Below are 576,716 nucleotides of genomic sequence, written 5' to 3' on the forward strand. Positions count from 1 at the left end.
GCCCATAGGCCAAATCTGGCTCACTGCCTATTCCCCCTCACCTTTTATTTTATTTTTAAAATTTTTGTTGTGGCAACATATATACAACATAAAATTTCCCATAAGTGAAATCATATAATATATGTCCTTTTGTATCTGGCTTATTTCACTAATGAGGTCTTCAAGGCTCATCCCTTTTGTAGCATATATCAGAACATGGGATATTCCACTGTATGTATATACCACATTTTGGTTTATCCACTCATCTGTTAATGCACATTTGGGTTGCTTCCACCTTTTGGCTTCTGTGAATAGTGCTACTATGAACGTTGGTGTACAAATACCTGTTCAAGTCCCTGTTTTCAATTCATTTGACTATATATCTAGAAGTGAAATTGGTGGGTCATACGATAATTCTATACTTAACTTTCTAAGGAACCATCAAACTGTTCCACAGCTGCTGCACCATTTTACATTCCAACCAAAAATGTACTAAAGGTTTCTATTTCCCTGCATCCTCATCAACACTTGTTATTTTGTATGTTTTAAATGACAGCCATCTCATTGTGGTTTTGGTTTGCATTTCTAATGCTAATGATATTGAGCATCTTTGTATGTGCTTATTGACCATTTGTAAATCTTCTTTAGAGAAATATCTCTTCAAGTTCTTTGCCCTTTTTTAATTTGATTGTTTATATTTTTAAGTTGTAGGATTTCTTTATATATTATGGATATTAAACCCTTGTCAGATATATGGTTTGCAACTATTTTCTCCTCTTCTGTAGGTTGTCTTTTCACTTTCTAAGTAATGTCCTTTGATGCCTAAAATATTTAAATTTTTATGAAGTCCACTTTATTTTTTTATTTTATTGCTGGTGCTTTTGATGTCATAACTAAGAATCAACTGTCTAATACAAAGTCCTGAAGATTTTCCATGTTTGATTCTGAGAATTTTATAGTTTTAGCTCTTATATTCAGGATATTGGTCCATTTGGAGTTAATTTTTGTATATGGTGTAAAGTAGGGGCACAGTTTCATTCTTTTGCATGTGGATATCCAGTTTTCCCAGCACCGTTTGTTTCTTTCCCCCTTGAGTGGACTCGGCACCCATGTTGAAAATCAGCCGGCCGCAGATGTGTGGGTTTATTTCTGCACTGTCAATAATACTAATCCATTGGTCTATTTGTCTTTTGTTATGCCACTTCTACGCTGTTTTTGTTAGTGTACCTGTGTAATAAGTTTTGAAAGGGAAAAGTGTAAGTCCTCCAACTTTGTTTTTCTTTTTCAAGATGGTTTTGGCCATTTGGGGCCACTCATGATTCTATATGAACTTGATGATTGTCTCCCCATTTCTGCAAAAAAGGCTGCTAAGATTTGTGTGTGTTTGTGTGTGTGTGTGTGTGTTTCCAAGGGAAATGTTTGTATGAACATTAGCAGAGAAGCATCTGCTATTGAAAGGAGAGAGATTGGCCATGTTATTTCTTACATAGGCCAGTGGTTCATCCCCAAACCATCTCCCAAACATCTTGGACACACATTCTATTTAAATTATTAGAAATGGGCAATCATTCATTTCCTTAACATTCCCTGAAAATCCAACTGTGTTCTGAAAGACACATGAAAATGTTTTGCAATCCTATATTACTTTTAAATGCTTGTGTATATACAACCCAAAATGAATAAAGATGAGAGAGAAGATTTATAATTCAGTTAAAATTGTTTATAAATATAGCAATGGACGAAGAATACCTACAATTTAAAAGACAATCAGTCTTTTTACATATCCATCAGAAGATAAGTTCAGAATTGGAAGAGACTTTTCTTATGAATTAAAGGTTAAAATATATCTTTTTTTTTTATTTCTGTGGTTGTATTGAGAAGTCTTATGATATGACTTCTGTTGTTCAAAGAGTTTTTTTTCTTTCATGCATGTCTTTATTTTATTACCCATCTACCTATACACTGGATAAAGGGGGTGTCAGTCACAAGGTTTTTACAATCACACAGTCACACATTAAAAGCTATATAGTTACACAATCATTATCAACGATAAAGGCTACTGTATTACAGTTCAACAATTTCAGATATTTCCTTCTGACTATTCTAATACACTAGAAACTAAAAAGAAATATCTATATAATGAGTCAGTATTCATAATCATTTGTTAAATCCTAACTTCTCAGTTACAACTCTCGTGTGATCATTCTCTCAATCTTCAGGGATATTTGGGTAATGACCATTCTAACTTCAGCATGATGAAAAGAGGTGCCAACATTATGGGGTAGAGGAATGTAACTGGTTGATGTTCTTAGAGAGACTGGTACCTCTGGGTTTCAGGACTTATCTGGTGTGGGAGCCATCTGGAGGCCTTAAGTTTCTGAAAAAAATAAACTTACTAAGTAAAACTTTAATAGAGTCTTAGATAGAGCCCAGGGTATTATTTAGGGTTTTCAGAAATACTGTGGGTTGGGGCTTGGCATACTCACAATTTGCAATATCTGTCTGAAGCTTGCATAAGGGTAACCTCCAGAATGACCTCTTGACTATATTTGAAATCTCTTAGCCACTGAAACTTTATTTTATTTCTCTTTCCCCTTTTGGTAAAGAAGGCATTCTCAATCCCACGATGCCAGGACCAGGGTTGTTCCTGGGAGTCATGTCCCATGTTGCCAGGGCAACTTACATCTCTGGGAGTCATGTCCCACATAGCAGGGAGGAGGGTAGGGAGTTTGTTTGCAGAGTTGGCTTAGAGAGAGAGGCCACATCTGAACAACAGAAGAGGTTCTCTGGGAGTGACTCTTAGGCCTAATTTTAAGTACGCTTAGCTTCGCCATTGCAGAAACAAGTTTCATAAGGGCAAGCATCGAGACTGAGAGCTTGGCTTATTAAACTGAGAGCACCTAATGCTTGAGAGAATATCAGGAATTCCACAGGTGGGGAAGTTTTAATAGTTCCACATTTTTTTCTCCCATCCCTCAAAGGACTTTGTAAATACTTTTTTATTTTCTGCATGCTGCGAGGATTTTGATTAGAATTGCATTGAAGTTGCAAATTCCTTTGGGCAGTATTAATGACTTAATAATATTTAGTCTTCTAAACCAGGAATGTGGAATGTCTTTCCATTTATTTAGGTCTTCCTGAGTTTCTTTCAGCAATGTTTGTAGTTTTTCAATGTACAAGTCTTTTACATCCCTGGCTAAATTTATCACTAGATTTTTTTTTTTTTTTTAAATCTTCATTTTATTGAGATATATTCACATACCATGCAGTCATACAAAACAAATTGTACTTTCGATTGTTTACAGTACCATTACATAGTGGTACATTCATCACCCAAATCAATCCCTGACACCTTCATTAGCACACACACAAAAATAACAAGAATAATAATTAGAGTGAAAAAGAGCAATTGAAGTAAAAAAGAACACTGGGTACCTTTGTCTGTTTGTTTCCTTCCCCTATTTTTCTACTCATCCATCCATAAACTAGACAAAGTGGAGTGTGGTCCTTATGGCTTTCCCAATCCCATTGTCACCCCTCATAAGCTACATTTTTATACAACTGTCTTCGAGATTCATGGGTTCTGGGTTGTAATTTGATAGTTTCAGGTATCCACCACCAGCTGCCCCAATTCTTTAGAACCTAAAAAGGGTTGTCTAAAGTGTGCATAAGAGTGCCCACCAGAGTGACCTCTCGGCTCCTTTTGGAATCTCTCTGCCACCGAAGCTTATTTCATTTCCTTTCACATCCCCCTTTTGGTCAAGAAGATGTTCTCCGTCCCACGATGCCAGGTCTACATTCCTCCCCGGGAGTCATATTCCACGTTGCCAGGGAGATTCACTCCCCTGGGTGTCTGATCCCATGTAGGGGGAAGGGCAGTGATTTCACCTTTCAAGTTGGCTTAGCTAGAGAGAGAGGGCCACATCTGAGCAACAAAGAGGCATTTGGGAGGAGGCTCTTAGGCACAACCATAGGGAGGCCTAGCCTCTCCTTTGCAGCAACCGTCTTCCCAAGGGTAAAACCTGTGGTAGAGGGCTCAACCCATCAAACCACCAGTCCCCTATGTCTGTATCACTAGATGTTTTATTCTTTTAGATGCCATTGCAAATGGAATTGTTTTCTTGATTTTGTTTTTGAATTGTTCATTGCTGGTGTATAAAAACACAACTGAATACTTACCTGGCAGCATGATACCATGATCATGAAGGTGTTTTTCCCAGGGCGAGGCTTATCCATTGCACTCTGGATATGCTGACCCCTGTGATCCCCAAATGTGGGAAACTTGACTGCATAATTTGTGGAGAATTGGGAAACTGCGTTTGCACTCTTCCCTGAGGAAAAAACACACAACTGATTTTTGCATGTTGATCTTGTACCCCGCGATTGTGCAGAGTTTGTCTGTTAGCACTGGTAGCTTTCTTGTGGATACTTTGGGATTTTCCATATGCAGGGTCATGTAATATACAAACAGAGATCATTTTACTTCTTGCTTTCCAAATTGGATGCCTTTTATTTATTTATCTTGCCTAATTGCACTGGCTAGAACTTCCAGTACAATGTTGGATAGCAGTGGTGAAAGCAGGAATCCTTGTCTTGAACCTGATCTTAGGGGGAAAGCTTTTAGTCTCACCACTGAGTGTGATGTTAGGTGTAGTTTTGTCATAAATGCCCTTTATCATGTTGAGGAAGTTCCCTTCTATTCCTAGTTTTCTGGGTGTTTTTATGAAGAAATGGTGTTGAATTTTATCAAATGCTTTTCCTGCATCAATTGAGGTGATCATGTGTGTGTGTTTTTTCCCTTCATTCTGTCAATTTAGTGTAATTGCATTGTTGTGCCACTCTTATGTTCCTGGGATAAATCTCACTTGGTCATGGTGTATAGTCCTTTTAATGTGCTGTTAGATTCAACCATTGCCTGTTTTTGTGAAAAAAAAAAAAAAAAAAGAAAAAAAAGTGTTATTGGAATACAGCCATGGTCATTCGTTTATGGCATTGTCTATGGCTGCTTTTGTGCTACAAGAGCAGAGTTAAGTGTGGGACAAAGACAATCATATCTGCATTGTTAGTTCTCTGATGCCTTCAGACAGATTTGGATGGAGAGGAGTGATCTAGCTTTTCTGATTTTTTTCAGCAGAAAGGTTGGTCTGAACTTCATAGTGCACCATTACTGGTTAAATGCATAACTTTTAGGTCAGTAAAGGAAAGCTTTATCCATTGGAATTGGGCAAGGAGGGAAAATGAAGATGGCACATATGAACCAAAAGAAATTGTTATTTAATTTAATATCTGTCATAATGGGATGCAAGAGAAAATGTAACCATAATAGACAAAGATGGATGTTATGTATTAGTTTTTTAAAAATATCAGTAGATCAAGATGATATAGGCATCATATATTATATAGCCCCAAAGTATATAATGCAACAATAGACAGAACTTCACAGTAGAGATAAATCATAATTGTAGTTGGATGTGTTAACTTATCCTTCTCAAAAATGATAGTCAGGGAAACAAATTGTAAGCACAAATAGACTTGAATAATATAACAACTTTAAGCTATTAGATATGCGAAGAAATCCAACCCAGTAAACACAGGATACATATTATTGTCAAATACACAGTCTATTTACCAGAGAAAGGTTCAATATGTAAATATGTGTCAGGTGACATGGAAGTTATGCATAAGTTTTAAAAAACTGATATCTAGACAATGAAATAAGATTGAAAATTAATCCCCAAAAAAGCTTTAAAAATCCTTTATGTCTAAAAACTGAATAATGCTAAAAAAACTCATGTTAAAAACAAAAACCATAAAGAAGTTTTGAAATATGCTTTGAATCAAATGACAATGAAGATATTACATGTAAATATGTGTGAGAGACAGTGCTCAGACAAAATTTATAGCTTTGAGTAAAAACAAACAAAAACAGGGAACAAGAAATGACTGAAAATAAAGATAAAAATTCAACTCAAGATATTGTAAAAACAGAATCAGAGTATACCCAAAGGAACCAGGAGGAAAAAATACAAGTTAAATGTAGATATCAAGAAGAGTGAAGTGCTTATTTCATTCTTGGAATGATACAGAGATTAGCACGGCTCCTGCACAAAGATGACACACAAATTTGTGAAGTGTTCCCTAGTTTTATGACTGTGGTTAATTGTACAAATTTAAGAATGTTCTTACATGAACTAGAACAAATGTACATCACTATAACAAGGTGTTAATAGAGTGGTCTATGGAAAAAAAGATTAATGCAAACTATGTACTATAGTTAATGGTAATATTGTAATATTCTTTCATCAACTGTAGCAAAGATACTATACCAACACTAAATGTCAATAATAGGGAGATATAAGAGGTATGGAATTTTTATTTTTGGAGCAGTGAGAATGTTCTCAAATTGACTGTGATGATGGATGCATGACTCTGTGATAATAACAAGAGACAGTGATTGTACACTTTGGGTGGATTGTATGGCATGTGAATAAAACTGTTTAAAAGAAAAAAAGGATAGTAGTGAGAATTGTAAAAACAAGATTAACAAAACTGAAAGCCTGTTCTTTGAAAAGATTTAGAAAACTAACAGATCCCAGGCAAAAGTAATCAACTAAAAATAGAAGATGCAAATAAATAGTATACATAATAAAAAAGAATTACCAAACAACAGTATATTGACTATAATCATAATAGTCAAATTATGATTAAATGTATTCACTATGTGAATTAAATGTATTCAAGTACATTTGAAAGTCATATAAGATGCCTAAATTCATGCATGAATAAATAGATAACTTGAACAGTTAAATTTAAAAAGGTTAAAATAGACCTCCTCCTCCCAAAAATATTCACAGCCAAATACTTTATACATAAGTTCTATCAAACTTTCAAGGAAAACAGTTAATTTCTATTTTAACATTTTTTTCGGTAGACAGAAAAAGATAGTGAAAATTGTTGAGCTGACTTAATGAGTACAATATTGATTCCAAAACCAAATAGGAACAATACAAGAAAAGAAATAGAGACCTATTTCATTTAACAACATAGATGCAAAAATCTTATGTAAAATATTGGCTAACCAATGCCAATGGTATATTTGTAAAATAATACATCATGCTCAAATAATCAAATAAGGTTTATCTTGGAATGAAAGATCTTCAACATTGGAAAATCTATCATTGTAATTTACCATATTAATAAACTAAAGGGTTAAGAATTGTATATTCATCTCTGTTGCAGGAAAAGTGTTTCAGATCAGTATTTATTTATGACTTTAAAAACTCTTAGCAAACTAGGAATAGATGGAGACTTCTTAACTTGGTTATTATATTCTAGAGAAATATTTTATTAATTCCCTTTAAGATCAGGAACAAAACAAGGCACTTAATTACTGCTACATTACTGTTTGAGTTAACTGGAAGTCCTGGACAAAGCTATAAGAGAAAGAAATTATAGCTGTAGGAATTTTTAAGGAAGAGATAATACTGTTTGTCATTTGTTCACAGATAATATCTGCAGACACAACCAGCAGACTTACCAGTTTGCCATATGCAAAAACCTCTTATAAAAATCAATAACATGTTCACAAATTGTGGTGATGAATGCACACCTATGTGATAATACTGTGAGCCACTGATTGTATGTTTTGATTGGATTGTATGGTGTGTGAATATATCTCAATAAAATTGCATTTAAAAATATCAATAGTATTTCTCTACATGAGCAATAATCAACTAGAAATTATAGGCAAAAGAAGTTAAAATTTATAACAACAGTATAGATGTGGCAAAAATATATACAGTCCTCTATGAAGAAATATTGTAATTTTATTAAAGGATATAAAAGACGTAAATAAATGGACAGACTATGCTCTTGATTGGATTGCCTTGATATTATAAAATTGTTGATTTTCTCCAGAAATAAATTCAAAGCAATCCTTTATAGATTGGACTAAGCTAGCTGTTCTAACAACCACAACTGTCAAGGCCTTCACACAGTGAAATTGTAATACTTGTTCACATCATTATCTAACACAGCCCATGGAAGGGAGGGTCTTTCTATTTTGTGATCACCATTTTCATCATGTAGCCTCCAAAGTCACCATGGACAGGTACAAGAAAGCATGGAGGATCATGCAGAGGGTTTTATGAGCAAGTCATTTCTACCTACATGTCACTGGCTAACACACAGTCACATGGCCCCAATAGAATAGCAAGTGATCCTGAAGTATGTAATCTTTCTGTTGCTTCAGCACTACAAAATGAAAGATTTGAGAAACATATAATATTGTGTCTACCACAAATCCTAATCAATTTTTGGCTGAAGTTTTTGATGAACTCAAGAAACATATTCTAAAATATAGATGGAAGCATAAAGGCTCATTTCCTGTAATACGCACAAAGCAGGCCTTGCTCTCAAGACATTTGAAACTGGTAATGAACTGAAATGAACTAAATCTGCAACCCAACCCTGATTCAGCTTAATCCCTGCTTAAAGTTCTTGGCCCTTCACCCTATCCCATGAGAAACGATATAACATACCCTCTCTTGGAAAAAAAAAAGTAATATTTACTCCAGTCTCTAGAGTTCTTTTAAACAATATTCAGAGTACAATAAAAAATGAAGAGGCACAGGAAGAAAGAAGAAAATGTGACTCTCTAATTAGGAGGAAAAATAATGAATAGGACACCAAAGATGGCCCAGATGTTGGAATTAGCAGAAAAGGACTTTGAAACAACTGTTACAGCAGTGTTAACAAAATTAGAGGGAAAGAAAGATAAACACAATGGATGAAAAGATGGAGAATATCAAAATTTAATACCCAAAGAATTAAATATGCATTCTAGATCTGAAAAATACAATATCTGTAATTAAGAGTTCATGGGATGGGCCCAACAGCAGACTGGAGGTAACAGAAGTGATCAATGTCCTCAAAAGCCAGTCATCAGAAATTATACAAATTGAAGCATAGGAGTAATAAAGAATAAGAGAGAGAGAGAGAGATGTAGTCTCATATCAAATGGCTTAATATGTATGTGCTATTGGAGTTCTAGAAGAAGAGGAGAAATATTGGAGTAAAACAGATATTTGAAGAGAATGGTCAAGAACTTTCTCAAATTAATGAGCTAGCAAATCCCAAGCAGGCCCACTTCTAGGTATACACCCAAATTCAGAAGAATTGAAATTAGGGACTTGAGTGAATATTTACACACTAATATACATAGTGGCATTTTTCTCAATTGCCAAAAGATTGAAGCAACCCAAGTGTTCATTAACAGATGAATGGATAAACAAAATGCATTATATATACATACAGTGGAATATTATTCAGTGTAAAAAGGAATGAAGTTTGATATGTGCAGCAACGTGAATAAATCTTGAATACATCACATTGAGTGAAATAAGCCAGATACAAAAGGACAAATACTGTGCGGACACACTGATAATGGATAATTAGAATAGGCAAATTCATAAACTAGAATAAATTTTACCAGGTTCTGAGGTGCGGGTACAGAATGGGGAGATAATGCTTAATTGGTACGGAGTTTCTCTTTGGTGACATGGAAAAGTTCTGGTAATGGATGGTGGTGATGGTAGCACAATATTGTGAATGCAATTAAAAAAAAAAATTCCCAAGCAGGACCAATATGAAGAAAACCACACCAAATAACATCATAGTTAAATTGTTGAAAACCAAAGAAAAAGAGACATTTTGAAAATCTGCCAAAGAAAATAGACACACATAACTTGAGAAGTACAACAATAAGAATGACAGCAGATTTCTCAATAGAAATGATGGGAGACAATGGAATAACATTTTTAAAGTGCTGAAAGAGTAAAACTGATAACCTAGAATTCTATACCCAGACAAAATACGCTTCAGAAATGAAGGCAAAATGAAGAGATTTCTGGCAAACAAAAGTAGGTAATTCATTATCTGTAGATGAGCACTACTAGAAATAATAATGTTCTTCAGGCTGACAGAAAATGATCTTAGATGGAAGCATTGATCTTTAGGGAGAAATTAAAAGTTCTGGAAAGGGTAAATATAGAGGTAAATATAAAATACTATTAAAATTTTAATACTTGATTGATACAAAAATAATGCATGTGGAATTAATATATTAAGTAGAAGTAAAATGTACGACAACATTGCATCAAAGGATAGAAGGAAGATAATGAAAATATACTGTCATAAATTTGTACCTGAATCATGAACTGGTATATTATTAGTTCCAAGAATATTGTCATAAGTAATATACCACTTTGCAAACAATCTACAAACCTTACAATTCAAGGTACATTGCAATAATTCAAGGAATAATGTAAAAAAATTAAGGAAGCATATTGTAATCTCTAGAATAAACAATAAAAATATTAAAAGATATAGTTAAAAAGCTAATAGAGGAGATAAAATCAGAAAAAATATGTGATTAATGAAAAGGAGGTATAAAGGAGGATAAAGTACAGAAATTAACAGCTTAACTTCTGGGATAAATATAAAACAAATACAAGATGTGTTGTGTACCACTGAACCACATAGGACTCACCCCAAAAGAAGAAATAGGGGGAGGCTGAGCAGAGACTGCCCCAAACTGCCCCACAATGGGGCCCATTGAGATTACAAAGAAAGAAGCACTGAACACCAGGGTGATCAGTCCATTCACATTTATTAGGGGAAGTTATGTACAGAGAGCTGCAGCTACCTCAGCTCCTGGCAGGCAGTGAGATGGCAAGTTCACTTGAGTATGTCTGTACCTATGGCAACCACTCTGGGTTATATGTGGCTGGGGAAAAAAAGTGGCTGAATGCTGGTGGCTTGCATGCAAATTTTGGGGAAACATCCGAGTATGTGCTCTTTTGTCAAAATGTGATGCGCTCAGGGCAGGCAGCATCCAAGGTTATAGCAGCCAAAATTCAGCGTGGTTTCAGGGAGTTACAAGGAGGGGTGCCTGAGCAGGGGCGCAGGGGTGAGGTCAATCCTCAGTCAGTAGGAGATGCTATATGTATCATACAATCCACCCTCTTGATGGACCCTACAATCTCACATGTCCTCTCTTCTACATGACCCCTGGGCCATGGGCAGGGTATGGGAATAGGTCTTAGGACTGTTTTTCCCTGTTTTTAAGGAGTATTGTTTTTAAGGAGTACAAAACCTGCACCAACAATTATATGCAAGTGCATAGAATAAGTCCAATTGCCACAAAACCTAGAAGGCTCACCAGCACTGTTTTCTGTGACCACCAGGAGCCATCACCCATTTGATCTATGAGTTGCAGTTCTTTCTGCAAGTGAACTAAGGACTTATATACTTTGGCTTTTTTGTCTGGTATTTAGACATGTTCCCCTTATGCTGCAGTAGGAATATCAGGGACCATGTGGATTTGTAGCACCACTTTGCACATAGCTGCAGTTTCTTGATTTGGTGTGGAGAGGCTGTGTTTAGTTATCATTGAGGGCTGTGGTTACAAGCTTTCACAAGTTTCTGTCTTGAGCATGATGTCAGTATCACCTTCTTGGGGAATGAAAACAGAGATCAAATAATCTCTGTGATGGTTGGGTTCATGTGTCAACTTGGCCAGGTGATGGTGCCTGGTTGTCTGGTCAGGCAAGCACTGGCCTAACTTACTGTGAGGACATTTCATGGACTTAAATCATCAGTAAGCTGATTGCATCTGTGGCTGACTATAATCAACTAAGGGGAGTGTCTTCTGCAATGAAAGACATTTAATCCAATCAGTTGAAGGCTTTAAAAGGAGAGGTGATGAATTCAGTGGTCAGAAGAGAGAATTTCCATCTCTACTTTAGCCAGCCAGCTTCTCCTGGGGAATTTGTCAAAAACCTTCATCAGAGTTGACAGCTTGCAGCCTGCCCTATGGAATTTGGACTTGTGCATCCCCACAGTTGCATGAGATACTTTTATAAAATCTCATATTTACAGTTATCTCCTGTTGGTTCTGTTTCCCTAGAGAACTCTAATACACAGCCTCACTAAGAGATTACAGAACTGCTCCACCCTCTTCTCCAAATAGGCTTATTTAAGGGCACTGGGATTGTGTCTGACAAACTAGAGTGCATCCTGGGGAAGCGAAGAGTACATCTCCTTATCCATTCATGAGGTAGTCACAGCCACTTGTTTGTGCTACGTAACCACTACGTGCTGCTAGGGGAAATCCAATGGATACTAGGGTGTCAGCTCCAGTTGGTAGCAAACCAGTCACTGCTATTTAGGACAATGGTTTGGGAGCATTTTTCAAGAGAGGAGACACATAGCCCAGATATCTGGTATTAATCGGTTGTGGTCTTTGTGTGGTTTCTTTGTTCCCAACACAAGGAAGCAGGTTGTGATAGTATCCCCATGGTAGGAGTTAGCCAAGGAAACCCATCCCATAATTGCCCATAGCTGCAGTTTCTTGATTTGGTGTGGAGAGGCTGTGTTTAGTATCATTGGGGGCACAGGACCCCACTAGTGGAAGGTTGTATTGTTTGGGGCATTCTGTGCGTTTCTGATTCTGATAGCTTCTCTTTCCAAGGTTTTGCTGGGAAAGGTTAGGTTGTGCCCCGGGGTGTTTAGCTCCACCCCCCACCCCCCACCCCAACCCCTGAGTTGACAGTATCGTTTGTGATGTCTGTGGTGTTCAGGGTTAACATTTCCTCCTGTTGTTCTCAGATCCAGCATTGAATGGCCTCCCAATCACAAACACAAAGTACATTTGCCCACCAGGGTGTGCCTTCATAGCTGGTCAAGGGCACGAGGCTGCAAACCCAAAAGTTGAATTGGAGAATGTTCACCGTATGATGGGCCCAGGCATTGAATATTTCAGTGGTGCTTTAAGTATTAACATAAGCAGTTCGCCATACAAGACAGCATATGCTCACAGTGAAAAAATGAGAGCTTGTTAGGAACACAGATGGGGTTGTCTCACCGTTCTACTAATACAAGACTAGTGTTGGTTCCTCTAGTGATGCCACAGCAGAGACTCGCTCTGGATGACTATACTGTGCTTTTCATGCCACCATAGGAGGGGCCACCTCCTCTATGTTAATAGTGTTAATAGGAATCCAGCACACTGTTGCCTCAGCCGTGCCCTTTGGGTTTGGATGCTTGCCTGCCCATTGCCACTGTGTTGCCCCAGGTCCTTTCTCTTCCAGGAATGTCAGGGTTAGCTCTAGGGTGGAGGGGGCCTCCTGTCTTATGAGTAAGAGAACCCCGATCCATCTCTAGGGTGCTGTCCATCCAAGACCCCATGGTGTTATCTTGGCACCTGGGATGATAGGGAGAGGAGTTTGTAGTGGTATCCACCTTGGTGGCATTCAGCTTAGGACTCCACGCTTCCTCTGTCCCTTTTCATATTCGCAAGGCTTATGCGAGGACTGGCTCTGCAAGGATGCTATCAACGTCTGCTTGCCTCCTTTGGTGGGCACTTCATTAAGGCTCCTGGGGGCCTCTGCTAGGATGACTGCCTTTCCTTTTAAAGATATCCACCCAGTGAAGAGTTTGATCTGCTCCTTTAGTAGGCCATTTTTTCTTTCTATCAAGCTGGCCTCAAGGAGGTTATAAGGCAAATGAAACTGCCATGTTATCCCCTCCTTTTGTGCCCAGTTTTTTTTAGGGTGCTGGCAAAATGGGACCCTACGTCACTAGAAATAACACTGAGTGTACTATTTATCTTTTGTAGATTCTGAAATCCATTAATAGTGGTTATTTTGTTGGCATGTCTGCAGAGGAATGCTTGTGTGAGACCACTAAGAGTGTTACATAGGTAAGTGCTAGATACCTGTGGCACCTCAGAAGAGGTCCTATGTAATGCACCTGCCAGGCATCTAAGATTTTAGTGCCTCTTGTTATATGGCCAGATTCCCAGGGCAGAGATTTGGTCGCACTTGGCTGCAAGTGGGGCAATCCTGGCAGACCCTTTCAATTTTCTCTCTGAGCATTTGTGCTAATCTCCAGGTTGTGTGAATAACCATTGCCTTCCCTTTCTGGTATGTCCGATGGACTATGTCTGTCTTGTCATTTTCGCCACCCAGATATTTTCTTCTTTGATTCTTAGGAGGGAATTTGGCTGATGGGCAGTCACATGGAAGACCATAACCTCTGCCAATAGAGGGTCCCAGATACCTTGCATAGTTCACCCACCACAGGGGACACCCATTTTTAAGCCATTTTAGTGGCTCCCCACTGGGCAATCCATATTTTTAACACTGCCGTAACTGCCCATGAATCGGTGTAAATGGTTACCAGGTGTGGCTTGTTCATAGAACGAACCAGACAGCTCTTAGCTTGGCCCATTGACTACTGTATACCATTCCCATCTCAACCACAAGGTGTTTGTTGCCAGTTGTAGGGCCACTGCTGTCCAAGATGGAGGTTGGCCTGAGCAGGAGCCATCTGTGTATCAAGCATTCTGTGGGAGTGTCCCTCTTCTTCCCTTATCCACTAGTGCCTTTCTAGGATCAATTCTGGGACCTCTTCTGATTCTGTGGTGTATATTATGTGCCCTAGAAGGCCTTGTAACTCCAGTGAGATGGGACAAGATGTTAAGTGTCCCCTATGCTGTAGATATGTGTGCCACTGCAGCAATATGCCATTCTGGGATACTGCAGAAGTAGGCCTTTCAAACAGCCCCTCTACCCATCCCTTAATGGGATATAAAGTTTTTATTTCCACTGCCCTATCCCCTGTGATGGTCTCTGTATGTAGTAAAGCATGGTATACAGCTAGGAATTGCTTTTCTAGGATAGTGGAACGTTGCTTGAATCCTTTGGAGAGTTGAGGCCAAAACCCTATGGGGATCCTTGTCTGCCCATCCCTTTGCTATAGGGCCCATCCCCTTCTGTCCTCTACAATGGAGACATCTAACTCAAATGATCACCCTGGAGTCACAGTTTGTAGGGTCTGTGCTTGGGCTACTAAAACCTTGCTTTGACAAAGGCCTTCTCTTCTTATGCCTCAATCCCATATTGCGCCCCTTTTTTATTAGCCTTTTTAAAATTTATTACAGGGAATGCAGACAGTGTGCCAAATGAGGAACGAACGTCCTCCAATAGCCCAGTAACCCCACAAATCTGCACCTTTTTAACTATTTGTGGGCAGGGGTAAGCTTGGATCTTATTTATTACAGTAGATGGTAAAGCATGAGTCTTACCCAACCATACCACCCCCCAGGAACTTGAAGTTTATCCTGATCACTGTAGTTTCTGAGGGCTGATCATCCATCCTCTTTTCTGGAGGTGCTGACAGACCCTTCTCCATGGCTTTCTGTAAAAGACTTGAGTCTACAGAGTTTGGCAACATATCATCTACATAGTATTCTACATGTACTCTTGAGGTAGACCAAGGTGGCCAGGTCCCTGGCTACTAATCCATGACAGATAGTAGGGCCATGTTTATATCCCTGGAGAAGGATCTGAAAAGTCCACTGCCATCCCTCTCACATGAAGGCAAACATGTCCTGTGACTGTTTGTCTCTTGGTATACTGAAGAAAGCATTGGCCAAATCCATAACAGCATTTTGGACCCCTAAACAGGTTGTTTATCTCTCTAATATTCGGGCTACATTGGGTATGGCAGCATGGAAGGCAAGAGTATCTTTCTACAGTCATTCTACAGATTCCATCTGGCTTCCACACAGGCCAAACTGGACTATTTAAAGGACCTTGTGCCGATCAGGTAAATTTCACCTTTTCTGATAGTTGCAGGTATTTCTTTGTGTCCCCTCAGGCAGGTGATGTTGTTTAATAGCCACCATTCTCCTTGGTCTCAGTAGGATGATGGGTTCCCATCTGGCATGATCACACAGCACTGCCTTCAAGACTCTCACCCTTAGTGAAATTATCCTATACTAGTACCTAAGATGGCCCCTAGGAGAGTGTCTACTCCTATTATATTTTTAGGTATAAGGGATATGCATATCCACCTGTGGGATGAACGGGCTTGCCCTATCTGAGAGAGACAAGCCTTTTTCACCAAGAAGGATGCACCCACACACCCATCCATGTATGTCAGTGGTCCAGGGACTCGACGGGGATTCCCATGTATGAGGGTATATTTCACTCCCATGTCTACTAGGGCTAACCCCTTTTGTTTATTTTTTATGGAACAATGTCTAGTTACTTGCACATGGGCCCTCCACTCCTCCAAGAAGGCCCTACATCTTGGACAACCTTGGCCCTCCCCTCAAGGGACAGGACATGGAGGTTGCCATTCTCTCGGTCTCTGTCTCCCCAGGGGATGGGGAGTGTAGGTTGGGGAGAGTGGGAAGTTGTTCCTAACCCTGTCCATGGGGCTATCTAGTGTATTGCTATTCTGGCTTCAACTCCTTCCAGCATTTCAGCAGAACAGCACTGAATTGTTGTCGCCAACTGTGCTCTTGGCAGGTCCTGTCACATCTGGCTACAGGAAACCCTCTTTGCATTGGATTTTGGGGGAGGTGGTTTTCCTTTTCCCCATATTTCATCTCCCATTTGGTACTCCAGACTCTGGGTGTCTCAGTATCCATCTCTATATCTCCTGTCTCAGCAAGAGCTTGTCTTACATCATATACAGGTTTACCGGCAAGAGGGTCTAGAATAGGTACCAGTTTTAGTAGTTTCTTCCCTATGCCTGCCCTAAGAGTAGCGATGGTCAGAGCCCTGAAAGAGCAGGGCATAAATGGCAGCACACATTCCTAGCTTTCAGCAGCACTTGAACTCCTTTAGTAGTTTTCCAAGGGGCAGCATCTCCTGGCAATTCTCCCTCTGTGGACAACGCATCTCAGCAGGTATTAATGATCCAATCAATTAAGGTGTGATTGCCCTGCCTTAGTCCCAAGTAAGCGTTATCTGATGAATGGGTGGGTGGTGACATTACTTATCTTTTCAGCCTCATTGCTTGACAAGACCATCTCATCAGCTCCACTATCTCACAGTTCTACTAGCCAAGCTGTCCCTGTCTCCTTAGGATTCTCATGGAAACCACTTGCATTATCAGTCAACTCAGATAGAATATGTCTGATTCACTGGCAGTGGGGGTCCTTGAGCTCCTGCTGGTCTGGTTTGTTCTGCCTTATTCTGTATGAGGGTATGAGTGTGCAGAGAAACTTCCCCTCCCTCATCCTCCCAGTTGATTACTTCAATCAAGTCAACAGACTCACTTTCACTTTCTAAAGGATTCCATGTCTTTGCATACCAGTTGGGAGCCATCACTATAGCCTGTACCTTCAGTTTATGGAGTCTTTTCCCACATCTTTTTGCATATCTGCAGGCTGAGGAATTTAGCCTGGACTTCCCTTCTTCCACCCCTTTTCTTCCTCCAACTGCACCTCTTCCTAAAGTTTACATACAATGGCTTCAGCTGCTAACTGTGCTTCAGTAGCCACTCTCACCTCCCACAGCCATCCTACGCCAGCCACCAGCAGCTTTACCTCCTTGCCAGCTGAGTGTCATTTTACCTCTTCCAGCAGGGAGGCAAGACCTGCTTTTGGAGCATCACCATGCTCCCAGGGCGGTCCACAGAAGTCTAAGAGATGTGCAGTAGGGCCCCACATACACTCCTGTGGCCAGCCCAGGATTTTCCTGGTCAATTCCTTTCTCCCCCATCCCATTTTTCTGGAATCCTGCTGAACTAGCAGCAGGACTCACCCTAAAAAAAAAAATAGGGGGAGATCCAGCTGGGACTGCTCCAAACCGCCCCACAAAGGGATTATGAAGAGTCACTGAATGCCAGGGTGATCAGTCCATAAACATTTATTAGGGAAACATGTGCAGAGAGCTGCAGCTACCTCAGCTTGTGACAGGCAGTGAGATAGCAAGTTCACTCAAGTATATCTGTACCTATGGCAATCACTCTTGGTTATATGTGGCTGAATGCTGGTGGCTTGCTTGTAAGTTTTGGGGAAACACCTGAGTATGTGCTCTTTTGTCAAACATGATGCGCTCAAGGCAGGCAGCATTCAAAGTTATAGCAGCCAAAATTCAGCGTGTTCCCAGGGAGTTACAAGGAGGGGTGCCTGAGCAGCAGGGGTGAGGTCAATCCTAGGTCAGGTAGGAGATATTGTATGTATCATACAAGATGGTAGACAAACTCAAATTTATCAGTAATTATATTAAAAAATGAATGAAACACTATAAAGGCAAAAAGTGTCAGATTGGATTTTTTTTTTTTAAAGAGCCAACTGTATGTAGTTATTAGAGATATACTTTAATGGTACAGAAAGGTTGAAAAGTAAGCTTAAGAAAGGTTATATGGCTCTATTAATATAAGATGGTAGATTCCAAGACCAGGCATAAAACCAGAGATAAAAAAGTCAGTCATCAGAAGACATGACAATTCTAATTGTGTATGCTCCTAAAAAAAATTTTCAAAATACATGAAGCAAAAATTAACAAAAATAAAAGGTGAAATAGACACCCACAATATTTGGAATTTTAAACCCATGTCTCTCCATAATTGAAAAACAATGACCCACAAATAATTAAGTCAACTTGTAAAAGAAAAGCAAAGAAGGGAATTACTCTAACAGATATTTATATGTACATCAAAGTGATGAGAACAAATGAAACAATGGAATTGAAAAGCTCACAGACTCCTAGATATATGAGAACTTAATAAGTTACAAAGGCAACAATACAAAATCAGGAGGAGAAGATAAACCAAATTTATATGGCAAAAACCTGAAGAAAAATGTATATGGTTCTGAGAGTGCTAGACAAGGATGGGGAAACATAGTTTTGGATTGAGGAGAACTGACTGATGGGTGCAGCTGCTACAGATTCTGGACTCACTGTGCTTAAGCAGCAGGGAGTGATTGTTGGTTCAGTTGGGTGACTGAAATGTGGACTTAATGTCTCACATTAAATGAAATTGAGAATGCAAACATTACTTGGAATAATAACACAAAATTCAAAGATTTACAAAGATAGGAATATTGGAGTGGATTGGGTCATGTGCAATCTGATCACCCTAACTCCAATGATCCCCTAAGTCTCTTGAGAGAACCTATCAGGCCTTGAGAAGTACATTGCTGAGGGGAAAAGTGTTTTAAGGCTCTTGTCTGTAAGAAATGCTATGATGAAATGCTTAAGAAAGGTTATATGGCTCTATTAATATAAGATGGTAGATTCCAAGACCAGGCATAAAACCAGAGAAATGCTATGATGAAATGCTATGATGAAATGCTATGATGAAAATGGACTCCCTATTTCAATGGGGATAATAGGATCCTGGGGTTGGTAGAGGCCTAATAGCAGCACTTTGCAGTACTTAACCACTGGAGGCATAGGAAGCAGGTCCAGTGTGGTCATCAGAATAGTCTGACCCACAGGAATCTTTGGTGGTGGCCAGATAATCACAGGGTCCCAAGGCCAGAAATGATATTCAAAAATTTAACAAACTGGAAAGCACAGGTATTGATCAAGAAAAATGGGTGTTGGTGTAAACAACTGACAGCCACACCAGTGGATACCAGCTGAGTATTGTTGCTGCCGAGAACAAAACAGGTGGGCAGCCCACATAGGTCCTGTAGCAGAAAGGCCTGACTGGAGCCATCAATAGAGTGTCAAGGCCCTCACCAAATTCTCACACTCAGATATGAACTAAAGGAAGATAAAGATCCTTAAGGGGAAGAACTTTGCAGCAATATCCAAACCTTTCCTTTGAGCTCTCCAGTTTACCAGGGTAACAACGCAGTGCTGAAAGGGAACCCCTAAACCTTTAGGGATAATCTGGCAGCAATTCTCAATGAAAACAAATTTCTGGGGTCTATGGGAAGTGAATGATATAGGAATGAGTAATAAATGGGATTTTAACTCAAGTCTGTCTCATGGTAGATCCAGTGGAATTCTGAATCCATCCTTCAGTTATTTTCCCAGTTTCTGAGTAAAGAGTTGGAATTGATTTTCTTACCAACTATGACAATAGTTTATTTATAGTTTAGGGTCCATAAACTATATTGGACTGTAAACTATAAATAAAGGGTTTTTCTGGTTATGAGAAACCAAGTGGTAGTCCCTAGAACTAGAATAGTAAGTCAAAAGCATTACAGTATCCTTGGATGACTTGCAAAGATAAGTTCCACCATCAAAAGCTTTAAAAGAAGCAGGAGTACTGATTCTTATCACATTTCTAATATGATCTTTGGCATGTGCAGGAGGTAGTTGGGTCTTCAGTAATGACAGTGGTATTCATAAACTAAATCAGACAGTGATTCAAACTGCAGTTGCTGTCAGACAGGTTCACTTTCCTGGAGCAATCAGTAGGTAGGAATTAATTTGGCCAATGATTTTCTTTCTTAGCCCCCCCTCCGTTTTTTTTTTGTTTTTTTTTTTTTCCTTCCCCAGAGAGTACCTGAAATGACTTGCTCTGTCTCAATAAGCAGCAATGCACCAATTGTCTTTTTTCAATGTTAGCTAAATTCTCTGGCTCTTTATCAGAATAAAATCCTCGGTATAAGACTTTGATCATCTTTCCATCGCATCATGCTAATACACTGCATTGATGATAACGTGGCTAGGATCTGCAGCACAGGAATCATTAGGTTCCCTGGATACCTGGGAAGATAACCAGATGTCAAAAGGGGGAAGACAAATCCCACTAAAGCACAAAAGCTTGCTAATTTAGTCAAGTTTTGAGAAGGTCAGTGTCCAGTGCATGTTGGGATGGCGTCTCACAGAGAAGAACAAATAGTTTACTCTGTTCCTTCTTCCACTATGGAGGAACCACTTTATTTGATGGGATGTCATGTAAGTAGTCATTTATGGAAACTCAAGTTACCAGGCAACATATTTCTGATTTAATTTAGGGATGTTTTAGCAGACTCTGTGTTATGTCTCCTGACTCATCTGTCCCATTTCTTAATCCATTAAGCATGTATGCTAGTCCTTAGCCCAATACACAACAGACCAATAAGGAAGGAAAACTGAAGAACATACTTGAGGAAATGTTGATTTAATTCAGTAAGCTTTAAAAATACAGCACTTTTATTAATAAGCACACTTCCCAATTAATCATTTAAAAAATATAATATATCGGGGTGGGGCCAGATGGCGGCATAGAGAGGAGTGGAAGCTAAGTAGTCCCCCCGGAACAACTACAAAAAACCAGAAACTACTAGTAAATAATCCAGAATAACTGCGGGGGGACAAACGAGACCATCCACTCATCATACACCAACCTGAATTGGGAGGAATGCCCAAGAACACAGCATAAAATCTGTAAGTAAAACCTGTGGATCCAAGTCGTAAGACCCCCTCCCCCATAGCCCGAGCTGCAAAGCCTCGTGGTGCCAGAGAGAAGCTCTCTCCCAGCAAGCGAATATAGCTCAGCTGAGCTCCAACTGGAGTTTTAATTAGCGAGTGTGAACTGCTCACTACAGGTACGCATCCCCAAAAAACAGACAGAGGCTTTGGGTGACTACTGACCTTGGAGAGCCGGAGGGTCGCCTTGGACTGGGTCTGAAGGGGACTATCTGTTTCTTTTTCGGCTCAGTGGAGAAAGCCCCAGTCATTTTCAGTTTCCAGGGCTGTGACTCAGGGAAGGGTGGAGACAGCACAAGCAGAGAGCGAGACCATTGAAATGCTAATGACCTCCACCTGGGGGGTCTGTCTTCTCTAGGAAGAAAGGGGTGGGCCCCTTTCCATTCAGAACCAGACCCCAGAAACTGGGGGAACATGGCCATACCTCCTCACACCAGTCAAGAATTATAGGCTAACAGGCATCACCTGCTGGGCAGAAAAGCACAGTGACCTGAGGCATCAAAGGGTGGAGCAATTTTCTAAGACACACCTGCAGGGAAACTAGATACTGAATATTTCTTCCCTCTGGGACCTGAGCCTGTTCTGGTCTGGGAAAACCTGATTTGGATAACCAAGGAAACCATGCCTAGACAACAGAAAATTACAACCTACACTAAGAAAAACAAAGTTATGGCACAGTCAAAGGAACAAACGTACACTTCAACTGAGATACAGGAATTTAAACAACTAATGCTAAATCAATTCAAAAAGTTTAGAGAAGATATTGCAAAAGAGATAGAGGCTGTAAAGGAAGCACTGGACATGTATACGGCAGAAATCAAAAGTTCAAAAAACCTACTAGTAGAATCTATGGAAATGAAAGGCACAACACAAGAGGTGAAAAACACAATGGAAACATACAACAGCAGATCTCAAGAGGCAGAAGAAAACACTCAGGAACTGGAGAACAAAACACCTGAAAGCCTACACGCAAAGGAGCAGATGGAGAAAAGAATGAAAAAATATGAGCAACATCTCTGGGAACTCAAGGATGAAACAAAGTACAATAATGTACGTATCATTGGTGTCCCAGAAGGAGAAGAGAAGGGAAAGGGGGCAGAAGCAATAATAGAGGAAATAATTAATGAAAATTTCCCATCTCTTATGAAAGACATAAAATTACAGATCCAAGAAGCGCAGCGTACTCCAAACAGAAGAGATATGAATAGGCCTACGCCAAGACACTTAATAATCAGGTTATCAAATGTCAAAGACAAAGAGAGAATCCTGAAAGCAGCAAGAGAAAAGCGATCCATTACATACAAAGGAAGCTTAATAAGACTATGTGCGGATCTCTCAGCAGAAACCATGGAGGCAAGAAGGAAGTGGGGTGATATATTTAAGATACGGAAAGAGAAAAACCACCGACCAAGAATCCTATATCCAGCAAAGCTGTCCTTCAAATATGAGGGAGAGCTCAAAATATTTTCTGACAAACAGACAATGAGAGACTTTGTGAACAAGACACCTGTCCTACAGGAAATACTAAAGGGAGCACTACAGGGTGATAGAAGACAGGAGTGCGTGGTTTGGAACACAATTTTGGGAGATGGTAGCACAACAATGTAAGTACACTGAACAAAGGTAACTATGAATACGGTTGAGAGAGGAAGGTGGGGAGCATTTGAGACACCACAAGAAAGGAGGAAAGATAAAGACTGGGACTGTGTAATTTGGTGAAATCTAGAGTATTCAACAATTGTGATAAAATGTACAAATATGTTCTTTTACGGGGGAGAACAAGCAAATGTCAACCTTGCAAGGTGTTAAAAATGGGGAGGCATTGGGGGAGGGATGCAATCAGCATAAAAGAGACTGTAACTAATAGAATCATTGTATTATGCTTCCTTTAATGTAACAAAGGTGATATACCAAGGTAAATGCGGATAAGAGGAGGGGATAGGAGAGGCATGTTAGACACTTGACATTGGTGGTATTGTCTGATTCTTTATTCTACTTTGATTGAAGGTTATTTTTCCTTTTGCTGCTTCCTAGCTGTCTTTGTTTTTTTTTTTTTTCCTCTTTCTTTTGCCTCTTTACCTTCTTTGACTCTCCCTCCTGCCTTGTGGAAGAAATGTAGATGCCCTTATATAGATAGTGGTGAAGGTGGTGAACACATAAATGTATGACCATGCAGAGAACCATCGATTATTTACTTGGAATGGAATGTATGGTGAGTGAACAAAACCATATTAAAAAAAAAATGGATTGATGACAAAACCTTGAGGGCAATATACTGAGTGAATAAGCCAGACACATAAGGACAATTATTGCAGGGTCTCACTGATAGGAACTAATTATAATATGTAAACTCATAGACATGAAATATAAGGTACCAAGATATAGGATGAGGCTTAGGAATGGGGAGTGGTTCCTTAGTATGAGCAGAATGTTCAATTAGGATGAACTTAAATGTTTGGAAATGAACAGGGGTGTTGGTAGCAAGATGTGAGAATAACTAACAGTGCCGAATGGTGTGTGAATGAGGTGGAAAGGGGAAGCTCAGAGTCATATATATCACCAGAAGGAAAGTTGGAGGTCAAAAGATGGGAATGTATAAAACTGAATCCTATGGTGGGCAATGTCCATGATCAACTGTACAAATACTAGAAATCGCTTCCATGAACCAGAACAAATGTATGACAATACAATTAGAAGTTAATAATAGAGGGGCATATAGGGAAGAACTATATGCCTATTACAAACTATATACTACAGTTAGTAGTATTTCAACATTTTTTCATAAATAGTAACAAATGTACTATATCAATACTATGAGTCAACAATTGAGGGGGGTTGGTTAGGGATAGGGGAGGATTAGAGTTTCCTTTTCTTTTTTTTCTTTTTTCATCTTTCACTTTATTTCTTGTCTGGAGTAATGAAAAGTTTCTAAAAATTGAACAAAAATTAAGTGTGATGGATGCACAGCTGTATGAGGGTACCCAGGGGCAAGTGATTGTACACTTTGGATCTTTGGATAATTGTATGTTATCTGAACAATCTCAATAAAAATGAAAAAATATATAATATATACTGTATCAGGATTCTTAAATTACAAGCAATAGAGACTGACTCTGATGTTCAAGAAAAAGGAAAGATGTTGAAGAGATCCAAGGAGGCTCTGAACAACCAAGGATTCAGTAGGCCAGATATAAAGGTGGCTCTAGGAATTTAGCAGCATGAACTGACAAACAACTTCTCCAGCAGTTCCAGACAGCAACTGTTCCAATCACCTTCTCCTACCAAACTCAAGGAATGGGTAGTTCCCCAAAGTATAAGAGTGTGTATGTGTGTGTGTGTGTGTGTGGGGGGGGGGGGCTGTTTTGCTACTATTAGAATGGAAGTGAGGCCAGGCAAACAAAACCAGGAGTCTACTACGCATACAAAGCTGAGTTTTGAATTAATATACTTGTATATATATTTTTTAAATCTACATTTTTCCCATAATTAATGTTTATTATTAGTGTTTGATAGGAAAAAAGTATTGTCACCTGCTCATATTGGGCATGTAAAAAGTATGTTCAGAAAAATTATCATCAGTGGTTGCCCCAGAAGCAGCAAATAGAATTAACAGAATTAGTTCCTTTTGTTTACTGAGTTATATAATCTTTCATTATATATTTTAGCTCTTTACTATAGCTACTTTTGCTACTTTATCGGTTAAAAACTACCTCTACAAGATAGGTGGATGGCATGTTATTACTGTTTTATTTCAAAGAAAAAAGTTAATAGAGCTACTTCTGTTTAAGATGTGAATTCTAATTACACACATTGATAGTCTTGGGGAAATTAAGTGGGAAAATGACTTCTAAAATGTTGTTTTTAGTCATGGTGAACATTGAGAAATGAGTCTTTGACAATGAAAGTTGTATTTCTTCCCTCTGTCTGTTGGTAAAGTGTGGTGCCCCAGCTTGAATCCAAGCCGCTTGAGTCCAGGCTAGGATTAAAGCACAAATGGGCTAACTGGATGAACTAAATTCATTCTGAGCTAAGCAGCAGCAGGCAGGACAAACTGGACCCAGTTCCAAGGCCTCATGGTCAGAAGAGGGAAGTGAGAGCTTGATTAGTGCAGTGTCTACTGGTCACTTCTGGCCTCTCCCTTGCCTAAGGATACAAGTCTGCTTCCTAGAGACAGAATAAAACCAGAATGTACTGTTCCATGAAAAATTCTGTAAGCTTCTGATGCAGATGCAACACTGTTCTGGTGTGCTTCTAACAGAATGTAGCACAAAATGGGGAGTGAGGCATTCCTTTCCATGTTATTAAATCCTAGCACACAGCTTTGACCTCCTGAAGAGTCCAGGACATTAGCGAGGTGCCTGGGACCCAGCAGGAGAATGAAATGCTCCCTGGGAAAGGGCAGAGGTAGCTAAGGAGACCATGGAAACCAAGGAAAGTTGCAGAGATGCTGCCAGAAATTCTTGGGTGTAAATGGATACTTTGTAATCAAAAAGGTTTGGCAAGCTATACTTAAATAGGGCTTATTATCATTAAAATAAACTCATCTGAGTTCTCTCATTTTGAAAAAGGTTGGTGAACCCTGGAGAGCTTGGCATTTTCAGAAGAGATGGCAGACTTATCACCAAAATGTACATTTTGATTTTTTTTTCCCCCAATAAGGTGCTAGTGCAGAGCCTTCCACTCTACTCCCCTCTCAACACTCTTTTGCCCAAAGCAGTAATGTATACGGGCACATTGGCAAAGTCTGGATGAAAAGAAACCATATATTTTTATTTGGATAAAGACTAACCTAAGAATATTGGTACTATTATCCTCAGTATCACTATCCAACCAATGTAACCAGCTGCAAAGAATACATAGTTTTCTGTCATCTTCATTATTCGAGACTTCATTACTATGATGTCTCTGCCATTACAGTTACTAGAGTCTAGCTTTGCTAAAAGAAAAAAATTCAAAAACAGGAGTTTAATTTTGCAAAGAGAGGTCTTATCTTTGTTCCTGGTTCCTGGGAGATGACCTCCAGGCTCTTGCAATGTCCTGATAGGACTGTCTTGGGTTGCCTTAGAGCTTTGGTGCCCGGACAGTCTAGATATATCTAACAATGTGACTTAAGATGGGGGCTGTTCTAGTTTGCTAATGCTGCCAGAATGCAAAACACCAAAAATGGATTGGCTTTTATAAAAGAGGGTTTATTTGGTTACACAGTTACAGTCTTAAGGCCATAAAGTGTCCAAGGTAACACATCAATAATTGGTTACCTTCACTGGAGGATGGCCAATGGCGTCCAGAAAACCTCTGTTAGCTGGGAAGGCACGTGGCTGGCATCTGCTTCAGAGTTCTGATTTCAAAATGGCTTTCTTCCAGGATGTTCCTTTCTAGGTTTCAGCTCCTCAAAAATGTCACTCTTAGTTGCTCTTGGGGTGTTTGTCCTCTCTTAGCTTCTCCGGAGCAAAGGTCTGCTTTCAAAGGCCATCTCCAAAATGTCTCTGTAAGCTGAAGCTCCTCTCTCAGCCCTGGTGCATTCTTCAAAGTTTCCTTGGCTGTAGCAAGCTCGCTCCTTTTGTCTGAGCTTATATAGTGCTCTAGTAAACTAATCAAGGCCCATTCTGAATGGGCAGGGCCATGCCTCCATGGAAATTATCCAATCAGAGTTATCACCTACAGTCGGGTGGGTTGCATCTCCATGGAAACACTCAAAAGAATTACAATCTAATCAACAACAATGTCTGCCCACACAAGACTGCATCAAAGATAATGGTGTTTTGGGGGACATAATACATTCAAACTGGCATGGGGCATAGGGCCATGTGGTGTCAGTTGTGGAAAGGAATGGAGACTAAAGGTCAGCCATGTGGGCAATATGTGCTCCAACCCCAATAAAAATTCTGGACCCCAAGGGCTCAAGTGAGTTTTCCTCTCGGAATACTCCATTCATACAATCACCCATCAGTGCTGAGAAAGCAATGCTGAGAAAGTAAGCCATGATTCCGTGGGGAGAGGACAATAGATGCTCAGTGTTTGGTATCTTTCCTGGCCTCTGCCCTACAGGCTTCTTTTCTTCCTTTGTCTGATTTTAATGTGTATCCTTTCCCTGTAATAAATTGTAACCGTAAGTATAACAGCTTTCAGTGAGTTCTGTGAGTTTTCTAGTGAATTACTGAACCTTGGGATGGTTTTGGGAACCCTCCCCCCTTGCTGTTTGGCAAGTTTGTTATAACTGGTGTCAGAAAGAAAGGCAACATTGTTTGGACTTTGTACCCTCTGAGTTCTCAGTTTGCCTAAAGTGTCACAAATTTAAAGAAAGAAATAGAGTAAATATGTACTCTCGTTTCTCATTTTGAACCTGATTTAAAATTCATCTCCAATGTGAAAGAAAATTTATGTCACCTGTGTGCTAATGTCATGAAAGGGAGAAATGTTATTCTTATTTATGAATTCATAACTGCATTTTATTTTTGACATTAACTGTGGGCTTTAATCAAATATGCATCACTGGTTAAATGGACTGTTTTTATTAATTTACAATGAAACAGTTTTCAAACAATTTACCACAAGAACCTAGAGGTAACATCACAACTGCACTGTTACTCTGTTTCATTATCAGGTGAAAATTCTGGAGCTAGGTTTCTCACAGAGGTTGCTAATCTGCCATATGCCCTTTCATTTTGCTTTTAACAGAAATACTTACTTAGGCCTCTTAATAGCTTCCTATGACTCCGAAGTTTTGCTTTCAATACCAAATAATATCTGAAAAACATGCTCACTTTTATGCTTTTTGAGAAATTCTAAGAACTGACCCAGATTCATGTGATAGTCATTCCTTAATCCATAGTCACCATGGGCTTCAAGGGGTAATTCTTCAAAAGAATGGAAAAGGCGTAAATCTTCTCCATTTCCTTCAGTTTCAATACTTTCAGCATGCTTACAGGAAATGTGTTTCCAATTGGGATACCTAATTGTGTGCCAGAATTCCTCACAATGCTCTTTGAAGCCCTCCACACAGATTATACCAGGCTTTCCTGTCATGCAAAATCCAGTCACATCTAACCTTTTTCCAACTTCCAAAATCTTTTTCCTTAAGTCCTGCTGATATATATGGTGACTGTAGATCCACATTCGAAGAAATGTGTTCTTGACTGGCTTTGCTTGTGTAGATGGTTCATAAATGAGCTTTCGGTTCAGGAAATAGGATGCACTGTTGTCCTGTAACCACTGGATTGCTGCACATACACAGAGCTCACCTGGATCAAAAGTCTCTATATAAGAAGTGAGACTTTTGTTGAGAAGTAGCTGCTGTTGTCTGTCAAGCTCAGAGGACCTTCCAAACAGCTGCAATGCTGCATAGGGATAGCTGTGAGGCATGGTTACTTGCAAATCAATTTTCACCTTAAAATGAAAATCAAACAGATTTAAGTACCACCATAAAATCACATATGCTAATTTATCAATGGCAACTTCATGCTTTTGATAAATGTAATACTTATTGGTACTGTCAGCTATGTGCCAGACAGCATAGTAAGTATTCTATATACATTATTTCTTCCATTTTATGCATTCATCCTGTCAGATACTTACTGAATACCTACCATGTGCTAGGTACCCTGTGCTGGGATAAAGAAATGAAGAAGCCAGACACTATTTCTGCCTTTCCTTAAGTCTGTAATCTAATTAAGAACAGACATTAAACAAAATTATACACATCAAGTATTTAATTTCAATTGTGAAACGTTTTACCAAGGAAAAGGACAAGGGTCCATAGGAGTTGTAACCAGAGGGAAGAAGGCTCCTCTGAGAGAATGACAACTGAAGGATGAGTAGGAAATAAACCAGTGGTTCTCAAATGCCTGGTCCACATGGCAACTATGCTATGCTAATGTTGATGGAAATAAACGCATCATAAGCTGGAGGCTGATTCACTTTTAGTATGCACACTTCATATCTGTGTTTGTTCTCTGTTAATGGTGCCATCAAAAAAACGTTCATTCATTCACTCCTTAAAAGGCAGTTTTGCAAAAGGCAAAACTTGAGATTTGTGAAAAACACCATAAATATACGTACAAGCTGGTTCATAGAGTTACCAATCCATCCGCTGGATGAATGAAAAGAATACTGGTAGCATAAGATGGCAAGATGTTTTCAGTAAAAACACTAGGCACATCTGATAAAAATGTGTGCAGTTATATATAATTAGGATATTTACAGAAGGCAACTTACAGGGCATTTCATATTTTACATTATTGTCTTGCTGCTTTTGTCATTTTTTTAAAAATATGTTTTGCTTCCAAACAAGTAAAATTAATATTACATATCTGGAATATTCTGTTTGCTTCGTGGACAGAAAGCTCACGTTCCACGCCTTTTGGTAAAAAACTGGACACCTGGCAACACTTAAAACAATTCAGGGCACCTACCTTGGGCTCCTCAATCTGGAGCATAATCACAAATTCGATTTTTGGTGGCAGCGCCTCCCTTGTGCCTTCCAAATATCTCTTTATATTTGTCAGGGCATTTACATCTTCAAGCTTTACTTCTCCTTGGTTAGGAAACATAGAAAACAGCATTTCCATCTCCAGCAGCTGAAGCTGAAGACATTCTTTCACCGAAACAGACATGTTACCTCGAAATCAACCTGCTCAGAAACTTGGAAGATCCAGGACACTGGGTTTGCCAATATCAGCGGTGTCCAGCGAAACTTCCCGAAGTTCCTTTACATGGAAGTTCTGCAGGAACGTTTTGCAACAGGAACTACGGACACAAACCGGGAAACTTACACTTCCCAACTCATATCTCCGGACCCCAAAACACGTATACAAAAGCATCTCCTGAGGTACTTTGTTAAAATACAGATCCCCAATTTCCTGCCACGGCCCCCTTCTCCCCGATCTAGATTCAGGAATTTGCACTCTTCAACAAGTGTCCCAAATTATCCCGTCGTTGCGGTCGGCAAACGGTTTCAGTCGCTCTGCAAGCCCGGGCTCTGGGAAAGGCAGGGGCCTGGTTCCGAGTCATCCCGCTCGGGCGGAGGTGGACTTCGCGGCAGGGCGGCCCGCAATGCCGGGGGGCGGGGTCCGGGTGCTCGGGTGCCCAGCAGCGCAGACCAGGGCGGCCTTCCGGTCTCTACCTGGAGCCACACCCTCCCGGGGCGGTCTCCACCGGAGCCGGGGACTACTTGGATCCAATCGTTCTATTCCCCGAGAGGCCCAGGCAATGGGGGTGTGTGTCTTACAGGTAAATAATTGACTTTTAGTACGAACTCGGGGGGTGAGGGGGAGCGGCGGCCCTGGAAAGCTTCCCGAAGTCACAAGTTTGGGATATGAACTTCGAGAATCGAGAGGGGAATGCGAAAGCTGGGTGGCGCCCACTATGGCCGAGGCCACCTTGTCAGGACCCCTAAGCGGGGACCCCTAATCGAGGCTGGTAGCCGTCCCACTCCATGACCACCGGCAACCCCGCTTCCCAGTAACCAGGCGAGGCCTGCCTTCTCCCCCGCAACTAAGGTATGGAGGCGGAAGCTGCACATCCGCCCGCCGCAGTGGTCTCAGAGACCGCGACCCTCGGCCCCAACCCACAGGCCACCGCGGAACCGTTTGCCGGAGGAATCTCAGGCCTCACCCTTCTGGTCATTCCAGGGAACCGCCCCAAAGCCCCCTAAGAACCCGGATCCACAGTTCCGCAGGTGCGTGGAGCGCGTGCGACGCGTGACGGGTAGAAGACAGGGGCGGGGCCAGTGGGCCACCCCCCGTCCTGATTGGCCGAAGGGCGTGGCGAGAGGCCGGAAACCACGCAGGGCCACGTCTACGAGTTTCGAGCGGCCGGGTGCAGTGGTAAGTGCTGCGGAGAAGCGGAGTTCTGGCAGAGCGGCTTCCCGAGGCATAGAGGCAAGAATGGGGGGAGGTTTCCCTCCACAGGGGTGGTGGAAACCGAGCTGGCCAGGTGGGCCCAACCGACGGGCGAGCGGGAGAGGTAGCAGACTGAGCCGACGGGCCTCGCGCTGGTCTCACCCACCCACCCAGCCACCACTGCGCTCTCGGGAGCGGGCTGGTGGGTCCGGCCCGAGGGTTTCAGTCAGAGCGGGGGCTTCACAGTTGAGTGCCTGGAATTGGCGTGATTTGGGGGCTCGGCATTGAAAGCGAGAAGGAGAGTAGAGAGGAACAAACGACGTTTAGAAGTTGAATGGAGGAGAATACTTTTTCAGAGAGGACAGTGTATCTGGAAAATAAGCTTTTAGTCGAAGCATTCGTTCTTCATGAAACGTTGCTTTTAAGACCTAAAATACATTTAAGGTTGGAAGCATTTTAAATCTTGACGTGTTTGTCTTTCCACTTTCTGAATTTAACTAAGTGGTCAGTTAAAAAAATGTTTTCGTGTTGTGAGAGAGATTTGAGCCTTTGGGATCGGACTAAATTAGCTTGCTGAATGCCAGCTTTTCATAACTGGAGAAAAGGAAACAATTTTCATCTTTTCCTTTCCTTTAACTTTTGTTCATTGGAGCCATGAAGGACAATTCAGAAAAGAGAACAGTGAAGGCTGTGGGATTTCCCTCCTCCTATCTGGGTCACACAGGAATGGGATTTCCACAGGAATTGAATAGTATACTGGCCGCTGAGGGGACAATGTTGACTGGGTTTAGAAATCCTAAATTCCATTTCATTAGAGTATCCAGAGAAGGAAGTATTAGTGGGTAAGGGAAGTTTTATTTTTAAATTATAGGTAAAAGTTGCGTTACTTAAGAAGATATTGCTAGTTTTCAGAGCTCAGTTTACAAGAGAGTACTGATCTTACCTTATGTGAAAATTGAAAAATACCCTGCAAAGTGTATTAGGAGATCTGGGCAGAGTCTTGGAGAGGAAACTCTTCCTTTTATTTTTCCTTTGGGACTGTGTCTTTTTAGGCTGGGCAGAATAGTGACAGAACCATACAGATATCCCAGACATCTTGGGGTGTATAGTCTCAGTCCTCTTGAGAGTCTAAAAAATCTGACCTTAGGCTTCAGTCTATCACCAGCTACATACGTTAACTTAGGTTATTTAACTGAGGCTCAGGTTTCTCATTCATAAGATAGGATGATCTTTGATCTTTTAGGAGTCTCTGAATCTAGGTATGGAGTCCTTATTTTAGTTGAGAGTGGATCATTTAAAGTCATTCTGCGTCCAGGAATAATCCTGGAGACAAAATGGAAGGTGCAATGGGGATATTCTGACTTCTGTCATAAATCTACTCTGGAGTGGACAATTCAAGTTGGGCAGGATCTTCTAGGTAATTCTAATCTCCAGGACTTACTCTTCCATTCTTCTCTCTCCTTTTGGGAAGCTCAGAATGAAGCAGACCTGTTAGGGTGGGCAGGTTTTGAAGTAAATGGTCCTTGAAAAATTTCTTACAACGCCTGAAAAATATTTCTTAATTTTGTAGACATGGATTTAGATGCCATTACAAAACATTCAGCATTGCATGCAAAGCCCAATGGACTCATTCTTCAATATGGGACTGCCGGATTTCGATCGAAGGCAGAACATCTTGATCATGTCATGTTTCGCATGGGATTATTAGCTGTCTTGAGGTCAAAACAGACAAAATCTACAATAGGAGTCATGGTGACAGCATCACACAATCCTGAGGTAATGTTTAGTGCTCTGGAGAAGTACACTTTTATAAGACCAAAGAGTAGTGTTTGAGCACTTTGACCCAGAGTACAAATTCTCATTCTAGGGAAGTGTTTTCTCATTTGTATGTCCCTTTTCTTAAAAGAGTGGTCATTTAGCTCATGACTGTTTAGAGGGTGTGGAGAGAATGAAATGAGACATTCATTTTTTGGAGAGTATCCATATTAGAGAAATAACAGAATGTTCTTCCAAGTTAGTTTCATTGAGACAGTATCAGTAATAAAGAATGTTGTCTCTATGAACTTAGAAGTGATTAAAGAAATTGGGGGCAGGGCAAACGTTTGAAAATACCTAGCACATTTTGAAAGTTTTCAGACAGGTTTTCGATAGCTGAGTAATGAATAGTTTCTGTTCTGAATCAGCAGCCAAATAAGTGGCTCCAAGGATCCAAAAGTGAGCTTTGGGTAGAATATTAATGAGGCCTGATGGTTCTACTCTTCCAGAAAATTAAGTTTTTAACTGAAATATTCCTTTTGACACAATTTTACTTTATTATATACTGCCTATAGTTCACTATGTATGGTTTCAGTAATATGCTTCTATTTGGTTGCCAGGGCATGAGAATTTTGCCTTCATAGCCTAGTCAACAAGTTATAGCTATGTAGGTCAGTGAAGGATTGTACACTCCCCATCCCTCAAGGAAGAGGACACAGCTTGACCAACGTCTAAATGTATGATTACCATAAATGTGTAAATATTTTCTGAATGTCTCAATTGCCATAATTGTTGATGACTTGTAGGGAACACCCCAAAGTTACTTCCAGACGCACTCTCAAAAACAATTTTGAGCTCTTTCATTCAAATTGATATTCACTTGGAATTGCACTTTCTTTCCAGGAATTTGTGCAGAACGGAGTTGAGAGTCAGTTTTCAGCTTCAGTGGCTAGCCAGTATGTTCTTGGGGGAGTCCAAAGTCAGAGTGAGAAGGATCTCTAGGTGCCCTCATTCTGCTCTAGTAGTGTCCTATTCAGTTAATCAATAGTGAATGGCAGTGTAACATAGTGGTTGTTAGGTTTAAGAGGCAGACAGACTTAACATCAGCACTGACATCTATTAGCTGTGTGAAGTTAAGCAAGTTGTCTTACCCCTCTGAATTTTGGTTTTCTCATAGTGAGGGTAGAATAATAATGGAATTATTAATTACATTGGTACCTATGTCAGAAGGATTTGGTGAGGTCATGTATATAAAACACCTGACCTAGTGCCTGGCATGCAATTGGTGGTAACTGTTGGAGCTGCTTAGCCATCACTGTCCTTTGTTGGGGGCAGTGTTGAGTTCTGTTTCCTCAACTCATTCCTCATGAATATGCAGAGATTACTTATTGTTTTTCTTTTAAAGGAAGACAATGGTGTAAAATTGGTTGATCCTTTGGGTGAAATGTTAGCACCATCCTGGGAGGAACATGCTACCTGTTTGGTAAATGCTGAGGAACAAGATATGCAGAGAGTGCTGATTGACATCAGTGAGAAAGAAGCTGTGAATCTGCAACAAGATGCCTTCATAGTTATTGGTAGAGATACCAGGTGAGCATAAGAGCTACCTGGTGAAAGCAGCTTTGGGAACGTGATATAAATGATTTAATGATTGCATCAATATTAGTACCCAAGACAAAGTCAAAGAATTAAGTAGGGTGGAGCTGACCCTGAAGGCTTTTCCAGCTACTTGACTTTTCTAGTGAGATATAGGAGCTCAGTCACTATTGCAGTTTGGGTTTTGGAGTCACTCTGATTTGAATTCCTACTTTAAAACTTATGATATGATTTGAGCAGAGCATCCATTTCCTCATCTGTAAAATGTTGATCATCAGGCCCGTTTCACAGGATTTTTTTGAGGATTAAGTGAAATGTATCCAAAATACCTAATGCATGAGGGAGGCACTTAATTTCTTCCACCCACCTGCTCTGCCCTTCACTTCTGTAACTTTAGTTTTTCCCTGCAGAGCTAGTACACATGATTTAAACTCTAGGGACTTACTTTATAATCTGTATTATTATTGGTTCAGATATTTATATCATTTTTCCCATGCTGGAGTTCACTGGAAGACTTTAACAATCTATATAATTTTTTACGTATTTGTTCTGTTTGTCAGCTTTTGCATTTTTTTACAAAAGAAAATCTTTTTTGTAAAATGGTAGATTAAAACTGCACTGTGAAACAGTAACTTTCTCTTTTGTATAAGTTGTATTTTTCTCCAGAAATTCTTTCAAAAAGAATTTTCTACTCAATCTCCTAATGGCTTGGAATGGGTTTTTACCCTTTATGTTGCTAGTATACCACTGATGGTAGATTTGTAGGTAGCAGAAATAGCCAAGTGATTTAAACTCTGTGAAGTAAATTATTATCCCAGTGTAAAGCCATCCCACATGTTTTTGGCTCTTATATATTAACTAATTTATACAATACAGAACATCTTTTTCTACAAGGCAGTTATATTAATGATCTGTTTTATTTTTAGGTAGATCATTTGTTCTGACTTTTTAAAATGAAAAACACATTCTGTATCCTTGGTGGTTTATTACCCAGTACTGCACTTCATATACACACTGTGTGCATTCAGTATTTATCATAACTGTTCTTAGGCAACATATATATGTTGCTAGCATCAAACTTGGAGCAAAAAGGTGTTTTGGTATAGTGTGGTTAGTGTATCCTTTATATCTTTTTCTAAAATTCTTTAAAAGCCATAATCTTTCCAAGAAATAAATTGTGAAAGGCTACTAGAAAATGCTTAAAGTATACCTGTATCTTTCCAGAGTTTATAGATTTCAGTTTAAATACAATGAATTTATTTTGTTGTGAAATTTGCAGCACATGATTTCTGCAGTTGTTTTCAGAATAAGCAATTCTGTTGCTTTCAGGAGGAATACATTATTTTCTTCCTTTTCTTTACTAGGCCCAGCAGCGAGAAACTTGCACAATCTGTAGTCGATGGTGTGACTGCTTTGGGAGGTCAATTCAATGGTACGTAGTTATCCTAAGTTGTAAATTAAATTCGTCTTTGAATAACTTTAAAAATTATAAAAGTAATATGGATTTTTTAAAGAACAGTTTGAAAATTCAGTTTAAAAAAAAAAAAAAAATAACACAAAACTCCCAGATGTAAAATCCCAACTTTTATGTATTAAAAAAAAAAAACTTTTTTAAAATAACCTCTAAGACTTTTTTTTCTGGGCATCATATTTTGCATTTCACCTATGGGAGTATTATAGGAGATCATAGGTAGGAGACTCTGATTTTATATATCTTCCTTTACTTTAGTAAGACTGGATTCTTGATAGAAAAACCCTTGAAGTTTCCTGAAGATTTCCATTTAGGGGGACTTTTGTTAACAGTAGGTATTGCCTAGTCTGTGGAATCAGCTGTTGCCTGTCAAATGGTGATGGACAATATCTTTGGCTTACATGTAATCAGGTTTTAGTTTGACAGGTGTTCTTAGCAGGAATTAAATGCAAGAAAATGGGAGCAGGATTTTCTTACATCATTTGTGCCCCCTGTGAAGGCAGTGATACCACTGTGCTTTGTTGTGAATATTTTCCTGGTGTCAGATTTCTTATTAAAAATAAAAATCCTCTCTTGACCTTTTAAATCTCTTTTTTAGTTTCTGCTGTTCCCTTCATTTGTAGTTAATCTGGCCTTTTAAAAGAGCTCACTCTGCTTGTCTTGTTTTCTCATTTTTAGGTGTTCTTTAGCCTACTGAGGGGTCTCTCTCCTTCCTTCCCCCCAGTGAAATGGCTCCCCCTGCATTCTAAATATCTGAATTCTAAATGCTAAATTTTGTATTATAAAATGGAGATTCTTAACATGGAGCTCACAGACCCTTGTGGAGTATTTGGCTAAGCTGCAAGGACTCTTTGGGCCTCTTAAACTTGTGGGTAGAGTGTTGCCTGCACAGGCACTCTTCTAGGCAGAGGATACATAACATCAGTCAGATAATCAAAGGGGTCTATGACCTAAAAATAGCTTTTTAAGAATTCATGTTGTAAAGTTTTTATTTCAGTTGACCTCTTTGTAGCTTTGTGCACTATCAAAACCCCCTCTTTCTTAAACTTCTACTTCCTTGGCCATTATTTCTTATTGGTCTTCTCTGCTGATTCTTCTGATGCTTTTAATTTACGCCTTCTTCAGTTCTCTTCTCATTCTACAATTTCTCAAGGACCATCTCCACTGCCATAGCTTCAACTACCACTATCTTTTTATTCTTTAATTTATTAATGCATAGGACACTTTTGTCTACTTCCTGTGTGCTATGTACAGCCCACCCAGTAATCTGTATATCACTGTAATCATTGTATATCCCAATCCATTGTAAGAAACACATTTTAGAGCATGACATGTATGTGTGCTTGTGGATACCTGAAACAAAAGTTTCAATAAATAATACCCATACTACATGTGTTGCATTCATTCTGTTTTGTTAGAAAATGCTGGTTGTATCCCACTAAGTAGAATCTGTGACCCACTGATGGCCATTGGCCTGCAATTTGTAAAGCACTGGTCTGAGTGATGTCTCCACCTAGATGGCCTGTCCCTACCACAGATTAAACCTGCTCAAAACTATTCTACCATCCCCAGAGTGGTTGACCTTTCAGAACTCTCTTTCTGTATTTAGAACCATCACTGTTCTTCTGGATTCCCTGTTTTCTCTCCTTACACGCTTCATTTAAGCTAGTCTAAGCTCTTATCTACTTTTTTTTGAGCTCCCTCACCTACCATAGATAATCCTTACACCAGAGCTTAGGTTGTCTTCATAAATACTGTTTCCATTATATCACTGTAGGGCTCAAGAACTTAAAATACTTTTTTTTTTGCTTCTAATCCATACTCTGGCATTTGATTTTCAAGACCATTGACAATTTAGTTACTCAGTATTTATTTATTAGATACTGATCCACCGGTTTTCTGTTTCTCCTAGCTCTTGCTCATGTTGCCTTTTTTTGTGTTTAGCTATTTTTGTCTCAGCTGTTTCTGTTGGGAAATTATTTGTGGGACTTTTTTTTCATGCTGAGGATGTATTTCTCTGGTAAAGATTAGTGTTTTTTCTGCTGGTTCCCTGGGATGCCGGGTCCACTTTAATTCATGGTGTCAGGTTCTTTGGGGTAACCAAGGTCATGTGACTTTTGGCTGGAAGTCCATGCAAGAGTCTGTGCTTGTGATTACAGCTCTTCGGGGATGGCTTTTATCTGCTCTGCTCAGTGCCGAGACAACTTTTCTGGGAGTAGGGACTTGGAGCTGATTCACTTCTGACTCTTACACTAAAGGTGTAGTTCTTTGGGGTTTCAGCTTCATGAGGGCCTAGTATTCCTGTGTTCCCCATCTTGGACCAGCCTGAGCCTTTTGGCATTGAAAAACTGTAGCTCAATTTCCAGTATAGAACAAAACTGTCTCCACTTAGCTTATATCTTAGGGTTCCTGCCTTCATCTACAGTTTGGCCTCATACTTCCCTCTTTACCTTGTCAGCTTTGCAATTCTTTCTAAAAAGAGATTTTTCTCTTTTAATTAGCATTTTTGGTGGTTTTTAAGGAGGGGAGGGTTCATCTGAATTACATAGTTTGCAATGTTACTGGGAACAGAACTCAGTTATTACTTTCCTATATTGTTTATATTTAATACCTGTTTATACCAAATGATTGTTTTATTGCTAGCTACAGTGGTTCATATTTCCTTCAGAATTGAGTACGTGAGATGCAGTTGTAATGATTTCAGTGGATATTTGGCATCTGAAGAATATGAAAATTAGTTTTTTTTTTTTTAATTAAGAGATATGGTGAATTGCTTTTTGTATTTCTGTGACAGATTATGGCTTGTTAACAACACCGCAGCTGCACTACATGGTGTACTGTCGAAATACCAGTGGCCAATATGGAAAGGCAACCATAGAAGGTTACTACCAGAAACTCTCTAAGGCTTTTGTGGAACTTTCCAAACAGGTGAAAATCACTTGAACATGGTTAGAGCTTAAATAAACGAATAAATGAACTCAGATCATTTGAACAATTTCTCTTGGACAATTTGTTACTCCTTTTTACTTTTACAAAAGTGTGGCACCACAAAGTTCCGGTCCATATAGCCTGCTAACCATGGGTTGGCATTTACTTGGGGAGGCACATATTACATTCCAAGATCTCTGGGGGAGAAAACATGATAGTTGTCTTGTTTATGGTTTTAAGTATTCATTCAGATGAATTTGGTCTTAAAGTAAATGTTGATGCCATTGGCTTAATATTTGAGGCATCTGCCATTTGTAAAGCACTGGTCTAGGTATATTGGCTTGTTAAATCTGGATGAGATCTGAGGGATTATAATTCACTTGCTCAACAGATATTGAACGAATATTATAATCAGGCACAGTCAACTAAAACAAAGCCCCTGCTGTCATAGAACTTATATTCTAGGGTGAGGATAAGTGGGAGAGGAGACAGACATTAGGAAAAACCCAAACATGTCAGGTGGTGTTATATGCTATAAAAAAGAATAAAGCAGGGTAGATGGTTAGAGAATGACTGATGTTATTACTACTCATTCACCTACCTTCTTATTCACACATTTGAATGGTTATCTTATATTAGAGACATATGGTTTTCCAGAGATCCCTTTAATTGAGGCCAAACTCTAATAAAACTCCATTTCTATAAATTCTTCAGTCAGTGAAATTGTTCCAGTGTCCAATGTGTTTTTAAATTTTTATTTCAGTATTACTGTGCCATGAAAGAGCTGCTTTAAAAACATCTAAATATGTGTACCTGTTTCCTTGATTAAAATAGATGAGTTAGCTGAAATAATGGAAGATGCTTACATATATACATACATGTATACTTATACTTCACTTTTACTTTTTTTCTTCCATGTATCTTTTTCCTTTTGAAGGCTTCCGGCAATGGAAATGAATACAGATCACTTAAGGTCGACTGTGCAAATGGTATAGGGGCCCTGAAGCTAAGAGAAATGGAACACTACTTCTCACAGGGGCTGTCAGTTCAGCTATTTAATGATGGGACCGAAGGGAAACTCAATCATTTATGTGGGGCTGACTTTGTGAAAAGTCATCAGACACCTCCTCAGGGTATGTAGTACTAGTACTGTAAAACTTTGTTTTAGAGCTCTTTGAAGCCCAATTACAAATGGAGGTGGCCAATTGAGTTAAGAGGCATGCAGCTAGTCCTGGCTCTGTGGCTTTTAAACATCTAGGAATCTTCCCATTTGCCAGTGCTATTTAAAACATGGTCTACCTGGCTGTAAGTCATACACTTTTCATAGTATGTAAGAAATGTGGATGGGGAAGGAAAAATCAGAAAATGGTAATCCAGAGCAGTGGTTCTCAAACTTTAGCATGACCAGAATCACCTGGAGGGCTTGTTAAAACACAGATCGGTGGGGCCCACTCTGGAGTTGCTGATTTTGTAGGTTTGGGGTGGGGTCTGATAATTTGCATTTCTAACAAGTTCCCAGGCTTTGTTGTTGGTGCTGGTATGAGGACCACACTTTGAGAACCACTGACCTAAAGGATAGCAATAGTAAGGAGCATTGCCTTTCATCTTATCTGAATTATAGGTACACTGTGGACAGGGAATGCAATCTATTTAGTTATCATTGTCTGCAATATCATTGTTTTCCACAGTGAGCATATTAGGAGGAAGACTATTTTTCTGGTTGTAGTTGTAGTGAACAGTACTCTAGTTTTCTTTCCATTATAGATCTTAAATGGGCAAGCCTGTAGGCCAAACCTGGCTTGCGGATGTGTTTTGTGTGGTCTGTTGTGTGTGTGTTTAATTGCATTAGTTGCCACCATTTAAAAATTCCATGATTTAACCTAAGCATCAGAATCTCTGACTTCTCTTTACTGAAATCAGAAAATGTCCATTCTCACATGGCAATAATCTCCTGCAGATGAGTTGCTGCCATCCCCTTTAGACAGACACGCATTCTCCAGAACTCTAAAGACTTCATCCAGTTGCCTCATTCATTTATGTTATTCTGTCTCGCTTGTAATTGAGCATTAAATTTTTACTTTTTGGTCAGACTAGTTTTAATCAACTAATTTGAGCCCTTTTTCATTGAATTGCGTGTTTTTATATTTATTTTATTGACAGTTCAGTTTTGTGTCACTCAATTATCTATTCACTAAATATTTGCACTTAGTCCATACTACTGCTCTGGGCACTGGGGATACAGCGAGAAGCTTGCATTCCGTGTCCTGTAGTCAACCTTTTTTCATATTTTAGAGAAGAGTGCCTCACTTTTTAGTTGTCTCATGTTGATTTGTCACTCTGCTCCTACCATAGTTAAGGAATAGCCACATTTTCCAGTAAATTTGATGTAACAATTGCTTGAGGCTTCAATAACTATGAAAATTAACTCTCACAGGTTATAATTCTTTGCTCTTAATTATTTGTTCACAGCCTAAATAACAAGAAACTGATAAAAATCACTTACACTGTCAATTAAATCAAAGGATGTACCTTGCCTATTGCTGTTTTTTCTTAATATGTCAAGGGATGTCACAGTACTAGGTAAATTGCATTAAGAAATACCTTGTAGCTTTCAAAACTATACAGGAAACCTGTCTAGCTAAACCAACTGGCTTATGAAATGGAATTTTTATTTTGGTATTATAGTAAGTTTTAGCATAGATTTGGAATGCTCCTTTTTCGGTTTGCTGTGAAAGAATTTACCTGTTTAAAAAACCACCAATAAACTTACACATTTAAGATTAAGATATACGTTTTTATGTGAAAGGATCATTTTAAACATCTCTTGGAAAAATTACAGTTTACGTACTACTTGCAACACACAAGGCCGGTTATGATCATACTTCAGTGAAAAGTTTTTCTGATTAGTGTAAGAGAACTTTTATATTGAATTTTATTCCATTTCTCAGACTGAATTGAGATTTAAAATTATTCTTTGTGCCAGGAATGGAAATGAAGTCCAATGAAAGATGCTGTTCCTTTGATGGAGATGCAGACAGAATTGTTTACTACTACCTTGATGATGCTGATGGTCACTTTCATCTTATAGATGGAGACAAAATAGCAACATTAATAAGCAGTTTCCTTAAAGAGCTTCTTTTGGAGGTATGGTGCGGTGATTGGCTGCCCTTTTAAACAAGATTTACTAGTGAAATAGTTCCATACCAGACAGTTATTTGAATGTCTGTAAGACACAAGTTATGGAAAATTTCTTCATTTGTGGCCAGAAAATACAAACAAGTAGTAGTTCCAGTGACTTCAACATTGGAGCACTGGTTTTGGAGCCTGAAGGTACTTTTTTCTTTCTAGTTATACTGGCAAAGTTTTATGATTTGAAGCTGTATGGAGTTTTGGTTTCTTCATAATGGACACTTAAATGAGAGTTCCACCATCACTCCCCACAGCCTTTAATCTAAACAAAAAACCTCATTATCTGAGAGATTTATTTACTATAATTATGATAAACTAGTAATGTGAGAGATACTTGTTTTTGTTTTGCTCTTTTTTCACTTTCATGCTGGCTTTATTATAGAATATTACTGAAAATAACTTTAATCTGGTAAAGGCATATTTCACTAAGAATTCTATAAATACTTTTATTAAAAAGCTGAAAAGATAAACAAGAGATGGTTGTTCATATCACAGACTTCTTTATAAAGGATTCCTTGTAGAATAGCTTTAACTAGTGCTTAACATATTTTAGTCTTTTTCTAGTTTTAATTAAATTTTTAGTAGTTATTGCATAAACCAAGGTACAGCTCAGTTGGCTAATTTTATGTCATCCTTTAGAGCACTCACTATACCTTTGGCTTTGGTAAACTCTTCTGATGGCAAGTTAGGTTTCATTGTTTTTGTCTAGATTGGAGAAAGTTTGAATGTTGGTGTTGTACAAACTGCTTACGCAAATGGAAGTTCAACACGGTATCTTGAAGAAATTATGAAGGTACTGAACCATTTTTATTTTCTAGTAGTTTAATAATTACATACTTTTGAAAGCTGTTTCTGTGAGGAAAATAATGTCCTTATAAAAGGAAATAGGCTGTAGTGTATTGAGCTGAGCCCTTGTCCGTGTAAAGATAAATACAACTGCAAAAAGGGAAAGAGAACTCCCTCCTGCCTTTCCTTTAGAAAATTTGTAATTGTCAGTTCTTTTCTTGCCCTTTTGAAATGAATGGAAATCTTTTTAAAGGCAAAATAAGCAGCTTGCTGGTTTATAAGCCAGGACTGTCTTTCTGAAGGGTCTGGAGCCACCTGTTTGAAATGTAAATACCAAGGTAGATAACTCCTCTATCTCCCAGTCTCCATGAGTTCAACTTGTGTGTCTGGCTCCAAGTTGTAACAGCCTACCTGTCATAGAGATATGACAAATTTTATTCCTTTGGATAAAGGCAAGTTAGCTAATATAGATGCCACCCAAATTGCCAGATAAATTTAGGGTGCATTTTGTGAGACATTTGGTACTGTCAAGTTCTCTTACCTTGAGAAAGTGTTATTATTTATCTTGAGAACATGTGCAAAGGTTTTATCTGCCTGGCTGTATAAAAGGGTGAGATATCTTTCTACCTTTAATAGATTGCCTGTGAGGTATATCACAGTCTGGTTTAATGCAAATTTGATAATAAAACTTTCTTTTCTGCTCTTGTGGAGAAGTTTTTGGGTGAAAGGAAATTTTGTTTCTAATTATTTCCTCAACATCCACCACCTGTTCCAACGGTTAGGCAGGAGTTCATAGACAAAATTGGAAGTCTCTTTACCTTTACACTTTTTTAATACTTGTTCTTCACAGAAATTGGGTTAAAATACAAATATGTAGGGAAGAGAAACAGATAAGAGAAGGAATGTAAAACTTGTTGTAGAATATCAGAGAAGACTTAGACCTGCTTAGAATATTACTAAAAAAGGGTAGCACACAGTACACTAGCACAACAGAGCCGGTATTCTTAGAGCACAACTCAAGAGTTCTGTGTCTTTGGAGCATGAGCAGTTTTGTCCTTTCTCACCAGCTAGTATAATATTTTCCTGACTTTTGTGCCTTCCTTTTAAAATTCCTGCATTTTATCTTTTTTTTTTTTAAATCTTTCCATGCTTTTTAAGCAGGGGTTGTAAAGTTAGATTCTTGTAGAATCTGAATTGGTAAAGTGGACCGATGAGGAATGTGAAGTGTTCCAAAGCCAGTAAGGCTAGCTGCTGTCAGCTTTCATCAGTAGTACCAGATTCTTCAAGAGAAGCTGGAAATCTGAATTTTTGTGTGAATTCTCTACTTTTAAAATCTTGCCAACTGACTCAAAATTTAAGAAAATAGTGGGTGGGCAAAACACATCTGGAGGCTGCTAGTTTGTGACCTGATTTAAATACATGGTTACAGTAAACTCAGTTGAGGGACTTCATCTGCCTTCCTTCCATAGGGATTCTCATTACCTGTGGGCTATTGTTTTAGTTATTTTTATTTTCTGCCTTAAAAATATCCTAGAAACTTGAGTACATAAGAAACTGTTACTTCTCAACCCACTCTCTTCTGGATTCAGTATTTTGGGCCCTTGCCATTCCCAAGGTCTCCTAAATCCAGTCAAATGCTGATAATTTTGTCTCCCTTTTGCAGTTTTGCTTCTTATTCGTCTTTCCCTAACTATTCTTAAATATTGGTCATATCCATTCATTGGCTTTCTTTATCCACTGGTGTTAGCCATCATAATTTCTCACTTGGATTTACTAATCCAGTACTTGGATTGGTGCCACCTCTTAACCTTCCTCTTGGCAAACTATAACCTGTGAGCCAAATCCAGGTTTCCATCTGTTTTGTAAATTAAGTTTAATTGGTATATAGCCATGCTCCTTAGTTTATGTATTGTTTGTAGCTTCTTTGGTGCTGCAACAGCGGAGTTGAGTAGTTGTGATAGAGACCTTATAACTTGAGAAGCCGAAAATATTAGATACGGACCTTGCCAACCCCTGCTCTCCACCATACTCCATACTGTAGCTAAACTCAGCTATCTAAAACAACTAGAGGCATGTAATCTTGCATTGGCTTACAAGGCTCTTCCTAAGGGGAGACCCTCATCTGTCTCTCCTTGGCTGTGTGCTTCCACATGCTTTCACTCCCCCCTAGCAACACTTAACCACATTCCACCATTAAGTGTTTGTCTTCTCACTGGATTAGCTTCAGAAGGTTCTGTTCCATTTATCCCTGGGTTTGTAGGTCCACAATAAATATTTGTTGAATAACTGCTTCTGTGTTTCTTTAAATTTGTTTTATAGGTACCTGTTTATTGTGCTAAAACCGGTGTAAAACATTTGCACCACAAGGCTCAAGTGTTTGACATTGGAGTTTATTTTGAAGCTAATGGGCATGGCACAGTAAGTTCTCTTAAACAGTTACAACTGTGGCTTTAACTGGCATTTTTCTTTATGACAGGTATTCTGCATCAGGGTAGTGATAGGTATTTCACTTTGGTGAAATAATGTGGGTGGCCGTGGAATAAGATTATTTGATTAACTTGATCTCCTATTTTTGTATGTTGTGAAACTGTGGTTCTCTTTTAGATTGTAGTGATCCTTCTTTGAGTATGTAGAGATGTATTAATTTGTTCTTTTGAAACATGGTTTTTAAAATATGCAGTTCTTAATTTTCTTATAACTGTATTATCTATACATTTTTTAAAGTATTTTTCTTCAACTGGCCACAGGAGGGAAAAGGAAAACTTTAGCAGCTATGATAAAATGAAGTGTTGGGAAGTTTGAAAATTAAGTTATAAACAACTGAAATGTGTCTAAAGCAATAAATGTATATAATTTTTTATGGCTAAGCAGGTATAATGAGTTAAAAAAATTTTTTGTTGCTATAATTCGAATACCCTAAAATCCACCATTTAAAAGTGTGTAATTCAGTGGTTTTAGTATTTTCATAAGATTCAGAATTTTAAAAAATTGTTTTTATATCTCTTTGCAAAATTGAATTTGAGGTGGACAACAGACTTTGAATCTAGACCAAATCATTTTCCTCATTAATTCAGAATTAGCTTCTGGGGGCCATAAACAGAAGGGGAAAAATAAAAATTCCTAGAAAGTGCAATTAAATATAACTTCGGTGATCTAATGCAGGGGCTGATAAATGTTTTCCTTAATGGCCAGATAGTAAGTATTTTAGGCTTTGTGGGCTGTTCGGTCTCTGTTGCAACTATTCAGCTTTACTGTTGCAGGGTAAATGAATAGGTATGGCTATATTTGGTAGAACTTTACTTACAATAACAAGTGGCCAGTCTGTACCTGAGTTTATCAACCCTTTATGAAGCATATACCAGTATTAGTACTCTTGAAGGCAATAAAAACATGTGTGAAGTATTTTACATGATGTGTATTGTAATAAATAGCTATGGCACCATTTGCCCCATAACTAAATATAGTGAGCCCTTTTCCCACTTTTTGCCTAGTTTATAATCCCTAAAAAGTTTCAGGACAATGAAACTTTACTAGTTGCAATAAATTATGTTCTTCAAGAGAAAAGGGATGCAGCATAGGTAAGCTGGTTTCATACAACAGATTTAGCTGGCTGAGGGTGAAACGTGATTAACTTATTTTGTATATTCACCTTTTGCCAAGGTGGCATTTTCTTTATAATCAGCTGTTCAAATTTTGATAACCAGTTTTATAATCCATAAAGAAACTTCTTTATTTTGGCCTAGTATATCTTCTGGGTTCTGATTTGATCTTATATTTGATAATGACCTATGTTCTAAGGCTACTATTATGATTCATCAGGAGTTTCAAAAGTGGTTTAGCAAGAATGATGAGGGCTTGGAGAGTATTTTGTCATTGATTTTGTGTGCTTTCAATGCAGGTACTGTTTAGTAAAGCTGCTGAAATGAAGATAAAACAACTAGCAAATGATTTAGAAGATAAGAAAATGAAAGCTGCTAAGCTGCTTGAAAACATTATTGACTTGTTTAACCAGGTCAGAACTGATAGTGTGGTAGATTCTTGGTTACCTTAAAATTATTCAGAAGATGGACAGAACGTAGTGTACTCTATAAAAGATTAAAATGGATAAGCCCTAGTGGCTTTGTTGTAATAGTAATATATACAGTTGAGATTTACACTGAAGTGTGGCATAACGGAACTTTTTTTTCCCCTCCCCCCTTTTTTTACACTGAAAATTTTCAGGTACAATGAGTATATGTATATTACTATTTTTTTTTTTTTTTAAATCAACCTTATAGAGAAATTCAGGAAAATACAATTGATTGCCCTTTGACAAAGGATGTGCGTATAGGTCAGATTAGTTGGGACTGGAGTGTAAGGATGGCTGTGGAGAAGCATGAATAGGAGGGATAGGGGAGAAAGAGATGGAACTAATATTTGAGTGTCTTTTATATATTACCTTATGTATTCCTTGCAGCAACACAGCAAAAGGGGTTATTCTAGTCCACATTTTATAAATGAAGAAACAAAAGGCTAGTGGTAAAGTATGGATTCAACTTCAGGTGTATTTTATAACAAAGCTCCTACTTCTGCACTTTATTATGATGCGTTCATTATGATATAATATTTTAAAAGGGATTGCATCATAAAGATACATTTGAGTCAGAATTTTAAAGAGAAGGATGACTAAAGGCAAGTTTGATGCTGGTTTCAGTTTTCTTGTTATACCTTTCACCACTGTCTTCTATAGTTATCCTTTCCTTCAAAATCATTGATAATTATATTTATTCACAGCAAAGAACAACTCCAGTTAATAATGCTGCATGGGGGTGTACAGTTATTATGATTGGCTTGCTAAGATGGCATTTGTATCCAAGATTTGCTTGTGCTAGAGTAGTTTCTTCCATTTTTGCAGGCAGTTGGTGATGCTATTTCTAACATGCTGGTGATTGAAGCAATTTTGACTCTGAAGGGCTGGACTGTACAACAGTGGGATGCTCTCTATACAGATCTTCCAAACAGACAACTGAAAGTTAAGGTGTGAGATTTTAAAATAACTTCTGAACATTAAGTAAAACCTACTATCCCAAATCTCACTATATAAATCTCACTATATAAAACTATCCCAAATCTCACTATATAAAAATATTTCCCAAGTGTGTCATTTTATTCTATACATACATATTACATAGGAAATTACACTACATGATGTCTTAACTGTATTTTCTCACATCTTTAGAAATTACCCAAGTTATAATTTATTTAACCATTCTGTTCTTTGCGAAGTACTTAATTTCCAGTTTTATTATAATATTATGAGTGGCTGTGTGTCATTAAAAAACAAAGATCTTTATTATGGAAAATTTAAGACAGATACAAAAATAAAAAACAGAATGAGGTCCCAGCTTCAACAGGTTTCAGTTGTTCTCCTACACATTCTCCATATCCCCAGATTATTTTGAAGCAAATCCTAAGGTAGCCTATCACTTCAAGTGAAAATATTTCCTCTGCATTACCATTAGTTTACAGAGTACTTCCTGAGGCTAGGTGCAGAGAAATGGAGTCTGTGGCTCAAGTTTCTTAAAGTATTTGAGATAAACTGATTTCTATATAGATTCATACGTGTTAAAACATTACCAAGTAGAATTTGTGAAAGACAATTAGAGATACCAAAGCCAAAATTCTTAGGGATGGCTACTGATGATTCATATTAGTTTTGGGTACATTTCCCTTTTATAAATAGATTGCCATTTATCCCCCTTTTACAAATGTATATGATTATTTGATCAATGACGATACCAAGAGCCAAAGTATGACATGGAACTTGAAGTCATGCAGTATTGCTGGCCATTATTTTAGCAATAACATGGGGAGAAATGATTTTACAACTGTAGGAAAGTCTGTAAAACCCTTCTTTTTGCTAAAGGTAAATATTTATATACTGAAGAAACAAATTGTACAAAAGTTGAAATTAACCCTGACCTTGGCAGAAAAAAAACTTAAAAACGTTTATCTTTAACCTGGTACAATAAGCAGAACTGTAGGTCTGTTACTGTTAAACTGAAAGGTCACATTCTTTTGCTGGGGAGCTTTTTAGGTACATTGAACAGGTTAAATTTCTGAAAGGGAGTATAATATAGTAATGAACATGAAATGCTTGTGTTTAGGTTTCAGACAGGCAAGTTATTAGTACCACTGATGCTGAAAGACAAGCAGTAACACCCCCAGGATTACAGGAGGCAATTAATGACCTGGTTAAGAAGTACAGGCTTTCCCGAGCTTTTGTCCGGCCCTCTGGAACAGAAGATGTAGTCCGAGTATATGCAGAAGCAGACTCACAAGTAAGCTGGGATAATTCTGTTGAAAGAATATGCAAAGAGAGTCTAACAATATAGGGAGGATGGTGGGAACACCACCAGGTCACTATGATAATTAAAGGTTTAATGTCTTTGAGAATCATTTATGAGGACTTTTAAGTCTACAAAATTAATTTCATTAATTAGAGTTAAAGACTTAGCTTATTTTCCCAGATATTTTTTTTGAAAGTCATATTTCTAACTTTTGCATGAATAACTAATAAATATTTAGTTTAACACGTTAAGTTGATACAGCCTGAAGTGCATTTTCCTTCTTTTCTCCTTTAAAAATATAATCCAGTGACTTTCTTTATGAAACATCCACGCTGCTTAAAATTTGTCTTTGTCTCTGGACTCCTGAGTGTTGTTCAGACTCCCTTCAGATGATAGCCCTAATTTGTGTGTTTTGCCTTCCAGGGTCAAGACTGTGGTCTGGATTTTCATAATTTGCCTACTTTACACACTCCCGTCTTTTCTGTCACCTTAAACTCTTGACAAAGGGGTCTGCAAAGCTGGGGCAAAGTAATTTGTAAAATAGCTAGCTGGAAGCTTTTCTGAAAAAGCTGACCATTCCAAAATATGCTGAATGAATGAACTTCGTGACGAGGAGAGAAAACTGAGGCCATAGAGTTGCTTATTCTTAGGCTAAAGTGGCTTTCTTGCCTTTAAGAGATTAGGTTTTATTGAATTCAGCATTTTTAGGATGATAACTAGCTATACAATCAGAATTGATTAACTAAAAGCTTACCTTATTTAGAGGAATTTGACTGTTTTTCCATTTTTAAGGCATTGGAATTTGTTACTGAAAGATGAAGGAAAAAAAGTTTTCATTTGTGTGTTAGTGAAAAAAATTAGGAAACACCCTTCCCCCTTTTCTTAGAGGTGCAAGTAGCATATGTAGATGATGTGTCTTTCTCATCTAATCTACTTTAATGTAATTTCCAGGAAAATGCAGACAACCTTGCACATGAAGTGAGCTTGGCAGTGTATCGTCTGGCTGGAGGAATTGGAGAAAGACCCTAACCAGGTTCTTGAAGACAATTTTTATATTCCTGAGAAACTAGAGTTTTTAAAAAGTTTTTGTAGAAAATAATAGTACTGCCATTATTGTGACAGGAGTGAAAATATTTATAATCAGAATGTTTACAGTATACCTTACTTGATTGTTTCTAGATCTGTGATTCTTTAACACTACCAGAATAATTCCTTAGAAATAGGTAAACCTTATACCTGTTAAGTTCAGTTTTTAAAAAATGAGATAACTCTAATTTCAACCTTTGTGATACAAAATATTGAGGTTTAAATATAATTCAGCCATTGACTTTACATTATGTTCAGAGAAAAATTCTTGAGGGTTGCTGGAAAATTAAAGCTTACTACCAACTCCTTGTTATGTCTTTTCCTTTGGTGTTAACCTAAGTAAAATGTTCTTTTGTAGTACTCACCGTCTTTAATACAGATGGGGAGGATGGAGAAGACTTTGTACAACAAATTTCTCCATAGTAGAGTCTTCAGAATGACTATTTGAAGACTTACCATTCCATTAACATCATCAGGAACTCAGAGGTATAATGTGGAGGTCGTACATCTCTACTCCAAACTGAGAGGTCAGAGATGATCATGGTACACTTACAAGGATGCATGGGCCAGATTTCAGTTATTCTTTCTTTACTGATCTTATTGAAGCTATGTGGAAGAAAAACTAATTGAAAAGATATTACACAAAGCCTGTAATAGAGAAGTAATACTATTCTGGTAATAGAGCCTGATTAGTAATGGGAAGAAAATTCTCCAATCAATTTAAATTAAGCAACTCATGAAACCAATAGAAAAAATGTGCACTGTGTATTTTGCAGGTTTAAGACAACTCAAGACAGTAAAACAATGGACTGTGTATATGTAGGTCTCTCTCAGGCACCATAATCAGTATGAGCCAACACTATTTAAACTTGATTCAGGCCACAGTCAGACATTTGCTCCTATTTACAAATATTTAAATTAAATACAACCTGAAGTGTGTTTTGTTACATTAAAAAACAAAACAAAAAACTGTACAACTCAGAGAGGTGTTTGTTTTAAATAATTAGGTTTACATTTAAATTAAATGTAACTGTTTGTGATCAAGTTTTTATCACCCCTTCCAGAAAATCCTTCTCTACCATCTCCTCTATTTTTTGCCTGGCTTTGCTTGAAAATGGTTTGTGGTTCTCCAGTTTCATGTCCTTATTAGGAAAGGCGTTTGAATAGAGGACAGGGCTCCCTGAGTGTCCTATACATCGGCTTGTGACTTTGCTGTTGAAGACTTGGCTGAGTACATTGAAGAATGGCAGAAGCTGCTCAATACTTCGCACAGTACAGATGGTGAGCAGCAAGTGCCCCGGCTCCCAACCCATTGTTCTCCCTGAGTTGTCTTCCTCTGGGTTTTTCTGCAGAGACAAAAAGGGAGTTATTAACAGATGATAGTACACTGGAAAAATTTAAAGGACATAAATATCAACAGTCAGATTTAAGAGGTGAATATGGATGATGACATTGTTTCCATCCCAAACTTATTTAAAACACTTGGCTCTGAGGCCTTTCATTGTCAATTAATTTTATACAGAGGGCTGACACCCAACTAGAACATACAGGTAAACTTAGTTACCTGAAATGATTCTGGACAAAAATAGGAAGAGTCAAATGTGAAAGTGTGTTGTGCTTTGCATATACTCAAAAAACTCTTTAAGATTTCTGGACTCCCACTAATGTAACCAAAGAGTATGCCACAAAAAGGCTACGAAGGAGGCTATGAAGAGATAGTCCCTTCACCATTAGTAACCCAATTAATTTCCTTTTAACCAAATAGCCTAAACTTGCTACAAGATAGTAAAGCAGTTTCCAAAGTTAGCATGTCGGCACTGCAGCAGAGGGAAAGGAAACAAACATCCCTCCGCAGTCTCTGCGCTTCTTCTTGTGCTAAATTGGGGGGGGGGGAGGGTTGTGCAGAGAGCTGGACCTGGAGTAAAATAAGTGCCATTTCCTTACTTTCTGGTGTCCTTGGACAAGGCACAAAGGCTTTTCACATAAAAAAATGGGAAAATCTAATCCCTACTTTGCATTGGAGAAGTCAAATGAGGATGTGTGTGAGAACTCTGTCAACTAAAATGTAAACAAAATAATTTGTGCATTGAGATGCCAACTAAATTATACAAATAGCTGAAGACATCAGTCTATCCAGTGAAAGATTATGAAAGAATGGAGGATTTTTAAATTTAGGCAGAATCATAGGTGTGACACACTAAATAAAGATAAAAACTTAACTGGATAGAAAAAGGGGAATCCTTAAATGAGGACTGTAAGCAGAATTACAGTCTGTCCTACTTGCAAACAAGTGGGGGATTTTGCCTACTAAGATCAGATACTGATGGGAAACTGTTGTTTGCCTAATGTTTCAATATCACTCGTTTCCTAACGGAGGAAGCAGATGCAAGATCAGCTTATTTTCTATGTGCTCATAAGGCTTGTTTGCTTATTTTAAAGAAAAATCCTGAGAAAGGAAGTATTTAAAATGGAAGACTCCAGAAGCCAACAAAATCACCATGTTTTTTAACTGCAAAAACAACTCTTACAACACTGGCTTTGAGAATCCTGTGGCTGGGTTTTACATTATTGACTTCATTATTACTCAAGTTCTGATAATCCACTGACCGATCATCCCCTAAATCAAACTGCAATTAAATGGTAATTGAAGGGTACACAGGGACGAATTTATCCTAAATGCTTGAACCATCAACATAGCTAGTTTCAAATGTAAGAGAGTATGTAGTAACTTAAAAAAAAAAAAAATTCCTTTTCATTATGTGCCTTTAAAAGAGGGACTTGATCTAAAGGGAATGGGCTGTTTCAGCTGTTCTTTATCAGAAGTGCACCCAATTTCAGAAAATTTAAGATCAACCATATTCTCATACAAACGATCTCTCTTGATTTCTTAAGTAATCTACACTTGAAGAAAGACTTCCCTCCTCTTTATCTCTCTTGTACTTGTTGAAATCCAGACCTGGGTTTATGTCTCAATATCTGGTCCAGACATGGCAGTTTTGCTGCCATATCACAAGCATCAAAAAGCCATCCTCACCTGATGGTTGGCCATCTCCAATCCCTCCAAAATCACTGTCTTAAAGTGTTCCTCCTTGTCCTGTGGACGCAAAGAGGAGAACTCACAGCCTTTGCTGCAATAAAAAAATATGCTTGGCTATGAAGGCCTTGTTTAAAGTAATTTGGATGGGAAAATGCTTTACAACCCAAACAGTTTTCTTATTTCTGTGGGACACATTTTAGACAAAGGCTGTCATATTTATCAGTTAGATGAGAGACGTGTCTTACAAAAATTCATTATCAATTGAGCTGTAGGAGAGAAGGTATATGTGCCTGGGGTCATATTAAATCACACTGCCTCTAGATTTTGTTGTCATGATTATTTTTCCAGACACTATGATTGCCCTCAAAGAGGACATACCTAGCAGTCCTAAATTCTGGACCCAACTTTTCATCCTCATCTCTGTCCTTTAATTCAGCCCCTAGAAAAGCAACTGGCATTTTAAATAACGTTTTTCTTGTCCTTCAAGTACAACCTCCTTTTTAATCACTTTCCTCCAATCCATTTCCATAGTTAGTAGAATGTGGTTTAGAGCTGCTGCTTGATTGTGGGATTCCAGAAGACTAGAAAATTTCTGAGCACTCAAAGCACATACTGCAAACTAGGACTCACAAAACAGGCTAGATCAGTCCTAAATTGCACAAGTTGTTTTTGAAAATTTTTGAATACAAGAGAAAATATGACAAAAGATTTGTAAAACGGGTCTGTTAGCGAGCATGCCAATTTCACTACTGGTCCTTTCTTAAGGAGAGAAACTATAATCAGCAGGACACATACTGAAAGGCTTAAGACACGATAAAAATATATTTTACCAATTTTACCTTCACTTCCTTTATGGTATGTTTTAAGTGAATTCCCATTTTTTTCCCCTGAGAAGTTTCTCTAGATGCTTTATACTTAAGAGTCCCTTCACTATTCTAGTAGAGACAGTGTTTTAAAGTCTGCAGTTGTGGGGGAGTGGAGGGTCTTAAAATCTATTGAAGGACTTGTCATTAGCATGTAAAAACAAGAAAAAAGCTACACAAAAGAAGGTATAACATTAAGGGCAAGTGTGGTTTTGTGAGAAAATTTGGATTGAGTTATATAACTGTACTGGGTCAGGGTATGAAATGCATTTCTTATGTTAGGTCATATTCAAAATGAAAATCACTGATCCAGAAAATGAATTTTTAACATGTACATTTTGCTAAATGCTTGCTAATAATTATCGCCTTTATTCTGTTTAAAATATGATTGAAGGCAAATGTGGCCCCTACAATGTCATGAAGCTATTATAAAAAAATTTCAGTGTACCAGCTGGCTGAAAAGTATATTGTAATTTAGGTGTACTAAGCAGCTTTCAAAAATATATTCTTTTTTAGAGGGAAATAACTACAAAATTTATAGGTCGGGTTAGAAGAGATCACTGACAAGGCTGTTAAACAATAGGACATAACAGCTGGTGTTACTTAAATAAGTACAAAATTAGCAGAGGATAGATGTGAATTGCTCCCCTAGTAACAGATTTTTTTTTTGGTTTTTAAATTTATATGATTAATAACCTAATATTCCTTTAAAATATATGCAATTTTAAAAATATCTAGGAATATTAGGTTCATGGACATTTATTCTCAAAACTGGAGCTTTGTTTTCAAAATGGCTAAACTTGATAATGTTCTCAGTTACCTATGAAGTATTTAATAAGGGCTTCACCAATGCAACACGTAGTTACATAAAAATAAATAACAACAATAGAAAGAGTGCAATACCTTTGCCCTTTTCCGAAGAAGTTTTGCTAGTCGTACCACATAAGGCTTAAATTCTCGTTGATGTATGCCCTGCCTTCTGACTTCCAAACCTGAATCATCTGAGACTTCCGGAATGAAGGCCCATCGGTACCTTTGCATAGAAGAAGGACTTCATCAATAAGACCAACTTTGTGTCATCTAGGACAAGACCGCATAGTTGTAGTAGAATGATCATGGCCCTCTCCCACTTAACATGGATTCAGATGCCAGCTGTGCCACTTGTAGCCCTGTTACTTTTCTCTCTGAGCGTTTTCTACTTCATTAATAAATGATACTAACTACTTCATAGGGCTATAATGAATAAATGAATGTGAGAAGTGCTCATCACCATATAACAGATGCTCTGTAGTATCGCAGCTAGTTTTTTTCATGAGCACAAAACAAGTACTCAACAAAATTTCCTTTCTCATTAGTTAATAGGCAAAAAGTTCTTAAAAGGAAATTCCTTTTATTTAGCTCATTATTTCTTGGTAATATAAGAGCCTCTAAAATATACTTGGTCAAATGTTAACTACACAGTTGGAAAAAGCTGAAACAATTTAATAATAAAGTATAAACAAGGCTTCTTTCACATCTCCTTTGTATTTTTGTCTTTGTTTTTATTTTCTTCTTTAATAAGTAATAATATCTGAACATGGGAAGAAATTCAAGCAGTTTAAAAGTGTACACCACAGAAAGACAGTCTCCTCCCATCCCAGGGTCCATAAGAGTCACTCGTTTCTTATTTATCCATCCAGAGAGTTTATGCATACAAAAGCACATATTCACACATCCCCCTCCATAAAACAAAACTATAACCTGACTGCTGTTTCTTTTGATTTAATTCAACATCTCGGAGATCATTTCATCTCATATAAAGCTTCCATATTCTTTTTTAACAGCTTCATAGCACTCCAGTGTTGGAAGGTACTTTAAACAGTCTCCTAGATTGTCTAATCCCTGGTGCCACAATAGAGACCCTCATATCATGCTTATTTTTGTGCACAGCTGGAAGTATAGCTGAAGAATAAATCTTTGATTGTAGCAAAACTGCCAGCTTAAAGAGAATGTATTTTAAATTTTGGTAGAGAGAACCTCTCTGCTAGACAATTTGGCAGTATCAATGTACACTTCCAACAAGAATAAGAATGCTTGTGTTGTTTAGGGGTATAAGGAAATCAACTTTTAAATCTTTACCTTTCTGATGGTTATGGGTAGTTTCAATGGGACTTTGATGAATACAGCTGAGCATTTTCCCCTATGTTTACAAGTCATTCTTTTTCTGTTAACTGTTTTTTAACTTCTATTTTTCTACTGAGTCATTAGTTTTTATATATTAAGCATGTTAGATTTCTGTTTGTCATGTATATTGTATCTTTTCCCAATTTGTTGCTGCTTTTCAAATTTTTCAGCTATACAAACTTAATTTTTATGCAGATTCATATTTTGAATTTTGTAAATGCATATCATGCTTAGAAAGATTACTCCTTCACGAGTATTAAATTCTATTTTATGGATTTTTAAAAAAAGACAATTTTATATTGAAAATTAAAAATACAAAAGTAGAAGGAAGATCATAACAAAACTCTTAAGATATCCATCACCAAACAAGCAGTTATCAACATCTTGCATAGATTAAGTGTTAAAATACTCTATCTTGTGCCTGTCATTAATTTCATGTATACAATGTGCAGTAGATAGAGTCCTTCCTCTCTTACAATTTTAAATGCTTAAAATGCATCAAAATACATGATTAATGATGAAAGAATGAGATGTACAATCAAAATTCAAATTCTTTCTAGCTCAAGCAAAGTGAGTGAAAGTCTTTGTGAAGTTAGGGTAAAAAACTGTAGTCCAGACAACTATAATCTGAAATAAAACCGCTTCCTTGATTCTAGTTGTGCCCATCTCTACTCCTTCCTTCACGCTATATAGCCAAAGTAAATCTAAAATGCAACTCTAATAACATCACTTCCTTCCTTAAAAGGCTCCAATGGTTTCCCACTATCATTAGGATAGTCCAAATTCTGTAATATTTCTTGTAAGTTCTTACATGATTTTAGTCCCTTTGCAGCCTGTTCTGTCAGCACCCTGATTCAGCAATACTGATCTTTCAACGCTTCTGTCAATCCAGATCCTCTCCTGCCTCTTAAGTCTTCACACATGTGACTCCCCTAGACTTTACTCTTCACCAACTCAATTTCAGCTTTCCGTTAGGGCCAGCAGCTTTGATCCTCAAAGTTAGAAGAGACCCTCTGCCATGTGGCCTCACAGCACCCTGTACATCAGCTAGCATAATGGCCATAATGTGTTTAACTGTATGTCTCCTTTACTGGTCTTGAAGCATGTGAGCTGTGTATCTCACTGCCTCACATAGACAGGTACTCAATTTGTTGACTGAATAGTCTATTTTTATTTTTTTATTTATACATTTTTTTTTTTGAGAATGTTCAATAAAACCATACAACTATCTAAAGATCCAAAGTGTATAATCATTTGCCCATGGCCCCACCATACAGCTGTGCATCCATCAACACAATTATTTTTTTTTTTCAATTTTTAGAACATTTTCACTACTCCAGAAAAGAAAGAAAGAAAAAAAAAAGGAAATTCAGATCCTCCCATACCCCTAACCACAGCCCTCCTCCATTACTGATTCATAGTTTTGGTATAGTACATTTGTTACTGTTGATGAAAGAATGTTAAAATACTACTAACTGTAGTATATAGTTTGCAGTAGCTATATATTTTTTTCCCTATATGCCTCTCTATTATTAACTTCTAGTTATAGTGTCATACATTTTTTCTAGTTCGTGAGAGATTTCTAACATTTGTATAGTTAATCGCAGACATTGTCCACCACAAGATTCACTGTTTTATACATTCCCATCTTTTAACCTCCAACTTTCCTTCTCAGAGTCACGCATGAGCTTACCCTTTCCATCACCTTCACACACCTTTTAGCACTGTTAAGTTATTCTCATTACATGCTACCATCACCCCTGTCCATTTCCAAATATTTAAGTTCACCCTAGTTGAACATTCTGCTCATAATAAGCAACCGCTCCCCATTCTTTAGCCTCATTCTATATCCTGGTAACTTATATTTCATGTCTATGAGTTTACATATTATAATTAGTTCACATCACTGAGACCCTGCATATTTGCCTTTATGTGTCTGTCTTATTTCACTCAATATAGTGACCTCAAGGTTTCTTCATCAACTCATTTCTTATAAGATGGTTTTGTTCAAACACTATACATTCCGTCCTAAGTAAACGCTCGTTGGTTCCCCGTATAGTCACGTATTTATGTATTGAGCACCACAGCCACTCTCTATATATAAGGACATTTCTTCCACAAAGACGGAGGAAGAGTCAAAGAAGGCAGAGAGGCAAAAGAAAAAGGCAAGAGGAAGAGAGAAAAACAAAAAAACAAAAACTTGATAGTTAGAAGGTGACAAAAGGAAAGACAGCATTAACCTAAAGTAGAATAAAGAGTCAGACAACATCACCAATGCCTGGAGTCCCATACCCTTCCCCTATTCCCCATTCCCCCTCAAATGCATTTAGCTTTGGTATATTGCTTTTGTTACATTAAAGGAAGCATAATTCTGTTAATTCTAGCCTCTAGTTTGCATTGATTGTATTTTCCCCCCAACCCCACCCTATTTTTAATACCTTGCAATCTTGACATTCATTTGTTCTACCTCATGTAAAAACATATTTGTACCTTTTATTACAATTGTTGAGCACCCTAGATTTCCCCGAGTTACACAGTTGCAGTCTTTATCGCTCGTCTTTTGTTCTGGTGTCCCACATGATCCCAGCCTTCCTCTTTCAACCATATTCACAGTCATCTTTGTTCAGTGTACTTACATTGCTGTGCTACTATCTCCCAAAATTGTTTTCCAAACCTCTCACTCCTGTCTTTTCCTTTGTTTGCAGTGCTTCCTTTAGTGTTTCCTGTAGAGCAGGTATCTTGTTCACGAACTCTGTCATTGTCTGTCAGAGAATATTTTAAGCTCTCCCTCATATCTGAAGGATAGTTTTGCCAGATGTAGGATTCTTGGTTGGTGGTTTTTCTCTTTCAGTATCTTAAATATATTACCCCACTTCCTTCTTGCCTCCATGGTTTTTATTGAGAAATCCACACATAGTCTTATCAAGCTTCCTTCTCTTGCTGCTTTCAGGATTCTCTCTTTATCTTTGATATTTGATAGTCTGATTATTAAGTGTCTTGGCATAGGCCTAGTCAGATCTATTCTGTTTGGGGTACGCTGCGCTTCTGGGATCCGTGATTTTATGTCTTTCATAAGAGATCGGAAATTTTCATTGATTATTTCCTCTATTATTGCTTCTGCCCCTTTGCCTTCTCTTCTCCTTCTGGGACGCCAGTGACATGTAAATTCTTGCTTTTCGTTTTGTCTTTAAGTTCCTGGAGACATTGCTTGTATTTTTCCATTCTTTTCTCTATCTGTTCTTTTGTGTGTAGGCTTTTAGGTGCCTTGTTCTCCAGTTCCTGAGTGTTTTCTTCTGCCTCTTGAGATATGCTGTTGTATGTTTCCAGTATGTCTTTCATCTCTCGTGCTGTACCTTTCATTTCCATAGATTCTGCCAGTTGGTTTTTTGAACTTTCAATTTCTACCTTATGTACATCCTGTGTTTTCATTATATGGTTCAGCTCTTTCACCATATCTTCCCTAAACTTTTTGAATTGACTTATTATTAGTTGTTTCAATTCCTGCATCACAGTTGAAGTGCAAGTTTGTTCCCCTGACCGGGCCATAACCTCATTTTTCTTGGTGTAGGTTGTAGTTTTCTGTTTTCTAGGCATGGTTAACTTGGTTACCCCAATCAGGCCTCCCCAGACCAGAATGGGCTCAGGTCCCAGAAGGAAGAAATATTCAGTATCCAATTTCCCTGAGGGTGTGTCTTAGAAAATTGGTACACCCTGTGATGCCTCAGGTCACTGTGCTTTTCTGCCCAGCAGGTGGCACCTGTTAGCCTGTAATTCTAGACTGGTGTAAGGAGGTACGGCTCTTTATCCCCAAGTTCTGAATGAAAGACAGGTGGTAGAGTGGGCCTCACCCTTTTCCTCTTAGAGAAGATAGACCCCCTATGCGGAGGTCATTAGCATTTCAATGGTATCTCTCTGCCTTGCTATACCCTTGTCTGGGTCACAGAACTGGGAACTGAAAATGGCTGAGGCTTTGTCCACTGAGCCAAAAAAGGAACAGAGAGTCCCTTTCAGAGCTAGTCTGAGGCGACCCTCCGGCTCTTCAAGGTCAGTCGTCACCTAAAGCCTCTGTCTGCTTGTTGGGGATTCGTACCTCGTAGTGAGCAGTTCACACTCACTAATTAAAACCCCAGTTGGAGCTCAGCTGAGCTATATTCATTTGCTGGGAGAGAGCTTCTCTCTGGGACCATGAGGCTTTGTAGCTCGGGCTGTGGGAGAGGGGTCTCCCGATTTGGATCCGCAGTTTTTACTTACAGATTTTATGCTGTGATCTCGGACATTCCTCCCAATTCAGGTTGATGTACGATGAGTGGACGGTCACATTTGTCCCCATGCAGTTATTCTGGATTATTTACTAGTTGTTTCTGTTTTTTTTAAGTTGTTCCAGGGGACTACTTAGCTTCCACTCCTTTCTATGCCGCCATCTTAGATCCTCCCTCTGAATGAATAGTCTATTAATTTTAATATATCTACATCAACCATTTACTTCCAATAACTGTGCTACCCCTTCCCATCAAAAGGACTACATTCTAATAATGAAAACTATGAATATTCAACTTACACAAAGAACTTTTAAATGTCTTAGATGTCAGTGGCCAAAGCAAATTTTTTTTTTTTAAAAATTCATTTAATATCCTTGCTTTTACTTACATTTGAAACTGAGGAAGATTTTCGGAGGGCAATGCCAGAGCCAAATCCAAAAATTTGCAAGCAGAGAGATAGAGGTTTAACCACCGCTGACTGTTATATGAAGTAGAAAAGCCATTGCCTCCTGTATAGGTTGTCTCCAGACCAGCCACAGAAGGGCCTGAAGTCCTGCAAACAGGAGACAGTGTTATCAGTGGCCATGCCTGTTTACTCACAGGTAATTCCTGGAAAATCTCAAAGTGCTAGCTAATATCATTCATAATAATTCTGGTATAAGCATAGCAGTAATTTCTAAGGAAGGTTATGAACTAAATTAATTTTGCTATTCTTAAAAATTCACTTTCTCTAAATTTTAAGAATGTAGAAATGTAGTAACTAATAACATATCACAGTAAAGAAGTATAAAAACACAGACTGTAGATCCAAGAAATCCCAGTCTGCAAAGAAGGGGGAAAAGCTTTTAATAATAATAAACATATATATTAGTAGAGGAGACTCTACTTGTAAACCTAGCACTGAGGGAGAATAAAATATATTCAAGGTGCATGGTTTTTAAGGAACTTTTCAATTTGTAAATTTATTTGTACAGAAAACCCTTCTAATAAACTTATGGATTTCTGTATAAAATTAGTTTAAATAAAAATGAATTATATTTACTCATACATTCATAAACTACCTCTACCAAAAATAAAGTTATAGTACATTAAATTGGGATCATTCTGGAAGATCTGGACAAACAAACACCTTATTTACAGGCTATTTGCCATAATAGGTTTTGCTGTATGTTGCAATGTTTCAGGGACCAAAGCCGATAGGGCTAATGGGACTGAAATACTACTTACTGTATCACATTTAAACTAAATTTGCCTGGATGCCAAAGATAACAAATGTCAACTGTTTAGTCCAGTCTAAAATGCTTAAGAAATAAGTGAAACTGTATTGTATTAAAAATGATCAATTTGATTAGGGACTAAATGTATAAGGCATTCAGATGAAACAGTATCTAACCTCTCCCGGTTGAGTAACATTCTGGGTGATTTTAGGATATTAAAAACTGACAAGAATATATTGAAATGAATTATATATTACCGTGAAATATCTTCATCAGCAGTGAGTTCTTGCTCCATCAGTAAGAATACCTGTACCTAAAGACCATGGAATACATTTTAAATATTTATTAAAACCAGATATTTAATCCTTCTTTCAAGTTATCTTTATGCTGTATTTTCATTAATATAAAAACAAATTTTAAGATACATCTTCAGGATTATTTAAATTTTATTTAGTTTATGAAAGTAAAACTGCAAATTTAGCAGCATGGAGCCTTCCTAATAATTTGGCGGAAGTCCAGTGAGATGAAGTCAGGCTTTTGTTTTTGATGATTATGGAAATGAGTCAGTTATAAAAAACAGAAAAATATTAAAGCACATTTCTTTGTGAGGAAATTATAAATGCTAGGTTTGCAGAGATATAGATTCCTCATCCAACTGCCTTCTCCTCATCTGCAAATCATTCAGATGAGGGTGCCTGGGTATGGTTTGGGAAGGGGATAGAATGATGTAGGTGGGACTTGGGAAGGTTTTATTGTTTGGGAGTTTACAAAATCTTTGTGAAAATCTCGTTGAAGCAAGCTTAACTCAGGTAAGTGCTTCACCTCAAGAGTGAATATATGCCTTATGTCAAGCCATCTAAATGGAGCTAAACCATCTCTATCACTCTAGAGGAGCTATAGGTGGGAACCAGTCCTGGCAGCCATGATAAAGTTAAAAATTTGGCATAGAAGACAATGAAGTAAACCATCCCAGATGAAGCAATGATTCAAATGGAACCGACCATATAGGTTGCCTAATTGGAAGCTTATGGAGATGGAATCTGACTTGGTTTACTAACTTTTTTCAACTGTAAAAACTGTAATTGGCTTAACTAGAGTTGATTTCTCCTCCAAAATTAGTTCATTTCCAGTAAGCACATAAAAACTGATCACATTGCTTTATAATTTAGATTTCAAACCTGACTGAATTAAAATCAACTCACAAGTTCTGTAATCATGGTAGGCCAGAGCGAGGTAAGATGTTGTGGAGACATTCTTAAAAGTAACACTCTGAAAAACAGGAACACTTGAGAGTGAAGAGTTGGAACCTGGGGCAAACGGAGACTTTCAACCAATCTCTCTGAAAGAAATGCAGTAATATTTTCAATACTAAATACTTTGAGTCATTATCCCATAAAATTTTTCTCTATCATCTAGTCCAATACTTCTCAAGTTACTGTGGTGAAGGACCAATATATATATATATATTTTTAAATTTTCAATCTTTTGCAGATTGATACTTTCAGGAAAAAAAATAATAAAAATGAATTACTAGAAAAATGAAATTAAAAAAATAAAGACACAAAATACAAATGCCCTTTTCTCATTATTAGATTTAACAGATAATATCAAATTGCTATAAAAGTTTAAAATGCTTACTCTAAATTTCTGTACTTATCTTATCATGGATGGGAATACAGACTAGTACTGATCCATGGACCACACTTTGAGTAGCACTGATCTAGTCAACTTAAAAAAAAAAAAAATCACACATTGTGCATGTTGTATAGCTGACATTGCATGTTGTACAGCTGACATTAGGTATAAGGGGATAGGAAAGAAGAAATCACTTGTTGTCTGAGGGAAGAGAAATCACCTCATCAGAGAGATGGTAACTGCCATTCCTAGCCCAGTTCCCAGATAGCTAATGAGGCTGAGACTGACTTGGGCAATGTGGGGTGTATTGACCGAGAGCAAGTCTGCTTTTGGGTAAAGGTCCTTCCTATGGTGGAGCTGTTTGGTGGCATGGGGTCATGAGTACACTGGTATCCTGGATACAGGGGTTTACCAAACCCATTTGATGAAGATGACCAACAACCGTATATAACCCTTCCCCACCTCCCAAACTACAGACCTCTAAATGTTACTTCTAGTCAAAATTTTATGGCTCTGCCTATTTTGGCCCTCTCCATAAGGATATATGACACTCTTATACTCAATAAGAAAACACTAACATCTGCCCACAACAAAACAGAATTACACTTCATCCTCAAACATGAATTCCTAGGAAATTTGAACCAAAAGTAGAATAGAGACCATGATTAGGAAAGTCCTACAAATTCAGTGTTTAATTTCTTTTAGATACTGCTAATGATGATTTTTGTTGTTTCACTGGAGCAAATTTCTAATTCTACAACATTCCCCATTGACTACCCAATCTTGGTGTATTTCACTCCAATTTACAATTTAGGGAGAGTATTACTAAGGAACAAAAAAACCCTATAGTTTGGAAGACAGAAGGAATATATTTTCACTATTTACCTTGTATATCTGGAAGATATTTCTGGTACTGGTCAATTTCACTGCTAAAAATAGCAAATGCTAATCTTTTGAGAAGCATGGCTCTCTGTTCTAGTTCCACATCACGGTTCGCAAAGAGATTAAGTGAACTGCTTTGAGCCACAGCCACTCGAGCTGAAAAAAGAAAGCAAGTGAGAGAGACTGTAATACAGATAGTCATCTAGTAATCTGAAAAGAAATTATTCCAGTACTGCTTATTAAAAATGGATAAGGATGCCTATGACATCCAAGAGTGAAAGGAGCTTGGTGTAGAGAACTTTGGGCTCCTCTCTGGGACAGAAGGGCTAGCAAACAGATCCAGTATTTACAAGCCAGAAGACCAAAAGGTAGGACTTGTGATGTAGAAAGACAGGAAAATTTAAAACTGGGTTTCAGAAGGTAAAATCACTAACAATATCGTTTTACAAAGACCTAGCAACCCCTCCTTCCTAATGTCTTGTCACTCACCCTCTGGCTTAACTCTGCTCCTGGAACACTTTTTTTTTTTTTTGCTATTCCTTGAACTCACCAGACTTGTTCCCACGCCAAGACCTTTGTATTTTTGTTCCCTATGACTGGAATGCCCTGTCCCTATACTTTTTCATGTATGGTATCTTTAGTTTCAGCTGAAATATCTGCTCTTTAAAGAAGCCTTTCAAGACTCCCTTATTTAAAGTGGCACCCTTCCAGTTAAAATTATCACATTACCCTTTTTTATTTCTTTCACAACTTCTCACTCCCTGAAATAACCTTGTTTGTTTATGGTCTTTTAATAAATATTTGTTGAATAGATTAACTTGCACTTTGCAACAACCCTATGAAGTAGGCAGAAAAGATAATACGTTGCTCTTTTTCCAGATGAGGAAACTGCAGCTTGGCTTAAAGAACTTACACAATATCTTAGAGACTCATACAATTTCATTGCTATTTAAATTTATTTTGGTTTAGTAATTTTCAAATTTTTAAAAAATATCAAGATAACCTTTATTTCAGATGAAATACTATATCGAACACTAATGTATAAAACCACTCAAGATAGAGTAAAAGGAGGTTGAAGAGTGATTCCTATCTTCTTGGCCTCTCTCTTTCTTCCTTCAGAGGAGATAAGCAGAGTGCCAGAGAGTTAAAGTGATTTGTCTGATAAGCTGGACCCAATTGCCTTTCTTTCCCTGCCTCTTCACCTATTGCTCTTTCATTTATTCAGTAATTATTTACTGAGTGCCTATTATGTGCCAGGTACTATATGCTGTGTGTTGGAAAAACAATTTAGAGTCAAATTAGTCAAGGCCACTTCCTTCCATTGGTTGCTTTAAAAGGACTAAAAGTTTTACTTACTATTTTTCACTAAATTGTTCTCTGTAAGTTTCAACATTATATCTCTATAAGGTACTAAATATAACTTGACAAAGAGCTAATTCAGTAGTTCCAGATAAGAGCAAGATGAATAGTAAAAACAAATCATGTACAGGAAAGATGCTACTTTGGGTGTCATCTCTTAATACTCACTCATCAAATCTCTAAATGTTGTTTTATCATGTGTCATCAGATTGTCCATAATTGCTCTCCAACTGAAAAACACAAGGATTATGATGTGTAATTAAGATTTTGTGGTTGTTGTTATTGTTAAAGAAACAGCATTCTACTTTGTGGGATAGTCTGATTTCAACAGACTTTGTAAAATGTATGATCATAGTAAATAAAAGCAAGATAATGACTTACTGATTAACACAAGAAGCATCCATTTGAAAGAAACTGGGATCCATAAAGAGGTCAAAGGCTTCTTTTTTCCAAGCTCTTCGTGTGTACTGATATCCACTAAGACTGCTAAGCAGCTGGACACAGGCTCGATAACTAGGGGCATTATGTGCACTAGCAGGAAAAAAAAGCACCTTAGCTTACATGTTATAACTTAAATTATTATATTAAGTTATACACAAGTGTTTGTATTTATATAAGAGAATGTCATGAAGTCATGAAACAAAAAGCACTATAAGAGAAATAATATCCAAATAAATATTTTTTATTATTATAATATGAGGTAAAAATCATGAAATTTTTTGTTAACTCTAAAAGTGGTAATAAGGGAACATAACTTGTCTATAGAAGGCCATAAAATACTTAAGAACTATTTAAATAATAGTACCTATGATTTCGGAGGTAGGGCACAACATAATGCATAATATTTACAAGTAATGGAATAACTCGTTCCTTTTCGTCACTGTAGAAAACCATATCCAAAAGATGGGCCAAGACCTATGAAATGTAAGAAATAAAATGGAGTATAATCTATGAACTGAAATTAACATCATCCCAAGGCACTGATTTTTGGTCTGTAAGAAAACCTAGACTACCTTAAAATCAGAAAAATCTAGTTAGATTTCCCTAAGTCATGTTAATATTAACAATTTCTACCACCACTTGATTTTTTGTCCATTATAACAGTAGTATATAAACATGGAAAATTTTATTATTTCCAACTGAGAGATAGGGAAGTACATAAAGAGAGAGGTCAAGAACTTTTTAATATGATACAGTGAATAAACAATGAACTTAGGGCCGGAAACTCAAAAAATATTCTTTCCTGACTCTGTTAAAAGGTGACTTAGAAAAAAAAAACAACCAAACGAATTGGGCTGCTCAAGTCCAAACTTGGTCAATTATTAGCTACTTGGCTTTAGTCATGCTATTCTTTATGAGATGTAGTATCCACATCTTTAAAGGAGAAACACAAATGACCTGCAAGGCTGTATAACAGTGCATAAAAAAGATCATGTCAGATGATGTAAAGATGATTTGTAAATTGTAAAAAACGCTTTATAGTGGCAAACATCATTATACCACCTCTACCATCCCCGCTAGACTACAATACAAAAGCACTTTTCTTTTTAATGAATTATACTTTTAATAAATAGTGTGTAGGGAGAGGGAGGTAAATCTAAAGTTATACCTAATATTTAACAAACAAAACAATTTGAATACAGATGTCAAAACCTTGTATTGGTTAATTCTATATAGTTATTTCTAGAAGTACAAAATAGTTTTTCAAATTAGAATCTCTTCTATAAGAATTACTTCCTAATATTTATCTGTGAAACTATTTACTTGAAGGTTCATGTGAAAAAAAAACTTAGTAATATTTACCTCAGAAAGTAATGTCAATGCATGAACACTATATACAGAAGGAGTTATGTTTGAAGTTTCCATTGCAGGTGATAACATATCTAATAAGAGAAAAGACAGGTAAAATAAGGATACTGTTAAGTCTTTTCCCATTAGAGAAAAACCACATGTTGACATGAGAAAAGGGATGATTTTATGGTACTTATAGTGCTAGATGAAATAATTTCTGAGTGAATATACACTTGCAAATATAAACCTAAATGTTTGAGAGGAATACCTTCAACATCAGATTCTAAATTGGTCCCATCCACCATTATTTTGGGAGAAGGCTTAACTTCAAGATTTCGTCGCAGCCACGTTGTCTGTTCCAAAGAAGAACCAGCAATTGCACCAATTGCATCCACTATTTTATGAGTCACATCCTAAAGAAACAAGGAAGAACCATGAATAAACATACTATTACCATATAATAGTTATGAACTTTTGTTGTTCAGATTTCTGACAACAGATATTTTATGATAGATATTGCTGATTTTCATAGAATCATGGAATGTTAAGAATTGGAAGAAACTTCACAAATTATCTTATTTGACTCTCCCCTTTTAGAGATGAGGGCCCTGACAAACATAGAATTTTGGCAATGTTACAGCCCTCAATTCTAATGCCTTACCTGAAGGTCTCTTTGGTCTTTTTTATTTTCCAAACTAGGGTTTTTCATAATAAACTCATTCAGAACCCTAAAAAGGGACAAAGAGAAAAACAGAAACAGGCAACATTATTCTGAAGAAAATGATGCAATCTAATTTCTCACAGTGAGCAAGTGGCTTTGTGGCCTCAATTTCTATTTGTAACTATAATGAATATTTATACATACTGAAATACATATACATATGCATGAAAAAACGGCATTATTTTTAAAAGCAAAAAATTGGAAAGAATTCAAATGTCCAGCAACAGCAGAAAGAGATAAGTTGTTGTTTGTTCATACAATGGAATACTAAACTGTAACAAAAATTAATAAATTTATACCTACATGAAATTACATGGATGAATCTCAAAAACATATGTTGAAAGAAGCCAGACACAAAATAAAATATTTATATGTATGTACAGCTGAAAAACATGGCAAAATTTATCTATGGTGTTAGAAGTCAAAATAGTAGTTATTTTGGGGAGGACAGAAAGGATAGTAACTGCGAGGAGGCCTGCAGGAACAGGTAATGCTTTTCCTTGACTTGTGTTGTGATAAGGCAGGTGGTGTGTTCACTTTGAAATAACTGATAGACTTGTGTACTTATTATCTGTGTATTTTTCTTTATGTTTCATTATCAATAAACACATGCAAAAAATTCTCAATCTTCAATTGTAACACAAATGATTTATTACCATATCTATATATGTATATATAATGGATTTAAAATACTAAACAAAAGAAAAAATTATTTTCCACTTTCCCATTGCTTGCTAAAATTCTCAATATTTTGACTGATTTTACTAAGATAAATTACACACAATTATTTCCAAACTAACATGTAAAGCAATACTGAAGTGTAACCTTTGTATTGATTTCTATTTTGTAATTAGGAAATGTTAGAGGATCAGTGAATGGTTGGCAAAAAAAGTAAACCACTAGCAATTTTAAAAGAGAAATTAATTCAGCCTATAGTATAACTGAAAATGTTTAACCTTTGTTTTAACTTTTAATGATCAGAGAACACAAATGTTGAGGAGGTAGGACCCTTCGTTATCTAAGAAAAAAGAGGGGAAGGAAGTTAGAGGAGGAAACAGTAAAAAGGGTAGAAGGTATAAGTCAAAATGAATCGCCTTATTTTTTTAATGAAATTGAAGAACCTGTACATACATTCTCTCTATTGAGGTTTTTCTTTTTTTAATCTTCATTTTATTGAGATATATTCACATACCACGCAGTCACACAAAACAAATCGTACTTTCGATTGTTTACGGTACCACTACATAGCCGTACATTCATCACCCAAATCAATCCCTGACACCTTCATTAGCACACACACAAAAACAACAAGAATAATAACCAGAGTGAAAAAGAGCAACCGAAGCAAAAAAGAACACTGGGTACCTTTGTCTGTTTGTTTCCTTCCCCTATTTTTCTACTCATCCATCCACAAACTAGACAAAGTGGAGTGCGGTCCCTATGGCTTTCCCAATCCCATTGTCACCCCTCATAAGCTACATTTTTATACAACTGTCTTCGAGATTCATGGGTTCTGGGTTGTAGTTTGATAGTTTCTGGTATCCACCACCAGCTACCCCAATTCTTTGGAACCTAAAACGGGTTGTCTAAAGTGTGCGTTAAGAGTGCCCACCAGAGTGACCTCTCGGCTCCTTTTGGAATCTCTCTGCCACTGAAGCTTATTTCATTTCCTTTCACATCCCCCTTTTGGTCAAGAAGATGTTCTCCGTCCCACGATGCCAGGTCTACATTCCTCCCCGGGAGTCATATTCCACGTTGCCAGGGAGATTCACTCCCCTGGGTGTCTGATCCCATGTAGGGGGAAGGGCAGTGATTTCACCTTTCAAGTTGGCTTAGCCAGAGAGAGAGGGCCACATCTGAGCAACAAAGAGGCATTCGGGAGGAGGCTCTTAGGCACAACCATAGGGAGGCCTAGCCTCTCCTTTGCAGCAACCGTCTTCCCAAGGGTAAAACCTATGGTAGAGGGCTCAACCCATCAAACCACCAGTCCCCTATGTCTGTGGTCATGTTAGCAACCATTGAGGTGGGGTAGGCGAATACCCCTGCATTCTCCACAGGCTCCTCAAGGGGGCACTACATCTTTTTTTTTCCTTTTTTTTTTTTTTTTTTTTTTTTTTAATTTTCCCTTCTTTTTTAAATCAACTAGATGAAAAAAAAGTTAAAAAGAAAACAAACATACAATAAAAGAACATTTCAAAGAGACCATAACAAGGGAGTAAGAAAAAGACAACTAACCTAAGATAACTGCTTAACTTCCAACATGTTCCTACTTTACCCCAAGAAAGTTACATAATATAGCAACATTTCTGTGAACTTCTTCCTACTATATCCATCAGAAATTAACAGACCATAGTCATTCCTGGGCATCCCCAGAACGTTAAATAGCTTATCTGTTCTTCTTGGATTATTGTTCCCCCTTCCTTAATTGCTCTCTATTGCTAGTTCCCCTACATTCTACATTATAAACCATTTGTTTTACATTTTTCAAAGTTCACATTAGTGGTAGCATATAATATTTCTCTTTTTGTGCCTGGCTTATTTCGCTCAGCATTATGTCTTCAAGGTTCATCCATGTTGTCATATGTTTCACGAGATCGTTCCTTCTTACTGCCGTGTAGTATTCCATCGTGTGTATATACCACCTTTTATTTATCCACTCATCTGTTGAAGGACATTTGGGTTGTTTCCATCTCTTGGCAATTATGAATAATGCTGCTATGAACATTGGCGTGCAGATATCTGTTCGTGTCACTGCTTTCCGATCTTCCGGGTATATACCGAGAAGTGCAATCGCTGGATCGAATGGTAACTCTATATCTAGTTTTCTAAGGAACTGCCAGACTGACTTCCAGAGTGGCTGAACCATTATACAGTCCCACCAACAATGAATAAGAGTTCCAATTTCTCCACATCCCCTCCAGCATTTGTAGTTTCCTGTTTGTTTAATGGCAGCCATTCTAATCGGTGTTAGATGGTATCTCATTGTGGTCTTAATTTGCATCTCTCTAATAGCTAGTGAAGCTGAACATTTTTTCATGTGTTTCTTGGCCATTTGTATTTCCTCTTCAGAGAACTGTCTTTTCATATCTTTTGCCCATTTTATAATTGGGCTGTCTGTACTATTGTCATTGAGTTGTAGGATTTCTTTATATATGCAAGATATCAGTCTTTTGTCAGATACATGGTTTCCAAAAATTTTTTCCTATTGAGTTGGCTGTCTCTTTACCTTTTTGAGAAATTCCTTTGAGGTGCAGAAACTTCTAAGCTTGAGGAGTTCCCATTTATCTATTTTCTCTTTTGTTGCTTGTGCTTTGGGTGTAAAGTCTAGGAAGTGGCCGCCTAATACAAGGTCTTGAAGATGTTTTCCTACATTATCTTCTAGGAGTTTTATGGTACTTTCTTTTATATTGAGATCTTTGGTCCATTTTGAGTTAATTTTTATGTAGCGGGTGAGGTAGGGGTCCTCTTTCATTCTTTTGGATATGGATATCTAACTCTCCCAGCCCCATTTGTTGAAAAGACCATTATGACTCAGTTCAGTGACTTTGGGGGCCTTATCAAAGATCAGTCGGCCATAGATCTGAGGGTCTATCTCTGAATTCTCAATTCGATTCCATTGATCTATATGTCTATCTTTGTGTCAGTACCATGCTGTTTTGGCAACTGTGGCTTTATAATAAGCGTCAAAGTCAGGAAGTGTAAGTCCTCCCACTTCGTTTTTCTTTTTTAGAGTGTCTTTAGCAATTCGAGGCATCTTCCCTTTCCAAATAAATTTGATAACTAGCTTTTCCAAGTCTGCAAAGTAGGTTGTTGGAATTTTGATTGGGATTGCATTGAATCTGTAGATGAGTTTGGGTAGAATTGACATCTTAATGACATTTAGTCTTCCTATCCATGAACATGGAATATTTTTCCATCTTTTAAGGCCCCCTTCTGTTTCTTTTAGTAGAGTTATGTAGTTTTCTATGTATAGGTCTTTTACATCTTTGGTTAAGTTTATTCCTAGGCACTTGATTTTTTTAGTTGCTATTGAAAATGGTACCTTTTCTTGAGTGTCTCTTCAGTTTGTTCATTTCTAGCATATAGAAACATTACTGACTTATGTGCATTAATCTTGTATCCCGCTACTTTGCTAAATTTGTTGATTAGCTCTAGTAGCTGTATCGTCGATTTCTCAGGGTTTTCTAGATATAAGATCATATCATCTGCAAACAATGACAGTTTTACTTCTTCTTTTCCAATTTGGATGCCTTTTCTTTCTTTGTCTTGCCGGATTGCCCTGGCTAGCACTTCCAGCACAATGTTGAATGACAGTGGTGACAGCGGGCATCCTTGTCTTGTTCCTGATCTTCGAGGGAAGGCTTTCAGTCTCTCACCATTGAGTACTATGCTGGCTGTGGGTTTTTCATATATGCTCTTTATCATGTTGAGGAAGTTTCCTTCAATTCCTACCTTTTGAAGTGTTTTTATCAAAAAGGGATGTTGGATTTTGTCAAACGCTTTTTCAGCATCTATTGAGATGATCAATTGATTTTTCTCTTTTGACTTGTTAATGTGTTGTAATACATTGATTGATTTTCTTATGTTGAACCATCCTTGCATGCCTGGAATGAACCCCACTTGGTCATGGTGTATGATTTTTTTAATGTGTCTTTGGATTCGATTTGCAAGTATTTTGTTGAGGATTTTTGCATCTATATTCATTAGGGAGATTGGCCGGTAGTTTTCCTTTTTTGTAGCATCTTTGCCTAGTTTTGGTATTAGATTGATGTCAGCTTCATAAAATGAGTTAGGTAGTGTTCCATTTTCTTCAATGTTTTGAAAGAGTTTGAGTAAGATTGGTGTCAGTTCTTTCTGGAAAGTTTGGTAGAATTCCCCTGTGAAGCCATCTGGCCCTGGGCATTTATTTGTGGGAAGATTTTTGATGACTGATTGGATCTCTTTGCTTGTGATGGGTTGGTTGAGGTCTTCTATTTCTTCTCTGGTCAATCTAGGTTATTCATATGTTTCCAGGAAATTGTCCATTTCTTCTACATTATCCAGTTTGTTGCCATACAGTTGTTCATAATATCCTCTTATAATTTTTTTAATTTCTTCAGGATCTGCAGTTATGTCACCTTTTTCATTCATTATTTTGTTTATATGGGTCTTCTCTCTTTTTCATTTTGTCAGTCTAGCTAGGGGCTTGTCAATCTTGTTGATCTTCTCGAAGAACCAACTTTTGGTGATATTTATCCTCTCTATTGTTTATTTGTTCTCTATGTCATTTATTTCTGCTTTAATCCTTGTTATTTCTTTTCTTCTACTTGGTTTAGGATTGGTTTGCTGTTCATTTTCTAGCTTCTTCAGTTGATCCATTAGTTCTTTGATTTTGGCTCTTTCTTCCTTTTTAATATATGCATTTAGTGCTATAAATTTCCCCCTTGGCACTGCTTTTGCTGCATTCCATAGGTTTTGGTATGTTGTGTTCTCATTTTCATTCGTCTCTATATATTTAGCAATTTCTCTTGCTATTTGTTCTTCAACCCACTGATTGTTTAGGAGTGTGTTGTTTAACCTCCAGGTATTTGTGAATTTTCTAAGTCTCTGATGGTTATTGACTTCTAATTGTATTCCATTGTGGTCAGAGAATGTGCTTTGAATAATTTCAATCTTTTTAAATTTATTGAGGCTTGTATGTCCCAGCATATGATCTATTCTGGAGAAAGTTCCATGAGCACTAGAAAAGTATGTGTATCCTGGTGATTTGGGATGTAATGTCCTGTATATGTCTGTTAAATCTCATTCATTTATCAGATTGTTTAGGTTTTCAATTTCCTTATTGGTCTTCTGTCTGGTTGATCTATCTATAGGAGAGAGTGATGTGTTGAAGTTTCCCACAATTATTGTGGAAACATCAATTGCTTCCTTTAGTTTTGCCAGTGTTTCTCTCATGTATTTTGTGGCACCTTGATTGGGTGCATAGACATTTACGATTGTTATTTCTTCTTGCTGAACTGCCCCTTTATTAGTATGTAGTGGCCTTCTTTGTCTCTCAAAACATCCCTGCATTTGAAGTCTATTTTATCTGAGATTAATATTGCTACACCTGCTTTCTTTTGGCTGTAGCTTGCATGAAATATTTTTTTCCATCCTTTCACTTTCAGTTTCTTTGTGTCCCTGTGTCTAAGATGAGTCTCTTGTATGCAACATATAGATGGTTCATTTTTTTTGATCCATTCTGCGAATCTATATCTTTTAATTGGGGAGTTTAATCCATTTACATTCAACGTTATAACCGTGAATGCATTTCGTGAATCAGCCGTCTTATCCTTTGGTTTATGTTTGTCATATTTTTCCCCTCTGTCTATTAATATCCTTTATTGTACCCATACCGAATCTCTTTAGTACTGAACCTTTCTCCAAGTCTCTCTGTCCTTTCTTTGTTTCTCTGTCTGTAGGGCTCCCTTTAGTATCTCCAGTAGGGCAGGTCTCTTGTCAGCAAATTCTCTCAGCATTTGTTTGTCTGTGAAAAATTTAAGCTCTCCCTCAAATTTGAAGGAGAGTTTTGCTGGATAAAGTATTCTTGGCTGGAAATTTTTCTCACTCAGAATTTTAAATATATCGTGCCACTGCCTTCTCTGCTCCATGGTGGCTGCTGAGTAGTCATTACTTAGTCTTATGCTGTTTCCTTTGTATGTGGTGAATTGCTTTTCTCTTGCTGCTTTCAGAACTTGCTCCTTCTCTTCTGTGTTTGACAGTGTGATCAGTATATGTCTCGGAGTGGGTTTATTTGGATTTATTCTATTTGGAGTTCGCTGAGCATTTATGATTTGTGTATTTATGTTGTTTAGAAGATTTGGGAAGTTTTCCCCAACAATTTCTTTGAATACTCTTCCTAGACCTTTACCCTTTTCTTCCCCTTCTGGAACACCAATGAGTCTTATATTCAGATGTTTCATATTATCTATCATATCCCTGAGGTCCATTTTGATTTTTTCAATTTTTTTCCCCATTCTTTCTTTTATGCTTTCATTTTCCATTCTGTCATCTTCCAGGTCACTGATTCGTTGTTCAACTTCCTCTAGTCTTGTACTATGAGTGTCCAGAATCTTTTTACTTTGGTCAACAGTTTCTTTAATTTCCATAAGATCATCTATTTTTTTATTTAGTCTTGCAATGTCTTCTTTATGCTCTTCTAGGGTCTTCTTGATATCCTTTGTATCCCGTACTATGGTCTCATTGTTCATCTTTAGTTCTTTGAGTAGCTGCTCTACGTGCTGTGTCTCTTCTGATTTTTTGCTTTGGGTGCTTGGGCTTGGGTTATCCATATCGTCTGGTTTTTTCATATGCTTTATAATTTTCTGTTGTTTTTGGCCTCGTGGCATTTGCTGAACTTGATAGGGTTCTTTTAGGATTTGTAGACCAATTGAAGTCCTTATCTCTAATTTATCAGATCTACAGGTTCGTGGAGTACACTTTCTCTAACTAACCAGCAGGTGGAGTCCACGAGCCACCTGTTCTCCACAAGCCAGTTCTCCCCTGCTTAGCGTTTTTGGTAAGTGGGGGAGTGAGTCTTGTGGGGTCCAATTGGTGTACCAAGCTTGCGTGTGTAGTTGGTGTTGCCTGCCCTGTATATGGGGCGTATTTCTGGGCAGTCAGGGAGGGGGGGGTGGCCCTAACAATCAAATCTCCCTGGTGATCCTAGAGTTTTAAAGCTGCTGCAATAGTCTAATCCTTCAGTTCAGTCCTGCCACAGTTTGTCTCTGCCACTGACCCACAAGTCCTTGGTATTGGCGTATGGCTCCTGAGACTTGCAAGTGGGCTCCTCTTCCAGGCTGTGCACCCCGGTTACTCTGTTGAGGGATGACTGTGCTATGTCACAGGTGAGTGCTGTCCCCCTAGGGCAGTTCTGGGCTGCTGGGCTGTGTAGGGAGGCTCCCAGTCTGCTGAAATGATGGCTCAATGGGGCTTTGTTAATTCACACTGCTCCACCTTCCCAACTCTGGGACAATCAGCTGAGGTTGCAGGGAAGGCTAATGTCCACGCCCAGTTTTGTGGTGTGTGCCTGTTATTTGAAGCACTTCCGTCACACTGGGTTGTCTGGGGCAGATCTGGGCTATGGGGCTGGCGATGGGCAGGAGTGTTTCCTGTCCACCAGGATGATGGCTGTGAGCGGACACCCCCCTTTTCTTGGGAAGTTGTGGTGTTTAGTGAATTTTCTCAGCCACTGGATTATTGCCTTTTGTCTCAGAGCTCTCCGAGTTCTGCTCTTGACTTGACCTGCCCAAATTGCAAGTCTTTGAAGGTTTCTGTATTGGGCTTCTTAGAGTAATTGTTTTAGAAAAAGAAAAAAGGATTAAAAAAAAGGGCCCTCCTCAGAGATCTAACGGGTTATTAAAATGCTAAGAGACAAAGCAACCAGGGCCATTAAGGAGAGGTCCACAGGGCAGAGAGATCAGCTTTTCTTCGGGATTTGCATATGCGCCTCAGGGCCTGAGCTCTGCCCTTCCCCTTTCTATGTTCACCAGAACTCCAAAAATCCTCAGCTTTTATTTTGGAGTTTTTCGTGTTGTTTTTTTTCTATGCCTGTCTCCTCTCTGCTGGGCTGGCTGCTCTCAGATTCTCTGGTGTCTGGTCTCAGTCTATCTATGGTTGGAGTTTGGATCAGTAGAATGAGTTTCCGATAAGGGCCGCCACTGCAGTTCTCCCTTCTCCTTCCTGGAGCTGACAGCCCCTCCTCCCACGGGACTGAGCCTGGCAGGGAGGGGCGCGGGTCCCCTGGCCGCAAAAACTTACAGATTTCGCTGATCTCAGCAGTTCCACGTTTTCATGAGTGTTGTATGAAGTATGCCCGAAGTCAGATTGCTCTGTGGTGTCCAGTCCACGCAGTTCCTGGCTTTCTACCTACTTTCCTGGAGGAGTAACTATCTATTGAGTTTTAAAACAACTTAAAGGTAGACAGGGTAGATACTATTAGCCTTGCTTGACAGATGGGAAAATTGCCTTGGAGAGTTTTATTGACATCCCCAAGGTCACACAGATCAAAGTCACACAGATTTTCTAACTAGAGGTTAGAAGATAAATAAGAATCAGAAATCATAAGAACGTTGTTTGATTTCCAGTGTCTACATTCATCTCTCATAACTAAAAATTTTATACATGGGTTATCTTAATCTTTGATCCAGGAATTACAGACACTAAGTCCACTGCTATTTTCATTGTATCTTCACTGCCTAAATCTCCTTTAGTTTTTAAATTTAGATAATTTTCAAAATAGTTAGCTTGAGGGTCCAGAGGTCATCATGACCCCTGAAATTCTTAAGCATGAGTGTTAGTTCACTTTGGCTGGTCCCTCATTGTTACTTGGCTACTTATAGCCTGATCAGTTCTTCCCAAGCTCTATCACTGTACCATCTCTCTACTTCCAGGTAGAAGACTAAATTCCCTCTACTTTATTAGAAAACATGAGGCTATCTCATCTTCCCACCTCTCCACTTCAGAATTTTCTATATTAGTGGTTGCCAAACGAATTACTAGTTCTCTTAATAATAAGGGTAGAAGCTAACTAAGTCTACTTATATAGAACTATGCCTATACATAGAGAATCACTGAGCTACAGAAGCTGAGTAAAATGTGAACGTTCTTTGCATTTGGTTGGATTTATATCCATTCAGTGTGATAATGCTATTTTCCCTGGCTATTAATGACATTTTTGGACTGTATGAGGTAATGTAAAAAATTGGGAAAAAGTTTATTTTATATCTTCTTTCCTCCCTCTCCCCCCGACCCTGTCTTATGCTGTCCTTTTCAAACTTAAGTGTGCACATGAATTACTTGGAGATCTTGTTAAAATGCAGATTCTGATGTGGGAGGTCTGGGTTGAAGCCTGAGATTCTACATTTCTAACAAGTTCCCAGGTGATACCACTGCTGCTGGCTGAAGGATCAAAGGTTGAGTAGCAAAGTCTTAGACAAAATATGTGCTTCCTCCTCATTTTTATACCTGCCATTCCCTGTTCCCTATTCTCTCCCAACTGTTGCTCCAATCAATGAGCTACCTTCTTTCTAGGATCTTCTGTCTTTCACTCTCTACTTACATAGCACTTTTATTGGCCAGGTATTGTTATAAGAATTTAACAAATATTAACTCATTTAATCTTAATAACAACCTTATGAGATAAGTATTACAATCACCTCCATTTTACAGACAGAGAAGTTAAATAACTTACCCAAGGCCACATAGCTAATCAGTAGAGGAGGTAAGATTAAACCCATGCAGAGTACGACTTCAAAGTCTGTGTTGTTAACTACTCAACAATTTTAGGTATTCCTTACTACTAATGACAGCTTCTAAAACACATATATTTCCTCTTACTAACTTTCCTTTTATAATCAAACATCCAGAACCACCCTCTCGCTCTAATCCTTTGCTGTTAACATCTATGCCTACTACCTTGAAAAATAACTTTCTCCTAAATCACCAGTGCCTCACCAAATCATCAATAAAGACAGCCTCTTATTATTCCTCATCTTCCTTAACCCCTTTAATGTAACCATGTCCTCATAACTTTCCTTCACTGTGGTACAATGAATATATCTGGTTTTCTTCTATCTTCTTTGTTGGTCCCATTTTCTTCTTCTTTGTTTGAAATCTAAACATTAGCCCTTTCCTCTGCTCTGTCTACACACATGCTCCCTGAGTGACCTCTGGACATACCACCTCCATTCACTGAGCAAATATTTACTGGTGACCAATTATGGACCAAGAATAATGGTCCAAATGATGAAATCATTGTTTTCAAATAAACAACTGCATCTTAAGATCCTAATTTAATTCTGGTGTATATCAAGAATTATAAATCATTACCAAATTTCTTCAAAAGATGGATCAAATTTTCACAACAAAGAAGGGTGATGAATGACTTAATTTAAAGCAACCCATCAATTGAATATCTTTCCATTTCCCTCACACAAATGGAGTAGAGATAGGTATAGGTAATTCATTTTCATTTCGTTTCTGTAATGTTGCTAGAAACTTCCTGTCTGCATTACAATGGAGTGCTACTAAAAATAGGAAGTAAAGTTAGTGTAAATCAAATGCCTGAATCTAAGAATCTGCCACAAATCTGAAATTGTACTTTAGGTTTTTAGACATATGGTCCATTGTCTGTATGGACAAAAATCAGACACTATCTATGCCATTATGGTGCATGCAGTTAAGTAAGAGTAAGTAGCATTAATCAAATAATCATACATATTATTAACATAGATCAGGGAACTCCAAAGCATAGAAAGAAAATGGCTTTTCCATGCCTACTTACGTTCAGGGCCCAGTTCAAATGCCCCTTCCTCAGTGAAATTCCACTTTACCCATTCTACTTACTTCCTTCCCTTTTCAATCCCACACTCTCCTCAAAGTAACCATGGTTAACAGTTTCATGTTAGTGCATTTACATTGTTTTGTATGTATAAATACACATTGTTCCCTCCTCCCCTTTAAATAGTCCTCATATTATATATAATCTATATATTTCTGCACCTGGAGCACAGTATGAGAAGGTAGATATATCACATGCTCACCCAAAACATGTTATCCAGCAATAGGACAATGAACATATCCTTTTCTTTGAAATAATACTTTTAAGTGAAATTGCTTACCCAAGTATAAGAAACTGCCCTGGAGCTGGAAGACTCAGCTGTATAGAGTCTTTCAGAAGTACCAACAGTGATGCCCAACTATCCACTAAATTGGGCACTGGAATTCTGCAAGATAAATATAGTTTGTATATTTAGAAAGCCAAAGTAAACTTTAATTTTCTTTTTGTCTTCCCACAGTCTTTTAACATATTTTCCTACTACTTTCTCTGGAATGTTCCCTAAATTTTTATAGACTATGATAGAACAAAATTCCTTAAAGCTTTACATTTTATATTAACATTATATAAGAAGAAAACTAAACACATTTAAAATACCTAGTGCAATTTGTTAATCTAGAAATGTTGCATGGAAATCCCAATTTTTAATCACATGGACTTTCAAAAGTAAAATTCAATTGCTTAAGTCTCAGTTTAATTACTGATATCACAGTTACCCACTTCCTTCTTATATTAGCTCTTTTTCCTTCACCATCAGGTTTCCATCTCATTTTAGGGATGGCTATTAGTCTATTCTGAACCCCATTCTCTCACCTGTAAATAAAATAAGATGATCTTTGTTTCAGCCTGATTTAAAACTAACACCTCTCTGTATCTAAGTTCAGATTTTAGGCAGCCCTTTCCCTAAGTCACAACCAGTTTAAATACACTAAATAACCTAACTCTATAAATGTTAGTTATAGATCACAATTGGATCCCAAGTTGGTAATTAAAATGAAATTATCCTTTAGGGAGGATAAAGATTTAGGTTCTCAAGTAAGAAGAAGTTATCAAGACCCAATCAAGTAACTTCTGTTCAGGGTCAGCTAAATGCAAAGCTGGAATACCATAACAACAGAGAGATATCTGCATATCATCATTCCTGACATTAAAAAAAAAAAAAACCAGATTAGATTGCCGTATATATTCTCCTGTATCAAAATAATAACGAATTCAGGGATAACATGCATGTTTGAAGACTAGGCTTCAGTTTTTTCACTTATGTTTAAATGATTCTGCTTATAATTCAGTGTTTAATATCCAGCATATTTTCAATAAACTAAGACCTTTAGGTTGGTGGGATATGCATGGTTGGGTCATTAAGATGCCCATGGGTTGTAAACAATGTTTCTCTACTCCTAGCATTTATTCTTTTCATTTGAGGGAGAAAAAAATTTAGCAACTGTTGAAAGGAATTCAGGCATTCTTCCTCCTATATTTCTTAATTTCATTCATTACTAATGCAGTAAGGAGAGATCCATCAGTTATCTTACCTTTGAATATAAGCATAGAAAAACTGAAGCATGCAGACTTCCAAAGAAAGATGTTTCTATAAACAAAAGAAATCAATTTTATGGTGAAGAAAAATGCCACCTTTGCATTTTTCATTGTTGCAACTACTCTGTATCTTATTGCCAATTTTTAATTAAAAAATTAAAAGAAAACAAAATCAAATACTAGTTTATTGTTGTAAAAAGCACACAGCTCTCTTCTATTTATTAGGGGAACTCACAATATAAGAACTATTAAAAAAGTTGAATTCATATCAGAAAGCTTATAGCCAACTGTTCACTTTTAAATGACTCATTTGTTCTATAAGCATTTAAACAATTTTTATTTTAAGCATCTTATATTCGGTGCTATCAGAAGTAGGTTGAGATCTTTTTATTAAACATGAATTTAAATCTATTTTGCCATACATATCTACTAAATTATTGTCATCAGTTCAAATTTGGGACTAATTCCTAATAGCCTAAAATGGAATAAGTAAATTAAAGATAATGCTGGGTATAAAGTAATAAAAAGAAAACACCTGCTATTGGAAATTAGTAAAAGACAAGAAAATGATACTGATATCCACTCACATTTACCAATTTATTCCTTTTTGGTCCCAACTATTTTATTGGTTTTCCCTGTTACCACACAAAGAAAAACGAAGTGTCTAATGGATTCAAAACTTCGTAGATAGAGACCAGGGGACAATGGTTGGGGGGGCGAGGCAGGGGCAGTGGGAACTAGGTATTACTTTTTTTTGTCTCCTTCACGATTAGCTCAATGTCTGGCACAAGTGTATGCTCAAAATATAATTCTGAATTGACTTCACATATGAACTAAAAATCTCATGACAAATGCCCCAGAGATGATTTCAAAACTGTAAGGAAATTATTAAAATGTTCACATGGACTACACACATACACAAGCACACTTTTCCCCCAAAAATTCAAGAGGAAAAGATAAATAAAATAAATAATTCAACATTTTCAAATATATGTAATAATTCTTTTAAGAATGTAATTAGGCCTATTTTGGCTTGCCTTATGTTTGTAGTTAGTAAATATTTTCCAAGAAAATATGACCTCTTGGTATTGCTGGAACAGAGAGCAGAAAAACAACAGTAGAGAAGTCCAAAATTTTTACTAATTTGTGGACTTTTATATCTGCCTAATTAGAGACAAAGTAATCTGAGTACTGGTACTATGCCTTATTCATTTTCTGTACCCTTGCAGAGCAAGTCTTGTACAAGATCAAGAAATGCCACTGACTAGAACTGAGGTTATGGGAAAGCCTGGAGGATTTTACAGAATTGAGAGATTCATTCAGAAAAGAAAGCAAAAAAGAAGCTGTGAAAAATGGCTACAACAAGGTAAGCTGACCTTGGGCTCTGGCTTCTCTGTTCTTCTTTTAAATGACCAGAAACAGCTACCCTAAGAATTTGGCTGTGCAGTTCCTGACTGCCTTGAATGTACATGTAGAGAGGCAGGAGCAGTTAACAGATCTTCACTGGCTGTGGAATGGTCAGAGTAGTAAGTCATTGCAGATACTGATAACTGTTTTTTATTACAGGAATTAAGGGTCAGATATAATCATCTCTGGCACCTGCACTACAGTTAAAAGAACATTATTGTACAAAAAATGCCTTACCTGTCAGCGTCATTTCTGAAACAGAATTGTAAACAAAAGCAAAGAAAAGCTTTTTTCTTACCTTGTCCTTGGCTATGGCAGGGGGCTGCTTTAAAACTTCTTTCACAGTCTGGATAACAGTTTCTGCTCTCATGACACTGATTGAACGAACCAGTTCCACCAGTAAAAGCTGTTCTTCAGTGGCTGTAGGAATGACCTGGATAACAAATCACTGTATGTTTATATGTATGAGTGCTTATAATTTTTTAAGACCAGTAACATAATTAAGATAATATCTTAAGTCCTCTTTTTACATTTCTATTTTCTAGGACTTCAGTTGTTTTTTCCAACTGACTTTTAAAAACTGATTATAGCAAATGAAACACAGTTGTCTATGTGATAAAGTATACAAAAATAACATCTTGATTTCTGTGAAAATGCATTTCTCTGCAATTCCTGAATAGGTCCAAATTATGCTAACTCTGAGTATCGATGTTTATTCTAGGTTTTAGATCTAGTCGTTGAAAAAATGTCTTCTAAACCTTTGCCATCACCGTTTATATATCCAGCATCAACGCTGTGATGGAGTTGTTCCTGTTTAGGTTTTTATCTTGATTTCTCTCTTACACAGCCATTAACACTCATGTTTTTCTTTTTATTTTGTTGTTCTATGGAGGGTCTGATACAGATGTTACTTGATGTTATATTTAATAGCTACTGAGGCCAGACAATCCAAGGCCATCATTACGCTAAAATTAAAGTTACTTATGGAAGTTCATAGACACTTCCAGAATTGGTTTTACCTCCTACATGGGAACATATTCAAGAAACTCAGAACGGACTTACTGGGCTGACTCAACTCTTCCCATTCATTAATCCCTAATCACCAGTGGCGCGGAAAGGGGGTTCTTTAACAAAGCATTATACATAACACCTCTACCAAACTAAACATAAACTTATTTTGTAGTTAAATGCAGAAAGTTGATTTTTTCCACCCCTTTCCTCCTTTTACACGGCAAGTAAAGCTCACTGGCCTGGGAGTAGCCTCTATCTGCCAACCTTTGGCCAGTGAAGAGGATTCAGAGAAAATCATACAACAATCAATCATAAAAAGGAGGGGCAACAAAGGAAAATAATTAAGCCATAGTCTCAATTGCGCATTCCCGTGCAAAGTGCTCTGACTCGCCACAGCGGTAACAGTTAACTTCGCTTGTCTTGCTGTAGTTGATGGCTACAGGACCAGTTTCACCACACCTATAGCACTTCACTTTGGTGCAGTGTTTTTGAATGTTTCTAAATTCTTTACAAGAACAGCACTTTTGCTCATCCACGTGGTCACAGTCACGAGCCAGATGGCCTGGTTTGCCACGGTTGTAGCAGCACTGCTCTTACTCTCTCTTGGGCTCCTTGCAGTCCTTGGCAATGTGGCCACCTCTACTGCAGTTATAGCAGGCATCTTCTTGAAGATCACAATTCTTGACAAGATGAGCAGACCCACCACAGTGATAACATATCTCTATCCAAGATAAAACCACCTCTGCCATGGCTTCTTATTCCACAACCACGGCCTCCTCCAGGCGCATTCCCGGGCCCAGTGGCCAGATCTTCCACATTTGAAGCACTCATTGCTGCTCATGGCTGTGTTTAGATCTTCGGTGTCTGAGCGGACTCGCAGTGGTGGAGACTCGGACACAGCCAAGAGGAAGAAGCTGTCCCCTTTTTAATATACAGTCATTTTCTTTATAAGTTTCTTGACTATTTTAAGTAAATTTTTTTTATCAATATAATACATATATAGTTTCAAAAAAAAATGGCTATCCCTGCCCCTTCCCTTCCTACTCCCCAAAGCAACCATGCTCAATTCTTTTAGATCTTTTCTATTATTTTAAATAATATGCATAGCTATTATTTTTCCCTATTTCATGGTGTTAAATTTTAGACATTATCTATTGACTTTTTACTTTAGAAGACAAAGATTTAGTTTTCTTATACTTCTTTCTCTAACCACTCAACACAGTTATACCATAAATATATTTAAATCAATAACTAGTGGTCATATGGCTATTTATGGTTGTGCTATGCCTTGTATTATAATTATATTTCTTTTCTTGTACAACTTTTAGCTTTTCCTAAAATAAACTGTTTTTATTCTTGTTTGGTTTTCTCTGTATCTATCACAAATTCATCCCCAAGCATTCTAACAACTGCAAATCTCCTTTAATTACATATTTAAATGATGTAATTAATCTTCTACCTCTTCCTATTTTATTTTTTTTGACAGATCTCTGCTAGACGTCTTTTTGCTCTAGTCTGGACCGGTACTCTCTAGTTTCCTGTAAGCATCATATCTTGATGTCTCTCCCATCACCATCATCTCAGAGATTCTCTTTGCTTTTCTCCTATGTTGAAACCCCTGTTTCTTGGATCCCACACCTCCTTCCTTCATGGTTAATTCTTCCTTCTGGTGGAGATGCATCTTCTGGTAGCTGAGAAAGAATGAATTGATGGCTTTTTTTTGAGACAACACATGGCTGACAATGCCTTGAGTGACAGTTTGGTTGGATATAGAATGATAGCTTAATACTAATTTTCCCATCAAAAGTTCCAGTGTTGCTGATGACAAGTCTGATTAGCATTCCTTTGAATGGGACCAGTATTTTCTCTTTAGGAGATTTTAGAATCTCCTCTTTATCTTTTTATTGGGTTTCAAAGTCTGTGCTCTCAACCACTTGTTATTATTGCCTCTCATAAGCAAATTAAAAAATGACAGGAACTCCTGCATTTGTGGGCCAAACTAATGGATAGGTGGACCTCACTGTGGGTTGGCAATGGTATCTCTCTACACATATTTTATTTTTTTTTTGGTTAGGGAACTAAAAAGTGCCAGTAGCAATAGACCATTTTTTTTAAACAGGAAATTTTCCCAGAGAATTCTCAAAATGCCTACCTGCAGCATATATGTCTTTACTGCCAAGACATGGGGGTGAGTTTGGTTCCCATTATTCAGTATGTAAAACTTTCCTGAATGCCCAGGCTTTCAGCATGAAGTCTACCTTCTACATGTGTGCATCTCAAGCCCTGGGGTCCAGAGCTTCTCTTGACAAAGCCTTTCACAGAGTAAAAAAAAAACTTTTTTTTTTTTTTTTTTTCCAGAGTAAACTTTGATTCTAGTCTCCTGCTAGGGTAGGATAGGAGAAGTGAACAGTTCCTTGGGTTGGGTAAACGGGATACGGAAGGGGTCTAACTGCTCATTATATAAGCTTGCAAACACTCCTCCAGATTTCAGCCCCATCACAACCCTTTGCCTTCAGAAGTACTCAATACTTCTAATTGCTGGGACTGTATATTGTTCTGCAGTGGGAATCTATTCCCTCTTCCAGGAATTTAGATACCAGCTTTCTCTATTAAGTCAGTTACAACTCAGACATCCATTTTATGTCTTGCAAAATTTTGTTGACAGTTCTTATTTTCTGTGATCACTTCTCTCAATCTTTTTGTCATTGTGGGTTTACACCTTTTAAAATTCTTTTACTCTCATTTTCCACAGAGAACAGTGAAAAATGCTGGTGTTCAATATGCCATGTTAAGTAAAATAGTCCAGGATTTCAATTGTGTCCAATGTGATATCTCTTACTGAAACCACCCCTGCAAAATCATGCAACATGAGGAGGAATGTTTATTTATTTTTATTATTTTGGAAATGTCAGCATATATGTAATGTAAAGTTAGTACAAAAATAAGAGATCAGATAAAAACCTTTAGCTAGAACACAGGAGAAAATGATGGCATAGGGGGTGACAAGGCACATTTCTCCTAGAGAAAACAGCTAGCGGACAGGCAGAAACTATCTGAGTTCTAGGGATTTGGAGACTGGGGAGCACTGCACAGCATGCAGGAGAGAGCAAGACAAGGAGACTGAGAAGCTGCAGGAGAAACTGTGAGTGAACTGCTATGTGGCAATGACTGGTGCCCATCTTCTACCCTTGAGGCTTGCCTCAAGTGTGGCCCATGGCTGGCTCTGCAGACAGAGAGAGGAGTGAGGGCATTCCTTACCAGGAACAGGATAGGGACATAGTTGAGTCCCATGTGTGGCTTACGGTCGGCAAGTTTGGACTGATAGGTTTTAGCCCTGAATTGCAGTTCTAGCCTACCAGAAAAGGGACTCCAGTGCCTATTGTTTCAAAACTGCCTGGAGGAGATTGAAAAAGAAATACACTCCCTCTGCTGTGGGGAAAGGTTTGCACAAGAGCACCAACTGCTGGCCAAGCCAGGAAAGTGCACCTCTGGGGAAGTGAAGGAAGGAGGAAAAAAAAAAAAAAGAAGTTGTTGTGCATCTTTCCTGTCCCTCTTCCCAGGGCCCTTTGGAAATGGTATGCGCCTCATTCATAGGTCCCTGCCCCTGTCTGACCAGTTAAACATGGGCAATTCTAAGTATCTAGACTACATTCAACCAAGAGTCAAAGAAGATCTGTTACACAAAGTCAATCAACAGTAAAATGCTAGGCAAGAGAGAGATACTGAACATCAGAGTAAACTTATCAAGATAATCGGATGCCTAGACATCAGCAAAAATTTAGAAGCCATACTAAGAAACTAGACTATATGGTTCAGCTAAAGGAACAAATTAAAATGTTGGATGAGACAAAGGATTTGAAAGAACTAATGATGGTCAAACAAATCTAAAGCAATTCAAGGAGACAAAGGAAAAGATGGTTAAAGAGATAAAGGATATTAAGAAGACAATGTGCAAGCATAAAGAAGAATTTGAAAGTATGCAAAGAAAAATAACAACTTATGTAAATGAAAGACACAAAAGATGATATTAATACATGAGAGGCATAAAACAGCAGATTTGACCAGACAGAAGAAAGGATCAGCAAGTTAGAAGACAAGGCATCTGAAAAGGAACAGACAAAAGAATAGCTAGAGAAAAGAGTGGTAAAAACTGAACAGGGAACCGAATGACACCAGAAAGTGCAGAAACATACACATCATGGGTGTTCTAGAAGGAGAAGAGAAGGGAAAAGGGACAGAAAGAATATTTGAGGAAATAATGGCTGAAAATTTCCCAACTCCTATGAAAGACATAAATATCCATGTCCAAAAAGTACAACATACTCCAAACAGAATGAATCGTAACAGATCTATCTACTCCAAGACACATACTAACCAGAATGTCAACTGCCAAAGATACAGAGAGGATTCTGAAAGCAGCAAGAGAAAAGAGATGCCCAGTAAGACTAAGCAGCAATTTCTCGCCAGAAACCATGGAGGTGAAAAGGCAGTGGTATGATATATTTAAGATACTGAAAGAGTAAAACTGTCAGAATGAGGATAAGTTTAAAATATTCACAGATAAACAGAAACTGAGAGAGTTTATTAAAAAGAGACCTGCTCTATAAGAAATACTAAAGGAACTTCTGCAGGATAAAAGGAAAAGTCAATAGACAGCAGCTTGGAGGAAAGTGTAGAAGTGAAGATTATCAGTAAGGAAAACTTAAAAGGAAAAAGAGAGACAAAAGTAAGATATGACATCTGAAAGCCAAAGGTTAAAATGGTCGAAGTAAGCACTGCCTTTATAGTAATAATTCTGAATTTTAACGGATTAAACTACCCAATCAAGAGACATGGACTGGCAGAATGTATTTAAAAATATGAGCAATCTATATGCTATCTACAAGAGACTCACCTTAGACCCAAGGATACAAATACACTGAAAGCGAAAGGTTGGAAAAAGATATTCCATGCAAATAGCAACCAAAAAAGAGCTGGGGAAACTATACTAATACTGGACAAAACAGACTTCAAATGCAAAACTGTTTTATGAGACAATGAAGGACATTATTTATTAATAAAAGGGGTAATTCTCCAAGAAGAAATAACAGTAATAAATAATTTATGCACTTAATTGGTGTGCCCAAAACACATGAGGAAAACACTGGGAAAACTGAAGGGAGAAATACATGTCTCTAAAGTAACAGTTGCAGACTTCAATACACCACTCTTATCAACAGACAGAACATCCAGACAGAGGCTCAATAAGGAAAAGAGAACTTGAATAATATGATAAATGAACTAGACCTAACAGACATATACAGAACACTGCACAACAAAACAGTAGGATATACATTCTTCTCAAGCTCTCATGGATCATTCTCTAGGAGAAACCACATATTGGGTCACAAAACATATCTTAATAAATTTAAAAGTTGAAGTTTTACAAAGCTCTTTCTCCAAACATAATAGAATGAAGCTGGAAATCAATATCCAGCAGAGAACTGCAAAATTTACAAATACATGGAGGTTAAACAACATATCTTAATCAGTGGGTAAAAGAAGAAACTACAAAGTAATTCACTAAATATCTCAAGATGAATGAAAACGAGAACACAATATGTCAAAAATTATGGAATGCAGTGAAGGCATTCTGAGAGGGAAATTTATTCCTGTAAACATCTACATTAAAAAAGAAGAAAGAGCTAAAATCAAAGACTTAACTGAACATCTGGAAGAACTAGAAAAAGAACAGCAAAGTAATTCCAAAGTGAGAGAGATTGGGTTTGTTTGTACAGGTTGGTGTGAAGCCCCAATACATCCTAGAGTAATTTGGGCAGACATTAAAAAAGTATTTGAAAAGCCTCTTGAGGGACTGGGGAAAATGTAGAAATATTAAATTTACCCAACTGGGGAATTTCTTATATTCTCACAAACATTGCAGACTATAAATTTGATAGGCCGAGCCCTTGATCTCGGGCGTTGCCCTTATGAAGCCTAGTACTGCAAAGGAGAGGCTAAGTCTACTTATAATTGGGCCTAAGAGTCATGCCCAGAGAATCTCTTTTGTTGCTCAGATGTGGCCTCTCTCTGTAAGCCAACTTGGTAGGTGGACTTGCTGCTCCCCCTCCATGTGGGACATTGTAAATCTCCCTGGCAACATGGGACATGAATCTCAGAGGTGATCCTGGACCCGGCATCGTAGGATGGAGAATGACTTTTTGACCACAAAGGGGAAGAGAAATGAAACAAACGAGTTTCAGGGGCTGAGAGATTTCAAATGGTGGCAAGAGGTTATTCTGGAGGTTATTCTTATGCATTATATAGGTACCCCTTTTTAGTTTTTAGTGTATTAGAATAGCTAGAAGGAAATACCCGAAACTGCTGAACTGCAACCCAGTAGCCTTTATTCTTAAAGATGAGTGTATAACTATATACCTGATACGGTGTGACTGCGTGATCGTGAAAACGTTCTGGGTCACACTCCCTGTACCTAGAATATGGACAGATGAGTAGAAAAATAGGGACAAACAAGTAAAAGAAATAATATGGAGGAGGAGGGTATGGGATGTTTTGGGTGTTCTTTTTTACTTTTGTTTGTATTACCTTTTTTTTGAGTAATGAAAATGTTCATTATTTTTTTTTTGAGTGATGAAAATGTGGTGATGAATGCATAACTATATGGTGATAGTGTGAACAGTTGATTGTACACTTTGGATGATTCCATGCTATGTGACTTTATCTTAATAAAACTGCAAGGAAAAAACAAGTAACCCCAAAGCAAGCAGAAGGAAAGAAATAGACTAGCAAGATAAAAATGAAATATAGAACAACAACAACAACAAAAACACAATAGAGAGAATCAGCAAAACCAAAAGTTGGTTCTTTGAGTAGATCAATACAATTGAGGAACCCTCAGCTAGACTGAAAAAGTGAAAAAGAGAGAAGATGCAAATAAAAAACCTTTAGCTGGACATACCACACACATCTTATATGAATTGTATTCTTTGACACCCTCACCATTCTAATAAGTCACTACTTATTTCCAACGTAGAACAGTTTTCACACTCACAAAACAACAACACTTTCACATATATAATCCAGTCAAAGCCAATATAGGGGATAAACTTGGTCAGCAAGATGGCAGAATAGGCAGCTCCAGACTCCCATCTCCCCAAAGGAACACAGAAAAACTGTCAGTAGCAACTTTGTCAGAATTCTGGAAAAGTTAAAGGTTTATAGTAAGTAAGATTTGTGGTATTTTTACTTGCCATCACCTCCCCTTCCTAGCTCAGCAGCAGTTTTGAAGATGGCAGCCCACGTTCCCAGCATGGGATCCTGGTCTCTGGTTCTAGAGGGAGCAGAGCAGATCTCATTCACAAATTAGCAAGTATATCTGTGCTAACTATGTGGTGGCTACCTGAAGGAATGGCGCAAGGCACTCTTCTATGTTTTATCTATCCTGGAACTCACTTAAATGAAAAAAGCTCTAAGCATTGCTTGAAAATACTGCAAGGAGAATTATCAACCTACAGTCACCTTGGGGCAAAAGACTATTGTTGAAACATGCAATAGAATGCCTAAAGCCTGGGAGGAAAAGCTGGGAGAGTTTCTTTGGGAAATTAGTGATTCAAAAGCATCTATGTATACAGAGATTTAAAAATCAACACACATGGGAAGAAGATGGTGTCACAGACAGGAGTGGAAGCTAGTTAGTCCCCTTGGAACAACTAAGAAACAACCAAGAACAACTAGTAAATAATCTGGAATAACTGCTGAGGGACAAACGTGACTGTTCACACATCATACACCAACATGGATTGGGAGGAATGCCTGAGATCACAGCATAAAATCTGCAAGTAAAAACTGCAGACCCAAGCTGAGAGCCCCTCCCCCACAGCAACCCAAACTGCAAAGCCTTGCTGTGCTAGAGAGCAGCACTCTCTGAATGAGTGAATATACCTCAGCCCAGCTCCACCTGAGGTTTTAATTAACAAATGTTGACTGCTCAATACAAGCTATGAATCCCCAATAAGTGGACAGAGGCTTTTGGTGATGACTGACCTTGGAGAGCCAGAGGACCTCTCTAGGAGGGAGGGGGAGCCCAGAGGACCAGGTGCTATCTTTGGCCGACAGGTGAAACTGAGGATGGCTGCGGACTGGCCCTGAAGAGGGGCTTTTTGTCCCTTTTTTGGCTCAGTGGAGAAAGCCTCAGCCATTTTCAGTTTGCAGCTCTCTGGCCCAGACAAGGGTGGAGATAGCACAGGCAGAGAGACTATTCAAATACAAATGACATCTTCCCAGGGGGGGTGTATCTTCCCTAAGAGGAAAAAGGTGGTGCCAAGCTCTACTACCTGCCTTCCATTCAGAACCAGACCCCAGAGCCTGGGTAACAACAGCCACAGGCCACACTTCCTTACACCAGTCTGGAGTGACAGGCTGACAGGTGCCACCTGCTGGGCAGAAAAGCACAGTGGTGTGAGGCCTCACAGGGTGTACCAATCTTCTAAGACCCATCCTCAGGGAGATCTGATACTGAATATTGCCCCCTTCAGACATCAGAGCCCATTCTGGTCTGGGAAAACCTGATTGGGGTAACCAAAGAAACCAGATGCCTAGACAACAGAAAACTACAACCTACACTAAGAAAAACAAAGTTACGGCCCAGTCAAAGGAACAAATTTATACTTCGACTGAGATACAGGAAGTGAAACAACTAATGCTAAGTCAATTCAAAAAGTTTAGGGAAGATATAGCAAAAGAGATGAAGTGTATAATGAAAACACTGGGCATATATAAGGTAGAAACTGAAAGTTTGAAAAAACTGGCAGAATCTATGAAAATGAAAGGTACAATACAAGAGATGAAAGACACAATGGAGACAAACAACAGCAGATCTCAAGAGGCAAAAGAAAATACTCAGGAACTGGAGAACAAGACACCTGAAAGCCTACACACAAAAGAACAGATAGAGGAAAGAATGGAAAAATATGAGCAACATTTCTGGGAACTGAATGACAACATGAAATACGGGAACGTATGTGTCATTGGTATCCCAGAAGGAGAAGAGAAGGCAAACGGGCAGAAGCAATAACAGAGGAAATAATGAAAATGTCTCATCTCTTATGAAAGACATAAAATTACAAATCCAAGAAGCACAGCATACCCCAAACAGAATAGATTTGAATAGGCCTATGCCAAGACATTTAATAATCAGATTATCCCAAATGTCAAACATAAAGAGAGAATCCTGAAAGGAGCAAGAGAAAAGCAATCCATCACATACAAAGGAAACCTGATAAGACTATGTGTGGATTTCTCAATAGAAACCATGGAGGCAAGAAGGAAGTGGGGTGATATATTTAAGATACTGAAAGAGAAAAACCACCAACCAAGAATCCTATATCCAGCAAAACTGTCCTTCAAATATGAGGGAGAGCTTAAAATATTCTCTGACAAACAGACAATGCAGAGTTTGTGAACAAGGTATCTGCTCTACAGGAAACACTAAAGGAAGCACTGCAGACAGAAAGGAAAAGACAGGAATGAGAGGTCTGGGACACAATTTTTGGAGACAGTAGCACAGCAATGTAAGTACATGGAACAAAGATGACTGTGAGTATGGCTGAAAGAAGAAAGTTAGGAACATGTGGGACACCAGAAGGAAAGAGGAAAGATAAAGACTGGGACTGTATAACTTAGTGAAACCTAGGGTGCGTAATGATTGTGATAAAAGATACAAATATGTTTTTACATGAGATAGAATGAATGTCAACATTGCAAGGTGTTAAAAACAGGGTGAGATTGGGGGAAAAATACAATCAATGCACACTAGAGACTATAATTAACAGAAACACCGTATTATGCTTCCTTTAATGTAACAAAGGCAATATACCAAAACTAAATGCATATGGGGGGGAAATTGGGGAGGGGTATGCGACTCTTGGCATTGGTGATGTTGTCTGACTCTTTATTCCACTTTGGTTTAATGCTATCTTTCCTTTTGTCACTTCCTAGCTGTCATTTCTCTCTCTCTCTCTTTTTAATTTTTCTCTTCTCTGTCTACCTTCTTTGACTCTTCCTCCTTCTTTGTGGAAGAAATGGAGATGTCCTTATATAGCTAGTGGTGATGATGGTAAATACATAAACACATGAATATACAGGGAACCATCGATTGTTTACTTAGGACAGAATGTATGGTATGTGAACAAAACCATCTTAAAAATAGGCTGAAAAAATCTTGAGGGCACTATATTGACTGAAATCAGACAGACATATAAGGACAGATATTGCAGGGTCTCACTGATATCAACTAGTTATAATATGCAAACTGAAAGACATGAAATATAAGTTACCAGGATATAGAATGGGGCTAAAGAATGGAGAGTGGTTGCTTATTATGAGCAGAATGTTCAACTAGGTTGAACTTAAGTGTTTGGAAATGGACAGAGGTGATGATAGCACGTTATTGTGAGAATAACTAACAGTGTTGAATCATGTGTGAATATGGTGGAAAGGGTAAGCTCGGAGTCACATATGTCACCAAAAGGAAAGCTGGAGGTTAAAAGATGGGAATGTATAAAACAGTGAATCTTGCAGTAGACAATGTCTGTGATTAACTGTACAAATATTAGAAATCTCTCTCATGAACTAGAGCAAATGTATGACACTATAACTAGAAGTTAATAATAGAGGGGCATATAGGAAAAAATATATACCTATTGCAAACTATGTACTACAGTTAGTAGTATTTTAACATTCTTTCATCAACAGTAACAAATGTACTATACCAATACTATGAATCAATAATGGAAGGGGGGTGGTTAGGGGTATGGGAAAATTTGAGGTTCCTTTTTTTTTGTCTTTATTTCTCTTCTGGAGTAATGAAAATGTTCTAAAAGTTGAAAAAAATTAATTGTGGTGATGGATGCACAGCTGTATGATGGTACCATGGGCAACTGATTGTACACTTTGGATCTCTGGATAATTGTATGGTTTGTGAACAATCTCAAAAAAAAAAAAAAATTCCACACATGTATACATGGGGCAGAAGGCATGCTTAGAAGAGACCCGAGAGGACACTAAGATTTTACCTCAGGCTGATTTCTAGGCTTAATCTACATCTGTCTAAGTGCTGAAGAAATGCCCCCAGCACAGAGCTAATTTACAAAACTGGCAGAGGTGGGTTTTTTGTTTTGTTTTGTTTTAGCTCCAAGCATTCTTGGGAATCTCCATCAAAACACTAGATGAACACACTCTAAGGAACAGAGACATTGGTGACCACACACGACAAGGAATACAGTCTATACAAATAGGCTGGAAAAATCATTAAGCAAATGAACTACTATAGTTTTTATCAAGAATAATAAGAAAAAACCCCAGCAAACTCTGGGGAGGGGGAGAAGCTGAATTCCAGAGTCATCACATTATAATACTCAAATACTCAGATTTCAACTGAATTCACAAGACATACAAAGAAACGGGAAAGGGTAGTCCACTCAAAGGAACAAGATAAAGTGACAGAAACCATCACAGAGGAATCTCCAACACTGAACTTACTAGACAAATACTAAAACAACTACCTTAGATACGCTCAAAGAGCTGAAGGAAAACATGGACAATGAACAAAAATAAATCAGGAAAACAATATGTAAACAAAATGAGAATATCAATAAAGAGATAGAAATTGCATAAAAGCAAACAGAAATTCTGGAACTGAATAACTTAAATGAAAATTTTATTAGAGGTATGTAACAGCAGATTTGAGCAGACAAATGAAAGAGTCAGCGAACTTTAAAATAGGATAATTATATTAAGTTTTAGGAGAGAAAAGGATAAAGAAAGAAGAAAAGTGAATAGCTAAAGGGATCTATGGGATACATTAGGTGTACCATCATATGTACACCTGAAGGAGAAGAGAAAGAAAGGGGCAGAAAAAATATTTGAAGAAATAATGATAAAATCTCCCCAAATTTGACTAACAGCATGACTCTACATCCAAGATGTTAAACAAACTATGTGGGAGCCTGAAGCCTGGGCCTTTCTCTAGAACTATGTGAAACTTAAGCACACAGCAGCCTGTGTGACCCAGAGCAATTAATCAAAATGTAACCAGTTCCCACTTCAAAGGGAGGGAGGGCATGCACAGATGGCCACTTCTCCTTCCTGTATTAACTAAACCTTTCTAAGGTCCACCATTCCCAGAACTGAGATTGTTACTTCCTCCCTAGCATGTAGCTAATCTAAATGTTACAAGATCCGTTTATCTCATACCTACTGGAATGTCTTTCTTTCAGGTCTCTATTACTGGCTTTGCTGATTTCTGCCTAATTGTGGAGTACTTTCACACCGAGCTCTGAACCGGCCACTGTCAGAGCAGCTTGACTAACTTCCTGCTTCACTCCTGTAAATAAGTTCCTACAATAAAGTTTACGTCCTGTTCTGTTCCTGGAATTTTCTTTGATCTCTCCACTGGGCCAGACTCTGCAGGCTGGAACAAACTTCAAGTAGTATAGATTCAAAGAGATGCAAACCAGAACACATTATAATCAAACTGTCAAAAGACCAAGGCAAAGGGAATTTTGAAAGCAGCAAAAAAGAAGCTGCTCATCACATAAGAGATCAACCAAATTCTCATTAGAACTCATGGAAGCCAGAAGGAAATGACATTCTTAAAGTGTTGAAAGAAAAAAACCTGTCAACCAAGAATAAGCAAAGTGGCCATGGTGGTAGGGAAGGTGGTTATGCATGAGCTCAGCAACATGGACTTCTCACTAAGGCCAACCTGGCCAACAAGCACTGCTGAGTGCCCAATCTGCCAGCAGCAGAGACTAACATCAGCCCCTGATATGGCAACATTCCTCAAGGTGATCAGCCTGCTACCTGGTGGCAGGTTGATTACACTGGACCATTTCCATCATGGAAGGGGTGGCCATTTTGTTCCAACTGGACTGGACACATATTGTAGTTACAGGTTTGTCTTCTCTGCACACAACGTTTCTGACAAAATTATCATCCATGGACTTACAGAATGCCTCATCCACCTTCATGGTATTCCACATAGCATTGTTTCTGATCAAGGAAGCCACTTCACAGCAAATGAAGTGTGGGAATGGGCACATACTCATGGAATTCACTGGTTTTACCATGTTCCCCATCATCCTGAAGCAGCTGGGTTGATACAATGGTGGAATGGCCTTTTGAAGACTCAATTATGGTGTCAATTAGGTGGCAATACCTTGCAGAGCTGGGGCAATGTTCTCCAGGAGGCTGTGAATGCTCTAAGTCAGTGTCCACTTGTGCTGGTTTGGATATATTACGCCCCCCCCCCCCCCCAACAAAGCCATGATCTTTAAATCCAATCTTGTTGGGTGGAACATTTTGATTGAGTGTTTCCATGGAGATGCAACAAACCCAACTGTGGGTGATACTTTTGATTAAATTATTTCCATGGAGGTATTACCCTGCCTATTCAGGGGGGGTCTAAATTGGATCACTGGAGTCGTGTAAGAGAGTTCACACACAGAAGGAGTGCAGAGCACCTGAGAGAGACTTTTGTAGAGACACTTGCTGATGCTTTGAAATGCTGGTCCAGAGTTTGCTCCAGAGAAGCTAAGAGAGAACAAAATGTCCCAAGGGCAGCTGAGAGAGATTTTTGGGGAGATGCTTGGGAGCTGATGCTTAGAGATGCTTGGAGATGTGGACAGAAAGATGCATGGAGATGCAAAGCTAAGAGAAACCCAGAGGCATTTTGGAGAATGCCATTTTGAAATGCAACCCGGGAGCAAGGGAACAACAGATGTCAGCCCCATGTCTTCCAAGCTAACAGAGATTCTCTGGGCACCACCGGCCATTCTTCAGTGAAGGTATCCTCTTGTTGATTCCTTAATTTGGATATTTTCATGGCCTTTGGACTGTAAATTTGTAACCTAATAACACCCTTTATAAAAGCCAATCCATTTCTGGTATTTTGCATAACGGCAGCTCAAGCAAACCAGAGCACCATTCTATAGTGCTGTTTCTCCCATAGCCAGGATTCATAGGTCCAGGAATCAAGAGGTGGAAATGGAAGTGGTACCACTTACTAATATCCCTAGTGATCCACCAAAAACATTCTTGCTTCCTATCCCTGCAACCTTAAGCCACTAGGCAAAAATCCAGGGCAAGCCGATGTGCTTGCTGAGGGTAAAGGAAATATGCAATGGATAGTGAAAGAAGGTAGCTATAAATATGAGCTACAACCATGTGAACAGTTACAGAAATGAGGACTGTAATGGTTACGAATATTTCTTCCTTGTTTTCTTATGAGTATGTTTGTATATACACATGAAGCAAATATCTTTGTTTTCTTCCATATCTTATCTCCTTATCATATGACATAAGTTACATTAACTTCATGTTTAGTATTTAAGTTATAGGATATCAATTTTAAGAGTAAATATTACCCAAGGAATTGCACCCTATTCTGGAGAGAATTAGTATGTTTCTGGTTGTATGTAGGACCGTTGAGTATTATTAGGGAAAAATATAACTTACTGTTTTTTATTTAAGGATTAAGTATGTTTTAAGATGTGTATAGCTGCCAAACTGACAAGGGATTGGACTGCGATGGTTAAGTTCATGTGTCAACTTGGTCAGTTTTGGTGTACAGTTATTTGTTCAAGCAAGCACTGGCCTGATTGTTACTGTGAAGACATTTCATGGACTTAAATCATCAGTAAGCTGATTGCCTCTATGGCTGATTACATCTGTAATCAACTGAGGAGATTGCCTTCAACAATGAGAGAAGTCTCGTCTAATCAGTTGAAGGCTTTAAAAGGAGAAGGGATGATTTCAGTGGTAAGAAGAGAGAATTTCCATCTTTACTTCAGCCAGCCATTTCTCCTGGGGAATTCATCAAGGACCTTCATCAGAGTTCCCAGCCTGCAGCCTAACCTACAGCATTTGGACTTGTGGATCCCCACAGTCATATGAGACAATTCTTATAAAAATCTCTAATATTTACAGATAACTCCTGTCAGCACTGTTTCCCTAGAGAACTCTAATACACTGTCCTTCAAAAATGAGGGAGAAATTAAGAGTCTTGGATAAATAAAAGGTGAGAGAGTGTGTTACCACTAGACCTGCCCTACAAGAAATGCCAAAGGGAGTCCTTCAGGTTAAGAAGAAAAGACATTATTTAGAAACTCAAAGCTGTGAAGAAATAAAGATTTCTGCTATAGGCAACTACATGGGCAAATATAAAAGTCAGTATCATTGGATTTTTGTTTTGTAACCTCACTTTTTAATTCCCACATGATTTAAAATACAAATGCATAACAATGAATTATAAACCTATTTTATTTGGCACACAATGCATAAAGATATAATTTGTGAGAACATAAAGGTGGGAGGTGGAGTGGTATAGAAGAAGAGTTTGTGCATGATATTTAAGTTAAATTGGTATCAATTCAAACTAGATTGTTATAATTTTGCAATATTAAATGTAATCTCCATGGTAATCACAAAGAAAATATCTAAAAAGCACATACAAAAGGAAATGAGAAGGGAATCAAAATGGTTCACTACAAAAAAACCAGCTAAACTCAAAAAAGGGCTACAGCAGAAGAAATGGTGGTCATAAAAAGGTATAATACACATAAATAGCAAAACTATAGAAGTCCTTACCTTTCCATTAATTACTTTAAATATAAATGGATTAAATCTCCAAACAAAAGGCGGTAACTAGCAGAATGGATTAAAAACATGATCTGACTGTATGTTATCTACAAAACACAAACTTTCCATCCAAAGGGTTGAAAGTGCAAGTATGGAAAAATAAAATTCCATATAAATAGTAACCAAAAGAGAGCTGGGGTTACTATCCTAATACGAGGCAAAATTGGCTTTAAGTCAAAACTGTTTTAAGAGACAAAAAAAGACATTATATAATGATAAAAGTGTCAATTCATTAAGAAGATAAAATTATTGTAAACATTTACGTGCCTAAAAACAGAGTCCCAATATATACAAAGCAAATATTGATAGAATTAAAAGGAGGAATAAGCTGTTTTACAGTAATAGTTGAAGACTTCTATACAACAATAATGGATAGAACATTTAAACAAAAGATCAATAAGGAAATATGGGATTTGAACAACACTATAAACCAACTAGTTCTGACACACATATATAGAACAGCAGAATATATTTTTCTCAAGTGTATATGGATCATTCTCCAGGATAACCATATATTAGGCCACAAAACACATCTCAACAAATTTAAAAACATTTAAATTATATGATCTTCTCTGATCACAATGGAATGAAACTAGAAATAACAGAAGGAAAACTGGAAAATTCACACATATGTGCAAATTAAAAAACACTTTTAAATCAAGGATCAAAGAAGAAATCCCTGGGGAAATTAGAAACTAATTAAAGGTAAATGCAAAAAAAAAATACAGCATTCGAAAACTTATGAGATGCAGTGAAAGCAGTACTCATAGGGAAACTTATTGCTGTAAATGCCTATGTTAAAAAAGGAATGTCTTAAACCAACAACCCAACTTTATTCCTTGAAGAACTAGAAGAGAAAAATAAACCTCAATCTAGCAGAAGGAAGGCAAAAATAGAGTGGTGATAAATGAAATAGAGAACAGAAAAATAGAGACTCAACAGAACCAAAAAACAGAGACTCAACAAAATCAATTTTGTTGATCTTTGAAATGATCAACAAAATTGGCAATCCTTTAACTAGAAAATAAGAGAAAATGCAGGTAACTAAAATCAGAAATGAAAGGACATTACTACTGATTTTATAGAAATAAAAAGGATTATAAGAGATTATGAACTATTGTACACCAACAAATTAGACAGTCTAGATGAAATGCACAAATTCCTAGAAACCCACAAGTTACCTGAAATGACTCAAGAAGAAACCTCCCAACAAAGAAAAGTACAAGACCAAATGGCTTCACTGGTAAATTCTACCAAAACATTTAAAGGGGAAATAACAACAATCCTCTAACTCTTCTAAAAATTGAAAAGGCGGATGAGTTGGGGGAAGTGTTTCTTAACTCACTAGATGAGGCCAGCATTACTCTATTACCAAAGCCTAATAAAGGTACCATGAGAAAAGAAAATTACAGACCAGTATCCCTTATGTAAATAGAAGCAAAAATCCTCAATAAAATTGTAGCATACTCTATCAACCAGCATATTAAAAGGATTATACACCATGACTAAGTGAGATTTGCCCCAGAAATGCAAAGGTGGTCAATATAAGAAAATCAGTGTAATATACCACATTAACTTCTTCCATATCCTTATACCCTGAACAACTAGCATTTTAAAAATACACTGTATTATATTACCACTCCTATTTAAAATACAGCTACAATTTTAATTACGTATTTTCTTTTTTTCACAAAAAATAATGCCTCTTACACTTAATCTCAAAAATTTGAATCAATTTAAGGCAACAAGTCATTTACATCTATAGATAGACTATGCTTTTTTCTTAGTCCCTATTGCACCCCTTCCTCACCCAGCCTCACTGCAAGTAATGAAAATTGAACATTAGCATGTACTTACCAAACGAAAAACAAAAGTACCAAGTGGTTAAATATATACCTTTGTCCTAGTGGTAGCTTTGTTCTGTCTTCTTTCATTCCACACATATGCAATGGCAGCCATAAAGTGAACACCATGATTCATTGAGATGGGGCCTAATAATTCAAGGATCTGCTGTCTCAAGTTCTAAAACAGTTTAAGCAAATGACAAGGGACATTTTTTTTAGAAGTATGAAAACATTAATAACTAGACTGCACTTTTAGTTTTTCTTGAAATAATATAAAATACTTGTTTTACTGCCTACATAATGGTAAGTAGAGGAACTTTTAATCCTACTAACAGATGCCACCATAGCCATTTTAATTTAAAAAGGGGAAAAAGCCCTATAATGTGACAACTACTAATTAGTGAAATGTATGTCTACTCACTGTGGTGAGAGAATAGAAAAAACAACAGATGACTCTCAGATTTAGGAAGTCAGGTCTAGAAGTAAGACTAGGTAACTGAGAGATGCCAGTTTGATGACATGACAAACACTTTTAGACATTCCTATCATTCTCCTCTAAATACAAAGTAGAAAATTTGGAAAACACCAGAGTATAAGAAAGAAAATGAAAAAAAAAAAAATCAACTATAAATTCCTTCATCCCAAAATAATCACTATTAACACAGAGATGAACTAACTTTATTCTTTTTGCTAGAAAAAAAATTTTTTTTTTTTACAAAATTGAGAATGTGATGTTTAATTATAATCCCTCATTCACTACACTTTTGAGTACTTTCCCATCTACCAAAAATTCTTCAAAACCATGATTATTAATGGTTACATAATATATCACTGAAAGGATAAGTTATTTAACAATTTTTAAATTTCTTGTTTACTCTGTTGTTAAATAATGCTATGATGAACACTTTTTATACACAACTTTGCATAATTTTGATTACCTTAGAATTCACTGCTAAAGTATATTACTAGGTTAAAGACTATGAAACTTTTAAAGCTCTCTATACATACTGCTATATTCTTTCCAGGAAGGATTTGCATGTTAAAATGTCAAATTAAAGTGTCCTAAAAAAAAGGAACAAAATACCGATTTATGTTACATATATAAAATAAACTTCAAAAACATTATGCCATGTGAAAGAAGCTGTACATAAAAGACTACATATTGTATGATTCCATTTACGTGAAATGTTCAGAAAGAACAAATCTATATATAGAGAAATTAGATTATTTGCTCTACATATAGAGGCTAGGAATGAGAACAGGGAACGACTACAAATGGGCACAAGAGGTGCTTCTGAGGTGATGGACAAGTTCTAAAACTGGATTGTGGTGACCGATTCACAACTCTGTAAATGTACTAAAAACAGTGAATTGTATACTTAAAATGGGTGAATTTTGTGGTGTCAACCATATTTCAATAAAACTGTTAAATTTTTGATATTTAATTAATCTATGCAGAGTGCCATAAATACTGCTCAAATTATTCACAAAATGTGAATATAGTCTTTGGAAAAGCCCCGTATAGACTTTTGAGCTTTATAGATTAAATATGAATTTTCTAACCTTTGTAGCTCCAAGATTAATAGTGGTCACGGATGCAGCTGCAGCAACAGCCATCTTTTCTGAAGAATCAGCCTGATGCAGTATGCTCCAAAGCAGCGTCACAGAGGACATGATCATGTGAAGGATTGAGAGGATTCCACTACGTGCTTCAAACAAGTGTTTTTGGTCTACATTGACCAAAAGCTATCAATGTCAAGGGGAAAATGATATCACTTACTGAGGTTTACAAATGGGGACTTATTAAGATCTCATGGTCTTTATAAAGGAGTCAAATAACTGCACAGTCTTACTTGGTGATACTGTGTAGTTGGATCCAACAAACAGTAATGGATAATGGCCGTGATACCTTCCAAAAGGGTAAGGACCATATCTGGTGGGATAATTGATGCCATCCACAGAGGCCTGAAATAAAATGTGTTCATTTGAACAAAGTTCTGTGAAAACAAAGTTCATGTTTCTTCACTGATAAATATCCAGCATGTGCCAAGCACACAGTAGGCACTCAAAAAATATTAGACAAATAAAAAACTAAAAGAATAAAAGCCGGGGGCTTTTATTTCCTAATATATAAAATAAGGGAATTGGAATGTACTCAGGTTCTTCTTCGTTAAAGAATTCTACACAATCTGGACAAATATAGCCAGTAAATTTTTAGCAAATGGAACATGGTAGGCACATCTATATTAAATGATGCAGCAATTTTCTCATTTTTTACATGTAGTAGCTGAGGTTATACTGGGGAAGAACCAGGCACGAGTCTACTAAACATTTAGCTAATTTTCCAAAGACTAATTTTGAACATGGTCTGGGGATACAGATAGAATTTGCCAGCAAACCATGAAAATCCACAATAAGAAATAAAATAAGAAAATAATTCTTTGTAAATATGAATTAATTTCAGCCTGAAATTAATTTGTACTTAGATAACACATCAGAGATAAAACCATGGAAACCCTCTGTTGAACTTTATATTACTTTTACCAGCTCAGTTGAGAGGAGCATCAATTAATTTCAACCCTTGGGAGAAAAAAGGTCTGTTTAAATATTCCCTCCCTTTCCATTCTTGATTCTTATATTGATAATCTAACTCAGGTAGAATTTTCTTTTTTTTTTTTGTGAAAATGACATATTGCTTGTCACCTACTTGAAACCATGTTTCATCAAATTGTGAATAACTTTCCAGAAGTTTAATCAAATTGTGACTGACTTTCCAGAAGTTCAAGCAGTCATACCATTGAAAAATGTCAATGATAGTAAAGATAAAAATCATCCCTTACCTACTATCAGATAATCCTGTTTCGTATTTGTACTGCTGAATTAGATTATCCATATTTCTGCAAAGCTGTAATGTCACAGAAACAACCACTCTCTGTAGAACTTTTCCCATGTAAGGCAGAGTAGATGTAATTAAACCAATCCATTGGGGGTGCATTTTACAAGCACAGTGTTGATGTAAAGCTCGTATCACTGCACAGAGGAACATGCCTTGACACGTGATTGGTTGCGCATGCAAATACTGAAGAGAAGTCATGGGCTGATGGGGATTGATATGTTCCAGGTCAGATACAACAAAATCAAAACCTGCTTCATTGTCTTCTGGGATAGTCATTACCCGATGTTCTAGAACAATCAACCTCTGAAGCACTTTAAGAAGTTGTGACTGGAGAGTGCTGCCACTGTCAAATTCATCCTCTGAAAAATTGATAAGGCTGTCCTCTGAGAAACCTTCTTCCACAACAACCATGTTCTTACCTGCTATTTTTTCACTATGCCATTTCTGTGCACTAAAGATAGATGACAGCAAACAGTGAAGAATCACTTTCTGAACTTTGCACTTCGACAACATATCAGAGATAAAACTAGGGAAACCCTTTGCTGAGCTTTCTATTACTTTTGCCAACTCAGTAAAGAGGAGTGTCAAAATTTCTATGCTCATCATCTGCATGTTTCGATTGCCTATTAAATCTTGTGCAGTGACTTTAACATGAGTTGGGTAATGACTACGCACATAATATAAGCAAAGGGAAATAAGAATTTCTATGTACATAGAACTACGGAAGTTATGATTAGAGTCCACTGGAATATGACTATAAAAGTCTTTGCCCATAACAGAAATCCGGTGTCTGGCCAATAGATTCTGAAGCAGAGACAATTGAGGGGTATATGCATTGTTTACACTAGTGGTTGAAATGGCATTTACAAAAGCAATAGGATTAGTTTTCAAGATAGCTTTGATGGCAGAGAAAGCATACAGAGTCCTTGATGAATCATACAACTGAAGATACAAGAGCACATGTTGGTTGAGAGGATGGATGTTGAAACTGGGAGATTTCCGTGATCCTGGAGAACCCATGTCACTCTCAATTTCAGAAATTTCTCCCTCTCCACAGCTATACCAATTCTCTAAATCCAGACCATCACTAAAGAAAACACTGGTTTGTTTGAGTTTTTCATTTGAGGTTTTTTTCTTGTCATCATCCTTCTTTCTGGCAAGTTTTACTTTGGGTTTGGCTCCTGGTTGTTTTCCTGACTCCTTAACAATTGTCTCTTTCTCTGAGATTTTTTCTGATAATTTTTCCTTGAAGCTGAATTGAATACTACTGTGGCTCCTTTGTCTAGATTTGGTTTCTGTGGAAGCAACAGAAAGGTCATGGAGAGTCTGTGGGGTTCCTGAAATGCAAGGTGAAGAGCTATTTCTGGAGATTCCACTTGGCATGCATTCACTGCCTTCCTCTGCAGGCACAGACAGAAACAGAGAACTTTCATTACTCAGCAAACCACTCTGACTCTGCTGAGCACACTGATCTTCATCTCTAAGCACCTCCTCACTCAGATCTAAACCACTGCATGTTGAAGTCATAGGTTCAATTTCTATTTGAGATGTAACTGATGTAGATTCTGCTTTGAGGCCACTTACGACTTTACATATGAGGTCAAACACTACCTGCTGAACAACATCATCTGGGGAGCTTGCCTTTGGCATTTGAGAATCCTCTTGGACATTCATGTTTTCAGCATCCACTTCATAACTCAAGTTGTCCCCAGCAGAGGACTGTGAACATCCAGAGTCAGAACTCTGAAGTATTTCTATTTGTTGGTCAGGAAGATCAAAATCAGATACAACCATTGGAATTGTCTCACTGCTGGTACTTAGAAGGGAAAGTCTGTCACTTAATGGGTTAACAGTAAGACTGAAGTTCTCTACTTCATCCACAGTAAGCAGCTTTTCACCGTCCCCTTTTGATGTAATGAGTTGAACTTGACTTACTGGCATACGTGAAAAATCATAAAGCAGGAAAAATACAAAATAATAATTAAAATAATTGAAATACAGAAATGTAGAAACTCAAGATTATTAAACACTAGTTTTATCTACTTAGATTTTCCTATTAAAATTACTTATTAATTTGTCACTAGTTTAGACATTTGATGTCAGAAAATTAGGTAGATGTCTATTAACTGGAATTTAACAGTTTAATAGTCTATTTTAATAAAATTAGAATTTAAAGACAATTCAACAATAAAAGCCTGTTATTCAATGTAATTGAACAGAACAGCAGAGTCAACATTAAAAAAATGTACAACTTGCTTCTTTCCCCCAAAATAAGACATTCTTTTTATTACTACAGTTCAAAATTTTAGTTTTTTCCTCCCTTCTAGTTATGCATTTCTAAGAATTTAAATGAAGTTTAGTATATAGTCAATGCTTAAATACATAAACTCCTTGATTTTTAATAAAATTCAACAAATATTTGTGAAATACCTAGTATATGTAAGGTCATAAACCAGGAGATAATGAGAGGTGAGAGAAGGAAGAGGCATCACTGAACCTCTTTAAGTTTAAAATTTGTAGGGGACCCCAAATACATCTGTCCATTTCTATACTTTTTGGGGAGCAACTACTATGCTAATGCATTCTTTCAGAAAAGGAATAAGGCTTAGTGTCACATGTGTGGTACAAAATAAATGCTATGGAATTCACAGAAAGCATCGTGACACTATATATTGGATCTGAGATTGATCTCAGAGGGAGGTGAGAATTCAGCAGACAGATAGGGACTGCAGCAAGAGAAACTCCAATACAAAGAAGTTCCCTGGCAATTAAACAGGATAGAGCATGTTCTTAGAACATTCAGTGGAAGCAGTGGAAAGGAAGCTAGATAGAGCAGCACAGCTCTATAGAAAAACATTAAAGACAGAGTAGGAGTATGAAGATTTAGTTCTAGCTTCACCACTCACTGATACGTGGGACTTTGAGAAAGCCACAGCCTTCTGACTATCAACTCCCTCTTTGGTAAAATGACCTTTTAAAAACTGACCTCAGAGGGTTGTTTGCCAAGAGATATAAATGTGGTATGTGTGAGTCTTTTGTCCTTAAACTCTAATTAACTAACCCAATACAAGGGATCATTATTGCTATATTATAGAAGGCATCACTTGACAGTTTGTAAAGTACAAACTTAATAGTAATAATAGTGAATATTTATCAAACATGCTATGCCAGTCACTACACCGAGTATCACAAACATGATTGCATCTAATGTTCATAATAAAACCCTGAGAGGTAGATATTATTATTCCCTTTTAGACATGAGGGAAAATACCATGAAATGCAAAATGAAATCAGAGGCTTAATATAAATTCCCAGTAAAGTATCTACAGAGACTTGCAGGATCAGGATTGCTAAATAAGCTCTAACAGTATTTTCATTAAAACTGAAGAATGCCTTTGACCAGAGCTGATACATAACTGAGATTCCTCTTCTGATAGAATCAACTTATAAGAAGGACCCAAGTCCTCAAAGACAGTCTTTGATGAAGTACATTCTGACACGGACCATATTGGCATGGCTAGTTTGTGAAGAGGGGAAAAAAATAAGCCCACGGGGAAAATTTCATATTCAATTCTCCTGCTAGTCACTACTGTGTTCGTCTCTCACTCATTTTAATAACCTAATTACAAATAAAACTATTATATTTCCATGTGATATTCACCATTGCTGCAGGCAAAATTTTGCCCAAAATGCTTGCCACTCTCTTCTCCTGGATAACAGGGGGCTTTATTCCAGTAACGCTCTGCTTGTACACGTTGCACTGAAACCCTCTGAGTTTTTGGATGAAGCAGGAGCAATAGCAATGGTTCCAAAACTCTTGCAATATCATGTCTTTGGAGGACTTGGTTCAGCCAAGCTTGTCCCACAGAGCTGGTAGAACCATCTAGACTGCTAAGGCTGTCTAACATGATGAATAGTGACCTACAATAAACAACAATCACTGAGACAAAGAATACCTACATCAGTTGTAAGATTAATTTTCTAAAATTAACATTAAAATTAAGTTATGTTTCTTGTTTTGAATTAACTATTTTAAAGTAATCATAGTTCAGGATAATTTTTGACCACAGCATTTTTGTAATCTCAGTCCCTACAGTCTCAGTAAATATAACGAGAAAGGAGAAAACAGTCTTTTCACTTTTCCTACATACTTGTGTTTTTTGAAATTTCACAAGTACGCATTATTTTTATAATATAAAATTTGAAGACTAGGGAAAAATACATTTAATAAATCTTGTTTTAGCAACATATTCCTGTTTACATCACCAAATACTGAGCCCCCTGCAAGTTAACATTACATGCTGGTTCATGAACCTCTGCTTCCATTTTCTTCATGAAATAAAGCTATGTGCTTAAATTCAAGGAAAGACCTTCTGTGAAAGGTATGGGAGCGTGGTTTGGAAATAGAAAACTCAAGATTCAAATCCGGGCTGTTCCATTTTACTTCTTATGTGTCTTAAGCAAGTCACTTAACTTCTCTGGGCCTCCATTGCCTCACTTGTAAAATGAGGAAAGGTGATGGCAAGATGGTTGTCAAATTAGAGATGGTCTTTTTAAAGTACCTAGCCCAGGGCCTTGTACACTGTAGGGTTTCACTATATGGTTCAATAGCGCATCATTTAAAAATGGCATGCTGGTTGAAAAGCACCAGCTGAAATAATGTCCAGCAGAGCAGACAGCTGATCCTGCTATTTAAGCATAGTTAGGTTTGTGGCCACCTCTGTGAAAAGGGCTGGTGAGACTGCTATCTTACTCAATATGTCAATCTACCTATAGAGGGCAGGTCCTTGGAAATTACTGCAAATCTGTATTTGGGATATGGGTAGTCTACAAAAATGGCAAAACTACTCTAAGGCTACTATAGGCTATTTGAATCCATGGAAGGGGTTTGTCAGTGTTATGCTCAGCTGTAGCTATTAATAAATCCAGTTCAGGCAGAAGACTGAGAATAATTGCTAGAGAAAACTTTATACAATCCACTATTTATTTGCTATTGCACTGAATTTGAATACAGATTCAGGAAGGCCGTTATCTACTGCTGCATCCCTGGTACTTAGAATAGTGTACACAGTTGGGACTCAATGAATAGTTAGCTTTCCAGTGAAGTGAAGAGGCCCTGGGTGCTACAGGGCTGGAAAGGGAAAATCTGGTGGATAAAAGAAAACATCATACATTTTAATATAGCTTAGATCTTTAAAAATAATTAATAAATTTTCTATAAAATTTGTAAATTACTGTCTTCTAACCGCAAACTACCATAGGATTCAATAAAAGAAACAACATTAGATACCTAACTATAAAATCTGAGTATCAAACATGAAGTAAAAACAGTAACTAACCTGTCAAAGGAACGTGCAAAAGATGAAGACTTATTTATATGGAGGTCTCTTGTTAGATGCCAAAGAACTGCAAACTTTGCATGTGCTTCCATCCTTATTTTCTGAGGAGAAATACAGGAGATTAAATTATTCTCCCCTGAAAACATTAAGTGATTTTAGCTAAATCAAAATAACAATTTAAGAGAGGGCATTATGTTCACAGTACTCTAGTACACACTGCAATCAACTTTATATTTTTATGAAAGTAGAAACATAAAAAATATTTAAACAAATACAGTAATATTAAACCTGAAGAATCACTTCACTCTTTCAGATTAATTATTATTTAGTTTTGACTTTAGGTAATCAGTTTACTAGACTATTGTATAACAGGATATCAAAAGAGCAAATGTATATATCATGATAATTTAAGTCTAGGAAGTGCTTTCCTCCTCATTTTAATATTAACATTTAGTTGTCAAAATTGACTTCATTGGACTATATGATTTATTTTTGCTCCTAGAAATTACACATTAATTCCAAAGGAATTTGTCACCACTTATAAAGCTGGGTTAGATTCAAGATTTTAAATACTTAAAAATTCATTTACAAAAAAAATAATAAACCACTTTTGGGATTATTTAGAAAAACATTAAGCAGTAATAATGAGTAACACAACGTAAATATTTAGAAAGACAAGTATTTGGTATTAGACAAGGAGCACATATTAACATAATTCAAGTAAAAATTTTGACAGAATTTTTGTAGCCTTCCTTTAGCATTTGTGGAATCCTTCAAGTAAAAGCTCCAAGAAATCAGGAATTACAACTGTCTAAATTGCTCATGATAGGTCAGAAAAGTGCTTGCATTTTCCTTGGGTTTAATAAATGCTTTTCTTATGAAATGTGCTTGTACACCAACCAATATAAATATGTAGAAGGAAAAGTAAAGTAATAAAATGTATTTTAATACTTTCCATGGGTTCATAATATTTTTGTTCAAAATTCAGAAATATTTCTTTAACAATGAAATGTTACACAAGTAAAAACATGTACATAACATGCCCTAGATTTATACTTAATGCAAAACATATAAGTTGTTAAACTAAAATGCAGGGCTTTATTTAAATTTTATTTCTGAACAATTTTGGAAGAATGTGTTGAAGTAGGAATAGAATTTTAACATTTTTCTTAGGATAAATTTTTCACTCCTCTCATCATTTATCCCTCCACCCACCCCAAAATGCTTCATTTACTTAACACAATGCCTTTTTAAAGATGACTCATTCAAATTCACCAGTATTTAGATTTTAAAAATAAATCCACTTTCAAAAGCTATTCAGTAAAATCTTCTTTTTATATTATGGAGAGGGACAACAAGATCACAAACTTTATTAAATTACCCTGAAGAGATAAATCAGAATGATTGTCCAGGTTTTCTTAGATCCACTCATAACTCAGCCAACTTAATTGTAACTGACTTATGTATCACTACATACATTCAAAATCCTTATTTTAGATATTTATTATAATGCAAATAATACAATCTCTCATATTGGCATTCTATAGTTTACAAAAGTAATTTCATATGCATTATTTCATTTCACATTTATTAGTTAATGCATCTACTGGAGTCAGCTGAGGCTGCTGATTCCTCTTTAAATGATCCAAGAATTTGGACCAGTAACAGCTTTAATCACCACTACCCATAACTGGTGTCCTAAACTGGGAAATAAACCGAGCATTTGATTTTGGGACACTTAATTTTTCATATTATTGATGCAGTTGTAAGGAACTTTTCTTTGGAAAGAATAGAACTGGTTCATTTTAAAGAGATAAAGATCAGTTTACTCTGAACTGTATTTCTATATTTTCTCTCATTTACATGACTGCTGCAATAATTTTCCTACTAGAGTTTCCTTAATTTACCTTTTGGTATAATGGGGCACAAATTAAGAAAGGAAGACTTTACCTTATCTTTTTGGGTTAACTGCTGACTTATAACATCCTCACAGATGCTAGAAGAAGGAACCAAATTATGTAATTGATAAAACAGTTCCACACTCTTCTGGTGGTGCTGAGGTGTCCCATCTCCCAGCTGGTCCCACAATGTTAAAGCTACATGCTATAGAAAAAGATGTGCAGGTGACAGTGTTACAGTAAACATAAACAAAAATTTATTTAACAAACTTTTCATATTAGGTACAAACTCTCAGACTCCCAGACCTGGAAGGTCTCTAATACTACACCACTGGGATGAGAGTTAAAAGTAGTCTTCCATCTGCCTACTTTCTGCTTGCCTAGGCTTTTTATGGTAGTCATTTAATGGTATTTATTTTAAATATCATATTTTTAAGTGCTATCTGCATGGCCCAGATAAGACCCTATATCACTATTTTAGTCATATTTAGTAAAGGGATGCTTGAATACATTATCCTTAAGAGGATACAAATCTCACATTGAACACAATGTAATATTTAGAGTTACATATTTCAGAATGAAATATAATTCACAGTCCAAATATCAAAAATAATTAAGACTTCTATAAAATTGGTCCTACCCACTGAAGAACTACATCTGTTAATATAGCAATTGATGATTTATGACAGCATCAATAAAAAATGCAGTGATTTTCAAGTATTCCATGATGTTATAGAAATCAATTTAATCCAACAGGAAGAAATATCTGGATGGGTACTGTGACTTGAAACCAGATTAAATTTATTTTTTATTTTTTTTTACATCTAAATAATCTATCTGCTTAAGATGTAATACAATCCGAATATATTTAATGTTTTCTTTATGTAAGGATACCACCTGTATGACTGTGATACAAATCAAAGACTGTGTAGTATTTCTGAATGGTATCATACATACGAGATGATAACCAGACAACGTGGATAATCAGAAAAACTTTTCCTGGGAGTTTTGGTTAGCAGAGGTTTTACTCTATGACCAGCAAAAGTGTCACAACCACTTCATTGGAAATGAGTTCTATTGTACAAATGAGTTTTTCTCTTCGTTAGCTAAAATTATTTCCTCCATGGCTTCATTACCCTTATGCTTACCTTGCTTACCTAATTTTACCCTCATCTTTTTCTTTTGTCCCTCACAAAATTTTCCCCTCATGTTTATATAACACACGTGGCATGTTTTTCTGTCTGGTGTGATGTTAAGAGGTGTTTAATTAAGCCTGATTATCATCTTTAAAATCAATGTTATGTTAACTAGGTCAAGTATCATACACACAGTGACTATCTTAGAGATGTATATATTTCCAGGTATTTACCTTGAAAAATTCAGTCTTCTCAGCTATGTATCTCAGATTCCCTTGAGTGAGGGGAGGTCTAATAACCACGGCTACTCTTCCCTGGTTTGGACTCAAGGGTTGTGCAGGCTCTACACTGTTGATATTTTCCCCAGTGACCATGGCCACAGACTGAGTCAATCCCACCAGGTCCATGACTAGTGAAATAGCAACACTCTGAACACTGAAATCACTTGCTTGTCTGCAAGCATTCATCAGAGTCTGGAGCCACAGTGGAGGCTGCACCTGTTCATAGTCTGAAACAAAAGATGAAAATAAAGTACATTACACAAAACTGTTCACACGTACTTTAAGTTGATTTCAAAAAACAAAGCAACTGTACTTAACACCTTTAAGCCATCATTTATTAACAAAACTACAGTTTCTCGCCTAATCTAAAGCTTTAAGAAAGCAGCAACAAGAATTTCATTTTTTTTTGCAGTATGTAGTTTTCTTATTCCAAGCTATGCAGTTTATTTTCATGTCCTGCAAAACAGTATATTAATCAACAAACATTATGTGGTACTCACTCAACTGATGAGTAAGGCAGTAATTTGTTCAATCCACTCAACAGACATTTATTGAGCAATTACTACACACTAGTGCAGGATTGGGAGTGGGGGATGCAAAGTGAATAAAATATAATCCTATCACAAAGGACTCAACCTAATAGAGAAGCAATGTCATGTCGGCAAAAAGAAACAAAGAACTCTACAAAACAGAATATAATAAACTCCATAAGAGAGGCACAATGGTCTGCTACAATTCAAAAAAGGAGAAGTAACTTCAAGGGAGGAAAAGGTCAGAGAATAATTTAAGGAACAGATGTCCTTTGAAAAGCTAAGCATGAGTTAAGGTGTTCTAGTTTACTAATGCTGCGTTATGCAAAATACCAGAAATGAACTGGCTTTTATAAAGGGGGTTTATTTGTTTATAAATTTACAGTCTGAAGGCCATGAAAATATCCAAATTAAGGCATCAACGCAAGTATACCTTCACCAAAGGAAGGCTAATGGCGTCTGGAAAACCTCTGTTAGCTGGGAAGGCACGTGGCTGGTGTCTGCTGATGGCAGAGGAGGACGCTCTAGGAATCAGCCTATCCACCAAAACAACTATTGAACTGGCAGGAACTGTCTGCATCAACTATTTTGAAACTCTGCAGCCTAGTGGAACACTGTGCAGCATCCCAGGAAGAACTGAAGGAACAGGCTGGTAAACTGCAGTAAATACCAGTAAATTTCACCCTCCCTGAAGCGGTTACTATCCCTCTTCCCCCAGCTTCATGGCAGGCAGCAGTGGGATTGCACTCTGGGCTCCTGGTGCAGCTTGGGACATAAAGACCTAGTCCTCCAAACTAGGTCTGATTATGGATCACTGCTTTTGATCAGCTACTTTAGATCTCTGGGGGCCAGCTCTGAGAGCTGCTATTGTTCCAACCCTCCTCAGGCAAAAATGGCAGAGGAATCTTAAAGACAGTACTACTCCTCAAACTGCAGAAAATAGTCAAAGGGCTACAGTAACTGGGTGAGTGCCAGATCAAGAAAACACAGCTTCAAAAGCCATAGGAGAAACTCCTGGTGCCCTTGATAATCCTGTTCAAACTTCCAAAAAAAGCGAAGAGGAGGAAATACTCCCTACCTCATTCTATGAGGCCAATATCACCCTAACACCAAAGCCAGATAAAGATAGCGCACACAAAAAAACATAATTAAAGACCAACATCCCTTATGAATATAGATGCAAAAATCCTCAACAAAATACTGGCAAACCAAGTCCAACAGCAAATTAAAGAATTATACAGCATGATCAAGTGGGATTCATCCCAGGTATGCAATGCTGGAGAAGTCACAGTGGCCATCTCCCAGCCCTCACTAAGCCCCATCCTTTCCCCCTCTTGCTTGTATGCAGATGTTTTATTATGTTTCTATTCCGCAGTCCAGGGGAGATGTTAGGTTTAATGAAATAGCCTGACCGTGCCTTGAACACCAAACCAGGAACAAGTGGTTCCAGCTGCTTATCGCAGCGGGAACTCTGCACAAAGGTTGCTAGATGTTTGACTTTTACTCAGTGGCAAAATCCCCTACCCCTGGGTTGTATAAATACCCAGTCTTCTGGCAGCACAGGTGCCCCTCCTCTCTGATGCAAAGTGGGGCATTCAGAACTGCCATTCACTGACCCTCATCTGAGCAGCTGGCCTTCTCTGGGGAACCGGCCAAGATGGGATTTCTTCCCCTGCTCTTTTGGACCTTTTGTACTATGTAAGTATTACAGCAGTCATTTGCTGAAAGTCTTGGTTGTTCCTGATCCTGTATTACCAAAATACACCATCCAGCAACTTGCTCCACATGCAAGGGTGGTTGAACATAAGAAAATCAATTAATGTAATACACCATATTAACGGAATAAAGGGGGAAAAAAAACCCCATGATCATCTCAATTGATGCAGGAAAGGCAACTCACAAAATCCAGCACCACTTATTGATGAAAACACTCAGAAAACTCAGAACAGAAGAAGAAAACTTCCTCAACATGATAAAGGGTACATATGAAAACTCACTGTTAATATCATACTCAATTGTGAGAGACTGAAAGCTTTTCCTCTAAGATCAGGAACAAAGTAAGGATGCCCAGTGTCACCACTATTATTCAACACTGTACTGGAAGTTCTAGCCAGAGCAATTAGACTAGAAAAAGAAATAGAAAATCCTGAAAATTCTACAACAAAGCTACTAGAGCTAATAAATCATTCCAGCAAAGTGGCAGAATACAAGATCAACAGGCAAAAATCAGTAATCTTTCCATGCACTAGTAATGAACAATCTGAAGAAATCAAGGAAAATATTCCACTTACAATAGCATCTAAAAGAATCAAATATCCAGGAATAAATCTAACCAAGTATGTGAAGGACCTATATTCAAAAAACTACAAAACATTGCTAAAAGAAATCAAAGTAGACCTAAATAAATGGAAGAACATTCCGTGTTCAGGGCTTGGAAGGCTAAATATTGTTAAGATGTCCATTCTATCCAAACAGTTTACATATTCAATCAAATTCAATAAAAATTCTAACAACCTTCCTTGCAGAAATGGACAAGCCAATCATCCAATTTATATGGAAGGGTAAGGGACACTGAATAGAAAAAGCCGTCTTGAAAAAGAAGACCAAAGTTGGAGGACTCATATTTCATATTCTTAAAACTTATTACAAAGCATAGTAATCAAAACAGCATGGTACTGTTACAATGACAGACATACAGAACAATGGAACTGAATTGAGAGCTCAGAAATTAATCCTCACATCTATGGTTGACTTTTTTAAAAATTGGTGAATAGACTTATATTTATATTTGGAAATGGAATGATTAGCTAAGAACATAAGATAAAATTCTCCTTTCCAGGATCAGAGGTACAACCTGATAATTTTTTTATATAATTTAGAGCAGAATATTTCCAATATTTACTACAATAGAAAGGGAAAGATTATAATCGCAAATTGTAATAGGAACATGAGATGGGATGGAGAAATACACAGTAGAGAGGATGGAGCAGGTGTCATATTGGACCATAAACTGGAACAGGAAAAAACAATGGCAATAATTATTTCAAGCAGGTTATCCCTATTGTTTTCTTCTGTTAAATGATATCTATTTTTTTAAATATGCTTCAAAATTTTAAATCTTACCTCTATTTTTTTAAATGCAATTTTACTGAGATACATTCACATACCATAATTAATCATGGCTAACTTTTAACAAAGGTACCAAGTCCACCAAGTCCACTTGATTGGGAATAAAATAGTCTCTTCAACAAATGGTGCTGGGAAAACTGGTGTCCATTTTCAAGAGAATGAAGGTGGAACCTACCTCACTATATACAAAAATTAACTGAAAATGGAACAAAGACCTATATGTAAGAACCAGAACTATAGAACTCCAAAAAGAAAACAAAAGCTTCTTCAGGACCTTGTGTTAGACAATGGTTTCTTAGACTTTACACTCAAAGCATAAGCAACAAAGAATAGATAAATGGGAGCTTGTCAAAATTTAAAACTTTTGTGCATCAAAGGATTTTATCATGAAAGTAAAATGACAACTAACAGAAAGGGGGAAAATATTTAGACACCACATATTTGATAAGGATTTAATATCCAGAATATATAAAGATATTCTATAATTCAAAAAAAAAGACAAACTTAATTTTAAAATGGGCAAAAGACTTGAACATTTTTCCAAAGAAGATATATAAATGGCCAAAAAGGATATGAAAAGATGCTCAACATCATTAGCTATTAGGGAAATACAAATCAAAACCATGATGAGATGCCATTTCAAACCCACTAGAATGGCTACTATTAAAAAAATAAACAGAAAGTTGCAAGTGTTAAAGAGGATGTGGAGAAATGGGGACACTCATTTATTGTTGGTGGGAATGTAAAATGGTGCAGCCACTGTGCAAGACAGTTTGGTGGTTCCTCAGAAAGTTAAATATAGAACTACCATATGACTGGGAAATCCCACTTCTAGGTATATAGCCCAAAGAATTGAAAGCAGGGACTCGAACAGATACTTACAAACTGATGTTCATAGTGGCATTATTTGCAATTGCCAAAAGATGGAAGCAACAAGTGTCCCTCAACAGATGAATGGATAAACAAAATGTGGTATATACATGCAATGGAATATTATTCAGCTGTAAAAAGGACTGAAGTTTAAATACATAGAATATATAATTATATATTAGAATTATATATAATTCTAATATATTCTAATATATATTTCAGTGATGTTAGTCACATTCACAATATTGTGCCAATCACCACCATCCGTTACCAAAACTAATTGTAATATATGGGTTGTATATGTTACCAGAAAACTAAAAAAAAAAACACACACAAACGATAGGATTATACAAAACAAACAGTAACCCCTAATTTAAATTGTGGATTATAGCTAATAGTCCAATTACAATAATATTCTTTTATCAATTATAATGAATGTACTACACTAATGCAAGGTATTAATAATGGGGGATGTATATGGGAACCCTGTATTTTCTGCATGATTTTTCTGTAAACCTACAACTTCTCTAAGTAAAAGAAAATTAAAAAAAAAAAAAAAAAAAGAGGACCAATACTTAAATTTGCATTCTGGTATTTTCTTTACTGCTAAACTAATTTCACATGCACATATTGATCATGATTCAGTTTAAGGAATAATGACATAGGGTATTGTAAGGAAATGACAAAAAGGCCAACTTGGTATATGGGAAAGAGTGTAAAAAACTAAGGCTAGAAAAGACAGATTAGAATGAACTGGAAGAGCATCTTGAATGGCACACTAAGTTAATCTGGAGAGGAAATGATATTTTTAAGGAGGGTGTGATATGATCATGAATTTTATTTTAGACATATTTGAGGGGATGTGAGAAAATTCAGGGAGTGATGACCAAAAGACAAATGAGAATATTAGTTTGAACTTCCAGAGCACTGTCCACAACTTTTAGTGATGAAGGTGCTATTGAACACTTGAAATGTGGCAAGTATGACTGAGGTACTGAACTTTTAATTTCATTTTAATTATTTTAAATTTAAATAGCCAGATGTGGCTAGTGGCTTCCATACTGCACAGCACAGAGAGGTCAGGGCTTAACTGAAGAGGTTACTGTGGTAGCTTTGGTTGGATTTATACATAAAGCAGTAATGATATCTCACATTAAATTTTGGGCATCGTTTCTTCCCTGAAAAAAGAATTTTGCCTTATGTAAAAGAACTTTTATTGTTAACTATTATTCAATGAGGTTTTAAATATTTAACATAAGTGACTGTATGAATATTTATGTTTATTTTTATTTTATTAATGTTTATGATTGAATAAACTACATGAAATTTTACTTTAGGATAGCAATAACCTTAATTAATAAACAAAACCTCATTTACCACTTTTATACCACATTACAGTATAGGCACTATGAAAACATGCACAAAAGTCATCAATAAGAGACTGGAAAACAATTGCTAGAATACGTTTACCACAGCATAATAAATACAGCCATAGAAAAAGCTATTTTTTTTTTTAGAGAAACCCAAAATCCAAATGCAGAATTTGGAAGAAATGCCGTAGTTGACATGGAAATTGATACAATGGTATCCCTGTCATTCAACTGAAATCTTCTGCTATGCAATTTTAAAAAGAAAAATTAGAAAATAAAGGAACTTGAAAATGTCCAATGATCCATCCAATATATTAGTAGAAAGGGCTTCCGCCTGAACTTTAATTTGCATATTTAGAAATCACCTTTCTAATGTATACAACTGAATGTTTTATATAAGACCATTTGAAAGTTCCTTATTTTCTTTCCATACTTGTTTTTATCAAAACAATTCTGTTGCAGATTACTTAAATATATCCAACTATGTTCTTTTGCTTTAAAATACAGATTTTAGAAGTGTCCTACCTTCAGAATTTGCAAAATTTTCTCAAATACATATCCTTCCATATGAATACACGTGACAATCTATCAGGTGATAAAAGTTTTTCGTATTTTAGCTACAACATAAGGCAAACCGAGGAAAGTTTACTCCATATTAGCAATTGATATATCTTTGTTTTGAACATTTTGAAAAGGGGGGGATGTATTTATTTCATAGTTTAGTAAGTCTGGTAGAAGTTAGCAAACAGGGAAAGAAAAGGGTCCCTTACAGCCCAGGGAGGCAGGAAATGCAGTGAGAACAGTTGATCAGCTCTATCTTTTCTAATTTTTCTTTACATTACTCTCATCCAAACCACTGCTAATGGCTTAGCATACATTTTCCCCAGTTTTAAAAATCTTTGTATTTGTTAATATAATAACAGATATCATATATATTTCATTTTCCACTCAACATAACAAGCATTCTCCCTAATCCTACTGTATGTCTCATTTTTAATATTTCTTTGGACATACAAAAGATTTCTTGTGGTTAAATTTATTGAGACTTTTAGTTCTTTAACAGGAAATGTTTTCAAAGACTGTACCTCAAGCACATACTTTTAACAATGAAGCCTTTTTTCAGTTAGCTCTTCTCTCTGGCTTTGGGCTGTGTTGAAACTTCAAATGGCAGCTGTTTGAGGTCCTATATATTGCCTTGGTCTGTGGGACTTGTCAAATTACACATTTTTTTTTTTTTAGCCAATTTTCATGATCAATTTTTCTTGTCTCTCTTGGTAAGCTATTATCTTTAACTCATTCAATTTAAAATAATGTCAGTAAACTTAAAGGACCAAATCTACAAATTTTTATAATTGGTTATATATCACAATGTCTTAAAAATATTTCTAGGAGTCATGTGACAAAACTTAAGCATTATAGTTAAAAGTGTGACTTCAGATAATTCTAAGGATAATATAATTATGTTATTATATGAATATGGGCCAAAATCTCTTTTCTTTATTTGGTTGCTTAATTTTTTTTAACGCAGTCTTATTGAGATATACTCACACACCCAAACAAACCATCTGAAGTATACAATCACTGGCTCACAGTATCATCACATATAACCCCATGATTAATTTTAGACATTGTCACTATTCCAGAAAAGGAATAAAAATAAAAAAGAAAACTCAAAACCTTCCATATCCCTCATTCCCCCTATTGTTGACCCATAGTATTGGTGTTGTACATCTATTTCTGTTGAAAGAGCTTTAAAATACTTCTAACTATAGTCCATAGTTTGCAATAGGTACATATTTTCCCATATACACCTCTATAACTTTCCCTCTCCATTCACACCCCATTCAGCACTGTTAATCATTCTAATGTTAACGCTGCTACCATCACCTCCATCCATTTCCAAACATTTAAGTTCAATCTAGTTAAACGTTCTCCACATATTAAGCAACTGCATCCCATTCTGTAGCATCATTCTATATCCTGGTAATCTATATTCTATTTTTTATGTCTATGAGTTTACATATCATCAGTAGTGCATATCAGAGAGATCATATAATATTTGTCCTTTTGTGTCTGACTTATTTCATCTAACATAATGTCCTCAAGGTTCATCCGTGTTGTCGCATGCTTCAGGATTTCACTCCTTACTGCCAAATAACATTCCATCATATGTATACACCACATTTTGTTTATCCACTCATCTGTTGATAGACATCTGGGTTGTTTCCATCTTTTGGCAATTGTGAATAATGCTGCTATGAACACTGGTGTGCAAACGTCTGTTCCCGTCCCTGCTTTCAGATCTTCTGGGTATATCCCTAGTAATGGGACTGCTGGGTTGTACAGCGACTAACTCTATGCTTAGCTTCCTGAAGAACTGCCAAATCATCCTCCACAGCGGCTGTACCATTTTATATTTTGACAAGCAGTGAATAAGTGTTCCAGTTTCTCCATATCCTCTCCAATACCTGTAGTTTCCTGTTTGTATAACAGCAGCCATTCTAGCAGGTATCAGATGACAGCTCACTGTGGTTTCAATTTGTATTTCCCTAATAGCTGCTCAAGTTGAGCTTCAAGTGCTTTTTAGCCATTTGTATTTCCTCTTTGGAAAAATGTCTATTCATGTCTTTTGTGCATTTTTAAATTCGGCTGCCTGTGTTTTTATTGAGTTCTAGGATTTCTTTATATATTCTGAATATTAAACTCTTATCATGAGGGAGGCGGGGCAAGATGGTGGACTGGTGAGCTGTATGTTTTAGTTACTCCTCCAGGAAAGTAGGTAGAAAGCCAGGAACTGTGTGGACTGGATACCACAGAGCAATCTGACTTTGGGCATACTTCATACAACACTCATGAAAATGTGGAACTGCTGAGATCAGCGAAATCTGTAAGTTTTTGTGGCCAGGGCACCCGCACCCCTCCCTGCCAGGCTCAGTCCCGTGGGAGGAGGGGCTGTCAGCTCCCGGAAGGAGAAGGGAGAACTGCAGTGGCAGCCCTTATCGGAAACTCATTCTACTGATCCAAACTCCAACCATAGATAGACTGAGACCAGACACCAGAGAATCTGAGAGCAGCCAGCCCAGCAGAGAGGAGACAGGCATAGAAAAAAACAGCATGAAAAACTCCAAAATAAAAGCGGAGGATTTTTGGAGTTCTGGTGAACATAGAAAGTGGAAGGGCAGAGCTCAGGCCCTGAGGCTCATATGCTAATCCTGAAGAAAAGCTGATCTCTCTGCCCTGTGGACCTCTCCTTAATGGCCCTAACTGCTTTGTCTCTTAGCATTTCAATAACCCATTAGATCTCTGAAGAGGGCCCGTTTTTTTTTTTCTTTTTTTTCTTTTTCTAAAACAATTACTCTAAGAAGCCCAATACAGAAAGCCTCAAAGACTTGCAATTTGGGCAGGTCAAGACAAGAGCAGAACTAAGAGAGCTCTGAGACAAAAGGCAATAATCCAGTGGCTGAGAAAATTCATTAACACCACAACTTCCCAAGAAAAGGGGGGTGTCTGCTCACAGCCATCATCCTGGTGGACAGGAAACACTCCTGCCCATCGCCAACCCCATAGCCCAGAGCTACCCCAGACAACCCAGTGTGACGGAAGTGCTTCAAATAACAGGCACATACCACAAAACTGGGTGTGGATATTAGCCTTCCCTGCAACCTCAGCTGATTGCCCCAGAGTTGGGAAGGTGGAGCAGTGTGAATTAACAAAGCCCCATTCAGCCATCATTTCAGCAGACTGGGAGCCTCCCTACACAGCCCAGCAGCCCAGAACCGCCCTGGGGGGACGGCACTCACCTGTGACATAGCACAGTCATCCCTCAACAGAGGACCAGGGGTGCACGGCCTGGAAGAGGGACCCACTTGCAAGTCTCAGGAGCCATACGCCAATACCAAGGACTTGTGGGTCAGGGGCAGAGACAAACGGTGGCAGGACTGAACTGAAGGATTAGACTCTTGCAGCAGCTTTAAAACTCCAGGATCACCAGGGAGATTTGATTGTTAGAGCCACTCCCCCTCCCTGACCGCCCAGAAACATGCCCCATATACAGGGTGGGCAACATCAACTACACACGCAAGCTTGGTACACCAATTGGACCCTACAAGACTCACTCCCCCACTCACCACAAAGGCAAAGCAGGGGAGAACTGGCTTGTGGAGAACAGGTGGCTCGTGGATGCCACCTGCTGGTTAGTTAGAGAAAGTGTACTCCACGAACCTGTAGATCTGATAAATTAGAGATAAGGACTTCAATTGGTCTACAAATACTAAAAGAACCTTATCAAGTTAAGCAAATGCCAAGAGGCCAAAAACAACAGAAAATTATAAAGCATATGAAAAAACCAGATGATATGGATAACCCAAGCCCAAGCACCTAAATCAAAATATCAGAAGAGACACAGCACCTAGAGCACCTACCCAAAGAACTAAAGATGAACAATGAGACCATAGTACAGGATACAACGGATATCAAGAAGACCCTAGAAGAGCATAAAGAAGACATTGCAAGACTAAATAAAAAAATAGATGATCTTATGGAAATTAAAGAAACTGTTGACCAAATTAAAAAGATTCTGGACACTCATAGTACAAGACTAGAGGAAGCTGAACAACGAATCAGTGACCTGCAAGATGACAAAATGGAAAATGAAAGCATAAAAGAAAGAATGGGGGAAAAAATTGAAAAAATCGAAATGGACTTCAGGGATATGACAGATTATATAAAACGTCCGAATACAAGACTCATTGGTATTCCAGAAGGGGAAGAAAAGGGTAAAGGTCTAGGAAGAGTATTCAAAGAAATTGTTGGGGAAAACTTCCCAAATCTTCTAAACAACATAAATACACAAAACATAAATGCCCAGCGAACTCCAAACAGAATAAATCCAAATAAACCCACTCCGAGACATATTCTGATCACACTGTCAAACACGGAAGAGAAGGAGCAAGTTCTGAAAGCAGCAAGAGAAAAGCAATTCACCACATACAAAGGAAACACCGTAAGACTAAGTAGTGACTACTCAGCAGCCACCATGGAGCAGAGAATGCAGTGGCACGATATATTTAACATTCTGAGTGAGAAAAATTTCCAGCCAAGAATACTTTATCCAGCAAAGCTCTCCTTCAAATTTGAGGGAGAGCTTAAATTTTTCACAGAGAAACAAATGCTGAGAGAATTTGCTAACACGAGACCTGCTGTACTGGAGATACTAAAGGGAGCCCTACAGACAGAGAAACAAAGAAAGGACAGAGAGACTTGGAGACAGGTTCAGTACTAAAGAGATTCGGTATGGGTACAATAAAGGATACTAATAGAGAGAGGGGAAAAATATATATGACAAACATAAACCAAAGGATAAGATGGCTGATACAAGGAATGCTTTCACGGTTATAACGTTGAATGCAAATGGATTAAACTCCCCAATTAAAAGATATAGATTCGCAGAATGAATCAAAAAAAATGAACCATCTAGATGTTGCATACAAGAGACTCATCTTAGACACAGGGACACAAAGAAATTCAAAGTGAAAGGATGGAAAAAAATATTTCATGCAAGCTACAGCCAAAAGAAAGCAGGTGTAGCAATATTAATCTCAGATAAAATAGACTTCAAATGAAGGGATGTTTGAGAGACAAAGAAGGCCACTACACACTAATAAAAGGGGCAATTCAACAAGAAGAAATAACAATCATAAATGTCTATGCACCCAATCAAGGTGCCACAAAATACATGAGAGAAACACTGGCAAAACTAAAGGAAGCAATTGATGTTTCCACAATAATTGTGGGAAACTTCAACATATCACTCTCTCCTATAGATAGATCAACCAGATAGAAGACCAATAAGGAAACTGAAAACCTAAACAGTCTGATAAATGAATTAGATTTAACAGAGATATACAGAACATTACATCCCAAATCACCAGGATACACATACTTTTCTAGTGCTCATGGAACTTTCTCCAGAATAGATCATATGCTGGGACATAAACAAGCCTCAATAAATTTAAAAAGACTGAAATTATTCAAAGACCATTCTCCGACCACAATGGAATACAATTAGAAGTCAATAACCATCAGAGACTTAGAAAATTCACAAATACCTGGAGGTTAAACAACATGCTCCTAAACAATCAGTGGGTTAAAGAAGAAATAGCAAGAGAAAGTGCTAAATATATAGAGAAAAAAGAAAATGAGAACACAGCATACCAAAACCTATAGGATGCAGAAAAAGCAGTACTGAGAGGGAAATTTATAGCACTAAACGCATACATTAAAAAGGAAGAAAGAGCCAAAATCAAAGAACTAATGGATCAACTGAAGAAGCTGGAAAATGAACAGCAAACCAGTCCTAAACCAAGTAGAAGAAAAGAAATAACAAGGATTAAAGCAGAAATAAATGACATAGAGAATTAAAAAACAAGAGAGGATAAATATCACCAAAAGTTGGTTCTTTGAGAAGATCAACAAGATTGACAAGCCCCTAGCTAGACTGACAAAATCAAAAAGAGAGAAGACCCATATAAACAAAATAATGAATGAAAAAGGTGACATAACTGCAGATCCTGAAGAAATTAAAAAAATTATAAGAGGATACTATGAACAACTGTATGGCAACAAACTGGATAATGTAGAGGAAATGGACAATTTCCTGGAAACATATGAACAACTTAGACTGACCAGAGAAGAAATAGAAGACCTCAATCAACCCATCACAAGCAAAGAGATCCAATCAGGCATCAAAAATCTTCCCACAAATAAATGCCCAGGGTCAGATGGCTTCACAGGGGAATTCTAACAAACTTTCCCGAAAGAACTGACACCAATCTTACTCAAACTCTTTCAAAACATTGAAGAAAATGGAACACTACCTAACTCATTTTATGAAGCTAACATCAGTCTAATACCAAAACCAGGCAAAGATACTAAAGAAAGGAAAACTACCGGCCAACCTCCCTAATGAATATAGATGCAAAAATCCTCAACAAAATACTTGCAAATCGAATCCAAAGACACATTAAAAAAATCATACACCATGAACAAGTGGGGTTCATTCCAGGCATGCAAGGATGGTTCAACACAAGAAAATCAATCAATGTATTACAACACATTAAAAATTCAAACGGGAAAAATCAAATGATCATCTCAATAGGTGCTGAAAAAGCATTTGACCAAATCCAACATCCGTTTTTAATAAAAACACTTCAAAAGGCAGGAATTGAAGGAAACTTCCTCAATATGATAAAGAGCATATATGAAAAACCCACAGCCAGCAGAGTACTCAATGGTGAGAGACTGAAAGCCTTCCCTCTAAGATACGGAACAAGACAAGTATGCCCGCTGTCACCACTGTTATTCAACATTGTGCTGGAAGTGCTAGCCAGGGCAATCCGGCAAGACAAAGAAAGAAAAGGCATCCAAATTGGAAAAGAAGAAGTAAAACTGTCATTGTTTGCAGATGATATGATCTTATATATAGAAAACCCTGAGAAATCGACGATACAGCTACTAGAGGTAATCAACAAATTTAGCAAAGTAGCGGGATACAAGATTCATGCACATAAGTCAGTAATGTTTCTATATGCTAGAAATGAACAAACTGAAGAGACACTCAAGAAAAAGATACCATTTTCAATAGCAAATAAAAAAATCAAGTACCTAGGAATAAACTTAACCAAAGATGTAAAAGACCTATACAAAGAAAACTACGTAACTCTACTAAAAGAAATAGAAGGGGACCTTAAAAGATGGAAAAATATTCCATGTTCATGGATAGGAAGGCTAAATGTCATTAAGATGTCAATTCTACCCAAACTCATCTACAGATTCAATGCAATCCCAATCAAAATTCCAACAACCTACTTTGCAGACTTGGAAAAGCTAGTTATCAAATTTATTTGGAAAGGGAAAATGCCTCGAATTGCTAAAGACACTCTAAAAAAGAAAAACCAAGTGGGAAGACTTACATTCCCTGACTTTGAAGCTTATTATAAAGCCACAGTTGTCAAAACAGCATGGTACTGACACAAAGATAGACATATAGATCAATGGAATCAAATTGAGAATTCGGAGATAGACCCCCAGATCTATGGCTGACTGATCTTTGATAAGGCCCCCAAAGTCACTGAACTGAGTCATAATGGTCTTTTCAACAAGTGGGGCTGGGAGAGTTGGATATCCGTATCCAAAAGAATGAAAGAGGACCCCTATCTCACACCCTACACAAAAATTAACTCAAAATGGACCAAAGATCTCAATATAAAAGAAAGTACCATAAAACTCCTAGAAGATAATGTAGGAAAACATCTTCAAGACCTTGTATTAGGCGGCCACTTCCTAGACTTTACACCCAAAGCACAAGCAACAAAAGAAAAAATAGATAAATGGGAACTCCTCAACCTTAGAAGTTTCTGCACCTCAAAGGAATGTCTCAAAAAGGTAAAGAGGCAGCCAACTCAATGGGAAAAAATTTTTGGAAACCATGTATCTGACAAAAGACTGATATCTTGCATATATAAAGAAATCCTACAACTCAATGACAATAGTACAGACAGCCCAATTATAAAATGGGCAAAAGATATGAAAAGACAGTTCTCTGAAGAGGAAATACAAATGGCCAAGAAACACATGAAAAAATGTTCAGCTTCACTAGCTATTAGAGAGATGCAAATTAAGACCACAATGAGATAGCATCTAACACCTATTAGAGTGGCTGCCATTAAACAAACAGGAAACTACAAATGCTGGAGGGGATGTGGAGAAACTGGAACTCTTATTCATTGTTGGTGGGACTGTATAATGGTTCAGCCACTCTGGAAGTCAGTCTGGCAGTTCCTTAGAAAACTAGATATAGAGTTACCATTCGATCCAGCGATTGCACTTCTCGGTATATACCCGGAAGATCGGAAAGCAGTGACACGAACAGATATCTGCACGCCAATGTTCATAGCAGCATTATTCACAGTTGCCAAGAGATGGAAACAACCCAAATGAGTGGATAAATAAAATGTGGTATATACACATAATGGAATACTACACGGCAGTAAGAAGGACTGATCTCGTGAAACATATGACAACATGGATGAACCTTGAAGACATAATGCTGAGCGAAATAAGCCAGGCACAAAAAGAGAAATATTATATGCTACCACTAATGTGAACTTTGAAAAATGTAAAACAAATGGTTTATAATGTAGAATGTAGGGGAACTAGCAGTAGAGAGCAATTAAGGAAGGGGGAACAATAATCCAAGAAGAACAGATAAGCTATTTAACATTCTGGAGATGCCCAGGAATGACTATGGTCTGTTAATTTCTGATGGATATAGTAGGAACAAGTCCACAGAAATGTTGCTATATTAGGTAACTTTCTTGGGGTAAAGTAGGAACATGTTGGAAGTAAAGCAGTTATCTTAGGTTAGTTGTCTTTTTCTTACTCCCTTGTTATGGTCTCTTTGAAATGTTCTTTTATTGTATGTTTGTTTTCTTTTTAACTTTTTTTTCATCTAGTTGATTTAAAAAAGAAGGGAAAATGAAAAAAAAAAAAAAAGAAAAACAAGGAAAAAAAAAGATGCAGTGCCCCCTTGAGGAGCCTGTGGAGAATGCAGGGGTATTTGCCTACCCCACCTTGATGGTTGCTAACATGACCACAGACATAGGGGACTGGTGGTTTGATGGGTTGAGCCCTCTACCATAGGTTTTACCCTTGGGAAGACGGTTGCTGCAAAGGAGAGGCTAGGCCTCCCTATAATTGTGCCTAAGAGCCTCCTCCCGAATACCTCTTTGTTGCTCAGATGTGGCCCTCTTTCTCTAGCTAAGCCAACTTGAAAGGTGAAATCACTGCCCTCCCCGCTACGTGGGATGAGACACCCAGGGGAGTGAATCTCCCTGGCAACGTGGAGTATGACTCCCTGGGAGGAATGTAGACCCGGCATTGTGGGACGGAGAACATCTTCTTGACTAAAAGGGAGATGTGAAAGGAAATGAAATAAGCTTCAGTGGCAGAGAGATTCCAAAAGGAGCCGGGAGGTCACTCTGGTGGGCACTCTTACACACAATTTAGACAACCCTTTTTAGGTTCTAAGGAATTGGGGTAGCTGGTGGTGGATACCTGAAACTATCAAACTACAACCCAGAACCCATGAATCTTGAAGACAATTGTATAAAAATGTAGCTTATGAGGGGTGACAATGGGATTGGGAAAGCCATAAGGACCACACTCCCCTTTGTCTAGTTTATGGATGGATGAGTAGAAAAATAGGGGAAGGAAACAAACAAACAAACAGACAAAGGTACCCAGTGTTCTTTTTTACTTCAATTGCTCTTTTTCACTTTAATTATTATTCGTGTTATTTTTGTGCGTGTGCTAATGAAGGTGTCAGGGATTGATTTAGATGATGAATGTACAACTATGTAATGGTACTTTGAACAATCAAATGTACGATTTGTTTTGTATGACTGCATGGTATGTGAATATATCTCAATAAAATGAAGATTAAAAAAACAAAAAAAAAATGTATGGATACACAGATGAAGTTGAGAGGCCACTCTGGAGGACATTCTTATGTGTATAGATGTCCCTTTGTAGTTTTCAGTATATTGGAATAGGTAGAAGAAAATACCTGAAACTGTCGAACTGCAACCCAGTACCCTTGATTCTTGAAGATGACTATATAACTATGTAGCTTACATGGTGTGATCATGTGATCGTGAAAACCTTGTGGCTCACACCCCCTTTATCCAGTGTATGGACGGATGAGTAGAAAAATGGGGACAAAAATTAAATGAAAAATCGAGTGGGGTAGTGGGATGGGATGTTTTTGGTGTTCTTTTTCACTTTTATTATTATTTTTTATTTTTGGAGTAATGAAAATGTTCAAAAATTGATTTGTGGTGATGAATGTACAACTATATGATGGCACTGTGAACAACTGATTGTACACTGTGGATGATTGTATGGTATGTGAATACATCTCAATAAAACTGAATTAAAAAAAAAAATCTTATCATATATGTGGTTTCCAAATATCTTCTCCCACTGAGTACACTGCCCTTTCACCTTCTTGACAAAGTCCTTTGAAGCATAAAAGTCTTCAATTTTGAGGAGGTTCCACTTATCTATTTTTTGTTAAGTTGCTAGTACTTTGGTTATAAGGTTTAGAAACCACTTCTTACCATAAGATCTTGAACACATTTCCCTATATTTTCTTCTAGGAGTTTTATGTTACTTGCTCTTATATTTAGGTCTTTGATGTATTTTGAGTTAATTTTTGTATGAGCTGGGGGTCTTCTTTCATTCTTTTGCATATGGATATCCAGTTGTCCCAGGACCATTTGTTGAAGAGACTGTTCTATCCAGATGAGTGGACTTGGCAGCCTTGTCAAAAATCAATTCACCACAAATGTGTGTGTATTTGTGAACTCTTAATTCAATTCCATGGATGGATATGTCTATTGTTATACTAATACCATGCTATTTTGACCACTGCAGCTTTGTAATATGCTTTCAAGTCAGGAAGTGTATGTCTTCCAACTTCATTCTTCTTTTTCAAGAGTTTTTTTGGCTCCTTGGGGTCCCTTAACCTTCCAAATAAATTTGATAATTGGCTTTTCCATTTCTGCAAAGTAGGCTGTAGGAATTCTGATTGGGATTACGCTGAATCTGTAAATCAATTTGGGTAGAATTGACATCTTAATGATAATTAGCCTTCCAATTCATGAACATGGAATATCGTTCCATTTATTCAGATCTTCTTTTGTTTCTTTTAGCAATATTTTGTAGTTTTCTGAATAGGCCTTTTATATTCTTTGTTAAGTTTATTTCTAGATATTTGATTCTTTTACTTGCTATTGTAAATGGAATTTATTTATTGATTTCCTCCTCAGATAACTCATTACTAGTTGTGCTGGTTTGGATGTATTATGTCCCCGAAAACATCATGTTCTTTCATGCAATCTTGTGGGGGGCAGACGAACTAGTGTTGATTAGGTTGGAATCCTTTGATTGAGTGTTTCCATGGAGGTGTGACTCAATCAACTGTGAATGAAATGTTTGATTGGATAATTTCCGTGGAGATATGAACCCTGGCCATTCAGGACAGGTCTTGATTTAATCACTGGAATCCTATAAAAGAGCTCAAACAGAAAGAACTCGGTGTTGCAGCCACATTTTGAAGGTGGCCGTTGAAAGTAGATTTTTGCTACTCCAGAGTTTGCCTCGGAAAAACTAGGAGAATACCCCCAGACATCTAGAGTGAAACATCCTGAGAGAAAGCCATTTTGAAACACAACCTGAGAGCAAAGGAAGAAGATGCAAGCTATGTGCCTTCCCAGACAACAGAGGTGTTCCAGATGCCATTGGCTATTCTTCTGTGAAGGTACCCTATTGTTGATGCCTTAGCTTGGACACTTTTATGGCCTTAAGACTGTAACTTTGTAACCAAATAAACTCCCTTTATAAAAGCCAATCCATTTCTGGTATTTTGCATAATGGCAGCATTAGCAAACTGGAACACTAGTGTGTAGAAACACTACTGATTTTTGCATGTTGATTTCATATCCCACCACTTTGCTGAACTCATTTATTAAGTCTAGTAGCTTTGTTGTGGGATTTTGGGACTTTCTAAATAAAAGATCATGTCTTCTTCAAATAGTGAAAGTTTTACTTCTTCTTTTTGAATTTGCATGGCTTTTATTTTTCTTCCCTAATTATTCTTACTAGAACTTCTAGCACCGTGTCAAATAAAAGAGGTGATAGCAGGCATACTTGTCTTGTTCCTGATCTCAACGGGAAAGCTTTCAGTCTTTTATCATTCACTACAATGTTAGCTCTGAGTTTTTCATATATGCTCTTTACCATGTTGAGGAAGTTTCCTTCAATTCCTCTCTCTTGAAGTGTTATCAAGAAAGGATGCTGGATTTTTTTTCAAATGTCTTATTTGTGTTGATTGAGATGATCATGTGGTTTTTCCTCTTCAATTTGTAATGTGGTTTATTACATTAACTGATTTTCTTGTGTTGAACCACCCTAGCATACCGGGAATAAAATCCGCTTGATCATGGTGTATAATTCTTTTAATGTGCTATGGAATTTGATTTGCAAGTTATTTTGTTGAGGATTTTTGCATCTATACTCATTAGAGAAATTGGTCTGCAATTCTCTTTTCTTGTAGTATCTTTATCCAGCTTTGGTATTAGAGTGATGTTGGCTTCACAGAATGACTCAGGTAGTGTTCCCTTCTCTTTAGTTTTTTGGACGAGTTTGAGAAGGATTGTACTCCTTCTTGAATGATTGCTAGAATTCACCTGCGAAGCCATTTGGTCCTGGGCTTTTCTTTGTGATAGGTTTTTTTTTTTTGTTTTGTTTGTTTGTTTTTGAAGAGGAAAAGATGGTTTAATTCACCAGCAGAAAGCATGGGAAGTTTTCCCAAATCTGCTTCCCTGAAGTGCTTCTCCAATTCAGTTTTTTTTTTTTTTAAATAAATTCAAAGTTACAGGAGCAGTTGCAAAAACAATACTAACCCCATACAAAGAATTCCATCATACCCTGACCCCCCTCCCCCGATAGCTCAATCCACCAACTTTAACATGCGGTCACATCGCTATTTCTTTCCCTCCCTCCGTCCCTCCCTCTCTCCCTATCATCCATCATCTATTGCTCTGTCTTCTGAACATATGAGAGCTAGCTGCACGCATCCTTGAACATACACTATAATTCACGTATACACTCCCCATGAAGAAGAACATTCTTTTATGCAATCACATTAAGTGCAGTTAAGAAGTACAAAAGACTCAACAATGATACAAAGCTTACATTCTATATTTCCTTTACATTATGTCTCAACTGTGTCCCTTTGAGCCACCTGTCCTCTATCCTCCAATCCCATCCAAGTTCATCCTTGGCATTCAATTGTCATTTATTTAGACTGTCTTTTTTTTTTTTTTCAGTTGTGGAAACATATATACAGCTTAAATCTTCCCATTCCACCCCTTTCCTAGCCTTCCATTAGTGGGATTAATCACCTTTAGAATGTTGTAATGCTCTTTCCCACCATCCATTACTAGAAATTTCCCTTCACCTCAAACAGCAACTCCACCCTCATTTCTTAACTCCCCATTGCCCCTTCCCCCACTTCTCTTAATCCAAACTCTACATTTCATCTCTATGGTTATATTCTCTGATAATTTCTTTGTGTTTGCTGTGGGGGTTAAAATTAACCTCGTAAATCCATATCAATCTTGTTTTTCTTTGATACCACCTTCACTTCAATAGGACACATAAACTATGTTCCTATACTCCTCCATTCCCCCACCTCTATATAGTTGTCTAAAATTACATATTTTACACTGAGTTCAAAACCACTGATGTGTCATTAGAGTTTGTGTATTTTATATCATGTAGGAAGTAAATAGCAGAGTTACAGTTCAAAAAATATTGACTTCTATTTGTATTCCATTGTGGTTGGAGAATGTGCTTTGAGTATATTCAATTTTTGTTTTTTAATTTCTTGATGCTTGTTTTATGTCCTAGCTTATGGTCCCTTTTGGAGAAAGATCCGTGATCACTAGAGAAAAATGAGTGTCCTGGTGCTTTGGGATGTAAAGTACTATATATTTCTGTTAAAATTCTCTATATCTCTTTCTCCTTTCTTTGTTTCTCTGTTGGTAGGGCTCCCTTTAGTATCTGAAGTAGGGCAGGTCTTTTATTGGCAAAGTCTCTCAGCATTTGTTTGTCTGTGAAAAATTTAAGCTCTCCCTCAAATTTGAAGGAGAGTTTTGCTGGATAAAGTATTCTTGGTTGGAAATTTTTCTCTCTCAGAATTTTAAATATGTCATGCCACTGCCTTCTTGCCTCCGTGGTGGCCGCTGAGTAGTCACTACTTTGTCTTACGTTGTTTCCTTTGTATGCGGTGAATTGCTTTTCTCTTGCTGCTTTCAGAACTTGCTCCTTCTCTTCAGTATTTGACAGTCTGGTCAGAATATGTCTCAGAGTGGGTTTATTTGGATTTATTCTATTTGGAGTTTGCTGGGCATTTATGCTTTGTGTATTTATATTGTGTAGAAGGTTGGCGAAATTTTCCCCAACAATTTCTTTGAATACTCTTCGTAGACCTTTACCCTTCTCTTTACCCTTCTCTTCCCAATGAGTCTTAAGTTTGGACATTTTATTTTATCTATCGTATCCCTGAGATCCATTTCTATTTTTTTGATTTTTTTCTCCATTCTTTCTTTTGTTCTTTCATTTTCTGTTCTGTGGACTTCTAGGACACTAAGATGTTGTTCCGCTTCCTCTAGTCTTGTATTGTGAATATCCAGAGTCTTTTTAATTTGGCCAACAGTTTCTTTTATTTCCATAAGATCTTCTATTTTTTTAATTTACTCTTGCAATGTCTTATTTATGCTCTTCTAGGGTCTTCTTTATGTAGCTTATATCCTGGGCCATGGTCTTCTTGATGTCCTTTAAATCCTTTGCCATGTTTTCGTTCCTCGATTGTAGTTCTTTGATTAATTCTGCGAGGTACTTTGTCTCTGCTGATAACTTGATTTGTGTGTTTGGAGTTGGATTCTCCATATCGTCTGGTTTTATCATATGCATTGAGATTTTCTGTTGTTTTTGGCCTCTTGGCCTTTGCTTTGCTTGACAGGGTTCTTTCAAGTTGTAAAAAAAAAAAACCTATCTAATTTTTCAGAAACACCATTTGGTGATGTACACTTTCTCTAATTAACCAGCAGATGGCGTCCGTGAGTCACCTATACCTCTCAATTCAGTTCTCCACCTTGTCCCCGCGGTGTGTGGGGAAATGATTCTAGTGGGGTCCAGCCAGAGAACTCAGTCTGGGTGTGTTGCTGGAGCCATCCGCCCTGAATGCGGGAGCTTGTATGGGTGGCCAAGGAGGAAGGACAGCCTCAATATTCAAATCCCCCAGGTTCCTGGAGATTCAAAGGCCACTGCAAGAGTCCAAGCCTTCATTTCATTTCAGCCCCAGACCCTCTCTCTCGCTGTCCCACAAACCACCGGACTTGGCGTAGCGTCCCTGGGTTCTCTGAGCGGGTCCCCCTGCCCAGCCGCGATCCTCCAGGACCTCTGCCGAGGGAATGCCATGCTACATCACCAGTGTGCGCCGTCCCTCAAGGGAAGCCCTGGGCTGTCAGGCTGTGCCGGAGCGCTTTCAGTCTGATGCAAAAATGGCCGAACAGGGCGTCTCAACACCCCCGTCCTCACACAGTTCCTCCTTCCCAGCTCCGGGACAACTGGCGGAGCTCTGGGCTGTGGGCAAGGGCCCAGGCAGGAGTTTATCCAGCCCTCCAGGGGGCCAGCTGCTAGCCGTGGGGTTTCTTTCTGCTTCCGGCTCTCCCCATCCATTCCCCAGGCCCCAAGGGTATCTTCAGCGGGCTATCTTCCAGGCCAGACACCGAGAGGCCGGCCCAGCCCCTTCTTGCTGTGTTTTACTGCGTGGTTCCCACAATCGCAGCTGCAGCTGCTCCTGGGTTTTTCCATTTTTTTTTTTTTTTTTTTAAAAGCCCGTCAGTCTCCAAACGCCAAACCCTGGCTTCCCTGGGGCGACACATGGCTGCGGGACTTCCAGCCAGCTTACTCACTCATTTCAGAATGCAGGCTCCCGGTTTCACCAAGTATACAGCCCATGGGAACTAGCAGATCTCATCCAGCTGGCACATCGCTGTAACCGGTATTCTGGGTCACTCTCTGGTCCTTATCTAGTGTTTTTCACGGAGGTGTTCCTTTGCCCTGTCTCACCTAGCCACAATCTTAGTTTCTCTCTGTGATAGGTTTTTGATGACTGATTCCATACCTCTATTTGTGATTGGCTGGTTGAGTCTTCTATTTCTTCTAGAGTCAGTGTAGGTTGTTAATGTGTTTCTAGGAAATTGTCTTCTCTTATTATCTTTTTGTTTCTATGGGGTCAGTGGTAATGACCCCCCTACTCATTCCTGATTTCATTTATTTGCATCTTTTCTCATTTTTTCATTATCAGTTTAGCTAAGAGTTTGCCAATTCTATTGCTCATTTCAAAGAACCAACATTTGGTTTTATTGATTGTCTCTATTTTTTTTTTTTGTTCTCAATTTAATTTATTTCTGCTCTAATCTCTGTTATTTCTTTCTTTCTGCTACTTGTTTTCTGTTCATTCTCTAGATTCTCCAGGTGTTCAGTTAGGTCTTTGATTTTACCTTTTTATTCCTTTTCAGTGTAGGCATTTAGGGCTGTAAATTTTCCTCTTAGCTCTGCCTTCACTGCATCCCGTAAGTTTTGACATGTTGTGTTTTCGTTTTCATTCACCTCAAAATATTTACTGAATTCTCTTGCAATTTCTTCTTTGACCCACTGATTGTTGAAGATTGTGTTTTTTTAACCTGAATATATTTTTGAATTTTCCAGTTCTCTGCTGTTTATTAATTTCTGGCTTTGTTCTCTTATAGTCAGAGAAAGAGCTTTGTAAAATTTCAATCTTTCGTATTTATTGGGACCTGTTTTGTGACCCAGCATGTGTTCTATCCTGGAGAATGATGCATGAGTACTTGAGAAAAATGCATATCCTGCCATTTTTTTTAATTCTATATATGTTCCATTTTGTTATATATATGTCTTTAGGTTTAGTTCATTTATATTATTTAGGTTCTTTATTTCCTTATTGATCCTCCGTTTAGATGTTCTATCTATTGATGAGAGTGATGTATTGAAGTCTCCAAGTATTACTGTAGAGACATCCAGTACTCCCTTCAATTTTGCCAGTTTCTGCCTCATGTACTTTGGGGCACCCTGGCTAGGTGCATAGATATTTATGATTGGTATTTCTTCTTGACAAAGTGCCCCCTTTTTAAATATATAATGTCATTCTTTGTCTCTTATAACATTTTTGCATTTAAAGTCTATTTGTATGATATTAGTATAGCTACCCCAACTCCTTTTTGGTTATTTGGTTTGTGTGGAATATAGTTTTCTGCTCTTTACTTTCAGTCTATTTGAATCTTTGGGTCTAAGATGAGTTTCTTGTAAACAGCATATAGATGGATCATATCCTTTTATCTAGTCTGCCAATCTGTTTTTTTGATTGGGGAGTTTAATCCATTAACATTCCATGTTATTACTGTAAAGGCAGTACTTACTTCTACCATTTTATCTGTTGGCTTTTATTTGCCACATATTATATTTTTCTCTCTTTATATCTTTTAGTTATCCTTTCTGATCATCTTCATTTCTATACTCTCCTCCAAGCCTTTCTCTCCTATCTTTTCATTTTGGCCTGCAGAATTCCCCTTAGGGCAGGTCTCTTATTAATGAACACTCTCAGTTTCTGTTTATCTGTGAATATTTTAAACTCCCCCTCATTTTTGAAGGACTGTTTTGCCCGATAAATATTTCTTTGCTGGCAGTTTTTCTTTCAGTATCTTAAATATATCATACTGGTTTCTCACCTCCACAGTTTCTAATGAGAAATTGACAGTTTTATTGGGCATCCCTTGCATGTAGTGAATTGCTTTTCTCTTGCTGCTTTTAGAATACTCTTTTTTTAAAAATTCAATTTTACTGAGATATATTCACATACCATACAGTCATCCAAAGTGTACAATCGTTCACAGTACCATTACACAGTTGCACATTCATCACCACAATCAATTTTTGACTATTTTCATTACCACAAAAAAAAGAAAAAAAAATTAAAGTAAAAAAGAAGACAGAAAACATCCCATCCACCCCATCCCTCCCTATTACTCATTTACTTTTTGTCCCCATTTTTCTACCATTCTGTCCACACACTGGATAATGGGAGTGTGAGCCACAAGGTTTTCTCAATCATACAGTCACACAGTGTAAGTTATATAGCTATACGATTGTCTTCAAGAATAAAGGCTATTGAGTTGTTGTTTCATAGTTTCAGTATTTCTTTCTAGCTATTCCAAACCACTAAAAACTAAAAAGAGGTATCTATATAACACATAAGAATAACCTCCAGAATGTCCTCTTGACACCATTTGAAATCTCTCAGCCAAATGAAATTTTATTTTAGTAATCTTCCACCTTTTTGGTCAAGAAGGCTTTCTCAATCCCCCAAAAGCCAGGTCCAGGATCATCCCCGGGAGTCATGCCCCATGTTGCCAGGGAGATTTATACCCCTAAGAATCATGTCCCACATAGAGGGGAGAACAGTGAGTTTACCTGCAGAGCTGGCTTAAAGAGAGAGGCCACCTCTGAGCAACAAAAGAGGTTCTCTGGGGGTGACTCTTAGGCACAATTGTAAGTAGGCTTAGCCGCTCTTTTGCCATAACAAGCTTCATAAGGGCAAGCCCCAAGATCGAGGGCTTGGGTTATTAAATTGGTAGTCTCCAATGCTTGTGAGAATATCAGTAATTCCCCAGGTAGAGGTTTAATATTTCCACATTTTTCCCCAATCCCTCAAGCAGCCTTTGCAAATACATTTGTATTCTCTGCCCAAATTACTCTGGGATATATCGGGGCTTCACACTAACCTGTACAGACCAACCAGATCTCACTCCCCATTCAAAGTTCCATGTAATTATGTTGTTTGAATAAACTGACTACACAAGTTAAATAGTGTGCTACAGAAAACACAGATTTTGTGCCAAATAAACATCTCTTCCTTTGATCTTACACAGAAGTTGAAGTTTTAAAACACTATCAATATCATCCTTGACCCTTTAGTCTGATTTATGTTAGTCCTAGCTTCCTGGGGAACCACCACACTGCCCTCCAGATGGGCTGCACCATTCTATTTCCCCAGCAACAGTGATTAGGTACATCCCTCTCTCCACATTTTCTTCAGCACTTGTATCCCTCTGTTTATTTTTTAAACAGTTTTATTTACACACCATACATTCCCTCCTAAGAACACTATCAAAGGTTCCTGGTACAATCACATAGTTATGCATTCACCACCAAAAATTATACAAGGCCATTTCTATCTCTTCTTTAAAGAAAGAGGAAGAGGAGAAAAAAGAATAAAAGAAGAGAAGAAAAAGAAAAAAAAAGATGACTAAAGAAAATAAAAGACATTAAAAAGGTCAGACAACAACAACAATGCCAAAACTCCCATACACCTCCTTATATCTCCCTCTTGTAGACAGTCAGTTTTGGTATGTTGCCTTTGTCACAATTAATAGAAGTATATTACAATATTACTATTAACTATCAACTCTAGTTTGCATTGCTTGTCTTTTTTTCTCAATCCATCCCATTTTCAACACCTTGCAAAGTTGACATTCATTTGTCCTCCCTCATATAAAAACATTCTTATATTTGTACATTTAATCACAATAATTGACTGCTCTAGGTTTTACTAAGTTATACAGTCCCAGTTTTTATCTTCTATCTTTCTTTCTGGTGTCATACATACCCCTAACCTTCCTCTTTTAAATGTACTCAAAGTCATCTTTGTCAGGGAACTTAAAATATTGTGCTACCATCACACAGTATTGTGCTATCAATTTCTTGATCTATACAATTAATCCTCTTGAACATTCTATACTCCTTCAGCATCAAATGCCTGATCTCTACCTGCTTTCTATCCTGATATCTTCATTTCTACACTCTTCTCCAAACCTCTCTCTTCTGTCTTTTCCTATCTCCCTGGAGCACTCCCTTTAGTATTTTTTTGTAGAGGATGTCGCCTGTTCACGAACTCTCTTAGTGTCTGTTTATCTGTAAGTATTTTAAACTCTACCTCATTTTTAAAGGATAGTTTTGCTGGATATAGGATTCTTGGTTGGAAGTTTTTCTCTTTCAGCATGTTGAATATATCATACTACTTGACTTCTTATCTCCATGGTTTCTGCTGAAAGATCTGTACTTAATCTTTCTGAGCTTCTCTTGGATGTGATGGATTGTTTTTTTCTTGCTGCTTTCAGGATTCTGTCTTTGATATTTGATAATCTGATTAGTAAGTGTCTTGGAGTAGGCCTATTCAGATCAATTCTGTCTGGGGTACGCTGTGCTTCTTGGAACTGTAATCTTAGGTCTTTCATAAGAGTTGGGAAATTTTCATTGATTATTTCCTCTATTATTCTTTCTGCCCCTTTTCCCTTCTCTTCTCCTTCTGGCACACCTATAAAATGTATGTTCATGTGCTTCATGTTGTCATTCAGTTCCGAGACCCTGCTCATATATTTCCATTCTTTTCCCTATCTATTGTGTGTTGGATTTCAGATGTCCTGTCCTCTAGTTTACTAATCCTTCTTCTGCCTCTCCGAGTCTACTGTTGTACTTCTCCATTGTTTTTCATCTCTTCTGTTGTGCCTTTCATTTCCATAAGTAAGCCATTTGTTTTTTCAAGCTTATGAATTCTTCCTTATAGTCACCCAGTGTCTTCTTTATATTCTTCATCTTTTTTGTCACATTTTCTTTCAACTTGTTGATTTGATTTAGAAGATTTGCTTGAGCATTTATAATTAGTTGTTTCAGTTGAGGTTTTAGTTTGTTCCTTTGACCGGGCTGTATCTTCATGTTTCCTGTTGTGGCTTGTGATTTTTTGCTGTCTAGGCACCTGATTTTCTTGATTAGTTTATTCTGGAGGTTATTTTCTCTCTTTTCCCTAGGGTTTTCTTTGATCTCTATCTTTTTTTCGTCTGTCTCACTGGCCAGATGTCACATTGGCTCTGCCCCCCAATATTCCCTCAAAAATCAGCTGCCTGCCATGGCCTGCTGCAAGGATGGGAGGTAGGCACTGGGCACCGCAGCAAGTTCACTGTGTGTGGTAATAAAAATCTGCTGGCTTCCTGTGGTGCTGTGTTTTTTGCTGGCCAGCAAGACCTGGGTTTGTTTTTAGAGCAATGCTTAACAGTTGGGTCTTCTGTATTTCTCAGCCAAAACAGGGTTGGGTTTCTGTGCAGGGCATTTAGACCAGCTCCTGTGGTCCTAATATAGGTTGTCAAGCATCTTTTTAAAAGTGTTTCAATTCTCTTGCACCTTCCAGACTGTCCAGCAGATGGTGCTGTTCAGTAACCTAATTATCCTCAGAAACTGCTTTGCTTCTGAGCTCAGGCTGTGTCTACACAGGTGAGCTGAAAGTGCAGGATTCCTATGCCCTCACTTTCCCAGCCAAAATGTGGCACAATGCGGGGCTCCACCTGTGGCAAGTACTCCCTCAGTTACCTAGCATTCCGGCCATCATGAAGGCAAGGAAATGGCCGCTGGCTGCTGCTTCCCTCAAGGGTGGGAGGAGGGCTTTCAGATGCAGGGCTGGAAAAACAGTCTCTATATTTTCTCAGTGTCTTTGTTGCTAACTGACTTAAAATGTCCTCCTCTGTCCTCCGGGTCTTCAAATGGTGGAGTATGTCCCTGGTGGAAGGGTCCTGTCTGCTGATTCTGTGCATTTCTCACAGTGAGACTGAGTGAGGAGGACGGGAGAGGATTGGCTCTTCTGGGATGGAAGATTCCTAGCTGATATTTCTTCTCTTTCTTATTTGGCATTTGCAGGGTCATTCTCCAGTCTATATCCTTCTCCAGAGTTTCAAACAAGTCAGAATTGTCCTTTTTTTCACTGAATCTCTGGAGAGAAGTTTTCAGTAGCTGTTTATGTCGCCATGTTGATGACATCCCCTCCTTGAAAGCCTTCTGACCTCAGTCCTCTCTTTATCTTTGGCATATGACAGTCTGATTAGTATGTGTCTTGGAGTAGGTCTATTCAGGTTTTTTCTGTTTGGGGTATGTTGTGCTTCTTTGATAGGCATATTTATCTTTTATAAGAATTGGGAAATTTTTAGACATTATTTCCTCAAATATTCTTTCTGTCCCTTTTCCTCCCCTGTCCTTCTGGGACACTGATGACACATATCTTTGTACACTTCTTGCTGTCAATCCTGTCCCTGAGACTCTGCTCAAATTTTTATGACTCTTTTCTCTGTATTTTCTTTGGTCTGTTCAAATTTGGTTGTCTGTCTTCTACATCACTAATCCTATCTGCTGCCTCTTCAAATCTGTTGTTGAATGTCTTTAGTGCATTTTTAATTTAATCTATTGTGTTTTTCATTCCCATAAGGTCTGTTATTTTTCTTTGCATGCTTTCAAATTCTTCATGCTCACTTAGTGTCTTCTTAATCTCCTGTATCTCTTTAGTCATATTTTCCTTCATTTCTTAAATTGATTTAGGGGGTTTGTATGAACATGTTTGATTAGTTGTTCCCAACTCTGTATGTCCTCCAAGTTTTTAGTTTGTTCCTTTGACTGGGCCATATCTTTCTGTTTCTTAGTATGGCTCCCTAGTTTTTGACATCTGGGCATTTGATTATCTTGATGGGTTTATGCTGAAGGGGGTTTCTCTCTCTTGTATAGGATGTTATTGTTGATTGGGTTTATCTTAAGGTTCTTTTGAGAGTTGGTTTGTCAGTATTTTCCAGCAAAAGTAGGGCAAGTATCTGCACAGAGATGCAGACCAGATCCAAAGGGGCCTGGGGAGAGGCTGAGGAATTTCTCCAAAAAGCCTTTTTTTTTTCTTTCGACACCCCAAGGTTGCAGTTTCCTGCCCTGCCCAGCAGATGCTGCTTTTCACCAAAATTCCTTTTTCATGTTTCCCTGAAGTGCGCTTTCCTGACCTGCCAGCAGTTGCTGCTCTATAGCAATCTGTTCCACTCAGCCCTACCAATGGAAGTCTCTTTTTGGCCCTTTGCCAGTTCTTCCTTTGAGTTGGCTGAAACAATGGTGCAGTGGTACCTGACTGGGACATGCTAGAACAGCAGGATCCAGCAGTCTAAATTCACCAGCCAATAGCTGGATCAGTACTGGGCTGTGCCCCCTTCTGTACTTGGGGCGGAGGACTCCCGTGGCCATCCCAGGCTGCAGCAGCCCCCACCAAGCAGGGATTGGACTGTCCCACCTTACTTGCCTCAAAGATGGGAGATAGGCATGCCAGGAGCCACAGACAGAATTACTCAGAGTCTCTGACTGCAGTTTCTCAGTCTCTTTGTCCCACACTTCACTGGATGCTGCACAGAACTCCCCTGGTCTCTGGAGCCCCAGAACAGTTGATTCAGAGTTTCTGCCTGTTTATTTGCTGCTTTTGGGAGAGGAACGGGCCACCATTTTCCTGGAAGTACTCATTCTTTTTTTTTATTGTCTGCCTCTTCCTACTAGAAAATAAATTCTAGGGAGGTAGGGTCAACATCTGTATCATTCACTGCTGTATCCCTAGTGCCTATAACAGTGAAAGTAATTTTTCCTGATATAATCCTGTTTTCAGAAGAGGGATACTTTAGAAAATAAAAGCTTTGAGTCATATTGTATGTGAAATTTAAAAGTGTGAAATAAAAAAATGTTAAGCTCCATTTACTTTACTACAAATTTTAAAAAGTGCTTACTACATTATGTATTTTGTTGTAGAAATTAGCCTAACATAGTGGTTCTCAAACTTTAGTGGGCAATACAATCACCTGGAAGGCTGTGCTGGCCTCCATTCCCCCAGTTGCATAGTCACTAGCTTCGGGTTAGAGCCAGAGAGCCTAACAAGTTCCCAGGAATACTGTTGCTGGTAGCCCAGTGGCCACACTTTGGGAACCACTGGCTAAGCATAATGTATGTTTCCATGTACAAGTATTTTGAAATACAAGAGACGTTTAGGAAACCACCCCAACATAAAATTAAAACATCCTGTATTTGGCTTGACAGAGTTAAGGGAAAACACCAAGGACATGTGTGTTTATTTCTTCAGCTCCTTCTCAGTTCATGGATCACAAAGAGCTCTTCCTGAAAAAAATGCATGCCTGACATAGCATCCCCTTTCCTATTTCTTAGTTTCCTGTCCCATTCCAGACAGTGGTACAAGTGGTTCTGGGAATTCTAAATTGGCCTCATGTTATCATTTCATGTCTTTAATTATGTATGCTCTTGTATCGACTAAAATTTGGCATAAAATAATGGAAACAAGGAAAATGTCTTCTCTAGTCTTTTGTCCCACAACCATTTTTTTAAATTATACAGAATTGAATAGTCTTTTTCTGCATGTAAAACCTTGTAAAATTAAATGGACCTAGCTATCCTTGAAGAAATAACCAATGTTAGCAATATATCCTTGATGAGTATAAATTTCACTAAACAACCATGACTGTTTTGTGTTTTACTGTTAGAACTTTTATTAGCCACTTCAACCTTATTTTTTGATCATAAGAAATTACGTGTGTGTATGTAAAAAAATTAAATAAACATGACACTAGCCACAATAAAGGAAACCAGTGGATATAAATGTTACATTACTTTTTTCCAGAGAAAGAAGTTAGTTTCCTTGTTAGATTCTATTCACTTGCAAGCAAACTGCTGAAGACATCAAAATCATAAAATCTTCCAACATATCAATTTCTCCACAATTACAGCATTTCACTTTAAAAGTTTTTCCAAATTAAAATAATATACTTTTAAAATTTGTCTTGCTAAAAACATCCCAATTTTAATATCTGAATTCTTCAAACTCAATAGCATGCCACAGAAAATATTTAAATACATATAAAAGAGAAAAAAACTTACCAATCTCTGATTTTTCTAAACTTAACTCTGATGTATGGTTCCCCTCAGCAATGTAAACTGGGAAACTTGAGCACTCCAGGAAGAGCTGACAGGCAGCAAGGAAGGCTGAAAGGTATTCTTTTGAAGTATTGCGTTTACTTATGTTTCTCTCTTTCACATCTCCATGTGAATCCCTGTCCCATTTTGAATTCTCTCCTTGCTCTCTACTGAGATCCCCTTGATGCTCTGTAGCCAAAGGCTGAGACAAAGTCTTACTCTGAATGATATAGAGGTTGATAAGTCTGGTTAGAAACTGTTGGACATACTCTAAGCAACACTGCATTGCAGTCTTTTGGGCTGTTTTCCCACTTTGGTTTGCTGTCACCTGAGTGACTATGGAAGAGGGCTGGATAACGGTTTCTTCAGAACCCACAGTGGATGCTGTTTCTGTCTCAGAAGATGTGCTACCAATTGGGATGGCAGCTGCCCCCTGCCCCTCATTCAGTTCTCGGTCAATGTCATCAGTTCGGTCTGCTTGATATTGTATAAACTCAGTGAATCCACTCTCTGATGATCGACTACTTGGTGGATTTTCTCCATCTTCAAACACTTCAATAGGATTCTCAACAGAAACTGATGATACCTGGTAAAGATTTAGAAAAGCAAAAGGCTGAGTAACTAAATGTATTTAATTAAGAATTAGAAATTAGAAATGGTTCCCTTTAAATAGAAGTCAATTTAATCCATATATTCTGTTCAATCTCTAAAACAGTTTCTATACTGGTTTAGACATTTATGATAATAAATAGAAATACCGATATGATTGTAATGAATATATTACTATCAATTAATTCACCAAGTATTTATTATTTACTACATGCATAACATAAGGTTAGGTTCTTAAGGGCAAATTTACTTATATGTACAAATCTCTAGGATCTATTCCCTTGCTTTCAAACAGCTAACAATTTATTCAATCTGCTTCATGAAATAATTTTCCTAATGTCTAAATAATGTAAGGAATGAGACTTGTAAGGGTAAAATGAAAATGTAAAAGCTAGAAGTAAAATCCAATAGGTCATCTGTTCAGGACCACCTTTGTCTGAAAAGTGTAAAGTATTAACTAAATGTTATTAATCTCATATTCTTTCAATGAAGTTACTGAACTAATATTATATTCCAGACACTGAATTAGGTTGTAAGAATAAAAGGAATAGTTTATAATCTAGAAGGAAAGATATGAGATAATTAACCACAATATAATCAAACAAATGAACCAGCTACTGGAGTAGAGCTGGAATGGATTAACAGTTCCCTCCCCATAATGATAAAATTAGTATAATCATCAGGCATTTTTGTTTGTTTGTTTAGTTTAAATAAACAAAAGCTGTACATATCACAACATCCCTGGGTGACTGTGCCAGAGCATTATTTGAATGTTCCATTGAAAAGTGATTTTATCAATATATGTACTAACATGATTTGCAGCCCCAAAGTTGGGTCTCACCCAATATTCCTCCCTTCAGTGAATGACACCAACATTCATCAAGCCAGGAAGAAAAATCTAGGAGTCATTCTTGGTAACTTCCCTACTTCTCCTCCTCTTCCTCCCTTCCCCTACATCCACTGCAGTATAGACTGAGAGCCCTGAGTCAGCAGGCTCTGCTACTTATTATAGCTAAGTGATGCCTGGCAAGTTATTTAATCTCTCCATCTAAGTTTCTTCATCTGTACCATTAATAGGACGATACATCTTATAGTTGCTAAGGAGGATTAAGTAATATAGTAAATAAAAAGTGCCTAGCCTTTAGTAAACACTCAGTAAATGTTAGTGATCACTCATTACCCCTCTTACCAATCCATTACTAAGTCCTATTGATTTTTTCTCCTGAATATATCACTAATCCATCCATTTCTCTCTTCCTGCACTCCCCCATCTTGTTAGCACAAGTTACCACCACCTCTCACCTGCACTACTGCAGGTCTCCCCATATCCATTTTTGTTTCTCAGATCCATACTCCACACTGCAGCCAGAGTAATTTTTCTAATACATAAATCTGATTATGTCACTTGCCTTTTCCCTTCAGTGTCTTCCCATTGCTCCTAAGATAAAGAATAAAAGCCTTAGTACAGTGAACAAGGCTCTGTAAGCCCTAGCCCCTGCCTATCACATCAGCCACATCTCCTACTTACTAGCTGCACCATGCTCCTTCCTTTGCAAATACTCCTCCTCTGTCAAGTGCTCTTTTCTTCCTAACCCACCCCCACCCCAATTCCTCTAGGGCTGTCCTCAAACACTTCTTCTTCAAGAAAGCTTTCCATGACCCCCAATCTTGGTCGGGGCACCTGTTTTCCACACTTCTACCACTCTATGTTTTTCCTTCATACATTTATCCTAATTATAATTAAATTATTAATGTGTATCTCCCGAACTATAAGGAAAGGTTCAAGAAGGGCAGGGACTGCAACAGGTTCACCACTGGATACCCAGTGCCCTGGAGAGTGGGTGATAAATGAAGAGAGGTTGTTTTGTCTATTTTAAAGGTAATTGAGGTTCAGGGAAGTTACTTGCAGGAGGACTTGGATTATGTGATTCTAAACCTCATGTTCTTTTCACCACTGTATACTGCTATATCTGTAATAGCAAGAGAACTTATCACATTATAATGCCAAAGTTTAGAGGTGATTATCATCAGTATTGAATTTATGCATCATTTTTTTTCCTTTGAAAGGTTAATGAATATCTAAAATCTTGTGCAACTATTTTAAAAAGAAATCTTATTCAAATGGTAAAACTGTCATTAGCTTATTACCATAGTTATTTCTGTATTCTTTTACATATAAGAATCAATCATAAAACAATGGATTTAACCTATGAATTCAGTTGCATTGTATACATTTATAAAATTTAGTTGTATGGTCTATGTTACATAATTGTGTTTCAGAAATAATTTTCCTAATGTCTAAATAATGTAAGGAATGAGACTTGTAAGGGTAAAATGAAAATGTAAAAGCTAGAAGTAAAATCCAATAGGTCATCTGTTCAGGACCACCTTTGTCTGAAAAGTGTAAAGTATTAACTAAATGTTATTAATCTCATATTCTTTCAATGAAGTTACTAAACTAATATTATATTCCAGACACTGAATTAGGTTATAAGAATAAAAGGAATAGTTCATAATCTATTTAATTTTATAATTAAATGTCTTTGTGAAAATAGAAAGGAATTATATTTCTGGATATTTGGGTATAAAATCCCATCCACTTATTTTAGAAAAACACATTGAAATTAGTGACAAAATTAGATTTATAATTTTTTAAAGAATAATTCATTAACTTGCACTTTCAAAAATGGGGATATTAAAAATACCCTTAGGTTTTTAATATGATCAAATTTTCAGACATCGCAGTGAAGGTAATACCATTGTATTTCAGTAAAGAATAGAAAAGAAGATATATGCCCAGAGAGCATAAAATAAAACCAAAAAGAGAGAGAAAAATATACTCTAAGTTGAATGAACTCTAAGGTTAATGAACTATCATATTTAAAAAAAAAGAAAACACTATATAATTGTACTTCATTTAACATGAATTGGAAGCCCCCATTTCCCTTACCTGTAACCATCACAAAGGGCCTCCAGATATTTTCTGCATAGTAAATATTCACATATTTGAATACACTAATGAGAGAATGCTAAGGTCCTTCCCCTACTCTCACTAATCTCATTTAAATAAAAACCAAATCTTCTGTAGGAGCTAGCATACATTTTAGTTTTATTTCTAAGAAGAACATAGAAGCAAAAATTTAGAGAAAACATCATAACAAAAAGAATTTTCCAACAATAGTAGAAACAATAGGTAGTGCTTATAAATAAGAAGATGAATGGAAGGAAAATAATAGAGACTGATGCCAATGTATGTAAGATAATCCTGGGGTACGTTTAGGTTGATTGAAGATCAGTAATATTCATTTCATATATGAAGGGCAATACATTTAAGAGGATCAAGAAAAAAAGTTTTGAAATTAATATATCATAGATGTATGACATCATGTTAATATGCTTTGCCTGTCTGAAAAAGTAAAAGCAAAAACAAAAAACAAAAAACAAAAAAGGCCAACTATACATACCCGAAATTTAGGTAACTGAGTCTAATACTCCAGAAACTTTAAAATTTTTGTTTTAGCATAGTGCAACTGTGCCTAAATCAATGTAATTATATTATTCCACTGAATATTTTCACTTATATTTACTAAAATAATTAAAAATATAAACTTGAAAGTCTATAAATTCTTGACTTTTCCAGAGGTGTTTCATGGGTGTTTCCGCTACTAGTGTCAGATGCTAAAATTATTATAATACCTTAATTCTATTCACTATTATAAAGAAAGAATTAAGCACTTGGAAGATTGAGGAGGGTAAAAAGATTTTAGATTTCAGGAAGGGCATGTCAACCCTTTTTAGGTTCTAATGAATTGGAATAGCTAGCAGTAAATACCTGAAACTATCAAACTACAACCCAGAGCCCTTGAATCTTGAAGACAATTGTATAAAAATGTAGCTTATGAGGGGTGACAATGTGATTGGGAGAGCCATGTGGACCACACTCCCCTTTGTCCAGTGTATGGATGGATGAGTAGAAAAACGGGGGCAAAAAAAAAAAAGTCACCCAGTGTTCTTTTTTTACTTCAATTGTTCTTTTCCACTTCAATTTTTTTCTTCTTATTTTTGTGTGTGTGGTAATGAAAATGTTCAAAAATTAATTTTGGTGATGAACACACAACTATATAATCGTACTGTGAACAAGTGAATGCACACTTTGTACGACTGCATGGTATGTGAATATATCTCAATAAAATTGAATTAAAAGAAGTGAAAAAGAAGGGCATGTCAAAAATGTAGTATATGTAGTTTAATACAAGCCTACTATCCAATATGGGAGCCAATAGTCACATATGGCTATTGAGTATTTAAAATGTAGCTAGTGGTGACAAAGGAACTGAATTTTCAGTTTTATTTAATTTTAATGAATTAAAATTTTTATTTTTTTATTTAAGTTTTTATTAAACTTAAATAAAAAAATTGATACTCAATTTAGTTATAAGAAAGCTTTTAAGTATGTTCAGAACAACTTGGGTATGTGAATCTACTTTTACAACAACATAAATTTTTATGAATTCTAAATACAGATAGAGTACTTCTGACAAAAGTTTAGCACCTGAATGGAGATGTGCTGAAAGTGTAAAATACACATGGGATTTTGAAAACAGTATAAAAAAATCTAAAATATTTCACTTATCAGTTTTTACATTGATTATATATTGAAATAATATATTGGATATAATGGGTTAAATAAAACATAATATTAAAATTAATTTCATCTGTTTCTTTTGTTATTTTAATGTGACCAGAAAATTTTAAATTATATATGCTGCTTGCATTATATTTCTACTGGAAAGTCCTTATATAGATTATTATATTTTATTACAGCCAAAAGTCTACAACATGGTCTACTGACACAAAACTTGGATCTAAGATAGATTCACTAATATTTAAACACTTATATTTAAGAGATTTCACTCAAAAACAAATTTGATCTGAAGAATTATAGCTGGCCTGATACAAAAATAACAGCTAACATTACCTTTTTGCCTTCCCATTCTTTAACTGAGTTGTTCTGCCCATTAGGAAACTGCAATGTACCCACAGTGCTGGCAGATAACAGTGGAGGTTGAACCTTGCTAAGGATCTTTGAGCAGAGCCTGAGCGAATCTGTAAGTTCAGACAAGCGCAAGGTCTGCAGATGGCTTGTCAGAGCAGAAATCATCCTGAGCAGCAACTGGGGCAAGTGTTCTGTCTGGATTTCAATGTAAGTTTCCTGAAAATAAAAGTGAAATAAAAAAGGTTTAAATGATGTATAAGTGAATCCAAAAGTTGTATTATTCCACATATTTTTTAATCTACATAAATAATTTTAGTCATCTACAATATTTTATATATCTCATGCTCTTAGTTAACTTTGTAGTCATTTCATTATTGATGACTTATAAAATTTCTATTCCCAAATTCTTAATTTAAGTGCTTCATAGCATATATTATGAAATAACCCGTTTTATCTGATACATTTACTGAAATTATAATTTAACAAAAGTGAATAAAATCAGTTAAAAACAAAACAGGCTGAATGCCATACCTGACACAGCACCCTCATACTTCTAGTAGGCTTAAAATGAGAAAGCAAAGAATTGAAGAGAGAAAACATAAGGGGAAAAGATTTCCAACATTCTTCATTTAAAAAAACAAATCATTAATGAATACAAATGCAGCATTAGACCACTATACACTAAACATTTAAGATTTTATAACATGTAATTAAAAAGTATATTCCATGTATAATACTTGAATATGTATTATATATAATATGTATCAGTGGACAAAACATTTGCAAAATTTTACAGAAAAAAAAACTACACCAAAAGGGAAAAATATCAATTCTTGAACTTGTTATTAGCTCCCTCAATAATGTTTACCAAGGTGAGCTTACCAAAGAAACTATATCCAACAAAAAATCCACCAGTAAGCAGAAATTGGTCAGCTGTAACTCAGATGACTCACTACTATCTCCAGGCCCAACCTGAAGTCTGGCATGCAGTGACCTCCTATAATGACAAAATTCACTTCATTAAGGATACAATCAAGTGATATGAATACATGTGACTACATCATTGTCTTTCTAATGAAGGCCATGTCAGTATTGAGACACATACACAATAATGTTCTTGTGATGAAACACATTTCCTTTCCCCAGGACATTACTGTACCTCTGTACCTCTATGTGGAGAATTCCCAAAGCCAAATTCCTAGGCTTAATCTCTATCACTAACTCCCATTCTGTATTTCCACAGATCACCTCTGTAGACACCTTACAAGCCATCTTCAACCATATTCTGGATGCATCTCATTTTCTGGGATGTATTTCCCACCGCTCTTACTACAAATGCCACATCTAGTTAAAATGCATTATTTGCTACTTGATTTCCAACCTCAGGGCCTTTGCTCATACCAGTTTCTCCTTCTGGACTGCCATCCTCCCCAAACTCTTATATCCAGTGTACATCCATCCTTTAAGGTCTGGGATCAAATGTTACCTTTTCCAGGAAGGCTCTTCTGATCCAAGTAGTAGAGATCAATCCTCCAACAAACATTCACATTATATCATATTAATCCTATATGATCATACATTGCCCTACACTCTGAAGATACAAAATTGAGCAAGAATATGATATAGTCCCTGGCCAGCAAAGAAATATAAGCCCATAGATAAACAAAAGAGAGTGGGAGGAGTTGATTCTGATGGGAGATTTGAAAGAGTCATGGAAGGCTACTGAAAGGTGGGTGTCCTCTGTATAGGACCTTACCAGATGGGCAAGGGGGAAGAATATTTTAGAAAGAATAGCACAAGTGAAGGCTCAGCAGCATAAAAGTTAATATGTGTCCAGAACATAATGCAGGTTAGCTAAAGAAACGTGTACATGTGACTTTGTGAATGTAGAAATGATGGTTAAGTAGGCAAAGGCCAGATTGTGAAAGGGTACTCATAATGCCTTTGCGTACGTACCTACAACATTTTAATTAAAGCATCTGTTATTTTTAATTTAATACTAGGAACATACACATACATGTCTTACTTGTTCCCACTATAAGGGCTCTGAAGACAGGGACTGTCTATGTGCCCAGCATAGTGCTTTTCAACTGGGTGCCCAACATCTGCTGCATGAGTAAGCAACAATTTTCTAAGTCATTAAAGGAACTAATGTATATCATCAACATTTATTTTTAAAAGACTTCCAATCCTGAGATAGTACATGTTCAATGTAGTGATGTAATGGCTTACTTCCAAACTACATGATTTCAGGGCTTGAGAGGTTAATCTGGTTTTGACAAGATATGGTCTCAAACTCGGGCAGATATTCTACTCTGATTCACTAATATCCTAGAGGTTTCAGACCAATTTTTATTCTTTAGATAGTAAGGGATGGAATGCTTTTACTGACTCACCAGTGATACAGGATGGTTCTATGGCTTTAAAAACACAAGACTGACCAGAGTAATTTGTTATTCCAAGTAGGAATCCTTTAAAAGTGTGCTGAGGCAACAGCCACAAATTTGCTATCTTCTTCACAACAAAAATAAACTGGATCACTATAAATTGGAAAGGGACAATCTTTCATCTGTGCTGCTGACTAAATAACTCATCTCTAAATTCGTTCCCTTTTCTAGGATTATATGATAAATGATTCTGTATTCTAGAATGACAGACCCAATTAACAGTTGTCAGCAGTAGTAGTAGATTGTATAAAAGAACTTTCTCTTAATTACCCTCAAGAACTTAAAATTAAAAAGCAAAAGAAAGGTTAGCTTTGGATGTTATTAAATTAAAATGAATGAAACAGTTTAACATACCTACAACATTCTTCAAACCAACGTGCAACGTAATCCCACATATAATAAGGTTCAAAGGAATTAAAGAGAAGGTTGGCAGTTTTAATCAGCTCTGCTGTTTTCTTATTTTCCCTTAATTTACTAAAAAGAAAGGAAGAACAAACAAAAACTAACAAATATTAACATTTATTTTTTCAAATTTAAATATGAGTGCAATATTATTAGGGCTGTACATATTCCTAGTTAGTTGCTAGAAAATTTATTAGGTAATAAGATTGTCACAAATAATTATCTACTGCCACTGTCACACATAAAGTAATACGTGTAAACTCAAAATTCCAAATTTGAGTTTTCAAAACTCAAACGTATGATCAACATAAGAAAAAACAGTTGTGCTTCCTACAAAAGAACAGGAAGCATTTTTATTTGAGTGCCTGGCTGTTGATTTAGCATCAAATTCTTTTGTTCTCTGGGCAAATATAAACTGAGCAGTAATTTTGATGTTTTTCTGTGCTGTTCAGGATTTGCTCAAGAAACCTTGTTAATTTTGGCCAGTTTCAATCAACTTATTAAAATTAGCTTTAAAAATAACAATGGACCACTATTTTAAATAGCAATTATTACTGAAATTCATCAGGGAAAATTAATTTTGCTATTTCAAGTTGGAACCTCTTTAGCCTACCACTCCCTATCTACCTACCTTCCACTCCCATCCTTCTTAACCATTAAAGCAATTGATTTTATATAGTGAGGTTTTGTCAATGTAACTAGCATGCTGTATCAGAAAAGACTAATTTAAATCCTCTCTGGGACAATATAATCCCTCAAGCAGAGTGCAGAATGAATTAAGAGTACTAGGTTAATCAAAATTCTCAAATAAAAAACAAGGGATTATATTCACCAGAAGTAAAAAAACAGCCTTAAAATGTTTTAATATATAAAAGTATGTTTTAGAAAATGGAGGGTATCTCCAAAGTCTCACCAAGAAGCCACCAATGAAACAAGTTATATAAAAGTCTTGGAACCTTGTCATACTATAATGACAGATGAGACTGGAAGAATACAGAAGAAAATGTAAGGCTTTGCCAGCATGTTATCTATCAGAGAGGAGGTTATGCTAATACTATAGACTTGTCCCAGGCATTCAAAAAAGAAGTATCCTGGAAAGAAGATATAACCATAACTTGATTAAAAAAAAATTCTTTAAAGAAAATCTGGTGACCTTTGATTCACGTAAGTGTATGTTCAAGTCATTTTCTGATCTATGATTTTGTCCCCCGAGTGTGTCAAATCACCAAGAGGGAAATGCCCATACAAACAACCAGGCCTGGTTACCAGGCAAGGTACAATTCATACTATTAACTGACAGTCTCTTGTGAGTTTGGTAAGTGCAAATAAATTCCCTGGAGCCTGTATCTTCACATTCACTGTTAGAATTTAGTTGTCTAAATGGGTAAGGCTGAGAACGGATCCTGGAAAGTGATGGTTCTACTAAACAACAGTCACGTTGAAAGTTCCTGTTTGAAAGCCCAGTGCAATTATCACTCTTAATTATAAAAGATATTTCATATTACCAAAATATAGTAAAAGTTTTAAATCAAATTTGCTCATTCAGAACATAAACTTCATAGAGTAAGATTTCCAGTTATTATAATCACTTCAAATTATATAAGTGAATACATAAAGTAGTGTCTACTTTATGAATGTTTATTAAATGAGGACACCTTTATGTCATACTTAATTTTTCGGTAATACACCTGCTTAACTGAGCATGATCCTTGCTGAAGGGAGGTTCCATCTGAAGATCCAATTCTGCTTTGCATTGAGAATATAATGTTCTAAACACTTCAATCAAGACATCTTCCAGAATGACAGGTCCTAAAATTAATATAAAAATTAAAGGTAATTGATTAGTATTAGCAAACATGATTATCTGAAAATTGGCCCTATTAAACATATTTTTAAAATACACTTTTCCAGAATCTAAATTAAATTTCACATTTCGAAAACCTAACTGTAAAATAGTAAATTATAGCATAAATGTTTGCTTAAAATATAGGCTGACATAATAGAAATGAGGGAATCAGGGATATCGATTTTGCCACTTAATAGCTGTGTTACTCGGACAAGTCATTTAACTTCTTTGAGCTTGAGTTTCATCATTTGTATGAGTATAATACCAAACTTACAGGGTAGTTGTAAGGGTTAAGACATTTCAGACAGTTCCTAGAATAAATATAAAGAATATTCAATAAATGCTACATGTATTGCTACTATTGTTAATTTGAATACTACTAAAAAGTACAAGGTCAATCTCTATTGCTATAATAAATGCCAATTTCCTTACAAAACTTTCCTGAGCTTCACCTATTACCATTAATAGCTAAAATAAACTCAGCTTAAGTTATTTTTATATTTAAAATATTTTCATTTTAAGAGTTGGTGAGAGGCCTCATGCATATTTGCTTAAACATCTGCATATTTGATAAAATTACATACTTTATGATTTCATTTTACTGTTGCTAATATTTATGTTTTTTTCTTAATTTCTATCTCAGGTATCATATATTTCTTATATATTGGGTATTTATTATATACCCAATAGACTGAATATGTAAGAAAAATACAATGAAGAAAGGGAAAAGAAAAAAAATAAAGGGGATGGGGAAGGAAGTGAGGGATACAACCCAAATATTTTTTCGTTTTTTTTTGCTCAAGTCCTTGAACTCTCTGAACTATAAGATAGTCATAACAGCTCATAAATGTTTCAATTGCTGTAAATTAATCAAGATTAAGAAGAACCTAGATAACAGCTTTAAAGTACGCCTCCACTACATTCATAGTATATACTAGGTAGTATGTGTTTAGGATAGACATACAATGATGAACTGTTTGGGTGTACACCTTTATCTTCTTAACTATCTAGTGTGAACTGCAGGTAAGAAATTGTCACGAACCTGTATTTAAAGGCCACTTCAAAATAGAATAATTTCCCTAAGGAATGACCTGTCTTCTCATATTTATTATGAAACAATACAGAACAACCAAATGTGACTTTATGTTCTAGGTTAGTACATATTACCTAGCTCAGGTTTGTCCAATAAACTGATCAAGATACGAAAAGGTTTTAGGTCCTGCATTAGAGTACTCTCTTCTCCAAATCCATTCACTTGTAAGATTCCCACCATTGCCTTTAAAAAAGAAAAAAATAGACTTATCATTTAAGTAAACAGATCCAAAGATTTTTTTTTAAAGACTTTTAAAATGCAACCATATGTAATAGAGAATTCCATTTCCTATTGCTTTCCTGAAGCCCTTTCTCCAAAGTTGGCTTTCTCTCTCTGCTAGAAAAAAATTTACCATATCCTGAGAGAAGAAAAAAAAATGCTTATATTTTTTCCAGAGTAAAAGTGGAAGAGTAAAAGAAAATCTAGAAAAATTTAAACATGAAATATTTGTTTGCCCACATGATGAAAATATTTCTATTTAAAATAATCAGCATGTCTCAAACTATGCCATATCATGGCAATATCTTCTGTTATGAAATTATTTTCCCATTAGAGACTCAAAACTAATTATGCTCTTAAAACCTCATTCATTTAAAAATGCTTCAGATGCCATGTATTTTCTCTGTTTAATTTTGAGATGTTTTGAATAAATATAACTGAAGTAAAAATTAGATGAAATAAACCTATGATTCATCTTAACTTTTCCATTACAAAAGCAGTTCCACTATATTCAAATTCCTGCCACAGCCTAAATTTCCTTGGGGCTTCAGAGTAACTAACGTAGGTCCTGTCCCATTTCTTGGAAAAGCTCCCACTTTCAAAGGGCAGACAGGTGAGAACCCGAATTATGTTTAAATAAAGTCATGAAAATAACAAAATTACACATTTTTATGACCTTATGGAGAAGTGAATTTGGCTTATGAGTACTTACTTTATATAGGTTATTGTCGTTATACTTTTTATTTGAAATAATTTCAAACTTACAGGATAGTTGCAGAAATAATACAAACGCCATAGAGAACTCTAACTTACCCTCCAGTCATTAGGTTATTTTAATCATTCTTAGGAAATCTGTGAGCTTCATCCCCACCGCCTTCAAACTGTGAATTCAATTAAAGCAGGAGTTTTTGTCTTATACTTTTCCAGTAACCCTTGGTGGTCAGTGAGTAAGCAAAGAATAAAATGAAATTATTCATTACCTGGACTAATAATTCTTTTGAAAAGGTAGAGAAGTAGTAAGTGGCATGTTCTTCGGGATTACTGTGTCTTGTACTTCTGGGTCCTATTACAGCACCGTTGTTATCAAAACCTCCATGGAAACAAATTGCAAAATAAATTAAAACAGAGGTCTTAAAAGTGTTGTTCACTAAATACCAAAACAGCAAATATCACAAAAACAGCACTAAACACTTACCAATTTGTAGCCCATTCAATGTCAGCAAGAGAGATCATTTTAGATAGTTTAATAAAGGGAAACCAATTCAATACATAAGTGACTATCATAGTTTTCTTCTAGAATTACCCTGTCTTTTCAATCTTACAAAACAGTGAAATAATTAAAGACTCAGAAAATCCAAGATAAGTTATTTTGTGTCCTCTCTCTGGTTGGTAAGGAGGTTGTGGGAGACAGGCCAACTGTTCAAAAAAGAATGGAAGGTCTAAGTGTACACAATGCTTTACTGCCTAAGTGGGAGACTGGTACCATGTGTGAGATGGTAGTACCGCTTCTATTGTCTTTGGTACCAATTCCTTTGATGACTTGAAAGTTTTCAAAATTATGCCATTATTTCCATTATTAATTTATCCTTCTTTATCCACTTTCTTATAGTATAATAGCCTCAATTTGTAGAGGAAAAAATCTTTTCAAAGGAAATATGACTTATGGATTCAAATAGCCTCTTGACAGAGCTTTTGAATACCATACAGTTAGTACTGCTTATATTTTTATTGCCGATTAAAACAAACTTTCAATTTCTTCATTTAGGACAAACACACCAATTGATAAAATTATGTATGGTAAATTTCCCTCCTTTTCCCAACTCTGACCATATGCCTCACACACCTACCAAGAAGCCATGCATAAAGTCTTCGGTTCAGGGACATATCCCTCCTTAACACTACATGAAGAGCTGCTGACAAGATCCTGATCATATCTGGTCGAGTGGCCTGAAAAAGTTAGGAATATAGCTGTACTTAATGACATAGAAAAACATAAAAAACATTAATTTTTTTACTTTTTTTTTTACCTTGCTATTTATTCAGTACACTATGGTTTATAAAGCACCATCATATAAATTATCTCATTTGATCTTTCACACATTGGAATTATTACCTCCATTAGGACACAGGAAGAAAAGTTAGGTAATTTGGCTATTTAGTGGTACATCTGGAACTAAAATTGAATTATTTTAACTTCTAGTTTAGAATTCTTTATCGTATCCAATAGCAAAATCTGACACAAAACAGTGGAGCAAGGTGGGACTGATATAAAAATACTTCAAGTCTTTCACATAGTGTTGTCAACTTATGGCAAACATCTTAGAAGTTCACTATCTTCAATTCCAAGTCCTTTATTTCTTTTTCTTCTTTTAAAAGAAAATTTCTTTTGTAGTATTTCAAACATACAGAAAAGTACAAAAAATGTAAAAAGTCCTTGTGTACTCATCATCCAGTGTTAACCAATCTTAATATTTCCATTTTGCTCTAGATCTAAAAGAAGTAATTCATTTTTTCTTTGCCTCTTTCCCAATAGACTTAATTAGATTTTTAAAAATTGTTTACTAAAAGAGATCTGATTTCAGCTAAAAGAGATAAAATTTTGAAATCTGAAGTATGATGGTTGTCTCAAGGAAAAGCCACTGCGCTTTTGAGTTGTGAGTTGAGCTACCAGTTTTTTTTCACAGAATATCATTTTTACATGAAAGAATAACTGACAAACTATGATTATTCATACTTGGGGAACTTGGCAGACATTTTCTGAAAAATACACAAAGTGAGCCTATCAACTCAGGAAAAAAAAATCAACATTAATTGTGGCAAATGATAAAATTTGAGTTTTCTAGAGAAAATCAGAATTTTGGAAAACTTGTATTTGGTTTGAAATTGTGTTGTATTGAATTATACTGGCTTGAAAGCATCTCAAAACTTAAAAAACTTTACTGAGGAGATGTGGTGATAGTAATAAATGTGATTGTTCAATATTGTGTACTAAAATGTGTCAACATTTGGAAGATTTGCATAACTTGGTAAGCCGTTATTTTCCAAATAACCAATCATTAAGCTGCAAAATCATGCATGGGTAAAAGATCCATTCAAAGTAGAGGATGTACCAGTGGATTTTGATGAAACAGATTTCAGAAAGTTCACTGATAATAGTTTCAGATTCCATACTGCAATTAATTTTAAGAAACTATAGCCTGTCAAGTTTTGGTGTAGTATCAAGAAAAATATGCACTTTGAATTGAAAAGGCAATTGAAATTTCCTCTTACAACTGCATATCAGTGTGATGTTAGATTTTCTTCATATACTTACACATGCACAACAAATCACAACAGACTGTAGACACAGATATGAGAATTCTGCTGTTAACTATTAAAGGGAGTTGCAAAAATATAACAATGCTACTCTTCTCACAAAGTGTTTTTTGGAAAAATAAGTTATTTTTCATAAAATGTTATATTTCATAAAATGTAATGTTTGTTATTGTTATTTTAAAATGGATTAGTAAATATTTCAAAATCTGTCAGTTTTAATTTCTAATATGGTAAATACCTAACGTACAAAAACAAAAATATTCTAGAATCCTCAATAATTTTTAATGGTTCAAAGGGATCATGAAACCACAGTGTCTGAGAACTGCTGATTTATCTATTCAACATCAGATAGGCAAATTATATTGTCCACGAATCTTAAGAAGTACAAATGTCTCCCAATCTTATATTGGGAGAAAAACTACATGATTTCTATCCACATTGCAACCTATTTCTAGTATGGGAAAAATATTATTATAATCTCAATTAAAGGTTTAAATATTAGAGATCAGCTTGTCATAAAATAAGCAAAGGGAATCTAACAGCCTGTCTACCTTGAAGTTCCTAACAGCATTTACTCTTTTGGGATAAGGTAAAGAAGGCTCTGTTAAATTACAATTACAATCAACACTTGCTAAGGGTCTTATACGCAAGACACAAAAAGGAAAACTGGAGAACAAAGATGACTATATCATGATTCTTATTCTCAGGTAATCTAGTAACTTGGTGCAGTTATGGGAAGAAGAATATTAGAATTGGATTTGGGCAGGGAGTGTACTTAAAAAACACATTCAATGCAGCTATTTTTTCATAATATAAACTATGAAAGGAAAGGCTTGAGAAAATCTCGGCTGGAAGGAATACAGAGAAAGGGGAATAAGAAAGTGCTGAAGGAAGCACAGGTTAAAAAATGATTGAGAAACACTGGTTTTGTGAGATTACAAATAAAGTTCTTCCCAATTTGTCTACTTAATTCCTCAGATTTTGTTGAGGCACCTGGGCGCACTGAGGTTGAATGTTTGGAAGGAAAGAAAGCGATGGGAAAGTTCAAAAGCAGAGGTCATCAAACTTTTTTGGTAAAGGGCCAAAGAGTAAATATTTTAGCAATTGGGGGCTACATATGTTTCTTAGGCATTTTCTTTGTTTTCTTTTACAACCCTTCTTAGCTTGTGGGCTGCTTAACCACCTTTCTACTAGAGCAATAGCAAGTTTATACTACATTAAGATATTCCAGCAGGGTTTGCCATGAGAAGCCAAAGGGCAGAATAAAGGCCCCGGGTTTAATGGTGCAAAGTCTCAAAATGGAACTGGGGGTGGTTTATGTCCCATCTGGGGACAGAACAGGTAATGGGGTGTAAAATTTATCAATTATTAGTAATTCAATTTCAAATAGAAGAAAGTAATCAGAAAAATGTGAGCATGGTCTATCATAATGAAAATCCACCACAGTTATCTACTAACCACAGTTCTGACAAAAAATCCTTAATAATAGACTTTTCTACTAATGCCTTTTTTAGAAATAAAGTTACTCCTCCAAGGTAGAAATGCTCTGTATCTTATTAATTTAGGGACGCAGTTCCACTGTGCTTATGTACTGATGCTCCAAAGCACTCTTCATCAAGGTTTCAGAACTCAAAGGAATGTAGATTACTTTAGAAATGAGGAAACTGACTAAATTAAGTTCCAGCAATGAAACGATTTGTCATTTGCTGTTAGTTGTTCTCATCTCTGATAAGAGTACTAGAGAATATCACAGTGACTAAATATTTGGCTGTCAAATTACATCCAACTCTGCTAAGGGTCTGACATATATCTCATAATCACCAAAGTACTGTAAGATGCCATCAAGAAAGATGATGCCTGGGTAGGAAGGCCTGGGTCTCACAGTCTTGGCTTACTCAGAGCCAACACTGACAACCTCTTGGTTTTTGTAAGTAAATTTTAAACTTTATATTAAAGGCAGCAGACAATCTACTTCAATTATCATATTCTCATCCAAACCAATGAACTTTTTTTCTTCAAATTTTTAACAAATTCCACTCCCTAAAAAGTAACTCGTTTTCTATATACTGATTTAAAAAAAAAAACACAAGATAATCCAACATCCATACCTATTTTACAAAGAATCTACAAGTATATCTCGGAGATACTGTGGGTTCAATTCCAGACCACCACAATAAAGTGAATACCGCAACAGAGGGAGTTACACAATTTTTTTGGTTTCCCAGTGCATACAAACATTATATTTACACTATACTGTAGTCTATTAAGGGTGCAATAGAATTATGTCTCAAAAAAACAATGTACATACCTTGATTAAAAATACTTTATTGTTAAAAAATGCTAACCATCATCTGAGCCTTCAGCGAGCATAATCTTTTTGCTGGTGGAGGGTCTTGCTTGGATATCAAGATGGCTGCTAATTGTTCAGGGTGGTAGTTACTGAAGGCTGAGGTGGACACAGCAATTTCTTAGAATAAGACAACAATGACGTTTGCCATTGAAGGACTCTTCCTCTCACAAAAGGACTCTTCCTCATCTCTCTCAGCCTGTAGCACGCAATCCTACTTGACAGAATTTTATCCACAATAGAACTTCTTTCAAAATTGGAATCAACCCTTTCAAAGCTTTCCACTGCTTTATCAACTAAGTTGATATAATATTCTAAATCCTTTGCTGTCATTTCAGCAATGTTTCCAGTATCTTCATCAGGAGCAGATTCCATCTCAAGAAATCACTTTCTTTGCTCATCCATAAGAAGAAACTCCTCATCTGTGGAAGTTTTACTATGAAATTGTAGCAATTCAGTCACATCTTCAGGCTCCACTTCTAATTCCAGTTCTCTTGCTATTTCCACCACATCTGCAGTTACTTCCTCCACTGCAGTCTTGAATCCCTCAAAGTCATCCATGAGAGTTGGAATCAACTTTTTCCAAACCCCTGTTAATGCTGATATTTTGACCTCCTCCCGTGAGTCACTAATGTTCTTCATGGTGACTCCTTTCCAGAGGGTTTTCAATTTACTTTTCTCAGCAGAATCACTATCTAGGGCAGCTATGGCCTTACATAATATATTTCTTAAATAATGAGACTTAAAAGTCGAAATACCTCCTTGATCCATGGGCTGCAGAATGGATGGTATGCTAGCAGGCATGAAAACATTTATCTCATTGTACATCTCCGTCAGAGCTCTTGGGTGACCACATACATTGTCAATGAGCACTAATATTTTGAAAGGAAGCTTTTATTCTGAGCAGTTCTCAACAGTGGGCTTAAAATTCTCAGTAAACCCTGTTGTAAACAGATGTGCTGTCATTCAGGCTTTGTTGTTCCATTTATAGACCACAGGCAGAGTAGATTTAGCATAATTCTTAAGCACTCTAGGATTTTCAGAATAATAAATGAACACTGGCTTCAACTTAAGGTCACCAGCTGCATTAGCCCTAAACAAGAGAGTCAGCCTGTCCTCTGAAGCTACGCATTCATTTCTCCTCTCTAGCGATTCAAGACCTAGACGGCATCTTCTTCGAATAGAAGGCTCTTTTGTCTACATTGAAAATCTCTTGTTTAGTGTAGCCACCTTCATCAATTATCTTAGCTAGGACTTCTAGATAACTTACTGCAAGTTCTACATTAGCACTTGCTGCTTCGCCTCGCACTTTTATATTATGGAGATGGCTTCTTTCCTTAAACCTCATGAACTAACCTCTGCTAGCTTCAAACTTTTCTTCTGCAGCTTCCTCATCTCTCTCAGCCTTTACAGAATTGAAAAGAGTGAGGGACTTCCTCTGGATTAGGCTTTGGCTTAAGGGAATATTGTAGGTGGTTTGATCTTCTACCAAGACCACTAAAACTTTCTCCATAGCAGCAATAAGGCTATTTTGCTTTCTTATCATTTGTGTGTTTCATTGGAGTAGTACTTCTAATTTCCTTCAGAACTCATCCTTTGCATTTATAACTTGGCTAACTATTTGGTGCAAGAGATCTAGCTTTTGGCCTATCTTGGTTTTCAGTACGCCTTCTTCACTAAGCTTAATCATTTCTAGCTTTGGAGTAAAGTGAGAGACATCTGACTCTTCTTTTCACTTGAACACTTAGAGGCCATTGTAGGGTTATTAATTGACCTGATTTCAATTTTGTAGTGTCTCAAGGAACAGAAAGGCCCAAGGAGAGAGAAAGAGCTGGGGAATGCACAGTTTCAACACACACAATATTTATTAAGTTTGCCATTTTATATGGGAGCAGTTCATGGCGCCCCCAATTACAGTAATAACATCAAAGATTACTGATCACAGATAATTATAACAGATACAATAATAATAATGAAAAAGTTGGAAATCTTGCAAGAATTACCAAACTGTGACACAGAGACAGGAAGTGAGCATATGCTGTTGGAAAAATGGCACCAATAGGCTTGCTCGATGTGGGGTTGTCACATACTTTCAATTTGTAAAAAATGCAGTATCTGTGAAGCACAATAAATTGAAGCACAATAAAACAAGTATCCTGTATTTTCCAAAGAATGCCTCATATTAATATGAGCATTAATGTTTTACCTGACTCATGTGGAATGGAAAACAGAAGAGTATGAGGTCCAGGGTGCTTCTCTGTACAAGTACACTTGAGTCCTGCACCGAGGTACTTACTGCTTCTACCTGAAATAAGAGAACCTTTAACATCCATTGTCTAATACATTAGGAATTTTTTCCATGAAAATGTAATACCTTTTCATTTTTTCAATATATAAAAGTATGTGTCTTGGCATCTTACCAATAATCAAATGCACTCACATTATTTTAAATCAGTAAATATATTATGATGGGTCATATATTATGAAGTACAAGAGTATACAGAAAAAGGTGCTGAGAGCCTTCTTCCCAACCTCTTCCCTTTTGCAGTCAGCTAACATTATGGGTGAATATTTGTTTTGCAAATAAAAGTAAATAAAAATAGACATTCATATCCACAAACCCTGCCCTATTCATAAAAGGTAACTTATTAAAAATATGCTATTTTTTCTTTTACCACTTGTGCTTTTTGTTTTTTACCTAAGAAACCATTGCCTAATCCAAGTCATTAAGATTTACTCTTATATTTGCTTCTAATGTATTGTCTTAAGAAACTGTCAAACTTTGTCCAAAGTGCCTACCTATACCATTTCTATGCAGATTTTTAAAAATACTTTTATATTTCATTTTGTTGCACCTTTTTTTGTCATTTAACAATGTAGTTTAGAGAACTTTCCTTATCATTACATAAAGAGCTTCAATTTTTTATGGCTAAAGTAGTATTTAATTTTATAGATGAACCCTGATTTATTTAACTAGGCTCCTAATAATGGACATTTTCAATGTTTCCAAATAATTTTTATTTTAAATACTGCTCTATATACAAATATGCAGCAAAAATACTTACATAATGTACAAATACACCTGTATGATAAATTCTTAGAAGTAGAATTGTCAGGTCATGGAGTATATGCAGTTGCAATTTAGTGTTATATTTTCACCAACAACGTATAACAATTTTTATTTCCCCATATGCTCACCATTTTTTTTTTTTTGCCAATTGGATAGATGAAAACAACTATCTTGGTATAGTGTAGCTTTCTATTTCTCTTATGAATAATGTTGAGCATCTTTTCATGTTGGAATTATTTTTATTTCCTTTATAATAATTACCTATTCAAATCAAGTTTCACCTTGATAGCTAGTATTTATCTACTGATTATAATAGATCTTTGAATATTAGGGAAATTAATCCTTTGTGATGTGCTGCAAATATTTTTCCCACTATATCATTTTCCTTTTTTTTAAACAAAACAAAACAAAAATGAAAATAAAGTAAACCCTGGGATCTTTATTGCCAATGGATTTGCCCTCTCCCTCTCTATGTCCTTGGCTTTTCAGGATAGCACAGTGCTTAGGTTCTGCTGGGCAAGAGGAAAGGGATACAGCCTGCTTCCCAAGTCTGCCCCCCACCCCCAGCAGGTCCCTCCTCGGTCTTCACTCCACCTTATTGTACATGCATATAAACACGGTTACAGGCATAGCCCAGAACAGCAGTGAGGCAGATTGATGTGTAAATGGACCTGGGACCAGAGTCACCCAGCCCTACCTAATGCTTACTGTTAAGTCTGGAAAAGCAGGGGGGCTTGGTCCCAAAGTCTGGCTCAGATTACGCAACAATGCAAATGGCTAATTCCCTTCTGCCATCCAACCTCATAAATTCAGATTTTGTGGTCCACTCATCCTAGGGCACCCCTCGAGGCCTCAGCAGCATATGGCAGTGTCCAGTTTTTCCCTCCCACCCCCACCTGTAGGTCAGTGGTGCTGGGTCTTCCTAGATGCCTGGGGTAAACCAGAAATAAGCTGTGTCAGTCTGTTCAGCCTAAAGGCCAGGATTAGCTCTGACTGCACAGCTGTGGTGAAGCCCACGACGGCTGCATAATAGAGGAACACGATGTAGAAATTGCCCAGCCGACTGAAGCATCCAAAGTCACTGAGCAGGTCAAAGTGAGTAAACCCCAGGGTATGAGAAAAGACAGTTAGTGCTGAGCTTAGGACCAAAAGGCAGACATGGTTACCAATTATCTGTGGCATGGATGTATTGTGACACCTGGGTTGCAGGCCACAGAAGAGTGGAGAGCTGTAGAAACCCCTGACCAAAGACACACCATTAGGTAAAAATGAATACAACCTGAGATACAGCACCAAAGGAGCCCAGAGAGGCACCATGCATGCCCTGGGGCATGGTAGCCTCATTGATGCACAGCTCCAGGATATGGATAGCCACAGTGAGCACAGACAGACTCGTCAGTATGTACTTACAAACACAGTATGGCCAGGGGTAGCCCAGGTTCCACTGCCAGACTGAGGCCTTCTACCATTTTTCCAGCAAGACTGCCTGTCTGCAGAGCAAGGACCTGTCTGTGTAGTGGCCCCATGAACAAAGGCAGACAGTAGGAGATGGGGTGGCAAATCTTCTGGGTCATAAGTGCCTCCTCAAAGACTGAGCAGTATAGCTGCTCTTTCAGGTCTTCCAGCAGCCAGGGCTTAACCAGCACCTTCCCAGTGACTGAGAACATGTGTTCATATCTGGTGGAGTATATACCAGGAGCAGTAGCACCCACAGAAGGAGAGGCCGGAACAGAGGTAAAGGAGGTAGTACTCCCTGCTGGCCTTGTTGATGTCCACGATGGCTAACACCACCCATGCCAACATCACTGCTCTCTCATATACCCAGCCCAGGACACCCTTTCTGGAGTCAGTAAAGCCATCAGACTTGGTGAAGAAGTATACAAAGGGAATGAGGAAGATGAGGGGTAGGCTGTAGAAGAGAAAAACAAGGTACCAGAGGCCATGGACAAGGCAGCTGTTGAGCTACTGGATGTAGTAGTTCTAAGGCAATGAGAATAGCACATTACCGCCAAAGATGGAGAAAATAAGGCATAGGATAGCACCCAGGGCAATTGCCAGGGTAGAAGTTCACAGCTGGAGTGTAATCTTGTTGACTGTGGCATCTTCAACATCTACTACGGTACTTAGCAGGTTTCTTGAAGTGAGTCAGGACAATGTAGAGTATTGCAAACAGAGAAGTATTAAGAAAGTACACTTGAAGATCTGCTCATGGACTAACCGCTCTAGCAAGAATACCACCTTCTCAGGTGCTTCCATACTCTGCTCATCAAGACCACGGCAGGAGTGTCTCTGGGCTGGGTGAGGATGAATAGCGATAAAGCCACCACCACCAAGCACCCAGACTAAGGAAAGAAGCCTCTCCTCACAATCTGCAATGGTCATTTGCTTTTTAATTAAATAAAAAGTGATTTAAAACTTCCATTAATAGTCATTGAAAGGAACAGTAACAGTATATTTTTTTATTTGCCTAAAAATGGTATAGCTACTTTGTGAAATAGTTTGGCAGTTCATTACAAAGTTAAAAGTATTAGAAGAAAACACAAGAACAAATCTTCATGACTTGGGATCAGACAATGGTTTCTTAGATATAACACCAAAGCACAGGTGTCAAAAGGAAAGAAAAAACAGATTAACTGTATTTCATCAAAGTTAAAACTTGTGTGCTTCAAAGGACACCATCAAGAAAATTGGAAGAAAACCCAAAGAATGGGGGAAAATATTTTCAAACATTCATCTGATAAGGGATTGGTATCCAGAATATATGAACAACTCTTAAAACTCAACAATACAAAGACAAATAATCCAGTTAAAAAAATGGGCAAAACATTTGAATAGACATTTTTCCAAAGAAGACATACAAACGGCAAATGAAAAGATGCTCAATATCATTGGTCATTAGGAAAATGTAAATCAAAATCACAATGAGATACCACTTCATACCCACTAAGATGGCTATAATAATAATAAAAAAAGATAATAACAAGTGTTGACAAGGATATGAAGAAATTGGAACTCTCATACATTGTTGGTGGGAATATAAAATGGTGCAGCTACTCTGGAAAACAGTCTGGGAGTTCCTCAAAAGGTTAAACACAGAGTCACCCAACGACCCAGTAATTTCACTCCTAGGTATGTACCCAAGAGAAATGAAACCATTCCAACAAAACTTTTTTAGGTCTGCTCATAGTAAGTATTCAAACAGCCCAAAAATATAACAACCCAAATACTCATCAACTGATGAATGAATAAAATGTGGCATATCCATACAATGGAATATTATTGGCAATCAAAAGGAATGAATTACCAATACATGCTATGAAATGGATGAATATGAAAAGATTATGTTAAATGAAAGAAGTCTTTCCTAAAAGATCACACATATGATTCCACGTATATGAAATATCCAGACTAAGCAAATACATTGAAACAAAAAGTAGATTAGTGGTTGCCAGAGGCAGAGGAAAAGGGAGAATGGGGAGTTATTAATCAGTATGTGGTTTATTTGGGGGGGGGGGGTGGCTGATGAAAATGTTCTGGAATTATATAGTGGTGATATTTACACAACTCTGTGAATATACTAAACACCACTGAATTGTACAATTTAAAGGGTGAATTGTATAGTATGTGAATTGTAACTCAATAAAACTGTTATTAAAAAAGTTAAATGTATATTTACCATATGACTTAGCAATGCCTTCCCTATGTATTTCACCAAGAGAAATAAAAATACATATCTACACGCTTCATAATTGCCAAAAACTGAAACATCTCAAACGTCTATTAACTGGTGAATAAATAGACTGTGGTACATTCACACAACAGAATACAACACAACAATATAAAAGAACAAACTACTGATACAATGTAAAAAATATTAATGAATCTCAAATGCCTTATGCAAAGTAAAAGAAACCAGCTTTAAAGGCTCTGTATGATTCCATTTATATAACATTCTGGAAAAAAAACAAAATTATAGGAACAGAAATAAGACGAGTGTTTGCAAGCAGCTAGGAATATAAGGGGAGGGGAGTCATTCCAAAGGGGCAAAGGTGTACTTTGGAGTGATGGAAATGTTTAATATCTTGATTGCAGTGGTGGTTACATGACTACACACATTTGTCCTAATTTCTACAACTGAATTCTACTGTATAGAAATTATACTTTAATAAACCTGATATTAAAAATCTGCATTAAAAACCTCAGTCATTTCATAATGATATGGGGAAAAGTTAAAGAATGATTAATCAAAATGTTTAGAAAATTTTTTTCAAAATGACCCTGAGGGTTTGTTTTTTACTGCTTGCTCATCTTAAGGATGTAGCACTCCATTTAGAAAGAAAAGGTTTTCTTCTGTTCTTAATCTCGGAATTAAAAAGAAAAGTATAAATAAGCAATCAGTGTAGTTTTTTTGGATTATCTTTTGCTGTCTGCTTTAGCACTATATCCTCTCATATGGATCTCACACAGAATCCGGCTATTACTCTGTCTAAAATCTGTCTATTCTATAAATAAGGCTATGACTAAAGAGAAGGTCCACTTTGGAATACATTAGTGAATATGGCTATGTTAACAGCGGTCTTATCTTCAACAAGAGGGTAATAATATTTGCTTGAGTAACAGAAAATGCAGAAAACAGATATAAATAACAACCGCTTTTTTCATGAAAAACATTTTTAAAACTTTTAAAAATAGTACTTAATATTTTCACTTTTAATTTTCCTTGGCAAAAAATGTAAATAGAAATATAGGAACTTTATTCATTGCTCCATCTTCATTATCTGTCTGCAAGAACGCCTTGCTCTAAAGAAATATTTGTTAAATGACAACCATACTTTTAGACCTACCATTAGCTCAATATCACTGCCAATTATATAAAGTTGATCTTCCATGGAAAGCTTCCTGTTCAAATGGGAGAGCACATACGTGATTCCAGGTAAACGCACAGCAGGACTGGTGAGAAGACTACCCCAGAGGGCACTGTAGAATGCTGACTGGTCGACTGCAGCAGCAACCTTTTCCAACAGTGTATTTGTTCTGAGGTACAAAGTGGTTTGAGAAGTGAGACATTTAGTTTCATTCCAGAAATAAATCATTGCTGTCTTTCAGAGTGGATGAAAGTATCCACACTATGGCCATATGCTCTGCTTTGGAAATAAGTGTAATAGACTGGAAGAAACATATACTTTAGAATCAGAGGACTAGATTTAAGTCATTTACTAGCCATGTATCTTTGGGGAAGACATTTAAACATTTTACAGTTCAGTTTCCTCATCTGTAAAGTGAAGATAACAACAAAAACTCCACCACCAGTCCTTATCTACTTCAATGGACTATTGAATCACTCTGAGCAATAAAACACTATACACATTTTAGTTATTAGTAATGCTATAGTAGAACACTTCTTCTGTTGATTATCTACAAAAACCGTAAAGGACTTTTCCAAATGTTTCCCTCTCTTAGAAATCACACACTATTCACAACAACTTCAATGAGTTACACCTACAACAAAATCCAGGAAGCATATTGCTTTATTAAGGACTAAATTTAAAGATTAATTACTTATGATCTATTTTAAACATAAGATAAATGATGTAATACATAAAAATCTATTACACTGTAGTAGAGTCAGAACCATGAGAATTTGATGATGACTTCTGCTTACTTGCTATGTGATTTAATATTAACAATCATAACACCTTTTAGCCTCAATTTATTTACACATTAAAATAAGCACACATTTACAAACCCTTTCAATGAACTTCTGTGGGATAACTAGCAAAATAAGATACATCTTGTGGCTACCACAGTCTCATAAAGATCATTACAAACTTTAATTGTAACTGTAACTACTAGAATTAAGTGGTATTGATTCCAAGCTTCCCTTACGAGAATTAATGTAACAATATGAAACAAAACTGATTTGTAAGTTAAATGAAATAATCTTATTAAAAGTCTAAAATTATAAGCAAATAAGTTAAAAGGTTAAGTTAATAAAGGCAAATGATAAGCTTTGAAGATAAAATTATTTTTTCTTAAAATCATTTTTAATGGTAAACCAGTATTTTCAGGAATTAGCTTCTTATTGCATAAGGGAGCTGCTGAAATACAATAAAACAGAGTAACTGGTCAATGTACCAGAATAAATTATTTAAATTTAAATCAAGTCTATTATAAAACAAGATTGCATTTTTTTTGCTACCTCAATTCATAACTTCTTTTCAAGAATATCAATGATATAACAAGATATTAAAAATACTAAATGCTATCATGAACTGTCTACAACTACTGCACCCAAAGAAATAACAATGGGATCTAAAAAATATCAAATAATTTTCTTCAAAAAGTTAAAATATCTAGAGAATTATGTCAAAAGCTAGTAAAACAGCACTGTACTTGGTGATAGGCTATTTTCCACCACTAACAATTTAAAAACTTATGGCACAGGGCCCAATTTCCCATTGTTTTTATTAATCTAAATGTCCTATCTGTTGTATTATTTGAAATTATGAGTCGCAATTTCCTGAGTGACTTGTATATGCTAGATAGTGTAATTAAGTGACTTAATTACTACAATAACACAATCAAATTGATTTTAGAGATTTGGAAACTGAGTAAATTTCAGAAACATTTAAAAAAACTTGCCTAAGCTCACAGAATGACAGAGCCAGGATTTGAATCTGTTCCATCTAACCAACCAAGTTTGTGCTTTTACTATCTAGCTATATTTTCAGTATGGGTGGTAGTTTGAAGATGGTGGCATGGAGCTCTGAACCCCAGAAAAATATGCTCTTAATCAATTCCCATGTGTATGAACTGAATAAGGACTGCTTGATGAGGTTACCTTAGTTAAGATATGGCTCAACAGAAATCTAGGTGGGTCTTAATCCTATTACTGAAGTCCTTTAAAAGCAGAATGAAATTCAGATGCAGAGAGAGAGAGAAAAAGCAGTGGGAAGAAGTTGGAAGTCAGCAGAACAGAGAAGCCAGGAGAGGCTTCCCTGTGCATTGCCGTGTTATCAGAAAATCGAAGGACAAAGGATCACCAGCAGCCAGCCCCAGAACACCACAGTCTTCTGGAAGAAAGAATCACCTTATGATACCTTGATTTTGGACTTCTAACTTCAAAACTGTGAGCCAATAAATTCCTGTTGTTTAAGCCAACCCATTTTGTGTGGTTTACTTTAGCAGCTAGGAAACTAAAAAAGTATGATACACAGACTAGGTACACTACAATACATTTTTACTGTTATAGAAATCTTTAGGTGATATACAGAAGTACACAGAATTCCTTTTTGTGATCCTAAAACATAACTGATGTAAAGATGCTTGCTGACAAATTCATGACTTCAATTATTTAGCTGTACTAATAAGTAGCACCATCTTACCTCTCATAGTACTCTGATCCTTCCTCTAAGCCAGGAAGAATACCTGTTAGCAATCCTTGTAGACCAGGCTTCAGTGTTTTACCCAAAGGCAGGTAATACATCTCATACAAACTGAGCAATGTTGGTTTCACAGACATGGCTGCATTTGCAAGAAGAGGAAATAACCCAGAACTGTTTAAAAAAATAAAAATAAAAGGAAGGGAAAAAAGCAAAATAACAACAAAAATTAATTCATATGCATATACATGTGTATATAAATCTATTTATTTTTGATGAAATAATAAGCTGTACTGACTTAAAGTAATATCCTGTATACTGGTGACCTTTAAATCTATTAAATTTACCAGGTTCCTCATGTGAGCTTCACATTCATAAACCAAGTAGGTACCAAGCTGTTACACAAAGTCCCCAAATTTCACAATTCCAAAACAACTTCCTCCTTCTTTCTCTGCCAAACCTATTCAGTCCCCTGTAATTACCACTTCAAAAACTGGCATCGCCATTCATCTGGCTAACCAAAAGCGACAAGCATAGGTGTGATACTTGATCCTTTTTAAAATCTACTCTAACCTGCAATCAACCACCAAGTTTTCTCAATTCACTTCCCTAAATATTTTAAAAATATATTAAATTCTCTCCTTCTCCACCAGAAATTTCCTTAGAAGAGACCACCATCTTATCTTCACCATATTTTAACAGATATTGCTTCAATATTGCTCTGAAGCAACTACCCCCATTAACACCTTCCATTGGTTTCCCATTGACCTTAGGATAAAATCTAAAACCCTTGATGCGGCTTTTAAAATCTTTTATATTGCCTATCACTGTAGAGCCCCATGTACACTCACCAATTTTACTCCTGCACCCTCTGCTTCAGTCATACTGAACAATTCCTTTCAGTTCTTAGAATCTTCCATGCTCTCTTTAGTATCCAGACCTTCATACATGCTGCTCTAACAGATACAATTCCTGCTCCCTTACTTTCACTCTTTGGGTGATGCTTAAACATTCAGGTTTCAGGCTAAGCTGTTTCCTTGAGGAGATCTTCCCCTAATTAGGTTATGCCCTCTATTTGATGTTCCTGTAGTACCCAATACTAAACTATGAGAACATGCCTCATTCTTCATTTGAATTGTTTAGTCTGTCTTCTTTGACAGAATGCAAATATTGGAAGGCAAGGGATCATGACCATATTTTCATTTCTGTATCCTGAATACCTAACACCATGTCTGGCACTTATCAAGTACTTAACAAATGAATTAAGAATTTCTCTTGCTCCTAGTAAATAGAGCTTCCAATTTTAGGTAGTTTGACCTGAAGCTACCATTTAGTCTCTCAGCCTCTTCAAAGCTGTCTTCTCCCATGAGTTCCACAGCCCATAACCTGCTTTTTCTAGGATGCTGCTTCATCTATTCTTCTTTTTCTTTCCTGTAACTTCTACTTTTCTTCCTCCACTGATATCTTTGCTTTTCAACAGAAATATGTTCGAAACTTTCCCTATGATCATGGGAAGACAGCGAAGAAGGGAGCTCCAAGACTCACTCTTCTTGAAAACAGCTAGTGGACAGGCCAGAACTATCTGACACCACTGTTCTGGTGCTCTGGAGGCCAAGGGAGCACTGTACAGCATCTAAGGGAGAGAGGGATGAACAGACTGAAAAAAAATGAGGCAAAGCACTATAAGAAACTCGCTTGGCAGTGGCTGCTGGTGCCCATCCATCAGTCTCGAGGTGGCTGGCTGCTGCAGAGGGAGAAGGATGTGGAATGCGTGGTGATGGAGGGATGGCTGAGCACTGACACAGATTTTTTTTTTTGACACAGCTTTTGACTGGCGGATCCATATTGCTGTGTTCCTGCTCTGAACTGCTGCTTCAGTCTGCCCTAGACAGGGGCAGCCCAGGGCAACTGTTTCAACTCTGCCCCCAAAAGGGTGGAATTGTGAAGGTTTAAAGACACCTTACTCCTTAGGGAAGTGGGAAAAAGTTTACCGAAGGGCACCATATGCTGGGCAGGGCAAGAAAGTGCAGCTTTGGGGAGTCATCAAAAAGGCTTCTGGTGTCTTTCCTGACCCTCTCCCAGGTCTCTTTGGAGCTGCTCTGCAACCCCTTAGTGGGTCCCTGGCCATGTTTTGGCTGGGAAATACTGACTTGGGAAAGTCCTCTCTGGGGTGACCCTCCTCCCAGAATTTTCTGTCCATCAAAAGCAGCCAAAGGCAATGAGAGGAGTGTAAAACAAACTACAGAGGTAAAACAAAAACAAACAGAACAGATCAAGATTGCTGGACAAGGGACAGAGGAAAGAAAGCTTTTTCCTGGGGGTGAAACACTGTACAAATAGTGCAATCTTAAAAATTGTAGCATATATCCAGGACAATAATCAGATGAAGAAGAGCTTGAAACTGAGAGAATCTGTCAAGAGTCCTGCCCTACAAGATATACTAAAGGGAGTTTTGCAAGATGAAAAGAAAAGACAGGAGAAAGGCTAGGAGGAGAGTATAGAACTGAAGATTATCAGTAAGGGTAACTAAAAAGGCAAAAAGAGACCCAAAAATAAGATATGACATATAAAAGCCAAGGATAAATGGTTGAAGTAAGTACTGCCTTTACAGTAATAACACTAAACGTTAATGGATTAAACTCTCCAATCAAAAGACACAGATTGGCAGAATGGATAAAAAAAAGTATGATCCAACTATATGCTGTCTACAAGAGATTCACCTTAGATCCAAAAACACAAATAGGTTGAAAGTGAAAGGTTGGAAAAAGATATTCCATGAAAACAGTAATCAAAAATGAGCTAATATCGGACAGAATAAACTTTAAATGCAAAAATGTTACAAGAGACAAAGAAGGGCACTATATATTAACAAAAGGAGAAATTCAACAAGAAGAAATAAGAATCATAAATATTTATGTACCTAATCAAGGTGCTCCAAAGTATAGGAGGCAAACAGGGCAAAACTGAAGGGAGTAATGGATATCTCTACAATAATAGTGGGAGACTTCAAAACACCACTCTCTTCAGTAGAAAGAACATCTAAACAGAGGATCAATAAGGAAACATAGAACCTAAATAATATGATAAATGAATTAGACCTAACAGACATATATAGATAGTTGTATCTCAAAACACCAGGATATATATACTTCTCAAGTGCTTATGGATCATTCTCCAGGAGAGATCATACGCTGGGCCACAAAACAGGTCTTAATAAATTTTAAAAGATTAAAATTATACAAAGCACTTTCTCTGATCATAATGGAATGAAATTGGAAATCATACCCACCAGAGAACTGGAAATTTCACAAATATATGGAGGTTAAACAATCAGTGGGTCAAAGAAGAAACTGCAAGAGAAAATCAGTAAATATCTTGAGACGAATGAAAATGAGAAAACAACATCAAAAACTATGGGATGTAGCAAAGGCAGTGCTGAGAGGGTACTTTTTAGCCCTAAACACCTACATAAAAAAGGGAAAAAGAGCCAAAACCAAAGACCTATGCGAACAACTGAAGAAACTAGAGAAAGAGCAGCAAACTAATTCCAAAGTAAGCAGAAGGAAAGAAATAACAAAGATTAAAGCAGAAATAAATGAAATGGAGAACAAAAAAATGAGAGAATCAATAAAACTATAAGTTGGTTCTTTGAGATGATCAATAACATGACATTAGCTAGACTGTCAAAGAGAAAAAGAGAGACGATGCCAACAAATAATATCAGAAATGGGGGTGGGTGGGTGGGTGATTGCTAAAGCTGCTGGAATACAATATACTAGAAATGGGTTGGTTTTTACTACGGGAATCTATTAGTTTACAAATTTACAGTTCCAAGGCCAAGAAAATGTCAAAATTAAGGCATCAACAGTTGATACCTGGACTCTGAAGGAAGGCTGCTGGCATGTGGGACACCTCTGTCACATGAGAAGGCACATGGCCAGTGTCTGCTTGTCCTACATCCCCAGGTTTTGTTGCCTTCAGCTCCTTGCTTCAGTGGCTCTCTCAGCTCCTCTGGGGGCTTTTTTTCTATGAGCTTTTCCTGGTTTCATCTCTCCTATCCTTTCATAAAGGACTCCAGTAAAAGGATTAAGACTCACCTTGAATGGGCTGGGTCACATCTCAGTTGAAACCATCTAATCAAAAAGTCCCACCCATAATAGGTCTACACACACACAGAGGAATGGATTAAAAGAACATGGCCTTTTTTGGGGTATATAACAGCTCCAAACTAGCACAGGGGGGCATTACAACTGACATCACAGAAAGAAAAAGGATCATAAGCAGATAATACGAACAACTGTATGCCAACAAATTAGACTACTTAGATGAAATGGACAAATTCCTAGAAACATACAACCTACACTGATTCTAGAAGAAACAGAGGACCTCAATAGACCAACCACAGGTAAAGAGATTGAATTAGTCATCAAAAGCCTATCAACAAAGAGAACCCAGGACCAGGTGGCTTCACAGGTGAATTCTATCAACATTCCAAGAAAAATTAATACTAATCCTGCTCAAACTCTTCCAAAAATCTGAAGAGAACATTATCTAACTCATTTTATGAAGTCAACATCACCTTAATGTTAAACATACTACACCTTAAAGATACTACCAGGAAATAAAGTTACAGACCATTTCTCTAATGAAAACCTTCAACAAAATACTTGCAAATAGAATCCAACGGTGCATTAAAAGAATTACAGACTATGATCAACTGGGTTTTATTCCAGGTATGCAGGGTAGTTCAACACAAGAAAATCAATTAATGTAATACACTGCATTAACAAATCGAAAAGGAAAAACCAAATGATTGTCTAGATTGACACAGAAAAGGCATCTGAAAAAATAAAGTAGGCTTTCTTGATAAAATCAATTCAAAAAATTGGAATAGAAGAAAATTTCTTCAACATGATCAAGGACGTATATGAAAACCCACAGCTAACATTGTACTCAATGGTGAAAGACTAAAGCTTTCCCTCTAAGACTGGGAACCAAACAAGGATGTCACTGTTACAACTGTTACTCAATATTGTGCTAGAATTTCTAGCTAGAGCAGTCAGGCAAGTAAAAGAAATAAAAAGCAACTAAGCCAGAAAGGAAAAAGAAACATGTTCACTATTTATAGATAACATGATCTCATATACAGAAAGTCTCAAAAAGTCTACAACAAAGCTACAAGAGCTAATAAACGAGTTCAGCAAAGTGGTGAGATACAAGATCAACAAGCAAAAATCAGTAGTGTTTCCATACACTAGTAATGAGCAATGTGAGAAGAAAACCAAGAAAAAAATTCCATTTACAATAGCAACTAAAAGAATCAAATAACTAGGAATAAATTTAAATATGACTGTAAAGGACTTAAATGAAACATTACTAAAAGAAATCAAAGAAGACCTAAATAAATGGAAGGACATGCTGCATTCGTGGGTTGGAAGACTAAATATCGTTAAGATGTTAATTCTACCCAAATTGATTTACAGATTCAACACAGTCCCAATCAGAATTCCAACATCCTACTTTGCAAAATGGAAAAGCAAATTGTTAAATTTATTTGGCAGGGTAAGAGGTCCTGAATAGCCAAAAACATTTTGAGAGAGGAGAACGAAATTGGAGGGCACACACTTCCTAACTTTAAAGCATATCATAAAGCTACAGTGGTCAAACACCATGATACTCGAATAAGGATAGCTATATTGACCAATGGAATTGAATTCAGAGTTTAGACATGGACCCTCACATCTATGGACAACTGATAATTGACAAAGCTGCCAAGTCCACTCAACTGAAACAGAACAGTCTCTTCAACAGACAGTGCTGGGAGAACTGGATATCCATATGCAAAAGAATGAAAGAGGACCCTATCCCATACCTATACAAAAATTAACTCAAAATGGGTCAAAGACTTAAATATAAGAACCAGGACCATAAAACTCCTAGAAGAAAATGTAGGGAAACATCTTGAAGATCTCGTGGTAGACATTACAATGGTTTCTTAGACTTGACACTCAAAGCACAGGCAACAAAAGAAAAAAATAGATAAATGGACCTCCTCAAGATTAAAAACTTCTGTGCTTCAAAGGAGTCTGTCAAGAAAGTGAAAAGACAACCTACTCAGCAGGAGAAAATATTTACAAACCACATATGTGATAGGGTTTAATACATACAATATATAAAGAAACTCTATGACTCAATAATAAAAAACAATTAAAATGGGCAAAATACTTGAATAGATATTTTTCTAAAGAGGAAATACAAATGGCTAAAAAGAACATGAAAAGAGCATCAACCTCACTAGCTTTTAAGGAAATGCAAATCAAAACCACAATAAGACATCATTTCACACCTATTAGAAAGGCCACTATTTAAAAAAACAAATCTACAAGTGTTGGAAGGGGTGTGGAGAAACAGGAACACTCATTCACTGCTGTTGGGAACGTAAAATGGTGCAGCTGCTGCGAGAGACAAGTTTGGCAGTTCCTCAAGAAGCTAGGTATAGAACTGCCATGTCATCCAGCAATCCAACTTCTAGGTATATATCCAGAAGAACTAAAAGCAGGGATGCAAACAGACATTTGAACATCGGTGTTCATAATGGCATTATTCACAACTGCCAAAAGATGGAAGCAACCCAAGTGTCCAACAACCTATGAATGGATAAATAAAATGTGGTATACACATACAATGGAATGTTATACAGCTGTAAGAAGGAATGAAATCCTGGTGCATGCAACAACATGGATGAAACTTAAGGACATTTTGTTGAGTGAAATAAGCCAGACACAAAAGGATCAATATGATATGATCTCACTAATACAAACTCAATATAATGAGCAAACTTACGGAGTTATTATCTAGAATATAGCTTACCAGACGATAGAATAACGGTAGAGAATGGGGAACTGATGCTTAATTTGTACAGAATTTTTAAATAAGGTTGGTTGTAAATGTTTGGAAATTGATAGAGGTGAGGGTAGCACATTATCACACGTATAAACAACAGTGCTGAATCATGAGTGTGATTTTGATTGAAAGGGGAAGTTTAGGGCCATGTATATCACTAGAAGGAAAGCTCAAGAATGAAACAAGGGACTATATAACATAGTAAATCCTGTTATGGATGATGAAGGTGGTTAATAGTACAAATACAGGAATATTCTTCCATGAATAGGAACAAATGTATATCACAACTACAAGGTGTTAATAATAGAGTGGTGTATGGGGAAAATGCACCTAATGCAAACTGTGGAGTATAGTTAACAGTAATATTTCAATAATCTTTCATCAATTGTAACAAAGATACCACACTAATGCAAGTGTCAACAACAGGGGGATATATGGGAATGTTGTATTTTTTACATGAATTTTTTGTAAACCTACAGCTTCTCTAATTAAAAAAAAATAGTAATTAAAAATTACATTATGCTAAGCGAAAGAAACCAGACACAAAGTACTATGTATTGTATGGTTCCATTTATTTAAAATGTAAATATAAGTAAATCCATAGAGACCGAATTAGATTAGTGGTTATGTAGGGCTGGGGAAGGAAAGAGGATTGAGAGGTGACTACTAACAGGTATGGGGTTTTCTTTTTGGAGTAATGAAAATGTTCTAAAATTGATTGCGCTAATGTGATGTGATCACTTTGTGATTACACTAAAAGCCGTTAACTATACTCTTTGGATGGATTGTATGTGAACATATCTCAATGAAACTGCTACATAAAAGAAAAAAAAAAACAAGACTTTCCCCACGATCCTAAAAAGAGAACAAGAACAAAACCCCCCAAAATTTAACCTTAATTTCCTTCTGGCTTGAAGCCGCCATTGTACTGCAACTTCCGAAATATATATAAATGCAGTCCCTCCCATTTATCACCTCTCCTCTGATCTTCAATCATGACTCTTCTATCCCTCTATTGCAACTGTTCTCACAACAGTCAAAAAGACCTACTAATTTTCAGATTCAATGGTCTATTTCAGCCCGTATCCTCCTTTGACTGTAATATTTGATACTACTAAATATAACTTTTTCTTTCTTAAAACTCTCTTCTATTTGGCTTCCAGGATAGCTGTCTCCTAGGGCAATTTCTACTCTGACTCTTATTCCTTTTCACTGACTACTTTCTCCCATCTTCCCTTTAAATAATGTGACTTCTAAATACAAAGTGGTTTCATTCCTTTCCCCTCATTGTTATTCACAATGTACCACCTGGGGGATCTCAACTTTTCTCTAGCTTCTAAATGCTGACTGCTCTAAAAATCTCTCTCTCTACTCTGAGGTCCAGATTTGTACTGCGAAAAGCCGACTGTTGATATTCTATTCAATATTATAAAGTATTCAAGCTGAACTTCTTGCCTTCTTAATACCTTTGTGTACTGCATCATGTTAAAATAAATGAATCTTGAAGAGGCAAGCAATATGGTATTTCATCATATAACAGATTATAAAACTTTAAAAGTATTTGTATTTGTTATGTTAAACAATAAATCTTGAAATTAAATCATTACTTACTAAAATACAGAGTCCAACATTAATATACAGTTTATCTTTTAAATTAGCAGTACTTCTAAAAAGTACAGAATAAAATTTTATTCCATGACATGAATATATATAAGAATGTCTGCCATATTTCACAAATGGTATACTAGATTTAATTTATTATTCTTGCATAATATGCTACTGATGAAAAAAAAAATGTACTGCAATTTTGTAAAACAATGGTTTCCAAGGTAAAACTTCTATTACTTAAGAGTTAAAACGTAGCAGGCATCCCAGGGATGAATTTGGACCCGGCATCATGGGATTGAGAACATCTTCTTGACCAAAAGGGGGATGCGAATTGAAACAAAACAAAGCTTCAGTGGCTGAGAGATTTCAAATGAAGTCAAGAGGTCACTCTGGTGGACATTCTCATGCACTATATAGATAACACTTTTTAGGTTTTAATTTATTGGAATAGCTAGAAGTAAATGTCTGAAACTATCAAACTCCAACACAGTAGCCTTGACTGTTGAAGACAATTGTACGGCAATGTAGCTTGCAAGGGGTGAGAGTGTGATCATGAAAACCCTGTGGATCGCACTCCCTTTACCCAGTGTATGGATGGATAAGTAGAAAAATGGGGACAAAAACTAAATGAAAAATAGGGTAGGATGGGGGGGTGGATGATTTGGGTGTTCTGTTTTACTTTTATTTTTTAATCTTGTTCTGATTCTTTCCAGTATAAGGAAAATGTTCAAGAATAGATAGGGGTGATGAACGCATAACTATATGATGGTGCTGTGAACAGTTGATTGTACACCATAGATGACTGTGTGGTATGTGAATATATATCAATAAAACTGAATTTAATTTAAGAAACAAAACAAAACAAAACAAAACCCTGACAGCAAGAAAGTACCCAGACTGACTAATTGGGCTACAAAATAGGTATCACACTCATCAATAAATGAGGCATGGAGAAAAAAAAAAAAGCAGCAGGCATGAGTTATCAAAGACAGGTCCAAAAAGGAACATCTATCAGCTATGAGAGAATTACACAGAACACTGATTCAGCAATGCTTCTTAGCATTTTTTTATTGGTGCTGTTCTTGAACTGTACTATTTATTACTGTTAAAATCCTTTTCTGACTTCAGATACTATTTTTATTAAAATATCCATGCTAATTTTTCTTTAATAACCTTTTATAGTACCACAAACCTGAATTACAACAAATATAATTTCTTTAGATTATCAATTCAACAAATATTTATTAAGTGCCCAATATGTGTCAGGTACTTTTCAAGGCACCTAAAATAGAACAATCAATAAATCATAAATCATGAAGAAATCATTATTCTCATGAAGCTTATCTTCAGGGGAGTGGGATAGAGACATACGATATGTAAAAAACTAAAATTTTAAAAATACATACACATGGTATATAAATATATCATATGTATATATCAGATGGTCATAGAGGGGTAAATAAAAAGCACAGGAGAACAGGAAGACTGGATCAGAGGCAGGTAATGCCATTTTAAAAAGTGAGGTCGGAGAAGGCCTATCTGAACAAAAAATAAAGAAAAAACATACACAGTAAAGTGATCAGTCTTGACAAGACTGATCAAAGCAAAAAAAACAAAAACAAAACAAAACAAAAACAAAAAAAGAAAAGATGGCTTGCATTATCAATCTCAAGAGTGAATAAAGATTGAGACACAGTAACTAAAGAGGAGAATGTAGTATCACAGAAGCCAAGGGAAAAACCCATTTCAAGTTGAGAATGGTCAACAATGTTGAAAGAGGATGGGAGATCAAGGTATCTTAATTTTTTACAGGATGGTTCTCAAGCTTAAAAAGGTATAATGTACTGTAGTTTGAACAATTCTGAGTGAACTTCATATAAATGACATCTGACAATTTAAAAAACTCACATTGAATAATATTCTAAATTTTTCTGAATTACTTAACTACCAAAATACTTACAATAACTGAAAACTTTTATCTTTAAGGAATTTTCATTTTTTTAGTTTTTACTGAAGAAAGCATAAAATAGTTTAAAAATGATTTATATTATATGCAAATAGTAAAATTATTCTTACCTATATAAAAAAAGATCTTTGGCAAGTCGCTTAGATCCAATGATTTTGAAGATAATTTCATATGTTTCAAGAGCCTTCCGATGAACTCCACCCGGTAATGCTGGATGCAGACATTGAGCTAAGCGTTTGCCTATGGTCAGTTTTTTGGGTACTACCTGGTACTTGGCGTTATTTTGTAAAACCTTTTAAAAAAAAGCATTTTAATGCAGTTGAGAAAATAGAGATAATATATTTCATTTTATTTCTATTTACTAGCACATTATCAAAATTTAACATTATTATCAAAATTAATCTTCATTTAAAAAGAATATTTTAAAACTGGAAATAGGATATCTACAGGCATTGGACCAACTTCTAAGAGGCAGTGCAATCCTCAGGCTGCATCCAGGTTAGTAAATTTGCCCCACTGTCCAGAAATTTATACTCTTAAAAATTTTCTTTTACAGTTTTACACACTTAAAAATTTAAGAGGAACCCCCAAAACTTGTTCATTTGTGTGTTATATTTGTCAAGATATATCATATTAGAAATTAAAACTGAGGATTTAAAAATATTAATTTATTTAAAAAATAATAAACCCATTTCACATTAATAGAAATAACGTATTTTTAATTAAAAAAAACAATACTTTCCAAACAAAATTTTTTGGAGAGACAATGTTTTAGATTTTTGCAAATTTTGAACGTCTGACTTAATACAAGATAGCTGGGTTGTCATATAGATGTCAACTCTCAATTTATTTTTGATTTGCTGTTTGTGTGAAATATCTAAAGAAAATATGACCTCACTACAGATAGGCAGTTGAAAGTAGAACTACTGCTCTATCAAGTAATTTCAATGCTTCTAAGAACCATGAGCTTATTTCCCCAATACACATTAGTGCTAAAGGAAATTGTTTTTCACACTTTATCAAGAAAATGTTCACACACACACAAATTATAAAACTTACTAAATTTTCCCTTTTTCTTTTTAAAAATAACTAACTAAACAATTGGACCAAAATACATTTTGCTTTCTTTATTTAACCATAACATTTTTTTAGAGATAATATAAAGGCAAAATTTATATAAGAATATCCTATCTTGCAAATCACACAAGGAAGATTAGTTACTTTAAGTAATAAAAAGATCTTACAAATGTAGTCCTTCAATATAAACACAGAAGGTAATATTAAAGTGCTGACAGAATAACAAAAAATGGAGACTCAAAACGAATAAAGAATAATATGCTAGAACTGGAACTTAGAATAAATACATGAGAAGTCCTTTATTTCACAAAATAAACAACTGAGGCTGAGATATATAAAATGACCTGCCAAAGGCAGTACAGCACAACTAGCACAAGAACTCCCAGTTCATTAAATAGTGAAGGTTCTAATCAGCATCCACCCAGACATAATGTCGTCTATGTTATTCCCACTAAAAACCTTCAATTCAATTTTAAATTGGAAGTAATGAATGTAAATAAAATTAGATCTATAGGTAACCAAAAGTAGATTAAGGAAAACACAACAGTAAATATACAGCTGTGACAAGCATTTTATTCTTTCAAACCAGATGCCTTACATTTCTAGATTATTAATTTGAATTTTAGAGATAGGAGCAAAGAGTTAATATTTACATATACTTTTAAGAACAGTATAATTATTATCAGAAGTATCTCTGTATAAGGAAGTCTAATGATATATAACACAAAATGCTTCAATAAAGAAATTAAATTAATACCAATGAAAATGGAAACAAAAAAAAGCAAAGTGCACCACCATTTTGTAAGAGCATTTCTGAACTGGAAAACTGAGGTGAAAATTTAGTATACTTGCCTTGTTCCACAACGATTTTAGGCAAGTTTTTGCAATAACTTGTATATCCGGATTATTTTGTGCTATCTGGATTCAATGAAATCTGTTTTCATGAATACTGATTAATCTATTTAAAATAATTATGAATATAATAATGCAAATTAATATTCATAATTTAATGAATTGCTTTTTAAAATAGTAACTCTTAAAGAAGAGAAAGAACTCAACTATCTTTAAACAAACTACATTTGGATACAATTTCTAATTAACTACTTGAGCATGTTGTAAAAACCAAGAATTTTTTAAACCTCAAACAATAAATGTCAGAAGTTAACATGTGGAACATAAACTTACACATCTACTTTTTTTTTTTTTCCTAAATCAACTGTATGAAAAATAAAAAAGTTAAAAAAAAAAAAACATAGAATAAAAGAACATTTCAAAGAGACCATAATAAGGGAGTAAGAAAAAGACAACTAACCTAAGATAACTACTTTACTTCCAACATTTTCTTACTCTACCCCAAGAAAGTAACCTAATATAGCAACATTTCTGTGAACTTGGTCCTACTATACCCATCAGAAATTAACAGACCATAGTCATTCCTGGGCATTCCCAGAACATTAAATTTACCCATGATAGCTTATCTGTTCTTCTTGGATTATTGTTCCCCCTTCCTTAATTGCTCTCTATCGCTAGTTCCCCTACATTCTACATTATAAACCATTTGTTTTACATTTTTCAAAGTTCACATTAGTGGTAGCATATAATATTTCTCTTTTTGTGCCTGGCTCATTTCGCTCAGCATTATGTCTTCAAGGTTCATCCATGTTGTCATATGTTTCACGAGGTCGTTCCTTCTTACTGCCGTGTAGTATTCCATCGTGTGTATATACCACCTTTTATTTATCCACTCATCTGTTGAAGGACATTTGGGTTGTTTCCATCTCTTGGCAACTGTGAATAATGCTGCTATGCACATTGGCGTGCAGATACCTGTTCGTGTCACTGCTCTCCGATCTTCCGGGTATATACCGAGAAGTGAAATCGCTGGATCGAAGGGTATCTCTATATCTAGTTTTCTAAGGAACTGCCAGACTGACTTCCACAGTGGCTGAACCATTATACAGTCCCACCAACAATGAATAAGAGTTCCAATTTCTCCACATCCCCTCCAGCATTTGTAGTTTCCTGTTTGTTTAATGGCGGCCATTCTAATTGGTGTGAGATGGTATCTCATTGTGGTCTTAATTTGCATCTCTCTAATAGCTAGTAAAGCTGAACATTTTTTCATGTGTTTCTTGGCCATTTGTATCTCCTCTTCAGAGAACTGTCTTTTCATAGCTTTTGCCCATTTTATAATTAGCCTGTCTGTACTATCGTCATTGAGTTGTAGGATTTCTTTATATATGCAAGATATCAGTCTTTTGTCAGATACATGGTTTCCAAACTTTTTTTCCCATTGAGTTGGCTGCCCCTTTACCTTTTTGAGAAATTCCTTTGAGGTACAGAAATTTCTAAGCTTGAGGAGTTCCCATTTATCTATTTTTTCTTTTGTTGCTCGTGCTTTGGGTGTAAAGTCTAGGAAGTGGCCACCTAATACAAGGTCTTGAAGATGTTTTCCTACATTATCTTCTAGGAGTTTTATGGTGCTTTCTTTTATATTGAGATATTTGGTCCATTTTGAGTTAATTTTTGTGCAGGGTGTGAGGTAGGGGTCCTCTTTTATTCTTTTGGATATGGATATCCAACTCTCCCAGCCCCATTGGTTGAAAAGACCTTTATGACCCAGTTCAGTGACTTTGGGGGCCTTATCAAAGATCAGTCGGCCATAGATCTGGGGGTCTATCTCCGAATTCTCAATTCGATTCCATTGATCTATATGTCTATCTTTGTGCCAATACCATGCTGTTTTGACAACTGTGGCTTTATAATAAGCTTCAAAGTCAGGGAGTGTAAGTCCTCCCACTTCGTTTTTCTTTTTCAGAGTGTCTTTAGCAATTCGAGGCATCTTCCCTTTCCAAATAAATTTGATAACTAGCTTTTCCAAGTCTGCAAAGCAGGTTGATGGAATTTTGATTGGGATTGCACTGAATCTGTAGATGAGTTTGGGTAGAATTGACATCTTGATAACATTTAGCCTTCTTGTCCATGAACATGGAATATTTTTCCATCTTTTAAGGTCCCCTTCTATTCCTTTTAATAGAGTTATGTAGTTTTCTTTGTATAGGTCTTTTACATCTTTGGTTAAGTTTATTCCTAGGTACTTGATTTTTTTAGATGGTATTGAAAATGGTATCTTTTTCTTGAGTGTCTCTTCAGTTTGTTCATTTCTAGCATATAGAAACATTACTGACTTATGTGCATTAATCTTGTATCCCGCTACTTTGCTAAATTTGTTTATTAGCTCTAGTAGCCGTATCATCAATTTCTCAGGGTTTTCCAGATATAAGATCATATCATCTGCAAACAATGACAGTTTTACTTCTTCCTTTCCAATTTGGATGCCTTTTATTTCTTTGTCTTGCCGGATTGCCCTGGCTAGCACTTCCAGCACAATGTTGAATAACAGTGGTGATAGCAGGCATCCTTGTCTTGTTCCTGATCTTAGAGGGAAGGCTTTCAGTCTCTCAACTTCAGTACTATGCTGGCTGTGGGTTTTTCATATATGCTCTTTATCATATTGAAGTTTCCTTCAAATCCTACCTTTTGAAGTGTTTTTATCAAAAAGGGATGTTGGATTTTGTCGAATGCTTTTTCATCCCCTCTTTTCTTGGGAAGTTGTGGTGTTTAGTGAATTTTCTCAGCCACTGGATTATTGCCTTTTGTCTCAGAGCTCTCAGTTCTGCTCTTGTCTTGACCTGCCGAAATTGGAAGTCTTTGAGGCTTTCTGTATTGGGCTTCTTAGAGTAATTGTTTTAGAAAATGAAAAAAAGATATTAAAAAAAAAAGGAAAAAAAAGGGGGGCCGTCCTGGCAGATCTAGTGCGTTATTGAAATGCTAAGAGACAAAGCAATTAGGGCTATTAAGGAAAGATCCAGTGGGCAGAGAGATCAGTTTTTCTTTGGGTTTTGCAAATGAGCCTGTGGGCCTGAGCTCTGCCCTTCCCCTTTCTATGTTCACCAGCACTCCAAAAAGCATCTGCTTTTATTTTTGAGTTTGTCTTGCTGTTGTTTGCTATGCCTATCTCCTCTCTGCTGGGCTGGCTGCTCTCAGATTCTCTGGTGTCTGGTCTCAGTCTATCTATGGTTGGAGTTTGGATCAGTAGAATGAGTTTCCGATAAGAGCTGCCACTGCAGTTCTCCCTTCTCCTTCCCAGCGCTGATGGCCCCTCCTCCCACGGGACTGAGCCTGGCAGGGCGGGGCGCGGGTCCCCTGGCCACAAAAACTTACAGATTTCGCTGATCTCAGCAGTTCAACATATTCATGAGTGTTGTATGAAGTATGCCCAAAGTCAGATTGCTCTGCGGTGTCCAGTCCACGCAGTTCCTGGCTTTCTACGTACTTCCCTGGAGGAGTAACTAAAACATACAACTCACCAATTCACCATCTTGCCCTGCCTCTTTATACATATTATATGGTCCCACATCTACTTTTAAAATAAATCCTTGGCACATTGAACATGGAAGCTCTTCTTTTTATTAGCCATAGTGAGTGTCAGGTTGAAAACTAGTGTCCTTGTATGTATTTTAAGACTAATTTCTTAGCTTTCAATTGTATGCTAAGTTGTTTGAAATTAAAACAGTTATTGGGAGAGCTCTTCTTACCTTTCTGCTTCCCTAGCTGCCTTAATATTTAGAAGCATTCCTATTCAATAACAACTATGGGAAAACAAAAATAAAAACAAAAACAAAACTATGGGTTGAGGAGTCTGACTCCAGGCCACAACCCTACCTGTGACCTTTCAGGCCTCAAAGACTTTACTTGACAAGCCACAAGGGGAAAAGCTGCCTTCTGGACATTAGACTTGATGAACAATCAAGGTGTACTACAAGGGAGTTGCATTCAAGAAGTCAGTACTCTTTACCTCCCTTGGTAGGCCATGCTGTTATGCTTATCTGCATTCTTAACCCAAAGGCTCCATTCTGTGGCCTTATCTGAGTGGCCCTGGGCTGAGGCTTTTTCTCAGGCATCTCTGCCAAGACTATCTTTATCAGGCAAACTTAAAGACATGCTTCTCTACTGACTCAGTACTCAGTAGTTTCCACTTCTGAACCTTTCCCCTCTGCCTCCTGCAAGGCACGAAGTCCATAAAAGGCAGGAGCTTTTTGTTTGGAGCTCCATCAGCAGTAAGACAATCCTGACATCCGTGCTGATCCACCTGACGCTCACCTGGCACCATTTCATGGGGAGAAAATGGAACACTGGGAGAGCTGGCACTTTGTCCTGTTTAGCCTCTTGCTTATACTATTGCAATAAGTGATGAAAGGTTTGACTGTTTAACTTTTATTTTGGCTTGCTGTGTTAATCAACACCTGGCAGCTCAGCTCTCTCTCCAGCTCAGATCTTAATAGGTGTGAGGTAAGACAAATTTGATGTAAGTTAAAAAAAAAAAAAAAAGAACCAAAATTAAAAGCTAGGAGTTGGCCAGTGACACCACCATAATAATAGCGAACAAAAAGCAGACATGTCAAGAAAGATCATTCAAGGCCAAGCTCCAAAACCTAAGCGACTGCTTGTGTATCAAATTGCCTTCGAAAAAACTACTGCATATAACTAAGGCTTGCACGGACATAAGATGTTTCCTTGCTGCTATATACCATTTGGAAAGGATGCAGCAGCTACTGCATCCTATTTGCTGTTTTTGCTGCTAGGAACTCCAGAGCCATATATATCATGTTCGATTACAGAAACGTATTAACCCTCATGGATAGCATATTTGCTTCCTAGTCTTGTGTTTTTATAGGTAATAATAATGGTGGCAATTGTATTTTTCAGGCACTGTTTCTCTTTGAAATAGAACTTCTAAAGCCTTAACGTTATTCTTGACTACAAAGGCATAGAATTCATGAAGTAAAATAGCACTCTTCAAAGTAATTCTGAGGTTTGCTTATGCTTTTAATTTCTTTACTTCAAGATTTAGATCCAGTAAGTAGAAACACAGATTTCTAATTTTTATTCCTTTTTTATGAAATGGATAAGACATACGTACCTTGTTAAGTTTTCCAAGTGCTGATATCAAATCTGCCCATTCACTGGAATATTCAAAATTCTTTAGCGCTTTGTCGATTGCAGCTACATAGTTTCTGTATTTGGAATCACTCAATAACTCCAACTCTTCTGTGTTCATCCTCCCACAGAATCCCACTAGAGACAAGCTCAAGGGTCACGTAAAATCATCACCTACAAGAGTATGTAGGAACAACAAAGGTTACAAAGTAAAGTATTAAAATGAGTTCAGGTGATCTTGCTACAAAATTAATTGCTAACTTTAAAATGTTTTTTAAGTTAGAAGTAGTCAAACTCTGTTCAGTTAGCACGCAGGGTCATGGAAGTATTCAAAGACAATTTCAAAGATAGCTACTTGTGTTTTCCATCTTAACAACTGAAGAAATAGCTATAAGAACTTAGGGATAAAAAAGAAAAGGAAATTTTCTGGTACTTCTTTCAACTTAGAAATTGTAACTTCCATATCATAACATTTCTGATAGTCATACCCCTTCACTTTGTTTTGATCCTAAAATACAGTAAGACTGGTTAGACTGGAAACATCAAGGGCATGTCAAAGAGAGAGAAAGAGAGAGAGGGGAGGAGAGAGAGGATGAAGGAAAGGGAGGGGGGAGGAGGGAGGAAGGGAGAGAGGGAGATAGAGAGAGATAAGGAAGGCAGGGAAGGAGGGAGGGGGGGAACAAAGAAAAAGAAAAGAATGACTTAAAGATCATCCTAAGCAAAAGTGGGCAACTAGTGTTATGGACAACAGTTTGGCGGTTTCACAGAAAGTTAAGTATAGAATTTCCAAATGACCCAGCAATCCCATCTCTAGTTATATACCTAAAAAAATGGAAACAAGGACTCAAGCAGATATTAGCACACCAATGTTCATAGCATTATTATTCACAATTGCCAAAAGACGGAAGCAACCCAAGAATACATAAACAGATGAATGGATAAAATGTGGTATATTCATACAATGAAGTATTATTCAGTCTTAAAACAGACTGAAGTTTTAATCCATGCATCAACATGGACAAACCATGAAGACATCATTTTGGGTGAAATAAGCCAGACACAAAGGACAACTATTACATATCTCACTTATATGAAATAATCAGAATAAGCAAATTCATGGTGAAAACTAGAATGCAGGTTATCAGCGGCCAGGGTGAGGGTAGGGAATGGGAAGTTAACACATAACTGGTACAGAATTTCTGTTTGGGGTGGTAGAAAAGTTTTGATAACGGATGGTGGTGATGGTATCACAACACTGAATGTAACACTATTGAATTATGTATTGGAACATGGTTCTGACAGGTTCATGTGTCAACTTGGCCAGGTGATGGTGTCTAGGTGTCTGGTAAAGCAAGCACTGGCCTAACCATTACTGCAAGGACATTTGTGGCTGGTTAATAAACCAGAAGGCTGGCTTATTAAACCATCAGTCAATTGACTGCACCTGTGACTGATTACATCAATGAAGGGCATGTCTTATGCAAGGAGAGAATTCAATCAGCTGGATTTAATCCAATCAGTCGAAGACTTTTAAGGCAGAAAGAAAGAGAATCTTCACTTCTTTGGCTAGCCAGCATATCCTGAGAAGTTCATCAAACTCCTCAGTTTGCTGCCTGCCCTATGGAATTTGGACTCGTGCATCCCCACAGTTGCATGAGACATAAAATCTTATATTTACAGATATCTCTTGTTAGCTCTGTTTCCCTAGAGAACCCTAATACAATGGTTAAAATAGGCAATTTTAGGCAGTATATATTAGAATAAAAACAAATAAATAAATAAGAATAAAAACCCAACAACATAGGATTGTACAAAAAGAGTGAACCCTGAGATAAACTACGGAATACAGTTAATAGTGTAATTATAATAATATTGTTTCATCAATTGTAACAAAGGTACCAACACTAACACCAAATATTAATAATAAGGAAAATGTCAGGGGGAGTGGGTATATGGAAACTATACTTTCTGCATATTTTTTCTATAAACTTATAAATGCTCTAATTTAAAAGAAAGAAATAAAAGCAGGAATGTAGTATAGAGGACCATCAGCTGTTTGGAATTAGACTTTACTTTGAATAAAACTGCGTAAGAGGGTCTCCCTTCTTTGCCAAATGCGGTATGCATAGTTGCCATCTATCAACCCCAACCCAGAGCAGTTTGGGGCCACCCTGGGACACTGGCTCTGATGGAACTTCTTTCCCTACTCTTTTGGACTAAGAGTAAGTGCAATAAGATTAGCTGTCCTTTCTGGACTCTTTATTCTCTGCAACAGAGGAATCATTTGCTGCAAGTTTCTGTTGTGCCCTGGACCTCGCATGAGGCAGTTTAGCAACTCGCTCCACAGCCTCCAGGTGAGAGACTGGGCACAGATCCAAAGCCCAAATAGGATTATTCCTGAATGGATGATACCACCAACAATGGAAAATCCCAGAATGAGAAGCCTGGAAGTATTGGCAGAGGAGATTTCAGACCCAGGCAGGCATATGTAGTTTGGACTCTTGTACAGCTGTCTGCAAAGTTACTGAATCCCAGCTGGTGAATTCCATGATCTCAAGATTGGACTTCCAGGAAGATGGTGGAATAGTAGAGACAGAGCAAACTTCTCCTCCGTGAAAAAATGAAAGAATAGGTAGAAAACATCCAGGACAGTTCCAGAGTACAGGCAGCCAGAGAATGATATCTACAATATGTAGTGGAACCCTGGACAACAAAGTGGAGAAATTACATCTGAAAGGATGGGATGAGTTTATTTAATGTGGATCACCAGGGGCTGGGAATTGTAAGCCAGCTGCCAAGCAGAGGAGAGAGCAGCTCTCCACTCACCCACACCCATTTCAGCAATTAGCTGGGGAGATAATCCTTCTCAGCCCTGTAGCCAGGAGCTTCTGTGAGGGAACACAGGAAACAGGACCTGGTGCATTTATTCTTCCACAACAGAAGTCCATGGTGTTCATGGGCGAGAGGCAGGGAAAAGCAAGGGTACCATACGGAAGCACCAGGTACCTCACCCCCACCCCACAGACTCTAGACACATATAGATTGTTACATCCCAAATTACCAGAATATACATTCTTCTCTAGTGCTCATGGAATGTTCCCCAGGATAGATCATACAATGGGGCACAAGTCTCAATAAATATGAAAGACAAATTATTCAAAGCAAATTCTCTGACCATCAGTAAAACAAACAACCAGAACTTTCACAAATATATGAAGGTTACAAAACACACTCCTAACAAGTAAGTGGGTCAAAGAAATTGCAAGAGAAATCAGTAAATATCTAGAGATGAATGAAAATAAGAATGCAACATATCAAAACCTATGGGATGCAGCAAAGGTGGTGCTGAAAGGGAAATTTATAGCTCTAAATGCATACATTAAAAAGGAAGAGAAAGCTAAAACCAAAGAACTTGCTGAACAACTGAAGAAGCTAGAGAATGATCATCAAACTAACCCCAAAGCAAGTAGAAGAAATAGCAAAAATTAAAGCAGAAGTAAATGATATGGAGAACAACAACAAAACAATAGAATAAATAAAACCAAAAGTTAGTTCTTTGAGAATATAAACAAGATTAACAAACCCTTAACTAGAATGAGAAAGTGAAAAAGAGAGAAGACCCAAATAAACAAAATTAGAGATGAGAGGGGGGATCATTACTGTGGATACTGAAGAAATTTAAAAATCATAAGAGGATACTATGAACAACTGTATGCCAACAAACTAGACAACTTAGAGGAAATGGACAATTTCTGGAAAACACATGAATGACCCACATTGACCCAGGAAGAAAAAGAAGACCTAAACAAACCAAGCACAAGTAAGGAGATCTAATCAGTCATCAAGAAATCTTCCTACAAATAAAAGCCCAGGTCCAGATGGCTTCACAAGGGGGAATTTCACCAAACTTTCGAAAAAGAACTGACACCATTCCTGCTCAAACTGTTTAAAAAAATTGAAGAAAATGGAACACTACCTAACTCATTTTATGAAGCTAACATCACTCTTACAAAAACCAGATAAATATACTACAAGAAAGGAAAACTACAGGCCAATCTCCCTAATGAATAAAGACGCAAAAACTCTCAACAAAATACTTGCAAATCCAATACAAAGGCACACTAAAAGAATTATACATCACGATCAAGTGGGGTTCATTCTAGGCATGCAAGGGTGGTTCAACATAAGAAACTCAATCAATGTAATACAAAACATTAACAAATCAAAAGGGAAAAATCAAATGATCATCTCAAAAGATGTTGAAAAAGCATCCAACAAAATTCAGTATCCTTTTTTGATAAAAACACTTCATAAGGTAGGAATTGATGCAACTTTCCTCAATATGATAAAGGCTATATATGAAAAACCCACAGCCTGCATAGTACTCAATGGGAAGAGACTGCAAGCCTTCCCCGCAAGATAAGGAATGTGACAAGAATGCCCACTGTTACCACCATTATACAGTATTGTGCTAGAAATTCTAGCCAGAGCAATTCGGCAAGACATAGAAATAAAAAGCATCTAAGTTGGAAAGGAAGAGGCAAAACTCTCATTATTTGCAGATGATATGATTGTATATTTGGAAAATCCTGAGAAATCAACAAAAAAGCTTCTTGAGGTAATAAAGAATTTCAGAAGAGTGGTGGAATACAAGATTAATGCATGGAAGTCAGTAATGTTCCTATATACTAATAATGACCTAACTGAACAGGCAATCAAGAAAAAAATTCTATTCACAATAGCAACTAAAAAAAAATCAAGTACCTAGGAATAAACTTAATCAAGGATGTAAAAGACCTCTTTAGAGAAAATTACAAAACTTTACTAAAGGAAATCAAAGAGGGCCTAAATAGGTGGAAAGACATTCCGTGTTCATGGACAGGAAGGCTAAACATCATTAGGATGACAATTCTACCCAAACTATCTGCAGATTCAACACAATTTGAATCAAAATTCCTACAACCTACTTTGCAGACTTGGAAAGGCTAGTTATCAAATTTATTTGGAAGGGAAAGGAGCCTCGAATTGCCAAAAACATTCTAAAAAAGAAGAACGAGGTGGGAAGACTTATACTTCTTAACTTTAAAGTCTACTATAAAGCCACAGTGGTCAAAACATGGTACTTGCAAAAAGATAGACATACTGATTAACGGAATTTAATTGAGAGTTTGGAAATAGATCCCCAGATATATTGCAACGGATTTCTGATAAGGTCCCCAAATCCACTGAACTGGGACAGAACAGTCTCTTCAACAACTGGGCTGGGAAAACTCGATATCCATATCCAAAAGAATGAAAGAGGACCCTTACCTTACACCGTAGACAAAAGTTAACTCAAAGTGCATCAAACACCTAAATATAAGAGGTAGTACCATAAAACTCCTGGAAGATAACATAGGGAAACATCTTCAAAATCTAGTAATAGGAGGTAGCTTCTTAAACCTAACATCCAAAGCACAAGCAACAAAAGAAAAACAGATAAATGGGAACTCCTCAAAATCAAAAGCTTCTGTGCCTCAAAGGACTTTGTCAAAAAGGTGAAGAGACAGATAATTCAATGAGAAAAAATTATTTGGAAACCATATTATCTGATAAAGAGGATATTCAGTACATACAAAGAAATCCTACAACTCAACAATAGAACAAAAAACCCAATTATAAAATGGGCAAAAGATATGAAGAGACATTTTTTTTCTGAAGAGGAAATACAAATGGCTAACAAACACATGAAAAAATGTTCATCTTCACTAGCTATTAGGGAAATGCAAATCAAAATCAAAATGAGACATCATCTCACACCAATAAGAATGGCTGCCATTAAACAAACAGTAAACTACAAACGCTGGAGAAGATGTGGAGAAATTGAAACTCTTTATTCATTGCTGGTGGGAACAGTTTGGCGGTTCCTCAGAAAACTAGATATGAAGTTACCTGCGATCTGGCAACTTCACTTCTAGGTATTTATCCAGAAGATCTGAAAGCAGTGACATGAACAGACATTTGCACACTGATGTTCTTAGTGGCACCATTCACAATTGCAAAGAGTTGGAAACAGTCCAAATGTCCTTAAACAGATGACTGGATAAAAAAAATGTGGTATAACCATACGATGGAATACTATGCAGCAGTAAGAAGGAACGAGGTCCTGAAATATATGACGACATGGATGAACCTTGAAAACATAACGCTGAGTGAAATAAGCCAGACACCAAAAAGAGAGATAGCGTAAGTTACCACTAATGTGAACTCCTTGAACAAACTAAAATCAGTGTCTTCTAATGTAGAATATAGGAGACCCAGAGATAGAAAGAAGATAGTGAAGGGGGAATAATAATCGAATATGTACAAACATGACAATGAGGGTGAATTTAAAGGCATGGAAATGGACAGGGGTGATTATGGTTCGTTAATGAGATTATAAGTATCATTGCCACACTGAGGGCTAACATGATCGAAAGTGGTTACTTAAAGGCATGTAACCCACAGAGTAGCACTACAAATATAAATAACTGCTTGCATGATATAATTCTAAGGTATGACACTGGTACAAAGAGTTAACAACAGAGTGGCATATGGGGAAAACTACCCGTTGCATATAATAGACAATATTTAATGGGAATACCTTACCAATACTACACTAATACTAAGGATGAATAATTAGGGGCTGATAAGAGCTTTGGGGTGTTTTGTGTTATGATAATGGTTAAAAATTGAAAGTGGTGATTGTACAACCAAGTGAAGATAACGTGAGATACTAATTGTTTATCTTGGATAGAATATATGCTATGTAAAATTAGGAACTACCTCCTTAATAAATCAAGCCCTCAATCTTGAAGTTTGCTCTTGCGAAACTTAGGGCTGTAAATGAGAGGCTACCCCACCTATAATTATTCCTAAGAGGCACCTCCAGAGAACCTCTTTTGTTGCTCAGATTGACCTTTCTCTCTCTACACCCAAATTGGTAAATAAATTCATTAACCTCCCCACTATGTGGGACATGACTCCCAGGGGAGTGAATCTCCCTGGCGATGTGGGACATGACTCCTAAGAATGAGCCTGGCCCTGGTATCGAGGGACTGAAAATGTCTTTTTGACCAAAACGGGGAAAAGAAAAGTAACAAAATATGGTTACAGTGGCTAAGAGACTTCATATAGAGCTGAAAGGGTATCCTGGAGGTTTCTCTTATGCGAGGTCCAGCTAGATGTCCCAAATGGCCACACCAACAGTAGTCCTGAAATACCTAGGTCCTTATCTGAAATTCTATAGAAGTTTTACTCACTGCTTACCTCTCAGAAACTTAAATCCACCAGAGTGTTCCTATGCCAGACAAGTCCTAAAACCCAGAGGCGACAGCTTCTTTAAGAAAACAATCAGATGCAGTCCCATTCCCCACAATGTTGACAACCCTTTTCCATATGTTAGGATGGTCACTGCCTGGACACTGGACACTGGACACTGCCTAGACTGGACACTGCCTAGACTGCCTAGACTGCCTAGACTGCCTAGACTGAGAAAGTGATTAAATGAGAGGAAGGGGTAGCAACCCCCATAAGACTCTTTGGAATTTGCTCTATAGCCACTTGTAAAATCGTACTTTGAAAGTCATCACCTTTATGCATATGTTATATTTCACAATAAGGAAAAAACTGAAATCATGGAACTGTAACCCATTACATTCTTTGAAATTTGCCCTTTAATTACTTACTTTGAAAGTTATCACTTTTCTGTATATATGTTATATTTCACAATAAAAAATGTGAAAAAAATAAACTGCATTAGAATATGTGTGATTTAAAATATGTCCACAAATTCTTTCAAAGAGTGGTGCCTAGTCTTCCAGCCCCTTGCACTGAACTTTTGAAAATAATTCTAATGAAAAGAATAAAGCAGAAGTGAAAATGTATAACGCCAAGACTAGGTCATAAAAGGCACTGAAGCTTCCATTTTACTCTCTGATTTTGAAGATATATAGAATATTTGGTGCACGGGAAAGAATAACCTGAATATTAATCCAGCAATAATTTATATTAATGAAAATAAGGGTCATTTATCCATAAATCAAGGTAATAATCAGGGTGACAATATTGTGAAGCAATAATAACTCAACTGACATATCCTTCAGATGAACTTTTCTTATTTGATATTAAAAAAGCTAACCGATCAGCTAAGTTAGTGGCTTTTATTGCTCCTATATGTGTTTCCATCTGAAAAGTTGAGTCAAGTAAGAAAATTGAAATTTTCATGTTATTTATTTTTTTACCTTAAAAATTCTAAATATTTAAATGTTTTAAAAACAAATCAGCTCAACATGCCAATGTAAACAGCTACCAAAACCTCCTCTCCAGAGATTTAACAAACAAACAAAAAAAGGACAATTTTGAATTGTTTGAAACTCTGTAAGAGGATATAGACTGGAGAAGGACCTGGCAGATGCTGAATTGAAGAAATATCAGGTAGGAATCTTCCATCCCAGAACAGCTGGTCCTCTCCCCTCCCCCTCACTCAGTTTCTGTGGTGGGAAAGGAATGGAATCAGTAGATGGGACCCCTCGTGCCAGGAACACAAATTTTAAAATCTCTCACAACTGTGAGATATACCCCCACTGTTTGAAAACCTGGGGAACAGGTGAGGACATTTCATTTCAAAGTCCAGGTGAGTGAGGGACAAAGTGACTGAGAAAATGTGGACAGAGATGGTATTTCCAGCCCTGTGTCTGAAAACCCTTCTGCCACCCTTGAGGGAAGCAGCAGCCAGCAGCCATTTCCTTACCTGGGGAAAAGCTGGGTACTGGGTCAGATGAGGAAATACTCTGCCACAAGTGGAACCCTACATTGAACAGATTTTGGCCAAAGAAGTGAGGGCATGAGAATCCCAGAGTTTCAGTTCCCTTGTGTATACCCAGCCTGTGCTCAGGCAAAGCAGCCTCCAAGAACAATGAAGTTACTGAACAGCACCATCTGCTGGACAGTCTGGAAACTGCAAGGGAAAACAGAACACCACTGGAAGCCAGCAGATCTATATTAGCACACACAGCGAACCCGCTGGGGTGCCCAGTGCCTACCTCACACCCCTGTGGCAGGCCACAGTGGGGGCCTAATTTGGGGGAAAAACGGGAGCAGAGCCAATCTGACAACTGGCCAGCAGGACGAAGAAATGTAGAGATCAAAGAAAACCAACAAGAAAACCAAAGGTAAAAGAGAGAAAACAAACTCCAGAATAAACTAATCAAGAAAATCAGATGCCAAATCAGCAAAAAATCATGATCTGCACCAGGAAACAAAGATACAGCCCAGTTAATGGAACAAATTAATACCTAAAAAGAGATTCAGGAGTGGAAACCATTAATTACAGATGTTCAAATAAATCTTCTAAATAAAATCAATGAGTTGAAGAAAAGTGTGAGAAGAGATAAAGAATATAAAGACGACAATGGGTAACCATAAGGAAGAATTCATAAGCTTGAAAATACAAATGGCAGAACTTATGAGAATGAAGAGCATAATGGAAGAGATGAAAAACACAATGGAGACATACAACAGCAGACTTGGAGAGGCAGAAGACAGGATTACTGAACTAGAGGACAACACATCTGAAATCCTACACCCAAAAGAACAGATAGGGAAAACAATGGAAAAATATGAGCAGGGTCTCAGAAAAAGTGAATGACAACATGAAATGCAAGAAGATAAGTGTTAGAGGTGTCCCAGAAGGAGAAGAGAAGGGAAAAGGGGCAGAAATAATAATAGAGGAAATAATCAATGAACATTTCCCAGTTCTTATGGAAGATGTAAAATTACAGGTCCAAGAATACCAAACAAGAATACCAAATATACCTATTCCAAGACACTTATTAATGTCTTAATGTCTTAATGTCTTAATCAGATTGCCAAACATCAAAGACAGAGAATTCTGAAAGCAGCAAAAGAAAAGCAATCCTTCACATATAAGGGAAGCTAAGTAAGACTAGGTACAGATTTCTTAGTAGAAACCATGGAGGTGAGAATGCAGTGGTATGTTACCTCCAAGATACTGAAAGAGAAAAACTGCCATCCAAGAAGCCTATATCCAGCAAAACTGTCCTTCAAAAATGAGAGAGAATTTAAAATGTTTACAGATAAACAGACACTGAGAGAGTCTGTGAACAGACCTCCTCTAAAAGAAATACTAAAGGGAGTGCTACAGGCAGATAGAAAAATACACAGGAGAGATGTTTGGAGAAGAGTTTAGAAATGAAGATACTAGGAGATAGAAAGAGGGTAAAGATAGGCATTTTATGCTGAAAGAGTACAGAATGTTGAACAGGACTGATTGCATAGATCCAGAAATGGATATCACAATACTGGGTAATGGTAGCACAATATCATAAGTATACTGAACAAAGATGACTTTGAGTATGGTTGAAAAAGGATGGTTAGGGACATGCAGGACACCAGAAGAAAAGATATAAGATAAAGACTGGGATGGTATAACTTAGTAAAACCTAGAGTGGTCAATGATTGTGACTAAATGTACAAATATACGAACGTTTTTACATGAGGAAGAACAAATGAGTTGAGAGGTTATTCTTATGCATTATACAGATATCCCTTTTTAGTTTTTAGTGTACTGGAATAGCTAGAAGGAAATAGCTGAAACTGATGAACTGCAACCCGGTAGCCTTGATTCTTGAATGTCAACTTTGCAAGGTGTCAAAAATGGTATAGTATTGGGGAAAAAATATAATCAATGCAACTAGAGTCTTTAGTTAACAGCAACATTGTAATACACTTCCATTAATTGTAACAAAGGCAATATACCAAAGCTAAATGTCTATAAGAAGGGGATACAAGGGAGGGGTATGGGATTCTTGGCATTGTTGGGGTTGTCTGACTTTTTAATTGTATTTTATTTTAATTTCATTTTTTCTTTTGTTGCTTTTTAGCTGTCATTTTTTTCTTTTTCTTTTTTCACCACTTCCTCTTTCTTTTTGGAAGAAACAGAAATGTCCTCATACAGATAGTGGTGGTGAATGCATAACTAAGTAACTATACAGGGAATCACTGATTGTTTACTTAGGATGGAATGTATGCTGTGTGAATAAAACCATCTACAAAATAAACAGAGGGATACAAGCGCTGGAGAAAATGTGGAGAAAGGGATGTACCTAATCACTATTGGTGGGGAAGCAGAATGGTGCAGCCCATCCAGAGGGCAGTGCGGTGGTTCCACCAGAAGCTAAGCATGGGGTTGCCATATAGCCCTGCAACTCTGTTACTGGCTATATATTAGGAAGAACTGAAAACTGAGACACAAATGGACATTTGTACACTGGCGTTTATGGTGGCAGTATTCAGCATTTGCAGTGGATGGAGGTAGCCTAAGGGTACATCAACAGATGAATGGAATGATGAACTGTGGTGTATACATACAATGGAATATTGAGCTGCTATAAGAAGGAATGGAGTTGTGAGGTGAATGGACACTGAGGACAGTATGTTGAGTGAAATAAAAAGAAATGAAAAGTGAAATGAAAAGAAAAACATTATAATGCCTTACTAATATGGATAACTATAATGTGGAAACTCTGAGAATTGAATCTGAGAGCACACATTATGAGGGGAAGGCTTATTGTAAAGGTTCTTAGATTGTAAGCTCTTACAGCAGTTACATCTATTCCGGAGTTCTAATGGCTATTTCAAAATTCTGAGATGCTGAGCAATTTGTATATAACCTGGTTGATCCCTGGAACTTTGACTATCTGTGTGACACCTGAGACTCAGAGTCACAGTCTGGCAGCTATGAATGTCAAAATTATCCCATATAGCAAATGTTAAAGAGTTTGAAGAAAGAGATCAGACTTCAATTAGAGATATGGACGAAATGGACTTGGTTAGGACTAAGGTAAGTCGGACTACAGGGTAAAGGACAAACTGACAGTGTTTTAAAACGTCAACTTCTGGTTGAGACCAAAGGAAGAGATGTTTTTTAGGTGCAAAATCTGTATTTTTTTGTAACACATTATACAATTTAACTTGTATGGTCAGTTTATTCAAACACCATAATTACATGGAACTTTGAATAGGGAATGAAATCTGGTTGGTTTCTACAGGTTAGTGTGAAGCCCCGATATATCCCAGAGTACTTTGGGCAGAGAACAAAAATGTATTTGCAAAGCCCCCTTGAGGGACTAGGGGAAAATGTGGAAATATTAAACCTCCCCACCTGGGGAATTAATGATAGTCGCACAAGCACTGGGGTTTACCAATCTAGAAGGCTGAGCCCCCAATCTCGGGGCTTGCCCTTATGAAGTCTGTTACTGCAGAGGAGAGGCTAAGTCTACTTAAAATTATGCCTAACACCCCCAAAGAACCTCTTTTGTTGCTCAGAGGTGGCCTCTCTCTAAGCCAACTGTGCATGTCAACTCACTACCCTCCCCACTACGTGAGACATGACTCCCAGGGATGTAAATCTCCCTGGCAGTGTGGGACATGACTCGCGGGGATGAGCTTGGCCCTAGCATTATGGAATTGAGAAAGCCGTCTTGGACCAAAAAGGGGAAGAAAAATGGAACAAAGTAAAGTTTCAGTGGCTGAGAGATTTCAAATAGAGTCGAGAGGTCATTCTGGAGGTTATTCTTATGCATTATACTGAAATCCCTTTTTAGTTTTTCATGTATTGGAATAGCTAAAAGGAATAGCTGAAACTGTTGAACTGCAACCCAGTACCTTTGATTCTTTAAGACAAATGTATAATTAAATAGTTTACATTGTGTGACTGTGTGAATGTGAAAAACCTTGTGGCTCCCACTCCCTTTATCCAGTGTAAGGACAGATGAATAGGAAAATGAGGACAAGAAATAAATGAATAATAGGGAGGGATGAGGGATGGGATGTTTTGGGTGTTCTTTTTTACTTTTATTTTAATTCTTATTCTTTTTTGAGTGTGGTAATGAAAATGCTCAAAAATTGACTTTGGTGATGAATGTACAACTATACAATGGTACTGTGAACAACGACTGCACAATGTGGATTACTGTATGGTTTGTGAATATATCTCAATAAAATTGAATTTAAAAAAAGAACATATGCAATGGCATCTGCTGAGAGACACCATCTGGCTGTTCTTTTCTTTCTTTTTAAATTAAAAAAACAAATCATATAATTTAGGACACATATAAAAACTGAATATTAAAGGCAAAATCTTACAAAAACAGCAGAAGAGAGGACTTTCAGTAGAAGATTTCATCCCCAGAATGATAATTGTTTTTCTCATGTGCAAAGAAGGTCAAATCCAGGACTAATAATTTGGATATCCTTCCTCAATGATTTTAATGCAAATAAAGTTAATCATTACATATCAGAAGAGAAGTTCTAGTGATGCATCACTTTTGAACTTTTCATCCAATATACAATAAATATAAATTCTAGTCCTCAGTTCTTTTTTTTTTTCATATTTCATTTTAAAATGGCTTAGATCAGGGCTTCTCAAACTATCTATGATGAAGGACCAGGTTTGTTTTTCCTTTCCAATTCACTGATGACTAATACTTTTGTAAAATTTAAAATTATGCACTTAGTTGTTGCAGCAAGGTGAAATTCCTATAGAATTTTTAGACGCTCCTTTTTATCTCTGTACTTAATTTGTGATCTTTTATTAACAATGAGTTTGTGAATTGTTCATGAATTGCACTCTGAATACTATGCTATATTATTTTATGCTTACATATAACATATTCCCATACTGCATCAAGAGAACTTTAAACCCTACCTCTTCTCCAGAAATGTGGTGGCCCACAATAAAAAACACATACATTTAATAACAAAACAGTGATGGAAAACCCAGGCCATGAAAGGCAGTAGAGGGCAGGGCCTCCAAGTGGAGGGGCTGAAGTCAAACAGCCTGGAATCCTACTTTTAACACTTACAAAGCAGCTATAGGACCTTGGGCAAGATATTCAAATTTCTCAGACTTCCATTTCCTCATCTGTAAAGGAGATGATAATGCCTACCTGGATGGGCTGTCAAAATTAAGTAAGTGGGAGGCGGGGCAAGATGGCGGAGTGGTGAGGTGTAGGTTTTAGTTACTCCTCCAGGGCAGTAGGTAGAAAGCCAGGAACTGCATGGACTGGACACCGGAGAGCAATTTGACTTCAGGCATATTTCATACAACACTCACGAACGCATGGAACAGCTGAGATCAGTGAGATCTGTAAGTTCTCGCTGCCAGGGGACCTGTGCCCCTCCCTGCCAGGCTCAATCCCATGGGAGGAGGGGCAGTCAGTGCTGGGAATGAAGAGGGAGAACTGCAGTTGCGGCTCTTACTGAAAACTCAGACTGTGATCCAAAATCCAAACATAGATAGACTGAGACCAGACACCGGAGAATCCGGGAGCAGTCAGCCTGGAGGAGAGGAGACAGGGCTAGCAAAAACAGCAAAAAAACTCAAAAATAAAAACAAAGACCTTTTGGAGTTCTGGTGAACACAGAACAGAGAAGGGCAGGGCTCAAACAGAGTCACGCTCATATGCAAATCCAGAGGGCCAGTTTCCTTGTCTGAAGAGCCAGTTTCTCTGCTTTCTTGATGGTTCCTTAATGGCCCTAATCTCCTTGTCTCTCAGCATTTCAATAGCCCATTAGATCAGCAAGGAGGGCCCTTCTTTTTTTCTTTTTTTTTAAATCTTTTTCTCTTTTTCTAAAACAACCACTCTAAGAAGCCCATTACAGAAAGCCCCCAAAACTTGCAATTTGGGCCCAGACAAGAGCAGAGCTAAGAGAGCTCTGAGACACAAAGCAGTAAGTCCAGTGGCTGAGAAAATTCGCTAAACACAACTTTCCAAGAAAATCGGGGCTTCCCCTTACAGCCGTCTTCCTGGTGGGCTGGGAACGCTCCTGCCTGGCACCAGTGCCACAGCCCAGAGCTGCTCCAAACAACCCAGTGTGACGAGAAGTGTTTCCAACAACACACACACACACCACAATATCAGGCGCAGACAATAGCCTTTCCCGCAACCTCAGTTAATTGTCCCAGAGCCGGGAAGGCGAACCTGCGTGAAAATGGGGAAATTAACACACCCCACTTAGCCATCCTTTCAGCAGACTGGGAACTCCCCTACACAGCACTGCAGCCCAGAACCTCCCTTGGGGGACAGTGCTCACCGGTGACATAGCACAGTCATCCCTCAGCAGAGGACCTAGGAGTGCAGAGCTTGGAAGAGGGACCCACTCGCAAGACCCAGGGACCATACGCCAATACCAAGGACTTGAGGGTCAGCGGCAGAGACAAACTGTGGCAAGATTGAACTGAAGAATCAGACTATTGCAACAGCTTTAAACCTCCAGGAACAGCTTGGAGATTTGATTATTAAAGCCGCCCCCCACTCCCTAACAGCTCAGACATACGCCCCATATGCAGGGCGAGCAACACCAACTACACATGAAAGCTTCGTACAACAATTGGACCCCCCAAACTCAGACCCGCACTCACCACAAAGACAGAGTGGGGAGAACTGGACTGAGGGGAATAGGTGGCTCGCAGATGCCACCTATTGGTTAGAGAAAGTGTACTCTATGAAGCTGTAGATCTGACAAATTAGAGATAGGGGTTTGAATCAGTCTACATATCCTAAAAGAACCCTATCATGTTAAGCAAATGCCAAGAGGCCAAAAAACAACAGAAAATTTTAAAGCATATGAAAAAACCAGACGATATGGATAACCCAAGCCCAAGCACCCAAATCAAAAGATCAGAGGAGAAACAGTACTTTGAGCAATCAGTCAAAGAACTAACGACAAACAATGAGAGCATGGCACAGGATATAAAGGACATGAAGAAGAGCATGGCACAGGATATAAAGGACATCAAGAAGACCCTAGAAGAGCATAAAGAAGAAATTGCAAGAGTAAATAAAAAAATAGACGATCTTATGGAAATAAAAGAAACTGTTGACCTAATTAAAAAGATTCTGGCTACTTATAGTACAAGACTAGAGGAAGCTCAAAAGCAAATTAGTGACCTAGAGGACAACAGAATAGAAAATGAAAGAACAGAAGAAAGAAAGGGGAAAAAAATCAAAAAAATCAAAATGGACCTCAGGGATATGATAGATAAAATAAAACATCCAAATATAAGACTCATTGGTGTCCCAGAAGGGGAAGAGAAGGGAAAAGGTCTAGGAAGACTGTTCAAAGAAATTGTTGAGGAAAACTTCCCAAATCTTCTAAATACCATAAGTATACAAATCATAAATGCCCAGAGAACTCCAAATAGAATAAATTCAAATAAACCCACTCTGAGACATATTCTGATCACACTGTCAAATACGGAAGAGAAGAAGCAAGTTCTGAAAGCAGCAAGAGAAAAGCAATTCAGCACATACAAAGGAAATAGCATAAGACTAAGCAGTGACTCCTCAGCAGCCACCATGGAGGTGAGAAGGCAGTGGTATGACATATTCAAAATTCTGAGAGAGAAAAATTGCCAACCAAGAATTCTTTATCCAGCAAAGCTCTCTTCAAATTTGAGGGAGAACTTAAATTTTTCACACACAAACAAATGCTGAGAGAATTTGCTAACAAGAGACCGCCCCTACTTGAGATACTAAAGGGAGCCCTACCAACAGAGAAACAAAGAAAGGAGAAAGAGATATGGAGAAAGGTTCAGTACTAAAGAGATTCAGTATGGGTATGTTAAAGGACATTAAGAGAGAGAGGGAAAAAGTAAATCTGACAAACATAAACCAAAGGATAAGATGGCTGATTCAAGAACTGCCTTCACAGTAATAACATTGACTGTAAATGGATGAAACTCCCCAATCAAAGATACAGATTGGCAGAATGGATCAAAAAATGAACCATCAACATGTTGCATAAAGAGACTCATCTTAGACACAGGGACACAAAGAAATTGAAAGTAAAAGGATGGAAAAAAATATTTCATGCAAGCTACAGCCAAAAGAAAGCAGAAGTAGCAATATTAAACTCAGATAAAATAGACTTTAAATGCAAGGATGTTCTGAGAGACAAAGAAGGCCACTACATACTAATAAAAGGGGCAATTCAACAAGAAGAAATAACAATCATAAATGTTTATGCACCCAACCAAAGTGTCACAAAATACATGAGACAAACACTGGCAAAACTAAAGGAAGCAATTGATGTTTCCACAATAATTGTGGGAGACTTCAACACACCATCCTCTCCTATAGATAGATCAACCAGACAGAAGACCAATAAAGACACTGAAAACTAAACAATCTGATAAATGAATTAGATTTAACAGACATATATACAACATTACATGCCAAATCACCAGTATACACATTCTTCTCCAGTGCTCATGTAACTTTCTTCAGAATAGATCATATACTGGGACATAAAACAAGCCTCAATAAATTTAAAAAAATTAAAATTATTCAAAGCACATTCTCTGACCACAATGGAATACAATTAGAAGTCAATAACCATTAGAGACTTAGAAAATTCACAAATACCTGGAGGTTAAACAACACGCTCCTAAACAATCAGTGGGTTAAAGAAGAAATAGCAAGAGAAAGTGCTAAATATATAAAGACAAATGAAAATGAGAACACAACATACCAAAACCTATGGGATGCAGCAAAAGTGGTACTGAGGGGGAAATTTATAGCACTTAATGCATACATTAAAAAGGAAGAAAGAGCTAAAATCAAAGAACTAATAGGTCAACTGAAGAAGGTAGAAAATGAACAGCAAACCAATCCTAAACCAAGTAGAAGAAAAGAAATAACAAGGATTAAAGCCAAAATAAATGACATAAAGAACAAACAAACAATAGAAAGAATAAATAACACCAAAAGTTGGTTCTTTGAGAAGATCAACAAGATTGACAAGCCCTTAGCTAGACTGACAAAATCAAAAAGAAAGAAGACCCATATAAACAAAATAAAGAATGAGAAAGATGACATTACCGCGGATCCAGAAGAAATTATAAAAATTATAAGAGGATACTATGAACAACTGTATGCTGACAAACTGGATAATGTAGAGGAAATGGACAATTTCCTGGAAACATATGAACAACCTAGAGTGACCAGAGAAGAAATAGAGGACCTCAACCAACCAATCACAAGCAAAGAGATCTAATCAGTCATCACAAAGCTTTCCACAAATAAATGCCCAGGGCCAGATGGCTTCACAGAGGAATTCTACCAAACTTTCCAAAAAGAACTGACACCAATCTTACTTAAACTCTTTCAAAACATCAAAGAAAATGGAACACTACCTAACTCATTTTATGAAGCTAACATCAATCTAATACCAAAACCAGGCAAAGATGCTACAAAAAGGGAAAACTACAGGCCTATCTCCCTAATGAATACAGATGCAAAAATCCTCAACAAAATACTTGGAAATTTAATACAAAGACACATTAAAAAAATCATACACCATGGCCAAGTGGGGTTCATTCCAGGCATGCAAGGATGGTTCAACATAAGAAAATCAATCAATGCATTATAACACATTAACAAATCAAAAGGGAAAAATCAAATGATCATCTCAATAGATGCTGAAAAAGCATTTGACAAAATCCAACATCCTTTTTTGATAACACACTTCAAAAGGTAGGAATTGAGGGAAACTTCCTCAATATGATAAACAGAATATATGAAAAACCCACAGACAGCATAGTACTCAACCGTCAGAGACTGAAAGCCTTCCCTCTAAGATCAGGAAAAGACAAGGATGTCTGCTGTCACCATTGTTATTCAACATTGTGCTGGAAGTGCTAGCCAGGGAAATCCAGCAAGACAATAAAAGGCATCCATATTGGAACGGAAGAAGTAAAACTGTCATTGTTTGCAGATGATATGATATTATATCCGGAAAACCCTGAGAAATCGATGATACAGCTACTAGAGCTAATAAATAAATTTAGCAAAGTAGTGGGATACAAGACTAATGCACATAAGTCAGTAATGTTTCTATATGATACAAATGAACAAATTGAAGAGACACTCAAGAAACAGATACCATTTTCAATAGCAACTAAAAAAAGCAAGTACCTAGGAATAAACTTAACCAAAGATGTAAAAAACCTATACAATGAAAACTATATAACTCTACTAAAAGAAATAGAAGGGGACCTTAAAAGATGGAAAAATGTTCCATGTTCATGGATAGGAAGGCTAAATGTCATTAACATGTCAATTCTACCCAAGCTCATCTACAGATTCAATGCAATCCCAATCAAAATTCCAGCAACCTACTTTGCAGACTTAGAAAAGCTAGTTATCAAATTTATTTGGAAAGGGAAGATGCCTTGAATTGCTGAAAACACTGTACAAAAGAAAAACGAAGTGGGAGTACTTACACTACCTGACTTTGAGGCTTATAATAAAGCCACAGTTGTCAAAACAGCATGGTACTGGCACAAAGATAGAAATATTGATCAATGGAATCGAACTGAGAATTCAGAGATAGACCCCCAGATCTGCGTCCGACTGATCTTTGATAACGCCCCCAAAGCCACTGAACTGGGACATAACAGTATTACCAACAAATGGGGCTGGGAGAGTTGGATATTCATATCCAAAAGAATGAAAGAGGACCCATACCTTACATGCTACACAAAAATTAACTCAAAGTGGATCAAAGATCTCAATATAAAAGACAGCACCATAAAACTCCTAGAAGATAATGTAGGGAAACATCTTCAAGACCTTGTATTAGGCGGCCACTTCTTAGACTTCATACCCAAAGCACAAGCAACAAAAGAAAAAATAGATAAATGGGAACTCCTCAGGCTTAGAAGTTTCTGTACCTCAAAGGAATTTATCAAAAAGGTGAAGAGGCACCAACTCAATAGGAAAAAAATTTTGGAAACCATGTATCTGACAAAAGACTGATATCTTGCATATATAAAGAAATCCTACAACTTAATGGCAATAGTACAGGCAGCCCAATTATAAAATGGGCAAAAGATATGAAAAGACAGTTATCTGAAGAGGAAATACAAACGGCCAAGAAACACATGAAAAAATCTTCAACTTCACTAGCTATTAGAGAAATGCCAATTAAGACCACAATGAGATACCATCTCACACCAATTAGAATGGCTGCCATTAAACAAACAAGAAAGTTAAAATGCTGGAGAGGATGTGGAGAAATTGGAACTCTTATTCATTGTTGGTGGGACTGTGTAATGGTTCAGCCGCTCTGGAAGTCAATCTGGAACTTCCTTAGAAAACTAGATATAGAGTTACCCTTCGATCCAGTGATTGCACTTCTTGTTATATACCCAGAAGATCTGAAAGCAGTGACACGAACAGATATCTATGAACAATGTTCATAGCAGCATTACTCACAATTGCCAAGAGATGGAAAGAACCCAAATGTCTTTTAACAGATGAGTGGATAAATAAAATGTGGTATATACACACAATGGAATACTACATGACTGTAAGAAGGAAAGATGTTGTGAAATATATGACAACATGGATGAACCTTGAAGACATAATGCTTAGCGAAATAAGCCAGGCACAAAAAGAGAAATATTATATGCTACCACTAATGTGAACACTGAAAAATGTACAACAAATGGTTTATAATGTAGAATGTAGGGGAACTATTGATAGAGAGCAATTAAGGAAGGGGGAATGATAACCCAACAAGAACAGATAAGCTATCGTGGGTAAATTTAACATTCTGGGAATGCCCAGGAATGACTATGGTCTGTTAATTTCTGATGGGTATGGCAGGAAGAAGTTCACAGAAATGTTGCTATGTTAGGTTATTTTCTTGGAGTAGAGCAGGAACATGTTGGAAGTGAAGTAGTTATTTTAGGTTAGTTGTCTTTTTCCTACTCCCTTGTTATGTTATGATTTGTTTGAAATGTTTTTTTACTGTTGCTGCAAAGGAGAGGCTGGGCCTGCCTATAATTGTGCCCAAGAGCCTCCTCCTGAATGCCTCTTTGTTGCTCAGATGTGGCCCTCTATCTCTAGCTAAGCCAACTTGGCAGGTGAAATCACTGCCCTCTCCCCTACATGGGATCTGACACCCAGGGGAGTGAATCTCCCTGGCAACGTGGAATATGACTCCCGGGGAGGAATCTAGACCCGGCATCATGGGATGGAGAACATTTTCTTGACCAAAAGGGGGATGTGAAAGGAAATGAAATAAGCTTCAGTGGCAGAGAGATTCCAAAAGGAGCTGAGAGGTCACTCTGATGGGTACTTTTATGCGCAATATAGACAACCCTTTTTAGGTTCTAATGAATTGGAACAGCTAGCAGTAAATACCTGAAACTATCAAACTACAACCCAGAACCCATGAATCTTGAAGACAATTGTATAAAAATGTAGCTTATGAGGGGTGACAATGTGATTGGGAAAGTCATATGGACCGCACTCCACTTTGTCTAGTTTATGGATGGATGAGTAGAAAAAAGGGGGAAGAAAAAAAAAAAAAGGCACCCAGTGTTCTTTTTTACTTTACTTGTTCTATTTCACTTTTATTTTTATTCTTATTATTTTTGTGTGTGTGGTAATGAAAATGTCAAAAATTAATTTTGGTGATGAATGCACAACTATATAATGGTACTGTAAACAACTGAATGTACGCTTTGTTTTGTATGACTGCATGGTATGTGAATATATCTCAATAAAAATGAATTAAAAAAATTAAGTAACATACTGAAGTTATTAGAGTGACCAGCACATAGAAAATGCTCAAAAATCAGTTATTGCCACCATTACAGATAATAGTAAAAATATTATACAAGGAAGCCAGTATGCTCACTACGAGACCTAAAAAGTTTCTATGAATGAGCAACAAGTATGGCTGTAAACTTTTTGGTAGCAATATGGAAAATCGGAAACTGTCACATACCTATCCTTGTCTAAGGGATGCAATTTAAAATGCATGATTGTCAAATGGGCTTTTTTTTGCAACCTTATCAAGGTATAGTTTATGTACACTAAACCTTACATATTTAACAGACATATTTAATGAGTTTTGACTAATATATCCATCCATAAAACCATAACTGCAATCAAGACATCTCACCAGAATTAAGATGTAGAACATTTCTTTCCGTCACCCAGAAGAGGTCAAATATTCCATCATCTCCATCACATTAATTTTTTCATTTGAAATAAAAATTATTTCCCAGGAGGCACAAAAACCAACTACCAATTATAAACTACCTAAGAAACTTGAAAATGTAAAATTAAAAATTCTAATTTGTTTTTCCTTAAATTGGCGTTACATAAATCAAAATGGCATTTAGAATCTTTCTTTTAGGAGCTGTTAATAAGTTTATCTGATGTGATTTATAGTTTACATGACAATTTAGTTGCAATTCTTTCAAATTCATAACTCAGATAAATTGGACTGAAACTGTCATAAAACATGAATCAGTGTAATGTTTTGTCTCACTCAAATACAGAAATGACACAAAATAGCTGTTTATGGGAAAAAAACCCACAGTTCTCTAGGCAACTTAGGCCCTAGGAAAACCTTCAGGCAAATAAGTGAGTATAGCTTTATATTTTTAAATTTTATAGTGTAAAAGGCTAAGATTAAAATAAATGAAAGTGCATCAGACCCTCCCAATTTAAATAACTTTTGTCTAAATTGTTACAAAAAATGATCAGTCCTAATTTCAGAATAACTACATAAAAAGACACTTCGGTGTGCTTGTCTCTTGCTGATCTCTCCCCCATTCCTTCCTCCTTTGCCATGAAAGGTACAGGGAGGGCTGAAGAGAGAGAAAAAGAGAAATATTCAGTACTACCAGCATTGAGGATTGTTCAGATGTTTTACATACCAAGGTTATAAATGAGTCACTGCAAGCACCATGCAGTCTGAGGGGGGAGGGGGGGTGGCGCTACTTGTTGATTATGAAAGAATGTACCTAGAAAAAAAATGCTATATAGAGAGATCCTCATTCCAAGTATCTTTTTTGACTAAATGAAAAATTACCACTCAGTAATTGATATCATTTAACAAATGAATGTGACAATTATTAACAAATCTATTTCATTTTGGTCAAAACTTTTATGGTATCAACATTGACACTGTCAGTGAATAATCTTTAACAAATTATTTATTTAACCAACTTATAAAGGCAATTACTCCAGAAAACTGGAAATTTCCCTGAAAGGCTAAACATAAATGTAGAAGACAACAGCTACCAGGTATTTTCCAAACAGTTTAAGATTACCCACTATACCTCTCTAAGCCAACTCTGCAAACTCACTACCCTACCCACTACGTGGGATATGACTCCCAGGGGTGTAAGCCTCCCTGGCAATGTGGGACAGCACTCCCTCGGATGAGCCTGGCCTTGGCATCATGGGATTGAGCATACCTTCTGGGCCAAAACGGGGGAAAGAAATGGAATAAAATAAAGTTTCAGTGGATAAGAAATTTCAAATATAGCTGAGGGCTCATTCTGGAGGTTACTCTTATGCAAGCTTTAACCATATACTGCAAACTACCACAGTATGCCAAGCCCCAACCAACAGTATTCCTGAAAACCCTAGGGTGTGTCCTGGGCTCTAAGTCTCTATACAAGTTTTTCTTAGTAAGTTTATTTTTTCAGAAACTTAAGGCCTCCAGATCGACCCCATGCTAAATAAACCCTGAAACCCAGATGTACTTGTCTCTTCAAGAACATCAAGTTTCATTCTTCTACCCCATAAGGTTAACACCCCTTTCCAGTACGAAGAAGTTAAAATGGTCATTACCCAGATATCCCTAAGATTGAGAGAATGATAAATGAGAGGGAGGACATAGGTGTAACTGAGAATCAGGATTTAACAAATGACTGTGACTACTGATTCATTATATAGATATTGCTGTTTAATTTCTAGTGCTTTAGATTAGTCAGAAGGATGAAGTTGCTGAACTGTAATCCAGTAGCCCTGATATTTGATAATGATTGTATAACTATATAACAAAAAAAAAAAGAAAAAGAAGTCAGTTGCCCATGTTTGTATGGATCTACTTCTGGATGTTTTGTTCTGTTCCACTGATCTACATATTTATCTCTCACAATATTATACCATCTTAGTTAACCTATCTTTAATGTAAGTTGTAAAATTGGGTAGAGAGCAATACTAGAGGTCAGTAATAAGGGGGGATAAGGAGTGTGGGATGTTTGGGGTTTTCTTGTTTCTTTTTATTTCCTTTTCTGCAAATGTTTTGGTAATGATTATGGTGATTGTGCCAGTTTGGATATATTATGTTTCCCACAAAAAGCCTTGATCTTTAATCCAATCTTGTGGGATATTGGGATTAGGTTGTTTCCATGGAGATGTGACTCCCCCAACTGTAGGTGAAATTTTAGATTAGATTATTTCCATGAAGACATGACCCTGCCCATTCAGGGTGGGTCTTGATTAGTTTACTGGAGCCCTATGAGAGTTCAGATAGAAGGAGCTCAGTGCTGCAGCCAAGAGAAACATTTTGGAGATGGCCATTGTAAGCAGACTTTTGCTAGTCCAGAATTTGCCTGGGAGAAACTAAGAGAACATCCCCCAGATGCCTAGAGAGAAACATCCTGGGAGAAAGCCATTTTGAAATGGCCCAGAGTAGATGCCAGCCAGGTGCCTGTGCCTTCCCAGCTATAGAGGTTTTCCGGATGTCATCAGCGTTCTTCAGTGAAGGTATCCTCTTGTTGACGCCTTTGTTTGGATACTTTTATGGCCTTAGGACTATAGCTTTGTAACCAAATAAACTCCCTTTATAAAAGCCAATCCATTTCTGGTATTTTGCATAACGGCAGCATTAGCAAACCAGAACAGTGATGAATGCACAATTATGTGATGCTACTCTGAATCACTGATTGTATACTTTGAATGGATTGTATCATGTGTAAATATATCTCAATAAAATCACATTAAAAATTAAAAAAAAAAGATTACCCACTATAACCCTGATTCTTGAACTGCTGTGTTTCCCCAGTTCTGACCCAACCCATTACTGCTGTCCCAAACCTTCCCACTCTGTGAAAATACAGATACTTGATCAAAAGATCTTTAGCCTTTTTTCTGCATATCCCGGCACCTTCTTGTTTTAATTATCCTCTGAGGATACCACTGCCACTGATGCAGCAGCAGGAGTAGCAGCATCTTAGCTATCCTTATTTTGTTCTTTTGAAATACTAGGCACTAAGTGCTTTACTTTTTTTTTTAACTTTTTATTTTGAAATAATTTCAGACTTACAGAAAAGTTGCTAAAGAGATTTCCATATACCTTTCACATACTGATAAACTTCAAAAATTCATTTAAAAATGAATGCTTTTTGTTAAATAAGTTAAAAAAAAAGAATGCCTTATATTTTTAAATTAATTTAACCTTTTGATGACTCAATGAGATAGGTACTAGCATTATCCATATTTACAAATAAGAAAATTGAGGTACAGAGATATTAAATGATAGAGGTAGTAAATGGCAGAGCCAGGGATTCAAACTTGAGGAACCTGACTTAAGAATCCTAACTTTTAACCACTACTCTTCACTCATGGAGGATTTTTTCCTTCTCATACCTATCCTAAACTCAGGGACAGGTAGTGAAGAAAAGTGTCTTTCTTACTCCCTCTGTTATATTTATACCTGGCAATCCAGGATGAGCTTGATTATCTGCTTTCTCCATGCTTGATGTCCAAATAACTGAACATTGCTGGAGAAAAATCATACAACCAGGCTGACTGGCTGCACTTTAAATTCAGAATCACAAACCTCAAGTAGGTACTTGGCACTGTCCTTACTCACTGGTTCCTTTGTAAACTCACATTCCTGACAACTATTTCATCCCTTCTCTTCTCGCCTCAAAACTCTAATACTACCTTCCCTCCACTGCTTCTAAAGATCTAATTTTATATTTCATTTAAAAGACAGAAGCCAGAGAGACGTTATTACCTTCTTTCCAATGAATCTACAAACTTAGGTTGACCCGTATGCATTTTCTCTACTTTCCTCTCGTGCAATAAGAAACAAAGGACCCTCTTCTCATCAAAAAACCAGCACCTTTGCTGTGTTCTAGATCCCATTTCCTCTTGCCTTCTCAAGAATTTTGTCTGGGTAGTTTATTGGCTCACTCTCCTTCAGCACCGGTTTCCTCTCTCTACTGGATCATCAGCCTACAGACAAGTCGTAGAATATCCCATGGCAAAAAACTAAAACAGAAAGCCTTTCCATTACCCTGAACTACCAACCCATTTGTTCTCTGACTACCAACCCATTTCTCTTCTGTCTCACAGCAAAATTTCTTGAAAGAGTTGTCTACACTCACTATTTTCTTTTCTTGTCTCCTGTTCACTCTTCTGTCCACTCAAAATGCTTTACAACACTGTCCCTCCAAAGAAATCACCCATATAAAGGTTATCAGCAACTATTCATTAGCCAAGACAATTATCACTTCTCTAGCTCCTCATTTTGCACAACTTCTCAGCGGTGTTCAACATTTTCTTCTTAGCTTCCACAACTCTCCACTCTCAATGTGTGTTCATATCTCTATCTTCTCAGTTTCCTTTGTTGACTCTTCTTGTGTATTCAATTTGAAATGCCAAAGTGCTTCAAGGCTCTCTTTGCTTCTTTCCCCCTAGGTTATCTCTTCTAGTTCTATAGCTTTAAGTAGCATCTGTCAACTGATGTATTCTAAATTTATAACTGTACCACATCTGGTGTCCAAGGCACCACTTTCCACTTCTATTTTTCTAACCAATTAGAGCCAATCTTTATACCTGAAAGCTCTTAGGCCAACTCTTTGTGTCGCTAGCTGCTTCTGTCCCCTAGGTAATATCAAACTCTCAGGGAAATCTTTTCTGCTCAATCTATATCAAGGGGCCTGCCTCTAGGCCCACGTTCTTACCACCTACTCTATAATATCACATTAATACATTCCTAACACTTATTAAATCTAAAATTGTCTTATTTATTTGCTTGTTTACTGTCTATCTTCTCTTGCGGCAATGAATATGTCATGAGATTATGTGTCTCACCCAACTTGCTCATTCTTTTATCAGTAGTGTGCCCGATACACAGTAGATGCTCCAATATGCATTGAATAAATGAATTAATCTATCATTGTGAACACAGTTCACATATGATCTTGCTTTGTTTTGAGAAAAGCTTTGTAGGAAAAAAGCAGTGGGGCTACAGTTTATTTCTTACCAGTGTAGCCACATGTGACCTTACCCCCTCGAAAAAAAAGGAAAATAAGGCTATAAAGTGCTTTAAAAAAAAACTGAAAGATTTTCCTTAAGAACACCTATAAAAAATGTGCTATATCCAGTTACATTTAAAAAAGTATTTGGCTCCACTAACTCATCTTTATTCAGCATAATTACTTAAATGTAGAGGATGTCATCTAGCCCTCGTAAAAACAAATAAGGAATTCAGAAGTCAAATCTTTTAAAATTAGTTAATTTGATGAAAACCTCTATTTGGAGAAAATTTTGACACAGAGTTTCACTGTATTTTATGTATATATTTACCTATATTTTCACTTTTGGTCTCAGTAAAAGCAATAAAAATAACCTAGGATAAAAGAAGAAACATTACAAGCCTATAGTTCTGTCAAGGTGACAAATAAGAAAACTGATTTAATTTTACTACCTTCCTTTCTCTCTTTTTTAAGTAAATAGATGGTTGAGCTTCATTATTCATGGATTCCATGTTGAAGACTTTGCCTACTAGCTTTAATTTATAAGCCCCAAATCATTACACTTCCATAGTTCTACAAACATGCACAGAGTGGTGAAAAATTTGAGTCACTCAATGCACTTTCTCAGCTGAGGTTGAACAAAGTGACACTGTCTTCTTGCTTCAGCTTTCATACTGTAAACAAGTATATTTTTTGTGATATATTGTGTCTTTTTTTTTGCATTTTTGTTCTTTTTATTGGTGATTTCACTGTTCAAAATGCCCCTAATGTAATGCTGAAGTGCTGTCTAGTGTTCCAAAGCGCAAGAAGTCTGCAATGTACCTCATGAAGAAAATAGTTGTATTAGATAAGCTTCATCTCCAATGATTTCAATGCCAATGAACTAACTATATATGAAATAAGATGTCTTCAAGCAGAAACACACATAAAACAAGGTTATATATTAATCAGTTAACAAAAATGCTGTGACAGAGGTTTGTAGAAACCTAACCCTGCATTCCTCCTAGGAGCAATGGTTCAGTATCACTAATTCAAGTGTTTGTAGTGACTTTATAGAACATAACTCCTGCAAATAATGAGATTGAACCGTACATTCAAGATTGTACACTCTGCTAAAAATGGTCTCTGAAGTCTATAAAAATGATGATTTCAGATTCCTTCTAGCTTTAATCCTGTGATTTTTTGGTACACCTAAGCAATATGAAAAAAAGTAATTTAGAAAATAGAAAAGTATGAGCACATATTACAACCTAAAATGATCCATTAATAGGTAAGGAGATTCTACTGCAAGCATCAAATAATAAACGGCTATAATAACAAACACTAAACATATACCCTCAAATTAGAAATAATCATCCTGCCCCTACAGCACACCAGCCAAACAGACATTGCCCATATATTATTCAAAATGATGATGATGATAACAGCTGGTACTAACTTACTATTTACTCTGCAAAAGTCCTTTCATGTGGATTACCTCAAGTAACCTTCACAAAAGCTCCATGTGGCGGATATATTGATGGAATCACGTATATATGAGGAAACTGGTCTTCTAGGTTCCAGAGAGCTAAGAGGAAGGAGAAAGAACTCTGGCAGGCTGACTCCTGGGCTTGGTTCTTCATCACTATCTTCCTAAACTGATTTTTACCACAGCTTCCTTCTCTTATTCATTTTTTAAAAGCCTGTTCAGGCTATATAGCCTTTCTTGACTCCAAGTTCCCCTTTTTTAGATGTTGTATTTGTTTTTCCTATCATACTTATTAAAAAAAAAAAACACCAAAAAACCCCCACTACCATTTATGTTAGTACATCATCTTTTTGTCATTTCTTCTTTATCTTGACATAAGAGCAGGGATGAAACTCAACACTGAATACCTCAAACTAGTTCCTCGCTCAATATTGAAAGTGTTTATTTAAACTAAAGTACAAAGCAAAATGATTGTAAATTCTGATACAGAATTCTGATAAGACATTTTAAAAAACTGGGGTTTTTTTGGTAAGTTATTTATAAAATGGCAATTTAAATTCAGTAAATGGCCATGGTGGAAGAGGAAATATATACAATATATATGAAAAGACAATCTACTTCCCTGAGAAAACAATTCCTAAGAGGTAAAAATATGCTCTCAAGGGGGACAAAATCCTAGAGGTACTGCAGTTTGGGTTGAGCATCCAAAACCAGAACTTTTTTTGATGTCCCCAAATAAGAATGCCCAAAGCTGATGAAAGATTGCTGCCAGTCTGGGGTATGCTCTGGTTTACAAGTTCTATTATTAAGCACTCAAGGGATACTTTATAAGATCTAATAAAGACAGGTTTTGTTTTGTTTTTCTCTTGGCAAAAGGGAGATGTAATTCATGAAGGCAGTTTGTTATAAAGGCACAAAAATAGTTCAGAAAAAAAAAATTTCAAAAAAGTTTCCCACATTTTAATGAAAGCTGTGAAAATCACTGATAGTTCAGTTGCACATTCTGGTTCAGTCATATCATTTGCATTAACCATATCTATAGAAAGAAGTAGTTGTGTAGATAATCTAAAACTGAAAAATCCCAGTAACTAAATTTTGGCTTTAGGATCTGTCATACGTTATTCAAACATAACTTGATAATGTTTAGAATTTGCTAATATTAAAATATGTTTTTATTTCCTGTGTATATATTGACTGGGTGGGAAGAAATGAACCACTTTTTAGTGTTGAGGGGAAGTCAACCTAACAGCAAGTATCAGTATCATGCACTTCAAGAAAATCCAAATGATCTAGAACTAACCATGTTCTGTTTTTATTTTTAATTAGGAAGAAGGAAACTGCTTGTTTTAAATACACAGTAGAAGGTAAAACATGAGACTGATAATGACAAAAATGAATGCATGGCTATTCAGAGTGATTAAATAAAAGATGAAGGATGATTCTAACTTTCAATTACTCTGCCAGGTATTTTTCCAGTTTCTTTAAAACATTATTTTTCAGAAAGTATTTTTCTCAAAATAAATACGTTCATTTGTAGCTAAGAATTGTTCTTCATTTAACAACGACAGATAATGATCTGAACATTTGTTCAAAGAAGTAATCTTAACTAAAACATACTACTAGAAATAAAGTAGTTAAGTAGTCTTAACTAAAACACACTACTAAAAATAAAGTAAAAGAATCAAAAATAAACTTTGGAGTTCAACTAAATACATCATATTAAGTTAATCAAATTACTATTTTCAAGAAAATAAAATTTAACCAACATTTTAAACAAATTAGTAATTTAACAATAAACAATGTTTTTATAAATTCTTAAATAGTATACCATGAACTAGTTATAATATTCAATTTAAAAATATTGTGTTATACAGTACAAGAAGTACAACCTGTTGAGCACTGCTATTATTGTTCTTTGAATTTGTTTTTTATTTGCTTACTGTCAACAGCACCATCATCTTTCTGATTATTCAAGCTTGTGCTTTAACTTTATTTCTTATTCTCATATCCAGTCTATCAACATTTCTTTTCACTCCTACCACAATCTCTCTCAGAATGGTCCCTCCCAACTCAGTGCCTTTATATATAATATCCTTCTCTGGATAAACCCTTCTCCTTTCCATTATCTGAAATTCTTCTACCAAAATTAAACTCAAAATGATATGCCTCTGCATGAAATGTTCGCTGATTCAAACCCTTTGACTCGACTCACTCTTGAATCAGTACCTTTATCAATATTCAGAAACATGGCTTATATTACAATATTCTTCATGTTTCTAAACATTTGAAGTCATTTCTGAGACCCAGCCATTTATTTCCTTTGCTAAAACACAAAATCCCAACTTGACTTGGCTAGTACCAACTCATCCTTCAAGTCTTAGATTTTACCCGCTTTGGGAAGACTCACCTGGCCCTTCTACCAGTCCCCAAACTCACATATGCACCTCCTTCCTGAGGACTCCCACTACACACTGAACAATTAAGTGCAACTTAAAAGTGTAAGGCTATTTATCTGTATAACTCAAAGGACTAAGATTGCTGGACTTTTATAGATTTTCTTATTACAGTCAGTTGTCACTTCTATATACTGACTGTTTATTTGCATTGCTTTTGTACTACTGCTTTATTTTATAATAAAGACACAGGAAAGAAACCACTCGTTTGGACGAAGGCTTTCTTATGAAACAAAGATTATGCATCCTAGATGGCTCTCTACTTACTTCCAATTTGAGGGTGCATCCCAAAACTTCAGATTAACAGAAATCTATCCTTGGCTGAGTACCAAATTATTGCATGTGCTGATAAACCTATTATCACCACTTACGTAAACTTTCATTTTTTTGTAAAACAGTAAGATTAAATGGTTTGTTTACCTGATCTCTTTGTTTATGAACACAAAATAATTGCAATTTAAACATTCAACTTAAAATGTAGATATATGCCTATAAATAACCATAACAATTTGAAATATGAGATTTATTTTACAGAATGAGAATAGAAATTTATTTTCCTGCCTGTTCATACTAAACTCATTACACAGGAGAGGAGAATTTGTCATTACCTCAGAAAAAAAGGGTTGCAGATGTCTTCTACAGATAGAAATATGAAATATTTGAAAACATAGCTTTAAAAAACTTAAGAAGTAGAGAGGAAGTAAAGGGGAGATATCAAATGTTTTTAAGTTTATACTTAAAAGGAGCTTTGCCAAAAAACACTGTATTTTTATAGGAGCTTTGCCAAATAAACATTATTGTATCATTTCATTACTCCTGCATCAAGTTACCATTTTAATTGTCATTGGTTTTTAGATTTGAAATTTATTTCTTTAGATTCAAACATTTATCTTAAAGCTAATATATTCCCAGTAACAATAAGGAACCAGTATTTTATTTGTAAAAGTAACATTAGTAACACAGGACATTTTTGAAAACATAAAGTCACTTATCTAAGTCAATAATGATCTTATTAACTTTTTTTTTTTTTTCATTTTTATTGAGATTGTTCAGATAACATACAATTATCCAAAGATCCAAAGTGTACAATCACTTGCCCCTGGGTACCCTCATACAGCTGTACATCCATCACACTTAATTTTTGTTCAATTTTTAGAAACTTTTCATTACTCCAGACAAGAAATAAAGTGAAAGATGAAAAAAGAAAAAAAGAAAAGGAAACTCTAAACCTCCCCTATCCCTAACCAACCCCCCTCAATTGTTGACTCCTAGTATTGATATAGTACGTGTTACTGTTTATGAAAAAATGCTGAAATATTACTAACTGTAGTATATAGTTTGTAATAGGTATATAGTTCTTCCCTATATGCCCCTCTATTATTAACTTCTAATTGTATTGTCATACATTTGTTCTGGTTCATGAAGTGATTTCTAGTATTTGTACAGTTGATCATGGACATTGCCCACCATAGGATTCAGTTTTATACATTTCCATCTTTTGACCTCCAACTTTCCTTCTGGTGACATATATGACTCTGAGCTTCCCCTTTCCACCTCATTCACACACCATTCGGCGCTGTTATTCTCACATCTTGCTACCAACACCCCTGTTCATTTCCAAACATTTAAGTTCATCCTAATTGAACATTCTGCTCATACTAAGCAAGAGCATCTACATTTCTTCCACAAGGCAGGAGGGAGAGTCAAAGAAGGTAGAGAGGCAAAAGAAAGAGGAAACAAAAAAATGACAGCTAGGAAGCAGCAAAAGGAAAAATAACTTTAAATCAAAGTAGAATAAAGAATCAGACAATACCACCAATGTCAAGTGTCTAACATGCCTCCCCTATCCCCCCATCTTATCTGCATTCACCTTGGTATATCACCTTTGTTACATTAAAGGAAGCATAATACAATGATTCTATTAGTTACAGTCTCTAGTTTTTGCTGATTGTATCCCTCCCCCAATGCCTCCCCATTTTTAACACCTTGCAAGGTTGACATTTGCTTGCTCTCCCTCATAAAAGAACATATTTGTACATTTTATCACAATTGTTGAACACTCTAGATTTCACCAAGTTACACAGTCCCAGTCGTTATCTTTCCTCCTTTCTTGTGGTGTCTCACATGCTCCCCATCTTCCTCTCAAGTGTATTCATAGTTACCTTTGTTCAGTGTACTTACATTGTTGTGCTACCATCTCCCAAAATTGTGTTCCAAACCACACACTCCTGTCTTCTATCACCCTGTAGTGCTCCCTTTAGTATTTCCAGTAGGGCAGGTGTCTTGTTCACAAAGTCTCTCATTGTCTGTTTGTCAGAAAATATTTTGAGCTCTCCCTCATATTTGAAGGACAGCTTTGCTGGATACAGGATTCTTGGTTGGTGGTTTTTCTCTTCCAGTATCTTAAATATATCACACCACTTCCTTCTTGCCTCCATGGCTTCTGCTGAGAGATCCGCACATAGTCTGATGAAGCTTCCTTTGTATGTAATGGATCGCTTTTCTCTTGCTGCTTTCAGGATTCTCTCTTTGTCTTTGACATTTGATAATTTGATTATTAAGTGTCTTGGCGTAGGCCTATTCATATCTCTTCTGTTTGGAGTACGCTGCGCTTCTTGGATCTGTAATTTTATGTCTTTCATAAGAGATGGGAAATTTTCATTATTTCCTCTATTATTGCTTCTGCCCCCTTTCCCTTCTCTTCTCCTTCTGGGACACCAATGATATGTACATTATTGTACTTTGTTTCATCCTTGAGTTCCCGGAGACGTTGCTCATATTTTTTCATTCTATTCTCCATCTGCTCCTTTGCGTGTAGGCTTTCAGGTGTTTTGTTCTCCAGTTCCTGAGTGTTTTCTTCTGCCTCTTGAGATCTGCTGTTGTATGTTTCCATTGTGTTTTTCACCTCTTGTGTTGTGCCTTTCATTTCCATAGATTCTACTAGCAGGTTTTTTGAACTTTTGATTTCTGCCGTATACACGTCCAGTGCTTCCTTTACAGCCTCTATCTCTTTTGCAATATCTTCTCTAAACTTTTTGAATTGATTTAGCATTAGTTGTTTAAATTCCTGTATCTCAGTTGAAGTGTACGTTTGTTCCTTTGACTGGGCCATAACTTTGTTTTTCTTAGTGTAGGTTGTAATTTTCTGTTGTCTAGGCATGGTTTCCTTGGTTATCCAAATCAGGTTTTCCCAGACCAGAAGAGGCTCAGGTCCCAGAGGGAAGAAATATTCAGTATCTGGTTTCCCTGCAGGTGTGTCTTAGAAAATTGCTCCACCCTTTGATGCCTCGGGCCACTGTGCTTTTCTGTCCAGCAGGTGATGCCTGTTAGCCTATAATTCTTGACTGGTATGAGGAGGTATGGCCATGTTCCCCCAGGCTCTGGGGTCTGGTTCTGAATGGAAAGGGCCCCACCCCTTTCCTCCTAGAGAAGACAGATCCCTCAGGTGGAGGTCATTAGCAATTCAATGGTCTGGCTCTCTGCTTTTTGTGTCTCCACCCTTCCTGGAGTCACAGCCCTGGAAACTGAAAAGGACTGGGGCTTTCTCCACTGAGCCAAAAAAGAAACAGATAGTCCTCTTCAGACCCAGTCCAAGGCAACCCTCCGGCTCTCCCAGGTCAGTCGTCACCCAAAGCCTCTGTCTGTTTTTTGGGGCTGCGTACCTGTAGTGAGCAGTTGACACTCGCTATTTAAAACACCAGTTGGAGTTCAGCTGAGCTGTATTCGCTTGCTGGGAGAGAGCTTCTCTGTGGCACCACACGGCTCTGCAGCTCGGGCTATGGGGGAGGGGGTCTCCCGACCTGGTTCCGCAGGTTTTACTTACAGATTTTATGCTGTGTTCTCGGGCATTCCTCCCAATTCAGGTTGGTGTATGATGAATGGATGGTCTCGTTTGTCCCCCCGCAGTTATTCTGGATTATTTACTAGTTGTTTCTGGTTTTTTGTAGTTGTTCCAGGGGGACTACTTAGCTTCCCGTCCTCTCTATGCCGCCATCTTGCCTGAGTCCTCGTCGTATTAACTTTTAGTCTTAGTATAGTATTTTAAAAGTTAACTCTAGTACATCTTTTATTTATTCTAGAGACTTTACTTCATAATTCTAATACTGATAAAATTCCAAGGAATTTTCAAACCCTGATTAATCAAGTGTCCTGAAATTTGGGTAACAAAGCTGATGTGAGATGATTTTCGGGAGACCAACAACAGGACTAAGTAACCCTGGATCACAGGAGGAAGTTATTTCCTCTTCTTTCTCTTTCAATTTCTTTGCACCAAGAAGAAAGTCAAGTCTCAGTTTGCTGCCGAATGTTATCAAAACCTCTGTAATTCTTTATAATCTCTCTTTTTAAAAAAAGGAGTAACAAGCCTCAGGCCTAGAGCCTTTAGCAGGCAATAGCTTCCTGCTAGAATTGAACAATACCATTTGGTTTTCGTTATCTTTATGTCTATCTTCTATTTATGGAAAGTGATACCTGCTTTTAATTTATAGTAGTTATTTCAAGTTTCCCATAAAAATAATTTAAAGAAAATAGTTCCATTGATTTATAGACATATTTAGAAAATAAATATACAGGAAGCATGCAGATATGGCCAAAATTTTGAAGATGATCTAAGAATGACATAAGTTTGGCAAATACTGCACTAATCCATTTTGGTCAATAAATAAATACAACTGCCTACTGTGGGAATGCCAATGGTTTGGGCGCTGTGAAGAACGGAAAAGGATGTTCAAAAAATGTAAATAGGAAAGTCAGAGGAAGAGGAAATTACTTCAAAACGAGGTAATCTAAGGATTCACAGACGTGGTGGCATCTGAGCTAGCACCTGAAAGACAAGATATGATTCAGATGGGTAGAGACAGGGAGAGCATTCTAAGAAAGTGAAAGCATAACAACATAGGCCTTAGCAACGGACACGTTCCAAACCTTAATTGTGGTGATGGTTACACAGATGTTAAAATTCATTGAAAAGTAACTTAAAATGGGTGCACATTATAGCACACAAATTTTACCTAAAAAGTTGATACAATATATGACTAATGCAATGAAAGGATAGGTCAAAGATCATTGAGGTTTCAGGCCTGGATAGCTTGGGGGATTGCAACTACAAGAGGAGTGCAATAAAGAGAAAAAGGGAACCATAATTTAAAGACAGGGAATCTAAAGTATTTATTTTAATGTAATCAATTCTCATTACAAAGTGTTAACGATGACAGAAAAAGATTAGCTCTATACTTGTACTTAACAGTTTTATTTCAGAGAGAGAACCTACCTGAATTAAGGCATAGCTATTAAAATGAAATATTCTGTTTCTCCTTATCTTCCCCCAACTGCAGTAATAGCAGTTATACCTAACAAAGTACCAAGAGTCATTAATAGTACTCTCCCTTAACAAAGTAATAAAGAATAGACAGAAGCATCCATACTGGTTATATGCTAGTGACACTCACAGAATTTAGCAAAATAATTGTATGAATACTTAGATCATTTTCAACACCTAGATCCTGTTTGTAATCAATGAAGAAATAACTCAGAATTTATTTTAACCAAACGTTTTCATTATCTAAGCTCTTTAAATTATTTGGTTATTAAGTACATTTCAGGTGGTTTCTGTCATATTTCATAGTTGTAAGAATTCAGGACTAGAAAGGCAAATATTCATAGTAAAAACATTGCCATTATCAACAAGTCTTTAATTATTAGAACTTTAAAATATTATCTTGAAAAAAATCAGTAACTTGACCATAAAATCAAGTTCAAACATGAATTATGGTTAAAGAAAAGCACTGGGAGACCATATAAAAAAGAAGATACTCTTCTGCTGTAAATTAAAGCATGAAGATGTATGAACATCCTCAATATTAATATTTTCATAAGGAAAATATAAGCCCTTTGCTTATTCCAGTGAGAGTTGCCACTCCATCTTCATGCTCCAATAAGCTTAAACTGAAAACTACAATAAATGACTTTTAGTACTTAAAACAATGCACAGAAAAACAAAACAAAACAATAAAAGACAATTAATGGAATTTTAGAGCTGAAATGGGACTCAAGTATAGCAATGTTCAACTTGATGTTCTATGTAATTATCTTCTAGGTGATATTAACAGGTTTGCCAGGAGAAATAGGCTCTCTGGCCAGACAGGTTTAGGAAATGCTGTGATAACCTTCTCCCGGTAATTTACATGGCATATAAGCATAGTAAAGGTTTTGAGAAGTAGGGCAGTTACAAGGAAATCAAAGGCTAAACTTGGTTTAACCCAGTGTCCTTCCACATTATTTGCCATGGAACACTGTTTGGGGGAAGTAAAGCTATTAATAGCTTTAGGACAGTGTTCAAGGGAATATTAGGTTGGAAAACTTTGACCTTGTCTAATATCCTTAAAGAGATGACACACTGAGGCCTAGAGACCACACCTAGTTAGCCGCAGAATGAAGAACTTGACGTTAAGTCTCATTCCCCGTCCAGAGTTCTTTCCACTACCATAATTACAAATAGGACTCCTTTGACTGTAAATGACAACATTTAATTTCCATTTAACATATTGATTATGGTGTCACATGTTCTGGTTTGTGTATTAACATAGGTGTTTTAATTCTACCTTCAAGACTTGGGTCTCTAATAATCAATCAGGTGCATCTGGAGATTTGCTTACTGCTTAACAATTCTGGGGAATGATTTAGAGTGGTGGCTGAAAGTAATGACTTAAAGCATTTGGATAACGTGTGGTTTTAACTAACTAATGTTATAACTTTTGTCAGCTCAACTAAACACTGTGTGATCAGTTACTTAGCACAGAATGTTGATACAGACTGACCTTAAAAATTTTACATACACAATTAAAACACGAGATCTTACGTTTGCACAGAAGATACTCAACAATATCAAAATTGACAGATCTTTGTCTATACTTCAAGGCTTGTAAGGCAAACACTTAATTTTCTTTATTTTTTGTGTTAAAAAAATTTGAATGCTTTTAACTACAGTCTCCAAGTCAGATTTTTCCAACATTTTTATTTCTAAAACTCCACAGAACTCCAAGAGTAAGACTAATCAAAACACGATTTACTCAGCTTTTAACAAGTATAAGTGATGACACTTTTTCTTCTTAGGGTAGGAGTGAAGAATGTGAGAAACCGAACAAATAACTATTGTTGTGTTGCAACTTTTAAAAGGCTGGGAATCAAAGGTGAAACTTAACTTCCGTCTGACTCATCTGACTTCCTCTTAATAAACTTCGGTACTCCTTTCTAATCTCCACACGTGAACGCTAACCAGAACTGACATTCTTGTCTCTTCAATCCTAAGAAAACCCGCAAGACGAACGAGACGACACGATGCCCTGATTCCGCCAACAAAGAGGCTACTCAGCGCGCGTTTACCGTACAGGTGCGACCCACAACCCAGCCTCGCGTCCTGCTCCGCCCTAGCGCCTGAGATTTCGGACAAGCCACGGGATACCCCGCCCCGCCTCTCGCAAACCTTGCCCAGGCCGCCCGCGCGCCTCCACCCGATGCCACCACGCCGGTCCCCGCGAAACTCCCGTCTCCCCCGAATCCACAGGGCTGCCGGCCGGCTTCGCGGCTACAGGCGGGGCTGGGGCCGCGATACCCGCGCCGCGACAGAAGCACGACTCGCGGTGCGTCCCCTCAGCTCCGGAGCGAGCAGGGCCGAGGAGGCCGCCCGCGGCCGGGGACCAGCCTCGCGACCGCGTTGGGGGCGGAGACGCTGTTACCTGCTGTGGGCTCGGCCGTTCCCCGCCGGCGCCGCTCTCCTGGCAACCGCGACCGCGACACCGAGGCCGGGAGCCCAAGGGCCTGGTGACAGCTCCCAGCGTGCACTGCGCCCACGCCGGCGTCGACGTCGACGGCTCTAGATCCCCGCCCCCAATCTGCGCCTCGCCTCCGGGCTCTGGTTGTCACCACAGTGCCCTCTAGCGGACCCTGTCACCAACAGCGGGAGTGGACGGGTTCAGAGTTTTATAACGCAGGTGCTTTCTACTTGCCAGCGCCGGAGCTATCTTGATGGAAAGTTTGAAGGGCTGCTAAGAAATGAAGACTTTTCATACGAGGAAGTTGAGGTCCAGAGGGGTTAGAGGAGACTTGTGAAGTTAGGAGACAAATAGTTGGTATCAGATTTAGAACTATTTTGAGTCTGGAACTCTTTCAATCATATCAAGTTACTTCAAGGAGATTGCACCGTTTTGCCTAGACTTTAAGATAAAAAAAAATGATGAAAAAGTTTTTACGGATACGTGACTATGTATAAAACATAAAAGTGTTTTAAAATATTCGAACATCAATTATGAGGAACATCCTGTGCTACGAATGTTATATACTTCAATATAATGTGTTAATATTTAAGCACTTAATAGCCTTGGTGTTTAAAGGTGGATGACGTTAGGGGTTGCAATTATCAGTAAACTCAATTCTTTTATAATTGAGTGTTTATCTCAAGCCATGATTTTGAATTACTGTGATGGACACAGAAATCTGTGCAGCAGCAGGATAAACTTTAAAAACCCCAAATACTGATTTTAGAAAAATTTTCTTATTCTAATGTCTCTAGAGAAGTGGATTTATTTATTTATTTGTAAATGCTTCAAATCAATATTTTTGGTATGTGGTAAATATGACCTTAGAATGACAAAGTAGAACATGAACAAACATAGGATTTTCTATGTACTGGACATGGTTGCTTTTATTTTTAAAAAACTAACAGCTTCTTTTTTTAAAAAGAAGTCCTATTGTAATTCTACTGTGGTTCTTATATTTTCGTATTTCCCCATTACAAGTATTTAAATTATACTAGATATTTTACTATATCAAAATTTCCAAAATTATCTTCTAATAGTACTGTAGTATTTATGATTTCTTTGTGTCAGTTTTTACTTCTGTAAAAGTGGATAGTGGAAAAGTACATATGGAATCATCCCCATCTTCCTTTTTTTAAGGTTTATATGAATGGTTAATCCCGTGATTCAGGATACTGGAATTCTCTTCTGCACAGGTAATAGAAAACCTCCTTACCCTGCAAAAAGACAAAAAATAAAATCGCAACTGTTTCAGTGTTACAGAGATCATTTCTAAGTTGAGAAGAAATGTCAAGTCAGTCCTTGACATTTGTTGCCTCAGAAAGAGAGAAGCTACCAAAGGACCTTAATTCATAAACAAAAGATCAAAATAAAGCGAGTTTGGGGTAAGGAAATATGCTCTTGGCTCTGCCGGGGAGGCGCCCTCCTGTATCGCCCACTTTCATCATCTCCCTCTCTTGATGCCCATCCCTTACCCAAACTAGCCAAAGGAGTGTACCCCGGTCTAATTTTTGCGGTAATTTCCAGGGAGGCTGACGCTGCAAGGCCAGCCGGACGAGAAGCGATGCCAGAGAGATGCCTGGCCCCCGTCCACCTTTCTCAGCGCTCCAGGTCGAAGCCTAATTTTAAAAAAACGCACTCCCCTCTGATGCAGAGCCCTCGCGGCGGCGCGCTCTCCGTCCGGCAGGCGGTGCTGTGAGCTGGTAGGCTGCGCTAGCCGCGCACTCTGATTCAGGGCGGAGCGGGCAAGTGCGGCTGCTGCTCCTCCTCCTCCTGCTTATGCTCCAGCCGCATGTGCAGTCGCGCCTGGTTCCTGTAGTCCAAGTGTGTCAGAGCCTCCGGCTGGATTCCACCCGTAACTGGACCGCCGCCATGCAGGCGGCGGCGGCGACGCGCGCGTTCGTGGAGGTGCGGAGAAGACTGCAGAGCGCGCAGCTGATCGTAGGGTAAGTCCGGGGGCGCGAGCGTGGGCGCCCAGGCGCGGGGCCCAGGCTGCTTTTTTGCTGCCCGCGGGGGCCTTCTCCTTTCTCGGAGTTTGAGTTTCTTTCCACTCGTTTAGATAAGCCAGTACTCCTCAAAGTGCTGTCCCGGGACTGGTAGCCTTGGGGCATCACCTGGGAGCTTTTCAGAAGTGCAGAGTCTTAGCCACGCACTCCAGAGTCAAAATCTACATTTCAACAATATTCTAAGGATTCATATACAAATTATAGTTTGAGGAGCAGTTATGCAAAATATGCTTCTGGCAATGACCGGCGTTTCCAACAAAAGGCAAAAAAATGCCTTGTCTACCTCTGTCCTAGTTATGGGACCAATTTCTATGAGTGAGCTTGCTGTTTTGTAAACACCGTGTCATTTTTTTTTTTTTTTAATTTTTTTCCAGAACTCACACAGTCGTTCAATAAACGTGTGTTTAGTGAACGACTAACAAAAGTTGCAGATTTCTTATTGGAGCACATTCTTTTATTCATATTCTGAATCCAGTAAGAAGTTGTTATTTACTACATAAACAAGAAACTTTTAGGAAAAATATTCTTTACTTGTTTGGAAGCAATTTGAGTAGTATGTGGTCCCCTCACCTATTCCCTTGTGACTGCTCTTTCAAAAGAGTAAGTTAGGTGGAAAATCCTGGAAAATTCATTTATTACATAGTGCCACTCAGATGCTTAGCTTTTCCACTTATTCTTATTCTTTGGATTTGACAAGAGAATTGGGTTCAAATTCTAGCTTTCTCACAAAGGTAGAATCATTTACTCTTAATTTCTTCAATTGTAAAATGGGGATGATATTAATTTATTACTGTGTCAGAAATCATGAGTTCACACAAATATCTCCAATTCCAGTCCACCTTGTAGAGTTAATGGAAGACTCAAAAAGATGATGTATATTTTGTTAAATTTAAACTGTCATAGAAATGTAGATGGCTTTATATTTCAGATCGCTTTAAATCCTGAGTTTCAGTTCCAGGAAAGGAAATTCTTTGTAAATTTGCTGACTTCTACACCCCTCCCAACCAGTTACTCAAGGTGGTGTCTGTGCCCAGTATCTACAGATGAATTGAGGTGTGCCTTTAATACTTATTATAATGTAATACAATAATACTATCATTTATTATCCTGTCACAGCATCCCAGACTATTAAAGTACTGTCCACCTTCTGCTTTCCCATCTCCTTACCTCCTCTCTAGGGCTGGAGTCTGAGTTCACCTGCCCAAAACCATGCCATTCCTGAAGCCTAGGGATCTTCTGAAGCTGTATATTTTTCACATACATTACTCACTTTTTATTCTTAAGTGGTTCTGATTTTTGCAGATGGTGTTTTTTTTGTGGAGACATAATTTTTATACAATAAAACATAGAGTTTAAATACTCAGTTTGATAAGCACAATCCTAACAAGACAGAACTCTATCACTTCAGAAAGTTCTCTGGTGTCCTTTTTTCAGTGAGTGTAAAACTTAACCCTGCTAACCATCGTACTATGATAACTAATAAGCCCAACTGCAAGGTTAATTGTAAACTATGTTTCTACCAAGGTGAAACCTCAGCTGTCAGGTATCATAACAACCTCTTCTTTTGATTTGTTATTTAGCAATGAACTCCACATCATCCCTTTCTGTCCTCAACTCTTAAACAAAGATTACCGAGATCTAGCCCTCCCCCCTTCAAGAGAGCAGTGAATCCAGAGCTGATCCCAGTTTCTCATAGTCACGCTCAAATTAATCAGCCTGAGCCGAAACCTTACGAAAAGCTCTTCCTTCCTCTTATCATGGGCCCTTCACGGTTCCCCTGGAGTACTTTCCCTTGTTTAAACAAGTTAATAAACTTAACTTTGCTGGACTGCTGGTTTGTCTCTGGTGATCTTTGGCTGTTGATATTTATTACCAATTAACTCTCCCCACCCCAGGAGCAACCTCTGTTCTGAGTCTGTCAACATAAATTTTGCCTGTTCTTGTACATAAGTGGATTCATGTAGTATGTATTTTTTTTTTTGCATGTGTCTGGCATCTTTTCTTCAACATAATTTTTTTGAGATTCATGTTTCATCTGTTGTTGCATATATCAGTAGTTCATTCTTTTTTCTTACTCAGTAGTTTTCCTTTGTATGTATATATCACAATTAGTTTATCCATTCTCCTATTGCTTGATACTTTGGTTGTTTCCAGAGTTTGTTTAATAAATAAGGCTGCCATAAACATTCCCATGCAAGTCTTTTTGTGTACATACATTTTCATTTCTCGGGTGAATACTTAAGAGTAGTATTGCTGTGTCGTCAGATAGATGTGGATTTTACTTTATAAGAAATTGCCAAACTGTGCTCCAAAGTAGAATGCTGAAAAAATGAAAGTTCTTGTCAGAAAAAAGTGAGTTCCAATTATTTCACATTCTTGCCTACATTTTGTTTTGTCAGTCTTTTATTTTAGCCATTCTAGTAGGTATAAAATCATATCTTGTGGTTTTAATTTGCATTTCCCTGATGACACTAATAATGTTGAGCATCTTTTCATTTGTTTCATTTGTTTTTTGGCCATTTGTATATGTTCCCTTGCAAAGTATATGTTCACATTTTTTGACATTAAAATATCTTTTTATTGAATTGAAAGAGTTCTCTATATAGTCTGTAAACAAGATCTTTCTCAGATGTATACCTTGTATTTTCTCCCAATCAGTGGTTTGCCTTTTCATTTTCTTAATAGTGTCTTTGATGGGTAGAAAATTTTAGTTTTAATGAAATTCAGTTTATCCATTTTTTTCTTTTATGGTTAGTGTCTTTTTGTGTCCTAAAAAATCTTTGCCTGTCTGATTTTTTTCTGTTTTTTTTTTCTTTTTTTTCCTTTAGGAGTTATATAGTTTTAACTTTGACATTTAGGATTGTGATCCATGTCAAATTAATTTTTATGTTTGGAATGAGGTAGAAGTCATACAGCTTATTTGTTCAATAAGTATATCCAGTTGTTTCAACACCTTTAGTAAAAGAGATCTTTATTCCTGTCGTTGAAATAACTTAGTGTTTTCATCGGAAATCAGCTGACTATGTGAAGGCCTATTTCTGGATTTTTTAGTCTGTTCCACTGATCTTTTGTCTGTCCTTAAGCCAGTATAACATATCTTGATTAATGTAAGCTTTAAAGGAAGTCTTGAAATCAGGTAGTATAAGTATTCCAACTTTGTTCTTTTTAAAGATTATTTTGAATATTTTAAATCATTTACTTTTCCATATAAATTTAAGAATCATCTTGTCAGTGTCTATCAAAAAAATGCATGCTAGAATTTTGATTGGGATTGTATTGAATCTATAGATATGCTCGGGAATAATGGCCTTCTCAACAACATTGAGTCTTCTAATCCATGAACATGGTAAAATTTCTCTCTGCAGTGTTCTATGGTTTTCAATGTAGTGGAATTGTGCATTTCTCATTAGATTTATTTCTAGGTATCTGATGTTTTTTATGTCATTGTAAATGGCTTTTGTTCTTTTAATTGCATTTTCCTTTGCTGCTCTTTAGAAACACAAGTTAATTTTTGTATACTGACATGTATCCTGCAAACTTGCCAAATAATTATTAAGTATTAATTCTAGTAGTTTTTTTTTGTAGGTTTTTAAAAATGTACCCAATCATATTTTCTATAAATAATAACCATTTTACTTCTTTCCAATTCATATAACTGTTATTATTTATTTTCCTTTCCTTGTTTTACTGGCTTGGACTTAAGAGTTCAGTGGAAATTGTAAGATCATACATCCTAATCTTAGGAAAAGGCATTCAATGTTTCACCATTAAGTATGATATTAGCAATAGGAGTTTTTGCTTTTTGTTTTTGTTTTTAGATGTCTTTTATCTGATAGAGAAGATTCTTTATTCCTAATCATGAGTAGGTGTTGACTTTGGTCAAAAGTTTTTTCTGTGCCTGTTGAGATAATTACATGGTTTTCCTACTTTTTTCTCTTACTATGTTGTGCTGGTTTGAAGCTGTTATGTACCCCAGAAAAGGCCATGTTCTTTTAATCCATTCCTGTGGGTGTAGACCTATTGTGGGTGGGACCTTTTGATTAGGTTGTTTTAATTGAGATGTGACCCACCCAATTCAAGGTGTGTCTGAATCCTTTACTGGAGTACTTTATGAGAAGATAAAGGGCAGAAAAAAGCAAGAGAGCTCAGAGAGAGAAACACCCAGAGAGCTTAGAGAGAAAAGAAAAGCTCCAGGAGAAGCAAACAAGGACACGCAGAGACTGAAAGAACCAGAACGTGAAAGCAACAAAACTGGAGAAAAAGATCAGCAGACACCGGTCATGTGCCTTGCTATCTGACAGAGGCCCTGGTTGCCAGCAGCCTTTCTTCAGAAAAGGCATCATCTTGTTGATGCCTTAATTCGGACATTTTCATGGCCTTAGAAGTGTAAAGTTGTAAACTAATAAATCTCCATTGTAAAAGCCAACCCATTTCTGGCATATTGCATTTCAGCAGCTTTAGCAAACCAAAACATGGTGAATTATATTGTTTGATATTTGAATTTTAAATTAATTTTGCTTTCCTGTGATAAATATCACTTGATCATGATTTGTTATCCTGTATATTTATATATAGATTTTTTGTGTATCTATATTCATGAGGGATATTGGTCTGTAGTTTTAGTTCTTATAATGTCTTTGTTTGGTTTTAGTTTCAGGGTTATATTGTCCTCATGAAACAAATTGCAAAGTGTTTCCTTCTCTATTATTTTTCCTTACATGTTTGATAGAATTTACAAGAGAAAGCATCTGGGCCTGTGGCTTTCTTTGTAGGATAGCTTTTTTTTAAAAATTCAATTTTATTGAGATATATTCATGTACCATACAGTCATCCAAAGTGTACAATCAGTTGTTCACAGTACCATTATATAGTTGTGCATTCATCACCCCAATCTATTTTTTGAACATTTTCCTTGTACCAGAAAAAAGTAAAAATAATAATAAAAATAAAAGTAAAAAAGAATACCCAAATCACCCTCCCTTCCAACCTATTTTTCATTTAGTTTTTTGTCCCCCATTTTTCTACTCATCCATCCATACACTGGATAAAGGGAGTGTGACCCACAAGGCTTTCACAATCATACCGTCACCCCTTGTAAGCTACACTGCTATACAGTCGTCTTCAAGAGTCAAGGCACTGGGTTGCAGTTTGATAGTTTCAGGTATTTAGTTCTAGCTATTCAAATGCATTAAAACCTAAAAAGGGTTGTGATGGTTAGGTTCATGTGTCAACTTGGCCAGGTGATAGTACCCAGCTGTCTGGTCAAGCAATCACTGGCCTAACTGTTGTTGTGAGGACGTTTGTGGCTGGTTAATAATGAGAGAATGCAGTCAGCTGGATTTAATCCAGTCAGTTGAAGACTTTTAAGGGAGACAGATAGAGGACCTTCGCTTCTTCTTTGGCTGACCAGCGAAGTGTTTCTTGAGGAGTTTGTTGAAGTTGCTAATTCGTTTCCTGAGGAGTTCATCGAACATGTTAGTCAAAGTTGCCAGTTCGTTTCGTGAGGAGTTCATCGAACATCTTCATTGGAATTGCCAGTTTGCTGCCTGCCGTACAGAATTTGGACTCGTGCATACCCACAGTTGCATGAGACGCTTTTATAAATCTTATATTTATAGATATCTCTCATTGATTCTGTTTCCCTAGAGAACCCTAATGCAAGGGTTATCTATATAGGGAATAAGAATGCCCACCAGAGTGACCGCTCTACTCCATTTGGAATCTCTCATCCACTGAAACTTCACTTCTTTTCATTTTGCATCCCCCTTTTGGTCAAGAAGATGTTCTCAATCCCATGATGTTGAGTCCATATTCATCCCTGGGATTAAATCCCACATTGCCACGGAGATTTACACTCCTGGGAGTCAGATCCCACATACGAGGGACAGCAGTGAGTTGTAGAATGGCTTTTAACTGCAAATTCTACTTCATTGATATAAGACTAATTAAGGTTTTCTATTTCATCCTTTCTCAATTTTGATTACATGTGTTTAACAATATTTTTGTCTGTTCCATCTAAATTGTCAAATTTATTGGTACAAACTTGTTCATAATATCCCCTTATTTTACTCTTGATGTCTGTAGTATCTATAGTCATTTCCCCTCTTTCTTTATGTTGCTAATTTGTTTTCCCATTTCATTTTATCTTTGTCAGTTTTGCTAGGAGTTAAATTTCATAAATCTTTACAAAGAAGCAACTTTTGGCTTTGGTACTTTTTCTCTATTGCTTCTTTTTTTTCTATTTCAGTAATTTGCACTCTTTATTTTTATTATTTCCTTCTATTTTTCTGTGAGTTCAGTTGACTCTTTTTGTACTTTCTTCAGGTGAAAGCTGATACCTTTCTACTTTTCTAATATAGGCTCTTAAAAAGCTTCCCCTCTAGACACTGCTTTAGCATCATCATATACATTCTAATATGTTGTGTTTTCATTTCCATTCAATTAGAAATATTTTCTATTTTCCTCGTGTCTTTTTTTTCTTTGACCCATGCATTATTTGGAACTGTATTTCTTTATTTCCAAATATTTGAGGAAAGGGAATGTCTTATTATTTGTATCATTGTGGCCAGAGAGCATATAATTAGAACCTTTTAATTTTATTGAGATTTATGTTCTATATTGGTGAATGATTTATGTGCACTTAAAAAGAATATGTATTTTGCTGTTGTTGGATTAAATGTCAGTTAGATTAAATTGATTTATAGTGTTATTCAAATCTTCTGTATTCTTACTGGTTATTTGTCTTGTTCTATCAATGACTGTGCCAGTTTGAATGTATTATGTCCCCCCAAATGCCATTATCTTTGATGTAATCTTGTGTGGGCAGACATATCAGTGTTGATTAGATTGTAATTCTTTGAGTGTTTCTGTGGAACATCACTGTCGGTGATGACTCTGATTGTATAATTTCCATGGAGGTGTTACCCCACCCATTCAGGGTGGGTCTAAATTAAATCACTGGCGCCATATGAATGAGCTGACAAACAGAAGGAACTCAGTGCAGCTGAGAGTGACATTTTGAAGAGGAGCTACAGCCAAGAGGGACACTTGGAAGAATGCACAGAAGCTGAGAGAATAGCTGCTGATGAGAGACAGTTTGACGATGGCCATTGAAAGCAGACTCTTGCTCCAGAGAAGCTAAGAGAGGACAAACACCCTAAGAGCAACTAAGAGTGACATTTTTAAGGAACTGCAGCCTAGAGAGGAACATCTTGAGAGAAAGGCATTTTGAAACCAGAACTTTGGAGCAGACACCAGCCACGTGCCTTCCCAGCTAACAGACGTTTTCCAGACACCATTGGCCATCCTGCAGTGAAGGTACCCGATTGTTGCATTACCTTGGACACTTTATGGCCTTAAGACTGTAACTGTGTAACCAAATAAACCCCCTTTGTAAAAGCCAATCCATTTCTGGTGTTTTGCATCCTGGCAGCATTAGCAAACTAGAACAGTGACTTAGAGGGGAACATGAAAATCTTCAACTGTGGTCATGAATTTGTTTACTTCTCCCTTTAGTTCAAAAAATTTTGACTACATTTATTTGAAGTTGTTATTAGGAACATACTGATTTAGTTATTGTGTCTTCTAAATTATGAAATGCCTTTATCTCTGACAATATTCTGTCTTGAAGTCTACTTTGCCAGATATCAATACAGAAAAAGCGGCTTTCTTATGCTTGCTGTTGACATGGCACATCTTTTTCTACCCTTTTGCTTTAACCTATGTCTTTATAAAGTTTATAAATACATAAACACATATATATACATAATGTATATATATATCATATAGTGGGTGTTTTTTAAAAATCCATTCTGACAATTTCTGCATTTTATGTGACATGTTTGGGTTTTATTTTTATTCCTAGTTTTAAAGAAATGCATCTAGTGTTTCATCATTTGGTATGGTTTGACTAAGTTTTTGGCTAATTCTTTTTGGCAGATTGCATAGTTCCACTCTATTCATAGTCTACTAAGGGTTTGATCATTAATTGATTTTGTATTTCATCTAATGATTTTCTGCATATATTGAGATGTTCATATTTTTTTCTTTAATCTTTACATCTGTGAATTGACTAGAAAGTGAAACAAATACATGAAACAACAGTTTTCAAACATTAGGCAAAAAGCAGTGCAAGACAGAGAAGGGAAGCAAACAAGGTGATTCTCACAACTGCATCAGCTTTTTGTTTGAAGGCAGTTTCCCTGGTAGTTGGAGGTAAAACCCAGGAAACTATCTCAAACTTGAAAGTAAGTTGCAGTAAGGACATTTTCCTATATATCCACCATGCAATTCTTAAAATTGAAAAATGTTACTACCATCTAATGCTCAGACTCCACTCAAGTTCTGCCAGTTGTCCACACAATATTCTTAATTGCCATAGGATCCAGTTCAGAATCACACATTGCATTTACTTGTCATGTCTCCTTAGTCTCTTTCACTCTGGACAAGTTCCTCAGTTTTCCTTGACTTTCATGATCCTGACACTTTTGAAGATAACAGCCCCGTTATTTTGTAGAATCTCTCTTTTGTGTTCCTCTCTTGTTTCCTCAAGATTAGGTTCAGATTGTGTGTCTTTGGCAGGAAATCACAGAAGTGATGCTGTGTTCATCTCATTGCATTCTATCAGGTGCACATGATCCTGATTTGTTCCATTTCAGTCTTATTAACTTTGGTCATGTAAGTAAGCTGCCAGGCTTCTCCTCTGTGGTGACTCTTTTTCTCTTTGTAATTTAGTATTTTGTGGAGAGGTAATCTGAAACTATGTAAATACCCTGTTCCTCAGTAGACATTCATTTTATTCATTCATTTATTTGTATCAATATGAACCCATGGCACTGTTTAATTCGGTGGTTTACTTTTTGCTCATATTGTCCCATATTAGTCTGATGAGAGTGTCTTCAAGCTTGTTTCTATGTCTTTTTTGACATAGCCGTGTCTTTCTTTGAGTTCTTCCTTACTTTCTTTCCTAACAAGATGACCTAGGCTCATCTTATTGTTTTCCCGCTACAGCTCTGGATTAGTCATTTTCTTCAAGGAACCCCCCTGTTTTTTGTTGTTGTTTTTATAAAAGGTGGAAATGGCCTTTAAAAGATCTAGACATATGCTGTTGGGGTTTTGCTTCTCCCAGGCCCTGCCCTGTCAGTGGACAGAGCCAGGGTGAGTGTGTGTGTGTGTGTGAGAGAGAGAGAGAGAAAGAAATACCACACATACATGTTTTTACATCTGTTATTTATATTTTTATCTTATTTATTACAGATGCTTTGTACCTATTTATATACATTGAAAACCTGTTCATATGCATTGAAAACCGTAACTTCACACAGATATCAATTCCCATCCACCACCATAGGGTTTGTTCTAGTTTTCTCCCTTTCCCTGGCATTTATTTACTTGATCAACCCCCCTGTATGTTATGGGTCTCCTGCTGGCATCCTTTGCCACCTCCCACCCAACCTCATGTTGATACTTTCCTCACCTGCTTGGACTTTGAAATACTGGGCTACTTCCCCACCTCCTGCTCTGGTTTCCTCTTCATCCTTCTTGGGTTCTGACATCCCATGTTAAGCCACTGTGGTTCCGTGAGCCTTACATGGATGCCTAACTTGCTTGGCCCTGTGTAATTGCCTGAATTTTTCAGGATGGAGAAGGAAAAGAAGAGTGCTTTTACAACTTTTATTATTTTTTTAAAGGTTTGGAACCCTTATTTTAAGAGAAATTGTATGTGGAACTTAGTATATAAAACAAAAATGAAAGCCAGAGATTGTAGGAGTGGAAAGGGGGACTTATGAGCACAGTGGTTTCTCTTGGGGGAACTTCCAAGTACTAATTGCACAATTCAGTAGAAAAAAAAATCTCAGTTTGATAGTATTGAGAGCCCAGAAATAAATCCTCACATCTAATGGTCAATTGATTTTGACAGGAGTGTTGGAAAAACTGGATATCGACATACAAAAGAATGAAGTTGGACCCTTACTTTACTCCATATACAAAAATTAACTCAAAATGGAATAAAGACTTAATACTATAAATCTCTTAGATGAAAATAGGGGCAATCTCCATGACCTTGGATTTGGTAATGGTTTTTTAAGTATGACACTAAAAGTACAGGCAACAAAAGAAAAGATAGAAAAATTAGACTTTATTAAAATTAAAACTTTGTGCATCAAAGAAGACTATCAAGAGAATGAAAAGACAACTTACAGAATGGGAGAAAATATTTGCAAATCATGTATCTCATAAGGATTTAATATCCAGAATATTTAAAAGAACTGTTGCAGCACAACAACAAAAAGACATACAACACGATTTAAAAATGGGCAAAGGACTTGAATAAACATTTCTCCAAAGAAGTTGTACAAATGGCAACAAGCACATTAGGGAATGCTCAACATCATTAGTCATTAGTGAAATGCAAATTAAAACCAAAATGAAATACTATTTCACACCTACTAGAATGGTTATAATTAAAAAATAATAATAATAAATGTTGGCAAGGATGTGGAGAAATTGGAACCCTAGTACCTTGCTGGTAGGAATGTAAAATGCTACAGCCACAATTTGGCAGTTCATCAAAAAGTTACACACCTGAATGCATGGCCTGTCATCTGCAGTTAGATGACACTCAAGAGGATGGTGCTTTGTCTGCATTTAGGTGACAACTGAATAGATGGCCCACTTAGGTAACACCAAGCGAATGGTGTACTTTTTACCTCTGTTACGATGATAAGCATATTTCAGCTTCATTTAGGGTCATATCTATATATGACTTAATCCCCTTCTATACTTTTGACACCTGGTGGACAGGGACTATGTTTTTTTTTTTGTTTTTTTTTTGTTTGTTTGTTTGTTTTAACTTTTCGTTTTGGAATACTTTCAAACTTACAGGACAGTTACAAAAATAATACAAAGCCCATACAGAGAACTCCACCTATTCCTATCCCCCAGATACACAGATTCACCAATTTAAAAGAAAAAAATTTTTTTATTGAGATTGATCACATACCATACAACTGTCCAGAGATCCAAAGTGTACTCATGGTACCATCATATAGCTGTGCATCCATCACCACTATTAATTTTTTTTCAAGTTTTAGAACATTTTTATTACTCCAGAAAAGAGGTAAAGACAAAAAAAAAGAAAGAAAGAAACTCAAATTCTCCCTTACCTCTAGCTAGTCCCCCTCCATTATTGATTCATAGTTTTGGTATAGTACATTTGTTACTGTTGATGGAATGTTAAAATAGTACTAACTGTAGTATATAGTTTGCAATAGTATAGATTTTTCCCTATATGCCCCTCTATTATTCACTTCTAGTTCTAATGTCATGCATTTGTTCTAGCTCATGAGAGAGATTTGTAATATTTGTACAGTTAATCACAGACATTGTCCACCACAAAATTCATTTTTATACATTCCCATCTTTTAACCTCCAACTTTCCTTCTGAGCTTATCCTTTCTACTACCTTCACACACCATTCAGCACTGTTAGTTATTCTCACAGTGTACTACCATCACCTCTGTCCACTTCCAAATGTTTAAGTTCACCCTAGTTGAACGTTCTGCTCATAATAAGCAACTGCTCCCCATTCTTTAGCCTCATTCTATATCCTGGTAACTTATATTTCATGTCTATGAGTTTACATATTATTATTAGTTCATATCAGTGAGACCCTGCAATATTTGTCCTTATGTGTCTGTCTTATTTCACTCAATATAGTGCCCTCAAGGTTTCTTCATCAACCCATTTTTTTTTAAGACTGTTTTGTTCACCCACCATACATTTCGTCCTAAGTAAACAATCATTGGTTCCCTGTATAGTCACATATTTATTTATTCCGCAACATCGCCACTATCTATATAAGAACCTCTCCATTTCTTCCACAAAGAAGGAGGAAGGTAGAGAAACAAAAGAAAAAGAAAAAAGAAAGAGAGAGAAAAGGAAAAAAAAAAGCACATGACAGCTAGAAAGCAACAAAAGGAAAGATAGCATTAAGCTAAAGTAGAATTAAGTGTCAGACAACATCACCAATGCCAGGAGTCTCATCCCCTTCTGCTATGCCCCCCCCCATATGTATTTAACTTTGGTATATTGCCTTTGTTATATTAAAGGAAGCGTAATACAATTTTTCTGTTAATTATAGTCTCTAGTTTGCATTGATTGTATTTTCCCCCCAATCCCACCTTATTTTTAACCCCTTGCAATGTTGACATTCATTTGTTCCACCTCATGTAAAAACATATTTGTACCTTTTATTACAATCGTTGCGCACCCTAGGTTTCACTGAGTTGTACAGTCCCAGTCTTTATCTTTTGTCTTTTGTTCTGGTGTCCCACATGGTGCTAACCTTCCTCTTTCAACCATACTCACAGTCATCTTTGTTCAGTATACTTTCATTGCTGTGCTCTCCCAAAATTGTGTCCCAAACCTCTCACTCTTGTCTTTTTCTTTCTGTCTGTAGTGCTTCCTTTAGTGTTTCCTGTAAAGCAGGTATCTTGTTCACAAACTCTGTCATTGTTTGTTTTTCAGAGAATATTTTAACCTCTCCCTCGTATTTGAAGGACAGTTTTGCCGGATATAGGATTCTTGGTTGGTGTTTTTTCTCTTTCAGTATTTTTAATATATCATCCCACTTCCTTCTTCCCTCCATGTTTTCTATTAAGAAATCTGCACATAGTCTTATTAAGCTTCCTTTGTATGTGATGGATTGCTTTTCTCTTGCTACTTTCAGGATTCTCTCTTTATCTTTGATGTTTGATAATCTGATTATTAGGTGTCTTGGCATAGGCCTATTCAGATCTATTCTGTTTGGGGTATGCTGCTCTTCTTGGATCTATATTTTTGTGTCTTTCATAAGAGATGGGAAAATTTCATTGATTATTTCCTCTATTATTGCTTCTGCCCCTTTTCCCTTCTCTTCTTCTGGGACACCAATGACATGTACATTCCTACATTTTGTTTTGTCCTTAAGTTCCCGGAGACATTGCTCATATTTTTCCATTCTTTTCTCTATCTGTTCTTTTGTGTGTAGGCTTTCAGGTGCCTTGTTCTCCAGTTCCTGAGTGTTTTCTTCTGCCTCTTGAGATCTGCTATTGTATGTTTCCATTGTGTCTTCCATCTATTACGTCGTGCCTTTCATTTCCATAGCTTCTGCTAGTTGTTTTTTCAAACTTTTGATTTCTACCTTATGTATGCCCATTGTTTTCATTATACGCTTCATCTGTTTTGTCATATCTTCCCTAAACTTCTTGAATTGGTTTAGGATTAGTTGCTTAAATTCCTGTATCTCAGTTGGGTGTAAGTTTGTTCCTTTGACTGGGCCATAACTTCGTTTTTCTTAGTTTAGGTTGTAGTTTTCTGTTGTCTAGGCATCTGGTTTCCTTGGTTACCCTAATCAGGTTTTCCCAGACCAGAACCGGCTCAGGTCTTGGAAAGAGGCAATAGTATCATGTCTCCCTGAGGGTATGTCTTAGAAGATTGGTACATCCTTTGAAGCCTCAAGCTCTTGTGCTTTTGTGCTGAGCAGGTGGTACCTGTCCGCCTGTAGCTCCAGACTGGTGTAAGGAGATATGGCCCATGGCTGTTTTTGCCAAGGCTCTAGGGTCTGGTTCTGAATGGAAGGTGGGTAGTAGAGCTTGGCACCACCTTCTTCCTCTTAGAGAAGATATAGCCCCTAGGGAGAGGTCGTTTACATTTGAATAGTTTCTCTGCCTGTGCTATCTCCACCCTTGTCTGGGTCAGAGTGCTGGGAACTGAAAATGGCTGAGGGTTTCTGCACTGAACCAAAAAAGGGACAAGCCCCCCTACAGGGCCAGTCCGCGGCCACCCTCCAGCTCTCCAAGGTCAATTGTCACCAAAAGCCGTCTGCTTGTTGGGGATTCATATCTTTTATTGAGTGGTCCACATTTGTTAATTAAAACCCCAGTTGGAGCTCAGCTGAGCTATATTTGCTTGCTCAGAGAGTGCTGCTCTCTAGCACCAGGAGGCTTTGCAGTTCGGGCCATGGGAGAAGGGGGCTCCCAGCTTGGAATCACAGTTTTTACTTACAGATTTTATGCTGTGATCTCAGGTATTCCTCCCAGTCCGGGTTGGTATATGACGTGTGGACAGTCACATTTGTCCCCCAGCAGTTATTCCAGATTATTTACTAGTTGTTCCTGGTTGTTTATTAGTTGTTCCAGGGGCAGATCTACCAATTTTAACATTTTGCCACATTTGCTGTATCGTTCTAGCTATCCATCAATCTAGCAGTCCAACTGTCTTTCCTGTCTATATTTATCAGCCCATTTTTTGAACACCTGAATGTAGTTTGTCTACATGATCCTTGAACACTTAATACTGCCGTGTACATTTCTTAAGAACAAGAGTATTCAATTCTATATCTGCCTTAACTGAGATTATCATATTTAAGAAATTTAACATTGATATAAAGCTTACAGTCTATATTCCAATTTTTTTCATATGTCCCAATAATATCATTTTGAGCCTTCTCTCCTCTCTTGTTATTTTGGGCCACTGCTGCAATGGCACCCTCAAAAACAAAAGCAAAACAATAAAAGAATTGCAAGGCATAGTTTTAACATCTGTCATTCAAAGAATGTATTGGTGTATTAGTTAGGGTTCTCTGGGGAAACAGAATCAATGAGAGATATGTATAAATATAAGATTTATAAAAGTGTCTCATGCAACTGTGGATATGCATGAGTCCAAATTCCATAGGGCAGGCAGCAAACTGGCAACTCCAATGAAGATGTTCAATGAACTCCTCAGGCAGCAAACTAGCAACTCTGACGAACGTGTTCGATGAACTCCTCAGGAAATGAACTGGCAACTTCGACGAACTCAGGAAACGCATCACTGATCAGTCGAAGAAGAAGTGATGTTCCTCTATAAGTCCTCAACTGATCAGATTAAATCCAGCTGATTGCATTTCTCTCATTGTGGAAGACGTGCCCTTTGTTGATGTCATCAGTCACAGCTGCAGCCAATTGACTGATGATTTAATAAACCAGCCTTCTGGTTTATTAAGCAACCATAAATATCCTTGCAGTAATGGTTAGGCCAGTGCTTGCTTGACCAGACACCAGGGTACCATTACCTGGCCAAGTTGATACATGAACCTAACCATCACAGATCCCATCCAGAACCATGTATTGCTTTTAATTGTCATTGTCTCTAGTTTCTTGTGTTTTACTTTCTATCAGCTACACGGAGTAATTTATGTTTATAGTGATTTAGGTTAGTAAGTCCTTTTAAGCCTGATATATATATATATATCATGATTTTCTTCATTAATTTTGTTTTTTATTTTTAAAATTGCCAAGAAAGTTTTTTCTGTTATATCTTTTGTTTCACATAATGTTGGCCTCCTTGTCAGAATTCTGAATATCAAATGACAATGTTTAGCTCTAGTTTACTGTAAATAAAGCATCATTATCATGCCAGTCTCAGAAACAAGTGTAAAACACATGTTCCAGGACTTTCATGTTACAGGGACAGTGAAAGCTACTTTCTGACCTTATCTAAATCCAGAATAGACTGGTTTCCTTTATGATGTGTTTGCTGCTGGTTTTCTGGGCCATTGACTTTAGGGACCATATTTCAGAGGCACAGAGAGATCCTTGGTCATCTTTGTCTCTTTCATCATTATATTTTTCTTCAGTGAGAAATAATTTGTTTGGGTTTTATTTTTAATTACCAGAGATCCCAAAGAAGGAGGTCTGCCCATGGAGATTTCTATAATGCCATCCTCACTCCAGTTGAAAACCCCGGCAGGCTGCACAGAGATCTTGCTTCCAGCAGAGGTCGGGCTTGTGCCTTCCTCCTGTGGTGGGCTGCAGTACGTGGCTGGAGATGGATTACACCTGCGGCTGCAGGCTCGGGCAGAAGTAAGCACAAGTGAGTAATATTAGCACTTCCGTTTTTGCATTTACTTTTTCATTATAAAGTGAAGGTGACATTTCCTCTGAGAAGTTGAACTTTGCCCAGGTAAACATAACTGCTTATCAGTGGCATGGAAAGAACCGGAAATCTAGAAGGTGTAGATTCTTTACCAGCTTTTCCAGTTATTAGCTGAGTGCAGTTGAATGTGTTACTTTACCTTTCTGAAGCTTTGTTTCTTTAATTGTATAATTACCTGATTCACAGGGTTGATGTGAAAATTAAATAAGATGGCAATTATGCAAAGGTGGGTTGATTTTAAAGCCTTACTTAGAAATTCATTCATTCAGCACATTTTTAGCCCTTACTGTGTGCTAGGCATTGATTTAGGTGCTGGGGATACAGAAGTGAACAGTTCAGGCAAGTTCTCTGCTCTTGTGGAGCTTACTGAGAAGAATGGGGCCCTCCAAAGACATGGAATTGGGTCATTTCCCGTCCATATTCTGTAACAATGAATATACATATACCAAAGCTAGAATTATTTTTAAAAATCGAAATCAGTTAAAGAACTAAACATTATTTAGTTTTAATTGAGTACACAATAATTTGACTGGTTTACATATTGTTTACATTCATTGGTCTGTTTCTTTACATTTTTAAAACACATTTTACTCAAATATCTGGAAAGGAAAACTTCCAAGGGCCTGTTCCATAGTGCATGAAAAGGTATGCAAAATAGATTCCTCAAAACTTAATTGCTTTAGTGCTTGCTACATAATAGGTGGTGAGTAAATGTTTGCTGAATGAATGAATATCAGATAGATGCATACTGATGTAAGCTTGAATCAAAATGTATTGTAGGAGGTGAGTTTTGAGAATTTAGCATTCATTTGTATTTTCAGTATTTTTGAAAATTTGACTTTTCAATTATAAGAAAACTCTTTTAAGAACAACTACAGTAAACATCCTTTTGTTACACTAATTTAAATGTAACATAGGTCAATCCTGACCCCTTAAATGGAACTGACTGCAATAAAATCTGATGTAGCACATGCATTAGAGTCATTCCCCAGCAGCACTGCTCTCCCAGGATTCCACTATGACACAAAAGTTCTTACTTTTAACCTGAGCCTGTGCATCCTGCTGTTTAGCCAGCAGAGGGTAGTGTTTCCCTGAAAATTTGTTTATTGGTTCCGGAAAGACTATTTAAATGTCTTAACTAGGTCTCCTTTTTATCTTCTCAGAGTTAGAAAACACAGTTTATTTCACCTTAGTGTTGTAGCGATTTGTGAGCACCCCCAAGAAGTTAAACTGCAAAATCTTTCATTACCAAAGCTTAAACTTTCTCACATCGGTTTTTTTTAAATCCTTAAAATATGTATGAAGTGGCATATATCAAATTCAAATTGCTTAATTGTGATAGGTATGACCTCATTTCTTTAATTCGATTTGTTGTAGACCAATATTTTCATTTTCTTTGGAAATGAAAGTTCTCTTTCTTCCTGAATGAAATAAGGAAAATTAAGGGAATGTGCTGCCTATACTGCCATTTCACATAGTGTGGGAAGTGCAGTGTTCATCAGAAACTGAGTTTTGCTCTTGGAAGATCAGACTCTTAGGAGCCATTCTCTTCCCAGGGACATACCCAGTAAAAACCAGCACCATGGTCCATTTTGTTGTACATACTGATAACACATCAGAGTGGACGTAAATCTTGTTCAAATCAAATTAAGCTTAAATTTAAGAGCTCTGTTTACTAGTAGTCACAGTGATGAAAAACTAAACCTTAAAACATGACAGAGGTAGGCTGAGGGATGGTGAAGTTGTGTAATTAGCTTGATGTGAAGGAAATAGCTCATTGTTTCTTCATCCTTAATATTGATATTTATCAAATGAGAGAAATAACTCAATTGTATGTTAAATGGACAGTCTGGGGAAATACATAGCTCTGAAACACTTAGCAAAATCTGTTGTTTTTGAAAATACTTCACAATGTTTGTTTCTGGTTGAGTTATCAGATAGTATCATAAACAGTATTTATTGATGGCAACTTTTTGTGGCTATTAAACCCTTTAAGCACACGAATGTATTTATTCCAAACTGCTAAGATTTGCTATTTCATTGATTTCCTTTAGAACTGATTTCAATGTTTAATCAAAGCTCACAAGCCCAAGAATGTTGCACATTTTATTGCCAATCCTGTGGTGAAGTCATAATAAGGGACAGGTAAGAAATGTATTTAACACTGATTATTTTGTGTTTGTGGTAGTTTTTCTATCATAATTTTTGAAGTAATTGCTAAGAGAGCAGTGTATGGTCTTAAAAGGAGAGCCAGCTTAATGTCACTTTGAACAAAATCAACCACAAAACTCTCCAGCAATCACAGATCAGTGAGTTCTTCTCAAAGTGATAAAGGGGAAAATAGGATGCTGGTTTTGAGGAAGCAAGGCTTATCTTGGCAGAAGAGCCTGTGCTGATGATCACTGAAACACTTCTCTTCTGAAGAAAGGCATAGAATCTATCACATGATTTAACCATCACATTAGTGAATAAGGTTTGCCACATTAAGTGAATTTTGTGAGTAACAGAAGCTTTCCTCTGTATGCATCAAAACTTTTTATTTGCACTATTTCAATTGGTGTCTTTCTAAAATCTATTTTCTATTTCTCTGCTTATTAAAACAGAGCATAAAGAGCACAAATTAACCTTTTCTTAATATTAGGTTAATCTCATAAACAATTCTTGTAATATGCTGTGATTACTCTATTGAGATGGGTAGGGTGCTTTGCTTTTCATTCCAAAATCTGCTCTTTTAATGTTTTTTTTTTGTTTGCTTGTTTGTTTGTTTTGTCTATCTTCTCCTTTCCTGCTATCAGCCTCCTTGTTTCCTGGGTACAAACTCTTCTCCCTGAATTTTCAGCTTCAGATCAGTCATAGGCTGAAAGAGAGATCAAGACCTTACTGTTAGTAATATGTTAAGTAGGAGTTCGGAATTGTCCATTAGATGAGTTTCCTCTGAGTCAAGTGCTTGAGCTTTAAATGTGAATGGATCCTTTTCCATATCTGGGAGCTGCTCTTCTCCAGTATTCCTTGTCTGAGTGAATGCTAAATCTTCTGCCCACTTCCTCGAGAGAGAAACCTGTCATTGTCACCGTGTATTCCTTCCTGTCCCTCACTGGCCACGTAGAGTCAGTCATCAGATATTTTTGCTACTACTGTGTCAGCATTTCATACATAAGGCCACTTTTCTCTACCCCCAGTGCCACTACTTTCATTCAAGACACTGCCTTCTTGCCTGATTACGCTTGTTTCCAGCTCCTTATCTGCTTAGTCTCCTTCTAGTTTTCCTTCACTTAATCATTTTTCTACTACTAAGTGATCATTCTAAACTTCAGCTGAGTCTCCTATTCAAACCCTTCCATGGCTCCCAATTTCTTTCAGGATAAATTCCAAAAGCCCTTAGCATGCCAGGCTTGGCCCTTTATGATTTTGCCTCTGTTTACCTCTCCATCCTCGTATTTCAGGCCTCCTTTTCCAACCTCTTTCCTTCATCCCTCACAAAACACCTCCCTCTCTGTGCACATCTGTGCATGGTCTCTGTACTTTTCCTCACATTGGGCTGTTATGAGAGCTAATCCCTCTCCTGGAATGCACCCAACACCCCTCTCTCCCCATGGTTAGCTCCTACCCGAACTTTGGAACTCAACTGAGGTCACCTACTACTGGGAGCCTTCCTGAACTTGGAGTTAGTTTAGGAGTTCCTGTAAGGTTGTTTGCCTGTCTTGTCAGTTTAACTATAACCTCTGAGGGCGGGAATAGTCTTATCAACCCCTGTATCCCTTTACCCCCTCATATTAAGAGTGTGGTAGAGCATAGTGGTTAGTAGTACAGACTCAGAAGCCAGATTGTCTGTGTTTGAATCTACCACTTACTAGTTGTGTGACCTTGGAAAAGTTACTTAACCACTCTATGCTTTAATTTCCTCATTATGAAAATGTCAATAGAAATAGATCCTAACTCATAGGGTTGTTGTGAGAATTGAATGAGTTAAAATGCTTGTAAGTGTTCCTGGCACATGGTAAGCATTCAGTATGTGCAGGCTGCTGCTACAATTATTCTTCTTATCATTATCATCAACACCATCATCTCTAGCATCAGGCACAGTGCTGGGTGAATAGTGTGTTTTCAGTAGATTCTTGCTGGGTTGAATTGAATAAACTTTGGTGTGTTTATTTTGACGTTTCATCAGCCTTTCTTGCTTGCTGCCTAATTCCTTGCAGTGTCCCAGGTAGATGAGATTGCAGAAAGTTACGTGGTATTAAGTGGGGGTTATGAAAACGGTATTCTCAGCAAGACCATCTTAGGTAAGAAAGCTTATACTAAATCTACAGAGAAAAGGAGAGCATTTGTTGGTCAGGTTACATAAGGGTTGAAGTTGCTGCAGAGTACCCACTCTGTGACAAACCGCTTTAGCTTGAAAGGATGGGGGATGGTGGTCATTTAACCAAAAAATTTTCCTTCCCTCAATCTGTGTCATGTTTTGGATTAATTCTCAGGTGAAACTTCTACAGCATTCAGGCTTATACAACAACGAGGTGACCTAGAAGTTACAGTAGGAGCAAGTTAAATTCAGTCTAACAGTATTTCCTGGTGTTGCATACAGTAAAGGCTATATTCATTCATTATTGGCTGATATGTTTCCTTGAGAAAGGATGATGATAGGAAAAATCTCTACCTGTAGCCCCCATTTTTCCTATTCAGGAGTTGTATTTTCTGTTTTGTGTCAATCTGGATTATGGAATTGAGAACTGAAAGGGCTAGAGGCTAACGTTGATGGACAGTATTCGCCTTCCCCACCTCTGACCATCGGGGCCATGGAGTGTAGTAGAGGCAGGAGTCAGAGAACTGCGACCTGGGTTTGAATTCCAGCTATATCACTTAGTAGCTGGGGAACCTTGTCTAGGTTCCAGAAACTTAGTTTCTTCTTAAGTAGACACAATAAGGCCTATTTTTCAAACTTGTCTAGTTAAAGGATATTAACAATATAACAGTAAATGCTCAACAGGTTCTTTTTAATTAGTTTTATAGACACCTACCTCCTTTTCCAAATTGTTCTTATTAGCAAGCTAGCAAATTATTTAGTTTAGTGTTCCACATTTTCTTGATTCAGCACTCTGTTTTTTAGGCGTGCCACAGAAACTAATTACTTTTTCTTTCTGAGCAGATAAGCAGTAGACTTCTGTTAGCCCTTGCCTCACTTAAGCAAGGCTTACTTGGAAGCCTTTTCATATCAAACCTGTGTGTCCTGCATGTGTATGCCTTGTGGGCAATGCAAAGAAATCCTTAAGTCAGTGTAAGTGATTCAAGACTTTGTTTACATTTCACTCTTAGGCAGCATGTACCATGAGTCTTCAATTCGTGAAAAAACATGCTTCCTCCAGTATTTGTAAATGAATTCCATGTTGACTGTTTATATTAAACCCAGTCTTCTCCTTCTGTTATTTTTTTACGTGGGTGCTAAGGACAACTTCTGAGCTTGTTAAATAGAAAACAAAACAAAAGGTATTTAAAATGAGGCCTGTATGTACTGTAGTCAAAAATCAACTAATTGTGCATGTATTTTCTTAGGAAGGCACTTTGAAAGGTGGTCAGTTGTCCCTACTGGGAGCTACTCTAAAAGGAGCAGTGGAGCCAAGTTAAGATCTGTTTACTGGTTAGCATCATTATCTGGGAATAAGTTACTTTTCCTTGGGTCTTAGCATCCTCATTTGTAAAGTGAGGTTGGAGTAAATAAACCTGTAAGATTCCTTCTAGCATGAATATTCTCTGTTTAGTGAACATCATAAAGATGTATCTTGGGCTTCTGTGATTGATGATTATTTGGATAGTGCAAGACAAATGCTTGCTTCCTTTTTTGTTTGTTTCAATGAAGAAGGTTCTTGTAAAGCAAATTAATAGAAATAGGGTGCAGGGGACGGCTTAATTTATTAAGACTCATTAATGGGTTTTAATTACTTATTAGCACCAGAGCGCTCAAAATCCACTAACTACAGCAGAATTTTTTTTTCCTAATTAAAGATCATATGTTCTCAGCCATTTGTTTTGGTTATTTGAAAACAAATAATGCCTTGTTTCTTTACAATAAAATTCTCCAATTTGCATTTTTAACAGTTCAGGTTAGTTTTTCAATAAAATTTGTCTGAGTATACACAATTTTTATTATGTTATTGTTGAGACCATATGAAGGCCTATAGATTTTTTTTTTTTTAATAATAAATTTTATTTTGAAATAAGTTCAGTCTTACAGGAACAGTTGCAAAAACAGTACAAACCCCATACATAGAACTCCATCATACCCCGACCCCCCTCCCCCGATACCCCAATCCATCACCTTTAAGACCCTGTCACACCACCATCTCTTTCTTTCCCTCCCTCTCTCCCTTCCTCCCTAACATCCATCATCTATTGCTCTGTCCTCTGAACATATGAGAGCAAGCTGCACATATCTTTGAACAAACAATATAATTCACGTATTCCTTTCCCATGGACAAGAACATTATTTTATGCAATCTCATTAAGCACAGCTAAGAAGTTCAAGAAATTCAACATTGATACAAAGCTTACATTCTATATTTCCTTTTTTTCTTGTGTCCCATCTGTGTCCCTTTGAGCCTCCTCTCCTCCAACCTCAGATCCCATCCAGGATCATCCTTGGCATTTAATTGTCATCTATTTAGACTGTCTTTTTTTTTTTTTTTCAATTGTGGAAAGATATATATAGCCTAAATCTTCCTATTCCACCCCTCCCTAGCATTCCATTAGTGGGATTAATCACATTTAGAATGTGACAATGCTATCACCTTCCAACCATCCATTTCTAGAAGTTTCCCTTCACCCCAAACAAAAACCCTACTCTCATTTCTTAACTCCCCATCGCCCCTTCCCCCACTTCTCGGAACCCCTACTCTACTTTTCATCTCTTTGGTCATATTCTCTGATACTTTCTTTGTGTTTACCATGGGGCTTAAATTTAACATCTTAAATCTATAACAATCTTGTTTTTCTTTGATACCAACTTAACTTCAATAGGACACGTAAACTGTGTTCCTATACTCCTCCATTCCCCCACCTTTATGTAGTTCTCGTCAAAAATTACATATTTTACATTGAGTCCAAACCACCGATTTATCATTACAGTTTATGTATTTTAGATCCTGTAGGAAGTAAATAGTGGAGTTACAGATCAACAATACAGTAGTATTGGTATTTATATTTACCATGTGATCCTTACTGGAAATCCCCATTTCTCCACATGGTCTCAGTCAACCATTTAGTGCCCCTTCCTTTCAGCCTACTTAGAACTGATCTATAGGTGATGAAGTCCCTCAGCTTTTGATTAGCTGGGAATGTTTTCATCTGCCCCTCATTTTTATCCTTCAGGTGTTCGTGAATTCTCCAAGTCTCTGATGGTTATTGACTTCTATTTGTATTCCATTGTGGTCAGAGAATGTGCTTTGAACAAATCCATTTTTTTATTTTTTATTTTTTTGAGGCTTGTTTTTATGTCCCTGCATACAGTCCATTCTGGAGAAAGATCCGTGATCGCTAGCGAAGAATGTGTGTCCTGGTGACCTGGGATGTAATATTCCATATGTGTCTGTTAAAATTCTCTGTATCTCTCTCTCATCTCTTTGTTTCTCTGTCAGTAGGGCTCCCTTTAGTATCTGAAGTAGGGCAAGTCTTTTATTAGCAAACTCTCTCAGCATTTGTTTGTCTGTGAAAAATCCAAGCTTTCCCTCAAATTTGAAGGAGAGTTTTGCTGGATAAAGTATTCTTGGTTAGAAATTTTTCTCTCTCAGAATTTTAAATATGTCATGCCACTGCCTTCTCACCTCCATGGTGGCCTCTGATAAGTCACTACTTAGTCTTATGTTGTTTCCTTTGTATGTAGTGAATTGCTTTTCTCTTGCTGCTTTCAGAACTTGCTCCTTCTCTTCAGTATTTGACAGTCTGATCAGAATATGTCTTGGAGTGGGTTTATTTGGATTTCTTCTATTTGGAGTTTGCTGGGCATTTATGCTTTGTGTATTTATATTGTGTAGAAGGTTTGGGAAGTTTTCCCCCACAATTTCTTTGAATACTCTTTGTAGACCTTTACCCTTCTCTTCCCCTTCTGGGACACCAATGAGTCTTAAATTTGGACGTTTTATTTTATCTATCGTATCCCTGAGATCCATTTCGATTTTTTCAATTTTTTTCCCCATTCTTTCTTTTGTTCTTTCATTTTCTGTTCTGTGCTCCTCGAGGAGGCTGAGTTGTTATTCAACTTCCTCTAATCTTGTATTATGAGTATCCAGAGTCTTTTTAATTTGGCCTGCAGTTTCTTTAATTTCCATAAGATCTTCTATTTTTTAATTTACTCTTGCAATATCTTCTTTATGCTCTTCTGGGGTCTTCTTTATGTCTTTTATATTCTGTGCCATGCTCTTCTTCATGTCCTTTATATCCTGTGCCATGCTCTCATTGCCTGTCTATAGTTCTTTGATTAATTCCGCCAAGTACTGTTTGTCTTCTGATCTGTTGATTTGAGTGTTTGGGTTCGGGTTCTCCATGTCATCTGGTTTTATCATATGCTTTAAGATTTTCTGTTGTTTTTGGCCTGTTGGCATTTGCTTTACTTGATCTTTAATTTGTCAGAATTGCAGCTTGGTGACATACACTTTCTCTAACTAACCAGCAGATGGCGTCCATGAGTCACTTATTCCCCTCAAGTCAGTTCTTCCCAACTTTGTGGTGTGTGGGGATCTGATTCTTGTGGGGTCCAATTGGTGCACTTAATTTGGGTGTGTTGTCGGTGCTGTCCGCCCTGAATGAGGGTCGTGTGTCTGAGCAGTTAGGGAGAAAGGGCAGCTTTAATAATCAAACCTCCCAGGTGTTCCTGGAGATTTAAGGCTGTTCTCTGCCGCTGACCCAAAAGTCCTTGGTATTGGCGTAGGTTACCTGAGATTTCCGATGGTTCTCCCCTCCCTGCTGTGCTTTTCCAGGACCTCTGCTGAGGGGGGAGGGGCCATGCCACGTCACAAGTGAGTGCCGGCCTCCAGGGAAGCCCTGGGATGCCGGGCTGTGCCGGGGCTTTCCCAGCCTGCTTCAAAGATGGTTGAATGGGATGCCTAACTTCCCCCTTTCCACACAGCTCCGCCCACCCAGCTCCGGGACAATCAGCCGTGGGTGTATTCAGGGCCACTGTCCACGGCCGATATTGTGGCGTGTGAGCGGTGCTGCGGGAAAGACTCCCTATCAGCCTGGGTTTCTTGGCTTGGCTCTGTGCTGTGTGTTCGGTCCCGGGCAGGAGTAGCCCCGCCCACTGGGGAGACGGCTGCAAATCGTGCGTTTTTTTTTTTTTCTCCTTTTGGCTCCCCTTTGCTCCCCTGGACCCGAGACAATCAGCAGTGGGTGTGGGAAGGGGTATCCTCCACACCAGACACCAAGGCATTAGTCCAGACCGCTCCCATCGTATCTGCAGCTGCTCCCAGGCTTCTTTTTTTTTTTTTCCCTTTTTTCTTAAAGAACTAGTCTGTCTCCAAACGCCAACCCACTGTTTCCCCACACTGCAGCATTGCCGAGGGACTCAGCCGACTCACTCACTCGTTTCAGAATGCAGACTCCTGGTTTCACCAAACGCACGTTCCCTGTGGCTTTAGCAGACCTTGTCTGGCTGGTGCTACTCTGGAAGTGGTGTTCTGGGTCACTTTCTGGTTTTTATCTAGTGTTTTTCATGGAGGTGTTTTTTTGCTCTGTCTCACCTAGCCGCCATCTTAGGTTCTTCCTATAGATATTTTAATCTTACTTATAGAATACTAGTGTCCTTCTTGAAATGTAGTATTATGTAACTTTTTGAGGTCTGGTTATTCTGCAGATGCATTTGGTCTTTGGTTTAACAGAACTGTGTAAATTGGTATATTGCCAGTTGTAGCATGAGAACGTAATATCAAGCAACAATAATAACAAAATGTACTTCTTCATGAATGGTCTCAGAAACAGCAAAATGACCATTGTTTGGAATTTGTCATGTCTTCTAGAAATAAATTCATGACAGACTTGAATTAAATTAGTTGGCCAAACAGTCTTTCAAACATAAGCCTTTTGATTTTCTATTTGAGAATTAAATGCTCTCCTGAGGTCTCTGGCAGACCTGCCCAGCTGCTCATGAGGGTGTCAAAACACAGAAGGAAACAAGCAGAATGGACTTAGTGGAAGCTAAAAAGTTGTCAGAATAGCCAGCCTGTTGTTTGGTCCACTTGGCAGAACAACTATAATTTTATTCTGAAAATAACTGCCTCTATGAATACAGTTACTTGTCTGTGAAAGAGAACAAAGATGCTAAAATATTGCAGATGTAAATTGGAGTATTGGTTACATTGCATGTAACATTCTTTTACTTTTATGGGTCTAATCTAATCATACTGTGTACATGAGAGTATTAAAATGCAAAGCTAATTTTATGATTTGTGGCGTGTCAGTCAGATAACATCAGCTGGATTTATCTAAATTCCAGCAGCCATATTTTGAGCTTTAGATATTTTCTGTTATTATTAAGATTCTTACTGTTCACTTGCTTAAAATCCAATCTGTAAAAACTTGATTATTACCATTGCTATTATCACTAATGAATGGTTGACCTTGATGTTAAGGGGCATTTTGCTTTCTTGTCTATATGTTGTTTAAGTAGTAAATAAAACATCATCAATCAATAATATTTAATAAAATTTTGTATTTTAAGTTAATTTTTCTCAAAAATTTGTTATGCTCAAAATGCATTAAAAATAATGAAATTTTATTTTATTATAAATGTGTTGCTGTTCATCATAGAAAACTAAAAGGAAAGAAATTTCAAGAAAACAGTTACCTCATTTTCTGAGGTTTTTTTTTTTTTTTAATTTCAAGTCTGCCTTAAAAATGGTATCTATTTTTTTTTTCCTAAGTTCTCTTGGAAAGTAGATAATATCAAATTACACTTTTCAGGGTTTTAGATATACTTTCAGTAAAGCTGTGATTAAAATATATCTTCTATTACTAAAGGTTTTATGGTTTTTCAGTATATCAGAAAAGTTCCTTTTTGCTATAAGTTTCTTTGTGGTACCTTGTGAATTAAGCACTTTCTTTTCCCCAATATCTTACTGGATGTATTATAGATGATTAGGGGATATATTATAGCTCTTTTTCACTGTGATGTGGGGCCAAGTTAAATTTGAAATAACATATTTTGTGTTAATGCACATCAAGCTTCCCAGATCTATATAAATCTCGATGTGGTTTTAGTTCTTTGGTCATGTATAGAACTTTGATATTGCTGTGTTTTGCACTATATTGAGGGTCTGTTTATTGTTGCTACACATAGGACGTTAGGAGACAGAGAATCTTAGTACTGGAGAAGATCTGGAGGTCATTTAGGCCTAATTACAACCCTGACAGCACTTTTGTGTGTCCTCTTCCTTTTCTTTATAAAAATTCAAATCTCACCTGCCACTTCCCTGCTTAAAATTCTATAATGTTTCCCACCTATTTGTAGGACCAAGTTCTTAACCCTTAACGGGGTATGTAATATCCCACTCAATTGGTCACTGTCCCACCTTTCCAGTCTCCGTTACTGCCAGGGAAAAGAACATATTCCAGGGTAAAAAGTTTCATTTTGGATCCAGGAAGACTTGGGTTAAGATCCTGACACGACTCATCTCCTCTGGTTCTGTAAACTTGTGTAACCATTTAACGTTCCTTTCCTCTTCTGTAAAACATGAATGATAATTTTTATCTCACAAAGTTGTCATGAGCATTAAATGGTATTAGATGTATGCAGTGCTCAGCAGGTGGCATTCTTAAATTCATCTAAACATACTGACTCATGAGACTACCACAAGCCACATTTCTTGCTAGCTTGCCAGTGGAGCAGCATCAGGCGTTCCTCTCAGCCCATACTGTGGGGAACTCTTGTCTCCCCTCATGGCAAAGTTCCAGGTGCAAACCTCAAGTTCCACATCAGGCAGGTGCAGCAACTGCCTTGGCTTAGAAGTCTCATGCCCTACAGCAGCCAATATCTCTGGTAACCATCTCTGGTATGGTTTCTAGGGTTCCTCACAAGAAGCTCACTCAGGGAAGCCCAAAGCATGGCATCCTCCTCAGATATTTACAGCTCATTCAAGTTCCTCCCAGTCCAGATGCAATTTACCAGCTGGGTCATTCTTACCATGAGCAATGTTATCTAGCATTATAGTTGATATCTACCATCTTGCTGATTTCCAGGGTAACAGAGCTAAGTGGTTTAACCAAAGGTCAGTTTCTCAAACAGCAGGGGGAAAGATTTTGTTAACCCTTTCATCCCAGTATGCAACAGATTCACCCAGGGGCCTGACTTATTATAGTTATCAAAATGTGCTAGTTCATTCCTTCAACAAATATCTAAGAGCTTACATTATGAGTCAGGCACTGTGCCAGACACTGGGAAAAGAGTAGTAAGTTAAACACATGGTGCTCACCTTCAGACTGTTTTCCTCTGCCCATGATGTCCTTAATTCCTTTCATTGCCTGGAGAACTAGATATCCTTTATAAGCCAGCTCAGATGCTACCTCTACCCTGAAATCCATCTGCATCTATTCCCCTAGAACTTTGTATACATTGCCCTGAATTCATAGATTGGTTTCAGGGATCTATGAGAATCCCCTAAAATGACATGCAGATGTTGTGTGCATCTGGGAATGTATGCTTGAGAAGAGGGGCTAAAACTTTCATACAATTTTCTAAGGGGTCTGTGTTCCCCCTTCCCAAAGAGTTTACAACTACTACTCTGTTATAAGCATCACATTGTGGTTTTGTTATTACTTTATAGTTCTGTATTTCCTACTAGAAGGTGAATACCTTGAAAGAAGGGACCATGTATTAATCTTTTGTACCAGCAGAATGAAACTACTTATTCATAGTAAATTCTTAGGAAGTGTAGTTTGAAAGAATCGCTTTTCAATACCCTTAACAGGCTCACCAGCTTGAATGATGGCTGATAGTGCAGCATTCGTTAATTTGAAAGTGAACGTTCTGTCTTCTGTTAAACGAAAATCAGTCTTTCTTGTTCCCAGCTCTGTCCTCTGGAGTTATAAATTGTCTACCCGGTTCTGTATTATAATTGCCCTTTTATGAGACTCATAGTTGATTGGGGAATTTAAAAAATGGTTAACATGGGGAATCATTAAAAAATGATACATTCATATCTTAAATATTCTAACATAAAATAAATGTATGTTAATTCATTAGTATGTTATTATGGGGCCAACATCTTTTCACTGAGTTTGAATTTACCCTGTGTAGCTTTTTTTCCACATAGACCATCCTAAATTTGTTATCTACAATTTCCAATTTGGGTTTCTTTGAAGTGGAATGAGAAGTTAGATACTCTTCTCATTGCAGAATTTTCCAGATTTTTACTCCCCCCTCAGTGATCTACAGTTGCAGTGATATTTTGAACAACTTGCTGTAATCAAGAGTGAAATATTGTTTTCAGAGAAAAAGCAACTCATATTTCATTGCTTTACATAATATTTAATTAAATTATGTAACTAAAATAATATGTCCGACTGATATGAACAGGCCTGTGATCAAGCACTATTGACTCTTGGTAAGCAAACAGTCCGACTGTTAAGAGCAGAACTCACAAGCATTCAGGCTACTTAAATATTCACAATGATCATGGGCATTGGTGAGACCAGGAACATGTTTCTCTTCTCTCAGTTTTTCTCCAGGTTGAATGTAGCCAATTATTTAGAAATTTCCCCATGTGAGCAATTTCAAACACCTCATCATCCTACCCAGTTTTCTTCTCTCCTTAGGCTCCTAAGTTTGGAGTAAGAAAGAGGTAGGCCGTATTTGGCTTTCCTTGTGTTAAAGTCTCTGATGTCTATTGTTCAGAAAAAAATAAAAGCACTTAAAAAAAAAAGTGGTAGCAAATATTTAGGGGCTATTTAATTATAAGGATGTTCTAAGCATAAAAAAATAGTGGAAGAATGAAGTAAAATTTCTGTTCCTTTGCATATGGGCTAGGCTTAGTGACTTGCTTCCAAAGAGAGTATGGAAAAGGAGAAGTAGTCCCTTCACAGTGGAGAATCCTGGCAGATACTGCATCAGCCTGGTGATCAAGGTTAACTTCACCAGCAATGTCACGTGGACAAAATATACCCTCTGATAGGATGTGATAAGAAAAGCATCTCAATTTCTGTGGTATTTGTCCCCACAACCTATAACCCAAGTCAAGTCATGAGAAAATATCAACCTCAAATTGGGCTATAAAATACCTGACCCATTCTTCTCAAAACTGTAAAGATCATGAAAAATGAGGAAAGACCAAGAAACTGTCTCAGACCATAGGAGAATAGGGAGACATAATGACTAAATGCATGTAGTTTTCTGGAACAGTAAAAATGAACATTGTGGGAAAACTGGTGAAATACAGAGAAAGTCTGAAGTTTTGACAAAGGTACTATGGTTATGTAAGATGTTAGCAGTAAGGAAAGCTTGGTGAAGTGTATACAGGAACTTTCTGTACTGTCTTTGTAACTTTTCTGTAAATCTAAAATTATTCCAAATTAAAAGTTTAAAAAATAATAATGAAGAAATCACAGGAGAAAGGGTTAGGTGATTTGAAATTTAAAACACATAAACCAAATTAAAAGATAATGACACTGAAAAAATATTTGCAACAAATGATAGAGGACTAATATTCTTAAAATAGAAGATATTTTTAACAAAGTAATGAGAACACAATACTTGCTCATTGCAAAATAGTTATCAATCACAATCCGTAGAAGAAACAGTGGTCAATAAATATAATAACCAGTTCAATCTCACCAATGTTTGAAGAGTTGTCAATTAAAACAGTATTGAGACATTTTCACCCATTAAATGTTCAAAGATGGGAAAATGATAGTATTCAATTCTGAGGAAGATAATAAGTGGAAGAATTATTGATTGGTACAGCCTTTCTGAAAAATAGTTTACCAATACAACTATTGGGTTTAAATATATTCCTATCATGCGTCCTTACAATCACACTTATAAGACTATTTCCAAGAAAATGATCAGATACGTACACAAATTTACCAATAGGAATTTTCATCACAGAGGTATTAATAATGAAAACTCCAAAAATTCTAAATATCTAACTGTGAGGGAATGATTTAAAAAGTTATGGCATTATTTAGAAACTAGAATATTGTGGAGGCATTAAGAATCATGCTGTAACTTTAGGTGAAAAAAAAAAAAGCAGGATACAATTTTCACGTATCCTCTGGTCTCAGACTTTGTGTTCATGTGTACAAATGAATCTTTTAAAAGGGTGGCAAGTCAGAGAGTTAAGTATAGAATTACTATATGACCTGGCAAGCCCACTACAAGGTATATACCCAAAAGAATTGAAAATAGGGATTCGAACAGTTATTTGCACACTGATGTTCATAGAGGCATTATTCATAATTACCAAAAGATGGAAGGAACACAAGTCTCCATCAACCGATGAATGGATAAACAAAATATGGTACATACCCACAATGGAATATTGTTCAGTTGTAAAAAGGAATGAAATCCTGATGCATTAGACAACACGGATGAACCTTGAAGACATCATGTTGAGTGAAATAAGAGAGAAGAAGACCAATATTATATGATCTCACTAATATGAAATAATTAGAATAAGCAAAGTCATAGAGTCAGAAATTAGTATATAGGTTACTTGGGGCTGGGGTGGGGTTAGGGACTGGGGAGTTAATACTTAAATTTTACAAAGTTTCTATTTGTGCTTATGGAAAAGTTTTGGTAATTTTTAAAAAAAGAATGGCAGAGAAATATACCACCATGTAAAAAATAGTTACTTGTCTTTGGGTAGTGAGAAATGGGTGATATTTGTTTTCTTTGTTACACCTCTCTGCATTTTCAAAATTGTCTACAGTGAGTGTATATTGCTTTTGTGATTGGAAAAAAATTAACACTGCATGCCATGTGGTCAATGAGTTTCTTCCATTTTTCTTGCTGGTTTAATTAAGAAAGTGTTAAAGTTCCATTTTGTGGTCTGAAATATTTTTTCGTCTTTCCACCAGGAAGCTCCTGAGGGTGCTCCCGCTGCCAAGTGAGAACTGGGGCACTCTTGTTGGAGAATGGTGTTGCCATCCTGACCCTTTTGCTAATAAGCCACTGCATCCACGAGAGAATGATTGCTTTACTGGAGACTCTTACCTCTTGGTGAATTTAAGAAGAGATTCACAGCCAAGACCTGAACTAGCTCAAAAGGACATGCACTGTCTTTCTTCTGAGAACCATTTTGAATTGGTAATTTTTTTTTTTTCCAAAATAATTGATAATTTTGAGGATGGCTTAGCACTGGTTTTCTCCAATCTTTTATTAAGTCAGGGTTTGTTACAGAGACTGTTCTAACGGCATAAATCCACAGTTTTCAACTTCCTTTATTCTCTAGGCTGTGCTTTCTGGTTATGGGAAGAGCATATGGCCTTAAACTAAAACAGCCACAGGGAGAGGGGGCACTGGAGGAATGAGGGGAAGAGGACTTCTTCATGCACAGAATTGGGGATGCTACCATTTTCCAAACCAAAATGCCCCGCTTTTTCATTTTTTAGGGCAGTATTCCACAATTTATGTACATTTTATCTTCGTAGTCTGATTTAAATTAAAAGTGTTCTCTAGCTCCAGGTTATATGCTATATGATTAGGCCTAGGTGATTTACTGTGTCTCCCAAGTCTAGACTTCTGCTGATGTCATAAAAGCAGTTGCCATTGAAGAAAACGAGGAAATTAAGTCCAAGCATGCAAATAAAGCTGAGGCTGCAGGTTCCAAGTCAGTGCTTGACAATGTGAGGTCAGGTGGCTCTTGCTGTGTAAGTTGCTTTAGGGAAAAGGCAATTTTCTCTCACTGCAGAGAACAAGTGGTTTACTTTGTTTTAAAAGAAAATCAATGGCATTCACTTGGCACTTATGAGGAATCATTCACTTGATGGCAAGTCAATACAGATGTGATTTAAAAAGTAAAGAAAATCATTGCCAGAGAATCTTCATTTTAACATCTGATTCTTGATAGAAACAAAAACTTTGTTTTTAAATTTCATTTAGAACTTCACTTAATTTTTGTAATAAGAACTGACCTAGCAACAGGAAATAGGCAACTGTAAGGGCACTCTTAGGTTGTAACTTAGTTTATGGAATTAATTTTTATTTTGAAGGAGATTAAGGAAGTTCTTAAAATGGTGAGATTGTTATTAGTTGATGTTATTTAAGTGACTCATGTATCACTATAAACACAAAAGCCTTTACTGAAATGTGGCTCATTTTAAATTGTAGTACTTTAATATTGTATATTTTTAAAAGATTACCTTTAAGAAGTGAATCTAAATGTATGGTGTAATTACATTTAATATGGATTATATTAAATTTATATTTTAATCTAAATTTATATACTAATACTTTATTGTTTTATGTGTTTTAACTTTCACTTTTATGATTATGCTCTGAATTTTAAAAATATTTGGAAGGTATGAGCAGAAGAGAGTGGAGGAAGATTAAATAAGAAGATGTGAGTTTTCCTTTTTAAATAAACTCTGCACTCTATTCTGAAATATATTCTTAAAACTTATGGCTTTATAAGTTATATGATGCCATTGACAACAATTTCTCTTAAGTGTAAACAATCATGCTATTTGCTAAAGGAAGACCCTCATATTTACACAGTTTTCAGTATCAAGGAGACTGTGGGAAATTACTATCATGAGAAACTGCTGTTGACAGAATTGTTTTCAAGTTATCCTAGATGGAAGTTGCACTTTAATTGCATATTAAAGCAGTTGAAAGAGTATGCCTCTGACCAAAATAGTAACGTAAATTTGGAGGGATCTGCTTAAACAGTGTTCTCAAGGCTCCTGTGGGAACAAGGCTGCTCTGTGCTATTGAAAATCTATTTCTCACATCACCCAGTCTAGCCATCCAGCAGGGTTTTGATGGTATCTCCTGGGAAACATTTTTTTGGGGAGACAATTTCAAGGGTCCTTAGAAATTGAAACAACACAAAAGAAAATAAAAACGAGTACAGGAGGCTAATCCACCACTCCGAGCCAAAGTGCCATCTCTCAGATATATTGATTTAATTAGTCTACAACACTGTCTTCCTTTGATCTTTGTTCTGTAGAGTTCCCACACTGTTAGGCTGCTTCATTACACAACTTGCTTTATTATTTCTTTTAAGCATAGGTCAAGAAAAATGCATCACAAAGTAGAATTTCTCTTTAAGCAAAATTAAAAGCATTATAATATGTTAATAAAAAAGATCTGGTTTTTAAAAATGCCACAAAGGCTGACATGTTTCTTTTCCTCAACACCCCCTTAGAGTGTACAGTATTTGTGTGTGTGTGTGCCTCTGTTAATGTGATAGTATGGACCTTTTATTTTTACAATTTATCTGCAGGAGATTTCCTTTGTTCTTATATTCATTTGTTATCTCTTGTACGATTTTTGGTGCTTACCAACATAATAAAATTTTTGTATCTTATAAAAGGCTGATAAAGATGCCACCTCAACCTTTTATAAGATCCATAATTCATTCTAGATTTGGAAAGTCTAGCCACCATTGTTACTTCATTGTGTTTTTTTTTGTTTAATTAGAGAAGTTGTGAGTTTACAGAACAATCATGCGTAGAATACAGGATTCCCGTGTACTACCCCACCACCAACACCTTGTGTTGGTGTGGAACGTTTGTTACTATGGATGATAGCACTTTTTAAATAATTGTACTGTTTTTTTAAACAGCGGTTACCTTTGTTACAATTGATGAAAGATTATTAAAATAGTTATATCTATTGTCCATTACTTACATTAGGTCTATTTTTTTCCCATATAGCACGCCATTATTACCACCTTGTATTAGTATCGTACATTTGTTATAATTCATGAGAGAACATTCTTATACTTGTACTATTAACTAGAGTCCATTGTCTGTGGTAGGGTTCATTGTGTTGTACGGTCCCATGTTTTATCTTTTAATTTTTATTCTAGTTATATGTATAAATATATATATATATATATCCTAAAGTTTCCTCTTTTTTTAGTCAGTATCTTTTAGTATAATCACAGGGTTGCACATCATCATCACAATCAATTTTTGAACATTTTCATGACTCCAAAAAGAAAAACCCTATGCTCCTTAGCAGTCACCTCTCTCATACTATCCTTACCCAGTCCTACGCAACCGCTAATCTAATTCTGTCTCTATAGATTTATTTCTATTTAAAGAATACTAAAATATTACTGTTAACTATAGTCCATAGTTTAAATTAGGTGTATTTTTTCCATATACCACCCTATTATTAACACCCTGTGCTAGTGGCATATATTTGTTATAGTTCATGAAAGAACATTCTTGTATTTGTACTATTCACCACAGACATTGTTCTACACTACAGTCCCATGTTTTATCCTCTAGCTTTCCTTCTAGTAACAGACATGACCCAAAACTACCCCTTTTATCAATATTCACACACGTAATTCAGTGCTATTTGTTATATTCACAGTAATGTGCTACCATCACCTCTATACATTTCCAAACATTTCCAATCAACCTAAATAGAAATTCTATACAAATTAAGCAAAAGCTCCCCATTCTCTACTGCTCCTGCCCCCATTCTATCTCCTAGTTATCTATATTCTAGTTTCTAACTTTATGAGTTTTCTTAGTATGCTCAGTTCATGTTAGTGAGATCATACAATAGTTGTCCTTTTGTGTCTGGATTATTTCACTCAACATAATGTCCTCCAGGTTCATCTATGTTGTCACATGAACCAGAAATTCATTCTTTTTTACAGCTGATTGATAGTCAGTTGTATGTATACACCATGTTTTGTTTATTCATTCATCATTTGATGGACACTTGGGTTGCATCAGTCTTTTGGCGACTGTGAATAATGTCACTCTGAACATTGGTGTGCGAATGTCTATCCGCATCCCTGTTTCCACTTCTTCTGGATGCATACCTAGTAGTGGGATTGCCAGATTGTATTGCAATTCTATATTTAGCTTCCTGAGGAACTGCCAGATTGTCTTCCACAGTGGCTGCATCATTTTACATTCCCACCAGCAAAGAATGAGTGTTCCTTATTTTCCACATCGTCTCTGACACTTGTAGTTTTCTGGCTTTTTAATAGTAGCCATTCTAGCAGGTATGAATGACATATCATCATGCTTTTGATTTGCATTTCCCTAATAGCTAGTGATGTTGAGCATCTTTTCATGTATTTTTTAGTCATTTGTATTTTCTCTTTGGAGAAATGTCTATTCAAGTCTTTTGGCCATTTTTAAATTGGGTTGTTTGTCTTTTTATTGTTTAGTTGAAGGATTTCTTTATATATTCTGGATATTAAACCCTTATCAGATATTTTCTCCCATTGGGTAGTCTTTTCACTTTTATGTCAAAGTCCTTTGAAGCACAAAAGTTTTTAATTTGAAGAGGTTCCATTTATACAATTTTTCTTTTGTTGCTTGTGCTTTGGTTATAAAGTCTAAAAAAACCATTGCCTATCTACCACAAGATCTCGAAAAGGCTTCCCTGCATTTTCTTCTAGGAGTTTTATGGTCCTGGTTCTTATATTTAGGTCTTTGATCCATTTTGAGTTAGTTTTTGTATATATGATATGAGTTAGGGACCCTCTTTCATACTTTTGCATATGGATATCCAGTTCTTCCAGCACCATTTGTTGAAGAGACTATTCTTTCCCAGTTGAGTGGACTTGACAGCCTTGTCAAGTATCAATTGGCCATAGATGTGAGGGTCAATTTCTGAACTCTCAATTCAATTCCATTGGTCAATATATCTATCCTTATGGCAGTAACATGCTGTTTTGACCACTGTAGCTTTGTTAATATGCTTTAAAGTCAGGAAGTGTGAGTCCTCCAACTTCATTATTATTTTTCAAGATGTTTTTGGCTATTCAGGGCCCTTTACCCTACCATATAAATTTGATAATTGGTTTTTCCATTTCTGCAAAGTAGGCTGTTAGAATTTTGATTGGAATTGCATTGAATTTGTAAATCAGTTTGGGTAGAATTAACTTCTTAATGATATTTAGTCTTCCAACCCATGAATACAGCATGTCCTTCTGTTTATTTAGGTATTCTTTGATTTCTTTTAGCAATATTTTTTAGTTTTCTGCATATGAATCCTTTACATCCTTGTTAAATTTATTCCTAGATATTTGATTCTTTTAATTGCTATTGTAAATAGATATTTTTTCTTGATTTCCTCCTGAGATTGCTAATTACTAGTGTATAGAAACACTACTGATTCTTGTGTGTTGATCTTGTATCTCGCCACTTTGCTGAACTCATTTACTAGCTCTAGTAGCTTTGTTGCAGATTTTTCAGGACTCTATATATATATCATCATGTCATCTGCAAATAGTGAAAATTTTACTCCTTCTTTTCTAATTTGGATGCCATTTATCTCTTTTTCTTACCTAACTGCTCTAGCTAGAACTTCTAGCACAATGTTGAATAACAGTTGTGAGAGGGCATGCTTGTCTTGTTCCTGATCTTAGAGGGAAAGCTTTCAGTCTTTCACCATTGAGTATGATGTTAGCTGTGGGATTTTCGTATATGACCTTTATCATATTGAGGAAGTTTCCTTCTATTCCTGTTTTTGAAGTGATTTATCAAGAAAGAATGCTGGATTTTGTTAAATGCCTTTTCTGTGTCAATCTAGATGATCATTTGGTTTTCCCTTCAATTTTTAATGTGGTGTATTACGTTAATTGATTTTCTTGTGTTGAACCAGCCTTACATACCTGGGATAAAACCCAGTTGATCATAGTGTATAATTCTTTTAATGTGCTGTTGAATTCTATTTTGAAGTATTTTGTTGAGGATTTTTGCATCTATATTCAGTAGAGAAATTAGTCTGTAACTTTTTTTTCTGATAGTGTCTTTATCTAGCTTTGCTATTAGGGTGATGTTGGCCTTATAGAATGAGTTACGTAGTGTTCTATTTTTTAAGAGCAAGTGAAGTTGAGCTTTAATTATATTACTGCTAGTAAATATGGCTAACAGCTTTAACTTTCCATTGCTGGGGCTACTTAACAGTAATTTATTGATTTTGGTGATTTGTTTTGTTAAATCCATAGCATTTCTTTTGTTTTCACAGAAAAGTGTGTTGTGGAACTTTGTAAACATTCACAAAAGTTAAAAAAAAATTTATATGAACCTCAGTATACCCATCATCCTGATTATCAAGTATGTTTCATCTATCCTTTTTTCCTTTTTTCTTTGTGCTGAAGCACTTTAAAGCTATCCCAGGCATTATGCCATTTTCTTCTTATGTTTTAGTATATGTCTAAAAATATGTTTTTTTTTACATAACCATAATGACATCACACCTAACAAAATTGCCAATTATTCCTTGATGATAGAATAACTAGTCTATATACAGATTTTATCAGTTGTCTCAGAGATACTTTTACTGTTGGTTTGTCTGAATCTGAGCATTGGTTATTTGAGGTAATTTATCCTTTATTGATCAGATTTTAAAATCTTGATTATTCATGCTTGGTAAGGGTACAATCTTATTTAAACAAACAAACAAAAAGCACTTCCTCCGCTTCATTGAAAGGAAAAAATTAAATGGGATGTGAGAGCAATTATAAATGAAGTACATAACAGAACACCTGATTAAAAATTCTTTCTTCTAAAGCATAGGTGCCCTATAGTATTATAATATCTTATATTAGTTTTATATCAGTATATTAGTTTTATATCAGTATTATATTAATGTAACATCCTATATTAGTTTTTAGTAAAGCCCTTAGTTTTTAGTAAGAGCTAATGAGGGTGGTCAGATTTAACTTGTACAAAATAGGATCCTTGAACAAAAATGTCTTGAATACCAATTTGGAACCATACAGGTGGGTTTTATTATAAGAAAACATGCAACTGACAGAAAGTCAACCTTTGCAGCTGAGCATACCTCGTTACTGAGCTGTATGTATTCTCCCTGTAACCTTTCCTGGACTCTGAACAAATTGGCACCTGTCTTAGTTTCCATGTTTGTCTATTAACAATGATGGGGATGACCCCATCCAGTTACCTGCCTTGACCATGCTCCAGGACCTGCTGCCTGTGATATACCAGCTATGAGGACGTCAACATAAAGGCCAGAGATGACACCAGTCTGTGATGACCACTGTGTGAGAGGACCTGGATACCTTTTTGGGTCAGAGCTGATCTGAGTTATGGAGCTTGTGCTGTACTTTCATTTCTTCAGCAGAGACTCTTAGAGAGACTCAAGAATCTATACAAATTCTGCAGCCAGATAGGGGAAAAAATGGGATAAGTGTTGTATTACTGATGGTTTCTTCATTGTAGGACGAGATTCATCTCAGGATTCCTTCATATGGGGAAAAGCCCTAGGGCATTTATGGAGATTTATAAGGAGCATGGGTCTGAGGCTGGGCCAAAGAATGAATCATAGAGAGAGATCCCAATATAAGCTGTATAGTTGCTTTCAACTTTTTTGACCTCTAGCTAAAATATGAAATACATTTTTACATCAAGATCCAATAAAACACACACACACACACACACACACACACACACACACACGAAGAAGTTTCTAGTTTTAAAGCACTATGTTTTTTTTACTATATTCTATTTCTTAAGAAAAAAAATTCTGACTGTGACCTACTGAATCAGTTCCATGACCCACAGATGGATTGTGACCTGTAGTTTGGGGCACACTTAGCATAGTGCTTAAATGCATGAGCTTTAGTGTCCAAGGGGCCTGGATTCAAATATCAGCTCTGTCAATAACTAGCAGCACCTATGACTATGGGATAGTGAAAACTGGTGACTGACACTCCCTTAAACCAGTGTACGGGCAGATAAGTAATAAAATAATGACAAAAAAATATATAAATAATAGGGGGGTATAAGGGGTATGGGATGGTTTGGGTGTTCTTTTTAAATTTCTTTTTAAGTATTTTTAAATATTTTTTCCCCTTATTTTGGAGTAATGAAAATGTTCTAAATTGATTGTGGTGATGAATGCACAACTATATGATGATACTGTGAGCTATTGAGATTGTATACTGTGGATGGATTATATGGTGTGTGAGTATATCTCAATAAAATTGCATTTTTTAAAAAAAGAAATAACTAGCAACAGGTCCGCAGAACTCAAATGAAATGTGCTTCTTGTGTCATGTTCAGGAAATAGTTGTTATGTCAAGGGAAATATAATTGTACTCAAACTTCTACTAAGCAGTTAAGACTAACTTCTCAGATTAGTGCATATGTTGTCAAACATCAGAAAGTTACTAGCCTCCCTCACTTAGACCAAGACTCTACCCTGTGTTTTTCTAGGAATGGTAAGTTCAAGAGGCCAGAGTTGCAGAGCTTCCTTCTCCCTGCCCACCCTTACAGGACTCCTTCCATGTTGCAGTCTGTGTGAGACAAATGCTTTAATAAAGGTTATTACTAGGGATATGAAAAAGAGTATTTTTCATTTAATGATCAGGTGAACACTAGCTCTTTTAATCTGTTTCCCAAATAATGAAGTAATATTTTAAAATATTTTGAAGTTCAAGAATATTTCAAGAATCTATCCCAGACTACTTTCCAGTTATACTGCATATCTTAAATGGAAAAATAGAATTATATGAACAGGTTAAGTATTTTTAACTTCTAAATTGTGGATGGTTATGACTAATAGATTTACTTTTACACAAGTTACGTGGAACTAGGTCAAAATAATATGAGTTCAAGTTCTGACTCTTCTGTTGTCTAGACACATGGGTTGGGGCAAGTCACCTACCCTTTCTGCCTCTGTTGCCCTCTGTCTGCCTATTCTAAGTACCACGCTATTGCAAGGTGCTAATAATAGGGTGGTATATGGGTATCCAGAGTTTTATGCATGGTTGTTTTGTAATCCCACAATGTCACTAATAATTTTTTTATTTTCCAAAGGATATTTGAAAGTGCTTTTTGTAAATGTAAGGTGCTTATTGTTCAAATTAATTGGGAACATTTGAATTAAATGGCTAGGTTTAGAGAAGTCAGTCTGTGTATCATTCTATCTTTAGATTTTTTAACTTGAAAAAAATTATCTCTGTGCATGTGAATTATGCATACAAGCTAAATGTATTCCCAGTATTTAGTAGAGGGCAGAATAAAATGTAAAGTTCAATGTATACTCTTGGGAGGATGTTAAAATTATATATTCCTTTTAAGAAAAGCTGAATGACATTTAAATGACATTTTTCTGTTCTGCAGAAACCAAAGGCAAATACCAAAGTAATTTGTAAGCGTTGCAAGGTAATGTTGGGACAGACCATGTCATCAGGTAAGGGCTTCATAAAAAAAAGCCAAAATGATTGCCATCTTATTAAGAAAACCAGTAAAGCAAGATTTTTTAGTAAATATATAGGAAAGATAAATGATTATTATATGTTTTAGAATTGATGCTTTTCTAAATAAAAAACAGCTAATATCATCCAATATTCCAAGAAGCTTGTGTATTTTGGCCTTTATAAGTACATAGTATTGAGTTTTAAGCATTAATAAGTTGAGTCATTTTCAAGTATATCATGTACTCTTTGTAGATATAATGTGATAGTATAAAACTTATACTTGGATCTGTCTTAAAGAAGATTGGAGGCTTTTTCTTAACACAACTCCTCAAGCAGAAAAGTTGGTACCCAGAGACAGAGAAGTTGCTTTTTCTACCCAAGGGCTGTATTTTAGGGCTGGGGATGGGAGGGGACCTGTTGAAATGGAAGAAAATACATTCTGAGTTTTGTACTTTGTTTCTTGTATTTTTTTCCCAGTAGTGTTAATTATATTTTATGTAAACACTATGTTTTACTCCTTTAAAATATAATAATGAGATTCTTAGTAATAAAAATGCATTGCTATTTAAAGATATGGTTTAAAAATGTCTAGAGAGCTACAATATGGTGTGTTAGCTTTGTGGTTGATAAATAATTATTTTTACTTTGATTATTTAGAAGATGTGATATAAGTGAAGCTATTATATTTAATAGGAGGGCAGATGCTATTTTATGTTTGTTTTTTAAATCGTCAAACCCTTTTAAGTAGTTATTGCCAAAGTGAGCAGAAAAGGAAGAATTAATAGTAAAGGATGCCACCCTCAATGTTATTTTTGGAGAATGAAAGCAAACTCTATAGGCAACAACTTAGAAAATTTTAAGGCTGCCAGTTAAACAAGGTGAATTGTTGTTGTTTTTTTTTAATGCATATAATGTATTTTATGTTATTTATTTTTTATTTTATTTTGAAATAAATTCAAAGTTATAGGAACAGCTGCAAAAACAATACTAACCCCATACAAAGAATTCCATCATACCCTGACCCCCCTCCCCCGATAGCTCAATCCACCAACCTTAACATGCTGTCACATCGCTATTTCTTTTCCTCCCTCCCTCCCTCCCTATCTATCATCCATCATCTATTGCTCTGTCTTCTGAACATATGAGAGCTAGCTGCACACATCCTTGAACATACACTATAATTCATGTATACACTTCCCATGAACAAGAACATTGTTTTATGCAATCGCATTAAGCGTAGCTAAGTACAAAAGGTTCAACAATGATACAAAGCTTACATTGTATATTTCCTTTACCTTATGTCTCAATTGTGTCCCTTTGAGCCACCTGTCCTCTATCCTCTAATTCCATCCAAGTTCATCCTTGGCATTCAATCGTCTATTTAGACTGTCTTTTTTTTTTTTTTTTTAAGTTGTGGGAACATATATACAGCCTGAATCTTCCCATTCCACCCCCTCCCTAGCCTTCCATTAGTGGGATTAATCACCTTTAGAATGTTGTAATTTCTTTCCCACCATCCATTACTAGGAATTTCCCTTCACCTCAAACAGCAACTCCACCCTCATTTCTTAACTCCCCATTGCACCGTCCCCCATTTCTCTTAACCCGAACTCTACAATTCATCTCTATGGTTACATTCTCTTATAGTTTGTGTTTGCTGTGGGGGTTAAAATTAACCTCTTATATCCATAACAATCTTGTTTTTCTTTGATACCACCTCCACTTCAATAGGACACATAAACTGTGTTCCTGTACTCCTCCATTCCCCTACCTTTATATAGTTGTCTAAAATTACATATTTTACATTGAGTTCAAAGCCACTGATTTGTCATTAGGGTTTGTGTAATTTATATCATGTAGGAAGTAAATAGTGGAGTTACAGTTCAAAAATTATTGACTTCTATTTGTATTCCATTGTGGTTGGAGAATGTGCTTTGAGGATATTCAAATTTTTTTTTTTCTTTTTTAAATTTCTTGAGGCTTGTTTTATGTCCCAGCTTATGGTCTCTTTGAATTGATTTTTTAAATTCTTTTCTCTCTTCCCTGAAGCCCAATTTATTTGTTGGACCACATGTAGAAAGTAGTCTTGAGACAAGGTCTTTCATTTGGGAAGAATTAGCTGGAGGTGTTTAGGAAACTAAACAAATGAAAAAAGAAAGCAAATATGAACTGCTGGAAAAAGAAAAGCTTGGACAAGAAAGGAAACATCTCACTGTTATTATGATGGTCATAATAATGTAAACACTGACTATCGATTTAACCAAAAATTATAGTGTAATACATACATATATTAAGAGGGTGAATAATTTGTATGTAGGTAGGATGGTGGTGATGTAAGAGGGACTTCGGAAAGTAAGTCATTAGGACTATACTTCCAAAAATGGTGGCATAAAGAGATTGGATAACTCCACTCTGCAGAAAACAAGTACAAAACTGGAGAACTTAAAAAAGTTATTAAAACAACCAAGTTAGGGCACTGGAAAATAACCAAATAAATTTGAGAAGAGTATAGTTATGAAAAATTGCTACTGCATTGAGTAAGAATGGCAAGTTTGTGACCTTTTCACCTGGGGCCTTGCCATCTACCACCACTACCCCCAGCTCAGGCAGAGAAAAAAACCCACAACTTTACTGTCTATATAGGTGGTGGATTTGGTACAGGGTAGGTCACAGAGAACCTAGAAATTTAAGAGGGAAATTTTGGAAGCAAGGGAGGCATAGGAGGAATGAGATACCTTTTTCACACAACCCTGGTTGCCTGTTAAACTACATGAGTACATAGTAGATGCCATGTAGTCCAAAGAGAATTGAAAGCCTAGGGAGACCTGTGAATTTGCTGTGCTTTTGATTGCATTCATCAGTCACACACAATTTGGGCAGCAGAAAGTAGAAGTCTTACTATCTTGAGGTATTCGAGCAAAACCTCTGCCCAGATTATTTGCTGACAGCTGAATTAAGAAGGCGGAGTGGATACTTTCTAAGAAGTCAAGCTAAAAAAAAAAAAAATGTGCAAAGACATTAGTGGCTGCACACTGTGGGGGAGACATTTCACAATTTGAGTCCAGACCAGTTAATTACCTACTATAACAATAAACCAGCAATCTTCACAAGAACAAAACAAAATTTAGAGTTGCTTCAGTACATTGCATGCAATGCCCAGCTTTCATGCAAAAAAATTGCTAGAAATACAAAGAAACAGGGAAGAGTGATTCATACTCAAGAAAAAAAGGAATCAATAAGCTACCTCTGAGTGAGCACAAATGTGAAATTTGCTTATTGAAGCAGCTACTACAAGTATGGCCAAAGAAATGAAAGAAAAAAAAAAAAAACCTAATGAGTGAACAAATAGCAAATCTCAGCAATTAGAAACTTCTAAAAAAGAAACAATTGGTCACTGTATAACTGAAAATATAGTAACTGAAAAGAAAAATTACTAGATGAGCTAAACTGCAGATTTGAAATGGCAGAAGAATAATCATTGAACTTGAAGATGAACTTGAAGATAACTTAGTAGAAATTAATCCAAAGAAAGAGAGAAAAAAGATTGGAGCAAAATGAATAGAACTTCAGAGATTTGTGGGACAATATCAAGTCTTCTTACACACAGATAATTGGAGTCTTAAAAGGTAAAGAAAAAAAGAAAAGGGTGGAAAAAATATTGAAGAAACATCTCACTGAAATCTTGGCAAATATGGTGAAAAAACTAACTTGCAGATCCAAGAATTTCAGTGAACCCTAAGTAGGATAAACAGAATGAACACTTCACCTAAGCACATTGTAATCAAATTGCTGAAAACCCAAGAAGAAAAGAAAATATTGAAACTCATAAGAGAAAAACAACATATCACATATAGAGGGATTTCATGATACAATTAAGGTGGACCTCTCAGAGCATTAATGACAGCCGGAAGACACTGAAATGAGATTTGAAGTGATGGAATAAAAAACAAACACCTGTCAATTAAAAATTCTATAACTAGCAAAACTATCCTTCAAAAATGAAGGCAAAATAAGGATGTTTTCGGATAAATACATGGAAAGAATGTACTGGTGACAGACCTGCTTTACAAAAAATGCTAAAGTAAGTTCTTTTGGTTGAAGTGAAAGATACAAGAGGGTAGGAATCCACAGGAAGGCATGAAGGTAAATGGAAAATATGTGGGTGAATTACCACAAGAGGAAACTCAAAAGAGGTATGCAAGCACAAAATCAAAGCCAACTTTTCCCTACAATTAGCCAGCTCTCTGAAATTAGAACTTTTATTTTGATTGCCTTGAGAAGTGAAGACAGAAATGAAAACTACACTGGATGGAGAACTTAACAGGAAACTATCTCCACAAAAAAATCCTGAGACTGTAAATGACCGTCTGCTTGCAGTGAAGGTGAATCAGAAGTGAAACAGCACTGTGGTATTACAGAGAGTTACCAACCCTTTGGGACTTTAGGGAATTTCAAGTCTTGAACTTGGTTTCATGGGTCTTGGACTAGACAAAGCCCTGGGGGGCTAGCAAAAGCAAATCAACCTCTGACTCAGGAGAAATAGAGTATTCTCCTTGATAGCTAGTCCTGTTGTCTTTTCAAATTAGGCATGGCAACTCGAAGTATCTTAGCTACATGAAGAAATTATGGGTGAGGCAATTATGAGTGATCACTGGGGTGGAACCTGGCACAGCAAAATAGAAGTATATAGGTAGAAGATTGTATTCAAAGATTAGGTGACTGCATAGGCAATATAGAAAGATATTTTTAGGTGGCTTTAGTAAGGGATGCTTGGTAGATGTCATGCCACAAGTATAGAACTTGACACTTGAAGACAGAGGTCAGTGGTGCAGACCGTCGAGGCAGACTAGCTGGCATTAAGAAAATCTGAAAACAGGTGTAACTGTGCCCCAACTACAAATCTGTATATTTTTAAGGTATAGCTCAGCTGAATGAGGTTGGGCCTTAATCCTATTACTTGAGACTTTATGAAGAGAAAGCCTCATGGAGGAGAAGAAGCTGAAGTCAGTGTAAACTGGGAGGAAAAGGAAAGGACAACACTGTGTGCTGGGAAAGCCAAGGAATTCCAAAGAATGCTGACCAGCTCAAGCCAACCCCAGGAAGAAACAGGCCCTTCCAGCCTCTGAAACTGTGAGCCAATAAATTCCCAATTGTCCAGGCAAAAACAGACAAAAAACAAATCAACCTTTGGAGAAAAATACCTTATTGTGAAACTCATATTATTCCCACAAATAATTTTTCAAATACGGTGTTCAGCATCCAACCAAAGATAAACAGGCATACAAGTAAACTAGACTTTCATCAACAAGGACTCATAAAAACAGCAAACAATAGAAACAAACTTAATATAAAAGACAGGTTTGAAGATAGATGAATGAAAAAGGAAACTAACAGTAAGCATTTTTGGAAAAGATTCATAATAGAATTTTAAAAATACATGTCATTGAACTTAAAAAGAAAACTCAACAGGTGGTTTAATAGCAGGTTAGTCACAATTTGAAGGAATTAGTGAACAGAAAATGAGAAAAAAAAATCTGTAATCTATCACAGAGAGACAAAAGGGAGAAAATATAGAAGAAGGAGTAAGAAATATAGAGCATACACTGAGAAGATATAACATATGTTTAATCAAACTTCCACAGGAATAGAAAGAAAGAATGGGGCATAGGTAATATTTGAAGAGATTACTGCTGAGAAATTTCTAAAAGGGATGAAAAAACAATAACCTATAGATTCAAGAGGCCCAGTGAATTCCCAATGAAGTTCAAGTAAGATGAATTAAAGAAATCTATAGCTAGCCACATCAGACTAATACTGCAGAAAGTCAAAAACAATGAGAAAAATCTTAAAAGCAGCCAAAGGAAAAATGGCATCACCTTAAAAGAGCAGCAGTAATGTAAGTTTGAAGATAGTGGAATCATATTGTCAATTTTCGCATAACAGTTAACCTAAGATTTTATATCAAGTGAAAAGGCCCTTCAAGAATGAAGGCAAAGATGAAAATATTTTCTGACAAACAAAAACTGGGATAATTCATCACTAGTTGTTTTTTATTAAAAGAAATTCTATCTGTATGTCAGATAGAAGAACATAACCCCAGATAGGAGGCCTAAGCTCCAAGAAGGAATGGTGAAGAAAGTGGTAATGTGTGGATGATACCAAATGAATATTAACTGAATTGTGTGATACAGTAAAAACTTATCTTGTGAGGTTAAAAATTATATAGCTTAAAATAACTGACAGAACTTCTAGGAAAAATGGATATATCTATCATCATGGCTCTTAGATATATAATAATTTATTACACTGTCTAACAATTTTAAGTTTTGCGCTTTTCTTGTTATTTTGAGCAGTTGAAACCATTTTTAGAAAAATCTACCAGGAACAATTTTTCATCTTATTAAAAATTGTTTGACAATACCATTTTAATGGTACATGTAACTGTATTGCTTAAATGTATAGCTAGCTATTTACTCCATCCTCAATTTCTAGATATTTAGTTTGTTTTCATTATTTTTCTATTATTTTTCTTCAGCATCGTAATCATTAAGTACTTACATTTATCCATGAGTATTTCTTTAGGATAAATTCTTAGATGTTTATGGTGTCGACATATTTTTAAGGTCTTTGCCAAGCGGCTTTCCAGAAATCTGTCATTTTCAATTTTGGCAATAATCTATGAATAAGAATATCCATTTCTTTACCAGTGTTATGCCATGTCATTTAAAAATATTTTGTTGGTTTGATGCTAAAAAAGTAATATCTCACTTTAATTTGCATTCCCTTCATCACTAGTAAGATTGAACATTTTCAATGAATTTTTAAAATCAAAATGGTTGTGTTTACTTTCATTTCTATTAAATGTCTAGTTTATTGTTTCTGATTTTTGGTAACTAAGTAATCAGATAACCAGATTTGGTGAGAATTTTATGTTAATAGAGTCAGTGAGATTCTGGGTAAATACTAATGTGAGGTCCATGGCATCCACACATGGGTTTTGGATACTATGATTAAAAAGCCTTTCTCAGTGATTGCATGTTTATGGCTAGTTGAGAGAAATGAGGATGCCAGCTGACTAATATCTGGATAAGTGGGCTCTGAGACTATTGATGTAACTTTTATATAATCTATATGTGAGCAGAGTCTTCTTGCTGCAACAGATCCACTTAGGGCCTTTATTTCTAAGACAATGCTGTGCCATCTGAAGCCTCAAAACTGTCTCCTTGGGGTCATCAGTGTTTGTCGTCTGAAACTAATTAGTTTCTGGGAAAGTTTTGTTCAATGTTAATTTTACCAGTATGTTGAATATTTAATTTGGAATGTCATAATTTGGGACTGACATTCCCATAATAATATTAGTGTATTAGGAGATTCTTAATTTTCTTCATTTTGTTCCTAGAAACCACAAAGTTTTATATGACAGAGATAATTATTCAGCCATCTGAGAGAAATTTTCCCATCATACCAAGGTATAAATAGCAAATTAAGTTTATTTTGATTTTTTAAATGTAGGAAAAGATAGATATAATTGATTATTTTGGAATTTATTTTCATTTATCCCTCTCTTTATTTGGAAAGAAAAAGAGAGGCATTTAGAATTTGAACCAAACCAAGTATATAAAAGACTTGAGAATTTATTTATGTTTTGCTCACATAATGGTATAGACAAATATGCCCATACAAATCTAATTCAGAAAGCTTTGTGTGCTTCTTCCTATGTGTCAGTTATCTAGGATCTAAAAACCTAAATCATCAATAGATTTTAAAGTTAGTTCTGGTTTTAATTTGACCTCTGTAAAATTTGAAACATGGCCAGTTTTCAAATGACCCCTATGCTTTATTTATTATTTTTTTTAATCATCATTTTATTGAGATATATTCACATACCACGCAGTCATACAAAACAAATCGTACTTTCGATTGTTTACAGTACCATTACATAGTTGTACATTCATCACCTAAATCAATCCCTGACACCTTCATTAGCACACACACAAAAATAACAAGAATAATAATTAGAGTGAAAAAGAGCAATTGAAGTAAAAAAGAACACTGGGTACCTTTGTCTGTTTGTTTCCTTCCCCTACTTTTCTACACATCCATCCATAAACTAGACAAAGTGGAGTTTGGTCCTTATGGCTTTCCCAATCCCATTGTCACCCCTCATAAGCTACATTTTTATACAACTGTCTTCGAGATTCATGGGTTCTGGGTTGTAGTTTGATAGTTCCAGGTATCCACCACCAGCTACCCCAATTCTTTAGAACCTAAAAAGGGTTGTCTAAATTGTGCGTAAGAGTGCCCACCAGAGTGACCTCTCGGCTCCTTTTGGAATCTCTCTGCCACTGAAGCTTATTTCATTTCCTTTCACATCCCCCTTTTGGTCAAGAAGATGTTCTCCATCCCATGATGCCGGGTCTACATTCCTCCCCGGGAGTCATATTCCACGTTGCCAGGGAGATTCACTCCCCTGGGTGTCTGATCCCACGTAGGGGGGGAGGGCAGTGATTTCACCTTTCAAGTTGGCTTAGCCAGAGAGAGAGGGCCACATCTGAGCAACAAAGAGGCATTCAGGAGGAGACTCTTAGGCACAAATATAGGGAGGCCTAGCCTCTCCTTTGCAGCAACCGTCTTCCCAAGGGTAAAACTTATGGTAGAGGGCTCAACCCATCAAACCACCAGTCCCCTATGTCTGTGGTGATGTTAGCAACCATGGAGGTGGGGTAGGCGAATACCCCTGCATTCTCCACAGGCTCCTCAAGGGGGCACTACATCTTTTTTTTTTTTCCTTGTTTTTCTTTTTTTTTTTTTTTTATTTTTTTTTTAACTTTCCCTTCTTTTTTAAATCAACTGTATGAAAAAAAAAGTTAAAAAGAAAACAAACATACAATAAAAGAACATTTCAAAGAGACCATAACAAGGGGGTAAGAAAAAGACAACTAACCTAAGATAACTGCTTAACTTCCAACATGTTCCTACTTTACCCCAAGAAAGTTACATAATATAGCAACATTTCTGTGAACTTGTTCCTACTATATCCATCAGAAATTAACAGACCATAGTCATTTCTGGGCATCCCCAGAACGTTAAATAGCTTATCTATTCTTCTTGGATTATTGTTCCCCCTTCCTTAATTGCTCTCTACTGCTAGTTCCCCTACATTCTACATTATAAACCATTTGTTTTACATTTTTCAAAGTTCACATTAGTGGTAGCATATAATATTTCTCTTTTTGTGCCTGGCTTATTTCGCTCAGCATTATGTCTTCAAGGTTCATCCATGTTGTCATATGTTTCACGAGATCGTTCCTTCTTACTGCTGTGTAGTATTCCATCGTGTGTATATACCACATTTTATTTATCCACTCATCTGTTGAAGGACATTTGGGTTGTTTCCATCTCTTGGCAATTGTGAATAATGCTGCTATGAACATTGGCGTGCAGATATCTGTTCGTGTCACTGCTTTCCGATCTTCCGGGTATATACCGAGAAGTGCAATCGCTGGATCGAATGGTAGCTCTATACCTAGTTTTCTAAGGAACTGCCAGACTGACTTCCAGAGTGGCTGAACCATTATACAGTCCCACCAACAATGAATAAGAGTTCCAATTTCTCCACATCCCCTCCAGCATTTGTAGTTTCCTGTTTGTTTAATGGCAGCCATTCTAACTGGTGTTAGATGGTATCTCATTGTGGTCTTAATTTGCATCTCTCTAATAGCTAGTGAAGCTGAACATTTTTTCATGTGTTTCTTGGCCATTTGTATTTCCTCTTCAGAGAACTGTCTTTTCATATCTTTTGCCCATTTTATAATTGGGCTGTCTGTACTATTGTCATTGAGTTGTAGGATTTCTTTGTATATGCAAGATATCAGTCTTTTGTCAGATACATGGTTTCCAAAAATTTTTTCCCATTGAGTTGGCTGCCTCTTTACCTTTTTGAGAAATTCCTTTGAGGTGCAGAAACTTCTAAGCTTGAGGAGTTCCCATTTATCTATTTTCTCTTTTGTTGCTTGTGCTTTGGGTGTAAAGTCTAGGAAGTGGCCGCCTAATACAAGGTCTTGAAGATGTTTTCCTACATTATCTTCTAGGAGTTTTATGGTACTTGCTTTTATATTGAGATCTTTGGTCCATTTTGAGTAAATTTTTGTGTAGGGGGTGAGGTAGGGGTCCTCTTTCATTCTTTTGGATATGGATATCCAACTCTCCCAGCCCCATTTGTTGAAAAGACCATTATGGCTCAGTTCAGTGACTTTGGGGGCCTTATCAAAGATCAGTCGGCCATAGATCTGAGGGTCTATCTCTGAATTCTCAATTCGATTCCATTAATCTATATGTCTATCTTTGTGCCAGTACCATGCTGTTTTGGCAACTGTGGCTTTATAATAAGCTTCAAAGTCAGGGAGTGTAAGTCCTCCCACTTCGTTTTTCTTTTTTAGAGTGTCTTTAGCAATTCGAGGCATCTTCCCTTTCCAAATAAATTTGATAACTAGCTTTTCCAAGTCTGCAAAGTAGGTTGATGGAATTTTGATTGGGATTGCATTGAATCTGTAGATGAGTTTGGGTAGAATTGACATCTTAATGACATTTAGCCTTTCTATCCATGAACATGGAATATTTTTCCATCTTTTAAGGTCCCCTTCTATTTCTTTTAGTAGAGTTATGTAGTTTTCTTTGTATAGGTCTTTTACATCTTTGGTTAAGTTGATTCCTAGGTACTTGATTTTTTTAGTTGCTATTGAAAATGGTATCTTTTTCTTGAGTGTCTCTTCAGTTTGTTCATTTCTAGCATATAGAAACATTACTGACTTATGTGCATTAATCTTGTATCCCGCTACTTTGCTAAATTTGTTTATTAGCTCTAGTAGGTGTATCGTTGATTTCTCAGGGTTTTCTAGATATAAGATCATATCATCTGCAAACAATGACAGTTTTACTTCTTCTTTTCCAATTTGGATGCCTTTTATTTCTTTGTCTTGCCGGATTGCCCTGGCTAGCACTTCCAGCACAATGTTGAATAACAGTGGTGACAGCGGGCATCCTTGTCTTGTTCCTGATCTTAGAGGGAAGGCTTTCAGTCTCTCACCATTGAGTACTATGCTGGCTGTGGGTTTTTCATATATGCTCTTTATCATGTTGAGGAAGTTTCCTTCAATTCCTACCTTTTGAAGTGTTTTTATCAAAAAGGGATGTTGGATTTTGTCAAATGCTTTTTCAGCATCTATTGAGATGATCAATTGATTTTTCCCTTTCGAGTTTTTAATGTGTTGTAATACATTGATTGTTTTTCTTATGTTGAACCATCCTTGCATGCCTGGAATGAACCCCACTTGGTCATGGTGTATGATTTTTTTAATGTGTCTTTGGATTCGATTTGCAAGTATTTTGTTGAGGATTTTTGCATCTATATTCATTAGGGAGATTGGCCGGTAGTTTTCCTTTTTTGTAGCATCTTTGCCTGGTTTTGGTATTAGATTGATGTTAGCTTCATAAAATGAGTTAGGTAGTGTTCCATTTTCTTCAATGTTTTGAAAGAGTTTGAGTAAGATTGGTGTCAGTTCTTTCTGGAAAGTTTGGTAGAATTCCCCTGTGAAGCCATCTGGCCCTGGGCATTTATTTGTGGGAAGATTTTTGATGACTGATTGGATCTCTTTGCTTGTGATGGGTTGGTTGAGGTCTTCTATTTCTTCTCTGGTCAGTCTAGGTTGTTCATATGTTTCCAGGAAATTGTCCATTTCCTCTACATTCTCCAGTTTGTTGCCATACAGTTGTTCATAGTATCCTCTTATAATTTTTTTAATTTCTTCAGGATCTGCAGTTATGTCACCTTTTTCATTCATTATTTTGTTTATATGGGTCTTCTCTCTTTTTGATTTTGTCAGTCTAGCTAGGGGCTTGTCAATCTTGTTGATCTTCTCAAAGAACCAACTTTTGGTGATATTTATCCTCTCTATTGTTTTTTTGTTCTCTATGTCATTTATTTCTGCTTTAATCCTTGTTATTTCTTTTCTTCTACTTGGTTTAGGATTGGTTTGCTGTTCATTTTCTAGCTTCTTCAGTTGATCCATTAGTTCTTTGATTTTGGCTCTTTCTTCCTTTTTCATATATGCGTTTAGTGCTATAAATTTTCCCCTTAGCACTGCTTTTGCTGCATCCCATAGGTTTTGGTATGTTGTGTTCTCATTTTCATTCGTCTCTATATATTTAGCAATTTCTCTTGCTATTTCTTCTTTAACCCACTGATTGTTTAGGAATGTGTTGTTTAACCTCCAGGTATTTGTGAATTTTCTAAGTCTCTGATGGTTATTGACTTCTAATTGTATTCCATTGTGGTCAGAGAATGTGCTTTGAATAATTTCAATCTTTTTAAATTTATTGAGGCTTGTTTTATGTCCCAGCATATGATCTATTCTGGAGAAAGTTCCATGAGCACTAGAAAAGTATGTGTATCCTGGTGATTTGGGATGTAATGTCCTGTATATGTCTGTTAAATCTAATTCATTTATCAGATTGTTTAGGTTTTCAGTTTCCTTATTGGTCTTCTGTCTGGTTGATCTATCTATAGGAGAGAGTGATGTGTTGAAGTCTCCCACAATTATTGTGGAAACATCAATTGCTTCCTTTAGTTTTGCCAGTGTTTCTCTCATGTATTTTGTGGCACCTTGATTGGGTGCATAGACATTTACGATTGTTATTTCTTCTTGCTGAATTGCCCCTTTTATTAGTATGTAGTGGCCTTCTTTGTCTCTCAAAACATCCCTGCATTTGAAGTCTATTTTATCTGAGATTAATATTGCTACACCTGCTTTCTTTTGGCTGTAGCTTGCATGAAATATTTTTTTCCATCCTTTCACTTTCAGTTTCTTTGTGTCCCTGTGTCTAAGATGAGTCTCTTGTATGCAACATATTGATGGTTCATTTTTTTTGATCCATTCTGCGAATCTATATCTTTTAATTGGGGAGTTTAAGCCATTTACATTCAATGTTAAAACCGTGAAGGCATTTCTTGAATCGGCCATCTTATCCTTTGGTTTATGTTTGCCATATTTTTCCCCTCTCTCTATTAATATCCTTTATTGTACCCATACTGAATCTCTTTAGTACTGAACCTTTCTCCAAGTCTCTCTGTCCTGTCTTTGTTTCTCTGTCTGTAGGGCTTCCTTTAGTATCTCCAGTAGGGCAGGTCTCTTGTTAGCAAATTCTCTCAGCATTTGTTTCTCTGTGAAAAATTTAAGCTCTCCCTCAAATTTGAAGGAGAGCTTTGCTGGATAAAGTATTCTTGGCTGGAAATTTTTCTCACTCAGAATTTTAAATATATCGTGCCACTGCCTTCTCGCCTCCATGGTGGCTGCTGAGTAGTCACTACTTAGTCTTATGCTGTTTCCTTTGTATGTGGTGAATTGCTTTTCTCTTGCTGCTTTCAGAACTTGCTCCTTCTCTTCTGTGTTTGACAGTGTGATCAGTATATGTCTCGGAGTGGGTTTATTTGGATTTATTCTATTTGGAGTTCGCTGAGCATTTATGATTTGTGTATTTATGTTGTTTAGAAGATTTGGGAAGTTTTCCCCAACAATTTCTTTGAATACTCTTCCTAGACCTTTACCCTTTTCTTCCCCTTCTGGCACACCAATGAGTCTTATATTTGGACGTTTCATATTATCTATCATATCCCTGAGGTCCATTTTGATTTTTTCAATTTTTTTACCCATTCTTTCTTTTATGCTTTCATTTTCCATTCTGTCATCTTCCAGGTCACTGATTCGTTGTTCAACTTCCTCTAGTCTTGTACTATGAGTGTCCAGAATCTTTTTAATTTGGTCAACAGTTTCTTTAATTTCCATAAGATCATCCATTTTTTTATTTAGTCTTGCAATGTCTTCTTTATGCTCTTCTAGAGTCTTCTTGATTTCCTTCATATCCCGTACTATGGTCTCATTGTTCATCTTTATTTCTTTGAGTAGCTGCTCTAGGTGCTGTGTCTCTTCTGGTCTTTTGATTTGGGTGCTTGGGCTTGGGTTATCCATATCGTCTGGTTTTTTCATATGCTTTATAATTTTCTGTTGTTTTTGGCCTCGTGGCATTTGCTGAACTTGATAGGGTTCTTTTAGGGTTTGTAGACCTATTGAAGTCCTTATCTCTAATTTATCAGATCTGCAGCTTCGTGGAGTACACTTTCTCTAACTAACCAGCAGGTGGCGTCCACGAGCCACCTGTTCTCCACAAGCCAGTTCTCCCCTGCTTAGCCTTTTTGGTGAGTGGGGGAGTGAGTCTTGTGGGGCTCAATTGGTGTACCAAGCTTGCGTGTGTAGTTGGTGTTGCCTGCCCTGTATGTGGGGCGTGTTTCTGGGCAGTCGGGGAGGGTGGTGGCCCTAACAATCAAATCTCCCTGATGATCCTAGAGTTTTAAAGCTGCTGCAATAGTCTAATCCTTCAGTTCAGTCCTGCCACAGTTTGTCTCTGCCACTGACCCACAAGTCCTTGGTATTGGCGTATGGCTCCTGAGACTTGCAAGTGGGCCCCTCTTCCAGGCTGTGCACCCTGGGTCCTCTGTTGAGGGATGACTGTGCTATGTCACAGGTGAGTGCCGTCCCCCCAGGGCAGTTCTGGGCTGCTGGGCTGTGTAGGGAGGCTCCCAGTCTGATCAAATGATGGCTGAATGGGGCTTTGTTAATTCACACTGCTCCACCTTCCCAGCTCTGGGACAATCAGCTGAGGTTGCAGGGAAGGCTAGTGTCCACGCCCAGTTTTGTGGTGTGTGCCTATTATTTGAAGCACTTCCGTCACACTGGGTTGTCTGGGGCAGCTCTGGGCTATGGGGCTGGCGATGGGCAGGAGTGTTTCCTGTCCACCAGGATGGTGGCTGTGAGCAGACACCCCCTTTTTCTTGGGAAGTTGTGGTGTTTAGTGAATTTTCTCAGCCACTGGATTATTGCCTTTTGTCTCAGAGCTCTCTTAGTTCTGCTCTTGACTTGACGTGCCCAAATTGCAGTTATTTGAAGCTTTCTGTATTGGGCTTCTTAGAGTAATTGTTTTAGAAAAAGAAAAAAAGGATTAAAAAAAAAAAAAAAAAAAAAAAAAAAGTTCCTTCCTCAGAGATCTAATGGGTTATTGAAATGCTAATAGACAAAGCAACCAGGGCCATTAAGGAAAGGTCCACAGGGCAGAGAGATCAGCTTTTCTTCGGGATTTGCATATGCGCCTCAAGGCCTGAGTTCCGCCCTTCCCCTTTCTGTGTTCACCAGAACACCAAAAATCCTCTGCTTTTATTTTGGAGTTTTTTGCGTTATTTGTTTTTTTTCTATGCCTGTCTCCTCTCTGCTGGGCTGGCTGCTCTCAGATTCTCTGGTGTCTGGTCTCAGTCTATAGATTTCGCTGATCTTAGCAGTTCGACATTTTCATGAGTGTTGTATGAAGTATGCCCAAAGTCAGATTGCTCTGTGGTGTCCAGTCCACGCAGTTCCTGGCTTTTTACCTACTTTCCTGGAGGAGTAACTAAAACTTACAGCTCACCAGTCTGCCATCTTGCCTAGAAGCATCAGCAATGCACTCTTAAACAATGAATGGGGTCTTCACTGGAGGATGGCCAATGGCGTCCGGAAAACCTCTGTTAGCTGGGAAGGCACGTGGCTGGCGTCTGCTCCAAAGTTCTGGTTTCAAAATGGCTTTCTCCCAGGATGTTCCTCTCTAGCAAGCTTGCTCTTCTTCAAAATGTCACTCACAGCTGCACTCTCCCCTATGCTTTAAAAAATGGTACTTAACCATTAGATCTGATTAGATCATTAGATTAGATCATTAGATTAGATCATTAGATTAATTAGATTAATTAGATTAGATCATTAGATTAATGATTAGATCATTAGATTAGAGTTTGTTTTCTTTGAATCTTTATAGTTTGCAAACAAAAATGAGCTATGTCTTTATTTCAGGTTACTTATTGAAGTCCAAAAATTTCAGCAATTGGAACAAAACTTTATATTTTATGTTCCTGTAAATACTTTGATTCTGCACCTCAGAGTTGACACTTGAAGGAAATCCAAATGGAAAATATTGTATACAATACTGTCTAATGCTTGGGAGGAAAGTTCTCACTTTCCTTTGTAACTTAGTTATTCACTTTTCAATGTACTGTGGTACAAATGGAATATTGTCTTGTTCTAATATGATATTTTTTTATTCAGTATGGAAGCATAGTTAGTTATGGAGTGAAAAATGTATTAAGGATTGGAGAATAGATTATAAGAAGAATGAAACAAACACAAATACTAAAATGTATTAAAATTCACATTAGCACCAATTGTGAGGGAACAGCAGCATGTAGAAAAGTCTGGCATGCAGATTTCTCTTTCTTTTAGCTATCCTGTGGGTATTTTTGGCTAATCTTGCCAGTTAAAGTTATTAGGAGAGGCACATTGTGAAAACTGATTTTTGTTCAAACAGGTCGCAGTTTTTACAGAGCGTTATTGCCCAGTGTCTGGTGGAACTCTCCTCTGCTAGAAGCACTTTTAGATTCACTATTCAAGGTCATGATGGGAAAGCATACATCTTGGTAAGAAATTATTTCATCCAGTTTTTTCTAGCCTAGTAATCCAGTTTCTCAGAAATTCTTTAGTTTTTGTCATTCTTTTTCTTTTTTCTTAGGTCTAGAAAATAAATGATCAAAAATTGATTTTTAGTATCTGTTTAATTCCTAAATCAAACTTCTTTAATTGAATAACAAATGATCAAGTGCTTCTGTGTGCTAAGAACTAAAGACACAGAAGAATAGAGCCCAGTTCCTCCTCTTTAGAAGCTTACCCCAAACAATATGATTTTTCACTCTCAGTTTTTGATGGCTTATTATGGTCACTATAATACCAGTCTGTCTTGCTTTTTTTTTCTATTTGTATACTTATGTATAAAAGATGTATTATTGCCCCCTTTTAAAAAAAAATTCCCACTGGTTTTTAATATGTAATTATTGATTTTCTGTTTATATAAATAAGACATGCTCATATAATAGAGAGTAGAGAAAAGCAAAAGAAATTAAAAGTCATAGTTAATCTCACCAACCAGAAGTAATCACTTTGGTTTCTAGACTTCCAAATGTGTTCTAAATATTCCAGAACTGGAACTGCATTCTTTGTTAAGCTTTTTTCCACCGTGTTATTGCTAATTCTTTATAAACATTTTTTAACCTCTGGAAGATTCCATCGAACATAATTTATTTAACTATTTCCTTATTGAACACTTATATTGTAGTGAATTTTTCAGTATAATAAATAATGCTGCTTTGGACATCTTTCTATATCAAATTTGTGTATGCTTTCAAAAGACTATAGGGTATGTATTTAGAAGTTAGAGATTGCAGCTTTTAATTGTGGTATCCTAACACTTTGGGAAGCTAACATTAGTGGAAGAGAAAGGGATGAAATTGCAGGTGGCTGTCTGGAAATTGGACATAATCCAGTCATTTTCATTTGTATTATATCCTTAAAAAGAAAAAGAATCTAAGTTCATCCTTGGCAGTGTTTTATGAATGTGCCCCTGTGTGAGAATAACTCAGTGGATAGAAGACTGTCTCCCCTGCAGTGGCACGGGTATGGTGGTAGCAGCGTAGTCTTCCTCCTACAGCTTCCTTCCTCTTTAGGCTTTGGCGTAAGATTTTACTTAAAAGAGAGGTTCTCCTGCTTTAAAAATATTCATTATCACTGTGACACTTATATAATCACTGAACTTTGATGTTTGAGGAGTAGTGGCAAGTTTAGGAAGAGAGGCTCTGCAGTGAGCAGAATCATCCCCTTCATGTACCACAAACATCTATTATATTGCTATTAAAAATATAATTCTACAGAAAAGAATTTGGGACATTTATATGAAATCCAAGAATTATGACCCAAATCACTTCTCTGCCTCCAGGTCTCTTTTATTCAATCAGTGAACATATACAGAATATTTTCTGTTTGAAAGACACTGCTCTAGGTGCTCAAGGTAGAGCAAAATGCCTTCAAGGAACTCACAGGCTAATGGGGAAACATGGTAGAAAAAAGGAGGGAGAGGGTTGGGATTGTTGTTAGGGGTGTTTTTGTAGCCAGCCAGGCATATTGGGAACCCATACTACTCTAATTCCAGATAATTTCTATGAGAAGCTAAAATATTTCCTGACTGAAGTTGATACTAAGTTTGCCATATAGTCATAGTCTGAAATCAGGTTTAATTTTCTTTTATTGCAAGATTTTCACTTTGAAAATCAGGAGTAGGAACTTTTTATACCTGCTATTAATAGATATTTAAGTTAAAAAAATTATTTTTAAAAAGTAATACATTCTTGAAATGCATTCAGGCAACACAAAAAACGTAAAGAAGTTGTAGTTCCTTCATCTTGCCTCCTCCCCTGCCCTGCTACATCATACTGTCCAGATGTAATTGCTATTAAACTTTGGAATATGTAATTAAATTTTGTTTCTATCCACATACAATTATATATACTGTATGTACATAAACAGTTACTTGTTTGTAGAAAAACAAAATCGTGTGATTAGCATTTTTCTGCAAAATACTTGGTTCACATAACTGAATATCATGAACATTGTTTCTTGTAAGTGTAAATATATTTCTGACTCGTATATGACTTCTTTTGCATGTATATCTATTAAAGACAGTGCTGCACTGAAAATAATCTTTGCACACAGATTTTAGTACTTCTTTAGAAACTAATCTTTGGAATGGGATTGCCCAGTATTAGAGATGTGTATTTTAATTCTGTTAGATATCACCCTCCAAAACCGTGAGCTTATTTAGCTCTTATAGTTGGATATTCCTGGGTGAGTGCCCCCATCTTGGGCAAGTGCCCCCAAATCCCAGCTGCTGAAAGTATTGGCTGCTAATGGCTTAGAGCTCTTTTCTCCATTGAATTGCCCTTGGATGACAGATGCTGCCACACCAGGAGGTTACCAACCCCTTCCCTTACTCCCACTGTCTACCACCTCTGTTCTGTTCAGTCTGCTGCTAATAGATGACTGACTCGGAGGTCTAAAAAGCTGGTCCCTTCTGTCTCTAGGTGGGACCAACTGTGTAGATGTGATTCATGCTCCAGAGCTCTTTGTGGGAACAAACTGAAGCCAGACTCCAGTTGAGGCCACATCCTTGCCTAGCTCCTTCCCCTGCCTTATCCTTCTCCCCTTACTCCCTTTCTCCTGAGAGTATTCCTACAATGAAACACGTGCACCCAAATCCCAAAATTCTTCTGCCAGCAGTGTATGAGAATGCCCATTTCCAAACCCCACTTCCCAAACTGGATGTTATAAATTTATTTTTTACTTTTGCCAATCTGAGAAGTGAAAACAGCATAAAAATTTTGTATTTCTTTATTACTCATTATGTTAACATTTTATATGTTTATTAATCACTTATTTCTTCTATTAATCTGCCTATTCATATTCTTTGCCTCAGCCAATTTCTGTTCTGTTTTTTTTTCCCTTATTGATTTCAGGAGCTGTATTATGATATAGATAATTTTCTCCTAGTCTGTTTTTTATAAACTTTCTTATATCAGTTGCTCTACGAACTTTGAATACTTTGAGTTTATTAACTCATTGCATCCTCCCTACCAAATTTTATGCTTTGGAAGACCATCCTTACTTAAAAATTATATAGATAACTCTGCTATATATTTTTTGGTATTTTTATAATGTTTTTGAATGGTTGTATGAGATATGGATAGCATGGTAATATTACACTTGGATTTTTCTCTTCATGTCTTTAGTTATGGCTTTTAAACACAGACAGTTTAGTGATTGGATCTTTGGAAAATTCCAAAAGTATAAAAAAATTCCCCCTTTTGGAAGACACGTTGAAGACTGATTCCAGTGCTTCCTGGAATGCTGTCAAGGTCCTCTACCAGCCATGTATCAAAAGCAGGAATGAAAAGTAAGTTGTACTTCTGTTTTCTCATTCCATGTTATGTTCAGCTTCTGTCACCATGTATGATGTTTAAGAAATTAATGGGCTAAATGGTACTGTACAGTTTCTCTCCTTAAAGCTTCTGGGGGTCATACCACTAAATATTATGCTTCGACAGATTGAGATATCACAGATGAATCATGCTAATATGGAGAAAGCTTGCTTTTACTGAAAATATTTGATTTTTTCTTGTAATCTCAGCTGTTGGTGCATATGGCTGCAGTACTAAATCAAGCTTCAACAACTATGAATATTTACTGATAAGACCTTATAGGCATTCTGGACACAATAGTGAACAAAACAAAGGTCTTGCCTCCTAGGGTTGTCATTCAGATAAGGGAAAGACAGACCATGAACAAAACAAACAGGCAAAAAAAAAAAAAAAATCAAAGACTTATATGGTTCTTACTATGTTTCAGGCACTAATCTAAGGGCTTTCAACTCACTTAAGCCTAATAACCACAGTATGGGGTTGACACTATTATTATCCCCATTTCAAAGGTAGGGATGCAAAGATGCAGGTGTTAAATTGCTCTAGTGAAAAATAAAGCGAGAAAAGGTAATTGTGGAGTGCTAGGATAGGTGTAGAAGTTTATCATTCTATATTGAAAAGTCAGGGAAGGGCCCTGAGATAACATGACATTTAAGAGGAAAACTTGAAGGAAGTTAGGGAGCGAGCCATATCTGAGGGAAGAGCATTGCACACAGAGGAAACAAGTGCTTTCATTTGAACAAAGTGGAAGTTTCTACATGTCCTGTATTTTCATATGGGATTGTTCAAATTTGTTCTAAGAACAGGAAGATCCCAGTCTTTTTCTGGAAAGTAAATGAGACATTTTAAAAAGTATTGCTTTTCTTTTTTTTCCAAAATTATGCAAGTAGTACTAATCAAAAGATTAAAAAAAAGATATACATAAAGTAAAATATGAAAGTTCTCCATCATGTCCCTCTCCAGAAGTAAAAAGCTTAGTGTGTATTCTTTCTGTCCTTTTTCTATTAATTTTGCATCTTAACATAATTTGAATGATACCATATGTATTTTCACATGTTTAAAAACACTGTATCTTGGAATTTCTTTCCATGTCATTGCCTGGGATTTTATAAAATGGATATACTATAAATTTATATTTAACCATTTTTCAATTGACAAACATTTGGTTTAATACTTTTTGCTGTTACTATTAGTATTGCACTGTGTATACTTGCACATATTTATATGATTATCTACAGGCTTCTCTGTAAGAGAGAAAGAACTGCTGAATCAAAGGATATGGACATTTAAAATTGTGATAGATACCATTTTTTTACCAAAAGGTATTACCAATTTATACTCCCACCTGAAGTTTCTACCAACGTCCATTTCCCTACACCCTCATCCAAACTGTCATTTAGATTTTTGCTCATCTGATGCCAGTGTAAGTGAAACAAGTTCATTTGATTAACCTTGTGTTAAATTAAGGCATAATCAGAGAATATGGCTTCTGTGTTTTATGTTTTGAGGAATTTGTTGAGAGTTGTGTCCTTGTGTAGTCCTTGTGTATGTGTGTGCCTTTATATATTTAGAGACATATAGTCAAGATTATTAAAATCCTTTATATTTGTCTTTTTAATGATTTGAAATGTGGATTTTTGAGAAGGGTTTGTTGAGTCTCACACTGTCTAGAAAAGCCACTTTCTTCTGGTCTTGATGTCAGTTTTTGCATTATATATTTTGAAGCTGTAATATTAAGTCTTAAAGGTTTGGGACATGACAATTTAATTGTTTGCACATTTTATCAATTGGAGATATTGCTGTATTTACTTTTTTTTTAAATCACTGATTTGTTGTATCTTTTTCCATTTCTTTGATTTCAGCTGTCCTGTGTCATTTTATCTTAGGTGTTTGTCTCATAAACTACATGTAGCTGGATATTTTAAAACTTCATTGTGAAAGTTCTCTCTATTTTAAAGTGAATTTGATTAATGCACATTTATTGAGATTATTGATATAGTTGAACTTAAACCTGCCATCTTTTGGATTAGTTGCCTTCTTTTTGTGTCATTTCTTTCCTCTTATGATTTGGAAGTAAAAAAAAATCCATTTCAAATTTCTAATGGTGTACCTTAAATTTCTACACATATTTAAGTGTATTTTTTATCAATATCTAGATCTAATTAGTATTGATACTCTTTATTAAACAAGAAAAGACTCTTAAGGTTTCAATTTCTTTTCCTGCTCTCTCCCTCACCTACCCCCTTCCCCTATGTTGAGATCATCTGAGATTCTGTGGTTGTTGGTTTATTTCTTGTAAGAGAATGTTGACATTCCGAAAACCCACCCCATTTACTTACCTCTTACCTACTCATATGTATCATGACCATGAATGTTTTTATATTTTTATTATATAAGTTTGTTTCCACAAAAACATGTGGTATTGTTTGATAATGTTTTAAAATACTTACATAGTATTATGTTTTATGTATCTTTTAGAAATTTGTTTTTTCACTCAATATTCTTTGCTTCATTTTAAAAAACATTTAAAACAGATTTATTATAACATATATAACATAAATTTGTCATTCTAACCATTAAAAATTTTTTTTAACTTTTTAACCATTTTTAAATATACAATTCAGTGGCATTCATTACTTTTACAATGTTCTCACCACCTTCCATTATTAAAACTTTTTCATCACCCAGAACAGAAATTTGTTTCGTCTGTAACTTGATGGAGTATTGTTCTAGTTTGCTAATGCTGCCAGAATGCAAAACACCAGAAATGGATTGGCTTTTATAAAGGGGGTCTATTTGGTTACACAGTTACAGTCTTAAGGCCATAAAGTTTCCAAGGTAAGGCATCAACAATCAGGTACCTTCACTGAAGGATGGCCAGTGGCGTCCGGAAAACCTCTGTTAGCTGGGAAGGAACGTGGCTGGCATCTGCTCCAAGTTCTGGTTTCAAAATGGCTTTCTCCCAGGATGCTCCTTTCTAGGCTGCAGCTCTTCTTCAAAATGTCACTCTCAGTTGCTCTTGGGGCGTCCTCTCTTAACTTCTCTGGAGCAAGAGTCTGCTCTCAACAGCCATGTTCAAACTGTCTCTCATCTGCCGCTACTCTCTCAGCTTCCATGAATTCTTCAAAGTGCCCCTCTTGGCTGTAGCAAGCTCACTCCTTCTGTCTGAGCTTATATAGCGCTCCAGTAAATTAATCAAGGCCCATGCTGAATGGGCGGGGCCACACCTCCATGGAAATTATCCAATGAAGGATCTCGCCCACAATTGAGTGATCACATCTCCACGGAAACATCCAATCAAAAGTCTCCAACCCAATCAACACCAGTCGGTTTCCTGCCCACACAAGACTGCACCAGAGATAATGGCATTTTGAAGGACATTATACATCCAAACCAGCACAAGTATATTCTTTAATAGTTCTTTAAAAATGGTACTGGAGTCAATCCTTGTGTATCTGAAAATGCCTTATACCTATTCTGTCTCTCTGAAAACCTTTAGGATTTTTTCTTTATTTTTGTCTTCTTAAGATTTCACAAGGTTGTGTCTAGATGTGAGTGTTCACTGAAACTTTCCTCTTAGGTCGTTGGTTGTTCTTGTTTTATAGAAGCATTACTTGTTTTATAGATGCATTAATCCCTCAATCTCTGTGAGGAAAATAGTTATACTTAGTATTCTGTTTCCTCAATTAACTCTTTTTTCTTGGGTGTTAACTCCTCTTTTTAAAAAGAGAGGTTGAGTTTGGTATCTCTTTTTCATGGTGTTGGTTTTCCCAAATGTTTGCTGATTTCACTAAAATTCTTACAATACCACATAAGCATCATGCAAGCCAGGACCTTTTCTGTCTTGCCCATTCATTGTAAGTGCTCAAAACATGTTTGTTAAATGAATGGTTAATGGTTTTCTGCTTATCGTTGTATCTGACAATTACTGTTTATATATTGGTGACAGGGTTGTTACCATATCTTGCCTTTAGAGATTAGTAGAAGAGAACGCAAAGGACATACTTTTAGGCTGTGTGCCAGTTTGTCTTTTGGTGTTAAGAAAAGGAGGTGGTTATGGATTTGGTTATGGTGAAGAACCTTATATTTCATTATTATGTAAAATTCACACGGCCTTTCTTGAGAAATGTTGCAAAAAGATTCAGTGGGCCTCTCCCATTGTTTCACTCATTCTTAACAAATCCCCATGAAACTAGAAATATAATGACTATAGTCAGTTGTGTTCTGCTGTTTTTGATTAGTGGTCTCTTTTTTTTTAAATTCCAGATGTCCTGGGGTCAAGTTGATGTCTTGTAAATTGGCTTGATTACCTCAGTTTGCCTGTTGTGTAACTACTTTTGTTGTACTTTTCCTCCTGCTACTTATTCTGCGTCCCCCAAAGGTAGAAACTCACAAACTGAGTGAACATCCTGTGAGTTATTTACTTTTTCTTTTAAGAGCATCACCATCTTTCTTTTTGGGCATGGAGTGGTGCATTAACCATATTTTCGGCACATGGAATGGTACATTAACCACCAATTAGCTAGAATTTTTTCCTAGTGGAAGTTTGAATCACCAGACAGTAGTCTAAAAGACGAAAATAACAAATGTAGCTATGGTTTTAGTTCCATGAGCACACACAAAAAGGTGGCGTGTGATATTTTTAGAATATTCTTTCTTCCTAGCAATAGGCATAATTTTCTTAATACTTTGAAGTCTGTTGTCATCTTACCCCCCCCCCCAGTCCTACCCCTTCCACTCCAGTTTTTGCACTAGTGGTTTTGGGTGTGTGTTTGTTTCTGGTGAGCACTAGTGGTTTTTATATTGTTCCAAGTTTTACATGGTGAAATTTATTTTACATCATAACATTCTTTAGTCTGCATTTTAGAGTTTGGGTCCTAAATATTAACTTTTTTAGCTCTGGATTCTAATCAAAATTAACTTCTTAAATTTCATTTGGCAAATGTATCAATCTACCTGTGGCCTCATATTCTCTAGACCAGGGAAGATTTTGTCCCCCAGGGAGCATATGGCAATGTCTGGAGTCGGTTTTGGTTGTCATAACTTAGGGGCTACTGGCATTTAATGGTTTGGAGCCAGAAATGCTGTTAAATATGCTACAATGCCCAGGGCAGCCCCCCAAACAAAGAATCTGTCGTAAAATGTCAGTAGTGCCAAGGCTGAAAAACCCTGAAATCAAGTTGTTGACTCCTCCTTTTCCCCTCTGGATGTAATATAGCCCACTTTTTCTTGAAATTATATTTGAGCCAGCAAATAAGAGAGAATATTTGCTAAAGCATGAGCCAAAATCTCTCTAATAGCATTTGTTAAATTTGTTAGAATAAACAGAATAAGTGGTTAAATGTAATGCATGTGTTTATTGTTACATTCCCTTCCTTTTTTAAAAAAAAAAATGAAAATAGATTATTTTCATTAAACAGTGGTGAGGAATTTCATAGATATTAAGCCCCTTGTTCTCTTATTTGTAACATAAAAGATCTTAGGAGTATGTAATCATTAAGTGTAAATAAGTTTTTGTTTTTTTAAAGCTAAATGGAATTATCATTGCTGTGTAAGCTACATAAGTTCTAATATTAGGAGTGGTTCTTCCTAACTTTTTCAAAAGATGAAATGTCTGATTTAGGAATCTGGAGAATGTGGGGAATTTGAACTGAGAAAGAGTATTCTACAGTCCCACTTTTAATAGCAGCATTTTCTTGCACAATATATCAAGGGAGAAATGTTGATGAAATGTCATATTCACCCCTAGGTTTAGTAAAATTTGAGGATTAAACTTTATAAACTAACTAGGTTTGTCTTTGTTGGCTAAATATTGGTAAATATTGTTGGTAAAGTGTTGGTTTTGCCTCAAGAAATTTATCGTTGCTTTATCTAATGAAATAAAAACACATATAAACCATACCCATGTATATTTCATATATAAAACTGTTAGTTTTTTTAATTTGTGAAGCAGCTTTTCCCTTCTTTTTCCCTTTTATTTCAGCAATAAAATTGAACTTCTGCTTAATTTTGATGCTCTGCCCCTGATAATGGCAGAGACTATTATTGCCGGAAACACTTTGGAGATAAAATTGGATAAAATTAGGTGGTTCAGAGGAGCTTGCCCTTTTGATTGATAAAAATGTAAAACAAGCCAAATGTTAATTTACACTAATTTTGAATTCAGCAGAATATCTAAGATCTATTATCTATTAATTGTGTAAGCTACTAAGACACTTCATGTTAATAATTTTTTGGATAGTGTGTGAATGTGATGCTAGACTGAAGAATGAGTGAATGAATGAATGGATATGTGTCAGGACCCTGATGCCACCTCAAGTGAGTGTTTATTTTACCTTCCCAGGTGGGAGTCACACAGTGCAACTGTCAGTGCACCACAATTAGGTGGATTATCTTTGCAGAGTAGGATCAACTTAAAATAACTTACAAATGAATAGTATCACCATTTTAATTGTAGTCTATGGCCAGAGAATATTTAGAGTTGTTTGAACCTCAGAAATCACTGAGTCCAAGTGAGATTTTTTTCTTTTTCTAATGAGAAAACTGAGGATCAAAAAGAGAAATAACTGTAGTTAGTGTGTTAGTGATAGAGGCAGAAAGAGCTGGATTAGCTCTTTTTCATTGTATCATGTAGTCTCTCACTATAAAATTTTAGGAGCTCTGAAAATGCTACTATAAATGTATATCTTTCCTCAAGAAAAATTCCTTTGCTCATTTGGAATATGTCAGCATTTTTATTACTCCCCCAAATATATTGCTTACTATACTATATCAGTGAATATTTATGCATCGTAATATATAGCATCAGAAGCAGAAACTTCTGATTTATAGTATTCAGATCTGATGTTGTAGATCAAAATGTAAGGGTACAATGTGATTTTTTTTGGAAGTCCAATGCCATAGCTTCTTAGAACAGGAATTCATTGAATGGAAATTAATCTAAAAATATAGGAAAGTAGTCAGATACCTATGGGAAAATATGCTTTTTTGGAAATTACTCTTCACACCTTTGTCTGTTAGTACCATATTATCACTAAGACTTATCCACCTAACTTAATCTTGGATAATGTTCCTAGGGACTGTTCATTATAAAACAGGTTGAGCCCACAACTCCTCTAAGTAGACTATGTAAGTACAATGGCCTAAAATCAAACTTATTTTATTTAGTTTTCTTATACTATACAGGAATTCACTTGTAATTATTAAAGAAGATACAGGAAATAACACCATGGCGTATAATAAAAATGGATTTTTTTCCTAGAAAATCCAATAAAAGGAGGCTTCCTGTGAAAAACAATTCATTTGTTAGGAATTCTTCCTTGAGGGGAATCTTTTCTTCTCTAATGAAAGGAATGTGAGATAAGTATGGTTAGGACCTACCAGGGTAAAATGGGAGCGGGGACTGGGATTGCGTAGGGTAAGGAAGGAGAATGTGTATATTAAATTGTTTAGTTTTCTATATTTTCTAAACATATTTTAGGTATTTTTATAAAGCAGACTTGAAGTAGTTATCTTAACACTTCACATCAGAAAGGCTTGTGGGGTTTTTCTTTTCTTTTTTCTCCTACTGTACTCGGTGTTGTTAAGTGATTGCAAAAGTAGAACAAAGATTTTTGCCATAAAGGAGCTTACAGTAAAGTTAAAGCAACCTGGTAAATGTACGAAAAATATTATTGAAAAGATCAAAATCTACATAAATGCTGTAGTACAGATTTTCATGGAGAACAGTATTTATTAGGTGAGTCAAAGAAAATAGAAAAGGGTAGGAAGTACTCCTCTTCCCTCCCCTCTGCTCTCTTCCTCATCCCCCATCCTGCAAATTCATCCAATAAAAGCTGAAAAGGGCTGGGGGTTGGACAGGGAAAGTTTCCACATTTTCGTATAGTAGATTCCAGGGCGCCCAGTAGACTGCTGCTGAGGGAGCGGCATGTGGCTCTCAGATTGAGAGGAGAGCAGTCATTTACCCATGGAGCCTTTCATTTATCTGTTTAGCATATTGCACTCTCCTCAAAAGCTTTTGTTTTAAGAAAGTTCCACAGCTGAAAAAAAAATGTTTGAGAACCACTCATCTCTGTCACATGCATTTCATGAGCCTGTGTTTGAATTAATTGGTTAATGGCAAGGTTACTACTTACAAAAGCAAACATATTGAGGTAGTTTCAATGGTGAGAATTGCCTTCTTTTTATTGGACTGAAATCTGTCTCCCAGAAACTCATCCAGAGCTACCAAAATTTAATCTACTGAGTCCTGAACATGATGTCTCTTCAAATATTCAGATAATTTGACACTCTCTCCTAGGTTTTCTCTTCTCTATCCCAGACATCTTTCAGTGGCATGATTTCAAGCTTCACTTTCCTTATGCAGTCTCTTTTCCCTCTTGGCTGCCTTTCCTATTACATCTTGATTGCCCAGCAGGACATGTTGCCTCAGCATCTTGTTAGCTGTGTGTGGACAGGGTGAATTGGAGAGAAGTTATAGCTAGGGATACATCCTACAAGGCTATTTTGGGTAATTTAGAGATAAAGGTAAGAAGGCGTTTTCAGTGAAACCCAATAGGAAAGCTGGATTTCAAGAATCCATAGAACTTTTTTGAACAGGAAACTTTTCAACCTCAGGTACTGGAGATGGTCATTTGTTATTCATTCAACAAATATTTATTAAGTGTACACTAACTATTACATACAATATTGAGCTAAAAGAGACCTGATGCCTTCCTCATAGACCTTATTATAGTCTGATGGGAAAGATAAATACAAAATTGCAACCTGATCAGTGCTACAAAGAAGAGATACATGGTGCTACGAGAGCACATCATAGATTGGCCAGGCCAGGATAGGATTCCATGAAGAATTGGTGCTTGACTGATATCTGAGGGATAAGAAGTCGTTAACTCTGTGAGGAGCATCCAGGCAGGGGGAAAGCAATACAGGAGAGAGCACAGTGAGTACAAGGGATGGGAAGAAGACCAGGGTGGCTGTGATGGAGAGAGTGAGAAACAGGGCAGGGGTAATTAGGAGCCAAACCAACTCAGGGCCCTTGAAGGGCACTTTAAGACTTTTGTCTTTGTATTTATCCTAAGAACAATGGAAATCTATTGAATGTTTTATCCAGAGAGTAGAGTGAGATGGTTTAATTTATGCTTTGGTTAGATTTTTCTGGCAATCATATAGAAAACAGTTGGATATGGGTAGATGAGATAGGAAGCTATTGCAGTAGCCCTGGAGAAATGACAATAGTTTGGACCAGGGCAATGGTAGCTGAGATAGATCTGGGAGATAGTTAGTAAGTAAAAGTGCAGTGCTTGGTGACTGATAGGATTTTGGGAATTGTCACTATTCACTGGGATAGAGAACACTGGAAGAAAATCAAGTTCTGGGAGACAATCATGGAGTGAAGTTTTATGCATTTTAAGTTTGAGATGCCTTTGAATCATCCAAAAGGAAATATGAAGTAGAAAGTTGTATATATAGGCCTGGGATTCAGATGAAAGGTTTGGGCTGCATTTGTAAATTTGTGAGTCTAATTGAGGACAAGGGCATGGAAAGATTGCTTAGGAGAAAGGATGGAAGGACCGAGCCATGAAGAACTCCTGCATTTACAGGAATTCTTACCAGGTAGAAGAGGATGAACCTGGAAAGGAGGTGGAGAAGGAGTGACCAAGAGGTAGAAAGAAAGCAATAGAGTATTGTTTCACAGAAGCGTCAGGAAGAGAGTACCTTAAGGAGGAAGTGGTCAGATGTTGCTGACAGATCAGGTAAGAATTGGAATGTCAGATGTGCATTGGATTTAGATTGTACTGGCCCTTGGTGACTTTAGCAGGGACTGTTTTGTCTGGTGACTTGACTGGGAGCTAGGTTGGGATGGATGAGCAGTGAGAGAGAATTGATGTAACAGAGATAACAAGCTTGGAAACAGAAACTCTGTACATTTTAAGCCTTACCTTCCCATTCCCTTTCCCCACCCCATTCCCTGGTAACCTTTATTGTAGTTTCTGACTCTATTAATTTGCTTATTCTAATTATTTCAAATCAGTGCGATCATATAGTATTTGTCCTTTTGTGTCTGGCTTATTTTACTCAATATATATTGATATTAATCTTTCTGATGGTGTGACTTTTGCCAGCTTATCATCTACTTGAGTGCAGACACAGAGAAAACAGATAGTTGGGTTCATTAGGGTTAAAGTTTTGTCAGCTGGATGCAGAGTATTGTGTTATACTTATGTTATTAAAATCAGGGACCACAGAAACTACTTGGCCTATTTTAATGAAGATTGAGGATTTGGAAAGCAGCCTTAGCTGTGGTAAAGGAGAAATTTAGCTTTTAATTATATAACTGAAGCGTCTCAAAATATTATTTTTAAAAAGGCCAAATATTATTGATGGGAAATGCTCTCTTTATAATATAATTAGGAAAACTCCAGACTCTTAATGGTGTTTTAGTACTTATTAAAATATATGCCCTGAGTTAAATTTTCTTCAAGATTTTCCATGTGATTTTTGTATACTCTCATTTTGTAAGGAAGTTTACTGGACTACTGTGGGATAACAATTATAAAGGAAAAGGTACATAATTTTATGCAGCTCCCAGTTTTAGTTTGATATTTGTGATTTAAGCAATGATATTGTTCCAGATTGGTTCTGCTTTTATTCTAGACAGTGGGGGTGAGAAATGAACTTTTGAATTCCAAGATTAGCTGGAGTAGAAGGAAGGAGTCTGTTTCTTCCAGCATCACTTGGGGATTTTAAAAATTCAGATGGCTGCAGGAGCCCTCCAGGTGCTTGCACCTGTATTGAAAACCAAGATAAATGTAACATTACATTATTATCCTTCCCATTGTTGAGGTTAGCTGCTACTGTAACATCCAGTGGTGAAGGCAAGTGCCTGTCTCAAGGACCAAGGGACGGCTTCAGGCCAAGGGCCTCCAGCAGCAAGACTGGCCTCCATGGGGCACTCTCGGCATCACTGCTCCTTATGAACTGCCAGAACTCAAGCCATTTTCTCTCCTATGTCAGAGGAACATTGTCTCCGTACCTTTATAAAATTAATCCTTCCTAATTCCCCAGGTAAACAATGATGGCATTCTCCTTGTAAAATAATTTCAGCATCATAGGTGAAGCTCAAATCCCCTTGACCATCATTTTCAATTTCAGTCCCTTTCTCATAAGTAACTGCCATAACCAGGTTGCTATGTATCTCTCCAGAACTTTATCTGAACATATACATATGTTTTTATATGCCCTAGAATGATATACAGAAATATTTTGTGTTATCTTTTCCTTTTCTGTTATTTTTTTATAATTCAATTTTATTGAGATATATTCACAAACCATATGATCATCCACAGTGTACAATCAGTTGTTCACAGTATCATTATGTAGTTGTGCATTCATCACCACAATCAATTTTTGAACATTTTCATTATCACACACAAAAAAGAATAAGAATAAAAGTTAAAGTAAAAAAGGAAACCCAAAACATCCCTTTACCCCCCCCATCCCTCCCTATTGTTTATTAACTTTTTTCCTCTGTCCATATTAACTTTTTATCTGTCCATACACTGGATAAAGTGAGTGGGATCCACAAAGTTTTCATAATCACACAGTCCTACAATGTAAGCTATATAGTTATACAATTGTCTTCAAGAATCAAGGCTACTGGGTTGCAGTTCAACAGTTTCAGCTATTTCTTTTTAACTATTCCAATACACTAAAAACTAAAAAGGGATATCTAAATAATCCATAAGAGTAACCTCCAGAATGAACTCTTGACTCTATTTGATATCTCTCAGCCACTGAAACTTAATTTTGTTTCATTTCTCTTCCCCCATTTAGTCCAATAAGGCTTTATCAATCCCACAATGCCAGGGCCAAGCTCATCCCCACAAGTCATGTCTCACTTTGCCAATGAAATTTACACCCCAGGAGTCATGTCCCATGTGTGTGTGTGTGGGGGGGGGGTGGTTAATGTGTTTACCTGAAGAGTTGGCTTAGAGAGAGAGGCCACATTTGAGCAACAAAAGGGGTTCTCTGGGGGTGACCCATAGGCACACTTTTTAGTTGGTTTAGCCTCTCCTTTGCAGTAACAAACTTCATAAGCACAAGTCCCAAGATTGAGAGCTCGGCCTTCTAGATTGGTAGCCCCCAGTGCTTGTGAGAATATCATTAATCCCCAGGTGGGGAAATTTAATATTTCCACATTTTCTCCCAGTCCCTCAATGGGGCTTTGCAAATAGATTTTTATTCTTTGCCCAAATTACTCTGGGATGTTTTGAGGCTTCACAACTGACATGTACAACCAACTAGATTTCACTCCCTCTTCACCTTCCCATGTAATTAATTATGGTGTGTTCTGGTTTGCTAATGCTGCCATTATGCAAAATACCAGAAATGGATTGACTTTCATAAAGGGAGCTTATTTCGTTAGAAAGTTACAGTTCTGTAGCCATAAAAGCATACAAATTAAGGCATCAACACAAGTATACCTTCACTGGAGAAAGGCCATTGGCGTCTGGAAAACCTCTGTTAGCTCAGAAGTCACATAGCTGGTGTCTGCTTGCTCCCAGGTTGCATTTCAAAATAGCATCCTCCAAAATGTCTCTAGGCTTAGCTTCTCATGGCAAACTCTGGGCTGGTATCTCCAAAGTGTTAGCAAAATTCTGCTTTCAACAGCTGTCTCCAAAATGTCTCCCTGAGCTGCAGCTGCTCTGAGGTCCTTCTGTTTGTGAACTATTTTATAGGACTCCAGTGATTAAATCAAGACCCATCCTGAATGGGCAGAGCCCACATCTCCATGGAAATAATCCAATCAAACATTTCACTCACAGTTGATTGAGTCACATCTCCATGGAAACACTCAATCAAAGGATCCCAACCAAATCAACATTAATATGTCTGCTCCCAAAAGATTGCATTAAAGAACATGGTGTTTTGGGGGACATAATACATCCAAACTGGCACATACCACCCCCTGGATCCCAAAATGACATGATCATTCCATATACAAAATACTTTCATTTCATCACAATATCACAGAAACTTAAATCCTTTCAGTAACAATAGGTAAGTACAAGATCCCATCAAAATCAGTTACAAGCGTGGTCTGTCCTAATGCAAAATTCCCCTCTAGCTGTGGACCTGTGAAACTTAGAACAAGTTATTTGCTGCCAATATACAAAGGAGGGACAGTCATAAACATTCCAATTGCCGTAAGGAGAAACTAAAAGGAAAGCAGGGTTTAAGGGACCAAAACAGTTCCTAAAACCCACAGGGCAAACTCCATTAGATTTCAAAGTCTGAAAGTCATTTATAGAATGATGTTTTATCCTTGGGGCTTGAGAGAGCAGGAGTCAAACCCTTTCTAAGGGCCTTTGCAGCAGCCCTTTCCTCTCCAAATGCTGGGGTGAGTGCTCCAACATATTCACACACTGGAGACACCACCTTCTTCTTAGCCCCACCCTCCTCAAACATCGGGGCACCACCCAGACTCTGCCTTTCTGGGGCAAAGGCTCTCCCCTCTCCAAACAGTGGGGTGGCAGCCAGGCTCTCTCCAATCCCCGGGGAATGTGCTCCACCCTCTCTGAGGCCTGGGATAGCAGCACTCTTCCTGAGTATCAAGGTGGAAAGTTTGCCCTCTGTCTCTGGGGCAAACTCACCCTTTCCACGTGCATGGGCCACTCCATTCTCCCTGCCCAAGACCTCTTGACGCCGGACCTCAATCTCCATGATTCTGTCATTGAAGAAGTCTTTCCTTCAGTTTGTCCCTTCTCCATCCCCTCCAGTCCAGACTGGCACTGGTTCTGTCTATACAGATCTCACAAAAATTTTGTAGGCTTGGCATGCAGTTTACAGGGGTCAAACCATCAGACAATAGGACTTTCCACAAATCCTTTCTGGATAACTCCATCTTCAATACTGGTTTGTACTGAAATGGCAGTCGGGTTCCATGTTTGTTTAAATCCTCATGTGGGACTGTAGCTTCTGGAGTCTCACTTTTTGGAAGCCCAGAATTATCCAAACTATCTGTCCTAGTCTGCTAATGCTGCGGAATGCAAAACACCAGAGATGGACAGGCTTTCATAAAACGGGGGTTTATTTGGCTATACAGTTACAGTCTTAAGGCCACAAAACGTCCAAGGTAACACATCAGCAATCGGGTACCTTCACTGGAGGATGGCCAATGGCGTCCGGAAAACCTCTGTTAGCTGGGAAGGCACGTGGCTGGAGTCTGCTCCAAAGTTCTGCTTTCAAAATGGCTTCCTCCCAGGACATTCCTCTCTAGCAAGCTTGCTCTTCTTCAAAACGTCACTCACAGCTGCACTCTGTTCAGTCTCTTTGAGCCAGCATGTTTTATATGGCTCCACTGATCAAGGCCCACCCTGAATGGGTGGAGTCACACCTCCATGGGAGTATCCCACCAAAGTCACCACCCACAGCTGGGTGGGGCACATCTCCAAGCAAATCTAACCAGCACCAAAACGTCTGTCCCACAAGACCACAAAGATAATGGCATTTGGGGGACACAATACATTCAAACTGGCACATTCCACCCCCTGGACCCCAAAATGACATTATCTTTTCAAATACAAAATACATTCATTTCATCACAATATCACAAAAACTTAAACCATTTCAGTAACAAAAGTTAAGTACAAAATCCCATCAAAATCAAATATAGGCGTGGTCAGTCCTAAGGCATACTTTTCCTTTAGCTTTGGATCTGCGGACTTAGAAAAAGTTATGTGCTTCCAATATACAAAGGAGGGACATTCATAGGATAAACATTTCCATTGCCATAAGGAGAAACAGTAAGGAAAACAGGGTTAACAGGAGCAAAACAGTTCCTAAAACCCGCAGGACAAACTCCATTATATTTCAAAGTCTGAGAGTCATTAACAAAACAACGTTGCATCCTTGGGGCTTGAGAGAGCGGGAGTCTAACCCTTCCTAAGGGCCTTTTCGGCAGCCCTTTCCTCTCCAAACGCTTAGGTGAGTGCGCCAACATACCCACACATTGGGGAGACCACCTTCTCGGCCCCACCCTCCTCAAACATCGGGGCAGCTCCCGGATTCCCTTCCATCTCCGGGGCACACGCTCAACCCCTTCAGAACAGTGTGGTGGCAGCCAGGCTCTCCCCAATTCCCTGGGAATGTGCTTCAACCTCTTTGGGACCTGAGGTGGCAAAACTCTTCCAGAGCATCTAGGCGGAAAGCCCGCCCTCGACCTCCAGGGCAAACTCACCCTTTCCATGCATGTGGGCTGCTCCGCTCTCCCAGCCCTAAACCTCTTGACTCCAGACCTCAACCTCCATGGCTCTGTCTTTGAAGAGATTTTTCCTTTAATTTTTTCCTTGTCTGTCTCCTCCAGTCCAGACCGGCAATGGCTCCGTCTATAAAGATCTCGCAAAAATTCTGTTGGCTTTGCATGAAGCATGCAGTGGTCAAAGCCATCAGACAATAGGAGTTTCCACAAATCCTTTCTGCTTAACTCCTTATCCAATCTTGGCTTGTCCTCAGGTTGGGCTGTAGCTTCTGGGATTCTACCCACTGGAAGCCCGTAATTTTCCAAGCCATCAACTTCTGGTTTCTTTGAACCCAAGAGTTCAGTTCTAAGTTTATCTCTCTCTGCTCGCATTTTACTATAAGCTGCAAGGAGAAGCCAGGATATGTCCTCCACACATAGTCTGGAGATCTCCTCAGCTAAGTATTCCAGGTTGTTGCTTCCAGACTCTTCCTTCCATCTCACACCAGGACTCAATTTTGCCAAATTCTCTGCCACTTTAAAACAAGGATCGCCTTTCTTCCAGTTTACAACACATTCATCATTTCTGTTCAAGTCCTCATCAGAAGTATCTTTAGAGTCCATATTTCCACAAACAGTCTCTTTAAAGCAGTTTTGGCCTTTTTTATCAAGCTCCTCACAATTCTTCCAGAGTCTTCCCCATATCCATTTGAAAAGCCGTTCCAACATGTTTGGTATTTGCAAACACAGCAGCAAAAGCACCCCACTTCTCCGGTACCAAAATCTGTCCTAGTCTGCTAATGCTGCGGAATGCAAAACACCAGAGATGGACAGGCTTTCATAAAACGGGGGTTTATTTGGCTATACAGTTACAGTCTTAAGGCCACAAAACGTCCAAGGTAACACATCAGCAATCGGGTACCTTCACTGGAGGATGGCCAATGGCGTCCGGAAAACCTCTGTTAGCTGGGAAGGCACGTGGCTGGAGTCTGCTCCAAAGTTCTGCTTTCAAAATGGCTTCCTCCCAGGACATTCCTCTCTAGCAAGCTTGCTCTTCTTCAAAACGTCACTCACAGCTGCACTCTGTTCAGTCTCTTTGAGCCAGCATGTTTTATATGGCTCCACTGATCAAGGCCCACCCTGAATGGGTGGAGTCACACCTCCATGGGAGTATCCCACCAAAGTCACCACCCACAGCTGGGTGGGGCACATCTCCAAGCAAATCTAACCAGCACCAAAACGTCTGTCCCACAAGACCACAAAGATAATGGCATTTGGGGGACACAATACATTCAAACTGGCACACTATCATTTTCTGGTTTCCTTGTACCCAAGAGTTCATTTCTCAGCTTATCTCTGTCCTGTCACATTTTACCATAAGCTGCAAGCAGAAGCCAGGCTACATCTTCAACCAATAGTCTAGAGATCCTTCCACTAAGTATCCCAGCTCATAGCTTTCAAATTCTGCCTTCCATCTGACACCAGGACTCAATTTTGCCAAATTCCCTGCCGCTTTAAAACAAGGATCACCTTTCTTTCAGTTTGCAATAACACATTGATCATTTCTGCTTAAGGCCTCATCGGAAGTATCTTTAGAGCCCATATTTCTACCAACAGTCTCTTCAAAGCAATTTAGGCCTCTGCTATCAAGCTCTTCACAGTTCTTCCAAAATCTTCCCCTTATCCATTTTAAAAGCCATTCCAACATGTTTGGTATTTGCAAACTTGGCAGCACCCCACTTCTCTGGTACCAAAATCTGTTCCAGTTTGCTAATGCTGCCATTATGCAAAATATCAGAAATGGATTGACTTTCATAAAGGAGGTTTATTTGGTTAGAGTTACAGTTCTACAGCCATGAAGGTGTCCAAATTAAGGCATCAACACAAGTATACCTTCATTGAAGAAAGGCCATTGGCGTCTGGAAAACCTCTATTAGCTCAGAAGGCATCTGGCTAGCATCTGCTAGCTCCCAGGTTGCATTTCAAAATGGCATCCTCCAAAATGTCTCTAGGCTTAGCTTCTCTGGGCAAACCCTGCACTAAAATCTCCCAAGTGTCAGCAAAAGTCTGCTTTCAGCGGCCGTCTCCAAAATGTCTCCCTGAGCTGCAGCTGCTCTGAGGTCCTTCTTTTTGTGAACTATTTTATAGGACTCCAGTGATTAAATCAAGACCTACCCTGAATGGGCGGGGCCCATAGCTCCATGAAAATAATCCAGTCAGATGTTTCACTCGCAGTTGATTGAGTCACATCTCCATGGAAACACTTAATCAAAGGATTCCAACCTAATCAACACTAATATGTCTGTCCCCACAAGATTGCATTAAAGAACATGATATTTTGGGGGACATAATACATCCAAACTGGTGCATGTTTAAATAAACTGACCATACAAGTTAAATTATATAATGTGCTACAAAAAATATAGATTTTGCACCTAATAAAACATCTCTTCCTTTGGTTTCACACAGAAGTTGAAGATTTAAAACACCATGAATATCGTCCTTTACTCTTTAGTCTGATTTACCTTAGTCCTAGTTATGCATTCACCACCACTGTCTATATGAGGACATTTCCACTTCTTCCACAAAGAAAGAGGAAGAATCCAAAAAAAAAAAAAAAAGAGGAACAACAAAAAAAGAAAAGTGATAAAGAAAGAAAACATGACAGTTAAAAGCAATAAAAGAAAAAATAAAATTAAAATTAAATACAATCAAAAAGTCAGACACCACCACCAACACCAAGAATCCCCATACCCCTCCCTTATAACCCCCTCTTGTAGACATTTAACTTTGTTTTATTGCCTTTGTTACAATTAATGGAAGCATATTGCACTGTTACTATAAACTATAGACTCTATTTTGCATTAATTGTATTTTTTCCCTAATAACACCACATTTTGAACACCTTGCAAAGTTGACATTCATTTGTTCTCCCTTATGTAAAAACATTCTTATATTTGTATATTTAATCACAATTGTTGACCACTCTAGGTTTCACTAAGTTATACCATCCCAGTCTTTATCTTCTATCTTTCCTTCTGGTGTCCTACATGCCCCTAACCTTCCTCTTTCAACCATACTCACAGTCATCTTTGTTCAGTGTACTTAGAATATTGTGCTACCATCACCCAATATTGTGGTATCTATTTCTGGATCTATACATTGAACATTCTGTACTTCTTCAGCACCAAATGTCCAGTCTTTACCCTCTTTCTATCTCCTATTATCTTCATTTCAGCACTCTTTTCCAAAGCTCTCTCTCCTGTCTCTTCCTATCTGTCTGTAGCACCCCCTTTAGTATTTCTTGTAGAGGTGGTGTCCTGTTCATGAACTCTCTCAGTGTCTGTTTATCTATAAATAGTTGAAACTGTCCCTCATTTTTGAAGGACAGTTTTGCTAGATATAGGATTCATTCAGTATCTTGAATATATCATACCCCTGCCGTCTCACTTCCATGGATTCTAATGAGAAATCTACACTTAGTCTTATCGAACTTCCCTTCTATGTGATGGATCACTTTTCTTTTGATGCTTTCAGAATTCTCCCTTTGTCTCTGACATTTGACAGTCTGATTAGTAAGTGTCTTGGGGTAGGTCTATTTGGATCAATTCTCTTTGGGGTGCACTGTGTTTCTTGGATCTCTAATTTTATGTCTTTCATAAGAGTTGGGAAATTTTCATTGATTATTCCTTTATTATTGTTTCTGCCCCTTTTCCCTTCTCTTCTTCTTTGGGACACGTCTAACACATATATTTGTATGTTACATGTTGTCATTCAGTTCCCTGATCCCCTGCTCATATTTTTCCATTCTTTTCCCTATCTCTTCTTTTGTGTGTAGGATTTCAGATGTGCTGTCCTCCAGTTTGGTCATCCTTTCTTCTGCCTCTCCATGTCTGCTGTTTTATGTCTCCATTGTGTTTTTCATCTCTTCTTTTGTGCCGTTCATTCCCATAAGTTCTGCCATTTGTTTTTTTAGGCTTGCAAATTCTTCCTTATGGTCACCCAGTGTCTTCTTTATATCATTCATCTCTTTTTTCACATTTTCTTTCAACTTGTTGGTGTGATTTAGATTTGTTTGAACATGTTTAATTAGTTGTTTCAACTCCTGAATCTCAGTTTAGGTGTTAGGTTGTTCCTTTGACTGGGCTATATCTTTCAGTTTCCTGGTGTGGCTCGTGATTTTTTTGCTGTCTAGGCATCTGGTTTTCTTGATTAGTTTATTCTGGAGATTGTTTTCTCTCTTTTGCCTTAGGTTTCTTGTTGGTTTTCTCTGATCTCTGTATTTATTTATTTCTCTGACTGGCCAGTTGTCAGATTGGCTGTGCCCCCAAGTGTTTCCCCAAATCAGGCACCCACCAAGGCCTGCCACAGGGATGGGAGGTAGGCACTGGGTATCCCAGCGAGTTTACTGTGTGTGGTAATATAGATCTTCTGGCTTCCAGTTGTGCTGTTTCCCTCCAGTCAGCAAAACCTGGATTTGTTTTAGAGCCCTGCTTTGACAGTTGGGTTGTCTGTATTTCTCAGCCAAAACTGGGCTGGGTTTCTTTGCAGGGCATGTAGAACAGATCCTGTGGTCCTAATAAGGTGTCTGAAGCATTTTTTTAAAAGGGCTTCTATTCCCTTGTACTTTCCGGACTGTCTAGCAGATGGCACTGTTCAGTAACTTAATCATCCTCAGAGGCTGCTTTGCCTTTGAGCACAAGTGAGCTGAAATTGCGGGATTCCTATGCCCTCACTTTGCTGGCCAAAATCTGGCTCGATGTGGGGCTACACCTGTGGCCAAGTACTCCCACAGCTGACCCAGTACTCCAGCCATCCCCAAGACAAGGAAATAGCCACCATGTGCTACTTCCCTCAAGGGTGGGGAAAGGCTTTTCAGACCCAGGGCTGGAAATGCAGTCTCTGCCCACGTTTTCTCAGTCTCTTTGTCCCTCACTGACCTGGGCCTTGAATTGTCCTCCCCTGTCCACTGGGTCTTCAAACAGTGCGAATATGTCTCACTGCTGTGAGAGGTTTTAAAATCAGTGTCCCTGATGGGAGGGTTCCCATCTGCTGATTCTGTGCCTTTTTCTCTATTCTTTTTTAATGTAAACAATTTAATATAGTATCCTTCTGCATTTTATTTTTTCATTCAACAATATGTCTTCTCAGTACATATACCTGCATCATTCATTCTTTTACCTGCTGTATGACATTCCATGATGTAGGTGTTTCACAGCTTATTCAGTCATTCTATTTAAATTATTTAAAATTGTTCTCTAATATGAACAGTTCTGCAGTGAAGATCCTTATATGTTCATCCTCTGCAAGGATTTCTTTAAATTGGGTGGAAAGAAGGGGAATTTCTATTCTTGGAATACTGCATTTTTTTTTTCTGAAATATAACATATACAGAAAATGATAACTTTCAAAGTATGATTTAACAAGTAGTTAGCAAATTTCAAAGAATGTTATGGGTTACTGTTTCACCATTTCAGTTATTTCCTTGTTATGAAATACAACATAGATACAGAAAGGTGATAACTTTCAAAATACAATTTAACAAGAAGCTGTAGAGCAAATTTCAGAAAAAGTTACGGGTTGTAGTTCAACCATTTCAGTTATTTCCTTCTAGCTATTCTAATACCTTAGCATCTAAAAAGACTATGTAAAGATTCAGTATTTGTAATTCTTTGTTAAATTCTATCTTGTCTGTTGTTACCTCTTCCTCTCATTTAATCACTTTCTTGATCTTCAGGGGTGTCTAGACAGTGACCACCCTAATCTGTTCATATTGAAAAGAGGTGTCAACATTATGGGAAATAGGGCTGCATCTGGTTGATATTCTTGAAGAGGCTGTTCCCTCTGGGTTTTGAGGCTTATCTGACATAGGGACACTCTAGAGGACTTAACATTTCTGAAAAAAAAAAAAAGCTTAGTGAGTGAAACTTTAATAGAGTCTCAGATAGGGACTTAGGCATTTTGGGACTACTGTTGATTAGGGCCTGGCATACTGTGGCCATTTGGAATGTCTGGCTGGAGCTTGCATAAGAGAGTATATTTAATTTTTTAAAATGAACTTTTAATTTTGGGTACTTTTAGATTTACAGAAAAGTTGCAAAGATATAATAGATCATTTCTATGTATCTCTTACCCAGTTTCAGTTTCCCTAATGCTGTCATCTTACATCTCCATGGTACCTTTGTTAAAACAAAAAAACCAACATTGGTACATTGCTATTAACTAAATTCCAGGCTTTTATTTGAATTTCACCACATTTTCCATTAATACACTTTTTCTTTTCTAGGACCCAATCTGTGATACCAAATTGCACTAATTCCTCATGTCCCCTTGGTCTCCTCTGATCTGTGATAGATTCTCAGTCTTTTCTTGTTTTTCATGACTTTGATAGTTTTGAAGAGTACTGCTCAGATATTTTGTAGAATAGACCTTAACTTTATTTTTCTCATTTTTTTTTCTTGATTAGACTGGGGTTACAGGTTTTTGGAAACAATGCCACAGAGGTGAAGTGCCCTTCTTACCACATCATATCTGAGGGTCCATGATATCCACATGACGTCACTCGTGATATTAACCCTGACCTTGGTTAAGATAGTGTTTGGGGGGAGAGGGTCTAAGATGGCAGCATAGAGGGGAGTGGAAGGTAAGTAGTCCCCCTGGAGCAACTAAAAAAAACCAGAAACAACTAGTAAATAATCCAGAATAACTTCAGGGGGACAAACGTGACCGTCCACTCACCATACATCAACCTGAATTGGGAGGAATGCCCGAGATCACAGCATAAAATCTGTAAGTAAAAACTGCGGATCCAAATTGGGAGACCCCTCCCCCACAGCCTGAGCTACAAAGCCTCGTGGTCCCAGAGAGAAGCTTTCTCCCGGCAAGCGAATATAGCTCAGCTGAGCTCCAACTGGGGTTTTAATTAGCAAGTGAATATAGCTCAGCTGAGCTCCAACTGGGGTTTTAATTAGCAAGTGTGAACTGCTCACTATGAGGTACGAATCCCCAACAAGTAGACAGAGGCTTTGGGTGATGACTGACCTTGGAGAGCCAGAGGATCGCCTTGGCCTAGCTCTGTTCCTTTTTCGACTCAGTGGAGAAAGCCTCAGCCATTTTCAGTTCCCAGTTCTTTGACCCAGACAAGGGTATAGCACAGGCAGAGAGAGACCATTGAAATGCTAATGACCCCCCCCCCCAGGGCATCTATCTTCTCTAAGAGGAAAGGGGTGGGGCCCAGCCCTACTACCTGCCTTTCATTCAGAACTTACACCAGTCAAGAATTATAGGTTAACAGGTGTCACCTGCTTGGCAGAAAAGCACAGTGACCAGAGGCATCAGAGGGTGTACCAATTTTCTAAGACACACCCTCAGGGAAACCAGATACTGAATATTTCTTCCTTCTGGGACCTTAGCCCATTCTGGTCTGGGGAGGCCTGGTTGGGGTAACCAAGGAAGCCATGTCTAGACAACAGAAAACTACAACCTACACCAAGAAAAATGAGGTTATGGCCTGGTCAGTGGAACAAACTTGCACTTCAGCTGTGATGCAGGAATTGAAACAACTAATAATAAGTGAATTCAAAAAGTTTAGGGAAGATACGGCAAAAGAAATGAACCGTATAATGAAAACACAGGACGTACATAAGGTAGAAATTGAAAGTTCAAAAAATCAACTGGCAGAATCTATGGAAATGAAAGGCACAACCCAAGAGATGAAAGACACACTGGGAACATACAACAGCAGATCTCAAAAGGCAGAAGAAAACACTCAGGAACTGGAGAACAAGGCACCTGAAAGCCTACACACAAAAGAACAGATAGAGAAAAGAATGGAAAAATATGAGCATCGTCTCCGTGAACTTAAAGACAAAATGAAAAGCAAGAATTTACATGTCATTGGTGTCCCAGAAGGAGAAGAGAAGGGAAAAGGGGCAGAAGCAATAATAGAGGAAATAATCAACGAAAATTTCCCATTTCTTATGAAAGACATAAAATTACAGATCCAAGGAGCACAGCATACCCCAAACAAAATAGATCTGAATAGGCCTACTCCAAGACACTTAATAATCAGATTATCAAACATCAAAGATAAAGAGAATTCTGAAAGCAGCAAGATAGAAACAATCTATCACATACAAAGGAAGCTTGATAAGACTATGTGTGGATTTCTCAATAGAAACCATGGAGGCAAGAAGGAAGTGGGGTGATATATTTAAGATACTGAGAGAAAAACCACCAACCACGAATCCTATATCTGGCAAAACTATCCTTCAGATATGAGGGAGAGCTTAAAATATTCTCTGACAAACAGACAATGACAGAGTTTGTGAACAAGAAACCTGTTCTACAGGAAACACTAAAGGAAGCACTGCAGACAGAAAGGAAAAGACAAGAGTGAGATGTTTGGAAAACAATTTTTGGAGACAGTAGCACAGCAATGTAAGTACACTGAACAAAGATGACTGTGAATATGGTTGAAAGAGTAAGGCTGGGATCATGTGGGACACCAGAACAAAAGATGAACGATAAAGACTGGGACTTTGTAACTGAGGGAAACCTAGGGTGCTCAACAATTGTAATAAAAGGTACAAATATGTTTTTACATGAGGTAGAACGAATGAATGTCAACATTGCAAGGTGTTAAAAATAGGGTGGGATTGGGGGGAAAATACAATCAGTGCAAACTAGAGGCTAGAATTAACAGAAACATCGTATTATGCTTCCTTTAAGGTAATGAAAGCAGTGTACCAAAGCTAAATGCATTTGGGGGGGTGGGGAATAGGGGAAGGGTATGGGACTCCAGGCATTGGTGATGTTATTTGACTGTTTATTCTACTTTAGGTTAATGCTGTTTTTCCTTTCATCACCTTTTAGCTATCAAGTTTTTTGTTTTTTTGTTTGTTTGTTTTTCTCTCTTGCTCTTGCCTTTTTCTTTTGCCTCTCTGCCTTCTTTGACTCTTCCTCCGTCTTTGTGGAAGAAATGTCCTTATATAGAGAGTGGCAATGGTGCTCAATACATAAATACAGGGAACCAACGATTGTTTACTTAGGACGGAATGTATAGTGTTTGAACAAAACCATCTTAAAAGAAGTGGGTTGATGAAGAAACCTTGAGGCCACTATATTGAGTGAAATAAGACAGACACATAAAGGCAAATATTGCGGAGTCTCACTGATATGAACTAATTATAATATGTAAACTCATAGACATGAAATATAAGTCACCGGGATATAAAATGCAGCTAAAGAATGGGTAGCGGTTGCTTATTATGAGCAGAATGTTCAACTAGGGTGAACTTAAAGATTTGGAAATAGACAGGGGTGATGGTAGCGTGTAATGAGAATAACTAACAGTGCTAAAAGGTGTGTGAAGGTGGTGGAAAGGGTAAGCTCAGAGTCACATATGTCACCAGAAGGAAAGTTGGAGGTTAAAAGATGGGAATGTATAAAACAGTGAATCTTGTGGTGGACAGTGTCCATGATTAACTATACAAACATTAGAAATCTCTCTCATGAACTAGAACAAATGTATGTCACTATAACTAGAGGTTAATAATAGAGAGTCATATAGGGAAAAAATATATAGCTATTGCAAACTATATACTACAGTTAGTAGTGTTTTAACATTCTTTCATCAACAGTAACAAATGTACTATACCAAAACTATGAATCAATAATGGAGGGGGAGGCGTGTTTAGGGGTATGGGAGGATGTGAATTTCCTTTTTTTGTCTTTGTTTCTTTTCTGGAGTAGTGAAAATGTTCTAAAAATTGAAAAAAAAGATAATTGTGTTGATGGATGGACAGCTGTATGGTGGTGCTGGGGGCAACTGATTGTACACTTTGGATCTTTGGATAGTTGTATGGTATCTGAACAATCTCAATGAAAAAAAAGAAATTAAAAAAAAAGTAAATTGGAGAGATAAAAAAATAAAAAAATAAATAAAAGCAGGGGCTTTTGGTGGTGGTGGTGGGGGGCGGGGTGCAGAACATGCCCTGTAAATGCTGCAGTTTAAGCAGCATTTGGGAGTAAGCTTGTATCTGTCCATTAGAGATAACATCACAAATAGACAAGCATGCTGTAATAACCAATCTATAATTGCTCCCTGCTTTGTAAGGCATTCCTTTGTAATAGGGAATTTGTGTCAACCAGTTATTGTAACTTCCCCTTTGGAAAACCCCTAATTGCCTTTATAAGCCAATGTAACCTGCTTGCCATTTTGAAATTCTTACTTTGGTTTGCCATCTCCCAGCTTGAGTAGTTTCCCTTCCAATAAACTTGATACTTTGATTATTAAAAAAAAAAAGATAGCATTTGTCAGATTTCTTCATGGTAGTTACTATTTTTCCCTTTCCTTACTCTATTCTTCAGAATCAAGTTACTAAGTCCAGCCCACACTCAAAAGCAGTAGGGGATAAGTTCCACCTCCTGGAAGAAAAATCTATGCATAGTATTTATAATTTTTATAATTTTTATGTGAGGAAGGTTTGTCTCTTCTATTTATTGATACCATTATTTATATCTGCATAGAATCAATGTATATTTTATCCTTTGGGTTATAATCCAATATATGTTATTTATTTTGTAACTTTAATTGTTCTAGCTTTGGCCATTGGGAGCTTTTTTAGGCTGGCTCTTGTATCCTTAGGGTTGCTCCCATACTTTTAATTTCTGAGCACTTCTTTACTTTGGGGTGTTACAAAATGCTCCAGATTTATCTTGCACATTTCCTGCCCCAGCTCTAGAGTCAGCCATAAGAAGAGTACTGGTTCTTTTTATTGGAGAATGGGGTTGCTCATTAGTACTGATACTTTAAATTTTAATAGATATTGTTCAGTTTCCTTCCTAGTGGCTATTCCAGTTGGCACTGTTACCCTTATCCCCATATCTGCATCAATACTCATTATTATCAGACTTACTAAATTTGGCCAATCCTAGAATTGTATCTTGTTTTAATCAGTGTTTCCCAGATTATTAGCATGACTGAACATTTTTGTTTACATTTATTTGAGTTTTCTCTTCTGTGAATAGCTTGTTCATATTCCTTTGCCCATTTAAGCTGGTGAGTGTCTGTAAGTCTGTGTGTGTGTTTAGTATTGGTAGTTCTTTATGGATTGTGACTATTAATCCTGTATCTGCTGGAAATACGTTTTCACCCTGTATCTTGCTTTTTTTCCTTAAACTTTTTATTTTGAAATATTTTCAAACTTACATAATGTTTTGAAAATAATACAGACCCATTCAGAAAACTTCAGCATACTCTCCCAGATACCCAGATCCACCAAGTTTAACATTTTGCCACATTTGCCATTTCATTCTCTATCCATGCATCCGTCCATTCGTCAGTCTGTCTGTCTATCTATCTTTCTATCTTTCTGTCTTTCTGTTTTCTAAACATTTGAAGGTAAGGTGTATACATCATATTTCTTGTACGCATAATTCTTCCATGTACATTTCCTGAGAAAAAGTATATTCACTTAACGTACCCACCTTAAGTACAGTTATCAAGTTCGAGAAATTTACATTGGTATAAACCTTACAGTCTGTTTTCCAATTTTTTCCATATGTCCCAATGATGTCCTTTTGAGCCTTTTCTCCTCCTTTGTTATATCCAGTTCAAGATCATGTACTGCTTTTAATTGTCATTGTCTCTTCAGTTGCTATTTTTTTAATTGTGGTAATATATATGCAATATAAACTTTCCCATCTCAGCCACTCCCAAGTATGCCATTCAGTGCCTATAACTGACTTTTAAACTTCATTTATGGTATCTATTAACATATAAGATTTAAAATTTTGATCCTGCCAAAATTAAATTTGGAATTGGAAGACTTTTGCTTTGGGGTAATGCTTAAGGAGATCTTCTTTTTAATATGTCCACTTACGCTTTTACCCCATTTACTGAAACTGATGATTCAAAATTTTAAGTGAATATCTAGTGAGCAAAATCATTTGCTATTTCTCAATCCTTAGCATTCAGCATAATTCTCCATTTCTTTTTGGCATTATTTGTCGTGGCATTCTTCTGATTTTTCTCTGGCCTCTGACCTCTCCCCTTCCCCTTTTGCCATTTCTGCTTTTTCCTGTAGCCTGCTTGCAGAGTGTTCTTCCTGACTTCTTTTTCCCCTTTGCTAAGCTCATCTGCTCGAACTTTTTTTTGAGTAAAAATGTCCAAGTCTACATTTCCAGTCCTGCCTTTCCCTTAAGTTCTTTGTGTACATCTCCATCTTATTTCTAGATGTCTCTGCCAGATATTGCCCTGACTTCTCAAATTCAATATGTCCAATGCAGAAGAAACTCATTAACATTCCTGCCAAATACATGTTTCCTCTGGTTTGTACTTATATCAATGGCATCATGATTCTCTTAGTCACCCAGGCTCAAAACCTAAAGTTGGTCTTTAATTGTTTCCCACTTCCCCCACACCCAACCATTTACCAAGCGATGTCCATTCTACCTTCAAATTCTCCTTTGAATTTATGCTTTCTTTTTTCTTCAGCATTACTGTCATCCTAATTCAGGCGTTCATCACTCTTTATGTGGAATTTCTAAGGATTTCTTCAACCTGTTGAAACTCTAATCTGGGCTACTTACTGCAGCCAGCCTAGTCATTTCGGTTATATCACTCTCCTGCTTCCTTTTACCTATACAAAGTCTTTAACTTCTTGCATTAGTATTTGAGGTCTTTTAAAGCCTAGATCCAATTTAATCTTCCCAGCCCTGCCTTTTCCTATGCCTGTCATATGTTCTGTTATGTATGGTTAGAATGGAATATCTGCAACTTCTCAAATATTTATTCATCTGTACAGATCACGTATAGTTTAATGTGTTTGTATACAGTTAACAGTAGGATTTTAAGCTTTCCATTCCAGCCAAGATCCATGTTATTTTTATAGTATTTCTTTAAGAAGAGGATTGAGATGAAAATTGATGACTTCGGTTACAAGTAATCTTATATGAATAAGATCTTCATTAACAGGTCTAGAAAATAAAAAATTCTTCATTGTCCATGGCTATTAAACTATTCCTAACATCTTTGGGAACTATATAAAAATAAATACATAGAAACTTGCCCTTAGCCCTGTGGATGGATATACATATATATTGAATTTTTGCCCTTATTTCTTCAACATTTATTTCCATAATTTTTCTCCTTTTAGCAACATAAAATAATGGTACCTTTACTGGTAATGTGACTTAACCTTGCTAATTTTATCACAGAGTTTGTTTCTAAATCAACAAAGCCAAAAGAGGGAGTGGGGAAGCATAGCTGACATTTTATATGTTAGGTTGTTCAACTTAACTTTGAAAAGTTATTCAGGCATGGTTGAGTTTTCTGAATAGAAGTGTCTTCTGCATTCAATAAGGTTTATATAGACACAATAGACTGGTATTTTCAATTTTCTTTTCCTTAGGGGTAATATTTTTTGTGTTTTCTGTGGATCTATGTACTCTTTTTTTTTTTTTTTTGTAAGCTTGATATACTGCCCCTCCTCCTCACCCCCAGGTCTTTAAGGATAAATATTGTGGTTTTAATGATCTAATAATAATATTAGCTACCATTGAGCTTTTATTATGCACCACACCAGTGCTAAGCTTTTTAAAACATCACATCATCAAATTCTTATTACATCTCTGTGGGAAAGGTGCTGTGACTACCTCGTTTATAGAATTTAAGGTTACTTGCCCAAAAAGGCACAGCTAAGATGTAGTATACCTAGAATTCAAAAGCAGGTCTGTCTTCAAAACCCTTGCCACATGTCTCTCTTCTATCAAGATTCCCAGACTATCATCTAAATTCTCTGTCTGTGAAGCAGAAAGAGTGGTGGGAATTTATTTACTAAGAGCTACTAATTAGAAACCTCAGACTCATCAGGCTTATACCCCCAAGACTCCTGTAAACTCTCAAGTAAGGGTAATCTTCTCTTTTGACTACCTAATGAAACCAAAATTTTGTTTCTGCTTCTACTCTGCCCCTCCCCCTTCCACCTCCTGTTTGCAAGCACCAGCTCTGATTGGATTCCCCCAACCCATCTTTGTTCTTTTCTATATTACCATATACCCATTGTGCCAGTTTGAATATACTATGTCCCCCAGAAAAATTCATTTCTTTGATGCAGTCTTGTGGGGGCAGATGTATTAGGGTTGATCAGGTTGAAACCTATTGGTTCATTGTTTCCATGGAGATGTGACTCAATCAGCTGTGGGTAAGACCTTTGATTGGATAATTTCCATCGAGATGTTACCCCACCCATTCAGGGTGGGTCTTAATTAAATCACTGGAGCCATATAAACTAGCTGACAAACACAAACTCAGAGCAACTGAGAGTGACATTTTGAAGAAGAGCTGCAGCTAAGAGAGGACAAAATGCCCCAAGAGCAATATTTTGGGGAATGACATTTTGAAACGCAACCTGGGAGCAAGCAGATGCCAGCCACGGGCCTTCCGAGCTAACAGAGGTTTTCTGGATGCCAATGGCCTTTCTCCAGTGAAGATACCCTATTGTTGCCACCTTACCTTGGACACTTTATGGCATTAAGAGTGTAACTGTGTAACCAAATAACCCCATTTATAAAAGCCAATCCATTTCTGGTATTTTGCATAATGGCAGCATTAGCAAACTGGAGCACCTGTAATAACCATCTTGAGCCTTTTTGGGCTGACTCCCTTCCTCTCTTTTCCATATTTGACTCACATGCTGGTCTGTTTTACAAATTGCCGTTTCCGTTCCTTTTAGAGTATTTCTTCATTATTCTCCATGTTGAGCTCTCATTTAGGTCTCGTATTTGAATTACTTTCTCTGGGAGTCTTTGGACCCAACTCCAATAACTACACATATACCTACCCCACCCTCTACCCAGTGAGGATAACTGCCTTAGTCGTTGTACAACCTCCAGACCCACTTTGGCTTACCAGTCACTTTTTACCTCTTAAATGAAACCATTCGGTCTCTGTTTAAAACCAGGTGCAACAAAAACAGAATTTTGGGGTGGGAGGATTCCTTAAGAATGCCTTGTACTTAGCAAAATTCTTACCTAAATAGTTCTTCAGGTCATTATAAATATATTCAGATTACTTCAATTTATAAGATACTGAAGCAACTGTGTTAGAAATTATAGTGAACCTAGAATATGATTAGTTAATCTTCTAATAGAAAAAAAGATGGTTATGGGACATCATGATGCTGTTTCAGAAATGTATTAAATTTAATAGTCTTGGAGACTTCACTCAGAGATTCCCTTATATTTTGAAACAGGTATACTTAACATTCTGCAATTTCACAACTTTGAGCCACTATAAGCATTTTAAAAATTGTGATCTCTTGTTCTTTCTAGTGTTTAGTTTCTCATAAACTGAAGGCTTAGTTTTCTCTTGCTGCAAGGATTTAATTAATGTAATACTTAGCCTCAGATTCAGTTCAACCAGTTCAACAGACATTCACTTAAGCCTCCTGTGTATACAACTTTCTATGAGGAGGTACATAGGATGCAAATATAAATAGGACATAATTCTGACTTCCTGATTCTCAGTGTTTAATTTCAGAAACTGATAAACTGCATAAAAACTCTGTAAGGAACGCATGCTATGCCTTATGATAGATACAGACAAGGGGCTTTCTGACTAATTCTAATTAAGGTAAGCTGCATGGAGATGTTAGCATTTGATCTGAGAATTGAGCCTGAGCAAGGAAACGTAGGTGGAAAATTGCAAGATATATTTCTCACAATGTAACACAAAAGGTGTTGATAGTTTCTTTGTGGGGTGAAAAAGTGAGGTTGGTTTTATAAAACACTGTTAATGTGCAGTTATTGTTGATGTTTTTGTTATCATTTTTGTTGTTAAATAAATTTGTTAATCAGGTATTTTTAATGGTGTACTACTCCGTTCTTTTAATATGCTAAAATTCAATGTGAATTCATTAGAGGAACATATAGTATGTGTTCTAGTATATAGTGTATAGTATATAGCATTTATGAATCTTACATGATTGTGGGACCCTTTTTCATATGGGAACACTAGGTTCCAAGAGTATACTTTTGAGAAATTGCACAAGAAGATACTGTATATAAATACAGCAGAAGGACTAAATAAAGGAAGGGAAATTTTCTCTAGATTAATTGAACAAAAGTTGGAAAATTAGAGTGTAAGATACTGAAGGATGTATATACACACATGGGGAAGCCACTTTCTGTGCCAGCCAGTAGGTGGCAGTGTATGACAAATATAGCTTGGTTGCAGTCCAGTAAGGAGAATAGATTGAAGAAGGAAAGTCACATGTTGGTGATTTCCAAGAGTGACTGTACATTGAAGTAAGAGAATTTATAACTTATATTTATATATTATTCTAAGGTTATGCTTTATATCACTTAAATAATGAATTGTATTTTGCTAGTGGATGCACACACAGACACAGACACACACACAAACCTACACAAACAAGAACCCTGCCCCACTGGCCACATAGCGATAGGGTGAAGGTTTATTTCATCACTCATTTGTTTATTCAACTAATAGACCCTGTTAAATGATAAGTATATATTTGTAAATAAAAAGAGCAAAGTTCTTCCTCTTATGGAACTTTTATTCTAGAGATAGAGCTAATCTCTATCTAGCATGATGTGTTGTGCAGGGCTTCACCTCTCACCTAGTGACTGTGTGGAAGACACTCAAAAGGAAAAGTTAGTTCCTACTAAAGGACTCAAACAGAAGTAATCTCTGGAATGGTTTATAAATACTAAATATTCCAGTTGGCATCAGTAACACATACCAGCCTCTCATGTTGGATTGTGTCCAGTGTGCTGGGTTCCCAGGATTGTAGATTGAACTAAGCTGGCCTATGAGGAATTGCAACTACTGGATCTATTATACAAATATACAAACACAGCCAAGTGTTACTCACCATGTACCCATGGTCCCACACAGAGGAGGAGAAAAGGGGGAGAAGCAACCACAGTCCCAAAGCTGTCATCATGCTTCCACACTTCCATTGGTTACTTCACTTTCTCCTACCTTACCTTCAGTCCCTAAAGAATGCAGACATTTTTGCAGACACAGACTACTTATGAATCCCACTTCTTTACCTTGGAGACATGACCCACAAATGTTGGAGGGCTTATAAATTTTCTGTGCATGTTTGCACTGAAATCGATTGAAACAAAAGAAAATGTAATTAAAAATTTACTTACAACTGTTTTTTTTACATGAAGATCTTAATCTTTTATTGATGCACTTGGGACTTTTACAGGTGACACTTAATTAATGCTAATGTGACTTGTGCATCTAATTTGCTGCAACCACATCGATTATGCCTGGCAGCTCTGCCTCTGGAGGCTGTGTACTTGGCAGGTTTATAGATAAGCAGAATCTGAGTGATAAACCTTAAGGGAAAATTCCAAAAGTTGGGAATTCAGGAAATATACAGAAGACAGTTGAGTTTTTTCAGACTGCTTGAAAGGTGAGCTTTAATTTTAGGGATTGCTATGCTTATTTTGTTGTTTTTGTTGTTGTTTTATTTTCAAAATAATCAATCTGTCTTTTAAAATGACTTGTCTTTCTTACCCTCTTATATAAGGTCTTCCTTGGCCAAAATTTTGGGGAGGAGGATTTATTCTTAAGCCATGGACGCATAGCTCAGAAATCATCATTCATTCTTCATTTTTAGAGTTTAATTCATTTGGGAGGGTTAAATAACTAAAGATTTTATTTAGATGCTTCTAAAACATGGTTTCCTATCAAATTCACAGGATTATTATTGAAAACTGCCTGAACCTGTTTAACTCAGTGTATTAATGAGTCAATGTCAGATGCTTATTTAATAAACATAGTTCTAGAAACAGTAAGGGATTCCAAGCAGATTAAACATAATCTCACCTTCTTGATATCAGTGGGTTTCTAGGAAGTGTATGATGGTTTTAAAATATGTTCACAAATTCATTGATAGTCTTCCTTTCAAGAAGTAGGGTTTAATTCTCCTCTCCCTTGAGTGTAGGCTGGGCATAGTAACTCAATTCTAATAAATAGAAGCAAGTGGAAGTGGCAAAGTGTGACCTCTTAGAGGAGGTCATGAAAAGCATAGCAGATTCCTCCTTGCTGTGTGTTTTGAGTCACTTACTCCAGGGGAATCCAGCTACCATCTGAACACAATGGAGCCTGTGGAAAACCCATGTGGCAAGGAACTGAGGCCTCTTGCCAGTTGCCTGTGCATGAGCAATCTTGGAAGATCCTCCAGCCCCAATCCAGCCTTCAGATGACTGCAGCCCCTGCCAACATCTGAACTGCAGCCTCACAAGAGACTGTACCAGAGCCACCCACCTAAAACAGACATTTGTTGTTTTAAGCCACTACATTTTAGGGTAATTTGTTAAGCAGCAAAAGATAACCAACACAAGAGACAAGACAGAAACCTAGAATCCTTGGATGAATTGCCTCCACCCCCAGCAAATTCATGCTCTCTGTGATCCCTAAGAAATTTGATAAAAAGTTATGTGCATATGTATTTATTTTTCTTGACAAGTATTCATAGTTTCCACCAATCTCTAAAAGAATTCCTTAATCTTTGAAAGGCTGCAAATCCTTGTGCTCTTTTGTTTAGAAGACACAACAGTGGGGCCCAGAGAGGTGGGTAGAAAAGTTTTATTAGGGGAAACATCCCTTGTATACAGAAAGTACTTGACATATATTTATTGGTGAAGACTGGAATTGAATTGGACTTTAAAAAGTGAGAAGAGAGAGTCCACCGAGGTGGTGTAAGATGCCCCAAGATGCCACAGAATCTTTGAATAACTCCAGAAAACAGTTAAAGGGTTGCAGTAACGGGGCCAGTACTGAATAAAAAATACACAGTTTTAAAAGCTACAGGAGGGAAATAAAGTGAAAAGAACTTAGGAAGGCATGTGGGACAGAATTCTCTTTCAAAGTGAGCTTTAGCTCAGGGATAGGCAGACTACAGCCTGCAGGACAAATTCATAACCCCACCTTCCCCAATCCTTCCCATCAACCACCCCACCCCACCCCACCCCCCCACCCCCCCCACCCCCCCCCCCCCCCCCACCCCCCCCACCCCCGCCTTTGTAGATAATATTGTATTGGAAACAGCCCCACCCATTTGTTGTTTGCATATTGTCTATGGCTACTTTTGACAAACAAAAGCTGAGTTGAGTAGTTGTCCCACAAGCCTACTATCTGGCCCTTTAAGAAAGTTTGCTGACTCTTACTTTTGAATATTTAGATGAGATTGGCATTCTTTTGGCAAAAAAGTGGTAGCTGAAATGCATTTTTGTAACCTATGTGTGAATACACTACATATCATGTAGCAGACTAACTTATGGGTAAGTAATAATTTGATGTTTACTCCTCAAACCCCATAGCAGTAATTGCTGTCCTGGTTGAAGGAAGATGTGGTTATTTGGACAGTTCCTTAGAGATAAGATTTGCAGAGCAGAGGGCAGGGGTCAGTGATGCTGGGTCAGAGGTGAATATCCCAGAGGCCTTGAACCACTAACATTGGCTCTTCAGCATAAGGGGCATAAGTAGGAGGGTCCTGCTAGTTTTTATTCTGTTAAGGATCTCTTGCTCCCTTTGTACTTGTCTCTATCTGACACTTTCCCCCGAGGGTGGGAGACATGAAGAATCTCTCAAACCTTATCTACAAATGATACATACGTTATTTTGAAATAAGATGCTAGAGAGCTGGATTCTAGGCCATTTCCTTTTTAATTCCATTTTATATAGTGCTATGAACTCTATTGCCACTTAGAGTTACTGATTGATTCTTCCAGATAAAAGTGATATTCAATTGCGTATTGGGTGCCATTCTGGAACTTCACCTCTGATTCTGTTTTCTTGCACTTAATCTCTTGATAATGGCTGATTTGATGTCATTCTTTTGTTTCTAATGTGTTAAACATTTATCTGTTACTATCTAAGACATTTCACAAACTTTAATAATATCTAGTCTAGAAAGGAAGCATGGCATGTGGTAGATCAGGTCACTGTTTTATAGCCTTTCGCCTTATTTCTGCTGACTGTAAATGCTGCCCAGTTCTATCTAAAGCCTGATGTGGGTATATACCTCATGTGAATACTGGTTAATGTCCACAGCAGGGAAGGGCAGTTACCACATTCATGACTCATTAATTTATGCATCTGTATTTAAAACTAAGTATTCAAGAGTGTGTCTTTATTGCTGGTTATGTCAGTAAAAGGATATTGGTTTTTCTTACATTTTGTGCTTCATTGAGAGGGCTAGGTTCTCAGAGTACTTTGGATAACTTCTTAAGAGTTATAACCAGGACTGTATTTTAATTACTTAATTTTATTATGAACTATTTTGAATTTTACAGAAAAGTATAGAGAATAATAGAGTGAATATCCATTTTCTTACTCACCAGTTTTTAATAAACCCTCCCATGTTACCATATTTGGTATCTACATAGACAGATAGATAGGTAATTAAAAAAAATAAAGCATTAACATGGTTGAAGTGTCCCCTGTGTCTGCTCCCTTAATCCTTCCCCAAAGGGCACCAATATCTGAAATTTGTTGTTTACATTGGCATGCTTACTTGTATAAATATGGGGATATGTACTATTGATCTCCATGCATACTTTTAGTGCCTGTGAGTACTTTTATACATTTACTAAATAGAAACATAAAGATTAAGTGCTGTTGATTTATGTGTTTTTAAATGCCATGTAAATGGCATCATGTATGAATTTTTTTTTAAATATTTTTTTATTAGAGAAGTTATAGGTTTACAGAAAAATCATGCAGAAAGCATAGAGTTCCCATATACCCCAACTCTTTTCTGAACCTGTGTCTTGTCCTGAGCTGTGCTTGCTGGTAGCCTTAGGACTTCCTTCATTTATAGGAATCCAAATGTTCCCTCTACTCCCTGTGAGACAGACTCCACACATACATCCTCCCTCCTCCACAGGTGCTTTATTGTATGTTTTAAAGCAGGTTATCCTTTGTCCCACTGCTTTGACTTGATTGCTTCTTACACTGCTTTGGCTGCCTGCTTCTGACTGCAGGGCAGGTTATGGGAGGGCTGGTTCAGTCTTTCGGGCTGTCAGCCAGTAGATTGGCACTCATATACAGGCATCCCAGTGTGCACTTAGGGGTCACTCTGCTTCCTTCAGTACAGGACCAGTGACCCAAAATGGGAGCACAGGCTAGTGCCACGCTGTGCTGGTGAGGGGCTGGCTCTTTTCTGGAGTTTTGAGGAAGATGGCTCTGCCAGTTTTTGCTAGTTGTTCAAAGATTCCATGGAAGAAACAGCACCCTGGAGCATCTATGCTACCATCGTGTTTGACCTGAACTGTATGTATGCTTTTGCATTTCACTTTTTTCACTTAACGTTGTGTTTTTAAGATGTTTCCATATTGGTGTATGTAGTTCATTCATTTTAATTTTTGTTTCGTGTTCCTTTGTAATAATGCACCACAACTTATTTTTTAATGCCTTTTTAGGGTTGTAGTTTGATAGTTTCTGGTATTTACTGCTAGCTATTCCAATTCATTAGAACCTAAAAAGAGTTGTCTATATTGTGCGTAACAGGGCCCACCAGAGTGACCTCTCAGCTCCTTTTGGAATCTCTCTGCCACTGAAGCTTATTTTATTTCATTTCACATCCCCCTTTTGGTCAAGAAGATGTTCTCCATTCCACCATGCCGGGTCTAGATCCTCCCCGGGAGTCATATTCCATGTTGCCAGGGAGATTCACTCCCCTGGGTGTCAGATCCCATGTAGGGGGGAGGGCAGATAATGCCTTTTTAAAATTGTGAACTTTAACATATGTACGTAACAGTGATAACTTTCAAACAGATTTAACAAGTAGTTAAAGAGTAAATTTCAAAGAATGTTATGGGGTACAGTTCCAAAATTTCAGTTATTTCCATTATTGTAAAATATAACATATATACAGAAAGTTGTTAACTTTCAAAATACAGCTCAACAAGCAGTTATATAGGTAATTTCAAAAAATGTTATGGGTTACAGTTCCACAGTTTCTGTTCTTTCCTTATTGTGAAATGTAGGATATATACAGAAAGGTGTTACCGTTCAAAGCACAATTCAACGAATAGCTATAGAGCAAATTTCAAAGAATGTTATAGGTTACTGTTCTACCATTTCAGTTATTTCCTTCTAGCTATTCAGTTATTTCCTTCTAGGTATTCAGTTATTTCCTTCTAGATACCCTAGCATCTAATATATATATATATATAAGTTTCAGTATTCATGATCCTTTATTAAATCCTATCTTGTCTGTTGCTACCCCTTCCTCTCATTTAATCACTTTCCCAATCTTTAGGGGTGTCAAGGCAGTGACCACCCTAACTTTTCGTATTGAAAGGGGGTGTCAACACTATGGGGAAGAGGGCTGCATCTGATTGTTGTTCTTAAAGAGGCTTTTGCTTCTGGGTTTTAGGACCTGTCTGGTATAGGAACCCTCTGGTTGATTTAAGTTTCTGACAGGTAAACTTAGTGAGTGAAACCTTCATAGAATCTCAAAATGGGAACTAGGTATTTGGGAACTGCTGTTGGTAAGGACATGGCATACTGGGATATCTGGCTGGAGCTTGCATAAAAGAAACCTCCAGGATAGCCTCTTGACTCTACCTGGTCTCTTCACCACTGTAACCTTATTTTATTACCTTTCTTTTCCCCCCTTTTGGTCAAGAAGGCATTTTCAGTCCCTCAGTGAAAATTATTGAATTTATTTGTCAAGTTGCTTAAAGAGAAAGGCCACATCTGAGCAACAAAAGAGATGCTCTGGAGGTGACTCGTCAGCATAATTATAGGAAGGCCTAGCCTCCCATTTACAGCCCTGTTTCCCAAGAGGAAGCCTCAAGTCAAGGGCCCAATTTATTAAGTAGTGGGTTCCTAATTTCACATAACATATTCTGTACCAAGATAAACATTTTCTCCCATTATTTTCACTTACTTATACAATCATCACTCTCTATTTTAAACAATTATCATGATATAAAACATCCTAGAGCTCTTATCAGCCACTAATTAATCATCCCTAGTATTAATGCAGTGCTGATAAGATATCCCTATTAAATATAATCTATAATATGTAATGGGTAGTTTTTCCATGTACAACTCTATTGTTAACTCGTTTACCAGTACCTTATAAGTGTATCATGCTAACACTTATTTATGTTTGTAGTGCTACTTTGAGGGTTACCTGCCTTTAAGCAACCACTTTTGAACCTGTTCGCCTTCAATGCGGCACTGATACTTATAATCCCGTTAACAAACCATACTCACACGAACCTGTCCATTCCCACACCATTAAGTTCACCCTCATTATCATGTCTGTACACACAGATTATCATTCCCCCTTCACTAGCTTCTGTCTATCTCTAGGCCCCCTGTATCCTGCATTATAAGACACTTATTTTACATTGTTCAGGGAGCTCACATTAGTGGTAACATATAATATGTCTCCTTTTGTGTCTGGCTTATTTCAGTCATATATTCTTGAATATATGAAGCATTATGTCTTCAAGATTCAGCCATGTTGTCATCTGTTTCAAGACCTCATACCTTCTTACTGCTGTGTACCATTCCATCATATGTGTATACCAACTTCTGTTTATCCACTCATCTGTTGAAGGATACTTGGATTGTTTCCATCTCTTGGCAATTGTGAACAATGCCGCTATGAACATCAGTGTGCAAATGCCAATTCATGTCACTGTTTTCAGATCTTCTGGGTATGTACCGAGAAGTGGAATTGCCAAATTGTAGGGTAACTCAATATCTAGTTTTCTGAGGAACTGCCAAACTGTCTTCCACAGCAGCTGTACTATTATACATTCCCACCAGCAATGAATAAGAGTTTCAATTTCTCCACATCCTCGCCAGCATTTGTTGTTTCCTGTTTGTTTAATGGCAACCATTCTAATTGGTGTGAGATGATATCTCATTGTGGTTTTGATTTGCATTTCCCTAATAGCTAGTGAATATGAACATTTTTTTCATGTGTTTTTTAGCCATTTGTATTTCATTTTCAGAGAAATTGCTTTTCATATCTTTTGCCCATTTTATAACTGGGCTGTTTTGTACCACAACTTATTTATCTCTTCCCCTCCCAATGGACATTTAAGTTGTTTCCAATATTTTGCTTTCCAGGTAATGCAGCTGTCAGCATTCTTGTTCATATCTCTTTGTGAATATGTGTGACGTTTTCTCTTCTTTATATAAGAAGTAGGGTGATTGGATCTTAGAGTACATCTTCATTATTTTTAGATAATTCCAAATTGATGTCCAAAGTGGCTATATGGATTTACACACATACCAGTATTATAAATATTTCCATTGTGCCACATCATAATCAACATTTTGCAATTTTAGCAATTTGACATTCTTTTGTTATATGTTATATTTTCCTAATTAATAGTGTGGTTGAACATCAGTTTGTTTTACATCTTTAAAATATTTTACTCTCTAACATTGTGTTGGAAATATGAGCCAATGCAATTAGATAAGAGAAAGCAATTAGAGGCATAAGAATTTGAAAGGATGAAATAAAATTATCTTCATTTGCAGATGATATGATTGTATATTTGGAAAACCCAAAAGCATCCATGAAAAAAACTACTCTTAATCAGATTATTTATTAAATTAGGAAGTTATATAAATTCTGCTGGTTTTTTTAAACAAATATACAATCAAAAATCACTTAGAATATCTGATGGAAAAGAAGACCCCACTTATAATAGAAGAAAAATAAAATAAAACACTCAAACTTCACAAGAAATGTCAAAAACTTGTAGGAAGAAAATTATAAAACACTCTGGAAAGAGACTACAAAAGTGGTCCCTAACAACTGAAAACATATGCCATATTCCTGGATAAGTAGGCCAAATATCATTGAAGTGTTAGTTATCCCTAAGTTATTGTATAAACCCAATAAAATGAAACCCAAATAAAATACTATTAAATTTTTTTTGTTTTGATTTTTCAACCAGCAAGTTGATTATAATGTTCTTTGGAAACAAACAAGAAAAGTCAGTAAGACCCTGAAAAAGAAAAGAAATTGGGGAAGGGACTAGGTATCCCAAATATTTAAAGTCTGTTTATAAAGCCATTATTATAATTAAGTCAGTATGGTATTGACACATGACTAGACAGACTGATGGAATGCAATAGAAATTTTAGAAATAGACCTGATTTCATATGGAAATGTAATATATAATTAAGGTGGCCTCTCAAATCATTGAGGAAATGAAGATATTATAATAGTTAGTACTGAGATACTGGGACAGATATGAGAAAAAAGTTAAAAATTTTAGTTATTCTTTACATTAGACAGCAGAATAGATTCCAAATGGATCAGAAGGATAAGTTCTAGCAGAAAATATGAGTGAATTCTTCTATTACCTTGGAGTGGGAAAAACTTTTCTAAGACTCAAATTCTAGAAGCAATGAGGGAAAAAAATTGAGGAATTTGATTACATAGAAATAAAAATTGGAAAGATTTTTGTACAATCAAAAGCCCCCAAAACAAAGTAAAAAGATAAACTATGAAAAAAATATTTGCAACTTCAACCTCAGACAAAGGCCAATATTCCCAATATACATAGAACTTCTACAAATAGAGGGGAAAAAAGGCTAGCAGCCCTATAGAAATATGGGCTACAGATATTCACAGAGATCTCATAGGAAAAGAAGTAGAAAAGGGCTCTTAAACATAAAAAGGATGCTCTGCCTCACTCCTAATAAGAGAAATGCATAATAAATCTCTTCTGTGTTTTATTAAACTGGCAAAAATTCACAAATGTGGCAACATGTTCTGTTAGTGAGACTGTGAGAAAATGGGAAATCTCATACATTTCTGGGAATCCAAAAAGGTACATTCTTCATGGAGGGAATTTGGGACAATTACATATGCATTTACTTTTTGATGGAACACTCTCTCTCTCTTCTAGGAATTTATTCCAAAGATACATTGGCTAAAAATGAAAGGACATATGCATAAGGCTATTCATTTTAGCACTCTTTGTAATAGGAAACAAACAAAAAGGAAACAATCCAAATGTCCATCGATAAGAGACTGACTAAATAAATTAAAATATATCCTTGCAAATCAGAACCATACAACTGTAAAAAGTAATGAGGATAAAAATAAATGTCATAAATTTTACTTTAACAGTTCAGATAATTTTAAAGTATATATAAAAAAAGCCTTGCCTAAAAGTTAAACTGGCTTAAAAATTCACACCCTATGGGGAAAAAATGCTTAGCGTTCTCAGAGTTCATACACTGTGGGGTTCAATAAACAAATTAACCTTAAGGAATCACACCTGTAATGTGGTCATCCTATGGATGCTGTTTTATTTTTATTTATTCATTGTTTTAAGTACTCTTCTCACCAGGTGAGTTGAATAACATTGGTCTATGTCCTGTTTATCATGTCTAGTCCACAGCCGTGTGCTTGGATGTCACAGCAATGACAAGTTGCTATATAAGCTTTTAAACCTTTGCTGTCAATATCTGTACTTTATCAGAAGACCAGGAAAAAAAATGGTGCAGTCTGTAGACCAGCAATGGTTTGCAAACCATGCTTTGAGAAACCGTATTTTTCAAGACTTAGAAACAAAGGAGATTAGTGGTTGTGAAGATTTTTCTTAAATGTCATAGATGTTTAGGAGGTATAACTCAGTGGAAGAGCATAGCTCCCAAATTCAGTCCTTGTCCTTCCAGCCTTGTGCTTTCTTTCACTAAAGCCAGGCCTAAAAAAACACAGTGATTGAACCTCCACTTATTTTTCTCTTGTTATATTTCTTTACTCAGTTTTTCCTGTTCATACAGAAAATAAACTCAACAACCTTTACTACTGCCCCATTAGGCTCCATGGCTCTTAACATTACTGAATTGCAACTGGGAAGACTTACTAGAGAGAGAAAGAGAAAGAAAAAGAGAAAAGGGGGGAGGAGGGAAGGAGGGATGGAAGGAAAGGAGGGAGAGGAGAGGAGAGAGGCCAGTCCGAATTGAGAAGTGCTGTTAGTGTAAAATATTCACCGATTTTAAGACAATATGAGAAACGTAATGTGAATTATGTAATTAATAATTTAAATATTTGCATCTTAAAATAATATTTTGATTAAACAAAAGTATTACTAAAATTAATTTCATCTGTTTCTTTTTACTGTTTTTGCTGTGGCTACCAGAGAATTTAAAATTGCATATGTTGCTTACATTACATTTCTACAGCTCTGATATAGAACATTTCCAGCATCCCAGAAAGCTCTCCTGTGTATCTCCTGGATGTAACCACTATTATGATTTTTTTTCATTTTTTTATTGTGAAATATAACATCTATGCATAAAAGTGATAACTTTCAAAGTGTGATTTAACAAGTAATTAGAAAGCAAATTTCAAAGAATTGTATGGGTTACAGTTCCACAGTTTCAGTTATTTTCTTATTGTGAAATATAGCATGTATACAGAAAGATGATAACTTTCAATGTACAATTTAACCAGAGACTATAGAGCAAATTCCAAAGAATTTTATGGGTTACATTTCCACCATTTCAGTTCTTTCCTTATTGTGAAGTGTAACATATATGCAGAAAGGTGATAACTTTCAAAGTATGATTTAACAAGTAGTTATATAGGAAATTTTGAAGAATGTTACAGTACCATAAAGAATGTTACAGTACCATAGTTTCAGTTTTTTCCTTATTGTGAAATATATATCCAGAAAAGTGATAACTTGCAAAGTACAATTTAGCAAGTAGCTACAGAGCAAATTTCAAAGAATGTTGTGGGTTGCACCATTCCAGTTCGTTCTTTCTAGGAACTAAGAAAAAAAAATTATAAAAAGTCAATGTTTGCAATGATCCTTTGTTAAATTCTGTCTTGTATGTTGCAACCCCATCCTCTAGTTTAATCACTTTCCTGATCTTCAGAGATGTCTAGGCAGTGACCACCCTAACTTGTTCATGTTGAAAAGGGTGTTGACATTATGCAAAAGGGGGACACATCTGGTTGATGTTCTTGAAGAGGCTGTTGCCTTTGGGTTTGGGGACTTATCTGGCATAGGAACACTCTGGAGATTTAAGTTTCTGAAAAATAAACTTAGTGAGTGAAACTTTTATAAAGACTCAGACAGGAACCAGGGTATTCTTTAGGGTTTGGGGGACTACTGTTGATTTGGGCTTGTCATACTGTGGCCATTTAGCATATCTAGCTGAAGCTTGCATAGGGGTAACCTCCAGGACAGCCTTTCATCTCTATTTGAAATATCTTAGCCACTGAAACCTTATTTTGTTGCCTTTCTTTCCTCCCGGCTTTTGTCAAAAAGGCATTCTCAGTCCCTCAATGCCAGGGTCAGGCTCATTCCTGGATCTGCTCCCATATCACCAGGGAGACTCACTCACCTGAGAGTCCTGTCCCACGTCAGGGGGAGGGTGATGAATTTATTTGCACAGTTGAGCTTAGAGAGAGAAAGGCCACATCTGAGCAACAAAAGGGGTTCTCTGAAGGTGATTCCTAGGCATAATTTTAGGTGGGCCTAGCCTCCCCCTTACAGCCATAAGTTTCACAAGAGCAAGCCTCTAGATCGATGGCTTGACTTATTAAGTAGGGGGTTCCTAATTTCACTGACATATGTTCTGTCCAGATAAACAATCAATGTCTTACATGTCTCACATTATCTTCACTTAGTTGTACAGTCATCACCACTCTCCATTTTAAACAATTCTTATAACCCAAAACACCCCAAAAACTCTTATCAGCCCTTAATTATTTATCCCTAGTATTTGTGTGGTATTAGTAAGGTATTCCTATTAATTATAGTCCCTACTTTGCAATAGGTAGCTTTTCCCATATACCACTGTTGCTAACTCTTTGTATCCGTGTCATACCTTAGAAGTTTATCATGTAAGCACTTATTTATATTTGTAGTGCTAATCTGTAGGATACATACCTTTTAAACAAGCCCTTTGAATCGTGTTCACTTCAATGTAGCTCTAATACATATAATCCCATTAACGAACAATCATCACCCCTTTCCATTCCCATACCTTTAACATATCTGAACATATTAGGTTATCATTCCTGCTTCACTAACTTCTATCTATCTCTAGGTCCCCTATATTCCACATTATAAGACACTGATTTTACATTGTTCATGGAGTTCATAGTAGTGGTAGCATACCATATTTCTCCTTTTGTGTCTGACTTATTTCACTCAGCATTATATCTTCAAGGTTCATCCATGTAACTATGTTTCAGGACCTTGTCCCTTCTCACTGCTGCATAGTATTCCATATATACCACATTTTCTGTATCCACTTGTCTGTTGAAGGACACTTGGATTGCTTCCATCTCTTGGCAATTGTGAACCATGCCACTGTAAACATTGGTGTGCAAACATATGTTCGTGTCACTGCTTTCAGATCTGGGTGTATACCGAGAAGTGAAACTGCCAGATCATAGGGTAACTCGATATCTAGTTTTCTGAGGAAACATCAAAGTGTCTTCTGCAGCAGCTATACCATTATTTATTCCCACAAGCAATGAATAAGAGTTCCAATTTCTCCACATCCTCTCCAGCGTTTTTTGTTTTCTTTGTTTAATGGCGGCCATTCTTATTGGTGCAAGATAATATCTTATTGTGGTTTTGATTTGCATTTTCCTAATAGCTAGTGAATATGAACTTTTTTTATGTGTTTTTTTAGCCATGTATTTCCTTTTCAAAAAAATGTCTTTTCATATCTTTTGCCCATATTATAATTGGACTGTTTGTATTATTGTTGTTACGTTGTAGGATTTCTTTATATATGCAGGATATCAGTCTCTTATCAGATACATGGTTTCCAAATATTTTCTCCATTGAGTGGCTGCCTCTTTACCTTTTTGACAAAATCCTTTGAGGCACAGAAGCATTTGATTTTGAGGAGTTTCCATTTATCTATTTTTCTTTTGTTGCTGTGCTTTGGGTGTAAGGTCTAAGAAGCTTCCTGCTATTACTAGGTCTTGAAGATGTTCCCCTAACTCTTCTTCTAAGAGTTTTATGGTGCTTTCTCTTACATTGAGGTCTTTGATCCACTTTGAGTTAATTTTTGTATAGAGTATAGGGTGTAAGGTAGGGTTTCTCTTTCATTGTTTTGGATATGGATATCCAGTTCTACCAACCCCATTTGTGGAAGAGACTGTTCTGTCCCAGTTCAGTGGATTTGGGAGCCTTGTCAAAAGTCAGTTGACCATAGATCTGGGGGTCTTTTTCTGAACTCTTGATTCAATTTCATTGATCAGTATATCTATGTGCCAATTCCATGCTGTTTTGACCACTGTGACTTTATAAAAGGATTTAAAGTCAGAAAGTGTAAGTCTTCCTTCATACTTCTTTTTCAGAATGTTTTTGGGAATTTGAGGCCCCTTTCACTTCCAAATAAATTTGATAACTAGCTTTTGCAAGTCTGCAAAGTAGGTTGTTTGAATTTTGATTGGAACTGCATTGAATCTGTAGGTCAGTTTGGGTAGAATTGACATCTCTCAATGTTTAGCCTTCCTATCCATGAACACAGAATGTCTTTCCACTTAATTAGGTCCCCTTTGATTTTATTTAGTAACGTTTTGTGATTTTCTGAGTAGAGGTCTTTTATTTCCTTGGTTAAGTTTATTCCTAGGTACTTGATTCTTTTCATTGCTACTGTAAATGGATTTTTTCTCTTGATTGCCTCTTCATTTAGATCATTACTAGTGTAAAGGAACATATCTGACTTATGTGAAATAATCTTGTATCTCACCAGTCTGATAATTCGTTTATTAGCTCAAGTAGCTTTGTTGTTGATTTCTCAGGATTTTCCAAATATAAGATCATACCACCTGCAAATCATGACAGTTTTACTTCTTTCTTTCTGATTTGGATGCCTTTTATTTCTTTTTCTTGCCTAACTGCTCTAGCTAGAACTTCAGAACAGTGTTGAATAATGGTGGTGACAGTGGACATCTTTGCTCATTCCTGATCTTAGAAGGAAGGCTTTCAGTCTCTCACCAGTGAGTACTATGCTGGCTGTGGGTTTTTCATAAATTCTCTTTATCATATTGAAGAAGTTTCTTTCAATTCCTATCTTTTGAAGTCTTTTTTTTCAAACAGTGATGCTGAATTTTGTTTAATGCTTTTTCAGTATCTATCGAAATGGTCTTTTGATTTTTCCCTTTTGATTTGTTGATTTGTTGTATTAGATTGATTTTCTTATGTTGAACCACCCTTGCATGCCAGGAATGAACTCCACTTCATCATGGTGTATAATGCTTTTAATTTGCCTTTGGATTTGATTTGCAAGTATTTTGTTGAGAATTTTTGCATCTATATCATTAGGGAGATTGGCCTGTAGTTTTCCTTTCTTGTAGTATCTTTATCTGGTTTTGGTATTACAGTGATATTAGCTTCACAAAGTGAGTTAAGTAGTGTCCCTTTTTCTTCAGTATTTTGAAAGAGTTTGAGCAGGAATTGTGTCAATGCTTTTTGGAAAGTTTGGTAAAATTCCCTTGTGAAGCCATCTGGCCCTACACTTTTATTTGTAGGTAGATTTTTTTATGACTGATTGGATCTCTTTGCTTGTGGTTGGTTTGCTGAGGTCTTCTGTTTCTTCTCAGGTCCATCTAGTTTGTTCATGTATTTCCAGGAAATTGTCCATTTCCTGTAGATTGTCTAGTTTGTTGGCATGCAGTTTTCATAGTGTCCTCTTTTGATTTTTTAAAAATTTCTTTGGGAGACATAGTAATGATCCACTCTCATTTCTGGTTTTGTTTATTTGGGTGTTCTCTCTTTTCGACTTTTCAGTCTAGCTAAGGGTCTGTCAATTTTGTTGATCTTCTCAAAGAACCAACTTTTGTTTTTCTTTTATTCTCTCTATTCTTTTTTGTTGTTGTTGTTCTCCAGCTCATTTGTTTCTGCTTTAATCTGTTATTTCTTTTCTTCTGCTTACTTTAGGGTTAGTTTGATTATCATTCTCTAGCCTCTTCCATTGTTCAGTTAAGCCTTTGGTTTTAGCTCTTTCTTCCTTTTGATGTATGCATTTAGAGCTATAAATTTCCCTCTCAGCACTACCTTCATTGCATCCCATAGGTTTTGATATGTTGTGTTCTCATTTTCATTCATCTCTACATTTTTACCTGTTTCTCTTGCAGTTTCTTCTTTGACCGACTGGTTGTTTAGGAGTGTGTTGTTTAACCTCTGTATATTTGTGAAAGATCTGGTTCTTTGGTGTTAATTAATTCCTAGTTGCATTCCATTATGTTCAGAGAATGTGCTTTGAATAATTTCAATCTTTTAAAATTTATTAGGACTTGTTTTATGCCTCATCATATAATCTATCCTGGAGAACATTCCATGAGCACTAGAGAAGAATGTATATCCTGGTACTTTGAGATGTAACAATCTATATATGTCTGTTAAGTCTAATTCATTTATCACATTGTTTAGGTTCTCAATTTCCTATCTAATTGTTCTATCTATAGAAGAGATTGGTGTATGGACATCTCCCACTTTTAGACATTTCTGTTGCTCCTTTCAGTTAGTGAATGTTTATCTCATGTACTTTGGAGTTCCTTGGTTGGGTGTATAAACATTTATGATTGTAATTTCTTCTTTGTGGATTGTTCCTTTCATTCATATATAGTGTCCTTCTTTGTCTCTCATGACGTCTTTTCATTTAAAGTCTCTTTTGTCTTATATTAGTATAGCTACCCCTGCTTTCTTTTAGTTGTAGCTTGCATGCAATATTTTTTCCTATGCTTTTACTTCAGTCTTTTTGTGTGGGAGGGTCTAAGACCAGTCTCTTGTAAACAGCATTTATTGATTGTATCATACTTTTTAATCCATTCTGCCAGTCTCTATCTTTTAATTGGGGAATTTAATCCATTCCCATTCAAAGTTTTTATTGTGAAGGCAGTTTTTGAACCAGCCATCTTATCCTTTGGCTTTTAATTGTCAGATCTATTCCCTCCCCCTCTTTTTTTCCTTTATGTTACCCTTACTAATATTCTTCAGTTCTGTGCCCTTCTCCAGACCTCTCTCTCCTTTTTTTCTCAGCTGATAGAGCTCCGTTTAATGTTTCTTGCAGGGCAGGGCAGATCTCTTATTAACAAATTCTCTCAGCATTTGTTTGTCCGTGAAAATTTTAACCTGTCCCTCAATTTTAAAGGAGAGCCTTGCTGGATAAAGAATTCTTGGCTGGCAATTTTTCTCTTTTAGCATCTTAAATATGTCATACCAATGCCTTCTTGCCTCTGTGGTATTTGCTGAGTAGTCAGTATTTAGTCTTATGTGGTTTCCCTTCTATGTGGTGAATCACTTCTCTCTTTCTGCTTTCAGGACTTTCTCCTTCTCTTCTACATTTGGCAGTCTGATTAGTATATGTCTTGGAGTGGGTCTATTTGAATTTGTTCTATTTGGATTTTGTTGGGCTTCTTTTGTTTGCATATTTATGTTGTTTAGGAGGTTTGGGAAATTTTCCCCAGCTATCCTCATATACTCTTCCTAGCCTTTACTTTTCTCTTCTCCTTCTGGGACACCAATGATTCTTTCATTTGCATGCTTCATGTTGTCCTTCATTTCCCTGAGGTCCATTTCAAATTTTTCAGTTTTTTTCACCATTAGTTCTTTTGTGTGTTTGCATTCAATTGCTGTGTCTTCTGTTTCAATTATTCTTTCTTTTGCCTCTTCAAATCTGCTATTTTGTTTCTAGTATATTTTTAATTTGATCAACAGTACCCTTTATTTCATAAGATCTGCTCTTTTTAAATTTACTCTTTCAAATTCTTCTTTATGCTCTTCTAGAGTCTTTTTGATGTCCTTTGAGTCTTTAGCTTTGAAGTTGCTTTGAAGATTTGTATGTACTTCTTTGATTAGTTGCTCCAGATTCTGTGTCTCCTCCAGCTTTTAAATTTGGTCATTTGGCTTGTCCATATCTGCTTGGGTCTTCATATGCTTTTTGATTTTCTGTTGACTTCAGGGCATTTGCTTATCTTGATAAGGCTATTTTGAGATATTCAGGATTATTTGAGCATTTATATATAATTTGACAGAGCTACTACTTGCTGGAGTATACTTTCCCTGTCCTTCCAGCAGATGGATGCTCTTGAGCTTCCTCTTACTCTCAAGCCAGCTTTCCCCCAACTTCGCCTATGTGCTCTGCAGGGTCCAAACCAGGTGGAAATACAATCAGCGTACCAGTTCTCTATGTGCACTGGGGACTGACAGCCCTGGGGTTACAGCTGGGCCCTGTTCAGTTCTGCAGGGAGTCCACTTAAGGGTGCAGTGAGTCTGATAATTCCTGGGCCTCTGACTAGAACATTCTCAAGCTGCGAGGCTGCATGGCTCACCCCCTAGCTCACATGTGCCCTGGACTTTGTCTGCCACTCTCCTGTGAGCCTGTGGGGTTGGGGAAGGGCACCTGGTGCTTCTGTGTGTCATCCTTGCCTTTCTCTGCCTCTTGCCTCTGCACACCATGGGCTTCCATGAAGGAAGAGTAAATGTGGTCACCACAAGTCCGCTGAATCCGAGTTCCCTCATGGGAGCTCCTGGCCATGGGGCTGTGAAGGATTATCTCCCCAACCAACTGCTGAAATGGTTGCACAGGGCATGGAAAGTTGCTTCTTCCTGCACTTGGCATTTTGCTCCAGCCACCAGTCCGTGGTGGTAGTTCTGGTCAAACACACTCACTCTGCCCTTTCAGGTCCAATCTGTCTGCCTCTCCATCCAAGTCCCCACTATGCATTGCAGAGTTCTTCTCCAGCCTATTGCACCCTGTAGCCACTGTTGTGGGTACCTTCTGCCCCTTCTCTAGTCCCTTTCACATTGGAGAAGTTTAGTCTTCTTCTCCTATTCCACCATCTTCCCAGAAGTCCCCTCTATTGTGATTTTTATCATCAGTTTTGCTTGTTATTGCGCTCTATATAAAAGCAATATTTGTGTTTGACTTCTTGTGTCAACATTACGTCTATGAAGTCATCAATATTGTTACATGCAGCCTTCCTTTTTTGTTGCTGTGTACTATTTTATTGTGTGAAACATTCATAAATTACTGATCCATTTCCCTCTTAGTTCTCACTTGGGTTGTTTGCAGTTTGGGTTTTTTTGGAATAAAGCTATGACCATTTTTAAAAGGGTCTTTTAATGGACATATGCCCTAATTACTTTTGTATTTATACATGAAACTGGCATTGCTGAGTCAAATGTTTTTTGATTACCTTCTAGAAGATGTTACTGAACAGTTGGGCCAGATTGTATTCCTTCCAGCAGTGTATGGGAATTCCAGTTGCTCTATATCCTCACCAAAAATTGTTATTATTAGTCATATTTTGGGCATTCTGGTTGGTGTGTAGTGGTTTCTTGTTGTGGTCCTGATATGCATTTCCGTGATGAATATTATGTGGAGCAACTTTTTATGTGCTTACTCATATTTGGGATATCTTGTGTGTATTCAAGCCTTAAGCACATCTTTTATTTGGTCTCTCTTTTTCTTATTGATTTGTAGTATTCTTGTTCCAGTTTGCTAATGCTGCCAGAATGCAAAACACCAGAAATGGATTGACTTTTATAAAGGGGGTCTATTTGGATGCACAGTTACAGTCTTAAGGTCCTAAAGTATCCAACATAATGCATCAATGATTGGGTACTTTCACCGGAAGATGGCCAGTGGTGTCCGGAAAACCTCTGTTAGCTGGAAAGGCATGTGGCTGGCATTTGCTCTGGAGTTCTGATTTCAAAATGGCTTTCTCCCAAGTTGTTCCTCTCAAGGCTTCAGCTCCTCTCCAGAATGTCACTCTCAGTTGCCCTTGGGGCATTTGTCCTCTCTTAGCTTCTCTGGAGCAAAAGTTTGCTTTCAAAGGCCATCTCCAAAATGTCTCTGTAAACTGCAGTTCCTCTCTCAGCTCCTGTACATTCTTCCAAGTGTCCCTCTTGGCTGCAGCAAGCTTGCTCCTTATGTCTGAGCTTATATAGTGCTCCGGTAAACTAATCAGAGTCCATGCTGAATGGGCGGGGTCACACATCCATGAAAATTATCCAATGAAAGACCTTGCCCTCAGCTGAGTGATCACATCTCCATGGAAACAACCCAATCGACACCAATACATTTCCTGCCCACACAAGACTGCATCAAAGATAATGGTGTTTTGGGGGATATAATACATTCAAACCAGCACAATTCTGGATTCAAGTGCTTTTTAGGAATGTATATTGCAAATATCTTCATCTAGTCACTGACTTGCCTTTGTACACTCTTAATGGTGTTTTCAATGCACAGAAGTCCTTAATTTTAATAAACTCAAAGTTATCATCAAAAAAAGTAATGACGAATATCACTATTTACTACTGGGGTAAAGAAATTTTGTATAGTACCCTACCGTTTATTGAAAAAATGCTGAGAATATGAATACATTTGCTAATATTTTTTTAAATTGAAGGGTAAATCTTGAAATTTAAATTAGTTTAAAAAGGAAGAGAAGAGGGTAAACAGAACAGGGATAGAAGTTAGACTGTTTTTTACTTCATTTCATAGATTTTTTGAGGACTGAGTTTCCTATTTTACATAATTATAAGACAAAATAAGATTTTTAAAAGCCATTCCTAAAAAATCCAAAGAATGAAAAAAAAAAAAAAAAAAACTTAAAAGAACCTAAAAGCATAAAACACCAAAGAGAAAGTATTCCAAGAGACTTTGAAACACAGGAATTGGACTGTACATTTTTTGGGATATATCCTAGTGTAAAAAGAACTGCGAAACATCTTAAAATGATTTTCAATGATCATATGGCTAGTGATAAGATAGTATTGATATACTGAGACTTTTGTACATGCAATTTTGGATAAGTCAAGTGCATAATGCTGTTGGTGTCATGGGAAGCCAGACTTTTGCTACAGGAGAAAGAAGATACAGTCACAAGATTGATGAGGTTAAATGAAAACTGTGGCATTGAACTTGAAATACACATATTAAAATAAACATATTATTTATTTTAATATTAAAAAATATTATTTTTTAGCTCTATTCACTGAAAAGGCCTAAAAACATTGACCAACCCAGTGGCTATGCATCCCAAGAACCTAGATTGGGGGCTCTAAATGCCATTTCCCAGGAAAAGCAACCAGAGCTTCATCCAGAAATGGGTGATTCCTGGTCTGTAACAGGCAATGTATAAGAACTTGTAATATCTTGTTATGGCAAAAAGAAAGGAAACTATCAAACATTATCAGAGCCATGCTAAAAGGATGCAGGTGACAATTTGAGTATCATTAAAGATAATACATTAACAATGAGTATAAAACAACAAATATGTTTAAATCCATATGTTCATAATAATACTTAAAATCAAAGAAATTTCATTGTTCATTACTTTTGGAAGATGCTAGAAAATAAAGGGGAAAAAATCTGGAATATTACCATTTCCTGACCCCTCATGAAATAATGGATCTTGGTAATGATCATTTATGACTACTGATATCACAAATAGAGATAGTGAGAGAAGGGTTGATTATATACCTCCTCACAGAAGTATGTAACCCCACCTCTGAAGTAGTCTTCCCCAAAATGTTAAACCTGATCCAGCCCCTAGATCCACCTACCTGTTTACAGGAAATTCAAGAGTCAGAGGAACATGTTAAATTATACCATCAGACTGAAATCAGCAAAATCCAGACTGGGAAACTACTGGACAAAAAAACTGGTTTCTTAAAAAAAAAGGCAAGAGAAACAAAAAAAGATGGAGGGAGGAATCTACAGATTAAAAGAAACATAGGATTTATCAACCAATTATATATGGACCTTATGTGGATGTCAATTTAAACAAACAGAAAACAAAGTTAGAGATCTGTGAACATTGATTATATATTTGATAAGATTGAAGAATTATTGTTAATTTTCTTAGGTATGAAAAGGTTATGGGTATGATATTTTTAAATATTTATCTTTTAGAGTACATGTTGAAATATTTACAGATGATATGATAGCATTTATAAAATTTGCTTTAAAAAATCCAGAGGATAGGGGTAGTGGGTAAGGAATATAGTTAAACAAGATCAGCCCATGAACTAATCATTTTTTAGCTCAGTGATAGGGATATATGCATTCGTTAAACTATTCTCTCTTCTTTTACATGTATTTGATACTTTTCATAGTAAAATGCTTTTTAAAATTTAGTTTAAATAAATTTCATTGAGAAACAGAGGCAGTTTAATTGTAGGATTCTACTTACTATTTATCAATTAATCCTTTAAGAAAACAATCATCACATGACAGAAATTCTTGTATTAATGTGGTGTTCTTGCAGCAGCACTTGGTAGGATGTACTTGGATTGAAAATTGATCCTCCATCCTTCTACTAGATCTAGAATATGCAATACTATTTATTCTCCTTGAAAAATGAGAATAAAATAATTATTTTTAAAAGTCTTATCATGCCTTAGAAAACCATTAGTAATCCTAAACAAAAGAAAAAATAAAAGGGCTTTTTCTCATTTATTAATGGGTATATTCCAAAAGTTTCTACTAAGGCAATTCCTTAGAACTGGAAGGATATGGGGTGTTTTTGTTTCTGTTTTTGTTTTTGTATTTGTTTTTATTTTTACTAGACATTATGTTATAAATATCAGATAGGTTCCCAGGCAAGTTTTCAAAAATCTATTAATTCATAACTTAATATAATCCACAAAACTGACAGGGTACTAGGGTTTAGTACAGGCATATATTAAATTGTTTTTCTAGGAAAATGCTTTCCTATCTGAATTCAAGACTCCAAAAGATAAATGACTATGATGGTTAGGTTCATGTGTCAACTTGGCCAGGTGATGGTACCCAGCTGTCTGGTCAAGCAAACACTGGCCCAACAATTGCTGTGAGGACGTTTGAGGCTGGTTAATAAACCATCAGGCTGGTTTATTAAATCATCAGTCAAGTGACTGCAGCTGTGACTGATGACTCATCAAAGGGCATGTCTTCCACAGTGAGAGAATGCAATTGGCTGGATTTAATCCAATTGATCATTTGAAGACTTACAAGCGAGACAGATAGAGGACCTTCACTTCTTCAGCTGCCCAGTGAAGCGTTTCCTGAGGAGTTCATCAAACACGTTCGTTGAAGATCCCAGTTCATTTCCTGAGGAGTTCGTCAAAGTTGCCGATTTGTTTCCTGAGGAGTTCATCAAACATGTTCATCGAAGATCCCAGTTCATTTCCTGAGGAGTTCGTCGAAGTTGCTGGTTCGTTTCCTGAGGAGTTCATCGACGTCCTCCTTGGAGTTGACAGTGCTGACTGCTCTACAGAATTTGGACTCGTGCGTACCCACAGTTGCGTGAGTCACTTTTATAAATTTTATAGTCATAGACACCTCCTACTGATTCTGTTTCCCTAGAGAACCCTAACTAATACAATGACTTTCTTATATCTTTTTAAGAGTTGGTCTCTGACCCAGTTTGCTAATGCTGCCATTATGCAAAATACCAAAAATGGATTGGCTTTTATAAAGGGGGTTTATTTGGCTACAAATTCACAGCCTGAAGGCTATGAAAATATCCAAATTAAGGCATCAACCTGAGTAAAGCTTCACCAAAGGAAGGCCAGTGGCGTCTGGAAAACCTGTTAGCTGGGAAGGCGTGAGGCCGGTGTCTGTGATCCCAGGTTGTGTTCCAGCTTCTGTGTGTTCTTCTAAATGTTGCTCTTGGGGTATTTTGTCCTCTCTTAGCTTCTCTGGAGCAAACTCTGGGCTGGCATTTCCAAAGCATCAGTAAAAAGTCTGCTCTCAATGGCCATCTTCAAAATGTCTCTTTCAGCTGCTCTCCAAAATGTCACTCTCAGCTGCTCTGAGGTCCTTCTGTTTGTGAGCTCTTTTATAGAACTCCAGTGATTAAATCAAGACCCACCCTGAATGGGTGGGTCCACAGCTCCATGGAAATAATTCAATCAAATGTTTTACCCACAGTTGATTGAGTCACATCTCCATGGAAACACTCAATCAAAGGGTTCCAACCTAATCAACACTAATACTTCTGCCCCCACAAGATTGCATTTAAGAATATGGTTTTTGGCGGGACATAATATACCCAAACTAGCACGGTCTCTTTATAATCCTGGATTGTATAGTTGCCATATGCTTTGAAATCTGTCAGTAGGGGGCAGTAAAATTCACAACACCCATGACTTGGACTTCTGTTCCTAAATTATTCATAAATTCAATACTTGAAAGAGCAGGGGTTATCTGCATATGAATTATCTTGATAATAAAAACATGTTTTTTAATGCTTTTTTCCATATAATGTCTCATTTGGTATAACTTTTGAGGTTTAAAGAGCAAATAACACTACCCCATTTACACTGGACTTGAGTCCTTGTCCTTCTGTGAGACCACATGCAAGTCATTTAACCTTTTGGCTTCGGTTCTCTTGTCTTTAAAATGGACATAATGAAACCCCACTTAAAATAGTATTTTAATATAAAGACTGAATGAGCTGATATATGTGAAAAATTTGGGTAACATATAAGGTACTATGAAAATACAATGTTTGGTTTTTAGGCTCTTGCCAAAGACCACATTGTAGGTGGCAGACTTGGACCTAACTCTCAAGATTTCCACCTCCAGATCTGGAGCTCTTTTCATTGTTCTGCAGTAATGAACATGGTATGGTTATTTCAATAAATGGATGCTAAGTTGAAAAAAGCAACTTGAATAGTGAGGAGATTCATCCATGTAATGTGAATCACTATTGGAGGAAATGATGCATATTTAGCTTGGAGAAAAATCAGGAGAAAGTGTTAGATGTCAGATATTTTCTGAAAGGCTCAGGTTTTGAGGATTTCGCTCAATGTAAACTTCCTTACAGCAAGCCTCGCTGTTGCTGGAGTTTTTCAACCAAAGACTGCAGAGGGACTAAATTCCTCTCAGGTTAGTTTCTACTCTAAGGTTCTAGCATTTAAATCTAACATTTTCAGAGGTGAGTAGATATTTCTGGTTACTGGTTTGAAAGCCTGAAAATCACTAATGATGATAGTCCTTTTTTTTTTTTTTTTTTTTTTTTTTTTTTTTTTTTTTTTTTTTTTTTTTTTCATGGGTTCTGGGTTGTAGTTTAATAGTTTCAGGTATCCACCACCAGCTACCCCAATTCTTTAGAACCTAAAAAAGGTTGTCTAAAGTGTGCGTAAGAGTGCCCACCAGAGTGATCTCTCGGCTCGTTTTGGAATCTCTCTGCCACTGAAGCTTATTTCATTTCCTTTCACATCCCCCTTTTGGTCAAGAAGATGTTCTCCATCCCACGATGCCGGGTCTACATTCCTCCCCGGGAGTCATATTCCACGTTGCCAGGGAGATTCACTTCCCTGGGTGTCTGATCCCACGTAGGGGGGAGGGCAGTGATTTCACCTTTCAAGTTGGCTTAGCTAGAGAGAGAGGGCCACATCTGAGCAACAAAGAGGCATTCAGGAGGAGACTCTTAGGCACAAATACAGGGAGGCCTAGCCTCTCCTGTGCAGCAACCGTCTTCCCAAGGGTAAAACTTATGGTAGAGGGCTCAACCCATCAAACCACCAGTCCCCTATGTCTGTGGTCATGTTAGCAACCATGGAGGTGGGGTAGGCGAATACCCCTGCATTCTCCACAGGCTCCTCAAGGGGGCACCACATCTTTTTTTTTTTTTTTTTCCTTGTTTGTCTTTTTTCTTTCTTTTTTTTTTTTTTTTAACTTTCCCTTCTTTTTTCAAATCACCTGTATGAAAAAAAAAAGTTAAAAAGAAAACAAACATACAATAAAAGAACATTTCAAAGAGACCATAGCAAGGGAGTAAGAAAAAGACAACTAACCTAAGATAACTGCTTAACTTCCAACATGTTCCTACTTTACCCCAAGAAAGTTACATACTATAGCAACATTTCAGTGAACTTGTTCCTACTACATCCATCAGAAATTAACAGACCATAGTCATTTCTGGGCATCCCCAGAACGTTAAATAGCTTATCTGTTCTTCTTGGATTATTGTTCCCCCTTCCTTAATTGCTCTCTACTGCTAGTTCCCCTACATTCTACATTATAAACCATTTGTTTTACATTTTTCAAAGTTCACATTAGTGGTAGCATATAATATTTCTCTTTTTGTGCCTGGCTTATTTCGCTCAGCATTATGTCTTCAAGGTTCATCCATGTTGTCATATGTTTCATCAGATCGTTCCTTCTTACTGCCGCGTAGTATTCCATCGTGTGTATATACCACATTTTATTTATCCACTCATCTGTTGAAGGACATTTGGGTTGTTTCCATCTCTTGGCAATTGTGAATAATGCTGCTATGAACATTGGCGTGCAGATATCTGTTCGTGTCACTGCTTTCCGATCTTCCGGGTATATACCGAGAAGTGCAATCGCTGGATCGAATGGTAGCTCTATCTCTAGTTTTCTAAGGAACTGCCAGACTGACTTCCAGAGTGGCTGAACCATTATACAGTCCCACCAACAATGAATAAGAGTTCCAATTTCTCCACATCCCCTCCAGCATTTGTAGTTTCCTGTTTGTTTAATGGCAGCCATTCTAACCGGTGTTAGATGGTATCTCATTGTGGTCTTAATTTGCATCTCTCTAATAGCTAGTGAAGCTGAACATTTTTTCATGTGTTTCTTGGCCATTTGTATTTCCTCTTCAGAGAACTGTCTTTTCATATCTTTTGCCCATTTTATAATTGGGCTGTCTGTACTATTGTCATTGAGTTGTAGGATTTCTTTGTATATGCAAGATATCAGTCTTTTGTCAGATACATGGTTTCCAAAAATTTTTTCCCATTGAGTTGGCTGCCTCTTTACCTTTTTGAGAAATTCCTTTGAGGTGCAGAAACTTCTAAGCTTGAGGAGTTCCCATTTATCTATTTTCTCTTTTGTTGCTTGTGCTTTGGGTGTAAAGTCTAGGAAGTGGCCTCCTAATACAAGGTCTTGAAGATGTTTTCCTACATTATCTTCTAGGAGTTTAATGGTACTTTCTTTTATATTGAGATCTTTGGTCCATTTTGAGTTAATTTTTGTGTAGGGGGTGAGGTAGGGGTCCTCTTTCATTCTTTTGGATATGGATATCCAACTCTCCCAGCCCCATTTGTTGAAAAGACCATTATGGCTCAGTTCGGTGACTTTGGGGGCCTTATCAAAGATCAGTCGGCCATAGATCTGAGGGTCTATCTCTGAATTCTCAATTCGATTCCATTGATCTATATGTCTATCTTTGTGCCAGTACCATGCTGTTTTGGCAACTGTGGCTTTATAATAGGCTTCAAAGTCAGGGAGTGTAAGTCCTCCCACTTCGTTTTTCTTTTTTAGAGTGTCTTTAGCAATTCGAGGCATCTTCCCTTTCCAAATAAATTTGATAACTAGCTTTTCCAAGTCTGCAAAGTAGGTTGTTGGAATTTTGATTGGGATTGCATTGAATCTGTAGATGAGTTTGGGTAGAATTGACATCTTAATGACATTTAGCCTTCCTATCCATGAACATGGAATATTTTTCCATCTTTTAAGGTCCCCTTCTATTTCTTTTAGTAGAGTTATGTAGTTTTCTTTGTATAGGTCTTTTACATCTTTGGTTAAGTTTATTCCTAGGTACTTGATTTTTTTAGTTGCTATTGAAAATGGTATCTTTTTCTTGAGTGTCTCTTCAGTTTGTTCATTTCTAGCATATAGAAACATTACTGACTTATGTGCATTAATCTTGTATCCCGCTACTTTGCTAAATTTGTTTATTAGCTCTAGTAGGTGTATCGTTGATTTCTCAGGGTTTTCTAGATATAAGATCATATCATCTGCAAACAATGACAGTTTTACTTCTTCTTTTCCAATTTGGATGCCTTTTATTTCTTTGTCTTGCCGGATTGCCCTGGCTAGCACTTCCAGCACAATGTTGAATAACAGTGGTGACAGCGGGCATCCTTGTCTTGTTCCTGATCTTAGAGGGAAGGCTTTCAGTCTCTCACCATTGAGTACTATGCTGGCTGTGGGTTTTTCATATATGCTCTTTATCATGTTGAGGAAGTTTCCTTCAATTCCTACCTTTTGAAGTGTTTTTATCAAAAACGGATGTTGGATTTTGTCAAATGCTTTTTCAGCATCTATTGAGATGATCAATTGATTTTTCCCTTTCGAGTTTTTAATGTGTTGTAATACATTGATTGTTTTTCTTATGTTGAACCATCCTTGCATGCCTGGAATGAACCCCACTTGGTCATGGTGTACGATTTTTTTAATGTGTCTTTGGATTCGATTTGCAAGTATTTTGTTGAGGATTTTTGCATCTATATTCATTAGGGAGATTGGCCGGTAGTTTTCCTTTTTTGTAGCATCTTTGCCTGGTTTTGGTATTAGATTGATGTTAGCTTCATAAAATGAGTTAGGTAGTGTTCCATTTTTTTCAATGTTTTGAAAGAGTTTGAGTAAGATTGGTGTCAGTTCTTTCTGGAAAGTTTGGTAGAATTCCCCTGTGAAGCCATCTGGCCCTGGGCATTTATTTGTGGGAAGATTTTTGATGACTGATTGGATCTCTTTGCTTGTGATGGGTTGGTTGAGGTCTTCTATTTCTTCTCTGGTCAGTCTAGGTTGTTCATATGTTTCCAGGAAATTGTCCATTTCTTCTACATTATCCAGTTTGTTGCCATACAGTTGTTCATAATATCCTCTTATAATTTTTTTAATTTCTTCAGGATCTGCAGTTATGTCACCTTTTTCATTCATTATTTTGTTTATATGGGTCTTCTCTCTTTTTGATTTTGTCAGTCTAGCTAGGGGCTTGTCAATCTTGTTGATCTTCTCAAAGAACCAACTTTTGGTGATATTTATCCTTTCTATTGTTTTTTTGTTCTCTATGTCATTTATTTCTGCTTTAATCCTTGTTATTTCTTTTCTTGTACTTGGTTTAGGATTGGTTTTGCTGTTCATTTTCTAGCTTCTTCAGTTGATCCATTAGTTCTTTGATTTTGGCTCTTTCTTCGTTTTTAATATATGCGTTTAGTGCTATAAATTTCCCCCTTAGCACTGCTTTTGCTGCATCCCATAGGTTTTGGTATGTTGTGTTCTCATTTTCATTCGTCTCTATATATTTAGCAATTTCTCTTGCTATTTCTTCTTTAACCCACTGATTGTTTAGGAGTGTGTTGTTTAACCTCCAGGTATTTGTGAATTTTCTAAGTCTCTGATGGTTATTGACTTCTAATTGTATTCCATTGTGGTCAGAGAATGTGCTTTGAATAATTTCAATCTTTTTAAATTTATTGAGGCTTGTTTTATGTCCCAGCATATGATCTATTCTGGAGAAAGTTCCGTGAGCACTAGAAAAGTATGTGTATCCTGTTGATTTGGGATGTAATGTCCTGTAGATGTCTGTTAAATCTAATTCATTTATCAGATTGTTTAGGTTTTCAATTTCCTTATTGGTCTTCTGTCTGGTTGATCTATCTATAGGAGAGAGTGATGTGTTGAAGTCTCCCACAATTATTGTGGAAACATCAATTGCTTCCTTTAGTTTTGTCAATGTTTCTCTCATGTATTTTGTGGCACCTTGATTGGGTGCATAGACATTTACAATTGTTATTTCTTCTTGCTGAATTGCCCCTTTTATTAGTATGTAGTGGCCTTCTTTGTCTCTCAAAACATCCCTGCATTTGAAGTCTATTTTATCTGAGATTAATATTGCTACACCTGCTTTCTTTTGGCTGTAGCTTGCATGAAATATTTTTTTCCATCCTTTCACTTTCAGTTTCTTTGTGTCCCTGTGTCTAAGATGAGTCTCTTGTATGCAACATATTGATGGTTCATTTTTTTTTGATCCATTCTGCGAATCTATATCTTTTAATTGGGGAGTTTAATCCATTTACATTCAACGTTAAAACCGTGAAGGCATTTCTTGAATCGGCCATCTTATCCTTTGGATTATGTTTGCCATATTTTTCCCTCTCTCTATTAATATCCTTTATTGTACCCATACCGAATCTCTTTAGTACTGAACCTTTCTCCAAGTCTCTCTGTCCTGTCTTTGTTTCTCTGTCTGTAGGGCTCCCTTTAGTATCTCCAGTAGGGCAGGTCTCTTGTTAGCAAATTCTCTCAGCATTTCTTTGTCTGTGAAAAATTTAAGCTCTCCCTCAAATTTGAAGGAGAGCTTTGCTGGATAAAGTATTCTTGGCTGGAAATTCCTCTCACTCAGAATTTTAAATATATCGTGCCACTGCCTTCTCGCCTCCATGGTGGCTGCTGAGTAGTCACTACTTAGTCTTATGCTGTTTCCTTTGTATGTGGTGAATTGCTTTTCTCTTGCTGCTTTCAGAACTTGCTCCTTCTCTTCTATGTTTGACAGTGTGATCAGTATATGTCTCGGAGTGGGTTTTTTTGGATTTATTCTATTTGGAGTTCGCTGAGCATTTATGATTTGTGTATTTATGTTGTTTAGAAGATTTGGGAAGTTTTCCCCAACAATTTCTTTGAATACTCTTCCTAGACCTTTACCCTTTTCTTCCCCTTCTGGGACACCAATGAGTCTTATATTCGGACGTTTCATATTATCTATCATATCCCTGAGGTCCATTTCGAGTTTTTCAATTTTTTTCCCCATTCTTTCTTTTATGCTTTCATTTTCCATTCTGTCATCTTCCAGGTCACTGATTCGTTGTTCAACTTCCTCTAGTCTTGTACTATGAGTGTCCAGAATCTTTTTAATTTGGTCAACAGTTTCTTTAATTTCCATAAGATCATCCATTTTTTTATTTAGTCTTGCAATGTCTTCTTTATGCTCTTCTAGGGTCTTCTTGATTTCCTTCATATCCCGTACTAGGGTCTCATTGTTCATCTTTAGTTCTTTGAGTAGCTGCTCTAGGTGTGTCTCTTCTGGTCTTTTGATTTGGGTGCTTGGGCTTGGGTTATCCATATCGTCTGGTTTTTTCATATGCTTTATAATTTTCTGTTGTTTTTGGCCTCGTGGCATTTGCTGACCTTGATAGGGTTCTTTTAGGGTTTGTAGACCAGTTGAAGTCCTTATCTCTAATTTATCAGATCTACAGCTTCGTGGAGTACACTTTCTCTAACTAACCAGCAGGTGGCGTCCACGAGCCACCTGTTCTCCACAAGCCAGATCTCCCCTGCTTAGCCTTTTTGGTGAGTGGGGGAGTGAGTCTTGTGGGGCCCAATTGGTGTCCCAAGCTTGCGTGTGTAGTTGGTGTTGCCTGCCCTGTATGTGGGGCGTGTTTCTGGGCAGTCGGGGAGGGGGGGTGGCCCTAACAATCAAATCTCCCTGATGATCCTAGAGTTTTAAAGCTACTGCAATAGTCTAATCCTTCAGTTCAGTCCTGCCACAGTTTGTCTCTGCCACTGACCCACAAGTCTTTGGTATTGGTGTATGGCTCCTGAGACTTGCAAGTGGGCCCCTCTTCCAGGCTGTGCACCCCGGGTCCTCTGTTGAGGGATGACTGTGCTATGTCACAGGTGAGTGCCGTCCCCCCAGGGCAGTTCTGGGCTGCTGGGCTGTGTTGGGAGGCTCCCGGTCTGCTCAAATGATGGCTGAATGGGGCTCTGTTAATTCACACTGCTCCCCCTTCCCAGCTCTGGGACATTCAGCTGAGGTTGCAGGGAAGGCTAATGTCCACGCCCAGTTTTGTGGTGTGTGCCTGTTATTTGAAGCACTTCCGTCACACTGGGTTGTCTGGGGCAGCTCTGGGCTATGGGGCTGGCGATGGGCAGGAGTGTTTCCTTTCCACCAGGATGGTGGCTGTGAGCGGACACCCCCCTTTTCTTGGGAAGTTGTGTTGTTTAGTGAATTTTCTCAGCCACTGGATTATTGCCTTTTGTCTCAGAGCTCTCTTAGTTCTGCTCTTGACTTGACGTGCCCAAATTTCAATTCTTTGAAGCTTTCTGTATTGAGCTTCTTAGAGTAATTGTTTTAGAAAAAGCAAAAAGGATTTAAAAAAAAAAAAAAAAAAAAAAAAAAAAAAAAAAACGGCCCTCCTCAGAGATCTAATGGGTTATTGAAATGCTAATAGACAAAGCAACCAGGGCCATTAAGGAAAGGTGCCCAAGGCAGAGAGATCAGCCTTGCTTCGGGATTTGCATATGCGCCTCAAGGCCTGATCTCCGCCCTTCCCCTTTCTGTGTTCACCAGAACTCCAAAAATCCTCTGCTTTTATTTTGGAGTTTTTCGTGTTGTTTTTTTTCTATGCCTGTCTCCTCTCTGCTGGGCTGGCTGCTCTCAGAGTCTCTGGTGTCTGGCCTCAGTCTATCTATGGTTGGAGTTTGAATCAGTAGAATGAGTTTCCGATAAGAGCAGCCACTGCAATTCTCCCTTCTCCTTCCTGGAGCTGACAGCCCCTCCTCCCCCGGGACTGAGCCTGGCAGGGAGGGGCGCGGGTCCCCTGGCCGCAAAAACTTACAGATTTCGCTGATCTCAGCAGTTCCACGTTTTCATGAGTGTTGTATGAAGTATGCCCAAAGACAGATTGCTCTGTGGTGTCCAGTCCACGCAGTTCCTGGCTTTTTACCTACTTTCCTGGAGGAGTAACAAGCAAACTGTCCTTGGTTTATGTATCGTCAGCTGCGGTCGCAGTTGACTCGTCTGGGGGGGTGTGGCGGCCAGTTGTTAAATCCTAGGCTCTCGGGATTGCTCGGAGGGTACCGGCGGTGGGGGCTCTTTCCCGGAGGCGAGGGCGAGGCGGGGGACTGGGCCCGGTCCCCGGCGGTGGCTTGCAAGGTGTGGAGGGCGGCGAGAGGAAACAGGCGGGACACGTTTCTTTGAGGGTGAGGAAGCCAAGACTGATGATAGTCCTTTATCAGGATAAAAATGGCAGATGATTTATAAGCTGATTTTTAAAAAAATTTCATTTAGCAAATATTTATTAAGCACTTGCAGTGTTGCAGGGTGATTTGCTAGGCTCTGAGGCATTTTTAAAAAGCCATCTCTGTTGTTCCATTGTTCAAACATAAAATTCTGTTCTGTTTTTAATCATTCTCTCACCTTTCAAGTATACTATGTCAGTCTTTGCAGTATACTTTCCCAGGTCTTGTAAGGAAGGGGATAAATGTTAACATTGCCCACTACTTATGTTCTTGTTATTCCAACTGTTTTAGTTTCCAGTTTTGTTGGAACTTTCCTCTCTACATAGACTTTAATTCTCCAGGGTAGAGTCAAAGTGTTTAAATGACCTCCTAAAAAAAGAAGAGGAAAATAGATCACCTAGTAAAAAAATATGTGCTTGCAGCCGAGGCCATGAGGATAAAATGTGTAGTTAGATGAGTAATGTGTCAGAACCCTAATGCTATTTAAACACACGGGTGGGTGCGTTGTATGTATTTTGTGTATTTAAAATTGAGATTTTTGTTTGAACAGTGTCTTTCATTTGGTGTACTTCATGGTGATTTATCATAATAGACTGCTTTAAATTATTTGAAATAATGAGGCATATGAATTTCAACCATAACTTCCCCAAGGCTAGAGAAGTCAGCAGGAGCTCAAACTGCTAGGTAGACATTTTTTTTTTTTCAAACTCATATGCAAGTGTAAAACTTTTATGAGTCTGCTTTAACAAGGTCCTTTGGGATTTAGGGTTATTTATCTAAGCTCTTATTAAAAATGAAAACTTCTATGTTTAGCAAAACTGATCCTAACAATACTGTAAGCTAGAGGAATGAATCCTCTTCTGCCGACTGACTCAAAAATAAAGTTAGAGACTTTGGGGCTAGTGCCCTCAGCACTGACATTATGATAATGGGATAGTGACAAAACAGCGAGTATTTCAAAGTTCTCCTTCAATTTAGGAAATTTAGCTCCACTCTGCTTGTAATTCAGTGTTTGACATGACTTATTCAAATGACTTCCAGGCCTGGAATTGAGCCCTATTTCATAGAGCAGTCCGATGTCTCCGTTAGAGTCGACTCGCCCCAGGACTGTGTTGTCTGGTTCAACAAAGTCCATGAGCACCTTTTCATTTATGGTATCTGTGCTTGTTGAAGTATCTTTGGCTTCCACCCTCCACCCCTAAGAAGTGGGGCATGGGAGAAAGGTTGTCGTTGAGATTAAAGTGCCAGGGTACTCTGTACATAACCCAGTGGAAGAGCTGGAGTTGCTGCAGGAAAAATTTTGTAATCTTGAAACATGTTCAGCTTCTTTGTAGGTATGTTCTGGTTTGATGAGCCTGGTCCTGCAGTAAATCTATTCTTAGACGTGCCCTAAAACTACAGCTTTAAATGATCTGTAATGCAATACAGTTTTGGAAAGTTGAGGACATTATGAGGGGAGAGAGCAAATGTTAGAAAATCAGGGTCAAGACTTTCTGCTGATTTTGAGTTTATCAGAATTAGCCTAGTGTGGGTAGGCTCAGCCAAGTTGGGAAAGATTTTAAGATGAGAAGGTAGGTGGTTGGGTGGATGAGTAGATGTTTAGAAAGGTGGATGAGAGGCAGATTGAGAGAGAGTTAAGTAATCATTATTGGTGATATAATTGTTGGTAAACTATAGCAAATTGGACAGGCAGACATATCTGAACTAAGTCATGGTAACAAATGCAGTTTTGAAGACATGCACAGTGACTAAAAATGAAAACCATGTGCCAGAGAACAGTTTTGGATTGTTTTTAAGGATTTTTACTCCTATAGTTTACCTTAATAGTATCAACATTAAGTCGCAGGAAATAATATGGACATCGTAGAGTCTGGGGGCTTGAGTTACCATCTCTGTTTCACAGGAAGTGAATATGTTTCCATGACAGCAGAGAGAGGAATAAGAGAGTAAAGCACACAGTTGATATTTCTAAGGAGAGGAGTACAGAACCACAAGCTGACAGCTATAGTTTAGAGTATGAAGAAGACAAAGGGCAAACACCAAGAGAGATGATGGTGGCAGAAATATTGGCTAAAGGTCAGAGGTAGAGGGAATGCAAGTATAAAAATTTAAACAGGTGCACATTGTCAGGGAACTATCAAAACAAACTTAAGCTAGGAACTTCTATTCTGAAAGAATCTCAAAGCATTTGCAAAGGGGAGGAAAACTGTATGTACACTTAGTTTTAACTCTTCAACTTGAACAGCTGTTTTAACAGTTGAGTTGCTAAGCATTATCAAAAATAGAGTGTTTTAATTTTGGAGAAACCCAACTGCTAAAACAACTGTTTGGTCTGATTAGACTTAAGCTGGCTCTGCTTAGGGTGCGAGACCTAATGGGATCATAGCACAAAGCATTGGCTGTTATGATTATATTGCACATAATAAAAATATGAATGAATACTAGGTTGGACGTTAGGTTGGACACACCCACCAAAGAGGCTGCATTCCCTGGTTCCTTTTGGCAAAGTGTTAAGGCAAAGAACATAGACTTTACATTGTTCTAAGTTTATGGACATTACCAAAAATAATTTTGCCTTATGTTCTTTGGATGCAAGTCTTTTTTTCTGGCAAGTAAAAAAAAAGTATACCTACTTCTATTAATGTCTTTTAATCCTTCTCTTAATAATAGATAATATACTTGCTCAAGTCCCCTCAAAGTAGTCAGTCAGCTGTGTCATTTATTTTTAATTATTTGTTAATTAAGCAAAGAATCCTGTTAATATCAGCTACCAAGTTTGTCAATTTGTAGGCAACATGCTTTTAATTTCTAGAATAACTTAAGGGATGCTGACAATGTAGAAAATCTTGAATTTCAAATTTACCGTGTTAAGAACCTGTTTTCACAGAAAGGACTGATTAGGTTAGTTTCAGGTAAATTATGTCATTTAAATTATTTGATAAGATGATTTGATTATTTTTTGTATAAAAACTTATTTTTATGACATAAATTTACTACATATATTTTAAACTTTCTAAGATAGGTTTCCTTTCATATATTTTCACAATGAAAATAGCTTTACTTTTTATATGGTCACCAAAATAATGTGTATTTATTGTAAGCATTTGAACCAATACAGGAAAAAATAAAGCAAGCAGGCAAAGTTCACTTACAATCTCAGTCCCACAGAAAGCTACTGTTAACATTTTGGCCATCTTTCTTGTATACATCTCTATGTATATATACACAAAAAGAAGTGGTTAGAAAATGTAATTTTACACAAGTTAACAGATGTCAAGGTATAATTTTGCTGCTTTCACTGAAAACTATGTGTTTATTTTTCTAAAATAAAGCAAGTTTATATATATTGAATTTTTTATTCCAAAAAATATTTTTTTATAAATATGAAGTATTTTTTTTTATTTTAAAATAAAAAATTAAAGGTTTTTTAGTTGGATCATCAAGAAGAAATATACTGGGAAGATTCTGCCTTTGTTTTTTTCCTATTTACTAGGATAAAAACTATGAACTTTCCTCATCTGAACATTCCCAAATAATAACTCATTGTAGTATGAATTGTTTCAGAGGATGACAGTATTTTTATATTCATAGTAAGACATAACTGCTGTTAAAACACACATGCAAACTAGCTCTTCTGTCTCTTCTTACACTGGTAAATTTAGGTAGGTGCTTAGTTAGCTTTCAGCAGTTTTCTACAGTAGCTTTAAAACCTTTCTATATCACTAATTTATTGAGTAATCCGTATTCAATTTCCCTCTCCTCCAGTTTTACACAGACACACTGTACAGGGATGATTGCCCACATTTTAAGTGTTTTTCTCATACTTTGGTGTCAAATATTGAGTGTAGCCTCTCCAAAATGCATGGAATAGAGGAAGCCAGTTATCAAGAAAGGTAAGTTAAGTATTTAAAAATGTTTTAAATGGGTGACTTTTCTATATTGCATGATAAGGAAAGAACTGAAACTGTGGAACTATAACCCATAACAGTTTTGAAATTACCTATATAACTGCTTGTTGAGCTGTACATTGAAAGTTAACACCTTTTTGTATGCATGTTATATTTTACAATAATGGAAATAGCCAAAGTTGTGGAACTGTGACCCATGATGTTCTTTGAAATTTCGTCTCTAACTACTTGTTAAATCATACTTTGAAAGTCATCACTGTTATGTATACATGTTAAAGTTTACAATAAAAAATACCTTTAAAATAGGTGACTTTTGGAAGTTTCAATGAAATTTCTCTTAGGTTCCAAAAGCTTCCATTTGATAATATTAGGTTCTACCTTGGAAGAATTTAGTCAAATATTTCCCTTTTTGACTTGTCACTTTTCTAAGGGATTCTTCTTGGTCCATAAAATCTTTGAATAATAGTTTGGAGCATATTTGCCAGTTTCTGCCATCAGTTCTCTTGAAGGTCAGCTAATGGATGAATGGTAGGTATAAAATTCAGGGGACTGTCAGGCATGACTTGATAGATCTTATCCTTTATATTTACTTTATTAAGGTACATACAAATTCTTACAAAGGAATTGAATCTCAGTTGGGAGAAATGAATTTTCCTCTATGCCAGGTAACCCAGAAATCATTTCTCTTACTTTACCTGAAGTGGATGTAGCCAGCTGAGCCTTAACTTGACCGCTTACATTGACATGTGACTTCACATGTCCTAAACATGAGGACATTTTCTAAAGTCAAGGACTCTTGCAAAGGGAACATGAGTAGGTTGGTGATCTTGACATTTGGATTTTCATCTCTCTTCATGGAAGGACAGAATTCTCAGTCAATTGAGTTTGTCTTCTTGTGGGTTAGAGAAAGCCACTTGTGACTTAGGGTTATGTGATTCCCATATTAATATGTAAGATACCCAAATTGGCCAGACCTAATTCATCTGAACTGAGCTACATGATCGCTAACTGCCCTCTTGTGAAGGAAAGGTGTTTGGATTTCCAAGAGAAGGCTGTCTGAGAGCACTTAGGATGCAGTATGAGGAGAAGCCAGCGATGCTGAGGATGCCTGTATTCTGTAGCAGTAGGGAAAAATAGGGTTGGATATGGTACATACCATCCCAGGCTACCACCCCTCTTGAGGTCTTGGGCTGTTAGAGCTCCGATAGATCATCTCTTACTTTTCTTCTGAGTCCAGGCATGGTTTCACTGCACAGCTCAACACAGTCGTTGCCTACCAATTTGAATTGAAAAATGAAGAAAACTTATTTTTTATACCAGGTCTAGGATATCCTCAAAGAAGAAAAAGTCTTAAGCCCTTATATTGTACTGTACATATCATAAACACTTTCACATCCAAATTTTCAGAGGACTTAACACAGTGGTACATAGTGGGTAGTATTGATTAATGAAAGTGTCAGCTGAGTTGGCCCCCTGATGGGGCAGGGAACCTGATCATGTCAAGCAGCAGGCTTACTTATGAGAATGTTCTTAGAGTGGACCTCATTATGTTAGGTAGCAACCCTCATACATTGACTTCCATTTACTCAGGGAAGTGATTAAATGATTAAATGTGCATATCTCAGCCTCCTTTTCAATAATTTCCTCTGGTAAAATTGTGAGCCAGGGGACCTTCTCTTTAAAGTTCTTTGAAAACACTTCCTAAACAGTTACATTTATTAATATGCTAGCACAAATATTATGATATATAATTAGAAGTTACTTAAAAATAGAAATGTTTTTATTATTTTATCAAAAAATGGTAATTTAGAAATGGGATTTTAACCTCAAAGCAATGATTCTTACTCTGGGGTCCATGAATTTCCATAGGAGGATATTGAGTGGGCTTGGGAGCAGAATCCTCTGAGAAACACCTAAAATTATATGCAAAATTTTCTTTGTAAAATTGAAAAATATTATGCGGAGAAAATCCATAGTTTTAATCATATTGTCATAGACACCTGTGACTTACAAATAGCTTAAAAATCACTACTTTAAAGCCTTTTTAGTTTGTGGTCTTTGTCTTTTTGTGAACTTATAAGAATTTTTTTCATAAAGATTTCTGTCCTCTGCCTGTGATTTTTTTTTCCAATTTTTGTTTAACACCACATTTTTTTTTTAAAAAAATTGTAAAACCTTGCAGCTTATGGGTTTGCAGTTGTTTCTTAGATTTTCTGGCAAGATTTTTTAATTGATTTATTTTTCACATTTCTGTATTTAATACATCTTGAATTTATTTTTGAATATGGTATAAGGTTTCTAAGTTTGTTTTCTTCCAGATAGGTGGTTATTTATAGTAGTGCCATTAATGAATAATCCCTCCCTTTCCTCCTCAAATTGTAGTATCATATTTCATGTCTAAATACCATAATAATATGTTAAATCTCACCAATATTAAGATCTCTTTTTAGATTCTTTGTTTTGTTCCATTAATTATCTACTTCTATGTCAATACCATACTGATTTGAATATACTGGATTTGTTGCCATCATCATTCTTTTTCATGGGCATTTTCAAAATTTATTCTTATATATGTCATTGCTTTATCTAGTTCCAATGAAATTCAACACCTTTGAGCTTCTAATTGAAATTTCAGTAAGTTAAAATATAAAATTTTAAAACAGTTGACATTTTTATGATATTAGGTATATCTTTCCTTTTGTTTGTATCTTGTTTTAAATTCTTGAGAAAGGTGACACAGTTTTCTTTCTATAGGTCCTTTGCCTGTTTTGTTAAATTTATTCCTAAGTGTTTTGGACTAGTCCTAATTCCTAATGTGAAGGAGGAAAAACATTTTTTCCACTGTTTCTAGGCTTCTCCCTCCTTTACCCTCCCCCATCTTCATTTTTATATAATTATCTTGGCCAAATTTTCTGAACTTTTGTTATCTAAATGAGTTTCTTGGGCTTTCTAGGTAAAATATAACAAAGAAGTTAATTTTAACTTCATTACAGTAAATGTTGAACAATAATGGTGACAATGAGCATCCCTGTTTTGTTTCTGATTTCAGTTGAAATGATTTTATGTTTTGCCATTTAGTTTAAAGTTTGTCTTTGAGTATTCCTTACAAATGGACCAGAAGGGGCCTAATAACTAACCAGGGCTACTGATGGCATCCCCTGGAGTTATGCAATGAGGCAGCCCACAACAACTCCGCAAAAAATTTAAAAAAATAAAAATAAAAAAGAAGCAATTCCCAGAAAGCATATCCAAACAGCCAACAAATATAGGAAAAGATGTTCAAGTTTGCTAGAATTAGGCAAATGTAAACTAAATTAATAGTGCAGTATGATTTTACTTCCATCCAACTGCAAGTATTCATATGTTAGTACATCATTCTTGGGGGTATGGAAAAAAGGGTACTCTTGTTACTCTTGTAGAAATGTGAATTGGCATAGTCTTTCTGGAGACATCTATTAAAACATCTATATATAAAGGTATATAGTCTTGAAGCTGACAGTCCCATTCCTGAGACTCTGCCTCAAAGAAATAAAAGGACTAGAATATAAGGAAATTTATGCAAGAACATTGTTGTAGCATTGTTCATAGCAGGGAAAAACAAGTAATGGAAGAAAAGATATCCAAAGTTATCTGTATCTATATTTTATGCATACACACATAGTATTTTGATAAGCACACCTTGGATTGTTATACAGCTGTTTAAGAGTGAATTATTTGAGCTGAAACAGTTGACTTGAAGACTGGAAAATAGGGATCAGTGATGGTGGAGGAAAGAGGGAGAAGTGAGGGAGGGAACAAAGGGAGAATGCATTAAAACATGGGGTTTGGCAAAGGTTTCTTAAACGGGACACAGAATTTTAAAATTAAGGCATTAAAACATTAAAATCAAGAACTTTGAAACATAAGCTTGTCATATGATCCAGCCCTCTTGGGCTTTTATCCTAGAAAAATGAAAACAATTGTTCACACAAAAATATGTACATGAATGTTCATAGCAGCTTTGTTTGTGGTAGCCAGAAACTATCCTTCAGTGGGTAAATGGTTTATTAACACAGTGTGGTACATCCATTCCATAGAATACTACTCAGCAATTCAAGGAAACAAGTTATGGAGACACACAATAACTTGGATGGCTCTCAAGGGAATTATACTGACTGAAAAAAAGTCAGTGTCAGGTTACATGCTCTCTGATTCCTTTATGTAACATTCTTGAAATGACATAAATTATAGAGATGGAGAACAGATTGCTGGTTGCCAAGGGTTAGGGACGGATGAAAGGAGGGGAGAAGTAGCTATAAGAAGGCAACAAGAGGAATCCTTATAATGGAACTGTTTCATGTCTTAACTATGATGGTGGTCACACAGGTGATAAAATTTTAAAAATACACACACATACACACAAATGAGTGCATGCCAGACTGGTGAGATCTGAAAAAGGCTGGTGAATCCTACTCAATGTCAATCCTAGTTACACAGGATGATACCATTTGGGGAAACTGGGTAAAAGGGTTATAGGATCTCTTTGTGAGATTTCTTACAACTGTTTGTGAAGCTCCAACTATCTCAAAATAAAAAGTGGAAAGACATGAAGGAAATAAAGGGATGAAGAAATAAAAAGGAAAATATAAAGGAAGGACAAACAAGACTAAATGCCAACCTGACAACATAAATGATTAGGAACTTAGTTTGCCTGTCTGAGGGAGAGGATGGGAGTCAATAAAATAAAAATAAATATTTAAAAATTAATTTTTAGCTACTGGACTGCGTAGTTTAGAGAGCAATTTGTCTCATGTTCATCTGTTTGCAAGTAAACATTTTCTAGAGTTAATTACATTAGAATATTTCTATTTCTGTTGGGAATATTTTTACTAGTTCATTATTACATAATTAAGTCAGTATATTTAGTAATCATCCATATCAATAAGAAAGCCAAATATATATTTATATACATATATATATACCCAAAACTGATTTTAGTTTTCCTTAAATTTCTTTTTTTAAAATTGAGATATAATTCACATACCATAAAATTCACCACTTTAAAGAGGCTTTCAATATATTCACACAGTTGTTGTGTAACCATCACCACTAACTAATTCAGGAACACTTTCTTCACCCAAAAATGAAACTCCATACCCATTAGCAGTGACTCTCCATTTCCTTCTCCTTCCAGCCCCTGGCAACCACTGATCTACTTTCGATCTTTATGGATTTGCCTATTCTGGACATTTTTTATAAATGAAATCAGATACTATGTGGCTTTTTTGTCTGCCTTTTTTCTCTTAGTATGATGTTTTCAAGTTTCATCAGTATTGTAGCATGTATTAGTACTTCATTCCTTTTTGAAGTTGAGCAATATTCTATTATATGGATATGCCACATTTTGTAAATCCATTTATCAGTTGATGGACATTGAGTTGTTTCCACTTTTTGGCTATTATAAATAATGCTGCTATGAACATTCATGTACACTGTGAATATATTTTCAGTCTCTCAGGTATATGCCTGGGTGTGGAATTCTTGTGTCATATGGTTACTCTGCATTTAACCTTTTGAGGAACTACCAGTCTGTTTTCCAAAGTGGCTGCACCATTTTACATTCCCATCAGCAGCGTGTTGAGAGCCAAATTCCTTTTTGACAAATCCTGTTCTCTTTGCTCCTTTTATTCAGATCCTAATGAGTAGTGAAATGCCCAAGAAGGAAACTATAATTAGGGTAAATTGAAGGACTGGGACAATCCCTGCACTGGTCATTGGCCTAGAAAAAATTTCCTAGGCAAAAACTGGCTGTTTTAGCCAAGGAAGGCAAAGGTTGCAGGTGCTTTTCTTTTGTTCTCCCACAGCTGGACTTAAGTCTATTCCAAGTTCTTTGTTTTTTTCCACTTTGTTTCCAAGCCCAAGATTGGGCTTGATTTTCCATTGGCTAAAGAAGGGACAATTTAAGAATCAATAAAAATAGTAACTGCAATGAATTAAAGCCAGTTTTGCTGGTTTGAAAGCTGTTATGGACCTCAGAAGAGCCATGATCTTTTAATCCAATCTTGAGGGGTGGGATCTTTTGATTGAATATTTCCATGGAGATGTGACCCTGCCCAGTCAGGGTGGGTCTTAATTAGATCACTGGAGTCCTTTAAGAGAGCTCACAGAAACAAGGAGCTCAGAGAAGCTGAAAGAGACATTTTGGAAAGAAGCTAAGATGTGTATCCAGAGTTTTCCCCCAGGAGAAGCTAAGAGCCAACGCAGACCCAGATGCGTGGAGATTCTGGGAGATGCAGACAGAAGGACATTTGGAGATGCTGAGCTGATGTCTCAGAAATGTCATCTCTGACATTTCTGAGATGAAACCCAGAGTTTGCCCCAGAGAAGCTAAGAGAGGACTCCCAGACACTTGAAGAGGAATGCCCCAAGAGAACAAAACAGAGAGCTGAGAGAAGTTAAGAGAGACAGAAGCCCAGAGATATTTTGGAGAAAGCCATTTTGAAATGCAACCTGAGAGCAAGGGACCAGCAGATGCCAGCCATGTACATGCCTTCCCAGCTGACAGAGGTGTTCCAGATGCCATTGGCATTTCTTCAGTGAAGGTATCCTCTTGTTGATACTATAGTTTAGACACTTGATGACCTTAGAATTGTAACCTAATAAATCCCCTTTATAAAAACCAATCCATTTCTGATATTTTGCATAATGGCAGCTTTAGCAAACTGGAACACCAATACTTTTAAATCTATGAGTTAATAGATTATATTAAAAATAAAAATAAAGAAAACCTCATTAGCCACCTTTTTAGGAACAGAACCAATTTGTTATATTTTAAAAACTTAGTAAAGTGAAAAAAATCAATAATTTATCCTGCCTTTCCTTTATGGACTCTATTTTAAGGTAACCAAATAGAAAAGGGTTCTCATTATTAAACCATTCAAACTGATAGATGAAGAAGCAAAACAAAATTAGAATATTATCATTTTACAGTCCCTAATGAAATAATGGATCTAGGCAATGCTGCTATACCAGAGTAAAAAAATATAACCAGACAGTATGTATCTCCAGATGGAAGTATACATCACTCATGACAGTCTTGCCAAAAATTGAAACTGAATTTGGTTAACCCTCTAGATCTAATACTAGTCAACAGGAAATACAGCAGTCCCCAGAGGAGCACATTAAGCAGCTTCTTAAACCAAAGAATTGCATTTAAAGTGGGGGTGGGGTTGGGGAACCTATAGGTTAAGAGTGGTTTAAAAAGCAAACAACCAGTTGCAACAGTTGCAATATATAGACCTTCTTTAGATCCAGATTCAGTTTTTTGCTTTTTTTTTTAAATCATGAGCACTGAGGGAATTTGAACACTTGATTTGTTACTTGATATTGGGGAATTATTGTTAATGTTTTCAAAGTGTGATAAATATTGGTGGTTACTTTTTTTAAGAGTCTATCTTTTAGAGATACATACTAAAATATTTCCTGATGAAATGCTATGCTGCCTGGGATTTACTCCAGATTAATTCAGGATTGGAGAGTGTGTGGGGATATAGATGAAACACAGTTGGCTGTTTGATGATGATCATTGAAGCTGAGTGATGGGTACACAGTCCCATTATACTTTTCTTTCTTACTTTTGCTTGTTTGAAATTTTCTATAATAGCAGCAGCAACAACAACTATATATATGAGGGAGTGGCTGGCTTCTTTAAATGTACCATTCTAATTATGAACTTTCTAATGATACCACTTCTAATTATGCAGTTTCTGGTAGGAATGTTCATAAAGTAGATACTTCTTTAATAATAGTGTTCCCAGTATAATTCCTGTGTTCTCTGCATCTGGCATCTTGCAATAATACAGATGTTTATAAAAATGTCTCTTTTTTTTCACATGAATTAATACATTCCTTTTGAATTTGCCTTTTTGGTATCTTATTTTAAAAAAAAAACCATTTTCCCATGCTTTCTGATATGTGGGAGACAGGGATAACAAGCTTACAGGTCTTACGGACAAAGTTTGAAAGATTTAGTTTTTAAGAATTGTGCACCTAAATTTCTTCTCTCAACAGACCTTTATTTTCAAAGACAATTGAAGAAACATTTGGACGTTTGTGATTTAAAAGGGTCAAGTTTCTTCTGCAATTCCCAAAGAAAATTCTTTTTGTGATACTGTTCGTTATTTAATGTATGTTACAGAATGCATAAGCAGCAGTAAGAAGGTGCCTTTTACAGGGTCTACTTTTGTTAATTAATATTTTAAGTAGTTAAGTATAAAAGTTAATAGGCTTATCATAAAAGATGTACCAATGTATTTCGTTGTTTCAGAATTTTATGTTCTTGACAGTGGTTTGTAAGACCTCTTTGGATTATGTGGTTCCTTGTCCATATTATCTATTAAATAATTGTATGTTTATAATGATTCTAGTGCTAAATTGTGGTCATTTACCTGTTTGGGTATTTTGAAAGCTTAAATTGGTGGGCTTGTCATTGTTTTAGCTTTGACATTGAATTTTAAAAAGGGAAAGACATAAAAAGCATACTTCAACATCATTAGTAGGCTATTTACTTTCTTAGGTTCTTCTAGGGTTGATGAGTCCAGATCAACTATTAAAATATGAAAAATAAGAGATTTAAGTTAAATACTTCCAATTGAACTCTCCTATACCATATCATTTTTGTTGTTGTTGTTGTTTTCACCACACAATGTACTGTAACTCCTTTGAAATATTTTACTTTTTGGTAGGGTTGTTCTGTCACCTCTATTTGTCATTTTAGCTCATGTTACACTGAGTGACCAGGGTTTCCAAGCAGATCATCTCTGTTTTCTCATTTGCCTTGAGACTGATATTGATATTGATCGGTGTTTGATTCATTCTCAATTTCATCATTGTTGTTAGAAGTGATGGCAAGTTCTTGTTTTCCCTTCTTGTTGACTCTTTAAAAATAGATCAACCAAAGTTACTTCTCTAGGGAGTTTTGTCGAGGCAAAAAGTTTAGAAATAAGGATAGTGTGTCCTCTGCCCGCAGTTTGGTTTCTTAGACTCAGGTCAGCAGGCTGTCAGTTCTGGCCTCTTAGGAGAGCTCTTCCTCTCCCAGGTCTTTAAAAATCACGGAAGTAGGTTTCAATTGTGTTTAGTTCTTGGTACCCTTTGAAGTATCTTTTGTGTTGATTTATAGTGGAAGATTATTGATTTAGCTCTAACAGTCCATGATGTCTTTATAAGAAATAGTGGAAATAATCCAGATTCTGCCCTATGTTTCTTAAGATGCGTATATCATTAACAGAAATTTGTACTGATGTTTGAGCCATGGCCAGGTAGTTGCAAGTGTCACCTCTGCCTTCTTAGTCAATGCAACTTCTAAATTCCACATAATGTGATTGGTGATTGTTTTAAGATAAACTGAATTTTAGGTATGTCAAGCCATTTCTTCCCCTTTCCTCTTCTGCTGTACTTCCTCCTGCCCTGCTCTTCTCCTCCCTTCCTCTCCCCTACCCTCCCCACTAGTTGTAGTTGTGTACCTACTCCAATGTGTTATAGAGAAAATTTAAATCTTAACATTAAAAAATAAGTCCTGGGAGAAGTGAAAAATATACTGTGGAAATAGAAATGACAGGATGAATATTAGCAGTTAGAGCTATGTTAGACCCAGCTAGTTTGTCTAATTTTTAAATAAGGTTATTTAAATTATTAGAAAATGAGGTCACTCTAAGATATCTAAAATTTACCCCATTATTTGATTTAGAAGTTTTCAATTTTTTAGGATGGAATTCTTTCAGGAAGATGTAGCATACTTTTGCTTATGGTATAGTAAAAAGAGAACGGGATTTAGATGGAGAGGATTATGGTCTGAGTTTCTTTTCCGTTGTTTACTGGCTGTGTGATCAGCCCAGCACTCTTCAACTTTCTGAGCCTGAGTAGGGATAAAAAAAACTGTTAAGGCTTAAATTAAATATTGCCAATGTTGGATTCTCATAGCATGAAAATGTTATTATAAACATAGAAACAGGTGTAGTTAACATATATAAGTAATCATGTTTTTCCTTTGTAACTTACTTTCATCATTAGTATATCACATGCCCTTTTGTGTGAATATTGGTGGTTTGATACATTGGACAAGTTGTGTACCTACTCCAAGGTGTTGTGAGGAGATAGGACTCCAGAGTGCTTGTCCAAGATGGCTCAATATTTACAAGGCAGGGCTCATATATCTAATTTCTGTTTGAGAAACCTTTTTGATAGATCACACCAGAGCTATTTAACAGCATGTAGAAATCTTTAAGCAGCATTTAAACATTCTTTTATCTGCACTGGAAACCACTTTGATATCCTAGTCAGCCAACTTCAGTCCACTTGCTAATTTGACTTAGAACTCTGATGAGAAATATCATGTCTGCTTCTTTTAGAGAACTACCCAAAGACAGGTAAAGCTGGGTTTTATTTTAGCACCAGCAGACATAAATAGGACTGAATACCTCTGGCTTCTGGATGAGTTCTAGATTCATGGACAATGGAGAAACCTCAATTCAAAATGAAATGATTTGAGGCCTTACCATCAATAGGCTGGGATATATTTCAGCTTTATTTTTCCACTCTATCCCCAATTATTTGATATCTTGTATAATTGCAAATGTTGATATACTGCTGCTGCTGCTGCTTCTTGCCAAATTGCACACATTTTCTCTTGGTTAGAGAGAAAATCGTTCCTTCAAGGGTTGAGAGATTTGGGTGAGTTCTTGGGAGATGGAGCAGGTATGTGAAGAAGAAATAACTGTCTTTATTAGAAAAATAGCCTATCAGCAAAAATACCCATCAGTTATAAATACTTAGAGTTTTCTTTGCCTTTAAATGTAGCACTGAGCCTTTTATTCAAAAGAAATTGAGTACCTGTCTTTTTCTCATGCTCATTGTCTCTTATCCAGTTCTCATTGTTAATTTGAATGCCTATTTATAATCTTCTATTGTCTTTTTGTTCTGTGCTGCTTATATTTATTTATTTAATGTAATTTTTTTTTTGAGAGTCACACAAAATACAATCCATTTAAAGTATACATTAAATGGTTCACTGTATCATGGTTGTGCAGTCACTCATCACCATGATCATTTTGAGAACATTTGCATTACTTCAGAAAAAGAAGTAAAAAGAAGCAAGAAAACCCCACACATTCCATACCCCTTAACACCCCCCCCCGTTGACCACTAATATTGCACTCTACCTAATTTTAACACTTTCAATAGAGTTAGGTTAACTAAGACAGTGTAGTATTGTCACAGATAGATAAATAGATCAGTGGAACAGAACAACACAACCAGAAGTAGGTCCATGCAAACATGGACAACCAACTTTTTTTTTTTTTTTTTTGGCTATATAGTTATACAATCATTACCAAAGATAAGGGCTACTGGATTACAGTTCAACAATTTCAGGTATTTACTTCTGTCTATTTCTAAAACACTAGATACTAAAAAGAAATATTTATATAGAGTCAGTAGTCACAGTCATTTGTTATATCCTAATTTCTCAGTCACACCTCCTCCCTCTGATTTGATCATTCTCTCAATCTTAGGGATATTTGAGCAATGACCATTTTAATATCTTCCTGCTAGAAAGGGATGTTTACCTTATGGGGTAGAGGAATGAAACTGGTTGATATTCTGGCTTTCAGAGCTTATCTGGCATGGGATCATGCTTATATTTATTTTTATAACATTAATTTTTTTTCTGATTACAAAAATAATACTTGAAAAAATTTTTTAAAGTGTAAAGAATGTCCCTATTATGGAAATAAGCATTGTATTTATTGTATTTGCTACTGATGTTTCTTCTCAGCATATAATTTATATTCTTGAAATGATACTATATGTGGAGTATTCTGTCTTGCTATTTCTCTTTTTTAATGCAGTTTTATTGAGATATATTCACACACAATATAATTCATCCAAAGTATACAGTCAGTGGGTTACAGTATCATCATATAGTTGTGCATTCATCACAACAATCGATTTTAGAACATCTTCATTACTCCAAAAAAATAATAAAAACAAAAAAATAATAAAAATAAAAAAAGAACACCCAAAACACCCCATACCCCATATAACCCCCTATTATTTATTTATTTATTTGTCTTTATTTTGTTACTCATCTGCCCTTACACTGGATCCAGGGAGTGTTATTCACAAGGTTTTCACAATATAGGTCACATGATAAAAGCTATATAATTATATAATCATCATCAAGAATCAAGGCTACTGCATTATAGTTCAACAGATTCAGGTAGTTCCTTCTATCTCCTCTAATGCACTAGATACTTAAAGGAATAGTTACATAATGCATATGAATAACCTCCAGAATGACCTCTCAACTCTACTTGAAATCTCTTAGCCACTGAAACTTAATTTTGTTTCATTTCTTTTCCCCCTTTTGGTCAAGTCCCATGTTTTCATACCTGGGAGTCATGTCCCACATTGCCAGGGAGACTTACACCCCTGGGAGTCATGTCCCACGTAGAGGGGAGGGTTGTGAGTTAATTTGCAGGTTGGCTTAGAGATATAGGCCATATCTGAGCAACAAAAGAGGTTCTTTGGGGGTGACTCTTAGGCATAGTTATAAGTAGGCTTAGCTTCACCATTGCAGAGATAAGTTTCATGAAGGCAAGATTCTAGATCAAGAGCTTGGCTTATTCAATTAGGAGCCCCTGTTGCTTAAGAGAATAGCAGGAATTCCCCAGGTGGAGAAGTTTAATAGTTCCACATTTTTCCCCAGTCCCTTAAGGTGGCTTTGCAAATACTTTTTTATTCTCTGCCCAGATTATTTTGGGATGAATTGGGGCATCACACTAACTTGTACAAACCAACAAGATCTCACTCCATATTCAAAGTTCCATGTAGTTATGGTATTCAAATAAACTGACCATGCAAGTTAAATTATATAGTGTATAACAAAAAATATAGATTTTGCACTAAACATCTCTTCCTTTGGTCTCACACAGAAGTTGAAGTTTTGAAACACCATCAATATCATCCTTTATCCTATATTCTGAGTTATCTTAGTGCTATCAAAGTCTGTTTTGTTCATATCTCTAATTGTAGTCTCATCTCTTTTTCAGTTTCTTTAAAAGTTGCTGTATGGAGTAATGCTGACTTTCAGAGCTGCAGAACTCTAACTCTGAGTCTCAGGTGTCACACAGAAACCCAAATTTCCAGGGAAATACCAGATTATACACAAAAATCTCAGCATTTCAGAATTTATAAATAACAGTTAAAACTCAGGAGTAGGTGTGACTGCTGTAAGAGCTTACAATCTGGGAATCATTACAAGAAGACTTGTTGAACATTCTGTACTCCTTAATCATTGATTCCCCAATCTCTGCCACTGTTCTATCTCCAGATAACCTATGCTCTTGTATTCAATTCTCAGCCTTTGCTCATTGTAGTTGGGTTATATTAGTGAGGCTGTATGATATTTTTCACTTCTTTTTGGCTTATTTCACTCAACATAATGTCCTCAAGATTCATTCACCTGGTTGCATGCCTCATGACTTCAGTCCTTCTTGCAGCTGCTCAATATTCTGTTGTATGTATACACCACACTTTTCCCTTTGGTCATCCATCGGTGTATCCTTAGGCCACCTCCATCCTTTACAAATCGTGAATAGTGCCAACATAAGCACCAGTGTGCAAATGTTTATTTGTGTCCCTACTTTCAGTTCTTCCAAGCATATGCCAAATAACGAAGTTGCAGGATCATATGGCAGCCATATAGTTAACTTCCTTTGGAACCACCACACTGCCCTCCAGAGGGGCTGCACCATTCTACTTCCCTACCAACATCTCTCCACATCTTCTCCAGCACTTGTATCTTTCTATTTATTTTTTAAACAGTTTTATTCATACACCATACAATCTATCCTATGGATTATGCTCCCAGTATAATCACATAGTTATGCATTCACCACCATAATCTATATGAAAAGATTTCCGTTTCTTCCACAAAGAAAAAAGAAGAGGAAAAAATAAATAATAATAAAAAATTAAAAAGGAGAGACAACCACCACCACCACAAGAATCCCATGCCCTTCCCTTATTTCTCCCTCTTATTGACATTTAGCTTTGGTATGTTGTCCCTGTTACAATTAGGGGAAGAATATTACAGTTACTGTCAACTATAGACCTGAGTTTGCAATGATTGTATTTTTTCCATATACCATCCCATTTTCAACACCTTTCGAGGTTGATATTCACTTGTTATCCCTCATGTAAAAACTTTCTTATATTTTTACATTTGATGACCATCATTGTCCACTCTAGTTTTTACTAAGTTATGCAGTCCCGGTTTTTATCCTCTATCTATCGTTCTGGTGTCATACATGCCCCTAGCCTTCCTCTTTCAAATATACTCACATTCAGCTTTGTTCATTATATTTCTGTATTGTGCTACCATCAGATAGTATTGTGCTATCCATTTCTGAATCTTTACAATCCTATGGAATATTCTGTACTCCTTCAACATCAAATTGCTGTTTTCTCTTAACATAACAGATGAATATTTTCCCATGTCCATCTTACTACCTTTCTTATTCAAGTTTTAAAATACATTTAACAAGGTAACAGCTTGAGAAGGGTAAAAGAACTTCTTTAGAAAAGATGAGAATACTCTTATATATATTTTACAATACATGGGGCATAGGCATTAGCAGATTCTGTCATTAAACTCCTGCTTGTGGTTTGAGTGGAGACATTGGCTTTAGACAGTGTGGTACAGTAGAAAACATAGGCTTTGCATCCCAGCTGATCTGAGTGTGAATCCTGGTTCTCCTACTTCCTAGCTGTATGATAATCGGACAATCAGTTAACCTCTCTGACTTTTGGTTTCCTTATCTTCAAAATGGGATGAGCAATACTTGCCATTCGGAGCTCCTATGAGGATTAGGGACAATGAATATGAAGTGCCTGGCTCAGAGTCTGGACATGCTAGACACAGAAAAAATGTAAAGAAGAAACTAAAGGCCTGAGACCTATGAAATGTTAGCATTCATTATAGAGCAAGCTGTAACCATTGTAAACTAAGGTAACTCTGTTTTAAAAATACTTATTTGCATAATTTACTGTTTTCCCTTTCTCGTGCCAATATATTACTGCTGAAAGAGAAGTAGAATATGATTAAAATATGATGCTGCCTCAAAGATAATTTCTACTCTGTCAGAATCCTTTTTTTTGAGTACCAATAGACCCCATTTCAAGTTGCAGTGTTTGTTTCATCTTGGGAAGCCCTTACTTGTTGAAGATTTTCATCGTGACAGGCCTGGGTTAAGTTTTAGGGATTCACAGATCAGCTTCACAGGGACATTCACAATCCAGGACAGTGTTGGATGGTCTTTTCTGTAAGAGATCCAATTCAGAAAAAGCAAAAACCTTTTCAGAACATTTGAAAAAATTTTCTGATGAAAATAGCTTTAGTGAGCCCCATTGTAGGCAGTGGGGGAAGGAAGGCAATATAAATTCTGAAAACTTAAATTATTTCTTGAACATACAGATATGAGTGAAAAAAAATGGTGTTTCTTTTAGCCAGTAAAAGGTTAGTATCTGTATGTGTCTGAAGAAAAGCAACATGGAAGCAGCTTAGAGATCTTTATTTACAAATTAGACTGCAAGATTAGAGGAATTTCCAAGGCTGTAGGTTGGTCAGAAATACAGACACAGTCCAAATAAGAATACAAGTAGGATGGTGATAAATGTTATAATAGATCTATGTATGGCATTCGGCAAGTAGTTAATTCTTATAAAGGAAACAGGAAGATGGCTCCAAGAATGTGAGATTTAAATGGGCATTGCAGGATGAATAGGAGTTCACCAGGAAGGCTAATAGCCATCTAGGCCCAGAAAACTGTATGTACAAGACATAGAGCACACAGTGTAATGCAGTTCAAAGAATGGAAAGTAATCATGTGGTTTTGGGAGAGCATAAGGGAGAGGAGAGGGAAGATGAGGTTGGAGCCACTGCACTGTTACTAAATTTAACTTTAATCATGGACACCAAGAGTTTTATTTCCATTCCAGAGAAATACAGAAAATATTATATAAACAGTAAAAACAGAAAGAATAGCACATCCAATCAATATAAGATAATTTTTAAAACATGGAAAAAACAATCAAATATGCCCTTGTTTGAAATTGGACCATTTTTAGGTAAGTGAGTGGGGTCTTATTCCAGTTTGACTAAGCAGATGATTCAAAGAACAGTTATACTCTCCTACCCTGCATTAAAAATGTATCAAGAGAATAAGTAACTTGATTGATGATATAGATAAACCATCTGCCATGATTTGTTATATAAAGTGTTAAAATCCATTATACCTTCAACTGCTGATGCTTTCTAAGCCTCAGAGGTACACCACTGGTATGGTTAAAGGTTGCTTTGTAGGAAGAAAGTGTGAAAATGTGTATTTCTCTGTAAAGATTAGGACAGTGATAAGAGACACTTTGGTAGGGGACCAAGTGGGGAATATTCAAGTATATAATAGTTGATAGCACAAGACAAGTGCTATTCTTGTTACGTTGTATTCTCATAATTATTTCCTGATTTTTCCCCTTACTCTTAATTTCTACATGGGTGTCAGGAAACGAGGATCCTAGATCCAGGTTTATCATTTTTGAACCAATTGTCCCACACAAATCCCTTTATTTTTCTAGCCCTTGGTTTCCTGATCTCTCAAATGAAAAGACTTTCAAATAAATTCTACAGGATGTCACAGAGATACTTCAAGGGCTACTCTGGAAGATGCAGTAGAAGCTTCCTGCAACCTTTCCCCTCCAAACAGGGCAGCTTGGCGCTTATTTGTATTATAAATTGAGGCTTTTACAAGATTCTGTTTGGAAATCTCTGACCTAGATTTTCCTTAGGACATATCCAGTGCAGAAACAATTCCCACATATGTAGGATGGAGGTAACAATAGTTCCTTTTCATTGGTTACTGAGGGTTGAACAAGTTATTACGTGTAGAATATAGGAAGCCTTCAGTGTGTTAGCTGTTAGTCCCCACACCCCAACAGGCCCACACAAATAAAACTGAATTTCATATGTCTCTCGTACTTTGAGCACAAAACGATAACCTGAAAAAACTGCCAAATCCATCTGTTTTAGATCTACATCACCATAAATATGTCCTGGATATTTACTCTGTGAGTTTTTAGTATAACCATTTATTCTATTTGTTGTATCTTGCTTTTTCCTTCCACAACTGAAAGTTGTCTTCTTCTTTATCTGAGTTTGATATAGACCAGATGCAATTATGACAGTTAACATAATGGTGTGTTTCAGGCTTGCCAGTTCCTGGGAAAGTGACATCAGTGTCCACCCTCTAACCCTGCCCTCCGCAACCTGCTTGGAGCTGCTGTTGATCTTAGCAAGGAATAATGCCACACTGCCTCTCTCCCTTCGCTATATGAATTCCTTTCAGGTAAGGAATGGTTCCTTCATCAGGGTGTGATTTTTTTATTCTACTTCTTATAATTGTTTCTCAAGGATCCTGTCTTTTAAAGGAGATAGCCCAGGGTAACCCACAGTTTCAGATGATAATAATAAGCATAATGCATATTTTGCCTTATTTGTGAATGTCTTTTTTAATAAATGAACAAACTGAGGCTCAAAATTGATTTAGTATTTGTCAAGTAGCAGTGAATCCCAGTCTCTCCAATTCCAGGGTTTGTTCTCTTAACCTCCATCTTCCCTGCCTTTAAGAGAAAAGGCAAGAACATCTGGCAAAAAAACACTTGTGAATGCTACTTGCCCTCTCTCAGCATTGCCCTAAAAGCCAATTTCCTAGAACAAGGATTTTCAACCAGTATTAGTGACTTTGCTACTCTTAGCTGGAGGCCACATTTCAAATGGATGTTTAACAGTGATGGTGCTAATTCTCTGCACCATTTCCCTCGCTCCCTAGCCCTTCCTGCATCACTTCCCCACTCCCCTGGATACTTAGCTATACTCCTGGCAAAGTACATGGTCAGATGGAACTCAGCACTGCAGATATGGATTGACCTGCAGGAAGACTCCCTCCCTGGTATCAGCTAATTATCACTGAGGTGGCAAGTGATAATTAAATTGTGACTATAGCCACTGAGTGTAATTGAACATACCTGTGACTTCTGACTGGAAAAATGTTCATGAGCCCTTTGATGCTGGTAGGAAGTCCACTCCACATGCAGTGCCAATATCTGGGAAAGTATGGGTTGGTTGTACTTCTTGGTGTGTCCTAACATAACTTCAGGATCAGTGTATATTTGTGACGGGGCATGGTCCTAGCATGGCCTGCTGCCTTTCCCTGGGACCCACAAGTACATCCATTGCCCAGAACCAGAGGTGTTGGCCTGGTGAGATAAAGCACAATCCCTAAGTAGATAAGGGAGCTGTTGGTACATAGCCTTCCGCTATTGTCCTGATTATAGGTAAATGTTCACTGGAGACAGCTGATTTAAGTGGGCATATTTTATGGCATCTGGCTCACCACCCTGGTGGTATATCTGTGCCTGATGCAGAGAGGGGGTTTCCTCAACAATGGCACACCTAAGAGAGGGGTGCTGCACATGTGCATTGGCCACAGACTGAGACCTGCTGTCTTTGGGGAACCAAAACCCACTAGTGAAGATGACTGTCTCTTCTCTGTGTGCATAAAACAGTCATGCTTCTATTGGCAGCCGCGACAACTGCAAACTGGAGTGGGTTGGTTCCCTAGGACTGAGTTCCTGGTGGCAGACATTGTTATGCTCTTGGCACCCTCCACATGGTGACACTCCACCCCTGCAGGTGGTAAGAGGTGTTTCTCTCTCTGACCAACAGTATTGCTTGGTACACCTCTGTTATTTGGTATAACAAGATGTGGATTTTTTTCTGTGAATTATGTCTCAGAAAACTGGTAGAAAATTGATTGCGCTGACCTAATTTGCATCCATACTCTGCTGACAATCTGTTACCTTGACGGTATGTATTTCCTTTTATTTCTGAGCCCTGGGCACTGATACAAAGTTTGGGTTCAGCTTTGGCCTATGTGTTTGTATTTGTTGTTATTCGATTGTCAGCTTCAGTTCTAGACTCTGAAAAGGACAATAGAAAACATCTTCTCATTTTGTCTGAGAGGAAACTGAGATCCACGGAAATGGAACATGTTGGCCAGGGAACACCCAACAGGTTAGAGATGGAGCTGGATGGCACCAGGGCTGTGCTGGGTAATTCCACCTGCTATCCACCTGCAGTACTCCCTGAAGTCCTGGGAGATAGAGTGTATGTAGGGGTAGGTAGAAGCAGGTTGTACCTACCTTGGAATGTCCACACACGCCCCTTAGTTTGTAGTAATTTGTAATTATTTTGTTTATTTGTATATGGTCTTAAACCAGAACAGGTTTAAAGTTCTGGGTAGCAATCCATATTTCTTCTAAGTTTTGCTCGTTGGATTCATCACCGAATCAGATTAAATTTTGTATATGTCCACAGACTTTTATGGAGGAAGACACAAGAAACTTACCAGTGGTTATCACTAGGGAGTGAAGTCAGATGACAATTGTTATTATTTTTATTTCATTCCCTCCTGTGCTGTTTGAATTTTTTATACCATGGTTGCAAAGGAGCAAAAAGAGAGATGACTGACTTGGGAGAATTTTACAGCCCTGGGCGGGGCGGGGGCAGGGGGGGGATGTGGGGGGAGAAATCATGGATGTGTGAAATAAACTGAGAATAATTGTATTACAAAGTAGCCTTCTTTTAAAGGAATTAAAGGTAGAAGAGTGATCTAAACAGGGTGTGGAGGATTTGCAAGGAGGACTGTTTTTCTTCTCCATAAGAAAGAGGTTTTTTTTGCCTTTGAGGATCTCAACTCAGTCTCATATGAACACATGAGCTTGGAAGCCTTGTCTGTTTTTGGTGCCATTAGTGTTCATCTCTTAGCACCTTGGATCAGAAGAGCTCTTAGAGCCATTTGGATGTTAATTACTGAAATCATCATCAATGATGATTTATGTCCTCTAGTTTCAGTCCATTTGCTGAATCTTATTGTCTGGAGCCCACATACTTTCCCAATGTCAAAGGTATAGAGAGACATGGCAGATGTTCTTGAACAATGTCTGCTCAATAGATTTGGTCCCTACTGTACCCCTGGAAGGATGCATTCTTATCAAGAACATAACAGGAGTCAGCTTCCCTATGGCCAGTCTTCTCTTCAAGATAAAGGATGGTGAAAATGGGAAACGTGTCTGTCAGGATTAAAAAGAGATGCTATACTTTTTCATCTTTTTAACAACTGCTTAATCCTTTATTACAATAGCAAGGAGTGGGGCTGCTAATTTTGCTCCTATTTGGGGTTTCTTTTTCAAATTGGAAACTCAATGCACAATTTTAAAGAGCTATATTGGCAAGCATTATAAAATAGTAGCATGAAACTTGTTAAAGATTCCATCTTTACATTTCCAAGTCTCTTGCTTTCCAGGCCAAGGCACTGTGAGCAATGCTTCTTTCTATAAAATGGATTATTTTAGGTTTCTGAGAATTCACATGACATTCTTTCTTGAGCTGTTATTACTGCCAAACCCCAAAGGGAAGAGTTTATCTTATTAATTAGATAAACATATGAAATTCTAACTTCTTAAATTATAGTATAACATTTATCTCAGGCCAAATAGGAATATATTGTGGTGGTTTTGTTATAATTTTAGCTTCTGCTTTGTTACGATACTTTAATATCCCCAGTGTGATAATAAGCAAACAGAATGTAGGATTTGGTTGAGAATCACTGAAGTATTGCTAAGAACATGCTGCAGTTCTTGTTACTGCACCACCAACAAAAGAGATGGACTTACCATTCCTTATCATATCACTCTCTGCTTAAAACTCTTCAAAGGCTTCCTCTTGTAATGAAAGTAAAATCCAAACTGTTTAGCCTGCCTCCAAGGCCTGGCAGCATCTGGCCCAACACCCCCCCCCCCCCCGACCTCACTGCCTTCTCTCCCTCTCATGTACTCTGCTCCAGCATTCTGGCTTCTTTCTGTTACCAAGAGAATGCTCTGGACCACGTTTGCATTGCTGGCTCCTTCTTGTCATTCAAGTGTCCTCTCCCCTAGAGGACTAACCTCACCATCCCCACAAGTCTCCTTCTCCCCATCGCTATTATTCCATAACTTCACTTCATTTTATTTTCTTGAGAGCACTATTTGAAATGATCTTGTTCATTTATTTCCTTGTCTTTTTTCCTGTTTTCCTTTGCTAAATGTGTGTTGAATAAGAATGGGGTAATGCCTGTTTTTGTTCAATATTGCATCAACAGGACTTAGAACAGGGCCTGGATGTAGGAAGCATTTAGTAAATCTTGGATGGTTAGATGGATGGTAGATGGATGGATGAATGGGCAAATAAAATGCAGATTGGCCATGACTACACTCCATTCTAGAAGTCTTAAAGGCTGACCTGGGAGGGAAGCAGAGACATGAGCAGTACACACTCAGGGGCAGAAGCAGCAACCCTTTCCCAGGGGGGCAAGACTGGATTCCACAAGTCAAGTCCAGATTTAAGATATGTCAGCAAGGTTGAACACAGATTCACATTGAAATTGCAGTTGGGGCTTTGTACAGATAAGAAAGACTGAAAGAAGAATTCAACCCTTGAAAAGGGCTGGCAAAATTCAGAAAGAGTGACCAGTATACAGAACTCAGCTCTGGAGAGTAAACCAAGGCAGAGAGGATTGCAAGTGTAGGTGGGTCATTTGGTACAGGGCAGGATGCAGCATGGTATGACCATTAGCGCTGCCTGTTTGATTCCACTCTGAATGAACTCTGGAGTGAGGTGGCAGAAGGCCATTTCCATATCCTTCTTGCTGGTTGGTAACAAGGTCCTAACCTGCAGCTCTGCAATAACAGGTTTAAATCAGAGCAAGGTGTCTGGAAAGTAGGTAGAACCTTATAGGTCACCAGGTTGTGGCCAGGACTGGGCAAGGGCTCCTGGTTTTCATGGTACTGTGCATTTTTCTTAGAATCCTAGATTATTGTAGCTGGAAGGACCAACTTATTGATAAGGGAAAAAAGAAAATCCAGGAAGGTTAAGTTTATGGTCAGAGACTAAAACTCTGATGTCTGTCTTGTGTTTTTTGTGCTACACAGGATGCTATTTCCCTTCTTGTAGAGAGGTGATTTTTCTATAACAGCATTTCTCTATTCCTTGGGGTCTAAATAGGTGTTATAAAAAGGGGGAGGGGGCGAGATGTTCAATATTCAGGCAATAATACAAATAATAATAGTTAACATTTGTTGAATATTTTCTATATTGTAGGCACTATTCTCCATGAATTGCATTTACTAGTTCATTTTATCTTCACAAAAAGATACTTTTATCATTTCCACCTCACAAATACAAAAGCTGAGCCAGAGAGGTTGAGTAATTTGCCCAAGGTCACAGATCTAGTAAGTGTAGAGGAGCACAAGGTACAAAGCCTGGCTCCAGAACTGCCCATTTGTAGCCCCTAGGCAATGATGCCTCTTCAAATAAGTTTGACTGCAAGACTTCCCAGGACCTTTTATGTACATAAGGACAATCTGACTCTCCTAGATAAGGAAAATAGTAAATACTATTTCCTCTGTGTATTTGACATAAGGAGGACTTTCTAGGGGCATTTTATGGGATTAATGTTCTGCAGAACACAGATGGGAGAGAGTATTTGCTAAAGATTTGAATGATCAAGGCAGAGTGCTCACATACACACAGTCCTGCTTAACTCCAAAAAAGGTAGTGCTGCACTTTTAGAACTTGATTGTCAAGAGGATACCATTTCTTCCTTTAATGACTGGTGATTCTTCTGGTCAAGGTCACCTTGGTCAGAATGGTACAACATGAATGACATCTGTCTTTGTTATTCCTTGATGCACACTGAATTGGGCCACAGGTCCAGAAGGGATGTCCCCTGCCCTGCTGAGCATTGCTTTCTCAATCTGCACCTACTTCCAGTTCTATTCCATTTGGGTCTCATCATCCCTAAATACTGCATAACTAGTGGTAGCATAACAAAGGGTTCTGATAATAGACTAAGCCATCTGGCTAAACTCTGTCTGTCTCCTGACTTATGCCTTGACTCCTGCTGTGAATGCTGAAGAGGAGTCTTTGGAAACTTATACCCAACTGGGACATAAGGATGGAGTGTTCTTTAGCTTACGTCCCCGAGCTGAGGAAACCTTTTTAGTTTATTCCCACACCTTACCTCATTAACTCTAGCTCTATCCAGCTGCTCCGGGCTGTTCAAACAATGTAAATGGAATTTTCCAGAGCACAGAGCCCCAGAATTGAAGCTTCTTCTTCCCAGGTAGATTGCTGCATTCTACAATAAATCTCAATGTTTTCACAAACATTACTTTTTTTAATCCTCACCCCCCATTTTAAAGTAAGTTACGTGGACAAGTTCCTGTGGCTACCAATATGCAGGCTATGTTTTAAAACTAGGTCTTCTAATTCTGAGTCTATTATTTACTCCATCTCACAAAAATTAAAGAAAATGCTAGTGGTCCTCTTGGACAGTTCTAGGTCTTGTGCATCTTATTTTTACAATCTGGAAGCAACAGTATCTCTTTGATGCTACCTACTTTTTCTAATATCATCCTTTAGAGAACTAGAACCTTCAAACATGGGAGAAATGTGAGTAATATTCTTAAGTGTTGTGGATTCTGGCAAATAATTTGAGCTTCATCAGATTCTAATTTTATGTATATGCTTGAATAATATGGTGAAATATGTAGAAAAGAAGAAACACAAAAGCTTTGCATACTTTATCAACTATCACCTAATAATCAGGGTTGCAGGAATATTTCCTCAGTTCTAGTTAGAGTTGAAATCATACATTGTTCAGTGGGAAGGGGTGAAGCAAATGAAACCTCTTTAATAAGGAACCCATATACTATTCCATAAAAGGAAATTCTCAAATTAATGTGTTATTTGTATGTAGTCTGATTTTAAATTTAAGAAACCTACTGACATGTAAATTTCATCATTTCCATGAAGTGGATATTCTCAGTTATTCAGAAATTAATAATTTAGCAAACAATTCTCCTATCTACTTTTTTTACTGCCTGTCAATATCTGTATCAAAAAAGAAAACATGAAAAATTTGGTTTAGTCATTATGCTGGTTTGAAGCTGTTATGTACCCCAGAAAAGGCCATGTTCTCTTAATCCATTTCTGTGGGTGCAGACCTATTGTGGGTGGGACCTTTTATTAGGTTATTTCAATTGAGATGTGAGCCACCCAATTCAAGGTGGGTCTTAATCCTTTACTGGAGTCCTTTATGGGAATAAAGACAGAAAAAGTCCAGAGAGTTCAGCGATAAATACCCACAGAAGTTTTGACAAAGCTTAGAGAGAAAAGCTCCAGAGATGCTGAGAGAGGACCCACCAAAGCTCAGAGAGGAGGCCACTGGAACCAGAAGCTGAAAGCAGTGAGACCCAGGAGTGAAAGGACCAGCAGATGCTGGCCATGTGCCTTGCTATCTGACAGAAGAACCTTAGATGCCAGCAGCCTTTCTTCAGAGAAGATATTGTCCTGTTGATGCCTTAATTGGGACATTTTTGTGGCCTTAGAACTGTAAATGTGTAACCTAGTAAATCCCCATTGTAAAAGCTCACCCATTTCTGGTATATTGTATTCCAGCAGCTTTAGCAAACCAAAACAGCCATTTTGCCTTTTATTGGCCTCTCAGATGAAAAGATTTGATGGTGTAGGAGGTTGAAGTTTTGGTTTGAACATTAAGACTTTTTTTTTTGAGAATCTGTGTGAGCTCCAAGAAATAGGTAGACAAAGGCCTAGGAACTTTACATATGAGTAGCAACAAGGAGTTATAGAAAGAGAAAGGAAGTTTCTTCTTGATACCATTTTTTCTTTCTACTTTGGACTTTAATTACCCGATTGAACTTCTCTGTCTACTATATACCATTTCATTTCTGGATAAATTATAGTCATTATTATTTTTTTAAGTAACATTTTCCCCCAATTATAAGACGATAACTACTTTTATGATTAAAAAAATAGAAAATACAGAAAAGTGTAAAGAAGAAAATTATAATCACTGAGAATAGCTAATATTAACATTTATAGTAATTCTTATTAGTTTTTTAATATATGATTATACACATGGACACATATATTTTAATATAAAATGAATATCATTGGAGACACTGGGACTCAGTTATTGCAGTAGTGTTCTCTTTCTTGTGTTTCATCTTCTGACATGAAGACAGACAGTCTTCCCAGGCAGCAACAGTAGCTATGAATCAAGACCCTGGGAACCTTATGCAGTAGGACCTTGTTTCACAGGAACTCAACACACATGAATTCAGGTATTTGTGATTAGCAATTGAAAAAAATAAAGGCAGAGAGAGAGAATTAAGATTTTAAAAAATTATTTCTATGCTTAATTTTGTTTCCTTATTGTTATAGGGTATTTATTTGTCTTATTTGTAAACAAAAAAAAAAGTGTGATAGGTATGTTCATATAAGAAATATTTCTTAAATAATGGGGTTCACTATTATGCATGATTTTCAACTTAACACCTAAGGTCTTCGAACATGTTCATCGTGTAAAACGATGTCCTACTGTGTATAAGGGTCCTGTGATTAGGTGATGTGGATGGGGACGGAGACTTGTGAGCCATTCCTGACGTTCAAGGACTGCTGCAGATGTAACGAAGGAATAGACCTGCACCTAGATGGGCTGCACTTGCTTCTGTTTCTGCTCAGCTCTCCTGGTAATGCGCATGTGCATCCCAGAGAATCTAGAAGGGAGTAGCTTGGCACTCACAGATCCAGAAGCGTCTCAGCCTTCTTTCTTTCAGGCTAATGCCTTTGATCTCAGTGGGCAGAGATAATCAGGAGTTCAGTGCTACTCATTATACTTTGGGAATCCAGTCTCAAAGGTAGTGATTACTGCTCTGGCTATTTTCAGTCTCTCTCTTCAAAACAGATTTCTGAGAATTGGCTTCGCAATTTGGGTGTGAAAAGGATGTTGCCTTCTTCATTCCATTTCACCCTGCAGAACATTCTGTGGTTTGGAGAAATAAATGGATATCCTGAGTTTAATAAGTGGGTATCCTTAGTTTAATGCCATTCTCTAGTCTGAATTCTCCCTTCCTTGGCCTCCTTCATATTGGACTTTATTGTTTTGCCATACTCCAGAGAGAATGTAGAGGACTGGGCCAGGAAGAGAGCCTGGAGGAGCCCACCTTGCTGCCACATTGCAGCTGCTTGCCCTGCATGACTTCTCACTGAGACATTTCTATCCCTACCAAAAAGTCAAAATTGCAGACAAAGCTGGACCATTTCTAGGCCCTTGGTGGCACTGAGGCTTTACTCTGAGGAGCTGCCATTTGGAAGAGGAGGTTTGATTGGTTTGGGGGTGTTCTGGCTTTGCTCCGTCAGAGGAGCAGGAATGAGGTATAGCTCAGTACATCAAGGATTATGTCTGTTTTTTTTTAATGCAATTTTATTGAGCTATATTCCAAAGCACATAATCAGTGGCTCACAGTATGATCATATAGTTGTGCATTCATTGCCACAATCAATTTTAGAACATTTTAACTACTCCAAAATAAAGAAAAAAATAAAAAAGAACACCCTAAATATCCCATACCTCTTATCTCCCCCTATTATTTATATATTTTTGTCTTTGTTTTATTAATCATCTTCCTATACACTGGATAAAGGGAGTGCAGCCACAGAGTTTTCACAATCACATGATCCCACGATAAAAGCTATGTCGTTATGCAATCATCATCAAGAATCAAATCTACTGGATTACAGTTCAACAGATTCAGGTATTACCTTCTAGCTATAATAATACACTAGATTATAAAAGGGAATATCTATATAATGCATAAGAATTACCTCCAGTATGGCTTTTCAACTCTATTCAAAATCTCTTAGTCACTGAAACTTTATTTTGTTTCATTTCTTTTCCCTCTTTTGGTCAGGAAGGCATCCTCAATCCTACAATGCCAGGACCAGGCTCATCCCTGAGAGTCATGTGTCACGTAGGGGGCAGGGTAGTGAGTTTGTTTGCAGAATTGGCTGAGAGAGAGAAGCCACATCTGAGCAATGAAAGAGGTTCTCTGGGGGTGACTCTTAGGCATAATTAAGTAGACTTAGCTTTTCCTTTGCAGGAAAAAGTTTCACAAGATAAGGGCAAGCCCTGTGATCAAGGGCTTGACTTATTAAATTGGGAGTCAATATCAAGAATATTAAGAATTCCCCAGGTGGGGAATTTTAATATTTCCATATTTTTCCCCAGCCCCTCAAGGGGACTTTGCAAATTCCTTTTTATTTTCTGCCCAAAATACTCTGGGATATATTGGAGTATTACATTAACCTGTGCAGAATAACAAGATCTCATTCCCTATTCTAGGTTCCATGTAATTATGTTGTTAAATAAAGTGACCATACATACTACTAAATTAGATAGTGTGCTACAGAGAATATAAATTTTGTACCAAATAAACATCTCTTAAATAACAGTTAAAACCCAGGAATAGATGGGACTGCTATAAGAGCTTACAATCTAGAAACCTTTACGATAAGGCTTACTGAACATTCTGTATTCCTACATTGTTGATTGCTCAATCTCTACCCATGTTCTATCCCCTGATAACCTATGCTCCTGAATTCAATTCTCAGCATTTGCTCATTGTAGTTGGTTTATAATAGTGAGACCTTACAGTATTTGTCCTTTTGTTTCTGGCTTATTTCACTCAACATAAAGTCCTAAAGATTCATTCACCTAGTTGCATGCCTCACAACTTCATTCTTTCTTGCAGCCGCTCAATATTCCCTTGTATGTATATATCACAGTTTGCCCTTCTATTCACTAGTTGATGTACCCTTGGACCACTATCATTCATTGCAAATCATGAATACTGCCGCCCTAAACCAGTGTACAAATGCCTATTCCTGTCCCTGCTTTCAGTTTTTTCAAGTGTATCCAAATAAGGCTTTGCAGGATCATATGGCAACCCTATACTTAGCCTCCTGTGGAACTACCACACTGCCCCCCAGAGGGGCTGCACCATTCTACTTCCCTACCAACAGTGAATAGGTAAATTCTCTCTCTCCATCTCTTCTCCAGCACTTATCTTTCTTTTTATTTTTTAAGCAGTTTTTATTCACACACCATACAATTCATCCTAAATGAACTATCAGTGGCTCCCAGTATAATCACATAGTTAGTTATGCATTCACCACCACAGTCTATATGAGAATATTTGCATTTCTTCTGCAAAAGAAAGAAGAGGTAAAAAATAAAAGAATAAAGGGTAAAAAAAATTAAAAAGGAGAAACACCACCACTACCAATAAGAATCTCATCCCTTCCCTTATATCCCCCTTTATTGACATTTAGCTTTGTTACAATTAATGGAAGAATATTACAATGCTACTAACTGTAGACCCTAGTCTGTGTTAATTGTATTTTTCCCCATGTACCATCCCATTTTCAACACCTTGCAATGTTGACATTCGCTTGTTCTCCCTCATGTAAAAGTTTTTTTTACATTTCTACATTTAATCACCATCATTGTCTACTCTAGGTTTTGCTAAGTTATACAGTCCCAGTTTTTATCCTCTTTCTTTCCTTCTGGAGTCATACATGCCCCTAGCCTTCCTCTTTCAACCATACTGATGCTCTGATTTGCTCATTATACTTTCAATATTGTGCTACCATCAGATAGTATTGTGCTACCCATTTCTGGATCTTTACTAGCAATCCTGTTGAATATTCTGTACTCCTTCAGCATAATGCCCAATCTCTACTCTCTTTCTTCCTCCTGGTTACCTGTGTTCTTAACTTCAACTCTCAGAGTTTACACATTATAGTTAGTTCAAATTAGTGAGACCACACAGTATTTGTCCTTTTTTTTCCTGGCTAATTTTGCTCAACATAGTGTCCTCAAGGTTCATCCACATTGTTGCATGCATCATGACTTTATTCTGTTTCACAGCTGTGTGATATTCCATCATATGTATATACCACAGTTTGTTAATCCACTCTTCCATTGGTGGACATTTGGATTGTTTCCATCTCTTGGCAATTGTGAATAATGCTGCTATAAACATTGGTATACAAATGTCCATTCATGTCTAGCCTTCAGTTCCTCTGAGTATATACCTTGTACTGGGATTTCTGGATCATACGGCAGTTCTATGCTTAGCTTCCTGAGGAACCACCAAAACTGCCTTCCAAAGCAGGTGAAACATTCTGCATTCCCACCAACAAGTGAATAAGTGTACCTCTTTCTGCACATCCTCTGCAATGCTTGTAATTTTCTGGGGTTTTTTGGATAATGGCCATTCTAGTAGGTGTAAGATGATTTCTCGTGGTTTTGATTTGCATTTTCCTAATAGCTATTGAAATTGAACATCTTTTCATGTGTTTTTGAGCCATTTGTATTTCCTCTTTGGAAAAGTGTCTGTCCATGTCTTTTGCCCATTTTTTAATTGGGTTGTTTGTCTTTTTGTTGTTGAGTTGTAGGATCTCTTTCTATATTTTGGATATTAAACCCTTATCTGATATATGGTTTCCAAATATTGTCTCCCATTGCATAGGCTGCCTTTTTACTTTCCTGAATTTTAACGTGCAAAAGTTATCAGTTTTGAGAAGATCCCATTTATCTGTTTCTTCTTTCATTGCTCACACTTTGTGTTTAAGGTCTAGGAAACCACCTCTTATCACAAGATCTTTAGGATATTTCCCTACATTTTTCTCTACAGGTTTTATGGTTTTAGCTCTAATGTTTAGGTCTTTGATCCATTTTGAGTTAACTTTTTATAAGGTGTGAGATAGAGGTCCTCTTTCATTCTTCTGGATATGGATATCCAGTTCTCCAAGCACCATTTTTTGAAGAGGCTGTTCTGTCCCAGTTGAGTTGACTTGACCTCCTTATCAAAGATCAATTTTCCATAAATGAAGGGGTCTATTTCTGAACACTCAGTTTGATTCCATTGGTCAGTATACCTGTCTTTATGCCACTACCATGCTGTTTTGACCACTGTAGCTTAGTAATGTTTTAAAGTCAAGTAGTGTGGTACCTCCCACTTCAGTTTTCTTTCTCAAGATATTTTTAGCTATTCAGGGCACCCTGCCCTTCCAAATAAATTTGATTATTAGTTTCTCTATTTCTGCAGAGTTAGTTTTGGGATTTTGATTGGTATTGCATTGAATGTATAAATCAAGTTGGGTAGAATTGGCATCTATATTTATAGTCTTCCAATCCATGAACACAGTATGTCCTTCTATTTATTTAGGTCTTTCTTGATTTTGTTTAGCAGTTTTTTCTAGTTTTCTGGGTATAGGTCTTTATGTTCTTGGTTAAATTTATTCCTAAATATTTGATTATTTTCATTTCTATTGTAAATGGAATTTTTTTTCTTGATTTCCTCCTCAGATTGCTCCTTACTCGTGTATAGTAACGCTACTGATATTTGTTTGTTGATCTTATACCCTGCCACTTTGATGTACTCATTTATTAGCTGTCGCAGCTTTGCTGTAGGTTTTTCAGGATTTTCTACATATAGAATCGTGTCATGTGCAGACAGTGAAAGTTTTACTTCTTCCTTGCCAAGTTGGATGACTTTTATTTCTTTCTTTTTTCTTTTTTTGCCTAATTGCTCTAGCTAGAACTTCCAGCACAATGTTAAATAACAATGGTGACAGTGGGCATCTTGTCTTGTTCCTGATCTTCAAGGGAAGAAGCTTTCAGTCTTTCCCCATTGAGTATGATGTTAGCTGTGGGTTTTTCATATATTGCCTTTATCATGTTTTGGAAGTTTCCTTCTATTCCTATCCTTTGAAGTGTTTTCAGTGAGAAAGGATGTTGCATTTTGTCAAATCCCTTTTCTGCATTGAGATTTTCGTGTGGTTTTTTCCCCTTTGAATTATTGATGTGGTGTATTACATTACTTGATTTTCTTGTGTTGAACCACCCCTGCATACCTGGAATAAAACCCACTTGGTCATGGTGTGTAGTTCTTTTAACGTGCTCCTGGATTTGATTTGCAAGAATTATGTTAAGAGTTTTTGCATCTGTATCCATTAAAGAGATTGATCTGTAATTTTCTTTTCTTGTAGTATCTTTGGCTTTGGTATTAAGGTGATGTTGGCTTCACAGAAGGAGTTAGGTAGCTTTCTCTCCTCTTCAGTATTTTTTTGAAGAATTTGAGCAGGATTGGTACTAATTCTTTCTTGAATGCTTGGTAGAATTTACATCTGAAGCCATCTGGTCTTGGATATTTCTTTTTTGGGAGATTTTTATAACTGATTGGATCTCTTTATTTGTGATTGGTTTGTTGAGGTCTTCTGTTTCTTCTTGAGTCAATTTTGGTTGTTCATGCTTTTCTAGGAGGTTGTCCATTTCATCTAAGTTGTCTAGTTTAAAAGCACATAGTTGCTCATAGTATCCTCTCATTATCTCCTTTATCTCTTTGGGGTTAGTAATTATATCCCCCCTGCCATTTCTGATTTTATTTATCTGCATCCTCTCTCTATTTTTCTTTGTCAGCCTAGCTAAGGGTCCATCAATTTTATTAATTTCCTTAAAGAACCAACTTTTGGTTTTGTTGATTTTCTCTATTGATTTCATGTTCTCAATCTCATTTATTTCTGCTCTAATCTTTGTTATTGCTTTCCTTCTGTTTGCTTTGAGGTTAGTTTGCTGTTCCTTCTCTAGTTCCTCCAGGTGAGCAGTTAAGTCTCCTGTTTTTGCTTTCTTCTTTGTTAATATATAGACGTTTAGGACAATAAATTTCTCCTTCAGAACTGCCTTTGCTGCATCCCATAAGTTTTGATATGCTGGGTTCTCATTTTCATTTGCCTCGAGATATTTACTGATTTCTCTTGTAATTTCTTCCTTGGTCCACTAGTTGTTTAAGAGTGTGTTGTTTAGCCTCGATATATTTGTGAATTTTCCAGTCTTCTGCCTGTTATTGATTTCCAGCTGTATTCCATTGTGATCTGAGAAAGTGTTTTGTATAATTTTGTTGTTTTTAACTTTATGAGACTTGCTTTGTGTCCCAACATGTGGTCTATCCTTGAGAATGATCCATAAGCGCTTGAGAAAAATGTGTATCCTGATGTTTTGTGGTACAATGTTATATAAATGCCTGTTAAGTCTAGTTCATTTATCACACTATTCAAAATCTTTGTTTCCTTATTGATCCACTGTCTAGATGTTCTATCTATTGTTGAGAGTGGTGTATGAAAGTCTCCAACTATTAGTGTAGATGTGTCTACTTCTCCTTCAGTGTTGTCAGTGTTTGCCTCATGTATTTTGGGGCACTCTGGCTCAGTGCATAAATATTTATGATTGTTATTATTCTTGATGAATTGTTTCTTTTTTTAATGCATAGTGTCTTTCTTTGTTTCTTTTAATTGCTTTATATTTGAAGTCCAGTTTGTCTGATATTAGTATAGCTACCCCTGCTCTTCTCTGATTGTTGTTTGTGTGAAATATCTTTTCCCAGCCTTTCATTTTCAACCTATTTTTGTACTTGGGCCCTGTGTTTTAATCCATTCTGCCAGTCTGTGTCTTTTGACTGGGGAGTTTAATCCATTAACATTTAATGTTATTACTGTGAAAGCAGTACTTTCTTCTCCCATTTTGTCTTTTGGATTTTATGTCGTATCTTATTTTTTTCCTTCTCTTTTTACCCTTATTGATAATTTTTATTTCTACATTCATCTCCATACCTCTCTCTCCTGTCTTTTCCTAACTGCCTTTAGTGCTCCTTTTAGAATTTCCTATAGAGCCTGTCTCTTTTTCACAAACTCTCTCAGTGTCTGTTTTTCTGAAAATATTTTAAACTCTCCCTCATTTTTGAAGGATAGTTTTGCCAGATATAGAATTCTTAGTTGGCAGTTTTTCTCTTTCAGTATCTTAAAATATCATACCACTGCCTTCTCAGCACCATGGTTTCTGCTGAAAAATCAGCACATAGACTTATCAAGCTTCCCTTGTATGTGATGGTTCACTTTTCTCTTACTGCTTTCAGAATTCTCTTTGTTTTTGACACTTGACAATCTGATTAATAAGTGTCTTGAAGTAGGTCTATTTGGATCATTTCTGTTTGGGGTATGCTGCCCTTCTTGGATCTGTAATTTTTTGTCTTTCATCAGAGTTAGGAAATTTTCAGTGATTATTTCCTCCATTATCCTTTCTGTCTCTTTTCCCTTCTCTTTTTCTGGGACACCCATAACATGTATATTTCTGCACTTCATATTATCATTCAGTTCTCTGAGAACCTGTTCATATTTTTCCATTTTTTTTCCCTAACTGTTCTTTTGCAGGTAGGACTTCAGATGTCTTGTCCTCTAGTTCACTAGTCCTTTCTTCTGCCTCTTCAAATCTGCTATTGTATGTCTCCATTGTGCTTTTCTTCTCTTTTATTGTGCATTTAATTCCCGTAAATTCTCTGTGTTCACTCAGTGTCTTCTTTATACCCTTGATCTCTTTTGCAATGTTTTCCTTCAACTTATTGATGTGATTTAGAGTTGTTTAAACATCTTTAATTAGTTGTTTCAATCCCTGTGTCTCATTTGGAGTTTTAGTTTGTTCCATTGACTGAGCTTTTTCTTTGTGCTTCCTGGTTTGACTCATGATTTTTTGCTGGAGTCTTAGCATCTGATTTCCTTGGTTATTTTATTCTGGATGTTGTTTTCTCTCTTTTACCTAGGGTTTTCTGTTGCCTGGCTTCGTTCTCTATCAGTTCTTTGACATTCAGTTCAACTTTTCTGGACCTCTAGCATAGCTTCTGTTTAACTGATCAGAATTTTTCAGCTCTTGTTCTTGCCCTGCCTAGATGGAGAATCTCACCAGATAGGATTGACCCCAATTGGATTTTCCTAGACGAGACAGGCCCAGGTCTCAGAAAGAGGATGTAATCAGTATCAAGGCTCCCTGGGGATGAGACCCAGAAGGGTGCCAGACTTTCCTGTGAAGTTTCTTGATTCTGGGATTTCCTATCCTGCCCAGCAGGTGGCACTCATCAGCCCGCAGTGTCCCACCAGCATAAAGTGGTATGGTGCCTTTAATTTCAGCAGACCCTGTTCCTGCCAGGGATGTAGTTGAGGCAGAGTCTGAGGCAAAGGGCAGGGTTAAACTGCTTCTGTTTTCCAGGCTCTGGGGTCTCTCTCTGAATGAGAGCTGCCACTTGTGCTGGGCCTTGCCCTCACTCCCCTCTCTTGGGGAAGATGTGCCCTTCAGGGAATTATCTCCTTCACCTACTAGTTACTTTGTCTCTCAGATGTTCCTTAACTCTGCCCTTGCCTGGGTCAGTGCTGAAAACTGAGAAAGCATGCTGCTTTCCATGTGCTCAAATGTACAAAAAAAAAAAATCCTTTTCAGAGCCAGTCCCCAGTGTCGTGCTTTGTCAGTCAAGAGCCAGAGTTGGTATCCAGTTCTATGTACCCCTTTTCTGCACCCAGCCAACTCCAAACACCTCTGTTTTTCTGTTTTTTGTTTATTTGTTTTTCTGTCAGCTCCGCCTCCTCTCTGCCACATAGAGAGCTCCAGGTTCCTTTCGTGCTTTCTCTGGGTTTATCTGTGCTCAGAGCTTATATTCAGCAGTTTGAATTTGTTAATTAAATCTACAATTGGAGTTTGGTTGAGCTACCTTCCATTGCTCCTAGTGGAGACTACATTTTCCCATGGACAAGTGATTCCAGACTAGTATGACATGCTGGTGAGGGAGGGACACCAGCCTCCACAGATTGGGAGACCTACTTAAAGTTCTGGGCTGTGATCTCAGCCCTTCCACCCATTCCAGACTGGTGTATCATGTGTGTCTGGTCACAGAAGTCCCCCTCCTGTCTGTTTGTTTTTAATAATGTTTTTCCTGGTTTCAAAAGAAATGCAAACTCATGATAGAAAATGTGGTATGTTTTTCATTAACAAAACAATACTTACTTTCACTTGTAGACTAAAAAAATAGAATCCTGAGGTCAAAGCAACTACTTTCCTGCCCAATTCAGTCCATCTTCCTTCATGGCTGGGTGGGGAGAGAAGGTCTGGTAGCAATGCCTGACAGCCTTTGGCAGCCTTTGGGATTTGGGGACACTTATTGCCTCTGAAATTGGAATGGGAGGGTGGTTGCTGGAGGACAGAAGAATTCGACTAATTCTGTGGTGACATGATTATGGATGGTACTGGTTCTTAAATGCCAGTTTACATGAGAAGCTTATTTAGAATTCAGATTCCTGAGTGAGAGCTTGAGGGATTCTGATTCAATAATACTAGAGTACAGCCTGGGAACCTGCATTATAACAGACATCCCAAAGTGGTTCTAATATAGACTTTCAAGAACCAAACTGAGAAACCACTTATATTATAATAAAACATATCATTAAAGTGAGAAATGAAAGTAAAAAGCTCTTATAGTTATGACGACCTAGTCACTGGCTCAGATAGCTTCATTATTTTCTTCTTTTTTTTCACTTTTCCTTACTAACTTGTACTTACCACAGTCCCTGACTATTTATTTAAATAAACTGAACCATTGTTATAGTTTTTCTTTCACTTTTTTTTCTTCTACTGTAACTTTTCCTTTTTAAACTCTGATGCTGTGTGAAGTGCAGACATTAATTGCCTCTGTAACTCGCCTTTCTGCCATTTGGTCTGAACTCCCAGCATCCCAGCATCCCAGCATGCCGCACTCTCTGGGCTTCCTCCTCCTCTCAGGGATGTGCAGCCACTGTACTACTCTCTCCTTTTCACGGTGGTGGGACAGTCACTTGCCTTGATGAAGGAGACTCAAGGTCTAGTCTCCTACTGGACTTGTGACCTTGGTCTAGTCAGGAAACCTCTGTGGGTCCCAGTTGCTTTATCTGTACAATGAGGTTGTTAGGTTAAATTAGATTTCACTATTTTTGAAGTGCCTTTTAAAGTAGATGCACAGAGTCATTTTGTCTGGTCCCAGCTGTTGCTAATTTATTCATCCCCCCCCCCCACTGAATAATACAACTTTATTCCTTAAAGGACTAGATCCTTATTTCTTTTGAGCATCTTGGAAGTGTTTAACCAAAGAAAAGCATAGAAAAAGCCAGAGTATGCAATTATTTATTTATTTATTTATTTATTTATTTTTGCATGTCTATTCTTCCCTGGAGAATGGAGTCTGTGCTTGTAGGACTTTCCTACAGAAAAGGAAAGTCAGGAATGACAGGGTTAGTTTCTCCTGGTCCTTGGTTCCATCTGGCTGTGAGACTTAGGTCACTTCTTCATGTGGATACAAGCAAATGGAGAATCCTGTCAGAGGAAAGGAAGAGGAAGAAACTTGGCATGTTGTTCTCTGGACAGCCCTTGATTTCCTGGCTTCCCTTTTCCTTCTCTACCCTCCTTTAGGATTCTTCCACTTTTAGTTTCACCCTTGGATTTTGATCCTGGATCCTGGTCTACACTGAAGCATCTGTGGCTTAGGAATTTTCTGGTGGTTGTGTGTTTGTATTTATTTTATTTATCAATGTGGTTACTTCAAGATAGTTTTTTAAAACGTGAACTCTTCCTTTGCCTTAAAGCTCCTAACTAGAGGACATCATTCTTTCTACATGCTGAGCGTGTTGTGTTCAGTCAAGTGGCTTTCCACTGGTGGGTCTTTCTTCCTTGAAGAGGAGGCTGAAGGTATATGTTTGCTTTGAGAAACAAGTTGGTATCAAGAGTGAAACGACTGAACTCCCTTCTCCCACAGTGTGCCGATTTGAATGCATTTTGTCCCCCAGACGCCATTATCTTTGATGTAGTCTTGTGGGACAGACTTTTGGTGCTGATTAGATTTGCTTGGAATGTGCCCCACCCAGCTGTGGATGGTGACTCTGGTGGGATACTCCCATGGAGGCATGGCCCTGCCCATTCAGAGTGGGCCTTGATCTAGGGAGCCATATAAAGGTGCTGACTCAAAGAGGTTTTCCGGACGGAGTGCAGCTGTGAGTGATGTTATTTGAAGAGGAGCAAGCTTGCTAGAGAGGAATGTCCTGGGAGAAGCCATTTTGAAACCAGAACTTTGGAGCAGACGCCAGCCATGTGCCTTCCCAGCTAACAGAGGTTTTCCGGACGCTATTTGCCATCCTCCAGTGAAGGTACCCGATTGCTGATGTGTTACCTTGGACGTTTTGTGGCCTTAAGACTGTAACTGTGTAGTGAAATAAACCCCCATTTTATAAAAGCCTATCCATCTCTGGTGTTTTGCATTCTGCAGCATTAGCAAACTAAAACACACAGACAGGTGCTGTGTTCTTTGCAGGAGCTTTCCTTGGCTAGAAGAGGAAGCAACAGCCTGGGAAGGATGCCAGTCTTCAAGGAAATGATGGATTGGAACGTGAAACCATTCTAAGTCTCAGTTGAGAACCTCTCGTGAGCTCTCCTAGTAATGACTAATTGCTTTAAGAAAGAGAAGATTTAAGACTAAGTGTTGGGAAACTAGGTAAAAGAAATTGTGAGGAGCAAAAATGAAGTGATCTTATTGTCCTTTTGGTCCTTGCCCTTGTAGTGCTGAAGCAGTGGATATGAGATATAGTGGAGGAAAAGTCCTGGATTGGAGGTGACAGATAGGTCTGGGTTATAATCTCCCCTCCCTTTAGAGATCAGCACATTGCTTCTTTGTGGGTTAGAAGTTGGGAATGATGGTCACAGAGGAGTGATTATATTGGAACAGCAAAGAAAGTTATTTCTATAGGTTCAACAAGGGGCTTTATGTAGTTAGCTTCAGAGGTTAGTGTTCAGTAATTTAGGACAGTTTGATTAATCTGTAGGATACGAGGGGGTGTCCAGTATATTGCCTGAAGCTGGGATTATGGAACATAGACTAAATTGGAGTAAATAATTAACTGAATAATGTTCAGGTACTGGCACCTTTTTTTGTCTCATTAGAGCTGAGCTGAATGCAGTTTTTAGAAAATTACATTTGTCTGTAAGTACCAGTGTTTCTGGCTTTTTATTGACCTTAAATTGTTAGTTTCATTGTCATTGAACTTCAGTTTGAAAAATCATTTGTAAAGGTGATAAACATTTGATACACTGTCCATTTGAACCATCAGTTGCTTTTCAGCATCAAGTCTCCCAAATTTGCTAATGTGTTTAGCAGGAATCAGAGTCCTGAAAACAGAAGACATGGTTCTTGGTATTTTAATATTTAATAGGCAAACTTAATATGCTTACATTTATTGTGATTACTAATATAGTTGGACTTATTTCTACCATTTTTGTATGTGTGGGGGGTGTAGCTTTTTGCTTGCCATACTTGACCTTTTCTTCTTATTTCTTGCCCTTGTTGTCTTAATGGTTTTTTATCCCTTTTTTTTTTTTTCCTCCTCTAAATTTCTCTGCTGGTTTGGCAATAATAGCTTGCAGTTTTCTTCTTCGAATCATTACCCTTAAAAATTTTAAATATATAAAACATGAAGCTTTCTAGAAAAGATAGAATTATTCAGTATCCTTTACCTTTTTCAAACAGACAAGGACCTTCCTGTGACTTAATAAGTGCTCTTTCCTGTCATCCCACATCTTCCTCATAACTATCATCTTCTGTTTTTGTTTCACTTAAAAATATATAAATTAGTTATTAATTTTAGATATTTTAATATTTCTTAATATACACATATCAGGTGTCATGGTTTTTTGTTTTTGTTTTTGTTTTTTTTCCTTGCATCCCACATCCTTTGGTATCCTTTTCACTGATGGTCTGTGAATGGTAAACTTTCTTAGTGTTTGTATGCCTAAAAATTTCTTTGTTTTGTTCACAGTCTTGAACAAGGCTTGGTACAGAATTCTGTACCCCTTTTACAGTTTGAAGATCTATCACTCATTATCTTCTATCACCTATTTTTGTTGATAAAAAAAGCTGTTGTAAAATGATTTACTGTTTCTTTGAAGATAACCTGCCTCCTTTTCTTTTCTGCTGGTCTATAAGATTTTATCTTTGTGCCTGATGCACCGTAGTTTTACAGTGATGTCTAGGTGTGGGTGTTTTTAATTTATTCTACATAGTACTCTGTGAACTCTCTATGTGAGGACTCCTCTTTTTAATTAATTCTGGAAAATTGTCAGCCATTTTATATTACAGTTCCACTAGTCCCCCAATTTCAGTCTTCTGACCTCCTCTTAGACATATATTGGAGCCTTTATCCATTCTCCTTATCTCTTAACTGTTTTTTCATGTTTTTTTGTTTTTATCTCTCAGTGTTGCATTCAGGATAAATTCCTCAGTACTAGATCTTCCAATTCACTCATTCTGGTTTTATCACCACTATTAAGTTTCATTTCTATGGCTATATTTCTCATTTCCAATATATCAGTTTATTCTTGATCTTTCTGAGGAACTCAAAGATACCTGTTTTTAAATATTTGTAGTATGCTCTATTATTTTAATTTTGCCTGGAGTTATTTAATCTTCCAGTTGTCAGTTTTGTGGCTGTTTTATTTAGGGTTTGATTTCTTATGTTTTGGAATTTTGGTTTGCAAGTTCACCTTTGTGTGATTAAGTTCTCTTTTCTTTTCCTTACTCTCCCCACCCACCTGGTAGTTGTGCAGCTGCCTCCCTGGGCCTCTGGTCCAGTACAGAGGCTACAGTAGTGGCTCTCTGTGGTGATATTGGGGTTTTCTGCAGATTGCTTACTTAGCCAGCAGACAGCTTGGCTCATTTTCTCTCTGGAGGTTGAGTCTGTATCTTCCCTTTTATCTAAATGTGCAGCTTTATATAAATCAAAGCTCCTAGCAGTTGTCAACAGCAGCTTTCTTTGGTCTCCTTTCATAAATACCTGGCAGCCATCCTGAGTCCAGGCCCCCTAACCCCCTGGAGCCTCACTTGGCTTCAGCCCCAGCAGCACCTCTCCACTTTGTGCTTCTGGTCCATAGCTATGTTTACCTTGTGTTTTGAGTACAGCTGTCATGATTATTTTTCTCATTTTATGTTTTCTCAATCCTTATCATATATTTGAAGATTTCAAGGCAAAGATTTTTAGTGCCATCTTTGGCTATCTATATCTTAACCTTGGTTTTTTATCTATAGAAGGAGAGTAACAACTGCCTTTCCTGTCTGTGAAAACACTATGCAAATAATAAAGGCAATTTTAGAATTAATGTAATCAGTATCACATTTACCACTGCTTTCTGCCTTTGAAGTTACATCTGTTCAGGATGAGAGATAGCATGTTGGAGAATACAATATCTTAGATCATAATAGAATTTAACATCTCAAAAATTTTAGTTGTCTGCTAAATGTTGTTAGCATTTCAGATCACAGATTTAGAGTGATCTCTAGAGGTAACTGGATTCTGGCTTTGCTATTACTTTTAGATTGCATGAAATGAAAAGCAAATTGCATTAATGACGGTAGAGACAGCTTAACCATTCACTGGATTTTCAGTTTTTATTAACTGTATTTTTGCATTTTTAACCCAGTGATGGTATCCAGAATATAACTTGTCATTTGGTAGTTTGATGTTTAGTTATTCATCTAAACTAAACTTGCTCTGGATATAAAAGAGTTTTTTAAACTTTGTCTCTCAGTTGCTTCTCACTATTGTTTCCTAATGCTGAAGGCCTAGAGAGTCTCACAGTGAAATGATGCTTTTTATCAGTTTTGTGAGCCATTTTGTTTATGTCCTTCCCTGCTTTCCTTTTCTCATGTGACCATGTGATTTTAAAAACCTTGTGACTGACACTCTCTTTATCCAGCATATGGGTAGATGAGTAATAAAATAAAGGCAATAAAAATTATAGGGGGGATAAGGACTATGGGATGTTTTTGGTGTTTTTTTTAAATTTTTATTTCCTTTTTGGAGTAATGGAAATGTTCTAAAATTGATTGTGGTAATGCATGCACAACTATATGATGATACTTTGAGCCACTGATTGTATACTTTGGGTGTATTATATGATGTGTGACTATATCTCAATAAAATGGCATAAAAAAAGAGACATCCAGCTAAAACAAAGTGATTCCAATATGCTAAAAGTAAAGGAAGAGACAAAACCATACTAGGAAAATAGAAACAAAAACAAAGAAGTGGTAGTGATCCTGAACATCAGAGTAAAATTCAAGGCCAAAGCATTAAATATGATAAAGAAGAACACTTTTTAATGCTAAAGCCACAGCTTACTAACAAAAACAAACAAGAGAAAGGCCTTTCCACCTGGACATTTATAAATCCTCCTGTTAAATAATTGCTGGGTGAAAGGAGACATACAAACTGAAATTATACAGTTAAGAAAAATGATAACAATATGTGGTCTTTTGTGACTGGCTTCTTTCATGTAGCATAATGTTTTCTGGGTTCATCCATGTTGTAATATGTATTCACACTTCATTCCTTTTTAAAGCAAAAAAATATTCCATTGTATGAATATTCCACATTTTGTTTATCCTTTTATCAGAGGATGGACATTTGAGTTGTTTCAACTTTTTGGCTATTATGAATAATGTTTCTATGAACATTTGTGAACAAGTTTTTGTGTAAATATGTTTTCATTTCTTTGTGGTATATACCTAGACTAGAATTGCTGGGTCATATGGTAACTCTCTGTTTCACCTTTTGAGGAACTGTCAGACTATTTTCCAAAGCAGCTTCACAATTTTATAATTTTATGACCCCATTTATCTTAAATGTCTATAATTTGAAAGACCGAAAGTAGATTAGTGATTTCCTAAAACTGGGGGTAGGTGGGGATGGGGAATGGGGAGTGACTGCTAATGGATACAGGTTACTGTTTGGGGTGATGAAAATGTTCTAAAGATGATTGTGGTGATGGTTGCACAACTCTGTGAATATGCTAAAAACCAATTGTACACTTCAGGTGAATTCTATGGTGTGTGAATTATATCTCAATAAAGCTGCTATTATAAAATAATGCTAATGAACACAATACATATCAGAATCTATGGGATGCATTTAAAGCAATGATCAGAGGAAATTCATTGTAGTAAACACTTGTATCGAGAAAAATGAAAGAATGTATTTTAAATTCCCAGTTCAAATAACTAGGAAAAGAACAACAAAAAATCATCAACAAAAAATCAACAAAATCAAAAGACAACTGACCTTCAAGGAGAAAATATCCACAACATATACCACAAACAACGGGCTAATATCCCTAATCTGTAAAGAACTCTTTAAAATTGACAAACAACCAGAAATCCAGTAGAAAATGGGAAAAAAGGCATGAGCAGAGAATTCACACAGAGAGAAAAATGACCCTCAAACATGGGTAAAAATTTTCAGACTTACTCATGATTATACAAATGCAAATTAAAACAACTCTGAGATACCATTTCTCACCTCTCAGACTGGCAAAAAAAAGAACACTTTTTTTTTGGGGGGGGTGAGGCTTTGGGAAAACATGTAGTCTCAGACATTGCTGGTGGGAATGCAAATTGGAGGGAAATGCAATCTTTTTGGAGGGAAATTTGGCAATCCCTAACAAAATTACACATGCAAGTACCTTTCAATCTAGCAATCTCACATCTAGGAATCTACCCTTAAGATATACCTCTAGCAATACCAAAATGTATTATGTATAAGGTTATTCATTGCAGCATTGTTTGTAATTGCAAAAGACTGGAAACTTGTATGTTCATATGTAAAGAAGTGAAAGAAGTGGTTTGACTACATTATGGTACATCCATACAGTGGATGCAGTCGTGAAAAGAATAAGGAATATCTTTATGTCCTTATTTGGAGTGATTTCCAGGTACAAAAGAGTATTCTCCATGTAAAAAGAAGTGGATATTAGAAAATATATGTCTACTCATTTTTGTAAAAAAAATACAGAAAAAATCAATCAGAAACTAAAGAGATTGGTTACCTATGAGGGTTGGGTGGGAAGGAAGTGGAAAGAAGACAGGAGTGGAAAGAATGGAAATAGGTTGATAGAGACAAAGAGGAACAATGCTTCTCAGAGTATACCTTTTTGTATAGCTTTGAATACAAGGACCACTCAAGCTTAGAACTATAGTAATGTTTCCATTATCCCCAAAAACCTAAATAATAAAAATCGGCCAGGATGTGGAAATAATCGTAAGTGGAATATAAACAGTAGCAAGTGAATAAAAACCACACTGAATGGAGTAGAGAAAAAAAACTTAAGAAACTTTTGTTGAACAGTATCTTGACTGGACTTTAAAAGGTATAATCTGGTTATAAATGTTGCTCACAGGGTTGTGGATTAGTAATTGTGAAACTTCTTAATGTGTATACTAAGATAAAACAAATAAATATATCATAGATGATGAAAAATAAATATATCATAGATGATGAAAACCAAGTTTATCACTTGGAGAATGAAGGAAAAAATAAAGAGAGGGGGAAGACTAAAACAAGCCTGGTGGTATTGGATTGGAACCAGATGTATCGCTATCAACTCTTTTTAGTAGTTATAAAGATAGAGAAATTGATAGAGAAATATAGATGTTTGTGTATTTGCTGGTTGTTATACATAATATATTTCCTAGCTCTGCCTGTTGATAGACAGTGATACTCTGGTAGCAAGGAGCATATGGAGTATCCTGATATTAGTTTCTAAACACCATTCTCTGGTAAAAGAAACTCAGTCTCCTTTGAGAAACAGTAGATTCCAGTGCTGGGGCAGGGCAACACAAAATGAACCTAGGACATTTTATGGTACCAGAAAGTAAGGAAATGCTCAAAAAATGATGCAGGCTTATCAAAATGCTACAGGAGGACTTCTGGGAAGATGATGGAATAGGAGAGAGAGAGCTAAATTCTCCACCATGAAATAACTAGAGAAAAGGCAGAAAACAACCCAGACAGTGGTTCCAGGGTAAAACAGCCAGAAAGGGACTTCTACATATGGGGAGGACCTGGATGAAGAAGCGGAGAAATTAGGACTGAAAGGAGGGGGTGAGTTTATTTAATTGTGACCACTTCTGGAGCTGGCTGCTCTGCACCGGCCAGAGCAGGTGAGGGAGGAACTGTGTAGTCCCACACTCCCATCTCCACAACCAGCTTGGGAGATCACCTTTCTCAGTCCTGCAGCTGGGAGCTCCCATGTGGGAACTCAGGAACCAAAAAACTTGTTTTAGCCACACACAGAGACCTTGGGCACAGTGTCTACCCCCCAAACCTGAGACCAGCTGCTGCAGGTGCCTTGTTTAGGGGAAGACTGGTGGGCCCTCCCCTTGGGAGGAGAGGGGACACAGAGCAAAGCAAAGCCAACCCAACAGTTAGCAGGTGAGAGAGATATGCTGTGCTCTGCTGTCTGTATCTTGTCTCCGCAGAGGCCCATGGCACTCATGGCATGCATGAGAGGCTGGGAAAAGGGAGAGAGCCACAAAAAACATCAAGAGCTCCTCCTCCACCCCAGAGGCTTGTGAGTGCACAGCAGGCAGGGATTTTGCCAACTTACTAATAGCAGGGCCCTTCTGAGCTGGCTGAGGGCTGGGGGAGGTGACAATCTCAGTACCATAGCCCAAGGTTAATCCACTTGGAAGCCTGAAGATCACTAGACCCAACATGCCCTCAAGCAGATTCTCTGCTGAGTTGCACAGTACCTATCCCACATTCCTGGGGCTGGCAGTCTCCAGCACACATGGAGACCTGCTGCACTGACTAGATTTTCACCTAGTTTGGACCCTGCCCAGTGGGCTGCTGCAGTCAGGGAAAAGTGGGCTTGAGGGGAAGAAGTGGCCCAAAAGCCACAACGGCTTGGAAGACAGGGATAGTGCACTCTGGCAAACTGCTCTTCTGCCAAATCTACTATAGATGTCAAAATAGACTTACTTCTCTGGCAAGAGGACTTGGCCTTGGTCTGCTTGGGAATTACAGATAAACCAAATGTCCTGGTTTGAATCTATTATGTCCCCTACAAAAGCCATGTTCTTTAATGAAAACTTGTGGGTGCAGACTTATTAGTCTTTTGAATATGGTGGGACATTTGATTAGGTTGTTTCCATGGAGATGTGACCCCCCAACTGTGGGTGAGACCTTTTGATTTGATCATTTCCATGGAGGTGTAACTGTGCCTATTCAGGGTGGGTCTTAATTAGATCACTGGAGTCCTTTAAGAGAGCTCATGGAGAGAAGGAGCTCAGAGAAACTGAGAGAGACATTTTGGAGAGAAGCTAAGATGTGTAATCCAGAGTTTGTCCCTAGGAAAAGCTAAGAGCCAACACAGACTCAGACGCTTGGAGATGCCGGGAGATGCAGACAGAAGGAGTTTGGAGATGCTAAGCTAAGAGATGAAGCTCAGAGTTTGCCCCAGAGGAGCTAAGAGAGGACTCCCAGATGCTTAGAGAGAAACTCCCCCAGCAGCCAGAGAGCTGAGAGAAGTTAGGAGAGAAAGAACAGAGATATTTTGGAGAAAGCCATTTTGAAACACAACCTGGAAGCAAAGGACCAGCAGATGCTGGCCATGTGCGTTCCCAGCAGACAGAGGTGTTCTTGATGCCATTGGCCTTCTTTTGGAGAAAGTATCCTCTTGTTGACACCTTGGTTTGAACACTTTTATGGCCTTGGAACTGTAACCTTGTAGCCTAATAAACCTCCATTGTAAAAGTCAATCCATTTCTGGTATTTTGCATAATGGCAGATCCAGCAAACTAGAACACCAAGTGCCAAAGGAGACCTTCAGTGCAAACCCAAGCAACTATAAAATCGTAGGCAATCAAGTGAAATCAGCTTTCAAAATAACCTTATCAAGATAATCAAATGCCAAGAAATCAGCAGAAAATCAGAAAGCACATAAAGATTGTGCCAGTTTGAATGTATTGTGTCCCCCAAATGCCATTATCTTTGATGTAGTTTTGTGGGGCAGACATTTTGGTGCTGATTAGATTTGCTTGGAATGTGCCCCACCCAGCTGTGGGTGATGACTCTGATGAGATATTCCCATGGAGGCATGGCCCCACCCATTCAGGGTGGGCCTTGATCAGTGGAACCATATAAATGAGCTGACTCAAGGAGAAGGAACTCAGTGCAGCTGTGAGTGTTGTTTTGAAGAGGAGCAAGCTTGCTAGAGAGGAACATCCTGGGGGAAAGCCATTTTGAAACCAGAACTTTGGAGCAGATGCCAGCCACGTGCGTTCCCAGCTAACAGAGGTTTTTGGATGCCATTGGCCATCCTCCAGTGAAGGTACCTGATTACTGATGTGTTACCTTGGACACTTTATGGACTTAAGATGGTAACTGTGTAGCCAAATAAACCCCCTTTTTATAAAAGCCAATCCATCTCTGGTGTTTTGCATTCTGCAACATTAGCAAACTAGAACAAAGATGCAAGAAGATACAGCCAAGCCAAATGACCAAAATAAAAGCCAGAGGAGCCACAGAATTTGGAACAACTAATCAAAGAAGTACATACAAATCTCCAAAATAACTTCAGTGGATTGACTAAAGACATAAAGGATATAAGAGACAAGAAAGGGCAATATATGTTATAAAAGGGACAATTCACCAAGGAGAAATAACAATCATAAATGTTTATGCACCCAGTCAAGGTGCTCCAAAGTTCATGAGGCAAACATTGACAAAACTGAAGGGAGCAATAGACATCTACAATAATAGTGGGAGACTTCAATACACCACTCTCTTCTATAGATAGAACAACTAGATAGAGGATCAATAAGGAAATAGAGAACATAAATAATGTGATAAATGAATTAGACCTAACAGACATATATAGATCATTGCATCCCAAAACACCAGGATATACATTCTTCTCTGGCACTCATGGATGCTCACCAGGATAGATCATAAGCTGGGGCACAAAACAGGTCTCAATAAATTTAAAAAGATTGAAATTATTCACAACACTTTCTCTGACTATAATGGAATGAAATTAGAAATCAATAACCTCCAAAGAACCAGAACTTTCACAAATATATGGAGGTTAAACAACACACTCTTAAACAATCAGTGGGTCAAGGAAGAAATTGCAAGGGAAATTGGTAAATATGTGGAGATAAATGAAAACAAGAATACAACATATTGAAATCTATGGGATGCAATGAAGGCAACATTGAGAGTGAATTTTATAGCTCTTGCACACATTAAAAAGGAAGAAAGAGCTAAAACCAAAGACTAATTGAACTGAAGAAGCTAGAGAAAGGACAGCACACTAACCCTAAAGTAAGTAGAAGAAAAGAAGTAACAAAGATTAAAGCAGAAATAATTGAACTGGAGAACAACAACAACAACAGCAACAAGAAAACAATAGAGAGAATCAATAAAGCCAAAAGCTGCTTCTTTGAGAAGATCAACAAGATTGACAAATCCTTAACTAGACTGACAAAGTCAAAAAGAGAAGATGCAAGTCAACAAAATCAGAAATGAGAGGGGGGCCATTACTATGGATCCTGAAGAAATAAAAAAAAAAATCAGAAGAGGATACTATGAACAACTATACACCAACAAACTGGATAACTTAGAAGAAATGAACAATTTCCTAGAAACACATGAACAACATATACTGACAGGAAGAAATAGAAGACCCCAACAAACCATTCACAAGTAAAGTTTTAGCAACTAAAAGAATCAAGTACCTAGGAATAAACTTAACCAAGGATGTAAAGGATGTCTACACAGAAAACCTCAAAGTTTTGCTAAAAGAAATCCAAGAATACCTAAATAGTTAGAAACATATTCCTATTCATGGATTTGAAGGCTAAATATTGTTAAAATGTCAATTCTACCCAAATTGATTTACTGATTCAATGCAATACCAATCAAAATTCTAGCAACTTACTTTGCAGATTTGGAAAAGCTAGTTATCAAATTTATTTGGAAGGGAAAGGGGCCTTGAATTGCCAAAAACATTCTAAAAAAGAAGAACAAAGTGGGAAGACTTACACTACCTGACTTTAAAATTCACTATAAAGCCACAGTGGCCAAAACAGCATGGTGTTGGCACAAAGATAGACATATTGATCAATGGAATTGAACTGAGAGTTTGGAAATAGGCCCCCAGATCTAACAATTGATTTTTGACAAGGCCCGCAAATCCACTGAACTAGGACAGAATAGTCTCTTCAGCAAATGGGACTGAGAGAACTGAATATCCGTATCAAAAAGAATGAAAGAGGACCCCTGTCTCACACTCTATACAAAAATAAACTCAAAGTGGATCAAAGACCTAAAGAGCCAGTACCATAAAACTCCTAGAAGAAAATATAGGGAAATACCTTCAAGACCTAGTAATAAAAGATAGTTTCTTTTATTAAGCAATGAAAGGAAAAATAGATAAATAGGAACTCCTCAAAATCAGATGCTTCTGTGCCTCAACGGACTTTGTCAAAAGCATGAAGAGGCAGCCAACTCAATGAGAGAAGAATATTTGGAAGTCATATTTCTGATAAGGGTATGATAGCCAGCATATATAAAGAAATCCCATAACTCATCAACAAAAGAACAAACAACCCAATTGTAAAATGGGCAAAAGATATGAATAGAGCTTGGGCAAGATGGTGGCATAGAGAGGAGTGGAAGCTAAATAGCCCCCCTGGAACAACTAAAAAGAACCAGAAACAACTAGTAAATAATCCAGAATAACTGCGGGGGGACAAACGAGACTGTCCACTCATCATACACCAACCTGAATTGGGAGGAATGCCCAAGATCACAGCATAAAATCTGTAAGTAAAATCTGTGGATCCAAGTCACAAGACCCGCTCCCCCATAGCCCGAGCTGCAAAGCCTCGTGGTGCCAGAGAGAAGCTCTCTCCCAGCAAGCAAATATAGCTCAGCTGAGCTCCAATTGGGGTTTTAAGTAGCGAGTGTGAACTGCTCACTACAAGTACGAATCCCCAAAAAACAGACAGAGGCTTTGGGTGACGACTGACCTTGGAGAGCCGGAGAGTCGCCTTGGACTAGGTCTGAAGGGGACTCTGTTTCTTTTTCAGCTCAGTGGAGAAAGCCCCAGTCATTTTAAGTTTCCAGGGCTGTGACTCAGAGAAGGGTGGAGACAGCACAAGCAGAGAGAGAGATCATTGAAATGCTAATGACCTCCCCCTAGGGAGTCTATCTTCTCTAAGAGGAAAGGGATGGGGCCCTTTCCATTCAGAACCAGACCCCAGAGCCTGGGGGAGCACGGCCATACCTCCTCACACCAGTCAAGAATTATAGGCTAACAGGCATCACCTGCTGGGCAGAAAAGCACAGTGACCTGGGGCAACACAGGGTGGAGCAATTTTCTAAGACACACCCTCAGGGAAACCAGATACTGAATATTTCTTCCCTCTGGGACCTGAACCTGTTCTGGTCTGGGAAAACCTGATTTGGATAACCAAGGAAACCATGCCTAGATAACAGAAAATTACAGCCTACACTAAGAAAAACAAAGTTATGGCCCAGTCAAAGGAACAAATGTACACTTCAACTGAGATACAGGAATTTAAACAACTAATGCTAAATCAATTCAAAAAGTTTAGAGAAGATATTGCAAAAGAGATAGAGGCTGTAAAGAAAACACTGGGCATACATAAAGCAGAAATCGAAAGTTCAAAAAAACTAGTAGAATCTATGGAAATGAAAGGCACAACACAAGAGATGAAAGACACAATGGAAACATACAACAGCAGATCTCAAGAGGCAGAAGAAAACACTCAGGAATGGGAGAACGAAACACCTGAAAGCCTACATGCAAAGGAGCAGATGGAGAAAAGAATGAAAAAAGATGAGCAATGTCTCCAGGAACTTAAGGATGAAACAAAGTACAAGAATGTATGTGTCATTGGTGTTCCAGAAGGAGAAGAGAAGGGAAAAGGGGAAGAAGCAATAATAGAGGAAATAATTAATGAAAATTTCCCATCTGTTATGAAAGACATAAAATTACAGATTCAAGAAACGCAGCATACTCCAAACAGAAGAGATCTGAATAGGCCTACGCCAGGTTATCAAATGTCAAAGACAAGGAGAGAATCCTGAAAGCAGCAAGAGAAAAGCAATCCATTACATACAAAGGAAGCTTAATAAGACTATGTGCGGATCTCTCAGCAGAAACCATGCAGGCAAGAAGAAAGTGGTGTGATATATTTAAGATACCAAGAATCCTATATCCAGCAAAGCTGTCCTTCAAATATGAGGGAGAGCTCAAAATATTTTCTGACCAACAGACAATGAGAGACTTTGTGAACAAGACACCCATCCTACAGGAAATACTAAAGGAAGCACTACAGAGTGATAGAAGACAGGAGTGCGTGATTTGGAACACAATTTGGGAGATGGTAGCACAACAATGTAAGTACACTGAACAAAGATAACTATGAATACAGTTGAGAGAGGAAGGTTGGGAGCATGTGAGACACCAGAAGAAAGGAGGAAAGATAAAGACTGGGACTGTGTAACTTGATGAAATCTAGAGTGTTCAACAATTGTGATAAAATGTACAAATATGTTCTTTTACGAGGGAGAACAAGCAAATATCAGCCTTGCAAGGTGTTAAAAATGGGGAGGCATTGGGGGAGGGATGCAATCAACATAAACTAGAGACTGTAACTAATAGAATCATTCTATTATGCTTCCTTTAATGTAACAAAGGTAATATACCAAGGTAAATGCAGATAAGAGAGGGGGATAGGCGAGGCATGTTAGACACTTGACATTGGTGGTATTGTCTGATTCTTTACTCTACTTTGATTTAAGGTTATTTTTCCTTTGGCTGCTTCCTAGCTGTCATTTATTTTTCCTCTCTCTTTTGCCTCTCTACCTTCTTTGACTCTCCCTCCTGCCTTGTGGAAGAAATGTAGATGCTCTTATATAGATAGTAGTGAAGGTGGTGAACACATAAATATATGACCATACAGAGAATCATCGATTATTTACTTAGGATGGAATGTATGGTGAGTGAACAAAACCATATTAAAAAAAAAATAGGTTGATGACAAAACCTCGAGGGCAATATACTGAGTGAAACAAGCCAGACACATAAGGACAATTACTGCAGGGTCTCACTGATATGAACTAATTATAATATGTAAACTCATAGACATGAAATATAAGGTACCAAGATATAGGACGAGGCTTAAGAATGGGGAGCGGTTGCTTAGTATGAGCAGAATGTTCAACTAGGATGAACTTAAATGTTTGGAAATGAACAGAGGTGTTGGTAGCAAGATGTGAGAATAACTAACAGTGCCAAATGTTGTGTGAATTAGGTGGAAAGGGGAAGCTCAGAGTCATATATGTCACCAGAAGGAAAGTTGGAGGTCAAAAGATGGGAATGTATAAAACTGAATCCTATGGTGGGCAATGTCCATGATCAACTGTACAAATACTAGAAATCGCTTCCATGAACCAGAACAAATGTATGACAATACAATTAGAAGTTAATAATAGAGGGGCATATAGGGAAGAACTATATACCTATTACAAACTATATACTACAGTTAGTAGTATTTCAACATTTTTTCATAAACAATAATAAATGTACTATATCAATACTACGAGTCAACAATTGAGGGGGGTTGGTTAGGGATGGGGAGGATTCGAGTTTCCTTTTCTTTTTTTCTTCTTTCATCTTTCACTTTATTTCTTGTCTGGAGTAATGAAAAGTTTCTAAAAATTGAACAAAAATTAAGTGTGGTGATGGATGCACAGCTGTATGAGGGTACCCAGGGGCAAGTGATTGTACACTTTGGATCTTTGGATAATTGTATGGTATCTGAACAATCCCAATAAAAATTAAAAAGGAAAAAAAAAAAAAGATATGAATAGACATTTTTCCAAAGAGGAAATACAAAGAGCTAAAAAGCACATGAAAAGTGTTCATCTTCATTAGCTATTAGGGAAATGCAAATCAAAACCACAGTGAGATATCATCTCACACCTATAAGAATGGCCGCCATTAAACAAACGGGAAAGTACAAATATTGGAAAGAATATGGAGAAATTGGAACACTTATTCACTGCTGGTGGGAACATTTAATGCTACGGCCACTGTGGAAGACAGTTTGGTGGTTCCTCAGAAAACTGAATATTGAGTTGCCCTATGACCCAGCAATTCCACTACTCAATATATACAGAGAAGATCTGAAAGCAGTGACATGAACAGACATTTTCACACTGATGTTCATAGCAGCATTATTCACATTTGCCAAAAGATAGAAACAATCTTTTGTCCATCAACAGATGAATGGATAAAGAAAATGTGGTGTGTGTGTGTGTGTGTGTGTGTGTGTGTGTGTGTGTGATGGAATACTATGCAGCAGTGATAAGGAATTAAGTCCTGAAGCATGTGACAACATGCATGAACCTTGAGGACATAATGCTGAGTGAAATAAGCCAGACACAAAAGGATAGAGAGTGTATGATTTCACTAATATGAATCCCCTAATAATGTGAATCTTAAAATGTGGAAGCTATAGAAGGGGGAGTGATTACCTAATATGTACAGACTTGTTAATGAGGTTAAACTTAAATGTATGGAAATGGTTAGAGGTCATGATAGTTCATTAGTGGGATCATAAGTAATAGTGTCATGTTGAAGATGTATGTGATTGAAAGGGGTTGTTTAAAGTCATGTATCTCACTAATTAGCACTACAGATATAAATAAGTTCTAGCATGAAGTATTTCAAAAGTATGACACTTGTACAAAGATTTAATAATAGAGTGGTATATGGGAAAATCTACCTATTGCCTGCTATGGACTATATTTAACAGGAATGCCTTACTAGTACTACATCAATAGTAGGGGTAAATAATTGGAGGGAGGATGAGAGTTATGGGGTGTTTTGAGTTTTCTCTGTGGTGTAGGTGTGTCTATCTGTTATTTTTCTCTTTGGAGCATTGAAAATTGTTTAAATTGAGAGTGATGACGATTGTACAGCTAAGTAAGGATACTGTGAGACATTGTTTATTTTGAGTAGAATATATGCTATGTGAATATATCTCAACAAAATCTGCAGATTCAAAATAAATAAGTAAACAAAGATTCAAGCGCTAGAAAAAATGTGGAGAGAGAGGTATACCTATTCAGTCTTGGTAGGATAGCAGAATCTTGCAAACCTTTCGGAGGGTAATGTAGCAGATCTGCAGGAGGCTAAATATAGGGTCACCATATGATTAGGCAATCCCATTACTAGGAATATACTCAGAAGAACTGAAAGCAGGGACTTGAACGGATATTTGCACACTGATCTTTAAGGAAGCATTATTCAGGATAGCCAATGGATGGAGGTGACCAAAGGTTACATTGACAGAGGAGTGGAAGGGTGAACTGTGATGTATACATACAATAGAATATTGTGTGGCTACAGAAAGGAAGGAAGTCATGAGGCATGCAATGAGGTGAATGAACCTTGAGGACATTATGTTGAGCAAAATAAGCCAGAAACAAAAGGACAAATATTGTATGTCCTCATTTAGAAAATACTTATAAGAAAATTAGGGCTTAGATTGTAAGTGTAAGCAGTTACATTTATTCCTGAATTTTAAGTGTTATTTCTAAATTCTGAGATTCTGTGCTCTGTATGTATAACTGGGGTTTCCCTGGAACTTTGGGTACCTGTTTGACACCTAATACTAAGAGTTAGAGTTCTGCAGCTCTGAAAGTCAGCCTTACTCCATACAGCATACAACAGCATACAACTCCATAAAACTGTTAAAGAAGCTGAAAAAGACTTCAGTTAGAGATATGAATGAAGCTCATCTAGTTGGGATGAAGGTTAATCAGAATACAAGGTAAAGGATGATATTGTCTGTATTATAAAACTTTACTTCTATGTGAGACCAAAGGAAGAGATGTTTATTTTGTACAAAATTTAAATTTTTGTAGGACACAATCCAACTTAACCTGTCTGGCCAGTTCATTTAAAGAGCCTAAACACATGGAGCCTAGAATAAGGAATGAGATATTGTAATTCTGTATAGCTTAAAGTAATACCCTGATTCATTCCAGAGTGTTTTGAGCAGATAATGAAAAAGTATTTCCAAAGTCCTGTGAGGGACAGGAGGAAAACTGTGGAACTATTAAACTTCCCCACCTGGGAAATTCCTGATACTCCCTCAAGCATTAGGGACTCCCAGTTTAATAAACCAAGCCCTCGATCTTGAGGCTTGCTGTTATGAAACTTATTTCTGCAATGGGGAGGCTAAGCCTACCTATAATTATGCCTAAGAGTCACTTCCAGAGAACTTCTTTTGTTGCTCAGATGTGGCCTCTCTCTCTCTATGCCCACCTCTGCAAATAAACATATTACCTTTCCCCCATGTGTAACATGACTTCCAGGGGTATAAGTCTCCCTGGAACGTGGGACATCACTCCCAGGGATGAGCCTGGCCCTGGCATCGTGAGATTGACAACGCACTCTTGACGAAAAGGGGAAAAGAAATGTAACAAAATAAGGTTCCAGTGGCTAAGAGATTTCAAATAGAGTCAAAAGGCTGTTCTGGAGGTTATTCTTATGCAAGCTGCAGCTAGATATTGCAAATTGCCATGGTGTACCAAGCCCTAACCAACAGTATTCCTGCAAACTCTAATGAAGCTGAGACTCTATAAATGTTTCACTCACTAAATTTATTAAGCACAAACTTAGAACCTCCAGATTGTTCCTATGCCAGATAAGCCCTGAAATCCACAGGTAACAGTCTCTCCAAAGACACCAACTAGTTTTATTCCCTTACCCTATAATGTTGGCACCCCTTTTCAACATGAAGAAATTAGAATGATCATTGCCCAAATATCCTTGAAGATTGAGAGAATGATCAAATGAGAGGGAGGAGTTGTAACAGAGAAGATAGGATTTAACAAATGATTATGACTACTGAATCATTATATAGATATTTCTTTTTAGCCTCTAATGTATTAGAACAGCTAGAAGGAAATACCTGAAATTGTGGAACTGTAGCCCATACCATTCTTTGAAATTTCCTCTGTAACTACTTGCTAAACTGTATTTTGAAATTTATCACTCTTCTGCATATGTTATATTTCACAATAAAAATGTGTCTTCATATATAAAGGCGTTAGGATTTTAGAATTCAGAACTGATTCAGCAAACTGAGTAAGGCGTTCTTTCAAGATGTGATTAGTTATTCATACCAAATGTTATTTATTTTCTAGCTACTGAGACATTTAAAATACGAATTTTGACAGTAAATAAAAAAAAAAAAAAATGCCACAGGAGTCAACCTGCAGGAGCTTGTAATGGCCAAAGCTAGAATAATTTGAAAAACAAAGTAAATGATTATTGTATTGGATTTTAATCCATATAATAAAATAAATATCCATGCATCCATATTAATATAAATAAATAATCACATAAATTCTTAAGTGGTAGAGAAGAGACAATTCTTACTTACATAATAATTTTAATTATTAAATGTAGAAGGAAAGAAAAAATAATAAATTGCTATTAAGCAAATACCCCTGTAATAATTGTTGCAGATGAAATCCAACAATGGATGCTAAAATTAGTGGGTGAAAATTTGAGGAGAAATAGGATATATGCATAGTCTCAAAATGTCTTCACACAAGATACTTAATAATTTCAAAGGAAAATATAGTAATGTTACAGTGTGGGAATTTGCACACACCATGTTAACCAATCAAGGTTAACATCTCCAGTAATAAGACATACTGACACTAAGAACCCTTTGATATGATTTACTGGGAAGGAAAGGAAACAATGTCATTTCTGTGATATTCTTGCCCAAAATACCTAACCTCCTAACTTCAGTCATGAGAAAATATCAGAAAAACCCAAATTGAGAGACATTCTATAAAATTATTAGCCAGTATTTTTCTGAACTCTCATGGTCATGAAAGACAATGGAAGATTAAAGAATTGTCACAGGTTAGAGAAGATCAAGGAGAGATGGAAACTGAATACAAGTGAAATCCTAGATAGGTTCCTAGAGCAGAAAAAAGACATTACTGGAAAAGCTGGTGACATTTGAATAAGGTCTCTGGTTTAGTTTAAAATATTGTGCTAATATTAATATCCAGGTTTTGATCAGTTGTCCTATGATTATGTATGATGTTAATACTAAGGAAGATGGATGAGGAATATACAGAACACTCTCTACTATTTTTGAAACTTTTCTTTAAATTATTTCAAAGTAAAAAGTTTTTAAAACTTGAATAGAATACTAAAAAATAAAATGAAGTAAAAATGTTCCACACAATTGGAGGCCCAGACCAAAGCTTATCTTCAGAGTCCTAAGAAAGGGAACGTGCTATTAACTAGTAACGAGGAAAGAAGGGATTTGAGAGCAGTTAGATTCAGTTTGGGAGTTAGGGTCAGTAGGTAAGCAGGGATACAAATCAAGAAGTCCTCAAACTGATTGCAGTTCATTTTATTACTATAATATATAAGATAACATCTAGGACTTGTGGTATCTCAAAACTCTGAAGCTTGTTGACTATGTGAATCCACATTCTAATGGATGAAAGGATGGATAGAAAATGCTGCAGAAGTAAATGTTGGTAGTCATCTTAAAAACAGGCATGCCTTGATTAGCATTAAGGTTCAAAGTATAGCTAGTGGTGTTGAGGAGATGGAATCTTAGGAAGATTGGGAATCTTCTGGCTTTCAGTTATAGACAGACCAGCTCTAGTTCTTTATCAAAAAAAACTTAGGAAAAATGAAAATTTCTCGAAAAAAAATTAAATGATCCTTTTTACCCAAAAGTCTCAGTTCCATGGTGAGAGAGACAATTCCATCACGTCAGGGTTGTTTTATTTTGTTTTTTTGTTTGTTTGTTTGTTTTTTAAATCATCATCGAGTATGATATGGGTCCAGAGTCATGCAGGACAAACCTGACTGTCAAAGAGCTGCTCCTCTAGATGAATAAAGTCCTTAAGAAAGGGTTCATTGGCTCTTGGACTGGATGGACAGCCTACATCTACCCAAAGTAAGATTCATGATTTCTGTGACTCTGGTGGTGTCATATCTTCATCCTATGATTTTTATCATAAAATAAAGCAGGAATCATAGTAGGCATAGTTTTATTAAATTGACTACCATATTGTTTTTTTGGAATTATGTTGAAATAATGCAGAATAGTTGATTAAATAAGATTAAATAATAGTTGATTAATTATATATAAAGTTGAGAATAGGTTTAGTTAGTAAAATGTTGCAAAATTCAGACATGCTTAAAATTTTTAAATTAAGATATTCTAAATTAAGAATTTCTGTTTGGGTGATGGAGAAGTTTTGGTAATGGTAGTAGGAAGAGTAAGCACAACTTTGTCAATGTGATTAATGCCACTGAAAATCAGATTTGTATTACATCACCTGATTTACAGTTTTTTTCCCCTCAAGATCATAATTTACCATATGTACAAAGACTGCTGCTATTTGGATTCCCATGGATATCTTTATCTAGTACTTTGTTTGAGGGGAAATTGCCTTATGCATAATCTGAAATAATTGAAATAATAGGAAGTATAATGAGAGCCAACATTTAGAGGCTCCCTTGTGCTTCTTTCTCCTCTGCAAAATAAAATTATCTCTGGATGCATTCATGTTTTAAAATTTAAGCAGACTTGGTAAATGAATCTTGTTTTCTAAGTGTGCAAAGGGGCCATTATAAGATGGTTGGTATCCCTGAAACAGGTGTTAAAAGATCTTTTTAAACTTCCCAATATATTTGCAAATTTACCATGATGAAGTAGCAATTTGCAATATAGAGCTGATTACAGAGATCAGTTTATAAATTTTTTAAAATTCATCATATTGTTGCCTGTTCCTCTGCTTTGAAAATACGTATAACATAATTAATAATGTTCTCAGATGTTCCTGAGAGATTTGTTGACTTGCTTTGTTTTCAGCGGTTGGTAGAACTTCATTTAAAAAAGAAAGTCATTCGTATGTGTGGCTCCCAGGATCCACTTTAGAATCTGACCAAATTTTGCCTTCTTATTCACTTTTTACATAGATTCCACTCCCTTTCTCCATTCAAGTTTAGAAATCACAGTGTGATAAACTCAAAAGTCTAAGAAGAGGCCTGGTAAAGCGAACTGAGATGCCTTCTTTAGAAAATACCCTTTAAGGGTCATCTTATACCTTTGTTTTATGTCCCCTATTGGGGGCGGGGGGGGAGAGCAGTTTTTATCAGTTTAGGCTTTGGAGCCAGAAAAATGCAGGTATGAATACCAGTTCCACTGTGGACTTACAGATGTGTCACCTTGGGAAGGTTTCCCCAGCTGTATATGAAAATCAAGTCTCTACTTAATAGTAAAAAAGTAAAGGATGAAAACTTGAAATACTAGTTATTTAATATTTTTGTAATTTTATGGGACATCTATTCTTATTCCTCATATGTTAGAGAGTACATCTGTTTTCATGTATTGGGCTATTTGTTCCTAGAAACAACAGAATCCATCAACCCTGTTGGGCTAGGGTTCTTAGAAACAACAAAATCCATTCTGGCTAGTTGAGTAGAAGTAGAATTTATTGAAGGATATTAGATAGTTAAGCAAGCAGCCAGGCACAGAGCCCAACATGTTCCCTGGGTTGTTTTAGTGAAAATATCACGACAAGACTTACACAGGTTCCTGTCTACCCTGCTGCCCCCATAGAGACGGATGCTTACTCACCAGCTTGCTGCAGAATGGGTTCTCCATGTTTCCTCCTTACTTTATTTCCACAGCTACGTCCTGAGGAGGGCATCAGAGTGGTGTCACATGGTTACATGACTCTGCCTAGCAGCATAGGAGACTGGAGAAGCAAGTTTCCTGGCTTCTGTCTTTAGAGAAGTGAGATTTATGAAGAAAATTCCTCAGATATTTCAAGGGGGTTCAAAAAGTGCGGGGCAGGCAGAAAGCATAACAGCCTTCCAGGAACATTTTTGCTATAGTAGATTCATAAAAACAAAAATATTACAAATTTAAAAGGTGACTTTGGTTATTGTTCCTTCTTCAAATCTTATATTTTATTTTAAAAGTAGATGTTGTTTAGAGACAGACCTGTGTTACTTGTCATTATCATTCAAATTTTTGTCCCCATATATAGGACATCTTGACTTTGGTGAGCCATGAACACAAAACCCAAGCAAATTAAACCTAAGGGGAGGAAAACTCACTTTCCTTATTCCCAAAGTTGTGCTGCCTTTGTCATGAGTGTTATCACTAGCTGACCTGTTTCTCTACATGGAAATACTGAAATTCTTTCTCTCCTCCATGATGAGGGAAGCTGTCAATTTTCCGTTTCTGATTTTTTCCCCTTAGACATAATTCTGATAGTACTGATATTTTTTCCTTTAGTCATCATTCTCTTATCTTACCTGCTAACCTGGAAGTTATTGTGGCTAAATTGTATCTCAAAATTGTACAGTGTTAACATCCTAACACTGTAGATTACTCGATTCAAGAAAAAAACAGTCCTTTTTAAAAAAACTAAATATTTCTCTCTAGTTTTAAAAGAAATACGGCGTGATTATTGGAAATTTAACAACCAAAATGTCTAAAAAGGAAAATTAAAAGTTGCTCCCATCACATCCTTCAGAATTAACATTTTTGTGTACTTCCTTCCAGTTTTTTTCTCTGTGCATACATGCTTGTTTGTGTGACTGTTTAAGAAAGAAAGAGGGAAGCTGTTTTTACAAAACTAGAACCATAGTGTATCTAGTATTAAATCTTGCTATCTTCATTTATGTCATAAACAGTTTCCCATGTGGCTTAAAAATAATAATAGCTAATATTTATTGAGTGTTTACTGTGTAGCACTGTTCCGAGTTCTTTATATGTATGAACTTAAATTTTTCAAAAATCTGTAATATAGGTTCTATCATTATCCACATTCATTACATGAGGAAACTGAGATACAGAAAGATTTTAAAAACTTGTCCATGGTCATAACAGTAGTCAGTGATAGAGGTAGGATTCAAACCTAGGCCCAGCTCCAGAGTCTGTACTCTTAACAATTACACAACTCCTATGCTTGATTTAGAAACATTATTTGTGATATCTGTATGATATTCAATCATATATAGTATTAATTTTGCTTTTGTCACCCAATACTTTATTTTTGTAAACAATTTCCCTTGCCATTAAAATGGTTTGCAAGCATAGTATTTTTGTGTATTAGAAATATTTATTTTTATGACTATGCCCTGTGATTGAACCCTGGAGCTATTTCCAGTTTTTAAGTTTCATAAATAGTGCTGCAGTAGAGTCCCTTTATGGAGTCTGGGTGTAAAGTATCTTTGGGACTAGGGTCTCAATATATTAGCCATGACGAAGGGCCTTGTTTTAGGAATCTATGCCAAAGAAAAAGATATCCCACAATTTACAAGGGCAGGAGACAATTTTGGTAAATTGGTTTGTGGAAAGCCAAGAGAAATTGGACTGTTTTTGGCCACCTCTAAGGGCAGGTAGAACAAGAACCTTTTATGGACTTCCAGCATCTTGTCAGTCTACACAAAAAGGCAGATGAAATAAATGACAGGAAAACTGGAATGAAGGCAAAAAACATAATCAGAGTTGCTGTTGCAGTGAGGAGCAGGCAAGTTCATAAACTGAAGATACCATCTGTGGAGGAGGATCCATGTGGAGAAGCCCAGGCTGCAGCAGAAGGAGCACATCTTGGTCCCCATGTATATGAGTCACTAAGGCAGAAAAAGAAAAAGGTTGTATTTTCTCAGATTTAGGGAAGTGGGGATCAGCAGGCCTAGCAGAAAGTAGTTCTTTTTGCTTCTGAGCAGTTTGGCCTCCTACTTGCTGGAGACTCCAACCAATGAGATGATACCAACCATATTTGCACAAATTATTGAGAAAAATCTCTAAAGAACTAATAGTAAAGCTCAGGTCCAAATACACCTAAGTTGTTGACCGAGGAACAGGAAATGGAATCATTTCTAAGTGTGGCCAAAGAATCTGATAAACTTTCCTCTTGGAAATTCACTACCCAGGCAGGCTTAATGAAAGTAAAGTGTCTCTGGTGTTTATGGGAAGGGAATTTCCTTTGTCCTTGCTGGTATCTCATCCAGCTGTCTTCAGATATGGATCTCATGAGGGTTGACATGGAAGGAGCTGCTGTATGTTCAGCATATGACTGCAGCAAAGCTTAATTTGCCACTGAAAATAATAGATTTGACCCCTTTTTGTGAAAATGTGCCCAGGGGTAAGACCAGCAAGCCGGGAAATGTCATTAGCACCAAGAATGGGGAAACCATATAGACTGATAACCATTGATGCTGAGGGAAGGTTCATGTTAGCAACACTCTATTATACACATACCTTTAATCCAAAGTTCATCATAAATATTGTCTCCTTTATAGGTGCCATTGACATAGCTTTGGGGTCAGGCATTATTGGCATTTTTACCAGTTCATCCTGGTGGCATCCCACACTATTTAAGACCAGCATTAATAGAGGGGACCATGTCTCTGAACATTATACAAGACAGATTGCAGATTGTCAGCTTGCTGATGTTAATAACATTGGAAAATATAGCTCTGCAGAGGTGTGTACAGCTGTAGCATAGCTGAATGAATCTGTGACTCATTCTAAGTGTGCTCACTTAGACATAGCAGGTGTGATGACCAAGAAAGATGAGATTCCATCTTAGGAAAGATATGACCAGAAGCCAACAAGGATCTTAATAGAGTTCTCAATTAGATTCAGTTAAGAAAAGGATAATATTTAAATACTACAAAATCTCTACATTCTGCCTTAAATTGGACAGTTGAACTTTAAAACATTTTTGAATAAATGGATGAAAAACTTTTAAAGGAAACAAATAGTGACATTTAAAATGCAAAGAAAATGATATATATGTGTCTTGCGATTCTTTTTTTTTTTTTTTTTTTCATTTTATACATTGGCTGGAGTCTCCGTCAAGTAGGAGGCCAGTGTTCAGTGATTTTAAAGATAAAGCTAATGCCCTGCTTGGCAAGGGGGATTTTTTAAAAAGATATTCTAGATATGTTAATTAATTGGTTAAATATTACCTGATCACTATTTCAGTGTGTAATTGAATTGAGAGGCAAAATACTGCATTTCATGAACAAACCATGAACAAACTAACAGTAAAATTGTTCTCCAGAGAGTCTGTATAAACGTACTTTTCCACCACAGTATTTTGTTTTATCAATTTATAATTGTAAGTTCTGTGAGGAAAAAAACCATATCTGTTATTTTCTTACTACTGTGCTCATTATATAGTAGGTGCTCAGTAAATATTTGTCAAATAAATGAAATTTGTGTAATGACTGCCATTTGTGAACTTTCAAGTATTTTTCTTTTTTCTCTTGCTTCTTTTCTTTATATACTGCTTTCACACATGCATGTTTCTTTATATACTGCTTTCACATATGCATGTTTAATATATGCAAAATTAGCTTTTTACTGTTTCACCTGTTTTGAAGTACCAGGTATGCAGTGAGGATATGTTGGTGCTACAAAGAGTATTACAAAGTTTAAATTTATTTTTTCACATTTGACTCTAGGCTTTTCCAGCACACAATTTACTTCTGCATCTATTGAAATAAACACGATTTTTTGCCTTTAATCTGTTGATGTGGTGAATTACCTCAAATAATTTTCAAATGTTAAACTAAACTTGCATTCTTTACTTAAACTTACCTTGGTCATGATATAAAGTTCAGAGGTAAGATAAGTTTGTACTTTTCTCATACTATGTATGTGGGTTTTTAGTATCAAGATTTTAATAGCCCCATAAAATTACTTGGGAATAATTCTTTTCTTTTCTCTGAGAGACTTTCTGTAAAATTGAAATTACCTTTGGGCAAAGGACCTGAATAGACATTTCTCCAAAGAAGGTATTCAGATGGCCAAAAAGCATGAGAAGATGCTCCACATCATTAGCCATTAGGGAAATGCAAATTAAAACCACAATGAGATACCACATCACACCCACAAGGATGGCTATTATTAAAAATGTCACACACACACATACATACACACACACAAACAGAAAATAAATGTTGGAGACGATGTGGAGAAATTGGAATTCTGGTGCATTATTGGTAGGAATGTAAAATGGGGCAGCCACTGTAGAAAGCAATATGGCAATCCTCAAAAAATTGAATATGAAGTTACATTTGACCTGGCAATCCCACTTCTAGGTATATACCCAAAGAATGTGAAAATGGGGTCTCAAACAGGTATTTGTACACCAGTGTTTATAGCATCATTATCCACAATAGCCCAAAGCTGGAAACAACCAAAGTGTCCATCAACGAATGGATAAATAAAATGGAATATTATTAAGCCATAAGAAAAAAATGAAGTTATGAGACATGCTACAACATGGAAGAACCTTGAAAACATTATGATCAATGAAATAAGCAAGACATATAAGACAAACATTGTGTGACAATGACTTATAAGCAAATTCACAGAGAGAGGAAGCAGATTAGAGGTTCCGGGGGGCGGGGGGGGGGGAGGCAAAGGCGGGGAGGGCAAAGATAAGGAAGGGGGAAAGAGACAGAGTGTGTTTGTAAAAAAAATTCTGCACTTTAAACCCTGTCTCAGAGTCTTCTTCCAGGAAACCCAAGCTGCAGCACCCCGTTTCCCTTAAGGAAGTCCAAGTGAGTCTGTTCCTTGCAATTTAAGGAATACAATTATCATAATTTTAAAGAGAGTCACCATATTATTGCTGTGATGACTACTATAACTCGTTCACAGAAAACATACAGACAGACATAGGGATATAAGAAAGACAAAGCTAATGGGAGAGACTTTTAAATTATATATGTCAGGGAAGAGGTCAAAGTTTACTCACTGAGACCCATATTGAAAAACAAAACAAACAGCTTTCAAAAAAAAGATGGAAACTGTTTGGTAAAATTCATTCATAAAACTGTCTGGGTCTGGTGTTTTCTAAGATGGAAGAATTTTTAACTGTTTATTCAATTTCTGTAAAGGTTTGGGATTATTTAGGTAATCTATTTCTTCTTTAATCAATTTTGATAATTTATATTTTTCTAAGGATGTGCCCATTTCACATATGTTTTCAGAATTTAGACAAAATTTGTTCAGAATGTACCTTTTATGTCTGCTACAACTATAATTTTGTCCCCTTTCTTCAATTGTGTCCAATCTCCTATTTGTCTTACTTATTACATTTCTGATGTCAATTTCTATGTATTTTTCATTTCTAGAAATACCGTGATTTTTTTTTTCAGATCTACCTATAATTTTGAAAGTCTCTTGCTCCTTAGGTATACTTTTGATACTTCTTTTATTTCTTTAAACATGCTTATTATATATTCTTCCATAATTAAAATAGCTACAATTCTATGGGTCTCATTCTATAAGTTGTTTCTGATGAGTTGCTCATGTGTTGAATGATTTTATGATGGCAAGTTCATTTTATCCTTGGAACTTTATCTGTTGGAAGTCTTTGAGGCCCGGGGTGAAAGTATTTTCCTGTCGAGGGATTATTTGTAAGTCCCCTGTTCTGGTGTGCTAACACGGCCACTTTGCAAAACACCAGAAATGGATTGGTTTTTAAAAAGGGAGGTTATCTGGTTACAAAGTTAGTCTTAAGACCTTGAAGTGTCCAAGGTAAGGCGTCAACAATAGGGTACCTTCACTGAAGGATGGCCAGTGGCATCCGGAAAACCCCTGTTAGCTGGAAAGGCACGTGGCTGGCGTCTGCTTGTTCCCAGGTTGCATTTCAAATGGTGTTCTCCAAAATGTCAGCATCAGCTTTCAACAGCCGTCTTCAAACTGTGTCTCTCAGTAGCTCTCCAAAATGTCACTCATAGCTGCTCTGTGCTTCTTCTGTCTGTGAACTCTTTTTATAGGACTCCAGTGACTTAATTAAGACCCACCCTAAATGGATGGGGTAACACCTCCATGGAAATATCTATTCAAAGGTCTCACCCAGTTGATTGAGTCATATCTCCATGGAAACACTCAATCAAAGGATTCCAACCTAATGGACACTAATATGTCTGCCCCCACAAGATTGCATTAAAGAACATGGCATTTTGGGGGACATAATACATCGAAACTGGCACAGCTCCATAGTTAGTGTGCTTCTAACCTCAAGCATGCCTAAGGGTGGGCCTATGATTAGGAATTCTCAGGTGCACCTTTCCTCCCCATATCTCATGATCCACCCTGAGCTGACTCAGGCAGGTACTGTCTCCCCCTAGAGGGGCAGGTGTGTGTGTGTGTGTGTGTGTGTGTGTGTGTGTTTTCCATCTCATTCCCTGTGAAGTGGCAGGAAAGGAGGGGCTGAGATCTTAGCTTTATGTAGGGGTCTCTTATGCAACCTCCTATTTTACAGGCCCCAGACTTGTCCTCTGACTCCCAGCTCTAGTCTAGACCTGCAAGGTTGGACCACTGCCTCCAGGCCTCAAGATTCTTTCCTACCTCAGAGGATTCAGTTATTTTCCTGACAGCTCAACTATGTGTTTAGAAGACTTTTTAAAAATATTTATTCAACATTTTTAGTGTTCTATTCTGAGAGTTTTCTCCTGACATCAAGTCTACCATATTTGAAGAAATGGGAATTTAGATAATTTTTTTTAAAAAGAGGAAAATGTGGGTTTTAAATTTTATGTGATAACTTCTTCAGAAGTTACACTCGTAGATCAACCTGCATTTTCTAGATCACAGTCCATAGCAGGGAAATAAGTGAAAACATAGCAGTGGCTATGATTTTGGGGGCTGATAATAATAGAAAGGGCTCTATGCTAAGTACTTTACAGGGATAATCTCATTTTATCCATCATCACTATTGTATGAGATAGCCAATACAATTTTCACAATAAAGGTGAAGACACAGACTTGGAGAGTTGTGTGACTTGCCCAAGATCACACAACTAATAAGTAATTCATAATGCTGATCTTGGATCATCAAGAAAAGGTTAAATTATTCTTGATGCAAGCTATTTATGCTTAGCACATTGCTATTTTAAAAGGTAAAAATATGTGATACATCTTAAATTTCCATTTAAATTGTGAAGTTGCCAGATCAATGTAGTGTTACTTTATTAAAAAGATAAGCATATCAAAGGAATATAAAAGGCAATTTACCCTCCTTCCTCTAAGAAAAATTGCTCTTAGAATACCTCCCAAGGATATTTGTAGTTATAAAATCCCCAAAGACATTTGTTAGCTTGGATGAGAGGGAAAACTTTGGCCAAGGACTTGAGAGATTCATTGCTAGATTTGCTTCTCCTTTGTTTCATAATTCATTCCAAACTACTTCTCTCTCACAACTTTAGCCAACTGCCTGGTATTTAGTTAAAGTATTAAAACATACTTCTCTCTTTGAATGTGTTTTTTTACTTTTTAAAAATGTATATATATATTTTTTCCATTAAAACCTTAATTTTATGAATCAGACTTGGAAATTTTGACTTTCTGATGTAGTTATTTCATATGATGATATTTGAAGTATTTTTTCCTCAGGCAGTGTTTGTAATCAGCCTTCTTTTTCTTGTGTGACAGTGTTTCCTGTTTCCCAGTTTGGGGGTGGATGTGGAAACTACAGTGTCTGTTTGCTTTTATCAAGCAAGTTTTCATTCTCCTTAAGAAACCAAGTCAGTCAGTCCAGGAAAATCAGGAAAAAGACTGCTGGTAAGAAGTTCCTTACCCAAATTCAAAAGTGGGCAATTTCCCTGGTGATTTAACTCCCTGTGTGCCAGACCAGTAATGAAGGCCTGTGCTGCTGCCTCCAGAGTCTTCACCGGCATCCTCTGGGCACTTGCACTGAAAAAAGTGCACAAGTCATCATCACTTTGGAATTTATTAACCCACCCCCACCCCTCACTTGCATCTCAAGAAATCTACTTTCTTCTTTACAGTGGGCCCATTCTCTTTACATCTGGAAGCTCTACCCTCGAGGAGGGTTAATGGGGCCAATATTCAAGCTCACTGGGGTCATTTTTGCCCATTTTATGTGTGGGGGAAGGAGAGAAGAGAAAATTATCTTATAATTCTTTTGCAAAGAAGATGACACACTAGTTTTTATCTCAATAATTATGTATCACACTTTGTTTCCAAGACACGTTAATTGTATATGCTAAACCAGAACTTATTTTGGAAAATTCTTTGATCCTCTTCTCAACTTTTTAACCAAATAAACCTGGGTGTGTTTCTTACTACTGGTACATCTTTTTCTCATTTGTGAAATGGCTTTAAAAACCCTATACTCTGAGAGTAAGTCATACATATAAATGACATACAAAAGCTCAAATTCAAGAGTTCATGTGACAGTAATATTCAGGAAATGGTTCTAAAGGTTTTTTACTTATCCTTTATTTCCCTGGTAGAAGGATAAATGAGCATTTTTCCTTCAGAAATTAAAAGAAGACTTAAGGAGAAATATAAAACTATTCCCATAGCTACAAAGTTAACTTCATTTTCTTCCATCCATTGCTACTTGATTGCACTAGTCTTACCCTCTGTCTTCTCTCCTTTCTTTTCTCCTTCCCTTCCTTTACAGTTGAGCTTCTGTGATCTCTCAAAGAGAGAGTGGAAATTAGTTTCTTTTTAAGAATTTACTTTTTCATTTCAAAGCTGGAAAGAGACTTGGAAAAAAGTTTCAAACTTCATAATTTTGCTCCACATCCTTTAGAAAAGGTGAATAAAGCAGGATTTTTGAGTCAGAACCTTAGCCTTCTCCTGTTCTCTATGTGTTCCCATATATCTCCTTTCTTTAACTCTCAGCATTAGTTTCAGTTTCAATAGGTAGAAATTGGCTTTACTAATGTCAGCGTCTGTTTTCTTATGAGATATTTTAGGTACAAGAAGCTGGGTAGATAAAATGAAAGTTTCTTTCTAGAACATAATGATCTTAAAGAAAAGTTGGCATCAGGGGACCAGCTAAACACACACACATGTGACATGCAACACTCCTACAATTAGTTACCATGTCCAGAAGTGACGTACCTTTGACTGACTTTTTCAAGCAGGAGATGGTACCTTGGTAAATGTAGTTTCCTTATACTGGGGATAGGCTCCATTGTATTTGTTTTTTCCATTTAAAAGTTGTGCTTGAAATGTGTGTAGATGGTATTTGTCTACACTAATTTTCTTGTAACAGGACTGTTAAATGTTCATCAGATTTGAATCTTCTCCCCCCACTCACCAACTCTGAATTTATTCATTCCAATACCTATTTATCTTGAGTTTAACTTGATATTGCATTTATCATAGCTAAATAAATAGCTAGATAATTTGCCAGTTATGACTATATTCTGAATTGTGCCAGCCACCAATATGAGCCTATGGAAACTAAATATAATGTGCGAGCTATGATCTTCTATGTTGTTATCTTATAGACACTGTAACAATAGTACTGAAGCTCTATTAATGTGAAAAGTAGAAAGTTATTACATGCTTAGAAGTCAGTAATATTTCTGCAGAAATGTCTGAATATTTTATGAGCTTTGCTATATTTCATGATTGAAAGTGACATCATAAGGACTACATTAACACAGATTTACAGGAGCTCAGAAATAGCAGGGTTTATGAGGCAAGATGGGAGCATGGCCTTGGAAGTCAGACAGGTATGAAGTGAAGTCTCAACCCTTCCACACAGCTGGCTGTGTCATCTCAGGCAAAGCATTTCTCTGAGCCTCTGTTTATTCATCTGTGTAATAGTACTATTTGCGGGTGTTGCAATGATAAAGTTAATGAATATATGAGAAGTCCTTGGAATATTTTTATCTCTATGACTGTTCCTTCCATTTTTAATTCTAAGCATCTACTTCTATTACTATTAGAGACCAGGCTCCTTATCTCCCAATTGAGTTCTCTTGTTGTTTGTACCACTCTGGTTCAACAAGCTGTGTTATATACCTTCTCTTAGGTGCTGTGAAAAATACCGAAGAAGGCGATAAGATGAACAATTGTGTTTTCATCTCTCCCTGCTCGGACTGTCATCACTTAGTATGAGCTACAGCTGCTTAAATGTCTGTCCAGAGTTTTCAATGAGGTCATAAGTTCCTTGAAAACAGAATCATCATTGTATACTTTTATAATATAACCCAACACTCAGAGCATTGCTGGTCGTATTGTAGGCTTGGCTATTTAATGAGAGAATATCTTTAAAAATTATAATGCTAGAGGGATCATGTTGACAAGTAGAAGTGGTTGTGTTTGTGGAGAGAAGGGGAGTCGAATACGTTGACCTCTCACTTCCCCTCCAGTCCTAGTGTTGTGCCATTCTTCATAAACATGTTAAGTGATTGGGTAAAAAGCAAATTCAGAGAAACATCAAAACTCAAATAGAAAAATGTTACGTGGACTGGTCATTTTACAGTATGGTACTTATTTGTGAGATCATATTTATGCTCAAATTGTGTACAGCCTCACATAGACCCAGACCATGATCCTGATGTTTATAACAGAATCTGTAAGAATGATTGCTTGCCAAAATATTCCTGCTAGCTGCTGCTAATGTTATAACTGTATTTTGTGATCTTCTGTAATCTACTTTTGCCATATTGTAGCTCAAGGTTAATGCAACACGAACAATATTATTTAGACTTGTGTCTTAGGGGCATGAAGTTCTAATTTGGGGTGAAAATGACCAAATATATTGCTTTCTAAGCTTTATTGCTTTTTGCTAGTTCTCATTTTTCCCCATCCCAAGTTATCAAACATTCTATAAGACTTAAAACTTTTTGCTTCTAAAAAATACTGTCAGCTATTTAATTGCCTGAGAAAAAGGAAGGGGAGAGCGTTTCACAGGTTCTAAAAAAAAGAGAAAGGTAGTCAATCCACTTGGGGTTTCAGGTACAATTATAGCAGCACCTAGGCCTTTGGGGCAAAGATCATCCCGTGAAAAGCCAGGGAAATGGAAAATGTAATTTCCATTATCCTCTCAGGATGGGAAAGGGTGGAGTTGGATTCTTTTTTCTAATTGCTTTCAATTCCTGGTTCTTATTTTCTTGCCACCAGCAGGCATATATAAAGATTTTGGGAAGACATGAGGTTATCATCTTGGTTGTTAAACAGCAAAGTAACAAAACAACATAGCATCAGGAAAAGGGGCCCTTGGCAAAATGCTTTAAGTAAGTTTTTAAAAAACAGGCAAGTGGTCCCACCTTTGTTGAGATTTTAGGATATGGTGTGAAGGTGTTTTTCAGTCCCCACACTCCCAACAGCAGACACCTTTCCACCAGCAAATTGAGCAGAAGACCAATTTAGAAAGCAAGTAGAAAGTGAAGCTGCCCTGCTTGAAGCCATGGTGAGAACACGGGGTCCTCTCTGCCAGCCAGTTTCTCTCTGCCCCCTTATTCTCCATTGTAGCACTAGAGGCATCCCTGCTTAAGCAGCTGGAGAACCACTGGTCTATTCCTTCTTGTTTCTACCTAATCCATGCAGCTTAACTTTTTATGCTCACTGACACCTTTAAGAATCCGATAAAAGCTTTGGACTCTATTTCTAGAAAAAATGTCCATCCACTTAAAATTTTGCAAGCAATTATTATATAGGACATTCATGGGCCACCCCACTACCACCACCACCACCAGGCATACTTAAGTCCCCCAGATCCAAACCCCTTTTAAAAGTCATATTGCATCTTCCTCACATTAAACAAAAACAACACAAAACAACAACAAACAAAAGCAAGATAGGATAATGTCAGCCACCTATATACACTACACCCTAGTCACTTTATTTTTATATTCATTTTATTGAGATATATTCACATACCATGCAGTCACACAAAACAAATCGTACATTTGATTGTTCGCAGTACCATTACATAGTTGTGCATTCATCACCAAAATCAATCCCTGACACCCTCGTTACCACACACACAAAAATAACAAGAATAATAATTAAAGTGAAAAAGAGCAATTAAAGTGAAACAGAACAGTGGGTGCCTTTGTTTGTTTGTTTCCTTCCCCCATTTTTGTACTCATCCATCCATAAACTAGACAAGGGGAGTGTGTTCTTTTACGGCTTTCCCAATCCCATTGTCACCCTCATAAGCTACATTTTTATACAATTGTCTTCAAGATTCATGGGTTCTGGGTTGCAGTTTGATAGTTTCAGGTATCTACCGCCAGCTACCTCAATTCATTAGAACCTAAAAGAGGTTGTCTATATTGTGCATAAGAGTGCCCACCAGAGTGACCTCTCGGCTCCCTTTGGAATCTCTCTGCCACTGAAGCTTATTTCATTTCCTTTCATTTCCCCCTTTTGGTCAAGAGGATGTTCTCCATCCCACGATGCCGGGTCTACATTCCTCCCCGGGAGTCATATTCCACGTTGCCAGGGAGATTCACTCCCCTGGGTGTCTGATCCCACGTAGCGGGGAGGGCAGTGCCTAGTCACTTTTTAAAGTTGTTTTTGGAGTGAAACTATCAGGTAACCTAGATTCTAGTTACAGCTCTGCAGCTGTGAGCTGGGTTGCCATGTGCAGGCCATTTAAGACTTCTTTGGGCCTCAGTTTTTCTATCTGAAAAAATAGGATTTGACTGGGTTACAGTTGAGGTCTCTTCCAGCTCAAGTATTCTGGAATTTTGTTAACCAAATTGAGGTGAAACATGAAATCAATATTCTTCTCTACTACCCACTATATGGTATTTGCATCTATTCATTCATTTTTAGCTGGTGAGGGAATGGCATTCCCATTAGCTCAGGCTAGTTGGAAAGTTGTAGATGATAAGCAGGATAGTATTTACATCTGCATATAGAAAGAGAGTTTCGTTGGTAAGTTTGATGAGTGAGGCTTTTCTTTCTTTCTTTTCTTATCCAGTTATCCCTGTGTTCTTATTATCCTCTTCTTATAATTCCATCATCCTCTTCCCTAAGCAAAAAGAAACTTGACTTATCGCCTTCCTTTTCCTTGACTCATTCACAGCGGTTAGCTACTTCCCTGAGCTAAGCTTTATCTAAAGTTTGGGTTAGATGGTGGAAAAGAAAATGGTGATTGGCAAGGTTCAGTGAATGGGGTGCTAATGTAGAGGCACATTTATGGAGATAATAAATAAAGTTAAGTAGAAGCATAACTCAACAGAGAAAAAGGGGCAGGACTGCTAATGTGATGCAACTAATTTTATAATGTAGCCTCCTTGAAATTAACTCTGTCACTCCCCTTCTGAGAAAAAGGGGAATTCCTTGGTTGGGGCAATCATTTTCTCCCAGGCTGTAAAAACCCAGTAAATGATAGGATGGACTAAAATTACAATTTTATTGAACATGGACTTTGCATCAGGCACAGTAATAGAAGCTTCATAGCTTTTTATCTCCATTCAATTATTATAACTGCCCTTTGTGATTGGTGCAATTATTTTCTGTTTTCTGAGGAGGAAACAGGTTTAGCAAGTAAGTCACGCCATCCAGGCAGCAATCACAGAGCGAGAATTCAAGCCGAGGTTATTGGATTCTAAAGCTTTTCCATCTGTGTTGCAAGCCCCCTGGACAACCAGTAAATAACTAGTGAGAGGTCAATGGGTTTTACTGTGTCCTATAAAAACTATGTCTGCCCTTAGTGCATCTATCTACAGCTAGGTTGGTCACTATTGCTCTCTCTCATTTTCTGTAGGCAATTACAATTTTTGAGATAATTTTTGAAATGAGTGGTGCCCCTAGAATGGAAAATAACCACGGACAGGTTTCTCTCTGGGATAAAAAGGTTGTTGTTTTTTTGTTGTTGTTTTATTTTGATTTGTTTTTATTTCCATCACTCTGCCTGGCACCTTGGAGGAACCCAATGAATGCTTCAAGTGAATAACTGCATGTATGTGAGTGTGAATGAAGAGCAGTTCATTCTCTACTGTTTAAATGAGCTGATTTTGCAATAGTGAATACAGAAAGCAAACTTGTAGTATTCCATGCAAGTATGACTTTACTGCCTATATCCCAGAAAATTCCCGTATTACTTTGTACCTGGCTCTTGGAAGCTCTGATGGGTTTTTTTTTTATATTCCATTTGCCAAATCCCTTTGTGCAGGTTACAAGTAAAGTATTACACCACTTTCTCTGGAAAAGGGACTAATTTTACATTGTAGTGATTATACCTGCTCTATACAAAGTCTTGATGTTTTTGTGTGTGTTTTTTTAACCATTTTCCAATTTAATAGCTCAAGGAAGAAGACTGTCCCAGGGGAACCATGACACAACTTTACAATTTACTCATTGTACAATTGTCCTTCAGTGCTAAAATGATAATTAAAAAAAAAAAATAGTAAAGATGAATATGAAAAGGAAAGGCCTAGAATAACTAAGCTTGAAGGTCATTAATGACACTAAGAGGAGTAAAAATGATAAAGTGAACACAGAAAATCATATTCTGTGAAAAATGAAATAGGATTCCTCTTAGCAAGAACAAAAAAAGTAAGGAAAAAAAAAGGATGGATGAAATATTTTTGGTACATTTTGGGAGGAGGGGAATAAGGACTGTGCCCAAATGAATAATTCTGAGTTGGAGCCAAAGAATGGGTTCCAGCTCTTACCAGAATTTCAGAGCAAATTTCTTTTAAAATGTAGGTCAATAAGAACACATAGGAAGAGAAGCCTGCCTTCCTGGAGACATTTATCTGTTCCTCTGGTAAGAAGGTCCAGTATCAGTTAGTCTGTGAAGAGTGTTGAGCCTTTCTGACTGATGTGGAGAAAAAAACGGTTCAGGCCGGGTGGGTTTCAGTCTCCCTCATGACCTATGCTGAGACTATAAAACTATCATTGTGAATGCCATGATCCCCTTCTCCATTCTTCTCGTTGTCATTGGGGAAAGGCATCCATTACCTAGAAAGCGCAGCACTGGGAAAATGTGCATAACTCAGATTGTTTTTTTGCAATTCTGACTGTTGTGTTTAAATAAAACTCTTGACAGAAATAAAATAAAATGCTGCCCACATGTGGGCCATATGCTGAGTTAAAAGGTTGCTGTGGGAAATGATATAACATTCGTCTCTATGCCTATGCATTGCCTGGCACAAACTCCGAATAAATGTACTAAGTTGTAATGCTAGCTTTTCTTTTTCATGTTGTTAGAAATAAAACAACATCAACAAAACAGTCACTGTCTCAAATTGCTGAGCTCTTGTTATTTACTTTGGAAGCCATGTTCTGGTATGGAGGGTTTTGCTGTGTCCTCAAGTGCAGTATTTCAGAAGCCCCGTTTTGGCCCCACTACCATGCAGGAGATGATTAGAGAGTACAGAATGAATTGATGATCAAGTTTGCTTGAGGTGATAAATGAAAAGACAGTGTCAACAAAATCCATTCATGTCCACCTCTGGGTTTTTTGCCAAATGTTCTTGCTGTGACCTACTTCTGTGGATAAGAAAAATGATTTTGCCATCCTTCTGTGACATTATGGCTATAGTCAGCTGTTCCAAGTGTCGTGGTGTAGGTGGCCTTACGAGAATAAGCATTAATTATTTTCAGACCGCTTGATGCACCACTCTGTGGTATCTATATTTGAATTCTAAGAATGCACAATCGCTCTCTATTATAGGTGATCTTGTGGATTAGGTCTTCTGAGTTAAACAGATGAGGATGACACAAGATATACAGGGAAAGTAAACACTTGAAAAACTGGTAAGCCATGGTGATTAAGATCCAAACCATGCCTTGGTGTTTGAGAATGACCCTTGGAACAGTCTTCACATTGGTCAGTATTACCACCTGCTTAATTCTTAACATTTGAAATCATTTTGCTGATGGAGGTCTTTTCTTCAGTTTATGTTTTTCAGCATGAAGTTGTTGTTTTCACCTGATTCTAATTCTTGAAATGCTTGGAAATGACACCCAGACAAATTACTTTGAAGGAAATCTCCAAGGAATCCCCAGACCCCCCCTCTGTGATAAATATGTCTTTGCAGAACCAGGATTTGAGGGAGATGTGCATTAGCCAGGGACCTCTTGGTCTCTGCCCCCTTGGTCTCAATTTGGAGGGGCCAGTGAAGCAGTACAGGGCAAAGTGATAGGCCAAGTTTTAAAAACTAGAACCTTTGCAGGCCACAGTGCTATGCCAAGTCACCTGGAAGTATTAGAGAACAGGGACTGAAAATAATATAACTATTTTCTTTGACACCCCTGTAGAAAAGTATTATACCTGGATTCTAGCTATACAATTCATTAATTCAATCATTTGTTCATTCCAACCAACAAATATTTACTGAAAGATCAAGTGTGTAAGACCTCACGGAGAGGGAGACAGAGATTTAGATACAAGGAAGTGTTGGGAATTAAAAACCACCAGTGCTCTCTCTCTTTCTTTGAATCCCACTCTAAGAAGTGGCTCTCCAAAATAAGCAATTCAAGTGTTTAGTAGATGATGAACATGAACATAAAGCTGGTGTATTTGAAATTATACACCAAGGATGGTGACCAAGCTGTAAGGGGTCTTTCTTGTACACTGCCTACCACTTCTGAAACTCAGTGCCATTTTAAACAGCAAAATTGGGGGGAAGGGGGAAGGATTACATCCAATTTCATTCCCCTACTGTGCAGCAGATGTGCCCACAGGAACAACTGCGCAGTGTGAGGTTGTCAGGTTTCCAAAAGAATTTAGCTAATGGGCTTCATTGCTCATAGACCTCGAAACCTGGAGAATCAATGTGAAGGTTAGAGACAAGTATAGAACTTGAGGCTTCTGAGAGAAAGTTAGTGATGAAGTTTTGTGGGCAGTTTTTTAACTTGGGAGCTCTAATTTGCCACACTCAAAATATGAAGCAGCTGCCCCTGCATAGAGGGAAAGAGAGCAGATGTGAATGCATGTGTTAAAAGTCAGTTAATTTAAACTTAAGGGAAAAGTTCTTGTCTGGGGAGAAGGGCAGAATGTTGAAGGTGCTGCGTAGCATCTCCTCCAGAGGCATTTCAGAATAATGTCTCTCTTGAATTGTTTAGGTGTACAGTTAATGGGAAAAGCTGACTCAAGGCTGCCTCCAGGCTTAGCAGAGAATATATTCTGTGTACCACTATAAACATTAGAAAAGGCCTGAAAATCACTGGCAGAAAAACTGTTATATAGTTCAAACTCCCCTAAGGAAAAAAAAATGTTTATGAAATTCAACTTTAGTAACCTGAATCATGAGCTACTTGTTTTCTGCAAACGTCAGTGTTAATAGTATCTGTACCGTCAACTATTTCATGAAATTACATTTTCTGATTCATTTTTCTTTCCACTTAAGAATGTTTTTCTTTGCACCAGAAATTTCCTCCTTGATTCAGAAAGGACCATAGCAATCAGTTGCCAGCTTGCTGCTGTGACCCAGGTGACAAGGGAATGCCCCTTTAGAAGTCCTCACCCCACTCCACGTCCTCCAGTCCATGTGGTTGCCTCAGATCGTGCGCATTAGTTGAGAGCAGAACTAAGCACCCGGGGTAGAGTGTGGCACTCCAGGGTTGGGTGAGCTAATGCTGAAATTTACTGGAAACCTGGGCTGACTCACCTCCACCCCCACACTGACTTATCACCCTGCGATGGTCTTTGTGCACTGTTTAAACATTCCCCTTGGTCCAAAATTTAATTTAGTGTAGGCATGAGTTGTACAAGTAGAAGGAAAGATAGAAAGAGTATGTTTGAAAAGAGAGTTGAGATGACTTCTCATGCCCCATCAATCCTTTCCCTAATATTTTTTTTATTTCAATAAACATTTGTTGAGCACCATTTGGATAGATAATGAATGTGTTGAGCATTTGAGCTCATAGGAGTAAAATGTGGATTTTTTTCCCCCAATCTTTTCCTTCAATCACACTTTTGAGTATGGGGTAGGTTGTTTGTTTGTTTTGGTATATATAATTAACATAGAGTAAAATGTACAAAATCTTAATTGTTCAGTTCAATAACTTTTGACGATTGTATACACACCAGGATTTCTCAATCTAAGCATTTTTGACATTTGGGGCTAGATAATGCTTTGTTGTAGGGAGCTGTCCTGTTCATCCTTGGCCTCTACCCACTAGATAACCACTAGATACCAATAGCATTCTCCTAATCTGATAATCAAAAATGTCTCCAGATATTACCATATGTCCCCTGCAGGGCAAAATCACCTTGTTTGAGAACCACTAATATATATCTATGTAACCAGCATCCTAAACAAGGTATAGAATATATCCATTCCCCTAGAAAGTTTTCTTGGGGCCCTTTCCAGTCAATCCTGCTTCCCTTGTAATCATTGATTTCAAGATTTCCATCCTAGATTAATTATGCCTCTATTTGAATTTTGTGTAAATTGAATTATACACTATCTACTCTTTTGTGTCTGGACCCTTTCACTTAACATGATATTTTTGAAATTTATCCATGTTATTGCATATATCAGTGGTTCATTCTTTTTTATTGCAGGCTAGTATTCCATTGTATGAATATAACCATAATTTGCTTATCCTTTCTCCTTTTTAGGGGGGACACTTGAGTTGTTTCCGATTTAAGGCTATTTTGAATAAGGCTGCTGTAAACATGCTGATAAAGCCTTTTTGTGGTCATGTTTTCATTTGTCTTGAGTAAATATCTGGGAATAGAATTGCTGGGTTGTAGGTTAAATGTGTTTAACTTTTAATAAACTGCCAAACATTTCTGCAAAGTGCTTATACCATTCCCAGCAACTATGTATGAGAATTGCAGTTGTTCCGTACGTTCATAAACATTTGGTGTTATCATCTTTTATTTTAGCTCTTCTGGTGGATATTTCATTATGATTTTAACTTGCATTTCCCTGATAATCATTGAAATTGAGCACCTTTTCATGTGCTTTTTGGCCATTCATTTATCTTCTTGTGTGAAGTGTCTGTTTAAGACTTTTTAGTGTTGATTTGTAGGAGTCCCCCCAATGTTCCATTTGAGTTTTTCATGAGAGGGTTGCTATTCCTTAGGGACAGAGAAGCCTTTTGGCTGAATAAATATGGTCTAAATTATAAAAACTACTACAAAACATGCTCTTCTATTTTTTGTTTTCTTCCCCATTTCCAAACATACTGTGAGGTTTAGAGTGTATTTTCCTTATAGTGAGGTTAGAAATACTCCTATTAATTAGTCAGACAAATGCAAAAGTGCTTCTATTTTCTTTGGGATAGCCTTCCAGTACCCACAGCATCCACACAACCATCAGCACTACCTCATCTTTTCAACACTTTGAAAAGCAGATTAACAGCATACACCTGTTCCTACACAAGGCAGTGGGTAGGCTTTCTAATTCCATGCCCAAGGGAGTTTCTTGGTGAGTCTTTTTCTGGAAGCAATTATTTCTCCCTCTTGCTTCCATTTTTCTTTTACCCATAGAGGAATGTCTTTACCTCTTTTTTTTTTTTTTTTAATTTAAGTTCTCTATCTAGAAGGATTTCTTTTTCAATTCCCATTTTCCGATAACAGAACTTAGCTATTTCTTTTTAATTCCAGTGAAAAGGAAAGGGACTCCTGAACTTTTTTTGTATTTAGTTCCTGCCCAACAAAATAATTTCTCTTGCTGGGTGGTGTTTTCTCACCTCTCCTCCTTAGCCAACCAGACAAAAAGATTCATCTCTGAGTAGTGTAGGGTATGGTTTCTGAATAGGTTACAGGGATACTTGAAGCAGGGTGTTTTCTCACTGTACTTTGAAAAGGAAACATGAACCTCCCAGAAGGGGAGTGGCTTGTGTATATGTGTATACCTGAGGGAACATGTCCAAAGCACTTTGTAAGCGTAAGATGACCTCTAATTGTGGTCTCTAAATACCATTCCCCACTAAAAGGAATAAGGCTCCTTGTGAAAATGGCTGATTCCATGTCTGGATAAGAAAATTACAGATGAGGTTGAGTCGCATCATACAAGAAAGCAAAGAAAGCTGTCATAATCTACTAGGGTCACGCCAACAGGAGTTAGGCTGGGTTGAAGATGTTCTCAACAAAGATGCAACAATTTGAGCAACAATAAGAAAAATGATTGTAATGGATTAAAGCATATCAAATATATTTTAAATCTGTGAATTCATAATGACACTAAAAACACAAACAACAACACTTAGTCACCACATTCCAGTTTATAGAAAACTCTACAGGACAAATGAAGTGATTTCATCAAAAGGAGAAGAAGGAGGAGAGGAACCTATGGTTTAAAAGAAACTTAAAAGAAATATCAAGTAATTGCAATACTTGGACCATGTTTGGATTCTGTTTTGAACAAACACCTACTGTGTTTCTGAGCTAGTTGGGGGAACTTGATCACTGAATGGATATTTGATTGTATTAAGGATTATTACTGAGGTTTTATGTGATCATGGCACTGTGGTTTTGTTTCATAGCTGTCTTTCTCTTTTAGAGATTCATACTGAATTATATATGTTATGATGGGCTTGGGATTTGCTTCAAAATAGTTCTATGGCAGGGGTTTGGATGAAACAAAAATGACCATGAGTTGATAATTATTGTCGCTGAATAATGAATACATGTAGATGTATTATACTGTTCTTTGCTAGAGAATGTGTTACTATTTGAGGTTTTTCATAAGTTGAAAATAAGCAAACAGAAAACAAGTAAGTACCAGGCAGATTGTTGGAGAAGCAAGGTTGAAGTTTGAACAGGAAGAGATGACTGTCAGGGATGGCTGAACTTGAATGAGGAGCCGTAGCTTGCTGGGTTTGTTTATAGGTGTATCTGAATGAAAAGATTAGTATCCCACTGATCTAACCTGCCCCCAACATTTTTCTCTGGACATTTGTTTATTTGCATCATACTAAGTTACCAAACCTAGGGTTCTTGAGAAAAGAAATGAGATGGTGCAGACTTACTCATACTGGGTCTTGGTTGTCTAAAAATCCCTAATCAGGGACCCTGTCTGGGCCCACCCTCCTTTTTCATCTATTTCTTACATCCTAGAAGGATGATGACATTAAAGAAAATTTGGAAAAATGTAAGCAGTATATATTTTCTTTTCAAAGGAATTTTTACCCCCAAATCATTGGGAAAATAGACGAAAGCATTTTTAAAAGTGTTTGTAGGCTTTATCTTTAAATACACCAAATGGAATAGTTCTGAGACCACAGCAGGTTCAATGAAATACAAGTTTATGTTCACAAGCTGTTAGCAATTTAGTTGTGTTAAAGACACCCTAAACAATACATGATTTTCAGAATTTTCTCCATTCCCCATAAGAACATACTGCATTTTGCCTCATGGCTTTATAACTTGGACAAATTATGGTCCTTATTCTCTCTTCAGACTAAAACTTATATTCCTTTATCTCCTCTCAGAATTTCTCAAGTCCTTAAGATATTATTTTGTATTTTTGTGTAAAGGACCCCTAGATATTTAATGTTAAGTTTAATCCAAAAGAATGCAGCTCTCTGGTCATGAATTTCAGATCCCATTTAGGCAGGTGGAAGGGGTGTTTGGCCAAATAAGTTTTCCCAGACATGAGTGCGGGTAAGAGAGTGTCTGTTTGGGCCAGTCACTGAAATTGCAATGTCTGATATAACCCTTGTACAACCCAAGGAAGAGGGAAGCCCCATCTTACAGATGTTGAAGAAATTAAGTTGTGAGGACTGAGTAGCTAATCATGTCTCCTCAGGAAGATACATATGTCCTTTCTCCTGAGCCTTGCTGCAGTATATTGGGCCAGCTCTGACTCAGAATGAAGTATGCAAATTCCTCAGTCAGTGATGACAAATCATGGAATTCACATTTCTGTGGAAAGATCGCAAAATCCATGTCCCAAACTGACCAAAAGGCCAGCATTTTATAATAAACTGATTTTAATGGATGCTGGTGTTTTCCAACAAAACATTGTTGAACTTTGATCATTTCAAAGTTGAAGCCAGAAAAATCCAGTCCACATTGTAATACATTAATGATGAGTGATTATGGGTCATTTTTATGCCCATCCATTCCCACTATTTTACAGCATCTTCATGAATAAATCATTCCAGTTAATGTTATGATACAAGCCGGATATATTTGGGAAGGGCCTAGTTATTGTAAATTCATCCAAATAGTTTCATGTATTCAAAGATCCTTGGTTTATTCAGTGATCCCGGATTCAGAGCCGAATTTCTAAGGAGTGGATTATGTCTATAATCAAAGATGTGCTGCTGTGAACCCCTATGAGTGCTGCCTGTAACATATCAGCAGAGATTCTCTACGCAATCCTATCTGTGGCCTCTGGGCTTGGAGTTATTTTTTAAGTAGCAGGTGATATTTTTCACTAAACTTAACTGTATTCTTAGATTTGCAGTTTTTTTCTTCAAACACAATACACACAATTTCAGTACCTGTCACTGGGAGATGTTATTTTCATAGGGTCAGCATACGAAAGCCTCATGTAAGCCTTGTATTTTATGTATACAATAAGCCATTTGTGCTTTTTCCTTTAAAAATAAACAGAAAACATGGATTTGTTCACAAACAACAAATAGAGAAAGATAAGCATCTGCAGCAATAGTTAAAATGAGTAAAACATTTAGGCTCAGTAATAAGCTCATCCATTGATTGAAGGTCTCTTCTGGACCAGGGTCCACCAGGCCATTTATGTCTCTTACCACTAATCCTCACAACCACTAATGGGTAGAACTGGAAGGCAGGGATTCAAGCTCAGCACTCTCTTAGTGCAGACTCTATATCTTTCTGCTCTCCCACAGCCTCTGTGTACAGAGTGCTGCCATCTCACCCTAACCCAATTTTTAAATAATTTTTTTATTAGAGCATTTGTAGGTTTAACAGAAAAACCATGCAGAAAGTGCAGAATTTCCATCTTTCTGCGCTCCCCATATACAGTTTTCCTTGTTAATGTTTTGCATTAGTGCAGTACCTTGGTTACAATTGATGAAACAACGTTATTATCAATATACTATCAACTATAGACCATAGTTTACATTTGTGTTCATTCTTTGTGTTGTACAATTCTATTCTGGTAATAGATATACAACCTAAAATTAACCATTTTAACCATCTTCTAATACCAAAATTTTTCCATCTCCCCAAACAGAAACTCTGTATTAATTGAGCTTTAGCTCCCCATTCCCCACCTGTTAACCTGTATTCTAATTCTCTCTGTTTGATGCTTTAACTCCAATTCTCCTTTTCATGTTAGTCTTTTCATATCAATTAGAGCTCATCTTTCTGAACCTTCCTAATATCCTCCACCCAATTCTTCTGGCTTCTTACAGAACTAAGATGGTTGGTATAAAACTTACCTTTTCAAATACTGAGAGCCCTTGATTACTGCATCCTCTTTTCCAGTCCCATGCCCTAAGCTGTTCTTGATGCAGAGAAGCTCCTTGGGCAGTTTTGTAGAAAGCACCCTCTATTTTCCATGTGACCTATAGTAAAAAAAAAGTCAAGCCACACGGCAAAATACCACATTGCATTTTCCTCCATTCTGTTAGTGTGCAAGTTTACCTTAGTTTCAGTTTATAATTCTAAAATCCCCAGAAGCCATTCTCGACCCCTCTTTTACAATAAATAAGTTAATTACAGTTTTATAATCCCTGTTTATTTCTAGCAAGCCCAAATAACAAGCTTAAGAAATAAATGTTGTTTATTTAAAAATGGATACATACATATGTTTTGCTTTTTAAAGATTTACACCTCTTTAAATATGTTTTCAAAGTTATAAGTAGCAAATGGCAACAGAAAATAAGCATCTGATTACAATTTGATCCCTTTCTCACTAGTTCTTAACTGTTATTTAATTATTCCAAGTTATAATCTTTTTTACTGAACTGATTAAACTGTGCCAGTATAACTCATCCTACTTTCTAAACTTAAAGACAAAAATTCCTTTCTGAGACTTCAGGCCAATTTTTCATCTGTTCTGTTGGCTCTCCTCATCTGCCAGAAGTTTTCTCCTCTAATGAAAGAATTATTTTCTCTTTACAAGAAGGGCTTTAAGTTGCCGTTCTACCTCCTCTTTCTTCCTCTTCATCCTTTGTGGACACCAGACATGTAGCTAGTCTGAACATTTACATTGGTATATATATTTCTATTCCAAAAAGTGTAATCTACTTTCTTCTTAAAAAATAGGGTGCCTACATTCATTCCAACTGCTACTAAATATGGCTTAAAATTGGAGTATTATGGATTCCTACTTTAACTAAAGTTATCATAGCAGTTCTCTCTCACTGTAATTAGATGACAGGAGTTTTTATAAAGGAATGAATATTAGACTCAGAGACAAAGATCTGCTGGCAAACCCAGCCTTGTTACTAGCTTATAGCAAGGAACTAAAGTTACTTAACTTCTCTCAACCTTGGTTCCTCATTTATAATTTGGGGACTATTAAATTAGATATTTAATTCAAGTGAATTTTGTAATGATTTAGTGAGATGAGACCATGTCTTCCACTTAATTTCTTCACTGTAGAAATTCATATTAACATTTGCTAAAAAGTACATACAAACTATTAAACAAAGTAAACCTTCTGTCAATAGGGAAAAGAAAAGGACATGAACTCAAAACTGATCAAAAAAGAAAAATAATTATTAAGCAGAAATTTTGGGAAGTGTTTAAACTCATAGCAATTAAATAAATTCAGACAAAAGCATTGAGATGTCATTTTTCTTTAATAGCTCTAATTTTAAAAAAATAACACCTAATTTCGGTGACATTGTGAGTTGGTACAACTCACTGGAAAAAATATGCATCCAATTATAATAACATTCATACCTTTCAATCTACGAATCCCTTTTCTGGGATACTATCCTAAGGGAATATCCTAAAATATGGAAAAAATCTATAAACATGACAACAATTATTTCAGTATTATTTATGAGCTTAACAAACCTGGAAGACGTCTAAATTTGTAATGCATTAGATTATGATAGACTAATTGAAGGTTACTATAAAATACTGAGCAGCATTTTTAAAATGTTGATGATATAAAAATACACACATATAATAATATGAAAAAGACATCTTAAAACTATATGGAAATACAGTCAATGGATGTTGGGGTATTATAGCATATGGTTCTTTTTTCTTTTTACCTGTTTCCCCAAATCTTCTGTAAGGTAATATTACTTTGAAGATTAAAATTAGAGTTTTGATCTAATGTATTCAGTATGAAAAACATATTGAGTGTCTTTTATGTCTAGAAAATATACCATGGCATTTTGAGATCTAAAAATGTCAAAATCTTTCCTCATTACTTACTCCAGGGCAATAAAAATGTAAAGAAGTGTACATAGTGGATTGTTTAGAATAAGTACTTCACATACAACCTAAGATTTAAGGTGCTATTGTGTGTAATCTAAACATTTAATGCCAGGCTGTCAGCCCAACCCGTGTTAAATATAATGGTGTTCTTTCTCGCTGTAGCCATCTGCTTCAGGATGCATTCCAAAATTCACTTACTGGCTTACTCAGACCACACCACTGAGGAAAATGGGATCTTAGTGATATGTTAACCAGAACATCAATTTGAGCAAGACTCAAAATGCATCCCAAAGCTACATCTGGAGGTAGATGGATTGAAGTAAACTAAACAAGATCATTTACCAAGTATTGTAGCATTATTTGTAATTCAAGTTTTTATTGAGATGATTGTAGATTCACGTGCAGTTATAAGAAATAATGTAGAAAGATCCCTTACACACTTTGCCCAGCCCTCACCCCCCACCCTGAAGTAATGTTTTACAGAACTGTATTACAATATCACAACCAGGAGTTGACATTGAAGCAACTGCCTCCCCACATCTTACTCAGATATACCCAGTTTTACTTTGATTCATTGTGTGTGTGTGTATTGCATTCTAAACAGTTTTATCACTTGTGTATGTTCATGTGTCAACCACACAATCAAGATAGTGAATAGTTCCATCAGCACAAGGATCCCTCCTGTTGCCCTCTTATAACCACACCTTCCCTTCCCTTCCCCCCTCTATCACTAACTCCTGGCAACCACTAACCTATCTTCTATTTCCAAAAAGTTGTCATTTCAAAAATCTTTTATAAATAGAAACAAACAGTATGTAACCTTTTGAGATTAGCTTTTTTTCACTCACCATAATTCCTGGAAATTTTCCCAAGTTGTTACATGTATCAATAGTTTACTCCTTTTTCTTGCTGAGTAGTATTCCACAGCATGGAATTATTATAATTATTACTGTTTAATCATTCTCCTGGGCTGATTTCAGCCTTTGACTATTGAAATAGTCCTGCTATGAATATTCATGTACAAGTTTTTATGTAAATATAAGCTTTTGTTTCTTGGGATAAAATGTCCATTAGTGCATGCAATTGTTGGGTTATATAGTAATTACATGTTTAGATTTAAAAGAAACCACCAAACTGTTTTCCACAGTGGCTGTATCATTTTACATTCACCCCCTGCAATGTATGAGAAATCCACTTTCTCTGTATCTGCACCAGCTTTTGATGTTGTCGTTATAGCCCTACTTTGAAGTCAAGTTTGTGACAGTTGAACTGAACAAATATTTTTACAAAGCAACCCATGTAGAATGACTAGATTTTAAAAGGGAAAACGCATCAGGGGTGTGAGAACCTCTCCTGTCCCCACAAAATATCCGTTCACTTAACTCTTAAGAGACTAACTTTACACTGATGGTCCATTTGAAATGTTTGGCCCCTTTTGTCTCTAAACAACTATCACAAAGGGCTCAGCTCTCCTTTATAGAAGACATTGGGCCAAATTGCCTATATCAATGTCAGGAAATGAGACTGAGTATATTTTGTTTCTTTCTCCCTTGTCTGACAATTGTATTCTTTTCTAGAGAAAAAAATATATATTTTTAAAGGATTTTTAGACCCCCTAGACCAGCACCTTCAGTTTTCGCTGTTCTAGTCGTGAAGGTGCTAGATAAGGAGTTAGGAGAATTGTGTTTGAGTCTTCTCTTCTAATTAGCTATGTCAACTTAGTCAGTTACCTTCTCTAAGACAGTTTGCTTGACTGTGTAAGGTGGTTGGACTAAATCAATGGCTCTCAAACTCTAGCATGCATCAGAATCAACTGGAAAGCTTGTTAAAACACTGATTGTTGGACTCTACCCCTACAGCTTCTGATTCAGTAGGTCTGTAATGGGGCTCCATATTTGCCAGTCTTACAAGTTCCCAGGTGATGCCAATGATGTTGTTCCAGGCATGACATTAAGAATGGCGAGATTATGCTAAAGTGCATTCTGGACCTAACAATCTAAATACTACCATCTTCTCCCTTGCACATGCTCCCCCACCCCACCCCACCCAATCCCCAACAAAACAAAGCATAAATAAAAACCCTCAGATTTTATTTCTGGTGAAATAAATTATGCATCTGTCTTTTTTTTTAATTCATTTTTATTGAGATATATTCATATACCATGTGGTCATACAAAACAAAGTGTACATTCAATTGTTTATAGTACCATTATATAGTTGTGCATTCATCACCAAAATTTTTTGACATTTTCATTACCATACACATAAAAACAATAAGAATGAAAACCAAAGTGAAAAAGAACAACCAGAGTAGAAAAGAACACTGGGTGCCTTCTCCCCCACCCCCACCCCACCCCCGTTTTTCTACTCCTCCATCTATAGACTGGACAAAGGGCAGTATGGTCCATATGGTTTCCCCAAGCACATTGTCACCCCTCATATACTACATTTTTATACAACCATCTACAAGATTCATGGGTTCTGGGTTGTAGTTTGATAGTTTCAGGTATTTACTGCTAGCTATTCCAATTCATTAGAACCTAAAAAGGGTTGTCTATATTGTGCATAAGAGTGCCCACCAGAGTGACCTCTCAGCTCCTTTTGGAATCTCTCTGCCACTGAAACTTATTTCATTTCCCTTCACATCCCCCTTTTGGGCAAGAAGATGTTCTCCATCCCACGATGCCAGGTCTAGATTTCTCCCCAGGAGTCATACTCCACTTTGCCAGGGAGATTCACTCCCCTGAGTGTCAGATCCCACGTAGTGGGGAGGGCAGTGATTTCACCTGCCAAGTTGGCTTGGCTAGAGAGAGAAGGTCAGATGTGAGCAACAAAGAGGCATTCGGGAGGAGGCTGTTAGGCACAATTATAAGGAGGCCTAGCCTCTCCTTTGCAGCAACAGTCTTGCCAAGGGTAAGTTCCATGGTAGAGGGCTCAGCCCATCAAACCACCAGTCCCCCATGTCTGTGAGCACATCAGCAACCATCGAGGTGGGGAAGCCCAACACCCCTGCACTCTCTACCAGCTGTTCAAGGGGCTCTTTATATTTTTTTCATTGTTTTTTTTTAATTAACTTTTTTTTTTCAATTAACTATATCAAAATAAATTTTTTTAAAAAAAGATATACAATAAAAAAACATTTCAAACAAACCATAACAACGGAGTAACAAAAAGACCACTAACCTAAAATAACTACTTTACTTCCAACATGTTCCTACTCTACTCCAAGAAAATAACCTAATATAGCAACATTTCTGTGAACTTGTTCCTAACATACCCATTAGAAATTAACAAACCATAGTCATTTCTGGGCATTCCCAGAATGTTAAATTTACCCACGACAGCATATCTGTTCTTATAGTAGAGATATTATAGTGGAATGTAATGAAACTATTAAAAATATCATAGAAGAATATTCATTGTCACAGGGAAATTACCACAATATATGATTAGGGTAAAACAAATTCAAAAATAGCTTATACAAAAATGTCCAGGTATACATAGAAAAGAAAAATCTTGAAAGAGATATCCAAAAAGTGTGATAGATCACTGTTCCGGTTTGCTAATGCTGCCATTATGCAAAATAGCAGAAATGGACTGGCTTTTATAAAGGGGGTTTATTTGGTTACAAAATTACAGTTCTACAGCCATGAAAGTGTCCAAACCAAGGCATAAACATGAGTATATCTTCACTGGAGAAAGGCCGTTGGTGTACAGAAAACCTCTTTTAGCTGGGAAGGCACGTGGCTGGCATTTGCTTGCTCCCAGGTCGTGTTTCAAAATGGCGTTCTCCAAAATGTCTCTCTAAGCTGCTGCAAGCTTCTGTCTGAGTTCTTACAGGGCTCAGGTAAACTAATCAAGACCCATGCTGAATGGGCAGGGCCACACCTCCATGGAAATAATCTATTCAAAAGTATTACCCATAGTTGGGTGGGTCACATCTCCATGGAAACAACCTAATCCAGCTTTTGGTACCAGAGAAGTGGGGTGCTGCTGAGTTTGCAAATACCAAACGTCTTGGAACAGCTTTTAAAATGGAGAAGGTGAAGATTCTAGAAGAATTGTGAAGAGCTTGATAGAAAAGGCTTAGATTGCTTTAAAGAGACTGTTGGTAAAAATATGGACTCAAAATGTAACTCTGATGAGGCATTGAACAGAAATGTTGAATGTGTCATTACAAACTGGAGGAAAGGGGGTCCATGTTTTAAAGTGGCAGAGAATTTGGCAGAGAATATGTCGTTACAAACTGGAGGAAAGGGGATCCATGTTTTAAAGTGGCAGAGAATTTGTGTCCTGGTGTCAGATGGAAGGCAGAATTTGAAAACAAGTTGGATACTTAGCTGAGATCTCTAGACTATGTATGGAGGACGTAGCCTGGCTTCTCCTTGCAGCTTATAGTAAAATGCGACAGGACAGACATAAACTGAGAATTGAAGTCTTGGGTATAAAGAAACCAGAAACTGATAGTTTGGAAAATCCCGGGCTTCCAGAAAGTGAGACCCCAGAGGCTACAGTCCCCCCGTGAGAATTTAACCAAATATGGAACCCAACCACCATTTCAGTATATGCCAGGATTGGAGATGGACTTATCCAGAAGGGATTTGTGGAAAATCCTATTGTCTGATGGGTTTGACCCCTGTAAACTGCATGCCAAGCCTCAGAATTACTGCAAGGACATTTGTGGCTAGTTAATAAATCAGAAAGCTGGTTTATTAAATCATCAGTCAATTGACTGCAACTGTGACTCATTACATCAACAAAGGGTGTATCTTCCACAAAGAGAGAATTAAATCCGCTGGATTTAATCCAATCAGTTGAAGACTTTTAAGGAAGACAGAGAGAGGACCTTCACTTCTTGAGCTAGCCAGTGAAGTGTTTCCTGAGGAGTTCATCAGACATCTTCATCAGAGTTGCCAGTTTGCTGCCTGTCCTACAGAATTTGGACTCATGCATCCCCACAGTTGCTTGAGACACTTTTATAAAATCTTATATTTACAGATATCTCTTGTTGATTCTGTTTCCCTAGGGAACCCTAACTAATACAATCACCTTGTGCCATTCTTCCTGCTTGACAGAACTCTGCACTCATGCACCTGAATAGTCCTGGCCTCAAGGCCCCTGGGTGCAGCATCCTGGGACTGCCTGCTTAATGTTCTCATAGCACTTTTCCAGTATTAACTAGTGGAATCCACAGGTACAGCCTCCCAAGTTATTCCTTCCTCCAAGACATTGGGTTGACAAGTATTTTATCTATATGAAACAAGTTTCTCCCTTGGCTGTGTCTCTGTTAGAAGAATTCATATTTACAGCTAATATAGCAGTTTAAAAATGGAAATGTCATTGAAATAAATCTGTTTAAATGGCAAAACCCAGTCATCTTTATGGAAAGCTATTTCATTCCTCAGTATGTGTGTTCAAGTCCCCTCCTGGAATTTCTAGTTGTACTGATATTCTAAGTGTTAACTTACCTTTGTCTTTTTCAATTCCCACGTCTCTCAATCTTAAGGAAGATAAGGGTAAGTGTGGTATGTTTGAAATATTATTTATTAAAAGTTTTATTGCTGAAGTTGAAACTGTGTCAGTGAATTGATAATCTAGAAAACACAACAATTTCTTCCTCCTTCTTCATTCCTAAACTCTAGTAACTCTGTTTCTGAATAAACTTGTTTGGTCAGAGGTCAGAGGCATATCACCAATAGGGCAATGCAGTGAGGATTTTCAAAGCACCTTTCCTAGTCCATAGCAGCAGTGATATCGCCATTCCCTGCTGTCAAGTTCCCTCCTGCAGATACTCCACGGAAATGAGAAAAAGACTTTTAGATTAATGAGCAGTAGTGTATTTATTGTGGTAGTGCTGTCTTTATATCATGCATTCTAACATCCACCCTCTATATTGGTATAACAGGATTATTTTGTGTTTGAGACAAGATATTTTCGTGTACCTAAAGAGTATTGTCATATAATTGTTTGCTATCATTAGCAAAGTTACTGGATTTACCTTATATAACTGGTAGCTTTAGTGATTGATTGGAACTGCTCATTCATGTGGTGTTAAAATAGCACCATCCAATGCGGGTACCACTTTCCACATCCACTTATTCTGCAAGGGGTGATGAGAAGCGTGTTTAGAACTTAGTTGCTTTTTTGAATAGGATCAAGACCCAGTAACTGTTGCACTTGCCTATGTTCTTAGCTCCACATACACATCTCTCTTAAGGTACTTCATTGCTGGCTTTTGACCTCCTGTCCACTAGAAAACAGCTGTGCTAAGCTTAACTGTTTCCCAGGTAGGTGAAAATCATCAGATTGTACCCATGGCTTAAAGAAAATACAAAGCCAAGGTGTAAATTAATTTGCAGACATCCCTCGTTCTTTTGTTCCTTATTTTTTAGAAGTTGCTAGAGAAATAGTGCAGAAACTCTGTTTGGGAGATCGGAAGGTTACACTGATGTTCCCTTAGCCAAGTGTTTCTGCCCACAATTAAGTACACATATGGATCTTCTTCCTTATTGTACTGCTTCTCACACCTTTGATCGTTTGTTCCTTCCTTCCTGTTGGCTAGTAATTCTTTCAGCAAGCCAGCATTTTTAGCGGAAACAAGTGTGTGTCAAACTCTGTACTGTGCCCAGTTTTAATGCCTCTCCTTGCCAGCACAATATTTATAATTAGGGTAATAATTACCTCCTTCAGAGGACTGCCACAAAAGTCTCTCTTCCTTTCAAAAAGAATATTCTTTCTTCTCTGAGCAGGTGTTAGGTGTCCGTCTTAAAATTATCCCACCGTATCAAAATCATCTCATTACCTGACTGTCTCCCCATTCACATGTTAAAAACCATGAGAGAGTTCCTTCTTGTGATCTGTGACTGGGACAATCACTGGCACATAGGAGGTTCTTCTTGATTGAATGAATTGAATGTATGAAACCAGCCAACCAGTCCAAAGAGAAGAAATGTGATGCTAGTTATCTAACTTAAAAAGTTGAGTCCAGGTGATATCAACATGGGTTTGATCAATGCTGATTTAGTTAGTTAGTAAAAATTATTTAATCCCAATTTTATTGTAAGGTGTCAAATATGTTTTACAAATGCTAGGAAAAGTCATCTTTTATTTATTTTTACATATGCATTTTTATCGTATATTTTATTTTGTTTGGATCCTAGAAACTAGACTTTAGAGCAAGTATAATCCTCTCCTTTTCCATGCCAAAAAGGCAGTCTGTTTCAGAACATAACTTTGAAGGACTGTACCCAGACAAATATGCATTTTCAAGGCATCATTGTATTATTTTTATTTTTTAAGTCCACACTGCCCTTTTCCAAGGCATAATTTTATTTTTTATTTTTTAAGTTCACAATGCCCTGTAAAAAGAATATTTTTGTATGGCTATGCTAGCTACTTCTAAAGAGTCCTTTCTAAAGCCTACAATTACTATGAAACTCACGTTTTCCAGTATTTTACAGTTTTATTGTCTTTGTTTAGCACATGCCAAAGTACTTACGTAACTTTTTTAAAAAATGCTAATCTTATCTTGTGCAGCCTGCCTTGACAGGAATGTCTTTTTATTGATTGAAATTCCAAATCTATGTTCAAGAGCAAATGTTACTAATACAAATGCTATCTAGGATAAAAGACATTAAAAGTGTTTAACATGTTATGCATATGTATTATAGCATTATAAACTTAACATTTGATCAGATATTACATCAGTCTGGCCCTGCTTATTATGGTTTAAGAAGATTGTTTTTAGATGACTGAAAACAAAGATTATTTTTTAGACATCTTAACTCTCTTTCTCCCTTACCTTTCCAGGTGTCCATATTCATGTGCACAGAGCATGACAAGCCAAACCTTACAGCAAATATGAAAGAGTCCCTTCCTCCCTTGTTTTTAATAAGTATTTATACTTTTGTAACGGTATATTCCAGAAGTATAACAGTGGAGCCTGAAGTTGCAGCTGTACTTATATTTTCTGAAAAGCTTTAAAACTTTTACTTCTGAGAATAAAACTAAAGATGAAATACAGAGATTTTTCTCAGTCTAGTGGAACAAAATAAAATTATCCTCTCTTAAGATAAATGGCAGTTAGGAGAAGCAATTTTTCCTGTCATGGATAAATGCTGGGGAACATGAAATCAGCATTTAAAATACGTTAACTTCACAATGTTTTAAATAAAAAGAAGCTGAAATGCATTGAACAGGATTTCCAAGGATGATTGCAGTTTCTTGTTATTAAGTCCTGAAAAATACATAATGTACTTAGCAGGGAGAAATATACAAATTTGGGATGAAGAAAGAACTATTAGGTAAAATTTTAAAGTTTTTCTTTTTTGGGGAGAGCTCCATTTTGCATTATTTAATTTAATCAGCTCAATTTCATGAAGCTGTTCTCCATCTTTAGTTCCTATTCACAGGCATGCAGAAGAAAAGAAATCTTTTAATATTTGAGGCAATATCAAAGATCAAAAGTCCCTAAGCCTTTGTAGTTTTATCTTCTTCACCTATAAAGTTATAGTCGGAAAAGCATACGTTAGGAATCAAAACTTCTATGTCCTAAGCCCACCTTTTTCACTTAATAGCTTTGTAACTTAATTTTTCTGAACTTCTTCAATTTTTAAAACAAAGCTTAAAATGCCTGCTTTACCTAAATCACAGGACTTTACTGAGGATGCAGTGAATCAAATAGGTTTAATATACTATGAAATGTTATACAGGTTTCAGGTAGGTCCTGTTATAATTCCCGTTTTGCAGTTGAGGGAAAAAAGGCTTAGAGAGGCTAACCAGCTTGTTCAGGGTCACACAGCTAGTAAATGAGAGAACTGGTTCTAAAACCTGTGGGTATAATATCAGTATTTCTCAACTTTGGCACAACTGACATTTGGTGGCAGATGGTTCTTTGTTCTGGAGGCTGGCTCTGCATTATTGGTTGTTTAGCAGAATCTCTTGCCTCTACCCACTCTTCCCAGTTGTGACAACCAAAAATTTTTCCAAACATTGCCAAATGTACCCTGCAGAGCAAAATTGCCCATAGTTAGGAATCACTGGTCTGTAATTCCAGAGCTAAAGTTCTTAACAACTTTCATGATGATTTTTATCAGTGTTACTGTTATTCTGAGTAGAAGTTTCTGTTTGGGATACTCCATGACATAGTAATTTTCAAAATTCAAAAGAGATAACTGGTTTTTATCCATCATCTTCCTGTTTCTGAATATTAGTAGTGGTGTTGACTTCTTTGGAAGGTGGTGAGTTCCCTGTAAACTGTTCATACAGAAGCAGGACATCACCTGCCAGAGGCACTATCCACTGAGATCATTCATTCCCTACCAGGCCCCACTGATGTCTCTCAAACAGCCCCTTCTTCCTGTGATATACGCACAGCTCCTAATACCTGTTATCGGCTGAGAGGCAGGGAAGAGAAAACACATGGGTTTCCATGACCATTATCTCATTTACTCTTCACAGTAAGCCCTTGAGGTTTGTATAGAGTGTCCGTGATTATATTTTGTTTAGGAATATTAACCTTTCTTCTTTGCTCGTTCCTTCAGCTTGTTGGTATTCTCATTGCAGAACTTGAGACAGAAGCTCAGCAGGAAGTTGATATGGAAACTCAGTAGACACCTTTCTTACAGCACTGTATGAAAAGTATCATACTTCTGAATTACTCAAAATAAAGCAGATGCTTTTTGTCCTGCAACACTCTTCCTTCTCACCTCCCCCTTAACAGGGATCTTTAAATACATGCCTCCTTTCACTTCATTTTGAGACTTCAGAACCAACTTTTTTGGTGGTATGACATGTTTCCCATATTTCTCCTAGAGTAAAATGTTTCTTCTTTTGCTCGTCCATTCCCCCTTCCAAAAAAAAGCCCAGTACAAACTTCCCAGACCTCCCACCTTTTCCTGCCTTTATTTCTAACCTACATTCAGCTCCTGATAGTGGCGCAGTTCCCAATTTATTATCACCTCCAGGTTAAAACTTTCCAACCATTTTGATTAGACTTTATTATGTTTGTTTGTTTCTCTATTAGTAAAACTATTGGGAAATTAGATGCATTTGATCTGGGCCTCATTAGATAGTCTGAAAATATTTTGTATGTAGGCCTGTGTGAATTAAAATTTTTTTTAAGCCCTAGGTTTTAATTTTAAGATGAATTGCTGCTGACAAGCACAATAAGTATAATTGAATGTGATTTAAAGCATCAGCATGACCTGAGGAGAAGCTGGTGTAATTACTGATAGTCATGAGGAACTAGAATTGCCTAGGACTCTTCAGGACTCAGAACTCTACTTACGGAAAGTCCAAAATGGTAGTTGGAACCAATGGCAAAGAGGATTAGATTGCTTCACAGCAATAAAACATTAGCGTCAATTAAAACTTTATGTTTTTTCTTCAAAGTACATGTGAATCACCTTAATTACTATATGGTTCATTAAAAAAATTCTAATTGGCTCCTGCTGTAAAATGGCAGTATCTGACTGTAAAGAGCCACTTTTCTTTTAAGATCAGTGTGCATCCTTATTGACCAGAGTCAACTGATTCTGCTTTGATGTGCATTCATCAATTTCATCATGTTATGTAAGTAAAGTATCATGGGTTTGTCTTTCTTTTCCAGGTGGCTTTTTTGAAGATGTAACGGTTGGAGCTAAGACATTCCCCACCCAAGCAGATAGGTCTCCAGCACAGAGCAACCGAAGGCCAGCAGTCTCCTAGGTGGGCAGCTGTTACAGAGACAAGAACCAGAGCTACAGCATGAGAGCATCCTGGTGAATTTTTGAGTTTACTTGTTTGCATATATTCTCTAAGAGAAAAATTAACTTTAGATTTTTGAAAAACCAGGGCCGAGAAGGAAGTCATAGTAGCAGGCTGTCAGCAGTTTGAGATAAGTATAGAAGTTACATCTCTTTCCCACAGAGAGGAATATTCAAATATGTGCTGTGTCAGTACCACCTGGAAGGATATTAGCTAATGGAGACCCATCTGTCCTATGTGGAATGCAGTGAGGAACTTCATTGGTCTTGGGGAACTGAGTGTTTTCTGCTATAAATCCTGTGAAATAAACTTTTAAAGAGCTTCTCAGGTTCATTTAAAACAAATTTTTTAAAAAAGAGAAAAAATAATTTTTATATCCCTACCTTGTTCAGAGGAGATGCTCAGTGAATGAGTGATTATCAAATTAAAATATTCCCATTTATGCAAACCTGTGTGTGTTCCTTTTGTTCTTTATTTCCCTTACCAAATACAATTGCAAATTAATAAATATGTCTCACTGGCATCCTATTACTGAGCTTTCTTAATCTGTGTGTGCTAGGGTTAGGTGGTGAGGAAATAACTGAGTGAGAGTTTATGCTATAGGGAATCTTATAAAGCACAGGCCAGCTCCTAATTTTACAGAGAAGGGATGAGACTTGCCTGTGATCACACAGCTAGCATCAAAGCTGGGACTGGAGCCAGGCAGCCACCTCCTCTGCCTGAGCCTTGATCCATATCCAAGAGATCAGGCTGAATTTGCAACTATACCTGCTGCTTATCAAGCCTATTGGTGGTAATTCTAGCCTACAGACTACCTAAAACCTCTTTGCTCAAAAAACCTGAGTTTTCTGCCCCCTAACTTCCCAACATTCCTATGGTGGCTTGGAGCTTTGTGTACCCCACAAAAACATGTTCTTAAACTCAATCCATCCCTGTGGATATGAACCCACTGTAAGTCGGACCTTTTGATAAAGTTACTTCAGTTAAGGTACAGCCCGGGATGGGTCTTAATCCTATTCCTGGAGTCCTTTATAAGGAAAATGAAACCCAAACAGAGAGAGAGAAAGCCACAGGAAGCAAGAAGCTGATATTCAGTGGAACCCAGACAAGAACTAAGAGGCCAGGAGGGGCTGCCATGTGCATTGCTATGTGAAATAGAGCCAAGGACTAAGGATCACCAGAAGCCAGCCCAGAATGCCAGGCTGAGAAAAAGCATTGCCTTGATGACACTTTGATTGGCTTTCTTTTAGCCTTGAAACCGTGAGTTAATAAATTCCCATTGTTTAACCCAATCCATTTCATGGTATTTGCTTGAGCAGCCAAGGAGACTAAAACAATTCCTAACACAGTTGTGTCACTTGGTTTTGTGATTTGGTGAATCATTCACAATTTCTTCTCCCTTATGGTTCAACCAAAACACTTGTCCTACCAGCCAAGCAGTGGTGTATGTAGCATTCCTAATTCTGTAACTGATGGACAGGTATAAGAATAAAACCCATCTGTTTGTTCCTGCAGAGTCATTTTATTAGGCACAGTTTGAAACATTGAAGATCTTAGTGATATGTTCAAGACTCCCAGAAATAGAGATTTACTTTGGCTCCACTTAAGCTACTAGTCTCCCAGACATGATGCTGACTTTTCAAGCTTTAGATTTCTACCTGTTAGTATAGAGTAGGGTTTCTCAACTTCTGCAATATTGGCATTTGGGTCAGGATAATTCTTTGTTGTGGGACACTGTCTTGTGCATTGTAGGATATTTAGCAGCATCCCTGGCCTCTGCCTATCATATGCCAGCACCATCAAGTTTAGCTGTGATAACCTCCACCCTGGTTGAGAACCACTGGTATAGAGGAAGTGACCTAAGAAAATTTGGTGACTGCCTTTAGTTGTGTATTGCTGATGACACTGGTCGTTACAAAATTGGGTTCTTTTTCAGACATGTGGCTTGGCCTTAGCATACTGTTCTTTTCACTAATAATGCATTCACAATTAACACCTTTGTGTGTGTTTCTTAGAGCACAGTTTGTATTGATCTAATGTTGGAGACTGGAATAAATTAGATGAAACAGATCTCAGCCTGTGAATAAAAATGAATTTTCTTCTCAGATAATTTTTCTCCCCCTGGGAAAAAAAAAGAAGCCATGACCACACTAATGTATGTTTACCATATATCTGGTGACTAAATCCCCTTTATAAAAGCCAAAAAAAATAAAAAGTAGGAGAGAGTTGAGAAAATAGTAATTTCAAGAGATAAATTCTCTAGTTTTAAGAGGACAACAAAACACTTGCTCAAAACATTTTTAAAAAAACATCCAACCTATACCACTATTCTTTTAAAATTGTGGCTCCATTTTCATTCAGGATTAGACTAGACCAAACAATATTTCATTTGTTCTCATTCCTGTTATAGATAAATTAAGCAACCCATTTTCAGCCCCAAACCTATTCTAGGCTCTTTGGATACAAGGTGCAATAACCAGAGTGCAGAATTTGCATCCTAGTTCAGCCTTTCAGTAGACCCATACACTAAAACCTAAAAAGGGATATCTATATAGTGCATAAGAATGCCCGCCAGAGCGACTTCTCAACTGCATTTGAAATCTCTTAGCCACTGAAACTTTATTTTGTTTCAGTTCACTTCCCCCTTTTGGTCAAGAAGATGTTCTCAATCCCACAATGCCGGGTCTAGACTCATTCCTGGGAGTCATAACCTGTGTTGCCAGGGAGATTTACACCCCTGGAAGTCAGGGCCCACGTAGGAGGGAGGGCAATAAGTTCACCTGCCGAGTTGGCTTAGCTAGAGAGAGAGGGTCACATCTGAGCAACAAAGAGGCACTCGGGGAGATTCGTAGGCACAGTTATAAGTAGACTTAGCTTCTCCTTTGAAGTAAAGAGCTTCATAGGGGCAGGCCCCAAGATTGAGGTCTCAGCATACCAAACTGTCAGTCCTCAGTGTTTGTGAGAACATCAGCCACAACTCAGGTGGGGAAGTCCAACATCTCCACGTTTTCCCCCAGCTCCTCAGGACGGCCCTGAATATATATTTTATTCTCTGCCCAAGTTACTTTGGGATGTGTTGCTATTTCGCACTAACTTTACAAACCTACCAGATCTCACTTCCTATTCAAAGTTCCAGGTATTTATGGTGTTTGAATAAAGTGACCATACAAGTTAAATTATTTAGTGTACTACAGCAAATATAGATCCTGCACCAAATAAACATTTCTTCCCTTGGTCTTACACGGAAGTTGAAGTTTTAAAACACAGTCAGTATCATCTTGATTTGCCTTAGTCCTAACCAGACCTGCTTCATTCATATCTCTAATTGAGATCTGGACTCTTTTTCAGCTTTTTTTAAGAGTTGCTATATGCACTAATACTGCATTCATATCTGCCAAGCACTAGCTTTGAGCCTCAGGTGTCACATAGATAACCAAAGTTCCTGAGACCGACCAGGTTATACCCAAAGCGATCAGCATCTCAGAGTTTGGAGATAGCCATTACAATTCAGGAATAGATGTGACTGCTATAAGAGCTTACAATCTAGGGACCATTACAATAAGTGTTGGTGAATGTTTTTTTCCTAGCCTACTTTTAATTATTTTTGAAGGTCATTAAAAGTACAATGGGATACCTACTTTTCCATTGGCAGTCAGCTTTGATTCAACATGACGGAGGAAAACCCATTCTAAACATTTTCATACATACCTTTTAAAATGAGTTATTTTTCAGTCTTCTCTTGAGAGCAGAAAAGCTTTTGCAAAAATCTTTAAATGAAGAAAGGAAACCAGCCCAGAAGTTTCTTACCAGGCATCCTACAGGGATACCCTCTGGACTAAAGTTCAATTTATCCTTTATATAATTTCCAAATATTTTTACCCTTTTTCCTTTTTCAGTTTCACTAGTTCTCAAGAGAATAAGGCAGAGTCTTCCTGGTGAACAAACCCTATTCCCTTGTATTCTTAATTTTCTTACTTTTTTTTTCCCCCCTCACTTATATTCTGTGTTATGCTGTGGGGGTCACAGCAGTATAAAATATGGGTACTTGACCAGAAATGCCACAGATGGGAAAGACATTGAAATTATTAAATTTCAAGCAAGTGAGCACTTTTCTTCTTAGAGAATAATTCAGAGTATTCTTTAAATGACTTAGGAGCTAATATTTGAGTAACCCATGTTCATGCATTCTTCCCCAAGCATAAGGGAGTAGACAAATGTGGTCAGATGAGCAGGAATAAACCATATTCCTTACCTGCTATTTTAAGTCCTGCAGCTTCCTGCAAAATACTCTAATTATGCCAAGGGGTCCATATAGGGTGCTCATATACATTCATATGTATCATACAACATCTATTAACTACCTTCTTTCCTCCTTTTTTGCCCCAGCACCATTTGGTGCTGATGACCCCACTGCGAAGGTGTCCACAGGCAGGCTGTCCTGGTGTGACATGTGGCCCCTTCCCCTCCTGCATGCCAGCAACGGAACAAAAGGTTGCGATCATCTCTAAAACTTTGATGAATCAAAGTCACATAGTATATGATGCAAAAGTAGGAAGACTGTCCACACTTTCCATTTTGTGTTGCACTTTGTGACATGGATGCCAAAGCAGTGCTTCCCTGCAACCCCGTGCCTATAGTTACAGTTGTTAGTAAAAATTGCTCTTCCAAGTATTTTAAATTTGAAGTCTCCAGCCCAGCCCCGGGACTTGAGAATAAATGTTGAGTATCATATACTCTCCTCTTTGAAACACTGAAACACCATTATTGAACCAAGCCCATGGGCTGAGTTCTCTCTTCTTTTAAAATGAGAGGCTTTTGGTCTCTTGTGTATAGACAGACTCAGGCCAGAAATTCCAGATATTCAAGCTGGGATTCCAAATATATTCGTATTTTTGCCTATTCTACCTTTACAGATGTACTGTAACACAAGCACTCACCAAGTTGTGTGTGTGTGTGTGTTTTATTTTGGTGTGATTTGGTTTTCAGTTTGCAAGCAGTTAGTATTACTTAGTTTTTGGGCCCAGTTATGGTACAAGTTTATTAGATTCAATTTGTTTTCACAGCTACATTCTATCCTGAAAAAGCTGTCTTCTCTGTATCTTAGGTCATTTGATTTTATTTTACTGAGAAAATTCCTCTGAAGAAAAACTTTATATAGAGCTTCCAACTGAACTTCAGGATCAATTTATGATGATTCTTGTGTTTTATTTATTGTAATAAAATTAAGCAAAGGTTGAACTTAATTTCAAGTGCTCTTCAAGGTGAGAGCTCCTTGAGAGCGAGTCCAATGTCTTATTCATCTTCTTAACCTCAGTGCTTAGCATGATGCCTATGAAGAAAATGCATTCAATAAAATTCACCTTCATTAATTACCCTATTAGGGCCATAAATACTGGAAAACTGGAAAAGTTGGATCAATAGGGTATAATTGATTTGAGTCAATCCATTCCTCCAAAATGGCTATGCATCTGACTGTTGAGGTTCTATATCCTTCAAGGTTTATTTCAAATATCACTTCCTCTAAGAAACATTTTCTTTTCACTCCTATGTAAAAACAGTTGTTGTTGTGGAATATATATTTTTCAAAAATAAAATGTTTAAGTCTTTGGTCCTATTGGAAATGTATTTATAACATTTACCCATGCTGTAAAGTACAAATGGAAATTCAGTTGTTATTGGATTATATGATCTTAGATGAATATAATAACCAGGTGTAAAAATCCATTCTGTGTCCAACTCTTTCCTGACCTGGTTTGGAAACTTTGTGTCAAGTGGCACTTTATCGCTTATTAATTCCAAAGATGACAGACACAGGATTTCATTGTCTTGTTAGTGGAAGCTGCAGTCTCTGATTAGCTGCCTTGCCCTTTTTGAGGCTTTGATTTATTGGGGCAGAGCAAGCACTGGCTTTTGTACATGCTGAAAGCAAAACTAGGGTGAGGAATAATTTATAGTTCTCTCTTTGTGGTTGAAAAAAATAAAGGTAATTTTCATTATATTGCTATAAGAACTGTTCTAAAACAGAAGAAAGATACTGTAATACGCAGAAACCCAAAGAATGACATTGAGCTACTATTTCAGTTAACTTAAAAATAATGTTTAAATCATATTTTGAAGCAGATTGGACTTGCCGAACTCTTATCTTAATTTTACAGAGAACAATGTTTCTTCCAATCTGACAGAGCAATGCAGAGTAGCATTTCTGCAGCTCCCAGGCAAGGTACATTTGCCCAAAGAACGTATGGGCGGAAGGTAGCAGGGAAGAATTTCCTGGTAGCCCTTTTCACCTAGGAAAATGCTGCCTCAGAGTCCAAAATGGAGGTGCCAGAGGAAAACCAAACTTGCTTGGGCTTCCTAAGCTTTCCTTTTCTCTTTTTTATACTGTAGATAAAGGCTGTATTTTGGCAAGGTGCTTTGCTACCTGGTCCCTATATTAAAACATATTTGGAGGCTTGAATCTTGAATCTTGAGGATGATTGTATAACTATGTAGCTTACACTGTGTGACTGTGTGATTGTGAAAACCTTGTGGCTCACACTCCCTTTATCCAATATATGGACAGATGAGTAGAAAATGGGGACAGAAAGTACAGGAATAATGGGGAGAGATGGGGATGATTTGAAAATTTACTTTAATTTTTATTCTTGTTCTCTTTTTTTGCAGTAATAAAAATGTTAAAAAATTGATTGTGATGATGAATGCACAACTATATGATGGTATTTGAACAACTGATTGTACAGTTTGGATGATTGTATGGTATGTGAATATATCTCAATAAAATTGATTTTAAAAGAAAAACATTAGGAAACTCCTACAGAATCAGAGTTTTTGTTGTTGTTGTTGTTTTTAATAGGACAAAGTCTGGATTTCTCCTTCTGAGCCAGCAGAGACTTTGTTTAATCATTACAGGGAGTGCACAAACTCTTCCAATCTCATGGATAATTCTAAATTCCAACCCTGGATTTTAGTAGGATTTTGAGTAGGGAGTAAGGAGAACAGTAGGGATTAATTCCACTGGCAGGTAGGTTGGAGTGAGGGTAGGAGAGCATTCTATACAGAAAACAGCAGGAGCAAATGACTAGGGGAAGGAAAGTTCAGAGTGTTTTGGTGGAATGGTAAATAATCTGATATAAAAATAGGTAACATATTTAGGCACTTACAATGTGCCTAGTAATTCATTTACTTGTCAAAACAACATTATTCAGAAGATACTTTTGTTATCACCATTTTATAGATGAGGAAACTAAAGCTAGAGGAATTCAATAATTCACCCAAGTTCATACAAGTAAAGAGTGACAGAACTAGTATTTGACTCTAGGTTGGCTAGGTCCAGTGCATGAGCTCCTAACCACTGTGCTATCTGTAGCCTTCCAGGTGTGTAGAGAAGATGGTTTTTTTCAGAGTAGGAATGGGCAGTAAAGGAGGAACAGGTAATCTGGAAAATGTAGAACACCTGGTTTCTTTTTCTAATAGCCTGCTGGACATCTCCACATGAGTATAATGCCTGCCCTTCAAATCCTATTGGCCTAAGAACCAAGCCCATTATAGCCTGCACCTTCCTAGGCAAACCTTTCCTTCTATTCTCGGTATCAGGGTTTCAGTCTCTTTGCTGGGCCCTCGGGCCCCCAGGCACACAGGTCAGAGCCCAGCCCTTGGAGTCAAGGTGCACACTCTACCACATAATCCTCCTCCTCTGAAAATTTCTCTCTCTGCCCTCTTGTTCCAGACCAGCTGCTGTTCTCTACTTCCCACCCTCGATATTCTCACTTGGCTAGCACAACCACCTTCTAGAAAAGTCTCTTTCTCCCCTTCCTTCTCCTGGCTCCAATGCATTCTACAGATGCTAGCTAGCGAATCTTCAGAAACCAGGGCTCTGATCATATCAATCTCCTCAAAACTTTAGGCTCCACATTGCCTGCAGAGTTCTGTCCCACCTGGCTTTCAAGGCCCTCCACAATTAGTTCCCAACCTACTTTTGCGACCTTACTTTGTCAGCATCTCCCCATAGATGTTACTTTCTGAGCATACAAACCAGACTTCCCAGGGAGCTGCCTTATACTCTGTAGCATCCACTCCACAGCTTTGCCACTGGAGTACCCCTTGCCTCAAATACCCTGGCCTTAACCCCATCCCACTTCGCAAAACCTCCTCATTTTCCCAGGTCAAATTATCTGCCCCTCTAGTTCTCCCATAGTGTTTTGCTTATGCCTTCCACTTCATATTTCTTTCATTCCCTGTATTGTGTCATAGCCTTTTGGGTTTAGGCTTTATCCCCAATTAGAACTCCCATTTGTGATCAGAGACACTGTCTTACTCATCAGTATGATTCCACTACCTAGTGGTTGCATGATAAATTCACTGAAATGAATTATGATGAGATGAAGACACACTTGGTCCTGAACAGAGGCTACCTTGGCAATTGACTTGATCTGTCTGTTTCTTCTCCCCTGAACCAGTGGCTCATCTTTGATGATAGACCATACCTTGAGGGAAGAGGTAGTTATGAAGCCACTTGAGGTGGAGTGACTTAGAAACATACCCCAAAATTTAACAGCACACAGAAAGCCCAAACAAGACTAATGAATTGAAATTAAGACAGGAAGAAAGAGTTTGCAGAAGTTTTCACCTTGGCCTATTCTTACTAATGTGGAACATCTTTTTATGGAAAAGGGGGAGCCCAAGTCATTCCCTATTTTTTAATGTATAATTGGAATAGGACAAATTGACAGGCAGAATTCCACACAGAAATGAAATCCATAGATATTATAACCTACATACTAACATAACTTTAAAAAGTCACTATAGTCACTATCTTTAAAACAGAGAAGAAATGAAAAAGTGGTTTATAGTAAAATAACCTACTCAATATGTAAATGCTCAGTTTAGGACTATACTGGAAGGCCTAGTGGAAAAGCCTGTGCTTGCACCATAAATATGACAGTCACAAATGCAGACTGATGCAGGTGTGTGTTGTCTCAGAAACCCAGCATTGCTGGAAGAATGACAAGCAAAACAAAGGGCAACCTTCCCTCAATTTACATGACAATCATAACTCTGGAAAATTAAATGTTTAGTAAACCACGCAAAAACATACTTTGCTTTCATTTATAAAATAGAATTAGAGTCTGCGCTCAGATATTTATAAACAGATTTTCACCTGTATAAATGGAAGGTAAAATCCTCAGATTGTGTGGGATATGGGAAGATTTTTTGTTGGTCCAATACTGTGTCATGCTTGGTAGAATATTCAACATCCCTGGCTCCCCCTAAATGCCAGCCCAAATGTTAGGACAACCAAAAATAGCCCCATCAATTTCCAAAATGCACCCCTCCCCCGTAGGCAAAATCACCCTTAATTAGAATCCCTGACCTAATTCATAGGATTTATGAAGAATTAGACTCAAAAAAGGTAAGTGAATCACTGAAATTGACTTAGCTAGGAAATAGCAGAAGCAGAATTAGAAGTATAAACCAAGTCTAACTTGATTCCTAATCCAGTTCTAGTTTGTCGGTCAGGTAGATTCATACACACCCAGCCACATAAACATATTACATTTGTATATTAACACATATATGACATTTCTTTTGTTGAAAAACCATCCGGTCAGTACTTGACTGAGTCTGGGTTTCATAAAAGCTGGTTCTGACACTTTGATTAAAATTAGTTGTCCTACAGCTTAACTCATATAAAACAATGGTGTGTGTAAATATAGACTAAAGACAGGGAAATGCTGCATTTCCTAATTGCTACAGACTCTTCTGTTTCCAGTTACATGGCTGGCTAAGTAATGAGATCTACCTTTCCGCTGAAAACAACCTAAAATGCTATAAAATATTTGTAATAGATTGAACCATGTACCCCCACAAGCCATGTTTTTAATCTTAATTTACATCCCAGTGACTGTGAACCCACTGTAAATAGGACCTTTTGAAGATGTTATGTTTAGTTAAGGTGTTGCCCGACTTCATCAGGGTGGCCCTTAATTGTCTACTGAGAAGTCTGAGAAAGCCAAACAGGATGAAAACCAAAGTCAGCAGAAACCGGAAGAGCAGACGCCAAAGAGATTGCCAAGTGATGGGAGGCAGAGATGCAAGCCAAGGAACCCCAAGGATTGCAACAAGCCAGCACCAGAACACTAAAGACTGGGGAGAAAGCCTCGCCTTGCTGCCATCTTGATTTCAGACTTCTGACTTCCCAAACCGTGAACCAAGAAATCCCATTGGTTTGAACCAACCCATTATGTGGCATTTGTTATAGCAGCTTGGCAAACCAAGGCAGTATTTAAAAGCCCTCTTTTTAAGAGCACCAAAGAGCTTACAAAAATAATGAAATTATTAGGCCAAAATTAAGCAAAGGTGGGACCTAGAGAGGTAAGCAAAGCCCCGAAGTCACTCTTCCCTGACCTGGTGGGAATGTCCAACGGGCCTCAAAGGGGCAGAGACTGGAGAGAAAACCCAGGGCCCACACAATATGGAATGCCCCACCCCTCCATAAAGCTGGGACCTCAAAGTGTAAGGGTAAACCAAAAAGAGTTCACCTCATACCCTGCTCCAAGGGAAAGTGGAAACATTTACCGTGGCACCAAGCAGTGATAGAGAGAGGGAAGCCTATCACTGAGATAATATCACAGGCTGATCTTGACACAGATTTGCAGCTCAAACTTCCAGATTTTCAGTACAATAAAACCTCAGCCTATGAATTTTGTTTAAAGAGGCCCCTCTGGAGGGATTCACCTTCATCCTAGGCCTCAAAGTATTCTCACAATTAGTTTTCTGAAGAAAAGGAGCAGCTTTCAGTTAAAAAAAAAAATCTAAGCAGATAAGAAAATAAGACCGAGAAAAAGAGTAACAGACTAACAGAGAGCAGAAACAGACTTACAAAGACTTCAGTCACTGGAATTATCAGATACAGATGATAAAACAACTATATGTCATATGTTTAAAGAAATTTAAAACCCTAATTAATACAAAAGATTTTAGGAGAGCTTGGGAAATAAATCTACATCTTAGAGTATTATAAGATTTGAGTCTCTTCACTTAGTACTCTCACACACAGACACTAAATAAAAATTGATCTTCTCGAAATATTTTCAGAGCTGTGGATAAGTTAGGGCGGCTGTAGTCAAAAGTACATTCTTTCTAACCTTACCTTTTTCCAGTTTGCTACAGCTGTCATTATGCAAAATACCAGAAATGGATTGGCTTTTATAAAGGGGATTTATTAGGTTATGAAGTCACAGTGCTAAGGCCATAAAAGTATCTAAACTAAGGCATCAACAAGAGGATATTTCCACTGAAGAAAGGCCAGTGGCGTCCAGAACACCTCTGTCTGCTGGGAAGGCACATGGCTGGCATCTGATGATCCTTTGCTCCTGGGTTGTGTTTCAAACTGACTTTTGCCAAAGTATCTCTGGGCCTCTCCCTTAGCTTTCTTCAGTTCTCTGCTTGGTTCTCCTGGGGCATTTCTCTCTAAGCATCTGGGAGTCCTCTCTTAGCTTCTCTGGGAGCAAACTCTGGGCTTCATATCTTAGCTTAGCATCTCCAAATGTCCTTCTGTCTGCATCTCCCAGCATCTCCAAGCATCTGGGTCTATGTGGACTCTCAGATCTCTTAAGGACTTAAGTGATCTAATTAAGACCCTTCCTGAATGGGAGGGGTCACATTTCCATGGAAATGATCTAATCAAAGGTTCCACCCCACCGGATTGTAATAAAAGAACATGGCTTTCTGGGATCCATAACAGCCTCAAACCAGCACACCTTTTGGATAAAAAATGTGGAGATCTTATGATTTATACTACCTGGAGCTATTTAAAAAGAAGTGTAAATGCAGATGTTCCTTGTTTAATGTACTTCACTTGAAAAAAATAATTGGGCCTGCTTTTATTAGCTATATGGGTTTGGGCAAATTACTTAATATCATCAAGTCTACATTTTCTATGAAATGAGGACAATGATGGCATTGACACATTTTTTCAGTCAAATGAGGATGACAATGGTGGACTTCATGGGACTATTGTGAAGTGTAAATGAGAAAATGCATTTAAAGGGCTTAAGCACACCTGACAAGGAGGAATTGATCAATACATGGTAGCTTTTATAAAAAAGGAAAATGTACTATTTAAAAGAGGATACTATTCACTTGAGAAAAGCACACAATATCACTTTCCTTTAAACAGCAGGATACTTAAGACACCTTAAAATATTCTTTTACATCTGGATAGACTCATCTGCCACATAGGAAAGGAGAGGAGCCAGTGGGGACCATTGTTCATGGATTTTTATCTCTCAGGCCACATATCTATTACATTCTTACAGTTACATTTCCTTTTCACTTTTCTCTTCCCTTTAGTTTCTGCATCTTTCTACTCAGTGAAAATGTAAAACAGGCGCATCCTCAGCAAAATAACACTTCAAAGAACTGAAAACTATTTTATTACCTCTTCTCTTTCTTGGCCAGAGTTTTTCAAAGCTATAAACATAAATCTTTCAGAAACTATGCATGTTTCATCACATCGCACAAGGGTGGCGCCCGCGGAAGACATTTTATTCAATGATGGTCTGACTAAAGCTGATCCATTTGGAAGATGAATTTTCTGCTCCTACCATGTTTCCTAGTGAAGTATTATGCCTGCTACAGGCATTGGCAACTGAAAGAATTTGGCTCACTGGCCAAATCCACCCTGCTGTCTATTTTTGTAAATAAAGTTTTATTGGAACACAGCCATATGCATTTGCTTAAGTATTGTCTGTGCTATAACTGCAGAGATGAGCAGTCATAACAGAGAACTTCATGGCCTGCGAAAGCGTAAAATGTTTACTACCTGGCGCTTTACAGAAAAGGTTTGCTAACTCCAACTTTTAAATGTTATTATGCTGCAGATGTGCTTTTACCCTGGATGCCTCCTCCCCACCTTCAGCTCTGTCTCTGCTCTCTTAGTTCACTAGAGTCAAGCTACACCAATCTTCTTTCAGTTCCTAGAACCCACCAACAGCTTTCCTGCCCAGGATATCACCACAGGCTCTTCCCTCGGCCCGGACCAGGCTTCATTGTCCGGGACAGTCTTCTTCTGCTTCCCAAGGTGACTGTTTTCATCTTTTATGTTCTAGCTCATCTAACCACCTGAGAGGCTTCCCTACTTCCCTACCACTTCACCTGAATAGTTCCTTTTCTCATGTACCAGGTTGTGCTTTATCTTATTACTCTGCTCTTTTCCTTCAAAGCACTTACCACAATTGGAACTTAAGTTTTTATTTCTTTATTTACTTGTTTGATGCCTCTTTCCCTCTTGTTTGTGAGTTCCATGAATGAGGGACAATGTCTATTTTGCTCAACACTCCATTGCCAGAGTCTGGTACATAGTGGGTGCTCAATAATTATTTGTTGAATTAATGAATAAATAAATGACAAATGTGCATGTTCATTTTACTTACTTTTGTGTGTGCAATTTGGATTTTCCTTTAAATGTAATACTTTGCTTTGATAATGTTTGTTATATTTTCTCTCCTTTGCTCCAAATTATTAAAGTCATGCTATATTTAATTTTTTTTCTCTCCTGTAGGGTAACTTTCTCTCCCTGCTTGATGCCATCTGCAAACTTCATGAATGCTTTTTAGTTATTTAAGTGGTTGGGGGCAGAATGAAGGAGACGCATTGTAACGACTACTGTGTTGCATTTGGGTCATCTCAGGATTAGGAGCATTGGATATCTTCACAGAGAAAGTATCAGCTCATTGCTGAGTGAGATGCTGGAAATAGAGTATTAGAATATTAATGAGTATCTTGTAAATTGAACATCTGCTTCTGGGATATTTGTATTTTAGAATACATGTTGATTTCTAAAAAGCATTCTCATAAGCCCAAATTGGTTATTCATATATAGTATGTTCTAATTACAAAATTTCTGCTTTAAAAACTGTCTGCAGTAAATGTCTCTTCAGAGTAAACTGAGATGCAGCAGAATAAATGAAAATCCTTATGTAATGTACCAATTATGGGTCTGATTAAACTGTGTCTCTACTTTGCAGGGATGGTTCTACCAAAATGAAAAATTTGCTATATACGTCTCCTCACTTACTAATCTATCAGGCCAGCCTTTGGGTAAAATCCAACAGCCACTTAATTCAAGAACACTATCCAGAGGGGAAGAGAGCTTAGAATGGTTAGGTAAGGCCAGTAGTTCTCAAAGTGAGGTTCCTGGCACTACGAATTTATTAGAAATACAAATTACTACGTCTCATCTCAGATCTACTGAATCAGAAACTTGATGATGGTGATGGTGTGGGGGAAGTCATCAGTCTGTGTTTTAAAGAGCTCTTCAGAAGATGCCAATGCAGTTGAACTATTCAGAAGTCAGAAAAAATTTATCCCAAGTGTTGTGTTGGAGATTGAATCATGTCCTCCACAAAAGGCATGTTCAGGTCCCAAACCCTGACCTATAGATCCTGTAGGTGTGATCCTGTTTGTAAATAGGACCTTCCAAGATGTTTTTGGTTAAAATGTGCCAAAACTGAATGAGGGTGGATCTTAATCAATTATGGCTAAAGTCTTTATAAGCAAAGGAAATTGTACACAGGGGTAAAAGCCATGGGATGCAAGAAGCTAAAAGTCAATGGAACCTGGAAGTGAAAGGAGAAGATGCTGCCACGTGCACTGCCATGTGCCAGAAAAGTCAAGAACCAAGGATCGCCAGCAGCCAGCCTCAGAACACCACAGTCTTCCAGGAGAAAGTATTGCCTTGCTGATGCCTCAATTTGGACTTTTAGTCTTAAAGCTAGGAGCCAATAAATCCCTGTTGCATAAGCCAATGTATTGTATGGTATTTGTTTTAAAAGCTAGGAAACTAATATATGGTGTTTAGGTAGAAGACGTGTGTGTTAACTCAATGTGAAGAGCAGAGGTTCCCTAGCTGCTTGCTAAAGAATGAAGCCTTCCACTTAGGTCCATCTCCTGATACCTACCAAGGCATTGCTTCCGGGATGAGTCCCAAAGTCAGTGAATTTCTTTTCTGTTCTGGAGAAATCTTCTTCAGGTTGGTTTTAAACTCACCTCTCCTGACTTAGATGTGAATGGTAATTGAGCCAGGGCCTTTCTTCTCTGCTGTCTGTGTTATACACTTCTTTATGGACCTATCACCTCACCCACTTGTTTTTTTCCATTAAAATTGACCTTGGGTTTTCCTTGTCAGTCTTTCTTGACATGAACTTTTTTACCTTGTGGGATGAAATGAAAGAGAGATTTTGACCTTCAGAACAGTGGTTCTCAAATTTTAGCAGGCATCAGAATCACCTGGCATGCTTGATAAAAGAATGATTGCTGGCTTCCCCCCATCACCACCAAGTTTCTGATTCTGTAAGTCAGGGGTGAGGCTCACACATTTGCATTTCTAACAAGTTCCTGAGTGATGCCAATGTTGCTTGTCTGGGGACCACACTTTGGGAACCACTGTTCTAGGAGAGCAAAAAAAAAATCAGTTTAATTCTTCAACCAGTATATTCTCACAGATGTTAGTGTTCACTAGGTGCTTGTCCAAAGCTAATCCTAACAGGGATTTTTTTAAATACTTTTTTTCATCTTCACTTACTCAATATGAGGAAGAACCATGAAATGCTGGAGTTCACTGGCACCAGATCTAGAAAACCAATTGTGTGCATTTCTTTCTTCACTCTGTGCTCAATGACATCATATGGGTGGCTTGAAATTATCCCTGGTGGAAGTATCTATACAAACACCACTAATCAGGTTTCCTTACCCTACGGGGCCAATTGTTAAACATTTGTCAGCATACCACTTGGAGGAACCATAAATAATGGGCATACATGATAAGTTCTTACTTTTCCCTATAGGATTATGGAAGTGAATTGGAGGAGGGTTGAGGAATGAAGTCTGTCAATATATATGTCTTCCAAGGAAATATGAAAGGGAATGGTGAGGTTAAAAGGGTATTCAGCAGCTTCGTAAGAAAAATTGATAGGATGGTGAAAGGTAGTATAGTATACATTATTTGACTGATGGGCTTTGAAATCAGAAATACCTGGGATGAAGTCTGGCTTTGTCACTTATTGGATGTGGGATTGTGGATGGGGTTTTTGACTTCTCTAAACCTTAATTTCCTCATTTGTAAAATAGGAATAATGTTCTTATAAAATAGCAATATGAGGTTTCATGAGAGCATTAATTAAAACCTAGCACAATGATAAATACATAGTAAATTTTACTTTACCTTAGAAAATTTTAATTATTATTATTACTATTATTACTATTGGCATTAGGTCTGAAAATAGCCAAAAGTCTGTCAACTAATACTTATTGAGCACCTTTTATGGACCCAGCACTCTGCTAGGCACTATTGATGAGTTGCTGTTACTGCAGTCGACAAGTTTATAATGCAATGATGACATAACCTTTTCTAATCACACTACAAGAGGAGAACATTGAAAGGTATTTATTTGAGTATATATGCTAACACTTTGGAGTATAAATATTTATAAAAATGAAGTAGACCAAAATAATTAATAGGATTATAAGCTGAAAAGGAGGTTATATAAAATATAAAGTGAAACTATTGCTTTTTTCGATCATGCTTTGGCAACGCCTGAAATGATTTCGCAGGTGTTAGAATACTTTGCAAAGAATACACAGAGGATAAACAAACTCCTGTTTGAACAAGTGAAAATGCTAAAACATGATTTAAGACAATTAAAGGTGAGAACCTCTTGTCTCTGTTCAAGATAGTATAGAATGGTAGCATATAATAAAATTTGAAATATAGTCTGCATTGGCAAACCCATTTAAAACACTATTTAAGATATAATTCTATATAATGGGGACTATTCATCTGGTTTTTCATTCTTGCTACCAGAATATTGACTGTAGTGTTTCTAGGTATCTAGAATTGACACTGATTGGGGGTGGGGGTGGGGTTCTTTAGCATACAATTTTATGAAAATGTAAAAATAATTCATTAAGAATGTCTGAGGCCACCTTCTACAAAGAGAATGATATCTGTATTTTATTAAACATTTTAAAGCATATATATATATGCCTTAGCTATTGATAGTATTGAGTAGATTTCCAAAGTCTTTCATTTTCTTTCTCATTGTTTCAGTTTGCTAATGCTGCCAGAATGCAATGTACCAGAAATGGGTTGGCTTTTTCAATGGGGATTTATTAGGTTACAAATTTAGTTCTAAGACCATGAAAATGTCCAAATTAAGATATCAAGAGGAAGATACCTCCTTGAAGGAAAGGCCGATGGCATCCTGGGCAGGCACATGGAAACAACCTAATCAAAAGGTCCCACCCACAATAGGTCTGCACCCACAGGAATCAATCAAAAGAACATGGTGTTTTCTGGGGCACATAACAGTTCCAAACCAGCAATATTGGGCAACCATCCTTGTATATGTCCAAGGACAGTTATCCTGGGGAAGAGTCTCTGTTCTGGATTCATCCTCTCTTTGTGTTGCCCAGGTTCAGGTAATCCTCCACCTTATGTTTTATGACACCTTCTGGCTTCACGTAAAACTCAGCCAAGAGCATAGGCCTGTGTTGAAGTCCCCTGGATTCTACATATATGCTATGTGATCTTGGGTAATTTATTTAACTCTCTGATCCTCAGTTCCCTCTTCTATGAGGTGGTTAAAAATAGTAATTCTCTTTCATAGTATTGGTGTGAAAATTCACAAAGACAATGCATGTAAAATGCTTTTCATACTGTCCAACACATGGTAAACAGTAAAAAATAGTGGGGCTGTTTTCTCTCTTTTTAGAGTTTTTATTCTCTGAAATTACTCTAAATTCTTTGAGAGTTCTTATTACAAATTATCTCCAGTCAATGAATACGCAAATGTAACTGTTCATTTTAAATGTAGTCTTTACAGAGATTTTTCCTTCACTATGCTTTGCAAAATGCAGGCTGCTTGCCTTACTGAAAAACTGTATCTTTGAAATGACCTCTTGCTGTTGCTAGCCCCTGCAGCTCTCTCTCTAACATGAATACTGAATATTCTTCCTAAGCCGTGTACTAGAGCCAGTCCTGTTTGCTCCATTTTGATGATGAGGGTTTCTTCTTCCTAAGGGATTTTTTCTTTTTTCTTTTTCTTTTTTTTTTTTTTTGCTTTGCACCTTAAATAAAAAAAATGAATGTCAAAATGCATAGGCTCAAAAGGAAATACTTGAAATTGCTGAACTGTAATCCAGTAGCCTTGATCTTTGATAATGATTGTATAATTATACAGCCTTCATCTTGTGACTGTGTGATTGTAAAAACCTTGTGCCAGACACCCTCTTTATCCAGTGAATAGATAGTTGAGTAAAAATTAAAGACATGCATGAGAAAGATAATAATAATAATCATAATAATAATAATAATAGGCTGGGAATATGGGGAGAAGATACCCCTACGTAAACTATGGACAACAGTTAATAGTACTACTTTAATAACCTGTCATCAATTGTAACAAATGAAACTACTGTTAAAAAAATAGTAGAATTACAAAAAAAGTGCTATCATCAATTGTAATTTATTTTCCTCCCCAGTGCAAGTGGTGGTGGTGGGGTGGTATATGGGAAGTTTATGCATGATTGTTCCTTAAACCCACAACTTCTTTAATAAAAATTTTAAAAACATGCATAGGCTTTAAGATTTCCTGGGTAACAGCATTAAATATCTCCTCTGTGTTCTGAAGGTACTTGAGGGAAGAAGCAAATCTGAAGGCTTTAAATATTAAAATGTATATTTCCAGCTTCCTAAGCATTTAATAGAGATGGTGTGTGGGGTGGAAGGAGGTGATGATACTGCAGTCAAGATAATAAAATTAAAATAGAAGTCACAGTTTTGGGTAGCGTCAGGGAGATGAGAAGAACAAGAAGGTGGGGCAACCACAGTCCCCATCCTCAGGCTGTGCAAGGGGTGGAGAAGAGAGGGCAGTGATTTAACGAGAGCAAGGGGGAAAATGAAGATGATGGCAGGAATGGTTCAGGAGAGAGAAGTACAGAGGATATGACTCAAGCGTTTAAGTGGATCTGAGGGAAACAAACACGTTTGCCACCGATGACAGGCAGCTAAATAAAGTCACATTCAGGGTGCATCTCCCTGTGTTTGTGAAAGTAACACTTCACAATCACCCCACTATTTGGCCAGATGCATTCTTTGCCTTGGGAGGATGAAAATTGTTATAGAAGGAATACAAAGGAGGTGAGGGTGAGGAGGGGTTGGGAGAACAAGAAAAACAGAAAAGCAAGAACATTTTTAATTAGCTTCTAGAATCCAAAATAGGATTTTGCAAGACATGACTCTTAGAAGCCAGACTTTTTAAGACAAAGGCATTTTCTGACTCTTTTACTTAATATTATTGTATTAAGGTCTATTTGACCTGACCATAGGGGTTTATTTGAAAGAAGTCCCTGCAGACAGGCAGAGGGGTCTGAGTTGAGTTCTTGTGAGAAATCCTAGGTCCCAGTGTGACCCATGTGGTTCAGAGAAATTCCTGTCTGTGCCTGAGAGGGAACACAGGGGATACAGCCAGATGGTGTCACTGGGGTGGGTGGAACCAACTCTGTGGACAAAGGCTGCACAGACAGACTGGGCTAGGGATCCAATGGCCATTATCAACAGAACTCCGTGGTTCTACATGAGAGCCAGGATGGAGCTGGCTCAGCAGCAGGGCCCCAGCCCTGATAAGCTCAGAGATAACTGCTCACCAGTGCCCCAGACCTGGTTACAGCACAAAACTTTGAGGTTGGCTGCTCACACCTTTGGCAGTGTTCTAAATGGCATGTGGAAGAATGGAGAAATGGTCAAGCCAGGATAGCAGAAGTCTTTATAATGACATGTTTTTATAAACACCAGAGGTGATATTTGAACTGGTAGGTGCTAGTTTTACTAAAATAAACTTTCTAGGTTTTTACACTAATCATCCTTCAAAAATACATACCTTAAAATGCAGAGGTTCTGATATGTAAAATCCAGCCAGTGCACTGAAGAAAAGGAGTGAACTTAAGAGAAATTATAGAAAGACAAACAACCCAATTAAAAAAATGGGCAAAAGACATGGATAGACACTTTTCTGAAGAGAAAATAGAAATGACTCAAAAATATATGAAAAGATGTTCAATTTCACTGGCTATCAGGGAAATGCAAATCAAAACCACAATGAGATATCATCTCACACCTACCAGAATGTCCAATATCCGAAAAACAGAAAATGACAAGTGCTGGAGAGGATGTGGAGAAAGAGGCACACCTATTCACTGTTGGTGGGAATGTAGAATGGTGCAGCCACTCTGGAAGACAGTGTGGTGTTTCCTCAGGAAGCTAAGTATAGAATTGCCATATGATCCAGCAATTCCATTACTAGGTATATACCCAAAGGAACTGAAAGCTAAGACACAAATAGACATTTGTAAACCAATGTTTATACTGGCATTATTCACGATTGCCAAGAGATAGCAACAGCCCAAATGTCCATCAATGGAAGAGTGGATAAACAAACTGTGGTTTACACAAACAATGGAATATTACACAGCTGTATGACAGAACAAAGTCATGGAACATATAATAATGTGGATGAACTTTGATGTTATGTTGAGCAAAATTAGCCAGAAACACAAGGACAAATATTATATGGTCTCACTAATATGAACTAACATTAATGAACAAACTTTGAGAGTTAAAACTGAGAACACAGGTTATCAGGAGATAGAAAGTTGTTAGAGATCAGGCATTTCATGCTGAAGGATTATAGAATGTTCAACAGCATTGAACGTTCCATACAGAATGTTCCAGTAGATCCAGAAATGGAGAGTGCCATGCTGTGTGATGGTAGCACAGTATTGTAGGTACATTGACCAAGGATGTCTGTGAGTGGGGTTGAGGGAGGAGGGCTGGGGGCATGTATGACACCAGAGGGAAGGATGGACAATAAAGACTGGGACTGTGTAGCTCACTGAAACCTAGAGTGGTCAGTGATGGTGACTAAATACACAAATGTAAAATGTTTTTACATGGGGGAGAACAAATGAATGGTAACCTTGTGGGATGTTGAAAAGGGGAAGGTATTGTGGGAAAGAATATAATCAATGCAACTGGAGTCTGGGGTTAACAATAACATTGTAGCATGCTCCCATTAAATGTGACAGGGGCAATATACCAAAGCTGAATGTCTGGGATGGAGGGGTGTAGGGGAGGGGTACAGGATTCTTGGCAGTGGTGTTGTTGACTAACCTTATTGCTGTATTTTATTTTATTTTCAGTTTTCCTTTTATCCTTTTTGTTATTCTTTTGTTTCAATTCTTTTTTTGAGTAATGAACATGTGTAAGTGCTAATTGTGGTGACAAATGCACAACCTTATGATGATACTGTAAACGATTGAACATTGTTGATAACTTCATGGTGTTTGAATATAAATCTATAAAATTGCAGGGAAAAAATAAACAGAGGGACACAAGTGCTGGAGAGAACTTGGAGAGAGAGATGTAGGTATTCACTGTTGGTGGGGAAGTAGAATAGTGTAGCCTATCTGGAGGACAGTATGGTGGTCCCACAAGAAGCCAAGTATGTGGATGCCATAAGGTTCTGCAACCTCACTACTGGGTATATACTTTGAAGATGGGACAGTAGGGACATGAATGAACATTTACGCACCGGTATATATGATGGCAGTATTCACTATTTGCAATAGACAGAGGTGTCCTAAGAGTAAGTACATCGACTGATGAACAGAATGGTGAACTGTAATGTATGCATACAATATAATATTGAGTGGCTACAAGAAGAAATGAAGCTGTGAGACATGCAACTAGGTGAATGGATCGTGAGAACAGCATTTTGAGTGAGGCATGCCAGAAACGAGAGGACAAACATTATAATGTCTCTCTAACATTGACGAACTATAAAGTGTAAACTCGGAGAACTGAATCTTAGAGCACAGCTTATCAGGGGAATGCTTATTGTAATGGTCTCTAGATTGTAAGCTCTTAAACAGTCACATCTATTCCTGAATTGTAATGGTTATCTCTAAATCTTGAGATGCTGAGCAACTGGTGTATAACCTGGTCAGTTTCTGGAACTTTGGGTATCTGTGTGACACCTGAGACTCAGAACTAGAACCTGGCAGCTATGAATGTCAATATTACCCCATATGGCAACTGTGGAAAGAGCTGAAAAAGAATTCAGACTTTAATCAGAGATATGAACAAAGAGGATTTGGTTAGGACTAAGGCAAATCAGGCCCAAGGGTAAAAGACAATACTGACTGGGTTTTTTTTTAAAATTAAATTCAGTTTTATTGAGATATATTCACGTCATACAATCATCCATGGTGTACAATCAACTGTTCACAGTACCATCATATAGTTATGCATTCATCACTCCAATCTATTTTTGAACATTTTCCTTACATCAGAAAGAATCAGAATAAGAATAAAAAATAAAAGTGAAAAAGAACTCCCAAATCATCTCCCCATCCCACCCTATTTGTCATTTAGTTTTTGTCCCCATTCTTCTACTCATCCAACCATACACTAAAGGGAGTGTGATCCACAAGGTTTTCACAATCACACTGTCACCCTTTGTAAGTTACATTGTTATACAATCGTCTTCAGGAGTCCAGACTACTGGGTTGGAGTTTGGCAGTTTCAGGTATTTACTTCTAGCTATTCCAGTACATTAAAACCTAAGAGGTGTTATCTATATAGTGCATAAGAATGTCCACCAGATTGACCTCTCAACTCCATTTTAAATCTCTCAGCCACTGAAACTATTTTGTCTCATTTTGCACCCCCCTTTTGGTCAAGAAGATATTCTCAATCCCATGATGCCAGGTCCAGATTCATCCCCAGGAGTCATATCCTGTGTTTCCAGGGAGATTTACACCCCTGGGAGTTGGGTCCCACTTTAGGGGGGAGGGCAGTGAGTTCACTTGCCAAAGTGGCTTATTTAGAAAGGGCCACATCTGAGCAACAAAGACGTACTCAGGGGGAGACTCTTCAGCACAATTATATGCAAGTTTAGCCTCTCCTTTGCAGTAACGAGCTTCGCAAGGGCAAGTCCCATGATAGAGGGCTCAGCACATCAAACCACCAGTCCCAATGTTTGTGACCACATCAGCATCAGTCCAAGTGAGGAGGTCCAACCAACACTTCTGCATTTTCCCCCAGCTCCTCAGGGGGGCCCTGCAAATATATTTTTATTCTCTGCCCAAATTACTTTGGGATGTGTCACTATTTCACTCTAACCTATACTAACCTACCATATCTCACTTCCTATTCAAAGTTCCATGTAATTGTGGTGTTTGAACAAACTGTTGAGTTATACTGTTTAGAAAATATAGGTCCTGCACCAAATAGACATCTTTTCCCTTGGTCTCACATGGAAATAGAAGTTTTAAAACACAGTAAGTTTTGACCTGTACCCTTTGACCTGGTTTGCCCTAGTCTTAACCAGATCTGCTTCATTCATATCACTAATTGAAGTCTGGGTTGTTTTTCAGCTTTTTTTTTTTTTTTTTTTTAAACAGTTGCTGCATGTGTTAATACCGACATTCATATCTGCCGAGCTCTAGCTCTGAGTTTCAGGTGTCACAGAGATACCCAGTGTTCTAAAGACCAATCAGGTTATACACTAAGGGATCAGCATCTCAGACTTTGGAGATAGCCATTACAATTCAGGAATAGATTTGACTCCTGTAAGAGCTTACAATCTAGGGACCATTACAATAATTGTTCCCCCCTTAGACTGTGTTCTAAGATTCAATTCTGAGTTTACACATTTTAATTAGTCCATATTGGTGTGGCATTATAGTGTTTGCCTTTATTTCTGGCAAAGATGCTGTCTACAGGAAACATTCACCTCATTTCATGCCTCACAGCTTTGCTCCTTGTAGTTGCTCAATATTCCATTGTATGCATACACCACAGTTCCCCATTCACTGACTGGGTTTTAAAACTATGACTTATGTGTGAGAGCAAGGGAAGAGATATTTATTTGGTGCAGGATCTATATTTTCTGCAGCACACTAGATTATTTAACTTGTACAATCAGTTTGAACACCATAGATGCAGGGATCAGTGAATGGGAAGTGGGATTTGGTGAGTTTGTACAGGCTGGGGTAAATCCCAACACATTGCAGAGTGATGTGGGCAGAGAGTATAAGTGTATTTGCAGGGTCTCCTCGAGGAAGTGGGGAGAAATGTAGAAGTGTTGGACTTCCCCACCTGGGCTATTGCTGATTTTATTGCAAACAAAAAGGACTGCCAATTTTGTGGGCTGAGCTCTAGATCTGGGGGCCTTCCCCTGTAAGGCTAGTTGCTGCAAGGGAGAGGCTAAGTCTACTTATAATTGTGCCTAGGAGTCCCCCAGAGAACCCGTTTGTTGCTCAGCTATGGCCCCCTCTCTCTAAGCCCACTCAGCAAGTGAACTCAGTGCCCACTACAACCCAGTGACCTTGATTCTTGAAGATGACTGCATAACTATGAAGATTGCATAGTGTGACTGTGTGACTGTGAAAACCTTGTGGCTCACACTCCCTTTATCCAGTGTATGGATGGATGAGTGGAAAAATGGGGACAAAAATTAGATGAAGAATAGGGTGGGATGGAGGGGATGGAAAGATTTAGGGGTTCTTTTTTGCTTTTATTTTTATTTTGGAGTAAGGAAAATGTTCAAAAACTGATTCTAGTGATGAACACAACTGTATGATGGTGCTGTGAATAATTAATTGTACACTGAGAATGACTGCGGGGTGTATGAATATATCTCAAACTGTATTTAAAAAAGTAAATGAACAACGAGGGGAGGATGAGAGGGGGATGTTTTGGATGTTCTTTTTTACTTTAATTTTAGTTTTATTTTTTTGAGTGACAAAAGTGTTCAAAGTTTGATTGTGGTGATGAAAGCACGACTATATGATGATACTGCGAACAACTGAGTGTACACTTTGAATGACTGTATGTTATGTGATTATATCTCAATAAAATTGCATAAGAAAAGGAAAAAAAGAGAAAATTGTAGTGAACATCATAGGAGTGAGCCATTCCTCTTATTTATAACATGCAGATCAAGAAAAGGTGTTGCTTAAAACAAGACTTTTTTTTTTCCTCTTCAAAACCAGGCAAAGATGAGGGATGCCGCATCCCGTAAGCATACAGGTGGGAGTCATTCAGCCCACCTAAGCAGCTTGGCCATGGGAGAAGATGCTGGAGAAAAATTTAAGTGATGGGAGTGGGGGTGGGGTGGGAGGAAGTGATAAAGCAAGGCCAGCATGGGGCTTTTTCTGAGGGATCTTCTGTAAAAATGTTTACCTGAATCTGAAGGAGGATAGAGAGGACCAAGAAAAGTAGAAGGCAACTTGAAGATGGTATAAGTCATAGCTTATGCAGACAGCCTCACTGGTAAAAACCAGAGAAGGGATGACTTAACAACCATCCTGTTCAGCACACATTTATTTGCTAATGAAAAGAAAAATGAGCATCAGTGAAGGGGAGATTGATACACATATTGGGTGTAACAGGGCTCTCCATTCAGGGTCACACGGGCTCTGGGCTGGAACTGCAGGGAAGAAAAAAGGAAAGAAAAGGAGGAAAAGCACAACAACTACAGCAACCCTGTTTGTGAATTGCTTGGCTCTTGGGGCCAAGATGGGCACTTGCTGCTTCTGGCCCTGCAGGGCTGCTGGAATTCAACCGTCATCAGCCATTTCCTGTTCACCAGACTGGATAGAAAACAGATTCAGGAAAGTGTTAGCTGCCCACCCAATCTAAAAACTCTTGGGAGTCAACACTCATCCAGGCAGTAACTTTCCATGAAGGCAGTTGGAGTTTTTGTTTTTCTAAATTATGTGGCTAATGTTTCTAGGAGGGGATGGGATTTGGTGGATACCCAAACCTGACGGGTGTTTATTTTGTCTTAAACTAGGATCATTTATTATGTGAAGTGGCCTTGGAATATAATAAAGATGGCCTTGATTCAACTTTTAAACCAAATATTTGCAATTTGAAGTAATTAGTGGTTAGGGCAATAACACTTAGTACCTTTGCCGGCATATTTCAAGAAAGTTTGTACCTTGGGGTCATCAACATTTATTGAACTCTGCCCACTTGCAAATAGCCTACCCTCACCCTGCTGATTAAAAAACTAAGGCAGAACTTTCTGAAGGTCAGTGTGATATTTCCACAAAAAGTTAAGTATGTGGGGACCATAAGGTCCTGCAACCTCATTATGGGGTATGTCACGTGAAGATCTGAGAGCAGAAACATGAATGGACATTTGCAGACTGTTGTTCATGGAGAAAGTAATCATGATTTGCAATGGGTAGAGGTGACCTAAGGGTACAGAGACTGAGGAACAGAATGGCGAACTGTGGTGGATGCATACAATGGAATATTGAGCAACTACAAGAAGGAGTGAAGCTGTGAGACACTCAGTGAGGTGAACGGATCCTGTACACATTATTTGAGTGAAGTACTCCAGAAATAAAGGCAAACACTATAATGCCTCACCAATATGGACTAACTACAATGTGTAAACTCAGAATTGAATCTTAGAACATAGCCTAACGTGGACATGATTATTGTAAAAGTCCCTAGATTGTAGCTTTTACAGCAGTCAACTCTATTCCTGAATTGTAATGCCTATCTCTAAACTTTGAGATGCTGATCCCTTAGTGTATAACCTGATTGGTCTCTGGAACAATGTGTATCTCTGAGACACCTGAAACTCAGAGCTAGAGCTCGGCACATATGAATGTCAGTATTAGCACATACAGCAACTGTTGAAAAAAAAAAAAAAGCTGAAAAAAGAGCCCAGACTTCAATTAGTGATATGAATGAAGCAGATCTGGTTAAGACTAGGGCAAACCGGGTCAAAGGGTAAAGGTCAAAACTGACTGTTTTAAAACTTCAACTTCTGTGTGAGACCAAGGGAAGAGATGTCTATTTGGCGCAGGATCTATATTTTCTAAACAGTATAACTCTACAGTTGGTTTGTTCAAACACCACAATTACATGGAACTTTGAATAGGAAGTGAGATATGGTAGGTTAGTATAGGTTAGAGTGAAATAGTGACACATCCCAAAGTAATTTGGGCAGAGAATAAAAAATGTATTTACAGCCCCGCCCTCCCCCCCAAGAAGCTGGGGAAAGGTGCAGAAGTGTTGGACTTCCTCACCTGGACTGGTGTTGATGTTGTCACAAACATTGGGACTGGCGGTTTGATGTGCCAAGCCCCTGATTGTGGGACTTGCCCTCATGAATCTCGTTACTGCAAAAGAGAGGCTAAACTTGCATATAATTGTGCCTAAGAGTCTCCCCCTGAGTACCTCTTTGTTGCTCAGATGTGGCCCCCTCTCTCTCTCTCTCTCTAACTGAGCCACCTCGGCAGGTGAACTCACTGCCCTCCCCCCTGCATGGGACCCATCTCCCAGGGGTGTAAATCTCCCTGGCAACGCAGGATATGACTCCCGGGGATCAATCTGGATCCAGCATCGTGGGATTGAGATTATCTTCTTGACCAAAAGGGGGATGCAAAATGAGACGAAATAGTTTCAGTGGCTGAGAGATTTCAACTGGAGTTGAGAGGTCACTCTGGTGGACACTATATAGATAACACCTCTTAGGTTTTAATGTACTGGAATAGCTAGAAGTAAATACCTGAAACTGCCAAACTCCAACCCAGTAGTCTGGACTCCTGAAGATGATTATATAATAATGTAGATTAAAAGGGATGACAGTGTGACTGTGAAAAACTTGTGGATCAAACTTCCTTTATCTAGTGTATGGATAGATGAGTAGAAAAATGGAGATAAAAACTAAATGACAAATAGGGCAGGATGGAGGGATGGTTTGGGTGTTCTTTTTTTACTTTTATTTTTTATTCTTATTCTGATTCTTTCTGATGTAAGGAAAATGTTCAGAAATAGATTGTGGTGATGAATGCATAACTGTATGATGGTACTGAGAACAGTTGATTGTATTCCATGGATGATTGTATGGTATGTGAATATATTTCAATTAAAAAAAAATTTGCACTTGGGGGAAAAAAAAATAAGGCAGAAAGAGGTTAAGTTACCTTCTCTGGACTTATGGCTTAGTGGCACGGTTATGATTCAAAAAAAAAAAAGAAGCTGATCTGTTCCCAGGGATCTGCCCTTTGAGGCATAGCAGGTTACACTGCAAATGCCAACCTCTGTTTACTGTGACTGATACCTGGAGAAATCTATGACTCTAAGGACATAATGTTGCTTTCATAAATAATATTTACCAGGTTATATATTCACAAGTTATAGATTATTCACAATGAAGCCTTTGGGGCTGAACTGCTTTGATGATTGGCATTGCATTAATGCATGGGATGGTAGAATAAATACAAGCAGATTTTGTCAATAGAAGAGGATGCAGGTATCCTCTAGAAATGAGAGGATTTGCCAGTCCTGTACTGTAGGCCTTGCAGCATATTAGGGAAGCCTGAGAACACAGACATGGAAGGGCACAAAATAGAGCTACCTGTAAGGAGAACTGATTTCTCATGTGTAATGGTGAATAACTGACTTCATTATGAGCTGGAGGGTTTGAGAGAGAAGCTTGCATGTGGATAATCTGCTTACTCAAATTCTTCAAGGTGCATGTATTACATCAGAGGCCTTTACTTTCTCCTCGTATCCACCTAGGAAAAAAGCCCTGCATGTATTACCAACTCAATAGTAATTTCATCTTAACGAAACACATAAAGAAATGTATCAGCAAAACATCTCACAAGGGTGTTTTGTTAGAAAAATGAAGGCCACCTGTGCTGGAGTCCCTGGGTAGTGCTTCTTTCTTCTCTTTTGTTCTGAAGAATTGCATTGCTTTGTACTCTAACTTTCAGCAAAAAGCAATTTTGTAAATGGTGCACTCAAATGCTCTGATGAAGTTATAACTGATAAAGGCACTGAGACGAAGATGCTGCAGTGAAAAATGGGGCATGTCAAAGAAAACTGATTCGTAATCATAAAATGCAGGCGAGGTAATATAAAGTGGTGTGTGCTTTGCAGACTGTCAGTTGCCCACTTCCAGGTTTGTCCACAGCCTAAGGGAGCTATAACTTGTCAGAAATGCTTGCGGATGCTAATCTGTCAACACTTGTTCAATGTCAAATTATATCAGAGGGTTCAGCCTCTTGTGGACTTCAATAGTCGTTTCCTAGCTCTATTTGGTCAAATGAACTTTCATTTTAAAATTGCTCGACTTTTTTTAAATGTCTCTTTCCCCATGGAACTGTGAAAATGGCTCTTAAAGCCACATGTACTGTTTATCTCCCTGTTATGACCTGTTATGAATCTTTGATATAAAATTCCTATCACCTCCCAGAAAGCACACCACTCAGCACACTCCTTCCTTCACTTCTTGGCCCCTTTATCCAACAGTCCTTCCCACTGGGGTCATGGAAAACAACTGCTTTATCCTTTCCTGTTATAGACTCCTTACAGGTTCTACCCTCCTGCCTGGTGTGCCTTTTTCCTCCTTCCCTCCACCCACATTTTCCTTTCCCTTTCTTAGCAAAGTAATATCCCTCCTCTAAGATTCATCATCTCACAGGCTTTTCTAATCTATTACTACTTGAGACTTTACCTGAGATTATTTTGTATGAAATAACCTGACAATTCTCCCATGACAAAGCATCTAGAAATTCCATATAAACAATTTTTAATGCCCCCTTTAAATACATAGATGAATTCACAAAACATAATCCCCAGGGGCTGAGTGAATAAAAAACCAGATCTGACACTGTAGCAGATACTACTGTTGCTCAGTGTGTGTGTATGTAGGGTGTGTGGGAATTATATGTGTGTGTATTGTGTATGTCATTCATGGTTAACTATGGATTTAGATTTTTATTTACATGGAGGGATGGATGAAAAGGGCTTAGGCTCTGTAAGAGGCAGGAATTGGAGCTGAGAACCACATATAAAGCTGAGATTCTTGAAGGGCAACATCCTCAGTAAAAGAGTGGCTAGAAATAAATCCACTCACCCACAAAAAAGACAATGTGGAAGATTTTGTGGAGGACAAATGAATTCTCCTCTGGAGAATTTCTTAACCACAGGCTTGTCATCTCATGGGTTTGTAGTTAAATATATACACTGCCTGCATGATTCATGAACCCAAAAGCTAAAATCAGCATGAAAAATGGTCATAGGTCAGTGAAACCCTTGGTACCTGGTAAAAGCAAACAGTGGTTTTCCACAGAAATAGACCCTCTGAAGATGAATGCATAATCTAAAATTACAAAGTATTCAAGGAAATAATTCACCTTGAACCAGAATCAGCAAAGACAATAAACAAATGTCAGAATATTATAACCCCAAGAAATTCTGATGTTGTATGTATCTGGTAGAGACTTCACAAAATTTATCAAAATGATTTAAAGAAGAAATATGATAAAAGAATAAGATACTAATAAAGGGATCAAATAGAACCTCTAGAAATCCAAAATGCAACCATTTAAATAAAAACTCAGTGAGCATATTAAGTAAGATATTATACACAGCTGAAAAGTGAATTAATGAATTGGAAGATAGATTTAAAGAAAATTATTTGTAATATAATTCAGAAATAACATTATGGGTGATATGAACTGAAAATAAAGAGACATAGAGAATAAACTGTGATAATCTTACATGTGTCTGAGTTCCAGAAGGAACAAATAAAGAGTATAATGCCCCTTAAAAGAAAGGATCACTTATTTTCCTTCTTTCCTATTACTACACATCAACTTATCCATCCATCCATCAATCCATCCATCTATTCTTCCTTTCCATAAGTCCATTTAATAAAAATTTATTCAAGTATATGCTTTATCTCTTGCATTGTGGTATATGCTGTGGACACATAGATAAAATATCTAATCTCTTATTTATACTTCCAAACAATCACTTAATGTTGTACAACCATTCTTTGAATCACCAAAAACTGCCAAAGGGAGAAAACTAAAGCTTACTTAGGTTCTCATCTCAAATTTTGCAGTCCAAGTACCAGATAGTATAGTTAGCCAACTTGAGGGAAAAGTATTGAAAAGAGAAGGGTGTTTTGTCTGAGTATATAAATATATAAACACAGTAAGGAATAAAATACGAGTATATGTTATAATTATTCCTTTGGCCATGGTGGTAAATGCCCTCAGTAAGCACCTCGGAATGTTGGGTCTTCACTGAAACCTCAATCCTGAAGAATCTGACTCTTATGTCCAATCCATCTTGGATTGTATGACTCTTCCACTAATATTTACCTCTGAACTTTAAATAAAGTCACCTCATGATCAAGTGGGGTCTAAACATACTCCTTCCTGTCCCCATTTTATATCAGTTACTCTATTTCCACTAGAAAGCCAGGATCAAGCACTACTGTTTTGCTGCTCTATCCAATGTCCTGAGGAGGATTCAATGGACAGATGGTGGTTGACACTTCCAATTCAGTGGGATCACTGTTAAATTTTCCAGTAGAAGTATTTCTCCCATGAATATTAAAAGCTCTAAACCAGAAGAGTACAAAATCATGGCTATTGGGCAAAAGCATTTTGTGAGTAGATTATTGGGCATAATTATAAGAGGTGACAACCCCATTCATGCCTTGGTGCTGGGACCCATGTCTTCTAGCCATAATTTGGTTCCTGATCAGAGCATTTACCATATCCTGTAGGATGGCATTTCATGCTTTCAAAATGTTATCTTGGTGATGGGGAAGTAGATAGGATGAATGAAATATTATCCTGTTGCCTTAATTCTTTTTACAGTAAAAGACTTTCTTGGCCAGAAGCAATGTTGTATGACATTCAATGAGAGTGAAGAAGCCACCTGGTAAGTCCATGGGTTGTGTTACTTGAAAAGTCTGGAAGGCATGGAAGGCATATTTAAATCTAGAATATATATTTATTCCAGAGGATACGGCAGGTATAATTAACCTGCCACAAGATGGCTACCTGGTCCCCTTGAGTATTCTATCATATTGAGGAGCTCAGGGCCATTAACTGTTATTGGCAGACTTGGCACCTGCTATGACAGTAGCCATGTTAACCAGAGTGAGAGGAGGTCCCTATTGATGATAGCCTCTGTTTATGCCTCTATGGCTTATGTTCAGATGCCCTTTGAACAAGTCTGGGTTGGCTGGAGAGTGAGGTTGACTGATACCACAGGTGACCTCACCTTCTTCACTTGACTACTAAAACCTTCGCTGCATAATATTCTCACACTTTAGGCTCATTCTGAAAGGCCCATTCATGCACTTCTTTTCCATACCTCCTTGCCATCAATCCTCCAATCTTGTTTCTTCTAATGAAAAACCCATTCAGTTTAACCAGTCAGGACATTTTCCTAGTGGACAATGTGGACAATAAAATGTGCTTGGAGATCTTCAAGTACATTTTGTTGGAAATATTTCTCTCCTCCAATTCTCTTCAGGAGCATCCTTGAGTGGGCCACGATATCATAGTGGTCAAACTCTGTCTGTCGCCAGTCATAGGGTTCCCTTCCACATCATTTTGTTACAGGATACAGGAACTTTCTATGAAGCAATGTAAGCCCATAAAGTGTGTTGTGTGAGGAGGAAGCATGGCAGAAGCAAGCCTATTAGAAGAATAGGCAACAGTCTTATGCAACTTTTTCCTTGGGGATCTACCTAAGGCTGGTCTCCCATATACCAACTTCTTGATTGTGGAGTGTACAGCCAGCTCTAGGATTAGCTGGATCTGATAACTCCAAGTTCATGAAGGGCAACTGAGATTCCCAGATCACCAAATGTCCCATGGTGAGATGTTTATCAGGGTCCAGTGGCAAGCAATTTGTTATTATCCAAAAGAACAATGCCCACATATCAAAGAGGATGTAGCTTTCTTCCAAATTCCTGGGAGCCTTCACAGTGGTTCTTCTACTGGGGTTTGATACAGGCTTCAGACATTATCCTTATCTGCCCAAGGCACTTTAAGTACCATTGAATTGGCTGAGTCATGAGGATCACAGGGCAGAACTTTTTTCAGTGTAGCTTGGAGAGATATAGACTCTACTCTTGCTCCAGACCTTAATAAAATGAGGGAGACTTTCAAGTTACGAAACAAACAAGTTACATTGTAGGTATAGAACATATAGCTTCCAAAATGCAAAGATACCACCAAGCATAGTATGTATAACATGCAGAAGTTTATTTTTAATTTTGGAGGGAATATCCTGACTTGCATCAGGCTATTAGTTTGCTAAACAATTCACTGAGCTGTCAGATCCCTTTTATTTTGTGAAACATACTCTGCATTTTCTGATGAGCATATGTGTAACATTGGCAAACTGCTACTTTCTGTTCTTCAGGTTGTATTACTGTTATTATCAACATGGTGAACCATATTTGGAACGGGAAGCCATTAAGATCCCTGGGGACTAAACGTTGGCACAGAACTGGAGAGTTGAGTAACCTGAGGCAGGATAGCAAAGAAGTACTACCGTTTCTTCCAAAGGAGGCTAATGGTTTCTGGTGCTTCTGCTTTGGGGATTTTTTTTAATCAATAGCTGGTCACCAGGTGCCAGCAGCTGTACTGATTTGCTCCATTAAAAAGATCACATCTGGAATAACAGGTTTTATTGGAGTCATCAACTAATTCAAGTTATGAAAATTCACTATTACTTTCTGAGAGTCAATTATCTTTTGCACTGATAAACGAGGGAATTAAATTGGGCATGTTAAGAATTACTACCCTGCATTTTCCAGCCTTTGATGGTAGCAATAATCTTTGTGCTTCTCCTAAGGGTATAGTATTGTTCTTGACTTACTATTCAGTACAGAAAGAGAGATGTACATGCTTCCACTTGGACACATTTTTCCATAGTTGTTATTCTATGAGTAGAGGATCTAATTTATTTTGCCAGTTACTGAAATATATTCAAACATTACATAATGGGTTCAGGGTCACACATAACCAATTGTGAGGGAGACTCAGTTGGATATTCTTTTCAAAACGTATAACTCTGGGAGTAATGGCCTGATCATGTGTGGATGTGTGTGTTGGGGGCGGAAAAGAGCTCAATTCTTCCTAAGACAAAGTGTTTAATATGTTTGGGGGCTTGAAGGAAGTAAGGGAAATTTCTAAAGGGCTAGGAAAGGAAAAAATAAAGGAAACCTGTGAGGTAAATCTGGAGTCAGCAAACAATGGACACACTCGGTAGGAGGGAGTCCCCCAAAGGCAGGGCCAAATTTTCACTGCTGCCAAGAAGCTGTGCATTGGCCTGGTGACAAGGTGGGGGTGGGAAGCTGCTAAACCTGAAAGTCCCAGGTTAAGCCCGGGAATACTGAAGGTGGCTTAGGTGGTCCCAGATGGAAGGATACCTTGGCTTATGGCTGAGGGAAACGGAGATGTCTTTGGAGAAAGTACCCTTATTAAGGTTCTCAGGTTTTCCACTGGTTAAGATCAACCAAATATGAACCCACAGATGAAGATTACCAAACATGAAAAGGAATTGAACTACATGGTTGACAGTTAACATAGATAACATCTATATGATTTAGACCCTCAAGGACTTCAGACATGGGAATTATAAAATATATTTCCATAAAATACGGAACATAAAATAACATTTTATGAAATGTTTGAAGAAATGAAAGATGGAACAACAAAAAATGTGCAAGCAACAAGGCACTATTTAAAATGTCCAGCCATATATAAAAATGTGCCAAATCATACTTTTAAAAGAGAAAAATACAGTTATTGCAAAACAAATTCAACAGATGGATTAAAGGACAAATTAGATATAAGGAAAGAGAAATAAGTTAACTGGGATATAGTTCTGAATAACTAAAATGCAATGCAGAGAAAAAGGAGCTAGAAAATATGAAAGAAATGTTAAGACTTGTTGAGGATAGAAAGAAGCATGCTCTTGAAGTATGCTCCAAGGACTAGCAGCAAGAACCTCACCTTGGAAATTGTTAGAAATGCAGACTCTCAGCCTCACTGCTAATCTCCTGAGTCAAAATCTGCGTTACCAACAAGCTCCCCAGATGATTCATAGGTACTCAAAGTTTGAGAAGCACTGGATAAACAAATGTATACTCAGAATCCCAAACAGAGAGAATAAATGGAAGAAAAGCAACATTTGTAGAGATAATGATTACTAATTTTTCAGAATTGAAGGAAGATGTGAATCCATTGATACCAAGAAGGATAAATAAAAAGAAATTTATACTTAGAAAGATTGTAGTGAAATTGTAGGACACCAAAACAAAACAAAAGAAATCCCAAAATACTTGAGAGAAAAGACAGACTGTCAGCGACAGCAACAGTGGCTTCAATGGCAAAATGATAGCAGAAGACAGTGAAATAACATCTTCAAAGTGCTGACAAAATGTCTATTTTGTACTCACCTGTGATGGTTAGGTTCATGTGTCAACTTGGCCAGTTAATGGTTGCCAGTTGTTTGGTCAAGCAAGCACTGGCCTAATTGTTACTGTGAGTTCATTTCCTGGATTTAAATCATCAGTAAATTGATTGCATCTATGGCTGATTACATCTACAATCAACTGAGGAGATTGCCTTCAGCAATGAGAGATATTTCATCCAAGCAATCGAAGGCTATAAAAGGAGAAGTGATGGTTTCAGCAGTCGGAAGAGAGAATTTTCATCTCTACTTCAGCCAGTTAGCTTCTTCTGGGGAATTCATTGAAAACTTTCATTAGAGTTCCAGCTTGCAGCCCACTTTTATTGAATTTGGACTTGTGCATTCCCACAGTTGCATGAGACAATTTTACAAAACTCATAATATTTACAGATATCTCCTGTTTGTTCTGTTTCCCTAGAAAACCCTAATACACCACCAAATTTCCTTCAAAAGGTATGAAAATATACTTCCTAGAGAAAATCTTTAACTGATCACTCTATTACAATTCTTTCCACAAAATTATGTATATAAATTGAAATTAGATTGTCTTTATTTTCTATGAATATGCCTTTTAATTTTATTAAAAATTATTAATTTAATTGCCATTATACTTATTATTAGTCACAATTGATCAAAACCCCAAAGATGTGTTACACATTTTGATCAATAAAGTTAAACCTAAAAAGTAAAATTTTGTTAGAAATGCATCCCTTATTGAAGTAGTTGGTGCAGCTGTTTCAATCAGCTCACGTGTCCAAGAGTTGCTAGAAATATTCAAGTTTCAGCAATAATTGTATTCCTATTTTTTTGTTTTTAAAGATGTAAATGCTGATAAAAATGTTCATGCAAATAAGTAGATGGGAATGGAAGGAGTTTGATTATAGAAAGTCACTCACAGTGAAGTTCCTTTGACACCACCTAATGATGATTTACAAAAAGTGGAGCTGATCTAATCCTTCTTTAATAATGGATAATGGACAGTTATGCTATCAAATTACAACATTCTGTTTCTTATTTGGCACATAACCAAATTGGTTTCTTATAGTCTCTAGTGGGCAAATTACAAAGTAGCAATGAAGCATAATTCCTCTGACCAAAAAGCAACTTATAAAAGTATTCATGCTTCCATTTCCTTTGCTTGTTGAATGTTTTTAAATTATTTTTGGAGAATAAAATTAAATGGTCATGGCATTGGTGTAGAAACACCAGTGCCAATTGAGCAAGCCCATCTAAATGAAGGAAGGATTGCCCATTACTAAGAAATCCCCTGGCTAGCAACACTAGATTTTCCATGGGTCTCCTAGGATAATCCATTACTTCCTATGCCTCAGTCATGAAGAATATGCCTCTGTCTTCTGCCACAGCAAATGAATCTTATAAGTTTCTGTATTTTTTTCTATTAATTCATAACCAGTTACCACAATTTGACAGATTAAAACAACATGCAGTTAGTAGTTCCTAGTTCTGTAGACTAGAAGTCTGGGTGGGTTCAGCTGGGTCCTATGTTTAGGGTCTCACAAGGCAGAAATCAGGGCATTGGCTGGGTTGGAGTTTCTGGGAATGCATCTGCTTCCAAACCATTTGGATTGTTGGCATAATCAAGTTCTTTGCAGATGTAAGGCTGATGTCTCAGTTTCCATGCTGGCTGTCAGCAAAAGACCATTCCTTCTCACCTGGTCTTCTTCATCTTTAAAGCAGCAATGCCATGTGAAGCCCTTCTCACTCTTTGAATCTCTCTGACTTCCTCTTTTGCTATTGGTCTGAGAAAGCTCTCTGCTTTTAAGGGCTCATGTGATTTAATCAGGACCACCTGGATCATTTCTCTTTCTTATGGTCAACTGTGACATATAAAAACACAATTATGGGAATAATATCTCCTATTCATAGTTTCTGGGGATAAGGTTGAGGCATATTTTGGGGGCCATTTTAGAAATTCTGCCTGTTACCGTCCACTCTCTATCCTTCCAAAATTCACATCCCCCAAATACATCCCTTTCCTCCCAAGGTTCCTAAGGACCTCCTCCATTATGGCATCAGCTCAAAGTCCAAAATCTCATCTAAATCTCATCATCTTGAAAGTCTCAAATCACATCATCTACATTATCCAAACCAGGTGTTGATGAGACTCCTGGGAATGATTTCTCTCTATATGTGAACCAGTGAAACTAAAGAAATAAGTGTTCTCCCAACAAACAATGGTGAACCAAGCATAGGATAACAATTATAGACATTCTTCTTCAAAAAGGGAAAAAGTGAAAGGTGAAAGGGAGTCACCAGTCCAAAGCAATTTGAAATCCAGCTGAGCAAATTCCAGCCAAAGTTCCTTGATAATTCTCTGGTCTGAGAATGATTCTCCATGATTCTTGGTTTTGCCCTCACAGTAACTCTTGGTTTCACCCTGTGAGTAATTCTACCATTTTCATGAAAGTAGCACATGTTTGCAAGTGGTAGTTTTATCAGCTTGCTTTCTGCAAGCAGAATTTTGGGGGTTCAAAGCCCTCTTCTTATTTTGTACTTTTTCTGTTCCTTTCAGTCCAAGCTGACGGAGTTTCTGCTAGTATAAAATTCTCAATAACCTTGTGGGCCAGGACTGGATTTCATGGGGATTCACTCCATTGGACAAGAGCCAAATCCACAGATCTTTTCTAGATAAAACCTTTTCTATTTTTGCTTCTGCTGAGGTGCTAAGGGAAAATGCTTTTAAGCCTTCTAGAAACCCTCTGGTTTTATTGAGAAGATCTGTGAGGCACATTCTTAACCTCTTCTGACTGATGCTCTGAACTTTTGATGTTTCTGAGCTTTCAGCAAAGGATTTTACAGTCACACATCTAACTTTTTCTCTGTGCTATGCTTTCAGAAGCAATCTCTTAAACTTTGTGTCTTTTCATCTGTATAGGCTGAGAAATTCCCAAATCATCAAGTCCCAGTTCCTTTTTGATTAACAATTCTTGACTCAGTTTCTCTCTCTCTTCTCGCATCTTACCACAAGCAGCAAGAAGACACCAGGCAGCACTTTGGACCCCTTGCTCAGAACATAAGCAGAACTTATGTGTTCTGTTTTCCACATAACTGCACAACACAATTTTCTTAACCATTCTGCTGCATCACAAGGATCTCCCTTCTTCTAGTTTCCGATAGCCTGTTCTTCACATCTTTTTGAGCACTTATCAGTAAGTTCTTAAAGTCCATATTTCTACTAATAATCTGTTTGCAGTGACTTAAATTTTCTCTAAGATGATTTTGAATTTCTCTGTAATGCTCCTCACTTCTTTTGGAGCACTCACCAGCAGAAACTTAAATGCTCATATTTCTACTAACAATCTGTTCAAGGCATTTGTGATAGGCATAATGGCCTAATCACATCATCATACCCTAATGTTCATACCCTAATCCCTGAAATCTGTGAATATGTTATGTTACATGGTCAAAGGGACTTTGCAAATGCAATTAAGACAACAGACCTTGTGATAGGAGAGTATCCCAGATTATCTGGGTGGGTCCAATCTAGTCATATGAGCTCTTAAAATCAGAAATTTTTTTCCTCTGGCTAGAGTCAAAGAGATGGGGAGAAGGAGAAGATGGGGATATTTGAAGCATGGGAGGGTCTTAGTTTGCCATTGCTGGAGAGAGGCCACAGGGAAAGCATAAGGAGGAATGTGGGAAATATTTAAGAGAAAAGACCAGCCCCCGGTGGATATCCAGCAAGGAAACAGGGACCTCAGTCTTCAGTCTTACAACCAAAAAAAAAAAAAAAAAGAAAAATACTGAATTTGACCAACAACCTGAATTAGCTTGGAAGTGGATTCATCCCCAGAGCTTCCAGAAAGAAACGCAGTCATGCCAATGCTTTGATTTCAGCCGTGTAAGACTCTGTGCAAAGGACCTGGATGTCTGACAGAGTACTGTGAGGTAATAACCAGCAGTTGTTTTAAGTCACTAAAATTTGATAATTTGTTACAGCAGCCATAGAAAACTAATAAAGCAAATGAGGCTTTTTTCTATCATGCTTCTCAAGTTGTCCTTGATCTCCATCCACTGCCTGAGTCCTAAACCACCCACATTTTTAGGTATTTGTTACAACAGCACCCCCCCCCCACTTCAACGTGCCAAAATATGTATTAGTTTTCTTTTGCTGCCTGAAAATTACCACCCATTTAATAGGTTAAAACAACATTCATTTATTATCTCACAGTTCTGTAGGTCAGAAGTCGTGTGGGCTTGGCTGAATCCTCTGCTTAGGGTCTCACAAGACTGAAATTAGGATGTCAGCCAGGCCGGACTTTCATCTGGAAGTTCTGGGCAAGAATCTGCTTCCAAGATCACTCAGATTATTGGAAGAATCCAGCTCTATGTAGCTGTTAAGTCTGAGGTTGTAAAAAAGAGGCTGACTCCATTTTTGATGTTTGATCACGGACAGCTTTTAGATCCCCACCCCTCTTTCCTGGCTGCCTCTTATCTGGGTAATCGAGATAAGAGAGCCGCATGCCACTCATCCTTTGCACCAGTGGGATGCTCACCCCTCACAAACTCCTAGCCCACAAGCTCAAACTCTTCCCAAGCCTCATATAAGGACCTAACCCACTCTCTCTGCCTTGTTCCTATTTCACTCCAGATGGAAACTGAGCCCTTCTCCTTGAGGAATACGTTCTCTGTTTACTAAATGAGTAAAACTTTATTTCACATCCTTTGGTGTCCATGTTCCTTCAACCTGACATCCACACATTTCTGGGAGCAGGGCTACCTAGCAGCCAGCAAGGGATGCTCGGTGCCTAAATAAAAAACAAATCTCTGTTTCCTTGCTCGCTGTTGGTCTGGGACCGCTCTCTGCTCCTAGAATCTACCTGCATTCTTTCTCATTTGGCCTGCTCCATCTTCAAACCAGCATTGGCTGTCAACTTCTCACATTTTAAAGCTCTCTGAGTTCCTCTTGTGTTATTGGCTAGAGAAAGCACTCTGATTTTAAGACTCGTGGTTGTATCAGGCCCATCCAGACAATATCCAGTCCCAAGGTCAACTGTGCCACATTAATGCAAATAATCACAGGAGCGATATCATCATTTGCACAGGTTCCAGGGATTAGGATGGGATATCTTTGGGGGACCATTTTAGAAAATCTACCTATCACAGTACCTTTGACTTTTTACCACTTGCTCAGTGTTCAAAATAAGTCAGGGTTTTTGTTCCCTGTCTCTACCTGCTAAGGGATAGGGAAGTGAGGGTTTGTCCCCTTTGTCTTCCATAGTGGGAGTCAGGGCACTGCCTGCCACCAAGACAATGCTCAGTGGGACTGTCCCCAAAGAGGAAGTTGGATTTCCATGATACACTCATCATGGCACTGATTGTCCCCAGCATTACATCTCCTTTCAGCTTGTCTCACTACTGCTAACTAAATCAATTTCTTAGAGTCCTACCTTCCAAGTTCCTGGAATAGAGAATCTGGCTCAACCTGGTGTAAGTATCTACCCCTCTATGTCTGTGTCCTGGGGAGGGGAGGGATTCTTTTTTAACATGTATGAATGTGGCTGCCTAGGTCTATGCCTTTAGCATAGTCAATGGTTATTTAAATTGTCCTGGAAGGTGGAGAAGGTGGAAATAAATGGCTTCTCAAGTTCACATGGTTGGTAAAACATCGCTTGTATTTTTAGCATGCACTCTATGTCATATTCTGCAGACATAATTTCTTTTATAATTCTAATGGTAGAGAAATAATAGAATTTCATAGATGCCATGATGAGGGAAAATTTGTGGAGAAGCATGTGAATGCAGGTCTGAAGAAATAAGAAAGATTTCCCTGGGTAGTGGGATAAGAAAGGCACCCTTGCTTAAGGATACATCACAACCAAAGGCATACGGACAGAAAAGCACTGGGTGTGTTCCAAAAAATAGTGAAGTTTCTTTTTGAGATGATGAGAATGTTGTACAATTAGATAATGTTGATGTTTGCTGCAAAACTCTGCAAATATGCTAAAATTCATGACATGTGCATTTTTAAAATGTGAGATTTATATAATGTGAACTGTATATATCTAAATGAAGCTGTTATTAATTTTTTTAACCTGGCTTCAGGGTGTGAATGGATTGGGATGGGGAGAAGGTAGAAGTAGAATAACAAGTTAGTAGGCTATTAATCAGCTATTGTTTAAGTTCAGGTGTTGGTGGTGATGATGGAAAAAGAAAAATCCAAGAACCCTAAGCAAAGGTAGACTTGTAGGATGTGGCAACTCTGATGGCCAAGAGGAGTGAGAAAGGAAGAATTAATTGACTTTGCTTCTTGGTAACTCAAAGAATGGTTGTTCTATAGAGAACTGGGTGAGAGGCTGGCACAAGTGAGGGGAGTTAACATGATATTGGGTTTGGAGATCTGTGTGGAATTTGAAACAGAAATGGTTAAAAGTCACTGAGTGCCCTTACTTTAAATAACAACTAGCACTTATATAGCACTTGATATGTGCTAAATACTGTTTAAATACTTGACATGTATTAGTTCAATTTAATCCTCACAAGAATTCTATGAGGCAAGGACTAAAATTATCTCCATTTTGCAGCTGAAGAAACTGAGGCTCAGAGAAGTTAAATAGTTTGCCCAAGGTTAAATCTGAATTTATGCTCTTAATCTCTGTACCTTTACTTCCTTTCAAGATTGCAAAGGAGTATTACTCATTTTATAAGTAATATTCATTTCATCAATTCACAATTAATTAATCATTGTTTATGAACAACAGATTAATCACCATGGAGTATCTTAGTCTTGATTTTTGTAACTTGATTTTAGAATCTGTCTGAAAATGAAACCAGCCACCTTGGTGGCAAATAAACTTGTTGCCACTGGAGGTTGGCACTTCAGGCAGATATTGCAAAGGGCAAGTTTTAGCCAAGGGTAGGACTGATGGTTTCTCATATCTCCTCTGAAACTCTGCTATTCTAGGTGAAAGAAATTTTGCTCTGTTGGTCTATCTCTGACTTTGTTACATATGTGGAAGATTACCTTTGTGGAAAGTTCAGGACTTTACTTCTACTAGGTATTATTAGTTTTGCAGCTATCTTTCTGGCATGTTTCCTAAAGCTTAATTTGCAAAAGTAATCATTCCTCTAATAATAATGGCTCACTGTGTTCCCTGATATTTAAAATGTCTTACATCTATCAACCACTATGAGATAATTGTATTTCCTTTTCTTCCTTTTTCAAAAGGAGGTTATACTCTCTAGTCTGTATTCTTGTAAAAGAGGGCTAAAACTCTATGTATCTGAAGATGCAAGAGACCAAATACTAACACTATTAGGCTAATGTCAAACCTTCAAGCACCAACAACCAAAATCCAATGATAAGATATCAATAAGCCAAAAGAAAATCACTTGTAATCTCACCACTGAAACATAACCATTGATAAGATTGTGGAGCATATCTTTCCAGTCTTTTCTTTTTTTCTAATATACTTATTATTTTAGAGTAATTTTAGATTTACAGGAAAGATGCAAAGATAGTACACAGATTACCTTGTACCCTGCACCCAGTTTCCCCTATTATTAGCTCTTATTATCATTATTCCCCTATCTTACATTAGTATGATACATTTGTTATAATTAATGAGCCAATATTGATATATCATTACTAACTAGATAACATACTTTATTCAGATTTCCTTAGTTTTTACCTAATGTCCTTTTTCTCTTCCAGGTTCTCATCTAGGATACCATGTTACATTAAGCTGTCCTGTTCCTTAGGCTCCTCTTGGCTGTGATAGTGTGATAGTTTCTCAGACTTCTCTTGTTTTTGATGACCTTGACAGTTTTGAGGAGAACTGGTCAGGAATTTTGCAGATATCCCTCACTTGGAATTTTTGGAAGTTTTTCTTATGATTAGACCAGGGTTATGGGTTTTGGGGAGGAAGATCATAAAGGAAAGATTCTATTCTGATTACATCATATCACGGGTACGTATTATCAGCACGACTTATCACTTGATTTTGACCTTGACCTTCTAAGCTACTGTTTGTTAGGCTTCTCCACTGTAAAGTTACTCTCCCCTGGCCAGCCCTTTACATACTGCATTCTTTAGAAGGAAGTCTCTGTGCAGCCCATGCTTGAGAAATGGGGAGTTACCCTCTCACTCCTTGTGGATGGAGTATCTACATAAATTATTTGGAATTCTTTTGCATGGGATATTTGTCACCCAATTTGTTTATTTATTTAATAATTTGTTTATATCAAAATGGATTCATGGATATTTACTTTATACTTTGGCTTATAGTCTGATACTACTTTATATTGTTGCTCAAATTTTTCCATCTTTGAGCACTGGTAGCTTATTCAATTGGCTGTGTCCCTTTGATATACCCCATCATTGCTTTCTGTCTCATTTTGTTTTATTTTAGCAATTCCTTACTCTCTGGCATGTAAGATTGTCCAGGTTCATCTTGTATATTTCCTGCTCCAGTCCTGGAATCAGCCTTTTCTCTAAGGAGCCCTGGTCCTTTTATTGAGGATGGTTTTAGAAAGCAAGATGTGGGCGCTAAAGTCCCCTTGAGGGACTGGGGAAAATGTGGAAATATTAAACTTACCCACCTGCGGAATTTCTTACATTTTCACAAGCATTGGGTTCTACCAATTTAGAAAGCTGAGCCCTCGATCTTGGGGCTTGCCCTTATGAAACTTGTTGCTGCAAAAGAGAGACCAAGCCTACCTATAATTGTGCCTAGGAGTGGTCACTCCCAGAGAACTAGGTTTTATTTGTTGGTCAGATGTAGCCTGTCTCTCCAAGCCAACTCTGCAGGTAAACTCACTGCCATCCCCCCTACATGGGACATGACTCCCAGGGATGTAAATCTCCCTGGCAACGAGGGACATGACTCCCAGGGGTGTAAATCTCGCTGGCAATGTGGGACATGACTCGCGGGGATGAGCCTGGACCCAGCATCAAGGGATTGAAAAAGACTTCCTGACTAAAAGGGGAAGGAAATGAAACAAAATAAAGTTCCAGTGGCTGAGAGATTTCAACTGGGTCAAAAGGTCATTCTGGAGGTTATTCTTATGTGTTATATATATTCCTTTTCAGTTTTTAGTGTATTGGAATAGCTAGAAGGAAATACCTGAAACTGTTCAACTACAACCCAGTAGCCTTGATTCTTGAAGATAATTTTATAATCATGTAGTTTACATGGTGTGACTGTGTGAATTGTGAAAACTTTGTGGCTTACACTTCCTCTATCCAGTGTATGGACAGATGAGTGGAAAAATGGGAACAAAAATTAAATGAATAATAGGGGGGATGGGGGAGAAGAGATGTTTTGGGTGTTCTTCTTTACTTGTATTTTTGTTCTCTTTTTTTTTTTTGGAGTAACGAAACTGTTCAAAAATTAATTGTGGTGATGAATGTACAACTATATGCTGGTACTGTGAACAATTGTTTATACACTGTGGATGATTGTATGGTATGTGAATATATCTAAAAAAATTGAATAAAAAAACAAAACAAAACAAAAAGATGTGGTTGCTAGTAAGATCTGGACTGCTCATTGCTACTGGGGTGTTATTGCCTCTAGGTCCTCTCAGCTAACAGAGGAAGGAAATATATGTGTATATTCTAACATATATATATATAATATTTCTATGTGTAATCATCTGTACCCATTTTAAGCTAAACATTAGTCCATACTGTTGTCTTTAACTCTAATTCATTACCTCTTGGATCATTCTATACTTCTTCCCTTGCTTGTCTGTAACGTCTCCTCCAGCAATGAGAAAACTGATTCCCACCATTTGCCTTCCATTTACAATTCCAGTATACATGTATAATGGTTCCACAATTGTTCACCAACTTCCCCTGGGAAACAACTTTATCAACTGGAGTACAGTTCACTTAGGACTGAGAGACTGCTGGATTCAAGGATTTCTAGGTGACAGAGAATCTTATGATCCCTGGGTATTTGTGGTTGGAAAACTGTTTCCAAGGTATATGGATAATGTAACTCACCATATAAATGAAGAACAAAAAAAATGAGCATGTATTCTCTGTCAGGTTGAGAGATAATTCCTGCTTGAATGTATACTTTTGAGGTGGGTTTGTTACCTCAAATTGGGGGCCTTCGAGCTGTTTAACCTTTAGCTATCCAGCAAGTAATAACTTTGTAGACACAAAGCAATAAGCGTAATTTTTTGCATGATATATTTAAAAATACAAAATTAAGTACCTGATAATCTGTCCAAATATTTTAAAGTATTTATTAGAGCAATTAACTTTTTGCTTTTATGAAATGACACTGGGTAATTGGATACTGTGTTAGTCAGGATGGGCTAGATTTGCTGTGTTAACAAATGACTCCAAAATCTCAGTGGCTAACAACCTAGGGATTTATTTCTTGTCCACATTATACATTAACACTATATACAGTCTATCACATGTCAGCTACAACTCTGCTTTTAGTAATCTTTACTCTGGGACCATGCTGATGCTGTAGACTCTTTCTTGATCATTGCTGGTTTTCTGACACAGGGAAAAGCAACCATGTGCTGGCTCTTAAAGCTTCTGTCCAGAGGTGACACATGTCACTTTGGCACTTTTTATTGTCCGAGAACAAATCACAAGTCCAATCCTGATATCATTGGGGTGGTGTTCTAGTTTGCTAATGCTGTCAGAATGCAAAACACCAGAGATGGATTGGCTTTTATAAAGGGGTGTTTATTTGGTTACAGTCTTAAGGGCATAAAGTGTCCAAGGTAACACATCAGCAGTCGGGTACCTTTACTGGAGGATAGCCAATGGCGTCCGGAAAACCTCTGTTAGCTGGGAAGGCACGTGGCTGGTATCTGCTCCAGAGTTCTCCCAGGATGTTCCTCTCTCAGCTTCTCAGGAGCAAGAGTCTGCTTTCAATGGCCATCTTCAAACTCTCTCTCATCTGCAGCTCCTGTGCTTTCTTCAAAGTGTCCCTCTTGGCTGTAGCAGCTTGCTCCTTCTGTCTGATGTTATACAGTGCTCCAGTAATTTAATTCAGACCCACCCTGAATGGGTGGGCCAACACCTCCATGGAAATTACCCAATCAGAGTCATCACCCACGTTGGGTGGGGCACATCTCCATGGAAACACTCAAAGAATTACAATCTAATTAACACTGATAGGTCTGCCCACACAAGATTACATCAAAGATAATGGCATTTGGGGGACATAATACATTCAGATTGGCACAAGTGGGAAAGTGTAATCCTTCTGCAAAGAGCAACAGGAATATTTCTGAACAAGAATGCAGTCTGCCTGGAGCTCCTTAGGTTGCTTTAGAAGGATTTGCGTTATAGGGAGGGAATGGATTCCAGGAACCCATTGCTACCTAGAAGTTTTCTGGGTCCCAACTCTCAGTCTAGAAACTCTTTGTTGGGAAGTTGATTTCTGCACTTTGCTTTTCCAACATACACCACTACCCTCAATGCTCCAGAGTGTCCTAATTTCCCAATGTAGGACTAGTAGTATGCTGGAGACAGACATTACATACAACATGACCTTTGCTTTAGAAGGTTTTATATCTCCAGGACTACTATACATCCTGGAAGAAGTCTGGAGGCTTGTCTTAAAGGTCTGGTAGCATCCAGATGTCAGAGTAACCCTCTTGTCAACATGGTGCCAAACTTCTGTCATGGATCCTCCTCTGACCCACATTTATGCTAATGAACTCCTGTTTGTGTGTGTGTGTGTGTGTGTGCGTTTGTAGACCTAAAATCTACATAGCTCTTCCAGAAGAGTCAAAGGAACCCTCTTAAAAATGTAAGACTTGGTGGACATCCCAGAACTCCTGAACTTATGAGGGAGAGAGAAAATAGGCTAAGTGAGCATGGCTACTTTTTTTTTTTTTATCTGGAACCATTATTTTATTCAGAGTGACTCCATTTTTACCTGTTAATATAACTGGGCTCCCTCACAAGATTGGGTTTATAAATTGGGATCACCTGCAAAGAGTTTGAAACCACAGCTTTATCGAGGACAAAGGCAGGTTTTTTAATCAGTTAAAGTTGGGAATAAAATTATAAAATTTAAGGAATTTTTTATTTATATGCACTTTAAGGGCTTATTTCTTTAAAAGAAGAAATGTGTGTGTGTATATATACATATATCTATAGAAACAAAGGAAAGAATGAGGAAATTCTTCACTATTTTCCACCTGCATATTTTATCTTTCAGTCTAAACCCATTGCCTCTTTGTCATTTCTGGTGATCTGGAACAGCTAAGCAGCATTTGTGTGTGTGTATGTGTGTCAAAACCAGCATGAGTTTTACCATTTCTGCTCTTTTTTTAACTGTAAAATAATGTAACCACTTCTTTTGGGACTTGAAATATGTGTGTGTGTGTGGAGGAGTGTTTGTGGTTTTTTTTTGTGAAACAATCACAAACTTACTGAAAATTTGCAAGCCCATTTCAAAGAATTTTTTCCTGAACCATTTGAGTGTAAACTAACATCTCATCACCCCTGTTATTAATTTCCTGAAAACTACAGTATAACTGAAAGACAGGAAGTGAACATGAAAAAAGCACTACCTTCTAATCATCAGACCCCATTTGCCACATGGCCGAATGATGCCCTTTATAACCAAGAATCCAGTTCAGAATCATATATTACATTTAGTTACCATGTCTCTTCAGTCTCATTTTACCTAGAACAGGGTCTCAATTTTTTCTTGACTTTCATGACCTTAATGTTTTTGAAGTTACAGGTCAGTGATTTTGTAGAATATCCCTCAATTTAGGTTTGTCTGGTGTCTCCTCATGTCTAGATTGTGGTTGAACTTCAAGAGTGATGCTTGCTTCTCATTGCATCCCGTAAGGTGGCACTGATTCAGATTGGTCCCATTATTGATGATGTTTATTTTGATCACTTGATTAAGAAGGCATCTTCATTGTAAAGTTGTTCTTTATCTCTCTGTAATTCAGAAGTATTTTGTGAGTAGGTATTGTGAAACTATGTAAATACTAGTTCATCAGACTTTCAAACTATTTATTTATAATTCTACGGTCTCAGGTTTTCCTAGTTTAATGCATCATAACCCATTATTGCCATTATTTATTTTGATAGTCTGTCCCAGATTTGGCCAGCAGGGGCTCCTTCTAGCTAATTTTGGCATACTTTTGAAATGTCTCCTTCATTCTGTGATAATTTTTTGCTTTTTTGGCACAAGATATTCCAATTTCACCTTATATTTTCCCTGCTCCAGCCATAGAATTAGCCATTTGTCCAAGGAGTGCTGATTCCTTCTGTGAGGAATGGTATTTAGACCTGTGTGACAGGTGTGGTCACTGCCCCGGAGGTGTTGCTGCTCCCAAATCATCTTAATGGACAGAGCTGGAGAATATAAGTGTTCATATGCAGTGCACATATGTACATATACATGCATTTGTACATTTAAATCTCTATATATTTCTATATTTGTATGTATATATGTTGAAACCTATGATTTCATACTGATGCCTCAAAATCTGATCCTATACTACAGGGTGGACGCTTTTTTTTAAAATATAATTTTAGCTTTATTACTTAAATTATGAGATAATTAAGGTAACATTGGAAACCATATACCCAAAACGCAAATCATATGCCATTTTATTATTCTGGGTAATTTGGGGAAGGGGATGGGGTAGAAGGGAGGTAAGCAAGAATTCAGTTTGTTTTTGAAAAATTTTGAACATTTTCCAATCTGACTGGATGCATTCTTGTTTCCCCCCTTTTCATATTTGTAGCTCCCGTCTCTGATGAGACACCTGACACCCATTATGCTTAATATACTTATTATTTGATCAATCTCCCTGAATGCTACCAATTTCCCATCACAACTGCCATGCCCTCCCTCCGCAGATGCTGTCTTTACCCTGCTTGGCTCTGACACCCTGCTCTGGACTACTGTGGCTCTTACCCTCTTCCTGTGCAGTACTTATTCTGCCTTACCTAATGGCTTCAGGACAGAATTGCTCCAGAAGGGAAGGGGAAAAAAGAGGAAGAAAAGGTGATGAGTCTGGAGTCACTTTAAACCTGGGAAAACTGTGAAGTGACATCCCCAATATTAAGAATGTAAAAATATCGTGTAGCCCAGAAAGAGTATATAGCATTTTCTGTTTGTTTGTTTGTTTCTTCCCTGCTGGACTCATTGCACATTTAAGATTATTATAGTTTTTCTAACACACATTCATGATAATTGCCTTGCTTTTGAGTCTGATTGGCAAACAAGAAAAAAGTTGTCAAACCTGCTGTATAATATCAGGTAACCTGGGAAGTACCCAAGTGGAGAAGGGCATCAGGAATTGTTTCAAGTAAGGCTTCAGTCCCTCTGTCTGTACTAGAAACTGCCCTGGTTCTCTTAAGGAAATAGAAATTCAAATTCTGAGATACAAAGCATGAGTGTGTCACATGGCTAGGACCTGTGGCCACTGCCACTTTGGATTTATAGAATATATCTTTTATATACACTGCATCCTGGGCACTGTTTATATGATCCAAGTGCGCTCATTGTGCATAAGGACTAAAAATGAAGCAAAAATTGTGAAAGGAAGACTAGAAACTGCTACTATTTACTGTTTGGCATTCTTCAGACACATAGCATTTTGCCTATAGATATATTAAGGTGTATGTGTGAATAAATGTATGTGTAGTGGAATCTATATATGGTGGGGTAGATTGAATTATGTACCCCAATTTGGACATGTTCTTAGTCTTAATCTGCGTTCCTGTGAGTGTAACCCCGTTGCAAATAGGGGCTCTTGAAGATGCTATTTTAGTTAAGGCGTGGCCCGACTGAGTCAGGCTGGGTCTTAATGCGGGTTACTGGAGGCTTTATAAAGAGAAAGCCACCGGAGGAGCCAGAAGCAGGAAGTCGGCAGGAAGCGGAAGAAAAAGGAGACTGTATTGCTTGCCAAGTGATGAGAGGCAGAAATAGGTCTTATGAGGAGAACTCTCCGGGAGGAGTCAGAAGCGGGAAGTCAGTGGGAACCGGAAGAGAAAGGAAGGGATATTGCTTGGTGAGGGGAGGCAGGTACAAGCCAAGGAACCCCTAAGATTGCCGGGAGTCAGCGCTAGAAGGCTACGGCTTCTCAGGAGAAAGCAAACCTTGCCAATATCTTGATTTTGGATGACTTCTGGCCTCAAAATTGTAAGCCAACAGCTTCCTGTTTTTTAAGTCAAACTGTTACGTGGTATTTGTCACAGTGGCTTGGCAAACTAAGGCATAATTGCCTGACAGTCACATCGGGCCATATTGTAACAGATTTTTTACTGTATTGAATTATGTTTTAGTCAGACAATTTGACAACAGTATTTCCAAATCCATTTGTTTTATTAGTATTCTACTATAGGAATATAAATATTGTTATCTATTAGTCCTTCACTTCTGCAGAAATTTGTGTGAACAGTTTAACACTAATCTCTGATCTATGGTTAATTTTAGTATCTTATAAGAGAACATAAAAATATGGTAATGAGCATAAAGAACACAATCAGATACCTATACAGTAATTAGCATAGATGAATCTTAGTTCTAGAATTTGTTTCTGTGAGAGAAATGAATCTCATTTATTTCTAAAAGGGACAATTAGATAAGAAATCCAATTAGTTTCCCAAATACTGCTTTCATCCCTTAAATCAGGTAGTCAGAGATGTCACCCGGTTACCATCAGAGTTTACTGTTGGATTTGGTAGGAGAGCTGAATGTCTGGCAGGCTTGTATAGCCACTTCTAAAACTAAAATATGAAACATAATCTGCATTTAGAATGTAATTTTAAAACATTTGCCTGGAATGTCCCTTTTCCCATATGGACAGTTGCACCTAAGTTAAAAATACTTTATTCTGAAGCAGTAATACTTTTTGTATATTTACCATATCTTATTGAGAAATTATTTTTGATTTCATGAATTTTCTTTATAGTTGGAAAAATAGCTTTTGATTATTTTTCTTCCTGCTTTTGAAACTGTTTTTTTTCTATTTTTCTTTCCTTCGTTATGCTTCTCACTTCCTTTTGTCCTTCTCTTTCCTTGCCTGTCTCAGTTTTATTAGTTTGTATCCTCACTGGATATGGTCAAAGTCATCGGTGGTGGAAAAATGTGACTGTCAGGAAATCTACCTTTATTTTTAAAAGGAAATAACTTGACAACCTTTTAATTTACACTGTTGTCAGAAATGACCTGCAACCTTTAAGCTTTGTTACTGATTCCTGGCATTTAACTCTGTTGAACAGAGTGGAAGATGGAATCCAGGAACTTCATGTTGGTAAAAAAAAAAATTAATTTCTTTTTGATATGCACTTTTTAAAATTTTCAAGAATTTGTTACCATGACCTCCTAGAAATGAATTTTTTTTTTTTTTTGAGACCTTGAAAAATGTTTGTTAAGTCCATGTGAAAAATGACATACTTCTGGACAATTGGCCAGTTAGAGAAAGCCTAGCAGGTAGAGTATTGTGCCAGTTTGGATATATTATGTCCCCCCAAATGCCATATTCTTTGATGCAATCTTGTGTGGGCAGACATATTAGGGCTGATTAGGTTGGAACGTATTGATTGTTTCCATGGATATGTGGCTCACCTAACTGTGGTAACACCTTTGATTAGATTATTTCCATGGAGGTGTGGCCCCACACATTCAAGATGGGTCTTGATTGATTTACTGGAGTACTTTAAAGGGAGCTACACAGGCCCAGATGTTTGCTGCAGCTGAGAGACACATTTTGAATACAGCTGTTGGAAGCTGACAATGACATTTTGGAGAATGCCATTTTGAAACGCAAGCTGGGAGCAAGCAGACACCAGCCACGTGCCTTCCCCGCTAACAGAGGTTTGCGGACGCCATTGGCCGTCCTCCAGTGATGGTACCCTATTGTTGATGCCTTACCTTGAACACTTCATGGCCTTGAGACTGTAACTTTTTAACCAAATAACCCCCCTTTTTAAAAGCCAATCCATTTCTGGTATTTTGCATTCTGGCAGCATTAGCAAATCAGAACTATCTATAAATGTGACCTTTAAATTCTGATTTTTATGAAGAGGTCTCTCACAGTTTACCATGATAAATTATAAGAACTAATTAAAAATGAACAGTTGTATTAATAACTCCATTTCTGCAAGTCTTTGAACTTTGTGACTCAGGAATCATCTTTCTCTCATGTAGTGTTTGGTACTCTGTAGTTGATATCCAACATTATTTTTAATTGTCTAGGGATGTGTCTAAAGAATGTTAAAAAATATACACTGTGACACACAAACAGTTTAATTGAAAGGTCAATGGAAATTAAAAATCCAGATATACAGTTGGAAGTATAATCAAATAGCAAGTCAGAGTTCATTTCCCCTTATTTTTCATCTACATTTATTGTGAAATATAAGCCAACCCCCTAGGTTAACAGGCATCTACAAACTAATATATGTTTGATGTTATAGTTACGTGAACATATGATCACAACCATACAATATTGACTTTTTCTAGACTTATTAGAGAGTTTGTTACAAATGTTTAACTGGGCTTTACAGGCAAGATTTCATGTTTTCAAACAAAAAACTAAGCGTTAATATTGCTATTTAGCTTTCACATTTCATATACAGAAACAATCTTGTTACAAATTGCAATGGAGAGAATCTTGTTTCAGATGACTTGTTTTGGGTTTTTTTCTAAATATATTATATGTAATGAGAGTATGAAATTAAGGGGTTCTTCATACAGTGATTTGAGTTTCAGGACATAGTAAAGCATAACAAAGTAACTTTATTCTTCATATAAATAAGCCACGACTGGGTATGTGTACAAATGCTGAAAATACATTTTATCAAAAGTGTAAATACAAGTATTTTGGTATTCATTGAAAATTAAGATTTATCCATTCCCTCTTACAAAAATTTATAGGGCATATTTGCTTTTTGAATCTAAATTAGTACTTATAATAATATCAGATAATATTACCCTTTTTTTAAAAAAAGAAAGCTTTTTACTTAAAAGTCACATTCCTTTTTTATAAACAATATTTGATAGTTACCTGTTCACAGAAGGCTGAAAAATAATTATTATAGCTGAATTATAGCTACTATTTAATGAATATCTAATATATACTAGTCTCATATATTCTCTCATTTAATTTTCATGGCAACTCACAAGGTAAATAATATGTTTCTGTTACAAATGAGGAAACTGAGGCTCAGGGAGTTTACATAATTTTCCCAGGATCCTACAGATAGAAAATGGTGGAGTCATGGAGAAACCCAAATCCTTTTGATTAAAATATCCATAAAAACCCTTCCCACTACACCACACAGTCCCTAAACAAATTGATGGCAATTTGATACAAATTTCTCTCTTAGAATTGCTCTCACTATCCACATACTGAAATCCAAACCATGATTCCTAGTTCATGCTTTCACTTCTCTACATACAGAGTAAAAATTAATGACATTGGAATTATTTTCATCAGATGTAATAGTTCCCCAATAAATATTTATTAAGTGCAGGATTGACTTCAGAGAAATATTTTTGTACTTTTAAAGGACAGAGCACCTTAATAAACATTGACCTGCAAAGCATTTTGTGTTGCTGAAGACTTTGGACAGCTATGGGTCCCAGAACTCTGCAGTAGCGTCCAAAAATTAGCTCATTCATCCCTAAATCAACTTCTCCTACATGTGGAGTGGCTCTTAGACCACAGTGACATTTTACAAATACAGTAGCACTCAGATAGGCATTTCCTGGGATGTGTTGGGATCTGTATGCAGAACATGTTTGTGCAGGCCTCAGTATTTTTAATACCTGAGAAGTGGACTTGGTGACAATCACTACTAATGTCTCATCTTTCTCTTGAAAGGCATCTCACTAAGGTCAGGAATTGAGAAACTTTGTTTCTTTGGTCGCTACCACAAGAACTCAAAGTTAAATAGATTTACACTGTGCCCAGATTCTAAGCACAGTTAAGTACTACATATTCTAATGAATTTTTTATCTGTGAAATGCTGTAATAATAATATTTCTAATAAAATGTCAAATGTAACTACTTTTAATCTGGAAACTTCTCTAGTACACCAATTGTATTGGGGTATAGAATAATACATTTTTCACTCCTTGTTGGAATTTCTTTCATTTCATTTTTCTTAAAGTTTCCTCACCCCTCCCCAATTAATGTGCTTGTTATGAAAAATAATTATTTTACATTATGAGATTTGTACTTCAATTGTGGATTAAAATAAGATGCAAATTATTAAAACATCACCCCTTTGATCTCTGTGGATTAGAACCAAAAGGACTGTTTATCCCAAGTACACATCATAGGATTTTTTCCTTCTTAACAGACCTTGAGTGACTGAGGATAAAGTTTGCTCACCTGGAAACTTACAGCCCAGGAAACTGTTCTCTCCCTCTCAGTTTGTACTTCTGTACTCTGCACTGGGTGCCACCAAAGTTGGCAGAAAGCATGTTTGAAACAGGGCTAATGTTTTCTATTTCAAGGGGGTGACTGAGGACCCTAGAAGGAAAAGCAGCCCTTCAGAATTGGCTTCATCTTGCTGTAAGACAGTGCAGCTTGTCCTACTGGAATCTGGGTTACCTTCAGAAATCCAGCTCATTACCTAGAGATGTGAAAAGTCTTGATTGACCTGTCCTGCTTCCACAGCTAATAGAACTGTCAGCTCCCCTGTCACTCTGCCATCACCAGTCCTCAAATATAATAAAAGGCTTGAAGGTAATACGGAAGTGGAACATCCCAAGGGCATAACCTTCTCAAAAATGAGGCTGCTTGTTGGACCAAGTACTCTACTTCAAATGTCTGAATTCACAGCAAAGGGGGGTAGACATAATACTGTCTTGTGATTTTTTCATCAGTTTAATTTTCTTTTCAGCTCTGCTTGTTCATATCATTTCAATCTATGACTGTCCCAAGTGTAGTAATGTAAAGTTGAATCTGGCAAAGTCAGAAAAGGCAATTCAGGGAGGCTATGATGTGTGTAGATAACAACGATTAGTTTTAAGGGAGGCTATGATGTGTGTAGATAACAATGTGTGTAGATAACAATGATTAGTTTTAAGGGGTGCTTTGTCTGTCTAATGGAAAACTAAAAACCAGGTTTCAGCAAACAATCATTAAATTCTGTTCAATTTAATGAACCAAACAACATATGTTGGGCCCTTGATCTTGACTGGCATTGAGTTCTGTGATGTGGTGTAAGGGATAGAAGATGTTCTGGCAGAGACTGTTCATGCTCACAAAACATTCATGTGTTCCTTTGTGTTTCCCAGAGCCCTTGCATTTGTGTTTCAACCATGTGATTAGGTTCTGACCAATGGGGTCTGAACAGGGATGATGTAAACCACTCTGGGCTCGACCCTTGGAAACATCTCACATGACTTTCCAGCTCTGTCTTCCCTTGCTGTGAGATCTTGGAGACCATGTGTTCCAGATGGTATCACTATAAGATGGAAGCAACCTGGATTCTGGGGTTGCTGCTTAGAAGAGAACTGCCCTGGAGAGCCACCCAATCCAATTACACCTTGAATAAGTGAAAATAATCTATTTTATCAGGTAGCTGAGATTTCAGGTTTTATTTGCTATCAGAGCATAGACTATCCCAGTGGTTCTCAAAGTGTGATCCCCAGACAGATGACATCTGTATCATCTGGAAACTTGTGAGAAATTCAAATCCTTGAGCTACACCTGAGGCCTACTAAAACTTTGATGGAGTCCTCTGTGTGATTCTGATGTATGCTAAAATTGGAGAACCTTAGGTCCACGCTATCCTGATTGATACAAACATAATCCTTGATCTCAAAGTTCTCACAGTTAAATAGGCAGATGCCTTTAGATCCCAATCTCTTCTCAGTTTTTTCCAGACCCCTTGTATTAAGTGAAACCTGGGCTCCTACTGAGGACAGGGCATTACTTTTGGTCATCTCAAAGTGATGCTGTTTGTTCTTTTATGACTCACATATCATACTTTGTGGTTGGAGATGGAATTGGTGTTCACTTTGCTTCTCGATCCTTCTTCCAACGTTTTTACTCTCTTACCCTCTTATTGAAAAGTCATTCCTTTGGAGTCCAAGCCATTCAGTTCTTTCTCCCTCCTGGTTCATGTCATCAGTCTCTGGGTCTCTTTCTTTTATTAATTGATGACTTTGGCACCTGGACACAGTCTTCACGTCCTCCATGTGTATGGATCTCTTTCCACATTTATACTTGTTTAAGTCTCTCCTAGCTAAAATAAATTCCTGGACCTCACATACCCCCCCTTAAGTGTCTATTTTATTTTCCCTGTCCCCATTCACAACTAAATTTCTTGCAACAGTTGTCTAAAATCATTGTCTCCATTTCCTTACTCCTCTCAAACCCACTGCAATCTAACTTATGTCATCAACAGTCCACAAAGATCTCTTTGTGAAGGTTAACAATGTCCTGTTAATTATCAATGTCCTGTTAATTATCAATGTAATTGAACCCAATAAGGTAGTCTCAAAACACAATAACCTGATCTGACTCTGATGACCGCACCCTCCTTTTTGAAACAGTCTCTTGGTGCTTGTGATATCATGCTCCCCTGTTTTCGTCTTATATTTTCTGGCTACTTTTTCTGTGTCCTTTATACATGCTTATCTCCTTCAAAGCACAATACTAGGCTCCCCCCCCACCATCATTTTTTTCTCAGGCTGTATTCCTTTTCTAAGGCATCTAATCCAGAACTATGGATTCAATTACCACAGATACCCAGAAAACTTGGAATTTTTTTATCTCTATTCAAGATCTCTCCTCTGACTATAGTCTCATAAGTTCAACTGTCTACTGACTTCTCTTGAATATCTCAAATGTACCTTAAACACAACATGCCCAATCTTTTACCCAGGATCTTGCCCTACACCTTCCCAAAACCTGGTCTTTTTTTTTTTTTTTAATGTCTTATCCCAATAAATGATAGCAGCATCCATCCATTTGTACCAGCCTGTACTCAGGAGTTATCCTTGAGGCTGACTTCTCCCTCTCTTTCCATACCCAATATATCACCAACTCCTGTTAATTTTATCATATTGAATATCTCTCATAATGTTCCCATTCTCGACTGTACCACCAGTATCACTCTTGCCCAAGCCACCAACCACTCTTGTTTGGACTACTATAATCACCTCTCAAGTGGCCTATTGACTTCAATTCTATGTCATCCCATTCTTCCTTTTAAAAAACTTCCAGTAGCTTCACCTCGTTTGTTTTCTTTCTCTCAGGAATCATAGTTCCATACTGCCTGATATCCAAAGCTGAGATAATTGTTTCCTATATTTTGTCTGGCTTTCTAGTTGTTTATGGTGGGAAGGCAATTCTTGTCGCAATTAATATTTTCAAGGCCAGAATGGAAGTTTCATCCAAGGAACAGATAACCAGTCACTTCTATATTTTCTAAGCCTTATTTCTATATTATGCCAGATTGCTAAAAAATTAAATATCCCTAGAAATGTCTTCGTAGAAATGTGATCTAACATTATATACTTAGTATTTCTGAGGGTTAAGCTTAGTAGTATCATACAAGGAATATTTATGCATCTTTCATAAAACCTTGTTTGGAAGAAGTTTTTTTCAATGACTCATGTCTAACCATTGGCACAATGATATTTCCTTAGAGCCTAGTGCTAGGAAATTCATCACTCTCAAATTATTGCTTTGTTTCCTTTCATTAGATAGAGAAAACTAATAAGGTATGTATCCCTTTTTGCCTTAGGTCCTTTGATATAAGGACCTTCCTTTCTTGACTACTTTTACCATGGTTTTAATAATTATAGTTTATTTATTTCTTTTATTGGGAGCCACAACAAATCCTCTTAAGAAATTGGCAGAGTATAAATAATAAAAAACAAAATTGAGACTGCCTAGCAGAGTATTTGTGAGCATGGGCCTTGAAATTAGAAATACTTCTTTTTGCAGTCTACTTCTACCTTCTGGCTAGGTGGTCTTTTGCAAGTTATTTAAATTCACTGATTTTCAGTTTATCTATAAAAAGTGGATATGAACATCAATTTCATTGGGTTTCTGGGGATTAGATCAGTGTCTTGAACATAATGTACCATAAATGGTAGTAGGGATTGTAGTAATTATCTGATCAAATAGATTGTGCAATACAAATCACAAAACACTGTGCTACAAGTCACTGGTCTTCAATATTTTAGGAAACTCATATATGATGAGACATGTATTTCCTGAAGCATTCTGGGTTTCCATTTTGGATATTTGAGATGTGTGATTCCTTTCAGCCCTCAAAATGCTACACTGGGAAGGTGGGGCAAGATGGCAGCATAAGGAAGTGTGGAATTTCATTAGTCCCCTATAGCAGCTAGTAAATAGCCAGGAACAACTAGAAAATAGTCTGGAACAACTGATGGGGGCACATCCGTGACTGGACAACATTGTACACCAGTCAGGAATGGGTGGAATGGCTGAAATCACAGCATAGAACTGCCTCCTCCACCACATGGCAGGCTGAGTTGCAAAACTTTGCTGTGGGAAAAAGAAGCAGTTCCAGCCAGGAGCAAGGGAATGTAGCTCAATCAAGCTCCAGTTGTGGTTTTAATAAACAAATTTGGACTACTGAATACATGCTATGAACACAGATAAACCCGGAGCAAGCAGAAAAGGAACCCAGAGGTTTATTCTGGCAGAGAGAAGGCAGGGCTAATGGAAAAAAAATACATAAATAAATAAAAACAGAGGCTTTTGGAATTTGCTGTGCTCAGAATACTGGAAAAGGGCTATGTCCCAAGAAAAGGAGCACACAGAACCTGGTACCTAATGCAGTTCCTACCTGGTGAACTAGAGGGCTGGAGACTGGCTCTGAAAAGGGGATTTCTTGCTTTTTTTTCCATTTAAGTAGCTCATTAGAGAAAGCCTCAGTCATTTTCAGTTGTCAGCACTGATCCAGGCAAGGGTAGAGTTAAGATAGTCAGGGAGTCAAAGGAAAAACTCAAGTGTAGAAAATTATTCCCTAAAGGGCTTATCTTCCCTAAGAAAAGGAGGGTGGGTGGGACCAAGCTCAAGTGGTGGCCCTATTTCAGAAAACTCAAACCTCAGGGTCTGGCGGGGAGTGAAAACAAGCAAAAAGAAACAGCTTAAGCTTGGCTTTTGACACCCTTGGTCCCTGACCAGGACAGGGTCTACTGAGAATTAAATACACCACACCTTTTTACACCTCTGGGGAGCTGCAGACTGACAAGTGCCAATGCCAGGAAGGATAGGAAAAGCTCAGAGCCTAGAGGCCTCACAGGAAAGTCTGACAATCTGCTAGGTCTCACCCCCAGGGAAACCTGATACTGAATACAGCCTCCTCCTGAGAACTGGGCATGTCTGGTCTGGGAAAATCTGATTGGGGTAATCAAGGAAACCAGATTCCTAGACAACAGAAAATTATAGATCACACTAGGAAGAGCAAAGATATGGCCCAGTCAAAGGAACAAACTTGCACTTCAACTGAGATACAGGAATTGAAACAGCTGATTATTAATCAACCAGATCTCCTAAATCAATTCAAAAATCAAATCAACAAGTTGAGGGAAGATATGGCAAAAGAGATGAAGGATACAAAGAAGACATTGGGCAAATATAAGGAAGAACTTGAAAGTTTGAAAAAACAATTGGCAGAACTTATGGGAATGAAAGGCACAGTGGAGGAGATGAAAAACACAGTGGAGACATACAGCAGAAGATTTGAAGAAGCAGAAGAAAGGATTCATGAGCTGGAGGACAGGACATCTGAAATCCTACACACAAAAGAATAGATAGAGGAAAGAATGGAAAAATATGAGCAGGGTCTCGGGGAGCTGAGTGACAACACAAAGTGCATGAATATACGTGTCATGGGTGTCTCAGAAGGAGAAGGGAATGGAGGAGGGGCAGAAAGAATAATGGAGGAAATAATCACTGAAAATTTCCCATCTCATATGAAAGACACAATTACAGATCCAAGAAGCACAGCATACCCCGAAGAGAATAGATCCAAGCATACCAACTCCAAGACACTTAATGATCAGATTATCAAATGTCAAAGACATAAAGAGAATTCTGAAAGCAGCAAGAGAAAAGTGACCCATCACATACAAGGGAAGCTTGGTAAGCCTATGTGCAGATTTCTGAGTAGAAACCATGGAGGCAAGAAGGCAGTGGTGTAATATATTTAAGATACTAAAAGAGAAAAACTGCCAAACAAGAATTCTATCTCTGGCAAAACTGTCCTTCAAAAATGAGGGAGAGTTTAAAATATTTTCAGATAAACAGACACTGAGAGAGTTTGTGAACAAGATACCTGCTCTACAAGAAATACTAAAGGGGGCACTACAGGCAGTTAGGGAAAGACAGGAGAGAGATTTGGAGAAGAGTGTGAAAATGAAGACTATCAATAAGGGTAAAAAGAGAGAGAGAGAGGAAAAAATAAAAATAAAATATATGACATATAAAATCCCAAAGATGAAATGGTAGACAGTAGACATTATGTAGAGTGAAATTAGCCAGAAACAAAAGGATGGATACTGTATGGTCTTACTAATATGGGTTAACATTGATGAGCAAAATTTGAGAGTGAGAACACAGGTTATCAGGAGCTGGAAAGAGTTTAGAGATTGAGCATTTGATGCTGAAGGAGTACAGAATGTTCAATAGGATTGATTATATAGATCCAGAAATAGAATGGATAGCATAATAGTGTAGATTGGTAACACAATATTTTAAGTACTCTAAACAAAGGTGAGTGTGAGTACAGTTGAAAGAGGAAGGCTAAGGGCATGTATGACACCAGAACGAAAGATAGAAGATAAAGACTTGGATTGTATAACTTAGCAAAACCTAGAGTGGTCAGTGATGGTGATTAAATGTAAAAATATAAGAATGTTTTTAAATGAGGGAGAATGAGTGTCAACATTGCAAGGTTTTGAAAATTGGATGATATAGGGAAAAATACAATCAATGCAAAATAGAATCTATAGTTAACAGTAACATTGTAATATGCTTCCATTAATTGTAACAAAGGCAATATACCAAAGCTAAATGTCTATAAGTGGGGGATATAAGGGAGTGATATGGGATTCTCAGTGGTGTTGATGTTGTACCTTTTCATTGCATTTTATTTTTATTTTTCTTCTATCTTTTGTATTTTTATTCTTCATTTTTCCCCTTCCTTTTCCTCTTTCTATGGGGAAGAGACGGAAATGTCCTTATATAGATTGTGGTGGTGAATAGCATAATCATGTGAAAATACTGGGAATCATTGATTGTTTACTTAGGGTGGATTGTATGTATAAAACTGTATAAAACTGTATAAAAAAATGCTATACTGGACAAGCCAGATGCATTCTTAAGGGTTCATTGTTGTAGAACCTCCTTGATTAGTTAGCTGAAAGCGTTGTGGATTTTTTAGCTCAGCAGTTCTTTTCCTGGGTTTCAGTTTAGTCCTGTGGGAATGATGCATGAAGAAAACAGAAGTTAGGCTTAGACTGTAAACAGGCAATGTGGGTGCTCCATAGGGGGGTTATAATTAGATCAATTACCTGAGCATTCAAAGTAATTATAAAAAAGATATTAATTTCATGTGGTTCAGGTTGTTTCAAGCTTGGGAAAATGCCATTTCTGTATCTTCAGGTCTATTATTTATCTAAAGTTAATCTGAATGGGTGATGCTTGTTTGGGAAATCTAACTGAAATATGTTGTCCTATAGGGCCATTAATATGTGGGATATCAAGTGAAGCCTCTGTCTTTGATCCTTAAAGAGAGTTTTCTTCCCTTTTGTGCCTAAGAAATAAAACTTAGGAACAGTTAGAATAGATTGAATAGATATCAACATGCAGAGTTAAGAATTTATAGGCTGGAGGATTTGAAGCATGATGATTCTGCTCACTCTGGTGATGTACAACTAACAGATTTCCTGGGCCAATGTAATCCATGTGAACATTTGCACATGTGAGCAGGATACCATGCTGATTCTTGTGACATGAACTGGCTTCTTTATTGATTTGTAAAATAACTGGTCTTCTGGCACCGTACACATCATTATTTTTCTCGTCCTAAAAGAGGCAACACAAAATCATGGTAATACCAAAGAAAACATTATCATTTCCCAAACCAGCTACTAACAATGATGGCATATTTTCATCTATTCACTGCTTGGAACTATAATCTGAAAAGAGCTCAGTAAGGGTGAAAAAGATGTCCTCATATGAATTCATAAATTATCCAACACAGCAAAATGGGAAGTAAAATTATTAATTACTCACCATGATTCACCCAGTTCTATAACACTGTTTGAAAAAACCACAAGGAATTCATAGGACAGAAAAACCTAGTGAATCTTAATAATAATAATTAAGCAAAAACTATGAAGCTATAGTTAGAGTATCTTTGAGGTACCATCATTTTAAGAATACCATGGAGCCTGCTAGGAGAAGAGTTTCAATGATCAGATGCTTTAAGGATCTCTATGGTAACTGGTGCCTGCTTATTGTTAATAGAAATATCTCTTTATCATTGTTTAATGGCGCCTCATCTTTTCCAAAGATCAGTGAAATTCCATTAAATTCTGTAAATATTCATTGAACACCTGTCATGTAGATATTTAACTCTGTGTCAGGGACTGAAAAGGCTAGAATAAAGAAGGCTGAATATGTAAGAAACTTATCAACTAGGGAGGGAGACCTGACATATGATTACCAAAGGCCACAGATAATTTTCTAAATAATGGTGTATATTATACCTGCTCAAAGAATTAAGAGGGTGGTGAGAATACCATGAGATGCAGAATACTGGAGAAGGTTTCATGTATGGCATGGAATTTGTATTGGATCTTGGAGAACAGATGGAATTTGAGTGGGAAGAAAGGAATGGGAGAGATCATTTTTGGTGGTGAACAGGTTTTGAATAAAGTTGCTATGATTAGATAGGGTAAATCAGAATTCCCAAGGCATGAGAAAGACATGAGAGTAATATTTTGGTTGTAATGAAGGATTCACATTTAGAAAGGATGGGGAAAGGAGTCTTGAAAGTTTTAATCAAGGTTACACAACTAGTAAATGCAGAACTGGGACACAGATGTTCTAATTCTCAGTATAGTGCTCTTTTGCTATCCAGGCTTTCTTGCTGTAGCATGTAACCTTCCTCTCCTCTTCCACCATATATAATTCATCTGTCTTCCCAAATCCAGTACAAATCTGTTTGTATTTTCTATAACTGTAAGTCCCCTCAGCCCACTGTACTGTGTAGACCCAAACCTAAGTAGCACATCTATTTAAGATAAGCTCTTATCCAAGAACTTTACACAATGGTTGAAGTTGATCCCCTAATTAGAGCAAAAGTTGATTGCTTTTAGCTACTTCTTAAGTATTATCACCTCTGATATTCTAGAAAAAAAAGTATTTGTGTGAGTTATTATTATCTGGATATCTTACTCCAAGGAAATATGAAAGTCTTCTGTAGTCCTTATACCACATTCAGAGTGGCTTTTTACACAGAAGATAGTCAATAAATATTTCCTGAAAAAATGAATAGATGAATGATTAAATTTAGGTCTCCTTACAAATGTTAGTTCTAGAATGGTTAGCACATGCTACTGTTGTGATTCTGGAGTTTTTAAAGTGAGTAATCGGGGAATTTTAACTTGTTCAATAAATGAGATTGATAACCCTCTAGGATACTTCTTTGACAATTTGGCTCCTCACAGCTATAATCAGAAGAGATTTTAATAAAATTTAGGTGAAATAATGAAACTATAGAGAAATAATATTTTATTAGTCATAAACTGGAACAGAAATACAACTAATATTTAGTAAACTTTCTCAACCCACCTCTGGATGTGGTGGGGGTCACTTTCTATGACCTGATTTCCCTTTTGTACAATTCCTATTCAAACCTAAGTTCATAATGTGGAATTCTCTGATTGAGATTTCATGTTTCTTTGGCCACTGTAGAAACTCTAAGTCAAATTTGCAACCCACTTCTTATAATTATCCATGCTGCACTAATTTTTATTTGATCAGATTTTAAAAATATATTTGTCGTATTACATGTGTTTTTCTAAAAACTCTCAAACCCTTTTTTAAGGGATAAGATATTTTAAAAATATACTATCCATTCTAGGCACTGTATTAGGTACTGGAGACATAAGTAAAAAAATGATTAATAAAGTATAGAAAAAAACATTAAAGCCCTTCAAAAATAGGCAAAACTTCTCCACCTCCAGGTATATATCAATTAAAAGGGATAATGTGGTAGATAGTTGTGACTAAATACTCTTTCATAGGATTTTTTTTCAATTAGAGAACTTGTAGTTTTACAGAAAAATCATGCATAAAATACAGAATTTTCATATACCAACCAATTATTAACATCTTGCATTTTTTGTGTGTGATATAATTGTTACAATTCATGAAAGACCATTTTTATAATTGCACTATAAACTGTAGTCCATTGTTTACATTAGAGTTCTCTGTGTTGTACAGTCATATGGGGTTTTTTTGTTTCTTTTTAAAATTAATTTTATTTCAGTAACATATATATAGAACCTAAAATTTCCCCTTTTAACCACATTCAAATATATAATTCAGTGCTGTTAATTATGTTCACAATGTTGTGCTGCCATCACCACTATCCATTATCATTATCCATCATCCCAAATAGAAACTCGGCAAAATTTAAGCATTAACTCCCTGTTCCCTGCTTCCGCCCCTGACCCTGTTAACTTATATTCTAGTTTCTGACTAGAATTTGCTTATTCTAATTAGTTCGTATCAGTGAGATCATAAAATATGTGCCCTTTTGTGTCTGGCTTATTTCATTCCACATGATGACTTCAAGTTCATCAGTGTTGTTGTATGAATCAGTACTTCATGGCTGAATAATATTCCATGGTATGTATAGACCACATATTGTTTACCCATTCATTGATTGATGGGCACTTGGGTTGCTTCCGTTTTTGGCAGTTGTGAATAATGCTACTGTGAACACTAAGGTGTGAATATTGGTTTGAGTCCCTGCTTTCAATTCTCTTGGTTATATACAAAAAGTGGGATTACTGGGTCATATGGTAATTCTATACTTAACTTTCTGAGGAAACACCAAACTGTCTTCCACAGTAGCTCCACCATTTTACATTCCCACCAACAATGAATGAATGTTCCTATTCTCTGCATCCTCTCCAACTCTTGCAATTTTCTTTTTTGAAAATGGTAGCCATTTTAGTAGGTGTGAAATGGTATCTCATTTTGGTTTTGTTTTGTATTTCTCTAACAGCTAATGATGTCCAGTATCTTTTTTTTTTTTAATTTTATTTTGAAATACATTCAAAGTTACAGGAACAGTTGCAAAAACAATACTAACCCCATGCAAAGAATTCCATCATACCCTGTGCCCCCTCCCCCGATAGCTCAATCCACCAACCTTAACCTGCTGTCACATCGCTATTTCTTTCCCTCCCTCCCTATCTATCATCCATCATCTATTGCTTTGTCTTCTGAACATATGACAACTAGCTGCACACATCCTTGAACACACACTGTAATTCACATATACACTTCCCATGAACAAGAACATTCTTTTATGCAATCCCATTAAGCGCAGCTAAGAAGTACAACAGGTTCAACAATGATACAAAGCTTACATTCTATATTTCCTTTACCTTATGTCTCAACTGTGTCCCTTTGAGCCACCTGTCCTCTATCCTCTAATTCCATCCAAGTTCATCCTTGGCATTCAATCATCTATTTAGACTTTTTTTTTTTTTTTTCAGTTGTGGGAACATATATACAGCCTAAATCTTCTCATTCCACCCCCTCCCTAGCCTTCCATTAGTGGGATTAATCACCTTTAGAATGTTGTAATGCTCTTTCCCACCATCCATTACTAGAAATTTCCCTTCACCTCAAACAGCAACTCCACCCTCATTTCTTAACTCCCCATTGCACTGTCCCCAATTTCTCTTAACCCGAACTCCACAATTCATCTCTATGGTTACATTCTCTGATAGTTTCTTTGTGTTTGCTGTGGGGGTTAAAATTAACCTCTTATATCCATAACAATCTTGTTTTTCTTTGATACCACCTCCACTTCAATAGGACACATAAACTATGTTCCTATACTCCTCCATTCCCCTACCTTTATATAGTTGTCTAAAATTACATATTTTACATTGAGTTCAAAACCACTGATTTGTCATTAGGGTTTGTGTAATTTATGTCATGTAGGAAGTAAATAGTGGAGTTACAGTTCAAAAATTATTGACTTCTATTTGTATTCCATTGTGGTTGGAGAATGTGCTTTGAGTACATTCAATTTTTTTTTTTTTTTTTTTTTTTTTTAATTTCTTGAGGCTTGTTTTATGTCCCAGCTTATGGTCCCTTCTGGAGAAAGATCCGTGATCACTAGAGAAAAATGAGTGTCCTGGTGCTTTGGGATGTAAGGTACTATATATTTCTGTTAAAATTCTCTATATCTCTTTCTTCTTTCTGTTGTTTCTCTGTTGGTAGGGTTCCCTTTAGAATCTGAAGTAGGGCAGGTCTTTTATTGTCAAAGTCTCTCAGGATTTGTTTGTCTGTGAAAAATTTAAGCTCTCCCTCGAATTTGAAGGAGAGTTTTGCTGGATAAAGTATTCTTGGTTGGAAATTTTTCTCTCTCAGTATTTTAAATATGTCATGCCACTGCCTTCTCGTCTCCCTGGTGGCCACTGAGTAGTCACAACTTAGTCTTATGTTGTTTCCTTTGTATGTGGTGAATTGCTTTTCTCTTGCTGCTTTCAGAACTTGCTCCTTCTCTTCAGCATTTGAGAGTCTGATCAGAATATGTCTTGGAGTGGGTTTATTTGGATTTATTCTATTTGGAGTTCGCTGGGCATTTATGCTTTGTATACTTATATTGTATAGAAGGTTGGGGAAGTTTTCCCCAACAATTTCTTTGAATACTCTTTCTAGACCTTTACCCTTCTCTTCCCCTTCTGGGACACCAATGAGTCTTAAGTTTGGACGTTTTATTTTATCTATCGTTTCCCTGAGATCCATTTCGATTTTTTCAATTTTTTTCTCCATTCTTTCTTTTGTTTTTCATTTTCTGTTCTGTGGACTTCTAGGACACTGAGATGTTGTTCAGCTTCCTCTAGTCTTGTATTGTGGATATCCAGAGTCTTTTTAATTTGGCCAACAGTTTCTTTTATTTCCATAAGATCTTCTATTTTTTTATTTAGCCTTGCAATGTCTTCTTTATGCTCTTCTAGGATCTTCTTTATGTAGCTTATATCCTGGGCCATGGTCTTCTTGATGTCCTTTAAATCCTTTGCCATGCTTTCGTTCCTCGATTGTATTTCTTTGATTAATTCTGTGAGGAACTTCGTTTCTTCTGATAACTTGATTTGTGTGTTTGGAGTTGGATTCTCCATATCATCTGGTTTTATCATATGCATTGAGATTTTCTGTTGTTTTTGGCCTCTTGGCATTTGCTCTGCTCAACAGGGTTCTTTTAATTTGTAAAAAATAAAAACCTATCTAATTTTTCAGAAACACTGTTTGGTGACATACACTTTTTCTAACTAACCAGCAGATGGCGTCTGTGAGTCACCTATACCTCTCAAGTCAGTTCTCCACCATGGGGAAACAATTCTTGTGGGGTCCAGTCAGAGAACTCAGCCTGGGTGTGTTGCTGGAGCTGTGAATGCGGGGCGCTTGTACGGGTGGTCAGGGAGGAAGGACAGCCTCAATATTCAAATCCCCCTGGTTCCTGGAGATTCAAGGCCACCGCTAGAGTCCAAGCCTTCATTTCATTTCAGCCCCAGCCCCTCTCTCTCGACGTCCCACAAACCACCGGACTTGGCGTACTGTCTCTGGGATCTCCGAGCGGGTCCCCCCGCCCAGCCGCGATCCTCCAGGACCTCTGCTGAGGTAATGCTATGCTACGTCACCAGTGCGTGCCATCCCTCAAGGGAAGCCCTGGGCCACCGGGCCGAGCCGGCTCGCTTTCAGCCTTATGCAAAAATGGCCAAACGGGGCGTCTCCACACCCCTCTCCTTGCACAGTTCCTCCTTCCCAGCTCCGGGACAACTGGCGGGGCTCTGGGCTGTGGGCACGGTCCCAGGCAGGAGTTTATCCAGCCCTCCCAGGAGCGAGCTGCTAGCCGCGGGGATTCTTTAGGCTTCTGGCTCTCTGCTCCATTCCCCCGGCCCCAGGGATATCTGCAGCGGGCTATCTTCCAGGCCAGACACCGAGAGGCCGGCCCAGCCCCCTGTTGCTGTGTTTTACTGCGTGTTTCCCACGATCGCACCTGCAGCGGATCGCACCTGCAGCCGCTCCTGGCTTTTCGCCTTTTTTCTTTTTTTTTTTATTAAAAGAGCCCATAGGTCTCCAGACGCCAAACCCTGGCTTCCCTGGATCGCCACGCGGCTGCGGGACTTCCAGCCAGCTTACTCACTTGTTTCAGAATTCAGACTTTCAGTTTCACCAAGTATACAGCCCCTGGTGCGGGTGTCTGAGCTTGTGCCTCGACTTACCAGGCCTGGGCCAGGGGACTAGATATCACCCCCTGGGGAGGGTAGTAGGTACGGGCGTGAGTGCCCTCTGCAGCCCCCCCGAGCCTGAGGAGCGAGGTCAAGGCAGCTCCCTTTTCCTCACCCAAAATGCCACTGGCAGGGGAGGCTTGCCGGAGGAAACCGCCTTTCTCCCAACTGCCCTTTCCCCACTACCTTATCTTACCCACCCACTCCCTGGTGCCAAGGCCACTCCTGCCACCGCCAGCGCGCATGCACCGTGGCCCAAACAACCCCCGCCCGCTGCAAAGGCTCCTGAATCCTCTCAGAACCAATCCTAGCCCCTCTCCCTTCAATATTGCCATTTTAGGCTACTTCACCTCCTTTCCAGCCCTGCCCCTCTTACCAGCCTATATAACCTGTAATCACCCCTGAATAAATCTCTTTGGCGCATACTCCTACTGGATGAAGAGTGTTTTTGTCCTTATCGCCGCCCTCCTTGCACGCCTCTCGCCGAGGACTCTGGCCAACGTCCTCCGCCTCGCCCTCGCCTCCGGGAAAGAGCCCCCGCCGCCGGTAACCTTTAAGCAGCCCCGAGAGCTGAGGGCTCGGCTACCGGCCGCCACTCCCCCTAGAAGCAGTAACCCCGACCGCAACTGGTGCCCCGTGTGAGGAACGTCTCCACACGACAGTTTGGCAGGTCACTCGCTCGCCCGGACGCCTCTCCAGCTTCCCGTTTCCTCGCCTGCAAGGTAAGGGCCGCCTCTCCCTCGCCGCTTCCGGAGCCGTGGGAGGTTCCTTGCTCCGAAGCCGCTCCTCCCTTCCCCCACGCTCTCTTCATCCAGTAGGAACTCCTCCCATCCCCCACGCTCTCTTCGTCCTCTTGTATGCGCACTTCTATGACCCCCGTCCCTCCTAACACTCCCCCTCTTCCCCTCCATTACTTTGCTGTAGTTCTTTGTATCTTTATTTCCTCATTTGGTGCCGTGTGCCTCTTTGCAACTGCCCCCCCTGACTGCTCTCGTTGCCAAAGGGCACTGCTTTCCGCTCTCGCCGTCTCCTTCGGCCTTGCAGCCACAGTTTATCTCATTCTCTCTGCTCGATAAACAACTCCTCCTTCTCCTCCCCGCTAGCCGGCCGGCCCGGCTCGGGAGCAACTCCCCCTCCTCTCCCCTCAGCTATGGGTAATCGTATATCTACATGTCAGGCACCTCAAGTTCGTGCTCTGGCGGGTCTCCTAGACACGCATAGCTGTAAAGTGTCTGTCCGGCAGCTGCAGATATACTGGGATCTCCTGCTGCCCTTTAACCCATGGCTCACCACTTGCCATCTTTGGGACCCTGTTACTTATGATCGCCTTATTGATCGAGTCACTAATGCCATGGAACATGAGAGCAAGCACTTCCCTCCCGGCTTGCTCCCCACCTTAATAACCATCCGCTCCTGCCTTCAAGGCTCCCTCCCCCCTGATAGAGGCCCCGTTAAATCCAAAGAGGCCCTATCAACCCAGCCAACAGACTCAGATAGCGATACTAATTCAAATCATGACTCGGACACGGAGTCCTTAGTCGAGCAGATTAACAACGCGCTCGAGGTGACTCCCAAAAAGCAAAATAACACTGCGCCACGCCAAGATGGCGAACTTCCTCCTTCTTCTTCCATCGAGGGGAGGAAATGCTCTGGTGATGACATCAGCCCTAAGCTGGGCCAGAAACCGCATACGCTTTACCCCGCCCTTTCACAGGGCGGAGCTAGTCCACCATCTTATGCCTTGAACCCCACCCTTTCACAGGGCGGGGCTGATCCACCATCTTGTGTCTTAGCCACGCCTACTGCGCCGCCATCTTGCGACGCTTGGGGCCTCCCACTCCCGCCTCTCCCTCCGGCGAACTCCCCCTCGGAGCCGCTACCGGCAGCTGCCGCCGCTCCTTCCACCCTGCCAACTAACAACCCCTGGCTGCCTTCAGCACCTCAAGGCAACCCTTGGGGCAACGCTCCCCCTACCCCCACTCCCGCGCCAAGTCCTCTGCAAGCGTGTCCTCCTTTCTCTCGTGCTTTTCGCTGTTTTCCTCTTAACCTTGCCCCCACCCCACAGAGGCCGCATGACTGGTATCCCATTGACTTAGATACTATCAAGCAGCTTCGCAAGGCCGTCAAGGAGGACGGGTTAGGTAGCCCATATGCTTCCCAAATACTGCAGGATCTCGCCATGAACTATTGCCTTCCCCAAGACTGGGCCTCGCTTGCCCGTTCAATTTTTAACCCCGGTCAGTTTGTTGACTGGCGTGCTCACTTCCAGGCAGAAGCAGCTAAGCAAAGTGAGCAAGATGCAGCCATTGGAGTCTATCATCCCCCCGAAGCCTATTTGGGCACTGGAGCGTTTCTAAATGCGTCTGCTTATATTAATGCCCCTGCTGCCTTCTGGACTGTCCTCAGAGGCATCGCCTTACGCGCGTTTGCCAATTGCTCTACCTGTCGGCCTAATAAATTCACCAAGCTCTTCCAGGAGCCGAGTAAGCCTTTCGCCACCTTTGTCTCCAGAGTCGAAGAAACCTGCGCTCAAAAGGTAAGTGATCCCCAGGCCCAATATTACATGTGCCCATCCTCAAATCCTGGAAAATCGTACTGCAATTCCCCCAACAAGTACTACTGTGCATACTGGGGGTGTGAAACATTAGCCACTAATTGGAAGCCTCCTGTTCCTAATCATTACCTTACCTTAAAATGGACCCCTACAGGGTGCAAACTCCCTACTGTTAACTGGCTCGGCCAAGAAAGTAAAGGATCCTGCACACATCTTAATCTTACAGTGCAGCTCCCCACTGATCCCTCCTGGTTACTCGGTCAAACTTGAGGCTTCAGAATCTATGAAAAAAGAGCCGACCAAGAATCACTTATTCTAATAAGAAAGGAGGCTTTAAACCAACCAAAAAAAGATACTGTTATAAAAAAGCCCTTTAACATTGGTCCCAATAAAGTCATTAACCCCCTTTTTCCACAGCCCCCCAGCCGTACCTCAGCTACAAACAACGCATCGCCAACCCCACCACCCCAACCTTTTCTGCCCCCTTCTCGTTATTCCTCTCCCCTCCTCAGCCTCATCCAAGCCGCCTTTGCCTCAGTGAACTCCTCCAACCCCAATTTTACCTCCTCCTGCTGGCTCTGCCTCTCCACCTCTTCCTCACTGTACGAGCCCGTTGCCTCCAACCTCTCCTTTTCAGAAAGCACAGAAGACAGCCCCTCGGAGTGCAGTTGGAATACCTCTGCCGTCCCCCTAACCTTTCATTCAGTCTCCTATACAGGAAAGTGCGTCCGCCCTCGCTCCAGTAACTCTCCCGACCTCACTGCCTGTGCCAGCTACTCATCTCCCAGCAGCTCGGCAAAGTTTCTCATTCCTCATAACTCCTCCCAATGGCTCTGTTCCTCTACAGGACTTACCCCCTGTCTCAGCACGAATATCATCAGTGAATATAAAGAAACTTGCCTCCTAATTGTCCTTATCCCTAGGGTCTTATATCACAGCGAAGAAGACTTCTTCCTCCGTCTGGAAAGAACTGCAGCTCCTACCCCACTGCAAAAGCGAGAGCCCATCACCGTCCTTACAATTGCCTCCCTCCTAGGTCTTGCCGGCGCTGGCACCGGAATCGCTGCGTTAGCCAGTCAAGGCTCCGCCCTAACTCACCTCAGGGCGGCTGTTGACGAGGACATTCGCCACCTACAAAACGCTATTTACCATCTAAAAAATTCTGTCAATTCCCTCTCTGAAGTCGTGCTCCAAAACCGCCGAGGTCTTGACCTTCTCCTCCTCAAAGAAGGAGGCCTCTGCGCCGCCCTAGGAGAAGAGTGCTGTGTTTATGCCAATTCCACAGGTCTCGTCGAGGACAGCCTGAAAAGGGTCCGAGAGGGACTGGAAAAGCGTAAAAGAGATCGTGAAGCCACCAATTATTGGTCCAGTTTTTTCACTCCCATCCTCCCATACATCCTTCCTTTTCTTGGCCCCCTATTAATAATTATTCTAGCTCTCATCTTAGGACCCTGCATCATACGCAAAATTGTCCAGCTTGTAAGAAAACAAACAGATGCCATTTTTTCCTCGTTCGTGCAAATCCAGTATCAACGACTCGCCACCTCTGACGCCCCCCACTCCAAGATGACAACCAACCCTCCGCGACCTCAACGCCACCGGTCAACCCGCCGACCGCGAGGCCCTTCTCAATCACCTGAACATCGCTCTCGCCTCGAGTTCCAGCTTCTCTGAACCCCTGAACTTTAAACCCATGAACTTTAAACCCCTGAACTTTAAACCCCTGAACTTTAAACCCCTGAACTTTAAACCCCTCACCTTCGCCCAGCCCGCTGCAGCGAAGCCCTTGTCGAGCGCCCGGGCACCACACCAACACTGAGCTCCAGCCTCGCTGAGCCACCGTCAACCCCTTTTTCCCTTCCCTGACCTCCCCCTTCCCTCACCCTTAGCGGGACTCTCCGGTAAAGCCTCTTCCTCTAATTAGAAAAAAAAGGGGAATTGCGGGTGTCTGAGCTTGTGCCTCGACTTACCAGGCCTGGGCCAGGGGACTTGATATCACCCCCTGGGGAGGGTAGTAGGTACGGGCGTGAGTGCCCTCTGCAGCCCCCCCGAGCCTGAGGAGCGAGGTCAAGGCAGCTCCCTTTTCCTCACCCAAAATGCCACTGGCAGGGGAGGCTTGCCGGAGGAAACCGCCTTTCTCCCAACTGCCCTTTCCCCACTACCTTATCTTACCCACCCACTCCCTGGTGCCAAGGCCACTCCTGCCACCGCCAGCGCGCATGCACCGTGGCCCAAACAACCCCCGCCCGCTGCAAAGGCTCCTGAATCCTCTCAGAACCAATCCTAGCCCCTCTCCCTTCAATATTGCCATTTTAGGCTACTTCACCTCCTTTCCAGCCCTGCCCCTCTTACCAGCCTATATAACCTGTAATCACCCCTGAATAAATCTCTTTGGCGCATACTCCTACTGGATGAAGAGTGTTTTTGTCCTTATCGCCGCCCTCCTTGCACGCCTCTCGCCGAGGACTCTGGCCAACGTCCTCCGCCTCGCCCTCGCCTCCGGGAAAGAGCCCCCGCCGCCGGTAACCTTTAAGCAGCCCCGAGAGCTGAGGGCTCGGCTACCGGCCGCCACTCCCCCTAGAAGCAGTAACCCCGACCGCACCCTGGGAACTAGCAGATCTCGTCCAGCTGGCACATCGCTGTAACCGGTATTCTGGATCACTCTCTGGTCCTTAACTAGTGTTTTCCACGGAGGTGTTCCTTAGCCCTGTCTCACCTAGCCGCCATCTTGGTTTCTCTCTCTCGATATCTTTTAATGTACTTTTGACCGTTTGTATATATTCTTTGGAGAAATGTCTATTCAAGTCTTTTGCCAATTTTTAAATTGTGTTGTTTGCCTTTTTTTTTTGTTGAGTTGTAGGATTTCTTTATATATTTGGGGTATTGAACCCTTATAGATATGCGGTTTCCAAATATTCTCTCCCATTGAGTAGGTTGTAGTTTCACATTCATGATAAAGTCCTTTGATGCACAAAAGTTTTTTTGAAAGTTTACTATCTCAAAAAAGTAATTTTATGAGATCCCGTTTACCCAATTAATCTATTTTTTCTTTCATTGCTTATGCTTTGGGTGTAAAGTCTAAGAAACCATTGCCTAACACAAGGTCCTGAGGATGCTTCCCTATGTTTTCTTTTAGGAGTTTTATAGTTCTGTTTCTTATATTTAGGTCTTTGATTCATTTGGAGTTGACTTTTATATACTTTGTGAGGGAGGGGTATACCTTCACTCTTTTGCATATGGAGATCCAGTTTTGCCAGCACCATTTATTAGATTATTCTTTCCTAATTGAGTGGACTACCTTGGCAAAAATCAACTGGCTATAAATGTAAGGGTTGATTTCTGCACTCTCAATTCAATTCTGTTGGTATATATGCCTGTTTTTGTGCCAGTAATATGCTGTTTTAATTACTGTGGCTTTGTAATAAGTTTTCAGATTGGGAAATATGAGTCCTGCAACATTGTTCTTCTTTTTTAAGATGGCTTTGGCTATTTGGGGCCCCTTTCATTTCCATATAAATTTGATGATTGGCCTTTCCATTTCTGCAGAGAAGGTTGTGGGAATTTTGATTAGGATTGCATTGACTATACATTTCCTTGGGTAGAACTGACAATGTTAACGATATTTAGTCTTCTAATCCATGAATATGGAATGTCCTTCCATTTATTTAGGTCTCCTGTAATTTCTTTTAGCAATATTTTGTAGTTTTCTGTGTATAAGTCCTTTACATCCTTGGTTAGATTTATTCCTAGGTATTTGCTTCTTTTAATTGCTATTGTGAATGGAATTTTTTCTTAATTTGTTCATTAGTAGTGTATAGAAATACAACTGATTTTAGGGTGTTGGTCTTGTATCCCACCACTTTGCTGAATAACGGTAGTGACAGTGGGCATCCTTGCCTTGTTCCTGATCTTAGAGGGAAAGTTTTCAGTCTTTCTCCATTAAGTAGGATGTCAACTGTGAGGATTTCATATATGCCTTTTATCATGTTGCTATATTTTCCTTCTATTTCTAGTGTTCTAATTGTTTTTATCAAGAAGGGATATTGGATTTTGTCTAATGAATTTTCTGCGTCAATTGATATGATCATGTGCTTTTTTCCCTTCATTCTGTTAATGTGATGTATTAAAATAATTGATTTTCTTATGTTTAACTAAACTTGCTTAACAGGGATAAATTCCACTTGATCATGGTGTGTATAATCCTCTTAATGTGCTGTTGGATTCAGTTTGCTAGTATTTTGTTGAGGATTTTTGCATATAAATTCATAGGAGATATTGGTCTGTAATTTTCTTTTCTTGTGGCATCTTTATCTGGCTTTGATATGAAGGTGATGTTGGCTTCATGGAATGAATTAGAGAGTGTTCCCTCTTCTTCAATTTTTTGCAAGATGTTGAGCAGAATTTGAATTAAATCTTCTTGCAATGTTTGGTAAAATTTCCCTGTGGAGCCATCTCGTCCTGGGCTTTTGTTTGTTGGGAAGTTTTTGATTACTGATTCAATCTCTTTATTAGTAATTGGTTTGTTGAGATCTTCTATTTCTTCTTGTGCCAATGTGTATAGTTTGTATTTTTCTAAGAATTTGTCCATTTCATCTGGGTTATCTAATTTATTGGTGTACAGTTGTTTTTCTATTAAAGTCACTGCTGATAATGCAGGACTATCTTCTGCCATTTTGCTATTTAATCTTTGTAAATCTTATACCCTTTTTTGTACCTCACTTGCATTGATGTCAACTTTTATATTTATTTGATTTTTTGTGTGTTGTACCATATTGAGTGCCTTCTCATTTCTGTCTGGATATTTTTCATCTGTTTTCCTTGTAGTTACCATGGGGTTAAGATTTAACATCTGAAATACAAAACAATCACATTTGGTTAGATACCAACTTAACTTCAGTAGCATACAGATTTACTTTTCCTATACACCTATGTACCCCCACCATTTTTCTTTACTTGTTCTCACTTATAACTTTGTACTTTGTATATCCAAAAACATAGATTTATAATTACTTTTTATGTACTGGCACTTAGCAACTGTAGGAAGTAAGAAGTGGAGTTGCATGCCAAACAATGCTTTACAATAATTCTGGCATTTATAATTACCCAAATGGTTAATTTTTACTGTAGCTTTTTATTTCTTCATGCTGCATTGAACCACTATCTAGTGTCCTTTCCTTTCAGTCTGAAGAACTCCTTTTAGCATTGCTTGTAGGGCAGATCTAGTGGTGATGAACTCCCTCAGCTTTTGTTTAACTGGGAATGTCTTTTTCTCTCCCTCAATTTTGAAAGAAAGTCTCACTGGATATAGTTAGCAGTTGTTTTCTTTTAGCACTTTAAGTATTTCAACCCACTGCCTACTTGCTTCCATGGTTTCTTTTTTTTTTTTATTCAATTTTATTGAGATATATTCATATACCATACAACTTCCATGGTTTCTAGTGAGAAATTGACACTTATTCTAATTGAGACTCCGTTGTACATAACATGTTGCTTTTCTCTGGAGATTTTCAGAACTCTCTCCTTGTCCCTTGAATTTGACAGTTTGCTCAATATATTTGATGGTGTTTCTTCATGTTTATCCTGTTTGATGTTTTCTTGGATTCTTGGATGTGCATACTCATGTTTTTGCTAAGTTGAGGAAGTTCTCTCTCATTATTTCTTTGAATATTCCTTCTGTCCCTTTCTTTCTTGCTTTTCCCTCTGGGAGTCCCATGATGTATATATTGTTACACTTGATTGTGCCCCACAGATCTCCTAGACTCTGTTAATTTTCTTATTTTTTTTTCTTTCTGCTCCTTAGCCTGAATCATTTTGGTTATCTTGTCTTTGAGATCACTGATTCTTTCTTCTGCTACCTCCAATCTGCTGTTGAAACCATTTAGGAAATTTTTCATTTCAGTAATTGTATTCTTCCAGTCCAGTATTTCTCTGAAGAGATTGCCATATTTTTCATTCATTGTTTGCCTCATATCATTTAGTTCTGTCTCTGTGTTTTCCTTTATCTCCTTGAGCATATTGAGGATTTTTTTTTTTTTTAAATCTATGTCCAGAAAGTCCAAAGTCTGGTCCTCTTTGGTGATCATTTCTGAACTTTTATCTTCTTCCTTTGATGGTATAATTTCCTGTTTCTTTGGTTTTCTTGTAATCTTTTATCGTACACTGTACATTTTAATATTTTAAAGTATTTACTCTGGGATTTAGTCCTTGAGCTTTCTGTTCCTTCAATTTATATCCAGCTAGTGATATGACAGAGATTTTCTTGGATGCCAGGAGCTAATCTAAACAAACAAGCCAAATAAAATGTACTTTCATTTTGCAAATTAGTTCTGCTTTGGCTGGTGGTCTCTTTCATAGTTTAGCTCTTCTATCATGTAGATCAGCCTGAGGAAAATGGGAAGTGCAGGGCCCTATCTTACTTGTGCCTGCATGGAGCTGGAGACAGGGAGACTGCTTCTTTTCCTGGGCTCTATCTCACATTGTGGAGAGGGTGGGGGAGGGACTGGCAAGTGTGCCAGGAGTTTCTTCAATGGCTTTTGAAGCTGTGTTTTCTTGATTCAGCACTTGCCCAGTTAATTCGGCCTTTTCACTGTTTTGAGGAAGGTTACTGTCTTTAAGACTCCTCTGTCACCTTTGCCTGAGGAGGGTTAGAGGACTAGGTCTCTATGACCCACCCTGGCACAAGCAGGCTGTCAGGATCCTGAGCTTCAGTCTCCACTGCTGCCTGCCATAAGGCTGGGGGAAGGAGGATGGTAGCCACTGCAAGGAGGGTACAACTCACTGCCATTTATTGCAATTTACCAGTCTGTTCCTCCTCCTCCTCCCTGGAGGCTGCACAATGTTCTAGTGGACTCTGGAGTTTCAAAATAGTTGATTCAGAGAGTTACTGCCAGTTCCACAGTTGTTTAGTGAATGGACTGAATGCTAGAGCTTCCTACACTGCCATATTCCCACAGTTCCAACCCCCAACCTCTTTCATAGGATCTTGAAGTGGGAAAGGACTAAAGAGGTTAATAGAGCTTTTTCCAAACACATTCCATGGAACACTATTGGAGGACATAGTAGTAGTTTAAAAAGTATATATATATATATATACACAAATATATATATACATATATATATGTATGTGTGTGTGTGTGTGTGTGTGTGTGTGTGTGTGTGTGTATTTATTTATTTATTTATCTTGCCACCAAATAATGATGGTGCAAAAGCTATGATGGGTAAAACTGCTGGTACCTTAGCACAGTTCAAAGCAGTGTCTTCAAATTGTATTAGTTGTTATTGTATTCTTCATTGCCAGGTACTTGTAGTAAAGAAAAAAAAAAGAAGGGGGACAAAGCTGATTTCACTTAGGAGTGCCTACAATGGAGAGTAAACCTATTAATGTTATTAAATCTTGATGACTGAGCACATATATTTTTAATATTCTATGTGACTCAGTGGGAAGTATGCATTAAGCCCTTCTGCTGCATATGAAGTATGATGGCTATCTTGAGAAAAAGCACTCATGGAATTGAGTTGTAGTTGTACTAGCCATGTTTTTTATGGAACACCATTTTTACTTGAAAGAATGGCTAGCAAATGAACTACAGGTCTTGAGACATGGATATTTGGCTGATATTTTTCTCAAAAATGAACAAAATAGTCCTGTTACTTCAAGGAAAACAACTGACAGTATTTGTTGCCAATGATAAAATTTGAGCTTTCAAGTGAAAATTTGAATTTTGGAAAACTTGTATCTGCCACTGTGAGCTTGATAGCTTTTCAATACTTAAAGACTTTTATACTGAGATGGGTGGTGATATTAGCAAATGTGTTTGTTTGTTTGTTTGTTTTTTGATATTGTGTCACGAACTGTGCCAACACTTGGAAGATTTTCTTAACTCAGTGAATCAATATTTTTCAGATGCTACAAAATCATGTACAGCTAAATGATCCATTCAAAGTACAAGATAGATGAGGGATTTTAATATGACAGAGAATGAAAGTTCATTAATTTGGTTTCAGATTCCAGATCCCAGTTAACCTTTCAGAAATGACCTCTTGGTGAATTTTGGTGGAGTATCAAAAGAGAATATCCACAATGATCAGAGAAGAGTATTAAAATTACCTTCTCTTTTCCATTCATAGACTTTGAGTCTTGCCAGATTTTCTTTATATACTTCAAATAATACAACATATCACAACAGATTAAATGCTGAAGCAGATAAGAAAATCCAGCTGTCTTCTATTAAGCCAGATTTAAAAAGATTTACAAAAACAGAAAACAGTGCTACTCTTCTCACTAAATTTTATTTTTGGAAAATATACTTATTTTTCCTAAAAATATGTTATTTACATTAACATGTAATGGGTTGATAATTGTTATTTTAAGATGAATTAATAAATATTTTTAAATTCTCTCAGTTTAATTTTTAAAGGAGTACATATCAATAGAAATAACTAACAAACAAAAGCAATTTGAGAGCCTCAATGATTTTTATGAATTCAAAGATGTCCTAGGACAAAAAGTTGGGGAACTGCTGAACTGTAAGAAATATGAGGTCACATTCAATTCTTTCCATTTATGCATCTCCTATTTGCTAATATGGAAATTAAAATCAGCATCCATATTTCTATTTTAATTAATGTGAAGAAACAGCCACTAAAAAACAGTAGTGTTATAACTGTGAAAAGCATGTCTTTTCTGGTTATTTCTAGGTACAAACATTTCTGGGGAATGAAAATCCTGAAATGCTATTCCTGTTTTATTTTACCAAAAATACCTTGTGTTTGTATATGAAATAAGAACTCTACAGAAAGCTTAATGATGGTAATACTGAAATAATTGTTGCCATACAGATAAAAGCTGAGACTCTTAAGATGAATCAGCCAAAATAGAAATTGAATAGTAAGGAATGCATTCATTATACTTTCCCTGGAGCCTCTTATTCATGGAAGTATGACACCTGACAAATGGCTGTGGGGAAAGTGTGCCAAGCGAGCGCCCCTGTTGTTCACAGCTTGTCACAAGCTGGTACAATGCACACAGAAGATGAATACATCTTTCCCACTCCAGGTTGCCTCTAATCATAAAGGAAAGCTGCTGTCTCCCCATCCTGACAATGACCAGCTTAGATCATAATGCCAGATCAATGATGTGATTGCTTGATAAGTTTACGTAATTAGAGTAAAGAAGGTGGAGTCCCATCCATGGATTCTCCTGCCAAGGTGACCACAGCAGTCAAAGCTGAAGAAGCACTGTTTATGTTTTCTAGGGAGATTTTTCTGGGTGGGCTTGACCTAATCACATGAGCCCTTTAAATCTAGGACTAGAAGTCCGAGTTGGTAAAGTCAGAGATTTGCAGTATAAGAAGGATTTAACACACTGTTGGTGGCTTGAAGATGAAGGGGGCCATGTGGCAAAAGGTGCCACTTTTCTTCTATCCAAATTTCTGTTTGGTTCTTCTGATTAACTAAATTCTGCCTTTAATACTGCTATCTGCTATGTCCTTGCTGCTCCAAGGGTGATTCACAGACTGGAAGCCCTGGCCTTACCTGAAGCTCTTTGAAAATGTAGTCTTGGTCCTCATTCTAGACCTCCTGAATCAGAATCTGCATTTTAATAGGATCTCCAGGTGATTTGTATGTTTATTCAAGGTTGAGAAGCACTGCTCTAGATTAGATTATTTCAACCATGGCTGCACTCCGAAATCACCGGAGTGTTAAAAACAAAACAAAACAAACAAACAAAAAACAACAACAAATAACTGATGCCTGAATACAATGCAGAACAATTAAATCAGAATCTCTGTGGGTAGGACTCTCCATGCAAAAGAATAAGCATTCTTTAAGTTCTGTCAGAATCACCCTTTTCTTTTGCATCCATTTTTCATGGATGCATCTTTGGCTTTATTATGGAAGTTAGTGGGAAAACACACTTCCCTTCATAGGCAACTTTCCAGCAGTGCAAGGTGTGCTGATGTTATGTTGTAAGCGGTATAAGCAGTACATGGCTGGGCACCATTTTAACTGCCCCCATACAGTCAAATTTTGATAGTTCTCAATTTGTTTTCTAACCTTAAATTTCTTCATGCATCTTATTCAAAGAAGTGTTGTAAAAGCTGGATTGCCATTCAGTGTTAGGTTGGACAGAAAGGCTCATTACTTTTTTCTATGAATCAAAGCTCATTACATAACCTAGGTAATACCTAACCTCCTCTAGGTGGTAGACCTTAGCTTTTGTCTAGACCTGCATATCACATTTGGTGCCATTGTAATTAAAGGAAAGACGATTAGAGGAGAGAGAAAACTATCAATCTTCTTAATACTTCCAATGGTAACAAACATTAATATGAATGGTGGCACACTTTTAAGTGGTCATGAGATATTAATATTAAATAAACTATATTTAATAGTTTTCCTTTTAGAACTTTTCACTGTAAAGTAGGCAAAAAATTTTGTACAGTTTGGATTTCTCTTCTTCAAATATAGATTTTATGTGAAAACAGAAAAAAAAAACACCAAAACTTATTTTATAACATATAGCAAAGCTGTATGATTTGCTTAATTTAATGCCTAAATGAGTATTTATCAAATGACTTTTAAAATAGACTTTTAATTTTGAAATACTTAAAGACTCTTAAGAAGTTGTGAAAATTGTATGGAGAGTTTCTGTGTGCCCTCCCCCAGGATCCCCAAAGTTTATTAATTGACTTTTCAGATTTTTTTCTTCAGCTATTTTAGCTTTCTTATCTTTTGATATCATTAATAAAAATTACAGGGAGGAAAAATAAAGTTTGACAGTGTTGGCTTGTTATTTTTATAAATAAGAAAAAAATTAATGATAATTATATTTAGAATATAAAAATCTAGTAAAGGAAAATGCAAAATTTCATGGTAGTTAAGAGCTTGGGCTTTGGAGTCAGAAGGATTTAATTGTGTTGGTCAGAGCTCTTTGGTTGCAAGTAACAGATTGCCGACACAAACTGGCATAAGTTGCTAGATCCAGAGACTCAATGTTATCAGTAACCTATTTTGGCTTCATAGGCAGGAATGCTCTTGCTGACTTGCAGCTCTAAGTATATGTTGTGTTTACAGTTAGTGAACCCAGAGAAGAAAGAAAGTGTCTATCTTAGTAGGATTCTGATTGGCCTAGATTGACTTAAATGCCTATAGCAGGTGGAATTCTAAGATGGCTCCCCAAATACCCGGTTCCTGGGGTATGTATCCCATTTCCCAGTTATTCCGTGAAGCAGTAATCTAGGTGTTGCTTTGAAGGGATTGTGCAGTTGTAAACTCAGATTCCAAATCAGTTGACCTTAAGATGGGAAGATTAGGTTGGCCTTACTGCATCCTATGAGCCCTTTAAGTACAGGTCTAGAGGTTGAAGATAGTGAAACGAGAGTTGTGAAGCATGAGACAGATTCAACACACTGTAGCTGGCTTGAAGATGAAGGGGGCTCTGTGGCAAGGAATATGGGTGACCTCTAGAATCTGAAAGTGGCTCTAAGCTGATAGCCAGCAAGGAAATAGAGACCTCAGTCCCACAAGTACAAGGAACTGAATTCTGTGAACAAGAAGAATGAACTTGGAAGTGGACTTTCCCCCAGAGCCTCTGCTAAGAATTCAGCCTACCACCTTGATTTCAACTGTGTTGTACTCTGAGCAGAGTCCATTCATGCCAGGCCAGGCTTATGACCTACAGAACTGTCAGCTAATAAATGGGTATTGTTTTAAGCTTCCAAGTGTGTGGTAGTTTGTCATGCAACAAAAGAAAACAAATACAATGCACATCCCTGAATCAATTGTAGGATTCACTAATTGGCCTTATCTAATCTATGTTGGGAAAGGCTGGGACCAAGCATCCCCAAGTTGGGGAGAATCTGGTCAACAACAACAAAATAACAGATTTAGTTTGTTTGGTTTGATTTTTCCTCAGCTCCCGTGAGTGATTCTGGGCAAATTATTTAACCTTTCTGTGCTTCAGTTTCCTTATCTGTTTAATGGAGACCTTAAAGAATATCTACCTTGTAGGGTTGTTGAGTTGCTTAAATAAGATAATGCTTAGAAGTGCTTCATGCAGTACCTGTCATGTAGTCTGAGCTCAATAAATGTTAGTTATTATTATTCTTTATGAATCCAGTGCAGTTAAACATGGCATCGTTAGTTACAATTTCAAGGCTTAGAGAGAAGGGTGAGTTCCCAGTTGCTCTCCAGGTCTCCCCTTCAGCCTGGAAGGATGGTGATGCTGGTATCCTGCCATTGCCTTGGTATTAATTTGTTTTTATGTAGCATTTTGGCTTGGGTTTGTTAGTGGAGAATGAAGAATGGGCTGTGGAGGACCACAAAAACCAAAGATAAAAAGAGCTACTTGATTAGAGATCAACAAAATAATGGGATTCAAAGAGTTATGGTTTCTTATAAAGAAATATTTTCTTTTTAGAATTTAGTGTCCCTGTCAGTCCCATAATCACTCTTGGGGAACAAGATGTAATAAGAATTACATGAGCCAAAAAAAAGGAGAATGCCATGTAGACGTTCTCTACAGGAGAGTACATTTTTAATTTAAAATGTCAGCATATGCTTGTTCTGTATGAAAGCCTATTGCAAACAGTCCTGGTTACCACTAATTGATTTAAACCTCAGATCTCAGTAGGAGCCCACAGATGTTAACTGCTCATTGATGCACTAAAGCCTCCTAAGTTTCACACAAAGTTTCCAAGTAATTGTAAAATATCTCTGGAAGTTCTTAGATTAGTGAAGTTGTTACTTGGGAAGGAGCTCTGAGGCCTGAACTAATGTTGGACTATCTTCTGGAAAATAATACTTCTTAGCAGATGTGTGATCTGTAGGGGTATTTAGCCAAAAAGTAACAGGTAATGTTCATGCAGAAAGGATTCAGGCTTTATAGGATCTGGAGCTTATCTAATTTTGAGGTCCTCTTTCAAGTCAGAGTGAATATTGGCAATGGTTTTGATGAATTACAGTGAAAATAATTGCACTTTCACAAATTTTACAAAACCATATGAATGTGTGAGAGCAGATGCAAAGATCATTCCAGGGATTAGAAGGGGTGTGTGCATATGTGGGGCCCTGAGGTTTAAGCATCATTATATTTGGGGTAATTCCACTTCTGCCCAGCAGTGCCCAATTTTTATCAAGACAAGATGAATTGGAATTAGGATCCTGCAGCTTGTCTTCATTCATATTTTTGGCTCACTGAGTGGTCTCAGACAAATCCTTTGCTCACTTGCAATCTTAGTATTGTGGTTTGTTCTGAAAAACATTTTTTTTTTCTTTTTTCAGTCACTGTAGCAAGCAATGAATATTTTTAAGACACTTCATATCTTTTCTTGGGAAAAAATGTTGTAGCAATATACCATATCACTGTATTTTTCATCCTAAATTAATTTTTTGAGTGACGTCAGACTCAGTGAAGCAGCAGCTCAAATTTAAAGACCTCTTTGCATGCTTTTATATATCTATCAGTATAACAAGGGAAGAGAGAAAAGTGTTTTTTTTTAATCTGTAAATTATAGTCAAATCTATTTAATAAATTTGGAAATTATTAATGAGACTGAAGTATTATCAAATACCGATTCAGTAAAAACAAAAGATAAAAAAAATTTTAAAGCAAGTATTTCCAGGGTTAATGAAATGTGGGTATAAACATGTATTGGTTAAAGCAAAACTGAAACATAGTGAACCAAATAGAGAAACTTGATTTATTTAGATCAGATATTAACTCTGAAGAGCCTGCAAAATTGTTATGCTTTGCCCTCATAAGGCAAGCATAACAAATACTACTTCTGGCTTTTGAGCAAATATGGTAGATTTGTTTTATTTTACCTTAAAATTGCTTGTTAACTCAGTTTTTAGCCCAACTGATATATGCTCTTCAATTCTGAATGACTCTCTTGTATGAGTTGAGACAAAAGTTTTGAAAACTTGGCACTTTTAAGACCCACTCAGACTGCTTCAGACAGAACTATTTCCTTCTTCCTCTAGATTTCCATGACATGATCCAATACATTCATCTTTATAAAATACAAAACCAAATTGGCTTGCTCTTCCCTTTCTACTACAGCTGTGGGATCTTGGGTGTTAGGGAGGTATCTTAGTTTCCTGGCTGCTATGACAAACGCCACACAATGGGTTGACTTAAACAACAGGAATATGTTGGCTCACAGTTTCAGAGGCTAGAATTCCAAACCCAAATATTGGCTAGAAGGCTTGCTTCCTACTGGGGTTACTAGCATTCTGGCTGACTGAAGATCATCGGGTTCCTTTGCTTTTCTGTCAACATAGTGATGCCCTCTCCTTTCTCTTCTGGATTCCGTTGACTTTTGGCTTCTGGCACCTCCCTGTGGCTTTCTCTCTATATATCTGAATTTCCTCATCTTATAAAGGACTCCAGTAATATGGACCGCACTTCATTTAGGTGGGTCACACCTTAACTAAAATAACATCATCAAGAGATCTTATTTACAATGGGTTCATATCCACAGGATGCAGATCAAGACCAAGAACATGTCTAACTTGGGGTACATAATTCAATCTACCACAGGCGGGCTCTCCCAGAAGCACACATCCAGACAAGGATTTGTGTGCAAGTGGAGCGAGTGTTCAGGGGAGTGGGGAAGCTCAGACAAAGAAGTGAACACAGGGTGTGTTTGTCAGCACATTACCCTGTGGGGCCTTCTGGGATATGGTATAAAACACACTTCAGAGTTATCCTCCCCAAGGTGTGAAGAAGCTGGTCAATAGTCTTTCAACCTTCTTAATCTTCTAATAATCTGTCATTGGCTGAGAGCTGCTCTGAAGGCTTTAACCCCACAGCACCAACCCCTGCCAGTTTGGATATATTATGTCCCCCCAAAAGCCATATTCTTTAATGCAATCTTGTGGGGGCAGATTTATTAATCTTTTTGATTAGGGTTTGACCTCTTGATTGAATGTTTCCATGGAGATTTGACCTCGCCTATTCAGGGTAGATCTTGATTAGTTTACTGGAATCTGTTAAAGGGAGCTCTCACAGAGAGCAGAGAGAGGAAAAGGCCCTGGGATATGCTAGAACAGGACACACAGACATTAGATGTTTGGAAGCCCACAGAGATGCTTGCTGATGCTTTGAGATGCTAGCCCAGAGTTTGCTCCAGAGAAGCTAAGAGAGGACAAAATGCTCCAAGAACAGCTGAAAGAGACTTTTGAAGAGACACCTGGAGATGTGGACAGAGGATGCTTGGAGATGCTATGCTGAGAGAAACCTAGAGGCATTTTGGAGAAAACCATTTTGAAATATAATCTGGGGTCAAAAGATCAGCAGATGCCAGCATGTACCTTCTGAACTGACAGAAGTGTTCCAGACACCATCGGCCTTTCTTCAGTGAAGGTATCTTCTTGTTGATGCCTTAGTTTGGACATGTTTATGGCCTTAGAACTGTAAATTTGTAGCCAAATAAACCCCCTTTATAAAAGCCAATCCATCTTTGGTATTTTGCATAACAGCATCAGCAAACCGGAACAAACCCTCTATCCATGGATAAGACCAGAATGTTCCTGTGGCTGGAGAAACCCTCAGGCAGGCAGAGAGGCACAGGTGCTCGCAAGGAAGCTGTGTGCATTATGAGAAGGAATAAGGCAGGGTGCCAAAAGCCTCTGCCATATCAGTCAGTGCTGAAAGGAAACTTTGACTTCCCCTTACAGAATCCAGTTTTTCTAAGTGCAAAATGAAGTTTATAGATTAGGTAAATTCTACAGTCATTTTCATCTTTAATTTTTTTTTTTGGATTTAAGCAGCTTTAATTAGACAGTCACCTGCCATACCGTCCATCCAAGCTGTACAGGCAATGGCTTTCAGTACAGTCACAGAATTGTGCATTCATCACTACAATCAATTTTAGAACATTTTCAATACTCCAAAAAGAAAAAGGTCTCTACCCCTTAGCAGTCACCTCTCAATCTCTCTATCCTTCCCCAGCCCTACAAAGCCTCTGATCTAATTCTGTCTGTATAGGTTTATTTATATTTAAAGAATGTTAAAATATCACTGTTAACTATAGTAGATTGTTTACATTAGTTGTTTTTCCCATATACACCCCCTATTATTAACATCTTGTAATGGTGACATACATTTGTTATAGTTCATGAAAGAACATTCTTTCATTTGTACCAATCACCACAGACATCAACCACCACAGGGTTCACTGTGTTATGCAGTCCCATGTTTTAGCCTCTAGCTTTCCTAGTAGTAACATACATGACCTTAAACTTTCCCTTTCAATCTCATTCACACACATAATTCAGCACTGTTAATTATACTCACAGGAATGTGCTACCATCACCTCTATCTCTTTCCAAACCTTTACAGTCAACCTAAAATAGAAATTCTGCACAAATTAAGAATCAGCTCCTCATTCTCTAATTTTTTTTATTCTTTCATTGCTCTAGATCATTCATGCATGATTGGTCCTGTTCAAAGTAAGATCTCTGCATTGTCATGTTCTTATGTGCTCAGTAGAAGGATATTTGCTAGAAGCATGATACAAGTACCAAGAGGCTTACAAATCCTTTGGAAATTCACAAATTCCAGTATTTGCATTCTATATCAACATTAGCCCAGGGATTTTTTTGTGTGTGCTAAAATGTCTGATGTGAAATAAGTGCTGCTGAATCAAATTAACTGGTCTTTTGAGGTTCTGGAAAAGGAAATCTATATTGAAAAAAATCAAGTAGGGAACTTAGTATTCAACCTGAACTTGGTTTTAAAAGAAGTCTCAACTCAGGCAATTATTGAAGTTAAATAAAGTTAAAGGTTATATATTTGAAAATAGCAAGAGAATGATTTTCTGTATTTATCTCTGAGCTTTTCTTTCTTAAAAAGGAAATTGGGAAACAGACTATGGCACGCTTTTCCTCAGCAGCCATGTTTGAACTTTAAACCTACCTGGTTAATTTTGTTGATAGGGAATTATGGGTGCTTGTCTCTGAGCAGCAAAAGCTGGTTGATGAGGGCCACAGATGCAGGCAAAAATCCCTCCGTGGCTCACTTTTGGAGCTGCTCTTCTAGAGCCTGGACTTGGAAGGAGCTCTGGTGGCTTCTGCCCCTCCGTGCAGGGCGGGGACCTGGCTGCCCGGGGGACTACCGACAGCCCTAGAATCATGACACGGTGGACATAGTCAGCTTCTGTCTGCCTTGCACTCAGGGAATAGGACTAGGCCCATCAGGCTGATTGTGGGGGCCTCATGCCAGCCTCCACATTAGAAAATTTCCAGCAGATCTGAACCCTGAATTACCTTCATGGTACCACACAGATGTTACGTTTTACATGTCATTAAGGACTAGATGGGAAAAGCCTGAAAAGACTGAGCAGTTGTGCTAGAATAGTAGGGATTCTTACACTTTAATAATCATCTGGTGAACTTGCTATAATGCAGAGACACGGGCCTTTAATAGTTCTGGGGTGGAGTCCAGAAATCTGCATTTTAATGTTTCCCAGAGGATTTTGATGTTCCATGGGCCACACTTGGAGAGACAACTTGTGAGAGATTATTTGTTTGCCATGTGAATCTGTTTCATTTTACTGAAGCAGGGAGGAGGGTACCTGTCTCATCTTTTAGTAGAGAGCAGCTGCTGGGAAAGAGACCAATTCCTGAATTATATTGGCAAATTTGGGGAAGAATGCCCTGTCTCCCAATTTTATATTGCACATGTCTTGTTAAGAACTTAAAAGCTGGAAAACTTTTCCAAGATCCATATACAAATTTAACCCAAGCAATTAAACAAGCAAAACCAAAATGTTGCTGCCATAATCAATGTCAGAGGCTGTCCTGCCATAAACAAAGTTTTGAGATCTAAAATACAGCAGCAGCCTAATGCTTGGGAGGATTCTGGATTAGAAAGCACTGTGATGATTGATAGAAAGAGAAGGAGACCCTACTGGCAGACAGTGATTAAACTGAGAGGGCTAAATTGCATGTGTTTCATTCTGATCTTTCTTTGCACTGCTGCTGTCCCCTGTTCTCAGGTTGAATGGCTACCTCCTTTAGCAGGCAAATAGCTCTTTTTAGCATAGACAGCAAGTTGTTGCTCTCATTATGGATGTGTCAATGTCACAATTTTGGTTTGTCAAAACTCACACTGAACTGATTATTATGGAAAGTTAGTCAGTGCTGGCACAATGTATTCTCATATCTGAGCCGAATCGTATTGCTTTAGTCTATTATTTTCTCCAGGCTTGTCCTGATTTCAGCTAATGTCATCAATGTCATATACCCATAAGTGTAATCCACAGATTCTCAAACTCTTTGGAATGGCAATGCTCAAAATACAATTATTTGAGCTTACATCACAGGCCTAAGCCCCTTTCAAATATGATGTGAGAATTTAGTGAGACCCCTTGACACATTTGTGAGTGGTTTAGGCTTTTGGAAATCCAAGTTTGAGATTTCCTGGTTCAGTTTTTAAAATGGTTCCATTTGGAATGCAAATCCTTTCTTTAGAATGGAAGAACATGGAAAACATTGCCTACTGGTTGGTTTTATTGCAGCACAAGTGACATATTGTTGATTGTTAGAAGCCAGACTCTAATTGTTGCCTGAGATTGAGGACAATAGTTATTTATCTTTTTATGTCCAATGTCTATCATAGTTTCTAGCTCATATTCAAGTCTAATTAATTAACTTTTATTCAAGTTCAATTGTTGAATGAATTAAAGAAACTTTGTCAATTGAGAATATTGGATAGTAATTTACCAGGTGAGAATAAAGCAAATGGAGCAAATACATAGCATGTATGTTACCATTCTCTATTTTTGATTGCTTAGCAACAAATGCATCATCGCATAACATTCTTTTTTGTTGAGCCAGGATGCTACCTCTTAATCACTTTAAACACATGATCCAGAAAAGCCACTATCAGTCAATCAGAAAGAGGGTGGGTAATTTAAAAAAAAAAAAAAAAAAAAAAGAAATCTTTTTTTGCTAATTCAGCATGAGGCTTAAATAAATTAATACTTTCCACTTCAAGGAGGATAAAATTCCCTAGAGACTCCAACCAATTTTCTTCTTCCATGTCTACTTTATGAATTGGGGGTGGCTGTCTTCAGCTCTTTTTTTTAGGATTTCAAGGTTGCAGGAAAGAGTCTTAAAAAACAATCAATGAATTTTGTCCTGGGCAAGGGAGGGAGGAGTGGTGGCATTTTGCTGGGCATTTTCCCTACCCAGCAATATTTTTAGCCTATGGGCTATCCTGAGACATAAGCAGAAAAATGGCGTTAGTGGAGTAGGGAAAGAAAAATGAGTAGCAGAGTAGAACTAGAAGAAGGGAGAAAAGGCTGTGAGAGAGGTATAAAAGGAAGGTGGGCAGTGAGCAGTGTGAGAGTGTGCCACCAACAGGGACCCCAGTTGCCATTTGGTGACTTCCTGCAATGAACCATCATAGATTTTGATTGCCATTTTGCAGCAACTGCCACATTTAGAAGAGAGCTATAATGTGACTTTAGGAGTCACAGTAGCAATAGAATTGAAGGGAAAAGGAGAACTAGAGCTGCAGGATTGAGAGGAGTCAGGAGAAATTACCTTCCATGCTTTAACCTTCCTCCTGCCTCCCGCTGCTGTCCCCATCCCAGTGTTGCTATGGGGATTAGGCAGAAAAGAGAGCACCACAAACCTCTGGCTACAAGTTTGCATTACTTATTCATCTCTAATGTGGGAGGCTCTGTGTAAGGCACTGGGACTTATTAAGAGATGAATAAGTCCTATTCTCCACCCTCAAGGGGGTCCCAACCTGGTAGGAAATAAAAGATGTATCAACAGCACCTATTAAAAATGTGAGAAGCACTTATGATAAATGTATGAACAAAGGGCTATTAATTCTAAGAGGATTGGGGAATTTCAGCTGTGAAAAATATTTCATAATACTGTACCTTAGGAGATATTTATTTTGATAGATTGCTAGTGAGATAAATAACTTGCTGTTGAAAGAGAGATTCTAACCTAGTATAGAATTGCAGAGTAGATACAGCATATCTTGTTGAATTGATGGATTTATTAGGAAGAACCTTTAACACATGAGTATGTCTTTCCTCTTAAAAATAATGTATAAAAATAATGTACAATAGTGAACATTAAATTTAATGAGGCATAACAAAAGACATACATAAATGTGTTGGTCAGTAAAAGATAAAGTGCTTTTTTCACAACAGCCAATCTAAATGTTTACTGATTTGACTTGAATTTCTTAAAGAAAAAGACACTACTCAAGATGACTCTAGGATGCTTGTGTTTAATATTAGTGCTGTAGTGACTCTTAAAGGTAAAATCCTGATAATAATCTCATTTTATTTATGGGAAACCATCTAATCAGTCTGGAGCTTGTGGGTGTTAGTTTTTACAGTTCTAATTGCTCCCTGGACCATCCAAAGGAGTCAGAGGCTCAGATAAAAAGAATTCCATTCTTCTGTAAGAATAAGCTTATATTGCAGACCTATTGCCTATTGTGGATTTTCATTAACTGGATTTTCCAGAGGGTAGTTCTGCTTTATATTCCCAGTGATTGCTGTATTGATCTTCTCAGGGGGTTGGCAGGCATTTTGTGGCTTAGGATTGCGTGAAACATTGGGGAGGAATGTTTAATTTTAGCACCATTTCCTAGGTCCATTCTATTATCTGCTATGAAGTTAGTCCATCAGTCCCCAAGGAGCTTATACTAATTAAAGGGCAAAGATCAAGAGAACATACTTCTTGTTTCACCAAAACCTTTGATATAAAATAATGGCCCAGAGTATACAGATAAATAGTTTGATAAAGACTTTGGGTAATTTCAGATTATTTGATGGGAAGTAGCCTTTTGGGACAAAAAACTTTAATATGAGTTCATTGTGTAGATACCATTTGCACTAGGTTCTTTAGATGTGGTGTTAAATACCACTTGAAATAGGAAGTATCAGTTTGGTCAAACTCCATTACAGATTGAGTTGGGAATGAGATATATCCAAGAAACTGCATGGTTTGGCAATATGAACATTACAGAAAGGTCACAAACCTTCAAATCTGAGAAATTTGAACCATTTGCAGACTTACAAAAGAGATTTGACTCTATAGAGCAACATGTGGTCATTATGTTCTCCACCCCCAACCCTTCTGGTAAAAAAGAAACATTTGTTTTGGGATTGTGTCGTCAATGTGATTAGTTTATTTTTCCCTCCTTTTATATGATTAGTTACTACTTATCAACTTTTATGCCTTTGAACACTTCCCAAAATATGAGCAACTGTAGCATATGTTTCTCTTGAGAAATTCATAAAGCAAAGTAAACTTATATACCCTTTCCTTTTGTCCTTTCCCTGACTTTGTAATAGGACTGATTAAAAAATGTTTCAGTCTTAATGAATGTAGCCTACACTACAGGGTTATCTTGTCAGAGATAGAAAGATTGTTAAGCAAAACCCTGTATGATTTAGCCTGCAGTAGAAAAATCCCATCCCATAGGCAATAGGTCTGCAATATAAGCTTATTCTTACAGAAGAATGGAATTCTTTTTATCTGAGCCTCTGACTCCTTTGGATGGTCCAGGGAGCAATTAGAACTGTAAAAACTAACACCCACAAGCTCCAGACTTATTAGATGGTTTCCCATAAATAAAATGAGATTATTATCAGTATTTTACCTTTAAGAGTCACTACAGCACAAATATTAAACACAAGCATCCTAGAGTCATCTTGAGTAGTGTCTTTTTCTTTAAGAAATTCAAGTCAAATCAGTAAACATTTAGATTGGCTGTTGTGAAAAAGGCACTTTATCTTTTACTGACCAACACATTTATGTATGTCTTTTGTTATGCCTCATTAAATTTAATGTTCACTATTGTACATTATTTTTATACATTATTTTTAAGAGGAAAGACATACTCATGTGTTAAAGGTTCTTCCTAATAAATCCATCAATTCAACATAAAATATTTTACTAGCATAATCTATTCAGAATTGGTGTGCTAGGTGTTACAGTGCTTGCATTGCAATGATTGTCATATTGGGATAAAGTTGACTGCATATTGCAAATAATAGATGGGTTATATGTAAGATTAGACAGAAAGCTATTAATTTTATGATAAAAATGATCACTTTTGCTTTAATGATTGTTGAAGAGATTTTAAACTAGCAAACCACAGGCCAAATCCAACCTGTAGACTCAAAATAGATTCCTTTTTTCTTTTTCTCTTTTTCTTTCTTTCTTTCTTTCTTTCTTTCTTTCTTTCTTTCTTTCTTTCTCTTTCTTTCTTTCTCTCTCTCTCTCTCTTTCTTTCTTTCTTTCTTTCTTTCTTTCTTTCTTTTTCTTTCTCTTTCCTTCCTTCCTTCCTTCCTTCTTTCTTTCTTTCTTTCTTTCTTTCTTTCTTTCTTCTTTCTTTCTTTTTTTATCAAGACATCTTTTGGCTCTATAGTGAAAGGTAAGTCTCTCTTCCATCACTGTCCCTGAGCTACTGGGAGGAACTGAGAAAATGCAAGCAATTTCTCATGTGTCCTTTTCAGAAATATTTTGTGCATATGTATATAAACAAATATGTATGTCTATTCCCCAACCCTAACTTTATACAAATGATAACATTCTACACACACTGTTCTACACCATCCTTTTCTTTCTTTTCCTTCCTTTCCTCTTTCCTTCCCTCCTTTCCTCCTTCTCTTCCTCCCCCTCTCTTCTTTCTTTCCAATTTGTCTTGGAGTTAATTCCATTTCAGTGCATTATTTTTCTTTATGATTCCACTGAATGGACTTACTAAAATTTAGTTAACCATTCCCTGACTTCCAGTTTCTGCCCTTACATGTAAACAGTTTGTAAGTCATAGCTCCATCCTAACAGCAAGAAAAAAGTTGAAAAAATGGAAAACAACAATTCTTCTTAGATCCATCAGAGAATTGAGAATGTGAGTGATCTAAATAAACCAAATAGAAGAGATTATCAAAGTAGATTTAAAAAATAAGCAGTATGTTGTCTACAAGAAACCCACTTTAAATATAAAGACACAGTAAATTAAAAGTAAATGGATGAAGAAAGATACACCGTGCAAACAGTAATCAAAAGAAAGCTGCTGCTACATAAATTTTAGACCAAGCAGATTTCTGAGCAAGGAAAATTGTCAGAGTTAAAGAGGAACATTACATAATGATAAAGGGGTGAATTCTTCAGTGAGACTTGACAATCCTTATGTGCCTAAAACAGTGTCAAATACATGAGGCAAAAACTGAGGGAACTGCAAGGAGAAGTAGACAAATCCACTATTATAGTTGGAGACAACAAACCCTTTTGTCAGTAACTGACAGATTCAGCAGGCAGAAAATCAGTAAAGATATAGTTGAACTGAACAACACCATTAATCAACTGGATTGAATGGGAATTCATAGAATACACATTCTTCTCAAGCTCACATGGAACATTCACCAAGACAGAACATCTTCTGGGCCATATAACACACTTTAACAAATTTAAAAACTAGAAAGCATATAATTTATGCTATCAGACCACAATGGAGTTAAACAAGGAAGCACTAGCTGAAAGACAGCTAGAAAATCCCCAAATATTTGGAGATTAAACAACATACTTCTAAATAACACATAGGTCAAAGAAGCAGTCTCAAGAGAAATTAAAAACTTTTTGAACTAAATGAAAATGAAAATACAACCTATCAAAGTTTGTGGGATGCTACAAAAGCATTGATTAGAGGAAAATTCATAGGACTGCACATATTAGTAAAGAGAAAAGATCTAAAATGAATAATCTAAGCTTCCACTGTAGGAAACTAGAAAATGAAGAGGAAATTGAGACCAAAGTAAGAAGAAACGAAATAATAAAAATTAGGACAGAAATTGATGAAATTGAGAACAGAAAAGCAATAGAGAAAAATCAACAAAATCAAAACCTAGTTCTTTGAAAAGATCAATAAAATTGATAAATCCCTAGCCAGGCCTACCAAGGAAAAAAAAGAAAGAGGAAAAACACAAATACTAATACCCATGGGATCATTTTGATTTTCATTTTTATAATAAATGATAATAAAGGCAGATTATAAACAACGCTGTGCCCACAAATTTGATAACTTAGATGAAATTGGCAAATTCCTTGAAAAACACAATCTACCAAAACTCACATAAGGAGAAATAAATACTCTGAGTAGACCTATATCTATTAAATAAATTGAGTAATCAGTAACCTTGCAAAACAGAGAACATCAGGCCCGGATATTTTCACTGGTGAATTCTTCCAAATATTTAAAGAATAAATACCAATCTTCTACAATCTCTTCCATTACTCTAGTAATGGCCATTTCATTTTCTCCCAAGCATTTGCTATTTTAATCTGACTATGAATACCTTTGCACATCTACCATGTTTGATATGCAAGCATAGGATAGGAGTAGGATATATCTCTGGAGGTGGATTTGCTGGGTCAGAGGATATGAGCATTTGTATTTATGTTAAATAGTCCCCCATAGTGGTTGTATGAATTTACACTCCCAGCAGCAATGCATCAAGATACATTTTCTAAGCTGCATTTTCTGCCAGTGCAGAGTATTTTTGATCTTTGCTCTTTGCCAGTATAAGTGAAAAATATAATCTCAGTCTTGTTTTAATTAGCATTTTTATTATTAAGAGTGAGGTTAAGTATCTTCTCGTATTTAAGAGCCATTTTTATTTTCTTTTTTGCAAACTGTTCATATCCTTTGCTCAATTTTAAATTGAGTCATTGATCTTTTATATATTGAGTTGTAAGTGCTCCTTTTATGTTAGGAATATTAGCCACTTGGGATATGTGTTGCAAATATTTTTTATCATTTTTAAATTGTATTTGCCTTTTCCATGTGGTGGTTTTAGCCATGTGGAAATTTGTGTTTTATCTATTTGAAATTATCAGTCTTTTCTTTCATAACTTCTGGATTTTGTGTCATACTAGGAAATCCTGAGTTATATATTAAAAAATCCCTGATTTTTTCACTTAGTAATTTTGTGGTTTAATTTTTTACTTTTAAAGTATAAATCCATCTACAAATGATCCTGGTTCAATATATGGATATTTTTTCCAATACTGCAACCCATTTTTCCCACCACATTTCCTTCCTCCTCACTGATAGGAATGACACCTTTGTAACATCCTAAATTGCCTCATGAATTTGGGTCTATTTCTGAACTCGATGCTCTAGATAGAGAGTTCATATGCCAGAACACTATTTTAATTATTGAAACCTTAGGTTTTTGAATTTAGTGATGCTAGTTCCTCCTGTTTGCTCTACATATTCATATGAATTTGTTTGGTTCCCAAAATAAATTCATATTCTTATTGGATATTATTAAATATATAATTAACATAGGGTTTTTTTTTCCTCCTTATACTATTGAGTATAGCATGTCTTTCCATGTGTTCATGTCTTTTTTTGTTTTATTCAGCATCATTTTAAAGTTTTCTTCATAATGTTATTGCATATTTCTTGTAAAGTTGGTGATATGACATATGGGTCATTTCTTCTGTCTTCTATCTGTTATTTTTAATATATGAAGCCATTGATTACTATTATGTTAATTTTAAATGTAATTTTTATATAAATCCCTTACTGAGTTCTTTTATTGTTTATGGTTGATTCTCTTGGGTATTCCAGGTATACAATTATAATATCTTCCTTCTTTCCAATATTTTATATCTCTGAATGTTCATTCTTGTCAAATTCTTACTTATTTTTTCTCTGTGTGATTTGTCATGCTCTAAAAGATGTCATGTCTCTTACCATTACTTTGTTTCTGGATATTTTTTAAAAAAAATCTTGTATAATTTATGCTTTATTTATGATGCTGCTATGTTGTTTGGTGCATAAATATTTGTAGAGTTTTATCTTAATTGTGAATTTTATACTTTATCATTATAAAGTAGGCTTCTTTGTCTTGTTTAATGCTTTTTGGCCTGGATTCAGCTCTGTCATATGTTCAAATTGTAAGCTCTGCTTTGTTTTTGTTTGCTTTTGCTTTTTATAATGTTGTCTGACCTTTATTTTAACTCTCTGAACCACATTATTTTAGTTGTAATATGTATAGAATTGGGTTTTGGTTTGTGGTTCAGTTAGACATTTGTCTTTCAACTGGAGAAGGCCATTTAGATTTATTGATATATTTTTAGTCTTGATTATGTCATGTTAGTTTATGTTATATTTCCTATTTTAAAAACTTTTCACTTTATGGTGTTTTCATTCAGTTCTCTGTGCATTTCTTCTGATATTAAGAAGTTTGCATTTTTATTCTGGTTACCTTTTAATTGTGCTTTCTAATGATAGCTTTAGTTTATCCATTTTAGACCATACTTTTTAGTTTCCTACAATGACTAATAATGAAATTAGCATGTTCTCTCTTCCCCTCTCTCCCGTTCTTCTATGTTGTCATCTTGTTTCAGTGAATAACATTAGCTTCCTTAGTGTATCCCTTGGTACTGCTAAATTTATTTACATTCATATTATTTTGTCTTATTTTTACAGTTAAATATATTCAATGTTCACCATCATTTCTGCTGCTATAGTTTCCCTAGTAATATTTTAGTTTGGTGAAACTTGCCATCCAGTAGTTTTTTCAAGGAGGGATCAAGACAACAATATTCCTTGAATTGTGCATATTCTACATGATTTGACTGAAGCCTTGTAAAACTTGAGAGTAGCATGATTGGATATAAATTCCTTGGCTCACACATTCTTTCTTTGAAAATCTTGTAGGTATTGCCTTACCAGCTTTTGGCATTGGATCCTGTGGAGAAATCTGAAGTCAGTGTTATTATTTTTTTTCTTCATATGTTACTTGATATTTTTGCCTAGCTTTCCCCTAATTTTGGGTTTGTTTTTGAACTTCAGTAGCCTTTCTAGGTTGTTTCAACTTTGATCATTCTGGATTAATTATTCCTGCATCAGTGTGTGCCTTTTAACTCTAAAAGAAAAACAAATGAGATAGCCATGTTATATTTGTTATAAAATATATTATTTAAAATGTAAATATCAGGCCCCACCCTGGTCAAAATGTCAGAGTGATTCTCTTCAGGACTCTGTACCTGCACAGAAGCTTTGAACAACCAGCAAGAACTGGCAGAAATATCTTTCTCAAAGCTCCAGAAAACAGCTAAAGGATTGTAGTAAAAGGGTGAGTGCCAAAAATAAATAAAATTTACTCAAAAGCAGGAGGATCTCATGGTGCCCTAGCTAGCCTCTCCCTCATCCCCTCACTGGCTCAAAGTGGAGCTGAACAATGCTCCTGGTGCAGATCCTTGGTCCTGGTTCCAGAGGGAGGAGAGTAGCCCTTGTGCACATTCTGGGAGCAAGTATGTTGGTCTAAGCTGTCTGATATGGCCTGAAGACTTGCTACCCCAGAGCTTGATCTGCCTGTAGAAGGTAGCTTACCAAACTGTCCTACAGAATGCTGTGGGAGAGCCATAAAGTCATGCTGCCTGGGGCAAGGGATTGCTGGCTGTAGCACAAAAAGTGCAGTGCCCAGGATGATAGGGAAACTGTATCCTAGAGAAGAGGGGACATTTGTGTCCATGTAATTGGATTTCTCTCTATAAATTTTGGATGAAATTAAAATTGTGCATGCCAAAGATAAGACAAATGTGCAGAAAGAATCAGGACAGCCTCTACACTTTGACTTGTAGCTATTCTCTAAACTCATTATATGGATAGGCCTGAAGGAAAGCACTCTCACAGGTCTGTCTGCAAACAACAGGCAAGATTCTTTCTTTTCTTCCTTCTTTTTTTTGGTTAGCCACTGATACTCAAGGAAAGATCTGTCTTAACACTATCTGGATACAAACTTAAGGAACAGACATCTCAGGGTCTAAATTCCAGAGATAACACATTAAAATGTCAATATGTTCAGGTTTCAATAAGAAGGTTATAAAACATACAAAGAAATGTAAGTGATGGCCCAGGCAAAGGGAAAATTAAAGCATTAAAAACCGTCAATGAGGAAGGCCAGACCTGGGACATTCCAAAGACTTAGAAAGTGGTTCTGGGAGGGGCAGAGCAAGATGGTGGCATAGAGAGGTGTGGAATTTAGTTAGTCCTCTAGAGAAACTAGTAAATAACCAGGAACAAGTAGTAAATAATCTGAAACAACTGTTGGGAGACATCTGTGAATGGACACACACTGTACACCAGTCTGGAATGGGTGGAGTGGCTGAGATTGTAGCACAGAATCATGTTCAAAAACAACCAACCACCTTAATGGCCTGATATCTAAGATCTTAGGACAGTCAAGGCCATATCTTTTGTATTCACTAAAATGTTGCAGAAGTGCTTAAACTTTATATGGGTTCATTCTGAATTAAGTCTCTAATATTTCATTATATGCTGGTTTTTAATATCTGATCTCTCTGCATCTCTCACAATGATCACTTATTAGTAGCTAATTTCAGGAATTTATGTATATTTAATTCCATCCAAAATTTATAGAGAGAAAAAAGAGAAAAATCCTTTGGTTCAGCCTGTGTCTGAAGCACCCTTGGGATCTAACAATATTGTGTATGAGACTACTGGTTGGTCAATAAACTACATTTGTGGGAAAAAAAAAGTGGTCCTCACATGTTCAAAGAGCTAAAGGAAAACATGGACAAAGAACTAAAGGAAGTCAGTGTGCTGGTTTGAATGTATTATGACCCCCAAAACATCATTACCTTTGATGTAATCTTGTATGGCAGACATATCAGTGTTGATTAGATTGTAATTCTTTGAATGTTTCCGTGGAGATGCACCCCACCCAACTGTGGGTGATGATTCTGATTGGATAATTTCCATGGAAGTGTTACCCCACCCATTCAAGGTGGGTCTAAATTAAATCACTGGAGCCATATAAATGAGCTGACAAACAGAAGGAACTCAATGCAACTGAGAGTGACGTTTTGAAGAGGAGCTACAGCCAAGATTGACACTTTGAAGAATGCACAGGAGCTGAGAGAGGAACTGCAGTTTACAGAGACATTTTGGAGGTGGCCTTTGAAAGCAGACTTTTGCTCCAGAGAAGCTAAGAGAGGACAAATGCCCCAAGAGCAACTGAGAGTGACATTTTGGAGAGAAGCTGAAGGCTAGCGAGGAATGTCCTGGGAGAAAGCCATTTTGAAACCAGAACTCTGGAGCAGATGCCAGCCATGTGCCTTCCCAGCTCACAGAGGTTTTCCGGACACCACTGGCCATCCTCCAGTGAAGGTACCCGATTGTTGATGTGTTATCTTCGACACCATATGGCCTTAAGACTGTAACTGTGTGTGCCAGTTTGAGTGTATTGTGTCCCCCAAATGCCATTATCTTTGTAGTCTTGTGTGGGGCAGAAGTTTTGGTGTTGGTTAGATTTGCTTGGAGTGTGCCCCACCCAGCTGTGGGAGATAATTTTGATGAGATGTTCCCATGGAGGTGTGGCCCCACTCATTCGGGGTGGGCCTTGATCGGTGGAGCTATATAAATGAGCTGACTCAAAGAGAGAAAAGAGAGTGCAGCTGGGAGTGATGTTTTGAAGAGAAGCAAGCTTGCTAGAAAGGAACGTCCTGGGAGAAAGCCGTTTTGAGGCCGGAGCTTTGGAGCAGATGCCAGCTGCCTTCCCAGCTAACAGAGGTTTTCTGGACGCTTTGTGGCCTTAAGACTGTAATTGTGTAGTGAAATAAACCCCCGTTTTATAAAAGCCTATCCATCTCTGGTGTTTTGCATTCTGCAGCATTAGCAAACTAGAACACTGTGTAACCAAATAAACCTCCTATTATAAAAGCCAATCCATTTTTGGTGTTTTGAATTCTAGTAGCATTAGTAAACTAGAACAGTCAGAAAAATAATAGATCAACACAAAGAGAATATCAATAAAGAGAATGAAATTATGAAAAAGAGCCAAACAGATGAAGACCACAGAAACAGAAATTAAAATTTCCCAGAGATGTTCAACAGTAGATTGGAGATGACAGACGAAAGGATCAGTGAACTTGAAGGTAAGACAATTAAATCGTTCAGTATGAGGAGCAGAAGGAAGAAAGAATAAAGAACATGAGCAGAATCTGAGGAATCTGTGGACATCATCAGTGTACCAAAACACACACTGTGGGAGTCCCAGAAGGAGTAGAAAGAGAAAAAGGGGCAGAGAGACTATCCAAAGGAATAGTGGCTGAAAACTTCCCAGAGTTAACAAAAGACACGAAATACACACATCCAAGATGCTCAACAAACTCCAAACAGGATAAACCTGAATAATCTCACACTGTAGCATATTATAATCAGACTGTCAAATGCCAAAGATAAAAAGAGAATTCTGAAAGCCACAAGAGAGAAGTAACATGTCACATAAAGGGAGCCTCAATAAAATTTAAGTGCCAATTTCTCATCAGAAACCATGGAGGCAAGAAGGCAGGAGGATTACATATTTTATGTGCTGAAGCGAAACAACAACAACAACCTGCCAACCAAAAATTCAATATAGGTGAAACTTTCTTTCAAAAATGAGGGGGAGATTAAGACATTCCCAGGTAAACAAAAGCTGAGGGAGTTCATCACCACGAAACCATCCCTAGAAGAGTTGCTGAAGAGAGGTTTGCAGGTTGAAAGGAAAGGACAATAAACAATAGATAAAAGCCATGTGAAGAAATAAAGAGCTCCATTGAGGGTAATGACATGGGTAAATATAAATGCAAATACTTTTGCAATTTTGGTTTGCCACTTGTGTCAGTTTGCCGCTTGTTTCTGGAATGCAATATACCAGAAATGGGTTGGCTTTTAAAAATGGGATTTATTAGTGTTCAAATTTGCAGTTCTAAGGCCATGAAAATGTCCAGATTAAGTCATCAACAGGACAACAACTTCTCTGAAGAAAGGCTGCCAGCATCTGGAAAACCTCTGCCACATGGGAAGACACATGGCTGGTGTCTGCTGGTCCTTCCTCCCGGGTTTCACTGCATTCTGCTTCTGACTTCAGTGGCTTCCTCTCTGAACTTTTGGGGTCCTTTCTTAGCTTCTCCAAGGTTTTTCTCTATGAGTGTCTCAATTTCATCTCTTAGCTTTTCTGGGGTTTCCCTGTCTTTTATCCTCTCATAAAGGACTCCAGTAAAAGGATTAAGATCCACCTTGAATGGAATGGGTCACATCTCAATTGAAATAACCTAGCCAAAACGTACCACCTACAATAGGTCTGCACCCACAGAAATAGATTAAAAGAATATGGCCTTTCCTAGGGTTCATAGCTTCAAACTAACCCACTACTCCACTTTTCACTTCCTACAGGATCTAAAAAGCAAGTGCATAAAATGTAATGATAAATCAATGGTTTTGGACTCAGTGTACAGACATATAATTTGTGGCAAGAACTACATAAAGGTTGGAAGTATAGGAACATAGTTTGTGTACATTATTGAAGTTAATTTGATATCAATGCAAATGAGATTGTTACAGATTTAGAGTGGTAAATTTAAGCACCATGGTAACCACAAAGAAGATATCAGAGAATATGCAAGCTCATAGAGACAGAAATCAGAGTATAGGTTGCTAGGGGCAGGAGGCAGGGTGAACGTGGAGTTAAGGCATAATAGGTGAAGTATTTCTATTTGGGGAGATGGGAAACCACCACATAGTGAATGTGATGAATCCCACTGAATGGTATGCTTGGGAGTGGTTGAAATGGGGAAGTTTATGTTTTATATATGTTCCCACAGTTTAAAAAAAAGAGATGATGACAATTAAAGGTAATACATGATCCTAGACAGTTTCTAACAAGAGAGGAGAGAAGGCTCAAAAGAATATTATTGGAATATAGACTCTAAGTTTTATGTCAATATTAAATTTCTTGAACTTGGTAACTGTACCTAAAATGGGTATATGAGTGAATATCCTTGTTCTTATGAAATGTACATGTCAAGCATTAAGTGTTCAAGGAGCCTGATGTATGCAACATACACTCAAGTGTTCAGAAAATGGGTTGATGGATGATGGGTTGGATAGATGGATGGACTGATACATTGATGGATGATTAGAATGATGTTGCAAATATGGCAAAATGTTAAAATTAGTGGATCTGAGTATCTGGGGATGGGACAGGGAAAGGGATACATTGGAGTTCTCTGTATGGGATTTGTATTATTTTTGTAACTGTCCTGTAAGTTTGAAAGTATTTCAAAGTAAAAAGCTTTTAAAAATGTAAATATTATTCTACCAATGCACAATCAATGTTTAACTTTTCCATTGGCACTAAAATACTCATTCAAAGTTATTTTGAACTTGATATTGTCTATATAAATAATGGATAAATGTTCATAGGTCTAGTATATCCAACAAAGTTTGAATGGCACTTATGCTAATAATAGTTGATATTAATCATTCTAGGCATTTCTACACTTTATTTTATCTTCAAAACAACCCTATGCATAAGTTATCTTATTAGTCCTATTTTATAGAGGAGACTGAGACTGAGAGAAGTCAAGTAGCTTACTCAAAACTAGTAAGAGGTAGAACAAGGATTAAACCTAAACTGTCTGACTTTGTAGTCAAAGCTCATGACCACTAGATCACCCAAATAACTAGCTAGAGGGACCCCTATTTGTATATCTCTTTCGATGTTGTTATTATTTGATCTATCAATTTATCTTTCTCATAAAAACAGTGTGATTTGAAAGTGCTTGAGGGATTTTTCAGAGCTTTACATTCTTCAGTTAGTGAGTTATTCTCAACTGGGACCATTTTGCTTTCCAGGGGACATTTGGCAATGTCTGAAGATGTTTTTGGTTTTTACAACTGGGGCTGGGGTTCCTACTGGCATCTGTTGGATTGAGCCAGGATGCTGTTAAACATCCTACACTGTACAAGACAGCCACCACAACAGAGCCCAAATGTGAACAGAGCCACTGTTGAGAAACCCTGAATCAGGTGAAATTTTCCATACATTTAATATAGTGCCATAACAGAGACTATGCACAGTAGCTGTTGACTAATATTATTAACAAAAATAATATTTAAATTTCTTTTTCCAAATTGTAATACTCTTTAGAATTTTATTGCTTCAGTGCCAAAAAAGGACAAGCAATCAGCTATACTTTATTCAAGATTTGCCTGGTTTAAAAAAAAAAACAAACAAAAACGCTTCTTTTTAATTTCAGTAACTATCACAGTAATAGTTGTCTCATCATAGAATTTAGGAGAGGCTGTTCATTAAGAAACTTCATCCCATTACTAATGAAGAGCTCTAAATTAATTATTTCCTGATTGAATAGTAAAGTATTTATGAAAATTATGAAAAATTGTTCATTTTTTATGTGGAGGTGGAGAAAAAGGTTGTTAGAATAATGAAATTGGACAGAATTGTCTGTTTCTATTAAAAGGACCATTTTATTAATTAGCCTTTCTCTTAATCAGAGGATGAGAGAAACAGTGATAGAAATTTGCTCACGATCTGTATCCCCTTTCAAATTGTAACTCACACTCCAAAGCAATATAAGCACAATAGTAACCTGTAGTTGTAATAGACTCTTGGTGTCACCTCCATGTCAGGCTTGCTGCCAAAAGTGCAATTTAAGAATTACTGATTGTATAGCCTTTTCCCCCCATATAGGTCACATGTATCCAATGCAAGAACTTGAATTAGTTGCCTCTGGTTAGGGGTATGGAGACGTGTCACAGTGTTCTAAACATAATATCTTCTTGAAAGTGAAAGTGAGATGCCCAACAGGGAAGTTCCTAATATCTGGCTCCAGTGTTGAGAGTGATTGGTTTGCAATTGCCCTATAATACAGTGCCAGAAGCTACTAGTAAAATATTTGGGAACTTTAAAAAATTTTTATGGGAAATGATTCCTGTTATGCTTTCATGAGCTGTCAGAGTGATTTCTTTAAAAAACTGGTGATGAATCCTTCTTATCTTAACAAGTTCTCTAAGCAATTGAAGGAAACTGATTTGGCAAGGATGAATTGTGTATTTTATAACAAAAATAAGGAGCACATAACTAAGGTGCTTATCAGTATAATTCCTCTGAGAGCTGGTAAAGGCTCTTCATAACAAGTTCTCCAGCTAAAGGTTTCTGTTAACAGCTGTTCAGTTAATTGTCTTTCTTCAACAAGTAGTCATGGAAAGGTTTCATAGCACCAGAGTTCTTTTTGTATGTCTCCTCCATCCAAATTCAAAGACATTGCTAGAACATGTGGAGGACAGTATAACAGATAGCACAATCCTTCTGGTACTTGCACTTCCATGTGTCTCTCGATGTCTTCTTAATTAGGATGCAAAGTAGAAGTGACAGAGCTGTTGCTAGCAGCTGGTACCTCTATAAGAGGGGGCAGATTTAGCGATTGGGGGTATAGTATAATAATTCATATGTCTTGACAGACAGGAACACTTTAAAAATGGAATGTTGCAAGATTCTTTGTTAGTGAGTTGTAACTTCCTTGCTACATTTTGAAGTTGTGTGTAATCAGAATAAGTGGGGGCTACTCAGGTTTCACCAGATCTCTAACTTCTGAAGAACTCTTAGCTGAGTTCAGGGGAGTTGAGTTTCCTCAGGAGATAGTCAGAAAAATTGAGATATTTCTTTGGAAAGATAACCTGAATATAGTAAAGTAAAAACGTCTTCAACTTAGTCTAGAAGTTCAGGGTGATGGAGTTGATTGTATATATTAACTAGTTAGAATTTTTAACAGGTGGAAGGCAGAAAAGTTGACAAGATGTTTGAATTATGGGTCCAGAAGGTTGTAAATTTTAGTATTGAATCATACAAGTCAATAGATTAGGAATTTATATTTTCTGTCTTAGTTGCTAGAAGGCATGAGTGATAAAGAAAATATAATTTTCATGCTATGTCCATGCACCTTTGGCACATCAAACCAAAATATGAAAAGGCAGTCTTTTCACTGGTGAAAATTCATCAGATTGTACACTTCAGATTTATTCTCTTTACTGACTTTTTCTCCCTTTTAATTGGTCACTCATTTTTGTTGAAATAACTTACCTACCATTGAAGTGAGGTATTTTGCTACTAGATAGATCATGGTCTTTTATGTCTCATAATGTTTGTCACTTAATAGTTATATGTGATCTTGGGCAAGCTATGTAATCCCGCTGAAGTTGGGATTTCTCCCTCTATAAAATGGGGGCTAGTAACACTTTCCTTGTAGGAGTGTTCTGAGGATTAGAGATAATGTATGCAAAGCTCCCAGCACAGCCTCTGGCACATGATAAACCCACCAGCGTTGTTGGCTAGAAAGATGATGATGATGGCAATCATGTAGCACATAGTCCTGTAGGAAATGGAAGGGAAATAGGTTTAAAAGTACCTTAAACACTTATTCAGTTGTTTGGTAAATATATGTTGGATATTTACTTCCAGTAAATTATTACACTAGGAATTTTGGAAGATATGAAAAAGAATCAGAACTATATCTGATATGCCAGCTGGTTGGGGTCTCAGATTAATTTTGCTCTCCCAGACCAGGTGTGTTATGTTCCCAGACTGCATTCTAGGCATCAGCAGGTCCTGCTGGGGTAGCCAAGACCATTCTCCACGGACCTCAGCTTCTCTAAGCACTCTTACACTGGGAGGGTCTGTACTGCCTTGAGCCATAGTCAACTCTCCTGACTGACCTTTGCCTATATCTGTCCCAGGCTGTGGCTCTCAGGGCTGAGGAGAGCCCTGGAACATCGGCTCTGACTTCAGATGCTCTCTGTTGCCTGGACTCCTGCTGCTGGTGCATTCCATTGGTGGGACTTTGTCCAATAACAGCACCAGAAGCAGGCACAAACCTGTCAGACTCCTTTACACATGGTCTGTTAGGTTGTAGGCTACTTCTCTTTGGGGTCATTTTTAGTCTGTTAGTTACCCCAGCCTCTATTTTCACCCAAATCAAAATACTCCATCCTTCTACATGTCCTTGAACCCCTGTTAAGTTTTACTCACCTTTCAAGGCCTAGCACAAACATAGCCTTCGGAGGCGATTCTGTATGGACACTCCAGACAAAGATTTTCATTCCTTTGTTTATCCCCAGAGTAATACTTAGTTCATACTTCTCCAATAGTATTGATCACATGCTATGGTTTATTATTGCTTGTGTAAAGATGGTGAGTTTCTTAAAGACAGGAAATGCCTACTTCGTCTCCACATTCCAGTGTCTACTAGAGATTGGTACATATTAACTAATTCATAAATGCTTGTTAAATTGAACTGATTCAAACATCTTATCACTTGACTTCAAAAATTACATATAATTACAGTCAATAATGAATTATCTATACTAGGAAAATAGAATAAAAGTTTGTTACATTCAGTTTTGGAATGTGTGAGGCAAAGGGGAGGAGAGAAGTACATAGAGGGCTTATAACTAAATGTGGATGTATTATGGCTGGGAATTTATTAATGGAGCTGTAAAGCATCTCAGTTCTCCTTGCTCTACTTCCTACTGTAACCCTGCTTCTCTCTAAAGTCAAGATCTCTTCCTTCCCTTGCATCACTGGGGGAGGTAATTAAGAGTTTAAAGATAAAACTATGTTTCAACATTCTCCCCTTGTGCTGTGTCAGGGTTAGTATAGGGGAAAAGACTTCCTTTACTGAGTTTTCATCATCATAGGGATACTTGATAAATTTCTTGGCCTCTCTCTATACAAGACCTGCCACTGTCAGGTTCAGCCAAACTTTACACCCTCATTTCTCTTACTCTTTTCCACTCAAATTTATTCCAACTGTATTTCCATGATATCCATATTGTCATATTTCCACCATAAGTGTTTTGTGACAAGGAGACTGATACGGTTTGCTAATGCTGCCATTACACAAAATACGAGAAATGGATTGGCTTTTATAAAGGGCTTTTTTTTTTTTTGGTTACAAATTTACAGTCTGAAGGCCACAAAAATGTCCAAATAAAGGCATCAACACAAGTATACCTTCACTGAAGGAAGGCCAGTGGCATCTGGAAAACCTCTGTTAGCTGGGAAGGCATGTGTTTGGCGTCTGCTGATCCCAGGTTGTGTTCTAGCTCCTCTTTCAGCTCCTGTTCTTCAAAATGGGGCATATGTCCTCTCTTATCTTCTCTGGAGCAAACTTTGGGATAGTGTGTCCAAAATATCAGAAAAGTCTGCTTTCAATGGCAGTCTCCAAAATGTCTCTCTAAGCTGCAACAGCAAGCTCTTTCTGTCTGAGCTCCTCTATAGGACACCAATGGTTAAATCAAGACCTCCACTGAATGGGCGGGGCCACACCTCCATAGAAATAATCTAATCAAAGGTATCACCCACAGCTGGAAACAACCTAATCCGAAGATTCCAACCTAATCAACACTAATACAGTCTGCCCCCCCAAGAATGCATTAAAGAACATGGCGTTTTGGGGGACATAATATATCCAAACTGGCACAGAGACTAACTACTATACATGAAGGGAAACGGACTGCAGATAGGTCACGGTCGGGAGTCAATAGGTTTGAAATCTAGTCCTGGTTCTTCAATGTGTAACTTTAGGCAAGTTCCTTAATCTCTTGGAGCCTCAATTTCCTCATCTGTAATTGGAACAAAATCTACCTCATAGTCTCTCAGAGATAAAATTGGTGAAACTTCTTGTTACAGTAGCTAGAACACAGTAGCCATTCACTAAATCATAATTATTATTATTGTCAGTAGTATTTTGGTTCTTTTCTCTACTACTAATACAGTGTCAACCCAGGTATTTTCTTTTCTAAATTTTATTTGCCCTCTCACACTCTCTTTATGGCCATATATCTAGTTACCCACAAAATATGGTTGTTCCACTTATCCTAACATTGAAATGATCCACTGAACATTGACATCTATCATTGAAATGACTCATTATCTGTCCCCCTCAAACTATCTCAGCCCACCTTCTTCATTGCTGCCAAGAGCTCCAAAATCCTTCTAGTCCCTCTGCTGGAAGACATTGAGTCATGTCTCCTCTGTTTTCTACCTACATGCAGGTCTGACTAATCCTTTCTCAGATTTGTCCCCTTGTACAGTTACCATCAAGTCCTAACAATTGTTATCTTGCATTTTATATCATTCCAGCAGCATGAAATACTATCCTTTTTGTCTCAATCATCTTTTCTAATTCAAACCACAGTACTGCTGAGATCTTCCTCCTTGAAGGCTGACTTAATCATGTCACTTATAACTACAGAATCTTCAAAAAACTCTGCTGTACAGTGCAAAGATAGTAACTTCTTGGACTTGTCTTTATTTTCAAGTGACAAAATCTTTTACTCCCATTTAGTGCAGACAAGTTAATATTTTTAAAGGAGATTGTTTCCGAACTCTAAAGGGATTCAAAACAAAAATAAGCATTTCAAAAAGCATAGACAGTTTAACAAACTTTTTTTTTTTTTTTTTTTTTTAGGAAAACCATTATCTAATCTATTCGTACAGCTCACGGGATCTGAGTCTTGAATTTCCTTCCTCTCCCTCAACCCTGAGGTCATCATTGCTGGTGGAATTCTCTTTCTCTCTCAGAACCTATTTCTTGTTTCTATTTTTCTCCCCCCTAGGTGTGAACCTGGGGTGATGACCTCCTCAGATCTGGGGCCTTTGGATTCCTTTCCTGGCCCACTCGCCTGTGCTGACCTCCTGTGTGACGAATATTCTGACCGTGTCTGCCCTTGCCTCACTGCATGCGATGGGCTCTGGCATTGGACTGGGGTGGATGGTGTCCTTCTAAAGTCATGTCCAGCCAGAACCTCAGAATGTAACTTTATTTGGAAGTAGGGTCTTTATAGATGTAATTAGCATCCTGGATGTGGGATGGGCCCTAAACCTGAAGGCTGGTGTCCTAATAAGAAGAGGAGCGGACCCCAAGGCAGGGAGAAGAAGGCAACATAAAGATGGAGGCAGATATTTGACTGATGGTCTGCAGGTCAAGGAATGCCAAGGACTGCTGGAAGCCGCCAGAAGCTGGGAGAGGCCAGGGACAGATTCTCTCTCAGAGCCTCCATTAAGGAACTAATCCTGCCAACAGCTTGATTTTGGACTTCTGGACTCCTGAACTGTGAGAGAAGGAATGGCTGTTGTTTTATGCCACCCTGTTTCTGATAGTTTGTTATGGCAGCCTTATTAAACTAATACAGGCAAACAGTGGGTACAGTCTTCCTCTCCCTATTTCACTGGCAGCTGGGACAGTGAGCACAAGTTTCTTGGGAGTCTTTTGTCAGAACATGTCTACTCCATTTTACTGTTCTACAAAATCCATGCTTTGTAGGAGCCCTTGCATTTTTTCCCATTTCCAGTCTGAGTGATGGCTCCAGTTAGATAATTTGCTAAATAAAGGTGACAGGCCCTGATCCTGATAGATAATCATGCAGTTCTAGGCTGTTTTCAAATCCCATCCATCTCTACGTGGGCTTCCTAATGGTCCTCTCTGGAAGATTGATCTTAAATAATTCTACTTCTTACAGGCTATGCCCTTAACCCAGAGGGGGTCTTTTGCTTCTCTGTTACAAAAAGCAATGACAGTGCCTTTCAATTTTTACTTGACCCTAGTATCTGTGGGGAACTTAGATCTTAGCAACAGGTTAAGGATGAGCTTTACCTGGACTCATCTGATTCTTCTTTATCTGCTGTTGTCAGCTTTAGCTGGAGCCCTTATTTCTGTAATCCTGCTAAGTCTTGCCTGTTCTGCTCCAGTAGTTGCTGGTGGGTCTCAGCTGTGGGTCTTCAGAAATAATTACCAAGAAAGACAAGTATGTTTCTCCCAAAAAGAAAACGTTACCACAGTTCTGCCTCACCAAAATCACCAGGGTAGCAGAGTCCCACAGCGATGCTAAGTGTCTCCATTCAGAATGACACAGGTGTCCAGGGACAGCCAGTGTTTCCTAATGGACCTTCCCCTCTTCCTCTTTTCAATTGTTTAAAGAAATAATCGCCTGGGAAGCCCCACTGTCACCTATTCACAGAGCAAGTTTGAATTGTGTTTAAGTCCCTAACAGATTCCTTCACTTGAAGTAAAAAAGATCATTTAACTCAGTTTTAGTTTCAATTGTTCGTTTTAATTGTTTGCTGCTTCTAACTTGAATCAGACCCCATAGTTTCTCAACTTCCAGAATCTACATAAAGTTCAGGTTGAGTGATGCTCACTGTTACAAGATATGCACCCCCTGCCCCTGCCAACTTTTACCCGCTTTGCCTTTTCCTTCTGATGCCTACTTTACCACTTTTATCTCAGTTTCTTTATTTCTATAGGAGCTAAGCAAATCAATTTTTTGTCTCCCATACTCCCTTAATTTCTCATTTCTTCTTCCTGGCTATAGAAGTGTGATGGTTAATTTTATGTCAACTTGGCTAGGCTGTGGTGATCAGTTGCTTGGTCAAACAGTCTAGATGTTGCTGTGAAGGTCTTTTGTTGATGTGGTTAACAACTACAATCAGTGGCTTTAAGTAAAGGAAATTATGTTTGATAATGTGTTTGGGCCTCATCCAATCAGTTGAAAGCCTTGAGAGAAAAAACTGAGGTTTCCCAGAGAAGAAGAAATTCCACCTCAAGACTGTAGTATCAACTCTTGCCTGAGTTTCCAGTCTCCCCTCTTGTCCTAAAATTCCCACCCTCATCAGTTCACAACACCATGTGAGCCAATTCCTTAAAATAAATCTCACATATATATCCTATTAGTTTTGTTTTTCTGGAGAACCCTGAGAGAGAGAGAGAGAGAGAGAGAGAGAGAGAGAGAGAGAGAGAGAGAGATTCTATTTCTTCTCTAATCCTCTCTGTTAATCTATAGACCTTACTTGCTTCCAAATATGGATTTAAGCTGATACTTTCCAGGAAGTTAATAACCACAGCTAACATTCATGTAGTGATGTGCAGTTCACAAAGCATTATTATGGAGTTATCAAGCGAACCTCATCTAGCTCAGTTTACTCCTTTCCTTAGTGAGTCCTCAGACTTTAAACCCCCAGCATGATTGTAGCTTATATTTGTAGAGATATAATCAATTTTGTTGGTTCTCTGCTATTTATTTCTGTGTGTTAAATCAACCTTCCAATAGAAATTGTTTCTTAAAAACAGTAATTATTTCATTTATTTTGTAATTGCCAATTCCTTCCACTCAATTAGTGTCAGTTTTGAATGAGTGTAGTGAAGGGAAGTCCAAATAGGCAAAGTGGAGGCAGTGAGAAACCAGGATGGTGACACATGGGTGTGTGCTGTCAGTCAGAGGAGAAGGATGAGCTGGCTTCAGGGATGCAGCCCTGAGCCCCACTGGCAAATGAAGCAGTGCTGTGCTGAGCCAGACTGGACCCTGAGGCCAAAGGGAACATCAGTAACACTGACCTCGTCTTTATTGAAAATTTTGGTATTTTGTTCCTCATAGATATTTGTCATTCATTTTGGTTTTTAAAAATATTGCATTAAAATATTGTCTATCTTGATTACTGACTGTTTTGGCACCTCACTTGCCTCACCCTAGTCCAGGTTGTATGATGGATTCTCATTATCAAACATGGGAGCCTTTGCTTGTGTAATTATCTGTCTACTAAAAAAATGAAAGGAAGAGATTTATTGACTAAGAGCAGTGGTTATCAATACTTAGGAAGCATCAGAACCGCCGAGAGGGTCAGATTGCTGAGTCCCATCCCCTGATTCGGTAGGTCTGGGTGAGCCCCAAAATTTGCATTTCTTACAAGTCCCAGGTGATGCTGCTGGATGCTGATGTACGGAGCACACATTGGGAATCATTGTCTTGGAGATTCCACTATGTCTGAGATTGTTCAGTGTGGGTAAGGTGGGCACTCGAGATTGTATCCCTTTACTTAGTCTCTGAATATCTTTTTCTCTTTCCCTTCCTCTTCCTCTCTCTCCATCTTGCTCTCTCTTCCTCCCTCCCTCCCTTCCTTCCTTCCTTTTCCTGTGAAAGAAGCCATCATAATATAGCTATAAACCCAATTACATCTACATTATTTAAGTAAGACAGTTCCAAACTTTTAGTTTTTTCACAATGACTCTTTAAAGACTTGCAGCACTGTGTGGTTTTGTTAGGGAAATGGTGGAAGGGGCACACAGTCCTCAGACTGAGCACCACTGTTACAGTGGCCACTGCTGACTACTATTTATTGAACAAATGAGTTTATTCATATAAAGCACTTAGAAAAGTGCCTGGTAAATAGTAAGCACTTGATAAAGGTTGTTGGTGTTATCTTCATCTTCTCATCACCATTACTGGGTTCCAGACGCCGTGCTGGGGGCTTTATGTACATCATCTCTTATCCTCAACTTGGTAAGTTAGGATTTCTTCCTGCTTTACATGTGGAACTCTGAAACTTGGGGGAGGCTAAGTAACATTCCAAGGTCACACATCTAGAGAGTAGAAGCCAAGACGTAATCTCAGGCCTTACGGATTCCAAAGCTTTAAAAATCACTTCTGCAGAAGGGGCAATAGTTTCACCAGAACTGTTGCATGGAAAGAACAGAAAATTTTAAACACTGGGATTTTGAAAAAGGCATTATGAAAAACCCAAGTAAAAATTAATTTTATCAACCTCTGTAAAAAAACATTATGTATAATTACATGCCATAATCATGGGCCTAAATATTGCAAATAGTTCATTACACGTATTTGTACAAATTACAAAAAGAGTTCTGATTATTCCCATGATGTAAATAGATGATGTGACTAAATGCAGCCTGAGAAACATAATGGAATAGCTTCAAGTACACTATTCTTATTAAAGGAAAATAATTCCATGTTATTGGCACTTAACCCTTCTAAGGCTTAATTCTTTCATGTGTGCAGTGGTGATAAAATGATGTGTGTATTTACACACTGCATTTTTTAGCTTCACAACACACACACACACACACACACACGCAATTTTCACCTGGTCTGGAACACAAAAAGGAATCTTCTATGATCAGGGCCAGATTCCCATAGATGTTTTCTAAGGACTAAGTCAAAGATTCATTAACTTGGGGAAATGGGGGTGAATGTGTGTGAAAAACAAGAAATATTTCATATCATACCTTCAGGGTAGACTCCCCACTAAGTAAATCTTGTTCATATTTTATTCATTAAATACCTATTAGTCAACAACTTATTTCCAGACTTTTGTGCAGTGTTGGGGAGACAAAGGACAATAAGACAGGTCCCCTGCTCTTACAGAATTCACATTCCCTATGGAGGGGGAAGACGGATATGTAAACATATGAACTAATAACAACACAGTGAGTGCTATAAAAAAGGTACAAACATTAGGGTGCTGGATACTTTTGGTCTCCAAAGTAAACGATTTAAGAGCAAATAAACCTGATAGAGACTTGCAGCTGTATTCAAATCAAGGCAAAATGAAACCTTAGAGAGGTCCAGCCAATATTCCATGTACACAGAGTTGATGCATCTTTCTGTGACTCCAGGTGGGAAGGCAAATGTGAATGCTGCAATGCTGGTAAACATAAAATGAGATTACATCCAGACTCTTGGGCAAAGCATAACTCTAATTTTGGTTGCTGATATCACCCAGCAGAAAAGAGCACAGTATCAAAACTATGTTTTATGCCTCCAGGGCCACATTTCAAATCTCCATTAACCCAAAGAGCCAGATGACTCCTGGCTACCTTGAAAAATAGCCTAATAAGTTGATACAGAAATTAGAGAATGTTAAAGGACCATGGGCTAACTGTGAAAGATTCTCATGGCTCTCAAGGGATGGTGAGATCCTTATTTAGACAAAATTCCCCTGTGAATTTCCTGGGAGCAGGTTTCCTATCCTATTCATCTTTGTATCTCTCAGGTCCTAGCAAAGATCTGGGCACACAGACACTCATCAAAAGTTTGTTGAATTGAACTACTATAGTTTAAAGGCTTTCAACATACTGGGTTGTCTCATAAAGACATTATCTGACTTAAACACAAAAGGGTTGTAACACAGAAATAAGAATCAATGCCTGGATAATTCAATATTTTTAGAGGGTTGTAGATTAATACTCTAGGAAGCAACTTTAGCTAGGTGCTTGCTAACATATTTATTAGCAAATATAATGAATAAATTATAAAAAATAATAGCATTCGGGACTGTTTATAGGAACACAATGCTAACAACTCTCTATCCATCAAGAAAACGTTTTAATTTTTTTACTTCAGACATGATGAATAAACTCAATTGTTCACTTTCTTGACCAGTGCTTATTTTTCTAATCATTTTTTTAATTTTTTATTTTCTGGAAAGCTCTTTGTCTTCCTCTGACTACCATTCCAATTCTGACATTTGGTGTACATCTTTCCAATCCTCTCCCTATATGTGTACAAACCTACATCCATATTTTTACATGTCTGTAATATTTAAGTGCAAAACTGATCATTTTACCTATTTATTTTCTGTGACTCAGAGGCCTTTTCTTATGACTCAGTCTCTGCGCACAAGTCCCAGTGTAGTTACATATTTCCCTCTGCTTGGTATGCCCCCTGGCCCTGCCCTTTGTGTGTCATTTATTTCTACATTTGTTTATTATCTTTCCTGCCAGATTGTAAGCTCCATAAAAGCTATTATCCTCCAGTATATACCTAGTATATAATACAGTGCTTGTCCTGTAATAGGCTCTTGATTGATAGTGATTGAATAAATGGATTAGTAAATAAATGAATAACATTTTCATCAGTATTACATTGTGGCTATACTTCCACAGGGCACTGAGATCACCGTTGCTCTTTCCAGCATCTGCACAGTACTCCATTTCATAGATATCTTACAATTTATTATAGGATATATTCTCAGTTCCTTTTGGTGGGGGCCCATCTTTATTTTATTTTCTCATTTTAAGCTAGTCTTTTATAAAAATTTAAGTTGTTCTCGGTGCAGTGAAAATATTCAAGCCATAAAGAAAAAATATAAAATGGAAAATAATATTTATCTCTTCCTACCCCTAATTCCATTTCCCAGAGGTAGTACTAGTATCATTTTTAACTGCTTCTGTTTTAAATCTTCTAGTGCTTTCATTATAATTTAAATAAAATATATGTTTCAGAATTTATCAATTTGGATGGCATCTCTTGACTTTTAACTCTGAAAGAGAAGGAATTTAGTACATGTATTACCCCATGACTCTACAACTCCTTCAGTTTCCTGCTCTTTAAAAAAAGTTATATTCTTGTTTTTCATGGTCAAAGTTTATGATATTTAAAATATGATCTTTAATGATAATTGAGTGTTCCCTGATTTATCTGTAGATTCATTCTAAAAATTTTAACCCAAACAAAAATAAAATTTACAGTATTAAAATATTCTTCATTACCAAATCAAATTTTCTCATTACCGCCCCCCCCCCCCCGGAAAAAAAAAAGAACTATAATACTGTGTCCCTGAACTCTACATTCTACTGGGAAAAGAATTCCAATTGTCAAAGAACAATGAATATGAATCTTCAGATTTCTTTTTTTCTTTTAGGTAATACTTAGCTGCCATGATTTCTTATATCTCATGCCATATTCTTTCTTGCATTCCATTTTGTTTTGCTGAAGTATTTTCTAGAGAAGCATTTTTCATATGGGATGTGTAACTGTAAACCTTAAGAATTTATACATGGCTGAAAATATCTTTATTTTACTCTCACAATATTTGATAGTTTAGATAGGTATAAAATTCTGGGATGAAAATTATTTTTCCTTGGACTTTTGAAGGTGTTGTGACTTGGTATTTGGTATCCAGTGTTGCTTACAAGAAACCTGTTGCCTGCTTGTTTTTCATTTCTTTGTACAGAGCTGTGGGTCTTTAAATTTTTTTTTTTTTACTAAGTAATACATGATTTACTCCAAGTTTGTTGATGTTCTGATTAAAGAGTCAAATAGCCCAACAAGGCTTATAAAACACAGTAGTCACCCCTTCCCTAATCCCCATTTCACACTTCCCAGAAACAAATGTATTTAATTATTTTAGCTGTTTCTTTTGGTATATACCCACTTTTCTTTAAGTAATATGTTTTTCTGCTACTTGTTTTTGTTTGTTTGTTTGTTTTTGTTTTTTTAGTTTGGGACATTGTCTACTGATTTTCCATAGTGGAAATTGAAGATTTTCCATTCTTTTATTGCTTGCCCCAAAGTCCTCCATCCCTACTATCTTTCTGATTTTGGTTATATCAATGTTGTATTTACATGATTATGACCATGTAAACTTTATCCAAATCTCTGTTGCACATATTTTGTTCTACCTTGAATTATTAATTTACTTATTTTTTGTTAACTTTTTAAATGAATGTATCATTAATTTATATCCAAACTTTCTGTTAATTATTTAACTCTTCTTTTGACATATCTGAGCCTGTCTGATATGCCATCAGTTTTATCTTTTGGGGGAATTCTCCACTGGAGCCTTCCGAATGTCTCCAATTTGGACCTGTTTCTCTCTAGCTCTGCCACATACCTGTCATTATAGGGTTTTCTTTCACCATCATCCTGGGAATTCCCCTCACCTCTTTTGGGTTGAATCCCCTCTTTCCAGATCCCATTTATTATTTCTTGTTTCACTCATTCATTTTGGTGGAACACATCCTCCAGTAGCTTCCTGAAAAAGAGTGCATGGGATGTTTTTGAGATCTCTCATGTATGAATACATCTTTATTCTGCCATCACACTTAATTGATAATTAGCTGGATAGCAAATGAATTCTATGTTGGAATCCATTTTCTCTCAGAATTTTTGAAAGCATTGCTTCATTCTCTTCAAGCTTCCAGTTTTGCTCTTGAGAAGTCTGATGCAGTTTCTTTTTTCTTTTCTTTTTTTTTTTTTTTGTATACACTTGTTTTTTATCCTCTGAAAGCTTTTAGGATTATCTGTTTGTTCCCAGTGTTGTAAAATTTATCTATCATATATCTAATTTCTAAGAGATATTTTTGCTCTGAATGGTCCTAACTAAAAGCATCCTATTCTTGTTTTATGGATGTAATATTGTCTCTTTTTTCTTCCAAGAATTTTGATAGTATTTTAAAAGTTTTCTGATTCCTTAAACTTGCTTTAATCTGTACATGGTTTTGATCTCTGTCTTTCCTGTTACAGGCTTTCCTTGGATATTTATTGATTCTTGATTCTATTTAAGAATGGGGCACTAGAGGCTCCAGAATATGGCGGATTAGAAGAGACAGGGCAAAAAAAATGTCTCCATGAAAAATACCGATAAAAGACAGAAAGTGATCCAGAGCACCAGTTCCAGTGAGGCACCAGCTGGACAAGGTCTGCTAGATTCACGGGGACCACCACTTGGTGAAACTGGGAATCTGCATTCTGAAACGAGTGAGTGAGCCTGCTGGAGAACTGTCAGCCACTCCACAGTCTGGGGAAACCAGGGGTTGGCCTTTGGAGTCGGATTGGTTTTAAAAACCCAAAAGTGGCTATGGATCCGGCAGCAAGAGCCACACAGTGAAGCACAGCGGGAGCTGCTTCCCCACAACCTGTGGGCATGCCTCAATATCTGGCATGGACAATAGCTTTTCGCACACCTGTAGCTAATTGTCTCAGAGCTAGGAAGATGGAGGTCAGCGAAAAAGGGGAAAATAACCATGCTCCATACAGCCATCTTCCCGACGGACAGGGAACGCTCCTGCCTGGTATCTGGTGCCCCAGCTCAGAGCCATACCACACAACCCAGCATGGCAGGAAGTGTTTCCAGCAACATGCTCACACACTCCGATAGCTGGCGTGGACGATAACCTTTCGCACCACCTGCAGCTAATTGTCATGGAGCTAGGAAGGTGGAGGTGTGTGAAAAGGGGGAAATTAACACGCCCCATATAGCTATCTTTTCCAGTGGGCTGGGAATGCCCCTACATGGCCCCATGGCCCAGAACTTCCCTTGGGGGGCTGCGCTCTCTTGTAATGTAGCACAGTTTCCCTCAGCAGAGGCTCTGGGAAGACACGGCTTGGAAGAGGGACCCACTGGGAAGTCACAGGGACCATATACCCATACCAAGGACTTGTAGGTTAGTGACAGAGACAAACTGTGGTGGAGTCTGAACTGAAGGTTTAGACTCCTGCAACAGCTTTAAATCTCCAGGAACACCTGGGAGATTTGATTATTAAAGCTGTCTGCCCTTCCTAACTGCTCAGACACACCCCCTGCATTCAGGGCAGGCAGCACCAACTGCACATGGAAACTTGGTGCACCAATTGGACCCCCACAAGATTCAGACCCCCACCCCAAAATAGGGTGTGTTGAGGGGGGGACAATTTGGATGATCTGTTTTTACTCATAACTTTTTATTCTTACTTTCACTTTTTCTGGTACAAGGAAAATGTTAAAAAAAATTGATCAGGGTGATAAATGAACAGCTATATGATGGTAATGTGATCAATGAATTATATACTTTGGATGATTGTATGGTATGTGAATAAATCATAATAAAAAAGAGCATAGGTGAAAATCTACATTAAAAAAAAAAGAATGGGGCACTAAAAACTGTTGGGGAGCTTTGTGGACATGGTTGGGACTTGTTGACTGTTAGCTTCCCTAAAGGGATATTTGATTAAGGTGTTTAATTGGGGGAATCTGTGATATCTGTGCTCAAGTCTTTTTTTGGGGGCTGTTTTTATTTCCTAGAAAATAGTCTCCTAGTGTTCTCTCTGAATAGTAGAAGCCTCACTGAAAACATTTTGAGGTCCAGCTGATAACAGGGCAGTGGGTCTTAAGATTCTGTATGTACCTGTACTTTTACTTATCTCCATGTTTTAAGTATGATAACTGTAGTGGTTTGAAGCTGTATGTACCCCAGAAAACATGTTCTTAAATTTAATCCATTTCGGTGGGTGTGGACCCATTGTAAGTAGGACCTTTTGCTCAGTCTACTTCAGTTAAGGTGTGGCCCACATCAATCAGGATGGATCTTAATCCTCTTACTGGAGGCCTTTATAGGAGAATGAAATTCAGATAAAGAGGGAGAAAGCCACAGAAGCAAGAAACCCAAAAAGAATGGAGAGACAGACACTGCCATGTGCCTTGCCATGTGGCAGAGGAGCCAAGGATCACTGGCAGCAGGCCTTTGGGAAGAATGCATCACCCTGATGATGATTTGATTTGGACATTTTCCCATTATTCAAGCTGAACCATTTCATAGCATTTGCTTTAAGCAATCTAGGAAACTAAAACAGTAATCCATCCCTCAGCTATGTCCTGTTCCTTCAGTCCAGAAACTCTGTTTTAGTCTCAGGTTGCTTGGTCAATTACCATTTATCTTTCTGTTTTCAGCTTCCAAAATTTTGTTACTATAATCTTTCTTCCTGTTCTTTTTATCCCCATTGGGTTGTCTTTAAAAAAAACAAAAAACAAAAAAAACTTTTTCAATCCATTCATATTTATTGTGATTAGTAATATATTTGAATTTATTCCACCTGCCATCTTATTTTGTGTTTTCTAGTTTCCATGCTTTTAAAATAATTTTTTTCTTCTGTTTGCTCTTTCTTGTATAGATCATTTCCCTTTGTTCCATTTTTGCCCCCCACCCCCACCCTAAGGCTTGGAAACGTCACAATCTTTATATTTCCAATCTTTTGGTAGTTAGTCTTTAAAATTTTAAATTTAAAATTTAACAATTAAACAGTTTTCTCTTGATATCATTAATCAATAAGATAAAAAGATAGGATCCTTTCCATGCTTTTATTTCTTTCCCCTTTTCCCCCAGCTATTTCCCCATGTTGTGATTATTTGGACTTTTCATTCCAGATTGTTAGGAATATGTTTATATTTGACATGTTATTTTATTTATATTATTATTACATAGAATAAATATATGTTACAAAATATATGTTATATAACATATTTAAATATTATTACAATACTATTTATAACATATTTAAATATTATAATACTATTTATATTATTATTTTTGCTTTTCTTTGCTTTTTCAGATCAATCCATTCTCTCTTAGATTCATATTTGGTTTGCTTGTTTTTCACTGAAGTACAAGTTTTGTAATTTTTTCATTTAAATGATGAAGTTTTTAGTTTTTAAGACTCCACTTGACTCACTTTATGGATGTCATATTCACTTTTATCTCTTTGAGGATATTAATGGAACTTATCCTACAGTTTGTTAGTTTGTTCTATTGCCTTAGGAGACAAGTGCTTCCATTTGTTATTGTTGGTGCCTATATGCCACAATATTTGGTCTACCTTAACGGTTGGTGAGTCATCATTTTGTATTCTTCTTTTCTTTGGAGAGTCCCTGTTATCTGTGTCTGAAGCCTGCTTTTGGAAGAGGGTCAGCATGTGCTGCCTGATGAGATATGTGCTCCAATGACTCTGGAGGAGGGGCAGATGTGCTTAAGTCTAGAGTATATGGTAGTTAGTTTCCTGGCTATCGTGGATGCCTGTTTTCTCTCAGTTTTACATAGGACTCTGCTCTGTGTCTGTGACCCAAGTGCCCATGGTCATAGTTCTCACCAAGGGCCAGCCTATAGGTTATTCACAGCTTAGTCCAAGGGAAGGGGTAAGGTGCTTGTCCCAGTAGCTGCCCCAAGGCCTACTGGCCCCAGTAACTGCACTTCTGGTATTTAAACACCAGACCTCCTCCCTCTTCTTTTCAGTAGCCCTTTTCTGTGGGTGCTTTTGGTTTGTGGCTTCCTTCTTTAATCTGACCCCAACTTCCATCTTTCAGGGGACCTCAAAGTTTGTGGTCCAATGTAGTCCTCGTTTTTCACTGTAGAAATGAAAAAAAAATGCTGTTGTTATTTCTAGGGATGATTCAGGAGGGCAAGGTTGCAGTTTCTGCTCAGTTTGCTGTCCTGAATCTGAAGCTCCCTAGTTTCAAAAAGGAGCAGTTTTCTTTTGGGGTACTGTTCCAGTTTGCTAATGCTGCCAGAATGCAAAACACCAGAAATGGATTGCCTTTTATAAAAGGGGGTTTATTTGATTACACAGTTACAGTCTTAAGGCCATAAGGTGTCCAAGGTAACACATCAACAATCAGGTATCTTCACTGGAGGGTGGCCAATGGCATCCAGAAAATCTCTGTTAGCTGGGAAGGCATGTGCCTGGTGTCTGCTCCAGAGTTCTGGTTTCAAAATGGCTTTTTCCCAGGATGTTCCTCCCTAGGCTTCACTTCCACAAAAATATCACTCTTAGTTGCTTTTGGGGCATTTGTCCTCTCTTAGCTTCTCTGGAGCAAAAGTCTGCTTTCAAAGGCCATCTCCAAAATGTCTCTGTAAGCTGAAACTCCTCTCTCAGCTCCTGTGTGTTCCTCAAAGTGTTCCACTTGGCTGTAGGAAGCTTGCACCTTCTGTCTGAGCTTATATAGTGCTCTAGTAAACTAATCAAGGCCCATGCCTCCACGGAAATCATCCAATCAGAGTTATTACCTACAGTTGGGTGGGTTGCATCTCCATGGAAACACTCAATCAAAGAATTACAATCCAATCAACACTAATACGTCTGCCCACACAAGATTGCATCAAAGATAAT

The 576,716-nt window shown here is 37.4% G+C and overlaps 4 protein-coding genes, 1 non-coding gene and 4 pseudogenes across 22 annotated transcripts; 5 read left to right on the forward strand and 4 right to left on the reverse strand.

The window, feature by feature from the left end:
• Positions 1-4,150: 4,150 nt before the first annotated feature.
• On the forward strand, positions 4,151-4,313 carry LOC119541008. The gene has a single exon (XR_005218146.1). It is a non-coding gene; the product is annotated as a U1 spliceosomal RNA (small nuclear RNA).
• A 1,714-nt stretch (positions 4,314-6,027) lies between these two features.
• On the forward strand, positions 6,028-6,125 carry LOC119541004 (annotated as a pseudogene).
• Positions 6,126-26,878: 20,753 nt separating this feature from the next.
• On the reverse strand, positions 26,879-30,910 carry RWDD2A (RWD domain containing 2A). Of its 2 annotated transcripts, none has more exons than XM_037842954.1 (3): positions 29,830-30,910; positions 29,624-29,745; positions 26,879-28,598 (listed from the first exon to the last, which is right to left on the reverse strand). In XM_037842954.1, exons 2-3 carry the CDS (start codon positions 29,645-29,647, stop codon positions 27,921-27,923), a joined length of 702 nt encoding a protein of 233 aa, XP_037698882.1. In that variant the 5' UTR covers positions 29,648-29,745; positions 29,830-30,910; the 3' UTR covers positions 26,879-27,920. The 2 variants fall into 2 exon arrangements, with proteins under 2 accessions (XP_037698882.1, XP_037698881.1); XM_037842953.1 differs by having other exon boundaries at positions 29,624-29,957; positions 30,825-30,895.
• On the forward strand, positions 30,660-55,599 carry PGM3 (phosphoglucomutase 3). 7 transcript variants are annotated; one of them, XR_005217871.1, is made up of 15 exons: positions 32,281-32,468; positions 32,622-32,827; positions 34,212-34,396; positions 35,767-35,834; positions 38,668-38,801; positions 39,739-39,934; positions 41,785-41,945; positions 42,700-42,783; positions 45,096-45,194; positions 46,675-46,788; positions 47,671-47,793; positions 48,923-49,096; positions 50,057-50,138; positions 50,550-51,624; positions 52,631-55,599. XR_005217871.1 is itself a non-coding variant. In XM_037842946.1 (14 exons), the coding sequence occupies exons 2-13, from the start codon at positions 32,624-32,626 to the stop codon at positions 50,132-50,134; spliced, it is 1,620 nt and encodes a 539-aa protein (XP_037698874.1). In that variant the 5' UTR covers positions 32,281-32,468; positions 32,622-32,623; the 3' UTR covers positions 50,135-50,138; positions 50,550-52,045. The 7 variants fall into 7 exon arrangements, 6 of the variants coding, with proteins under 6 accessions (XP_037698878.1, XP_037698877.1, XP_037698876.1 ...); XM_037842946.1 differs by lacking the exon at positions 52,631-55,599 and having other exon boundaries at positions 50,550-52,045; XM_037842950.1 differs by lacking the exons at positions 32,281-32,468; positions 50,550-51,624; positions 52,631-55,599 and adding an exon at positions 30,660-31,036 and having other exon boundaries at positions 50,057-50,499.
• DOP1A (DOP1 leucine zipper like protein A) lies at positions 46,983-228,103 on the reverse strand. 10 transcript variants are annotated; one of them, XR_005217870.1, is made up of 41 exons: positions 228,003-228,103; positions 189,205-189,395; positions 182,255-182,436; positions 171,671-171,841; positions 169,130-169,319; positions 163,422-163,520; positions 157,401-157,500; positions 156,534-156,643; positions 155,409-155,517; positions 154,084-154,204; positions 152,348-152,467; positions 150,429-150,543; positions 150,078-150,107; positions 149,529-149,762; positions 143,906-144,527; positions 112,471-112,745; positions 111,154-111,306; positions 109,204-109,304; positions 107,526-107,785; positions 103,809-105,798; positions 102,822-102,933; positions 102,532-102,714; positions 101,021-101,146; positions 82,716-82,850; positions 81,007-81,062; positions 79,758-79,862; positions 68,059-68,125; positions 67,666-67,810; positions 67,410-67,489; positions 66,412-66,521; positions 65,988-66,137; positions 65,775-65,836; positions 64,251-64,403; positions 62,933-63,069; positions 61,988-62,043; positions 60,902-61,066; positions 54,995-55,124; positions 53,226-53,285; positions 50,557-51,537; positions 49,860-49,913; positions 46,983-49,112 (listed from the first exon to the last, which is right to left on the reverse strand). XR_005217870.1 is itself a non-coding variant. In XM_037842937.1 (39 exons), exons 2-39 carry the CDS (start codon positions 189,340-189,342, stop codon positions 51,232-51,234), a joined length of 7,458 nt encoding a protein of 2,485 aa, XP_037698865.1. In that variant the 5' UTR covers positions 189,343-189,395; positions 228,003-228,103; the 3' UTR covers positions 46,983-51,231. The 10 variants fall into 10 exon arrangements, 7 of the variants coding, with proteins under 7 accessions (XP_037698865.1, XP_037698869.1, XP_037698866.1 ...); XR_005217869.1 differs by having other exon boundaries at positions 46,983-49,913; XR_005217868.1 differs by having other exon boundaries at positions 49,860-51,537.
• LOC119539409 lies at positions 82,859-84,269 on the reverse strand (annotated as a pseudogene).
• Positions 165,113-166,583, reverse strand: LOC119539408 (annotated as a pseudogene).
• Positions 228,104-228,653: 550 nt separating the features above from the next.
• UBE3D (ubiquitin protein ligase E3D) lies at positions 228,654-397,096 on the forward strand. 2 transcript variants are annotated; one of them, XM_037842951.1, is made up of 11 exons: positions 228,654-228,885; positions 229,221-230,026; positions 245,787-245,983; positions 248,101-248,191; positions 262,097-262,325; positions 271,313-271,382; positions 278,789-278,858; positions 287,827-287,935; positions 291,131-291,294; positions 376,561-376,699; positions 396,531-397,096. In XM_037842951.1, the coding sequence occupies exons 2-11, from the start codon at positions 229,860-229,862 to the stop codon at positions 396,618-396,620; spliced, it is 1,326 nt and encodes a 441-aa protein (XP_037698879.1). In that variant the 5' UTR covers positions 228,654-228,885; positions 229,221-229,859; the 3' UTR covers positions 396,621-397,096. The 2 variants fall into 2 exon arrangements, with proteins under 2 accessions (XP_037698879.1, XP_037698880.1); XM_037842952.1 differs by lacking the exon at positions 396,531-397,096 and having other exon boundaries at positions 228,655-228,885; positions 376,561-377,113.
• Positions 397,097-419,414: 22,318 nt separating this feature from the next.
• LOC119539405 lies at positions 419,415-420,829 on the forward strand (annotated as a pseudogene).
• Positions 420,830-576,716: the final 155,887 nt, after the last annotated feature.

The sequence above is a fragment of the Choloepus didactylus genome, chromosome 7, assembly GCF_015220235.1.
Source record: "Choloepus didactylus isolate mChoDid1 chromosome 7, mChoDid1.pri, whole genome shotgun sequence".
NCBI lineage: Eukaryota > Metazoa > Chordata > Mammalia > Pilosa > Megalonychidae > Choloepus > Choloepus didactylus.

Excerpts from the sequence above, each read along its gene's own strand:
- DOP1A (XM_037842937.1), bottom strand. The coding sequence starts at position 189,342 with ATGAACACAGAAGAGTTGGAGTTATTGAGTGATTCCAAATACAGAAAC. Across the intron at positions 82,851-101,020 it reads AAGCTACCACTAGGACAAAG|GTCATTCCTACAGCCACTGA; the intron begins GTATATATTTAA and ends TTTGTTATCCAG. Across the intron at positions 67,811-68,058 it reads AAGACCAAAGAGACCTTCAG|GATGTGACTCATAAAATAGT; the intron begins GTAAGGCATTAG and ends TTGTTTCTTTAG.
- RWDD2A (XM_037842953.1), bottom strand. The coding sequence starts at position 29,824 with ATGTCTGTTTCGGTGAAAGAATGTCTTCAGCTTCAGCTGCTGGAGATG. Across the intron at positions 28,599-29,623 it reads TCCAGATTGAGGAGCCCAAG|GTGAAAATTGATTTGCAAGT; the intron begins GTAGGTGCCCTG and ends TTTCATTTTAAG.
- UBE3D (XM_037842951.1), top strand. The coding sequence starts at position 229,860 with ATGCTCCAGCCGCATGTGCAGTCGCGCCTGGTTCCTGTAGTCCAAGTG. Across the intron at positions 278,859-287,826 it reads AATTTTCCCATCATACCAAG|GTCGCAGTTTTTACAGAGCG; the intron begins GTATAAATAGCA and ends TTGTTCAAACAG. Across the intron at positions 291,295-376,560 it reads ATCAAAAGCAGGAATGAAAA|GCTTGCCAGTTCCTGGGAAA; the intron begins GTAAGTTGTACT and ends GGTGTGTTTCAG.
- PGM3 (XM_037842948.1), top strand. The coding sequence starts at position 32,276 with ATGATCTTTGATCTTTTAGGAGTCTCTGAATCTAGGTATGGAGTCCTT. Across the intron at positions 34,397-35,766 it reads GTTATTGGTAGAGATACCAG|GCCCAGCAGCGAGAAACTTG; the intron begins GTGAGCATAAGA and ends TTTCTTTACTAG. Across the intron at positions 41,946-42,699 it reads TTAAAGAGCTTCTTTTGGAG|ATTGGAGAAAGTTTGAATGT; the intron begins GTATGGTGCGGT and ends GTTTTTGTCTAG.